The 576,716-nt window shown below is 37.8% G+C and overlaps 25 protein-coding genes and 2 long non-coding RNA genes across 61 annotated transcripts; 13 read left to right on the plus strand and 14 right to left on the minus strand.

Moving 5' to 3' along the window:
- Window positions 1-1,815: 1,815 nt before the first annotated feature.
- On the minus strand, window positions 1,816-3,504 carry tmed3 (transmembrane p24 trafficking protein 3). The gene is made up of 3 exons (XM_026267309.1): window positions 3,361-3,504; window positions 2,977-3,222; window positions 1,816-2,890 (listed from the first exon to the last, which is right to left on the minus strand). The coding sequence occupies exons 1-3, from the start codon at window positions 3,502-3,504 to the stop codon at window positions 2,666-2,668; spliced, it is 615 nt and encodes a 204-aa protein (XP_026123094.1). The 3' UTR covers window positions 1,816-2,665.
- Window positions 3,505-4,584: 1,080 nt separating this feature from the next.
- On the plus strand, window positions 4,585-8,697 carry si:ch211-107o10.3 (retinol dehydrogenase 11). Its single transcript, XM_026267311.1, has 7 exons — window positions 4,585-4,783; window positions 5,251-5,391; window positions 6,571-6,762; window positions 6,905-7,066; window positions 7,230-7,346; window positions 7,758-7,962; window positions 8,088-8,697. Exons 1-7 carry the CDS (start codon window positions 4,708-4,710, stop codon window positions 8,182-8,184), a joined length of 990 nt encoding a protein of 329 aa, XP_026123096.1. The 5' UTR covers window positions 4,585-4,707; the 3' UTR covers window positions 8,185-8,697.
- A 14,100-nt stretch (window positions 8,698-22,797) lies between these two features.
- On the plus strand, window positions 22,798-29,349 carry LOC113105927 (WD repeat-containing protein 76-like). 2 transcript variants are annotated; one of them, XM_026267312.1, is made up of 15 exons: window positions 22,798-22,937; window positions 23,539-23,667; window positions 23,750-23,812; window positions 23,921-24,013; window positions 24,131-24,183; window positions 24,366-24,477; window positions 24,588-24,689; window positions 24,802-24,842; window positions 25,009-25,162; window positions 26,164-26,319; window positions 27,126-27,238; window positions 27,515-27,613; window positions 27,977-28,129; window positions 28,458-28,511; window positions 28,935-29,349. In XM_026267312.1, exons 1-15 carry the CDS (start codon window positions 22,887-22,889, stop codon window positions 29,194-29,196), a joined length of 1,635 nt encoding a protein of 544 aa, XP_026123097.1. In that variant the 5' UTR covers window positions 22,798-22,886; the 3' UTR covers window positions 29,197-29,349. The 2 variants fall into 2 exon arrangements, with proteins under 2 accessions (XP_026123097.1, XP_026123098.1); XM_026267313.1 differs by lacking the exon at window positions 22,798-22,937 and adding an exon at window positions 23,186-23,378.
- Window positions 29,350-29,603: 254 nt separating this feature from the next.
- LOC113105928 (zinc finger protein 710-like) lies at window positions 29,604-41,479 on the minus strand. Of its 2 annotated transcripts, none has more exons than XM_026267314.1 (5): window positions 34,217-34,261; window positions 31,769-33,304; window positions 30,962-31,153; window positions 30,716-30,887; window positions 29,604-30,625 (listed from the first exon to the last, which is right to left on the minus strand). In XM_026267314.1, exons 1-5 carry the CDS (start codon window positions 34,259-34,261, stop codon window positions 30,447-30,449), a joined length of 2,124 nt encoding a protein of 707 aa, XP_026123099.1. In that variant the 3' UTR covers window positions 29,604-30,446. The 2 variants fall into 2 exon arrangements, with proteins under 2 accessions (XP_026123099.1, XP_026123100.1); XM_026267315.1 differs by lacking the exon at window positions 34,217-34,261 and adding an exon at window positions 41,309-41,479 and having other exon boundaries at window positions 30,447-30,625.
- Window positions 41,480-46,595: 5,116 nt separating this feature from the next.
- Window positions 46,596-59,005, plus strand: sema4bb (sema domain, immunoglobulin domain (Ig), transmembrane domain (TM) and short cytoplasmic domain, (semaphorin) 4Bb). Of its 2 annotated transcripts, none has more exons than XM_026267316.1 (15): window positions 46,596-46,780; window positions 49,858-50,255; window positions 51,115-51,275; window positions 51,357-51,419; window positions 51,501-51,599; window positions 52,146-52,257; window positions 52,382-52,498; window positions 52,744-52,889; window positions 53,514-53,689; window positions 53,809-53,959; window positions 54,069-54,279; window positions 54,375-54,490; window positions 56,174-56,331; window positions 56,425-56,498; window positions 56,584-59,005. In XM_026267316.1, exons 2-15 carry the CDS (start codon window positions 50,099-50,101, stop codon window positions 57,381-57,383), a joined length of 2,541 nt encoding a protein of 846 aa, XP_026123101.1. In that variant the 5' UTR covers window positions 46,596-46,780; window positions 49,858-50,098; the 3' UTR covers window positions 57,384-59,005. The 2 variants fall into 2 exon arrangements, with proteins under 2 accessions (XP_026123101.1, XP_026123102.1); XM_026267317.1 differs by lacking the exon at window positions 46,596-46,780 and adding an exon at window positions 49,600-49,733.
- A 656-nt stretch (window positions 59,006-59,661) lies between these two features.
- Window positions 59,662-62,000, minus strand: harbi2 (harbinger transposase derived 2). The gene is made up of 4 exons (XM_026267318.1): window positions 60,715-62,000; window positions 60,519-60,634; window positions 60,317-60,428; window positions 59,662-60,235 (listed from the first exon to the last, which is right to left on the minus strand). The coding sequence occupies exons 1-4, from the start codon at window positions 61,214-61,216 to the stop codon at window positions 59,862-59,864; spliced, it is 1,104 nt and encodes a 367-aa protein (XP_026123103.1). The 5' UTR covers window positions 61,217-62,000; the 3' UTR covers window positions 59,662-59,861.
- Window positions 62,001-62,113: 113 nt separating this feature from the next.
- On the minus strand, window positions 62,114-63,621 carry serf2b (small EDRK-rich factor 2b). The gene is made up of 3 exons (XM_026267320.1): window positions 63,468-63,621; window positions 62,614-62,722; window positions 62,114-62,521 (listed from the first exon to the last, which is right to left on the minus strand). The coding sequence occupies exons 1-3, from the start codon at window positions 63,472-63,474 to the stop codon at window positions 62,455-62,457; spliced, it is 183 nt and encodes a 60-aa protein (XP_026123105.1). The 5' UTR covers window positions 63,475-63,621; the 3' UTR covers window positions 62,114-62,454.
- A 661-nt stretch (window positions 63,622-64,282) lies between these two features.
- On the plus strand, window positions 64,283-68,556 carry polr2m (RNA polymerase II subunit M). The gene is made up of 5 exons (XM_026267321.1): window positions 64,283-64,355; window positions 64,613-64,727; window positions 65,113-65,679; window positions 66,370-66,577; window positions 66,816-68,556. The coding sequence occupies exons 2-5, from the start codon at window positions 64,621-64,623 to the stop codon at window positions 66,957-66,959; spliced, it is 1,026 nt and encodes a 341-aa protein (XP_026123106.1). The 5' UTR covers window positions 64,283-64,355; window positions 64,613-64,620; the 3' UTR covers window positions 66,960-68,556.
- Window positions 68,557-87,050: 18,494 nt separating this feature from the next.
- On the minus strand, window positions 87,051-110,484 carry LOC113105933 (retinal dehydrogenase 2-like). Its single transcript, XM_026267322.1, has 13 exons — window positions 110,196-110,484; window positions 101,005-101,109; window positions 100,357-100,497; window positions 99,051-99,180; window positions 96,701-96,762; window positions 95,597-95,725; window positions 95,142-95,255; window positions 90,612-90,714; window positions 89,775-89,959; window positions 88,654-88,818; window positions 88,397-88,554; window positions 88,032-88,106; window positions 87,051-87,939 (listed from the first exon to the last, which is right to left on the minus strand). The coding sequence occupies exons 1-13, from the start codon at window positions 110,310-110,312 to the stop codon at window positions 87,867-87,869; spliced, it is 1,557 nt and encodes a 518-aa protein (XP_026123107.1). The 5' UTR covers window positions 110,313-110,484; the 3' UTR covers window positions 87,051-87,866.
- Window positions 110,485-112,728: 2,244 nt separating this feature from the next.
- aqp9b (aquaporin 9b) lies at window positions 112,729-123,231 on the plus strand. 2 transcript variants are annotated; one of them, XM_026267326.1, is made up of 6 exons: window positions 112,729-113,171; window positions 113,947-114,073; window positions 118,170-118,307; window positions 119,025-119,143; window positions 119,503-119,720; window positions 121,163-123,231. In XM_026267326.1, exons 1-6 carry the CDS (start codon window positions 113,070-113,072, stop codon window positions 121,329-121,331), a joined length of 873 nt encoding a protein of 290 aa, XP_026123111.1. In that variant the 5' UTR covers window positions 112,729-113,069; the 3' UTR covers window positions 121,332-123,231. The 2 variants fall into 2 exon arrangements, with proteins under 2 accessions (XP_026123111.1, XP_026123113.1); XM_026267328.1 differs by lacking the exons at window positions 112,729-113,171; window positions 113,947-114,073 and adding an exon at window positions 114,123-114,935.
- A 2,927-nt stretch (window positions 123,232-126,158) lies between these two features.
- Window positions 126,159-132,071, plus strand: lipca (lipase, hepatic a). Its single transcript, XM_026267325.1, has 9 exons — window positions 126,159-126,381; window positions 127,071-127,243; window positions 127,460-127,639; window positions 128,189-128,309; window positions 128,491-128,730; window positions 129,813-130,055; window positions 130,222-130,336; window positions 130,924-131,142; window positions 131,570-132,071. The coding sequence occupies exons 1-9, from the start codon at window positions 126,297-126,299 to the stop codon at window positions 131,682-131,684; spliced, it is 1,491 nt and encodes a 496-aa protein (XP_026123110.1). The 5' UTR covers window positions 126,159-126,296; the 3' UTR covers window positions 131,685-132,071.
- Window positions 132,072-135,037: 2,966 nt separating this feature from the next.
- Window positions 135,038-198,018, minus strand: adam10a (ADAM metallopeptidase domain 10a). Of its 2 annotated transcripts, none has more exons than XM_026267324.1 (16): window positions 197,854-198,018; window positions 181,435-181,585; window positions 165,696-165,814; window positions 157,174-157,332; window positions 146,463-146,563; window positions 145,969-146,124; window positions 145,785-145,877; window positions 145,109-145,292; window positions 140,774-140,937; window positions 140,094-140,277; window positions 139,475-139,625; window positions 139,171-139,354; window positions 138,801-138,909; window positions 138,478-138,698; window positions 138,199-138,325; window positions 135,038-137,201 (listed from the first exon to the last, which is right to left on the minus strand). In XM_026267324.1, the coding sequence occupies exons 1-16, from the start codon at window positions 197,918-197,920 to the stop codon at window positions 137,104-137,106; spliced, it is 2,268 nt and encodes a 755-aa protein (XP_026123109.1). In that variant the 5' UTR covers window positions 197,921-198,018; the 3' UTR covers window positions 135,038-137,103. The 2 variants fall into 2 exon arrangements, with proteins under 2 accessions (XP_026123109.1, XP_026123108.1); XM_026267323.1 differs by having other exon boundaries at window positions 145,969-146,127.
- A 2,587-nt stretch (window positions 198,019-200,605) lies between these two features.
- On the plus strand, window positions 200,606-221,749 carry mindy2 (MINDY lysine 48 deubiquitinase 2). Of its 2 annotated transcripts, none has more exons than XM_026267337.1 (9): window positions 200,606-201,696; window positions 202,857-202,914; window positions 207,446-207,510; window positions 211,727-211,885; window positions 212,407-212,509; window positions 213,424-213,566; window positions 214,511-214,684; window positions 216,585-216,776; window positions 217,562-221,749. In XM_026267337.1, the coding sequence occupies exons 1-9, from the start codon at window positions 200,893-200,895 to the stop codon at window positions 217,808-217,810; spliced, it is 1,947 nt and encodes a 648-aa protein (XP_026123122.1). In that variant the 5' UTR covers window positions 200,606-200,892; the 3' UTR covers window positions 217,811-221,749. The 2 variants fall into 2 exon arrangements, with proteins under 2 accessions (XP_026123122.1, XP_026123123.1); XM_026267338.1 differs by having other exon boundaries at window positions 200,893-201,696; window positions 217,546-221,749.
- A 121-nt stretch (window positions 221,750-221,870) lies between these two features.
- On the minus strand, window positions 221,871-235,880 carry sltm (SAFB-like, transcription modulator). 4 transcript variants are annotated; one of them, XM_026267336.1, is made up of 20 exons: window positions 235,698-235,880; window positions 234,929-235,016; window positions 234,781-234,836; window positions 231,402-231,429; window positions 229,757-230,288; window positions 229,066-229,109; window positions 228,779-228,885; window positions 228,518-228,667; window positions 228,225-228,340; window positions 227,953-228,113; window positions 227,762-227,862; window positions 227,616-227,672; window positions 226,830-226,963; window positions 226,563-226,743; window positions 226,362-226,486; window positions 226,085-226,258; window positions 225,523-225,843; window positions 224,021-224,156; window positions 223,776-223,936; window positions 221,871-222,376 (listed from the first exon to the last, which is right to left on the minus strand). In XM_026267336.1, the coding sequence occupies exons 1-20, from the start codon at window positions 235,830-235,832 to the stop codon at window positions 222,280-222,282; spliced, it is 2,904 nt and encodes a 967-aa protein (XP_026123121.1). In that variant the 5' UTR covers window positions 235,833-235,880; the 3' UTR covers window positions 221,871-222,279. The 4 variants fall into 4 exon arrangements, with proteins under 4 accessions (XP_026123121.1, XP_026123119.1, XP_026123118.1 ...); XM_026267334.1 differs by having other exon boundaries at window positions 223,776-223,933; window positions 229,757-230,345; XM_026267333.1 differs by having other exon boundaries at window positions 229,757-230,345.
- A 1,423-nt stretch (window positions 235,881-237,303) lies between these two features.
- Window positions 237,304-271,960, minus strand: rnf111 (ring finger protein 111). Of its 4 annotated transcripts, none has more exons than XM_026267330.1 (15): window positions 271,519-271,960; window positions 266,045-267,033; window positions 260,615-260,741; window positions 249,952-250,109; window positions 246,702-246,914; window positions 246,271-246,602; window positions 243,978-244,227; window positions 242,595-242,964; window positions 242,218-242,343; window positions 241,392-241,509; window positions 240,924-241,004; window positions 240,226-240,321; window positions 239,820-239,906; window positions 239,235-239,338; window positions 237,304-238,954 (listed from the first exon to the last, which is right to left on the minus strand). In XM_026267330.1, exons 2-15 carry the CDS (start codon window positions 266,949-266,951, stop codon window positions 238,837-238,839), a joined length of 3,087 nt encoding a protein of 1,028 aa, XP_026123115.1. In that variant the 5' UTR covers window positions 266,952-267,033; window positions 271,519-271,960; the 3' UTR covers window positions 237,304-238,836. The 4 variants fall into 4 exon arrangements, with proteins under 4 accessions (XP_026123115.1, XP_026123114.1, XP_026123117.1 ...); XM_026267329.1 differs by having other exon boundaries at window positions 243,978-244,230; XM_026267332.1 differs by lacking the exon at window positions 239,820-239,906.
- Window positions 271,961-274,832: 2,872 nt separating this feature from the next.
- On the plus strand, window positions 274,833-278,022 carry ccnb2 (cyclin B2). 2 transcript variants are annotated; one of them, XM_026267346.1, is made up of 8 exons: window positions 274,833-275,583; window positions 275,745-275,861; window positions 275,949-276,212; window positions 276,287-276,445; window positions 276,895-277,131; window positions 277,233-277,373; window positions 277,451-277,561; window positions 277,638-278,022. In XM_026267346.1, exons 1-8 carry the CDS (start codon window positions 275,566-275,568, stop codon window positions 277,746-277,748), a joined length of 1,158 nt encoding a protein of 385 aa, XP_026123131.1. In that variant the 5' UTR covers window positions 274,833-275,565; the 3' UTR covers window positions 277,749-278,022. The 2 variants fall into 2 exon arrangements, with proteins under 2 accessions (XP_026123131.1, XP_026123130.1); XM_026267345.1 differs by having other exon boundaries at window positions 275,007-275,583; window positions 275,946-276,212.
- myo1ea (myosin IEa) lies at window positions 277,921-321,606 on the minus strand. 5 transcript variants are annotated; one of them, XM_026267339.1, is made up of 29 exons: window positions 321,338-321,606; window positions 306,829-306,972; window positions 305,393-305,482; window positions 304,451-304,545; window positions 299,480-299,567; window positions 297,168-297,257; window positions 296,343-296,474; window positions 294,851-294,985; window positions 294,558-294,690; window positions 293,205-293,401; window positions 293,038-293,118; window positions 292,471-292,557; window positions 292,223-292,309; window positions 291,066-291,233; window positions 290,192-290,277; window positions 289,474-289,555; window positions 289,160-289,266; window positions 288,104-288,202; window positions 287,369-287,513; window positions 285,118-285,232; window positions 284,341-284,510; window positions 284,045-284,190; window positions 283,127-283,273; window positions 282,537-282,694; window positions 282,350-282,439; window positions 282,055-282,268; window positions 281,857-281,889; window positions 280,600-280,769; window positions 277,921-280,482 (listed from the first exon to the last, which is right to left on the minus strand). In XM_026267339.1, exons 1-29 carry the CDS (start codon window positions 321,344-321,346, stop codon window positions 280,406-280,408), a joined length of 3,375 nt encoding a protein of 1,124 aa, XP_026123124.1. In that variant the 5' UTR covers window positions 321,347-321,606; the 3' UTR covers window positions 277,921-280,405. The 5 variants fall into 5 exon arrangements, with proteins under 5 accessions (XP_026123124.1, XP_026123125.1, XP_026123127.1 ...); XM_026267340.1 differs by having other exon boundaries at window positions 282,055-282,265; window positions 321,338-321,605; XM_026267342.1 differs by having other exon boundaries at window positions 281,857-281,886; window positions 321,338-321,605.
- Window positions 321,607-323,212: 1,606 nt separating this feature from the next.
- Window positions 323,213-348,359, plus strand: mtmr10 (myotubularin related protein 10). Its single transcript, XM_026267347.1, has 16 exons — window positions 323,213-323,730; window positions 324,486-324,546; window positions 330,923-331,059; window positions 331,962-332,034; window positions 334,379-334,521; window positions 341,022-341,115; window positions 342,208-342,355; window positions 342,796-342,883; window positions 343,179-343,267; window positions 343,929-344,059; window positions 344,418-344,487; window positions 344,650-344,720; window positions 345,000-345,172; window positions 345,299-345,469; window positions 346,228-346,416; window positions 347,266-348,359. Exons 1-16 carry the CDS (start codon window positions 323,674-323,676, stop codon window positions 347,866-347,868), a joined length of 2,298 nt encoding a protein of 765 aa, XP_026123132.1. The 5' UTR covers window positions 323,213-323,673; the 3' UTR covers window positions 347,869-348,359.
- Window positions 348,360-350,987: 2,628 nt separating this feature from the next.
- Window positions 350,988-355,163, minus strand: mphosph10 (M-phase phosphoprotein 10 (U3 small nucleolar ribonucleoprotein)). The gene is made up of 11 exons (XM_026267348.1): window positions 355,014-355,163; window positions 353,988-354,696; window positions 353,620-353,801; window positions 353,359-353,530; window positions 352,998-353,139; window positions 352,846-352,913; window positions 352,485-352,622; window positions 352,052-352,162; window positions 351,726-351,833; window positions 351,343-351,579; window positions 350,988-351,245 (listed from the first exon to the last, which is right to left on the minus strand). The coding sequence occupies exons 1-11, from the start codon at window positions 355,106-355,108 to the stop codon at window positions 351,093-351,095; spliced, it is 2,115 nt and encodes a 704-aa protein (XP_026123133.1). The 5' UTR covers window positions 355,109-355,163; the 3' UTR covers window positions 350,988-351,092.
- A 15-nt stretch (window positions 355,164-355,178) lies between these two features.
- On the plus strand, window positions 355,179-357,302 carry mcee (methylmalonyl CoA epimerase). Of its 2 annotated transcripts, none has more exons than XM_026267349.1 (4): window positions 355,179-355,228; window positions 355,370-355,409; window positions 355,617-355,963; window positions 356,422-357,302. In XM_026267349.1, exons 2-4 carry the CDS (start codon window positions 355,370-355,372, stop codon window positions 356,572-356,574), a joined length of 540 nt encoding a protein of 179 aa, XP_026123134.1. In that variant the 5' UTR covers window positions 355,179-355,228; the 3' UTR covers window positions 356,575-357,302. The 2 variants fall into 2 exon arrangements, with proteins under 2 accessions (XP_026123134.1, XP_026123136.1); XM_026267351.1 differs by having other exon boundaries at window positions 355,211-355,228; window positions 355,623-355,963.
- A 1,205-nt stretch (window positions 357,303-358,507) lies between these two features.
- On the plus strand, window positions 358,508-440,463 carry apba2b (amyloid beta (A4) precursor protein-binding, family A, member 2b). Of its 7 annotated transcripts, none has more exons than XM_026267352.1 (14): window positions 358,508-358,653; window positions 386,620-386,658; window positions 414,536-415,759; window positions 417,956-418,036; window positions 420,149-420,188; window positions 421,010-421,155; window positions 429,123-429,158; window positions 430,187-430,273; window positions 433,306-433,491; window positions 436,157-436,336; window positions 437,599-437,811; window positions 438,074-438,193; window positions 438,272-438,412; window positions 439,043-440,463. In XM_026267352.1, the coding sequence occupies exons 3-14, from the start codon at window positions 414,578-414,580 to the stop codon at window positions 439,112-439,114; spliced, it is 2,484 nt and encodes an 827-aa protein (XP_026123137.1). In that variant the 5' UTR covers window positions 358,508-358,653; window positions 386,620-386,658; window positions 414,536-414,577; the 3' UTR covers window positions 439,115-440,463. The 7 variants fall into 7 exon arrangements, with proteins under 7 accessions (XP_026123137.1, XP_026123140.1, XP_026123143.1 ...); XM_026267355.1 differs by having other exon boundaries at window positions 414,536-415,747; XM_026267358.1 differs by having other exon boundaries at window positions 414,536-415,699.
- Window positions 439,759-442,144, minus strand: LOC113105948 (uncharacterized). The gene is made up of 2 exons (XR_003292420.1): window positions 442,026-442,144; window positions 439,759-441,931 (listed from the first exon to the last, which is right to left on the minus strand). It is a non-coding gene; the product is annotated as an uncharacterized LOC113105948 (long non-coding RNA).
- A 941-nt stretch (window positions 442,145-443,085) lies between these two features.
- On the minus strand, window positions 443,086-445,481 carry sord (sorbitol dehydrogenase). Its single transcript, XM_026267360.1, has 9 exons — window positions 445,304-445,481; window positions 445,173-445,206; window positions 444,923-445,087; window positions 444,670-444,829; window positions 444,433-444,551; window positions 444,137-444,202; window positions 443,877-444,055; window positions 443,685-443,806; window positions 443,086-443,517 (listed from the first exon to the last, which is right to left on the minus strand). The coding sequence occupies exons 1-9, from the start codon at window positions 445,355-445,357 to the stop codon at window positions 443,352-443,354; spliced, it is 1,065 nt and encodes a 354-aa protein (XP_026123145.1). The 5' UTR covers window positions 445,358-445,481; the 3' UTR covers window positions 443,086-443,351.
- Window positions 445,482-445,614: 133 nt separating this feature from the next.
- si:dkey-1h4.4 (plant intracellular Ras-group-related LRR protein 3) lies at window positions 445,615-447,215 on the plus strand. The gene is made up of 4 exons (XM_026267361.1): window positions 445,615-445,973; window positions 446,124-446,544; window positions 446,822-446,961; window positions 447,081-447,215. Exons 1-4 carry the CDS (start codon window positions 445,812-445,814, stop codon window positions 447,111-447,113), a joined length of 756 nt encoding a protein of 251 aa, XP_026123146.1. The 5' UTR covers window positions 445,615-445,811; the 3' UTR covers window positions 447,114-447,215.
- Window positions 447,186-449,036, minus strand: terb2 (telomere repeat binding bouquet formation protein 2). Its single transcript, XM_026267362.1, has 7 exons — window positions 448,618-449,036; window positions 448,393-448,474; window positions 448,086-448,225; window positions 447,926-447,972; window positions 447,761-447,849; window positions 447,443-447,531; window positions 447,186-447,351 (listed from the first exon to the last, which is right to left on the minus strand). The coding sequence occupies exons 1-7, from the start codon at window positions 448,679-448,681 to the stop codon at window positions 447,224-447,226; spliced, it is 639 nt and encodes a 212-aa protein (XP_026123147.1). The 5' UTR covers window positions 448,682-449,036; the 3' UTR covers window positions 447,186-447,223.
- An 18,013-nt stretch (window positions 449,037-467,049) lies between these two features.
- Window positions 467,050-471,857, minus strand: LOC113105953 (uncharacterized). Its single transcript, XR_003292421.1, has 3 exons — window positions 471,718-471,857; window positions 468,978-469,081; window positions 467,050-467,810 (listed from the first exon to the last, which is right to left on the minus strand). It is a non-coding gene; the product is annotated as an uncharacterized LOC113105953 (long non-coding RNA).
- Window positions 471,496-574,664, plus strand: tjp1a (tight junction protein 1a). 11 transcript variants are annotated; one of them, XM_026267363.1, is made up of 31 exons: window positions 471,496-471,963; window positions 483,355-483,511; window positions 543,638-543,694; window positions 544,932-545,056; window positions 545,673-545,775; window positions 546,487-546,787; window positions 547,076-547,179; window positions 548,609-548,774; window positions 548,981-549,116; window positions 551,825-551,860; window positions 554,330-554,460; window positions 555,754-555,859; window positions 556,014-556,164; window positions 557,910-558,018; window positions 558,293-558,512; window positions 558,743-558,927; window positions 559,481-559,576; window positions 559,798-559,824; window positions 560,747-560,829; window positions 560,998-561,208; window positions 562,433-562,533; window positions 563,599-563,937; window positions 565,545-565,769; window positions 567,061-567,795; window positions 567,891-567,976; window positions 568,439-568,642; window positions 568,841-568,920; window positions 569,241-569,676; window positions 569,987-570,204; window positions 570,469-570,612; window positions 572,865-574,664. In XM_026267363.1, the coding sequence occupies exons 1-31, from the start codon at window positions 471,869-471,871 to the stop codon at window positions 572,957-572,959; spliced, it is 5,262 nt and encodes a 1,753-aa protein (XP_026123148.1). In that variant the 5' UTR covers window positions 471,496-471,868; the 3' UTR covers window positions 572,960-574,664. The 11 variants fall into 11 exon arrangements, with proteins under 11 accessions (XP_026123148.1, XP_026123158.1, XP_026123149.1 ...); XM_026267367.1 differs by having other exon boundaries at window positions 471,725-471,963; window positions 570,469-570,552; XM_026267366.1 differs by having other exon boundaries at window positions 471,726-471,963; window positions 570,469-570,573.
- The last annotated feature ends 2,052 nt before the right edge of the window (window positions 574,665-576,716 follow it).

Here is a 576,716-nt window from a genome sequence, read left to right on the forward strand (position 1 = left end):
ACATGTGTGATGAAACTGTACTAAACAATGCAAGCAAATCATTTTGTAACAAAATATCTAAACAATATAGTATTAGACCAGGATGGAGTGAGCATGTGAGTAAACTCCATCACCAAGCAAAAGAAGCCTTAAAAAACTGGGTTGCTTCTGGGAAACCAAGGAATGGCCAATGGGACGTAAAGAAACAACCTGTCACACAGTTTAAATATGCTGTTCGCTTCATAAAAAGGAGTGAAGATACTCTCAGAGCTAACTCTGCAGCTCAAAAATGATTACAAAATGATATACAAGATTTCTGGAAAGAAGTTAAAGTGATGAATGCTAGTAAAAGTCCCCTGCCCTCTAGTGTTGAAGGGGTTACTGGATCTGAAAATATTACAGATCTTTGGAGAAAGCATTACAGTGACCTACCTATTCAATTGTGTTAAAAGTGATGATTTCATTATTGGGAATGTGTCTAACTAGTCAGGTTATCAAGGCTGAGGGAGTAGCTTCTGCTGTAGGAAATTAGTTCTGAATAAGTCTTCAGGCCTAGATCAGATCACAGCCGAGCTTTTGAAATTTGCTAATCACAGACTTGTCGTTTTATTGGCCTTATGTTTTACTGGAATGTTGATTCGTGGCAAATTGCCCAGTTCTAGGCTTTCTGTTTTGCTGGTACCTGTAATTAAAGACAAAACAGGGAAAATATCTAGCATAGAAAACTATAGGCCTGTTGCCTTAGCCAGCGTGATGTCTAAGGTATTAGATAATATCACTGGACAGATTTCAGCAATATGTTATTACCAATGATGAGCAATTTGGTTTTAAAAGTAAACATGGGACTGATATGTGTATCTGGAAGAGGCTGTGAGTAAGTGCAGAAGGCAGATCTCCACTATGTGTCAGTGCTTCTTAGATGCATCCAAAGCCTTTGTCCACATTAATCATGGAAAGCTATTTGTAAAATGACAGCAGCGAGGAGTTTCCCCATACCTATCCCGGGTCATGCATTTTTGGTACACACACCAAACAATGCAGATTAGATGGGGCACGACAACATAAGAGCCTATTTTAGTGAAAAATGGGGTTAGAAAGGGTGGAATATTGTCACCCATGCTCTTTAACCTTTATATAGACGATCTTACACAGAGAACTAAAAACTGTACTACTGGCAGCATGGTGGGAGAAAGACTTTTGAACCATCTACTGTATGCAGATGACTTAGTTGTAATGTCACCTTACTCTACTGGGCTGCAACAATTGCTTAGCCTCTGCTCTGACTATGGTGAGCAATATGATTTAAAGTTTAACACCAAATAGAGTGTTGATATATTGGTGAGGACAAAGTAGGACCGTAGCACCTGGTTTCCTTCTTTTTATTTGGCTGGACAGGAGTTATCTTTGGTAAAGGTAAAATATCTGGGTCGCATCATTAGAATTGTGATGATGATGACATTCAGAGACAGTATTGTAAATTGTATGCACAAGCTAACATGCTTTTTCATAAATTTAGCATGTGTACTGTTGAGGTCAAAATAGCTTTGTTTAAAACCTATTGCACTCCACTGTATACTGCCCACTTGTGGTGCAGTTATAGCAAAGCTAAATTTAACAAGTTGCAGGTTGTATTCAATGATGCACTGCGACTCTTATTAAAAGTCCCATGGTGGAGTCAGTGCCAGTCAGCTTTTTGTTTTGAATCAGGTGCCCATGTTATATGCTGTTATCAGGAATTTTGTGTATAAATTTATAAAGCAACTTGAGGCCTCTAAAAATTAAATTATTGTGATCTTAGAGAAGAGTACTGTTAGGTAAACCTCTGCACTTCAAAAATCAATTCTAAACTGTTTTTAATTGGTGAATTAACACAAGGCATGAATACAAACAACAATTTATGGCATTAATTTCATAAATCAATAAACGTCACAAATCGATTTAACATCCTGGACTGAGGTATACAAAATAAGATTTGTTTGTAACAAATATCCAAAAAAGTGTAATACATTTATAAAATATCTTTAGAAATTGCACATTAAGTTGATGTTTCAGTTAGTCCAAAAAAAGTGCAAGCCCTTGTTCGATATCCCCAAAGTAACTTAGAGTTGGGGAAAAATCGGCAGTGGTGCGTGTGGCTGGCACTTACCATTAGACAGGATATATAATTAAGGGGTTGGAAAATAATGACTTTTAACAAGCGTTTCATATTTTGCCAGATCTATATAAATCATTCACCATGGTGTTTTCCCTTTTTAATGTGAAATAAACAAAAAGGCTTTGCTAAACAGAAAACTAGAGGTCCAAATTCATTATAATATTATCATAATTACCTAAACACAAACCACCAAAACTATTCTTTCTTTTCTATATAAAGTATATGTTAAGACATATGCATTTAAAGTTGACAAGTGCACACACTTAAAGTGGGAAATGTAAAAATTTCACAAAACACCACTGGTACAAACAAGAAACATTTTAGATGTGGTAACATAACAGTGCAGCAGGTCAATTTCCATTACTACACAAGATAATGAACTCTTTCATAGCTTTTAGTACATTATTGAATATTTAAGGCATTTTGTTTGACACAGATGTAATTTTTGGTTGGTTGTAGGCATCAGTCAATGTTGTTTTAAGGGGATCTGACTGATTAACGGAAAGGCAGCAGCAAACTAGAAAACTAGGTCTATGTGCTGGTGGCTTTCTTCTCATTGAAGAAACTCTTAAGCATAAGCACCTGGCCAATGCAGACCACAAACAGGATGATGGTCTCCCCAATGGACCAAAAATGCACGCGTTCATTCAGGTCTTCAGCCCTGATTCGGTCCTGAGCCTCCCGAAGACGATACCAAGTCTGAGAATCTGAAACCACTTTCAGGATCTCGTGGATAGACAGGCAGGCTGACTCCATCTGCATGATTTATTCAGAGGTTCATATCAAATGCAGATATGCACAGTGCATGCTATGTATGAGTGCATGCTGGTTGTGTTTCTCACCTGTGTGAGAGCCGTCGCTCTGTTCATGTCGGGCATTAATCTGTCATCCTCTCCAGTTCTGAAGTCCAGGTAAACAATTTTGTGAGAGAATGTTGAGAACTCATTGCTGAAGCAGACTGTGTACACTCCCTTCATGGTTGTTGTATGGGAAAAGCTGTCATATTGCTTTTTTCGCTCCTGATACAGCATATTATTCAGGGGATCTGTCACAAAACAGTCAACATCATAGTTTCCTCCAGCAATAACCTGTATGGAAAGAAAAGTGTTGCTATCAATAATATTTTAAGTTGTTTAACAACGTTTTTCAGCTGAGAAAACAAAATATAAATTAACATTGCCAACAAAAATAAAAGCAAATTTTGTTCAAAGCAGCTGTCCTGTTACCTGAAAGTCTATATCAAACTTTGTTCCTTGCTCTAGCTCCTCGTAAAAGCATTGTTTCTCGTTATCGGGCAATTCAAAAGTTAATTCGGTGGCATTTGCAAAGGCTATGTACACAGCCAAAATTACAAGAAAATGGTATCTCATAATGTTTACGTGGAAGAAAACTTAATTTGTTCTTTAAAATTCACAGAAAGCCTCCTCCATTGAGTTGCAGCTGAATTGCTGAACTTTGTCTCAGACACTTGACCAAAGACTTGACAGCTTGAAAGCTAAACACAACTGACGTGGCAGGAGGACAGGTTACTTCCGGTTTATTTGCCGCTTTATTTTTCAAAATAAAGATTATTTCCGAAATTATAAGAAAAGGATTTGCCCAGATTGAACAGGCAGTTTTTTAATTAAAATGAAAGGAAAATGATGATGTGATCATGCGAAATAATAACAGAAGTAGCGTCTTGTGATATTTTGCAGTAATTCTAACGAGGTTCCTGACTGAGGTGTTCGTAGACAGTTAACGTTACCAGTATGTGGCAGTAGAGACAGCATTCATTGCTCATATCCTGTTAACGTTACTTTGGACAAAACAAAGCGGTTAACAGTACATAAACTATGTGGTCCACACTTTTTTTGGAAATTTTAATGATCTGATGATGAAACCAAGTGTAAACCAGACACATAAAGCGATTTAACAAAAACGATATCCTTGAACATGTAGGATTATAAGCCTAGTTTACTTTATTAGTAGAAATCTTAATCTTCGTATTTATAGTTTGTCTTTCACCCTTTTGCTACATCTGAACTATTATTTGTTTAATGATGTATAACAAAACTGATATTTTTCATTGACTGGGGAGAAAACATTGGTAGAAACACGTGCTACGTTTAATTCTCTCGCCTAGGTAGAAAATCTCATGAAATACACACCAAAACACTCTTATAACAATTATTACAATGACCTTATATATACAATAAATGTGTCCTGTGCCACGGACAATTTTGTCTATATTTATAGCCTGCTAAGGCAGGTGTTTTCAAACATTTTATGCCGAGGATCTACAAATATGATTGCTTGGGTCAGCATTACTCACACCGTAAGCCAACACCACTGAAAAGTTTATTAACTGAGCATGTTTTATTAAACTATTGATTATTGTCATTTATATTTATTACAGTCGCGTTTTTACAAGCAACAACCGGACTTCTATTTTGAAATTAGAGCCTGGAGTCCACTGGGTTTACTCCGAAGGAAAAAAAAAGTGTAGTGCGCTGATCTGTCTACACTTTCGCTCTTGAAGGAGCTGGACTGTCACAACTACACAGTGAAAGGAGAATCTACCAGGTGTAATAATGCAGGACTACACAAAGGCAGTGAAGGAGTTTGTGGAAGAACATCCTACAGGAATCACCGCTGTCCTGGTGACGGGTAGGCTAAACTTTATAAAATCATTATGTTGTAGGCTATATTTAAATCTGGTTGTGGCTTCCCTCGACAACGAAAAATAAGTAAACGTATTTCACTTTCAATCTGAGATCTCCAGACATGACAAATTAATTTGACTAAATCTGAATGCGTTAAGGAACACACATGTCATTTATTATTACAGAGTTTCCCTTGTTATTCTCACTTTAGAAACAGTTATTGTCAGTGCAAACCTTTTGTCCTGTAAACTTGAACGGCTGGTTATTACAAGTCATGTAAAATGTAAAAGAGAAAAGTCAAAAATATGTGGGGGGCTATGCTTTATTTAATGTAATTATAAATATTAATATATATTAGAACAGGCCTCTTGCGTCATGTATGGCCTTTTCCTATGTTAAGTTACCCACGTCTGGAGAGTAGGTTAGAGGTGAGGTAATGCTTCTGGTCTAATGTCGCACCTGTCCCGGTAGGTGTCGGGATCTTTGCCCTGCGGAGATGGCTGGCTGGAGGAGTCTGCCGCAGCAGAGCACGCTTGGACGGTAAAACTGTTCTGATCACGGGAGCCAACACTGGTATCGGCAAAGAGACAGCGGTGGACATGGCCAAGAGAGGTCCGTTCAGTTTAATGGAGCTCTAAAGATGTTATTTTAAGTATTTGTTTAACAAGCATCATATGTGGAGTATATAAACCCTAGTAAAAAAAAAAAAAATTATATTATATATATGTTTACTGAAAAATATTTGAAATACTTTTATTTTTTGCTTAGAATGTTACAAATACATTTACATATTTATGTACTTAATAAAAAATGCCCTGCGTTTGGACTTTTGTCATACCAAACTGGTATACTTAAAGTCTTCTAAATTGAAATAAGTTTGTTTTTTTTGTTTTTTATAAATTATGGCAAAGTTTGTCTGTTTTACTCTAGGATATTAGCAAGCCTATTTTGTATTACTAATTTCTCAGTAGGGATGTACAAGATGATGACAAAAGTTGAACACGTTTTATGGGGTTAGCTCAGCTTATGTTTACTGAAAAGCTCAAAGTACTGTATGTGACTAAGGAAAACTTCATGTCAACCTTGAAACACAGTCAGGAGGGTCTCACTCTGGTTTTTGTTTTCCATGACAAGGCAAAAGACTGACCTTGATTTGAAGGACAAAGGTTTAAACTAAACTATTTCAAAACTAAATTGCTTAACTTGCATAGCTTTTTTGCCATATCTGGATAGTTACACCACCTAGTGATTTCTGACATTAAACTCCAAAACTCTATAATGTTCATCACAGTAGAGTTGTATTCAGTGTATTCAAGTCAATTCTTGGTCTGAATTGAGCGGTTAATATATATATTATTAATATATATATATATATATATATATATATATATATATATATATATATATATATATAATTTTATTTTTTTTAAGAAAAAAGCTCCAGATACAAAATGAGCATCACATCGATGTCCGTAATAGCAGTGCAAATGGAAATTCTGTTCTAGCATTACACAAACAGACTGGTTAGATAATTTATGTAGGCTCTAACTTATTAAGTTGATGTATATTTATACTGGTTGATAGTACCCTCCTTATACAGTACATTGTGCTGTAAAAAGGATAATGAATCCACATTGGGGAAGATAGAATTGGTTAAAGTAGGCAATCAATCTATTATCAAACCACCCTAACATGGCTCAGATTGTAATTCTTAGGCTAATGTTTTGAATGTTTGTTGAAGGATTGATGGTTAGTCTTTACAACGACCATTTCTAAACCTCCACTGTTCAGGTGCAAGGGTCATCCTGGCTTGCCGAGATATGGGCAGAGCCAACAAAGCAGCAGATGAAGTCAGAAAGAGGAGTGGAAATGGCAATGTGGTTGTGAAGATGCTGGATCTGGCCTCCTTGCAGTCTGTCCGAGCTCTGGCCAAAGATGTACAGCAGAATGAACAGAGACTGGATATTCTCATTAATAATGCTGGTAAGGATAATAATAATAATAATAATGTCAGCCAGTTTGTAATGCATGAACATACGGTTGATGTCTGTTTATTTAATTGAAATATATTTAAACACTATGTATTTATATTTTTATTTGCATTTAAAAAAAATTCTGTCAACAGGGGTAATGATGTGCCCACAGTGGAAGACAGATGATGGCTTTGAGATGCAGTTTGGTGTGAACCATCTGGGTCATTTCTTGCTTACCAACTTACTTCTGGACGTGTTGAAGAAATCAACACCCAGCCGAGTTGTCAATGTTTCTAGCCTGGCCCATGAAAGAGGTGTGGAGGCCCATATGTCTTTATGTGCTAAACTAAATAACACTTTTTCATTATTTTGCTGTCTCCAAATTACTGTAAGCAGTGATTGTACTCCTTATCCAATTCCCTGGACATTCAGTATTTGGATTCCTTATAATAATTGAGATTATTTTCTGTTTTACAGGCAAGATTCATTTTGATGATATAAACCTGGAGAAACACTATGATCCATCAATAAGCTATCAACAGAGCAAACTGGCCAATGTTTTGTTTACCCGGGAACTAGCTGTCAGACTGAAAGGTAAACTATACACATGATTCAGGTTAGAGGCTATATTGATTTTAACATGGATGAAAACGGGGCTGTAAGATTTGTAAAATATATAATATTATTCACTGTATTAAGGTACAAGATGTCATTTTCACAACTAACAACTTTCTATGCAGTTTTATACATTCTTTATAAAGAAAGATATATTTTTCTGAATTACGTTTCATAATCTACTGAATGCGCTGTACTTCTATCCCTCACAGCCTTATTTTCATTCCTATCCAAAATTAAATGAGGCTACACTGACTAAGTTCTACAATACAAACTTTCTTACTCTTACAGTATTGAAATATCACAGTGTCTCATCTACACACACACACACACACACACACACACACACTCAATCATGTTGCTTGCAAACTCTCTCTGTCTAACATTCAGGCACAGGAGTGACAACTTACGCTCTTCATCCTGGGGTGATCCATACTGAGCTGGGCCGACACTTTTTGCCCTCTTTGCCTCTATGGAAGAGGCTTTTGTTCTTGCCTTTTTTCTTCTGTGTTAAATCACCTTTGCAGGGTGCACAGACCACCATCTACTGTGCAGTGGATGAGAATCTGCAGAATACCAGCGGCCTTTACTACAGGTCAGTAGCTGCTTCAGTCACCTGTGTTTAATGCAGTAAGATTTTTACCTCTCTTTTTCTGACAATTGCTGTTCAATTATGATCATTTCTGGCTGTGGTTAATTCCTCTCTTGGTGGTTTTACAGTGATTGTGCCGTGAAAGAGGCAGCTCCTCAGGGTAGGGATGATGCTGCAGCCCGCAGACTGTGGGATCTCAGTGCTTCCATGGTGGGCCTGGCTTGAGACAATACCTTGCCCAGTGGAAATCACCTTTTTGACAAATGTTTGTCACATTTTCCTTTGTATATTGTACATTCCAAATTTGCAGACTATTGAATCTGCATTATATAAAGTACAGACAGCATAACAATGTGGGAAAGTAGTGTTTCAGTGTCTGTAATGACTGCGATGTGTAACTGCAATATAAGTGTGAATTTAAGCATTTAAAAATTAGTATGAAGTTACATATTGTAATGCTATTAGTCATATTGTATGTAGCTATACAAATTAGACATTTGATCTATTTAATTTTTGGTGCTTGTAAAATTGGATACTCCGTATCATGATATAATTCTGTTTTTATATAAATGTGGTTAACATTTTTTCCAAGCCTATTTTTGATGAAAATAAGGCATTAAATGAACAGTTAACCATTATAAAATGAAAGCCCGGATGAGTTTATGGTAAAGAGCGTTTTATAAAACCTGTAACACAGCATGAACTGTGTTTTGGAATAAAATTGGAAATTGAAAAAATCTAAATAAATAAATCCCTGTAAATAGAGTTCATTTAAAAGTTTGTTATAAATAAACAAATTTAAAACTTTAAACTTTGATGTTCTTTATTTAGCAATAAGTATTATTCTGTCATTAAATGGTAATGAAGTCTGCATTAGGAAACACTTTACCAATTTGCAAAGTTTATGAATCTAAAAACTACTTTTAAACTATAGAGTTCATTGTGGTTGAGAAATGTTCAATATTTATACATATTTACATACATGCACCAGAGACATACATACATTTATGTATGAAGGAAGGCAGTTATATATTATAAATGCCGTTTTATTCTCTGTGAAAACATTATATATATAATATATATATATGGAAACATTTACTCTGATTAAGTTGACACTAAATATTTTTTCTACTTACCAGTTTATATGATATTATGTTCTCAAAATAATGTAGGGACACTTCTGTCAGTTTTTTCGAAATTTTTATTATTCTCTATTAGTAGCTACGTCAAGCTAGTAGAACGTAAGCCATTACATTTCATTATTTTGAAATGAATTATGAAACTAGATAATAAAGTTTGTAGGCAAACTTTAAGATGGTGTGTGTGTGGTGCATAGGCTAGCTTACAGTGATTGCTCGTAGGTGTGCACTCAGGGAGGAACACATTTCGTGTCTACTGATGGTTTTTCTGCACACAGATCACGTTTCGCGTTTATTGATGGGGGCTCTAAGTGAATGAGTGTCACTGAGCGGCCCGTGTTTGTGAGTAGTGGTGAGCACTGTACAGCGGGCACATCTACATTTAAAACTTAAAAATAAATTCTTAAATTAGATTAAATATACATTCTTAAAAATAAAATGCAAAGAAAACGCAAATCTTATGGCTGGTAGATTGTCCGAAAGCATAAAAAAAAAAAAACATCGAGTTATGTTCCTTTGTGTTACAAAGCTTAAGTATTTCAAAGTATTCTAAAGTATTTAGATTAAGTCACTAAACCTGAGTAATCTAACGAAATACGTTACTGATTATGTTTTAAAGCTTATATTTTGTAATCTGTAGTAAAATACATTTTAAAAGTAACCTTCCCAGCCCTGGTGACTATTGCCACGTTCTACCTAGGAGCTAGGGACTTTGGGCTGGTACTCGGTGTGTTTCCCCCGCAGGAACCAGGAACTAAATAAAGTTCCAGGTAAAAAAAAATCCCCTCAGAAAGTCTCTGCTGGAAAGGTAGTTCTGGAACTTTCGGGGGCGGGACTTGGTGGCTAAACATGCTGATTGGTCCCACCATCATTAATTCGGATCATTTTTAAAATATTACCGTTATTGTGTCATGAAATGTAATTTTAAAAAGTATTTCAGGCGAGAATGTAGTTGTTTAAAACTCAAATCTGTGGTTTATTTATAAAAACAGCGCATATTTAAAAATGTGTTTTGCCGATTTCAATTGAGACGTGAGCTCCACGCGATCAGCGGGAACTCAGTGATAATGTATCCGCTCAGAGCAGCCTCTCCTCTGCCAGACCTTCTGATATGTGCCACTGGCTCTGATGTCTCTTTAGTGGTTAAACATAAAATATAATTTGTTTTGGTTAAATCTAACAGGTTATTTTTGGTCTGTATCTATTTATCTATATGTTAAAATTTATTTAAAAAAGGCAAATTTATATAAGATTTCGTTTCACTGTAATGGCTGTATATATATATATATATATATATATATATATATATATATATATACACACATATCCCTGAACTAAAAAATCAATTACAGATAATGACATTGCTATCAGGGGTTACAATGTTTTTCGCTGTGACCGTCCCAGAAAAGGCGGTGGTGTTGCTCTTTACGTAAGGAACAGATTTTTGGTAACTGTTCTGTCATCGTTGTCTATTAGTAAAAAGTTTGAATGTCTTGCTTTGAAAGTAGAACTTTATGAGGGCCATTCTATCACAATTGTAGGCTGTTAAAGACCTCCTTCAGCAACAAATGATGCTTTGTCCTTATTGACTGAACAGCTAGCAATGTTAAATTTTAATGAGATTCTTCTTGTCGGAGATTTTAATCTGGATTGGCTTACGTCTGTTTCTGATCATTTTAAAGTAATTTGTGATTCTTTTAATCTTACACAGCTGATCAGTGATCCAACACGGCCAAATCTTAAACAGCCAAAAAAATCCTCCATCCTTGATCTAATTTTTACAAATGTTCCACATAAATATACTGCTGTGGGAATATTTGCCAATGATTTAAGTGACCATTGTGTTGTCACCACTGTCAGACAAACAAAAATTATTAAAAGAAGACCTCAAATTGTGTTTAAACGGGATTTTAAACATTTCTGTGAACAAGCTTTTTATCATGACTTGTGGATCTCTGACTGGAAAAAGATTTTTCTTATTAATGATGTAGAACTAGCTTGGAAATTTTTTTATGATGCTTTGTCTGAAATTATCAACAAACATGCACCGTTTCGCAAATTTAGAGTGTAGGGTCGCAATAATCCCTGGTTCTCCTGTGAGCTGTCTGACATTTTGAAGGAAAGAGATCATGCTTGGGCTAAGGCCAGAAAAACAAAGTCTCAGGTTGACTGGCTGAGTTTTAGACAACTCAGAAATCGCTGCACTTCCCTTATTAAAAAGAGCAAATCTGAATATTACTTGTCTAAAACCACAAGTAATCTTAATGATCCCAAAAATTTTTGGAAAGTTATTAAATCATCCTACGGAAACATACAGACCAATGAACTCCCAACATGCATTATGGAAAATGCACTTATTCTCACAGATAAATCTGAAATACTAAATTGTTTTAACAAACATTTTGTTTCATCAGGTTGTCTATATGAGACATTGAATCCAACTACCAAAATTTTTGAACAAAAAGGGATTTCATCGCCCCCTCTATTAGCTTCCTCAATAGGCTCGTTTGTTTTCAGACCAGTGACTGAGGCAGAGGTCTACAGAGCTCTTAAAGAGCTGGAAACAGACAAATCTGCAGGTGCAGACAATCTTGATCCTTTTCTTCTTAAAATGTCAAAAGATTTTATAACTGAACCTTTGACATATCTTTTTAACTTAAGCCTTTTAAACAATGTCATCCTTATGGTCTGGAAGTCTGCTTTTGTTCTTCCCTTGTTGAAAGGAGGGGACTCGGCCAATCTTAATAACTATAGGCCGATATAAAAGTTATGTATCCTGGCAAAGGTCTTTGAGAAAATTGTTGCAGAACAGCTTAGAAAATTTATTGAGGCTCATGAAATTTTATCAAACAATCAATCTGGTTTTCGAAAATTACACAGTACAATAACTGCTGCAGTTAAAGTAGTTAATGATATCGTTGATGCTCTTGATTGTAAAAAGTTCTGTACAGTGTTGTTTATTGACTTGTCAAAGGCCTTTGACACCGTCGATCATGTCACCCTGTTAAATCAGCTTCATAAAATTGGTCTGTCTGACAATGCTATTGGCTGGTTTTCTAACTATCTATCAGGTAGAACTCAGTGTGTACACCTAGTTGGCATGTCTTCCTCCTTTCTTTAAATAACTAAAGGAGTACCCCAGGGTTCTGTTCTGGGGCCATTGCTGTTTTCTATTTATGTGAATGATCTCGGTAAAAAGGTGTCAAATGCTTTTTTTCACTTTTATGCTGATGACACAGTTATCTATTGTTCGTCTCCTTCAATTGAACAAGCCTTTGATTTCTTACAGTCTGCGTTTGATGCTGTTCAGTCTCATCTAAATCAGCTGAGACTAGTGTTAAATGCGGACAAATCTAAAGTTATGGTTTTCTCAAACAGAAAACAGTTACCCTCTCAGCTTCCTAAAATAAAACTAGCTGATGGAAAAGAAATCCAAATGGTCTCTTCTCATAAGTATTTAGGCTTTGTTATTGATGAAAATTTGTCCTTTAAACAGCATATTGAGCATCTTGTACGTAAACTGAAGCTAAAGCTCAGTTTTCTTTTCAGAAATAAATCATGTTTCTCTGTTTATACAAGGAAACGTTTGATTTCTGCAACTTTTTTACCTTTATTGGATTACGGAGATCTCCTTTTTATGAATGCATGGTCTTTTAAAAAATTTATATATGTATTCTTGGGCTCCTCCCATCTTACCTCTGCAAATACATGCGAAAAAACCAACAACAGTATGCTCTGCGTTCTCAGAAGAACATACTGATGGTGGTTCCCAGAGTGAGAACAGAGTTGGGTAAGGCAGCATTTCAGTACATTGCCCCCCGTGCATGGAATGAACTGCAAAAGGACCTAAATCTTTCTGAACTTGTGAAATTGGGAGAATTTAAAACTCAATGAACTTGGAAAATGTAACTGTTTCTAAACTTGTACACATTGACTAAATATCATTTGTTTTTTTGATGTCATGTATGTTTTTTAAATTGTATGTAAATGCTGTTGTCTTGGCCAGGTCACTCTTGAAAAAGAGATTTTTAATCTCAATGAGTTTTTTTATCTGGTTAAATAAAGGCTAAAAAATAAATAAATAAATAAAAAACTAAGTACATTTCTGCTATCTTATTTTGTTTTATTGTAAATGTACAGTGAGGAATATTGCAGTAGTCAAGGCGAGCTGACTGATGTTATCAAGTACGCTACTGTTTGCAGATATACCGGATTTGCGTCGTCGCGGACATCACACTCCAGAGTCTACTGCACAAAGTCTGAACTACCGAGGAAGCACATCCAAAATCAGCGTACTTTGTATTGAGAAACGCGAGCAGACCTATGTCACCAGTCTATTTGCCGAATGTTCCCTGTACTTTACATTGTGGTGGAAACACAGAAAGCAACAGGTCTGGGGGGAAAATAGTTCCTGGGGAAAAAAGTTCATGGTACAAATGTTTTGGTGGAAACGCGGCATATCATGTCATTAACATGACGTTAACATGTATCCATCATGATTGACAAGTGACTAGCATGTTGCTAGCATGACTAGGAAGTCACTAGCATGGCATTAGCATGATTAACAAGTAACTAGCATGTCATTAACAAGATTCTAGAATGTAAATAACATTATTAGCAAGTAACTGACATGTTGTTACCATGATTAACAAGTGACTAGCATGCTGCTAGCATGACTACCAAGTGACTAGCATTTCATTAGCAAGTAACTAGCATGTTGTTAGCATGTTACCAGCATTATTAACAAAATACAAGTATGTTTCTAGCATGATTAGCATGTTACTAGCATGTTGCTAGCATGATTAGCAAGTTACTAGAATGTTGTTAGCATGTTTCTATGCTAATCCAGCTAAAACCAGTTGATTCAGTAAAGAAAATAAATAAATAAATAGCTAAAAACAGTATACAGTTCACAGTGGACAGTATACCGTTCACACAGTTTCAATGGAGGGACTGAGACCTCTCAGACTAAATCGACATGAGGGTGAGTTATTAATGACATAATTTTGATTATTGGGTGAACTAACCCTTTAAGCACAATTTCTGTACTCCCTTGATTGCCTGGAATCTGGAATTGTCCTTAGGAGTTTTTTTAAGGAAATACACGTCACAGTATCCCCTCAAATGTAAAACATTTACGCCGAAGGTTGCTTCAGTAGTGCGTTGTCACCATGGCATTTCCAAGAAACTCCATTTCATCGAATAGCTATACTGATACACATGCAGACTGTGGGTGTGTTTATGACAAAAAACCTCTTGTGAATTTAATAGTTGAGGCAAAAGAGTCTGCTTTATGTGCATGCTTGCTTAGTGTGTGTTCTCAGAAACCTTCTCAGAAGTTTATACTGGCAAGGCTTTTTAAACATGTAAAGAATAAACTTTTCGTGATGACTAATGACTAATCTGCAATGTCTTATGAATCCCACAGAGAGGCAGTTGCTGTTTACACTAAGTGTAAACAGCAATATAGACTATTTACATTTAGTGTAAATAACAATTAATTCCATTTACACAAAGTACGAATAGATAGATTCTATTTACACTGTTAAAATAGCAGGATTTTCTGCTTTTTATACTGCTTGTTTTAATAAAGACCTCCTTACACCTACCCTAACCCAACCCAATACTTCAGCTTTTTGATTATTTCCTTCATTTTATATATATATATATATAAAAATGCCTTTCCGATGTGATATGAGATTTGAAAGAGGAGGGAAAAAAGTAACACTACAGCTGTTAATAGACTGTGTATTTTGTAATGTTGATTAGTCCAATCACAAGTTGGAGGGTGGAGTTAGTGTTGATAGCCTCTTCCACAAGGCGGAGACTTAGGTCTCTGCAGAGTAAAAGTGGGCGTTTATCACCATGTGGGTGTTTTCAAACTGCTGGGTGTTTCTGAATCATGCAATCTAAATGATCGCCCTTACCCAACCCCACCCCTAAACCTAAAGTCACTATTACATCAACCAATCAGGTATCATGGTGTAAAAACACCTTGATCTAGTAACTCACATTACTTTCCTGCAGAGACCTATACTTGACAAGGCGGGCTATTTGTACGTAGTATAAATAGACACTCCTTGTTGGATATTTTGTTTGTTGTTGTCATAGTAACCAAGGCATGATCTCTGAAGGCACAGCCCTCTTCATGAAAGGAGGAGGGCAGCTCATTTGCATTTAAAGAGAAACAATTGAAAATGTTGTTGCTTTCACCCAAAAAGTGATATTCACAGCAGATTCTGTTGTATATTTGTGCTGAAACTTCACAGACACAATATTGGTATATGGGATGGGTTTGAAATGGATTATTAATCCATAAAAAAATGGTTTAATTATGTTTGGGCAATTGCGCTCAGATCTGCGCCAAAATAGTCGGTCCGAGATCACCTTAATGAAGTGGTCTCGGCACGATTGAAAACAAACTCTGGGCCACTTCAGTTGTAGTGAAAAAGCGATCCAATGGACCAACAAACCTATATCAAAATGTATGATGGTAAATTTAGTAAGTTATGTGAAAAGCATTAGCTTTGTTGTTTTGCTAATTGGTTTGTGAATGTCTACAGGTGAGCACGTCTTTGCAAAAATCAAAGCACACTTTTTCATTTTATAATGATGTCTTATTGCTCTTTTATTCATAGTAGGTGCATTTTAAAAATGTTTTCCCGATGAATTCTGGACTCCTGCTCAAAATTATAAATTGACAGATGACAGTGGTGGAATCCTGAAAATAAACCACAGAACTTTGACCAATTAGAGGACAGTTAACTTGCACGTAACTTGTATTAACAAATTTGGTCTGTTTAGAAACTTTGCCATGTGAAAGTGAACCAAACCAAGAATAAAAAGCAACACTGTAATAATTTTAATTCCTGTTTTAAAACAAAACAATCGATCTTCAGGTGTAAAAGCACCCTGACATGGACCAGATTGCAACTAATGACACCTTCATGGTTTCTGATTTGCGATCAGGAAGAGAGTGCATCCAACCCTTGTTGTATTTGTTGAAGGCTTGATGGCTGCAGGAAATCATTGCAACATGCCAAGAAACAACATAATGACCTTTTATGAACCATTGTTCAGGTGCAAGGGTCATCCTGGCTTGCCGAGATATGGGCAGAGCCAACAAAGCAGCAGATGAAGTCAGAAAGAGGAGTGGAAATGGCAACGTGGATGTGAAGATGCTGGATCTGGCCTCCTTGCAGTCTGTCCGAGCTCTGGCCAAAGATCCATTATTAATGGATATTCTCATTAATAATGCTGGCAGGGAATGTCAGCCTGATTGTAATGCATCTGCATGAACACATGGTTTATATCTATGTATTTGTATTCAATTTAGGGATATTCAATTTTCAGGTGAAATTTCACAATTAACCTAAAATGCACAAATGCCTTTACAGGTGAACTTAATTTGACCTTCTCTAAACATTTGAATGCACGTGTCCAACTTTTAAATGTTTCAGTACTTATTGCATAACATGTTGTTCTCTAATGAGGTGATTTACAGCAAAAATCTGAAAAAAATAGAAAACCTATGGGATCAGTTGAATTGTCATGTAGAGGGTCGTAACCCTGCATCCCAGAATCTCAATGACCTGAGGGCAGTCCTTCAAGAATAGTGGAATGTCATGCCTCAAAAGACAATAAGTCGACATTGTGCACAGCATGAGACATCGTTGTCAAACTGTAATTAATGCTCAAGGAAACATGACTCAAAGTTATTGAGATATTAACATTTTTTTATTGTGGTATACCCACAACTGTTGTTTAGATGAAGAAATTACCATTGCATATGTCTATTAAATGCCTTAATATCATGATATAATATCACTGTAGCTTGGACTTAAAAAAAAATAAAAAAATAAAAAAAATCACACAAAAGTCAAATATCCCCAAATTTTGTGAGTAGTGTATTTATTCATATTCATTTTTTTTGTTTGTTTGGTTTTTTTTTTGTCAACAGGAATAATGAAATGCCCACAGTGGAAGACAGATGATGGCTTTGAGATGCAGTTTGGTGTGAACCATCTGGGTCATATCCTGCTTACCAACTTACTTCTGGACGTGTTGAAGAAATCAACACCCAGCTGTGTTGTCAATGTTTCTAGCCTGGCCCATGAGACAGGTGTGAGGCCCCATATGGCTTTATGTGCTAAACTGAATCTCTCATAACAAAACACCTATTTTTCAGCATTTTGTAGTCTCTAACTTATCGCAAGCAGTGATTATACTCACTATCCAGTTCTCTGACAAGAAGCTCTGTTTTGACAAAATGTGCAGTTCTTGTGTTTATAAAATCAAAAGGAATAAAATACACATGGTAATGTATCATATGTATTATTTACAATGCAAATACATTTACAGTAATTATTTGGCACAATCAATATTTTGATTCCAATTATATTTCAAATTATTTTCTGTTTTATAGTCAAGATTATTTTGATGATATAAACTTGGAGAAAAGCTATGATCCATTTCTAAGCTATCGACAGAGCAAACTGGCCAATGTTCTGTTTACCCGGGAACTAGCTGTCAGACTGAAAGGTAAACTATAGACATGATTCAGGTTAGGCCAGACCTCTGCTCTGCACATTTTATATGTCTCCCTTATCCACACCCAGTTCAGTTCATGGTCCAAAACAAGCTGATCATCTGAATCAGTGTGTTTAATAATGGAGACATGCAAAATGTGCCCAGGACCAGGATTAAAGTCAGTGGGTCTGATGCTATATTGAATTTAATGCAGATGAAAGCAAGGCTGTAGGGGATTTACAGCCTTTATAATATTATGCTAATCCACTGAACGCATTGTACTTCTAAACTTTTAACCCGTTGCTTGCAAACTCTCACCCTTGTCTATCATTCCGGCACAGGAGTGACAACCTAGGCTCTTCATCCTGGGTTGATCCAAACTGAGCTGGGCAGATACTTTTTCCCCTCTCTATCTCTGTGGAAGAAGCTTTTGCTCATGCCCCTTTTTTTCTATGTCAAAACACCTTGGCAGGGTGCCCAGACCACCATCTACTGTGCAGTGGACGAGAGTCAGAATACCAGCGGCCTTTACTACAGGTCAGTAGCTGCTTCAGTCACCTGTGTTTAATGCAGTCTAGTAAGATTTTGCCTGTGAGAGGTGTACACAAACTTTCTAAAGTTAGCATTACAACAGCCAGCAAGATTTAACATGCGTCACCTCTCCCATGATATCCACTGGCACCAAATTTATTGACAAACTTCAGACAGTGATCTTTGTTTCACAATTGATGTCATTGTCATTTAATAAGTTAAGAATGGAAAACAACAAACCGTTTTCACCACTTTTGTAAAAAGCTTTAATTAACATTCATTGCTGTTCAATTATAGTAATTTCCGGCAGTGTTTAATTTCTCTCTTGGTGGTTTTACAGTGATTGTGCCCTGAAAGAGGCAGCTCCTCAGGGTAGGGATGATGCTGCAGCCCGCAGACTGTGGGATCTCAGTGCTTCCATGGTGGGCCTGGCTTGACAGAACACCTTGCCCAGTGAAAAAGCTTTTAAAGTTTTTCACATTTTCCTGTGAAGACTCTACTTTCCAATTTTGCAGACTATTAAATCGTCCTACTTTATATGAAGAATAGAGCTTCAGTTTAAGAATGTAGGAGTATAGAGTTTCAGTATGTAGGATGAAGCTGCCTCTGTAATGAAGTGCCTATGCAATAAGATGAACTGCAATATGTTTTGTGAATTTAAGCATTTAATACTTAGTGAGTTTTTATATACTGTAATGCTATTAGCCATTGTGCATAGCTAAATTAGTCATTTGATTATATATAAATTCAGTGTGTAATGTGAATATAGGTTAACATTTATACAACGCTTATTTTTGAATGATGAAATAAAGACATCAAATGAATCGTTACCTTCTGTAAACTGAAAGCCGAGTTGAGTTTAAAGGAAAAAGAGATATTTCCAGCAGTATTTTAAAATAAACCATTCATCCCCCATTCATAAACAGTTTATTTGAAATATCATTATAAATAAACAAATTTTAAACACTAAGCTTTTATACTGTTTTCATTAAGTCACACAAGCATAATTGTCATCAAACGATAATCAAGTCTGTATTAAGAAGAGTAACAAATTCGAAAATTTGCAAAGTTTATAAATCTAAAAACTACTACTAACTTGTAGATATTAATGTTCTATATTTGATAAAGCCAAAACAGATCAAAAATATAATGTCAAGTTCTACATAAAACCTACATTTTTGTTTCAGTGTTATTATGGTCAGATTAAAAAATACATAATTATAATGAATTCTCACTGGGATCATAATTTTCATGTACAAAACTCACATGATTGCTGTATTTACAGATATGAAACGAAACTATATAACTTCAGCAGTATCTGGAATAAAAAAAATAAACATTTAAAAAACATATTGATTTTAACATATTATCAACTATCAGTTATTAAGTCATTAACATTCTCAAATGTGCATTCACCACACATCAGCAACGCACCCTGACCTGAGTGCCCAGTGGACACAAAGCTGTTTGTGTCAGCCACATGCCCTTATCAGTTCTCCGTCCAACAGATTCACCATCGTTAGCTGGGCTGGAAAAGTGATAAGGAGATGTGAGCGACCATTTGAACAAATACTTAACAGTCCCACTGAGAACTCCATACAAAACTCCGGCACAAGTTCCCACCTGCTCAGTCCAGCTTTATTCTTTTAGCCAAAGGAACATCAAATGTGTCTTCATGACATGATAGGTAGCTGCAGCTGAGATTACCAGGTCGGTGTGGACATCTGGGACTTTTCCAGTAGCTTTCGACAAGTCCATCTTCCACAAACCATAGTTTTTAAGTCAGGAGGTCTGCGTGGTGGAGCACAGCCACACGTCTGTAAGTATGCCACTGTGGACACACCCCACAGATGAGTTTTATTTCCTCTCCACCCCACCTATCTGCAAGTCAACCTTGACATGCTATTGGTTCACAATTGGGGATCATAGGTCAAACCCCCTTCGGTGGCGAAAAGAGGGGATTTATTTGTTGTTTGCGCTGTCAGTCATGATCAAATCAGCCAATGAAAATGGAAAGGCCGTGTTTGGTAGGTGTGTTCTTCCCAGGTGTGACTAAAATGAACATTCCAGTCTTCACATACCTGTCTGCCCATCTCTTCTTCTTCTGCTTCCCTGGCTGCGACACACCCTCTTCAGACAAGAGACAGAACACTTCCTGCTGTAGTTTCTATGGGCTTTCACCTGTCAAAATCACTCAGCCTCACTTGTCAATCAGAGAGAGGAAATGAGTTCTAAAGGCAGAGTTTGTTAAAAAAAAACGAAGAGGAGGAAAATTTTAAAAGAGTTTAAGCTTTTGCTCTGTTTTACTGTAAGTAATCTCACATGTACACTCACTTCCTCCATGCAGTTATGAAATATCAGTCTTTAAAGGGATAGTTCTCCCGAAAATTACAATTCTGCACTTTTTACTCTCTTTCATGTCATTACAAACATATGACTGTCTTTCTACTGCTGAGCACAAAAGAAACAATTTTGAATAATATTTTTGAACTGTTTTTTTCCAGATTATGTAAGTCACCGGGGTCAAAGCAACATCGGACCGGGGTGATTTTCTTTGTATGGGGAAAAAAACACTGAAATATTTCTTCAAATATGAAATGTTAATTATTTTGATTAACTATTCCTAGCAAGCAGTAACTCGCACTGTTGGCTCTGAGCAATCAACATCACATTTAATTTCCCCATGCACAGACACACAACAGTATGTGTTAGGGTGTGTGTGTGTGTGTGTGTGTTTGTCATTGTACACATGTGCCCTAAGGTGTTTTGAGAATGCAGGTTTGTAGCATTCCAGGCAATACAAATTCAATGTACAGCTTTTGTCTAAGACGAGTTAAAACAAGTAAAAAGCTTAATCATCGCTCAGTGTGACTAAGAACTTATCACTTGCAATCATGTGTAATGGATGTCAAAAACATAAGAAATATATAACGTTTATATCTGGTTCAAAACATAGACACGCAAAGATGCACACACACACAATTGAATGCACACCAGGGATGTGGCCAGACAGCTGTCAAAAAAAATTAAATCACACTCATCTCTCAATGACTCGACAAATGTTTTGCACACAGGACATGGTGCACTAGTTTAGTTGTAAATCTAAAATGAACTTAATCTTAAAAGTCCATAGTTAATAAATGCCCATAAAAGTCAAAAGTTGTTTCTGAAATTTCCAGAAACCCAGTTTAAATGACACATTTTGGATAATTAAAGACATAAATGGAGCCAGTTTATATCCAGTTATATATAAATGGGAATTTTTGGAGATCTGAAATTAATATATGAATAAAAATCTAATAAAGTTCCAGAAATACTTTGATTTTACTGGCAAATTTAAGTAGCACATCAAAAGGGCACATGGACTCAACGACTGGCGAGAGATGAGCAGTCGTTCTGCCTGACTGGCTGTTTTGCGAGTGATGGTTAGTGATGTCTTAGCATGCCTGTGTCAGGGAAGAGAGCCAGATACTCTGTGGGCTTTGTGGCCAATTATCTAGTTGAGTTCCTCTGGATGGTGTGAAAGTCGCATGCAAAGCAAACAAGCTTCAGTTGTCCTTTATCTGATCCTGGAGTTCCGTCCAAATCAGACACCAGGGTCACTCATGTGGATAATAGGATATATGCTAAAACATCTTCAGCACCGGAGCAGGATTACCGAACACACATTCCCAGCATTACTATCAGTCATATCCTGTTCATCACTTAAAAAAAAAAAAAAAAAAAAATATATATATATATATATATATATAATAAGTTTAGTACATATTTTATTATTTTTTTTAATTTTCTTTTTACTTTATATTTAATTTTTGTGCGTAGATATATATTTAAGGAATTAAGTCAAGGGAGATTTTGTCATCACCTATTAATAAAATAATTTCCCTGCCATCTAAATTCTGTTTTACTCTTAAGGACAATATATATATATATATATATATATATATATATATATATATATATATATATATATATATATATATATATATATATATATATATATATATTCAAAAATAAATTTATATTTTGTTTGTTTAATATACATATTATTGATGCATTCCTGCAAAAAATAAAAAAAAAAATAAATAGAAAATTAAATTAATAAATCAAAGTAAATAATATGTAATTGATTTCTTTTTTCTCAAAATAAACCACCTCCTCCCAAAAAAGGTACACATTTTTTTATATTTTAGGTACTAATGTGTACCTCTAAGGTACCGATATGAACCCTTTAGTTACAAATGATTGGGCCTACCAAACGTCCCACCACAGTGACAGCTTTTGTAAAAAAAAAAAAAAAAAAAAAAAGAAACATTCTGAGAGTGTATTAAAAGACCAAGTCAGAACAACTGACTTTGTGATAAGAAAAAAAAATATTTTAAATGAAACTTGACAATTTGTAACAAAAAATAAATAAATAAAAATGCTACAGATTATCTACTTGCAAAAAGCAAAAAATAAGAAGAAAAATATTTAATTTATTTCAAGTTGAATGTATCACCTTTTTTTTCTTTCCTGGGTCTTACATCACGAGTGCACATTAAAACACCTCCCAAATAATGAATATTAAACAATGTCTTCAGAGATTAGCAAATCAACTTCCACTTCTTTTAGTGTCATAACAAAAGGGGCGGGGGCATATAAAAAACGGATCAATAACGCGGGACTGGTTTTCATAACAGCTTGTTTTCAAAAGAAAGTTTGTTGAATAAACTCATCCGCATAGACATGGATGAAAATAAAATTGATTTAAGTTTTAAGACGATGCAACTTTTACAGGTGAGCTCGAGGTTCGCTCCTTACTGAAAGTTTCTCACTTCCACACTTTATAAAAATACAACACGTGCTCATAAATAGTTAAGTATCTCGACACATGATCCGCACAAACATGTTTGTGAATATATATGTTATGACAGTTTGTTTATCGCCCTTTATAGTATAGTGTATGCGTCTGAAGTGATTCACGCATATGGATTTAACACTTTACGCTTGTTTAACATGTTTAGGTTCACTACGAAACCGACATAATTACGACTAAAGTTAAGGAAAGTATCTCCAGATTAAACTGGATGTTGTCTCTCCTGAAGAAGAGATGATAATATTAAAACTGCTTTATACCTGCTCTTTGGATTCAATATTGGGGCACAACATCGAAGAACTTTTTTGAAAGAAAATAACATCAATCACTGTAACGTTAAACGTCGAATGTAAACCGAATCGGTCAGTGATGTAGTGTTTGTATGTTTTATCGTTAAAGTATGAAGTATTGTATAATAGAAATCACTCTTGTATTGATTAGAGACCCTCTCGGACACAGCGATCAGAAACAATGCGGGTCGTTGACGTAAAATTATTATAATTTTTTTTGTGTCATTTTTAGGAGAGGACACCGCTTCAGGATCCAGGAATGGACGGGCCCGTGCGTCGTACATCCCGGAGAATCCGAGAAAAACAAAACCAAGAAAAGAACCAAATTTTATCCCCAAAATGTCTGACATTTAACTCTGAGGTGAAAGACGTCTCTTATGGAAAATGTTTAGCTATAACTCTATTTATACGCCTGTATATTAACTATTACATGTCACCTTTAGAAAAATGACAATGAGGAAGAAGATATTGAAGAGGCAGAAGTAAACAATAAGGAATCTCTCCCAGTAAGTATAAACACTGCATCATCACCTCAAAATGTTCCCTAAATAAACATTCCACCTGAAAGGCAGAAACCAACTCTTTTTTTTTTTTTTTTTTGTCATCTTAAACAGGGCTACCGTGAGGGTTTGTCTAAATATGAGCTGGAGCGACTGGAGAATATCAGACAGAACCAGGCCTTCCTCAATTCCCTGAATTTACCTGAGGTACAACTTTTTGTAGCGAGGCAGTGGAGTCATTTTTGAAATTGTTTGTTTTGGGCTTTTAGCGGTTTTTCCACATTAAACTTGCTTGACCTTATCATAATTTGTACATATTCGCAGATTTCTGAAGCTCTGAGACCCAAGCCGAAACCTACTCAGAAAGGCCTGAAAAGGTATCTTTATTAGGAACTATTAAAAATGGCACAAGTGAAAATGTCTGCAATAAATAAATAAGGAATATATATATATATAAATATGATATCGTAAATACAGTAGCAGATATATTGCTGATATTTTAAGGTCAAAGGTCAAACACCCCACCATTTCACTAACTAAAGAAAGTAAATTATTGTAGGGTAAAGACAGAACCAGAGATACTCCCTGTTCGCAAGTCACTACGGTTACAGAATAAGGGTCCTCAGACAACCCTTACTCTAGACACAACCTCTTATGCAGCCAGAGAGCCTGTAAGTCACTGACATGCATCTATAGTGTTTAATGTTAAACTTAAACACAATTTTGATGAAACACTATGAAATGGTTTAATCTGAAATTTAAAAAATGTGTCTTTCTTTAGGAAGAAAAACCCAAAAAAGCCCCCGGAACAATACCACTCGATCCAATCAACATGGATCAGCATGTCAGGCTGCCAGAAGATTTGGTAAAACTCTGGAATGAGGTCAATATTTACATGCACAAAATCATGTAGCATCCTGAATTTTTTTGTTTAGAATTTGCTTATATTCCAAAAAACTTGTGCGTCACCTGAATCTGTATGATGTCTTCTGTAGGTCCCATTAAAAAAAGTAACGGGAACATCAGATTTGATATCGTGAGTAACGTGTCATAAAGAGAGTGTTTACCTATACATCATTTTGGTGTCTCTTTTATGAGTTTCACATAAGGTTTCATTTTGTACTTATTAGTAGCCATTTTCCTCACTTGCATAATGAGAACGTCATATATTGCATGTAATGTGTCAACAAATGTGTTGTCAGGTACCAACAAATGCTGCAGAAATTATCTATCAATGACAGCTGTGTGGTGAAAGTTGTGAAAGATCGGATCTGTTCAGCAGCTTTTCACCCCACCTCTTCCAACTTGCTCATGGCAGCAGGAGACAAGTCAGGCCACCTGGGGCTCTGGAAGCCGGTGAGATAACGGAGGTCTGGTGTGATAAAAAAAAACAAGAGAGATGTTTGTGAAAGTTGAAAGTGGCAATGTGATAAGGTGACTTGTGGCTATTCCAGATTTTCTCGACTTTGCTTGCAATATTGTACAATGTTAAAGAGTTAGTTCATCCAAAAATGAAAATTGGCTTGTGTTTTACTCATCCTTGAAGCATCCTAGGTTTATATGACTTTCTTCTTTCAGGTGAATCCAGTCGGAGTTATATAAACAATTGTCCTGGCTATTCCAAGCTCTATCATTGCTGTCAGTGGGTGTTGCAATTGAACAGTCCAGAAGTCGTCAAATAAAGCATGCACATCCATAATAAAACGTGCTTCACACGGATCCAGGGAGTGAATAAATTCCTCCTGTATCGAATCCATGTGTTTTTGTAAGAAAAATATCTACATTTCAAATGTAATAAACACTTTTCTCTCACTTCAGTCATCTTTCATGCGTGATGACGCAGCACGTATGTGCATCGCGTACCTCTGAGAAATGCTAGACTCGCGAGTTTGTTTATAGGAGAAAAGGAAGCAAAGTTTCCTTACATTAGCAAATGAAAACCAGTCTCCTCTTGATTTATATCAAAATCCTCCTACATTTTTCTTTGCAAACCTCAGTTTGTACTTCTAATTCATGACCGGCGTTTTAATTTGTTCTTTATTCGCATTCGTCACTAATCACGCAACACCAACGTACTACGACACCGCTGCAGGAGGCCTTTATTCACCCCCAAGAGCCCTGTGAGGCACGTTTATATTGTGAATGCGCGTGTTTTATTTGATGACTTGTGGACTGTTCAACTGCAACACCGGCTGACTGCAATGATAGAGCTTGGAATAGCCAGGACAATTTTTTATATAACTCAGACTAGATTCATCTGAAAGAAGAAAGTCTCATATACACCTAGGATGATTCAAGGGTGAGTAAAACACGCCAATTTTCATTTTTGAGTGAACTAACCCTTTAACTGCTAACAGGATGCTAGTTGGGGCAATGATGGTGTAATCTACTTTGAACCTCATTCCCGTGCAATTACCAGCATGGCCTTCTCATCTCACCCTTGCAACCTCATCACAGTGAGCTATGATGGCTCTGCACGCAGCATGGACCTGGAGAAAGCAGTGTTTGATGAGGTGAAACATTGGCCATACATGTTTATTGTGTGATAAGACTTATGTACTCATTTCCTAATTTTTACATGGTGAAGCTAGTCTTCATATACACATATACATGAAACAGTGTGAGTGAGGTTTTGAAGGATTAAATGCATGTTGCACGTCTGATTAATGTCAGTTCAATTTGGACAAGGACATTTAAAGATCAGTTGGTTTTATCTAAATTGCCTTTGAATATACACAACATTTCAATAGTTTGGGTTTAGTATTTTTTTATTCTACTTGTACCTTTTTTTATTGTTAAATGTTTTTACTGAAAATTAAATTTAGCAAGAATGCTTTACAATGTCAAATAAAAAAATTGCAGTAAATGCATTTTACAAAAGATTTATATGACAAATAAATGCAGTTTTTTTTGTAAATTTTCTTTTCATCATAGAATCCTGAAAAAACATATTACTGTTTCCACAAAAATATTAAATATTAAATATTAAACAGCAACATTTATATTTTATAATAAGAAATGTTGCCTGAGCACTTGGTTAGCGAGAGATTTCTTTCAAAAGTAATAAAAAAATTACAAAAAATACATATTGGTAATAAGAATGAAAAATAGAGAAGTGGCAAAATATCTACATTTTTGGAAATATCTGTAGTAGAATTAGTATTTTTGGAAATATTGGAATCCTTGTAAAAACAAAGTTGTTGCATTACTAGTAAATCCCAGTTCCATTAAATATCAGGTTTGTAATCCATTTGTTGCCAACTTACAGATGTACAACCTTCAACTCATTTTACAAATAACACCTCTGTTTTTTACTCAGGTGTATCGCTCATCCTCTGGCCTGAAAAGTTTTGACTTTTTGTCAACTGACTGCTCCACTTTATTACTTTGTGAATGGAATGGGGATGTTGCCGTCGTTGACCGTAGAACTGAGTAAGACCAAAATATCTATATATTTACATAGATATCTGTGTGTGTATATATTGCAAAAACAGATTTTCTAAAATTATGTAAGTTTAGTTATTGTTTGTTAGTTATTTTTTACCTAATCAAAATAACCCAACTGCAGTTTGATTGAGATTCAATGAAAATGCACAATGAAAAAACATGTTTTTGAAAACTGTTAAAAGCTAACAGTTATCTGTTTTTGCAAATCAACACTTCATATATATTTGCATCATAAATAATAAAGAAGCCATGTGATTGCAGGAAAATAAATGCATCTCTGTATACTATGGCTGCAAATCCTCTGCGCTGTGTTCATGTCCATCCTGTGCAACAGCACTACTTTGTAGTGGCAGAGGGCAGGTAACATTTCTTTACTAGAATAATGCTGGTTGAAAAGGTTCATTTTCACCAAATAATTATCAATATTGAAGTTGCTGAGTAAATGGCTCCGTTTCCATCTAAAATAATGAAATGTTTCCATCGTAGTTTATGCACATTTTTTCTTATCGCATAAAAATGTTATCTTACTCAAATGTTTGTTATACACATCCCAGTGTTTAGAATTTGTATTTAGAATTTATCCGTATCTTCGAATTTCATTCCAGTATTTTTTATGCGATATTCCAAAATGCACATAACAATAGGTGGATGGAAACGCAGCTAATGATTACGGTACATACCCTGCAGACTGAAGCATATTGTTTATTTTCTTTCTTTTTCTAGATTTGTAAACACATATGACTTGCGCCATCTGAAAAGAACAAACAATCTAGCAGTTGGTGAACTCAACGGTCACAGCCGCAGTGTCTCCAGTGCCTTTTTCTCCCCACTCACAGGGAACAGAGTTCTGACCACTTGTATGGACAACACGATCAGGTGCTCAGAGGTCACAAGTGTTGCTGCTAGAAGTGCTTATGCTGAATCTAGAATGTCCCTCCTTTCTCTCTTGCAAATGTACCAGTAGAGGGTGCCAGAGCATCATGGAAATGGCCATATTTTTCTTTCTTTTCTTTTTGTTCTTTTTAGCTACTAAAAAGTTATAAAGTTTTCTTCCATTGTCTTACAAGAATTGGAAGTGCAATCCATTTTCCAAAACGGTTATTCTCTGTAGGGTTGCAGAGATTCTAGAGCCTAAAGAATTGGAAATGCATTATAATTTGTATTACAAATGTTTTTATTAGCCTCTTTGTGGTTCTGTTTTTAGGGTGTTTGACACTTCCCTAATTAATGGCAGATCTCCTGTCCTAAAATCAATTACGTAAGTATGGGTGTTATCATATGTGTACAAATTCTCTATCATGACAATCATCAGTTCTTTTGAAGTTTTCGTTGATTAAGAGAATCCAGTGCACAGAAATATGTAGCAACTGTTTTCAGCATAATAAGAAATGTATCTTGAGCCGTTAATCAAGATCATTGGTTGCTGAAGACTTAATTAATGGCTGCTGAAATTTCAGCTTTGCCCCCGCAGGAATAACATTGGTTTTAAATTATATTTATAAAAAAAAAAAAAAAAAAATTATACTACTATTTCACAAGATTACCGTTTTAATTGAATTTTTGACTTTGTGAATATAAGAGCAGAAATCTTGCCTACTCCAAACTTTTGAACAGTGATGATTACCAATTACTTTTATTTGAGGTGCCCATTGTGACAGTATGCTAAATATGTTCTATTTAGGCACAACATGCAGACGGGTCGGTGGTTGTCCAAGCTAAGTGCAGTATGGGACCCCAAGCAGCAGGACTGCTTTGTGATTGGCAGCGTGGACAGGCCTCGCCGAATTCAGGTATATCACGAGAGCGGTCGCTGCCTTCACACTTTTCGAAACATGGACCACCTGACCACAGTGTGCTCCATCACGGCATTCCACCCAAGCAGGAACACTCTTCTGGGAGGCAATTCAAGTGGGAGGCTGCACATATTTACTGACCGCTTCTAGAAACTAGAAAATATCAAATTCTTTATCTGTTTGTTGATTTGTGTTTGTTTCCTGCTTCCTTTTTTTCCCCTTTTTTGTACACACAACAGTGTTTTCTTGAATGATTGCTTTTATAAAATATGCTGTTTTTTGTTTTGTTCCTGTTACATTAAATATGTAATATTAAAGAAAATATAAACTCTTGAAAAATCTAATGTCATATTTTTCCTTTCAAATAATTCCACTTGACGATACAGTAACTGGGCCTAGATTTTTGATTGGCACCTGTTTTTATAACATGCTCATGCTAAATTAGCTTATCAAACCAAGTTTATAGTCTAATCTAAAAGTCAGTTGAGTACATTGCCCATTCAATTATTAATTTCAGTACAAATACTTACAAAAAATAACTTTCAAAAACAAGTTTATTTAACTTAATATCTATTTTAATTATAACAGAACTCAAACAGTCAGTGATGAAACAGGCTCATCAAAAGTAATTAATTGGCTTTTTCAAAGTGCAAAATAAACAGCAAATCAATAGAACGGAACAGTAATTCTCCACTCAGAGGTTGTTAATCCAAACTTTAGATGAAGTTTAGTTCTGGCTACAGCAGTGGTGCTCAGGAATGAGCAGCATATGGTCCTGTACCAGACAAAGAGCAATAGCTTACACCGGGCCCAGGCACACACAAGCCTGTCTCAAGCAGATATCCAACCATTTACATGGGCCTTACATGTTTTTTTTTTCTTTTTTCTAAGAGATACAGTAAGTGAAGGCTGTGTGAAATAAAATAAGTTGCTTTGAGGTACCAAACCGATGAAGGCCACAAGGCTGCATGCACCTTCTATTCCCATATTCCCAACCAAAATTATACAGTATATTGGCGATGTTGTGTATTACTTAACACAAGACTAGATGTGTATGGACCTGTATTTTATGATGCTAATGTATTTGGTATTAAATGTAACAATGTGATCCAGAACATACTAAAAATACCTTATCAATGTTTGTTTGAACTGGAAGGAGTCAAAGGACTCTGCAAAACTATCAGTCTGTTTCATTAGAGACAGATCTGAAGTGCCCTACCCCGTGAGATCAACCCCAGGAGGTCAAGATGGCCTCCCAACTATTTGCTCATTAACAACTGCAAAAAAGTGAGCTGTGGTTCTCATTGAGGAATATCTCAGTCAACTCATGGTTGACAAGTGCCAGCACAAGCCATTTGTTGCTTTATTTATTCAGCTGGACTTAAATTCAAACAGTTTTTTTAGGCTGTACTGTAGTTTCCCACATCCTTCCCAAAGTTATAATAGTCAAGTTCCTGGATGGCCACTTCAGAGAGCTTAGTTAGGTTTGGCGCATCATTATTTTCCATGTTCTCTGGTGCTGTAAAATTGAAGTTCTCGTCCTCATACTCCTCATGGGGCTCCATGTCTGGTGGAACATCTGTATCAAATCAATTTTATTTAATTAATTAATAAAAGATAGACAATTAAAAGCTTTTACTGTCACATTAGAGGATATCAATTAACTCACCTTGCCCATCTGGAGAGACATCCATGCCATGTTTGACCTTCATGTGCCTGCTAAGATTTCCCTTGAGGTTAAATTTACTCGAGCAGTATGCACACTTGAAGGGTTTACTGCCTGCATGGAGGTGCATATGGCCCAGAAGGTTGTACATTCGGTTAAATGACTTTCCGCACACCTGTTGAAAAGAAATCAAAAGATTTACCCCCCTGATGGTGAAAGTGTCGCATAGAGATGTGTGAAAAGTTTTACCTTGCACTTGAATGGTTTCACAGGCAGGTGTACAATCATGTGCGTTTTAAGGGTCTGTTTCTGGACAAAAGATTTGAAGCACACATGACACTGGAACGGCCGGATGCTGGCATGGATTAACATGTGCCTCTTCAGGTTTGCAGACAATGTAAACTCTCGGGCACATACATCACACTTAAACCCCTTTGTTCCCTGGTAAAAAACAAACAAGCACAAACTATTTTTATTTATATAAATTAATTAGAATTTTTAATTGGCAGTAGATAATTATTGTAAACCATTAGCATGTCTATCAAATTGTATGTTATTGGATGAAATGCTATACTGTTCAGATCATCTGCTAAAATGGAGTCGTTTACAGAAGACTTTTTTACTGAATATACAACATTATATTGTATAGTATTTAAGATAGATATTCCTTTTAAAATAATGGTAATAACAGGAGGACTTCTGGAATCTGCTGGGTAGATGATGTTTTTAAATGTTAGACAACAGAATTCAAAGAGTTTAAACCCATGAATTAGAATTGTTTGTTGAGTTTGAAATTAAGTAAACCCAATGGAATAAACTGTAAGGTTCCCCAGAAATCCTATCAAAAACAATGCTTTAAGTTACTGTTTGATAATAATCTAATCTGTAAACTGACAAGAATATGCAGTATTATCTAATATGAACCATTAAACAATTGCTGATAATGTGCTGAAATTAAATATATGAATTTAACTGTAAGACATTATTCACGCTGGATGTGACCTCACCATAGCAAACATACACAGTTGTTCAAAGGCACACTATAACTCTCTGTACCTTGGTAGCCCGGGCCTGAGGCTTGTTTGTCTTGTGTGTGAGGGAGTGTTGGCGAAGCAGATGAAGCTGAAGAAACTGCAGGCCACACTGACTGCAGGAGAAAGAGCGCTGCGTTTGGTGCTTCAGCAGGTGATTCTGCAGCTGACTGCGGTAGGCAAACGACTTGTTGCATTGGCTACACTGGAAGGTGGATGGTCCTTGGTGGCTCACCTGATGACGCTTCAGGTGGGCGTAGGTGGGAAACTCCATGGCGCACTGCGAGCAAACATGGCACCGACCTCGTTCATGCTTTACTTCATGAGCACGGAGTTCACTGGGGTATGCGAAACCACGGCGACAAAAACGACAACTGTAGGGCTTGACATCTGTGTGCTGCAGCATGTGCCGCTTCAGGTGGCTGGTCTGGGTGAAGCCCTTCTTGCACACGGTGCACTTGTGTGGCCGTGTGCCCTGATGCGTCAGCAGGTGAGTCTGTAGGTGGCTGGGCTGCTTGAAGAGTTTGCCGCAGTGTGGACACGCGTGTGGCTTGATGCCATTGTGGCCCAGGATGTGCGTGACCAGATTGTACTTGGAAGTGTACGACTTCTCACACATGCGGCACTTCCAGCGCTTCAGGCCCTCGCCAACGTCCACGCAGTATGACTCGTTGATCTGGATGTTGATATCCAGTCGGTCGATACGGCGGCCGCGAGGTGCCTCTCCTTCTACTGGCTCTGTCCAGAACATCCCCTCACTGTTCTCATCGAAGTCTCCAACCCCTTCCATCTCGCCACCTTCATAGGCGACCTCGCTCGGCTGAAAGTAGCTGCTAATTTCCTCGCCGCCGGTTCCTGCCTTCACCATGCCATTTCTCCCATTGTCCCTGTGCTCGGTTACCTCATCTACTCCTTTTTCATGTGTGTGGCCCGTGTTGCGTGAAGGTACTTCATGAGGTGCGTGACTGTGGGCATGTGAATGGGGGTGTAAATGTGGATCGGGTGCGGGATGCGTACTCTTGGGGTCTCGGACACAGGTGGAGCTGCAGTTATTGAGCTGGACTTTGGGCAGGACCCTGTAGCTTGAGGGGTCGACCATTTGCATGCCTTCTCTGGGCACCATGTTGTTCATCATGTGAGTGCAGGAGGGCAAACCTGGAGTCATGACCTCTCCTTTAACATGCGATACCATGTCTTGGTGCCCTATAGTGGGTTTGCTGTTCTCGGGTTGCCCCTGCCACCTCCTCTCAGCACAGCTTGAATGCATGTGCCCCTCCTCGCCCAAATTCTCACCAAGATAGTCACCGTTGGCGCCTATAAGCTGGTCGGCGTACTCGTAGTCCATTCTCTCACCTGGCAGAGCGGGGGATTCTTTGGGGTCTCCGGTGTAAAAGCCGTTGGGGGCGATGGTGGCGCCAAAGACCTCGTTCTGGGAGATGAGTCCCAACACAGCAGCTTGGGCCAGTGACAGGACCACCACAGGGTCTGTCTGTGTCCCTGCGTCCATCTGCTGGTGCATGGCCTCAGAGTAACATCTGACCAGCCGCTGTGTCTTCTCCTCCTGTAAAGCACAAACACATGAGGATTAGTTTAGGAGGCCTACAAGTTCAGTTTAAGAAAGAAAATATTAATATTCATATTGGCACCTGTATAATAGTTAACGACTACTGCTAGATGCACAGCAATTCTATTTGTTTTTAAAGCATGAGCCTGTCAGACCAACATCTGAAAATTAGATTTTGAAAACTAGGAAAAGTCATTTGAGTGACCTAACTCATTACCTAATATGATATTTGTCTAATGTAAATACAGTAGAATCAACATCAACCAGCCTAAAAAAAAAATCTGCTTTCAATAGGTGATTTACTTCTCTTCAGATGCTACCATAAAAGGGTGAAAAAGTGAAAGTGACGTGACATACAGCCAAGTATGGTGACCCATACTCAGAATTCGTGCTCTGCATTTAACCAATTCAAAGTGCATGAGAATTAAAATTTTGGGGTGAAGTGTTTTCAACAACAAATGTATTTCTAAGATCTTTGAAAAGAAAGTACAGACTGAGGAAAAGACGAGGAAGAGACAGACAGCAGGGAGAATGAGTGAGTTAACAGAAAGAAGAGAGAGGGAGAGGGAGGGGCAGAGAGTGGCTGGATGAGTGAGTGAAAGCAAGAGAGAGAGAGAGAGAGAGAATGAAATAGAGATTGAAAAAAAATTAAAGGGAATATGAAGGATTAGGGTGTAAGAGAGACAAAGAAGACAGAAAGCAGCTGATGAATTTTAAAACTGAGCAAAAAATAATACAATAATCACTGCAAATATACACAAAGCAAGCAATCAGAAATATAAAAAAATATTTTCCAATCCATTTGATCTGGCTACTCAATTGGGCGATCCAGTTGAACACACAAATAAACAAACAATCTGCTGAACTGAGCTCTCAGAGGGCATTAGAGCAGTTGTGAAGGGAACTCACCACATTTTTCTTGGTCTGTGGCTTCAGGTGTTTGAGAGATCTCATCCTGAGGCAGAGTCACAGGTTCGAATTCATCCCCTGCCCTCCCCTTCATACATTATATGTTGTCTGTACCAGAACAGACACTCTCTCCTCTGTGTTTCTTGCACTCTCTCTCTGTTCTCTGTGTATTTGTGCTCTCTTTTTCCTCTCTCTCTGCTTTCCCCTCCCCCACTCCCCTCTCTTTCTCTCTTTCTCTCTCTGGCTCAAGCAAGCGTATACACATACACGGTGCTCTTTTCCCTCACTCCCTCCCCCTCTTCTTCATACTTGCTCTCTCTCTCCATTCCTGATACTCTCTCCAACAGTCTCACTCAGACATTCTCTCTTCATACACTTGTGAAACATGTTTGAAAACACTAACATTCATGCTGTGAAGAGATTATGAGCTCAGCCATAAACATATATGAAACATGTACATCACAGAAAGCACACAAGGAAAAGACATACTTGACAGAGTGTAAAAACAGAAGGAAGCTGCAGTAACGTATATAAAATAGGAATACACAAGACGTATTCTATGTAACAGTCCTGATTAAAAACAGTACATAAAAGAAATGCATAAGCGGATGAAAAAAGTAAGTGACAGGTTCAATATGTAGCCTAAAACTTAAAATCAACGCTTTACCACCAGATTCTATGCAGGCTGACAGAACAGAGGTTGAACGAACATACAGTGGGGAGAATATTTATTTGATCCCCTGCTGATTTTGTAAGTTTGCCCACTTACAAAGAAATGAAAGGTGTGTCATTTTTATAGTAGGTTTTCTTTTTACGTTTAGAGAATATCAACCAAAAAATCCAGAAAAAAACATATCATATAAAGGTTAGAAATTGATTTGCATTGCAGAGTGATATAAGTATTTGATCCCCTACCAACCAGCAAGAATTCTGTCTCCCACAGATTGGTTATGTGCCCATGTGAACACAGATTAGTCCTGTCACTTTCAGAAGTTACTCCTAATGTTCAGCTCATTAGGTGTATATGACACCTGTCCACACAATCTGTATCTTCCATTCCAACCTCTCCCACCACCATTAGCAAGACCTGAGAGCTGTCAAAGGATGTCAGAGAAGAGATTGTAGATCTGCAGGCTTGAATGGGCTACAAGACCATCAGCAAGAAGCTTGGTGAGAAGGAGACAACTGTTGGTGCGTTTATGTGATAATGGAAGAAATACAAAATAACCATCAATTGGCCTCGGTCTGGAGCTTAGTGCAAGATCATCTCTAACGGGGTAAGGATGATCATGAGAAAGTTGAGAGAGCTGCCCCGAACTACACTATCCTTCAGCGCCTGCAAGGTCCCCCTGCTCAAGAAGGCACATGTACAGACCTGTTTAAAGTTTACCAAATAACACCTACATGATTGAAAGAAGGCTTGGTCAGAAGTGCTGTGATCAGAGCAAAATTTAACTCTTCGTCATTAGCGCGACTCACTGTGTTTGGAGGAAGAGAAATGCTGACTATGACCTCAAGAACACCATGTCTACAGTCAACACAAGGGCGAAACATTATGCTTTGGGGCTGTTTTCCTGTTAAGGGTACAGGACGAATTCACTGCATTGAGGGTGGCAAATGGACGGAGCCATGTACAGGTACTATAAAATCCTGGATGAGGATGGGTCATGGATGGGTCTTCCAGCATGACAATGACCCAAAACACACAGTACAGACCTAAAGTTTGGACACACCTTCTCATTCAAATAGTTTTCTTTATTTTCATGACTATGAAAATTGTAGAGTCACACTGAAGGCATCAAGGGCTATTTTGACCAAGAAGGAGAGAGATGGGGTGCTGCGCCAGATGACCTGGCCTCCACAGTTACCGGACCTGAACCCAATCCAGATGGTTTAGGGGTGAGCTGGACCGCAGACAGAAGGCAAAAGGGCCAACAAGTGCTAAGCATCTCTCGGGGAACTCCTTCAAGACTGTTGGAAGACCATTTCAGGTGACTACCTCTTGAAGCTTATCAAGACAATGCCAAGAGTGTGCAAAGCAGTAATTAAAGCAAAAGGTGGCTACTTTGGAGAACCTAGAATATGACATTTTCAGTTGTTTCACACTTTTTTGTTATGTATATAATTCCATATATAATTCCACGTGTTAATTCATAGTTTTGATGCCTTCAGTCTGACTCTACAATTTTCATAGTCATGAAAATAAAGAAAACTCTTTGAATGAGAAGGTGCGTCCAAACTTATGGTCTGTACTTTACCCCTAAAGCAACAAAGGAGTGGCTCAAGAAGAAGCACATTAAGGTCATGATGGGGCCTAGCCAGTCTCCAGACCTCAATCCTATAGAAAATCTGTGGAGGGAGCTGAAACTTCAGTTGCCAAACAACAGCCAAGAATCTGTAAAGAGGAGTGGATCAAAATCCCTCCTGAGATGTGTGCAAACCTGGTGACCAACTACAAAAAACATCTTACCTCTGTGCTTGCCAACAAGGGTTTCAACTTAGGGATCAAATATGTTAAAATAAACCTACTATAAAAATTACACACTCTTCATTTCTTTGTAAGTGGGCAAACTTACAAAATCAGCAAGGGATAAAATAAATATTTTCCCCACTGTACATGCATTTGAGAGAGTCTGTGCCAGACAAGGGACCTTTTGGCCAGCGCACTGAGAAATGTGCATTCCGTATGTATCTGTTTTCATATAATCCTCAGTAGACTTTATGTGATGTGCATTCATGGTTTTACATACGAATATCCATTACAACTGTCAAGCTGGTATGATGCATCTAAGCTTTACTGTCCTTCATATGCCTTGCTTTACATGTGTGTGTGCACACATTCAGTCTAAATGATTCTCACACACACACACACACACACAAAACAGTGATCTATATAACGCATGCAATGTAATAGTCATGAAATTGGATGTACAACATAATACAAAATAAAACATCTGTGTAACATCGCAACTTAAACTTGGTATGAACAAAAAGCACTAATTACAAGATGTATATTTTAACAAATAAGCAAAAAAGGTATGAGAGGCTATGCAATATAGTCACAGCCAATCAGTTTGTATTAATTAGTTTGAATAAATCAAATTATCTGTATAAACATAATTATTAATATGGTTAATGCACCCACATACATGGAAACAAGTGGAACAATTCAGTGTGAGTTGCTTCCAAAGCTATTCTTATGAAGGCACAATTTATATTAAGAACGGTTTTATGAACCACACACAAATGAATTCTGCTTATGTTTCATGAATGGGGCCCATTGTTGATAAGTGATTAAAGTTCATTTATAACTGGGGGATTTAATTACACCTTACTGCTACAATAATATGCAATTATTGAGTGAGTACTGATTTTTAATGGATTTAAGATTATTAGATATACTTCCATATAAAATGGCTGAGAAAGAGAAGGATTCTGAAAGAAGAGAAAATGGAGGGATAAGGGAGGAGAAGAGAAGCCTTTACAAGAGAGTGGAGAGAGAGAGGGAGGGAGGGATGTATTGTGAGAGAGCAAATGGTGAGAGAGCAATAGAGGGAGAGGGGAGGAGATAAAGAGAACAGGAGAGGGAGGGGAGAGAGAGAGAGAGAGAGAGAGAAAATGGCAAAAAAAAAAAATAGAAAAAGAGAATTATAACCAAATTCAGAATATGAAAAGTTAAGTCAGCATGAATGTGTGTTGTTGGGGACATTAAAGGGAACAAGTGAAAAGAAAGAAAAAAAGAATTCAACCCATTGGGGGAAGGGAAGGAAGAGAGAAAACGAGAGAAAGATTGAAAGGGTCTCCCCTGAGAAAGATGCACATCTCAGTAAGATGTTCTGGTGGTAATACAAAAACAAAATACAAAGGAATCTGATGCAACATTATGAAAAAAACTGTTTAATGTTTAAAAATATGCAAAGAAGTTTAATAATATTCAGCAAAGACAATCACAAGATGCAAATCAGATGTGGGCAATGCTTTGATTATTGAACTGGTATGCAGCACCCCTGAATGTGTTGATGTTTAAGGCATCCTAACCCATATGTAATGTTGCATATCTTCCCTATAATGTCAAAACAGCAACTACGGCATCATTGACAGACTGTATATACATATTCTAACTCCATTCAGACTTTTTTGAATCTGATTAAAGTTGAGCCAAACAGACAGTTTTCTGAACTTGTCTATCCTCACACACCATAATAATTCAAGTGCTAGTCTGTGATATTTAATAAATTTCAAAAACAATTCCATTACCTGCATGACATTTATCAGATGACACTTAATGGCTGATACACTAAGAACAAATTAAACGTTTCTATTTAAAATGGAAACTTAGTTACCTGAGACGGAAATACGTTTTTTTATAATTTAGAATCTTTAAATTTTGAAGCCAAAAAAAAAAAAAAACATAGTTTAACTTCTCATTTATCTACTAAACTCTTCTTTACTTTTACATAACACATACACTAAAACCTTGTATCAACACTTCAGTATCACTAAGTTCAAGTTTGATAAATCATTCATGTGCTATTTTTACTCTGCAACTGTCTTTGTTGTCTCAAACGTACAACTAATATAGATGCTGGCCACATACAAACAAAAGCTATTTTTGATATGCCACACAGAAAGATGCTTACTGCATTTAAAGAGTTTTCAGAGTACAGCAGCAAAGGTACAGCAGGTAGCTGAAGTAATACCCAGGTAAAGAACGTTTATTTGTCTATGTTTCCAATACCATCTAGGCCGGTCAAGCTTAATGCTGCGTATAGACATATCACATGATAAGGTTTGCTTCAACCCTAATCAAACACCCCTGAACAAGCCAATCAAGGTCAGGACAGAAACTAGGAAGCTACAGGCAGATAAGTTTTTTTAAGGGTTGGAGCTGAACTCTTCAGGGCTGGGGCTCTCCACCCCTTCAATAAAGCATTACATCAAGCAAGCAGAAACATATGCAATAATTGAACTTCCCTCTGTCCCATGCCTCTCAAGTAGACTAGAGCAACTTTTATAAAGAATGACTAGATTTCTGTTATAATGGCAATGGGGACCCTCAATATTATTCATATCTATGGATAACCAAGTGAAAATAAACTGGTTATGTAAGTTAATTGATAGGATTATGATAGGTGTTGCATGCTTTTACAGAATTAAAAAAAAACTAGCTAAGTGCTTTATAAAATATAACTGATAATAACCCACATCTCTCATCATCATTGTCTTTACCTTGTGTAATACAAGCTGTTATGCCATGTGACAAACCTGGGCTGCTCTTCCCAAAAGCATTGTAAGCTTAAGTACATCGTAGGCTCATTGAACAAATGGAGGTATGATCAACTTGGGGTTACAATGCTTTTGGGGAATGCAGCCTTCATTTCTACATACATGTCACAAACATAACTAGTGGTGGGTTTTTCAGTGACTAAATAGCAGAGCAGCCAGTGCCCGATATATACATAATTATTACCATTTACATTAAACATTTAAATGGTGACAAATGAGAGAACACCAAATTGCATAAATAAAATCAACATATATCTTACTCACCATATTTACTCAAATTTCATTAAAAACATACAAATGTGTATTTTCATCAATGCACAAAGCTGTTTGACAGACTTTGAAACCGCCGTTCTCACCATCATAACTATAAAAACAAAAGGTGACTTAATTATCCATTGGACAATAATATTCTGCTTAGCATGCATGCTTAATGCTCTGGCCGATGGATTCAGACTGGCAGTCGATGTTTTTTTATCGTGTAAACATCGTTCAAAGTTGATCCCAAAAACACAATTCCTTGGTAAACATCTTACCTGTTATTGATACAATCAACGTACACCGCGAACAACAGCCCATTAAGGTCACGGATGAAAAGCAAAGTTGGAATCACTTTCAGAACGATTTTTCCATTTGAAGAAAAACAACAACAACAACAAAACATTGACAGCCCATCATAATTCCCTCGACAGTTTAAGCAGCACTGAATGTAACTGAACAGAACGTTATCGGCAGTTGGTGTGGACACTAATATAGTTTTTTTTTTATTATTATTATTAACAACGTTATGCTGCGTGCGGTAGTATATTGTTATCTCTTTATAATTACCGATCTTTGTATGAGTGGGTCTTTAGTAACAGGTGTAATTATTGGCCTTTACCAATCATTTTAACCATATCGGTTCACCAGATCACTAAACAGAACTGTTCACTCTATATTCATATAAACCAACAAATATTTGGACAACGTCGTCTTCAAAAGTCAGATTTAACCATGATGCTTCATGCAAGGTGAGTGTGAACCCTTGATGCCCAAACTGTCATCCAGGTGGTAAAAGGTCAAACTGTGATGCTGATACTCTTTCAGCGCGCATCAGCGGATCTGAAGATAATGTGTGACAATGATGCACCTGACCCGCGGGCCGATATGTCGACAAACATTCACAGTGATCATAAAGAAAACAATAACCTCTCACTCTCAATCTTTCATCTTAAATATGGCAACGAGTAAAGTTACCTTAGGCTACAACAAATCCCAATCCACTAGCCATCTAGCTACAACTTAAAACTTAGCCAACATTCTTCAGCATCAACAGCCACATTCCATCGAAATGTAAAGAGTTGGAAAAGGACACTTAAGAGAGGGAAACTTGAATCCAGACTGCATGAGGATGGGCCTGTCTTAAGTTTTACTCCGGTCATACAAGTGAGCTAGGCTAACATTAACTGACGGCGACTGTGGCCTGCTCTATTCGTTTATGCGGCTCTTTTTCACTCCCTCCATTCCCCTCCCGACGCCATCTGTTTGTGCCACGAGAGAGTGTGGAAGTAAAGAGAAAAGGCGACATTTTGGCTCTATAAAATGACCCCCAGACTTAATCGCTCTCTCGGAAATACGAGCGCAAATCGTAATGCAGATGTCAGATGAAAAGCGGAAATGTAAATATCAGCATCCAGTTCAGAGTGCACATTATTTTTGAGGCCAGTTAGACAGAAATCGGCGAGTTTCGCTGGGATATACAGTGGGCTATGCGATCGGTTCCGTTTTCTGTTTCTATGGCAATAATGAACGGACAGTTGTCGAACTTACCACGCTCCAAAAATCGGTTGAATACGTAGAAAACACTTTGGAAGATTTGAATGTCGCTTTCTAGTTTGAATTGTTGCTGGTCTGGTTCTCTGTGTTCGGCAGGAAGGAAGGAAGGAAGAAGGGAATGAGAGAAAGAGTGACGTGAACGAATAAACAGCCCGGGCTCCTCCTCGCCGTCACTAGTAAATGATGGAGCTCCTGGCAACAAAATATCTGCCTGGACCCTCATTTGATTGCAAATATTGGCAACGCGGACAATTATATTTATTTAAGAAAATCGACAGAATGTGAGGAATATCATATAAATAAGTGCTATGCCTTTCAAAGCACAAAATTCATAAACATTAAAGTTAAAGCGGTAAGTTTTTTCTGAGCCTGTGTTCAAAGTGCGCTTTTGTTTTGGGTAATTTACAAAAACATTTGAGGACTTATTCAAATAACGGACGTTAGAGGACGCTATTGTTTCACAAGCCTTATTTACGCATCTCGAGCGTAGGCTTGGCAGTTCCATGCACTTACAGAAGAGGTCGCTCTGTCATTATCTACTGTGTAGTGAATAACTTCTGGAGGTCAGTCAATGACAAAATCTGAGTGGTTTACGCTAAATTACTACGGTTTATTAAAAGTAAAGTTAAAAAGCTATCACTCTGCAGCTCCCCCATGTTTTTCCACTGAAGCTAAGCAGGGTTGAGTCTGACGATCATTACCTGGATGGGGAACCTCCTGGAGAAAGCATTTATTATTGGTAAAAGAAAGGTGATTGGCAGGTGGGGGTTCTGTTGTGTAAAACTGGCATGGCATCCTCGTAAATCTGCATATTTTCCTTTATTTGTTAGATAAAAAATGTTAGCCTGAATGCACTGTAAGTCACTTTGCATAAAAGCGTCTGTCATAAATTTAATTTAATTTTATCAGTCGTGAACTTATTATTCCCATTTTCACAGGTGGTGTTAAAGGACCCATGTGAAAAATGCTGTATCAGCAGAGCAAAGTGCTGTAATACAGGGCTCCAAAGCTGGCCATTATGGGCCAAATTACATGCTTCGACAGGGATTTAGGTGTGACAGTAAAACAGTACAAAGTATGGGTTTAGTGGAAGAATAAAAAGTGCATTAATGATTGTGGATCATGTGCTTGTGGAAAATGTCACAAGTTACTGAGTTAAAGGTTTTGCATATCTAACATTTAGCTTGTACAAGATTTTTTTTCTGTAAACGCTTTGTATAGTGTCAAACAATTAATCATGCATTTTTATATCAAATATTTATATTCAATACAAGATTATTTGTATAGTGTTTCAAAACATTTCATTATAATTTGTTCAAAAATTATAGGGGAAAAATGTGTTTAATTGACATGTTTTTTTTTTTTTGTTTTTTTTTTCTCTGCCTGATGGATTCCCATTAAGTTATTGCTAAACTGTGATGGAGATCTGTTTCTTTGCATTGCATCATGTCCCCTCAACATCTGTGACCTGTCGGTTTCTCCAAGCTGGAAGATCTTGAGTGTTTGTGTGTGTGCTTGACCCTGTGTAAATTTTATTAAGCTTGAAGTGTTCCCGTCCCTTTGGGATGCACCTGGAAAGAGTAATCATTATGATTCAAAATGTCTCCTGAATGCAGGAATTATAATATACAGCTCGCTTATATGTATCTGTATACATGTGCACAAACACATACATACATCAACAGGTGGTTACTGTGCAATAAGCCAGAACATTATTTCAGCTCTTGACATCTGAATGTGTGAAAGAAGCCTTTCTCCTTCTATGGGTGTGTATCCACACCCACAGCGGGGTGTGTATAAATCCAGTGGGAGAGATTAGCTTGAGAAATTCTGGCTGCAAATCAGTGCTGAGTGAATCATAAAAAGAACATACACACACACACAACACATGGAGTACATGTACTCTCCCACATTCGGCAACTCTCCACCCCCTGCGTACAAAGTGAATGGAGTGGCATTCACTGCTAGGTTGACAGGTCTGTATTAGCCCAGTTCCCATCATGCAGAGTTGGCCTAGTGTTTTAGGACAAGACCCTTATTAGTATCAGGCCTGGGCATACTGAGTGGAACTAATGATGAGAAGTGAGGTCTAAAACGGCACTTCATGTCCTGACTGGTCTTTTATTAGGATCAGTGCTACTTTCATTTCAGAGATCCGGAGAGATTTTTTTATCCTGTCAAGATGTGCAGTTATACAGTTTAGACTTGCTTAAAACTAACCTGTTACTGACAGAGAAATTGAAATCAGTTTGTTGAGCCGCTAAAGAAAGGTCAGGGCATTGACTTTAAACATCCTGCTCTTAGTTTCTGTCGTTCTCTTCTTCTCACAGTCTCCCACCCCCTTTCCCATTTTCTTTCACGGTCTCACTCACTTGATTCCTGTTTTGTTGCTCTGAGAGATGAGGTAACGTTCTCTAGAGCACTGTCCATTTTCATTCAATTCTCATTCAAAAATGTCTTGCAAATAAGCCTGAACGACCCAAAAAAATATCCTCTTGCCAGAAAATAAGCAGATACTTGGATTAAGAGTTGCAATCCTGGTAATGATGACATTACAGCATTTTTGTTACTCTGTTATACCAATTTATTTTTTGTGCACAGGTCACAAACTAAAACAACTCTGATATGACAGCTCATTATTTTTGAGAGTTGGCTGCCTAAGAAGGGTCAGGTCGTCATCTGTTCGTCTGTTTTTCTTGTTTTATTGTTTCAAGAATGCAATTGACCCACATAGACACAATGATGGACATAACTGTCAAGTTTCATTTTGATAAAAGCGTTGCTTTAAACCGAACTGCTACGAAACTGTTCGTATAATCTACTTCTTTTCTCAATTTATTGACATAATTATAAAAATATTTACTACTCATACCCATTCCTGATATATCCATTACATGTAAACATTTAAAGGGACAGTTCATCCAAAAATGAAAATTCTGTCAATATTCACTTAACCTCAACATTTCACCCTAATGTTCCAAACCTATTGAAGCTTGTTTCTGCGATAGGATAAAAACAAAAATAAGGTAGTTGCAACTTTTCTCACAACCCGCATTTCTAAGATGAATACTCAGAATTGTGAGATATGAACAATGTGCAATTGAATTGTGAGATATGCTGCAATTGCAAACACAAAGCCATAACCCTGATATAAAAAATCAAAATTGTATATAAGAAAGATACTAACTAAAATTCTAAACTATTTTAACTATATTTGTCCAAACATTTTTTTTTTACACAGAAATAATACAAATAGTACTTTTCTGAATGATTCCTGTAAGACTTGTGGTAAGCTCTAGACAGATTGTGGCTGGTCCTGTAAGCTGGTTAGAGGCACCACTTATTTAGTTATATGGACTGCCGGTCACTCTGACTAACGTCAGTTTCGTAATCACCAGTGAAGTCTCTGAGCCTGGGAATACAACCCCTGTGTTTACACAAGATATCCCTCTCCCTTGCCACAACTCATCAGACTGTTCACGCCATGCACTGAGGGGCAGAACTGCCCAGCGGCAACACTCTGAACTGGCTCGATTCCTAGAAACATTAACAGTTTGGTGACTCTTGGATGTTTTGATTTCATTTGAATTTGAAAAGGAGGATATGACCGCCTGCTGAGTCAAATGTGACTCGGTGTGTATATGCAAGAGAGAGAGGAATAAAAGGATAAGAAGAGAATTTGGGTTCAGCATCGTCAACCAGTCAGAGAGAGAGAGAGAGAGAGACACGGCCTTTCTCTTTAGTATCTCCGGTACCCCAAAAGAGTGCTTAAGTTGCATGTCTAGACTATTTTGGTTGTCTGCTCTCTTCTGCTGAATGCATTTGGTCTCTCAGTCTATCAATGTTTCATACACCAAACCACATTTGATGGACCATCATAAGTCATCTCTCTAGCTGTGCACTTGTATGTCTTCCAAAGAAACAAATGTTTCTGAGATTTATTTGGAATTACACAGTACTCCCTACTACAGTAGAGTCATTTCGAAACCGCATTATAATTATGAATTTAGCTGCACACAGCTGTGACACACGACTCACCATGATAAAATATAATATTCAGGAAATAAAAGCGTAAGAAAAATGTTGAGTAAGACCATCGGTTTACCTTTGGGTAGGAAACCTAAAATTGTAGACGAAGTTGGTATGGTCCACAGAGTGAAAGCGCATTGTGCACATGACTCGGGGCTCTCATTTCTCATTTGTTCAATTGTGGAGTAGACCGAACAGTTGCTGGTTTCCTAGGAGACAAGGGCAGACGCTGAGCTGACGCCTGTACAAATAAGAAGACAGTACAGCATGACACAGAAGCATAATAACCTTTCTCTCTGGTTCTTCCTCATTTTAGATGAAACACTTTTTTTATTTACATAAGTTCTTCATGGCATGGATTCTGTTATTTCTGCACAAACAGGGTGCAGTTGGTGAATGAATACCAGGTGAACAAAGTAACATTCTAACTTTGAATCTCAATCAGGAGACAATAACAGAGTGAATGAATCAAAAGAATGTCATTACCAGTCAAAAGATGATGGAAAAGACTGTACCACCCAAGGTTGGAAAAAATCCTTTTGATAACCAACTCCTGACTAAGAGCACAACTGCTCATTAGAAGTATTAAACTGCATTTGATGCCAGTCTGCCGTAACTTCACTAGAGATTTCATGGATGCCTGAGCTCAGCTCTGGCCCTTGCTGCTGATCTACCTCTAATCCCCTGTAATTTCCTTTGAGTGCTACACTGGGAATTTCTCTCTTCAGTTTAAATGACTACCTAACTTTGGGAATCCCAGAAAACCAGAAACCTCAAACATTGTCTAGTCGGCTGCACTATTTTTAAGCTATTAAACCCTTTTTAGACAAAAGCAACAACAGCAAACAAACAAGGATTTACATATGTTGGTATACTTACATTTAAGGTATAAAACACTTGTTTTCAAAATAACAATGACCACTTCAAATGTAAAAATGTTTGTTAAAGGTACAATATATATATATATATATATATATATATATATATATATATATATATATATATATATATATATATATATATATATATATATATATATATATATATATATATATATATATTATTTTTTATATTTTTGCTTGACAAAAAAAAAATACTTATTTACCAACCGAGCAATTCTAACTGTAGTTTCCACATTGGTTACAATTGTGGCTATGAATAAAACATGGTGTTCCTCAGCCAGACCTCAGGATAAAGAGAGTAGCCTACCTCTAGTTTGATGTGAGTGTGTTAGAGGTGTGGCTCCAGTGAATGGTTGGAGGAGGGTCGGGTTTCAGTCTCAGCGGTAGATCCATGAGCGAAGAAATCAGCGGCTCAATTTTATACAGTTAACCGGGATTGAGAGGAACCATGCTGGAATAAAAACATAAAGGCTAAATTACGACTCAGCCGGCAGTCTCTTCGGAAAGCAGTGTAATGGCTTTAAGCGCTTTAGTGGTAAGTTGCGTAGCCTTTATAAACAATAAGTTAAAGGGGCAGTGGGTTGACCAGGAGGTGCGATCGATCGAGGATTCCGTATTGTTCGTAGAAGATGTAGGACTGACCACGTTTATCTCTTGAATGCTGCGTGCATAAAGTCACCTGTTGCAAAACATCACTTTTTAATGCAAGTCAGTTATTCATTTTCGTTTAACATAAGTGCTTTGGTACTAAATGTGTCGCCTGCTAGGATCCAGACTGTATATATGGCGTGTTTGTAGTGGTAGTAGAGGGTGGGTAGGTGGGTGGAAATGGGCTCAAATAAACAAGGTGGTGCTGGATTGTGCGTATGTGCTCTCACACATTCACTGCAAAGTAAAACTCGACATCTACAAGCATGTGTGAGGGAAGAATAAACGTTGGAAGTAGGGCGAACTGTGCAAAAATAGAGCACTGATAAAAGACTTATTTTTTGTGTGGTGCTAACACACTCTTAACTGTAAATGAAACGTATCATAATTTTTATTGTGTTCATGTTAGATCTTTGGCATGGACGTTGCTTTTAATTTGAACTGGAGATTCAAATCAAGTGAGGTAGATCATCAGTAAAACAGGGACAGTGGCAGTCTACAGTAAACGTGACCACTATATGTAAAGTAAAACAATTTTATTGATGACAATGTTTTGTCAAATTAGGTCTGTGTTACTTTACCATAAAACAGACCCTCATGAAAAATGAAATGGAGTTATAATTTTTGATACTGAAGCTTGATCACAGCTACTATGATGATGTCAGGCAAATGAAAGCATCTACAGAATGAAAAATAAATTCTATTTGATTGGCTACTGATATTTCAAACATTTGATCATGAAATGTATTTATTCCATTTTGTAGAACTAATTCTGTAAAATGTTAATCAGGAGTAGTGCATTCGTTAACAGTAATGGTTGATATTAATCCTTTTAATTATGAGTGTTATCTGAAAAACGATAATATCCTCCTTAATTGTGTCGGCTGGACTTTTTGTTTTTGCTTCAGACCATGTGACCTTGGAGTGTAGTATAAGGGAGGATTGATAATGATTAACACTTGAGATAACAATTTTATTGAAAATAGTGATCAAAACATTTTTTTTCTACAAAAGATGATTTTATTTCCTGATTTATAACAAAGTAATAAACACTGAGGAAATCTTTCTGATATTTCCAATCAAAGACTGAAGACTTAGTGTTTCTATAAAAAAATGGGGGCAAACTGTAGTTGGTCTCTGGTTGGGTGAGTGAAGAGAGCACATGAAAGCAGTCCTTTATTGTTTACTTAAACTCTGCTCTGTTTAAAACTGCATCAGCCTTTTGGATAAAAGGCTATGAGAACTAGACAATGAATACCTTGTATGTCCTATCACAGAACCGTTTGATGCATATATTGTTTAGTAAAGATAGTGTGAGTTTTTCTTCTGTTTTGAGTCAGCAAATGAAAACCTCTCTCCATCTGGCTTATTACTTTGTCAGATTCTCACCACGTCACTCCTCGGGACAGGAAAAGATCCTTTTCTTTTAACGGTCTTTTTAACAGCAGTGTTGCTACTTGTGCCAGTGTGAGATTTTTTTTTTGTTTGTACTTGTAGATGACCTTCAGGACTTTAGTAAAACTTATTGATTTAGATGTCTTTATTGAACTTTTTGCCCTAGGGACTTGCCATTCAAATGGAAGTAGTAAAAGAAACCAGAACAATGTTCAATGGTGTTCTTCCCTTTTCCAGTTAGTATAATAAAAGTGTTTAAGGGGAAATATGCTAGACAGCTTGTAAATTTTATTGCATATATCAGAGATCTTTTTGAAGTGAAAGATAACTAGTTTGACCTCTGTATCTAGACGGCCTAGAAGTTTACAATGCAATTTGTGATGATAATGAATGAGAAGAGTCTGCTGAGAAAGATTTACTTTAGATTTCTTCACACTGCATAAACTCTGTTAAAAAGAATTACATCACATTTTGAATTCGTTGTAATCTTGTGTATAACCTACAAAAACCTCAGGTTGAGAGGTCATAATATTAATCACCATTTGATGTCATCATCTTTTGATATTATGCACTAAATCAGGTGATTTCAACATAAATGGAGGAATAATTGGCATGTCACCAACATTTTAGTAATTGGCAAAAATGAGATATTATTTAGGGGACGTTTTGGTGCATGTGATTGGATGGCTGTAGCTGTACTTCATGTAAGTGTGAGCAACATGTTTTATTTTTACCTCAGTCTTTAATCATTTAGAAGTGTCTGACTTCCAGTTCTGACTCTTGAGACTTAACAGGAGCCCAGGACAGTTCTGTCTGCAGGCTGCATGTGTGTTTGAGTACAACTTGTACTTATAGTTGAAACATCTATCCGTCATTTTGTCTATACTGTAGACGAATACATCTATATTTGTATTTATTTTTCATTCACTTTGACTATTTAATTATCTAAGTTGTATAATTGTTATTTTATGGTTTGCTCAATAGTCACCTGATCCATCTAACAGTTTATTTTATGTCAGTCTATTTGGAATTAGATTTGAATGCTGATCTAATTTTCTCCAAAAGGAAAGGAAAATAAATAAATAAGACAAATATTACACATAAATAGAAATTGAGAACATTAGCGTCGTCAGTATGGCATTTTGTAATTTTATGTGTGTGTTGTGTTTGAGGCTACAGAGACTACACAGCCTTCCTGTTTTCAGGACATACCACCCTTAAAAGCTGATCAGGCCAAAAGGGAGGAGTTGTTGCATTTCCAAATTCTGTTTGGATAATGTCATGCAGAGGAGGACATGAGATTCAGCCTCTTTCCCAGAAAAACACTGAAGCATGTGTTGTGGATGTAGAGATCAGTCTCTTTTGAACTGAGAAACAGCCGTTTATTTTCTGTCATTTTTAAAGACAGTCTTTAATCCAGACTTCAGATGTCTTTTGCATCAGCTGTGAGTGTCTGTAACTCAAGGTTCCTGTGAAATTAAATTCTCTTATTATTCCTTCGCAGGGAAGCTGCATCATTCAGTGCGTACGTTTCTGTCTGATCACGTGACTGTGTTTCTCCCTCTGCAGATTCCAGGCCGTCTAATTGGAGTTTGCTAAGCAGATAGTCCCTAAAAGAAGGAATGTGTGTGTTTGCCCACAAGGATCTGAGATCTCTTTACCTTTGACTTCTTTGAGGACATAACTGAAATATGGAAAGGTCTCAGTGACCTTAAGAATCCCAGTAAGAATCAACGACGGGGTGTAAACATCACAATTGAATACCAAAGATACTTCGAATATAACCATCTTCAACTGCAAAGCAGAAAGCATGGCAACCAAATGTAAAGACCAATGGAAAGTGTCCATGGAAACCACAAACTCTGCCTGGCTCTTGTTTTGGACCATATGGATTTTTTTGGCTGGAGTCTTACAAGCAACTGTGGCGAGTGAAGATGATGTCACAGCACGCATCAGTTTCACATACAGTGAGTGAAAGAATCAATACTCATTATTTTACAGATGCTTTTTTTTTTTTTTAAGCTATTCACAATTCACTTAGTAATATAATAGTCGCACAAATATTACAATTCAATATAAAATGTAATTTATTCCTGTGATGGTAAAGCTGAATTTTCAGCAGCCGCTATACTTCAGTCCTCAGAAATAAATATAAAAACACATTATGTGCCATTATGATCACAAAAGCACTAGTGAGCACTGCACTCTGTAGAAGAAGCTCTTCTGGCCCAGATTCCCTCAGACTCCCACTCATCTGAAATAATTTAGCTCAATTTTAGGGCTACTTGAACTGCCATGATGTTTCTTATTCCCGAAAGACCCATTACGGGACCATTCCAAATGTTGCGTTCCCTCATCTCAGCCAAACACACAGGAGAGTTTAATCCTTGATTGTAAACATTTACAAGAGCTATTAGAACCATTTGCAAACCCTGGCTGGTGTGCTGTAGCAGAGTAACAGCCATGCTCATTAATCATTTGAGCTTGAAGACGCAAATGTAATGGTTGTACTTAGAACAAAACAGCTTGTAAGGGGTTTTATACGAGTAAACACGGATGTTAGTGACCTCTGTGCCCTGCTAGGAAAATGTCTGGACATGCAAACCAACGTCATTTTCAATAGGTTGGTTTTTGTAGTTTTGAAGGTGCATTACATGTAAGGAATGCAGGATGAATTTTGAATGCACTGTACAAATTTGGCCTGTAAGTTGAGTATATATGGGTGAAATCTAAAGCTTTGTCAGATAACAAGCTTTTTTTGTTCTTTTTATGAAGTGAATTTAAGCTGCGTATTTGAAGTAGTATTTTTGTGTTGTGTGTGTTCAGATGCAGAAGGACGATCAGTGAGAGAGTTCTCTGTGGAGGGTGTGAATAACTATTCAACCCTTCTGCTGAGCCCGGATGAAAACAAGATCTACGTGGGAGCCAGGGAGAACATATTCTCTCTCAGCCTGGATAACATTAGCGTGACTTATCTGCAGAAAACTGTAGGTGCATGCGAGAATGTTTGTAGTAGTGTGTAGGAGTGCAGTTTGATGGTACTCATCATTGTTTTGTATCTTCTGCAGCTCACATGGAGCACTCCTGAAAATAAGAGGAAAGAGTGTATTTTCAAGGGAAAGGACCCCCAGGTATGTGGAGATTGTTCATGTAAATGTGAAACAATATAGTAACAACAAACTAAAAAAGAGTCTGTCTGTTATGTGTTTCAGAGTGATTGTTTCAACTACATCAAGATTTTACTGCGTCTGAACAGCACACACCTGTATGTGTGTGGAACGTATGCCTTCAGTCCCATCTGTGCTTACATTGTGAGACAATTTTTCTTTATGATGTTATGATGCTTTTTATTTTTAATCTAGTGTAATAATTAAGTTCTTAGAAGGTTAGTCTTTGTATTCATGTTGGCTTTTCATTTTATAATGTAACTATTAAGTAAAATAATAACACAAAGGTCAAATTAAAACAAATTATCCAATATTTTCAAGACTTTTGACCTTTACACACCGTCATGAAGGTCTGTCGAATTTTTTTTAAATATGATTGATATTTTACCTGACCCCTCCCATTTTTTTGGTTATAAGATATTACTTTTATTTATAATTTTTCATCAAATTTTAATTAGCAGTGTTTTTTTTCTATATAAGAATAGCTACAAAGATTGTCGATAAATAGAGATCGTCTAGATAAAATATGACAATCTACTTAATAATAAATTAATTAGATGTATTCAATTTATTGTATATTTAAATAAAAACAAACAAAATGCTATCATATCATTGACTCATTTGTGTAAATGTATCTGGTTTCATTTGTTCTAACTGTTCCTCCGTGTCTTTTTTCTGGATATTCTGTAGAACATTTCAGGTTTCTCTATGGAAAGAGATGAAGAGGGGGAACACGTTATGGAGGACGGACGTGGACGCTGTCCATTTAATCCAGAATACAGATCTACAGCTATTACAGTGGGTGAGTATACTCATGCAAAAACAAGGCAATCATTTCGTTTGAACTTCATATATAAACATCATTAAGTTTGATGAAAATGGTGATTTAGTGTTAATAAGCGCTTGTATGTTTTGTTGTGTTACAGATGGGGAACTGTACACTGCTACTGTCAGTAACTTCCAGGGAAATGAACCCACCATATATAGGAGTCTAGGGTCTGGCACCCCTCTCAAAACGGAGAACTCTCTCAACTGGCTCCAGGGTAAATATATACAAACACACACACTTCCTCACAAGGGACTTCTTAGGAGATAAATATCTAAAAATAAATGCCCACATTGGTGATTACAGAACCCTGCTTTCTCACGCATGTTGAAAACAAATGATTGCTGACTTATACTGTGGTTAAATAAACAGTTATACAATTTTGTTTTCTGGAATATGTTTTTTGAAAGTGTTTTTATTTCTCTATGTGTGTGTGTGTGTGTGTTTGGTGCGGTCCGTTAGAACCAGCGTTTGTAGGTTCTGCTCATATAACAGGTTCAGACAGCGAGAGAGGTGATGATCAGATCTACTTTTTCTTCAGCGAAATGGGGAAAGAGTTCGACTTCTTTGATAACACCATAGTGTCCAGGATCGCACGTGTGTGTAAGGTAAGATGGATTGTTTAAGCAGTTCACACACTGTTGATAAAGTCAGCATAAACCTGAGAAAGAACACGTACTGACACGCACATGCACAAATGCCAATATTTCCAATATCACCATGCACTTAGATTATTCTTATCTTCTAAAGAATCCTCAACTCATTCTGCTTTACCTCTAAAGGTCAACACAAAATCTAAATGATTCTTGGTGTTATTATTCAAAATTCATTTGTGCACATTATATTATAAAGCCTTAATAGTCTTTTTATTAAAATGTAAAGACTTGCTCTGGCTCTGAAATAACTTCATAACATCTGAAAACCCATGGGAGTACCATGATAATACCATGTTTTACTATGTATCATGGTATTACAATATTATTCTTTGAGATGCCTTGGAGAATTATATAAATACTATGGTATGTAATTATAAGAATAGTTTAGTACTATGTTATGACTATATAATATTGTACTATGGTAGCAACAAGGTTTTTTTTCTTCATTATTTTATGCTCTGAAACCAGGGCTGGAGTTATGATGCCCCCTAGCGGTCTTTCTGAGTACTGAGAATTATTGAGACTGTATGTTGACTTGAAAGTGTTAATCATTTGTTTGTGTGTGTATGACCTCAGGAGGATCAAGGTGGGGAGAGAGTCCTGCAGAAGAAATGGACCACATTTCTGAAAGCTCAACTCTTATGTTCGCTACCGGACGATGGCTTTCCTTTCAACATCATACAGGATGTGTATGTGCTTCCAGCCCAACGCGAGAAAAGCACACACCTCTATGCAGTCTTCACTTCTCAGTGGTGAGCAAAACATGTTAGAGTGGGCAAAGGAAGATAAGCTTAAAGGGAGAGGATGTTTTTAATTAATCATACTAGAAACTGAATGTAATGTTGCTCATTTGTTGCTATTTGTTTTGTAGGAGTAAAGGTCTGGCAGGCAGTTCAGCAGTGTGTGTGTTCAGCATGGATCAGGTAGAAAAAGCATTTAATGGCCGTTACAAAGAAGTGAACCGAGAGACACAGCAATGGTACACACACACTCACTCTGTACCTGAACCACGACCTGGAATGGTAAGATGACACACACTCCTACATATACACTTTATCATTTTTATATACGTGGAGGATCTTTGAGTTTCCTTGAAGCTTTTTGTGAAGATCTTTTTTGTTCTTTCTGCAGTGTATTACTAATGCTTCAAGGCATCTGGGAATAGACTCATCCCTCGATATGCCAGATAAGGTACTAAACTTTGTGAAAGACCACTTCCTGATGGACAGTCCTGTCAAAAGTCAGCCTGTGCTCTTCACACACTCTGTACACTACACACAAATTGCTGTGCACCGCGTACAAGGCCTCCATGAAGCTTACGATGTGATGTTCATTGGCACAGGTATGGGTTTTTTGTTGTTTGTTTGAGTGTCTGGGTTTCTGTGATTTCATTTTTTTTTTAAACGGCTGTTGGTGTTATGCTCTGTGATTTGTCAGATGATGGACGTTTGCAAAAGGCTGTGAATGTAGTCGGTAGGATGCACATCATTGAGGAGATCCAACTGTTCCCAGAGCAACAACCTATACAAAACATAGAACTGGATTCAACTAAGGTGTGTGTGTGTTTATGCGGTAATGCTTTACAATTCAAAACACTTTATGCGCTTACAATTTTTGTTGGAATTGGTTAATGCATTAAATATCATGAACTAACAATGAACAATACTTTTACAGCATTCATTTGAAATATAACTTTTTTGAGACATTGTAAGATGTCAGTTTTAATCATTTTAATGCTTCCTTGCTGAATAAAAGGATGCATTTCTTCTTTGAAAATATTGTATTGACCCCAAACCTTTGAATGGTATATTTGAACAAACATTTACACATTTTACTTGCCTTTGTGCTCCACAATGCATTCATTTCACTCTCTTACTTTGAACTAGGGCTGGGCGATATGGAGCAAAAAATATATCTCGATATATTTTGCTATATCTCGATATACGATATATATCTCGATATCTTTACAGGAAAAATAACCCCCAAAAAACTACTGCAAAAACAAATAAGGCAAATATTACATGTTAAGGGGCCTATGAAACATTTTATTTTTTTCTTCACCATATGTTTTATTGTTACCTAATTCTGTGTTTTAGCATGTGCAATTATTTAAATGCATAAAAACAACTTAATTAGTTAAAAACAATTCTTAAAATAGCCTTATGTGAAATGTTTTTTTCCCTTCAGAAATTCTGTGTATTTACATTTTTCTGATTATCAAATGAAGGCATAAAACATTCATTTAATTTATCTTTTAATTATTTAAAATTAAGCAAACTTTATTTTTTGGTAAACAAAGGGGATTTAGCTACTATTAAAAATAAAACATGGGAGAAATGTTGTGTGATTATTCCTTATAAAATTATGTTCGTTTCATTTAATAGTAGTAGTAGTGGGCTATCTACATTCTGCTGTCCAATAGTAATAGATTTCTGTCAAATACTTTTATTTTGACGGGTTTCCCTTTACAGTTCTGTGTATGTGATACCACAGTCTATGATGTGATATGAGCTAGTCTTACTCAAATCAAACGTTCAGATGCTCATGAAGTGACTCTCAGTGCAGTTCTGGAGATGTTCCTCATGTGTTCACGTCTTTATTTAGAGAGAGGAAAGACAATGTAATCAGCGCGAGCGTTATGCGAGCTTCCGTGTTTAATGAATGAAGACGCGCTTCTGCTCCATTCGTTGACACAGACACGCAGAACATGCAGGATTCATATTTAAATAGACTTTTCCGGGTTAATATTTGCAGATATTAGTCCATTTCGCGATTTGATGTAAGTGCATGACCGACTTTTTTTTAATTCATTTAAAATTTGACCAATTCCGTGACATTCCGCGTTAAACTGTAAATTCCATTTTTATGACTGGATTCCGCGATTCCGTCCGCGTTTCATTGGGCCCTACAGTAGACATCTGCCTGCCGTTCGCCCTACGCCTTAAAACTGAAGTATCTCCATATAATGGAGCCAGTTGTCTTTTTTTTTTTTTTTTTGACTAGTTCTCTACACGCGAGGTGAGAGGGGACAAAAGCAAGGAGGCGGGGGGCGAGCGAGCGGGGGCGAGCACAGCACAGGGAAGGCAAACAAGCAAAGTGCCGGAATCAGAATATAAACAATATATCGATATATACGATATGTCAAAATCCATATCGTGTTTAAAAAATATCTCGATATATTTTAAATATCGAGATATCGCCCACCCCTACTTTGAACCCTCTCTTTCAACAAACAGGGTTTGTTATTTGTGTCGTCACACTCTGGTATTGTGCAACTGCCAGTAGCAAACTGCAGTTTCCATAACAACTGTGGCGAGTGTGTTTTGGCCAGAGACCCATACTGTGCCTGGACAGGCACACACTGTACTGACGTCACACGTATCCCACCACAAGAGTAAGTCTTCTTTCCTTCCATTTTTTAGATCATCTGTTGAAGTAATCATTTTCTGTACCAATACCAATTTCGATCTTCTTTTGCATATTTCAGCCAATGGCAGCAGGATATCGAGAAGGCAGACACTTTAAAATGTAACAGCAAAATGTTATACACTGAGAGCTCAGGTAATCCTACAAATCCCATCATATACAAGCATCTATCATCCATCTGAATATCTCATAACACCCATCTCTCTTCCTCTCTTTCTAGTGTTACCACGTTCCTTCCCAAGTTCCCAAGAATCTGATTGTGAGCTCATTATTGTCCCAGCTAATACTCTTCGCCTGCTGCCCTGCAATCTTCGCTCAAACCATGCACAAAGGAAATGGTCTTACAAGCCAGATGTCGGACACTTCCTGTTCCCAAGCCCGGATGGTGGGTTAGTTGTCAGCAGCCGTGCAGGCAGCGATGAGGTCTTCTCGTGTTGGTCAGAAGAACATGGCTTCAGGCAACTCTTGGCCAATTACTGTGTGAAGGCAGAGCCTTTATCCGAGACTACAACCAACACGGAGCAGATGGATGCACATCTTATAATCCAAAGCATATCGTCGGATGTCTTGTCCAGTGAATCAGAGCACTCCACTCAACTGCGCATAAAGACGTATGGGACAGAGCTGGCAGTAGTGTGTGTGCTGTTAGCTGTTTGTGTGCTTTCGTTCGGGCTGTCGGTAGTATATAGACACAGGGGCCGGATGAAGGAGGTACTGAGAGGAGGAGAGCAAACTGGAGGAGCCCAAAAGAGCACAGTCAGGCCCGGGGAGAGTTTACCCCTCAACGCTGGTGCGGTTCCAACCTCCCCATCCGACCACAAAAGCTACCAGACATTGGAGGATAACTGTGGTTACATTATCACTCAATCAGAGTCGAGCACACAGAACAACTCTAAGGAAGCACAGACACTTGCCCAAACGCCACAGAATGGCTTTAAAGAGACTCATGTGGAAGTCAGTGACATTAGCCCTCGGCCACGAGTACGACTGGGCTCTGAGATCAGAGACTCTGTGGTGTAAAATACTGACGTTTCCCATGAATTTCCATTATTTACGCATAAACAATTTAACACTCTTAAGGTACATTTAACGGGCAGCTTTCTTGAAGACTAAGCGTACTGAGCCCTGAGCACAAGAGAATAGATGGGACATGCTCAGTGTGTGTATTGCCAAATAGTAGTTGTTTAAGACAATGCCCTCCAATCTACTCCCACATCTCCTTCACTCTTACATGTAAAACGGTAAAATATGACGCAGTTTGTGTTAATATGAGAGTGTGCTGATACATTAGAGATCAGAAACAGCAATCCAAGGAAGGGTGGACCAGATTGATGAACAGGAGAGAGATGGGCAATGAGCCGTGTGTTGTATGACTGGTACTGGTGCTATTATCACTGCCAAGATGAAGAGTAATGATGTCTAACTCAAGGTGAGAAGTTGACAGTTCTATATGTCTGTTTGTATTACTTTGCTATTTTTTTGTGCAAAGTTGCAATGCATAAGTGTTTAATGGGGTACTTTAAATGTAAGATTTGACTATGAAACCCATAGCCCCACTCTGCAGATTCTCATTATATCATTATTGAACACCAGGCAGTTCAGGCCAGCTTGCTTGTTAAGTGTTATAGAACATGGTTACTTTCTTAACATTTTAGAAATCTGCTGTTATTTTTATTTATTCTCCTTTTTTTTACATTTCCATTTTATCGTTTAATTTCTTAGTCCTTTTTGGGAAGTAGTCTCTTGCTGTTTTCTATTCTGTTATTCAAATGTGTTTATGTTGGTAAAGTGCCTGGTGTTAAATAATGGTATGATGTGTACTGAACTATTAAATGTGGAGTAATTATGGAAAAAAATTATATCTGCTTTTAGATCAAATGTAGCAAGCGTGTATGAGCATTAAGATACTTTGTTTCTTAATACCCTTGAATGTACATCTGAAGAGTTATATGGGAATGTAAAGCACAAAAACTTGAGATTCTGTTTTGCCTCATAGGTTGGTGGTTATTGTGTTTGGTACAGAATATAGATGGAATCTAAACAGGCAGAAATGAGGTAATGATACTGTACAATAATACAATATTATAATACAATATGAATGGTATGCTTGGCATATGGAGATGTGGTTAATACAGTGGGAAAAGGCTGAAAATGTCTGTAAATTTGCAATCTGTTGAAGGGTAAAAGAAAAAAATGTAGAAGAACATTGCAGGTTATGTTAATTTATGGGTATTCCAGACTTCAAACACACCCTCCTCTCACACAAACACACCCATGCACTAACATTGCTATTATAGACATCCGTTCCACTTGGAAAAGTCTTTTTAATCCACAGTAACCATGACATGTTTGATGTTGTCTAATCATGTGAATCACATTCCACTGTTTTCAGCTTGTTTGTTTTGAATGGAAAATGTAAAGTAGATTGTGGACTTTTATACTTTGACACTGTTTTACATTGTACATTCACGCACTTTATTTTTTCTACCAGTATTTGTAAGCTGTAAATGAGGTAGGCCACTGTCAACATCCCGGTTTCATATTGTAGCCAAGGTTTGTCCATTAATGAAGAGATGAAAATATGTCTGAATGAGTGTCTCCACTGTCTTGACATGCAAAATAAAATTTTGCATAAACTCAAACTGTCCGAGTCTGTGTATGTAATTACATAAGCACAGTTGGGAAGAGTTAAAAATGTTTATGATGAATGATTTTTCTTCTTGAAATAAGATCAATACATTCATGACATAATTATTACACATAGAGGTCCAAAATATGACATAAAAAAAAACATGGAAATAAACTTTTTTTCCCATTCCAACAGTCAAAATAGTTGTGAATAATATAATTTGTCATTAACTTTTTATAAAAAATGAACAAATACAATTTGTTTTCTAAACGTTTTTTTTTTTTTTTTTTTACATTTTACAAGAATTTATATGATTTCACAACCTGTGGAGTGGTTTTTACAGAGGTTTATAATATGTGACCCTTGACCACAAAACCAGTCTCAAGTGTCAACTTTTTTTATTTATAACATTTTTTTTTATACATTCCACTGATGTATGGTTTATTAGAAAAGGACAATATTTGGCCGCGATAAAACTATTTAAAAAACTGGAATCTGAGGGTGCAAAAAAAATCTAAATAATGAGAAAATCGACTTTTTTGTCTAAATTTGTCCAGATGAATTCTTAGCAATACATATTACTAATCAATAATTAAGTTTTGATATATTTACAGAAGAAAATTCATACAAAATACAAAATATCTTCATGGAACATTTACTTTACTTAAAATCATAATGATTTTTGCCATAAAAGAAAAATCTATAATTTTGACAAATACAATGTTTTTTTGGCTATTGCTAAAAAATATACCCCAAGAGAATTAAGACTGGTTTTGTGGTCTAGGGTCACATATGAAACATGTTTGTCTTAACATGAAAGGCAGTTAAGGAATGTGTGTAAACGTGGGTCATTTTGCTTTTACTCAATGCTAAGTGAAATATTCTGCTGTTATTGCATCTCTGACACCTCTGCCAGATGGATGGTCCTCCGTGAAAGGCTCAATATCATCAGGTGGGAGTTGATATTCATTTGGCATCCGCTCCTTCCTTATAGTGCCAATGTTGTGGAGGATAACACAGGCACCTATGATCTGAGATGCCCGCTCTGGTGATACTCTTAGGTCACAAAGACAGTTGAACCGTGCCTTTAAAATGGCCAAAGTCATGTCTATCTTGAGCCTGGTTTGACTGAGGGCCATGTTAAAGTCATGTTGTGGTTTTGTCTCAGGGTCAGGGTGTGGAGTCATTAAAAAGCTCTGACAAGCGTAAGTTCTGTCTCCCACCAGCAGGCCATCAAACAGCCCTGTCAATGAACAGAAAAGAGAAAAGTGTCACAACGTCACAGTTCATTCAAGTGTTGTCCACAGTTCTCATTTTATCATACCTTCTTGAAAGCGCTGGCGTAACAACGATTTCTCGAAAATCTGGGTGTCCAGCATAGAGCCAGGCCATCTGGCATCCAGACTTGTGATCATACACTGATGGTCACAAGTCATCTGTAATTAACACACAATCGGTGAGTCCCATGGGATAGTGACACATTATCATGACAATATATGCATATTAGTCAAATGAAATATACCTACCTGAACGTTGAGGCTATGAGTAGCCTTTCTGTTAAGATAATCAGCCTCGATTTGTTTTGTTGGTGTAGAGATTGGAATGTGCGTGCAATCTATTGCTCCAATAACTCTAGGGAATCCTTTCAAAAGATCAAAACATCCGTTTAGCAACTTTTATCGATCATTTTTGATTACGTATTAGTGTATAAATCCATTTTACCAGCTATTTTAGAGAAGCCCTCTTTTATGGTCACGGTGGGTAAATGTCCAGGGAACACAATGAAAGTGTTTATGTATCTCTGGAGTGCGATAACCACCCTACGAATAGTTCGGCAAACTGTGTTTTTGCTGAGCTTTTCGGCATCGCCCACCTCATATAGATATGTGCCACTTGAAAAGAAACGCAAAGCAATACAAATCATTTGCGGGACAGTGGTCGCGTGGCTTCGTCGAGTCGGGTTTTTAATATGGGGCTCAAGAAGCCGACATAGATATAATATTCCCTCCGCCGAAAACCCGTATCTCTCGTATAAGTGCTCATCAGAGAATGCCAATGGGTTTTGTTTATCTCTTAAAACTCTTTCCCTGCGTAAAGCCCTTTGTATAATTTGGGCTCCGATGTCTACAGGATTCTCCAAGTACGGTGAAGCCATTTTGCTACTACCAGGCATGCTATGAGAATGGATTCGGTTACGTACTTTGCTCAAAGCTGATTGGTCCATTCGTGGTTATGAACGATAGAGGGGTGTTGAACACCAAGGGATGGGCATTACCTCTTATTTTATTTTCGGTCTGATACCGATATTTTCAAGCCCAGTATTGTTGACGTCGATACCGATATCTCTAAACTAAGCTGATCTTTAAAATTATTAAATAATGTAATAAGTAATTATACTTATTTAATATTAGCTTTTGGAGACATGTTTTTTTTTTTTTACATTTCATGCACCTTTTCTGTTTTACAAGGTCAGATAAAAATACTATGTTATTGTATTTGAGCTCTTTACTGGGTTAGTCAGAAAAAAAATACTATGTTATTGTATTTGAGCTCTTTACTGGGTTAGTACCTCAAAGGTGCATATTAGTGCCATACAAGTATGCATGCTTTAAGGGTAGATAAGTTACAAAGTTGCACCTTTGAGGGTACCATTCCTGCTTCTGTGACACAGTTCACAACAAATATCACAACTTTTTTTCTTCTTCTATCATATCAGTAGTAAAATACAAATAAAGGTAAACCAGTAAAAATGTATTCACGATATACATCACGTGATGTCATTATAATAGCCTTTGTGTTCACCATTGCTTTTCAATATGGCAAATATTTTTTTTACCTCACAACTTATTAAAAAGTGCACTGAATAATTTGAATACTGCAAATCACACTGTAACTGCTTTAGCAATTATATGGTAAATGGGTTGTAGTTTGTAGAAATCGGTCCTCAGACCACATCGGAACACTACAGCCTTTTTCCTGTAAAAAAAATAAAAATAAAAATAATAATAATAAATATATATATAAATAAATTAATATATATATATATATAAAGCAAAGAAATCAAAGTAAGTAAACCAACGGTTAATGGTTAAAAACAGTGAAGCATAATACACACACGTTATAGGGATAACCGTTTAATTGCTAGGTGTGAATTAAAATGTACATTTTATTAAGAAGGGCACTTCATACAAAAATACAAGATTACAATGCCAGTCCAGACATTTTTGAGACTCCCATTTTTTGGGCTTGCTCCAATTATTTGAACATAAAAAAACTCTCTTCTCGATAGCCGAACACAAATCATTATGGATTGTATAGTTGATATGCCCTTTCAAGCACATTATGAAGTTTGGGTTGAAACATTAGAGAATCAAAGTCTTCACATCTACACAATGACAGATAGTCTCTCTTGACAAAAGAAAAAAATCTGGATGCCATGTCGGTCAATGCCCAATTCACTGGTTATTTGCTTTTAGGGTCCCCTTTCTCATTGGCCTTTTTTTGCTTTTGCTGCATGATTTCAGCATCTCTGAAACACACAAAAAATTAAATTCACATTCAGTATGACACACTTTGCAATTCAATTTATCTGTTAGTCGTTATTGTCATTTGGTGTTGTACCTTTGCTTACGGGCAGTTGCTGAGAGGCCATCCTCATTTCTCTTCCCTTTGGACTGATCGGTTTGCTTCTTAGCATTCTTCTGACGGGCAAGTTCACGCTGATTTCCCCCTGCAGGACGAGACACTCTTAATGGCTTTTTCATACTTTACTGCCTTAAATTTTAGACAGGTTGGAACAAGAATTAACAACATGACACTTTAAAATAAATGTTTAATCTCCAGTCTGCAACTGGAAAATCTATTCAGTACCAGGAAGTGTATTTTTAAAGAGAGGGACGTTGATGCTGTACAGTTTAACATGTAAACATTAATCTGTGTACAGTATGATCAACACAGACATGTGTAGCAGTGAGGCGACGTGGCAATGAGGGCGCCAGAGAGCTTCCTAACAATAACAACATCCGCACAAAACACTGACAAAAACTGTCGACAGTATCACAAAATACACGCAATAATTTCTGATCTTCGAAAACATTTCGTCCACTCCTCCGAAAACAATTTCGCCCCGTGGAATTACTATTAAAGTTTACTAATGCCAAACGTCTGTCAACTTTACACACATTACAATAACTTTAACACAACATCTAGAAAACGTTTTCCGTGCCGTAGTGTATATAATAAAAAATTAATATACACTAATGTCAACACAGGCCAGCATTAGCCTTATTTAGTGGGTTAATCCTGTGATTTCTTTTCGTGGACTATAGACAGAATTAGCTAACGTTAGCTTGAAGCTAGCTAGTTAGCCATGTATCGTACCGCTCATTGTACTTGCCTTTTTCTAATAAAATAATTTCATTAATAATAGTAGAAGCTGAGATCATGTCAACAAAATTATTAAAAATCAAACTTACTAGTCATGGTTGCTCTTTTGTCGTCGCCGGAGCGCTAAGCTCGACCAGGCGTTACCCCCTTTAACGATACTTATAATGGCTGGCCTCCTGGCAGACCTGAGTTTGTCCGAGTCGATTCGCAAGCTTTACGACAACAATGTCTCGGAATACTGCAGGGCGTTTCCAAGGGAACGCACCTCGTGATCGTGTACGTCATATGGAGGTGTTTTAAGACAAATGCAGAATGGAGAAATTATTTGAAAGAGATTATTGTGTCCACTAATAAGAAAGCTATAAAGACTGCTAGAATTTGCTCTGCATTTAAGGGGTTTGTATAAGGAATCTTATATAATATAATGGACCTTTTTATATTTATTTATTTATTTTTATATTATTTATAATATAAATAATACTCTGTTTTACATGTCTGTTGGTATTTTGTATTTTGTTTTGTTCTGTATGTTCTTGTTTTCAGAAATAAAAAACAGGTGTTTTGTACATTCTTATATTTACTTTTTTATATGCGTAATGTAATGCTGCTAATTTGAACATAGTTAAAAAAATGTCTTCGAATAGAAAATGGGACTAATATGTTAGGGAATGGGGCTATTGTATCTGCTTTATTTTATAAGATATTTTATATCATCCTCGTTTCATTTGTATATTTTTGTATTCCAGCTTCATTTGAATATTTTTTGTATTTTGAGAATATTATTTTTAAATGCAAAACTGTACAATTCCCATTCCTAGCGTTATTGTGATCCTTCACAGTGGAGAGCGAGCATGTGCTTGACCAGCAGATGACGCCAGTGCGATGGATGGCGGGCCTTTCTTTGTTGTGAAAAACACTTTGTTACGGTTCTTTCAAAGCTTTTGAGAGCTTTGTTTCGCCGTTCACACACAGCCTAAGTAACTACACAATTTCAATAAAAGATAGCTCTTTCGTACTTTGCCTCGTAATCTGATTGACGTTTTTTGCTTTAGGTCTTTTATTTTGTAATGGATGTGGCATATCTGGTGTGGTATTGTCGTCGCTCACTTCAGAGCCATTTCTTATTTTGACACATGGCGGTATAAGTGAATTTCTGACATCCTGTATGAAGATCAGTCATGAAGACTAGAGTGAACGTGCCAGTGTGAGATTTTACTGGTTTATTTTTTCACAGATTTGATCATGTCTGGGTGGACAGCGCGCCAAGGGGATGTGGGTGATCTGAGCAGCAAGAGGAAAGATCAGCTCTTGGAGATACTGTCACGACAACAACAATTACTGTCTAATAAGTAAGTGCTTTTTATACTTTTCTTTTAATTTGTTTGTATATAATTCGTGATTAGAATTTAAGATTTCTGACTAGATTTTATGCTGATTAAATATTCTGGACCTTTCCAAACACTTTGGCGCCCTCTCCTTCTTATTAGACTATTAAATAACATAGTTCAGTGCATCCTGCCAGTGTCACACAGTTGGCACAGTTTAAAAAAGACCCATTTATATGTATAACAAATTAATGAATTTGATACTTTGTTTAATCAATAGTGTGCAACATAGACACTGTTATTTTTACGTTTATTACTGTGAAGCTGCTTAAAACGTTCTGTTGTGCCGTGTAAATAAATATGATTAAATATGATTAAATGTGATTTGTACTTTTTATGTTTTCTTCAGGAGATTTCTTCAGGGCCTTCCAGATAAGGGAAAGAAGATTGCTGACTTTGTGGAGAAAGTACACCTTGCACTGGGACATCTGGATGAGGAGGAGAGAAAACAAGCAAGTTTAATCTCTGTCCGGACAGAGTTTCAGGCTAAATATCAGCATGCCCTTGCCAAGCGAAGCACAGATAAGCATTTAGAATCCAATTTGGACATGATTATCCCATCCCATGACAGAAACCAAGCCAATGTCAATATTGATGCGGCTAACATACAGGAAAATGGTGGTCTGTTGGGCCAAGAGGAGTCTTTGACATCCCAACCTGAGCCTGTTGAAACACTAGAAACAGCCGGTGGGAATGCAGCAGCCTCACAGATGAAAGACACAGAGCTTGTGGAAGTGTTTGGACGAGTAACTCTTGATGAAAGTAACAATGGCTCCTACCAAGACACCATAAAGGCTCTGTCTCCTAGTAAGCCCTTTCAGGGTAATCCGCAACAGAAGAAACCACATTACATAGAAGTTCTGGAAAAGACAGAGAAAAGTGTGAATACGAGGAAGCCCAGATTCAAACCAAACCAGTGAGTCGAACTATGCTGCCATTGCATAGCTTTGTGTTTTCTTTGAAATTAACCTCAAGTATAATACATTAAAGGGACCGTTCACAATAATAAAAAAAAAAATTGGTTTAATTCAAGTCTTGTTAAGAGATGAGATCTTAATTTAAGCTTTTATTTACATCTAAACAACAAGGTCTCCGTGGGTCCTTTAAAAAGTTTCAAATGTAGTTGCATTAAATTTAAGGCTACATAAAACTTGTCATAGACATCAATCCATCCTGCTTATATGGTGTTAATTTTATTTGTGCAGGTCTTAAAAAATCTTAGATTAGATTTTTCATATCCTGTAGATACTCTGAAACATTGATTGATACTTGTGATAGAGGACATTTATATACAGGTATGGGAAACATGGAAGCTCAAAAGTGCATGCATGATGCACAAGAAGAACCAATGAGATTTGTTCTGCCTTTCATATAAAGTGATTATTTATATTTCTTCACAGCTCTTAATTTTTCAAATTCAAAAATACAAATTCAATTTACCTTTTTTTTTTGATCTGGTAAGTTCTGGTTACCTGGACTGGGTCGGAAACCTCTCAGGCCTCGTTAATTTGTGTTTTGTAGATGAACCAAAGTTAGGTTTGTGATCAAAAGTCACAGTAAATACATTAACATTAACTTTTGATAACAGTGTCTGTGTTTTATTTAGGTTGGCTGTAAAATCCGAGTCTTCATCACCTAGTCAGGCCTCAGGCAGCACCACACCACTAACTGCAGAGGCCAGAAGACAACGAGAACGGAAACACCTAGATGACATCACTGCGGCCCAGCTTCCACCCCTGCACCACAGTCCTGCCCAGCTGCTGTCATTAGAGGAGTCGACTGCCCTTCTGCAAGAGCAGTCCAGAAAACACCTGGTAGGTTGAAGATGTCTTGCTGAAAGCTGAGATTTGAATGATCAAAGTGATAAATGACATTTCAAAGCATCTGAGGCCTCAAAAACGTTCTATCCCACAAAATCTATATAGAGATGTTGAGAGGAAGTAGTACTACTTGAATACACCCATCAGAGAGTATAACAACAAAAGTGTTTCTGCCCCATTCTGTATTGAAGAAGTAGTACATTTATGTTATTGTGTATACTGTTCATTTCAGGAGTTGCAGGCCAAACAAGCTGCACAGAAGCTGGCAGATGGTCTGAGTTTCAAGATGGAGAGTTACAACCCAGAAGGAGGCCCACTGGCAGCCTACAGAGAGGTGCATGATGATGGGGCCCAGCTTTTCTCAGATGAGGACTGATCGTGGGGCCCTAGAGGGAGGGCACTGGCTTGTTGATATGTTTGGCCCCTTGCCCTGGACCAGCTCTAGGCCTAGAGCCCATGCTTCAGGACCCTGGAGAGAGGCTTTCAGCCCGAGGACAAGAGAAGGGCTCTTCATGAACTGCATGGACAATGTCTTAGATTCTGCCATTGAAGATAAATAACAGCAGGTTGAATCAAGTTAAGAGTAACTGTGTGAAAACCGACCGTTTTTGCGTGTGAAAATGTCACTGTCCAACAGTAACAGATTATCTTGGCAAGCTGCTGCCAAAAAACCTGATACCTCGGCAGGTCCACACCTGTTGTCTTGTATAGAATAATATAATTCAAAGCGCTTATCAGTCATAACTTTACGGGTGTGTTATTCTGAAGATGGTAATAGAATATTTTTGTATGACCTTTCTCAGTGTTTATTTAAAAAACCCTCTCAATTGACCTCTAAAGCTTGTGATTCGTTCTTTGAATCGGGTAACAGAAACCACAGTTTTATAAACTAAAGGTGGAAGCACTTAATGTTTTGTCACTTGAGTGCAACAGCCCGGCAAATGTCTGTCTCCCTCCCTTTTCACAGAATTGTTTTGATAAGCGCCCCACTGGTTTGATTGGAGTGAGTCAGCTGTCGTTTGAAGGGAGGGATGTTGTTATCAGTGCAGAAATCTGTGACATGCCTCAGATGATTAATATATGTAATGTGAAATATCGAGGCTTGAAGGAATTAGACCAATTGGTGGGGTACATCTGGATTTTATTTAGATCATGTTACTGCATGAAGTGGCAATGCATTCTGGGATGGCAACAGATAGACAGACATGACATATGGTACATGCAATTACCAAAGCCATAAGCGCTATAAAAAAAATTAAAATTCACTCTTTTAACCTCTCAGGGTGTAAACAGCGTATGTTCTTTACATATTATTCAGGAATCTGTATGTTTAAATGGAGAAAAGGGAGCTTGAAGATGGAGGAAATCCAAATCTGCACCGCTCTGCAGTTGATGACCTGTGATAACCTCTAGTAATTGCTTCTGCCCGTTGATGGGAACTGCTGCCTCAGAAAAAAGATCTTAACACATCTGGCAGGTTAGTGTTTAGACACAGTCTGTGACGAACTCCAGAGTGCCTTATCCAGACGTCTCGTGATAAAAATGTCAGACTTGTCCAGAAAGAATCTCCTCTTTATGTGGTATTAATTAAGTCTACCTTGCATACAGAGGAAGAAAGACTGTTATCAATTACACACTAGATTCCTGTGCTGATCTGATCCGCTCGTGAGTACATTGATGTGCTTGAGTTGGTCTCAAGCATGCGTCCCAACAGTGTCTTTAAGTTGTTTTTTGCTGCAGTTTTTGCTTTCCACATGCCCCCACACCCATCGTCTCGGATCAATAAACGTCTGGTGGAGTCATCTGCAAGTGGTTTTCATCTACCACAAGTGTGAAATCATGCCCTCAGAGAATGGGCAAAATCTTTGAGCTGTGAAGAGGATGAAAGGAGACTGTTTTTGCCAATGAAAACACATTGTAATGCAGCAGAGAATATAAACTAATTATGCGGTTTAGAATAAAATTGGAATAACGCATTTCTCTTGCTACTTTATCTTATTTAAAGGCATTTTGATTCATCACGGCTTTGAGACATAAATCTGTCTTTGTTTCTTCTCCCTAGCCTTTTCTCTGTCTACTCTAGATCTAGTTTCACAGTAAATCTGAGCTCTAATGAGACTCAGTGCAGGTCACATACCCTAATAATGCAAAGCTTTTTGGCTCCAAGCCCCCCCCCCCTTTCTCAAAGACATTTGATCTAATCACATATGTAGCTCTTGTTCTTCTATTGTAATAAATCAAACATACTTTTTTAGTTTTATGTTGTATATCTTTATTTTTAATGTCTTTGTTTTAGAATATTTTAAGTCATGGGTTCCTTTTAAAGGGATAGTTGACCCAAAAATGAAAATTCTGTCACTTATTACCCTCATGTCATTTCAAACTGTTAGACCTCAGATTTTTGTCAGATTCTCTGACTCTGATTACATTACTGTCTATGGGAGGGTCAGAGAGCTCTCAGAACTCATCAAAAATATCTTAATTTGTGTTCTGAAGATAAACAGTTCTCAAGGGTTTAGAACAACAGGAGGGTGCAGAATTAATGACAGAATTTTTGGTTGAAACTATCCCTTTAAGTTTAAACTGAAAGTTAAACTGTTAGTCGAGGACGTCCTGGTTGAGAACCGCTGCTCTAATGTTTTAATGTAGGTTACATTACATTCAATTCTGTCATTGTGTAGTTCTGTGGTTCAAATCTTATCTGGTTTTGATAGAAATAACTATACAGAACTTCCCAAGAAGTCATCCTGTTTTTGGAGGCTAATTAAGACAATGACAGTGATTCTGTTTTTAATCAATACATTTGCTTTCAAATCTTTGATTCGAGTGTGGTTATGATACAGTGGTTGCTAATGCAGGAAGGAGAAGGTGTGTCAGTGTTCGAATGAAAAACCTCAATATTGACTGTTGGCTGTAGAGATGTCTAGATTAAATGGAAATGTTGTAAACGAGGGAGCTGATGAAGAAACACTTTATATCATTCCTGATGTTTTCATTAGTGTGTTCATATAATCAGGAAAGACATGACTACCCCACAAGTACATGGGAACATGACGGGAATATCTTCGTGCACAAAAAAGGAGTGAGAATGCTTATCTCTGCTCTCTTTATTACTTGAATTTACTAACAACCCTGACAAAAACATCCTGGATTTCAGTGATTAACGTATGGTCATACTTAATTTTTTTACATAGCACTCTAAGGTAGTTATCGATTGTATGCTGTATTCAATTCTTATTGAACGTGGTAGGATAGCAGAACCATGGTGTTTAATCTACAAAGACAGCTTCCACTGTCATGCATCCACTTATCTCAGTTTCAAAATGGAAATTCTGTTATTATTTTGTTATCATTTAGCCTACTCAATCTGTTTTAATATTTTGTAAAAAAAAAAAAAAAAAGTTGGAACAGGCGATTAAATGATGACAGAATTTTCGTTTTTAAATTTAGATGCATGAAATTGATTAAAGTGAAACTATAGCTGGTTATTTAGACACCTTATGTTCTATGTGTGTCCTGTCCTTAAAGGGTTAAGCCAAAATAGTTTCCTTGAACAGACAGCAGATGGCAGCAGTGCTTCTGTGTTTCACATGCTGAACAAAACCCTCTATTTCAGTCATTTAGACTGAGAGGGTTCATATTTATTTATTTATTTTTTGTCGGAAGAGGTTTTTAATGCAATTATTCTCAACCATCAGATATTTCTTATATTGGTATTTAGTGCAATTTACTGATGTGAGCTCACTGAGATGTAGACATTAGTGCTTTCAGCCTTTTGCCATTCATTTCACTAGCTAAATCATCTTAAATGTGTAATGGGTAATTCGATACACATGTATGCTGAAACTGTAGTTGTATGTTTAGCTCTAATCACTATATAATATCTGCCAGAGTTGGGTTTACACCTGCAGAAGATAATGTTTGTTCTCTAGACGATCCTCCAGAAATCTAGCAGATCTTGGGGAAAATTGTATCATTTCAAGTAATAGTCCACATGTGCTTAAACAAACTGTTGCTCTAAGAAGTTTGCATAACAATTATGTGATAGCTGGTCCAGCTCAAAAGCACGGAGCAAGAGAGATGGGGAGATTAACAACCGCCAAAAAACTGCCAGCATTCTGCTCAGCCACTGTCTGGCCTGGCACGGCTGTAAAGCCTGTCAAAAACTCATCACGGTGAGGAAGCCGCCTCAGCAGGGATGCTTCGAGCTGCCAGGGCACGGTGGGGGAAGAAAATGGAGCCGCTTGCCCAGCAGCGTGTGATCATAATGAGGAGGAAAATTCCCATTCTTGTATCCAGATTAATGTAACAACAGTAATGTGCTTTTGTCCAACTTGATTTTCTTCCCCCACCTGTCTTACTCAAAGCCTGCGTTCCCTTTTCCATCCATCAGCAGTACTGCGAGCGTCGAGTTACTGGGTACAGTTTCTTCGGCGGTTTAATGCATCTCTTGGGTGGGATTTTGCATAGATGTACTTGCATAATGTGTGAGTTTCTGCTGCTTTAGCCAGCCGAGGAAAATCAATTTGGGTTACCAGGCATCCGAGTACCAAGCAATGAGCCTCTCTATCTGTGTACATGTGTACATGAGGTCAGTCTCAAGCTGTCTGCCGATGAATGCGGTGTAATGCTGTTTTTAATTATTTCCATGCTATTCAAGTGAAATCATGCTTTCTCATTTCTGAATGCACCAATTGACAAGCACCAGGAGTGTGAATTAGCAGCTACTCAGGGAATACTGCCAGACTTTACAAATGGAGAGTGCTAACTTTATTTAAAAGGTCATGAAATACAATCAGCGACATGTCAAATATTGTCATTGCCTACTTTACAGTTTTGCAGGTGTGAAAGGGGCGAACCGTTGAGAGTGAAAAACATACTTTGGACTTTACTAGATCTGGGTTGTGTCATTTTGTCCTAGATTTATTTATTTATTTCCCAATGGCCAGATTCTCTTATATTATACGACTTGTAATGATTTGCTCACCGGACCTTTGCTCGTACAACAGAAGTAAAAAGCGTGCAGTAAAAACAAGGCATTTCTTCTCAGCCCAGCTCATAACAATTACAGGGCCTTGATATGGACCCATAGCCTTGTTTATGTGCTGTAATGTTGTCTGCCTGCCAAGACAACCTTGAGTGCTGGGAGCCCTGGTGTTTCTGATTGGAGCTACATGTTGACTTTGCTAGTCTGCAGCCCGGCTTAACAGACTACAATTTTGTGTGTTTGTGTGTGTGTGCGTCTGTTTGTGCACCTCCTAATTTGTTTATTTACATAAGCATTCTCACCACAATCCCTCTGTCATGAAAACCGGAGCTTCATCTCCTCAAAAGGCAAACATATTTTTCAAACGAGGAAGGAGATGCTGTCCGAGCCCATAATGATCTTAAGCTGTGGAAAACTATTAAAATGCAATAATTCGATTGAATTTGCTTTTAATTGACTTCTTCCACTGTGTTGTACTTCGTTTTAGTCAGTATCATAACCTTTGACCTTAAGTGGCCTGTTTCTACTATAACCCTTTGCCAGAATTCAAATGAGCGGAATGAGGAGAAAAACACCTTTCTGTTATGGCCTGAGGAGTGATTCAACGAGTTTATCGGCCTGCATTTCAATTGGATGTTTGTCTTCCTGTGCTTTTCTGTTGTGTGCTAGTGTTAAACGAAACATAATTGCGCACAGGACCATGACAATTGTTAAAATGTATCACGAACTGGCAATCGCTCATAGCCTCGAGTTGGTAATGTTGTCTTTTACAGGTGTCACAGTTTAGAGTAATAAAAAGCAGAGCAAGAGACGGAAGAAACTTTCCTTATCCTCCTTTTTGCTTTACATTTGAAAATGTATTTTACCCTTGGTTATTTTTTTTCCCTCTCATCAGATTTCACATGCAGCATGGGACCTCTTCACAGACAGATGGTGTCGCTCACATGAACGGTGCCCTGTTCAATATCAAATTGGTTCGGTATGGGTCTACGGGAGAGGTAAGGACCCTGTGAAAGTTACCAGTCATTTGACGTCCCCTGCTGATCTCATGTCTCATCATGCTTTTATAAGCATTGTGGATTTTAGAGGCAAGAAGAGAGATGACACACAAAGAGACTTGCTCTGCGGGACTTCTTTTTTTTTTTTTTCAGCACAGACAGTTCTTGAAGTACCTGTTATGGCCAAACATAATCCTGGACATTCATTAGTTACAAGGCATTCTTTGAACATCAATAATGCTTTGTTCCCTCGAGAGCATCTTTTTCAAAAGTTCCCGCATGGTGCCCTACTCATATTTTGACAGGCTTGCGTGCAGTAAATTTCCACAGATAGTCATTTCACAAAGATGATACAGTTCCCATTGATGTTATATTCATCATCTGCGTGAAATACTCCCTCTCTCATATTCTCTCCCTTTTTTTCCTCATTACTTCCCGAAAATAATCACAAACATGTGATACCCAGACAGACATAAAAGCACCTCACATCTAAAGCTCTTCTCCGTGTCAGAACTGTCTTTGCTTATCTTGTGCTTACAGCTCCAGCTTGTTCTCCAACTTAGTTTCCTCCTGGTTTCTTCAGTATAACCACTTCTAATTCCTTAAAGAAATCTGAAAACAAATAAAAGAAGCATTTTAGAATAAATCGTTAGACTTGAAATAAAGTTCAGTTCACTAACCCTCATTCATTATTTTTACACATTTAATAATCTAGGTTAAATTTCAGTATTAGTACTACTGGAACATTGCAGTGTTTGTTTTATTTTGTGCATTGTAATTAATATTCATACATCTAGGCCTATATATTTGTGTGTGTGTGTGTGTGTGTGTGTGTGTGTGTGTGTGTGTGTGTGTATTACATTTATATATAACTAACTCTTGCTGGACTTCATTCTGCAGTAATGACGGCTGACTCTTCTTCATTCCTTATAAATGAGCAATTATCAATAATGTATTTAGAAATCCACATTAACCTTGATTAATAAATGCTGTAAAAATAAATGAATGCTTCTGAATTTAACCCTACTGTAAAGTGTTACTGAGAAATTATACTGCACACCATTGCATTTATTTTTGAGTTATGACATAAATTTGTCATATATTTGACATGTAATGACATTCTGCACAGTACAACATGACTTATCTCTCTCTTCTTGTCTCTATAGCAAACCTTATTGATTACAGAGACATACATTAGACCATTATTGGCTCAGCTTGAGCTCATGGAGCTGATTATTGAAATACATTATAACGGTTAAACACTTCAGACTCTCAACAGGTCATCTGCTTTCCCACTCTCATAGAGCTCTTGCCCTCTTGCTTACCATAGTATTAACGTATACACAGAAAATTACATATAGGAAAAAGTGAATGATGGGTTAGGGCAATCTCTTAAAAGCTAAGCAGGAACTGGCCAAAGGAAGTAAGCAGCTGTGATTGAACTTGAGGTCCTATGTGACCATTAGTGCTGACACCTGCAACCCATTTGAGCTCTGTTTTGTGATTATAGAGACAATAAGGACCAAAGTTTGTCCTGGGGAGTAGTTATGTTTAATATATTTGTTGAATTATGCATGCTGACCTCAGGAGGGCTATTCCAGCATTTTCATGCACAGATATGCTCTGATTGTAATTGATATACTGTTAATATAATCCCTACTTCAAGAATTAGAAAAAAATTACATTTAAATTGATACATTTTCATTTCAATGCGGTTGACATGCAGTTAAGTGTCTGAAAACATTACATTCACTTTGAACTTAAGTGTGTTTGTTTAAAGTATTTTATTTCCATCATAAAATTCTTTTTAAAGAACACAAAAGTGAACCTGCTTGTTCATAAGGGTAAAGTGTTTACATGACATTGAAAAACAAAATTACTTTAGTCTGACTAAAATCAAACTTTTCGAGGTCCAAGTAAACATGCTGAATGTGTTAAACAAAGGGCTAAAATAAAGGCACAAACAGAAATGGAGAACCAGAGCAAACTATATATGCATTTAAAATAATAGCTCTGAGGTCCTGAGACAGGAAATGATGCCATTAGAAAGATCTCAGCAGAGCAAATCGGCATCTCAAACATCTGCACTCTACCCATACTCATCTGATGTATGGAACAGTTTAAGCCTTAAACACATCTTTACTTAATCACCGTTTGAGTCATTACTGGTATTTTTGGCTTTAATTGAAATGATCCATTCGGCTGTTGAGAGTGGCGGTGTGGCGGCTCGAGCGCATTGAACCAAAGTGATGAAACCTTTGGATTAACTGTCCAGGCACACGGCTATGTCGACGGAGGAGTCATTTGTCCGCCCATTAAGCTAATGTGCTGTCCCTGTTCAGCCACATATCACTGAGGGTGCATAGGGGAGCTCTCGAAGGAGGTGGCTCTGCTGAATTGTGGCCAAGCTTATTCTTTTACCTTAACCTTGCCAGACCATATGAAAAAACATCTGAGGAGCTTCACGCACGAACAAAATGCTTTGGCTTCTCACTGAGGCAATAAAGCAATTGTTTGGTCACCATAGCTTAAACGAGCCCCCCCTGAAATGGCCTTTTCTCTTGGCTTGAGTTTCTCTCTACCTAACTTTGCCTTGTCTCTCTATCTCTCCCCAAATATTGTTACTCAACATGATTTTTAAATGCTCTGTGTCATTGTTAACTATAACCTCACCCCTCGCTCTCTCCTCCCTTGGGTGTGGTAGTGGATGCCATTTTGTAAACATAGGCATTGCTCAATATGATTATTCCTTGATATTTTCCATTGCACACACATACTGACTCCTGTGATATGATGTGTGAATAACTCAGCACTGTCTGTCTGTGTGTGCCTAGTGATTTTGAGATTGGGGACAACGCACATACACAATATTGAATGGTCTTAACACCTTTCTCTCTCAGGATTGTATATATATATATATATATATATGTGCGATGGTGAGGAGTGTGTGTCCAGTGTAGAGCTTTATTAAATAATAATCACCCACTGTTAAAGCGACTCAGTCTGCCCAGAAAAACATCCTGCAGTGAGATAAAGGCTTTCCTGCTCAACCATGGCCGATACACCCAGCTCCGGGTCACAGAGGTTCTGAGTGACATCAGCAGAACTGGACAACTCCGTGCCAAAAGCTGAGCACAACTTCTTCGCTGAATGAAGCACTTTAGAGAGAAAGTTAACTCTTGCTGGAATGGACTGATCATTCTAATTTAGTCAAACAGTTATGTGTGATATGTTAATTAGCTACTTTTTGGGAATTTTATTCTGATATTCTCTTTGTTATTTGGCAGTTTTATAATCTTCTGTTAGGCCTATCCACCTTTTTAGAAAATATTAAATTACTTCGAGGGATAGTTATTACAAAAATGAGAGTTAGTGGGGTCTAAAATAACATTGTACCCCACTGAGTTGCTGGACAATCTTCTTATAGGTTTGGAACATGAAGGTAAATTATGACAGACTTTTCATTTTGAGTGAACTATCCATTTAAGGTAACATTTAAAAAAGGATTAGAAGAAGAGATGATGAGTCATTATTCCTTTTGGAATAAATATGTGAAGCACTTTATATTAAACTATGTGTTACTCTCAGCGGCTCTTTTTGGATGTTTTAAGCATCTTTTCTGAATCATTGGACTAATAGATTTTAACCCTTGGTGCAAAATGCTTTTTTTCTATATCCTGCAAGGAAGAAAAAGACTGTTGTGTTGATGTGAAAGTATCATCAGTCATTATAAATGTTCCTAAACTTGAGGTGTGTTCTATAATCTTGTTTGTCAAGTGCACGTATACTACAGCTTTTTCTTCATTGTTTCATCACAAAAGGAAAATTTCCTTCACAAACCTCAAGTTAAACGCTCTTTTCCTCTCCTACTGGCCCAATTTCACTGTTTTCTGCTCTTTTTCACCCTCTTCGTAACCACAGCATTCCTCTTCTCTGGTAAAACAAGACTTGATTCACTTGTTTGCATATCAATAAATAGCTTCCATCTGCTTGGCTGCAAAAACATCATTCCGAGATCATTTTCAGTGTGTTGCATAGTCGTTTATTTCTGAATTTTTCATGTTTTGTACATCATTGGCTCCTGTTTGTCACTATGAACAGTTGCTGAATGATGTAGTCTTTAAAATGGAACTGTGGCATTTCTGTGCCACTCTTAAAACAGTTTACACATATAAGAATCATTTCTGACGAATCATGTGACACTGAAGACTGAAGTATTGGCTGCTATTGTATTGGCTTTCAGAAACATTTTTAAAAAAATCTTACAGACCCCAAACTTCAACATCTGAGTAACTAAAAAAATGTGCTTTTAGACAGGAATAGTTAAACGTAATTTAAAGCATAACACATTCTCATAATCAGTTGATACGCTTGTCATTTTGTCTTAAAAGTATGTTAATATCCTTTTTTCTTTAAAAAAATTTTTTCTTCTGTTGTACTATGCTGCATTTCCATCAGATTGAGCAAATTAACCACAAGAGTTAGATTGAGCAGAAAGTTATATATAATTTTTGTCTAGTCCAGACTAAGCTCCTCCAGAGCTCATGGTATGCTGTCCTCTAGTGCTTGGAGACCTTTGGTCCAAGTCCTCTTTTCGGTTAGGCCTGACTGGGCACACCATGTCCTGGACTGAAATGGAGTGTTTGTCTTTATTCCCCTTATCTCCCATCCTGCTGTCTATGTACTGCGGAGGCATTCATCACTGCAGGGCAGCAGTATTTACGATCCTTCCCTCTCTTTATTAATCTCTCCCAGCTGCCCGTGCCTCGGCGCTACACGGCTCGCTCGCACTAAACACCTTCAGGGGCGACCAGCATCTCCAACATGTGGGCCGGAAACAGGCCTTTTAATCCAGCAAACCACAAATAAAGCCCATTAAAGAAAGGAAAGGGTTGTGTTTTCATTTTTTTTTTCTGCTGAAAGATAGATTTACATGGAGAATTGTTTTAATTGTTGTGTTTACTGCGCTCGTTTCAGAGCTTTTATAGTGAAAGGCGACTCCGTCTGTTGGATGAGACCGGGATGGTAAAGGCTGCTAACTAGCCCCTAATGATCAGTCAAAGCAGTTGGATGCCCTGTGGACTGAAATAACAGTTTTCTCATCTCTTTAAGCAGAGCTGAGTATAAGCTGCAGGCGCTTTCATGTGAATTAATCCTTTGTGGCTCTCTTTCAGCATTTAGTGCGAATAGGCAGAATACCGAGTGTTTTACTGAAGTCTGGAGATTCTTCTCATTTCTCTCTCCCTCCATGCACATACGCCCTCCTTCCAGTCTCCTGCTCTCATCGCATGGCAAGAGTCCCACACTCACAATCAGCTCAGACTCTTTGCTTGTTTTACTGAGCTCCCCCCGCCTCCTCCTTCTTTCCTTTCCCTCTCTTCCTTCCTTTCCCAGAAATGACACTGTCAGATTTTGAAACATCTCTTTCTCCGTTGGCACTTGCTTTGAGTTTCCTCTGTGTCTATCTGTTTCTCTTTTGAGAGGACCACACAGAGGGATGACATGCGTGAGCTTCGTCCGTACTGGGTGGCCTGAAAGCCTGGAAAACACGGGGTGACAGGATCGGTCTTCAATCAGCACGAGAAGTAATGCGTGTGGACGGTGCAAAACCAGTCTCTTGGAGACCCCGGGAGGAAAAACGAAAACCTGGATAATTGCTGTGCAAAGTAGCAGATATGCTTTAGGTCTTTGGCTGTGTCCAAGGCTGAAGCTCCCCAAACACCCTGTCTGATGCACCTCAAATGCATTAGCCAAGAAAGGAAAAGCAAAGAGACTTTATCCTTCACATTAGGCGCTGAAAGCCATTCTGAATTGTCAGACCCCATGTTGATTCAGTCTTATCTCGGGGGACAGGGAGACTATTCTCATTCAAATGAAGCCGTCTTCATCCCCTGGGAGGCTCAGTGCACTAGCTGTTACTTTATAAACCTCAGTTCCTCCAGCACCCAAAACTTGTAAGTAGATGGTTGGTGCACAATGGCTATAGTACAGACACACAACAGCTGGAGGCTGGATGGATCGAGTGCAAAGAAAGTAAAGTTTCATGCAAAGTAGGGCATACTGTTTTGCTTGGACTTGCTGTCCTTTGTGGAGCTGCCATTGAAAATACACTCAATTTCCTGGTTATTTAGACCTCAGTGTTTTGATTAAGAGATGTGATTCTCCTTCGTTCTACAGTTTCAGGCAGTATGAGTGATACTTGGTTGATTATTCTGAGTATCAGTTTCACCTCATTGGCTTGATCAGAGTCTATTAGATCATATAAAATTGTGTTTGTATTCCCTCAGTTGTGATTACTTCCTCATGGAAGCCTGTTTCAGCAATGTTAAATTTTTACATGAATTAAGTTCTTCTATTTTATGTTTTTTTTTTACTCTTAAATGTCAATTTTCTCAAAGATATCTTTTGATACATTAACTGCAGGGTTGGGCAAAATTTGGAACTGAAGAATTGGTTTCCTTTTAACTCTTCCTGGGTTAGGATTTGAAATGCAGTAACCATGCCTCCTAGGAAGTTGAATCAGAATTTGAATTTAAGTTAAAGGAAGAATAATTGAATGAATTAAAATATATTAATTAGATAATGAAGTGTTCTTCCACCTTGAGCCATAAAACACATTAAATATGAAGAAGTATATTTAAAGTACAAATTTCTTTGTGACATTGGAAACAGAAACACAAACTTCAAGGTTTTACGTTTCTTTAAACTTTTAGACGAGGCTTTGTCAAGCCATCATTCATACACATGTTCTTTACAAACCTTCCTTTTCTTTGTAAAAATGTTGGTTCCGTTTCTCCTATATAAATAAAGGTCCTGAAAAAAAAATTATTTACTCACCCTCATGTTGGTCCAAACTTTCTACTGCTAGCTAAACTTTCTACTGCAGTGCACAAAAGAAGGCGTTTTGATCCAAAATAACATGGAACCCAATTAACTTTTATAGTATGATCAATAAACACAGGCGTTCTTCAAATAATCTTTTGTGTTCTGAAAGACCGTCAAGGAGCATGTCTGTTTCTTCACTTAAGTTGCTAAGTTCCTAAGTTTAGCACTGCCTTGTTTATTTAACAAAATGACTGAATTACACTAAGCCCTTCATGAGTTCTCATACACTTGGTAAATAAATGCTTTTAGGTTCTGCACACTCAAAGTTCTGTATGTTTTTCTTAAGGGGCTTCAATTTTAAGAAGCATCAGATCGCAGTGTTGGCAAAAGCAAGAGATCTGACTCTCAGTCACCAGTCTTTTCCATTAATGGATGAACAGCAAAGATGTTCTATCACTCACTGCTCTACATATCAGCACTTCAACGTTTGTTTTCCTGCTCTATCTCTGCTGTTGGCCTCCTTCTTCAAATGAAGATGCCCTATTGTAAACTTAGCTTTTGCCCTCATCCATTATCATCACATTGTCAGAGACGGGAAATCATGGGTAATGTTATTTTGGGGATGAAAGAATGAAAAACACTGTCAAATCCAATTTCCTCAGCTTTGTCATCCTGCAGCTGTACGTCGAGGCAAATGGTACAGACAGCACAGCTGTGAATCATAAGAGCTGAAAATATAAACTGTTTAGTAGTAGAATCCGATGCTCTTACTGCCAGGATTGTGCCATAACATTCATATGAAATCATTTCAGCTCAAATCCCAAGGACGATCTGCTGGAAGAGGGGAGGTTTTAATACCACTGTCTTGCTTGCGTAAGTGTGATGGATGTGCGCTTGGCTGTTGAGACATGCAACAGGAGGTTTACATCCTGTGGTGTGTGTGGAACTTCTTCAAGCCTAAGCAAACCATCGCCAGAAGATACTGAGGAACCAAATGGAATTCAGGTCATTTCAGTTTAATGTTTGCAGGAATTTCATGTTGCAGAATATGCAAAAAAAAAAAAAAAAAAAAAGGATTTTAACATTTTTCCCCGCCAAACATTTTCCATCTTCATCACAGGAAGTCACCAAGCCACCTATCAGTGAGAGGAACTGAAGAAAGCTGCCAACATTGAGCTCAGCCTCTCGGTTTGAACATGTATCGCAAGATGTCAGTGATCAAGCTTATAGACAATAAGTCTGTTTATAAGCAGTTGAGCTACAGCCTTCATATGACTGTCCGAGTGTACAATTTAATATTTGTTTTAAATGCCGCCTTTGTTTTTTAGCAAGCACTCAATGCAGGTAATTTGACTGATATGTCTAAATGTTAGATGAAGCCTTACTACAAGTGCATTGTGTGAGTATTTCACAAAAACTGAACTGAACTGGTCGTTTTTTTCTGGGAAGTAGTGGCCTAGTGGTTAGAGAGTTTGACTCCTAACCCTAGGGTTGTGGGTTCGAGTCTCGGGCCGGCACTATCACAATTAAGTTGCCCTTGAGCAAGGCACTGAACCCCCAACTGCTCCCCGGGCACCGCAGCATAAATGGCTGTCCACTGCTTCAAGTGTGTGTTCACAGTGTGAGTGTGTTCACTGCTGTGTGTGTGTGTGCACTTTGGATTGGTTAAATGCAGAGCACAAATTCCGAGTATGGGTCACCATACTTGGCTGTATGACACTTCACTTAACTTTTTCACTTTAAAATGACCAAATATTATTTGTGCATGTAAACACACTTATTCTGGAGAACAATGGATGCTATAAACCAGGGTTCCTTAAATTTTAACCTGGAGGGCCAATGTGCTGCAGACTTTAGCTCCAACCCTGATCAAAGTCATCTACCTGTGATTTTCTAATGATCCTGAAGACTTTGATTAGGGTTAGAGCTAAACTCAGCATGATAAACCTTGACTGAATGAACCAAAAAAGTCGTCGTCTTTTGTTTTTTAAACCTTGACAAACAGGCTTAGAGCAACATGAGGGTAAGTAAAAATTGGCAGCATTTTAATTTTTATGTGAAATGTCCCCTTATAGTTTTAAATATGTTACAAATTGATTTTACCAAGAGCAAGGTCTTGTTGGTTTTTAGTGATTTGTTCAGTGCTGTATTATTTTTTTTCACACGTTCTCCTCACTATTTTAACAAGAAGGCTGTATTCAGGGTGATCATCTTTGTGACATGGTGTGGAAATGCTCAAAACAGCTACGGTTGCTATCGCGGGGGGACGGAAAGCACAATTAGTGGGCTTTCAGGCAGCTGTGTGAGTTTTCTGCGCTCCGCTGGGAGATCCCTTGGCCTGCCGAGCTCCAAACAAACACCACGTTTGCGTCCTTTGCAGGGTGAGTCATGGGGTTTGATGGGATATGATCAGGAGGAGATGTGCAGGAAACAAGCTGATGCCTTCATGCCCCTGAATGCAAAATTACCAAAGCGCCATCCCTGCCATGTAGGGTGTCTTCAAAGAGCACAGAACAGAAAGAAATGATTATACCATCTATGGCTCAAAAAACAACATTTGTGTTCTCTTCTAGTAATACCTCCCTATTGTTTTTCATCACACAGCTGTAATATGTAAAGAGCACAGGTGTGAAGAGCTTTGATTAGGATTTCATGGAGCCCAGCAGTTGACAGCTGGACTGCTCCTGTTCCCCACCCTGATACTTATGCTCAATTATCACAACTTCATTTAATTGGCCCAATAAAACAATCCAGCTGCATAAACATGTAGCAGAGGGTGTGAGATTTAGAACAGGGATTTCTCCCTCGCCATGGATATACGGCCGTCTGCAAACGCAAATGAATCATTTCACACTGCGACGTTGTGGTTAAAGGTGGCTGAAGTAGAGCGCAGCTCCGCGGCACCTTGCTGGGACAACGTGTTGCTTTCTTATGCATCCATCACCTTGAACGACTCTCTTCCCAAATGGCTGCCACATAGACTTTGTGCTGCCCCATTTGGGGCGCTTTCATGAAGGGTTCTTCACATGTGGTGTGTGAGGCCGGGGGCTTAACGTAAAGGTGAAATGGGGGAGGGTCTCTGACAGCCGTGATAGAGTAATTACATGAACTGGGCATTTCAATAGTTGTGGAGAGGAGCTGGAGCTGGATATCACTGTCTACCATATTTATGTGCTTTGCTTCAAAGCAAGTTCTTATTGTGGAGGTCAAACTGAATGCACTTTAAGATAATCTAACAAAGATCCTTGCATGAGATTACACTATTAACCTTAAATAGTAAAGTTTTGAGTTACAGCACAATCTGCTGTGACTTCTACAAGTACAACATACTCAGATCATGACAGATCTTGTTCATACACTCAAGTACCCTGTCTCTTGAGTGGTGTAATTGCAGAGTTTGGACATATTTTTCTGTTCTGCTCAATGTCCATCCACACTCAAGGCTTTGACACATGTAGTGGCTCTTTCCTTCATCCCAATAGACCGACTCACCAGCCATATAATCATAGATGATTAGTTTTAAAACTACCCAGAAAGCTTGTTTCCAAATTGGCCAGACTGGAAACGATTCTTCATATTACAGATGTGATATGGGTCTCTCTGAAACTGAACTTCTCTATGTGGTAGGAGTGTAAAAGCGGTATTTGGAATGAAAGTTTATATTATGTTTGAATATGAACTTTATATGAATATGAATGTATACACTACAGTGTAGAACTTTAGGGTCGGTAAGAAGTTGTAATGCATAAAAACTGGTACTGAGATATGGCATAACAATTGAACTGTTTTCTCATTTATCATTACAGTTTTTATTGTAACTTGATCTATTTAATGCCTTGCCAAATCATGGAATGGTAGTTAGTGTGTGTGTGTGTGGGAATGTTTTTGTGACATATCAGGACACAACTCTGTATAATGACATGGGTATGACACAGGTATTACAAGGAGAGGGTGACTTATGAGGACATAACCCATGTCCCCATTTTTCAAAATGTTTATAAACCATACAGAATGAGTTTTTTTGAGAAAGTAAAAATGCACAAAGTTTCCTGTGAGTGTTAGGGTTAGGTGTAGGTTGGTGTAGTGCCATAGAATATACAGTTTGTACAATATAAAAACCATTACGTCTATGGGATGTCCTCATAAAATATGGAAACCCAAAATGGGTGTGTGTCCATATGGACCTATAGGATACACATATCGTCTGGACGGTTACACAAATCCTTGGCAGGATAATCTAAGTCATGTTTTCAAACCAGACCTCCTAAATGTGATAATATTGTCCCTCAAGGACCAGCCAATCCTTCAGCCTTAAAGTGAGAATGTGACAAAGAAAGACATGAATGATATGTTTTACTTGACTGATGATCTGATGCTGGGAGCGGACCCTTGGTATGGCAAGTTTATACAACACAGAGAGTTGGCTGAGCATAATTCACTTTGAAATCATTTTCATCATTCAGAGGGAAAAAGAATTATTTACGACCCCGATGGTGATACAGGAATAGGTTCAAGCCCCTTTCCATCTGTGTCCAATCCCAGGCTAATGCTATCATCACCTGTTTCCATGTGGCTCAAGAACATCTGGACCACATTAAAACACACACACACAAGGTGAATTTTGTTGACTATGTGTTTGTGCATGTATTGGCACATGCTTAAGCATTTGGCTTGCATTCGTACATTAAGTTAAAACAACAAATCAAATGATCAAAGAATGGAATGAAAAGTCCTGATTTCAAAAATCAATGCATTTTGGAGATGCCAGACTCCTTGGGGAGCTTTGAGCTTGTGCAGATTTATTGCATTGTTAAAAAATAAAAACAAATTATCATTCATCTGGCCGTATCTCTAGTGATCACATATCAGACACTTATGATCTAGTTTTAACATTGTGTTGCTAAAGTCTATGTGTATCAAATTCCAAGAATTTGTTTCCTAAAAATCCTGTTAATTTCTCAAGTAAGATGCTGCTAATAATTCATGTAAAAAATATATATAAATAAATAAGCTTGTGAATCACTTGTCATTAATACATCTGTTTCCTGATTTTAATTGCACAAGGGGCAGGTGCCCTTTTTGACAGTGAACTTTTATTTTAAAATATGCCTTTGGGACAACAACACAGCTGCATCACATTTTTAACAGTGGTACATGGACTGCCCAGAGATGGGAAGTGCTCTGTCAGGAAACCTTTTCTCCCCAAAACAGACTGGAATCTCTTTATCCAGTTGTGTTCCTCCCATGCAGCAGCTGTGCAGCTGGTTCTAGCTGGGAACTGAGCGCAGTACGTCTGCGGTCAGGAGGGACCTCAGCCCCGGCCCTCCCATGTGCATGTAAGGAAGCTATAATGTCATGCAATTGGGGCCGTATTATTGTTGCATGAGGCTTGAGGAGTGATGTCAGAGGAAAGAGGAAACTTGCTAACTCCCAACTAAGGGAGCAGAGGTCCGACTGAAGCTGGCTGAAGCCCAACATACTTCAAGTGTTTTTCTTTTTCACTGCCCCTTCATTTTGTCTTGCTAATTAGTAATGCCACAATGAGAGTACAGGTTTAGAAATAGCAGATGCAGACTGAGGTACCTGCAGTGACGTTTGACTGAAAGTAAAAAATCAAACAATACATTTTGTGAAACTTCTATTCATGTCTTCTGAAAATGTGTTATTGAAAGATGCATCACAATTCTACAGTTCAGATGCAGCATTAATGTATTTTAGATGGTGTCTTTTTTGTTTCTTCGTTTTCAGTGCAAAATATATTAAAAAAAAAAAAAATTCCTTCTGCTGTTTATAATATAGAGATGTATAGCAGTTCTCATGAATCTGTATTTGGAAGTTTCTAATGTGAAATGTTTATATTGAAATCTCTTTGATTATATGCATTGTCGAATAATATATATATTTTTTTTAATGTACATTAGTATCTTGACGGACCATGCACATAACTGAATTTTTTTCTGAAACTCTCAAGGAGATTATTGTGGGGTTTTTTATCAAGTGAGAGGTCTCCATTAGGTCTCTAGTTAACTTAATTGATATGTAGGAGAAAAGATTGAGAAATTTAAGAGCTCTCATGTGGAATTTGTCTCTCCCGAGGGAATGAGACAAACTGAAGGAGATTTTGAAGCGGTCCAAACACACTACTGTGTGATTCTAACTGATCTCTGAGATATGGCAGAAGGGGAGGAAGTGTCTCCCTCTGGAGGAGGAGCTTGTAAAGGGTGCTGCAGTTCTCCAGTTCCCACCAGCTTAGCTTTCTCCGCTTATCTCGATGAAGACAAATGAACACATTCTGGTGTCTAATGTTGCAATCTCATTTTAGAACATCTGCATTTATAAATGTGTCATGCATTAGTTTTATCAACTTTTTGGCAAAGTGGAGAAAATCCGTAGTTATTTAGAGAAGATTAATTGGATTGGAAATGTACGCCAGCACCTATTTGAGAGATAATACACAAATGTTCTATTCATCCTCTGGTTCAGTAGATGGGAAGGAAGGTTATATGGATCTATTTGACCATGAATCCTCTGAAAGAGCATAGGCTAATGATCAGTGAATGATACTTATCACACTCCATAAGTGCTTCATCTAATAAATGTATGTCTCAGAGGAGAGATATTGGAATTTCATTCATGATGGATGCCGTCTCGCCATTTAACCTTGGGCAGAGTCCAAGCTGGTTGAAATCTGGATCCCGAATGAGAAGCGATCATTGTGATCATTCTCACATTTTGAAAAAAAGAGAAATTAGTCTTTTTGAATTCACTATGCACTACCAGAGTCATACAAATACACTCACACATGAAGTCTGTAATAACGCCATTTATTGATTTATCATGTTTTTCTTAGTAAAAACCAGCTATTTTACACTACTGTCATGTAGAAATATCGGCGTGAACTTGGTACACTGTAATCATATGAGACTCCAGAGGATTATAAATCCTATTCAGCAGACTCCTAAGGAGGGAAGGGTCGATGACACCATTGTGCAACAACGTCAAATGGATTAAACAATCCTTGTAAGGCCTTTCGCCTGCAACCTTCCAACACTTTCCTGTGTTGATGGGTTCACACTTGAAAACATGCAACACTCTCTTTGAGGTGAAACAAACCACTTTTGTTCTTCGATTGTTGTCACATACTAACTCATTAGGAAACGGTTCAGACTAATTTCCATGCGATCCACAGGAAGGCGAACTATCACTGTAGTGGTCTTTCTTTGGTCTAGTTCAAAGCTCTGTGCTGTCCTTCTCTGCTCTTCCAGATCCAGACCAGTGTTGTGTAACGTAGCCAAGTCTTTTCATCATGCATGTTGGTCTGACTAAAGCTATCAGCAGATTGGCTGGGCTGCTGGGAAAATCCTCTGTGACTGTTTCTTTGGGAATGCAACTTCTAAGGTAGTTGCACTACTGGATGCTTCTTTTATCTGGCTCACGTTGCTCATATCTGAAGATCTCTTACCAAATAATTTCTGACTCAGCCTGTTCTCGCCCTGGTTGACATAAATCGCAGTACTCAGAGTCATCTGAAAATGCAACAGCTGAAGCACCAACCCCACCCCCCGTCTTTTACTAATGATTCTTTTTTTCCTCAGTCATAATTTCTCAGTCATTTTGCTGCAACAAGACCATTAGAAAATCACCTTCAAGAGAAGCCTTTGAGTAAAACATTTTAATGAAGAAATTACTCTATATCTTAACTTCTATATTCATAGTACATAATTCTTCCAACCTAACAATAAATGGGCATCAATAAGGAATCATTTGTCAAAAATACACACCGAAGATTTATTTTTTGTATATTTTTTTCTTTTTTTTTGAGGTTTACATTGGTCAAGACATCGACAAAGTTACACATAGTAAAAACAACCGAACAATGAAATGAAAAATAAAAACACAAAGCAATTACACAAATTTTAGAATTAATACTCATTCAAAGAAAACATCTTTTTTTCTGAGATAGAGAGCTTCAGTGGTCTTAGTAAAAACGAATATGCCTACTAGATTTCTACCCAGTGGAAAGGCAAGTTAATTATGAGGTTTGAGAATGGCACCCCTCAGACACAACAGACCTCCTCTGGCCACTTGCCGTGGGAGATCATCAGAGAGAGTGGTCGTAGTCTGTTAGTGTCTGCACGCTGCTGGTGCAGTGGTCAGAAGCGTAGCCCTCTTTCACCGGGACTCCGAGTGCTTTAGTACGGTTAGTGGAGCCGGCGAGAGGAGGCCACAGCTGGAATGGGTGGAGGCAGTTAATTGTGGTGTGGATGTGGAGCTGCTAATGGACGTGGGATGGAGATGAAAGGTAGTTCATGACAACAGCCTATGAAGATGCAGGAGAAGAGGTGCTCCAATGCAGAAGTGATGGGTGGTTACTGTGTGTGGCGTTTTACCACTATAGACAACCAAAGGATAATGGCTAGTGGTTAACCTCAGAGGAGGACTTCCCGCTGCTAGGAACGTACGTAGTTGTGTTTTAGGATTTCTTCCCTGAAATCTTCATTGTAATGGTTTTCACCTCTGTATACTCTTTCATTCCGATCTCCCCCCTGGAAAATGAAGAAGAACTGTGTCAGTGGAAACCTAATCAAATGTATAGAAAACGCAATTGTGATGCTATATTATTTATAAATGCACTTACAGTTCACGACCGTTGCCGGACATTTTGAATCCTCCAAAAGGACACTGGCAGCTCATGGCATTATAACAGTTGATCCTGCACAACAACAACAAAAAAAAAAAAATCACATTTTACATTCAGTTCTGTGACATATTAGTGCGATTTCAGGATTTCAGGTCTTATGGAAATCTTTCATTTTCACACAGAATTGCAGATCATGTGAATTCAAAATGCTCATTACCAGCTCTTTTTTTTACAGTAAAAAGATCTGATCATTTTTTCATGAATTAAGGTATTAAGTCTTTTTTTCTAAAAAAAAATATCAAAGTTAATATTAGCCAATAGGTGAAAAAATTAAATTAAAGGTGAAAAACCTTAACTCTTACCAGACAGTGCCGGCCTGCAGAGCTGCAGAGACAGTCATGGCCTTGTTGAGGTCTGTGGTGAAGACCGCTGCTGCCAGACCATATTCTGAGTTGTTGGCTCTCTCAATCACTTCTTCAATAGTTTTAAACTTCATAATCTGCTGAACTGGCCCAAATATCTAAAACAAAGTAGGGTTTTTATTTTTTTATTTATTGTAATACTTTGAACATTTAACATTCCAAGTTAGATTCAGGAGTCAGAGATCAATCAAACTTACCTCCTCCTTGGCAATGCGCATGTGGTCCTGTACATCAGAGAAGACTGTGGGCTCCACAAAGAAGCCTTTAGAAGGAGGAGCTTTGCCGCCACACTCCAGTTTAGCTCCTTCAGTGATGCCGCTCTGAATCAGCTCCAGTACACGACTCTGCTGCTCCGCACTCACCTGACACAGTCAACACAGACATGATCAGCTACTGAATCCGGTCTCTTTATTTCCTCTGACTATTGGAACAGGCACCAGACCTTAATAATAATCTGGGTAGATTATACAGATAATATAACGTCTTTTTTTGATTATTAATGTTTCATTGTACTGCATTTTTTTATTTAAATTCTTTTTTAATGATATATGTTATGACATGAATTTTGAAATAATTTTGTAAGATTAAAAATATTATTTAGGTATATATTATTATATTACAGCATATCCGTTACATTACCGTGCAAAGGTTTGAGTCGGTAAGGTTTCCTTTAGTCTTAAGCAAATTTATTTGATTAAAAAATGCAGTAAAAACAGTAATATGAAATATTATTACAAAATATTATTACATTTTAAAATAAGTGTCTTCTATTTTAACATAAGTGTCTTCTATTTTTTATGTTAGTGCATAAAGTTACTGTCTCTCAAAAGAAAGAATCAACTGACGTCAACATGAAACAGTAGCATTTTCCTTGCCCACTTGTTGGTTTTTTAGCGTCGATCTGAATGAAAATGCAATTTCATTTTTTGCCACTAGGTGTCACTTTTTGAGCAGTAAAAATAGCGGTTTCCCTGGTAACGCTGTACACAAAGCAGCACTGTGCTCACAAAAGCTGCTTTATCAAGCATTACAGGCATGATGACATGAAAATGAGACCAGTCTGACCAATCACCGCAAGACTGGCATCACGCAACGAGGGGGTTTGGAAAAATAAATAATTGACCAAAAGTTTGGGAGTCGTTGAGCAAGTAAGGTAAAAATATATGCATATTAAAAGAAAATGAAAATGATTTTAAACCTTACATTCTTGACAACCTGTTGTTGGGGGTCTTCCAAAACCAAAATATTAACCTTTCTTTGCCTATTATAGGGGACCCTTTAATTATTTATGATATTTAAGCAATGAACAGGGTGTTACCTGAGGTCCCTGCTCAGTGGTTGGGTCAAACGGATTTCCAACTGTCCTTATCCGCGCTCTCTCAACACTCCTTCGCACAAACTCCTCATAAATGGGCTCTTCTACAAAGATACGGGATCCAGCGGTGCAGCATTGACCACTATTGAAGAAAACACCCTGATGGGCCTGTTCGACTGCCAGCTCAACTGAGAAAGTGAGAAAACACATTATTAAACATCTGACAGCAATGCACTATCATTTAAATTAAACAAAGAACAGCCCAAACAACAGGTGATAAATGAGCAATGTAGCCCCTACATGCCAATAAGTCAATTATTAATAGACTTGGAGCCATACTTTTCCAGTTAAACAGCTGTTACATATCTCTCCCCAGTTTTTTCTGGTGTGTCTGTGTTTATGCACGCATACATGTGAGTATGTGCATCTGTGTGGGATAAGGGACACCTGGGAAAAGGGTGACAGGCTGTGGCATTTGAAGGGTTAATGGGAGCCGGCAGATTTACGGCTGTGGTGTGATGCGTCCGGGCAGGGTCCATTCAGCTGATTTATGGGGGCCGGGCTCACGGCTGCTGAAAACATTTAAAAGCTCTGACTTGTGCCTTGGTTTGGTGGGCTATTTAGATACAATAAGGGCCAAGGGTTTAGGAAGTGAGATAAGCTCTTTTGAACGAATATGGGCCTCTTGGAAACATAAGACACTCCATTTTTTTGCCCAGCCACAGCTCTAAAAGATCCCCAAAGGTCTTTGATGTGAGAGTCTGTGGAGTAGCACCTGTGCACAAACTGTTGCAGCGGGACAACAGGAGGCCAGCCGTAAAACAGTGCCTGAATACTTACAATCAGCATCTGCAAAAATGATGTTGGGACTCTTTCCCCCGAGTTCTAGCGTGACTCTCTTCAGATTGCTCTTTCCTGCTGCTTCTTGGATCAGCTTGCCTACCTGTGGAGAGAGAAGAGTCGCTTTAATCACCAGGACGTCACAGAGGAGCCTTACTAAATCTCAACATCAGTGGGTTGCTGTCATTAATAAATCCTGTCGCATGAGAAGCCCCCCTACAACAAGGCTACCAGCACCAGCACCATTATAAGGCCCACGAGATTGGGCTCACATCTTAAATATCTATTAATGCATACGGTGGCAGCCAAAGAGAATGGAATGTCCTACACGCAACAGTATCTGCTGGTTAATCGAGAACAGGAAGAACCGACCGCAGGTTTGTGTAGGATGCTCAACACTGTTTGGAGCTACAAAATAACAGTGAAACAAGACCTTTAAAATGCATTTATTGGCTTGGTTAGTGCATAAATGAAAGCGTATGTAGTAATTATTGGTCTGGTTTTAGTTACTCTGAGCTTAAGGAGCACGTTTCTTTTTAACAGGAGTCTACCGTTTCATATTTCCATGTCGTATGCTGCTCTTCCTTGAATCTCTTCTCTTTCACACTTCTTTTCACCTAAAGTTCCACATTAGCAGTGGACTGGCTCTCATCTTACATGCTGTTCAGGCCTGTGTAAGCACTGCAGACATCGCACAGCTGCTGTCCATGGCACTGCTTCACATCACAGAGAACAGTATGCTCACGTCAAACTATTCTCTTCCAACTGCATGTGTGTGGAAGAGAGAGAGAGAAAGAGAAAACCTCTCACTCTTCACAGCCAATTCGGCGTTTTAGAGGCTGGTGAGCCGCACTCCTAACCATAAACAAACATTTGTACATTTTTCCTTTCCGCAAAACATACTTACTGACAGTGAATATTTTCTCTATCTGTTTTCCATCAGATAGCGGAAAAAGAAAGGGAGAGGGGAGAAGACAAAGGGAAAACAATCCTCGGTTCCCTCTGACACGCACGCTTAGTGGAAAAAATGCACGAACATAAACGCCTACCTCTCACAGATACTATATGCATATGGGTGTTGCTCTCAGTTTTGGGAAGCTACTTTAGTTTTTATATATACACTACAGTGCAAAGGTTTGGAGGTTGGTAAGATTTTTTTATGTATTTTTGAATGAAGAGTATTATAAATATTCCTGTACTGTTACCAAGACTGTGTATGTTTTTGCAAAAATACAGTTTAAGATAGTATGATTATTACAATGTAAAATAACTGGTTTCTATTTTAATTTATTTTAAAATACAGTTTATTTTGTATGATGTCAAAGCTGAATTTCCAGCCGCCATTACTCCAGTCTTCAGTGTCACATGATCTTTCAGAAATCATACTAAAATGCTGATTTGTGATAACTACCACAGTTTAAAACTGATGTGCTGTTGAATACTATTATGGGAATTGATGAATAGAAGATCAAGGACAGCCTTTACTTTAAATACAAATTTTTAATCACAGCTTTAAATGCATTTACTGTCACTTTTGATCAATTAAATGCATCCTTGCTGATAAAAGTATTGATATATTTTATATTTTAAAAAGACTTGCTTATTGGTGGCTATCTTTGAGCAGTAGTGTATAACTATCCAGTGATAGCCTATTTATTCATACATCTGTTTTTGAATGAATGAATGGATGAATTAATATATTCACTTGAACTGATACATTAACATTAAAAACAAATATAATATTCACTTGTATATAAAAAAAGGTTTTTAAAAAGTGAAGGTAAAACAAAAAAGAATCTTAAATTAAATAATAATAATAATACATATATAAAATGTTTGTAACCATTTATGTAAGATAAAAAAGAAATCACATTGCACACTTGTCACAAAGGGGCTAGACTCCACAAATAGCAGCAATGTCATAATACACCAGAATGCCTAACTCCCTTGGAACCCCCCACCGCCCCATCCCAGGCCTAGTCCTCCCTTATACACACGGCTGAAGTGACTCAGAGTCTGTGTATGTACACACATGCACAGCATGAGAGATCTGGGCTGCCTAATCAAGTCCAGAGGAGAGCTCAGCATCACCCACAGCAGCAGTGCTGACGTGAAGAGAAGAGCTAAAGTAGTGAAGAGGAAGGGCGAGAGGGTGGGGTGTATAGTGATGAGTTTCCTGTGAAAGTCAGTCAGTGGAAGTGTGGGTGAAAACGGGTGGGTTGGGACCGTTTTCAGAGTGACGCTATGATCATATGAGGATCTGTGTGGCCTGTTGATGTTTCTTTCTCAGTCACTGCATTCTTGTTTTATCAATGACATTTTGATTTCGGTAAGAGTTTGGAATATTTTTGAAAGAATTCCCTTATGCTCACCCAGGCTACAGTTATTTGATCCAGATCGCAGTAAAACACTAACATTACATGTTAAAATATTTTAAAATTGAAAGTATATCTTTGATGGCAAAGCTGAGTTTCAAGCAGCCATAACTTTCAATATCTTCAGTGTCACATGATCCTCATTCTGATTTAGTCCTCAAAAACATTTCTTATTATTATCAATGTTGAAAGCAGCTGTGCTGCTTAATATGCTTGTGGAAACAATGAATAGAAAGTTTAATATATACTGAATTTATTTGAAACAGAATTTAATGGCAACATTAACATAGGCCGATATAAAAATGTATCTGCTGTCAGTTAATTAATTTAATACATTCTTGCTAAATACAAGTATTAATTAGTTTAAATGAATTATTGACTCCAAACTTTTGAAAGGTAGTGCACATTCAAAGTTCAGTAAAAAACTGAAATCATTAAAGTTAAGTTTTTGCAAAGCCTGACTAACAGACCCAGATAACGTGATAATGTGCATCATGTGATTTATTTCAAAGAAGACAGGTAAATCCTGTATTTAATTCTTTAAATATTTACATATTCTTGGACAGACAGATAAACATTGTTGCTCCACTATATAAAAATCCGCTGTAACTCGATTATAACTAGGCATTTAAACAAACTCACTTTTCCGGTCATCTAATGGCGTCATAAGCTTTAGCTCTGTCTATTCTAAACATCAAAAAATGTACTTCAGTTAATAACTAAACACATGCTACAAGTGTAAGAACAGATCAAAACATACACTGAAAAATTTGATTTATGAGAGGCTGTAATTGAATTAGGGGCTTAAGGCTTCTTACCAGTGAGGCAAGTGTAGCTAGAGATAATCGCTGTTTAAAATACGCTGTCACAGCAGAATTATGTCGCTGTCAGTGAAGCCTGTTTTCAAACGGTAAATTCTCTGTGCCTAACATGGTGCCTATTTTCAGTCCCTGGCTTTCTATTAAATTTATACAATTGGCTTCAAAGAATAATTTTTCCTCTGGGGCCACAGTGTAACTGTCTAACGTCTGATGTATAGAGCTCAATAGAAAGGGTAGTCATTATACAGTATGCACAGGACACTTATAAAGAATAAATGAACTCAGGTGTCCAACCAGACTGAGCGACGTTAACAGTACATATGAAGTGGGGGCATTGTGTCCAATCCTTGATTCTGTGCCGTGCTTATGACGGACCACCTGTGGATTAACATCTCACTGCCATTTCCACCTAAAACCTGTTTATTAGAAATTATTTTGGAAAGCCAGGTGGTCCGGTGTGAGAGCATGTGTAGTATGAGACAGCAGACAGAACCCCTATAAACACAACTTCCTCAGGCTTCTCATTAGTAATGGGGTATAAATGCACTAACCCTTCACTGTCAGAAAAAAAATTACCTATAGGGGTCCAGTAGCTACTCACAAAGGGCAGTTCTCTCAAAAGTACAAGTTTGTACCTTACCTACCCCTAAAATGTGCATATTAGTACCTTAGAGTAGTAATATGTACCCAAAAGGACCCAATATATATTTATCAAGTGGAATTGTAGAATGAACTGGTGTGATGTAATTTAACAATATCAGACCAAAAAGCAGTTTGTTTAAAGAATTTAAAACATCTTGCCAAATCTCGGTCTTGTAAACACTTTTACATAAAGGATGCTCCGTTTTAACGTGAAAATCTTCTGTACTTTACTTTTGTTCAGTCTGCTAAGGTCAGACTGAACAATATCCATGTCGCTATGATTACATGCTTTCTTAACTGCTATTTTCTCACTGCTGTCACTTTTGTTGTGTTCTTCTTTTTATAATTTGGCCTTTAAGGTACTTCTGTGAATCTTTTAGGAGTAAACAATGTACAAGGTTGTCCTTTTAAGGGTACTTTCCCAGTGACAAGCTGTAGTACCCTTAAAAGTAAAATATTTGCACATCCCAGTGGTTCCAAATGACTCTACAAGTTTGCACTTTGACACATGGACTAAAAAGTTTAATGTGACACCCTGCAGTCTTGTGCACTTCACTGATGCCTGAATGAAGACCACAAGATTGCGAGTCCACATCAAAAGTGCCATTTGAGACAGGGCCCATGTCACACCGTCGGAAAGGAGGATGAGCGAAGAGGGTGTGATTCTTCCATTTGTCCGATAGGAAAATTACCTCAGTCGATCCTGTGAACGCCACTTTGTCTATGCCCATGTGCGAAGAGATCGCGGCTCCTGCGGTTGGCCCATAGCCTGGCAAAATATTGACGACTCCCGGTGGAAACCCAGCCTGTGAAAACAGTACGAGAGGAAAAAGCTTTAGACGAGAGCTGAGCCAAGAACACCACAGGCTGTGGAGGGGGAATCCAGACCCACCCCGACCTCCCTGCAGGCCCTGTGGAAGAAAGGATGGACAGAACTTCAAAAGGAAGAGAAGAAAATAGGCCTCTTAATCCAAGAGAAAGGGAAAGGCAGAACAACAAAGGTGCAGTTGGGAACGAATGATGAAATAGCACTCATTTGCATGAATGTGTGTTGATGTTGCTTTTTTATCACTTTGATCATTTTATGGCTGTATTATGAATGTAATGTGGTCACTCAAAACAATGTTGTAAAATCATGTTGCTGTACCTCTTTGATCAGAGCACCGATGTAGAGGCAGGTGAGAGGGGTCTGCTCAGCAGGTTTCAGGACAACAGTATTCCCACAGCTCAGCGCTGGCCCCAATTTCCATGCTGTCATCACCAGCGGGAAGTTCCACTGTACAGATATAGGTCAGAAACTTACTGTGGGAGCTCGTTCAGATAACCTCATGCTTCTTGAGAGGATAACAGATTCATTTAGAAACTAAATGTTTCTAAAACAGAGTGATACAGTCTTCCAGTAATTTATGCCTGTTAGTCTCCTACAATCCTGAAATACCTGCTAGATGGACCAGATTTCAGTGGAATATTTGCACTGTTGGAAACAAGTAGTTTATCGTGTCACGAGGTCTAGAGTGGTAAGCACTTCATTGTCACAATAATTTTTTTTTTGCTTCCTCGTTCCTATTTCTGTCCTTCAAGTGTACCTCCCACTCACCCATGCGTTTCTCTTTCATTATTTCTCAGTTCCTTTTTCTGCCTCACTTGCACTGGGCATGACCCCCTCCTGCCAGCCTGTTTGTAGCCAACCGTACGGTGACTAATAAGAACCTCGAACACTTCCAGGAACCTGAACGATATATTTTAAAACTACAGCGTAATGGAAGGAGCTGCAGATATTTTTCTTTTGCAGTTTTATGACGTACATCTGAGTGAAACGAATTACGGTGGGAACTTGGTCAAATCTATCACGCATTGAATGGATGGATGCAGATCTGAATGTAAGCTTCCAGAGGTTTGTAAAAAGGGGAAGGGTTTAAGCAGAATTGGAAAATTCTATCAAATGCCACCAAAATGAAGTCTGTCGTTGAGTTTATTTTTTAAATAAAAAAAAATCACAAGGTCAAAATGTATATAGGCATGGATGAATTATTCACAATAAGATCAATAACATGAATTTATTAAATAGCCTTATAATTTTAGGCCAACTTTAAATAAAACAGGACTTCCCCAAAAACTAAACCACCATACCCAAACCTCAACAAGCCCGGCATCCCTCATTAGGGGTTCAAATAGCTCCCTATTAAGAATTCTGAATTTTTAAGCAAAATATACCATTAAGGAAAATCTAAAATTGGGCCAAAACACTCACAGGAATAATCTGTCCACAAACTCCAATGGGCTCATGTCTGGTAAGAGTGAAATATTCTCCATCTGTGTGACAGAAAAAAAAACAAGAGGAACCATGGTATTAGTCGACACAGGCTAAAATGGTGTCAAATACAATTTATACTTGTGCTTAGAAAATAAATCAAGACTGATACAATTAAATAAAAAGGTAAAACTAAATACACTACACAGAAAAGTTCACATTAGATGGCTTTTCAAGCAAAAGAGCTTACGATAATATCACTGTCTACAGAAGACCCTGTTTTTGTGTTATGGCAACATGGAAAAGAGGGCGATCACTCCATCCCTCGCTGTGGAAACATGCAGTTGGCGTAAAGCATCTGGACGAGAGGCATGCCAGTGATTCATCTCACTTGGTGGCCAGATAAGAGAAGGCCGAAAACACACATTCTGTTTGTTTGTGCTGTAATTCTATTATGGATGAGATTGGAAATGAAATAAAGCAAATCACTGTGAGTTCCCACTATGCAAGTTTGGTTTAGCAACACAACAAAGGCCCAGTGCTGAGCTCCAGCACTGACAGGGGGATTTACAGTTCTTTACCCCTCCATTCTTCATTTTTATTTCTCCCGCTGTGAAACTCGTATCATAACAGCATGCAGCGGCATGGGTGCTTGTTTGTGTAAGATGAGAGAGTGAATATGAGAGAGATATTATCAAATACAAGAGTGACTGCTTTATGTGAAGGACAGTATAGGACAGCATAAGCGCAAATATTAGAGTGTGAGCCAACGTCTGAGAAATGGTGACAGACAGTGTTGGAATGCACAATAATTACAGGGACGGCCGATGGCGGACACCTCTCTCGATTCCCTCTAACCCATGTGGCCCATGTGACGGGGGGCCCTGAATGCCGGCTCCACAGTCTTCCCTGCGTACACATACTTGCACACTAATGGCTGCACTGTGACATCAGAGCTGCAAGTCTACTGCTGTCCCGTAGTCTCCAGGCTCCCTGCTGCGTTCCTTTCAAACAACTAAATTAGCCAGAACAGACCCCCAGTGCCCCCCCCCTTGCCCCGTAGTGCCCCCCGGCCCCGTAGCTGTCACTGTGCTCCACCGATGGCAGCGCTCCACAGGAGGGCAGCCATTAGCACTCAGATTTATAACTGTTACGGGACCTCGTCTGTTTACCCTCAGTGCACCTTCATAACCCCACAACATCTCCTGCAGGCCTCAGAGAAAACACAGCTCTACCCCGGCTTAGAGCTGTGGTCTCTCGGCTCAAGGTCAGACTTCCAAAAATGTCTGGGATGGGCCTGCACCCAAAGGTCTGGTCTGCATTCACAGAATGACAGTTTCCAGTCCAGTGCGCTCGTGTCTTCCATGCTCTGCAAAACGTCTGCTTTGCATTGCTGTGTCACCATACAGTTTATATCAGTGGCATTATGTGACTTTGTACATATAATGTACCATCTCCTATGTGTGAAATGTATTAACAAATATACACTTTATGATTCTGACATAAGTTTTTTATGCTCACTAAGACTACATTTATTTGATCAAAAATACATTGTAAACAGGGAATTGAAATGACCATTTAAAATAAGTTTTCTATGTTAAAATGTAATTTATTCCTTTCACAGCAAAACTGAATTTTCAGCACTACTACTCTGTCTCCAGTGTCACAAGATCCTTCAGAAAACCATGTAATATGCTGATTTGGTGCTTAAGAATAATTTCTTATCATAACCAATGTTGAAAACAGTTGATAACAGTGATTTATTTATTTTAATTATTCTTTGATAAATATAAAGTTTAAAAAACAACATCAAGTTGAAATCGTATGTAACATTATAAATGTCTTTGCTATAATTTTTTTAATCAATTTAATACTCCTTAATCAATAACATCATTAATTTCTTTCAGAAAAAAAAATTACTGACCACAAACTTTTTAATGGTAGTGTATACATATACGCACAATTACACGTAGCAAAAAGTATGTGTAAGGATTTATACAAAGGGTTTTATTTTATTATTTTATAGGAAATAAAAAACTTAGTTTATATATAGATAGATATATATTTCATAATTAAATAAAATTTTCAGAATTACATTATTTATGTTCCCACTGCTTTCCTTATTCTGTTTATGAGTATCTGTTCACTGTGAGGTGAAACTTTGCATCCAGGCTAACTTTTGGTCTCTAAAATGCTAAAAAATAAATTATGTAATCTACTTTAAAGACTCCAGACTTTTGTTTTGATATCCTTAGAGTGATGAGACCCCCGACCCCTTCAAACACCTCCATAATTTAAATCCTGTCTAATTCTACAGTGAGAGTTCATGACAGGATGAGCATCATCTTACCAATCGGAATCGTGGAACCGTGGATCTTATCTGCCCATCCAGCAAAATATCGAAAAGTTTTAATGGTTCCCTGGAGGTCCACAAAGAAGGAGGAGAGGAAAGGTTTCCCAGTGTCCAGAGACTCCAGGGTCTGGGAGGAGAGAAGGAAGATGAGAGTGTGGGTGTGTGATGAAAAATCCCTCATAGATATTAAACCTGACACCCCCCCATGATGCATTCATACTAAACATATCGAAAGCACACACTTCCATCTGCTCCCCAAGGAAACATGATCCTCATATAGCATCACCAGAGACCTGACTTTGTTATCTCTGCGTCAGCCAGCCATGATTCCTTATCGACGTGGGATTAGATTGATATAAAGAGTGATTGCAACCACATGGACATCGCATTTTTCTTTCAAAGCAATTTGCTCTGACACTTGTTCAGGGCTGGATGGAGAAAATCTGTTGTTTCAGTCCATTTAAGACCGAGTCTAAACTGTAGCATGAAAGATATTTACTCAAAATGGCTACGGCAGAGAGCTGCATGCACAAAGACAAACATAGCACTTCTGTTTCTGAATCTGTCTCTTTAGACACATCTCTGTGAGTGTGAAGTAAAAGCAGATGTCCAGGGCAGAAAAACGCTGAAGATAAAAGCACATCAAGAAATGGAACAATACCTCTCTTTAACATTTCCCTCTTAACCTAAGTGATCGTTAGCGCCCAAAGGTCACGTGTTTCAACTCAGCGTTGTCATCATCATGGGATTCAGACATTTGCAGGACAAATCAAAATTGTTCGAAAAACAACAACTCCTGTGGCTCCTGCCATGAAGCTTGAATAACCCGGAGGCAGACAGACAGGCCCACTCATTCAACACTTGCTTATTGTTGTGAGCGCCTTTGTCTGCTCAGATGGCTCTGTCCTGTTAAATCTGATTCTCACTCACCGAGAACTGGCATTGACTAGAATGAGACTTGGTTTAATTTTGGTCAGATGACCAGTGGTTTGTGAGTGAAGGTGATTGTTATGAGGGAGTCAAGACCGATGTCAACAAGAGAGCGTTGGTCAGACATTTTGCTTCTAATTGAGCAGAAAAAAACAGCATATGCTGGTTAGGTATGTTTTGAACCATGGCTGCTAGTTTGAGCTGGTCCTTAACTGGTCGTGTGATGGTCCTAAGCAACTAGCTCCTGCTCAGGACCAGCTCATGACCATCTTAAACCAGCTTAACCAGCAGCCATGCTTAAAAAAAATTCCCCCAAGTTCCCCCAAAATCATTTAAATAGAAGTTTAGTTTTTGTGATGGATGAAGTACTCACAGCCAGGTAGGCACTGTCTCTTTCCACCAGGTCAGCTAGCTTAAACAACAGCCTCCCACGTTCAGATGCATCCATCTTCCTCCATACTGAACCCAGAGAGAAGGCCGAACGCGCAGCCTGCACGGCTTTGTCCACATCAGCCTAACAGAAAGGCAAAGAGAGGGGAACGGACAGAGAGAGAGAAAGAGATAGAAACAAGAGGAGGATAGAGACAGGAGAGCACTTAATGATATAACTTTATCCTGTAAACAGGTGTTTGTCCACCTCTGGGACAAATGAAATCCATTCATTCCGGATGAGTCTCAATGACTTCCCCAGTTGCACGTTTAGGGGGTCCCTGTTTCCTGTTTCCACACTTTCTGCCTGATTTACAGAGAGGAACTACAGCCTCTAGCTTGCTTAACCACATTAGACTGAACTACAGCCCCCTCCCACCCTCCCTCTCTTTCAATTCTGGATGCTTATTCATGCTGAGTGAAGGCTGAAAGTGAGAAGCACAATAGCGGTGCTGGACGACTAAATGTAGTCCAGCTGAGCAATTGTGCCAAACCTGTTTCTGGCAATGGTTTGACCAATTACCAAATATACACTTTGCTGACAAACACACTAGCATGCTAAAAAAGCACACACACACACACACAAACACACCTTATCTGCTTCCTGGACATCACAGATCTTCTCCCCTGTAGTCGGGTTGTATGTGCTGAAGACCTTACCGCTCACAGAATCATGCCATTCGTTATTAATAAAAATCTACAGGGAAAGAAGAGAAATACACAGTTTAGTTTTCACAACAGTGAGGCCCTTTAAAAAATATATATATATAATAATTACTTAAAATCAGTGGTAGACAGTAAAAATGTCTTTTTTTAGTTTTGGTGCACACATCAAAAGTTTCTTGGAATAAACATTTAATGAAAAAAATATGATAAAATATGAATATATGAATATAAAAAATGACTAAACACAATGACTGAAAAAATAAATACAAAATACACAATACAAAATTAAAACAATGATATCAATAATAATAAAACAACATATATGTGTGTGTGGAGGGGGGGGGGGGGCGGCAGCTGTGGCCTAATGGTTAGAGAGTTGGACCAAAAGTCACAGGCTTGACTCTCAGTGCCGACAGAAGTTGTATGTAGGGGGAGTGAATGAACAGTGCTCTCTTCCACCCTCAATACCCATGGCTGAAGTGCCCCTGAGCAAGGCATTCAACCCCCAGTTGCTCCCCGGGCGCTGGATATATAGCTGCCCACTGCTCTGGCTGTGTGTTCACTTCTCACTGCTGTGTGTGTGTGTGCACTTGAATGGGTTAAATGCAGAGCACCAATTCTGAGTATGGGTTACCATATCTGGCAAATGTCACAACTTTCACTCTATATGCATATATTAGTTAATATATTGAGATAGGATTTATGAACAAATTATTCTTTTGAGCAAATTCTTTTATGCAGAATCTTACATAAATTGTACTGGTTGGAGCGAGACCCCAGAGTTCAAATCAATAAGCTCTACTCCTGTCTTCTTTTACTCAAGTACATGATTTAGATACATCTTCTATCCAACACTACTTAAAATTGCTGTAACAACACAAGACAACTGTTTGCATGAGAATGAAGCATTGTAATGCAGAATATGTCAAACACCATCCATAAAATGTGCATCTTTAGGCCCTTGAGGAATTACTGTGAGTTAGTTAGTAACTTCATGATGATGCACAGAATTGAAAGAGACAGTCTTTCTCCCCCTGTGCGTTTCATGGTTGTGGTGTGAGAGGAATCTCTGGGAACCGTGTGCTATTGCAAAGCTGCCCAATATCACTCTCTTGGGAGTGATCCAGCATCCAGACAGAAAGAGGTGGGGGAAAGGGGAAAGGAGAGATAAATCCCTATCAGACACACAAGACACACAAATGCGCCCACAGATAGAAGTGTATGGATACACACGCAAATGCAGAAATACACACAAAAATACATTTCACAACATCACTGCTCGTTTACGAGATCATAAAACACGGGTCGCAATCTGGCGCTGGTGATGCGTTAAAAGAAGCAGCCCGTAAAACAACCGCCTCAGATTCCAAAAGATGGACTTTTCAAGCTCGATAAAGTAGAAAAGAAAAATACATCTTTCTCTATGCACATAACAAGCACATAAGGCAAGTGAGATTTCAATATTCAGATGAAAACTTGCGCAAACAGATGGCACTTAAACCGATTTCAACAAACCGGTGACAGATAAGGTGTTAAAGCATCTGCTGGCAGTGAGCTCTACATTTACTCTTACATAAAACACATTTACTCTTCCTGTCATCTGCATAGAGGAAGACGTCTGGTTCAAAGTGAACCGCGGCCCTGGGCTTCCTCAAGCTCTCCAACATGTTTACTAATGTAAACTTACAGGCTTAAGTACAATTTAACTGGCTGTAAACCAAGAGGCGTGTTTACTTTAGAACAGGTATAAAATGCCAGTTGACTTGGAGGCGGTTCAGGCCCGTGCCTGTGTCTCCCCTAAAACTGGCATGAATAAATCACTCCTGGTCAGGCTAGGTATCAGTCTGTACCGTGCTGATTCCTCTCCGATACATTTACATCAGACTCCCTTCTCTCTCTCTCTCTCTCTCTCGCTCGCTCGCTGCACACAGGCCTCTTGCATTAAGGGGGCCACCTTTAATCTGACTCTCATTTGGAGCACTTCATAAAAGTGTCAGTGGCCTCGTCGAGCCGAGGGCCTGTTACAAAAACAGAAAGCCCCGTAGAGGAGCGAATTAGTTTTAAAATTTATAGAGGCCACTGTGGAGGAATGCCTTAAATCAGGGGCAGACTGTGACAGGCCAGTGGGCCGGGGAAGAATGCAGACGGTGGGTAGCTTTATGCTCTTCGTAACCCCACACTTACGGCACCCCTGAACGGAGGAGAGGGGAATGCTGGGTGAGCCGCGGACTGGGCCACCATCTAAATCACCACTAGAAAAAGGCGACCATTAGAGGCCATTTGGCCCAGTCTTCCCTGAGCTCTGGGGGCTCTCGGACTTTTGTCTCTTCCCATTGAGAATGTTGATAAAGAGCGACAGGCTGCTGCAGTAAATCAACTCTCAAGCTTTCTTTATACTTTGGCTTTGATTAAAGAAAAGGGATAAGAACGCAAGTGCAAAAGTGCAAAAATTCATATTGATCACCGCTTCTTTTCCGTAACCCTGCTGGAGGCTTCAACAGGGCTCTAAAGAACCTGAGTAATCGTACTTCATTACTACACTTAAGCATTATTTCAGGGAATTGGTATTTTACTATTGAAACTGAATACTTTTAACCCAGTTACTTAGCAAAATATACTTTTTACGTGTTAGAAATGTCATTTAAACACTTGAAGTAAAAAAACAGGTAACAATGACTTAAATCTCCACATTTTAGTCCATTTTAGGGAATTAGCACACCAAAATAAGCTAAAATTATGCAACATTTTACATGCCAACACCTCCATTTCAGTGTAGACACAGTTACGGTCCATATCTGTCCTTGTGTAGACATCATAAAATCATTTCAATTATAGCATTGCTAAATAGGGACAAACCTGACTCAAGTGTAAGCATGGTCGACAAACAGTCTATAAACAACTATATTAATTTGTCAAACAGTAATAATATTTGTTGAATTAAAAGTTTAAGAATTACTAATGACAGATTTCAGGATTCTGGATAGTATTCAGACATTTTTATTATAGAGGTGAACTTTAATTAACAAAGTTTTGAACATCACCAAAAAAATCATACTTTCTTTCATACCATACTTTTTTAATGCTTGATTTTGGCAGACAAAATTTCAGTTTAACGACATTAATTTAAAAATGACATGTAATTTTACTTATTTCTTTGCTTTTGAAACTGTGAGTATGAAAGCTAACCGCCAAGCCCTGACAACTAGATTTTGTTTACAACAGCAGGGGGCCAGAAAATGTATTATCTTGTAAACAAAACAGCCACTTGATGCCGTACACAAACAGAAAGAGAAGCGCTGCCAGTTCATCCTACGCTAACACATTGTACTACAGGCTGTTACGAAATCGGACAGAGTACGGATAGGTTGAGATTTTACGTGCAGGCCACAGCACAAGACAGCTGCAAACATTTAGAATCACTCCATGTTTTTTGATTCAAGCTGTCAGTCTCACGGTGCTGACTGCGCTCATCTGCAAAGCTAATTAGATGGTGAGATATGCAGTGCCTATCACAAACAGATTGAGAAAGAGGGACCCACGGCGAACGATGACAGCATCACTAGGCTTATGCTCCTTATTGCTGAGATTTTTTATCACCAGCATTACTTCACACAGGAAAGAGGGTTATCGGCCACAAAAGCAGGAGGTCGACTTTGTTCCTCAGGGAGTGCTAGAGCTAGAGAAGGGTCTTTTTGGGGGGTGACTCGAATGACTCTAGCAGTTGTAGAATGCTGATCCGTTTCTCATCTGCCCTGGCGAGCTCTCTGGAGGCTTCGCACAACTGCAGGAGGAAGCGGAGCAGGAACGCGGATGGAGGATGCCAAAGCTTATTCTACAGCCAGCAAAACATCTGTTTGGCCGCCAGCACCTTCTAATGGCTCAGACACATGAGGGATATTTAATGGCAAACATTTTTTTGGACATTGTAAAACGATTTCTTTTTTATATGTGCGCTTTATCTGTGCTTTCGTGGAACAGGCCGGGATTCCAGAGCCAGAGGGATCCTAACAGGGCACCTGCAGCCCGGGTCTCGGTCTGCACAGGAAGTTTCATATCCTTTCCTGAGCAGCTCACATTCACTCTGTAACGGGACACACTTCAAGATGTTGATAATTACTGATGCTACAGGAGAAGAGGGAGCTTAAGATTACATGTCATGTTCTCACTCTCTCTTTTCTGTAACATAATTCATTGCAATTACCACAAGTGAAACATCGAAGTGTGCAACAAATGTTAGTCTACAGAGCAGGTTGACAGGGACACCCCAACTGTCAATCTTAGTTACCATTACATACTAAAAGTGTAAAAATGTAAGTCTGAAGTGATAAAACTTTTTAGGAATTTTTTTTAACATTAGTTCATGAGTTAGTTATGAACTAAAAATCCACAATATTTTAGTATTTCAATATAATGATCAATAGCATATTTAGTATCAATTTAACATATTAATGTAGTATATGAATTACAATTATGAATTAACATATTATAGATTATTATAGATGAATAATCACGTTATCTACAATAATAAATGGTGTAAAAATTGTGTTAGGTAGTGATACATAAGTAACATTACCTGTTCAAGTGATAGCTCATCCAAAAATGTTGTCATAATTTTTTAAACTTAAGTCAGTTTTTCTTTAATTTCTCACTGAAGAAGCAAAGTCATGCAGATTTGGAACAACATGAGGAAAAGTAATGAGTATGTGCACTTTTGGGTGTAGTATCCCTTTAACAAATGAAACAACTGAAGATTTTTTTTTTTATTATGGCGAAAAATATAAATGATAATATACTTACTTTGTTAATATAATATAATATAATATAATATAATATAATATAATATAATATAATATAATATAATATAATATAATATAATATAATATAATATAATATAATATAATATAATATAATATAATAATACTTGTTTAGCATATCTGTGCTAAATTTTAATAAAGTAGCTGGAACAAACATGCTATTGTTAATAATACAAAGTAAAATTAAGCATTTTGTTCCTGAGGGAGAAAAACAGTGCAAAGGCCAAAGATAATCAGTGAGGAAGATGTGAAGAAAAGATCAAGAGTAAGAAAGGGAGGAAATTTTAAGTCAAAGCAAAAGAGGGTGAGAGAAAGAGAGTCCTCACTGTGCCGCTTACAATAAATCAAGCTTCTCAGTGTATGCTCTACTTTGGCCGCTGTTTGATGTGAAGAAATGGTGGGTTTTGAAGTGAAAATCTCCAGAGGTATGGGACAGACTCTCGTAAGTCAGGGCCACTGACCCTAACAGTGAGACACGGCCATATATTACACCGTGCTGGACAGCTTCTAGAGCAGAAACCCCCCCTGACTCCATCTGTACTATCTCATGCACTGACGGATTGATGGGGCCTACCTCATTCACTCAAGCTGTCTCCCAGATTAGTTTACAAAAGTCCTCACTTCAGCGCCATACTACTGTCCTGGCTGGACGCTTAAGCCCTTAAAATATAAAGACAGGTCCAACAAATGGCTATCAAGTGTCTTTTTCTCCATGAAGCTCTCTCAGTATAGAGAAATGAACACATGCACCAACAAATTCGAAAATTCCATTATTTACTCACTCTTATTTTTGACAAAAAAAAAAAATCAAGATATTTTGGACTGCATTAAATTTCATTGCATGGACAAAAAAAATCGTATTTTTTTTATAGTGACAACATTCTTCAAAGTATCTTCCACAGGTTTGGATTAACGTAAAAGTGAGTAAATGATGAGAGATTTTTCATTTTTGAGTGAATTATACCTTTTAAACCACATTCATTAGAAAACCCCTACAATTCTATAGATTATCTATACGTTTATTGAATATCACTGATAAATTCCACTGACTGCAAACCACATCTAATCCAAATGTGCAATTATCAGTTGCACAGTACAGGGGAAAGTGAGAGAGTAATATCCTGTCTCCTGTTTCCTATCTTCTTCCAGGTTTTAATCTCAAGAGTCTGCTTCACTTTTGTGTCCTAACTGAATGGAGTGAGCAGATCATCACCCTGCCTGCTGGAATCCAACACCTCTCTTTCAAAAAGACTCCTGGGCCCTAATCAATTACACTGATACACACCTATCAACATAACCTTTCCTTTCTTTTTCTCTCTCCCATCCGAAGAGAAAAAAAGAGGAGAAAACATCCATAACCAGCCATCACCGGAGACAAATTTATGGCTTCCTTAGTGCCATTAGCAGCCCCAGTGGGCCAGCAGACAGAGAAAGAGAGAAAGAGAACTCCTTCAGCAGACTAGCTCTCCCGTGACCAGTCAAACACGCTCTTTATACACTGTGTGGAGTCAAGAGGAGATTCTGATAGACTGTAAAGCATATTGAGCTCAGGAGTCTGCACCAAACAACAGGACTCTGAGAAATATGCGTGTGATAAGTGGAAGCTCGGCTGTAAATGTTCCATGGAACGGCAGATAAGTTCCCTATCAGTGTTTTCAATCTGAAGTCTGTAACAAATGCAGGTGTAGTAACCGTCACATAATAGGCATAAATGTAACTGGTGGGGTAAAAAGTTTACTGGGGAGCACAAAGTCCATGTTATAGCAATTTTACTGTCATTTTACCGTACTAGAAACCAACCAAACTATCCAGGTTATTTCAATTCAGCATGTGAACAAATTAAAAACTAAATAAAAAAATTGCAGCACTCATTATATCGATTGTTAATCTTATTTTAAATTAGTGCTGTCAAGCAATTAATCACATCCAAAATAAAAGTTTTTGTTTACATAATATATGTATGTGTACTGTGTATATTTATTATGCATATATAAATACACACATACATGATGTTTTTTCCAAATATTAACTTGTTTATATATTAAAAAAATATATATAAAAAACTTATTTATAAAATACATTTAAATATTTATATTCTTACATTTTATATTATATCTAAATACATTTGACATATAAACAACATATTTTCTTAAATATATGCATGCATTTGTTTGCATTTATGTATACATAAATATGCAAAGTACACACATAGCAATGTAACAATATAACAATGTTTCTTATTTTGGAAGCGATTAATCACGATTAATCATTTGACAGCACTACTTTAAATAAAAACATAATAATGAAACTTATAACTATAATATAATAGAAGCGTTATGCTCCATAAATGTATTATTGGAAAAAAATAAAATAAAATATATAACTATGACTATGTCTGATAACCATACGCTCGCATACAACAAACCATTAATTGCTGTAAAACATGTTTTGTAATGATTATTGTATTAACTAACTGAATTAGCTTTCATTGCTTGATATTAATTACTTTAAATGATTCAGTATTTGCATAAGTGGTTGACACTGATAGAGGAATAAAATGTTCAGTATGCCCAGTAATTATATTTCCATAACTCAGCGTCTCTGGCATAAAGCGCTGCTCATTAACAGCAGAAAACACAACTTAAGAAGTCTCCAAGGAGTTTCTCTAAAATGGCTTAACCTCAGACTTACACAAATAATAAAAAACTTGGCTCTACATTTGAAAGAATAGTATTGATTGGACATATTTGGACTGTTACATCAGAGCCTGTGCTGCGCTGCACCAGGCACACAAAATCAAAAGTGAGAGGGGGGTGGGGATAGAGAGAAAAGACCAAGAAAAAGAGGGAGATGGACAAGGGTGTGAAGGGAGTTCACATCACTAATGCCCAAACAGCAACCCACACACACCCATACAGCCAGCACACAAATTCCTAAGTATGAATCCTTCTCACACTCCCATGTGCTTCTGAGAGCAGATCTGCAACGAGAGCAGGAGATGCAGGGTGTGAAGTCACAGGTGTCTCCAGCTCTTGCTCAGGTTGAACTTCACTCTTTTTACCACGGTGATAATGGCCTGCGCTGCACTTTGACTTATCCTTTCACCTCACGGCAATAAAATTATTACCGTCAAAACTGGCATAATATAAGATGACCTTACCAACAAAACAAGAGAGATTATATTTAATAATCATTTTATAGAGTGATTCAGCACTTCTTTGTCATTTTCAGAGAGATTAATATAAGATGCCTACATTAAAATGATGTAATAACTAATGCTGAAACCTCATTACATCAGAATAAGCCAAAAAGTATTAAAGTATCTAAAAATTCATGTGAAAGCCCAGACTTTGACAAGTTGGCATACTTCGCCTTCTTGCCATACTAAGCTATACTTGTTATCAACCCTGCAATTTTAGTGGTGTAAAAAGTTTCTGTTTTAAAGGCGTATCCCTGAAGACTTTAAACACATTTAAAACAAGTGGTCATAAATTTCGTACACATGCTGCGGCTTGTAAATATTGTCATTGGGCTTAGGTAAAAGTTGATCACAATAATAAACAAGATCAAGATCACAATAATGAACATATGGCGTGTTTGTTTTTTTTTCCGTCCAGAACATAAAGAAATTATGAATAATTTAGATAGCCTACTAGGCTGAACTATAGACCGTTGCACATAAGTAAAAGGAGAGATAGAGGCGGACCTCTAACGCGCACCAAAAAGCATGTAAAGTAGCATACAGTCGTAAATAATAACAACCTGTTGAAGGCAAAACTTCTAAATCGGTTTAATGAGATTATTATTAAAGCTCTATGGACTCTCGTTTGTCACTCTAACAAGATGGAGAAAACTTTCATGATCGATGCCCTTCTGTAGCTATTAGATAACGCGCAGCAGATCTGGACTTTCACACTCTTTATATGTATATAAATAAATTCAGTCGATTTGATTAGAATAGAATAAAGAATCGATATACTTAGGTTATTGCAAATAGCACATCATTATACTGCGCACCAAAAGAATAATCCATATAGCCAAAACTTGCTATTTGTTAGCAAATGCATGTGCACACAAGCTTCCTGATCTACTGTACTTAAGAGCCGTGACATCTTAAGACTAACACTGCTACATTCGGTTTAAATGCGTGAGTATGAGCCTGCCATCTATGCCATGTTCTTGATCATTGATTTGTTTGCGCGCAGTCAACTACAAATCAAACGTGTCACCTAATCGAAGTATGCATTTCCCGTTTAGGCAGTTTTAGGATTCTCACAAGAAGTTGTAAAAAAGTCTCACGAACCTTAGTGTACTTGATTTCAGGGTTGGGTACCGGCGAGGGCACCAGATGAAGAGATGCCATGAGCGCAGCCGGGTCGTTCTTCACCTCTCCTGGCAGTTCAACTTTACTGGAGGTCATTGCGTCTCTTGAAGATGCCGGTTGGGTTTTTTTCTGCCGATTTGCGATTACTACTTTGGAATCCTTCCTGTGTTTATAACCAGGTGTCAGCCCTGGTCCATTTTTATTGGGCAGAGAATGGGGCCGTCCTCCTAATATAATTAAAATGGAGCATTTACATAAACTAGCCTACTCTCTCTCTCTCTCTTTCTGACCAAACTGAGTGAGAGAGATACCACCCACTCTCAAGACAACGGTATGTAGGAGTATCAGGATTTATCAGGAAGAAATTCAACTGACAGGCAGTAGTAAACTGCACTGTAAAAATGTTTTGTCAAGTAACCTGAAAATGTGTTTCACGTAAATCTAAATGGTCAGTATCAAGTCAAAATAGTATAGGCTACAATTTTATTGTTTAACACACAACTGAATGTTAACACAGACCCGTTTTAAGGCAAAGATCTAGTTTTAAAAATAATTTAATGGTATTTATTTCATATTGGCCGTATTAAACACACATTCCATGTGTTTCCGAGGACAAAAATTCAAAAATGTTTTTCAAATATTTTTTCAGTCCGAAAAAATGTTAAATGTTGTTTAATACATAATACATTTTCCATGCTCTAGCTTAAATGGTAGTAGGCCTAGCTAAAAAACGCCAGTCTGGTGGTCTAAAATTGTACAGTAGGCCATTCAATCTTTTTTTTTTTTTCAAACTAGGCTATAAATATCGTATATTTTGCATACAGTATGTTTGCTATCTGAAATTAACAATAAAAGTAGGCTACTAAATAAATAAAAAAATAAAAAAATAAAGGTTATAGCTTGGCTTTCTCTCCGTTGGGGTGCAAACTGTCACGTAAATGTTAAAGTTTTCTTTGGAAAACCCCGTTTGCCCACATTCTCCTGTTATACTGTCTATCTCGTCAGAATGTTATTCGTCTAATCTACATCAAGCGATCACAGGTTATTTCCTCGTCGTCCCTCCTGCAGCGCCGACTCAGTTAGCGTTTACCTCAGAATATCCAATAAACATTAAAGGCCATCTAAAAGGGCTTTTAACACTCTCAAAAAGGTTGTGGTTTAAAGGATTAGCCAACACAGACATTCACACTTCCACTGTGTAACTGCTGGATAAGGAAGCTCTTCGAAACACCGGATCGCAGCAAAAACATCTACGATTATGTCGCAGATAAATAAAACAAATAATCGCCTTCACACTTCCGAAGCGTTTATAGGCTACCATAACTTGACTGTAGTTGGAAAAAATCACACTTTAAATAAAATCCTAATTGTAACCATATAATGAATGTCTTGTCATAAAATGTTGTTCACACTGTGTCCGGCTATTAAATAAATAAACATGTCTGAATGAATGAATGAATGAATGAATGAATGAATGAATGAATGAATGTCTGAATATTAAACAATTCCTCTGGAAAATAGGAACATAGAAAAAATGATTTCAGTGAATTGTGTCTGTATGGGCTTTTCTGTATGATGGCCTGTAGGCCTATGCAAGGCTTGCAATCCAAAAGGTTTTGTGTCATGCACACTTAAATTGGCTATAGCTTAAACATTTTAATGAGCAGGCTGCGTGATAGCAGTTATCAGGTGTGACATGCTAGGGCTGAGGGGTTGTTAAGATGATGAAGGGGATGGGGTGTTATAATTTGTTAGAACCCATTGGGGTGCTTTTTCTCCATCAGCACACCCCCCTCATTTCACAGCACTGACAGTGTCTGCCTCACATCAAAGACGACACCCCGGAACAAGTGACAGTGATTAATGCAAACAAAACATACCGCTAGCATCCCATCTATTCTTCTTTTCACAGTCTGTACCGACGGTCACGGGACGCCGCTGTCAAACTCCTTGGTTTTTACTTTGTCAAGTAGTTCCACCCGGTGGACAAATATACGTATTACAACTATTAGTTGTGCTACAGTGTGTCCATGCTTCTCCGAATGAGAACTAGAAAGTAATACTCAGAAATCCCACTGAGTAACAAACAAGTAAGCTAAACATATAAAAAAGGCTATGATGTATTTATATTTAGAGAATAAATAAACCCAGACTTGCTTGTGTATTGTGCATGAGTTTTAAGCTAACATGTAGCCAAGTATAGCCTACTGACTGATATCATCCATTTTGGATATGATTTCATATTTCATCGCACAGTAGCAAATCAGTAAAATGAGTGTAGGCTTATTACTTTTATACTGGAAAGCAACCTACCAATGAATATCTTGCATTTTCTTCACCGTTTATCTTTTTTTTTTTTAAATAGCCACAAAAACAACTTTAATTCATAAATTTTATTTTCATAAATTATTGCACTTGATTTTTTTTTTTTTTTTTTTTTACAATTTTGATTAGATCTAGATAAATATGTTTGCGTTATATTGTATAAGTGTATCTACAACTGCAGCAAGTCTTCTGTTGATAATCGTAACACTTCGCTAAGTTACGCTTCTTTAACAATAAAGTTTATGTGAATTGAACTGAGTCTATATTTCCAGCGTCGCTTCTTAATGTTCGCAAATGTAACGATGTTCCACTGGTTGATGGGACTCTCGTCTTTGTCTCAGCGTGATAAGGATGGATGAAGGGAGAGCAAAGAGGAAGCACCATCCTTGTCCTGTCAGTGTGTTTAATGACATCTAAGCAGCAGGAGGGGCGGGGAGGTTAAAGCCTTAGACACTTTACTCCAGCGAGATCAGCCTTCAACTGTCTGTCCGGACATCATCTCATCTCATCTCAGCTGTCGGGGGAAGTATGGAGCTCGAAAACTTTAGAAATCTGAGGGAGAGGTGCACCTTGAGGCAGGACATCATCAGAGAGTTTCTGGCAGAATTACTAGGGACATTCGTACTAATAGTAAGTCTTTTGCCTGTCAGGATTTAAGATCAAAGTAAACTGATATTAAAAGTTTTGAGATTTCAATGCAGTCGAATATTGCACGTTTTGTGTCATTTTTTCCCAATTATTTAATTCTTGTCATATGGGTAGTGTTGAGTTTGATATTCTTTCATTTAAAAAAAAAGCATTTAATATTTTATATTATTGTCATAATAGCTATATGTGTGACCGCATAATGATCTAGACTAAATGCACTAGATGCAACACCCTCTGATGTAAAGTGTCGTCTTATTTATGCTTCTTATCGATCAGTTCTAATGGTTATTTAATTGCACATGACTATGATTTATGCTTTAAAGGGCTTTATCTCAGTAACTAAAAGGTTTTAGTCTAATTAGTTTTAAGTGCCTGTTTTGTTGTTGTTGTTGTTGTAATTTTTGCTATAGCTCTTGTGTAAACAAGTGTACACGCTGACACACATTCAAGCTAAGTTGACTGTAAAATAAAGAATTCGTCTTTATTCGTAGATATTAAAAGATTAAATACACTTAGAATGTTTCTACAGGGTTTTCTAGTGGTGTTAATTGCATGAAAAGATTCTGATTGAGCATGACAGATTTTGTTGCTTTGGGTTGCCGCCCTGACCATAATGGCCTGAGCATTTGAAAAAAAAACTGTCCTACTAATTAGTTTTGAATAAGTGCTCCACAACAAGAGTGCTTTTCTTATAATTTTTTTTTTTTACTAATTGTCTTCCTAAATTGCCTTCTCTCTGCCCATTTCCTGTTTGCAGCTCTTCGGTTGTGGTTCAGTGGCCCAGACTATTCTTAGCAGAGAAAAACAAGGAGAAAATCTTACCATCCACTTTGGCTTTACTCTAGGGGTGATGCTGGCTGTGTACATGGCAGGAGGCGTGTCAGGTAACTGGTCTCACTGGCCAATAGAAAAGACTAAAATACACTTGTACTTATGTAACATGCAGATTTAATGCTTTTAAATACATTTACATGACTGTCAGTTAAATATAGTCTGCAATAGAAATAACACATGAATCTAAAAGGAACTTTCAAGATTCCAAGATGCATGAAAATGCATTTAATAAAGAAAAGGCATTAGTCTGGGACAGCTGAGTTCAAAGCATCTTCTCATTTCAAAGGTCATATTTAGCTGTCCATCAGGGCTGTTTTTCACTGTTGTTTGTGATCTTTGGTCATGTTTAACAAAACATGCAATGTTCAATCTACATGTGACACAAACCACCTACTCGCCATATGCAACACTACAATATCCATGAGCTAATCAAAACTACATAAACAGCCCAATTAATTTATTCCTCTATTGTGGTTTATGTGTGTTTATTCTATCAAAAGCTAAATCTGGTCAAAGGAGTAAAAAGGCTAGTGAGGAAGAAAAAGTCTTTCATGTGGTAATAAGCCTTAGACAGCTGGATCAAATATACCCCATAACGAGTATTACATCTAGACCTTTGACCCTAAAGAGAGAGAGAGTGAAGGGTGGATTTGCTTCAGTGCAAATATTAGGATTAATGAACGACATAATAGAGGGGGAAGCCTTGTGCTTATTGTGTTCAATGCATTTGGTTTTCTAATATTCAAAAATATACTGTAGTGATGGACAGGGGGAGGAGGAAATGATAGGTCAATTACATGCTCTTAAATCTTAGAAAAGACTTAGTGTCAAGTGGAAGCGTGTGGTGGATTTATTAAACCAGACTGGACATGTATGTTTGGCCTTCATTAAGAGAATTCCTCAAGGATTATGGTGAGGTGAAGCTTTTATTATAATGTGTTATAATAATGCAGAAGATTCCTGGAATTTGTTTAAAAGCTTATCAAGTTTCCCTGAAATAACACAGCGGGACATGAGACAGATATAAAACGGACAGTACGGTGAAGCCTAATGGTTGTAGAAATGAACTCTGATATGTTTGAAAGCAACATACAATTAATTAAATATTGTTCTGCCGTTAAGTGTCTGTTCCCCTCTACATTATGCTCTGACGGACAGCATCATGTAACACTACTGGAGGTGTCACAACACACCATGTCATATTCTGTCATTGTATGTGGCATAGTCCACAATTTCCACAGTTTCAAAAATGAAAATTCTGTCATTAATTATTCACCCTCATGACGTTCCAAACCCGTAAGACCTTTATTCATCTTCAGAACACATACGAGATTTTGGAAGAAATATGAGAGCTTTCTGAGTCTGACCCTGCATGGACAGCCATGCAGCTGACACGTTCAAGACCCAGAAAGATAGTAAGGACATCGTTAAAACAGTCCATGTGACATCAGTGATCTACTATTATGATGTTAATTTCTTGGGCACAAATAAAACAAAACTGATACCCTTATTCAATAATTTCTTCTCTTCTGTGTCTTTGACAAACATTCCTGAGAGTGCCACGATGCATGCATGAAGACTGACATGGAAGATAATTTTATTTTTTTTTCTCGCAAAAATTGTATTCTTGTAGCTTCATAACATTACAGTTGAACTGATGTTATGTAAGTACATATTATGTGTCAATGTATAGGAATGCATATGTGCACATGTGCTTAAACAAAATCTATAAACTTGTTCTTCAAATCTGATTGGTTAATCACAATGTTGTTCCAGGGTCAACAAAGATGTTGTCCCAGGAACATGTCTCACTTGGTAAAATCAGGTTCTGCGCTTAAGCACATAGTGTTTCTTTATAAAGCAACATTGCCAGCTACTGGCCTGGCATGCATAATACAGTGCTTTTAGTTATTTTGACAGACCTGTGTGTACAGTGTGTGACACTTTTTATAAACACAAAGTAAAAATCGTTGTCATGTAAACATCCCCTGAGTGCCTACAGAAAGGACCTCCAGATGTCTACAGGATGCCTTCTCCTGGCCCAGACGACTTCCTAAGTTCTCATTAGGGTCACAGTAGTCAGCATCGTAACTGTGAGGACACACTTCAGTTCACACAGGAACTGTGCTTTCACAAATCAGCAAATGGTGAAGCTCTTAGTGCACAGTTTACCAGCACTCTCAAAGTGTGTGTTCATCCTTAAAAAACAATAATTATATAAAATAATAATACTGAAAGATGATGGGAATCAAAATACATTAATTTGCGTTATTTGTTTGTTTGCACTTTTATTTGTGTTAGCATATTAACATCACAACTGATATTTTATTTAAAGGGTTAGTTCACCCAAAAAAGGAAAATTCTGTCATGAATTGTTGCCAGGTCCTGAATAGTAAGTAGTACTGAACGTAAATAGCAGTCATCAAGTTGATTCTGTTCTAGGGTACTCTACACAAAATGGCGGAAGACGGTAACTCGGGAGAAGAACTGATGAATAAATTATGTTATTGTTTTCTTTGCGCACAAAAATGGCTGTCTATGGAGGGTCAGAGAGCGCTCATATTTGATCAAAAACACCTTAATTTGTGTTCTGAAGATGAACGAAGGTCTTATGGGTTTGGCGCAACATGAGGGTAAGTAATTAATTACAGAATTTTCTTTTTTATTGGTGAACTAACCCTTTTCTTATAGTAATAATTATTCATTGCACTTTTTCGCATGTTTACATTTTTTTAAATGATTGTTTTTATAACAATTGCACAATTGGAGGATGACATCAAGAAGAAGTAAAAAAAAAAAATACAAATAAAAATCAATCATGAGTAACAGGGCAAAGATTGTCGTGTTGCAGGTCGGGTTGTTCAGGGGAAATGTGTGGAGGAGCATGATCATTCAGAAGTGGTTTCTAGACTTCAAGCACACAATTGTGCATGTGTTATTGTGGTGATGCATGCAACTGAATTATCAGAGGTCATGAGTCTTAAGCTGCAGATCTGCTCCTCATGCTGCCAGAAGTTCACTCCTCTCACTACAGTATGTCACAAGGGGAGACGGAGCCATGTACTGTATACATATATATGTATTTGAAGTTAAATATAGCCAGAGCTCTGCAGTAAAAGTTGCCAAAAGTGTGCATTTGTGCATGAATAAGTTGGTTAGCCCAGCAGCACACATGACTTTGATAATCTTATATGATGTGATGATGACTACAGTATTGAACTAATGAGCTTTTCTGGAGCATATGTCCCAGGAGGAAGTCAGGTGCACTGGCCTGTTATTATTAAAGGGCTAGTTTATCCGAAAATCAAAATTCTCTAATTATTTACTTAACCTCAAGTTGTTCCAAAATTATATGAGCTTCTTTATTCTGTTGAGAAGATATTTTGAATAATGTTGGAAATGGTAGCCATTGACTTCCATAGTATTTTTTTTCCACATTATGAATATCAATGCTACTGTTAACTCACTCTACACAAATACATAATTGAAAATATACTTTCTTTTATTAAAAAAAATATATTTTATGAATGAACAATTTTAACAAAATAAACAAAAAATATTTTAGCTTAAGCAATCAGTTGTGTTTTAATGTGCAGTATTGTTTTTATGCCTTTAGATTCTCCAAAAGATGCAAACAACATGATTGGATTCCTGTTTAATCATGGGTCAAAAATTTGCATTTTGTTTTTATTATTTAATCAGCTACCAAATGTTTGAGAAAACAGTTAGGTGGGACAGGAAAGGCCAGTGTTTTCCATCAGAGACAGTTCTGCAGGCCTGAGCGCTCTTATGTCAAAGCTGAGGTACTCCTCTAAGCCATGCAGTGATGTCTGAGGACTTAGGCAGATTATGTCAGACCCAATTCCCATTGACTACCTCAACTAGTTTTTGCAGCCAGTGTTTATAAGGAACACTCTGGATTAAGAGCGGGAAAGTGAGAGTATACTATACTGCTAGCATTTAGAGAAAGCACAGTTGTGAGTGTGAGATTTATGACACAGCATGCTCTTTTGAATCTAATAGATGACAATCTATACTACAAAAAACCTCAGCATGCTTTTATGCAAACCTCAATCAATACAAAATCACCACACATTTGCTCTCATCAAAAGGTTGCAGTCTCTCAACTGCTGCATCTCATTGCAGGTGGACATGTGAACCCCGCTGTTTCTCTGGCTATGGTTGTCTTGGGGAAACTCCAATTAAAGAAATTTCCTGTCTATGTGGCAGCCCAATTTCTAGGTGCCTTTGCAGGGTCTTGTGCTGTCTATTGTCTGTACTATGGTAAGTTTTCAGGACACTTCTACACTTTGCTTCCTGTTAATTGACTCGTAAGGCAAACTTCTTATAAGTTTGTTAAAGGTATAGCTGTTTTAGCACTGGTCACACTGATTGGACTGAAAGAGCTCATTCTTATGAATAATGTGGTTTCTAATAAAGCTTAGAAATGAATGACGCAGATGCTTACTTTCCAGTCAGTCAGAACTTCAGTCACATTTCATGATGTTGGTTCTGCTTTCCTTTTAAACCGGAAGAACAATACGGCAAAACATATACATTTTCCCCTTAATGATAAATATAAGTGATATTGTTTTCAGTGCAACCTCTACATATCTGTTAACATGAAAAATAAAAATAGTGTTTTAGGTTTTCCTGACCCTTGGCATGACATTAGATGTGCATTTGCACAAAATACACATGCACATCTCAAACTAAATATAAACATTTATGTTTGGTTTGATCTTTGTTAGATTAAGATAAAAATAAAAGTATACTGGTCAAGTTACTCCAAAAAACATTATGTTACAGAGTAGCCTAGTTTTTCTAGATTGCTATAGTATATAAAAAAGTTGTATTTTATATATATATATATATATATATATATATATATATATATATATATTTTATTTTACAGTTACACTAAACGGTCATTTAATTACTACCTATGAATTCTTTTCTAAAACCGTTCCCTAGTTGAAAAGCTGTTTCTCTTGTCCATAGATGCCTTTGCAAATTTTGCTGATGGAAAACTAATTGTAGTTGGTGAAAACGCCACAGCAGGTGTCTTCGCCTCATATCCACGTGAAGATCTCTCATTGTTAAATGGATTCATTGATCAGGTTAGTGAAACAGTCATTTGTTTTTTGTTTTTTAAGATCAAATAATCATTTGTTTTTTGTTTTTTAAGATCAAATAATCTCAGTGATTATGCAACGAAATTAAACAGCACTCCAATGTTAATGCATGCGCTTCATTTTATAAACTGTTGTATTTTAAGAGGGGAATTAAAAGTTAGGAACAAATACATATAAATCATAATCATATAAATCTCAGGTGGAGAACTTTGAAAGCCCATTTCCATCTCAAGAATAAAAATAACTAATTAGTTATAATTACAACTAACAATAACATTCTCTCTCAATTTTATTTCTTACTACAAGCTTCCAAGAATATTTTGCTCATTAGTCTCTATTTACAGGTGATTGGCACAGGTGCCCTGGTCCTCTGTATTTTAGCCATTGTTGATAAGAAGAATATTGGGGCACCTAAAGGAATGGAGCCACTGGTTATTGGTCTGAGCATCCTGGCTATCGGAGTGTCCATGGCGCTGAACTGTGGGTATCCCATCAACCCTGCCAGAGACTTGGGACCTCGGCTCTTCACTGCTATGGCAGGATGGGGACTAGAGGTGTTCAGGTACAGAAAACCTCCTATGCATTAACATATTCTTCTTATTATTGTTTGTTTAGATTCTGTGCCTCTTCCCTTCACTGTATCTTTGCTTATACTGTAACAGGACATTTTTGGGTGTGTACAATAACACAATGCAGCTAGAACTGTTACTATGTATCAGTGTGGCAAAAGAGTCAACCACCATGTGAGAAACAGGAACACCGCCCACTAACGTACCTTTTAAATCTCCAAATAGATTCTAAGTGCAAAGGCCTATCACCATTCTTCTGACAGAGCAAATGAATTTTTTAATGCACTTGTGTGTCTCCCGCATATTAGAGCAATTTTAAAAATGTACGTGACTCGTGAGGCAGCCTGAATTCCTCTTTCATGAATATACACAACCAAAGACGGTATTCATTTTATTTGTATTTTTACTCTTTATTTTAACTCTTTAACTTAAGTTCAGTTCAGCAAAGCGTCTGCATGAGGTGGCAATGCATTTGTTTACAGTTACGTTTGCCAACCTGTTTGTAGAGAAGGTTCAAGGACACAGAGCACTTGTATTCTCAGTAGCCTATAAAAGGATCAAGGGATTGAGGGATGGAAAGAGTGCTACAGTGCTGGAGCACTGGAGTGACACACTAAGCACAGATTACAGTAATGAAAGCATTAGTGTCTATACAGCTGGACATCAACATTGTTGACATCGTCCACCATTCTGACAGCTGAACAACTCAGGATACACTTGTGATGTCCTGAATTAGATTGAGAATGCCTTTAAATTCGATTTCAGCTCTAAGTTTGAATTGAGGTCGTAAAGAATGCAATTGTAATGGGCAATTGATGTAGAAACAAAAATGTGAAATTCAAAGAAATGCATGCTTTCAATTAATATTTTGTCCCAAAATGTTCAAATATAAATTATTTAGATATAACTTCAGATATAAATTCGCAAAATGCGAAATTCCACCCAGAAAAATTCCACCTTTTCCCTGTCATTCTACTCTGTTACACAGAACCTAATTTCTGAACTTTGTATATATGGATTACTTTGATTGTTACCATCATCTGATAAAAATTTCATGTTAACAGCACCTTTAGAAATATATTTACTGAGAAAAATTTTGATTTTTTTCAATACATATTTAACCAGCTGTGTATATGCACACTATTGTTGAAAACTTTGGGTCCATTTTATATATGTACTACATATATACATAAGCAAAAAGACTGAAAAGTGATTTGTTCTTGGTCATTTGGTTGTTGTAATCAACAGCAAATTTTATGAAACTTTTGTGCCTGTGATGAATTTTCTTTGAATTTCAGTAAATTGTTATTCCTGTCAATCAAGTTTAAACTAGTCACTATAGGTGTGTGGCCAGTTCTAATATAATTGAAATTTTCCTTGAAAATACATTCAGGATTTTGCCCAGTCTTGATTTGATTCTCATCTGTGTCTTCAGCGCTGGAAATGGCTGGTGGTGGGTTCCAGTGGTCGGGCCAATGGTGGGCGGTGTGGCCGGGGCAGTGATCTACTTCCTGATGATTGAGCTTCATCACCCTGAGCTTGAGAAAAACCCTGAAGATGACAACAGCATCAAAGATAAATATGAACTGAACACCGTGAACTAGAAAGAGAGGGTATGAATGGTCTCTTTTCCTTCACCATAGACCTCAAACAAGAAGCACTGGTATTTCTACACACTCTCCTGCTCTGTCTTTTCATCTAGATCTCTTTTCAGAGTCTTTTGCCAATTCAGTTAATGAAAAACCAAGCAGTTATGAAAAACAGCAAGTGTTAACTCTATAGTAAAGTTCCTAGACAATTTTAAGTTGTCTTGAAAAAGCCTAGCCAGAAAGTTTGCAAAGGTTTTAATAGCTTAAAGTTTGAAGGTTTTTAGTTTGAAGTAGTTTGAAATGCTTAATTTTAGTTTTAAAGATTAAAGTTTGAATTTTTTGAAGGCAATACAGTCAATCAGAAGAACAGAAAAAAATACAGATCAGTAGGGTACCTGGGGTGGTTTCTAGGGTGGTTGCTAGGATACTCAAGGTGGTTGCTAGGGTGTTCCTGTGGTACCTGGGGTAGTTGCTAAGGTATTGCTATGTGGTTGCTAGAGTATGTGGGGTGGTTGCTACCTGTTGTTACCTGGGTTGGTTGCTAAGGTGTTGCTATGCGGTTGCTAGGGTACTCAGAGTGGTTGCTAGGGTGTTGCTAGGCTACCTTGGGTGGTTGCTATGTGGTTGCTGTGGTACCCTGGGTGGTTATTAAGGTGTTGTTAGGCAGCTGCTAGGCTACCTAGGTTGGTTGCAGAGGTGTTGCTATAGAAACATTAATTCACCTCAACATATTCATCCAAACCAGAAACAATTTTACCAAGCTCCACTTGTTCCAAACCTGTGTGAGTTTCTTTCTTCTGTTGAGCACAAAAGGAGGTATTTTGAAGAATGTTGGTAACCAAACAGTTGACGGTAGCCATTGACTTCCATAATATTTGTTATTGTTGACCAACATCCTTTAAAAACATTTTCTTTTGTGCTCAACAGAAGAAAGAAACTCGCGCTCAGGAAATGATGACAGATTTTTCATCTTTGGGTGAACTATCCCTCGTTCTGACTGCACTGATCTGACTTCACGACTATATCTGAGCTGATTTAATCATTATCACTGTCTGACCATCAACATCAGCTCACCGAGTCCACTGAGTTCATGCACACATACTCCCTCCGTTTCTACTAACTAGACTGTAGTGTGTTCATCAGCCAACCCTTCTATGAAACACTGCTACATGCTGCATGGGTTTAATATATACAGTTGATCAGAATTTAGAAAATTATCAACAGCATTTTCTTTAAGAAGAATTAAGATTTACATTTGAAGGTGGGAATCAGAAACATTTGTAATGAATTAAAAGAGACTAGAATTTAAATCTTTAATGACATCTATCAAGGATGAAATGACAAGAGCTTACACCCACACACACACACACACACACACACACACACTCACACACACACACACACACACACACACTGTTTCCATGTTTCATGGATATATTCCATAGATGTAATGATTTTTAGAATGTATGAACTATATTTTCAATCCCCTTACCCGAACCCTACCCCCACACAAAACTTTCTGCCTTTTTAGACTTTCAAAGAACTTTATTCTGTATGATTTATAAGCTGTTAAAAACTTGTTGTGATTTTGTTCCTATATTCTAGAGAACACCACAATATCTATAATGTAGGACCATATACAAATGCAGGCACAACTCTCTGTCATGTTTACTGTTGTAAACTGTAAACATGCTCTCTCTCTCTTTCTTTCTTTCTTTCTTTCTATTTATCTAAGGTGTTTCTAGTTGCTAGGGTACCCAGAGTGGTTTCTAGGGTGTTGCTATGTGGTTGCTAGGGTACTCAGGGTGTTACTAGCATGTTGTTGGCATGATTCGCAAGTTACCGGCATGTCTCTAGCATGATTAGCATGTTGGTAACATGATGAACAAGTTACTAGCATGTTATTAGCATGTTTCTATGCAAATTCAGCTAAAACCAGTTGATTCAGTAAAAAAAAAAAAAAAAAAAAAAAAAAAAACATCTAAGACCAGCCTGAACTGCTTAAAAAAAGTAGCCAACTTAATTATCTATAATTCTAGCTTTTTCAAGTTCTTAAAGGAGTAGTTCACTGCCAGAACAAAAAATTACAGCTAATGTACTACCTTTCTTGTCATCCAAAATATTCATGTCTTTCTTTCTTCGGCCATAAAGAAATTATGTTTTTTGAGCAAAATATTTCAGGATTTCTTTCTATGTAATGGACTTCTGTGGTCCCCCATGTTTGAACTTCTAAAATGCAGTTTAAAAGGGCTCTAAATGAACCGAGACAAGGAAGAAGGGACTTGGAGGATTTTGAAGTTGGAGGAGAAAATGAGATGGGAGTTTTTAGACCTACCCTAAATGTCTTGATCCGGAAAAAAAAACTGAGTTCACCCCGAGCTAGACAAGATGAGCATTTCTGGTTAAAAGGTATATCATTTTTTTTAATAACCAATCATTTCACTAGACAAGTCCCTTCTTCCTCAGCTGGGATTGTTTAGAGCACTTTGAAGCTGCATTAAACTGCATTTTGGAAGTTTAAACTCGAGACACCATAGAAGTCCATTATATGAAGAGAAATCCTGAAACGTTTTGCTCAAAAAACATAATTTCTCTACGACTGAAGAAAGTACGACATGTACATTATCTGTAAATTTTGATCTGGAAGTGAACTATTCCTTTAACAAGTTTAACTTTTCAAAGATCACAATTCATTCCATCTATTTTATGTAAAGCATTCACATTTTATGAGTATTTACCATCAACACCACTGCCAGTAAAAGATTACAGGTGCTAACAGATCCTCCATATAAACAACTCTGGAATGTACAGTATATAGAGATGATCATAATTTTAAACTGATTTCTCAGGTTTCTTTTTTTGTTTTGTTTCTTAAGATATAGTCAATGCAGGTTGTCTAGCCGCAGCCAGGGAGAGTTGCAACACTCCAGCATTGCCCCTATATTTTTCCTTCATTTCTTTGTTTAATTGTACTACTTCTTCTCTTATCATGTTAACTCTGACAACCCTATAGCTTATCATAAGCAGATGTTCTTCTCTCTAAAATGAAGGAAAAGGGTACTTTACTGTCCACTCTGTTTAATCAAAGATGAACAGGCCTCGTCTGTAAACGGTTACATCAGCACAAATCAATAAAACACATGATTAGATGATCTACTAACTGCATGCAAGATAACTCGCATGAGGTAATGGGATGAAACATTGCAATGCATGCAAAAATGAATTTGCAATGAACTATAACAAGAGCTTAAGAAGAAATAAATGTGTATTTATGCTACAATGTGTCAAAATGTTCAAGAAAATAATTGCATCACAACTTAGTATTGTGTATTTCATCACATTTCAGATTTGGCAAAGCTTAATGTAATGTTTTGTTTTTAGCTATTTTGTAACTGTTGTTTGTGAAATAAAATGGTTTATTATTTGTTTTTTCCTATTTTTAAGAACGTTATTGTAGTAATTTATTTACTGGAACTTAAATGAACCAATAACAGTTGTTTGTACAATTCAAAGAGATATTTCAATATTTTCAGATTCAGATTTTTTTACTTATTCTTTCATAAATGAAACCTTTGAAGATAGTATTATCACTCTGCCAATGTAGACCTAATATAATAAAATAAACTTACTGTTATACATATCTCATGTCCATTTTCCTTTGTATGAGATTTAGAGCACAGCAGCCCCTATTATATCTGCATTCTACAGTACTGCACCACAGTCGGTTTAGTTCTGCCCTGAGATAAACTACACATTTAATTTCCCTACTTAGAAAATGACAACGACCTTTGCAAACCTGTACATATATTCAATTTGTGAATCAATTTGCTTAGAGAAACATTAATTCACCTCAACATATTCAGCCAAACCAGAAACAATTTTACCAAGCTCCACTTGTTCCAAACCTGTATGAGTTTCTTTCTTCTGTTGAGCACAAAAAGGAGGTATTTTGAAGAATGTTGGTAACCAAACAGTTGACGGTAGCCATTGACTTCCATAATATTTTTATTGTTGACCAACATCCTTTAAAACATTTTCTTTTGTGCTCAACAGAAGAAAGAAACTCGCGCTCAGGAAATGATGACAGATTTTTCATCTTTGGGTGAACTATCCCTCGTTCTGACTGCACTGATCTGACTTCACGACTATATCTGAGCTGATTTAATCATTATCACTGTCTGACCATCAACATCAGCTCACCGAGTCCACTGAGTTCATGCACACATACTCCCTCCGTTTCTACTAACTAGACTGTAGTGTGTTCATCAGCCAACCCTTCTATGAAACACTGCTACATGCTGCATGGGTTTAATATATACAGTTGATCAGAATTTAGAAAATTATCAACAGCATTTTCTTTAAGAAGAATTAAGATTTACATTTGAAGGTGGGAATCAGAAACATTTGTAATAAATTAAAAGAGACTAGAATTTAAATCTTTAATGACATCTATCAAGGATGAAATGACAACAGCTTACACCCACACCCACACACACACACACACACACACACACACACACACACACACACACACACACTGTTTCCATGTTTCATGGATATATTCCACAGATGTAAAGATAGAAAAGACTATTTAGTGAATTAAACCATCTTTTGACATCTCTGAATGACATATGGAGACATGGTATTTGAGCAGTAAGGTTATTAGTAATAAGTCAGCGTGTACCTTTCTGAACTCTTTCTGACAACATTTTTTCACCAACCGTGGAACAGATTCTTATGTAACACCATGCAGCCAATCAGGGCCATCATTTGGCTGCAAAATGACAAAAGGTATCAAAGCTCACCCAGAGGATTGACCTGCCTGCACCCTCCCCTCACAAACATCCCCTCTGGGCCAGCTCCCTCCCCTCAGACAGTTTCAATAATTGTTCAGTAATCACCTGCCCTTTCTCTTGCCCGAAAAAAAGAGAGGGAGGAAATATTTGGATTATCTGTGTGGACTGGTGAAGTGGCCTGAACATGACGACTCTAATTAAAATAGTGTCCTGCTGTCTGATCATCTTTCAACTGACTGATGGAAGGAAATTTTGGGGTAACAGAGCAGGTAAGGGTGAATTATGCTTAACTTTTGTCATCATATTCTCACCCCCGTGTATTTGTTCCTTTATTTTACTTTTGCAGAACACAAAAGAATAAATCTATTTATATATTTAGTTTTTGCCCACTGTCAACTGGATGCAATGCTGCTTATGACCACCCTGACTTGCATCGCATGGACAAAAACAGTTGAAAAATCAGGTTTATTATTATAATTTATCTCTTCAAAGGGAAATTTGTTTAGTATTAAGTCTAAATGATGCATTCAGATTTTTTGCATGCTTGGTTTTTTTTTTTATTTCAAAGACTACTAACAACTAATTGCTATCCTGCAGAGATCAAGTCCTCTGTCATAGACGAACAGAGAACTGTATGTCCAATTAAAATAAAAGTTTGCAAAGGAAAACATTAAAACGGGTTCAAATAGGAATGTTTTTACAGGACAAGCAACAAAGAAGTGGTAAACCCTTGGGTAGAATAGTTTTCTGAAAGATTTTATATTACATATGTTGATGCAACATAAATGTTTAATGCATATGAAAAATCAAACATATGTAATATCCTACTCTCTACATGCACATTTAATGGGCAAGAGTGATGGGTAAACAATTTATATAAATATTCCATGACTATTGTACAGCCTAAAAAAAAACGAACTGTCAGTGAACCTCAGTTTATGTATGACCATACTAACAGACACTGAGGCTGGAGAGAAGATGAAGATCCCCTACAAACCTAAATCAATCTTCAGGGTTTACACTGACAGCATAGATGATACATGCACAGTGGAGCTCTTCAAGCCTCACACTCTGGACACTTGTGGTTTCAATAGCAGCCATCCTCTGGCTATCATCATTCATGGCTGGTCGGTATGTTGAGTTCATTGATTTAATAGAAAAACAGATTCAAATGTAAAAAAAGGTAATAAGCTTGGCATGGATTGCAAACAGCTAAGCAGAGTTATTTCTAATCTGAAAAAGGTGAAAGTGACTTACAAACCAAACTGGAGACATGTGATCTATGCTGCAGCAGATGCATCAGAAAAAATAAATAAATAAAATAAAATTCTCCTTGTTGTGCTTCAGTTGGACGAAATGATGGACAACTGGATATCCAGGTTGGCATCGGCACTAAAAAGCTCAGAAGGACACATCAATGTAATGATTGCAGATTGGCTGACTCTGGCACACCAGCACTACCCTATAGCTGCTCAGAACACACGCATTGTGGGCCAGGACATTGCCCACCTGCTGAGGTGGCTAGAGGTGAGCGTTGGTTTGGGAAAACAAATCTCTCTACCGTTATGGATGCAGAATTTAGTTCCCAAGGGAATAATGCTAACATCCTTACATCTTACATGGAACTGACTAAGTAGAATGTTAATAGATAGCAAATAATTTGTAAATTTCATAATTATAGTACAACTTAATTTTTCATTAGTAATATGCATTGCTAAGAACTTCATTTGGACAACTTTAAAATCGATTTTCTCAATATTTTGATTTTTTTGCAACTTTAGATTCCAGATTTTCAAATAGTTGTATCTCAGCCAAATATGGTCCGATCCTAACAAGCCATACATCAATGGAAAGCTGAACCTTATGACTGGTTTTGTGGTCCAGGGTCCTGACTTGATGCATAAGAAACATGTCTTCTTATTATCAGTGTTGTCAGAGCTAATAGCCTCATGTGCAGCATTCTGACATGTAGTGTATTTTGCTTTTATAACATTATAAATGCCTGTACTATCATGTTTTGTCAAATTAATGCATACTTGTGGAATATGGCCATTTATCTGTGAGTGTCCCTAACAGGATTTCAAACAATTCCCTTTGGGAAAAGTACATTTGATAGGTTACAGCCTTGGAGCTCATATATCTGGGTTTGCTGGGAGTAACCTAGCTGTGTCTGGAAAAACCTTGGGAAGAATTACAGGTGAGACGGAATATCTCACTAAACAATGATGTTAATATATAAATACGAGAAAGATTTTAAATTCAAAGATCTTAATTGTCAGCAAATATTTTAAACATGACAAAACCATACATTTAACCCTGCCTGATGCTAAATATTACAGTAACAATATATTACATTTAAGTTTGTTTTGTTTGTGCAGGTTTGGATCCTGCGGGTCCATTGTTTGAGGGAATGTCTCATACTGAAAGACTCTCACCCGATGATGCTAGCTTTGTGGATGCCATCCACACATTCACCCAAGAGCGCATGGGGCTCAGTGTGGGCATCAAACAGCCTGTTGCCCACTTTGACTTCTATCCCAATGGAGGATCATTTCAACCAGGGTGCCAGCTGCATGTGCAAAACATTTATGCACATTTAGTCCAGTATGGGATTATGGGTGAGTTGCTTGGATTGATGGATGACTGGACAAACAGAGAGAGGAAGGGACAGGTCCATCCTCACATCTTAACTGTCATATTAGGATGAAAATGAGATATATTCAAAACATCCCATTAATGACACTGTGAGAACCGCTAACTAATAACGACAACTTTTCAGATGAAAGGCACAGACACATAAAAGCAGCTGTCATCCTGACAACTTAATTATTTCAAATTCCTGTTCTGTTCTGCTCTCCTACTGAGATTTGCCTTCAGGCAATTAAAAATCCCTATGGGAAAAATTGATGCAGACTGATGATACACACTGATGAGTCCATGACTCTGACGACACACTGCAAGGGATGGGGAGATGAATGTAACTGTAAAAATCAATAGGGGAAAGATCTTTTTTTCCTTTCAAAAGTCTGAGATCAGTATTAATTTTAATTTATTATTATTATTTTTCTTATTTTAAGGCTGCACTTGATCAAAAATACTGTAAAATCAGAAATTAATTACTGAATCACTATAATTTGAGTAACTCTTTTGTATTTCAATATATTTAAAATGTAATGTATTCCTGTGATGCAGTCTAATATTCTGAATTGGTGCTCAGAAACATTTCTTCTTATTTATTATCAATAAAATGGTGGTACTGCTTAATATTTTTGTGGAAATCATGATGCATGTTTTTTTTTTTTTTTTTTGATGAACAAAATGTACAAAAGAACAGAATTAGAAATAGACCTCTTTTCTAACATTATAAAAGTCTTTATTGTCACTTTTGATTAATTTTATGTTTCTTTGCTGTGTAAACGTATTAATTTCTTTCATTAAACAAAAATCTAACTGATCCAAAACATCTGAACCATAGTGTGTATATGGCATCACAAATTAGCCTAGCATTAGCATCACTGCTAACTCCCCACAACACACCACAGTAAATCTAGACAGACAAATGTGATTAAATGGATACTCCGTCCTGAAATGAAAAGTTTCTCATTAATCACTTACTGAACTCCCATGTGAACCCCTATGATTATTTTGTTAGTTTTAGTTTTTTGTTTATAAGTCTTATGTTGTGTCCATCTAACTTTAGGTATTGAGCAGACGGTGAAGTGTGCCCATGAGCGCGCTGTGCATCTCTTCATTGACTCCCTGTTGAACAAAGACAAGCAGATTATGGCCTACAAGTGCAGCGACAACACGGCTTTCGATAAAGGCTACTGTCTGGACTGCCGAAAGAACCGCTGTAACACTTTGGGTTATGACATCAAGAAAGTCTGCACCGACACAAGCAAGAAACTGTTTCTCAAAACCCGTTCACACATGCCCTACAAATGTGAGAAACAGCTATAACGACCTAAAAAAAGTGTAAAACGGTCAATCCTACTGTTATGTAAAATGAGAGATTATTTCCTCTGTTAAACTTCTCTCCCTAATACAAAAAGAAAAAATACAAATAAATATAAATATAAACTTTTATAATCTGTTTCTTTCCCCATTAGTGTTCCATTATCAATTCAAGATCCAGTTCATCAGCCAAACTGATAAGATGGAGCCCACCCTCACAGTCTCTCTAGCTGGGACACTGGGAGAAAGTGAACATTTACCCATAACACTGTAAGTGTGCAATAGTGTTATTGAGCATCACCTTAATGAGCTTTGCAATGACTCTCATATGGATACATTTGTGCTTTCTGCAATTTAAAAAGCTTTATGCATATGTTATGGTTAAACATCATGTACGAAGTAAGGTTCATAAGTTAAAGCTTAAATTAGTGTGACAGTAACAGAAGCTCTAGATATAACAGTAAGCCAAAGATTGTTAAATGAAAGACTACTTGATAACATTTGTGGATGAAGTACATCAATGTTTTATGTACTGGGCTCTAAAAGCTCAAAGTGACAAGCTCCGCTTCAAAAGGAAACCACTCAATTTAGTCATCGCTGCACACAGAGAGCTCTCATCAGAATAACTCATTTCGCATGAATGAATAAAATACATGTGTGCTGGGAACATGAAACAGAAACAGAGAGCAGGAAACTGCAGGGAAGCATGCAATGGACTAAAATAGCCTCTCGAACAAAAACATGGGCACACAATTACTCTCATGCATTTTCACCAGATTGCTGTTGTCTATTATAGGAATCTAAAAACTGAATGAAGTAAACCTGAACAATCACTTTACTTAATTCCTCGTTCTCAGAGTTGAGGAGATTTCAGGTAACAAGACTTTTACCTTCCTCATCACTCTGGATACTGACATCGGTGACCTGATGATATTGCGCTTCACCTGGGAGGGAAGCCCAGTATGGACAAACATGTGGAGCACGGTTAAGTCCATGATACATGGGACCAAAAGCAGCAGAGGACCACAGCTCACAGTGGGGAAGATCACAGTGAAAGCAGGAGAGACCCAGAGGAAGTAAGTGTTAGAGGAGACAGAGAAGAGTTTGCCATCAACTGAATGCCCAAAAAAAAAAAAAAAAAAAAAAGTAGACTAATGATTAAGAGACTGGATTTAGCGTATAATGATCTGTGGTGCATCAGTATAACACTTTTTTTTTTTAAATGGAATAAAATATTGCAATACACCCAAAACAGGCATAATAATGTGTATGCAGACAAGACAATATCTGAACTACTGTTACGCAGAGAAATACAGAATAAATAAATACATTTGTAATTTTAAAGCCGACACGAATAAGCTTCAAACGTTTTCAAGCTTCCATTCATGTTTAGTTATTCTAGCGACCTCTAGTGGACATTGCTGTTGTTTGGATAAGCTATTTTGAAACAGTAAAAAAGCATTACTACCTAGCTGACGCTCATAACATCTCTTTTCTCGTCAGAACTTCGTTTTGTCCACAGACAGATGAAGGCGTGTACATCGAGCCGTCGCAGGAGAAGGTGTTCGTGCGCTGTGAAAAGAAGCGGAGGATGAGGATGATGATGAAGCACGACTAAAGCAAACTCACCTCACACCTGATCGTGTCTTCAAAGCCTTGGGGACGAATGGGACTAGATTTCCTGTAATATATGGTTAATATTTCGAACTTTACATTTTTTATGAGAAATTAAAGAATGACCAAGTGTACAAAGATTTTGTTATTAAAAACGGGTTTTGTATTTTAATTACACTGTAGGCTATGCCAACTTTTAGTAGAAGTCCTCGTTCCAGAATCTGATTGGCACAGGCACAGGCCGCTCTCTTGATTGACCCTGTGTTTTAGTGTTGATACTGTACCACTGATCTTTATCTCGATTCTAGAGCAGTTGTTGATACCTGTTTGTGATGTCTGTGTGTGGACCGCACTGCAGTATGGAGCCAAAAGAGTCTCAATAAAGATAAATGCACACACTACATGCACACATAGGATTCATACATGCATACACATAATTCATAAATACACACACAGGATATACAAATGCGCAAAATTTCACAAATGCACACACAAAATTGAAAAAGCACAGAAGATTCACAAATGCATACAAAATTCACAAATGCAAAATTCACACACCAATGCAGTGAAGTTCACAGGCCGCAAGCAGTTTGTAAATCAAGATATGTTTGTGTGTGCCAGTGTTAATTTTGACACTAAATTTTAATTTAGTTTTAGTCTTAGTCTTTTGACTATAATTCTTTTTAGTTTTAGTCAAGTTTTAGTCATCTGATTTGTTTTAATTTTAGTCTTATTTTAGTCGACTAAAATTGCTTGGTATTTTAGTCGACTAAAATTGCTTGGTATTTTAGTCGACTAAAATTGCTTGGTATTTTAGTCGACTAAAATAAGACTAAAATCAATAACAGATTTACTAGACAATTTTTTACAGCTGGTATAGGAAACAAACTTAAACAAAATATATAAAACACAAATTCAACTTTATTTCAACACAACTGTGTCTTTATTTCGATTCAAAAGCTTTTATGCAGCAACAAACACTGTCATGATAATGTAAACAATAACTAGCTGCCAATTGACCATCAATAAAAGAAAAATAAGGTTAGGTCCAGGACCTTAAAGCTTACAGCTGAGCTGAACAATAAGTGCATACATTTAAAGTAAATATTTAATAAGTTGGCAGCTAGGTGGATAAAAAAAGTAACAAGATTTTATAAGGTATTCATTTGTCTAGCAATATTGTATGTTTTAAATACTACAATATTGCTAGATTTGTATGTATAATGATAGGATGTGAACATTCATGTTTCACATGACTAATATAGAAATATTTGTGATATTGTCAACAAGTAGAACATTATAAAATATACTAAACATTAGTATTAATCAAATGTATTTATCATGATATTACGTATTAGTATTGTGCTCGCATCTAATTTGAAGAAGGGACTATTTTACAGTACTTTTCAGTTCGTAATATTTAATGCTACAACATCTACGCACTGCACTATTCCAATTTTGCTTAGCTCAATAAACAAAAGAACATCGTTGTAAAATTACATTTGAGAAAATGTCCGGGTGGCTCGTCTGTAAATGTCTTTTCAAATTGGTTGTGTTCTTGCCACGAATGAGCGCTCTGCGTGCTTTACACTTTGTTTTGTTTTGTTCGTCGTCAAACGTGAAGTGAGCTGTGGACATTGTGTCGCTCTTTTAGACAGTAGGGACTTTAAGCAACAGCTGCGAATGGAACGTAAAAGTCACTAAGCAACGGTAAAACAGAACAGCGCAACGCAGCATTAATTCATTTATTGAGATCCAAAAAAATATATAATTTAAAAAAGCAAGAGAAGGATTGCTTTTGGCGTTAAATGACAATCTTTTGTCAGAAGAGGAGTTTTTAATATTGTATGATGTAAATAAATGATGTAAACATAACATTTATTTACCTAACCTCTCACGTTGTAGCGACTCCGGCAAATCAGCTGTTCTCCCGTAGTAGACCGTTAAATTAGAACGTCACAAAGTAGCAGTTAAATTCGCGCAGGCGCAATACAACGCCAGAATGGCGTTGCCGTTCCACCAGAGGCTGTTGCTTAAAGTCCCTATGACCTCTTCGAATGCCGACTTCCCGGGAGCTCATAAAAACTGAAAACCTTCGCTTCACGTCTCAATAAGTCAGGCTCTGATTGGTTCTCTTCTCTCATGCAGTCTGTTCTGTTTTGCCGGTTCTTTTGCTCATTCCTCGCATCTCTGCCGTCTGCTGATTTGATTTTCGTCACAGTCTATTTTCGTCTCGTCCTTTATTCGTTGACGATAATGTCAATCAATTTAGTCATAGTTTTAGTCTCCATCAGTGCCTTCTATTTTAGTTTTCGTTTCGTTTTCGTCGGCAAAAATATATTCGTGACGAAAATAATGACGAAAATATTTAGTCAACGAAATTAACACTGGTGTGTGCATCAGAAATACATTTGTGAATCTTGTCCTGTGCATTTGTGAATCTTGAGTGCATTTGTAAATGTTGTTTGCATTTCTGAACTGTGTGTGCATTTCTGAATTTTGTATGCATTTATGAATCTTCTGTGCTTTTTCAATTTTGTGCGCATTTGTGTATCCTGTGTGTGTATTTATGAATCATGTGTGTGCATTTATGAATCCTCTGTGAATGTAGTGTGTGCATTTATCTTTATTGAGACTCTTTTAGCTCCATACTGCAGGGGCAGGGGAGAAATTATGTAACAACTTTGTTGGTACCATGTTTAGCACTTGAACACTGTTAAGAGCTGCCATCTTTGCCTTTTTAATTCTGAAATGGAGTATGACTCTTATTAAGCTCCCAAAACTGACTTAATATCGTTTCAATACAGGTAATTTATTTTACAAACATGACCTCATACCAAGTCATATTTCTATGGCACTTCATTAAAGATGCTTTCTTTTAATTAGCAGAAATCCTGAAATATATTTTTTTAAACTCAATGTTATTATTGCTCACTTACAGGATAACGTATTGCCAGTCTATTCCTGGATAAAGTAAAAAGTAGACAGATACATCACTTTCCTCTGTAAAATTGCAACTGAACTTGGCAATAAATGATTATGTATTAAACACATTTGACACAACTACACAAAGGTTGACAACAAAATGTTGTTTATAAGAAAAATGATTTGTGAATCATTTTCAATTCAATTCAACTCAAATATAACCTGAATGGATGATTTCTATCATTGACGTATACTGTGAAGGCTTGTTGAATACTTCAGCAGTGCTCTTGAAATATACTGTTATAATATGCAGTAAAGTAATAAAAATAATAAAAACATACATTAGTATAAATTTGTAGAGCATACAGGCAATTAATAAAATTTACACAACATGTATGGACATATTTTACCAGACAGGGAAAGGAGCTTTTGATCAAGGCTATTTTATTAATGCATTTCAAGTACTTCAAAAAGAAAAAAAAAAAGTATGTATTAAAAATTTTCAAAAGTGAGCGCAAAATAGAAGAGAGAGGAAATATAAAGCAAAAAAAAAAAAACTATGAAACCGAGCAGACATTAAAATCAAACAGTAGTATTAGACATTTTCTCCATCTTGTTTTTCATATTCTATCCACACACCATGCTTACATATCAGTGCACATTATTTATAAACTTAAATACAAGCGCGAAAAAAAAAAAAAAAAAAAAAAACAATTTAAACCCTAGACCAAATCCCTTAGAAATTCAACCAAACCCATATACCACAGAAATGATTAATTTGATGCTAACAGGAGTCGGAACATTACAGAACAAGTCAAGCTCACTAAAAACCCATTTCCCATTAACATGTAGAGAGACATACAGTACACAAGTGAGGGGATGAATTAGATCTAAGGGAGGACTTCTAGAAATAAGCAAATCATCCATGTTTTAAATGCACATCCTGCAAGGATGCAAGTTTTTTTGAGAAGACATTGGACTCTGTCACACTACCAGGATCCCATTCAACAAACATAAACAGATGGTCTGTTGAAACACAAAAAAGCACAAAAGAAGACTTTTGTGAAAAAAGGACATTTGGGATGCATGAATCATTTGTAACCCTTTGCCTTTGAGACACACACAGAAGACAATCAAAACACATTTAGAAAGAATGGAAGGATTTCATTAAAAAAAGGATGTTGGACTGCAGTGATAGCAGTGTAGTTACTATGGGCTGGTTCAGATGCACTATATAGCAACACAAGGCATATATGTATTGATTATATAGGCTGCTAGTCTGGATGGTTTTTTTTTTGTTCGCTATTAAAAGAGGTAACGACTGAAATCTCTTAAGAAAGGTTGCTTTGTATAAATATTGATTGGTGTGTAAAACACTAAAGAATCTACAGATTGCTTTTATCATCACTCTCTCTCTATCCCATCCTTTCACTAATGCACACCGCTGAGATTTACTCATTTGTGTAACTGTCCACACTTTCCTGTTTCCAACATCTTATTGCAAAATAAAGACCTGTTGTGTATTGAAAAACCCAATATTTCCTGATGTTGTGCTTATCTTCTCAAGTCTGTCTCCTGCGGGGCTCCTTTTACCGGCTGCACATAAAGTAACAGTGACTCTCAGAATATCAGGAGTGACATTTTTTTGGGTACTTTTATTTTACCATCATCCTTCTCATTAATTCCCTCTCTAACATGAAATGAAGAACTACAGCTATTTAGTGGTTATCAGCTGGGAAGGAAAAAATAAAACAAGTGATCTGCACAAATGTGGCTTTCAGCAAAGTGAATCTAGTAAAGGCCTTTCACCAATAGAAACTCTCTGTGCTGTTATTTCCTATTACATCCTGAGTGTCTGTTAAACATCCTTAATTATCATTATTAACAGAATAAAAACATGACATGACTGAAAAAGATCTGATGGATTTTGAGATCTCTGTACAATTGCACCCTGGAGACAATGAGAAAGCTTCAGAAATAAAAGCTTTTTAATCCTTTTGCTTGCATTTTAAAAACATCTTAATAACATTGGAAAATTATTCTCTTTAAAGAGTTCTCTCAGCCGTTATTGATCAGTTGATTGATGATTGATATCTATGTGACATCCCATCATGCTTATGTCCACAGGATGGTGGCAATCCCAAAAAAAAAAAAAAAAAAAGGATAAAAAGGCAAAAAAGGGAAATAAAATGGCTTAATCACTTGAAAAATAATACGAAAAGCAGAAAAGAAAAATAATAATTAATTCTGTCCTCTTCCTCATGACTAGCTTCTGATTTTTTCTCTGAGCTATGCAACGAAAGCTTTGCTGGCTCCCAGAACAGTGGTTTCTTACTCTTTAAAACAGTTGTTTTCTTAAGTATAGTTCTTTGAAGTCCTTTTATTTGCCAGTTTCTTAGTTTGTAGATGGGACTCATTGATTGATACAGCTAAGTCTTTGGAGTGAAGTGTTTCCCACTGTAGGCACTAGGAAGAACCAAGGCAATGAGGAGGCTGTCTCAGCGTCGCATCTGGCCCATCTGATAGTTCTCTCTCTGCTGGCGATGGTGCTGCGGCTGGGTCTGTGCAGCCGGATTTCTTCTTCTCTTCAGTGTGCCTAAATAAAATAACACATACAGGTGTGATTAATCACGTGAGGTGCAGGGGTTAAACTAGGTTTTTAGAGTTAAGGCAATTCTTCAAATTCAGTGACGTGACCTCGCCGAATATCACCTCTATCAGAGTCCACTACTCTAATAAACATTAAATGTGTTTTCCGGACTGGGGTAGAGTTGAAAATATTCTGCCCTTTAAAGAGTTTTTGAGTATAGAAAAAAGCAGATGTTTTAGAGATTGTTTTAAGGTTGTACTCTGGACTAAAACTCTGGCTTAAGTGTAATGTATACTTCAGTTTTTACATGTATGCTTGGTTAAGAACTGAATGCAGAAATGTAAAAGGCATTCGTAATATGATTAGGGTTATTTTTTAAAGTGATGTGTATTGTAATCTTGTTAAATTGGATTTCATAAAATTGGTAACAAAAAAAGTATAGATCGGGAACTATGTATTTGGCAGAGGTATAGTTCAGGAACTAAGTTAAGGTAAGTGTATTGGTATTGGTAATTTTTTTTTAATTATACACAACTCCAATACAAAAATACAATGATATTTTTTATCACTTATAATGTCTGGAGAAAAATGGCACAGATACTGCACAAGGATTAAGATTTTGACCATACATTTTGAGCACCTGCGTTTGTGCACTTTATGAAATGGAGTATAGTTTGAAAGAATATACTTTTGCTGTGTGCATAAACTAAATATTCCCATCAAAACTTAAGTTTGGAGCAAGAGGAAGGAACATTGATATTCTACAGAGCATTTGATTGGACAAAAATCAAGTCTGGCCTGTCTTTCTTGGAAAAGAAAGACTGAATTGCAAATGCATTTATCTGCTAGTGAATTAAGTAACTGTTATGTGTAATAATTATATATAGATGAGCTATACATTTGTGGTCATCTGGGATATATCCCTGACTGTGGTTTGGTAGGGAAGTTTAAGCCACTTATGAGCAGGTGATGATTTAGACGGGCATCATTTAGGGTACATTACCTGGCAGTGGTCTGGGTGGGGGTAATTTAGGGTTGCTGCTAGGTGTGTGCACACTGCAGATCTTGATGAACCCAGCCATTAGCATGATGAGAGCAATGCCCATCAGAAGAACCGCCCACCAATGCTCCTGAAACACAAATATTAACATGAGATGAGCACTGCAAGTGATAAATAATATTGATGAGTGCAATATCACTTCTTATGGTGTTTCAGAACAATTAAAGCCGCAAACAAATGCAGGGAACAAGTATTTAAGGATAACATAAATGAGACACTCACGACTATCCACTCTGCAATGCTGGAGTAAAGCTCAGGGTTGAAAATGGCCTTCTTAAGCCTTGCCAGAGGGCCGTCAGCATCCACCAGCCTACACTTCATGAAGACGTCACAGTATCCTTTGAAGTCATTACAAGGAGAGCCAGGCTGTAACGTGATGACCCGTTTGTTAAAGTGTTGAGCCCATTTATCTGAGCTAGTGCTGCTGCAAGTGTTGGGCTGACCTATCGAGACAAAAGAAAGAATGGGATTGGTAAATGTTTGTTATATTTCTTTGGAATTACTCTACAATGTTTTATGACAATTAAAAAAAAAGTGTTACTCACCCTTCTTCATACAGCACACATGACACAGCTCTGTGTCGTCTTTGCCCTCCTCAGTCGCACAAGTGCAAACTTCTAGACCATACTTCTGACAGATAGAGCCAGAACAAACCTGAAAGAGAAAGAAATGACATTCTCAGGCAAAATGCCCTCAAAACAATAATATATTCAATGCTTTGAAGTCTTCATGTGTATGCATTTGGGCCAACATGAAAATATTTTTACATGCCAACGTGAAAACAAATAGGGCAAATTTTATTACTGCTATTAAATGCAAAATCGGTTTATACTTTGCTATAAAAAGCCCCAATGTCAAGAAGTTTGTCATTGTCAATTGCAAGGGACAGCATACAGCTCATGATGCAGCACCTACCCCATTAAGGCAGACTTGGGTATTTGAGTGGCAGGATGTAAAGTTTTCTTTAGGCGTTGAGGTGGGGCACTGGGCAGTGATTCCATTGCACATGCCCTGACGAGCACACTCAGAATCATCCCTGCATTTCACATCGCTGGACCTAAAGGTGCACTCTGGCGTGCAGCATGGACCCTGACTGGGACTGCAATTGGAAAGTACAAAAAAATTTACGCTTTATTGCACATAATGAAATAAGTGTTAACATAACAAATTACTGCTGATGATACAGATTAAACAGACTGTTGAAGTTCTTCTTGCTCACCTGCATTGAACCATTGGCTTCAGTTTACACTTCAGTTCCTCTGATGCACTGGCATCATAGCAGCACTTGTCCTTGCATTGATCGCTATAGCCACAGTCACACTGTTCATTAGCCTCAACCAAACCATTACCACAGATGGGCTGTCCAGATTCTGGAAAAGAACAAGACAGTTAGAGAGAAAAAGGGTGAAAAAAAAAAAAAAAAGAAAGTCTGCCGTCTGATCAGGGCTGGTGGAATCAGTTTTTTGAGACTCTGATGAAACGATTCTACAGAACGGCATCATGAGCTCATTACAGTGAGAATCCTCCCAGAGCGATCTGAGGTTAAGTGCCCCACTCGAGGCCACTGACGTGATAGCTCATGTCTCGCTCCAGCCTAGAGCCTTAAACTCTACTCCACACAAATCATGTGACATACAAAAATCTGTAAAAATAGTACTGTATTAATTTTCTGTGTTTTTTTTTTTTTACAGGTGTTTTACCTGTAATTGTATACTTTTTTTGTGTTTTAGAAACTGTCCATAATCTACTAGACAATATCCTGGCAGAAAATTACCAGTACTTAAAAAAAAAAAAAAAAAAAATTTATATAGAATTCTCATAGGGTGTTAAAATCTCACCAACAAAGCATTGGAATCTCTTCTTTTCCAGCACTAGGCTGATGTTGCGAATGCTGCAGATGGAGAACTTGTTGTTGTTGAACTTGTCTCCTGATGTGGCTCTGGCATACATGATGTAGTTGCCTTTTTCTTTCTGGTCCTGAGTCTTAGACTCTCCTGGAGTGCAATCACTTCCTGAATCATGCTGGAAGACAGAGAAAGAGGATCGGTGCAATCAGTAACAAGGGTACAGACACATTTGAAATATTCACTATCCCAGCAGTTATTGCCCTGCAGCGTTTGCCTGAAGCTACGTAAGAAGTGTTGGAAACCCAGTTAGTACCAGAATGAACAAGAAAAACTTAGGTTGCTTTTGAAGGTGTTACTAGGGCCAGAAGAGGGTGCTCTCTCTTCAATCAATGCAAGTAATGCACATTTTGCACCATTACACTGACAGGGTCCCTCTGTGTTTGTTGGTCCTAAGTTGGTTTAAGGAGCCTGGCCAAACTGATGTTCATCAAATGCGAGGCCAGGTTACTACAAAAGACTGTCTCTCAAGGTCTCAAAGACCGTACTGTAATGCATGCTTTATTCTTAGAGCTTTAGAGAGTAAAATGTATTTGCTCATAAAGGATTCAGCTGAGGGGTGTTTCGACTGCTAATCTGTCAAGCATGCTGCACGTGACTTGAGAAGGACTCACCGGAGAGCCAAAGTTATGTCCGACCTCATGAGCGAAGGTGATGTGGGAGACTTTAGGGGGAACGTGTGAAGCATAGTTTTGCACGGTGATAATGCCGGTGTTCAGAGACTTCTTCTTCCCATCAGAGTACTGCTTATTCCTCTCACAGATTCCACCAGAGCTGCCTGAAATCAGAGAAGCACCAATTAAAGAAAATCCAAAATTACATAAATTCTCGATGGTATCATTATTCCTCATCATTCTTAAGTGGTGAAATCATAAAGGAATTAAAAGGGCAATAAAAGCACTTTTGTATACATTATTTTGCTCTACTCATAACATTTCTACAATCATCCCTTAAACGTTCAAGCGGATGCAATTAGTGTTAATGATTATTTTTATTTTATAATAACTATATGTTTATAAAACTATAATTATCCAAATAGTATAAATACTTTGGCTCTTTCAAGCTGCTGTTTGTCTGATTGTTCCAACCATGCTGACACAACAAGACTGGCTTAACCAATTATTCGAGTCAAGACCATCTCTTTTGTCAAACAAAACAGAAGATGGGGACAAGGGAATACGTGCAAAACACTGTTTGGTGACGCTAGTTTAAACATGATTAATTACTCAACACTGACAACTGTAGAAATGAAGTGATCTCACTGTAGCTGTGGCTCAGACGCCCACAAAATAAGCAATTAGCACTGAATAAAAACAACTGGCGTTGTGTAGACATAGACAGAGGGCAAAGAAACATGCCACTCTGCCATCAATCAGAACACTTGTACCTGTAAAATAGTTGTGTGTGATGCGCGGGTCATCTCATAACATAAAAATAAAATCGATGTATGTTGTGTGCATTTCCCTATAGCCTATATTAAATATTTCGTATATGTATTTTCATATTTTATTAGGTTCTTTGATAAGGTTACAATACGAAGGTCTAGGCAGCAACGTAACTTGCGTGATGTCCCCGATGCGCGGGTCGTCTCATAACCCGCGGGTTGGGGCGGGTAAAGACATTTTTCTTTATTCACGGGGAAGAATAATATTTTCAGAATATGGTTGGAAAAAAATCTGACCCGCGCATCACTATTGTGTGTGATAATACTCCCAACACACCTTCTACTTAATTAGTTTTCTTTAGTCTAATTTAAGTGAACTGGCAAAATAACAAATACTTCTGTTTTACAACTCACAAGCAAGGTGGGCTACACATCTCTAAGAATCTTTATTCCAACAGTTTAGAGTTTGAAATTTGTCACCTCAAGCTACTGTTTTAAATGAACACACTTGGAGGAAAAAAGCTTGAACTTTTTAATTCAGATCAATTCAGCCATTTTAATCAGCATTATCAGAGATTATTACATCAGCACTATGAGCAAAGTTTATCAGCATCTAATTGTAAGAATGTTTGAATAGAATTTCTGTTATGTTCCTTGCCTGATGATACAAAGACACTTGCATACACAAACAAACATGTAGGCTGATTAGCTTGTTCACTCAGCTCAGTGGTTCACAAAGACAGCAATTGCTGCTGTCCCTAGTGACTAGCCGGAGCTGGACCAAAGCAGCAGACTTTAACAGTCCTAATTTACTTTTATTGACTGACAGGATTTTTGTGGGTATCTGTGTGTGTGTGTGTTTCCTCCTCAAGAACAGTGTTTAAGCTTCAGGACTGGTTTATCATAAATTTAGTAATGTGCCAGAAAGCTCTTTATTTTGATAAAGAAAAAAACTCCATCAAAGACTTAATTCTTACTGTTCGTTAAAATACAGACATTATTTACAGATTTTTTAAGTGACATTCAGAGGTCATTACGTAGATATGAGATTGTATTATGCTCAAAAAATATTAAAATCATAACAAATAACTTAAATATGCATAAAGCATCCAATTCCATCTGGTGCAAAAACACAATTGCTCTAATGAGGACTCAACTGCTTTACAATAGGTTTAGCATCTTAATAAGACTTCAAGACACTGCATACATTAAACAAGGCAACATAAATGCTCATAAACTTGAGTTATTGTATAAAAATCTATATATAAAAAAAAAAACCCTTTAAATAAATTAAGCAGAACTGTTTATGCAACAATCTATGTGTTAGTGAATGTCTGAGCAGCAGGCAGAAAATTCAACTGAAATCCTCAAAGTGAGATCACATTCTGAATATGCCAAAGAGGTGCAAACCTCCCTAGCAACATGAATACATTAATAGAAACAATCATGCACTAATGAAAAGAATATCGCTTTTAAGGTGTGCATGTCTGTGTTAAAGGCAAATATGTGAAAACACTAAAAGGGTTTTTATCAAGTGGAGCTGTAAAGCAAGCTGTACTCAGCTTTACAGCCCTATTCTGTATGCAAAGCTTGGATGCAGTGCTGTCCTTGTCTAACTTCTCTTTACCTTGAGACTAACACAGTTTAGATAACTACTAAAAAGTACAGAAAAAACATCTCGCAGAAAATGCAGAACAGTACATACAGAATAGTTTTGCAATTCGTCCCCTCAATTTATAAACCGTACTCACAAATTCTTAAACTGTTCCCTTGGTTTAACAAATCGTGCCCACTGATTTAAAAAAAACATACCTTTGGTTTTTTTAATCTGTTCCCACAAATTCATAATCCATGCACATTTTTTTTGCAATCCCCAGTTCCCATGGGTTTGTAAACTCAGGGTACTCAGTGTACAAACTGTGTGTTTTCAGACACATTTTAGAAGAATAAATCTTATTGCACATTGTACTAAGAGGCATACATTAAATTGTCTTAACTGCATGATTAAAGTTATTCTCTATCAATTGTGGCATGCACGAGGTGGAATAAAACGATTTAATAAGAATGACGTTGGTCTAAAATCTCGTGTTTGTGATAATCTTAGCACTTTATTATTATAAGAGCCTTACCAATATATCGTTGTGCCGATTTTATTGGCCAATATGAGCCTGCCGCTGATATGAACTTTTTTTTTTTTTTTTTTTTACAGAACATATAACGCAGATAAAATGCTTGAAATAGTGTAATTACTTAGTTTGTCCGGCTCCACTTTTGGCTTTTGGTGACCTGAATGAAACGCTTTAAAGCTTAAGCAGCTTTGGCCTAATGGTTAGAGAGCCAGACTAGTTACCAAAAGGTCACCAGTTTGAGTCTAGGTGCTGGCAGGAGTTGTATGTAGGGGGAGTGAATGAACAGTGCTCTCTTCTACCCTCAGTACTCATGGATGAAGTGCCCTTGAGCAAGACACTGGACCCCCAGTTGCTCCCCGGGCGCTGGATCTATAGCTGCCCACTGCTCCGGGTGTGTGTTCACTTCTCACTGCTGTGTGTGTGTGTGCACTTGGATGGGTTAAATGCAGAGCACCAATTCTGAGTATGGGTTACTATACTTGACAAATGTCACTACTTTCACTTTCATATAAGTCTATGGAAAAACACTGAAACTTTGAATGGTCATATTTCCAAAACAGCAGGGTGAATCCGCACCAAATTCGGAGGATCCCTTCATCTCAAGGGACCCTCTCCAACGCAAATCAAGTGTACGTCTAGGGGCCCGAAGTTTAACGGGACTTAAAAAAGGGCGCCAATGTGAGTGTGCACACAGATGCAAAACATGAGGCGTAAAAGCGTCATAAAAAAAAAAAAAAACAACAACATATTTTTGGGTTTGATGCACCGTTAAAACTGGCCAATCTATGATACTGACACTTTTGTTCACGTGCCTGGAGCTGCTGTAAAGTTACAGTAAAACACGACTCGGTTGCGCTCAAGCACGAAAAGGTCTCGCCGAACACACTTGATATCTAACGACGAAGAGGAAGTAAGAAGACCAAGAAGATACATCGATGCAAGTTGAATGTATATCTGCTGGTCTCATTGGTGTCTGATCACAAAGGGCTTTAGGAATCACAGATCAAATAGGATTTGATGTGTACCGGGTTATCTCCGTTATCTCTCGCCAGTGAAAATCGCTTGGGTATGAACACAAAAGATGCATTGAAAATCACTATAAATTGTCCCGGTGTGTACGAAGTTTAAATAAAGACTTTCCTTAGACTTCTTTTATGTTCATAAGAGGTAAAATATAATTAATTTAGAATTACAATTATTTACATGCTTATTAGTTTTAAACAAATATATTATTACTATTAATAATAATACTTTAATTTGGATTTCTAAATGCAGTTTGACATCTGATTCGCAGGTCTTCAGCCCTGCCTCTCACCCTGACATGTATGCTGATTTTATTTCAGATTAGCAGACACTAATTTAGGTCACTAGCACACACAAAATACCTCTCAGGAGATGAAACTGGGGAGACGTTGTATGTGCATCTCTGATCATACCTGAAGGAGCGCCGACCCAGGCCAGACCCAGGACTCCATCATCAAAGTCTCTATCTGTGAAGACATAGGCTAGGCAGTAGTCATCGTGATTCTGCTCGGAGTTGAGTTCTAGAAATTTCTCCACACCGATGTTGGGAAATCGAAAAGGGTTAGTTGGATTCTTGTCATCCTCAGTAGTGTTGATCTGAAACAAAGACGCAAACAAGCTTCAGTTTAATACCAATGACAGTCTGCACGGACTTATTTTTTTCTTCTTCACCATCTCATGTAAGAGTGCTGTGTTAAAAGAGGGTGCCAAGCTTGCCTGTTTTTGTCCAAAACCTCTTTTAAAACACATTCTTTGTGAACCATTAAGTAGACAAAAAAAAATCCACTTGTAAAGCAGAAGTCTGTGACTAAAAAGTGAACTGTACAAGTCTTCAAAATAGCTGCAGTACATGTCCTGACATGCTTTTATTGACATCTGGTTAATACTGGGCAAGATCTATAACCCCTCTGTATAACCGTAACAACATGAGCCAGTCAGTCAAGATGGACTTGTATTCTAGCCAGCAAATCATAGCGGATAGGAAGAAGAATATCCTGTTCATATACCAGACATATTTACATTAGCTACTACAAAAATACACTTAATCCAATGACATAATTAATAAGAAGACTGAAGAAAGACACTCACCTTAATTCTCTTGACCATGAAGCTGATATTGCGAATGCCTTGAAAATCTGTGCTTTGATAGATGGAGTCAATGGCCTTTACATGACTGGAAATCTGCACAACCCAAAAGAACAAGCCCATAAACGTACAATATAAAAGACTGCAGGAACTATATACCACTAAGTCACCTGTGCTTTAGGTGTACCTGTGCGATCACAGCCTCCCTGGTACCGTAGTATTTGAAAAAGAAGTGATCCGTCTGGATGAAGAGCTGACAGGTATTTTTCTCAACCTGTGCTGCACGACGTTTCCTCAGGATCACCGGTCCATCAGCTGTCTCTTCGTCAATGACGTGGTTCTTCTGCTGCAGAGAAAACAGCAAGACATCTAAAAACCTAACTGAAGAGGCTAAGGATAAACACATTTTTTTTATGTTTGAGCACAAAATAATTTATAATTATTTATAATAAAAGAATGCATTTGTCATTTGTAATATACATCTAAATTATATCAAATGAAGTACAGATTTGTTCAGGAAAGGTTTCAAATTGAAATCTGAACTTTAGAATCATGGGAAACAGGAAATGTTCCAGTGATGGGGATTCTATGGTTGTTTGCATTGTGAGATCCGAATCACGGTGCTAGTAGGTGATATCGGTGGTGTTCAGCTGAGTTGTGTGAAGGGGTGTTGGCTCTGACCTGGGTGGGCTCCTCCACTGCAGATGCCTGGTATTTCTTCATTCGCTCAAAAACAGTGTGATCTGCACAGCCTCCTTCTGCTCCATATTTATGAGGATAATCTGGGTCAGAAAAATCAAAAGTTTCTTGAAAACCAAAAGCAACACAATGCTCTTTGTGTACATTTTAAAATGATATACTGTTAACATGTGAAGTCTCTAATTAGGCCACATGCTGCATTTTTGCAACCTCTTAGTGATGAAACTGCAAATGGCACTATCACATACTACACCTAAAAGAAGAGTCCACCTATTCCTGTTATTGTAATTGGAACGGCATAAAGTGTTACTGATACTTGGGTGCTCTGATTGATCAACTAAAGATCATAAATCGACCGATAATTGCTTTGGGATGACTGATCGGCTATCTTTAAATAGGCCAATCGTATAAAACTGATCTCAAGCTGATGACATGCCTGGCGTGAGAGGTTTGGCATGACATGCAGTGGCACAGTCTCAGACTCTGTCCAGCGCAGGTGAAATGATTATAATGCTGAAGTTTAGGTACAAATATTTCTTCTTTAAATAACTGATAAAGTAATTTGAACAAGTATCTGTGAAACAATTTCACAAACAGCATGAGTGAATCAGCGTGCCCTCTCTTTCTCTCTCAAAATACAAATGGCTGGAAATAATGTCAGGTTCCAGGATGATGCCAGGATAATGCATATTTTAGAGTGGCCTTTTGTAGCCAGCCTAAGGCACACCTTTGCAATAATCATGCTCTTATCAGCATCTTGATATGCCACACCTGTGAGGTGGATGGATTATCTTGGCAGAGGAGAGGTGCTCACTAACAGAGATTTAGACAGATTTGTGAACAATATTTGAGAGAAATAAATCTTGTGTACATAGAAAAAGTCTTAGATCTTTGAGTTCAACTCATGAAAAATGGGGGCACACACACACACACACACACACATATATTATTATTTATTTTTTTTCACTAGCCACACCCAGGACTGATTACTGCCAGACCTGTATTATCAAGAAATCACTTAAATAAAAACAGTCTGACAAATTGAAGCATGCTTAAAGAGCAAAACATCATGCCGTGGTTTAAAGAAATATAAGAACAGATGAGAATCACAATAGTTGGCATGTATCAGTATAGAAAGGGTTATAAAGTAATTTCTAAGGCTTAGGGACAGCGAACCACGGTCAGAGCCATCATCCACAAATGCATAAAACTTGGAACAGTGGTGAACCTTCCCAGGAGTGGCCGGCCTACCAAAATTTCTCCAAGAGCAATGACTCATCTGGGAGGTCATAAAAGAACCAAAACAACATCTAAAAGAACTGCAGGGCTCACTTGCCTCAATTAAGGTCAGTGTTCATTAGTGGAGGGAATCTCTAGGCAAATCACAATTTGATTATGATTCAGAGGGCTGCAATCAATGATAAAACGACTATCAATGCACCTTTTGTTTTAATACAGATTTTCTTTTTTCACTGTCTGGCAATTAAAGCAGAGTATTTGGTATGACCCATAGTGAATTTACTTCCAAGATTCTTACAAGGCGGCAATTCAACAACAAGGTTTCACAAAAAAGGGGGAGGGGCCAAAATGTTTTCACACCTATATATATATATATATATATATATATATATATATATATATATATATATATATATATATATATATATATATATATACACACACATACATATATACATATGTATTATATATGTGTATATATATATATATATATATATATATATATGTATATATATATATATATATATATATATATATATATATATATATATATATATATATATATATATACATACATATATATATACATATATATACATATATATACATATATATATATATATATATATATATATATATATACACACACACACACACACACACACACACACACACATATATATACATATATATATACATATATATATATATATATATATATATATATATATATATATATATTTAAATATATATATATATATATATATATATATATATATATTAGGGGTGTAACGGTTCACAAAATTCACGGTTCGGTTCGATACGATACACTGATGTCACGGTTCGGTTCGGTTCGGTTCGATACGTTTTAGATACAGCAAAATGTAAAAACATCTCAACTTTTCAGAATGCCGCAAGCGCACCGCGGGTCATGTGACAAGAACCAACCAATCAGCTTCATCCTTTCCCGTAACAACGTTGAGAGCTCAGCCAAGATGAAGGAACAGCTGATCATAGTTGTATATGGATTGCAATTTTGAAATAAATTCAGTAGCAGAGCTACTGCAAGCGATTTTTAGAGCTGCAAATCCATTTATCCTTCGCTGAAATTTCCGCGTCTCATGGAGAGAGCACGTCATTGTTGCTTAGCAAAGACAGACGCCTCAGGAGAAAGACGCGCTTAGCGTTTTCCATGCGTTTTTAGGCACGATATGTGAACGGCCCCTAAGGCGCTCGCTCACTCAGCACGCGCTGAAGGCTCGTTGCCAAATGTCTAATGCATTTAACAGACCAGAAATATAAGATCCTAAAATAACCAACAGGTCTGGTGTTTGGGTTGGATTCCCTGTAAGCTATAGTGTCTAAATGCTGCAGGGATAGTTTGCTGCGTGCATGTTTCTCCTTTTTTTCGTCTTTTCCCAGATAGTACTGACGCATATATCCCAGATATTCCCGCTGTTTTTTTTTTTGTTTTTTTTTGTAATCCCGCTGGTGTACCCTGTCATGTTGCAGATGCGACATACCGTTGTTTATTTATCCACCACTCTCTTGCCATCACCATTATAGCTTAAAGGGAATCCAAAGTGCACCCAAACACCAGACCTGTTGGTTATTGGGGGATCTTCTCATTTCTAGTCTGTTAAACGCATTGGCTATTTTGCAACGAGCCTTCAGCGTGTACTGAGTGAGCGAGCGCCTGCTGAGTAGCCTAACATAAACATATAAGATGGTGTTTTTTTCTTCTTCGGGAGTGTCAGGGGCGTTGCCTGTTACGTTGTTTGGGTTATTGGGCTACCTTGTTGAACGCATATCATTATATTTCTTTCTCTCTCTTTTTTTTTTTTTCAAATATAATTAATTACTCCAACGAACCGTTCGGTATACATAATGCGTACCGAGTACCGAACCGAAAGCGTCGTACCGAACGGTTCAATACGAATACGCGTATCGTTACACCCCTTATATATATATATACATATATATTATATATATACACATATATATTATTAACAAGACCCAGCATTCATGATATGCACGCTCTTAAGGCTGTGCAATTGGGCAATTAGTTGAAAGGGGTGTGTTCAAAAAAATAGCAGTGTCTACCTTTGACTGTACAAACTCAAAACTATTTTGTACAAACATTTTTTTTTTCTGGGATTTAGCAATCCTGTGAATCACTAAACTAATATTTAGTTGTATGACCACAGTTTTTTAAAACTGCTTGACATCTGTGTGGCATGGAGTCAACCAATTTGTGGCACCTCTCAGCTGTTATTCCACTCCATGATTCTTTAACAACATTCCACAATTCATTCACATTTCTTGGTTTTGCTTCAGAAACAGCATTTTTGATATCACCCCACAAGTTCTCAATTGGATTAAGGTCTGGAGATTGGGCTGGCCACTCCATAACATTAATTTTGTTGGTTTGGAACCAAGACTTTGCCCGTTTACTAGTGTGTTTTGGGTCATTGTCTTGTTGAAACAACCATTTCAAGGGCATGTCCTCTTCAGCATAGGGCAACATGACCTCTTCAAGTATTTTAACATATGCAAACTGATCCATGATCCCTGGTATGCGATAAATAGGCCCAACACCATAGTAGGAGAAACATGCCCATATCATGATGCTTGCACCTCCATGCTTCACTGTCTTCACTGTGTACTGTGGCTTGAATTCAGAGTTTGGGGGTCGTCTCACAAACTGCCTGTGGCCCTTGGACCCAAAAAGAACAATTTTACTCTCATCAGTCCACAAAATGTTCCTCCATTTCTCTTTAAGCCAGTTGATGTGTTCTTTGGCAAATTGTAACCTCTTCTGCACATGCCTTTTTTTTAACAGAGGGACTTTGCGGGGGATTCTTGAAAATAGATTAGCTTCACACAGACGTCTTCTAACTGTCACAGTACTTACAGGTAACTCCAGACTGTCTTTGATCATCCTGGAGGTGATCATTGGCTGAGCCTTTGCCATTCTGGTTATTCTTCTATCCATCTTGATGGTTGTCTTCCGTTTTCTTCCACGTCTCTCTGGTTTTGCTCTCCATTTTAAGGCATTGGAGATCATTTTAGCTGAACAGCCTATCATTTTTTGCACCTCTTTATAGGTTTTCCCCTCTCTAATCAACTTTTTAATCAAAGTACGCTGTTCTTCTGAACAATGTCTTGAACGACCCATTTTCCTCAGCTTTCAAATGCATGTTCAACAAGTGTTGGCTTCATCCTTAAATAGGGGCCACCTGATTCACACCTGTTTCTTCACAAAATTGATGACCTCAGTGATTGAATGCCACACTGCTATTTTTTTGAACACACCCCTTTCAACTAATTCAACTAATTGCCCAATTGCACAGCCTTAAGAGCGTGCATATCATGAATGCTGGGTCTCATTTGTTTTCTGAGAATCTACTGAACCTACTGGTAACTTGTTTGCCACGTAGCAATAAAAAAATATACGAAAAACCTTGATTATTCTGGTTAGTCACATTGTACTGCTATTATTTTGAACAATACTGTATATATATATATATATATATATATATATATATATATATATATATATATATATACACATACACACACACACGTATGTTTGTAAATATTGAGATTTTTGGCAATATTTATGACAAAGTTCATTCTGGACTCTGCTTTTACTTCTTGCAATAACCAAACATCAGCAGAAATGAAAATGAGAGTATAATCAAATGTCTTCTCTGGATATTGTATTTTTTTAATGGAAAGTCTATATTGAAATCCTGCAAGCATCCATAATGAAAGAGTCTTTGCTCCCCTCCTGGAGGCAGGTTAGTCAACCGAAGTGATCTGCTATATGCAATCTAACTTTTAAGGGAGCTGTCATTACAGAAAATGCAAGCCAGCAGTTGGACGCCTCTGTGTACACATACACAGAGCTATCTAAACTTTCTGAATTAAAAAACAAAAACAAACAAAAAAAACTTTTTGCATGCTTTCATGCGCGTTTGATTCTAATACAGTTGTTACAAATGAGGATGTCCCCAAAAAAGGGGTTTTGTCAGATTTCGCTCACTTCTGTGTAGACATTTGTCCTGAAAATAGTTAATTGGGTACAGACAGTTCAGTTAAGACAAACATTTTAATTTTTGAATGATTTTAGAAGTTTCCTTATTATTATTATTTTATTCAAAAATGTATTTTATCATATTTTAAGATTTCAAGCACTGTATCAAATAAATTATTATTGCTGATGTAACCAGTATGTTGAACACCTCAGGACTGAGCAAATCCAAATTCTGAGCCACTATTTCAGGCAAGTTATTTCAAGCTTCAAGAACCTTATAATTCTCACATCAAAATGTAAAATGCTGTCAAGTACAGCAAAAAATAGTCACTGCCTTAAAATTTGGTACAGGTGTCATTCTTACCAATATCAGCTTGTCTCTGACAGATGGCTTATGACCACCCAAGTATCTACCCAACTCATGGATTAGAAAAGGACAGACTTTCAAGAAATAATGAAATCAACACAACAGAACCTAAACAGTTGCATGTGTGCAGCTCTTACACAGTCTAATTACCCATGACAGGTTTAGGCTGATGGTTTCTCAGTCTCAGGACAGCCAGGCACTGGCAGTGAGAGAAGAGAGCTGGTCTAATGAGACAGCAGAGCTCTGAAAGTCCACTCAACGTCTTTGAGAACTCCACAGAGAACAGTAACCACACACAGACACTGGGGATCCAGCATTGGGTCCTCTCTTAATAATCTATACAATTCAGCATCATTTGCATGGCTTCCTGACATCACGATGATGCTTCTGGCTGATTGGAACTGCTGCATTAGTCAGTCCGTCACGGCTAACCTCAGGACTGAAATTATGGGTGATAGCTCACCCATAAACATCTCTCATGCTCCTGAGAGAACTTGTTTTCTTCAAGCCGGAACTGACAGTTGTGGAATAATGTTAGCATGTCCAGACAATGAGTCATCAAAATGTGCTCTGTCAGGTGAGGAGAAGAGAATACAGCCCCTTTCACACTGCACTGGAAAATTGCCTTCTGTGTGAACACAAACACAGGATAGATTCTGGGATCAATCCCAGGTTGGAGTCCTAGTAACATTGCCGGGTTCAGTCCCGGAACGAACTCCGTGTGGAAAAAAAACACAGAACCAATGCCGTAAAGGGTGTGGCATAGTGATGATGCACATTATCATGCAATTCTTTTACCGGGTGTTTTGAATGCAGAGCAACATTCGCCACAAAAATTGTGCGGAAATTGTAATGGAGCAGAGATCTGGTAGTTCCTCACTATCCACGCTGAAGCTGAACTCCTTCACCAGCTTAAATGAAAGTTAACGTACTTAGCATTTTCGACTCGTACATTACACATCGCATCCTGATGCCATGTGTCATTACGGGACCTTTACGGGTTGTGTGTGAACGCTCGCACAGATTCCGGAAAATCACTGGCACTGTGAATGAACCAAATCTAATGATCCGAGAACAATTGCTGGGACACATTACCCGTGTATTACCCGGAATCTCAGTGTGAAAGGGGCTTATGTTTGCGGCTGAAGGTGTTTTGGTGGTAGTTAAGGAAAGACTCCATTTCTTCTCTGTGAGGTTTTTATTGTCCCACACTGAACGCAGCCCCATTCAAATGCAAATCTATGTTGGGCAGAACAAGAGAGACATCTGTCAGGAGCAAATGAGTGTAAAAGGAAATGACAAGTGCCTCTAGGGAGAGAACCGAAAGTCTCGGACTTGTCAAAGTAATCTAAATGGAAGTATGGCAAGCTTTTAGCGAAAATCGCAGATTCGCTTTTTACTTTTTACAGTAAAATAGTGGATTGTTTCAGTGAAAATTATTCGGTTGAGTAATAAACTGCAAAACAACAACACATAAACAAAACTGACAAACAACTTCTCAGAAACGCAAGTTGTGGTTGTGAGAGGTTGTCCCAAGAGGGAAGTGTTGGGTTTCAGTATAAACAACCCATACTTTTATGACTGAGCTTATTAAAATACGCAATAATACCAGAATAAATTTACAGAAAACATAATGGTCAACCTAAACTGGATGACTTCCGCAAGGTGCTGGTATTGGAACAACCCCTTGCAAGAAGGCATCACAGGAATGAGGGGAATTGTTAGAGGCAAATGCCAGATAAGAATTGTGCCAGACCTAAACCTAACCCTTAAATCGTGGTTGAAAGGGATTTTTCCCAAGACCAAAAAGGATGTTGAACAGAAACATGTCCTGTTCAAATGCCAAGGAACATGTCTCTTGGCAAAATCACCTACAGGAAAACAAAGACTTCCTGAAAAAACTGGTAAAAATGAGTTATCATTAATCTGAATCAGTTAAAGCTGCAGTAGGTAACTTTTGTAAATATATATTTTTACATATTTGTTAAACCTGTCATTATGTCCTGACAGTAGAATATGAGACCAATAATCTGTGAAAAAAATTAAGCTCCTCTGGCTCCTCCCAGTGGTCCTGTTGTCATTTGCAGTTACAGACCGCTCCCGGTAAGAAATCAACCAATCAGAGCTGCGGTCCGTAACATTGTTTGTGTTCACAATGTAGAAAAATGTATATAATAAGCGAGTACACCATGAATCCATTTTCCAAACCGTGTTTTTAGCTTCTCCTGAATCACTAGGGTACACCTATAATAAGTGTTTATATTCTGACTACTGTAGATTGCTTCGGGGGTGCCGCGGCGGAGTAACCCAGTACCTTTGTGATTCTTCATAGACATAAACAGAGAGAAGTAGTTCCAGCTACCATGTTCTTCCACAAGACGCAAGCAGTTCTGTTTATTAACCGCTAGAACGTCAAAAGTTCCCTACTGCAGCTTTAAGTAGATGTATTCACTGTAATGAATGCATGTTAATGAAAGGATGAATTTCATTATTCTCAAAGGGATATATTTGTGACTGCATAAGGTCTCAGTTTACAGCAGCCTCCAGGAGTTTGACTAAAGCTCTACTGGAGCATTAATTATCAAAAGTGAGAATCAGAGATTAAGAACAGCAGCCCAATGAGAGAATACATAATTTTAGGTTTAATTCTAGAAGTTGACTGAAACCAAGACTAAATATGGTCAATTACATTCTTCACAATTTTTGATTTTGTCATTTAAATGTTCAGTGAGGTCTTCCTAAAAGTGGAGAAACATACCCACAGGAAACACTGTGAGCCTGGCATGAGCCAGTGAGTGATCCAGAGTTCACTCCCCTCTCCAGCTGCCCTCCTTCTGACCCCTGTCCTTGTGCTTCAATAGACCACTGTCAGCCACAATTTACTCTTTCCCTTTCCTTCCCATTGATACAAGTTCACTGTCCCTATTGGACCTCATCCACACTTGCAGTGAACATACATTAGCTCTCTTTAAAGATGATTAACTCTGAATAACTTTAACTCTGCATGCACAAACTCAGCGTTTAAGTGGCATGTGTGTGTGTGTGTGTGTGCTAGAGTTATGGTGCTTTTCTACTGCGTGGTATGACTCTGTTCAGTACGGCATGGCTCAGTTCGGCACTGTTTGCACTTTTTCATTCTGCGTCGCCTCATCAAGCTCTCGCTGGTTCTGCTCTTCAGCTATCAACAAGAGGAACGTCCGTACTTCCGCTAAAGACAAGAATACTTTTTGGCTGTTAAAAATAGGTGCGCTCGTTCAAAACAGTTGCGTGATCAGCAAAGTTTACACGTCACGTTTTGGTAACGGAACCTCAATCGAGGTGGTACTAAAAAAGTACCAGGTACTGTATCCAGTGGAAAACCACCCAAAAGAGAACCGTACCAAGCTCGTTCTTCCTACAGCTGATAGTGATACTGCGCACTTCATCACTTCAGAGGAGTGGGGAAAAGACACTTTATTTCCTGTATATTTTTTTTAAATATATTTTTAAAAGTCTCTTACTCTCACCAAGGCTCCATTTATTTTAAATAAAAATACAGTAAACCAGTAATATTCCGAAATATGTAAATTATTTTCTATTTTAAATCATTTAAAAAAGTAAATTACTCTTGTGACAGCAAAGCTGAATTTTCAGCAGCCATTACTTCAGTCTTCAATGTCACATGATCCTTCATGTTTCTGCTTATCAATGCTGAAAACACTAGTAGAAACTGCGATAAATCTTTGATGAACAGAAAGTTTGAAAGAATAGAATGTTTGAAAGAATATTTGCTTGAAATAGAAATATTTTCTATAAATGTCTTTAATGTCACTTTTGAACAATTTATTGCATCTTTGCACAACAAAAAAATTTAATTCTACTACCCCACACTTTTGAACAGTAGTTTATATAAGATTTACATAAAGATGAAAGTGTACCAGTCCAGATACCAAGCTGCTGATCTTTGACAGACTGTCACTTCCTATCATTTCTTTTACTGGAGGATATTATAACAGTGATAACATAAACTAGTATTTAAGAGGCTTTATCAGCCTGTTGAGCTGGAAAAGTGCACCACTATGTTTGATTGAGAGGGTGAGAGAGTTACAGGGCAAGATAGGGAGAGTAAGACAAAGTGCAAACTAAAAACCTCAAGCTTGGTTTATAACCTGGGCCTAGTCTGCTAAATGGGAAAAGGTAAAGCGCTCTGGATTTTGCTGTGTCCTAGCTGCTTTATTTGTGTGATAATGCTTTGTATTACACTGATTCCCTCAATTTCATGCTTATGATTCAAAACACCTTTCCAAAAGACTATAATGACCATCATAATGTGATGCAGTTCTAACAATAACAGCACTTTTCCATCCAAAAGCAATCAAAACATGCAATTCGAAACTAATTCCATAATCCAGCTAATATAAAAGCTCTCACCATACTTGGGGGAGTCTCAGAACATCAGATTGGAGACAGACTCACTCAGATGCTTTCATTTATCAGTCAAAAGGCGTAAGCTTGATATGGATCTTTACAGTCCATAAAATGGATTATGCTAAAAGCGGTTTATTTACATTTTATAGCATTTAAAACTGACTTGAGCAACTATCTTAAAAAAATCTTTGATTTATAAGAATTGCTTTATATATACACATCACCATTCAAAAGTTTAATGGTCAGTTGTTTTAAAAATAAATAAATAGTTTTAATCGGCAAGGATGCATTAAATTGATGGACAGTAGGAATATTGCAGTCAAAAGAATACATTTAGAATACAAAAACCGTTATTTTATATTGAAATAATATTTCACAATATTATCCTTTTTACTGTATTTTTGATCAGTCAATGCAGCCTTGATGACCATAAGAGACTTCTTTCAAAAACAAAAAAAGCCTTACTGACTCCAAACCTTTAAATGGCAACGGTTAGGTACAAAACGAGTTATAAATATATAACAGAAACTATATTAACACTACATACAGAAACATGGTCAGCAAGCTGGACACAGTAAAACATTAAATAAGAGATGTTTAACGGTATGTTGTAGGTCATTCCAATGCCAGTATTAGCTCACCGATGTCGTCCTCATGGTAGATGACTGAGTGGTAGGGCACATTCTGGTCTTTGAGGTATCTCTCTGAGGGCTCTACGTAGTATGTGCCCTGATGGCTCTTAATGAAACCCTCAAATTTCCCATCCACGATAGAGCCATGGGTCAGAGTGCCCTTCTCACCTGCGAGATAAAACAAACCAAAGATTAAAGACCAGTAAAGGCAACTGTCAAGGAATGTTGTGAAATATGACAAAAGGAGAATGTATAAAGAGATGCTTCCTTTGTTTTTGATCCAGTCATTCCTTTCCTATAACATAAAAAGCATGCATGCTCACACACACACACACACACACACACACACACACACACACACACGCAGCACACCATGCAACCAAGCTTGACCTTTAGAATGGTAATGAGCTCAGCAATCTGGCTACTGTCTCTGACAATCAAAGCAGACCTGTTCTCGATCTACAGATTTTACTTCATCTAGTGCTGTACCACAACAGTACGCAGATGGACATCAACATTTACACTCATTTAGGAAATGCTTTTAACCAACGTGAGTAGTAAATAAGTAGACAAAAAAATTACTAGTCCTAAGGAGGCATTAATTGTCAGAAAAGTTGCAAAAATACCATCTAGAACCAGGAACTAAAGAGAGATAATAATAATAATAATAATAGAATAATTAAATCATTTTGTTACTGCATTAACCCATTAATGCCCACGTTTGTTACAGATGTAACCACAATTATTTTTCAAACATAATATCTGTGTCTTTCACAATATTTTTAGGTGTATTATTCAAGTAAAGATGCTATAAGCGAATTCACAATATATATCTATAAAAAATAAATAAAAAAAAAGAGTTAAATGGAGTAGAGAATTTTAATAAAAACATAAAATAAAAAAATAATAAATTAAAGTTAAAACCTTATACAGATTTGCTATACTATTTTTAAATGCATTAACAGTCAAATGCTTGGCAAAGACGTGATTTAATTTCTTTTAGAAGGTTTTGAGGGGCTGTTAATTATTTTACCATTGGGGAACAATGAAACTGAACTACATCAAAATTTGAAGTGCAGTACAGAAAAACAAAGGAGTGGAGCTTCCAAGACCGTCAGTTCAATTTCAAAACAGATTGCCAAGTTCCACATGTGCGTGAACCATAAAATAAAGCACGGAACCAACAGAACAGACCAAGCAAAGGAACTGTTGTCAAATAATAATGTAGACATCTTAAATGTAAGGTCATCATTTTAGCTCGTTTTAAATTCTAGACCACTTTAGGAAAGAAAAATGAAAGAGACTCTTTTAATGTTTGGTGTTTGGATCTTACAAGCACCTCTACAGCTTTAAAAGAAAACGTACTGAAATAAAACAGTTCACTGGGATTTACCAGGAGCTCTCTGCTATCATGGTTAAAAGGCTAGTGGAAAGTTTGGGAGTGTGTTTTGGCTGTTTCTCAGGCCCAGAGGAAGAATCTGCAATCCGGTTTGAAAGCTCTGAAAGATCTTGAACTTTTCATCCTGAAAACTGATAATAACAGAAAAGAGATTCACTTTCACGCCCTGTGTAACATTAAACTCCTGCTCTCTTCTCCATCCCCCCCTGACCTTCTCCGCTCTCGTTCACGGAATGAAAGGACAGAAAATATAACAAGGTGAAGCATGAAGACATAAAACAAACAACAGCTGAGAGAGAGAGAGAGAGAGAGATAGATAGATCTATATATATATATATATATATATATATATATATATATAGGCACAATATACTTCTCAAACATTTAATTTCTTATGAAGTAAATAGTAATAAACAAACTGAATTTGTGTAGCAGTTCTCTGGTGGCTTATAAGAGGGACTTGTCTGGAGATGAAATCCACTTCAGAGTTAAAAAACAAACAAAAAAACAGAGGGAGTAGAAAACAGAAATGCTAATGAAAGAACGGCTGTTAATTTCATCGCCATTCATTCCTCAGAGAATTTGCACCATCCTGGCCTACTTCAAACTCTTTTGTGAATATAAGAGGTTACAAGATTAAGCACAGAGCGATGTTTATCCTTCAGAAAGTACAAAGAGTGCTAATGGATAACAAAGGGGGAGAGAGGGAGTGAGAGGACAGTGTTATATAGTTTTTGTCTTTTGACAAAAAGGACAAAATGTCCTTATATGTAGTCAATATTTCATCATGTCAAATGTATGTCACATTTTACTCCAACTGAAATGACATACAGTTAATGAATATAGTTTAATAACAATAATAATAATAATAATAATAATAATAATATTAACAACAAAAAATGTATACCCTTGCTGAATAAAGGTTTTACTTTCTAGCAATTTTTTTTTGAACAGCAGTATATGTAAAGCATGTAAGCACATATTCAAACATTTTTAAATGTATAAACAATCTAGAACATATGACTGGATTTTATAAATCAATACTTTCTATATTTATTTCTTAATTTTTTTAGTGCATTGCTGTTAAAAAAAAAGAAGAAGAGAGAGTTTCATTTTATTTACAGTTCAGGAGTTTCATCTTAAATACTGCTTACAAAAAAATCCTCAAGAAACAAAATGTCAATGAAAAAAATTTCCATTTTCATTCTTAAACTGCCAATAAAAAGTTGACCCCACAACTGTTCTCCATCTGTTGTTTTAAAAAATAAGTGATAAAATTATTTATTCATATTAATCAGTCCCTCCAGGATTTCACAATTTTAATTTTGTGATTTTTGCAATCAAAATGACTGATTTTGCTGTGGCTTTTCTCAAAATTTGCTGCATTTCTTATTGTTTTGCAGTGAAAATATACCACAGACATATATATATATACCATTTTTCTAACGCTGTTATGACTTTTCTGACTTTGAGAACCACTGTAGGTCTTCAGACTAATGTTTGAGGACTTCATCTGCAGTACGTCTCTAAGATGTTTCCGTTCAGATCTCAAATAGACATTTATTAGAATGCATGTTAAACTGTTTCTGAGACCTTTATCAGAGGACAGCAGATGATTCCCAGATCTTTAGCAAACGTCTTACAGATGTAATAAATATATATTACATCTGATAAAATGTACTTTTATTACTGTCATTCATAATGTCTAAATATAATTGAATGAATACAAAAATACATAGGCTATATTAGGGAACGGAAATGGCCTTTAAGTACTTCTCTGCAGCCATCTACAGTACTAGTGGTCATTTAATATATATATATATATATTTTTTTTTTTTTTAAATAAGGGTTTGCTTTCCTACATTATGAGACTTTTAGTTAAGGATGAACAAACATCGTCACATTAAAAATAACTTTCAAATTGGATAATACTTAAAGCATTGAAGTGCTGGGAAAAGTTGTGTAAAGCATTTAAAATCACTCGAAAACATTAGACCATTTCTGCCACAATTTGTCCCTGTGGTTTATTGTTAAATCCATGGTCAAAGGTGGAGATTTTGTGTTTATTGAACAATGTTTTTCCTGGTTTCCACATCAGTGGCATTTGTTCTGATGTCAGTTTTATCAGAATTCTTTGCTGTATGTAAATGATTCTCACAAGATTTCACAGAGATGTTATAGATTCTGTGGGGAATTCGATTGCTTTCTTTATACTGTATCTCCCAGCGCTGTGTATAACGGTGTCGTGTGATCGAGATCAGCCCGTGGCTCAGGCTCGAGCAGATAAACGGTCTGCGCAGCCCGAACTAGTAGCACGGATTCGTTCTGCTTTCAGTTTGTTTATCCAATGTAGCTCTTGTAAATCAGTCCTGATGAGAACGCAAGTCATTTCTTTGATGGAATGCGCATTGCGGTGACATCACGGGACGCTTCTAAGCCCAAATTATGCTGAACTTGTGTGGCATTTACACAAATTTACGATCTTTTGGAAAAATTGCTGTTTGTTTGAGTTTTCCAATAAACTCAGCGATCGCAAAAATCACAAAATCCTGGAGGGACTGATAAATGTATTCACAATCCTCAACCATGTTAACTTTTTCAGGCTTGAAGTCCTACACTCCCTCATATGAACAGATCACATGAATGTAATTTCCTGACAATACCAGTTATTATGAAACATCCTGTGGTGAGCGGGAAATTACATGAATCCATTCAGAGCAATTCAGAGACTGAAAGGATGCGTCAGTACTAGGGTCAAGGGAGATGCTCAGAGTCAACAAGGATGCCTGATTAGATCAAGAGAAAAAAGAAAGTAGATTTCTTTCTCCAGTAGGCAGTCTGACCATCATTTAAAGTACATGAGTAATTGCTCAAATCTCGCTAAAGTGTGTTTATCACAAGCTGTACCCATCATCAATTAGGTTCAGTGCCTCATCGCACTACAAGGAACATAATGAGAATAAGGTAATGATACACTTGTTCTGAAGGCCTTCACTAAAGTGAGGTCATGATGTCAGCTCACTTCAGAAACGAGGAGATCTGAAAACACTGAAATACCCCAAAACGTAAAAAAAAAATCTGTGCAGAGACTGGATTAAAAAGATCAGTAACAAGAGTCAGTAGAAAGCTATACAATCTAAAAAATAAAAGCCAGGCAATTATTTAAAATGTGTCCAAGGAGAATATTTTTGTTATTTAAAAAGGAACACTTCACTTAAAAAAAAAAAAAAAAAAAAAAAAAAAAAAAAAAAGAGCCTCATTTTCCAACTCCCCTAGAGTTAAACAGTTGAGTTTTACGGTTTTCAAATCCATTCAGCCAATCTCCGGGTCTGGCGGTAGCACTTTTAAATTAGCTTAGCATAGATCATTGAATCTGATTAGACCGTTAGCATCTCGCTCAAAAATTACCAAAGAGTTTCTATATTTTTCCTATTTAAAACTTGATACTTCTGTAGTTACATTGTGTACTAAAACTGACGGAAAATGAAAAGTTGCCATTTTCTAGGCTGATATGCCTAGAAACTATACTCTCATTCCAGCATAATCATCAAGGAATTTTGCTGCCGTACCATGTGTGCAGCAGGCGCCCCGATATTACACAGTGCCTGAAAATAGTCTCCAGCTAGTTTGTGTAGTTGCATCAATAGCAGGGTTGCTGGGGACCATTTCAAATTCTAAATTTTAATTTTCCTTCTGTCTTAGCTAGGGGTTGAATGACTAATGATTTTTTAAAGTTGACTTTTATGTGATGAAAGTCGAGTCGATGCCGACTAGTCAATGATGACATCATTAATGAACAATTAAGTCTGGAGCTGTGGAAAAACACCATATGACACAGCACTGCCCACATGCCTATTGCTCCTATAACAGCTCATTTTGCCTTTGGGTCGTTTTATTTCACACAGATTTCTGCTCGTTCTAAATCAGTTATAGATAAAGTAGCACAGTAAAGATTGGATTTATATGAATGCATTAGTGAGAGCGAATGTGTGTGAATTTCTACATGGTAGCATTTCTCTAGTAGTAGTGACGCTGTGGGATTTAGTTATTAAAAAATATACGCTTGAACTTTTCAGTTTCTAAGCTATTTTACTGAGAAATCACAGAACAGCGTTGACAGTACATTTCCACGCTGAATGATTCTGTGCGCGAGCTATCTGCGCGTGAAATACGAGCTACTGTCTGTAGCCTATGTGTGTGTGTTACACTGCAGCAGTGCATTAGATTAGAACAGCAATTAACTAGCAATTAGCAGCAATTAACACGATGTAACTACAGAAGAATCAGGTTTTAAATAGGAAAAATAAAGAAACTCTTCATTTTTGAACGAGATGCTAATGGTCTAATCGGATTCAATTATTTATGCTTAGCTACAGCATAGATCATTGAATCTGAAGTGTTACCGCCAGACCTGGATATCAGCTGAATTAATTCAAAAACGGTCAGAATGCAGTGTCTTTTGGCAAAATTCTATACATTTAGAATTGTGTTAGAGGATTTAAGTGGAAGTTTGATCAGCGGGTTATGTGAGAAATAAATGAGGTGCACAGTGGTCAGATTCATGTGGAAAATGTCATCATAGCAGGGTGTGTGTGTGTGTGTGTTTGTGGTTCAGCTTGACGTCAGGACACACCTTCACTTTACAGACGTTTTCCTTCTTTTACAAAACAAACAGAAGACAGGATGAGCCTGACTCTACAGCCTCTATAACCTTAACAAACAGTTTTGATGCAAAATTTTGGGGAAAATTTATATAATTAAGTTCGCTTGAGGTGGTCTTTGAAAGAGTTAATGCGAATAATGGGAGACGGAAAATGCATATGCCAAATAAATTCCTCCATGCACATCAAAAAAGTCATGTGACTTTGCACGAAGGTATGGGTAGGGCTGTGAAAAAATCGAATGTGATTTTCATGCACATCTCATCAGTAAAGACGCTCCTGTAATTAGAAGTATATCTCCAGCATGTGCGTTCAGATCATGGTTGCCAGGTTTTCACAACAAATCCTGCCCAGTTGCTTCTCAAAACTAGTCCAAAACTAGCCCAATCGCGTTTCCAGGAGGTTCCCCGATAAAAAAATTGCTTTCCGGGGTTAAAATTTAAGTTTTATGGCATGGTTGCCTTGGTAAAATTCGCATTTTAGGGGCTAAATATCATGTTATTGTAAGGCTGGGCGATATATATATATAAAAAAAAGATATCTCGATATTGTCAATTTTTACGATATTCGATATATATCTCGATATGTTTGCATTTGCATTCAAATAATAAAAAAACATGATTTTCTTTTGCCCATAAAACAAAAAAACAATTTAGATTAAACAGCTTAAGCAGTTAAAAAAATCTAGACCAAGAGATCACTTACTGCTTTTTATTAAATGAATACATGTAGGCCTAAATGTAACTGAAGCAGTGCAAATTAAGTACAGAAAGTGCATTCTGTCAACTTTTTAGTGCATGCAATTCACAATTTATACTATGCAACTGGGATAAGTATTTTATTTTTTTAACAAGTTTTTAAGCTAAGAACACAAGTCTGTCAACTGTCTGCGGTTTTAATATAAGCTCTGTGGCATGAAACTATGTTCCTACTGACATTAAAAATCCTGTCAGATGGGGAGCTAGTTGCTGAAGCACATAGCTATTTCTTATATATAAATATATATAAATGAATACCAAAGACTTTTGCATTCTCTCTGTCTATATTATGGAAACTGGTAAACATATCAGTGAAATTCCCCAATATTAATTCCAATTGGCCATAGCCTACGTTTCTCTATTCAAACATCAGCTGTCGAGTAAGTGCATTTATTTTGTGATCACAAATGCAAACAATACAGTTGAGATCTCATGACAGAACACAGACCGGCTGAACGACGCTTTCATTAGATCGCTCAATTTCAGCTTGTTAGTGTTTTCAGATTATTGTCGGCGGCTCTTCCGCAATGAGGAGTGAGCACATGCGCATGGTTGCCAGATTGCTTAAAATAAGCAAACACCGGGCAGAAAATGTATCCTTGTAAGAGTGGAGCTCTGATTCGGAGATTTAAACTCTTGTTATCTGGCAATATTCGATATATCGCCCAGCCCTACGTTATTGGTATTGTCGCTTCGACCCGCGGACATGAAAAACAACCACAGACTTGGCAACATTGGTTGGCATTTACTACACAGAGCCGTAATTCACTGACAATCTGCACAAAATAGATTTTAAAATCGGTGGCGATTCTTTGTCGATTTTGAAAGCGATTTTCAGTGAGTTCTCCTACATTTCTTATTGATATTTTGTGCCAGTTTATCAGGTAAGTAATGATTTTGTTTTCTTTGACTCACTGGATGGAAATGGTGCTTATTTGCAACTGTTTTATGCAATATTCCAATTTTTCACACAAGTAAAATTCTCAATTTTGGATGAAAACACTGCGAGTAATATTTTTTTGTTTTTTTTTTACACTTTTTAAGCATTTCTATTAGAAGGCACTGAATGTCATTAACACCAATTTAATCAAATAAATGTTCAAACATAATAAGGCAATAACAATATAATACAAAGACACATTTTATATAATTTAATCAATCTTTTTCCTACACTGTTAAGAAATTAATATTTCTATCCAGTATGCATTAATCTGAGTCATAATAAAATTATTTGTAAGGTTACAAAGGACATATCTATGATTGAATGTTTTATATATTAGTGGATGTTTGATTATGTAGGATAATAGCTACTCATTTTAGTCAGAATTTATAGTTATACAATTTATATTTATAGCTTTTTTTCCTCTCTGACAGCAACAGACAAGCACCTGTATAACTTGAGAATCCTAAAATAACAATGACAATCCCCGAATAATTCATTATGCAGTTCTTTTGCCCCCAAAATTTGAGACATTTTCTGTGGATCAAATTAAAGAAACACCACCAGAAAAGCAGTTTTCCTTCACTATATGCTCTGTTTCTTAATAACTCTCTACCTTACATGATGTGTACAATCTTCCAAAACAGTGTACAAATACAATAGATAGAGGCAATGTTTCTGTGGCAACTCAGGAAGTGTGTTGAGGTGGATGCATGCCTTTATGTACTTAAAGTGTGTGCATCTGGAAAGTGCTGGAAAGGTGCCATGCTCACCGTAAATTTCTCCAGTGTAAATGTGAGAAGTGTCATAGGGAATCTCTACTCCAGAAACTTCCACCTTCAGATCAGGAGCGAAGAGAGAGGTGTCCCTCTTCATCCGAAGGTTAAAATGCCTGGTAGGAAAAGAGAGAGAAAAAAAACAAGATTAATGGACTGTGAAGTTGCCTGTGAGTGTACACACAATGTGTCCCGCCAGAGGTGGGTACCACATCCACCAAAATACTACTAGTCTGAGCCAAGTCAGAATAAGAGTCATGATGCAGAGCATTACTGAAACTGAGATACAGGAGGAATAAGGGAAATCTGCCAAACAGCATTTCTCACTTCCAAAACTATTTTTTTCCCCCTCATTTACCAGCATTTATTAAAATAATTTCCTCCATTTAGATTGTTCAATTTCCCATCATCACATTAGGTCATTAGGATTTTCTAGAACACTAAGGACTGGTGAGTGACTCATAGTGATTCAAAATGATTCATCTGGGTTATTAACTCGACACACTTCTACATGGTGACGCTCTGACATGTGGAAATTTATAAGTGAGCGTGTGCAGGATGTCTAGTTGAAGACATGGTGGATTAATGAGAAGAAAAAAAAACATTGAGTAAAAGAAAGTTCACAACAAGAATGATAATCATATAGATAAAGTTAACTGTATTAGCAGCTACACCAGAGCACAATGAAGTTTTATTTAAGCATGCACTCGTAATAGTTATGATGTGGGGATTTCGCTACTCTCCAAAATATTCAAACTATTATTATAGCTTTTTAGTTATCTTTAGGAGTTATCCTTGGTGTGCCTTAAAATTCCACCATCAAACCCAAAAGCAATCTGCAGATACAAATCTCTATGCTCAACATTTTTGGATGCATAGAATGGATTTAAAAAAAATGTACCTCGCTCCTCATAACAGCCAAAACAATCATCAAATCTGCCATAAGGAAAATGCTATAATACTTTTTTCATATACTGGTCATTTTCGGTTTAAAAGTTCTGTCTAATCTTTTATTACACAAATTGTTATACAATGACCGTAAACTATGAAGTTAAGAATCTGCTTTCTTTAACTTCGTATCGGCCGATGGCAATGATAATAAAATAAGCCAAATATCGACCATGGTGATACATCAGTTGCCAAATATTTTTTTAAATAAACACGCAAAGGGTGGGGCAATGTATATAGCATTACAAGTCTATTAATTCCCACAGAGCTTTTTGCAGAGTACTGTGTGTGCAGATTACATCAGTCATTTGTTTTGTTGACAGCAGAGAGAGAGAGAAATAAATATCTTGCTCTGCTGAAATGGTCTTGACCACCCTGCATTCATGGATTCTCTCAGGATAAACGGGATCAGGCATCACCCATGGTCGTGCAGCTGAGCCTGTGTGTTTGTGTGTGTGTGTGTGTGTGTGAAGCTCTTGTCTAATACATCAGAGGACTAAAGGAGCCAGACAATAGCTGTGGACAAGATGTGCCTCATCAGGGGAGATTTTAATCATGTTAGATAAAGAAAAGACATTACCGTAATGTAAAAAAACAACACAATATTGACCTAAAAGAAAAAAGAAAAAGCTTAATTTTGTAAGAGGCTGAGTACAGGAAGACTCGAAGCCAAGGGGGCGGACCTACGTCCCTGTAGTAAACACTCCTAGTGATGAGCATAGCAGCTTGGTGCTCCACCCAGAATTGGTTTGACCTTTGTCCAGGTAAGACTCAATGCTCACATACGCTAGTACTGTCATGAGGAAACTGAGAACAACAGTGAGAGATAGACAGGGTCATAAAAAAATAAAAAAAAAAAAAAAAGTGTAGGAGGAAAAGAAGATAGAGGAAACTAAAAGGACAGAGAGTCCTGGAGGGAGAACAGGCAGGTGGAGGAGGTCAGGCCATTCTCACAACTCTCTAATTAAAACTACCCTTCGCTCTCTCACACACACACACACACCCCTAAATGAGGAAACAGTTTTTTATGCACAGGAAATTCTAATTATTACAGACAACCCCTAATCAAATTATAGCCAAGTAAACTTACAGACATTTAGACTACACAGCCAAATAAGAAATGAATGAGATGAGATCAATATGAGAACTTACCATAGACGTCTATTGTTTTTTGTATAGCTAGGTATAAATACTATATTCTCACCTCAGTCCTTTTTATTACCAACTCAAACCTGAAGGAAAGTTTGTTAGTTATCCAACAAACTCATTTTTCATGAGTAGCATCATCAACTAATTGCCTATTTCAGAGAGATAGTTCACACATAAAAGAAAATGGTCATCAATTACTGACCCTCATGTTGTTGAAAACCAGTTTTAACCACTTTAATTGTCCTGCTTTCGCTTTTCAAGTGAAACAACACTGAACGATTGAGGCTTTCAAGTCAAAAAATGGCACGAAAAGCAATTTCACATAAGTAAACAAAAAATAATTTTGGACATGAAAGTGAATAATTCTTGTTTTAAGAGATTTTTGGGGCATACACAGATTTTATTTTGATTTAAACAAGTATTAATATTGTGGCAGACTTTCACTTGGAAGTAAACAAAAGCATACAGTACAGATTCTCTAGTACAGAAGGACATTAGGAGTACCGACGAACAATGAATACGGTTTCACGAACCATGCTTTAACACACAAAAGACACTCATACCTCAGGGCAGGCACAGACAGGCACCAATACCTGCCATTTATTGGAGACACAGTAGCAGAGATTCAAGGCATGAGCATATCGCATGTTCTTTCTTGTAAGATCCTGTGAAGTGATATGCTCAGACCAAAGGAAGTAGTGCAGGAAGTCTCAAAGTTTTCACAACTTAAAGACAGAGGATGGCATTTTGCACAACAAGTTTAAATGAGATCACTTATGAGTCAATAAATGAGTCAGATGTTTATAAATTCAGAGATTCATATATTAAAGAATTAAACTTCAGAGGAGCTTGGTATAAACAAAAATCAGAAACTGATGATTTCATATTTCCACTGAAGCACATGACTCAGATCATGAACAACACCCAACATCTTATTCAAACTTCGACGAGTGCATCGAGCAAACACACAAACCCCACCCAAAATCCCCATATACTAGTGCAGTCTACCCTTCACTCACCTCACCACATTAGTCATGGTAGAGACCACGGAGCACAACATTACCCACAGTGCCCAGAAACATTCTTTGCTAATCATGTCAAACCAAGGCAGGCCTTTAAAAAGTAAAAAAAAAAAAAAAAAAACTTGTGCTTTCAATATCCCAATCTCTGGTGCTTCTGCAGGTGGAATAAAGCGTTAAAAAAAATTATCTCCATCTATCTAAAATTGGTCATTATTGTCCAAATGTTCTTAGGAGTTATGGTAATTGTCTCACAGTCTCAACTTTAAAAAAAATTTCATAAAACATGCAAGAGAATGTCTGTTTTAATACAAAGCATTCTACAAAGCATGAGAAAATAAAAGAAAGCAGAGAAAACAACAATGTAAAAGTACTCTCTGGTGCACAAACTTTCCATTTCCTTTTCCAATTACACTTAGGCACTTACAAGTGAATTTCATTACACTGATGTACATGGAATACTGAACGAAAATATAATCTAAAAGAGTTACATTAATAGATTGCATTTACAATGATTCTTCTCGAAGAACAATTTTACTAGTTTTAAGTTAATTATTAATAACAATTTCCTTATGAACATAATTTTCTCTATTTTAAAAACACTAAAAAGGATTGCTAATGGAAACATTAAGCCACATGTATCGTCAAGAGGGATCAGAACAGGAACCATAATAATTCATTTCCTTTAAGGTTCCCATCTTCTGGGATACTGCCTTTCCTGGTCAATCGTACCCTGGGACGAGAATAGAGAGCACCTCAGCAACCGCTGTTTGCTTCTCATACAAATTAGCAGCATTCCCACTTATCATTACTGCAGAGGGCTATATTTATCCTCATGTGACGACAGGAAGGCAACATCTGGGAAAGCAGTGTGTTTGTAAGCCATTAAGTACAAGCAATCACAAAAACCTGAACTCAGCAAATGCAAAGCACACATGAAATCACAAACGCATTCACAAAGTGAACAGGATTCCTACTCTAGAAAAATAGTTGTGATAAGAGAAACTGAAGAGTGTTAAAGATGCCATTATTATGGGCAAAACTTCATTTCATTCTGCAGCCCTAATATGCCAGCAGATGGCTGATTGTGATTTTAATGTGTCTCATCACCAACAGATCATTAGACTCAGATAGCAGCACTCGACCTCAGAGCCAGAAGAGACGGCCCCCTCATCAGCTGAGCAACAGCAAGCCTTCATTAGCTCCACAGTAAATCACTGCATTTCACTTGCAGTTGTCAAGCTCCCAGCAAACTCCTTTGTTTGAACATCTTAAAAGCCAAAGGGAGGCATCTAGGTTCACACTGTGATCTTTTGTCCCGGGATGGCGTCACTTTCACTGCTAAAGGCAGTTCCAGGAATATCCCACCCGATCCCAGTCAGACCCAATTTAGTCCAAGCGGCATGTGCAATGTAAAACACTTTCAATTACGTTTACTGTAATGCATCTGAAATTAATGACATCCACCAGCTCAGAATAAGATGACGTCAAAAGCTTAGACGGCAACTATGCACGTCTATAAGGCCAGAGTGATGCAGCAACAGGATATTTACTGTGTGTATGATGCTCCTTTTGTTTACTACAGTGTGATAAAGGAACGCTTTACTAGAGTGCTCTATGACAGACGGGAGATGGGGGCGGGAAACAGCAGGGGAATACTGAGTGTGAGTGAGTCTGTGAGAGGGAGAATGATAGGCACTGTGAATGAAACAGCCTTTAGAGAGCAAGCAACTGAAAGAGAGGGAGAAGAATAAAGAATAACCGTTGTTAAAGATGACTGTGAGAGATGGCAGCTGAATTAGGTCAGGACAGAGGATGTAAGCGCTAATGAGAAGAACATCCCTATATTACACAACAGCCTGTCTCACTGACCTGAGCTAGGTCTACCTGCCTCTACCTGAATGACACCCCTCAACAACAATAATAATAGAAATCAAAACAGAAAAGCTATTTATTTTTTATTTTTATGAATTGACATTATTATAAACAATAAATCAAATATGAAATAAATAAAAAAAGTTAAAAAAATGATTAATAATTGTATTACCACCATCAAATAAACCTAACGCAAAATTTATAAAAAAACAGTGCAGTGCAGCCAACTGACTCCATCTATAGTGGGATGAATGATCTTCAGAAAAATTGAGCCGGCAAAGTGACCAAATGCATACTGCTAGGGAGAGACGTCGTCTCGGAGTGAGTTTGGATTGTTTCTCTAGGGACAGGGGCTGGCTGTGAATCACAGCAGAAATTAGGGCTCTGGAATCTCTGAGCTGGAATTTGCCTCAACTGCTTGCCTCTCCTCCTGTCCTTCTCTCCTCTTTAAAGCTACCTATTTTTAACCACACTCCATTCTAAGGACTCATTACTGAGACACAGATTTGCCCATCTGGCTGCTGGAGGGCTTTACATATGGATACTTGTTCTATGAGTACACGAAAACCATGAAAATAGAGAATGAATCGTCAGACGCCAGAGAAGCCATTGATCCTGCAGTGCATAGCGTGCCTGAATCAACTTTCCTTGCCAGTTTGTCTGTGTTTAATGCTGCGTGCCACACAGAATCAATACAACAGAATTAATTGCTGACTGCACCATTGCAGGCAAGAGCAAAGCACTGGTGAGAAATCTGATTCCTAGAACTGAAATGTGATTAACTGGACACAATTCAACTCAATTAAAAAGATATGTTGTATAAAATATGAACTGATTCTGAAGTAGGGTTGTGATGGTGAGGACATTTTCCCACTGGTTAATCGAGGTGTGACAACACCTGTAATACTGGTATCACCGTGGGGCGGGGGCGTTCCCTCTTGTCCACGCTTTCCTTCGCTTTTAAATAGCTTGTAAAAGTGTGTGCGCATTTTCCTTAAATAGCGGCAATTCGGCAATAAAGCAATTGTTCGTTTTTAGTTTCCCTCTTTTCCTTGCTTTCCTTCGTTTTAAATAGCTTAAAAGCGCACACTTTGAATTAGTGACAGTTCGGCGTCAATTGCTTGAATGCAAAAATTTTTTTTTAAAATACAACGTCGAACTTACTTTAGCCTATAACTCAAACATAGAACTTTTATTAACAAAAATACAACATGCAATAGGGCAGGCTATCCCTAATATAAAATTACAATAAATTGCATAAAGTTTAAATGGGCATACAAAACTGGAAATAGGCTAAATAAACATACATCATACTGTATATAACCAAATAAATAAGAAATAAAGAACGTTTAATAGTGAAATGAATAAGAGAGCTTGGAGGCACGGCACACACCTAGATGTCAAATAAAATAAAATAAAAATTAAGTTTAAATGAAGTAAAAATCAGAAAACAAAGTGGAACCAATTAAATAAGAAACAACAGTTTAAAAATAAACTTCCAAAATCACCTTCAAAATGCAAAGTATTGCCAAACAGATGCTTTTACATTATCGTTTAGAAAGTAAATCATAGGTTTAGAAACTAAATCATAGTCTATAAAAATCAAAACTGCGGTGGGAGTTGGTGCCGCAGTGAGTAATTGACGTAATGGGCATTGCAGCTTAACACCGGTATAACTGTCATCACCGTCTATCAACGCAAGCCTATTTCTGAAGTAGCTTCACACAAAAAAAAAACTGCCTAAAGATCCCCAGTGAGAAAACTAAAGGCAAAATCCCCTGAAGATGTTTAGGTAAAAGCAAACCTAGTTCAAACTAAAAATTTTAACTAACTATTATAAAATAATGGTAATGGCTGCTGAAAATTCAGCTTTGCCATATCACAGGAATAAATTACATTCTAAAACATATTTAAAAAGTTTTGCATCTTATTAATATTATTATTATTATTATCATCATCTTTTTTTTTTTTTTTTACAGTTTTTTTATTAAATGAATGCAGCCTTGGTAAGCATAATAAACTCACAAACAAAATATTTTTTTAAATCTCTGTAAAGCAGCGTAAATCATGAAACATGAATCTTCATTTAGTAAAAGATGATGTTTTGACCTTGTAAAATATGCTTTTAGTACTTGTTGAATTAAAAATGTATTTACTTGTCCATCTTCTAATGCGCTTTGAAAAAGGGTATCAAGTCTTAATGAAAGTCCCGATTAAAACATTGTGTGCTTGTATTCATCGTTTTAACTATCTTATTGAGGATTGTTCTCTAATTACCCCCTCTCCCTGCAGGAGTACACATGATCTCAATAAGGGTACCGTAAACTGTTGTAGTGTACCACACAACGGTGTTGTCCTTCCATTATCGGATGCAGGCCGAAGCCAGTGTGATTAGAAGCTTTCCTGCAGAATGCCCTAGAACAGCACCTCAGACTGAATTCAATTCAGAGCAACAGGACAAAAACACCAGGCACAATATGACCAACTGGAGGAAGAATTACTCTACAAAGAGAAGAGACAGTGAGAGTGAGTGAATGTAGAGCACAGCAGCAGAGATTCAGGTGCAGGAGCGGTTAACCGTTTGATGGATGGGGAAGCTTTATTAAAGAACTTTTCAGTATAAAGCCTCATAAAAAACCCATCTGGTGATAAGTCAACATCATCTGTACAGCACATACTGCTACACAAAAGGACATATTTGGACTGTACAGATCACTGACATAATGATAAAGTGTGTTTGTGAGAGAGCAAGACAGCCAGAAGGAGAATCTTTTGTGCTGCTTGCTCACTTCACAGCATTTTTACCACTGACATGAACTTCACATTTTTACTTTTCTAAGTAAATGCACTTGTTGATAAAACTGGCAAATAAATCATATATGAATTTACATCTCTTTAAAAAGAAAGCTCCCTTAAAAAAATAATAATAAAAGTTTTATCAACATCTGCATCCACATCTTATTTTCAGTAGGAAGAACAGTACCACACAAATTAATTTGCTTTAAGAAATGCTTTGAAAATGACAATTTTTATAAACTAAAACCTCCATCACAGAGAATGTACACAAAATACACACTTATAAGGAAAACCTCTTCATCTCAATTCATTTTCCTCGAAAAACACAGACGATCTCTCAGCACTTCCTTTGTTATTTCAACCACCTGTGTGCTTTGTGAGTCCCTTCACTGTGATCAATAATAAGAAAGAATGGACAGCAGATGAAACCCCTCAAAAAATGTCTGAGTTTTTGTGTGGCATGACATCTGAAGAGCTCTGCAGGCCTTCTAAGAAAAACAAAAAACAAAACAAACAACTTCCAAAAGGTGAAGATCACAGTCAGAAAAACACAGTTTGTTGCTCAATGATGATCTCTTTTGCTTCCAGAACCAAAGAAAGTAAACAATATGTTTCATAGCGTGTAACTGAGCATTACAGCGCCGAAGAAGAGGCTGAAACAGAATTATTAAAACTATTTCAGACTTCTCTCAGAAAGATCTTATTTGGATCACATGCCCAACACTAATTCTTCAGGAATTTCAGGAGAATGTAAGGAAAGACTGTGTTCACCCTCAACATTTCCTAATCTCTCTGTTCTCTGGGCTCACATGAGGGTGTGGGGGGAGATATGCATCACATGAAGACCATGTGACCCTGCCTTGCCCGTTTTAGGGAAAAGAAATTGCATGTTTATCACACACACACACACACTATCATGACAACAAAAACGTGACACCCCAGGTCTCCTGGTCTGCATTTGCTTAGCATAGTTATAAAAGGCTGATATCATTACAACTTCTGCTATTTTATTTGAATGAAAAAAGAAATGGAGTAATTTTAAAATGCCAAACAGAAGTTTTAATAGTTATTTCCATTATCTAATGCAATCAAGCTGAATGCTTCTGTGCTCATTTGTACTGACAAAACAGGCTGATTTCATTTGCCCTGGGAAACCGCAGTAGCCGATGAGACCTGGGTACACAAAAACATCACAATCAAAAATGTGCAAAGTTCAGGAGCACTGACAGAGTTAAAGAGTCAGAGTAAAGATATATGGGGTTATAATAAATCTGTGCCTTTTTAATGGTGGAGTGAAGAGTTCCAGCTTTGTTTGAATGGAATTGTGAATTCAGTTTCACAATGAAATTGGAATTTTGTCTTTATTTCTTGGCTATAATCCTTTATGTGATATCATGCAAATACTGATAAATCTTCAATGATTAACAGAGCATCAATTACAGTTTAATATGGGAGCAAATTATCTTTAATGCTTTTAAATGACTGGACAATCCTCTTGCTTTAGGGGACCATTTTCATTTAAAATCTCATTAGACAAATGTAATTCCATGTTGAATATCAGCTTATACGAGTACACACACGTGGTGTTAATTAAAGAAAAAAAGCTTATGAAACAAGGACAGATATTTTGTCTTTAAGTAGTGAGTTCCCACACATAAAACACCATATATGAGATCTCTGTGGGAAAACAAGATCCTGCAGTCAAATAATACTGCATCTATCACTGAACTCTGGATCAACAAACAAGTTCATCCACAGTATTGAGGTGGGCATCTGAAGCCCAGTCTGCTAGCTCTGAGAGCTGGGGGCAGGAACCAAATGACAGAGGTAATTCTCTCTGACCTTCTCAGAGACTAACAAACCTCTTAGTAATTCTACCTACATGAACTCGGTACTGAAAGGAGAGACAGAAAGAGGTACTGACAGAGAGTGGAAAAGATATCTGAATCTGATCAGATATGACATATTATCAACTGAAGAATCTGTCCTCTAAAAATACCTGCAGTGATTAAAGCAAGTCCATCAGTCTCCAGAAAGACTGTCTCTACAGCCTATGCTAGAAAAGCAATGAGTGACACGCTGGCAGAATGCAGCATCAGTGTTTAGGACAGACAGAAACATCACATCAGATACTCAAATAAACCTCACACACAAAGACAATTCTTTAATGTGCTAGTTCACCGTGTGCCTGCTGACTGGTATATTTATGCAGACGGTGGAGAAGAAGAGGAGGGAATTTTGTAGTGATCATGGCTGTGTGTAATCAATACAGTCAAGGCTAATACATACACTGAGGAGGTTAATAATCTCTTAACACCCTTGCTTTCTGCATAGTAAAGTCTAGTGATTCTGTTCAGAATGAGTCACCAGTGTCAATGTCGCAGAAAAACTAATAAAAAAACCCCCCCACAATACCTAAAAACCTAAAAAAAAAGAAAAAAGAAAGTAACTTATTGCAAGCAACAGGAAATGTAAAAAAGCTACATACCTTGTATAAATTAATCATTAACTGCATAGTTTTCACTTTGTAAATTCAATTTCAAGTTGCAAAAATCAAGAGCAGTGAGTTTGTGTGTGTGTGTGTGTGTGTGTGTGTATACACTCTGATTAGCTATATTGCATCCCTATTACAAAGCAAACGACTTATAATGCATTTGTGGAATTTGTATGTATTTAACAGTCAAAATAACCAGTTTATGAGACCAAAGCAGCAAAAAATGCAAATTACAGAAGGTTTCCCATAAAATCAAACTGATGTGAGCTGAAAAACATTAATCAAAATGGCAAACTAACCTCCTCTACCTTTCTGTTACTTTGATGCTGATATATACAGTTACTTCCCTAGAGTTTAAAAACACAAACTCAGTTCAGCTTTGGTTTTTTATTTTTTATTTTTTTAAATCAACTGAGAGATGACATAGCCTTTTGTCATAGCTTTTTGCCAATACCTAAAGGCCTTGGGGAAGTTATGGGCAGCTGTCTTACTCAGTATGCCATCATAAAGTGTCCAAAAGCCTCATTCATGACTGACTGGGATTCTAGATCCATTGTGCCTCTGAGCTATACACTTGAGTCTGGGTTGCTCCAGAGGGACTGTGCCATAGATAATGTACTCCAAGTCACCTCGGACAGGAAAGTGACTGCTAATGTACGGTAATGTAATGCAAATGTACTGCTGGTTCTGACTATGACATCACTTCAACTCATGTGTGTGAGGGCCAGTGACACTGCAGGAACAGTATAGAGATTACCTCACTTTTTCAGCTAGAGAAATGTTAAAAGGCAGACTGATCTGGCAAGAGATGTGCATATCAGTATTAGTCACAAGACTCACGCTGACTAGGCTCAAGTCATACGGTGAATGCGTGGCTCCCCATGAATCTCGAGGATTGTTAAATATTCATTCACTCATAAGCCTCTCTGCTTCTGCGGCTGTGGACTCACCTTGGAGAGATTAGCTCCAGGGCTCATTCTGTTCCACCTCTGGCATGATGCTCCACTGCAGCTTAAACCGCTAATCCCAATAGGCAAAACACACTAAATGTAACCCCCCCCCCCCACCACACACACACACACACACCGCTGCACTGCACTCTTTCAAACTGCTTTCAACCACAGACAACATTTTCAGGCACACCACCCCAAACACCAAGGCTTGTTTTATGCAAACTATCCAGCAGTTAAATACAACACACTGGCTCTTTTCAAGAGATGGGAAAGAGGACTATTTGAGCCAGAGAGAATAGTACCTTCTGAACAAATCCTCCCGAGACAGACATAAAAAAAAAAAAAAGAAAAAAAAAGTGTGTTACACTGGAGTTCATATAGAGAATCTGTATACACAGGAAGGTAGAAGGTCGTGTATATCATGTGACCCTTGTATTTTGTAATAAATATTTTAGGGATCCACAATATATCTGTATCGTACTGATGATTGATATTGGTTGATAATGGGTATACACTACGGTTAAATACGGTGGAATCAGTTACAATTGTTAATGTTTTTGAAATAAATCTCTTATCTTCATTAATCGATTTAAAATAATAAAAACCTAATTAATTGCAATTTCTAAAGTGAAATTGAGAAGTGTATGTCTCACATCTCTCTTTCATGCGCTCCACTGTTTACCGCTTGTGACTAGGACTGCCAGGTTTTTTGCAACAAAACCCACCCAATTGCTATTCAAAACTAGCCCAATCATTTTTCGAGAGGGATTCTGGGGTGTAAAATACAATTTTTTCACTGGTGTTGGTCCATTGTGTTTTTTGAAAAACCAAAGTCACTGCACCCGTTTACCAAGAAATTTTGGAGCACTTCATACTTCCTTCTGCTGACCAGCTTTTTGAAGATGCTGATTTCTTTTTCCAGTAGGATTTGGCACCTACCCACGCTGCCAAAAGCACTAAAAGTTGGTTAAATGACCACAGTGTTGGTGTGCTTGACTGGCCAGCAAACTCACCAGACCTGAAGCCCATCGAGAATCTTAGAATTTAGGGGAAGCATTTAAATAATCCTGTGAATGCACTTAAAGAATGCAGAATCAAATTAATCAAATTGAATGTAACTGTGAATCCAATCATTCTGAATTTGCAAAAATCATTCTTGAATCGAATACCTATGTATCGTGAATCAAATCAAAGTATACTGGGTATACTCTGTCTACCCAAAGCGTCACAGCCCTAGTAAAAAGGTTTTCTATTTTAATATAGTTTTAAAATTGTATATATTCCTTTGTATAATTTATATATTCTTTCTATTATAAATAATAAAATAATTACATACATGTGTCTGTGTGTGCGTGTGTGTGTCCCTGAGAGAAAGAAACGAAATTTTAGAAGAAAATTTCAGATGGCACTTACGAGGCTTTTGCATCTGAACTATTCATGTATAAACATTCAGATTATATTTGCTATCATCTACTACATGCTTAAACTTTAAATACACTAAGAATTTAATAACCCTGCTAAATGTAATCTTATCAAAGCTCAACATGAACAACCATCTTAATACTGTACATTAGTGTTGTGAAGCTTAAATTCATTGGAAGTTTAAAAATATATATATTTTGAAGGCTTTAATATATCAACAATAGTGTCAGACAGACTTTTAATATTGGTGCATCCCTAAAATAAATTTGCCAATTTAATTTCAGAAACAATAAAAGAGTAGTACCCTAAAATGTTAATATGAAGGCAACTCATCTAAGGGCATCTCATTTACATTTCATGAAGTCTGTCTTCTCAGAAGCAAGGTTTATTAAATGCAAAAGAGTCTCCACCCTTAGATAATGAATCTTCTCAGTTACACATCTTCAAATTAATTCTAAGTGTAATTTTCTTTCATTTTACGTTATCAGACATTCTCATGTAGCACTTACAGACAAATTAATATATACAGCATCACTCAATGAGCACTTTAACCTTATTATATAATTAAATTCAGCATCCAAACATAAGGCTGATTCATGAATAATGGATTCAAAGAAAAACACTCCATCACATGTGACAAATGGCCACTTCATATGCTGTGCCACCCTCAGAGATCCTGTTAGGCACCTTAACATCAACTTGACTCACACTTTGGCCTCCCAGAGCCCCTTTCACAATAGATGACCTTCATCATGTTTCAGTACAATGGCTTTAAAAGGGACCTTTGAAGTCTAAATAGAGGAAAAGCCCTGTGAGCCTGCAAACAAGGACCCTTGTTTAAACCTGATATTAAAGGTGATGCATATGAGATGGATTGCTGTTTACACGTTTAAGAAGAGTCTTTGCACTAAATATATGATGTAGTTGCATGGATTTCTGACTAGATCTAAATATGGTTTAAGTAATCGGATAGCACAACATTTGGACAGTTTTCAATTAGTGTCATCCACTTTTTCTAATGTCCACAATGACTATTTAATGTAGAACACATTGTGGCATACTCCCTCACTGATAACCACACTTCCTTTGTAATCTGCTGTCTTCCTTTAGTCTCACTTCATGTGAAGACACAGAGAGAGAGTGAAAATAAAAGAACACTTGGGATGTTATTTTTAGGCTGCTTAACACTCTTTTACACACATGCAGGCAGAAAGCAAGCAGATGGTTCTGTGGTCTTGTGTGTGTGTGTGTGTGTGTGATTTGGTGCGATCCTTTGTCACGACACAAAGGAATACACTAGTACTTATACACATGCGTGTTTGTACAGTTTGTACAGTATGGTAATCTGCACTTGAGCAGTCATTTTTAATATGTCCTCTTGACACACATGCATTCTTGAAAACAGATTTAAAATCTCATCCAAACAAATGTTGCCTACGAACTCAAAAAACAAGTGCTCAATGTGAGGAAGTGGTCAACTAGGTATCGGTCTCATCATAGGAAAGATTATGTCACTGGGCTTAGCAGGCTCAGGTCTTCCTGTCCTTTGGCTCTTGTTTTCATATAGCAGGCTCAGAAGTGAACACTACTGCCAACAAAAAGGAGGGTGAGATAAAAGAAGGCAAAATGGATTTGTGCAGTCTCTTGCATGGCTTAATAAAACAAGAATATTTGTTTGTATGCTTGTTATTTAATTCGGTTGTACGTTAATTCTTTCACAAAATAATGAGACAGGCTTGTATGTGAATAATGAAGGCCTTGATGAATATTTATAATATGCGTTAAATTAACATAGTTAAACTAAAGCTTTGTTGAAAGGCATCTGTAAAAATTTGCTAAAAAAAATGCCTTAGTTTATAAAAACAAAGAAAAAATGTTTTCACAGTAATGCACTTACAATGGAAGCTTCCATTGGGGCATGTTTAAAACGCAGCAAATAAATGTTAAAATTAATGTGTTGCCGGTCATTTGCATAAAGTTCAGCTCTGCTCAACTTTGTTTCTTTGCCATGGGTATTTTTTGCTTGTGTCAACGAAAAGTGCCAACTCTTGTTGAAAATGAATAATATCCCGTCACTTTGCTGCTGCAAATTGCTGTCAGTATGAGCAACCCTTTCGACTGTAAAAAAACTTTACAGATAAAGTTATTTTTCAAATGAATAATTCATGTAAGAATGTTAACAAAAATACAAGCTTTCCATTTCTGCTTTTAAACCTTACGATAAATATGCACCAAAGGCTTTCATGGGGAGAGGCTGTACATGTCTATCATTTTTATTCAAACTGAGTTATGAGTTGAAAGTATTTTCTGTGGTAATCGACATCATGCTACAGATGCTGCTGCAGAGGTAAACTTGTATCAAACCTGTAATGATTCTTTCATGAAGACCCAGTGCAATTTCATCAGTTTCTCTGCTTCATCAGAGACTGAAATATTAATCTTTATAAAATCCTTTTAATGAAATAAAGACTACAAAACAGGTTTGTGTCTGATGAAATGTGTAGATTAAATATAGAGGGGAATGCAGACTAAAAAGATGGCAGCTATATTAAAAAGTTACTACAATGAGAGCAATGAACTGTTAATTTACTACCGAGACAATGTCATAAAGCTGTCAGACAGTGTCTGTCATCAGAATGGAGCAAATCACATTTGTGTAAATGTTGACTAGGCTTCTTACTACACTGCCTCAGGTGCAATTATATGGCACCAGCTGTACCATCCAAGAACAGAACGATGCTAAAGACATGCTCACAAACCAGAGAAACAGGAAGCATTCTGTCAGCGGGCTGCTTGCCACGCCTCAAAGATCTAAGCCTGATCAGTTTGTTTCCGCATGGCCTGGAGCGTTGAATCACCGGGACTCTCTATCATTCTGTATTGCACTGTGAAAAGAGTAACCTCAGGTAGAACAATCCAGGGTCAATCCTAAATAAAAAAAACACTCCATTTTTACAGAATGCAAGATCTGTGAAGCTCGTTTCCCCTCATTAATGCTCAGAGGACAAGTATTAAACCAGAGCAGGACACGTCCAGTTTTCCAGAATCAACAGTTGAGCAGAAAAGAAGGCTTGGCTGACCTGCCATGAGCGTGGAAGTCCAGGTGCAGGAACTGGTCCTGGTGAGACAGAGCTCTCTTGGCTCTCTGGTGCTTGTTGTGCAAGACGTCTGCGTCGTAGGACAGGCCTTCATAATGTCGAATATACTTGTTCAGGGGTTTCCCATATTGACCTACAGAATGAAAGGAGGAAGAGAGAAAGAGAAAGACAGACAGATGAAACTCAGGGACAGGTTGTGATCTGACTAGCTATTATTGAACACAAGATTTGGTGCAGAAGGCTGACAGGCAAACTGTGGTGCCAAAGTGGGCATAAACCCCTGTGAATGTTGGAATTACACTTTGAGCTGAAACATGATGACTCATTATCCGTAAATTACAAGGCTTAGGCCTGTTTCACACATCCTGTGTCTGCAGCATGTAAGCTTTCAAAACGAAAGACTTTATGCTGCGTAATACATCTGTGGCTCTATGGGGGCTGTTTTAACCAGATGGGTGACTGGACACAGGCCCAGGGCAGGACAAAAAAAGGAAATAATGTAAAAAATAATTATTGAGATCCAGCCACGCTTTGTGTATAATAATAAAAAAATTATAAATTTGTCAAACTACAACTCAACCAGCCGTATTTGCCCACCAATGTCACTGTCCAGCAAAAGTGGTTATGAATTTACTGCAGTCTTTGAACTTCTTGTATTATTATAATTACTGTATAATTTTCCATCCGTTTTTGCATTAAGTAAAAATAACTAAAAAAAATAAACTGGATTTATTTGTGTGAAAAATGTACTTATATATATATATATAGTTTTAAAATAAATTTATAAAAAAGGACAGCAAAATGGGCTAAACATATGCAGTATGAATACTGCGATATGAATCTGTAAATATGGGCATGCATATGAAAATGTGTGGTTTGTGTGTGAAGCTGGCCTTATACTGTCATAACATACATTATTAAGAGGCGCAGAGAACATACAGAAAGAAAAAAAAAAGATCTATACTGTCACACTTATATTTTCCATTTCTATTGTGGGAATGTACAGTTTATGTTTTTTCCTCCCATCCTTCCTCAGACTCAAAAAGCAACTTCCTAGCACAGTAGTATTTATGCTAAGAATAGCCTGACCTTAGCAGGGAGCGTTTACTTTGTCACGAATCTATAGTATCTGCTCCAACAACAGTTGTACACATGAATTACCCACAGCGAACCATACATTTCATCTCACGACCAGCTTTTCTAGTCTTTTGACTTCACAAGCCTGAAATCTTGATAGGATGATGACAGGTAGGCTATATAGTTTGCCTTTTTTGGAAAAGGCAATGTAGTCTGACAGTGTATAAAAGAGTCTATAAGATAATATGACTAATAAGACACTCCGACCTCTGGGTGATTTCAGGAGGAAGAACTTTGACACTGGCTTTCCATCAGTCAACACAACCTGTGGAGAACCAACCTTTCCTGTTTTGAATCCAACTCTACCTCCCCTGGGCTCCAACCATGTCTGCTATGACAATACGCCTCAAGCACCAAATTGGTTTGAATAGAGCGGTTCCTTTTACTCTGAGAACACTACAGAATAATGGCTGTGCAAGAGGGCCATCAGCACTAACGGATCACGTCTGGAGATACGAGACATAAAAACTGAATGGTCACAGGGCAATTACTCCTGCAATCTAGTGTTCAAAAGTCAGCTCAGAGCTCTGTGATGCCACATGCTCCATCAAGAAGCATTTTTTCACCCCTAAAATTTCTCTCAACTGTTTTCAAAAGCTTACCAGAGCACATTTAGAATACACCAAGTTCACGAAAACGCTTTAACATTAATTATAATTAGGCTACTGGTTAAGAGGGTACTGCAACTAAAAATAAAACTCCTGGTATTGAGTATCAAAGCCTCATTTGGTTCCAAACCCATTCAAGAGTTCCCCAGTTTTAAATGTGACCATGCTGCTGCAGAAAGATAAAAAAAAAAAAAAAAGTTTCAATCTGTTCCCCACATAGAGGTACTGTATGACTTCAGACATATATTGTTTTTAACGAATTCTGTGTGAGAGGGAAAGATTTCACTGTATTGTACCGCACTGACCATCAGAAAGCTGCTTAGTTTGATTTGAAGCTGTTTTTCATACATTGCTGACAAATACTGACAATAGACAATGTGGCTACAACTTAAGAATAATACAGTGCATGAGTCTAATTTTAATTTTAAATAATTAAAAAGATAAAATTAAATGAATGTTTTATGCCTTCATTTGATAACCAGAAAAATGTAAATACACAGAATTTCTGAAGGGAAAAAACTTTTCACATAAGGCTATTGTAAGAACTTGTGTAGAATTTTTAAGAACTAATTAAGTTCTTTATGCATTTAAATAATTACACATGCTAAAACACAGAATTAGGTAACAATAAAACATATGGTGAAAAAACAATAAAACGTTTCATAGGGCCCTAAACATGTAATATTTGGCATATTTGTTTTTGCAGTAATTTTTGGGGGGTTATTTTTCATGTAAAGATTGAGATATATATCGTATATCCAGATATAGCAAAATATATCGAGATATATTTTTTGCTCCATATCGCCCAGCCCTAACAAAGATACATATTATTACAACTAGGGATGGGCATGATTAATCGACGATCGATAATTGATCGTTAAGAATTTCTTCGATCATGTTAATTTGTTATCGATTAATCTAAAGCACTTTTTTTAATCTAATGCAGGTTGCGTTACGTAGTGTGGCAGCAATTAAATATTTTACCACCAGGGTGCAATATTTGACACCCTACTCGGTTATCTGTGATCTTACGTTTTGATTTCAAAAGAATAATCATTGAGATGTCACGGTGAAGTGTGGCATGGGACCATTTTGATTTTAAAATGCGAACTAGTTAACTGCAAACATTGCGATGGGGTGTTTAAGTACAACACGGCCACGACTCAGATGATGTACCTGTCCTGTGCATCAGGCAACGTCAGTTCCCTCAGAGTGGGTGTTTTCGGCGGCTGGACTGACGGTCACCAGGTTGCGGTCGCGTCTGACACCAGATCATGTCAACATGCTTATATGGTATTTCTCAACAAAAATCCATAGACTCGTGCAGAAGTTGTTTGCTAGTTACTAAAGTTAGTTATTTTTCATGAGGCTTTAAGTAACATAATTTGTTAAGTTAGCGTAATTGTTAGGGAGGCTAATATCTGGCCTTTTCTTCTGGCTTGGATAGTTTTGAGTTATATTTTGACAAAATCTGTCCGATCTAAGTTTTATAATGTTTTTTTTTTATGTCATTGTTTAACATGATTCTTTTATCATTATTATTGTCTCTGTTTAAGAACGCCTGCTAGCAGCTGCAGGTTCCGCTGCTTTAGAGCACTGCATGCACGCGCATATATGTTCGGTTTGCCTGAACGTAGTTTAACTGTCTGCCACAAGTTGATCTTGTAATAAAGGTCTCACCGAGGAAAAACACACTGTATTTTTGTATTCATTGCATTTTTTAACTATAAAAATTAAATAATTAATTATATTATAAAAATATTAATGATTAATCGATAGTCGATCGTTAATTCTCCCGACGATCGACTAAGAAAATTTAATCGAATGCCCATCCCTAATTACAACTACACATAATATACAAATAAAACAAGCAGTGCTTTATTTTCAGGTACAATGGGTGTATTTAGCAGGAGCATTCAAGAAATTGAATGAACAAATGTAAAAATAAAATACTATATGAACTGATTCCTGAAGCAACTGTATTAAATTTCTGTGATTTTTCTCTTTGTGTTTTGTGGTTTTATTAACATTAAATAGTTCACCAAAAAGTATAAATTCTGGCAGCTGTCTGTCAATTCTGTCATAGTGTTTTATTTTTATACCACCATTAACTCAAGTGGGTTTTAAACCTGAATGAGTTTCTTTCTTCTTCTGAACATAAATGCTATTTGAGGAACGTGGAAAACCAAACAGTTGCTGGTCCACAGTGACTTCCAGAGTATTTTTTGGACCAGCAACTGTTTGGTTACCCACATTTTTCAAAATATCTTCTTTTGTGTTCAGCACAAGAAATAAATTAATATGGGTTTGGGACAACATGACAGTGAGTAAATAATAACAGAAACATTTAATTTTAGGGTTATCTATCCCTTGACAGCAATGACAGTAGGTCGCATGTTTAATAGGCCTACTGTAACTTTAAGACCTTCACGCATCTAATTAAGGCACATAAATGTTTTTCTCTCAACGGTTTATTTTCATTTTAGACAATCAACTTGAGTCTACATGTAAAACTTGTGTGTTTTGACAGTATTAGCGCAAAAAGTAACTTAGTTCAATAATCATGCACTGTTTGATAGCCTCTTCCAGTTCCCAACAGTCAGCATAAGTGAGAAAAAAAAAGTTGTTTATTACATTTGAAATCTGGATATTTATCTTACAAAAACATATGGATTCACTACAGAGGGCCTTTATTCACCCCCCGGAGCCGTGTGAGGGATGTTTTATTACAGATGTGCACACTTTATTTCACGTCTTCTGAACAGTTGACAACAAACACCCATTTACCCCATTGAAAGCCTTGGAAGAGCAAGGACAATTTTTTTTTTATATAACTTTTATATATACAAAAAAAAAAAAAATTCAAAATACCAAATTAATTCTTAGCAATGCATATTACTAATCAATAATTAAGCTTTGATATATTTACGGTAGGAAATTTACAAAATATCTTCATGGAACATGATCTTTGCTTAATTTGATTTTTGCCATAAAAGAATTCACCCATACAATGTTTCTTTGGCTGTTGCTAAAAATATTTTTAAGCAAATAAGCAACTTAAGACTGGTTTTGTGGTCCAGGGTCACATATTGCTCAACCACTAACTTTAACAATAAAATACTACAAAATATTTCACCATCACAGAAGAACAAAACGCATATCAAGACTTCACACTTCTCAATGGCTGAGACAATTTAGAAGCAGAAGAAATGAAATTCCCACATGGCACTCTGCCATCCACCAAGTGTCATTTCAAGAGAAAAATCAGTGGCTTTCCTAACGAACATAAAAAGTAAACAGCAGGGCACCTTTCTCAGCATACAGGTTCTGTTCATCTTCTGATGAATGCATTTTGACAGATGAATGAATTTTTGACAAAAGCTGAGAAACACCTGACCTGATGGTTTGCAGCTGTTTCACAGCTTTAATCATAAAACACTATCACAAGATGACACTTTTCTCATCTTGACAGATGCTTAGGTTGTGAGATAAAACAGTAATAAAAGAGATCAAAAACAAGGCCAGAAACAAACTGCACAATTGGCAGAGAGTGTGTGGGAGGAAGGCTGAAAAAGAGTGTGTGTGTGTGTGTGTGTCTATTGGCTGGGAGTATCAGTGCAGACTGTTTGTCCACCTGTACAGCATTGATAAAATCCTCCTCTCATCTTGCTGTGGAGAGAGAGCGAGAGAGAGCAGAAATCAGAAGCAGTACTGCCTCAGAGGAGCAGAACGCTCCAACACTCATTCCAATTCCACACACATTAGTGCTCCACCTCCCCAACTCTCCTATCTACTTCACTCTCAAGACAAACTTTTTTTTTCTTCCCCGAGCATTCCTCTCTCTTTAGCGCTTAACATTCAATGCAATGTGCAAACTGAAAAAAAGGTTCAATGAACTCCTTGATTACATGACTTCATGCCAGCAGTTACCTTCACAGTTTAGTTTAGTAGGTTGTTGAGTCCTGTTTGGAGCGCTAAATATGGTTAGATTAGACCGTTCGTTTATGAAGATTAGATATTCTAGTGACTTCCTGACATTTTTAGAACTTGAATTTTGAGAGTGAATTTTATAGATAGTTCATATGCTATATCATTAGCTATATTTTCACACAAAAATCTCACTATATCAGAACACTGACAACAATTCAAACATCAGTACCAAAATTCTGTTAAATCTCTGAAGTCACGGAACTGAACTGACATTCACACAGCTGCATTGCTGAGCATCTATCCAATTTAAATACTTTTCTTACCACAATCTAATCACGATTATTGAGTCACGTGTCACAGGCTTATAACTAAATGTCATAGAGCTCCTTCAGAGCTTTATGACTGGCTCAAGCACTTTAACAGCAGTTTTTCGGTCAAAGCGTCCTCCTAACCTCAAAAATGTGTGAAGTGCAGCATTTGTTTGCTGACAAATTAAACACAAATCCTAAAAGATACCCTTTAATTGGCACTTTCCTTTTTAAAAAACGAGTAATTTGCCCGCCCATCTTTAGCCCTATTACCTGGAACTAGAGTCAGCCAGTGAACCATAGCTGAGAGGCACAAAGGTGTAATGACAGGGAAGAGATGTTTTATCAGAAGCAAATGGGACAGTTTTGCTCTATTAGCTAAGGCCAAGAGCAGAGTCAGTCCTCTACAGATCAGCATTTTCTGCTCCACTATTCAGTGGTGAAGCTGAATCTACAGCACCATATCAAAAAAAGAATATTTTACACAACTTAAAAGTGAGTGAATGATTACTAGTAGTATTATGTATTTCTCTTCCAGTGTCTTTGTGAATGAACACAACAAAATAAACAAGTACAAAACAAATGAAGATTTAACAAAATGTGAGAAGGGAACTGGGTAAAGCATCAAGTATGAAGTTTAGGTTGACAACACAAAATCTTAATTTAGATGACTTCTACTGTAGTAGACAAATACAAGTTAAAGGTCTGTCCAGGATAGGCCCATACAGACGTATTTATATATGGCAATATATATAGTTCAGGGCTTTTCAGAATGCATAGACGCATAGAGAAAGGCATGACTCGGTGAAAGGAGGGTGGACACTGAGCTCTTTTGTTCTGGCACAAAAAATAGCTGCCTCATTTCTGCCTATAATTACCCCTCATGTGAGGACAAAAGCTCCGGACTCCCACACAAGGATAACCGCAGAGCCGTCGCACACATGACACCACTGGATGAGAAGAATGGAAGGCCTGAACACTACTGATGATGGATACGTTTAGTTGTTGAAAATAACAGTGAATAGAAAACTGAAAGTTATTTACATGTCTTTATATTCTATACAGTACTTGCAACAGCCTGTGATTACACATCTTTTATTGCAGAAACCTTCACATAACATTTATAATCAGTTAAACTCTGTTTTGTTAAACTGAGCTGCTCTCATCTGACCTCCACATGGGAAAATGCTCAAAACTTTAGTTTGTTGTTCGACGAATACACAAATTTATTTTCAATCAAGGGTCATAATAGAAACATGGAATGAAAAAGATTGGTGTGGAAACAATTTTCAGTTAGATATTGCAAGTAAATTTCTCAAATAGTTATAAAGAAATAGCAAGTAACTCACTGGATAAAGGAGAAATTTCAAAGAAGAACGACTGAAATTGTATTTTCTTGTATGTTGTATAATCTTTGAAAAATCCATGAGGGAGTATTCAGAAAACATGATCATCAAGATCTCAGATTCAGCCTTGGACCACATTGTGAGGTCACCAAAACAGCATAGCACACATTGTTCAACAATTTGGGGTTGGTAAGAAGAAATACAATTTTGCAACTATTTAAAAACATTTATTGCCAATTGAATGTGCCCTTGCTGAATAAAGAGTATTCATTTCTTAATCATTTTGATTTTTACAAAAAAAGTCTTACCTAGGGATGTTCATTTTAACCAGTTAACTGACCCGTTAAGAGTTTTGACCAATTAATATAATCAGTTAAACGGTTTAAAATGTAATTTATTTATTTTCAGTAATTTATCAAAATATTTAAAAAGGTTCGCTGCGTGGTTAAAATATGGCACAAAAATGAATTGAAACTGATTTTTTCATTAATTTTCTTAATTTATTATTTAGGTGAAAATATGTTATATATAGCCTAGCTTTATTATGTTTTTCTCTGTTTACAGAAGTGCTACAGGTGTGTGATGTGATGTATGTGAATCCTCATGTTCTGCTGTTTGCTGCTTTTTGCGCATGTAAAATTAATCCCCGGGAAACAAAAGTTAGTATTTTTAAAGGGTCACAGACACTTATCCGTTCTGATTTAATTCAATTCTAACTTAAAATAATCTTGTTGGTTAACGGTTAATAATCGGTTAACGAGCATCGGTTGTAGGTTAGAGAAATGAACATCCCTACCACCCACTTTTGGAACCAGTTTGAGGCAACAGAAATGTCTATGTTCAAGTCCTAATTTTTTCCCAACAAAATGTAAATCATGAACCTGTCCGTATCACTAATCAAGTCTTTCAACAGAAAAATAAATAAATAGACAAACATCATAGCAAGTTTCGTCTCCATTGTTTGCACCAATAAAGAGGTCACTAAGAGCTGTGCATTTTTTTGTTCAGAACACGATGATGCACAACAACTCTATTTCTCAGCTCAGCCAACACAATAATACACGAATAGTGAACTATTAAGAACAAGGTTGTGCACATTTCATAATGCCACCAACACTACTGACTGAACAAATTTAATAGAAGGACACAAGATGAATGAAGGGTGAAACATTCTACTGAAAATCACAAGCAGTATGTCACTTAAATCTTTGTATATCCCTACACACTGAAGTGTGAAGTTGAACTGGGTGGTACACAGTCAGAAAATTACAGGAAGTGGAAACAGCTTGGCTCATGATTTATCATGCTATGGCAGGGTTCACAGAGCATGTGTGTGGGGTCTGTGACCTTTATACTCTCTTTCCTTTAGCCTATGCCAGAAGAGATTACAGACAGAGCTCTATGGAGAAACCACACATATGACAACTCAGACTTACAGTTAAGACTTTCAAAGGGTATGAAGTGACAAGACAGAAACTAATACCCGGGGTTCAAAACAGAAAAGGAATTACAGGGTTTCTGGAATTGGATTGGTCTAGCTCAAGTAACTTTTTAATAGTATCCTTTAAAACCCTCTATATAAAATGAAAAAGTTATATCAAAATGTTCTTCATAAAGGCCAACCCTGTATTTTTCCCAGTTAATCATAGCAATAAAGTTGGATTCAAACCCCTGGATAAACTACTGGTCAGACAGATCAGTTTTTGTCTTGGACCCAAGCTGTGGGCAGTTATTGGTGGGTGTTTTTTTCTTATGCCAAGATCTGGACTACATGAGCCGGACTGAGCCACTGGTAAGATGGGCTCCACTTCATTTCACTCAATCTGAGAAAAATACTCTTATTTTCAAGTAAGTGAGCCTGGGAACTCAGCAGCCAAATATTCTCCACACTTTACAAAGAACTTAAGTGGACTGAAAGTGATACTGTGGCAAAAGGAACTGGCAATTTGTCCCCGGAACTAGTGTTGTCAAAAGACCCGGTACTTCATTACCAAGACGGTACTAAAAAATGAAAATGTTATGGCACCAGGTTTTTTTTTTTTTTTAAGTACCGGTGGTAACTTACTGAGCACCCAGTCAACCTGGTTCTTAATGCGCCCTCCAAGAGTTGCTAAATATGCGCTTAACATGAATTTTACTGTTGATGGAGCAGTGGTGGAGCGCTCTTGGAGCGAGTGAAAACCATGATGCTCCAACTTTTAAAATAAATCTGCTCCTCGCTCCGCTCACATACTCTCTATAGATGAAACACACCAAACTACCAAAACACTTTAAAGACAGAACCTAGATCAAATGAAAGCATTCAAGCAGCTAAGTTTCATTCTGTTTGCAATACATTGATTTATTTGTAGTGGCCCGCCACAATATCAAAACCGATCGCCACAAATAGATTATCCAAAAGGCTTTGACCTCGTTGAATAAACGTGAGCACTGCGTGTGTTAAAGTCGAAACACAGTGTGAGTGATTTTTTTTAATCACTGTATTTCAAAAGGAAAACATCTGTCTTTGAAAATAATGGATTTAATTTTTATTTCATCTTGCCTGTAATACTTGAGCAACGTTTGTGAGCGCTGGCTAAGCGCTTATTTGATTACAGCCGTTACCGGAGAAACCTCTCTCCCACTGCTCTAGAAGCACTTCCTGCTGGCAGAGAATGAATTTGCATATGCTGACACAAATAGAGTGCAAGGCATTTTTTAATAATCGTGTTTTTGCTTTGGTACTAAAACTGGTACTAAGAACTAGGGCTGCATGATGTGTTCTTTAAGCATCGAGAGAGCGCGTGCAAAGTGAGCCCCGGCCGCACGCTCAATGTCTTCAAACAACACGAGCGCTGTCTTGCTCTCTCTCCCTCGCGCATATTAATCAATTGACACGATGAGAATGTAAGCTTGCTCACCCCATTTTTGTTTGTAAGAATATTTTTTTATTTTATATTGCAGAAAAATAAAATATCGCAATGTAAATTTTTCCCAATATCGTGCAGCCCTACTAAGAACTGTGTATTTTCACTGGTATTGGTACCGAATACTGAAACTTACACTACCTTGAAAACAATTAAAGGTCTATCGGCTAGAATTATGTTGGTTCTTTTCTCTAGTCAGATTTGTTTACTTATCCCTATCAGAAAATACGGGAACTGCCAAGGTTTGCAGTGGAGAGGGTAAACGGTCTGGAAAAAGAGGGTAAAAACCAAGTGAAATATACATTGAGGCATGAGGTGTGAACGCCTGACTGGGTGTTATCGTAACGACACAGGGCAGGGTGGGTTAAGAGAAGCTAACTGTCTGGAGAAGCTGTCTGGTAATGCTCAGAGTGAAATTGGTATGAGGAACAGTAATCTGATTATATACGTAGCACTATTTATAGACAGACAAATGCCAAATCACCTTCTTAAACAACAAAAGTGCTGTAAAGAGAAATATTTAAGCTGGTACAGTGTCTGCTGGACAACATTTATATCTTATATCAATAACATTATGATCATTATTTTAGAATCATGGAAACTAGGGTTGGGCTGACAGACGATGCTGTCGTCCATCGGCGTTGGCTGATAAACATCACGATGTTAAGCCGGCATCATGACCCCCCGATCGCTTTTAAGTATCACCTTCACTTTCGAGATTCGCGGTCGCACATACTCTGATTATACTATGGAGCAGCAGTACTTGCCACACATTTTACAAGATTATGTGTTTGTCAGTGGTAATGAGGATCTGCAAATCATTCCCCATCGTCCTTCGTCATCTCTCCTTACACAGTGTCTACACCGGACGCGAAAGTTGTCGCATCAGCTAAAGCCCGTCAAGAATGGACGCGACAAAGCGACTAGGGGTGTCCATGGTTAACCGGTTAACCGATTAACCGTTAAAAATTGTGTAACCGAGTGAAACATTTTGCTCGGTTAAGTGACGTCAATGGCGTGAATTGAATTTAGTTGTAATACATTTTTGCACCACCAGAGACCGCCAGAGCGCTCCCAGACATTTGTAATGTCCACAAGAAGTAGTCATTTTTCTAATATGAAGCGGGCTAATACGAGTGACGGGGCAAAATGCAAGTATTGCAATACAGTGCTTAGATATACTTCAAGTACAACCTCGTTGTTGTAATCTCAACAGCCAACACCCGGGCATCATTAGGCCGGTCAGGACACACTGGATGCGTGGCGTGTCTGTTTTTAATTCGGTTCCCATGTTAACAGGTTAGAGCTTGCCGACTGCCTGCGTGAGACGCGCGGCTCAGGCGCGGCTCGACGCGTGCATGCTAGAAATAGAACCGACGCCTTCTTGGAAGCGTTTCCAGGCAAAGTATAATAGGAAAATAGGTTTATATGTCATTTTGTACAAAAATACATATTAATTCATGACATTTTGATATTTGAAAGTCTATAGGTTGACATAAATTCAGATATAAATGTAATTTAAATAAATATAAATAATTATCGATTTTCAAATATTGTACGTGTCAAACATAGTCATAGTCATAGCCTTAGCGAGGCGGCCGCGGAGTCTGCTTGTTACCTTTTGCCTTATACATTTTAGGCTTATTCTCAAATTCAGATTGTGTTAATGGGCGGCATTATTAGGCAGTTTTAATAGGACAATTTGACCGGAGAGATTAAATTTTGTCGGACATTCCTTTTTTTTTCGGCCAATGTCCGGAAATTACTATGGTTATGGTTACTATGGCACACTATGGTTAACCGAGTATTAACCGCTAAGGGCCTCGGTTAACGGTTAATGAAAAACTTGAGAACGTGCAGCCCTAAAAGCGACCATTGAAAACTTTACACTTTAAAAAAAATTTACATTTTTTGTCAGCACATCATGAAGAGAAATCGACAGCAGTTTACTTTCGGGGGATTTGTCGTATCACGCCGCATGTTTTATTGACTGTTCTATATATGAACCACTATTATATATCAGTGGTTCTATAGCATGTTTTTTTTTTTTTTGTGTGTGTAGACAATGTATAAGGATTCGTTAGTAGTTTTACCTTATAATTCATGCTTTGGGGACAAATATTTTTGTATTTAACATCAGCAATATTATTTCAATACTTAGTATGTCTTAAATATGACAGTAGTAGTCGTTATAATGGCTGATGCCCAAATTTTTTTAGAACCAATGCTCAAGGTAATGCCAATATCTAGTTACAATTAAATGTGATAGGATGCAAACTGAATTATCTCTCATATACTGTATATTTTTATGGAATATCACATTAACAAAAAGCGCTGCTGTTTTGAAAATCAGCTCAACCATGATTTAGCCACAGGCACAAGACTGCAGGAAATACAAATTGTGCTGATATTGAGCAATCCATTTCATTTCCTGCTGGTTATGCACAGCTTTGAGGTCTGTAGTCTGCACGGCAATGAAAGCAAACAGAATGGAATCATTAGAAATGTAAGATCAAAAAATAAATACAATTTTTACATTCATTGCTGATCCTTTCAGGACCAAATGAAAACAAAACTACACAAATCAATTAAGAGGAAAAAGAAAGACAAAAGACATTGTTGATAATATGACAAATAGGGTTGGGTATCGATTGGGTTTTTTACGATACCGGTGCCATTTCGATACTTTGAAAATGGTACCGGTACCTGAACTGATATATAATCTATCGATATAAAATCTATGGATAGCATTAAAGAACATTAACTTTCACACGCTCCTTGTGTTTCCCTTATGTGAATGACTGTAAGGTCATTGTTTCTAAAGTAGCATAGTACAAACTTCCATTTTGCCATTTATTTTAATAATAATCTAGTGAGATTCCTGCTTTGCAGGAAGGTTTCTTCAAGCACTTTGAGATACGACCACAGTTCATCTGGATTTAGTTTGTCTCAGTTTCATCTGTTTCTTAATGTAATCACAGACAGATTCGATGATGGTGAGACCAGATCTCCAAGTGGAGCACTGCCTGTTTTCAGACTGCGTATGCATTCAAAAATCTAACTAGATTATTTTTAAAAATAAAGGCAAAATGAATGTTTGGAAATGTAAACTGATATTTTCTATTGACACACTACAGCAAAATACATAACTAACTGTACGAACACCATTATTTGGGATGAAAATACGAACGTGGCCAAGACTTTTGCACAGTAGTGCATGTATAAAATAAGTGTAATTAAATTAAGTATAATTAAAGTATGCATTCATATGTGTTAAGGGTTTTCGCTGGAGGAAACCGCTCCGGTGTCATGAGTGGTGAACGGAGTGAAAACTTTACAGTAAATGGGAAACCTATTGCAACCCCGTTACCTTTTATAAACTGTATTTATGACAAAGAACTATCATTTCTTGTGAGAGGGTCATTTTGGGTTGTTATCCCAAACATCTAAATCTGTGAAAACTTGAGCTTAGTAGACTGAATATGAGGTGATATTCAGCCTGTGCATGCCTGTTAGATCCTCTCTGCACAACACAGCTCATTACTGCTTTGATTCATAATTTGGAGGTAGTATAAAGCGGTTTTAGTGGTGATGTGAATACACTGCATGATAACCACTTTGCTAATCATGACACACACCTACAAGTCATGACAAAAATAACCAAAAACAACCTTATGATGGACAAATAATAATAACAACAACAACATTCAAATATAAAAACCCTTCTACCATATAGCAACCCTACAAAAATATAGCGCTAATAGCACTGGTCTGAGAGAGAAGGTTATCAGTCAACTCTGCTTTCAGTTATTTATTATTCATATCCAGCCTTTCGTAAAAATAGCACCAAAGTTAAACGTACAAAATGTGAAAATACACAGCCTTTTCCAAGATGCAACTTGCTCATTTTGCAGAAGTATGAGCAAGAAAATATTTCAAATAAACATTACTTAAACCTTATCTGAAAACAATATACATCTTATGAATTAACTATTTGCTCTGTCAGACACTAACTGACAGTTCTTCTTTAATTTATGTTCCATTCAAACTTTTATCCTGTTATTACTTGAAAGCCCATTGATGTCTGTGACTAACATTGGTGAGGAGCCCGTTTCCTCTGTAAATCTGTGTTCTATCCATTGCTCTGATGAAGTCAAAATCTTTTTTCTGTTTTTGTCTATTGGATATTTTGCCAAAAAAGAAAAATTTTTTACATCAAATGTAAGCTGTATTTACCAGCATAAGACTATTTTTACTGGTGACTGATAATGCTAGACTATGGGCACATCATACAAGAAGGTGTCTTTGTGGGAGGATCCATCTAGCAAATAGTTGAAGAAGCTGCTAACCACATGAAAACAACCAGAATCACATAACATTGCAATATGGTTTACAAAAGCATTAGCATTCGTGCGTAGCTGACTTGCTTTTCAACTGTATTGACGCACAGGGAGAGTATTCAAGTTGCTCAATAACAAGCAATTTCATCACTGGATGGTGTAATCTTCATCAACTTCCCACAGTACACACAGGCACCATTAATCTACAACAGACAATGCTACAGTACATATGGACACAGACCATATCTGTTACCTTAGAAAACTCCAAAGGCTGATGGAAAACAGCTCACTGATGTTGATGTTGCAGGCGCACAACAACATGTTTGAGCTGATATTCGAGCCAAAGGGGATGTCAACAAAGCTCTTTATGTTTTCACAGCTGGTTAACAAAAGCAACAAAGAGCCACCTCAAATATACTAAACATAAAAAGGAGTAATATGGCCCACATATTGAGAAATGAATTAAACCTGTCTATGATTCATCTAAGGGCATGTTTACATTTGGCAGGTTTTATTCAACTAAAATTAACCCTTTAGTTTGGTTCTGTTAGCGTGCCATTAGCTGTTAGAAATGGTCAGACCAACATATGTACACACATACAAAAAGGGCAAATATCAAAGATTGAGAATGTGAGACATCTAGGAAATCAGTGACATCGAGGGCGGAAATTGTGGCAGATGGTGTATGTCTTAAGCCCAGGGACACAATAACTAGATGAGCACCAAATACTCTGGAAAAAAATAAAATCCCACTGCAACAAATTCAGCGAGCCAAAACAGGTCCCTAAACCAAGCTGAACTGTCAAGAATGCTTACTAATAAAGGAATGCACCGTATTTCATCCGGATAAATCAGTTCATTGCCCAATACACTTGATTAAATTACACTTCTTCAAAATTAGCCATCTTCAGCAGCCCAAGTAACCTTGCTGTGAAGTAGTAGCAGATATTTAAAACATGAGGAAAAAAAAGGAAGACCGATAGTGATAAAGACTTCACTTCCTGTCTGACAGCAAGGAAGGAGGGCACAGTGTGTTTACTGCTTCAGAAGTGTACAGTAATCTATTCAATTCAATTTCTTTAAGTGTATGCAGCAGCTCTGTGTCTGACCACACAAAGCCATGATTATCCAGCTATCTAAAGGGAGACTTGCAACAGACTTCTATTGTTAGTAAACAATGTAAATTATGTTTACCACAGACTAAGCCTGACCCAAACTACAACAGTCAGTTATTTGTTGTAGTTGATACATTGTTCAGTAATTTATGAAAACATGTACAAAAAAGTGAACTAGACTAGAAACAACACTCTAGTGTGGAAATAACAGTAAAGATGTAACGTTATAGCGTCTTTCATTTCGCCCTTAAGGTTTTTTTGCTTAACACCAACTCTCACGAACATTGCGGACTCGTCAACGCACTCCTGAAATAACACAACACTGCAAACAGGACAGAAACGTACAATTTAAATGATCGTATAACTGGTCTCCACTCCTAACTACTTGATTCGTGAATCCACTCGTTAAGTTAGCTAGCCGGGCAGTCTTTGACAGCTAGCTAGGACATTTATTGTCATTCTCCCGAAATATCCCACTCAAAGTCATAATGAAAACTCCTCACCACACCGTTTAATTAATAATGCCGTTATATCAATAAACCTAATATCCCACGTGTTTCAACAGTAAAAGTTGTGTATTTTAGTGTTTAGTTTTACTTCCGCACTCAAGCTCGGTCTCTGTTGTTCACCCCTCCCATACTAGCTCACTTCAGCTAAAGCACAATCCGATTAACCGTCACTTTTTCCAGAAATAAAGCAAACCCCACTTACCTTTGGTGTCGCTTAAGCAGTATAAAAGCATCAAGAGTTTGAACAAAACCATATCGAGTAAATTCATCGCTCGCACATTGACACCGAGGCTGGTTCGGCTGGTGCTGGTAGTTTTGCGGTCTTAAAGGCGCAGTCGCCCTCGCTGTACTGATGGCCGCTTTTGAAACACTGCTGAAGCTTCGAAACCTCTGAGAACCGTTTGTTTCGAATCAGTGGTTCGGATCGCATAACGAAATGCCAAAGTCACGTGATTTATATTAACGAGGCTTCGTTATTTTAACGAAATATTTATTTAATTAAAAGGATGACTTGTCATCTCCTACTGGCCCTATTTAATTTCTCCACAAAACAAGTGCTGCAAATTAATAATACTTATTTTAAAACCACATTATACATACACTTCATATTTAATGGTGTTTCATTATCTTGATTGCATTTAATATTCAATATTTCAATAAAGCATTTGTATTGGGTTTGTTAAAAGCCGTTTTTATGCATGTTTTTGCCTGAGTTTTTGTTGCATTAACAGTTTTGACCAGCAGGGTGCACAAGCGTGTGGCGCTTCGAAACGGTGAATCATTATGCGAAGCAACTGGTTCATTTGATTCGAAGCTTTGAAAAGGTTTGCTTCTCCCATCACTGTGAATGTGTGTGTATGTGTGTGTGTGTGTGTGTGTGTGTGTGTGTGTGTGTGAATATATAATATATGATGTATATGGTGGCGGCTTGCTGCTTTTTTTTTTTTTTAAACTACAGTGCTTTTTTTTTTTTTTTTTTCACAGTGTTTCACAGGGAAGCGAGATATAAATACACTCCAATGAGAAGCAAACATAAAATAAATTAGACATTCTGGATTTGCATATAAAATTATAGTATTATTGATTACATAAAAGTGCAAAAATAAACTTACATTCTTTTGGAAAAGTTGTCATAATACATCAAAAACTTGCTACTCTTTTTGTTCTTTGTAAGTCTAAGAGATGAAACAAGAGAGTCCAATTCCATAAGAAAATGGGGGAAAGACAAAGGAGACTTAAGCCATTTCTGTTTATGAATGAAAAATTTTGCATTCAATATAAGAAAATTAAGAACATATTCAACAGATAATAGCTTTGGATTTTCATAATAAAAGATAACATCTTTGAGGATAAAAGTGTGGGACACATTTGTAAGGTTAGAAATGTAGGTGCTTATGTCAACCCATAATTTGTTGGTGACACCGCAATCAAAAAACAAATGGGCAGCTGTTTCCTCCACAAAACTACAAAACGAGCATGATTCATCGACATTAGAATATTTTGAGACAGACAGATTAACGGGGTAGATTTTATGAAGGATTTTACAATGGATCTCCTTTACCTTATTAGAAATGCAAAATTTACTTGGCAGGAGCCAGGCCTTTCTCCAATTTATATTTGTTATAAAGGAACCCCAATAGAATTTCCTTCTTGGAACAATCTTTCTTTTTGTCTGAAATATTTTGCGGATATGTCTGTTATTGCATTTCCGATCTAAAATACCAATACCATGGCGGCTTGCTGCTGTGTCGCTTGTCTCTAACGGCCTGACGTCAGGCGCAGTGCGGAAAGCCACGCCCACTCGCTTTCACAACCACGTTATGAGACGTGTGTTGAACTTAATCGAATGAATTAAACTGGAAGACAGTATGACAGCTATTTAAAAATATAATTAACATTGGTTGTCGTACATTTAGATCCGTTCTCATGCCAAGTACTTAATACTTAATCATTTTAGTTTGTATGTCAGTCGATTGCTATTCTAATTAATCTATGAATCTTCTCATTTAAGACAATACTGGTAATTTTATTTTCATGCTTTACACTGAATTTGAGAAAGAAAACCTACCATTTGTAATTTACTCAACCACCGCTAAATGAAATATACAACTTGTTTTAGTTAATTGTAAATAGACCTTATCAGAAATGTTCTTGCACTTCTAAAATAAAAATACGTCCTTTACAGATCGCTTTTATAAACGAAAAACCTTCCTAAATTGATGTTTTTTTACATTTAATTCACTTTCGGCGACAAATATGCAGAGTTATGAAGACGGTATCAAAATTGACGGTATAACATGGGTATACAGGTGGAAAATAATAAGCAACATTAGCCTAAGTAAGTCAATGTTGCCATCGCGTGGTGGATTAGAAACATTACTATGGCTTTGTTGTGGGGCATACTGCGTGATGTTTATGAAATATATGCAGTACAAATCTTTCACACGTGGTTACGATATATGTAGTGATGAGAAATTATAAATCCATGAAAGATTTCATCAATCTGTCACGTGTATAAACTTTGCGTGACAGTTATCATGAACGAACTAAATCTATTTTTTTTGTTTCTTTTTAATTTTTTGACAATACAGCCTACAAAACGATAATAATGATTTAAACTAAGAAATAAAACAAATTAAATAACAAAATTTGGCTAACATAAATAGTCTATTATCTTAAAGCTTCAAAAAAAGTTACAGAGAGTTTAAATGGTGCAGAATTGAAGAAAATTAGAAGGGCTGTCACACAGTTTAAATAAGATATTTAAACAACACATGTTACACATTTGTTTCTTTTGAAATCTTAGATTTTGTAGTAATACAAAAACAAGTACACTAACTTATGACTATAATATTTATTATGCTGGGTAAATGCTTGTGTGACTTTCAGAATGTTGCCAAAAAGATGTGACAAGCTCATTGTCCGTTCACTTTATTTGCCACAGACTTTAATGTTCTGACATTTCTTTTGTGCTTCACCTAAGAAAAAGTCATGCAGGTTTAGGGGGAAAAAAACAAAACAGTGAGGAAACGATGGCATAATTCTCAGGTTTGGGTGAACTATCCCTTTACGTTGCTAGTAAAATGACACATAAGTTACAGTCAGCGGTTGTGTAGAGCCGGACTCGGTGAATAAGAGTCTATGAAGGGGTGACGTCACAGGTGGAGATGTCATGGCGTCGTCGGAGCTGAGACTGGAGCTTGCCATCTAGTTAAAGGTTGTCGTCGATGCGCTCAGCGAAATGGAGAAGAATGCAAACCCTTATCGAGACGCGGGAGGAAGTGTCCTGTGCACCGCTATCCCCGCAGAACCCATGGATATCAAAACAGTGGGCGGAATGAAAGATGTCTGCGAGAAGAGAGAGACTTTGAGTACTTGTGCAAGTGCTAGCGGTGCTAATGCTACACCCTGCACACAGACATCAGATGCTGCTGAGACAGTAAGCAAGAGCGTTTTACCAGAGGCTCTGTCTGCAGCGGATCAGCTGAGCAACGGGATGGGACACGAACCGCCGTCGACCGCTGCGGGGAATAATGAGGGTGACACCTCAAAGTTACTCAACAACCCCACGGGAGAGCAACCCGACATCAGTAACGTGCGCGCGGACGGTTTGGATGGAGGGATGCAAGAAGCGGCGAGGTTGGCCAAGTCTGCCTGTTTGAGCTCGGAAAAAGCAAAACCCGCGAGCTCGAATTCAAACGATCACACCGTTTCCGAGGGTCCTGCGAGTGGGAGTGAGCCCAGCATCGCAGGGGAGTCCCGAAGCTTTGATTCACTGGAGTCTTTCTCTAACCTCAACTCCTGCCCGAGCTCAGACCTCATCAGCGAGGGACTGGAGGAAAAGGGACTGAATTTGGCGATTCAGAGTGAATACGGGGCTGAGGGAACAAAAATCTCCTGTCCTAAAGACAGGGTGGCCGGTCAGTCGTTGTACCACATCAAGTGGATAAAGTGGAAGGAGGAGAACACGCCTATCATCACACAGAACGAGAACGGCCCGTGTCCGCTGCTGGCTATTATGAATGTCCTGCTATTGTCATGGAAGGTAAATAAGATGAGAGTCTGCTCGTTTGACAGCTCACAATTACCGAACCAAGTTATAGATGTGAAAATGTACAAAAAAATATTGTACCCAGTAGGTCACGAAACATCAGTTGTAAATAAAGGCGCACTAAGATATGAATCTTCTGTTAAAAAGTTTTACAGAAAGCACTTACATGAACAGCACTTTTGAGATAGCCTATTTGTTCAAAATGATGTACAGTCACAGGAGCCAGCAATCATGCAGCTGACAAAGTTACTAATAATATAAATTATAAAAAAATAAAATATATATTGACTTTATGTAGTAATGATAGGGGACAGTATCCTTGCGGTTACAGCAGTCAACAGTCCAACTTCTGCTGATTTAAAAAAAAAAAAACCCTTGGAGAGTGAGTGATGAAACAATTTGCAACTTTTAGTAAAGAAACTTCATGCATGCATTTTTTATAATTTCTCAAGATTCACACAGTTCTACAACTATGGTCCATAATTGGCTAAACAAACTGTAAAAATGTGGAGACATGAAATGTGGATTATGACTGAAACGCATCTTTTCCCTCTTATTTAACAATGTTTTCTGATAATATCTGGGCAGTGAAAACTAGTGTGTTAATTGGGACCGAATTGAAATTATTTTGTCTTCACCTTCAGATTTCTCTCTCTCTCTTCCTCCATATTTTTAAATAACACCCCCTTTGCCAAGTATTTTATCCATACCAGTATTTTGGTTTGGTTCGAAACAGTCGATAACTCCTGGCTTTCAGCCCTGGACTCATTTGCATTATAAAGATGACATTTAATTATTGGCTTTGACAGTGAGTTGGCAGGCACACGAGGAGCTATTTCAGTGCTCGGTCTTTCATCTTGAAATAAGAGGCACTATGTTGTTCAGCTGTGACTGCTTTAAAAGTCACTGGCATCTATGAAGATGATAGCCACGTTCAGGGCTTCAGGCTGTTTTAAAGATGTTTGGTTTTTTAGGATAAAAATCTCTTCCCATAGTGCATTTATGCTGATACAGCAGCCTATTTAAACACCACAACCCTTATGTGTGCATATTACACAACATCATTGTCAGAGGAAAAGAGGTCTCTTAAATGGCCCTGGGTAATTTGTCATTTAAACTGGTTTTAAAATGATTTTTCTCTGGTTCTGGCTCAGGTCAAGCTGCCACCAATGATGGAGATAATAACAGCAGAGCAGCTGATGGAATATCTAGGTGAGAGTTTTATTTGCATTATAAATGTGGATGCTTTTCATGGCTTTGTTGATTTGACACCGTATCCATCCAGTGGAGGGCTCTGTAGAAATCAGAGTAGATTTTTCAGGTTTTATTTAATTTGAAGAGCTAATAAAGAAAGATGTAGAGATCTAAAGAAAGCACGGTGGGCTTGCTGACAGCACCATAATTGGAAAACTACGCTTGAGTGTTTCTGGCTACTTCTGCCTGCAGCTTCATGTCACTAATTGCTAGTTCATTCCCAAAAAGAAAATGTAAATTTATCCACCATAGGGCATCAAATTACAGCAAGTACCATGCAAAAGCTAGTCATGTCATCCTAATTATAGGATTGTGTAGTGTAATTTCAACATACATCTTCTGCACGTACCTCTACATGAAAATCTGACCTTCTTTATGGCTTCAGAATGTGTTTGAGAAGAAGTCACTCTGTTAATCGAGTAAGACGATAAACAGTTCGATAAACAGCTTGGTAAACATTGGAGAACCTGAAAATGTGACATGTGACATGGATGCTGATGGACAGCACCAGATCAGGGAAATACCCAGGGGCTTGTCCTCTTGTAACGTCACAGAATCCAGATCCCTATTTCCACTGTGGCATGTTGACCTGCTACACTGAAGTGTTGCGTTACTGCAGTTCGACGGTTGCGTGGTCCTCAGCTTCTCACATAACATTCACTTTTTAAATCAAGTTTCAAATGTTTTTAATAGTGTAAAAGCATCCGCCTGCTGGTCCTAAATAAATACCATTGACGGAATGTGAAAGCAGCTTGTTAAAGAGAAAAAAATGTCATAGAAGCTACGAAGAAACTACACCAGCTGTTGAAGGCTGTTATAAAAGTTAGTCACATACTGAGAGCTTTGATTGGATTTGAATGTTGTGAAACCTTATGATGAGTGTTTTAACTGTAAGCAGTTTTATTTTCACACTCCAGAAATGCCAAATAAGAGATGTATATAGATATCAGCTCTGGATGTGTTGATCAGAGGTTGATATAAGTGCACTGGTTTCTCTTTAACACTCCTTGGAATTCTTTATAAACGCATTTAGTCATTTAGCAGATGCTTTTATCCAAAGTGGAACACCACAGAGACCATTTATACAATGCAGTATCTTTACTGGATTCAGACTTTTTTTGGAATCTTTCTAGAAAGGACAGACTTTATGCACTTTGCAAGTTTGTGCCTTGTTCACCCTGAAAAAGTGCAGTGGTTGTGACCACAGAGGATGTGGTCTCCAAATGTCATTCCTCACATGGGTGTGGTCAAATTTTTTTTTTTTTATATATATATATATATATATATATTTTTTTTTATAACTTGACAATTTTTTGCACTCTAAAAGACATTTTTTTTCACTCAGAATAAGAGTATTTATCAAGCATGTGTGTTTGTATAGCAGGTGGTTATATTATTCAACTTTTGTTAAAATTGTGGTTTGGAAAGCCTAAACATGTTATACATTTTTTTTATTGATTTATTAATTATATATTATGCAAATCATAATAATTATAATTAATAGTAATAATTAATTATACAAAGTGTAATAATAATAATAGAATTATGCAAAGTTAAATAATAATAATTATTATTATTATAAATTAATTCAATAATGCATTGATTTTCTTTGTTTAACCAGGTTAAAAAACTCGCTGAGATTAATATCTGTTTAACAAGAGTGAGCTGGAGAAGAGGGCAGCAACAAATGATGTAAAATATACCAAATTTGCATTTACAAGTCACAACAACAATTTACCAGGGGATAGATTACATTTAGATTTACTTTCTAATTAGCACAGCCAATAACTTATAGCAGGGCAATTGCTCAAATGGAAACTACAGTTCGCACTGAAGTGCAGGAAGGGAGCAATGCAAATAACAGTCTCCTTCTTAGCCGATGACAATTATTATAATTACCAGTAAGTGCAATCCAATATACAAACTAAAGTGAAAATACAAAGTAGAAATAGGTAGAAAACGAAATATTCCATGCTAGCAGCAAGTAATAATTGAAACAAAAGATCTACAAACAAGTATTAAGCAAGACACTCATGTGCTTCACGTGACACTCACTCACGTTACTTCTGAGGTACTCCCATCATAGCTTTGAGCTGCTTTTATTCAGCAGCGGATATTCACATTTGCTCACTTATGCTCTATGAGGCATCCATGGTTAGCTACACAGACATTTGTAAATTGCTTTTCTCCTCCCTGGGTGCAGTAAGCTGTTTAACTCCATTAGACAGCGTCTTTCTCTCTGCTCTACTTTACAGCACTGTTAGTGTTTCATGTCCAGGCAAAGTCAGTGGCCCGTGAACAAACTCTTGACAACTGCACAGTCTTTTCTGATTTGATCAAGACATGTATTTCAGTTACTCTTCATTTACTGTGGAATGCTGTAGTATGTATCCAAGTAACCCAGAAGTTCTTGATCAAAGTTTAAGTGTAAAATATTTTATTACCATCAAAACAATTTGGCCAGAGCCGAATGACTGAATTGTTTTATTAAATGTTTTTGGTTTCCAGGCAATTATTGTGGATGGAGACTGAGATTTTCCAGATTCTAAAAGTATGGACAGTCACCATAAAAGTGTCATAAAAGTTGGCATATTACTTGTGTGTTATATTCCAAGTCTTCTGATGTTAACTTTGTGGGACAGTCAGACCCAAATCAAAGTCATTATTCATTAAATCTCTTCTGTGAGTTACAGACTTGGAATATAGCATATGAATTCTAATTTGTTCAGCTTAAAATCTCATCTTTGTGCCGGCTAATTGCATGAAAAACGTGCAACCAGTGCAATTCTTATTTTGCGTTCCACGAAAGGAATAAAGTCATACTGGTTTGGAGCAACATGAATCGATGACGATGACAGAATCTTCATTTTTGTTTAAACTAGAACGGAGGGTTTTTGCTGAGCAGAAATAAGTGAAGGTGGCTGCCTTTTTTTCTGGACTACGTTCTTAGCACCAATCTGAGGAAGCGGGAGGCTGAGGGAGTGGGCCGAAAATAAAACCGCCGAGCTTCACGATTCTCTCGCACACATTCGTGCTTTGTCAGAGCAGAAACAGTTAGGCTTCCTCTGGAATTCTGAACTCGTATTGTTTTGAACTATGGCAGGTGCAACCACATAATTCATTGTTGCGAAATTATTAGTACAATGACAAGTCAATGGAAAGCTATGAATAGTGACAGATATGTGGGAATCAATAGCAATAGACTGCTCTGTAATGGAGTTAGATATGTACTCTGATTTGGCCTTGATTTAATGGTCAGTACTGCCGAGCAGTGCTCCTGTACCTAGAGCTGTATGTGTGTGCAGAATGTTAATGAGGCGGATGACAGGTGGTTCGGTATTAGAGGAAAAACCCAGGGTCAGATATTCTCATGTCTGCAAGCAGCCATTGATGCCCCCCTGTCTCCGCTCCAGCCCCCTTCACTGATCTGTAAAAGAATTTGTTTGGACGGGACAATAAATGGAGGACAATGGAAAACTTGCATAGAGGTCAAACTAAATATTAAATTGAATTCTAAAACTTAAGTTCTGTTTCTTAGGCTGCACGATTTGGGGACAAAATCTAAATAGTGATAAAATAATTCCTGATAAAAACTGATTGTGATTTAAAATACAATTTAAAGAAATGTAATAAATAAATAAAAATGTAATAAATACTAAATAACGAAATCAGAAGATGCCACTTGTCACTCTGAAACATACGTAGCTACACAATTGACAACGGACAGTAGATCTAATTAAAATGTCATGAAACAACACTAGTATGTATGAAATCATAGTAGTCTGGTTTTTGTGAAGCCATAAGGTGCATCCAAAATCACGTACTTAAGCACTATTCCATGACATTTTGTAGCATGAATTGTATGAATGGTGTGTTCACACTGAACATTTCAAAAAGAACAAGTGCACTTTAAATACCTGGTTGTTCACTTCATTCACTCAACTGTGGGGGCTATTAGTGGCTATTAGACTCCAATTATCAATGACAAAATAACTTTATATAATTCATATACTACATGGTTGAGTAAGTGCATTGTGTATGGTGCATCATTTTGGACGCAGCGAAACTAACAGTGAACTGGCATATACATCTTAAATTAGACCTAGGCATTAATTGGCCTCTGTTGGAATATTTGATTACACATTGTGTCATATATAATTGGACAGAAAGATAAAGATGAAAACTTTTACATTCACACATGTAAACAAACTTTGTGAAAGGCTAGTTTAACTCTGCAGGCCCTTCTACTAAAACAGGTATGCCTCAGTCACTGTATTGACTGTCAAAGCTTTAAATACAGAAAGACCGGGGTTGTAAATATCTACTGCTTTTGGTTTACTGGCATATATACTGTAGACAGTTTGTTAATTACAACAGGGTGAGGAAGAGACTGATGTCTCCTGTGAGCATGTGTTTTTCATAAGTCTCTCAAATGCTTTCCTTAACCCTCCCTTTCTTTTTCTTTCTTACATTTGCTCCTTCACAACAGGAGACTATATCCTTGAAGCCAAGCCAAAAGAGATCTCGGAGGCTCAGCGGCTGAACTACGAACAGGTAAAAGCAACAGCAGTTTTGCTCGTGACTCACAGAACACGAGTCTACTGAAGATAGCCAGTTTGTTTACATGGCTCTCTCTGTGAATGTGTGATGGTGTAGCGTTGAGAACGAGAACTAGGAAACAAAGGTGAGCCCTAAGGCTTTGACAGAGGAGAAAACATTAGCCAAGACGCATGTAGACTCTCAGATAGACAGATATCTGTCTCAAAATCTTGCATCTCTTTTTTAAAACATGCCTTTGTTCTTGTAGTGAGCATGGCTTGGTTCTCTGTCATTAAACAGCCAGTTATTGTTTTTAGCTCTGTGGCATTACAGTGCATTTTGGAAGCAAGCTGTGGTAGTCATGTAGATCAGCACCCATCCATCCCAACAGGAAATAAGGACAAGAAAGCATGGAATTGCCATTGAATTAAAGGAATTGTGAGAACTGGTCCATTCCAGTCTGGTTCCAATTGTTTCTGTAACAGCAGGAGTGAATCTCATCATTGTGTTGCACTGAGAGAGAGTATGAGCCTCTCATAGAATTGTGTGCTCTACAGGATTTGACATGTAAGGAGATAGGGTGAAAGATACGCCCCATTTCTCCTCACACGGTGCACATGGACCAATGGAGGGATTTTTGGCCTCTCCTTATTAGCTTGTGAAGAATGTTTGTTACATACTGGTTGGGAGCACCCCACAAAGCCTGTCCAGAACAAAACTGGGTACACATTTCACCCAAGTCTTTAAAAAGGTTTCATATGTTCACAAGGATTTTTCCTACATCTATAAATCAAGATTACATTTAATGGAAATGCAAAATTAAGGTATGATGTCTTGTTTTCTGAGAAACTGAACAAAATTAAATTAGACCAGATATATGCCAGTTAGGAATGAAAACTTGTATGGAGTTTTTCCATTGGGTTGAGTTTTCTGAGCTTATTAGCAGATATGTGTTCTTCTTTCAATCATAAACTCACTTCATTTTGATCAATTTCTCTGAAAACAAGACGACATCATTTTGATTCTCAAGTAAATAATGAATAAATAAGACTTGATTTAAGGATCTTTAGACTTGGGTTAAACCGAAATCAAACTGAAATTGCAATTTGTATAGTGTTTTATTGTTTTACTCCACAACATCAGTCAAGTGTTTGAACTGACCAACAATTTCTGATCTGATGTGGTTTCCTATCACAGAATGAGGCAGAGAATATATTCTTTTGAATTTGAAGTAAACGTATAATAATCCATGTTTTCTGCAGTGTATAGATGTGTACAGGAGTTGTTTTTCTCCCCCACAGTGGATACACAGATGCTGTAATCACATCATTCTAGGGGGGGGAAAAAAACACACACACGACCAGTCAAAAGTTTGTGGTCTTTTTTTTTTTTTTTTAGCAAGGATGTATAAATGACACTAAAGACATTTGTAATGTTACAAATGTTTTCTATAAAAAAAAAAAATGCAGTTTTTTAACATTTTATTTATGGTTTGTTATACTCCCCCAGTAAAATACATTACTAATCGTTTATTATATAGTTTATATAGTATAATATTGCAGCAACATATTCATTTTGAAATACGTCACTTCCAAGCAGTTCAAAGCCAAGTCTATTTCTGTATGTGAGCTTGAGGATGAAGATAGAAGTGTTTCTGATTTTCCCCTATGCGTGTTCTTGTTTATTGGAGTAGGCGGAGGCTGACTGGATTAATGCTCTTTTCTTGCTCTTCCTTCTGTTCTGTATGAGATTTTGCTTTGTTCTTGTATTTTGGTTTTTATAAGGTAACTTATCTTTGAGAGGTTTTCATTATTGCCTAGACTGTTTTAGCTGAGCTTCATTCATGCGTGAATAATGCTGTTTCTCTACACTGCAGGTCAGCTGACTTTCTTTGGCCAGGCTTTGTGACAGTAAAGGTTTTTGTTTTTGGGCAGTAAGAGAGTGAGATAGGGGCACACACACTTCATGGGGCCTGTCTGCTCTCTGTGTGTTAATCTTAGTGTGTTTAGCCTGTGCAATAACCTCATTCAGGTTTGACTGTGTTTATCAGATGTTTTGATTGTATTAAAGCTTTTATAGCCGTCTCAGTGTGTATGGCTGGATTGGAGCGAGTATAATAGAGAATAGCTGGAGAAAGCGGGTCAAGGCAGTGGAGTGGTTCAGAAACACTGGCAGGGGCACAGGGACAGAGCCGGGCCACACGCAGGCTGGACGTGGGTGGGGGTTAGAACCAGTGCCAGACTCAATGTGGGTGGATGGGTCTTGGCCGATCTGTCAAACCTCTAACGCTCATGCGACCCTGGTGCCAGTTCTACATACTCTCATCCACCCACTGGCCATCGGGTCAGCCTGTGCCACGCTGATTCATCCTGGCCCGTGTTCCAGGAGAGCAGGGACTCATGACTCAGCGGTTTTCTGAAGGTGTCTAGTGTTGTTCTGGAAACATCATACTTTGGTATCGAGCGGCGAGATGATGACCTGTGTCATTCTGAACAGAGTCAAGGTGAGATGAAGGCTGTGCTCACTCAGTGTCAGAAAACAGCTTTCTTGTATTGAGTGCTAAATACAGTTTAGGTAAGACAAAGACTGATTAACTGTCTAGAACAGAAGTGACCAACTGAGATTTGAAGCCACAACCAAATTCGTTCTCTTGATATGTTGTGTTAATGTGTTTTACACCACACATCTGAGAGGTTGAAGGTAGGATGGCAGTAATTGAAGATGAAACAAAACGTCTTTATGTTTACTATTATCTATCACTAGCTATGTTTCCATCCAAAGAAGCAAATTTAACTTATGCACAAAACTGGAATATCGCATAAAACATTTACGCATTCAAGTTTCCATCCAACGAGTCACAGAGAACAAATGCGTCACTTCCTGATAATCTGGCACTATACATCAATAAGAAAAGTAGGAGAAGCCACTGAATACATTCATTTTCATATTTGATTAATTATTTGCACCTCAGAGCGAGCAGATGAAACGCAATAAATGCAGTTTATATTTTCAGAGGAGGATGCCTGCTGTTTGGTAACGTAGTCGTGTAAGACAGTGATGCAGACATACTTTGACGACAGACCTTGCTCAGGGATTTCAGAACGACCAAAACAATGCTTCAGAACGAGATGGTTAGTCAAGTTTTCCCATCGCATCGTGCAAAGTCACGTGACTTTTTTGATGCACATGGTGGAATTTATTCTGTAAATGTTCCATTCATAGTTTATGCACATTTTTCTTATCGCGATAAAAGTTGTTGACTGTTTGAATGTAGCCAAATTGAAAATGAATCTGGGAGCTAGTAAAAGTCATCTGAAATCTTTAGCATATACATTTTTCAATAGGAAAAGTCTGTCTTATATCATGAACAAAGTAACAAATAAAGGCTGATGTTTTGCACCAACTTTAGCTATATTTACAATTTAGGATGGCCTTAACTGCCTTAATGCTTTTCTAAAACCGTTACACTCAGAAAAGTGTTATTGTAGCAGTAATAAATTCAAATTCAATGAAAACTGAAGATATAAAAAGCTCATTCAAAATACTGTTATAGTATATAAATAATAGTTAAATAACACTGAACACTGTTTTGACCAATCAGCTTCCAGAACTGGAACTATCCATTTTAAACATTTAAATTAAACCCAGAACTCCAGATACAAGTGATTGGGGTCGAATTAAGAGAAAGTGCTAGGAAATCCCCTGTACCAATGGAAAATGACAAGGGCAGAAAGAGGTTTATGAGATATAATGTTGTTGTTACATGGTCGAGTTGTATTATAAGCTTTATCCCAACAACTGTTCACACACACTCATTTTGCGAACTGTGACCAATCATCATAACAGATGGTCATACTGTGAGTCCTTAAAAGTGAGAGCCGGACAGATTATTATTATCATAGGGCCTGGAACGTAATATATAAATGCTGCACACACACACACACACACACGTATGTTCACACTCTATCTGTTTGTTTGTAAGCCTGCAGCTGTGTTTTTTTGCGAGTCAGTGGAGGGTCATTATAGTCAAACAGAAAGACAGGAAGTAAAGGAGGTGAACTCCGGTGTTTAGAGCTCTTCAGTCACTGGTCTAGAGTTAGGAGATTTTTCCTGCTCAGAGCAGTAAGACAATTGGGTGTGACGTTTTACAGAAATGTGTGCATGGGTTGTGTTGGAAAGGTTGTTACCGTTTTCTTCTTTTTTTGAATTTCTTTGCTCTCTCTTTCTCTAGAATATGAGTGATGCTATGGCAGTGCTGCATAAACTGCAGACGGGTCTGGATGTAAACGTGAAGTTCACAGGGGTGCGGGTGTTCGAGTACACACCCGAATGCATCGTCTTTGACCTGCTGGACATCCCACTCTACCACGGATGGCTGGTTGACCCACAGGTCAGCATCCTGATTCACATCCTTCTAGAAAAGCAAGCTCCACTGAAACTTAAGGTGTCACCGCATGATGTCATTTATTTATGGGCTTTTATTTTGAAATATTACTCTACAGTAGTAACTTGCTCAGTTACACAAATACATGATATGCGTTGAGCATAGTTTTTAATGAAAAATAAATGGGAAGAAATACATATTTTATTATATATTATTTACATTATTTTGGCCTGATAAGTTGAATAGATATTACATAAATTAGCTTTAAAATTAAAATATAGTTGGTTTCGGTTCCACATCATTTAACATGTAAGCTCATTTAAGCTCATTACTTGGCTACAGTCTACAACACATCATTTAATTAAGTTTGCCAGTAATTGTTTTTTAGCGTCTCACGCAAATAAATTTAACACATCATTAAATTGATGCTCTTCTAAAAAAAATTACCTGTGTGTAACATTAACATTTATGCTAATATTTTGAGCAGCATATTGTCTTTCTTTCATTTTTTATCACGCTCTCTGTAGACGGCTGATATAGTTAAGGCAGTGGGGAACTGCAGCTATAACCAGTTGGTGGAGAAGATAATCAGCTGTAAGCAGTCAGACAACAGCGAGCTGGCCGGGGAAGGTGGGTATCCACTGTTTTCATCAGTTTTCTCCTCCTTTTCCTTTCACACATTCATGCTGAAGGCGTGTGCTGCTTATACGTAACGTAATTGCAGTGTTTCGAGTTCCCTCTTTGTCAGGCTTCTGTACATTTAGATGGATTAATGCACTGTACATATTAATCCACGTCCTGACGTGTTTTCCCCATTGCATCATGCAAATAAACAACTATCAGTCATTTAAGCACCCTCCTCCTGTTTGTAGCTGTCTGAAACATTCTCTCCCTCCCTCACTGCGTTTGTGTCTAAATATATCTCCCTCGCCATTTTTTTTTTGCTCTTTCTGTAAGCGTCTTTCAGAATGCACTTTTTCAGTCTCTGTTTCTGTTTGTACCAGTTTATGTGAGCCCGTCTCTGTCAGACTGTAATTATTGTGTCATAAAGTTTCAGACACCGTGTGTTTAAAGGATTAGTTCACCTAAAACATTTTTTCTTCAGTTATTAACTCTTTATGTTGTTCCAAACCTGTATTATGACTTTCATCTTTCTGTCTGGAAAAATTTTAAGTTGCAGTGAATGGAGGCTGAGACTTTAACACTTCGAAAAAAGACACCATAAAAGTGTCCTATAATTAGTCCATATGATTCATACCAAGTCTTCTGAAGTCATATGATAGCTTTGTGTGGAAGAGACTGAAATTCAAATCGTTATTCGTTGATAAACACCACCTCCAGTGGACTGTCATCGTCAATTAATCATTCAGAACAGATTTGTGAACAGAATCAACTGATTCTTTGAAAAGATTCAACTCAAAGGATTGACTTGTTATGCACCAAGGAGAGCTAGGGCGGATATTAAGGTGTTAAATTCACATATTTGTGTCTGTATTGTATTGTGTATTTTTAGAGACATCTCACACTGGCACATTCTTTCCCAGGTTTTGTGGCAGAGCAGTTCCTATACAGCACAGCGACTCAGTTAACATACCACGGCCTGTGCGAACTCACCTCTACCGTACAAGAGGGAGAACTGTGTGTCTTCTTCAGGAACAATCACTTCAGCACCATGACCAAATTTAAGGTGTGTTGACATTTAAATGTATTTGAGATGTTGGATGCTGGAAGATGGCTCTGTTCTGCTGTGAATAAGTGCTCCAATAAGAAAAGGAAATTTGGTTCATTTTTCTTTAGAGGGATGCTGTATGTTGATGCCCCCCAGTGGCCAAAAACAGAACTTTAAAATGCTACTCAAAAGTATAGATATGGTACCTAAATTATTCTATTACTAATTACCATGATTTTGCATATTGGACAGGTCAAAGTCTTACACAAACACGTGCAAATAATCTAATATACAGTAAAATTATTATTATTTTTACTCATTTTAGTCTTCATCCCATATAACACCACCACAAATGATACCATCTGAAACCATCTGAAAACACAATGCAATGTTTCCGAAACTGCTTAAGATATTATCATAAAACCTGAAAAGTTTACAACAAAGCAAATTGCAGTATGTGCTGATGATGAAATGCACCCAGAATTCATTGAAAATACAAAGTCACTCCACATGTGTTTCTATTTAGTTTTAGTAGTTGTTTTTTTTATTCCAAACTTGCAAACTGTTTAGCATTTTTTGTTGTTGTTGTAAACGTCATATAACTGAATCTTAATGTGTTAATAATAACCCCTGAATTTTGATTGCGGATTCAGGGCTAAATGTTGGTGAATGTGAGAGCCAAAGAGAATTTGCATGGTTTTGCATGTTGACTCTCTATGTATCCCTCAACTGTCTTGTTATCAGGCAGTCTGTAAAGCCTCTGTCTGTTATCTGGAGGAAGTGGAGCTGTTCTGTAACAGCAGGACACACTTCACCCACAGATAAAACTCTTGCATGATCCTCGTGTACACACTTCAGAACATGACACCACTGCTGCTCGGTCTGGGAGTGTTGAAAGATTGATGGACGAGAGCTGTGTGCTTGCTGCATGTTTTTATAAATGCTCTCTCTGTGCTCCTCAGGCCCAGCTGTACCTGCTGGTGACGGATCAGGGGTTTCTCACTGAGGAGAAGGTGGTTTGGGAAAGTCTGCATAATGTCGACGGAGATGGAAACTTCTGCGACTCAGAGTTCCATCTGAGGCCGCCCTCTGACCCGGAAACTGTGTACCGTGGTCAGCAAGACCAGATCGACCAGGTCAGCACTAGTAACTTCTCAGGAGTGCTCAGTGGTCAGGCAGTCATAAACACTGAATAGGGTACCGTATTTTCCGGACTATAAGTCACACTTTTTTTCAAAGTTTGGCTGGTCCTGCGACTTGTAGTCAGGTGTGACTTATCAAAATTATTTTTTATTATTCGACATGAACCAAGATAAAACATTACCTTCTCCAGCCACGAGAGGGCGCTCTATGCTGCTCAGTGCTCCTGTAGTCTACACTGAGCAGCGTAGAGTGCCCTCTTGTGGCTGGAGAAGGTAATGTTTTCTCTCGGTTCTTGGTTCTAAATTAATGTTTTTTTCTTCATCATGACGTATTTTTGGACTGATGCGACTTATACATAGGTGCGACTTATAGTTCGAAGAATACGGTGGTTGTTCCTCAGTGTGACATCATCCATGATTAAAGCTTAAGAATTTATTAATACTCTTATCAACACTTTTAATAGTTTAAAAGTGACAGTAAAGGCTTTTAAATTTAATTTTTTATTAAGTAAATGCAGAATTGGTCAAAAAAATGATAATCTTACTGACCCAAAAATTTTTAATGACTGTGTTGACAACACAGAATATAGAGTGCAGCTAAAAGAAATGGTCACTCATAGTTTGCTCAGAACACAGAGTTCAGCTGTTTTCAGGAGTTTAAAATGCATTTGCTTACAATTCCTTAAAATGACATGGTTTACAAATAAATGATGTATTCGTGATCTGGGCCTTTCTCAGGTACCTTAAGAAAAGCCTGATTTGAAATCACTTTTAAAAATTACTGTTTAAAGATCCAATCCTCAAAGCCGTTAATTGTTCATATGCTTGTGGATAACAGGAACTTATTTAATTATTTTAGTTCCTGATATTTTAATTGTGGTTTTATAGTAATCACTCAACCCCATTTTTAAGAAATATACTCTTCACAAATCATTTAACAGAGTCACAATGACCAGCGGGCAATGGAGGCTGATCCTACAGTGAGCCGTGAATGTTGGCAGCCCGTCTCTGTGAAAGTGCAGTTTATCTATATTGTCCTTTGTTGTGCACTGCTGTCCTGTAGCACTACTTCTGCTTCATTGCCCGCTGGAAAATCTCCTCAATTACTGATGTTAAAAGCTCCACAACCCTTCTTCCAGCTCTGTGTAACCCTCCCCCTGTGCCTTTGGGATGCTTAAATGCCTGATGACCGGACAAAAGTCTCTCACGTGACACAGATCCTTTGTGCCTCGGTCTCTTTTCTGCTCTTGTATTGGGTGTTTAATAATGAAGTGTCTGTATGAGTGAAGGGCTTTGAGATCATTGTACTCTAAAAGTCAGTCTTTACTCTAAAACAGTCGTTGTAGTGCCGTGGGGTCAGTTAGCAAACTAAACGGTCAATTAATTGGCAAACTTTGAGGATGTACTGATCTTTTATTCAGAAAGTATTATGTAAGCTCCTTACTACTGTATGGAAATAATGCTCTACAGAAAGAAATAGTTCTCCCACAAAGGAAAATTATTTCATCTACTCACACACATTATGTTCTAAAGCCATGTGATTTATATTTTAAGGAACTCAAAAGGAGTTATTTAGAGCGTTTAGGCTGCACGTTCTCGTTCAGTATAGGAGAGAAGGCAACTAGTCAGATAAATATAATACATAAAATATAGAATACATTAAATTAATTAAAAGTAATTTTCTTTTAAAGAAATGGATACTACTTATTCAGCAAGAATATATTAAATTGATTAAAGGTGACTGTAAAGTATAGCAATTAATAAAATATATATCAAGTTCCAAAAGGTAACATAAAATTAGTACTAGTGTATATATATTATTGTCTTCTACCGTAACATAATGGGGAAACTGAGCAGTTGTTGACTATTTTCATTTCTTCCTTTGTATGTGTAGGACTACCTGATGGCGCTGTCCCTGCAGCAGGAACAGCAGGCCTCAGACCTGGGTTGGGAACAGATCCCAGAAGGCATCAGTGATCTAGAGCTGGCCAAGAAGCTGCAGGAGGAGGAGGACCGCAGAGCATCCCAGTTCTATCAGGAGCAGGAGCAGGAGCAGGCAGCGGCTGCAGCAGCTGCGCAGGCACAGGTGAGTTCATCATCTGCACGCAACAATAAACACCTCACATTTACATCAAATGTCAACATTTTCTTCAAATTATCAGCATATATTACACTTTGATCAGTCTGACATAACATCACAGAAATGTCATGGTTCTCCAGATTTGATAGGCTATATATATATATATATATATATTAGGAGTGTAACGGTTCACAAAATTCACGGTTCGGTTCGATACGATACACTGATGTCAAGGTTCGGTTCGGTTCGGTACGTTTTAAACATCTCAACTTTTCAGAATGCCGCAAGCGCACCGCGGGTCATGTGACAAGAACTAACCAATCAGCTTCATCCTTTCCCGTAACAACGTTGAAAACTCAGCCAAGATGAAGGAACAGCTGATCATAGTTGTATATGGATTGCAATTTTGAAATAAATTTAGTAGCACAGCTACTTTAAGCGATTTTTAGAGCTGCAAATCCATTTATCCTTTGCTGAAATTTCCGCGTCTCATGGAGAGAGCACGTCATTGTTGCTTAGCAAAGACAGACGCCTCATGAGCGCTTCTGTCCGAGCGCTTTGGAAAGGAGGAGAAAGCGGCGCGACTAGCATTTTCCACGCGTTTTTAGGCGCGATATGTGAACGGCCCCTAAGGCGCTCGCTCACTCAGCACGCGCTGAAGGCTCGTTGCAAAATGTCTAATGCATTTAACAGACCAGAAATAGAAGATCCTCCAATAACCAACAGGTCTGGTGTTTGGGTGCACTTTGGATTTAATTTGTTCCCCTCCTGTCAGGGACAACAACCAGCAGCGGGTGCCGACCAGGTGGATAGAGCAGCAGCCGCTGGAGCCTCAGCAGGGGGAGCCACGGCTTCTCCAAGCCCAGGCAAGCAGCCCTCAACGGGGGAACGCAAACCCAAGAAAGAAGCCAAGGACAAAGACAAATGCATCTTGTTGTAACAGCAGTGGGCTCTGTGTGATGTGCGAAAAGGGCAGCAGTTTAATTCCAGTGGCTCTGCAATGCATCTCCCAGATGGGAATGGGGGTGGAGAAAGAATAGGCCACAGAGAGGACTTGCCATTCTCAAGCCACTTGTGCCTGACTTAAACCCTCGGAGTTCTGAACATGCAGACAAGAAGAGAGGGGTGTCACTACAAGGACTATCACTACATCTTTCGTAGAGCTGGCCAAATGTTCTCAGCAGGAAACCCACTGCAGTGCACTATATTGGTGTGGGTCACCAGGGAGGGAGGGTTTTTGTAGTAAAACAAGGTAGTCTACACATAGCACTAGGCAAAAAGGTACCCCCTCCCTCAAAAACAACAACACCTAAACGACAAAAACCGGCAAAAAAAAAAAAGCTGATGGCACCACTTTTTTCATTATACAAAGCATTTTCTTTTTTGTGTTGATTTCCGTTATTGCTGTTGTTTATAAGCTATTTTATACCAGTTTACCCGTATATATACATATGTAGATTTGTTGTATTGGTCAGTTTCTGTTGATTGACTGAAGGATATCTGAGATCTTTTAATGAAAGGCCGTTCACATGAGCAGGTAGTAAGCCAACAGGTCACTTGGCGAAGGTCATGTCTCAGGACATGATGTAGGCCACCGTAGTTCTTTGCCTGGCAGTTTGACGCCAAATTTTGCATCGTTCATATTGTAGAAGTAACTTCCTTTTTAGAGAGTGAGCTCTTGACAAATGCATTCAAAAAGGGTTTTCTTTATTAGGTAGTTGAAAAACCAGTTGGTTATATAGCTGCGTCTACAAAAGAATGATTTTTGCCAGTTGGACAATAACTGTTAATATCAGTGAGCAACTGACACTACCATTAATGTAAATAGCTTTTAAATATCAAAATCAGTAGGTTATATAAAAATACATGTCCAAGTTTTTACTTAGCCCAATCCCTTTTACATATCAGCCAAATGGCTGGTTCATATTTGCCTTATAAGATAAATATGAGTAGGAAGAGTAGGATTATTGTCCATGGAATTAGGCATTGCTCAATGAACTAGATGGTATTGCTCCAAAAACCGAATGGTTCTTGTAAAGAAATCTCATCTTTGCTTTCCTCCAGCTAGTGGTCAAACAATATTGGCTTTACAAATGGCCGATGTCAGTACTGAAATAAGGAGAGCAGGTTGGCTGATTTCTGATAGAAATAAGAGGAGATTTAACACTTCTGTTAATCGGCCCAAAGGCGATAGTCTGAAAATGGCTGAACATTGGCCAAAGCTAACCGATATATCGGTCTATCACTAGGCCTAGCTATTAATTTGACACTCTTTCATGTATATTGTAAATACTCATTTACACTATATGGATGTAAGGTAGGGAAGGATTACACAGCCCATTTCTGTTCCAGTGCTGCCTCCTGAGAGACAAGGTCTTTTCTATCCAAACATTCCAGCTATATGCCTTGAACTGAGCATTGTTCTGAGCTTTACACTCAGAGAAGCGTTAACGTTGTTCTGCTCTCGCAATGCAAGAATGAACAAGTCCTGCATGTAGAAGAGCCTCATGATAGTGTAGTCAATCGAACAGACCGTTTGATTACTCTGTGGTTAGATAGGAGCACAGTAGGGCTGGAGCTGTTCACTTGACGTTTGGTCCCCCAGTGGCCAATACTCTGTATATAAAAAGCCTTACAATATTTAAAGTATCTTTTATACCGACAAAAGCAGGTGAGAGACGAGACTGAGACAATCTGTAGACCTTACCACAGACAGAAAACCGCACAGGCCTTCACAGAAGGAACATACCCATGAGTGTCTTGCAAACAGTTTGACGTGTGTTAGCTTATTTGGTAACGGACATAGATTCAAACTATGTGAAATGTGTAACGTGAGGTTTTATTTGAAAAAGTCTCCTTTGCTAAGGGCTTGTTCACACCGAAATTGTTGAAAAAGTCAGTTGCGACACTACAGTACTATAGAGTTTCATACAACAGACAATAATGCTGTTTGTTATAAGCGCGAAGTAGTTATGTATTAAACGCTCAAGATTTTTAACGTTTTAGACATTTTTCTGCTAAAAAAAAAACAAAAAGAAAACTTCTGAAATTCAATTTTTTTTTCTCTGTGGCGTACGCAATGTCATAGAATATGGAAAGCTTATTAAAACCGTAGTCCTTGAAAAGAACAGCCCTATAAACTTTATAGTTGTAACTACTATTTAAACCCCAAATTGGGCTTTTAGGAGAAATCGTATTTTTATTATTTTTTTGTTCAAGTTGTTACCTGAGATTAATTGGTTGGCATACTAATAGTGTTTTGGCCAGAAAGTGCACAATAGCATATGTTAGTCTGTATTTGTCATGTTTTTATCGTTCCCTAGAAGGTACACGTCTAGGGTTATGGTTAGGTTAGACATTCACTATGGTTTTACACTACACAAACAAGATTTACATTCATCTATCAGTGAGCCTCTTTCACCTTTTCGACTGGTGTCATGGTAGGAAGCACAAGCTAGTCACTATAGAGTTGGGAGAGAAATGTCTTAAAGGGTTTATACTGGGGTTGGTGCGGTGAAATGGGATGATATTAAATAAATCATGTTTTCATCAAACTTGGGAGAGCAAATGTCTCATTGTGTAAACAAGCTGACACTTAGGTTGTAATTCAAACCCTTCCTCAACTGTTACTCTTGCAGGTCAGGTTAAATTTGGACATTCCAAGGTGCTTTTGATCAGTGGCATGTCTGGTTAAGGACTATTTGCAACAGACTTCAGCGCACACAATATATACCCATTGTGCATTAGATTGTGTCATTTGTATTGATTGACAATAAATTTATCCTTCTGTAATGTGCTTCAGCTATAACCATTTGCTTATCAACTAATCTTGTTATTTGCAGATGTGTATGTCGTCACAAGGACATACATGTTAGTGGGATACATACTGAAATGTCATATTTATAGAAAGGGGGGAAAAGTGGAGTTTGTGGGTGCGATCTCCATAAAGCAGAAAGCCCATATCAAAGAGAAAATAGATGGAAAATGGCTTCAAACTGTTTAATATATTTAGCTAAAGCTAATTTTGACCTCCAAATAATATTAGTAAATATAACAAGGCCTTGTCTGCTTAGTTGGCTGTTGGTGTGCAGCACCCATTAAAGCTCCATTATAGGTCCTAGACCATTTTAGTTCTTTATGCACTGTTAAATGCACTAGATGAGAAATATACCTCTTTTTATACAAAATTAGGATCACTAGTTTGTTTGGTTACAGCCGAATCTGATTAATAACACTCAATAAGTATCATTTTTTGCAATAAGGCTTGTACTTATGGAGCTTAAAGAATTGAACGTAACAACGTAACTTTCTAATGGTTCAGGTTCATCATAAATGCTGTCATTTACATTTTCTTCCTTGCCATTCCAAGATAGGAAATGTTTGCAAGACGTCTCATGAATATAATTTGATGTTTTTATATCTTAGTGCCATCAAGCAAAATGTGAATGAAAGCAACTAATGATGAGAGTTTTTGAGTGAGTTGATCCATGTTGACGGGGCATTACCATAGGTGATTTAAAACCAATGACCAGAGAGGGTAATTGTCTTCTGAATGCCACACATTACACATGGCACACGTGCTTTCTGCCAATGATGGGAAATGGAAAGTTTTCTCCTGGTGCATTTGTCTTGTTAATAGTACCGGGTCAGTCCATAATGGAAATGCAGTTGTGATGCATGTTTAACAACTGATTACAACATGTGCTTCGAAATCATTTTAAAAAACAGTCCCATTACCATTTCAATTTTATATCCTTTATACGTGTATATTTACACAAAACATTTTAACTTAGCAAAAAGAAAAAGGACAAAAAACTATAAATAAAATCAGGATATTATAAGGGTCAACCTTCCATTGTGTAAGGTTCATTAATGACCAAAAACATGTAGCCCAGTGTCAACAAGTAAATGGACAACTTTTCTGTAACAAATGCCTTAGACGAGGGACAATGCGTCTGATTAAAGGAAATCTGGTCTGTGAGTCTGTGTGATTCTTCTGATTGTCATTCAGTCTTCAATTTCAGATTTTCTAACGTTTTTCTTCCACAGACCCAACTGTGGGCAGATAAGGCGGCACAAATGGAAGCAAACTATACAGAGATGGTCATAATCTACATAATTTAATATCAAGTTGTAGAATCATCAAAAAAAAAAAACACATACTGAAATGTTTTTACGGAATTACAGATGTGTCCAGTGCTACACGCAGTACTCTGCCCAAAGCATATGAGAGTATCTAAAACATGAAGTTAAAGTTAACTAAACAAACACTGGTTAAGAATTAAGCTGTACAGTCGCACCTATCGAAGGCCAAGAGAACATATATGTGCACAAAGGTTGTTTACAGGTCACCAGAGAACAGTTCAGGAAACAAAAACCTACATTTTTATAAAGAAAACAAAATCAACCCAATGTAATCTTTACAATAATCTAATGGCTGTAAGTTCAGCCAATTAAAAACATCAGAAAGTTCATCAGAAATTATATATTTCCACTGCAGAGTCAGCTGCTAGAACCTTCCTTTGAAGGGCTTGAATCCTCCGCTGCCGCCGGCCATGGGAACATTAGTGATCTGCACAATTCTGTTCATACCAGAAGAGGAATGACTGCAGAGAGACACAAGCAGGCAAATCAATACATGGGCTAAGTCAACACGTGAAGGAAAGACTGAAGACTAAATGTCATTTCCTTAAAATGTGAGAGACTATTTGCCACCATGAGTAAATAACTAGCAAATTAAAGCATCATGCACACTGGGACGATTATCGCGCGCACTTATCAGCGACGTTTCGACATCTTGTGCTCATACCTAAACGTTTTTCTCTGGCGATGAGCCGAGTGAACGTACAAATTCACTCCCTGACATTAGATGGCCCTTAATGTAAAAACAAATAACCCGGTACACATCAAATCCCATTTGATCTGTGATTCCTAAAGCCCTTTGTGTTCAGACACCAATGAGACCAGCAGATCTACATTCATCTTGCCTTGATGCATCTTCTTGGTCTTCTTATTTCCTCTTCGTCGTTAGGTATCAAATGTGTTCGGCAAGACTGTTTTGTGCTTGAGCGCCACCAAGTCGTGTTTTACTGTAACTTCAGCAGCTCCAGGCACAACAAAAGTGCCAATCTCATTGGTTGCCCAGTTTTAACTTGGCGCATCAAACCAAAAAAAAATTGACTTTTATGCCTCCCATTTTGCACGTCAGTGTGCACACTCAAGTCGTGAGGCGTTAAATGTTGCCGATAATTGTGTGTGATATTCGTCCCAGTGTGAACAAGCCTTAACAAGGTGAAGTGAATGATAAAACTATTTGGTCTACATATCAGTGTGCCTACGATTGGATACGACTGAGACACTGGAAACCTTGCACATTTCAAGTTAAAAATAAGGTGGCTAGAGTAGGTATTATCAAAAATGGCACAAAAATGATTGATATAGGCATCCCGTTAAATTGAAAACATTTTCATTTAGTAGAGGTTCTTACAAAATGTTTATTACTTCAGTCTATCAGTCTATACTTGAAAGTATTAATTTAGAAAAGTAATTATTTGAAAGGTGTCAAATGTCTTATTCAGGACACTTGGCATTTATGAATAAATCTCTCTTGTACATGATTCAGCGACAGACTTTTCTTAAATAGTCATTTGTCACCACCTCCTGGCATAACAAAATAATTGCATTTGTTATGATCATACTTTCAAAGGTTTAACGAAGTCCCTAGTCTTTAGTTTAGCGCTTGTGTCCCGCTGCAAGCATCAGCAGAGTGTGAACAGCACACATTTTGTCCCACATGTCTGCCCATGTTAATGAATGAAAGCGTTCACATCGGCAGTGTTGAGGCCAATCCACTCATTCATTAACCTGAGAAGTGACAAAAATATGCACTACTCATGCTCCGCTGATTGTTGTGATGTGAAACAGCCATAATGCACATAGCTCAATCGTAAGATTGTGTGAAGAGTTTGAATCAGGATTGTGATCTCTAATGCACACTGTACAAACCTGGAGTGTGATGCCATCATGCCAGGTCGACTGTCCCCCATTCGGTGGTTATCTGTGAATCCTCCGCTTTGTGAGCCTGCTGCCCCGTGCCAGTCTTTCCTGGGGCCCTGATCACGTCCATGCCGCTCCACCACCACCTGTCTGCCACTGCTGAAGTGCTGCTTGGGAAAGAGGGGGGTAATATATCATTAGGTTTGAAATCTGGCAACAAAAATAATGAGTCGGAGGCATGTTAGGTACTTTACCTGGTCTCCCATGACCACAGGTCTGCCACCATCTCTGCTGCTGAAGCTGGCTCTGCCACGGCTGGCTGTGGACACCCCCCTTATGGCAGGTCCGGGACCCTCTCTGCCTGGACGTTCTGGTCGCATCCGCACTGCCCTGTAATACAGTCAGCAGCAATCACTGGTTAACAGCAGTTCAAGAAGAGCCAAGCATGGTAGTGTTCTAGACACCACAATGAAATGATCAGGTCAAACACATAGGGCAACAGTTCTTGACAAAAAATTAAACAAAAACTAATTATAATGGCCAGTAGCAGGGCTGCACGATTAATCAAATGTGATTGTCCTGCACATCATAGTAAGTTTGGTTCTGTGATAAGTAGTAAATCTCTGATCACATGCTTTCAGATGGAACAGCATTTACTACACAGAGCCGTAAGCGGTTTCTCAAGTCCAAGAACACAAAGAATGGACTTGTGTTCTCATGGAGACTGTTCTTGCCAAGCTACCTTGGAAGAATGAACTCAGAAGGACGCGAGAACACAGAACGCACCCTTATGAGTATTGAGATGTGCTACGTTCCTGCTTAACAGACCGCATAATCACAGCAGAAGCAGCGTCCAATAAACCATAAATATAACAAACAAAATGTCATAACTTATTAAAACATTTCAAACTATTATATATAATATTTACATACCGTATAATTGCATATCATTTTATTTTACAGCGTTATAGGTTTAATTATGACCATTGTTAAGATTCATTTTAATATACCAATAAAAATACTTTCTACGGGTTATAACTTTTATTAAAATTAAGAAAAACAAAATGATAAATGTTTACTTTCAAGAGACGTCAAGCATTTGCGAGAGTGGGTTTATAAGCTTACAGGCTTCCGTACACTGGCCGCCCCCAGCGTCTTCTGAGATTTCAAACTGCTGTATTCTTAAGCTATGCAAAATAATAATAATAATAATAATAATAATAATAATAATAATAATAATTCACAGATTATATAATCGTACAATTATGAAATCTAAGAAATCATACGCGATAATGACAGCTGTTACTTGACAGTGAACTACGGCTCTGTGTAGTAAATGCTGCTCCATCTGAAAGCACATGAAAATACCACATTTAATAACATGTATTTACTCCAAACTCACTTCATTGTTTATTTTCTTTAAAAATTTGCAGGCCTATTTTTTTTGTTGTGAATGTCTCAATTGAGGTGCAGAAAAGAAAAATGGAAAAATGTTGTTATATATTTTGGTTGCATTTGTGAGTTAAACATTTATACGATTGTTTAAAATAGATAAATAATATCAAAATATCGATCAATATACTCCTGTGTCAAATCGAATCGCAGAATTTTTTGAGATATCAAAAAATATCGTACGGCTAGGTATAAGAATTGATATCGCATCGTATTGTGACGAACCATCCGATTGACACCCCTAGTTTTGAACAGGTATTAAACAAAAAACAAACCTCAAGCACAAACAGAAACATATCCGTACCTGACATCTTGTTTTGTATTCATTCCCCCATCAGTCTTCCAGCCAGCATGGCTGCTGTCTCTGGGGGTACGGGAGTGGGCAATGGCGGGGGGCGGCGCTCTGCCACCAGCTGGTCGATCAGGCATGGACCCCTGTCTGCGCTCATCACGGTCGCGGATTTCTCTGCGATCGCTGTCGCGCAGCTCTGCACGAGGTGGAGGTGGTGGTTCTGCTCTCCGCACGGTTTCAAAGTTTTTAGGATAGCGCTCAAACCCTGAACTGTCACGGCGAGGAGCAGGTCGACTCTTCTTTGATTCAGGTTCACCGTCAAAGCGATTCCGTCTGCAAAAATTTTTTTTAATTGTTTGCTGTTGATTTCACAAATTTTTACTTTTGCTAATTTGGAAATTTAGTAGGTTAGCACAACATGTATTAAGTTCTCTCTAGTTCTCGTTTTAATAAAAGTGCCTGCTAAAAAGATAAAACAGAAGCTGAAAATCTGAAATCTCAAGCTGTGGCCTGGTCTCTTCTCCTCCCTGTCCTATTGTGTTTGGGAGTTGCATCCTTGTTCATGAATGCCTACCTATCAAAGTTGTTGGATTGCACAGCTGATGTCTGCTGGTATCGGTTCCGGTCTCTAGCGTTGAAATCATTGAAGCGGTTCTGTTGTCGATTGTTGTAATCTCCGCCTTGACCAATCCGTCCCTCTGGCGCAGTCTGCATCTTTTTACCACTATTCCAGTATGGGTCTTCCCTCCTGCACAGACAGAGAAGAAAAAAAAAAAAACACTGACCTTTTGAATCCTAGAGACCACTATACCATTTTTTTAAATGAATATCTATCAGTATTTTTCACACACCTCTGGTCAACGTCACGTCCCCTTTTTAAGTTGTTTCGTTTCTCCTGCTCGTAACGCAACTGCTCCTGCTGCCGTCTCAGTTCCTCACGTTCACGAGCTAAACGCTCCGCTTCCTTGCGTCGCTCCTGCACACACAGCAGATTGATGTTAAGACAAAATTCCAGCTTTGAGTTTCCAGAGGCAGGTGTATCGTAGCTGTACCTGCTCTATACGAATCCTCTCCCGTTCCAGTCTCTCTCTCTCCATGCGCTCACGTTCAAGTTTCTGCCTTTCCACCTCCAGCCTTTGTCGCTCTCTCATTAGGTTCTCTCTTTCCTCTCGCTCACGCATAATACGGATGCGCTCCCTCTCCCGGCGCTCTTGCTCTGCTACCTCGCGCCGTCTGGACGTCACAACAAAACAGCATTACAAAATGCTGCTTAAGCACTTTGCCATTTTATTTGCGAATGGAAAGGAAGTCATCCCTACCTGCGCAGTTCCAAAGCCCTGCGAATATGTTCCATCCTGACCATGCGCTCACGCATCCTCTGTTCCTTCATCTTGTCAAACGGCAGGATGTCTTTGTTGCCACCTTTGTTAAACATGGGACGGCCTTTCGCCATCTGCAAGTATGTAAACTGGTCAAACAAAATACTAAAGGCGGTCGCACACCGGACTAGAAACGCTGCGTCGCGCCACATGTAGGACAACTCGAGGTATCGCACACCGGACGCGCACATTCTATATGGGCGAGCTCAATTTCGCAGCAAGATGGGTTTAACTTTTAACTTCATCTATTATTATTATTTTAAATATCTGATTTTAATTGATAAAAGCTGAGTTTTGAACGTTAATTCATGAAAAGAATCTGTGTTATAATAAGTCTGTTATTGTTTTGTTGTATCTGTTGTCTAGGCAACTATGCAGCCTGAGTGAAAACGTAACCAAACACTTTGTCATGTTTTATTTCAATGAAACAAATGTACTGTATTTTAGTTTCAGTTTATAACATATGGGTTTTTTTAATATAAAACTATGCAGATGGCGCTCTGTGGCGCGGCAGAAATTTGAACAGCATTCTGAGTCGTAGCTGGGCGCCGCGGACAGACGCCGAATGGCGCCGTCGGTGTGTGTACGCTCATAGAGAATAATGTGTTCGAATTTTAAAGACGTGGCGTGACGTGGCGCGACGCGGCGCTTCTCGTCTGGTGTGCGACCCCCTTAAGAGTGCATATGGCCTTACTAATTCAGATAATGTTTTCAGAGTTAACAAACCTCCGCAGGTGGTATGAACCCTCTGGGACGTCTGTTCATCATGTTGGGAGGACCAGGCTGTAGTGAAATAGACAATCGGATAATGTGGCCTTAATAAAAACCTCATTATATGGTGAAACCGTACATACGGAGGATGTCTGTGGTACCTTCTCAAACCTCCCGCCCCTTCTGAAAGGAGGACGAAATTTATTGAAGTGTTGCTGTCCTTTAGCTTGGTTGATCACCATCATATTGCCTGGACTCTTTCCTGCAGATTGGAAAACATTAAACACATAACTATAAAGTTTTAAGTTTTTAAACTTCCTCAGTAGGTGATTCCCATCAAATCGTAACATACGTCCATGTTTCTTGTCATCTTTCTTTGCTATGTCGGCTCCTGAATTGGAAGAAGGTGCATCAGATTTGTTGCTTTTGGAGTCCTGTTTTTTGATGTCTTTGCAGTCCTTCTCAGATGGTTTGTCTGATTTCTTCTCTTCCTTCTTAGATGAAACTGGTGTCCTGTTGAAAATAAAGAAATGAGGGAAAAAATATGAAATGAAAAATGCAATGACATACTCCTCCCCATTAAAAAAAAAAACAGAAAGAGATTTAAACTGGGTTAACGCTTACTTGCTGGAAGTTTTTGCTCCAGTTGGAGTGCGCTTTTCTCCAGAAATTTTAGTGGAGCTTGCCTTCTCTTCTCCTTCCTTCTTTGAGAAGTCCTTTTTAAATGGGTCAGTTTTCACCTACGAGGACCACGACATCAGAGATCAAGTTTGAAAGTACCAAGTATCAAGATTTTTTTTTACATTTTTCACAAAAGCACACACTACTGATGAGGTTTGACTATTATGTAAAGCCCATAAAAAGTGCTTAAATATGTTGAAAATCCCAATGTTAAAGCACAATAGCTAAGCTCTTACCCTGTCCACAGATATCTGTTGTCCATGGAGTTCTGTGCGGTCCAGGTGAGAGATGCACCTGGCCACTTCTGCACTGGATGACATGGTGACTAATCCATAACACTTGGCTCCTGGGCTACGAGCATTGGTGACCACTTTGGCACTAAAAACCTATTTCAAAAACAAACATTTTTAACATGCTGTCAACATCTCAATCCTTAATCACAACAAACATGTTAAATTCAAGCTGGTGCCTAATTATCATACACAAAGAGCCTTTACCTTTCCATATTTGCCAAAGAGGTTCTTGAGATCAGCTGCTTTGGTGTTGGACGACAGGCCGCTCACCCACAGATTGCGAGTAGAGCTGGTACTGCTGCTGCCACATCCTGAAGACAAATAACAGGCTTTAGAAGACACTCTACTTTAGGATCAGAGCAAAATAGTTTTCTGAATATTGAAATCTTTATCTTTAGATGTGTTTTTAGAATTGGATAATAATGGTGTTTTATAAAGTAAACTGTTAAGTCCAAATTTTCTAAATGTTTACCCATTTATGAAAGTCATACCTTTTTCATCTTTTGTAGTCTTTCCATCTCTGTCTTTTGAAGAGCTACAGTGTGAATATTATGAGAGCGACAAGAAGAGAGAAATACTTTAATGAGGACCGGAGCACGAGAGATGACGACTGTGGGGCATCGAGGTACATCTCCAAACAAACAACAAACAAAAGGTTATACAAATGTTTGGTGCATGACAGAAAAAGAAAAAGAACCAAAAAACAACAACAAAAGAATCCCAATAGGCAAGGCTTGCACTCGGACAAAACTCCAATAAGGCTTCTTTCTCTTGCTTTTCCACAGGAGCAAGGTGGGTCAGGTTTTCTGCCAATTTATTCCCTTGACCAATGACTCAATCCTCAGGAGGGTGTTCAACTTCAGAGAGAATCACTTCACTGGACTGACAAACCCCTCTGACATCACTGGAACTATTGCTCTTTTTTTTAACCCATAAGTAGGGACTGGAAAAGCAAGTGCTGGAAATGTGTGCGTAACAGACGTGTTTTCAGCTCCTCGTTTAACTCCAATTACCAAACTCGAAAAAATGGCAAACCAAACCAAAAGAGCAAACCAAAGGCAGGGATTAGGTACACTGAACAACTTGTTATGAAAAAAATCTTGCGGCTACCCACAATGCTGAGTTCTTAGTGAGCTGGAACTTGGTAGTAGTATCTTAAAGAACTGACATAGAAAGACAAACCTCTTTGCTTGACCTGTCGCCCCAGTTGAAGAGGGGCCTTTCTTCCCAGAATCCTTTTCCTTGTCTCCCGTGTCTCCTTTCTTCAAGGCCTCTTTGCTGTCCTTCTTGCTGGTGTCAGACATCAGCCCGTCATCTCTCTTACCATCCTTGTGGCCATCTATTGCTTCAGTCAGCGAGTCTGTCTCCTGCCTCATCTCAGCAGTGGCATCAAGCTCTTCGCAGTCCTTGTCTGCCTCAGAATCTGGAAGTTTCACATGTTTACCTGTTTCCAGGAGATCATCGCCATCTACATCCAGCGTGATGGCATCTTCGGCTTGGATGGTGACAGATATATTGTCATCCTCAACTTCTTTTATGGGTTCAAGAGCAGGTTCACTCTCCAAGGCCTCCAGCGCTGAGACTTCAGACTCGCCTTCTCTCTCAGCCTCAATCTCGGCATCAGGATCGGGCTCAGGTTCTGCTTCTTCCACCTCTGTCTCAGCCTCAAGATCAGGCTCCCCTCCTACCTCAGCCTCGGACTCTGCAAGGCCGTCTTCACAGGAGAAGGTTTTAGAATTGTCACGAGTAGCATCATCAGTATCAGTTACATCTGAGGGATTTAACAAGCATAAAACATGGCAAAAAAAAACACATTGTTTAACATTCAAATCTCTGTGCTACGAGACCTAGAAAGTACAACAAAGAGCAAGTTTAGTGTTAGTGGTCATCGTGGGTGAGGAAACCACAGGTACACATAAAAACACATTCCTTAGAGAACAACGATGAGGTTGAACAATCTTCTGACTACGATGAACATCACTATCTTGGTCCACATTTTGAAGGTTCCACAGCTGGGTGAGACATTGACACGCTTCTCTGCTTTACAGACATGCATTCAGTCCGAGTGAAAATGCAAATCTATTCCATAATGCAAGTCCTCCTGCCAGATGTCACTCAGCTTCTTGTGGTCATGTTGAGAGTCTTCTTTCAGACACTTCCGCTGACCGTCCATCTCGTTTTACAGCTGATGGAGGCATATCAAAATCAGGGTGCCAAATCTTCTCTGATCCATTGGAGAAATACACAGTACTCTGTCCAGTAACACGGCTAAAAATGGACGTCCACTGAGCTGCATCCAGTCTTGAATGAGTTCAAAGCACGAGCAATGACGCTGAGTTCCACTTAAGCCATGCCGGCTATGTTGCAGTCAGAAAGAAGAGTCAAGACTTTGGTGAACGGGGTTCATGTGTCATGTTCTGACCAGTCAAAAAAGGTCTCCATTTCAGGAGGTAGTCCAGTCTCAACAGAAAGAAAGAGGTGGCCTGCTGAAGCTTGGGTGTTGTTCTGAATGGAGATCGAGTGGGTGAAAGGTCTCCTCTTGCTGATGAAATGTGGTGGCAGGGTAATGTGCTCTTGAACGAATTAGATGATGAGATTAGGTTTATCACTGATGTTAACACAAATGGTGAAGGGTTATCTGTCCTTTGATGCAGCACGTGTTCCGAATGGGACATTTTAATGTCTGTGATAGACCCGCATTCAACGTGTCTGACTAGAACGCCCAAATTGAAAAACATCAAAAGAAAAAGCAAGCAAGAGAAGTCCAACTGCCTGAAACCTGAAAAACAAATGTTACATCTCCACCCCAATAAGTGACCAGACATACCTTTTTCAGATTCCTCTTCCTCAGTCTCCTGAAAAGAAAACAACATTTCTAATTTTAATAAAAAATTGGCGGATCATTATTTATACTTAGAATATTGACTGACAATCATTTTATTGCCATTGAATGTATGATTTCTGATCACAGTCATGCTGCAATAGAAAAGGGACTTCCCCAAACTATTCCCATAAAGTTTGTAAAATTAAAATTTTTCCAAGATGTCTTGATATGCTGAAGCATTAAGCTTCACCACTCCAGAGTTCAGAGGAGGCATCTTTTACGCCACTCTTTTTGATGCTTGGCATTGTAATTGCTAATGTGAGACTTGCAAGTAGCTGCTTGGCCATGGAACCCCATTCCATTAAGCTTCCACAACACAGAATGGAATCAGCAGAGCATTGACAACATTTGCTCATCATCATGCACCTCAGGACCCTGCTCTTTATGTGGCTTCCACATCAGGGCTAAGTTGCTTGCACTTTCCAATAATACCACTTACAGTTCAACGTGGAATCCATCCAATCACAGTACCATGCTTGAATTCACTGAGCTCTTCAGAATGACACGTTTTTTGTTTTGTTAAAAAAATGTAATTGCAGACTACATGGCTAGGTGCTTGATTTTAAACATCTGTGGCAATGAGTCTGAAGTCCCTTTCACAATGCACATCGGACCCGGCAAATTGCCGGAACATTGCCGGGTCGCCTACTGTGTGAAAGCAAACACGTCCAGGGATTGATTCCGGCATTGAACCCAGGTCGGGGACCTAGTAACATTGCCGGGTTCAATCCCGGGACGAGTGCTGTGTGAACAAAAGGCAGATCTAATGCCGTGGCGAAGTGATGATGCACGTTATCCCGCGACTGTTGTACTGGCTGTTTTAAAGGAAGATCAACGTTCGCTACAAAAAAAATGTGTGCAAACTGTAATGAAGCAGAGATCAGTTAGTTCCTCACTGTCCGCGCTGACGCCGAGATTGTTCGCCAGCTTCAGTGAAAGTATAACTTGCCTAACGTTTTCGACTCGTAAATTACACATCATGCCGTGATGTCACGTGTCGTTACGGGACCTTTACGGGTTGTGTGTGAAAGCACGCACATATTCCGGGTAATCACTGGCAGAAAGTGCAAAATCTAGTGACACAGGAACAATTGCCGGAACACTTTACCCCTGTATTTGCCGGAATCGCAGTGTGAAAGGGGCTTGATTGAAACACCTGTTTTCACAAAACATGTTATCTTACCACTAAGAGTTCTCCTAAATAGCAGTAAAAGTTTTAAGCTAAGACCTATTCACAGTGCCGCTGAGACAAACTTGACTTGACCTAGTTGCTATGGATGATATCAGCATGCTAACTATGCACACAATGATTGGCTGATAGACTCGGTCAGATATTTATTCATAGAAATGTTGTAGAACACAATATTACGTTGCTGTATTCAATAAAGTATTTAAAAAAAAGAAAAAAAAAGTGTTAATTGCCAAATTCAAATAAAGATTTTAAAATGTGTCACTAATTAAACAAGTATATGTTCATCTTATTGTCAGCCTCTTACATGTGTGCTTCTATTCCACCTTCAATTCCACCTTCAATACCACGACTTAGGTGCCCTTGAGCAAGGCATCGAACCCCCAACTGCTCCCCGGGCGCTGCAGCATAAATGGCTGCCCACTGCTCTGGGTGTGTGTGTGTGTTCACTGCTCTGTGTGTGTGCACTTCGAATGGGTTAAATGCAGAGTACAAATTCTGAGTACGGGTCACCATACTTGGCTTGGCACTTGGCACCATACTTGGCACCACACCATTCTTGACATTTGCCACACAGCAGCCATAATACCACTGTTTAACTGATATAGGCTTATGTCCTTACTGAATTATTTTTACAATAAAACCATTAAAGAAGAAATTTTTTGGTTTCCATTACAAATACCATTACAAACCATCAACTTCTAACCATTAAAAAAAAGGCTTTTCTGTAGTGTTTCTCTGGACATATTTCATTATGATTTATTGGTTTTAACAAGCCACCAATAGAAGTCAACCAATTACCAGTGGAGACTAAAAGGGTCTGTTAAAGTAAAACCAATACAAGTCCCATTAGAACTAGTAAAACCATTACTAATTTTGTAATGGTCTCTATTGGTTTTTTTTTTAAGCAGGTATTTTATTCAATATATCCCCACAATATATCTTGAAATATCTCAATTCTCAAATATGTTTAAGTAAAAGCATTTTACAGTCGATCGCCAGGAGCAGGGTTGGTTATCCCTGTGTTAGTTGATCTATAATGGGCGATGGGCAAAGTAGTAAGCCAGTAACCCTAGATTAGAACCACCCCTGCTCAAAAAGCCACATGCAACAGCTCGGGATGGTCTGAATACCTTTTTTTAAAATTCGAAGCTTCGGTAGTAATCAACACTGGATATTCAAAGCTTCAGAGGGAGGGGCTGAACATATTCTTCTCTCTAATAAAGGCTGGAATCTCATGGTGTCTGTCTGCATTTATATTATGTTGAGAACCGTTCATCCAATCGACTTCACACGTGACGAGTGTGTTGCTGCGAACCCAAAGGAGTCTAGTGTTGCATTTTGGTGCAATATAGACACTCGACACATTCAGAATTAATCAACTTGTAATAAACTACAGAACAGCGGTGCACCTCACATGGCCAGGGAATGCACTAGTGACACAAAACACAGGTCTGTTAAGTGCAAAACACGATGCTGTTGTTAACTGACAAGCTGCACAAATCCCAGCTGATAATGAACGTGGACCTGTGCAGCTTGTCAGTTAACAACAGCTCCGTGTAGTAACAGCTGCTCTATGTGAAATCACACACCTGATGGTATTTATCGCTGATTAGATAACCAGCTTTACTGACGAGATGCGCACAAATATATATATTGCACCCCTAGAGCTACGTTTAACCTGTTTTGTGAATACGGGGCCGCTCAATTTAGAGGTATATCCCAATACTTTTGTCCATATATAGTATTGTGTTGCAACATGTCAAACTTTTGATCAGTATTGTATATTAAGCAGTTCAGATATCGGAGTATGTTATATCTTTGACTTCTCATTACCAAGTCTCAGTTCACAATAAACTCATTTTTTTAACATGTATTGTTAATTTTATATTCATTTGTATTAATTACCAATTATCTAAATTTACTACCACTTTAAATTCTGAATGAAAAAGCTTGTTTAAGGGGTATAAGTTATGTACCACTATATCTTTCATGAATGGATCAAAAATTCTATAATATTTTCATAAACATTAAAATATGAATATACTGTTAGAATATATACTACCATTTAACTCATTTATTAGTCAAGTTTCCATGAACCCAATATGTAGCAAAACACTTCCTCTCCCATACCTTAGAGAAGGATTCCTCTTCCATGATGGTGTCAGCATCCAGGTCGGTCTTCTTTCCTGGGGATGTGTAATAAAGCTTTCCCATCAAGTTTTGAAAAAGAAACACATGGGGGAAGTAAAAGAGCTGGGTTTTGAGCGTGAAGGTCTACCTTTAGCTTTGCTGTGTTTTCTTGTGGGTGTTTCAGCTGATACGATGATCTCAATGTTGTCTGGATCTCCACCTTCATCTTCTATTGCCTTCACACAAGGACATATGACCATTCACATGATTATGGGAATCTCAACACTTGAAACAATGATTCAGACATTACTGTGCTTTGCATAAATGCTCTATGATATTGCAGCTGTTAAACACATGGCATGCAAAAGATTTCAGCATAAAAAGATTTTTTTTATTTTGTTTAGACAAATTTGGAATAACCTGCTTTAAACTAAAGTGAAACTAGACAGGTGATATGCTGATTTGCATTCACCCAAGTCTTGTTTATATCTAGTAACACGACTATTTATGTATATTGTAACACTCAGTATTATTAGATACATTTGATATTAAACTGTAACAGACTGTACATAAATATTGTAAATAAAGATGGTGAATTGGTTTGAAGTTGCAGCAACTGATCTGAGCGCGTTGTAGCCGCATTCGCTTGCTAAGAGAATTTAGCCGAACCAAAACCTTACAGACTAAAGTTTCTGAAACTGCTAGTATATATTTCATGTGAATTATGTCACACTTGGTATCCAACTAAGGGCATTACGTCTTGATTATTATTTATGGTCATTAGATGCATTAAAAACATTTTGGAATGAAAACATATTTTAGGACGCAAACGTCTATGCTAACTCCTTAGCCATCGAGCTAGCTCGCGATAATTTATCCACACGCCATCGCAATTTACGGTTTTAAAATAAAATTACCTGCTTCAACCTTGCAATTAGTGTATTTTTTACCCCAGTAACATCCAGATTTCTTCGTTTGAGTTCTGATTTGAGGTCTACCACACGTAAATCTGTAATCTTCTTAGTCTCCGCTGAAATGGCCCCCGACGCCATTTTACCAGTGTGTCCGAGGCTCTCTCTCTCTCTCTGTGTGTGTGTGTGTGTGTGTGTGTGTGTGTGTGTGTGTGCGAGAGAGAGAGAAAAAAACTCCACCACGCAAGCGCCAGAGGACGCTCAAATACACAGACACTCTGTTGACAAGGTTGTTATTGATCGTATAAACACAAATACGCTGAACACACATTTGACTGCACATTTTACGTGCGCTAAGATTTAATTACATTGATAACACTGTGTCCTAAAACTTAACATCATAAGTAGGTTAATTATTACTTAAAACAAAAAACCTTAATTTCTTCATGTTCATTATGTTGCAGCCTTATATTAAACTGCTTTAAATGACTTTTTTTCATTTAAATCGTGAAAAATTTAAATTGTTTTTTATTTTTAATCTTTAATAATTTTGCAGAGCCTTGCTAAAACCCTGTTATTTGCTTTGTCCCGGTGTATGGAGTGTAGATTGATGTGGGGAAAAATCATTTAAAGCAGTTTAACATTAAGCTGCAACATAAACATGAATACTTTCCCAAGCACTGTGTATATACACACACACACACACATAGCTATATATATATATAAACAGTACAAATATCTATATAATAAAAATATAATATGTTCTTAAACCAAAATACATTTTGTTTGAGATGGTTTTTCTGATAAAAGTCTATCAATGGGGTAAGAAAAATAATCTAGTTTTTCCTTTGAATTAAGTTTTACTTATAATACCAAAAAAAAAAATAAAAAAAATAAAAAATAAATTACTGGAAGCCTAGTCATTAGTCGCCATACTGTTATCTACTTAAAAAAATATTTGAAGTTTATTTGTAAAAACTGATTTTTTTGTTAGTTAGTTGTATGTTTTTGCCTAATCAAAATAACCCAACTGCAGTTTGATCAAGATTAATTGGAATACACAATGAAAAAAAAAAAGTTAGCTGCAAATTACCTCTTCTCATTTATATTATATAAACATATGTGTGCAAAAGTAAAAATATGAATTGCTGCACATTATAGCAAAATTGAATAGTTCTTTTATGTGGGGGACATACCTATATTGATTTTAACTTCAAATCTAAATCTTATATTATCGATGAATTTCCATAATTATTGTATAAAAAGAACCACAACACATTTTCTTGTCTACTACGAAAAGTAAACTTTTCAAAAACCAGGTTTATCGGATAAAATATGAATCTAAAAAATATTTTTTTGAGATTAGTGTCCATTTATCCATGCTTGGAGCTGTGTAGTACACAACTGCCGCAAATAAGAGAATAGCACAAATTTGTGAAGTATACAAGTCATTTGAAATGAGGTTATGACAGTAGTGCCCAAAACCAATTTTACTGCTCTATTTTAGTTAAATAAATGAATAAATGCATATAATTACTACATTAACAATAGTGACCCTGCTAAATTCATCTAAAGGGTGTCAAGTTCAAGGAGGCACAAGAATGGACACACAGAAGAGTTACCTAACTTTATTAATTTCATTATTTTAAAACTAATATCAATCCCATGGAACATCATCCCGGGGCCATTAAGTCTTTGAATGCATGGACGCCTGCCATTAAGTACTGCATTCCAACACTCCATTCAAAATTACAGTTTTTCCTCAAAAGTCGGCAATCAGAGTGAAAATACACGGCCTCAGCACACTCTCATTCTCACAGCACTCCTGTCTTTTGTCTCTCATGTGCAAGTATATGCAAGTTAGCTAGTTGAGACTAATATTAGTGTTAGGATTTCAAAGCAGCAAAAAAAAAAAAAAAAGAAACAAAAGGGGGAAAACTGTTTGCTGCACAGATGCAGAACAAATGTGTTAATGACAATATCTGACAAGGAATAATAAGCTAACAAGAGTCACTTTCTAGGTTATTGAGAGAGATAAATGAAGAAGGCTAGGAGACCCTGATGAAACAATAAATATTCTGTTTCCCAGCTGTTTCTTCAAGCCCGTCTTCCTCACACGACCAATTCGACGTGTGGAGCTTGTCTGAGGAATTACACTTCCTCAATTGCTCAGTCAAAAACTTCATTGTACTATAAAAACAACAATCAGAATACAGAGAAGTGACATTCATTTTCTCTTTGAAAATACATGAGGTGAAGTGCATTACATGTGACGTCAGATTGAGGTGCTGAGAGGGGTCCGATGGAACACAACCGTGTGAACGTTCCAGGAGCCGAAGTGTGCAGTTGGTTCTCATCAGGGCTGGAGCTGAATTCATTTCAATTCCATCAGTTCAGGATCGAATGCATATAAATGTAAAATGAAACGGACAAGAAGCATTTCCATATGCTTTCTAAACGAACTTCCCGGACTGAGTTAGCACTGGTAATGAGCCGAAGTGAAATGGAACGGGCTCCAGCCCAGGTTCCCGTGTTGAGCGTGAACTGGTGTGAGGGTGAACACTGGTACAGCAGCTGATCTCTTAACCATGATCTTGTTTCCTAATTAAGGAATGTCTTGATTCACTTAAAAAAAAATATCTATTTCAGATCACATTGTCTAGAACATAAAACTAATCAATATACTGATCAATAAATCGAGTCCTGCAATGTTTTAAAATGGAGGTTGACATTCTATTCCAGTAAAGCAAGGCATCGGGTATGTAAAAATGCTTCTTTACTAGAGCAGCAATCCTCGCCTGCAAGTTCTCGGGCCTTACGAGGCCCATTTCATTATATGTGCAAAGAAATGCATTGCAAGGAACCATGCAAAAATAAAATACAATGACACTTATGAAAACAAAAGCTACATAAACCCTTTATAAATACAATACAATTCAAAACCCTTAATGAAGATGTTATTTCGCGCTGTACTGGTACTACATGATAGCTGGCACGCTAGGCTCGATGCTTTTTTTTGTGTATTGTTGGTTTTCTTTTTTTCCCATAGTTGCGCAGGTATTTCATGCCATCTTTGGTTGAATGCGTTATTGACAAAAATGAAAACAGGTAAATGTCCGACAAAAGGGCTGCAAGAAAAATAGCATCAACTCTCTGGAGATAACTGAGCCTCGATGTCCACTCTGCAGATGGGGCATTTCTTGTTGGTGAGGAGCCATTGGTCTACACACAGTTGATGAAAGAGGTGCATACATGGAAGGCGCCTGCAATAAAATCACATAAAAATCAACTGCTATTCAACACAGTGAAATAAGGCATTTACCATTAGCTGAACGGTTAAAAACAAAATGACTAATGCAGAGTAATTCACATGTTCCAGCAGAAGAGGGCAGCACAGAACATAAAGAGAAAGTATTCACGCCTGATGATGAGTGGCTAACAGATCAAATTATAACCCTGGAGAGTAGCACATAAAAAAACAATGACTACATACAATAAATATAATAAATTCTACAGTGCCGATTGAAAAATGCAAGCGTTTACCTGACATCCTCCCCTTCTTCCAGTATAGACAGACAGATGGTGCACTTCTCCTCTGTGTCTTCCTCCGCACCTTCCTCTTCCTCTTGCTTCCCATGCAGCTTTCTCTGTGCACGAGAAAGAAGCGTAAGAGCCATTATAAGTAGAATCACTGCGCCTAAATTCGAATACACTGGCGAGCAACACATAATAGCTCTTCCTGTGTCTTCTTCCCCCAAATACATAGTTGATATGAATGTTTTTAACATGGTATATTTTAGAAAGTAGTGCTGCCGCTGATGCTGGCGACACAAAATAATCACACAAGAACAGCATACATAGCATGTTACATAAACATACAGCAAAAGTCTATTTTTTATAATGAACAGCGTGCTGATCATTTAAACAACACGTCAAGCAGCATCAAAACCTAAACTTCAGACATTGCACATTATGTATTTTCAATTAAAAAGACACACACACATTGTCAGTGTGCTCCTCAACTAAATTGACTAGGCCACTGTTGACTATTCCTGCCCCCGTTAACATCTACACAATATGTGAGCTAAAACATGTTATCCCAAACTATTTGTTCACATTTTTTCTCACCGAGATTGAGGTTGAGTGCATATTTTTCCCAACAGATGCCCATGCTTCAGGTGCTAACTGTTCCTCAGTGTCTCTCTCCAGCACCTTCTGTATTAGGGCGGCAGGGTTTTAGATTACTGTTATTCAGGAACCTTTTGCTACATATCAGTGACATTTCAAATGTCTACACTATGCAGCTTTTGGCAATAAAAGGACTGGGTGAGGATGTATCTGATGACACAAAAGATCTGATTATTATGGCTCCTGGTTAAGTTTTTTTTTGTGTGTGTTTCTAACAGGAAGCCCCTATATATAATATCCTCAAGAGTCTTTCTGTAGACTGCTGGTCCATTTTACCCAAACAGGACTTTAATTTTGACCACCTCAGTAGAAGAACACTGATGTTTGTAAGTGAATGTGTTATTACCTTTTTGTATTTGTGTGGATAGGTGCACCTCTCGATGGTAACCTGAGAAGCCCCTCGGTTCACAGTCCCAAGTCGCTCCTCTAAATGCAGCAGATCCTGTTAAAACACACAACTGGTTACAAGTGCTTATGAACGGGTTACATCATGACAAATTCTTGGTAAAAATAACAGAGCACCAGAAGGACTAACAATAACTAATCCCATTAATGGGAACGCCTGTGAGCAGCTGCTGGTCTGTGTATGTTTCTGAAGAATCCCACGGTTAGAAGTGATTTAAAGTTTTCTTTTTATTTTCAACAGGCTGTGTAGAGTGTATTGTTCTGTGGATCCATCACAATGTAATGCAGGCTGTTTAAAGAGGCTGTTATCGAAGGATGGGGGAGTTTAAAATGATCCTGTAGACAATAACAACTCGGCTTATGAGTGAGCAGAGCCAAAAATGGGCTTCGAGCTTTTCACATGCAAAGGGGGAATTTCTTCAAGTTACAGCTCACACACACACACACACACACACACAAAACATTATTATCATCATTACCTTTTTAACAGCTGCTTTCTGGTGCATCATTAGTAATATACAATCAATTAATGAAGAAAAAATATATATATTTCCATGCATTTTTCAGGAATTTGTTTTTGGTCTTGTAAAGAAGCAAGTTTGGATCACTAAAGATTTTGGTCCACAATCCAGTTCTTACCTCATATGTGCGGCCAAAGGTCATTCTGGAGGAGATGTAGCGAATATGCGGATATGTCACTTCAGGCATTGAGCCAGTGTGCTAAAGAAAACAGAGACATACAATTAGTGACGGCACCAAGCGGGAGAGGAACACAAAGAAATGAGAGTGGATCTATTTGATCAAACGGCTCTCATAATTTAGGACTCAATATTTATGAGGCATTAGAAATTACTCACACTTATGTGCACACAAGTCATCCCATATGAATCAAATACATAAAATTCGAATTTCACACTTCAAATGTCTAATGAACTTGCATTATAACCTGAAATGCATAATTCATGCACCTGAAATAACAGATGCTGCGGATACACGGCTCGAGGCCGCCGCCATTAATCTGTGCCATACCTGAGAGCAAATCAGGGCTTTTTTATTCATGCTAATGTATGCATATATTTCAGCTGAAGGAGAGAAGTAGCAACACACCATCAGCTGGATAGGGAAATGGTGCAGTCTGGGTGGAGGGTGATAGTGAGGCAGATGCGGGTGCAGGTGTCCTGAAGGGTAAGGGGCTACAGTAACACCAGCCTCGATGCCCAGCTCCCTAAAACAGCAAGAAGACCCAAACCAGCATGTTAAACAACAGTTTGAAACACCAACATCACGACAAACAGAACCTGACATTATAGAGATATTCAGACATGATGTCAATTTGAAGGCTAATTCACCACAAACTCCCTCAGGAATTGCTAATTGGTTTTCAAATTAGAGGTTTTTGATTATTGTTATTATTAGGTATGTGGTGACATTAGATGATAATTACTCGGGCATATAAAAATAAGTTTAGAAGAACTAACATGTATGTTTCAATTCATGTCCTTAAAGAAACAGTTCACACAAAAAAATAAACATTTTATCATTATTTACTCGCCCTCATGTCAGAGATGTTTTGAAGAATGCTGGTAATCACAAAGTTGATGGTCCCTTTTGAGATCCATAGCATTTCTTTACTCATTATGGAATTCAATGGAGACCAACAACTGTTCGGTTCTTTAAAATATCTTCTTTTGTGTTCAACATAAGAAAGAAACTTGTCTGGAATGACATGAGGATAAGTAAATGATGACAAAATGTAAATTTTGGGGTGAACTATTCCTTCAAGTCTTGTCAAGCAACTTTAACCACACACCTTATTTTACTTTATTCTATAAACCCAAAACTGAAATTGTAAAAATCAACTGGAAATTCATAAGGGAACCCATGGCTTCCACGCTGGCAGTTGTCAAACCATCTACTATTTAATGTACTCTACCATGCGGTCCTCTGGTCAGCCTGCCGTGGATGCGATGACATAGTTTGAGGGACGTGAATGTGATGTCCGTGACCGTAGTTGGGGTGCATTCTATGGGGATGCGGCGGGGGTCTCTCATGTGCACGCCTTAAGGAAGGAGGAATAAACGTTATAACAGGAAAAAAACTAAAACACGACACTGTTTGCAGGGGCATTAACATAATGAAATAGTTCTTCTTAATACATAGAGCTAAGGCTTTGCCATCACAGGCATAGATTAGATATTAAAACATAGTAAAAAAAAAAAAGTTTTTCTTTTATTTCTGAAAAATGTAGTCTGGATGAGCATTAGAGACTTGTATGCAAACATCATGAAACAGAGCTCTACAGCAACTCACGTCGGGTGCTGCATCATTCTGCGTCTCTGAACCTCCATTCTCTGCAGTATGTCATGCTGGTGGAGCCTCTGGACAGGGTTTGGGCCAAGTACGGGCAGGTGGTGTTGCAGCGCCTGGTGCTCAGGGGGAAGATGCTGCTGCAGAGGGGCACTGGAGCCTGGGAGATGGTGGGAAGGCAGGGAGGGTGGAGGAGCTGGGGGCACTGAGTGGCCTGGGCCATGAGAAGGCAGTGGGGTGTGGAAGGGGAGGACGGGGTGTGGGATGACATAGTCACCTTGTGGAGGAGGCTGTTGAGAGGGAGGAGCATTGCTGTGGGAGTGAGGACAGGAAGAGGAGGACTGGTGGTGCAGGGGGCGCGGAAGAGGGCCGTCTGGAGAAGAAAAGCAGAAAAGTTCAGATGAATGACAGAAATGAACCCCTTTCCTTTCTGAATGATTCAAAATGTTCAGACAAGTCAAAAAGTATATCAAAAACAACTAGTTTCAAGGAAACTCAGGATGGTCTGGATACTGCCCAGGTAAGTATGATTACCCTGGAGCAGATGAGTCGAACTGTTTACTAAGGATTTGACAGACAGAAGGGAATGAAGAAAGTAAAGGGAAAACAAAGAAAAAGAATGGCCGCGAGATACAGGAGATAAATATAGCGAGAGAAAACGGGAGAATGTGCAAACAGGTGCTCCAGTGAGCTGTGAGTGGCAATTACTTCACTAAATTCAGGCCCACCAGGGAGCCCTGCCACGCTCATTTATATTCCACACAACACTATTGTGAGCAGAATCGGCAATTAAGTGGGACTGCTGGGCACATTACCTGCAGCACTTAACACATTAAACATCAGGTGTTTCATCTAATTACCATAAAGCACAGACGCCAGCATCTCAGCATCTTCACATTCTCACTCGCACACACAAAAAACACAGGAATCATCTCACATCGATTTGATTTTACTGCCTTCTTTTTAGAATATCTAATAAATTTGGGATGTAACAGTTTGAATTCTCCAGGTCCAGGTTGAATCATTATTCTATGGTCTCTATTTAATTTGTAAAATACTTATTTTATATTAATCAATTTGTAAATTGGTCTTTTACTTAACTTTTAAATCCATTAAGGCCAATGACTCAGAACAATGTGGCACACAGTAACCTTTTTTTTTTTTTTATATAAATGTGAACATTTATATCTGAAATGTTCTGTTGTAACTTTCCAATTATATGAATAAAATATGTAATTATAAATTACATTTTTGTTTTCAAAGGCACTGTTATACATGACAGCTAAAACTACCAAACTGTTTTATTTTTTACAAGAAACATTTCACCCCTGAATTAGCATTAATTTTGGATTAACATGATTAAAAAATTACGGTAAAGGTGCGTACAAGGGGGATGCATGTAGTGCCTGCAGGAAGAGAGCTGAGGAGGTTGGGGCTGAGGCTGGGCCACTATGGCTGAGCTGAATGAGTCGGCCACAGTCTGCTGGCTGGGTCCAGGTGCAGCCTGGGAAACGTAAGCAGGAGGTCGGGAGGCGGAGCCTGGACAGCAGGGATCGAAGGCCGATGTGCCATGGAACCCTGTGCTGCTGGATCCACTGCTACGCAGTGCACTGCTACTGAGATCCACTGGCAGGGTCTGCTGAGACAGAGAAAGAAGCAGGGAAACAGAAACCAGCGGTTAATCCAGCAACAAACATGATGTTTCTGAACAAAGACATCTGGTGCATTAGCATATGGCTGATGAACTGACTTTAAAGAAATATAAAAGGTCATCAGAATGTAGCATTGGGGTTGTATGTGCACACAGAGCTAAATTTTCAAGGAAGCTAATAGTAGTATAGTCAGAGAAGTATCTCACATCTGAACATGAGGTCTACCTGCTACAGCCTTGCATATTTTATTACAGAATTAAATAGTATTTTATTACTAAATATTATCATTATCCTAATCATGAATAATATTTGCATTATTTTTCAATATATTAAGGGATAGTGGACCCAAAAATGAAAATTATGTCATTAATTTATTAATTAATTAAAAGATCTTAATTTGTGTTTGGAATGACATGAGGGAGAGTAATTAATGACATAATATAAATAAATTAAGTCTCCCCACAAGAAAACATGATGTGTAGGCAACTTCTTGTACTAGACTAAAAGAAATATTGATTGTTTTCAACAATCTGAGCAGTTCCAATAATATTCCAATAATATTTGTATAAAATGGCACTGGAGTGCAATAGCTGCTTCTTCGGTGAAACTAAATCACTGTCTGAGATTAACTTAAAAGAGAAACATTTTATAAGTGACTTTTAATGTGGTGGCACACCATAATAACTGGAAAATCATATATGGGAGGTCAAGAATGTGACTGTGGTAGCTGAAGAAGACCATTCAAGTTGAGCCCCATATTTAGCTTGATAAGCAGTCGTCAGTTTGTCATGCAAGAATGTTGTTATTTTTTTTTATATGACGAGCTACTGCTCTTCTGCTCCACCTATGATTTAAAAGAAGCTACTGTAATATCTTCACGGGACAGGGTTGTGGAAAATGTTTGGAAGCTACAGAATGACTAACATCTCTAACAACACTTAATATATGCAAAGTTAAGTCTGCAGCAGACAGGCACATATTCAGATCATGTGCAGTTGATTTATTGGCAGTCTTGTTTTAGTCAGCTGCCTGAATTGTTTAATACCTAGGTTTAGTGGTTTGTTCAATAGTGAGCTGCATTTCTCATCAAATAATATATTCCACATACTTCAAAAAAGGCACACATCAGGTCCATATTTAAAAAAAAAAATGACACTAGACACTAGAAATTATACACATAACCAAAACTATTACATTCTTTTCAAAATGAGGGGGCGTACACCCCAAATCTAATCCTTTACACACTTTGATGTTTAAAAATGCCTGACATCACATCGTTTCACTCCACATCTCCCGTCTGCGCATTTCTGATGACTAGCTATTGGCACTTAATGCTCACTGCCCCATCATCAAAGGCAACAGACTTTTGCCAAACATATTTCTCATATAAACAACTTAGTTTAGCCCAGCACACACTGAGACAAAGGGTCATGGCATACATGACCAAAAATGCACAAGTTTTCGACACACACTCATGCTCATGCACAACATGCACATGCAACACTTCTCTAGGCTGGTAAATAATAGAATTCAGCAGCCAAGACAATTAGTTCGGTGTGAATTATTCAACAACACCGAGAGGATGGCCTTAAACAAAAACCCTGGTGGAACAGCTCAGCTCCAAAAAAAAAAAAAATTAATAAAGGTGCTTTGTATTTTCCTTTTCATATTCAAAACATGAAGGGTGATTTAGTATTTCAAGAAAGCAGGATCTTAACTAATTCCAATCAAAAACATATGCTGCTAAATGCAAACCATGTGTGAAATGAAAAACAGACGGTGTTGTCAACAATACGGACATTATGATTCAAACAGTCAACGTATTATTTGGATTTTTTCCCCTCAATTTATGTAGAAAAATAGCCCCCCCCCTCAATTTATGAAGCAAAAAGGGTTTAATTCATACACACAATGAACAAAGAAGACAAGAAAATGGGTTTCATGGGTTTCAGCTTATAATATCCTCGCCTTTTCCACCACTCACAATACAAGGTTCTCAAGAAGCTGTTACGCAGTTATTAAGGTACCTGGTCGTGGTACTGGTTACTGCTGCTCACCCCTCCACAGGGCGCAGGCATGGCAGTGGGCCTCTCCAGAGGGCAGCTGGACTCTGGGAAGGCTAAGGAAGAAGGGACCGGGGTGGTGTGGTGGTGATGGTGGAAGTGGTGCGCGTGACCATGGGAGTGCTGGGAGCCAGACTGCTGTGTCGTCCCAGCTTGCATGCACCCTGAGTGGGTGTGCCCCATGGAGAGGTGCCCTGAAGATGGCCCGCTGCAAGGAGAGTGCTGGGGGCAACAAGAGGGTAACCTGGGCATCGCCACTCCTCCATTCTCACCAGACAAGCTTCTTCTGCTGCCATCTGATTGGGGGATAAAGACATACAATTAAAAACCAATACAAACATATCAATAATCAGTGTCAGTGTCGATTATTGAACGGCAGCATCTGGAGAGTTTACCTTCGGTGGCAGTGGTGATGGTGGTGCTGGGTCCTGGCACTCCACTATGGCTCTGAGCAGCCAGTGTGCTATCAGGGGCAGCCACTGAGCAGCTACTGGAGGGACCAGGACCCTCCTGTGGCGATTCTGAGGTACAGGCATTATGGGAAGAGGAAGAAGAACTGACGGACTGTGGGTGTGTGCTGTCAGAAGTGGTTGGCACGACTGAGAGATCTGAAGATGGATCAGCATATATAAAGACAAACAAAAACATAAATGGTAAATAAATAATATAAACTTCTGATTAGTGATTAATATTATATTGGTTATTTGCCGATAAATACAATGTATATTTTCATCGGTGTTGGTCAATACTAATTTGTTTAAATGTGCAGTCTCATTTTCCCTTATATTAGCTTTGCCATCATTTAATGAAATCAATTTAATATTACTGTTAAGTAAGTAAATGTCTCTGAAAACATCTCATATGCTCACCGAGGCTGCATTCATTTAATCAAAAACATAGAAAGTCGAGAGTATATATTATAGATTGTAATATATTTAAATATTATTTTATTTTTCTATTTTATTGTATTTTAAAATGTAATTTATTCCTGTGACGGCAAAGCTGAATTATCAGCAGCCATTACTCCTTCAATGTCACATGGTCCTTCTAATATGATAAAATCATACTTATAAACTGATGGGGTGCAAATCAGAAACATAACTTTTTTTTCAAAGACTAAAATAGTTTTTTTTTTTAATTATTAAAAATAACTGAATAATGATAAAAAATACTGGCCCCACATTTTTTAGCTGTAATGCATTTTCATACTGTGCATTATAATGTTTTGATACCTAAATTCATGTAGCATTTAAAATGACTGATTTAAGTTTTTTTCAGTGTGTTTTATTTTAAATAAAGAACATGATTCAGTATCAGCCAGAATTTTACCATCAGTGCATATGCACTGCAGCAGACTGTAAGTACACCTTCAATAATAACTATAAGGATATTAATAATAAGGGTCTTAACTTAAAGGCATTTGTTGCAACTGGCAACAGATGGTTTCCTCCAGCTTTAGAACATCAGTGTGAGCATGCATGTGCGTTTTCACACTCACACACTTCATTCAAGAAGTGGCCCATGAGGATATCTTACTCATTAACATTCCATTGCGAGTAATCCATCTGCTTTTTCCTCGCAAATTAATTTCTCACAACGTCAAAAGAAATGCAAATGCAATCATATCTCAGCCTGCTCTTTTACCTCCCCACCAGCTACAGACCCCAAAGGCAAACAAAGAGACACTTTATGACAGTAAATCAAACAGAACTATGTAAATGAGTTTTCCTTTGACAAACCTCAAGATTCAGAAGCATATCACAGATTAATGAGATAACACTACACAGATTTTATTTCCTTATCCAGAATGGCAGTTTAATTGGTTCCTATACTAGTTCTCTCTGAATCTTTGGGGCCAAGCGGCTGATTGCATAACAGACAGACTTCATTATGTAGTCTGCAAATGAAATCAGAATTAAACTCAATTACACACAATAAAAGGGATGCTTTTGGTGTCCATCAGTCTGTGGTTGTGAGAGAATGCTGTGCAGCTGCGAAGGCTATTTATGCTGCTGTGCATGCTGAAACGATATAGATTAATCATTATTAACGGGGCCTGAACACACAGTCGAGCTGCAATCCACAGCGCTGAACAACACTAACCGAATCTACCAGATTCATTCCTCCTCCCCCTCACACAGCGATACAGCTCAAAGACCGCTCACAGTGAAAGATGAGTAGATTAGATGTGACATCTAATATTTCCCAAACCCACGCAGTGTTGAACTGGGTGATCTAATTCTCATTCCCTCCTTTATGTTCCAGACCGGAAGACCATCACTGCAGCACAGAGTCAGGGAGACGCTCATCAAATACTCATCAAACATTTCAAATAATGGCTGACACGCACAAAAAGAATCTCTCCCCTTGATTTTAGGGCTCAGCAAAATTGGACAGCAGATTGTTTTTACTTGTTATGGTTGTGCAACACATTTATGTTGTTTTAAATGTTCTGGTTACAGCTAATGCATTTTGAGCATTTGAATTTTAGCATGAGAAGAGGTCATGACCGGACTATATTCAGAAAGCCTTTTCATGTTATGAAACGAGGGGATATTAAATTCCTGTCGAGTTCCTGTTTCTGTTGTTCCAAGTTCTTGCGTTTTATTGTTTTATTAACATTAAAGGGTTAGTTCGCCCAAAAAATTATTAATTTACTCACTCTTAAGTGGTTTTCTTTTTTAAACTTAAATGAGTTTCTGTCTTTTGTTGAACATAAAAGTTAATTTGAAGAATGTGGGTAAACAAACATTTGCTGGTCCCCACTGAGTTCAAAGTCAATGTGGACCAGCTAACTATAGGTTACCCACATTCTTTAATAACAGAATAAAAATTTTAGGGTGAACTATAGCTTAAATGACAGTTTACAGCATGTTTAGTCTCATGTCCCTTTAAAAGCTGCACGCATGTAATATACAGACATGCAAGATAACTAAGTCCAGTAACCAGGCACTGTGTAACAGGCTTTTTAGTGCATGCGCTTCAGGTGTACGTGCTCAGAAAAAGTGCACATCAAAACAGTATGCGTATGAAATGTTTAACCGGCAAGGCTTTAAAGCACATGCAAATTACCATTTTTTCCGGACTATAAGTCACACTTTTTTCATAGTTTGGCTGGTCCACGGCTGGGACACACGCAACCACACGCCTACAGACATATTTAGCTGAGCAATCCAAAGGAAGGGAGCGAAAAGTAGGTCCATTTCGACAGAAAAGGCAAAGAAGTTACTTGCAAAATATGCTACACAATATTAAAATAAAGTACAGTAGCTATGCAATTACAATGCTGTATCACTTGTGACACAAACATCCACAAGCAAATGAAAGGTGCTTCCCAAAGCTGATCTTTATTCCCAGGACATCTGTGCCATTGGAGAGGGTGTGTCTGCCGCGGGCTGTCCACAGGCTGCGCTCCAACCCCACGTCACGACATGTTACATTTTTTAAATAAAAATTGAATAAATAATCGCGGCCGAAAATATTATCGAGGTCTTTTATTAATTGATTTATCGACTATAGCAACAGGCCTATTGACTAGTAGCATTTAATTGATTTTGGTTTAATTATTTTTTTATTTGACAAATTAGTATAGAATTTAGTATCTGTCCATCCCTAAGTGTAAATGAAAAGCATAGGTTTCCTCACCGTCCTCGTCCACGGTGAGGTCCACGACCTCTCCAGCACTCTGTCTGAGAGGCTGGATGACGGTGGACAGGCGATGACGGCCACGTCCCTCCTGAGCGCGGCTCTGGGAACAGCTGGGTCCCCAGTGCATTCTGCCATGGCTTCCCACTGAGCGTGACCTGCACAACACACATGACAGTCTACATTAACATAACTGTAAAACTATTTAAAAACAATGGCCAAACTCAATTAGCCAATGACCGGTCATGGTATGAATGACTGGTAAATATGGTCTATTGAGGACAGAGAAAATGTGCTGCAGAAGCAGACCTGTGTTTGTGTTCTGGATTTTGTTGTTTCCAGTGAGCTGTAGCAGAGCATTAGAGCAGCAACTTTAGCAGCTACTTGAATGATCGGCTGGAACGTAGACATGAGAGCTAGAGCTCTTTACACAGACACACACATTATAAACCTATGAGAAGATATGGCACACTAGTGCCATGAGAGCATAGCACACACATATTTCACACATGTACACATAACTATTACTAGTGTAATACACAACACACAGAAAGAAAAAATTAAAACATGAAACAGATCACACAATCGACAGATAAACAATAAGCTAAACCACCACCAAACATCACAACCTGTCATGTGATCTAAGACCTTTGAGTAGAAAGCATCTGTAAAAACGTAATTTCAGGATAACAAACTCTGGAAAAAAGAAAAGTGTGAACACTAGAGGTATTTTGTTTGAAAAAGAATCCAGAAAAGGGCCACTCCTCAAAGCTTGAATTCCCTGGTGTAAACAGTGTAAAGGGAGGGGGAGGGGCTTGTGCATGGTGAAAAGGGAGGGGCTTGTGTGCAGGAGATCTCAAGTGTAACTCTGTCAAGTTCTGATGTCATTAGCTTTCATTAGAGTCACACCACAGGTATTACAACTAATTAGTAAACCACTATGTGCATGATTCTACTCCAAACAATACTTCAACAGGTTTTTTGTTTCAGTGTTAGAACAGCTGCATTTCTCTCCTTGGTTTCATGTCAATCATGCTCTCTTGTTCAGTCACTGTTACTTATTGTCATCTACACAGTCAGTGTTTGGAATTGGAATTGTATTTATTGACAGTTTGACTCTCAAACAGTCCTAATTTTAGCTAGTACTGTCGATACCCATGTCAACCATGTGAATATCACCAGTAACCAAAGAGAAAATTAAAGACTGCAACATTGATAAAATTATTAAGCAATGGCAGCTTTAATTTTTTTTTATGATTATTATTATTATTATTATTAAAAGAACATCCCATTTTGAGGCCACAAAATTGCTCAGCTCAAAGAGCAAAACTCAATCTAAAATATGTGGATCACACAAACTTAATTTCAGTTTCTGGGTGCTACCAGAACCGCACATTAATTGTCACTATTGGTAATGTAGTATACAACACAATGTGAAAATTGTGATGTTTAGTAGTGTGTTTCTGAATGCTATAAACTCCTGGTATGTAGAGTTTATTTTCCTCAGAGATTTTAAGCAACATGGCAGTTTTCCAAAATTCCAAATAAATTATTCTGGAATTCTATAATCACTCGTGGAATTCTAGCCCTCTGTGCGGATTTGATTCCATAGGAGGGGCACATTGGCCCCGGCTGCCGTAAAGCAGAGTGTGCCTGGGAATAGAATTGTTCTCCAGGCTGGGATTTAGCGGCCCCAGGCCCGTGCCTGGAGAACAGGGAAGCCCCCTGACTCCCAACCCAACACTGGTGAGCCTGTTAACCACAGATTGCATCATTAAAACATCAAAACAAAATTATTACCAACAGGCTTGGAAAGCTGAGGGATTCTCTGGAGACCAGGGGAGTGACTCCAGAACGTTCAGTTTCCTTGTGAACATGTTAGCAAGTGCATTTACATACACATCTTACACACGTTATGCTTAAAGAAAAATATGTAGGTCATGTAAACAACTTAAACTGAGTTCTTTAAATCAAGAAAAAAAATTCAATTACACAGATTTCTGCCCATTTCCCCAATTTAGTTCTGCTTTCAAACACTTTTTCCATTGTTCCATCAGCTTCAATGTGTTTAAATCTACTGATATTCTCACATACCTATTCATCTCAACTACACATTTACACATTCAAATAACTGACTGCCTGTGTACAACGAAATACTAAACTAGATTTGTTATTCCGTTGCTGATTTGAAAACATTTAGGAGAGCAGATCAGACTAAATGATGTGCTCTCAGCATCAGTATTCAGAGTAAAAAGAACTGACTATTACAAAAACATCCTAAGGCATCCTCCAGAACATTTGTACTCAAAGGACAAATAAACAAACAAGAAACAACTTATAAATTGTACGTCACTATAAACACTCAACACACAATTCCTGCTCATTTAATTTACCCTCAGGATCAACAAAAGCGCAAATTGCATGCATTTAAAAAATCCATAAATATAATACATACATGGGGGAGGGGAATTTATAATCTCAAAACTGAAACATACAGAAACAAACAATGACCATCCTAACACTGGAAGGACTCCAAGGAGCAGAACTCTTGAAATTATGAATATCTTAAAACGTTAAACATTTACCACAGGAAAACCTCTTTAAATGGCGTAACTACTATAACAGAGCTGTGTTTCATACATAATGCTTTACTACTGTGGTTGTGTAAGATAAAACTAAATATAACAAACTAAAAAACTACATAAAAAAAAAAATCAATTCTACTACGGTTGTGCTGATAGACCATAGCATTGTGTATCATTGATAGTCAGAGATATTGCCTGCAGCTGATGTTTGTATTATTATTATTATTATTATCAGGCTAGTAATACTATCTAGTTAATATTAGGGCTTATTTGTTCCATTACATTTATTTTTCCACATTTTCATAGTGTGTTTGCGTGTTATAACCAATCACACATGATTATGTTGAGCTTATGAATGCATCAGAGGCATTCAGATGAGTCATCGCTGAAACAGCGGAGTTTGGTTGTTCAGTGCGTGCTGACTGAATTCTCACTCGAAAATTCTCTCATCATAAACAACAAAGTGCAGAAGTACTTGCAGTGTAAATATAATAGATTTATTGATCATACAATGTAAACAGCTTCACTGATTATAACGGGAGTGTTTAAAGCGCATAAACTCGCGCAATGGTAATGTAAATGCTCGTTTTCTGAATAACTGAGGAAATGTAAGCCTTATGATTAGTCACTTACAATGTCTCTAAGAAATTGTTATCATGTTAGATTAAAATTTTGTCATATTAAAAACATTAGGCTGCTTTTAACCTTACACTGTAGTTGGTCAACTTTTCGGCAATGAAACCAAGTAAATAAATAAATAAACAATAGGGGTGCTCCGATCACGATCGGCCGATCGTTGATGCGCATCTCGTCAGTAAAGCCGGTTCTCTAATCAGCGGTTAATTCCATCAGGTGCGTGATTTCACATAGATCAGCTGTTACTACACAGAGCCGTTGTTAATAGAGAAGATGCGCAAATTCACTTCATTTTCAGCATTTTTGGCGCATCTTCTCAGTTAACAACGGCTCTGTGTAGTAACAGCTGATCTATGTGAAATCACGCACCTGATGGAATTAACCGCTGATTAGAAAACCGGCTTTACTGACGAGATGCGCATAACGATCGGCCGATCGTGATCGGAGCACCCCTAATAAACAAATTAGCATGATAATACTGTGTATTGGTGAACTTACAGGCAATGGGACGATATGAAAATCGGCAAACACTAAACACTACATAATAAATATTACATACAATAAACACAATGAAAGAAAACTCTACACTCAAAAATCATGCCCAAAATACTCAAGACCCCAAGTTCTTGAGGAAGCTTTGAGAGTGTCGAATCAGACGTGAGTGCTAGGGAATACCTGAGGCTGTGTGTGACACTGCTCTTTAATTGGCAGAATCACAGGCAAAGCCAGACAAATCACCTGAGACCTGCCGCTAATTACCCACAAGCAGGCCTGGGATTATTTTGTAAATTATACCAGCATGGCATTTTGAGTCTATGGTTGGGAATGGGATGGATTCTGTAAACACGTGAACTGATAGGGTGGTAACTGGGATAAAGAGGTGGTGGTTTTATTTTGGAATTTGAGGAATTTTAGGTCTTTGTCAATGGTGCCCTGTTTGCAAACATATTATTGGAACTCTTCTTCCTGTACGTCTCAGACAAGCTTGCAGTGGGCGGGATCAACACAAGCCAGTGTAAAGGTCAGATGAGAGACCCTGTGCAGAATTTGAAAGCGAGTCTTGACATTTTTTCATTGGATTCCTTTAAGCAATACAACAGAACAGGAGTCCATGCAAAATGTGTCAAATGCCTGTACGTGTGGGAAGACGCCTGCCGAGTTTTGCAAGCTTCTGCATTTAAAGCCAGTGTGCTGTTGTGAAATGGGGGAGGGGTGAAACGGAGCCGCTTCAGAGCAAGTGACCATATACAACAACCAGATAGCATCTTCCATTCCAGTGCCTCAGAAACACTTTCAGACAAGACAACATCATCATTTGAACAGATCTATATCTATAATAAAATCTATGATGCAAACATACAGATTTGTCTGTAATGCTGCCGTAAGCGGGCGTCTGCCACAGCTGCTCCCTGCATGTGCATATTGTGGGTTCCATTAAATCCGACCCCCCTACTCTGAATTAATAGTCCATCTATCTATATAATTTCTTCATGCTTTCCCTCATCGGTCTCCATATGCGCTATAAACAAAGGATCTTTGAGTGGAAGAGCTTCATTGCTCATCCAGCTGACCTTAGACACCCAGAGCCCCTCCTCCAGCATTCTGCTGCAAGCCCAGGCACCTCAGGGAGATAGGAAAGATTAAATGAGACCACTCTCGCTACATAACACACATCCAGTTCCTGGAAATGCTTTCCATAGGCACGAGCTTAGACTAGAGGAAGGGAGGAGTGAAGAGAGGAAAGCAGAACAAGAGGGAGGCAAATGGGTGAAAAAGAACAGGGGTAAAGGAAGAGAGAAAAATGAGAAAGTGAAATAAGCCTGTTGCCTTATGTTATGACCGTGTGAAGAGCTCTGAATAAAGTCATGTTTCATAGCTGAGCATTCTTCTAAATATGTTTCTAGAGACGGATCTGGACAGTCGACTAGTCAGCCAACAATCGACAATTCAATTTATAAGCTTGACTAGTTTATCTAGATTTTTAATGTATGACCATGTATCTGAAGATGCCTGGTGGATTCAGGGTCTATTAAATGCGTTTTTATTTAATTTTTTCTCAAATTCATTTTTCTCCATTCATTTTCTGGATTCCATTAGAATGGTTTCAATAAATTTATAAAAAGCAAAAAAATCTCTAATTAACTGATTTTATTTGATTTATTTTGTCTAGATAAAAATAATGAAGTAGTTACAACTAAATCCTCATTTTAAATAGTAAAAGTTAATTATATTACTAGGGATGCACCGATCATGATTTTTCATGGCCGATTCCGATACCGATTTTTTACAAACAAACTGGCCGATTCCGATACCGATTTCCGATTTCTTTATTTTTTTATTTTTTTTATCTTTAAGCAACAAACAAGAAAGAAGGAAAGTGTGCATAAACAAGATGATTATTTGGTATTTAATAGGCCAAACCGGCTTTTGGCTATTGAAAACAATAACTGCAACCATCTGAAATTAACAGCAGTAACTGCACAATAAGTAGCCTACATTGAATACACACATAGATGTTACAGACATCAGCATTTAGCTTTTGTTTTTGAATTGGGTTAAAACTACAGAGAAATGGCCTTAGATGAAAAGATTAACTGTAACCATGTGAAATTAAAGGCAACAACTACGTAGTTCTACAATCCAAACAACACAATCAACACACATTCAATAAGATGTTTCTTGATCAGCATTCAGTATTTTTGTTTTTAAATTGGGTTTTACATAAAAGGTCTTTACCAATGTCTTTATTTACAGATTAAATAAAAGTATGCTATATAAACAGATTATTCCAAAATGTTCAAATCAAATAATGTTGGTGCGAATAAAACAAAGATGCAAAGTGTTTTCATTCATCCAATAATCATTGGATCAATGAATCATTACCCTTAAATGTTTTAATTGGATGAATGAAACACTTTTTCTCAGTGTGCTACAGCAGGTGATTTTAAATCAAGTTGATGTAATTTTAAGGTAAAATAAAAATAATCATCCAGAACTGACATTTACTTCTGGCTTTCCAAACGAGTATGCAAGTTCCACTTTACAAAAAAAAAAAAAAAAAAAGTTTTGTCACAGTTTAGTCTGTTTTGTTTCTCATCCAACACGTGAGAAGTTGATCTGAACATCTCTACACGGTCTACTCGTGTTCAGGGCTCGGACCGGTGACAGTAAGCTCGGGCAGCTTCAGTGTGCACAGAAAAGGGACTCTTATTTGTGCGCCAGTACACCAACGACTGATCGCTTCCTGCTATCTGTGCCTCAGACATGTAGCTCTGCATTTCCAGTACTGATCGGCTGCCCGTGTCCTGCGCACAGATTTTGAAATACTTCCACACAAATGACATAGCGAACGATTACAATGTAGTCTGTGCACACGGCCGCACTTCCGGAAAAATCGGCCTAAAGAAGACCAAAAACCGGCCGATTGCCGATCGCGTATTTTAAGCAAAAACCGTCTGGTTCCGATTTATGGCCGGTCGACCGGTGCATCCCTACATATTACAGATTAATAAAATGTTAACGTATATAATGTAATGTAATAAATAACCAACAGGTAGCAGAAGAGCAGAAAAAGTGCCATACTAGGGTTGTTACTGAACAGTATGGCCAGATAAGCCACTTAGTTAGAAAAGCTTAAATGTTTTTAACATAATAGAATGTAAATAAACAACATTTTATGAACAGATTATTAGGGATGCACCGAAATGAAAATTCTTGGCCGAAACCGAAAACCGAAAAAGACAAAAACCAAGGCCGAAAACCGAAACCGAAACACCGAAAGAAATTATGCCAATTATTAGTACCATTGCATTTATTGCTATGACCATGTACTAACTTTACTAAAATTAAGACATTGCAATTGCATAAATTAATATTAAAGTTTCAAAGATAATTACAATTACATAACTTATTTTAAAAAAAACATAAAAATACACAATTAAAAATGATGCAAATATTTATTAAGCACATTGCAACAATGCACAGTATAAAATAAAATTCAAACTAAAAATGTATCCCACTCATGTGTATATTTAATAATAATGTACAGGCCTACTGGCTGCAGAAAGGTTTTAAAATGAACAGTTCTCTCATAAAAACAAAGTGCATTTAGGTGAAGTGCATTTGAAATTTTTCTATGTAGGACTAGAAAGTGCATTACTTCTCCAGTATAGGCAAGACTGTTATCACTTCTGGGGATGGGGACTTCAGACAGATAACCATCTAGCTGTTGAGCAGTTGAGCTTGTCATCTGCCTGACATTTGAGAAATATTTGAGAGAGTGTATTTAAATAGGGCCAGGGCATAAATAAACATTTTTATCAAATTAAAGCAGAAATCTAGCATAAATACGGCTACAATCTGATATTATGTATGTATGTTTGTGTGTGTGTGTGTGTGTGTGTGTGTGTGTGTGTGTGTGTGTGTGTATATATATAGTAGCCTAAGAACAAAATAGCCAACGTATTATTATTATTTGAGGCACTTTCTTGCAGAATTCCACTGAACATATCAGACAACGATGGTGCATGCCACTCATCTGGTGCAGAGACCAGTCTTTTTTCTGCGCTCTGATCTGTCTCCTGCGCTTGGCGCTTCTCCGTCTCCACGCGGGTTCTCCGCATCCAGCGCGGCCTGGATCATTTCTCGTGCGCGCTGCCTTATTTCCGCATCCAAGTAACGTTAATGGTCTTTATAACGCGGATCAAGCACATTCGCGATGAAGTGCAGAGGATCCGAAAAGATCTCAGTGAGACGTGTGCTAACAGACTCTATAAGACTGTAATTTTCTTTGTTTTTACTTCGTGATCCGTCTTAATTTCTTTGTTAGGAGACGTTTTAGTGCTGCGAATAAAGGAGTAAGAAGAGAGAAAATGTTCTCACTGGTGTTAAGTGAATGTCGCGTGGAGCTCATTGTCTGCCTTATGCAGGTGCACGTGCAGGTCGCGGTTTCTGTTTGCGTTATCACAACATTTCGGCCGTGTTGTTTCGGTGATAAAAGTCTATCGGCCGAAAACCGAAAAGGCCATTTCCGGCCGAAAATTTTCGGTGGCCGAAATTTCGGTGCATCCCTACAGATTATGTATTTGATACTTCGCATTGCACTACATCTCAAAAAACAAGTGCCTCGCCAACTCTGTTTTTTGAGAGGTAACACTCAAATCACTACACAAACACACGCAAAGCATTAGGTAGAGACCTCTTTATCACTGTACCTGTCTTGCTAAGAGGGAATGCAAACTACACCTATTCACACTGCTCAAACGTGTACTCACAAAAGACCCCCACTTTCCTCTGACCTTGGCCACGTGATGTTTTCCCGAGCTGTAAAGCCTCTCCCTCCCCCTCCACTGAAGTCCTATCCAAACCACAGCCGACGCACGGCTTGCAGATCAGCATTCAGTCACAAACACACAAGCCCACATTCCTGCACAGTATCTCTCATCCTAACTCTCCACACTAAAGCCATATAACGGCAGGGCCACATGATTTCAGCTGCATTCCAGTGCTGTTGTTTGAAGAGGGATAATAGTCCTCATGACCTTTAGGAAAATAAATGAGGGAGCTGATCTTACTGGCGCAGAGAAAACAACGTGCAAGTGGAAGGAGGGAAAATCTAATTAAACACACACACACAAAAACCTATAGAACTGCTCACTATATAGCTGGCCAACCTCAAGACAGACAGCTGAATCAGTAGTCAAGACAGGCTTCCTCAAGCTTCTCTGACAGGATGTTCTTTCTACATCCAAACACAAGCATGTGGCCGGCAGGCGGGGCATAGAAACCACACACAGCCCTCATCAGCTGTAAGGACAGCGGAAGAATTGGTGTACCTTGTCATGATTTTACCAGTAAATAACATGAGTCTGAATCTGTTTTTGTATGTATATTCTCCCACTTTAGTTGCTTCTAATTTAAAACATAGAAGGAAAAGAGAAATATATTGGTAAAATTAATAGGAAAAAATACTTCTAGAACCAAGGCTGCTGAACAAATTGGACAGGTACTGTTTCTCTCTATAGTATTATGTTATTCTGAACATATCCAGCAAGTGAACAGACTGGGCTGCACATCCGTGCCTGACAGACCCACCTGCTTTTCTGAGACCAGCACATTGTGAACCTCTTCTAGAGAAGGTCACCGTGCATTATAGTTTACAGCTGGCAACCATAAAATCCCTTACTAATCTTTGTGTGCATGTTAAATAAACATCCCTCCAGGCTTGACTGAGTGTGAAAACTTGTGTTTCACCTCACTCGTGCTGTCACAGAGGTATAAAACATGCAAACATGCACCCATAAATAAACAGCCTGAGGAGTTACTCATCCAAGACGAACGTCTGAATGATTCAGGTCCTGAGAAAGACAACCACACCACGATCAACCTCCAATGCACGGCCTACGATGACGACAGTTTAGGATTCGAGGGGCTCAACTCAATGACTTTGCTGGAAGGCGTGTGGTGGCAGCCAGCACTATTTATGGCAGCAGTTAAAAAAAAGTAATAGAATAAAGCGATGATTCTCAGCTCGGGAACAGACGCCTCAATAACAATTAGGAGAGAAGCGGGACAGTAAAACCAAATCAAGCAACGGGAAGAGGGGGCGTGGCTCAGACAAAACCATATCAGATGTGATTGAGTTTAGAGCTTCAATCAGATTTCAAAGGGGAAGACTGCTGAGAGCTCCATCTGACACAGTTTGGGGAAACCCAGGCAAAATACCAGAAGCTATAGCGTTTATTAAATGGATATGTGAGCAGCAAACTGAAAATCGAATCTACAAAAAAAGTCTCTGCTCTTCTGCGAACGCAATGGAAATCTTTACAACACTGAAGCCGAGGCACTGAACTACTTTTTGCAAGAATGTGCAAACGTCCTGCAGGTCATAAGACCAAAACAAAAAAGAGAACCTTGTTTGATTTTGGTCCACAGAAAGACAAAAAGTGGGCATTCTCCATGATATGGGGCTAATCCTTAAAGAACACAATGGACCCTTTGCATATTTCTGGGTTTCTCAGAGGCTGGAGTCGTCATTGTTGGGTAAACTTCTTTTGCAACTGATCAAGTATTTTTTGCAATTCCATTTTCTCAAACAGAAAATGATTTACAATTAGATATGATTTACAATACTGTTGACCATTGAAACGTTTCATAAGTGTGAAAATGGTCCATAACACCTGGGAGCTCGGTGGAATGCCTTCAAAACAAAAGAGAATACCATCTTCATGTCTAAACCCAGGTGTGCCGAAACAGTTCCTTACTGGGGACTTCACTGAGCCATAAACAGCCATGAACCTCGTACTACAGTTCAGACAAGTTTCATATAATGCCATGTTAAGATCTTTAAATCTGCTTCCCCAGAAGTTTAACAGCTGTCTTCTAAAAATATCACAACACTTGGTGAAATTCAGTTACAAGGACATTTTGATTAGAAATCTCACCTGAAGGCATCTCCGACGGTTACGATCTCCACTTCACTGTCCGTGGAGGTGACGTTGATCTCCTCGCTGGCAGGCACTGCGAGTGCAGGAGTCGCTTCGATCACAACCACATCCTCATCCAGGACACCTGATTGAATACATGGAATTTAAGCACATTAAGGCTAATATTCAACCAACAATGCACTGAAACCTACTTGTATACAGCAAATACTCATGTTTCAGATCACAATTTTGGATACCCACACATGAAGAGACACAACTGAGCCAACAGGAACTTTTTTACTTCTATGGTATATTTTTCCATTATAGGCTGAAAGAATTCATGACTTCAGGGTCTTATTTGCATGATACTAAGTATCTCTATTGCTTCACATGTTCTTTTTATAACAATAACACTGAATAAGATAGACAAACAAAATAGTGAATTAATGAGGTGACTGTGGTGGGAGAAAATATTTACATTATTGAGGAGATTATTAGGAGAGAAAAGAAAAAGAACACCTGCAACAAGATCATTGGTTACAAATTGTGTGAAACTGTAAGCTGCAAGTGAGATGGTCAGATGTTCTGCAGGCATCTCAACTTTTTTGGCATTTGTAACTCTGCGTCTGGAGTGTTTTTTGACGAGAAGAAAAGGCAGATTTCATGACACTTCCAGTAGTACAGCAAAGCAGGTTTATTTGTATAGCACTATATAATTCAACACACAATACTCTTTAAAATGCCTAATTAAAAATAAACTTAACTACTTTGTATAGTCAGTTAGGTTAGAAATGCAAATGCTACATATATAAAAGATTCACTGTTGTTTAGCATGGAGTTGCTAACAACATCAGGATTTTATTCTTACAATTACCAAACAGAATTGCAAAATGTAAAAATAGTGTATGAAAATTTTAACAATAATACTTTTTTTAACATTTAAGTCATGATGGTGCTAAACCTCCAAGGCCCCTTATTTTGTAAGATTAATAATTAGATTTTTTTTTTTTTACATACATTTCCATAAAAACAAAATATTCCCATGGCCCCACAACCCTATATAGGTCAAGCAGTTTGGAGAAAGAAAAATGGATGGATGGACAGTAAATTCCTTTTTTTTTTTTTTTTTAATTAAAATTATTTTAAGTCATCTTGAGGCCCCTAATGGGCTCTGGCCCCAGGCTCAGAACCACTTGTTTAAATCACTTAAGGGAAGGTGGTTATTTCACTTTGCACATGGCAGATAGCCCTGTATGTATGTTGTCCATTTACAGTCATTCTTTGGTCCAACCTCACCAAAGCATCAAGCTTTATACTGGTACACAAAAATCATCATATTCCCAACACAGCATAAAGTCTGTATCTTACTGCTTGTGAATTTTGGCTAATCAGTGAATGGCTTCTCTAGTAAAATGTTTATTTTTAAAGTATATCCAACATACAAATATATTTGAATGTCCACCAGTATCCTTGCAAGTTTTATGATGGGAAGCACACATATGCACTCCCATGAGAGACCAGTGGTCATCTGTACTTTCATAGTGTTATCTGTGTTTCCAAAGTCTTCATCCCACTCATTGATCTAGAGCAGAAGCAATATCAGCCTCAGTAGCCTCAGCAGCTGTTTAATTGATGATGGTTTGGTGCAGCAGTGGAGCCAACCAATGCTTCAGGCAGGCATGCTTATGTGTGCGCCAGGGAAGCTAAATGTAGGTCAGTAAAAGATGTGCTTTGCAGTGTGCTGGGCTGGCACAAGCTTTTGTAGTACAATCACTCATCTCTCTTCTGATTGGCTCTGCTGGTTGACTTCTCATTCCTCTAACTCGAGCTCTGCCTGGATTTGGTGTCAAGAGGCTCAGGGTGTGTTCAAAATAAAGCTCACAAGCATAGCTGGTACACGTCTCAGTGCGACTGACAAAAAACTTCAACTCAAGCTCCATTTTCTACAGAAAATGACATCCAGAACTACATGAAAGAGACATCTGAAAACCTTTGATGTGAATTACAGTAATGCCATGACCCTCACCCAGTTTTGAATAAAAGATAAAACAAGACTTAATTGAGCTCCAATTCATGCTTTCAGTCTTCCTGCCATAATTTCAAAAAGGCTATTAATTTTTGCTTTTTCAACAGCAGTCAGGCTTAAAGTTTTGCTTCTCATCGTAGCACTAAGTAGCATATATACCAGTTTCATTCTACACTGAATACAATGTTAAAAACAACTCCAGCTCTGTAAGGTCGTTGTGTCGCACTGTGTCAGGCATGTTTGTGCACCGAGGCAGAAGCTTGTGGCTCGGGAGATTCAACATCGTTCTCTGGGGGTGTGTTGTTAAGGTCGGCCCTCCCACTGAGTGCTGCTGCTTAGCACCCCGCTCTTACCCCGTTCCCCACGCTGCCCACAAGAAATGATCACACTACCAAACATAGCTACAACTTACAGCAATAAACACAATCATATATATTCTCAGTGCACAACCATTCGAAGTTACAATTCTGCAATCCTCTGTGAATGTACTATCATAAACAGGTTCTTTGTCAAAAAAAAATAAAAAAATAATAATGCATCAGTAAATCAGATAATTAGACTATGTGCCAAATAAATGCCATTGTCTTTTGGTTCGACATGCAGGCATAATAAAGGCATATGCTTAACTTCTTTACAATAACATTCCCATACCTAATGTCCTGTATGTATTTGTTGATAATGTATCTAAAAATTAGTGGAGGACAAGTTGTTATGAACAGAGATGCTTTATGCTAAGCACTTCACACTAACTCATAAGCACACAGTTTTTTGTTTGTTTGTTTTTAAAAGGAAAAAACGGCATTATGCATTCTATGACTTGGAAGAAACTCTAAATATTTAATCTAAAAAAAATGTCCTGCCTCCTTTGGCTGCTACCAGTAATTATTAAGTGTCTTTGCATAGCAGACTACTCACGTGTACACCTGTAAACATGCTGGTGTGGGGGGCAGGAAGAGAGAGAGAGAGAGAGAGAGAGAGAGAGACAGACATAGAACAGATGAAGCACTAGGCCACTAATTATGCATGCCAGGGCCTCCTCTGATGCATGTTTAGCTGCAGATATTTTAAACACATTTTAGTGGTTTTATAGGCATGATGTGTGCATGTTCAATCAAGTGATTCAGATCTCATTGAGAGGGGAATGTGTGATGTTCAGATCATCTTTCTTGGTACATTAGAAAGAGCAGTGGCAGAGAGCTGGTTAAGGACTTGCTGTTGCTCAACAGGAAACTCAAACATTCTGCGGCATGTAACACACACAGGGTGGCTTGCTGATGCACTTTTCACATTTTATCCTCTGTAGCTATCATTCAAAAACAAAAATGATGGCCATAACAGAAGTTTAATAAAATATGAACAGTAATGACCAATAAATAGCCCCAAAGATTCATGAGAACTATAAAACACAACTAGCCCTAGGAACAGAGCTCATTTGCATGCCTGAAATAAAATGGAAAAATAAGTACAGCATATTTGAAACTTTATTTACATGATGTTTAAAGAATGCAGCTTGTTTCCCACACTGTGTTAAAATCTACTTGGCCACACTGTCTTAAGAGGGACTGAAGGGATGAGATTTGCATAGATCCACAATATAAAACTCCACTTACATTTTTATGAGGGCTGAAAAAAATACAATCAAGGACAACAGAAGTAGAATGCAAGAGCATGGCAGGAAATGGATCAGCTGACATGCTGGTAATGCTTTCAGAGACTGCTTGTAAAAAATAAGCCCTGAAACATCAACTTTCAGCAAAGAGAGTATTGAAAATACACACTATTGTTTATAAGCATGCAGTCAGTCGTCTGTTTTAATGTTTTGTAAAAAATCTCTTATGCTGACCAAATCTGCATTTGTTTGATCAAATATACAGTTACACTACCTCAAACTATTATTACAAAATTAAAACCGTTTTCTACTTTAACATATACTCCTGTGATGCAAAGCTGAACTTTTGGCAGTCATTACCCCAGGTCTCAATGTCACATGATCCTTCAGTAATCATTCTAATTTGCTGATTTGGTGCTCAAGAAACACTTCTTACTACTTTCACAGTTAAATACAGTGTTGTGATATAGTTCTTCAAGATTCTTTGGTGAAAAGAAAGCTTCAGAAAGTGTTTATTAGAAAGATATTTTTTGTAACAACCTACAAGTATTCTCTCCCAATAAAAATATTACTTTCTTAAAAACAAATATTACACGCTGCAGGTGTCCCGAGTTCGGGACTTTTCCCAATCCCACTATCTCACACTACACTGTCCTATCTAAATAAAGGCAAAAAAAAGGCTTACTGACTTCAAACTTTTGATATATAATATTCAACATATTATTATAAACTTGATGAGAAAGTCAGACCAGAAAGTTTGAAAAGATTAAAAAGAAAAAACTGAAGATTAAAAAGTTTTAGGTTTGATGGTTTTCAGTCTGAAATAGTTTGAAGTTTAAAGTAGTTTTGAAAGCTTAATGTTTGACTGTTCAAAGGCAATACAGTCGGTCAGAGAAAGACAGACAGACAGATGATAGATAGATAGAAATAGTCAGATGATAGATTTTCTTCACAATTACAATAACATTTGACTTGGCCTTTATTTGGCCTTCTGAAAGTACAGTAGATGCATTTAGGAATCTTTAAAGGGCCATTATGCTCTTTTACAAAGTCTTGATTTTGTTTTGGGGCTGTACTAGGTCATTTCACATATATTATTACAATACCTCTTTCCCCTGGCATGAACAGCTTGAAGAGTTCCTGTATCAAATGAAGGACTGTGTTCTTGAATATGAAATGTGCAGTGATAGGTTAGCTGGACCAGTGTGTGCTATGATTGACAGCACTCAGCAACTGGTCTGGAAATGCCCTGCCTTTTACCAAAGCTGCCTGCTACAAGCTTCAGTTTAAATATTGCGACAAAATCAAATTAACTTAAGCGTGATTTAAACCCGGATGATTGTAACCAGTCTAAGCTCGTCTTTCTTGGGAACACTAGCTCGTCTCTGACATAGTGATAACACTCATTGTCTTCTCTAGTGCAGCTCAACCAGTTCTCATCCCATTCATCGATCTTTGTGATATCACAAATCCCCGAAAATATGCGTTGTAGTCCAAACGAGTCATTCGCTGTAGTTTCTGAAAAGTGATTTCTGTTAAATAAAATAACTCCTTTTGATATTGGACTTTGAGCTTTGTAACTTTGCAGATCATTTTCATGCTCAAAAAGCAACATTACAGACTAACTACAGTTGAAAAAGTGAATGAGCATAATAGCACCCCTTTAAGATTACTTACAAGAAAACAGCAACGCATTTTATGGATGACAGTTTCGTGGAATAACATTAAGCTCTTTTTGTCCTTCCCTCAACTTCCTTTAAAAAGCACTATGTAGTGAAGTTAGGTTAAAGGTAAATAATAAAAAGCGATTTACCTGAGGCCACAGCGGCAGTGCTGGCTTGGCTGCTACTGCTGCTAACATCTACATACAGCTCATCCTCTGCCTCAGTGGAGGAAGGGGAGGAGGAGTCAGAGGTCAGCTCCTCGCTAGAGCTGCTGGTACTGTGCAGGAGGGCGTACTTCTTTCGAGCAAACACCTCTCGCTTCTTTCTCTGCAGCAGTAATCGCTCCTTCTGCCTTGGAGTCTGCTGAGCTCCACCTCCTGTCCCGCCCTTCACAAAACGCTTCCTGTGCAATGGCCTGTGTGAGTTGAGACACGGACGTTTCACATGATTGCTTTCCGGCTCAAGCCGTGCCCACTTGTGCGACCTGCTGGCACGAGTCCGGGCGACTAGCGGCCGCATGCCTACTGCGTTGCCAGGCCCTCCTCCTGCACTCCCAGTGGAGGCCGAACCAGAAACCTTGAGCTGCTGCTGTCTAACTGTCATTGGCCTACCGTCTTCCTCTGAGCTAAGAGTGTCCGAGTCACCAAACCGAAGGCTGGAGGAGGGCGAAGAGGCACAGTCACTCAAAGAGGACTCTGGGTTCCTCTCGTCTTCACTACGTGTCTCTAGCAGCATGGGCATGTGGTGGGGCGGAGTGAGGGCTTCCTCACTCACTGGCGCTTCCTTCAGAGAGCAATACGATGGCCCAGGCTGCTGGCTCTTGCGCTTTTTGCGTCCTGACAAGCCTCTTTCACAGTCTCTGCGACCTCCAGCATCCCGTGAAGGCCGTAGTCTGGTCTCGGGACATAGCGGAGAAGAGAAATCACTTCCTGCCTTGCCAATCACCTCCATCTCAGCAGGGAAGCTCTTAGCCGTCTCCATGGGTTCAGGGTTAGCCAGAGGCCCCTTCAGGGGCTCCTGCTTACGTCGTACATCAGACGGAATCTCACTCTTCATTGCGACTAACCCACAACAAAGTGCCACTGAGGCTCAATACATGGAATCCTAGGGTTCCATTGGAGATCCAGCAATCCTACAACTGGAAAACAAAGAAATAGGCAGAGGATGAGAATACTGACCCTAAAAGACCCAAACGAATTATATGAACAACAGACCAAGACAGAGTTACACAAAAAGACCAACAGAACCAAGTAAAAAAAAAAAAACAAAAAAAAAAAAATAGCCAAAAAAAGAGGGGAAGAAGCATTTCTAATTTTTGTCAAAGTTCAAAACATTTGTGCTGCTTAATATTTTTATGTAAACCGTGACACTGTTTTTAAGTAGAAAGATTTATTTGATCACATTAATACAGTTGACGTCAAAAGTATACATACACCTGGTAGAATCTGCAAAATGTTAATTATTTTACCAACATAAGAGGCATCATATGACCTGAATGAGATGTTTACATATAGTCCACAAGAGAAATTAATAGTTGAATTTATAAAAATGAGCTCTTTACATACAGACTAAATAATATAGAATTTTTATTTCAAGCCACTTGTTATTGGTGATAATAATCTGTGGCTTATCGATATTTGTCCGAGTTCTTTGTACATCCCTACAATGCGACAAGTCAAACAGAATGCGTGTATGGAAAACAAGCTTTCCCTTTGTTTCCAATGCAAAACCTAGGTCGGAATTGGTTGTGAAGATTGTTTTAGCAGCCATTTCTGGCCGAGCATGAGTCAGACAGCGTTGTTATCCAGGCAGCACTCGTTCATGCTGTAATAAAGGAAAGGAAACGGTGACTAAAGAAAGGTCATCTCTTGCATGCTGTAGACAGAAACGAGCAACTGCGCACGTTTCAGGAGCGGCTTAATACCTCCTGCAAAAGACTACCACATAAACCTAGCATGCACAGGATAATGGTGCTAGGGGTCATTATTTCCCACCCTCACCTAGTTTTCCATTATTCTTACGATAAACAGCATAGGAAAAGAGCAACCCATATCTCTCACACAATGCGAGGCCTAATAGCAGACAGCTGTTTGTTGTTTTGCATAAAATGGTGTTCAATACAGGTGTATACGAACACATTGATCCCTATATAATGCAGTTATTTGTGCTGAAGCAACCTAATTAAATCCCTCTTAAATTAGGTTCCCGTTTGCTTGCATAATGGGTATTTATCCATCACTGCCCGTAATGTTCACGATGATTACCAACGTCCACAAAGCCTCTTTCTCCTCTCATTATGAAAATCTAACAATTCAGCCATTTTATTCATTACCTCTTTTCTGCTCATCTCACAACCATTTTTCCCTCTTTAATCAAAATCTCGCCATGTTTCTGATCACTCTTCCATTCACCAGAATCCCATTACGCTCCCACATTTCTTCAGCCTTCCCTAATTAACATCTCGAAACCCAGAGTGGCACCATGCCCCGCACGCCTTACGCTTCACAGCAGTCATGACAAGGCCCAGCGTTCCCTTACCTTTAAATTATGAAAGCACCCATCTGTTACACAGGGCATAGTCTCTGCTTTTGAGTCCTCTTCTCTATCTGGTGGCAAAGAGCCTAAAAGGTAGTTTCCTGTATACAGCAATCTAAGACGAGAGCATTCCAGCGATTCATATTGCCACAGTTTGAGTGTGCTTCAAGATAATACATTGACATAATATACAAATTAGAAACAAAACTCACAACGAAAGGACTGCCCTGTGAATAGTACCATCTTGTACAATGAAAGGAATAGTTTAGAGAAATATGTTTTAACTCTGTATTGCATATATACACCAAGTGCTGCTACCATACATTTCTAGAATGCGTTACAGGCCTAAATATTGGAAATACACACAACAACTATTTAAAAAATTGGTATTGGCAAGAGTTTTTTCTTTAATGTTTTTGAAAACATTTCTTTGGGGAACTCACCAAGGCTGCATTCATCTGATCAAATTGTTTTTTTTTTGTTAGCTTTTTCATTATAATCCAAAATGTTATATCCTAGTCTGTTCTTCTAATTTGTTTTGTTCTGTATGCGTTGTATTTTGTTTTATCTAAAGTCCTTTAAGAAGCTGCTTTTAAGGTGCTATATAAAAAATAAAGTTTATTGATTGTTATCAAAGTAAATTACAGTCGAAAATAACCATTCTCTGTTTTAATATATTTAAAATTATTATTTTCCTGTGATGGCAAGCTGAATTGATTTTATTTATAATATTATCAGTGTTTAGAAGTTCTTTGCTATTTAAATGCTTATATTTCTGTGGAAACGGTTGTTTCAGGATTCTTTGATTAAAAGAAATTTCAAAAGAACAGCACTTATTTGAAATAAAGATATGTTGGAACATTATAAATATCTTAAAATAAATAAGCTAAACATTACAACACCTGTGCTGAAAATCTGTTTACATCAGTTAAAGCACTGTAGGCTAACACTGGGTGCAATCTCAGTATAGAAAATAAATATACAAGTAATATAAATTTAAAAAACTGTTGCTCTATTCCAGAGGTAAAAACCAAACAAAGACTAAAGAATAAAAACTGCACAAAATGTCTTCCTTCAAAGTAAACAATTTCAGGTTCCCAGTAACTGCAGTCTAAATGTTTCACTGTAACTATGGTAATACTGTTATTCTATCAAGACCACTAACTTTTATTATGACCCACTATATTGAGCAACATCCAGTTCCACAAAAGCAAACCAAAAGAAACCATCTCACAATCTTTTAATATAATCTCAAGAAACTTGGTCAATAACGCTGTAAATTTCCAAAAATGGGGAACATTTTGCGAAGCTTTTTTATACAGACAGAAGCCACATTTACACTCCTTCTGTAAATATCACTATTAATGCAAGACTCAGATAAAAGAAGATGAGGAACTCAAGCAACACATGAAAACTGTGTGACTGGGTCTCCTTTGCATGACTAGAATTATTTATTCAGTCTTTTTTTAAGTGGCAAAGTATATGATTCTTCATGCCATTTCATAGCATCATTTTCCCTGTATAAGAGCTCAAACTGTGTTTACCAACATCCCTGAGCTAGACTGCTCCCCCAGGCTCCTCTGAGGCTGATCCTGTCACCCTGTGATGTACCACTGTGCCACGCAACAAAGTGCACCACAGCACTTCCATATGAGGGGGTCCCAGAGGGGCCCATTGCGGCAGTGCCTCTTGACGCCAAGGTGGATACAGATTTCAGAAGATAGGGATTATGAGGGACTGTTTTAATTCCTTCCCCAAGGATTGCTGTGTATATCTATGTTGAGCAGCTCAGCAATAAGCAATAGCAGGACACACAGCCAGAAAGTGGGAGAATAACTGTAAATATCACTTCAAATCCACCACACAAATTATACAGTTCACGAAATATCAATGTGTTTTCAAAAAATGGAAACAATAATTCAAGTTACATCTAAAAGGCCCAAAAGGTTTTTGTTTTTTTTGCATGAATTCACAATAGACTCATTTCATGTCATGTTGAAGGATCACTTTTGAACTGTGCAAAGAGGTTTTTTTTTCATATTAAAAAATAAATACAATATTAATACATTATCAAAATTCAGCTGAATCATTTTGTATGATTCAGAATTGAATAGAATTCTGAACAAATTGTGTCAAATCTGACAGATAGTCTTTCCCCCAACGTTTTTGAAGACCATGAGTCAAGCTCAGATATCAATACACTACTAAACCTAAAATCACAGTTATTGCTTCACCAGGCATGACGTCTTGTTATGTTGGAGAGCTGAAACACTTATCACTAATAGATACAAATTAATCCTTAATAGAGGCAGATGACATTACATTTTAAAGAGCCATTGGGACAAATGGCATAGTATTTTCATATCTGGATGAAATATGAAGACAACAGCCACTGGGAGCAAAATAAGCAACACTGCCTCTTATTAGTAAGGGTTTATTTTTTCCAAACAGATAATGGAAATTCACAGTGAACAAAACACTGCGTAGTAGTTTGAGCCATGGTGACATTAATAATCCAGTCGCTTTCATTTCAGATGTCGCTGATTTATGGGAGTCAGCACCACATATGTCACACTCCCAGAGGGGGCACATTAAAAATGTTATTGGACATGCAAAAGCTGGAATCTGATCCAGCTGGCCGTTCAAGAAAGCAAGGCCAGCTGACCAATACGCTCTTAAAATGACCAAACGAAACCAGCGTTTCCATTTCCAATCAAATAACAACATCTGCTTCGATAACAACCCCATAAAATCACAACACAAAGACTACGAGGGTTTGATAAACAACAGAAAAGGAAACACACCGATGGCATGTTGATGTTGTCGTTCTCACTTTCTTCAACACATCCACCGACAGCGCTAGAGATTACAAAACATCCTAAAATAGACATCTAAGATACATTTAAGCGATGGTGACTGTTGATGTTACATATCAGTAGCCCACTGGGCATGGATGTTCTGGGACAAACACACAAACACTCTCTCCTGAAACTGCTAGCGGCGGGCTATTAGCCTATCCAGTTAGTCAAACAATAGCTTCAACCAACTGAAATTTAGCGTAAAAACAACCACAAAGAGCGTCTCTTACCTCTATACACGTCAGGAAATTATCCCTCTTGGACTTAACCCCCTTTCCAGGGTACAATGTTCGTCGACAGAAGTGTAAAAATAAAAAAAAAGTATTGGGGAAGCGAGTGAACGTCAGCGGAGGCTCGTGTTAAACTGACAGACACACAAACCCGAGAGAGCAGAGAACAGAGGCCCAGCGCTTTAGCCTCCCCGCTAACTGACGGATATTTCGACGATTCCGCTCTAAATATATGAGGATACGCGCGCGAGTCACAATATCACACGGTAAACGTCACGGCGAGCTAAACTGACAGAGAGGACATTTTATTTATCGGTCATATGTGGCCAGATTTCCTCCTCGTTTGCCTCAGAGTGCGAGTCCCCATTCCTGCCGATCCGCGGCGTCCATTAGAGCGCTGCTGTGTGTGTGTGTGTGTGTGTGTGTGTGTGTGTGAACAGCTCCGCTGCTGCGTGCGAGTGAGCGAGCGAGCCACGGGAGGGAGTGTTTCGACATTTTACGACATTCTCGCATCCTTGGCGACTCTCGAGGAGCATAACATTAACTAAAGGCGTGTTGAGATTTAGATCGTGAATAATCCATGAATGATCATAATCGCTGAACAATTACTCTTGTGAATCTATATAGATTTTAGCGCGGTTTATGATTTTTGAGTGGTGTGCGTTACTGTGTTGTGGTGGTTGGTCGCCTCATGCTCTCTAGTGGCAGTACTCGTGTAACTCTCACATACTGTACACAAATACATCAACTGAAGCTGCTTGTTTGTATTTATGGGGTTGTCGTTATTTAAACAGAAGAAAACATTACATTGTCTTACAAACAACACTACACAAAATTACCCTTTCTGTTAAAAGCAATGTTAATAATGTTTTTAATAGTGTTTTGGGTCAGGTGATGGGGATATTGGTTTTGATTTATTATTTTTATTAAGGTGATGAAGCTGTTAAACCCTGAGGATAGTTTGTATATGTATTTTCTTTCCCTAAATAAATTATTATTATTCTGTTTTTCAGTGTTTTCAATCTTTTGAATCCCCTCGCCAAAGATGTGCGTACTGTCCAGTTCTGCAAATTAGGCCAGTAGGTGGAGTCAAGTGAATTATGCAGTATTTGTGTGTTCTGAACGGTTCTGAACTAACATTTTGGAACGAGTTATGTACGTTTCTATCAGAAAGAAAACAATTAAGAATGTATTACTACTTTTTGTACTATTATTTTTTTTGTTATTAATTTATTAGTCTTGGTACATTTTCTGTACATAAATGCTAATTATTAGGTAAGAAATCTCTACTGTAAGTTTTTTAGGTACACTGAAATTGTGTCTATGATAGGCATTAAAGCTACTCTCATTGTTTAACTCCATAAAAAAAAAAATTCTTTTGCCTTTATTTATACTTGTTGGAATAATTTTATTCACAGCTGATTTGTCACGCTTTCAGTCTCTGTTTTCCTGGGTGTTCCCTAGTGAGCTCACTTCTCCTTAGGCACTTCACCATAGGCACTTTAATTCCTCTAGTCTGCTTCTGTCTTCACAGTAATTGCACTCCAATTAAATCGCACAGGTGCTGACAATCCTTTGTCATTAGTCTCCCTATGTATAGCTGTCTTTCTCTGTCATCTGTACCGTCTGTGTCTAAGTTCTCGTCTCCCGAGGCTTCCCCTTACCTTCTCGTTCCTCCGAGTTTCCTATCCGGTTCCCTGTTTTGTTTGGTTTGTCACCCTGAACTGTTTATTTTGTATTTAACCTTTTTTGTTACAATAAAGACTACCTGCAATTGGATCTACCCTCTCCTTGTGTTTTCCTAAACACCAACCGTCACATGATTCAAGAAATAATTTTAAAGCATCATACACATTTTCATTCATGCTGTCAGCTGCTTAGTCTGGCTTTTTAGGTTCAACAGATCACTGTTTGAAGACAGAAAAGCAGCCACTCACTTCAAAAGGCAGAGTGAACGAGAGTCAGAGCATGAACATTAAAAAACAAGGTTGATTCATTCACTTAAAATATTTATTATTCAATGAATCACTTCAGCTGTACTTTCTCACTATATCCTTAACATGCATGACTGCTGTTGACTCAGTGCTACATTTATTGTGTTTTATTATATTTGGTTCACAACCTTTGGACTCCAACACTATTTAAAGACCCCATGACTTTTCCAGTTGTTTGTGATTTAATTATGAGAAAAAAAGACTAAAAGCATTCCCCCTAACCATCCCCTTTATATTAATAATGTTGTGTATTATGTAAAATTCTCTCTTTATGATAATTAACATTAAGTAAATAACGGCGATTGGCAAATCAGAACTCAGTATTGTAACAAGCTGCAATAAGCAGCAGCATGTTTCCGTCTTTTTTCGTGCAAAATGGTTCAAGTGCAACTTTTTAAGTTCTTTAAAAAGAAGACAACAAATGGAACGGTTTTTCCTGGATTAGAATTTAAAGACAATCCCCGAAATTATGTCATTGTGCTGAATGTGTTGACTTTGAGGGACTGACTGAGAGATGATGGGAGAGCTGACGAGTGTCAGCAAAAAAGTATGACAAGTTAAGAAACAAAAACATATCTTGAGAATCCAGAATCATTCACTGCACGATGAAACCCATTGGAATGCAGTCAGAATGGCCTTATAATCAAAGCAATGAAATAAAAAATAACCTTGTATTAGGTTTTATGTTTTTATATTTATAGCACAAGCAATTTAAATGTGTTTAGCAATGCGGTGTTTCATTCTTTGAATTAATCTGTTTTTGAACGAATCATGTGAGCCAGTGATTCAACGGTCCATTCACTTGGTTCAGTCGTTTTGAATGAATCGTTTGAGTTGAATGATTCAATAAATCATGTATTAAAACAGGTGCTACGACCTGTCTAGGGTAAGGCCGCAACATAAACTGAAATCAACAATCAAAGGTCCTTTATACATATAGCCTATTTACAGAACCACAGAGTAAAAGCACAACTTCAGAGGTGAGCAAAGGCAAAGACCAAAACAACAAACAAATACCAGGTCATTTCCTAACAGAAAATACTACAAAATAAACAAAATAAAAACTAAATAAAAATACAATATATGCTACCCTAACTCCCTATCTAATAAAAAACAGGAGAAAACAATATTTGCAAATAAAAAATTGCACTCACCCCCTACAGCTTCCAAGTGTGGAAAAGAACACTTACAATACAATACAAAATGGAAAATGAGATTGACAACAATTGAAAAAAAAAAAAAAAAAAAAAAAAAAAAATGAGACAAGACGTAACACGGGGATTTGCTGCCACGTACTGGCAGTTTTATTGTTATATTTATTTATCCATGACATCCAAGGTCAGCACAAAAACACATTCAGCTAAATATTGTTTAATTAGCAGTATTAAACGAAATCCCTCCATTTAAGGCATTTGAAGGAAAATAAAGATTAAAAATAATAGCAATAGTAATAGTGATTTAATGAATATTTTTCATTAAATAAAAATTTTAAATCCTTGTGTAAAATTAGCTCCGGGATAGGAGTAATATATTTACTAACAGTTTTACCCAATAAAATATTTAAAAGTTTGACATAATTAAAAAGCTATGAAAAAAAAATACTTCAGTAGCAAACAATGGTTTCATATTCACATTGTTTAGTTTTAAAAAATGTGTTCAGCCTTTCAAAGCAAAACTCTTTTACCAACAGTGACTATCAACACAATCCTACCTATATGACTGTTCAACTAATCATTATTTAGGAATCAGTCACACAATCTGTAAATAACCTGTAAATTTATTCTCGTGTTTTACAGAGCTGCACGTGAAACCGGAGATAAAGGAAGATTGATAAGCGTCCTTTCGGTTTTCAACCAATCGAGGTCGAGTATTCCCTGACGCAGTGACCAATCAGAGAGAGCGGAGCCGTATTTGAATCACCAGCAGGCCTTTGTACTGTACGGAATGTTTTGAGTTGAGTTGGACAAGGAACACGAAGCAAAGCTAAACGGTCCATTTTTTTTAAAAGTTACATTTTTATTTAAGCACGAGTTCTGCGATAAGCGTATTCGCCATGGATATTCACGCGTTGGTGAGTATTTAATGCAGAAACATGCTTTTGATGTATCTGATGAGAGATTTGCCGTGTGTAACGTCGAAACAACGCCACATTCGCTAGCTTACACTGCTAAAAATTTTTAAAATGGTTCTAGGTAAATTCCTTTAGTTGAAAAATGTCCTTTTCCCACACAGCGCAATGCAAACAACCCTGTTTTTATCGGTGGCAAAGGCGGGCCTGTGAACGGTGCAGGGAGGAGGCCCGTGTTTGGCGAACTGTCCAACTTCACCCACAAACCAGTTCAGACCAAGGTGCGTGTCTTTTATGTAACCTTACCACGATACAACGTGTTCATTTGAAAAGCATGTTACTCCACGTTCCTCTTTCGCCTTCAGAAGGTCCAACCTGTGGTACCTGTGATGCGAGCCGGCCAGCCAGCTGTTGTACCAGTCAAACGTGCCCCGGTGCAGCGCGAGGTACCCCAGCCTGCCCCAGCGCTGCCCTCTGCAGGAGCTGATGTGAGCATGAAGGAAGAGGAGTTGTGCCAAGCCTTTTCCAACACGCTCTTTCCAGTTGAGGACATCGATGAAGGGGATGCTGACATGCCTCAGCTTTGTCCTGAATATGTGAAGGACATCTATGCGTACCTGCGATGCCTTGAGGTACATGACACTTAAAAATGTAACGTCTTTATTTAAACTTCATGCTTCCTCCAGCTGCTGTGCTCTTGTTCCAGGGTCAGCAGTCGGTTCGTCCCCGTTATATGCGTGGCTACGATATCAATGGAAGGATGCGTGCTCTCCTGGTTGACTGGCTCATTCAAGTGCACTCGAGATTTCAGCTCCTGCAGGAAACTTTGTACATGACTGTAGCTATCCTTGATCGCTTTCTCCAGGTACAAGTTATAACCCAAGCAGTGGAGCTTTAGATGACCTGAACTAACACGGGAAGAGATCAGTATTTTGGCTTTATAGATCCAATATTAAAATGGTATTTGAATGGACCCATGATTTTCTTAAGTGTAGAGTTACAAGTTTCCTTGTTCATACAGTTGACTGGGTTCTTAGGCTTATTTTTATTTTTTTGGTGTGTATATGTTGTCTACAATGAGTTTAAAAGCCACGCAGTGAATGAAGAGCTATCAAGCAAGCTTCTATTTTAGCATTGTGGTTTTGATAAAATGCTGCTTTTCAATTTGGCTGGGTTTGGTGTCAATTTGAATGAGATCCAGTACCAAGCTACATGTAAAAGCAGTTATTTGGCAACACTGCAATATACATGGTCTTAATTTATTATTTTAATTTTTTTTTTTTTCTCTCCCCACTTCCCCTTGTTCTCTTTAAGGTCCAGCCTGTGACCCGTAAGAAGCTCCAGCTAGTAGGTGTAACTGCAATGCTGATTGCTTGTAAATACGAGGAGATGTATGTGCCAATGGTTGGGGACTTTGCCTACATTGCTGACGATGCCTTCACAAAAGCTCAGATCCGAGAGATGGAGATGCTGATTCTCAGTGAGCTCAACTTTGAGCTCGGACGTCCTCTGCCCCTGCACTTCCTGCGGAGGGCTTCAAAGGCTGGGAATGTAGGTTCAGGTTTTATGATCCCTGATGTGGTTTGGTACAGCATCAGATGTTGAGTCATCCATTCCTTTATTTTCTTTAATTCTAAACGTCTGCTTTTTAGGCTGATGCTGAGAAGCATACACTTGCGAAATATTTCCTAGAACTGACACTACTTGACTACGACATGGTCCACTTTAACCCTTCGGAGACTGCAGCTGCTGCCCTGTGCCTTTCTCAACTTGTACTTGATGGCCAAAAATGGGTAATTGTCTTCTAATTTCAGAATTCTGTATCTGCTTATCAGTTTAATGATCCATCTTTTAATTCCTCCTGTTGCAGTCACCAACCCAGCAACACTACTCTTCCTATGATGAGGCTCACCTGAAGCCGATCATGCAGCAGATTGCCAAAAATGTGGTTATGGTCAATGAAGGGCTCTCAAAGCATGTGGTAAGCAGTTTCCCGCACTTGTGCATGGGGATTTGGTTCTACTGAATGCTCTGCTGATGTTGTCCATCTTTTGCAGACGGTGAGAAAGAAATACTCCAGCAGTAGGCTCATGAAGATCAGCCTTCTTCCCCAGCTGAAGTCGTCACTTGTGAAGGATCTGGCTGCTCCTCTGCTGTCCAGCTCTTGAGTGCTTCTATGTGGGAATGGACACTGAAACCTGCACTTTATTTTGTGTCAGCCATTTTGGGAGATGGACTGCTGCTTTTTAAACTGATGTACATATTCTGTATAAATAAACATTGTTCTACTTTTTTTATGAAGATTACGCTTTTAATCTGAGGGTTTAAGGTTTTTTTTTGTAACTGGTTTTATGAACTTGCTGGAGCTGTATTTTATATATTGCTTTACCTTGGTGGCCAAATTGAAGCTGGAATCAATTAAAATCCAAAGATTTATTACAATTTTCTGACTTGTGTTTTCATGTTGACCGTGATTATGTGCACACTCTTAAATATAACCGCTTGTACGTGACTATATTTATCCTAAAGTCTCTTCACCTGCTGTCAGTGTTGCACAATGCTTGTAATCAGTTTAATTTCCAAAGTGAAGAAGGGCAAGTTTTAAAGGCCTTGGGTGTTAAGGATGCTCAAATGCAAATGGTTTTGTTTCAAGAGCAACCATGAATTCCTATTTTGCTTTTTTTTTTTTTTTTTTTTTATTCTTAGTTTTCAGTCAGTCCCTTCATTATTCAGTATAATCCATTTCATATTTTTTTTTTTTTCAGAGAGATTAGTGGAAATGTTTATTGAAACCAGATTTTTGGGATGTAGAACACTACTTGTTGGATTTGTGTTTGTCAGATGGAGTCTGAGCATTGAAACATATGCAACTAAGATTATTCAATAAACTGCTTTTATTACCACCACTTTGTTTCTTGCTCTCCACTGACTTTGCTCAGTCAACTCTTTGGCTGAGAGCTGGTTAATATGATTTTTGGGTACCAAAAGATAAGATCGGTTTTGGGTATTAGACCACTTTAATGACTAGTTTTGTTACCATACAAAATGGCTATTTTCTAACAGGATCTGGCATCTGGGACTAGATCTTAATTATCTGGCGTGAAGGCATGATCTAACAGTCTCGTTCACTAATTATTCATTATAATTAACAACAAAATATTTAAGGGATAGTTCACCCAAAAATGAAAATTCAGTTTTTAAGTACTCCCCCTCATAACATTCCAACCCCATAAGACATTCATTAATCTCTGTAACACACATTAAGATATTTTTGATGGAATCTGAGAGCTTTCCGACCCTCCATACAGTAGAAATCAAGGGTCCTACGACAGTCAAGTCACAGAAGTGTAGTCAGGACAATGTTTAAACAGTCCATGTGACATCAGTGGTTCATCCGTAATGTTATGAAGCTACGAGAATACTTTTTGTGCAAAAAAAAAAACTCTTCTCTTCCGTTTTACTGTCCGCCGATTTTCACAAAAGTGGAAATGGAATTGTTGAATGAAGTCATTATTTTTTTTTTCTTTGCACACAAAAAGTATTGTCGTAGAATTACAGTTCAACCACTGATGTCACATGAACTATTTTAATAAGGTACTTTCTACTTGTATGGGCTTTGAACATGGTAGTTACGTTGCTGTCTATGGAGAGTCAGAAAGCTCTCAGATTTTATCAAAAGTTGATTGAAGGTCTTAGAAATTTGGAACGACCTGAGGGTCAGTAATTAATGACAAAATTTTCATTGTTGGGTGAACTATTCCTTTAAGAATAAAACTGCCATTTTCAATCATTTTCAGTTACTAATATGTATTTTCTAAATACTTTTTATGAATTAAAGTTCTTCAAAGGAATGTTCTTACAAGTCACCATAGATAACGTAATATAAGGAAAACCTCCAACTTGTCTTAAGTACCAAAAATTAAGATTCTTTTTAAGACCTTAAGAAATTAAGACTTTCTTTTTAAGATATTGACGGATCCAGCCTCTGATTCTGCATTTAGTGAATGTTTGTGTGGATGAGCTGACCAGTACATTTGTACGTTGTCAAACATAATAATAAATATAATATTTTGTAACTATACAGTAACAATGTGCTGATTGTGTGTCTTTAATGCATTGGAATACCACTGTAGTTTAAATGTAGACAGTTTTACAGTCTGCATCTTTTGCACAACGATACATTCAGCATTGTTCTGAGATTATGAACTCCAAAAGCATACAAACCATGGTTTTCAAGAGCCGTAGTGCATTTTATACATCTGGGTTTCTGTTAATTACAAGGTGAAAAGCAATAACATATAAAACGGTCCTTAGCAGCAAAACATTCCCCACTAAAACCATTGATCCGGACATGACTTCAAGAAACTGGAAAAAATAAAATAAAATAAAACTCATGAACAGCAGGTGGCTCTAAAAGGCAAACACCTTAATTTACACATAAAACTGATCCATTTCAAAAGCAAAATAAAAAAGAAGCCTGTTCCCACATAAAATGGCTACTTCATCTCTTCAAGTGAATTAAGATCACCTTAAATATCAATGACAGATGAACAAACCACATCGGAAATAACCTGTAGAAAGCTATTATATAAATACAATAAATAGTTTGATCAGTGCTCACAGGGACAGTTCAGTATTCAGCGCCCTGGAGGAAAGTTTTGTGTCCGACTGGGGTCTGCCCGTGTGGTCTCAAGTGTCCGTGGCACCAGAACGCAGAGCTTTCGAGGCACACCTCACACCTTCCTTCATTACCTCAGGCTTCTTTGCTTTTTTTTTGTCCTTCTTTATCTAACAAGTCTGCGCCCCTCATTAAATGCAGAAGAGGTTAGATCTTAGCCACGTAGTTGTTTGGGAAAAGGCCTTGTTTACCTCTCAGCCTCCCTGTCCACCATCCAGAGGCATCTAGACATAATGGACAGATATCAAAATGACATAATTAACAGATATCAAAAATACATTCTGCCACATTAAAAACATTTACTGTATATTAGGTAAAACAAGCATTTTGTACCCTCTCACCTTCCTTAATGATGTCAATAATGTCATCTGCATTGAAGCTTAGCTCATCTGTGTCTTGGGCATCGTAGGCATAAAGAGCTTTACACTGAGGCACCTGGGGCTTCGGCTTGGGGGCTGGTTTGGGACGGCCACCTCCTGGAGTGGGCCTGTTTGTAGACTGTCTGTGGGCCCTTGGAAAAATATCACAGAGGACATTAACTGATGGAGTTACATGTGACAATTCTAAAACTGCAGCGACCACATGAACATGCTTCTACAAGTGAGGGTAGTCAACTAGGCTCTGGAAGCACCATACAGCTATAGTGAGAGAGTTAGCGGTCTGATTTTGTGGTGTTAGTGTGTTCACCACTAGGTGGCGACAGATTCACATTTATATAGTGACACTGTCGGTATGAACTAGTCTTAGTTTCCAAATAGACTTCATTCAGTTGATCCTCCACCTCACTTTTAAGCCCAGAATAGTTTTTTTGTTTTGTTTTTCAGCTGTTGCGATGAAGGGGCCATTTGATAGCCCTTCAAACGTCATGATGCGTCCGAGTCGACCCGCATCATGACTACAACAGAGAAAATGTTAGAAAATGCCCAACCCAAAGTCCTTAACCTTGTTGAAGTTCAAGGAAAAACCAGTCTCTCATATATATATATATATATATATATTCACAATCTGAGGTCTATGGAGTAACATACACTACCATTCAAAAGTTTGAGATCAGTACATTTTTTTTTTTAAATACATTACTTTGATCACAAGTGACAGTAAATACTCGGATTGTTACACAGACATTTTATTTAAACTAATACTGCTCTTTTATCATGGTTTCCACAAAAACAATTAAGCTTCAAAATGATTCTCAATATTGAAAATAATAATAAATGTTTCTAGAACCAATCTTTTGTCATGTGACACTTAAGACTGGAGTATTGGCCATCACATGAATAAATTACATTTGAAAATATTTTCGAAAAAGAAAAGTTATTGTAAACTGTAATAATATTCCACAATATCCTTTTTTTTTTTTTTTCAAATAAATGCAACATTGGAGAGTACTCCAAATATAACCGCAGCTAAACTTTTGAAAAGTAGTGTAAAACGATTTTTAATTTATAAAATATGATGAGGAAATGGAAAAACAAAACAAGGCTGAGAGGATGCGATGGCGTCTTTGAAGTTGGGCATCTCTGGGGTTGGTCTATCGCTACTCCAATGAACCACAACCACTGCCACCTAACAGAAGCTACACACATGCTCAGACTCACATTCCTCCATTGTCAGACGGTTGTCGGTTTCTGCTATGGTAAAGAGATACATGCATGTTACGTTCAAATGCAGATCACTATTTTGTTTGCATGGATAAAGTCTGGTAGTTGAGCTCCAGCTATGCATCTAGCAATCAGAAAAAATGTTTACCTTATATTCAGTAAAAGTGTGTGTGTGTATATGCTGTGTGCTCTCACCCTGCGGCCCCTTGGTCTGGTACTCTGAGGAAATCCAGATTGGTTTGCTGGGGTGCCTGTCTGCTGCCTCTGTCCTTGAGCTGACTGACATTAGTAGGCAAAAACGGACGGGCCGCGTTTCCAGATGTGGGCCTCTGACTGCTGTGATGTTGCGAGTTTCTCTGATTGGCGGCGTGATTTGCATTCTTCAGCCCTCCGTTCTGGTGAGCAACTGCTGAGGAACATACAAGCTTAAGATCTTCTGAACAAATGCATATTGACTGAGGTGATGAGAAGATTAGGAAAAGTAATGTACCTGGAGGCCCGGGTGCGACTCGTGTTGGGGTGTGGTGGTGCGTCCTGGACATGTTGGGACGGCTTTGAGTGACGCCCTCCTTAGTAGGACCTGAAGGATTGAATTTGGGTGTATGAGGTCCAGCATGGATGACAAAAACACTGAATTAAATAATATTAGATGACACACAACACAAGTCATCACTCACGTGAGTTTTTGGGCAGACCCGGTCCAATGCTGACCTGCAGCATTTTACTCGAGGGTCGCAGCACAGCTACGTCCCCTTGACCTTGGATGAACTGCACCTGTCTGGACCCTCCGGCATTCCAGGGTCCCCATCCTTCCTTCTTCAGTTTAATTTCCAGCCTGCAGGTCCAATCACAATCATTCATTAGTGCATAGGTGCCACAAGAAGTATTCAGACACTTCAGCTATTTAGAAATGTTATTGCATTAAATAATAAAATATATACATTTTGGTTATTAAAATATTTATAATTGAAAGCAACTGAAACAAAAACATTTACATTCACAATTCAGTAAGGCTGAATTAAACTGATCAAGAGTGACAGCAAAGGCCTTTATTATCTAACAAAAGATTTCCATAAATGCTGTTCTTTTAAATTTCCATTCATCAATGAAATTTTACTACTTTTCAAAATATTGCTTTTTTGACTTCAATTTTGATCAAATACATACAGCCTTGGTAAACAAAACAGCTTTTTATTTTCAAAAGACAAAAAATGACTTCAAGAATGAAGTCGTGGCTTTGCTATAACTTAAATATAATTCAACCTACATGGTGCTAAATTTGAGAGGTAGTTTTCTCTGTGTTCTCTCTTCGTATCGGCGTGCCAGCAGACTGATGAACTCGGTCTTGAATACACACTCCAGCAGGCTGTCATACTCCTCCTCGTGCAGGACCATGAAGTCGTCCTGCATTGTGCTGTATGGGAAACACATGTCTTTTCAAGATCTCAAATATGCACATATGTTCATGCATTCAACATGAGATGGTCTTTTATTACAGGTTACACGTGTTCAGGTGCTTTTGGGGGTTTCCCCAGACGCACAGGTTGTCGGCTCACAAAAAAAAAAGCAAATGATATGGTGACGGTTGAAGTTTCCATGTCTGGGACACATGCAGAGATGCCCTGCTTCTCCCAATAAACTTAAGTCCTTTCTAATGAGTTTTTTACAAGGTGTACTCTCCCTTCCCAGCAACACCTGGTTCACATTATTGACAACCCCCTACTCCAAAACAGGAATATGCGAGATTGTAGGGGGCTGGTACCTCGGCCTGGGTCCTTATATGTTAGATCTGTAATCTAGGTTATGTTCCTTTGAGAGAGTTCTGGATGTTTGATCCTTACCAGCGAACACTAAAAGAACTATAAATGTTTTAAGAGACCCAAGCTTTGTATATCGCAGACCTCGATTCAACATGTGTCAAGTAACACAGGGCAGACGACGGCTCTAACAAGCAGACTGGACCTTTGATGTCTCTACGCCTGTAATTCTGCAGATGGATATGCAAGGGATTATGGGATAGCATACAAGGCTCCGTTTTACATATGGGAGGGAAGGTGCAGCCCATTTGGCAGCCTCCTTGTGGCTCAGTTTTTACAGTTCCTATTAAATGATTGAAAACGTATTAAGTTTTGTTGTAGCTTGCCAATGAGTTAAATGAACTGACTGAGCTTGTGCCCTGACGTACCTTAGAGAAACAGCCGTTATCTTCTCTACGTCAATTTTGCGCTTCAGGACCTCTTTCACCATCCCTTTCTCTGGCCCTTGCTTCACCTTTTCTCTTCCAATCAGGTAGACAGATTTAGGGGTGAGGATCAGGTCTCTCTTGATGCTCTGAACAGATAGAAGCACAGTTTTAGACACTCATGCATGTCATCTAGGTGAAATTTGACCTGTTTGCTCAGAAGTCAAAGACTGAATCTTAGTCGCTGAGGCACAGAAACTGTACTGGTCACAGCTGTGTGCTAATTTTGGTAACCTCACCTTAAACCGCCTGTCGAATTTGTTGACTTTGTCTGCAAAATCGATCTTCTCCCTTTTCCCCACAAACTGCCTGAGCTCGGGCCGGTCATCCATACCTATGTAATCACCCACAAAGTTCCTGTTCAAGCTGTGCCTTCTTCTCTCCTTCCTGTTCAGCAGCAGATCAGAGGCTGGAAGAGGATCAAATCAGTGCTCAGGGTTATTTTCAAAGCTTTAGTTCTTAAACCATGTACAAAAGATGAGATCTCAGAAGAGTATGCCTGAAAATAAATCCAGACGTGAAAACATGAAAAATATCAAAAGTGAGTGTCATTTGTAAATGAAATTTTTTGAGCATCCAATTTCCAATCAATCAGTGATTTTGATACAACATTTTTATGTGATGTTATATAAAATAGGAAAGCTATATAATTAGCAGAATAAATAATTTTATTGCAAAATCTTTTAAATATTTAATTTACATCAAATGTCCAATCTGAGATGTGGTGGAAATTACATTGTTACAGACAAAAAAGCCCCAAATATGATCACCCAGACGAGGTGGGAGTATTTTTGTCTTTTGTGTGTCTATTATTACTTTTAAATATAATGACAATAATTCAGCTGAAAGCAGCAGTTGAGGTCAGACTCCAAAGACATGCTGGAAAAAAACACTGAATTCCCCTTTTTACTGTGACACATTCTACCATGTTCTACCATCTCAGAATGTGTGTGTTTTTGTATGCTGGTGCTTGTATTTAGACTCATTCAAACAAATCGTCTGAGCATTAAACTCACCCTCCTCTCTCATTTGAACATATTTCTTGCGTGCACAATATTTTCTCCAGGCCGTCTGAATGGTTCTGGCATAACCGTCGAATTTGCGCTCTCTTGTCTCCTCCAGCAGGAAGAGCTGAGAACAGAATATAATGCAGGCTGTTTAACAGAATCAATAAAAGGGCTCACAGATTCATCAGGTATCAGTTTGAATCAAACCAAACGATTTATGTTCTGAATTCACACTGCTTTGGACTTAACGTCTAATGGTTCACATAACAATAGTGAATAGAGCTGTGTAAACCTGTCCATTACACTAAAGGTCACTCTTCATTAGAGCTGTATGTACCAGTCTCATTATGACACAAAGTGGGTTCAGTTTGTCCTCGTCATACAGCAGTTTCTTTTCTTTTGATCTCAGTTTTCATATTTCTCTTTCTCAGTAAAGCAGCTGTTCAAAGTGTCCTGTGGTCATCCTATAATGCTTTGAGCACTGTGCAGCTTCTCTGTATGTCCTCAGAAACCATTGCACATTGTCACAGCTCTGTTGCACTGTAGACTAAACATCAGATCCAATCATTATCACAAAGGCCTGGCACTGACTCTCTCTCTCTCTCTCTCTCTCTCTCTCTCTCTCTCTCTCTCTCTCTCTCTCTCACACACACACACACACACACACACACAAACCGCTGGCACAGGACGAGAAATTATGAGCCAAGGCTATGAAATCCTTCTTTGTCTCCCACCCCACACACAAACTAACACACATCCACAGACCTCCCATTGATAAACAGTCTAGTGTTTTGGCAAATAACTGTAATAATGCCTAACAACGCCCCTTAGCTGTTATAAATTTACTGTAAACCATGGCTCCTTGGGGCTTATCGCTTTATTATAAACAACACATCTATACTAATTATTCCAATTTGTATGTGATTTGTATGAAAGTAAACACTAAAATAAATAATTTTATATGCCCAAATATATTGTGCATCCCTGCTTACAATAATCTGTCCAGCATGTACATCCCCGTACAAAGGTTTGAAGTCAGTATATATTAATACTTATATTTATTAATAATGCATTAAATTGATCAAAAGGGAATTTTGTACACTTAGAGTTTCTTTGAAAAAGACATATTTTCTAACACTATGTTTTTTTTTTACTGTTCATCAAAGACTCCTGAAAAAAAGTACTGTGGTTTCCACAAAAACCATAAGTAGCCCAACTTTTTTTAATGTACCAGTGTACAAAGTTATAATGTATATCAAAATAAGGACCACAATGCAAATACATTTTTCTTTTTTTTTGCTAAAATCTGGCCTAGAAATTTTTTGACAGTTGTTGTTGAGATTTATTTTATCAAACCATTAGGATGTCTCAGACTTCATCAGCTTTCAGAAGGATCAAAGAGTTATTTGGTTAAGTGACTACTACATGCATGCACTCTCTCTCTCTCTTCCAGAAAGAAATTCTTGTAGTCATTAATTAAGTACTCTGTGTCAGCACCTTATCTCACAAGGAGTTTTGTTTTGAGAAGCTGGCCAGCTCAAGTCTTGGCTCTCCCATATTTAATATCACACACGCACACACACACACACACACACACACACACACACACACACACATAGAAAGGCTACATTTTAACACCTACATGCCAAAGGCACACATCTCTGGATAATCTGCTGCATTCATGCTGAGCCACAGAGCCTTACTCTGTGGGTCTATGTATACGCCTGTACATCTAAATGTCAACAGTGAGATCATAGTACATCCACAAGCAGTGCTTTCATGAGCACCCCCCCCCCCCCCAAAAAAAAAAAAAATTAAGTGAAAAAAAAAAAAAAAAAGCAAAGCTGTCTTGGACATAACAGAAGCAGCTTTACCACAGCACTGCAGTTGTGTATCAGATCCAGAGTAATGTTGACCCAACAGTGCTGATGTGGGTCCAGCCCACTATTCATCACCACTATGAGCTGAGCTGATGTCTGCGAGACAAACGCTGACTTTTACAATTCACCACTCCTATGCCATTACAGTACAACTCAAATGTTAAATCTAGACCAAAGCAAGAAGCAATGTTCTACATGCTGCACTTTTTTCCCAGCTGTTGCTGGTCTATCTTGTTGCACACCACTCTTCAAAGTGTATCTGATGTTTTATTTTAAATGTACTATTTGCTAAGATAACTTTACATTTATTAACAGACTTGGTACCATATTTTGTTGCTGAAAGATTTCAGTTGAAGTTGTGCAATCTTGTCAGGTCTTACCGACTCAGGAGCTTTGATGAAGATTTTGGTATGCCCGAGCTGATACTGGTCTTGGTCCATGTTTACGGAGCGCAGGAGATGCAGCACACCCTGCTTCTCATCCCCACGCCACGTGGGCCATGACTCCTTCGTCAAAATGGCATACCTGAGAGAGATCATCATTTGGAAAATGATATCATATATTTGAGTAAAGTATGCATATTTCATTCATGTAACAGTACAAAGTGCTTTTAGTCTTCTGAAGTGGAGTCCTGTGTAAATAAACTGTATGAAGTGTGTGTGTGCTCAAGATAAACACTGGCAGGGTGGAGTAAAAAAAGTTACTTTTAATATTAACACACCAAAGGATGATTCAGTTTTTTCCTTTTATGTAAAAAGTGAATAACCCTATGAAGCATGCAAAATAATTGGTGTCATAATGGAGGTATTACACACTTAAACTAACACAATGACGTTTTTTCACCGCACACTGATATGAAGAATGCACAAAGGAAACTCCCCAACTATTGGCCCAGAACAAAAGATGAACCGAAATTAATCCACACGAAAATGCCCTAACATACACTTGCAACTCTCTCTTCTTTCTCTTTCTGAAGCGGTTTCTTATGAAAGTGTGGTGTCTTCTCACTGGATGACGAAATTGTAATGCCAAAAGTGACCATATGCTCTCATTCCATGATGTTCTCTGAAGAGCTTCCTGTCAGGCTTTGAGGATGAATTTGAAACGGTCTTTACCTGTTCAAAAACTTGCGGAAGATTCTTCTGTAGGCATAGCCGGCACGCCTTACTCTTATATTCTCCTTCAGACCCAGATACTCCACCTGGTGCTTCACTCTAGAGAGAGAGAGAGAGAGAGAGACAGATTGAATGGAAGGAAGGAAGGAAAGAAGGAAGGTTAATATTTACAGCTACAACTCAGAAAGCCCCTTTACAGAAATTCTTCTCAGCCTGTTGCAATTTTATAAACAAATAAGGCATTTCTGCTAGTTTCTCCATCAGTCTTCCCGAAATAAATGACTAAATAAATGCAAATCTTTTGGACACACATCCTGAGAATGAAACTGAGTGCTAATTGTACTGCCTAACATGAACCATGCTCACAAACCCTCATAACAGGAAGACCATTAGAGTCTCAACAATACAAGCACCGGATCAGAACATTTCATTCCATGTTTCAAACCAAAAACACTTTGGTAAAAGAGGAAAAAGGCAGGAAAAGTAAGCAAACAAACAAACAAAACAAAAAGGGCCAAGAACTGTCGGGACAAAGGACACTCATGCTGGGAAATAAAATTAGAATGCTTTTGTAGTTTTCCATTTTGATTTACACTACCCTTCAAAAATGTAGCATTTTAGCATTTTTTGAAAGAAATGAATACTTTAATTCATTAAGGATACATTAAATTGATCAAAAACAGGTGAATACATTTACATAAAAAAAAGGTTTACATAAAAACTTTAAGCATCAAACTGTTTTAATAACTATAAATGATTCTAGAGCATCACTTCAGCATACTTTTATGATTTTTGAAGAATCGTGTGAAACTGGAGACAAGAGGAATGCTTTGATTTTTCGGAAAAGTTCAAACTAATAAAAGACAAACTCAGATTCCGCATTAAAGGCAGAAGCTACTGTATTGCTCTCAAAGCATCGATTTTTCTTTCCCGTAACATTACTAATGGCCACTTTCACAAAATGTATTACTTTAATAATGATAATGCTAATCAATAGTCCCATTAATAATGTTCAGGAAGTAAGAATTGAACTTTGCCGTGACCGTGGACTCTCACCTGCTCTCCTCCCAGTCTTTAGATTTCTTGGTCTCATTGGGTTTGATACAGCGGATATAGTGAGGTGTACATTTCATCAGGGTGCTCACCAAATCGTTGGCTTGTTTCTGTCATTACAAAGAAAAAGAGGATATGAAAGAGCTAAAACACCTTATAGAGTTACACACATACAGTCTACACAGAATATGTGAAAAGTGGTTTATGTGGTATTGAGACCACAGTTTATTGAGACAGTTTATGAGTAGAAACCGATAGAACCTATAGAGGTTCAAAGATCTGAAAAGAACCTGCAAGAACCTGCAACCTCAGCTCACCTTGATTTTACTCCCTGCAGTAGTGGGTCTGCCTTTTTTCTCAGCATTGAGGTTTTCTTGGAACAGGGCACGGATGAAAGGTCTAATAAAAAGAATCAAACCAGAAAGGAATGATTTGGAGTTGGCAGAAAGAGGGACAAATACAGCAGAAGCAAAATAAAGAGTTTAACAGACAGAGTCGTGTCTCTCTGCTGCAGACCAGGGTCACTTGATTTTGCCTGTGCAGATAGACAAGAAGCCCTGTTTTGTCAGAGAATTCAAGATTTCTCTTTCTTCGGTTCTGTGTATAGGACCTGCTGGCTGGTGCAAAGAAAGTTCCCCTGCAAACTCTGTGTGTGTGTGTGTGTGTGTGTGCGGTGCAGATAAATACACATGACACCACGTGTCTGAATGCCGTCTGAAAGCAGACCCCCAGAAGGCTTCACAAAGGCCTGCGGGAGGAGATGGCTTGCACAGATGGCGATTGGGGCCCAAAAGAGGCCCAGGAGCACATAAGAGCGACAGGCACGCTCTACAAGACTACTCCTACTCCCTCGAGAGACAGAGGCCAAACAATGATAATCTCCTGCACACTTCTAATGTGGGGCCTTCAGCTGGCCTGATTATAGCCATGATTTACATATAATAAGATCTTCAAGCGCTCTGAGAGTCTGTTACAAGCAGCTGTTGGATGAGATCACAGACTGGCTGATTTTTAGGATGGAGGAGGGACACTTACATTTCACTGCTCTGCATTAGCTCGATCAGGTCGGTGAACAGCACGTCCCTGTTCCTCTCACAGAAACCCTCTGCATCATAAGACACCTGCAGAGACAAGTACCAGATCAGTTAAACAGTAGTGTGTTCTGGACACAAGTCATTCTTTGAGCCACAGATGCTCAGATCAATGTCAGCTCAACCAACCAATTACTTTCATTTACATACTTACAGTATTGTATATATAAGAGGGAAAGTAGTGAGTTTATAATCTCATAAATGACTGAATAAATAAATATTCTAGCAGTTATATTTAATTTTGATACGGACCTTGCTTTAATATTTATTATATAAATAGATTATATAACAATTTCAAAATATGTATCCCACAAATGCATTCATATTTCCTTTTTTACAGATCATTTGTAGACTAAATCTTTGCCATTGTAATTTTATTGATTATTATTATTTCCTTTTTAATGTTCTCTTCCATTTTATATCATTGGGCTCTTTTGGCTTTTTATCGTTTTTTACCATTTTAAAAATGTATGTATTTATTTATTTACTTGCATATGTATTTGCAGTAAATGCTAGATTTTTTTCCCTTTGTCTGTAGAACATGCTTATTTTAAATCTAATGGTGCAGGATGTGGACGGGCTCCCCCTGCCTCCCCACAGAGCACGCCTCATTGAACACGGGGTATGGGGATGGTGCCACACATAATGAACTACCTCGAGGCAACAGAGTGTAAACGAGACTGAGAGAGACGTGGAAGGAAAGACACACAAAAAGTAGAAGAAAATTCTGTGAGAAAAAAAGTGAAAGAAAATGATTTAACAACGCTGCAGAGGAGTGCGGGGAGGTGGGTTAAGAGATGCCTTGTTGGCGTAAATACCTTGCCAGCGTAATGGTGAATGATGAAGCCCTGGTTCCAGCTGTTAAAGTGCTCGTGATTGTTGATCTGCATTCGGAGCTTCTGCAGCATCGTTTGATCTGCACCCTCACCCTTCGCATGCATAGTAGCACACACATCGTCCAGTATACTCATGATGCCGGGAGGATTCTGGGAAAGGATTCAAAATGAAAGTGAGATTCATTTGTATTGTAAAATGCATTCCTATTTTTAGAATTCATTTGTACAAATCCAATTAGGCTCCTTAATAACTGTTTTTTTTTTTTTTTTTTTGGTTAGAGTTTTCTTTTGGCTCCTGCTGATTTTTACTCTTTGGACCAGTCTTATTCATTTATTTATTTACTTTATTTATTCTTATATATTTATTCTTTTTTTATGTGTGTCATACTCTGTCCTGTGAAGCAGTTTGATCTGTATTTTAAGTTTGAAAGTTGGTATAAAAATAAAATCTTTAGTAGTCATAGTAATAATAGTAGGACACACTTATTATAGTTTTAAATAAGGTATAGCATGTTGCATTGCAACATCTATTAGACATCTACTTTTAAGTATTGTACCCAAATATCATAGTATATAAAACAACATAAAACATTGTCTAAAGTGTCTGAAAACGTTTTAGCCCACATTAACAGCCTTTCAAGCATAATCAAAACTCAGGAAATGAATTATCTTACATTAATCTGAATGAACACACACTGTCTGATAACACACAGCTGTCTGTATTGTCAGAGAAATCAGATGTCTCTCTTTATTCACAAAGTCCAATGAAAGGAAAACAGCTTGTAAATTTCTCACAGACAATCATTAGCTTTTAGCAGTGACACGGAGAAGCACTTCACACTCTCACACACTGTCTCTCCAACATGGATGGTCGAGGTTCTCCATTGTTGTGAATTTCATGGCTCTGTGTGTCTAGTCCCTCTTGTGAGTAAAGCAAATTGAATTTGGAGGCATATCAAGCATTTTGAGCCCATTAGACAAACAGTTATGGGAAGAGAAAGGAGGCTTTTGTGGATATGGATCTGCACTTCTTAGTCCGCTAATGTTGGTTTTATTGATTTACCGCACTAGGCAATGACAGATCATATCCTACTTTTCAAACAGATAGATGTTTGATTTGCACAGTTAGTGAAACTCACCAGTTTACTCTCAATGAGGTCACAGACGATCTTATTGTTGAAGTACTCTATGGGAGTCCATCGGATTCCTTCCTGTACATACTCCTCCTGAAGAGAGGAAAAGAACAAATGATGAAAACGACCCGGTACTAGGGTGGAGCAGAAGTATATAGTACTTCCTGTACTACTAGAACTAGGTTAAGGGAAAGGTGGGGCAAATCCAAATCACTGCAAAAACAAAAAGCACAGGGGAGACATGGAAGTGTTACCTGCTCAGCTTTCAGGGTCAGCTCAATGAAAATCTGCTGCAGTTTCTCATTCACAAAGTTGATACAGAACTGTTCAAATCCATTTTTCTAAAAGGCAAGTGAAAACAGAAAATAGATACTTATAGATAACACCAGTAGTGGTGACAAAGGAAACAAATAAGTTGCTGCAGTGATAATGTGAACATGACAAACAATGATTCAACTGTTATTATTATCAATAGCATAATAAAATACACAGTTGTTGCTCAGGAATTCAGCATCTTAGTGGTAATAACATCAAATTAAAAGGGCTGAAAGCTGTTTTCAGGGCTTTATCCAGCTTTATCCTTCTTATGAAGACAACACAGGCAGTTATCTTAAAGGTCTCAATACCAGATGCTAAACCAAGAGATTATCAGATTAGTCAAGCCTATTAATATGTTATCTGTTTACAAAAGCAGAGGAAAATCAATCCAGGCAATTACAAATCAATCATCTTATCTCATTAGGTAGACTGGATAGCTACACATCCTGTTAACTGCTGTGAAAACAATCATCCCATTAGTGATGAGTAAATTAAATACTCACCTGAAATATCTCAAAGCCATAAATATCCAATACTCCAATGTTCAGCTCCTGATGGTCCTTGACCATGGCTTTATTGATTGACTAAAAAAAGAATAGGAACCCATTTAGTGCTTATTTCTTGTCTAACATCTATTTTTATGAGGGATATATGTGTATGCAGCTTGTACCTCCACCAGGTAGTCAAAAACACGGGAGTGAAGGGCTTTGGAGAGCGCGTCACGGGTAAAACACGCCTGTTCCACATTCAGTGTTACATCAATGGACTCTGACTTGCCACCCCACTTGCCGTCCATCTTACGGCTGGTGAGTTTTTCTTTAAGACGATGCTGATCGATGCCCAACAAGAAGGCAGGAAATGCCAAAACTATGAGCAGGAGAGAGAACAGTTTGGTAGAGTCAGAATAACAAGTGCACACAATGCCATACACAAGTGTTTCTAAATGTGCAATAAATAGTACCTGTTTAAACGTTTGGGGGATAAGTAAGATGTTTTTTCAGTGTTTTATGCTCACCGAAAAGCTGCATTTATTTGACTATTTAACTATAATGTAATGTTATATATAACTTGGAAAAACTGAAGAAAACAGTGATACATTGTACATATGACTCATGTGCATTTTTTTTGGTGTAGTCACAACAATAGATCTCCTCTGAGGAGAGGCACGGGTGAGACACGAGTTACTGACAATCCTGCGCCTCAGTCCATTTCTGATAAGCCCCGCCTCTTCACTGACTCACCACCTTAAAAAGGAAACTGCCCTCATTCAGTGCTGATAGTGATGCAGTCCGTCATACTGCTTAAGTATGGCTCACTATTCAGATGTTCGGGTGTGGTAGAACTGAGAACACTAACTCCTCTCCCGAAACAACACAACTATAAAAAGATCTGGGAGTGCCCGTGGCTCTCAAAAACACCCTTGCATGGTGTCAGTCAAAGACTTCTATAAAATATATGGATTGGCAGTGGAAGATGTTATCTATAGAATTTATTTCCCAGGATGCATGAGCTCTTTGCAGATGGTTTTGTTATACGCAGGCGGCTGAGCAGTTGTGGCGCGGTTGGTTTCTAGATTGGCAAGCCAACACTAAATGTGTGAAAGCCGCTGGCGGCAGACAGGAAGAGGGGTTAGGGGGCTGGGAAGGGGCAGAACAGGAAAGGCACAGATTAGCTTCGTCTGCTCCCAGCACAGAATGGCTTTATGCCACAGCAAACAGGGTCTGTCATTCAAGTGCACTGCTCCACCTGAGAGCTTTGAGACACTTGGAGGGAAGGAGAGAGAGAGAGAGAGAGAGAGAGAGAGAGAGAGGAAATAGAGAGGTGGGCTGGAAGTTCAGAGTTTCACTGTGCAATTTTAGGGTGTGATGTAATACGCAGATACCAGGCGCATAAACAGAGCTCTATTTTCTGAGGGTAATTTGGTGTGGCAAGACAGTTCAGCATGACTTAATGCAATGAAATAATCTACAGCACACAGTTCGATCAAGGACAACAAAATGGGGAACTGAGTTTATGTACATACACTCGTCATTTTCTACAGCAGCATAGTTCCCTGCTTCCTTGAAGCTGATGTTGCCAAGGTGAAGAATTCCTGCCACAATCTGCAGCACCAGGGTGCGGTCCATCCCTGAGATACCAATCACGTCCATGGCATGCTGGGGTCAGACAGAGAGAGGAGAGGGAAGTAACAACAACAGTGTCTGCAAATATGGAAAATAGCTGTCATATTTGAACAGGCACATTTTTCACAGCTACGTAAGAATCCCAGGACACCAGAGTCTGAATAAAATACCAAGCTGTCTAAATCACACTTACCAAGGTTTCCTGGAAGTCGTGCTTGTCGTTAATATCGTCAACCTTGTAGGAACCTGACTGGTTGAGGTAAGTGTAGTAATCCAGGTTGGTGATACCCAGAGTACTCTTCTGGTCTACACTGGCTCCCTCTATTAGCTGAGAAAAGAGGGAACATTTTCAGAAAAGTGGGCTTCTTCAAGTTCAACACTTTTGTCCAAAGGTTTGATTTTTATTAAAACCAATTAATATTTGTTAATTTTTTTTTGTGTTATATCAGGGACACATTAAAATGGTCTTGTTGTTACCATAAATTTTGCCCCAAAAATGTTTTTGTAAAGTGTTGTAATTGTTCAGCAAGCAAAAAAAACGGTGTCAGTGAAGAGCGTACAATTAAATATGAGATTAAATATAAAGGTAAATCAATGTTAACATCAGTTTTGAGCACATTACTGTTATTAAGCACCATTTCCAATTTCCAATTTACACACACTACCATTCAAATGTTTGGAGTCAGAAAGCTTTTTTTTTTTTTTTAAAGAAGGGATGCAATATTCCGCAAGAATGAATCATGTTTATTTTTTAAATTCAAAAATTACATTTTTCTTTTCAACTTTCTGTTCATTGGAGAATAGTGAAAACTTGTGAAAAAATCTTCTACAAAGATATTAAGCAGCACAATTGTTTTCAACATTGCTAAAAACAAGACATATTACTTTAGCACCAATCAGCATAATTCAATGATTTCTGATGACGTATTTTATAAAATAAATGATCCTTATGGAGCAAGAAACATATTTTAAAAATGTTTTAAAAAATCTTACCAGCCCCAAACTTCTAAATGACAGAGTAGAAAATAATCTTCAGTGTTTATCTCCATTTAGGATATATGAAATGCTAGTTCTGAGATTAGTCTTGGCAAGCCAAAAGAGTCCAAAAATGTTCCAAAAAGTTTTCAAATGTAATTTCCACCACTGTCATTTTAACTACAAAAACACCATTAAATAATACAAAACTAAAGATATGGAGGAAATGACACTGCGGTGAGAATTTATGACTTTCTGGAAAAAAAAAAGTTAGAATTCTCCTGGACAGTGTTAGCAGACAAATGAAACAAACTAGTGAGAGTGTGAAAAGTGTTTTAGGAGTGTTTATTTTCTAAGTTTGCAGGGCCAAAAGTGTCCACAGTTGAAAAACACCAAAAAACACAAAGTCCTAAATAAGCATAACCATAGGAAAACTCTCAAACTCTCCAAACTTGTGAAGGAGAAACAGTGGTGAGAAGGCCTCGTTAAGAAGAAGGTCAGACAGACTCTCCCTCTTCCAAAAAACTCAAGTGGTAAACTCAGAACAACGTGACCTGCTTTTCAGAGCCAAATGGCTCCATCTTCGCTTTCCTGAATTTTACTGTGGTTATTCATTCAATTTTTCCTCCTAATGTGCTGCACTTATGCTACTGACGGTCGACAGTGGCATCTTCTGAGAGAAGAAGCCAGCCTCGTGTCCTCGTTCTCACCTGGTAGAAGATGTGGAAGCTCCTCTCTCCAGGATTCCGCATCACCACACGTGATTTCTCCAAAAGGAAGTTGGAGATCTTCCCACCATCTGGCTCACCGCCGGAACTGAACTGAATCTCAAAGTATTTCCCCTGTCAGGGAAGATGAAGGTTAAAAAGGCACAGACGTGATGTGCTTCAGGTGCACGTGTATGCCCAGAACTGAAAATAAATTGTGTGTGTGCTTTGACACACACACTAACACTCTCCACTATCATTTATGTGTCTCTCTCTGATGTTTATGTGTGCTGTATGCAGTTAGCAGACATGTCAAGACTCAAACCAGTAACAACATTACCAGCCCCTGTAGGACCCCTGAATTCTTCTAGATGCTTTTTCATCCACAAAACTCTCCTATCCACTCCAAAATCCATTTGTATCACAGCTAAGTCCTTCTTCTTACAATAAAATTACACCAATCCCAAGAAAACAAAAACCGGACTGATATGTCTGGGCATAGTGAAGCAGAACTGCATTTAATGTTGCGTACAACATATTTTGTAACGACTGCTTTAAATTGGCCTGTGGAGTATTTTTAATGGCAGTACTTGGCAGGTTTATGCCAAAGCCTTACCATAACATCATATTTATCAAATGTTCTTATTGCAGTGGCAAATAGTTTCTTTATTTTTGCATTTGAACTGGATGATCACCCTGTATTTTTTGTTGTAGTGTAACTGTGTTCCTCTTAAATTCATCATGAGGACAAGATGCATCCCAACACAAGACAAATGCTATCTGTCTTCTTCAGTAAAATGAGTATATGGGAGGATGATCGAAGCTTACAAATCGACTGGAGTTGTTGTTCCTCACTGTCTTAGCATTCCCGAAGGCCTCCAGAAGAGGGTTGGACTGCAGAATGATGTCTTTGACATGCTGTGTGGATATAAACAGGAAAAAGAGAGAGATTGAGAGTTAAGTTGATGTTTTGCATACTTACAAGTACAGAACTTATGCTCATCTGGAACTGATGGAATGAGATCAGTGGGTAATGTCCATCTTGTAGAGTGAATTCAGGTCAAATTGGTCATCCAAGAGTCTAAAAGTGGCCTAATTGAGCCAAATTCATTCCCTAGCCCCACATATATCAGTATGCATGCACATTCCACACAGAAGTTGCACAGCATCGTCTACTTTGAGAAGCCAAGACAGTCCCTCCAGAAAAACGCGGATTATTTTTGTGATTATTGCGGGCAAAAATCCTTGATTTTGCGGCAGGTTTTCTTAAAAAATGCGATGGAATATGCGGGATATTTTTGCAATCTTATGCGATGAAATTGCGGGAACTTGCAAAAACTGCGGTTTGATGAAAAATAGAAAAAAAGGTGACCCCCCCCCCAAGGTAACACATGGCTCAAACTTACAAAACATTGAGTCAAACAAGTTCTCTAGCTTTACAAAAGGAATATTCAACAACTTCTGTAAAAATGAATACAAATAAAATATACACACAAATATACAAATGCTGTTTTACAGGAATTGCAAAGTGCAATCTCTTACTGCAACATAAATTATTTTACATACTACTAATATTCTTACAACTGTAAGGTTTTGGTACTATTCTGTAACAAAAGAGGTGCATCAACTTATAAATTAAACTACAACAGTCCTCTGTGAAAATGAAAACTAACTGTGTAGCCTCTAACACTGGCCTATCATTCGCCATCCTCATCCCTCTGTCAAAATAATTTGCCCCCACTGTCATGTAACACACCGGGTAACTGCTTTGCACGGTCTTTTGCGCTTATTTTTGTTGGCAGATGAGAATGATTTGCGTCCTTCACCTTGGTTTCACCGCGGGCTTCACAGATGATGTTCACGTCGCGCAATTACGTCACTTCATAAGGTTCCCATTGGAAAATAATGGTGATTTACTTGTGTGAAGTAAACACGACATTTTTCCACTTTCTGCTAAGATATATGTGACTTTTTTGCAACGAAAATTATTATAATTATGAAATCATGCTACCTCCACATATTTTGCTTCCTGAAATCGGCAATTTATGCAGCGAAAGTGCGTCGTATTTGAAAAAATGCGACCCCCACATAAATATGCGGCCCTTGGCTGATTATGCATTAAATCACGAGATCGCATAATCGCGTTTTTCTGGAGGGACTGCCAAGAGATGCAAAAGTTCTTGAATATCCAATACCTTCAAGTTCTTATCAAACATATATAAAGTGCACAAATTGCATAAAGATATTTTTAAGAAATCTGAAATTAAAAGTCACACTGACAATGTAAACAAATTTGAGCCGAGGGCTAGTTTGCATTTGCAACACCAGGACAAATTCATTGATAATATGCATAATATAGACAGAGAAATCAGGATGTATCATTCAGCAGTGATGGTCATATGATCATGAGGCACTGTGACATTCGAGAGATCAGACAAAGCATAGACAGCAGAGCAGCCCGAGCAGAGAGACTTTCTGTTGTAGCACAATACGCTACTTTGTTGAAGACGCCATCAAAAATACTCGTCAAAGGACAAGGAACAGCCTATTCACTATCAAATCATTGGATTTAATTTAATTCAGTGCAATAATGAATTAAAAACAAAAATAAGGCTTTTAAAACATTCATGAAATTAAGTAATTAGCAGACTGTGGAACGTTTAGATATTTGACCTGGTAGATTAGACAATAACTTAGTTCATGCCGCTCGAGTGATATTGTCATTAAAGCAAAAGGAGGAAAAACCAAAATCTTTCACTTCAAATTTTATGCAAAATATAAGCATAACAGAATGATAGAATTGTTTTTTAAATACATTAACAAATGGTTAATTCAATCAGATTACTCCAAGCAACAAGTGTCAGTCCTCTGACTCACATGGCTCCTGAAGGGGCTGAGAGGGGCACACAGGACAGATCAGAAGGGGATTGTGGGGGACAGATGGCTGCTGGTGGGGTTTAGGGGATGAAAGAAAGATTGTAAGAGATGGGGGAAGAGGAATAAAGTCAGATGAAGCAAATATCAACAAGGATCAGGATTCTGTTTAACACTAACTGTCAGAAACAATCTTGGTAAAGTTATCAGGAACTGAAAGCCACCGTATGTTGTTTTTCATTTTATCTTTGTCCTGTGCAACCCACCTGAACTCTGGGACCTCCACCTGAAACTTTGGAGATGTAGCCCATGATGTACTTTGCTGCTACTGTCTTCCCTGCTCCGCTCTCACCACTGAGAAGAACATAAAAAAATGTGACAAATGTTAAGCTCGTTCATATATAAATAAATCAATACACAGATACTTTAAACAAAAACATGTTGTCACTTTAGTTGGAGGATCAATTCTTACTATTAATGAACTATTAACTATGCATTTTGCCTCCATAAACTCCTACTTTGCTACTTCTTATTATTAAGCAAGTTAGGTTTGGGTATGTGGCATGATTAAGGGACCTAAAATGTGGTGCAGATTCAGTATAAGGCATTAATATGTGTTTTATATGTGCTAATAACCAGCCAAAATGCTAGTAATAGGCATGCTAATAAGCAACTAGTTAGTGTTAGCAAATATTTAAAGTAAAATATTTCACAATATTACTGTTTTTAACCAATGCACCATGCATCCTTGAAGAACAATAAGATAAAATCTTACTAATCACAAACTTTTGAACCGTAATGCATGTGTGTGTATATCCTAAAGGCATAATATAATGCTATTGTACATATGTTAGGTTTTTAGGGTGTAGTAGTGACAACAGTGATTGCTACTAAATAATACCAACAGTAGTTTAATGTATTACCAGTCAAAATGTTTATGATCATATTAAAATCCAGCCTCTAATTTTCCTCTGAAAACAAGAACAGGAGGGTGTTAACAAGCAAAAAGCCCCTTGTTTGCCCCACAGCACAACACTGAAATCTGCTCAGCAAGCTTTAAAGAGGGTCAGAGAGGGTTTAGTAGATACTTATCCTCAGTTAATACAGATCACGTATAATGGTACTGGAGAGAGGGGAATTCCTTTAATGAACTAAATATGTTCCTATATTTGTCCTTAGTGAGCTATAGTCTGAAATGTGTTGCTCGGTTATGGGAGCAAATGCTTACAGTGAAAGGCCTGAGTTTGAATCAGATTGCACACAGAACAAAAGGTTTGTTTATGTTGACAATAATTAGTACATTTCTTAGGAGATCATATGTATACATCCGAGCCGTCCAGATAGTAAATGTTTATTATCATCAAGGCCGCATTTATTTAATCAAAAATACAGTAAAAACAGTAATATTGTGAAACATGATTACAATTTCAAATAATAATCTTTTGTTTTATCATATGTTAAGATATTATTTATTCCTGTGATGGCAAAGGAGAATTTTCAGAAGCCATTCAAATCTTCAGTGATCCAGTGATTTAGAGCTCAAGGAAACCTTACTAATGATCAATGTTCAAAAGCTGTGCTGTTTAATATTTTTGTGGAAACTGTATTTCAGGATTGCGTGATGAATAGAAAATCAAGTTAACTTTTGAACGGCAGTGTACGGTATATTTACACATACAAGAAAATGTTCTACATGCTTATACTCAAATTAAACCAAATAAAAATGGCATTCATTATTCCTGTATCCGTAATGAAGGTTCTATTTCATTTTCTTCAGTTGCTTTACCCTCTACTTGCATCTTTCCGCCTGCCCTTTGCCTTTGGCAGGGCCATAAGCATTAGGATGTATGCGGTTTGGCGGATGATGAAAGAAGAAGCTGGTTTATTTTTCTAGATTTCTTCTATTACCAATGTCAGTATTGCCATTTTGAGAAGACCCAGCTGTGGCGCATTAAAAAAAGCTTGGGTAAGCAGTAAGAAGTCCATTACGTCACACAGCAACAGTACTACACACCTTTGATTTCACTTCATCCTATCGTGAGAGCCTCACCATACAAGCAGAAAAACCTTTTCACGCTGGCTCCAAGAGTTCTTACAGGAGCTTAAGCCTGCCATGTGGTTCTCATTCCTTTGTCTTGCAAGTTTATAGGCTTTCCACCTTAAAGGAAATGTCCCTGCTCGTCTACAGGCGATGAAAGCTCTGGGAACACACTCTTATTGTACATTGTACACTCAGTCTACTTAAATGAATTGTCTATGGCTATTTTTAAACAAGTCTTTGAGGGATTGTAATTTGGATGCTGTAATGCTCATTTTTAACTTCTTGCGTATGTTTGCTGACCAAAAATGGGCACAAAAAGAAAAACAGAGAGACGCATCAGTCATTCAGTCTCATTCAGTAAGTGTCGAGTCATGAGACTCATTATCCAGCAGCCGAAACATCAGCTCAGCAAATACAGCACTGGGTCACACCGGGGGGTGTGAATGCTTTTGTATATCATACTGTACAGTCCACAGGGGCTGCCATAACAAGATGACAAAGTGATCAGTTCATTCTGTCCTTTAGCACATGCAAAGTCTAATACATTCAGTAAAAGGCTTCCTCTTTTGGGGAAGAGAGACTATTTTAAGAAAACAGATTCTGCTACATCCTTCCGTCTTTTTTTCACCAAACATTTCTGTATCATTATCCCAGTACAGACAATAATAATAAAAAAAAAAAATCACAATCCTACACAATACAGACAATCGTACACTTACGGCAATATACAACCCCTTTCAAAAGTTTGGGGTCAGAAAGATTGAGGACACATTATCAATGAATCCCGAAAAAATGCATTACGGTTCACACAAAATATTAAGGAGCACAAATGTTTTCAACATTGAAAATAATATGAAATGTTGCTTGAGCAATATAACCAAGCATCAGCATATTTGAATTGTTTTTGAAGGATCATGTGTCACTGAAGACTGGAGTAATGGCTGCTGAAAATTCAGCTTTGCCATCACAGGAATAAATTATATATATCAAAAATATATATTAAATAGAAAACATATTTCACAATATTACTGTGTTTTTAATCAAAGAAATGCAGCTTTTGTGCACATAAGAGGCATTTAAAAAAAGCACACTTCTGAAAAGGAACTGTCCTTCATGCATAATGCTTTTCAGACAAACCTGTGCCTGTCCTAATCAAAATACAGCTTGACCACAGAATGCCTCGGCAGCAATTTCATGCAAGGTTTTGTTTACTAATCTGGGTCATCACAATTCCATTTCCAGTCTCTTTATGTGGTCAACTGGAAGTGGCTTTCTCGCTACACAAACAAACGGGTGAGAAAAATGCTGAAACTGAAGTCACTTACTATGAAGTAAGCACTACTTCAAGCCCAAAGTCACCCTCAAGCCCACAGGTGCCTATGAGATCTAAAAGAAAGATCTCAGACTCAGCAGGGAAAATCTCTCTTTCTGCAACTTCCCCTCCTTCACCATGTCTATCCATATGCCATAACATTGCAGGGTGGCAGGGGGAATTTAGTCTCTTGATTTGAATTAAATGTTTTCTTAAACTAAGGTAGGCATAATTTCCCAATTTTTTAAACTGCACCACTAGCAGCACCAAAAGCAAGAGCCATTTGGCAAAGTTCATACAAACGAAGTCAATTCCTTGCTAATTCCTAGACATATCCTAACCCCAAAATATACACCACTGGTGGAGCCACAAGTTGACAGCTCAAACTACGAGCATAATATTAAAAGCACTACAGAACCAGTATTCACTTGGCACTCAAATTAACTCATAATGTCCCACGTGGACAACTTGTTTCTTGACTCATTGACTCATGCTTTGGTTAAAGTGAGTCAGACTTTAGCTCTCTGATTGCCCAGCAGGAAGAGCCCCCTGCAATATTATACCAATCGCAAATGTCTATTCAGTGGAGTTTCCTCCTCTTTACAGTAGCAGGTGGTCCTAAGTGCGTTTCCTGTGCTCAAGCAGGAAGTGCAGGTTACAAAAGCTCTTGTGCTTTGTGTCTCGTACATCCTGGAGAAAATAATATACCAAATAAAGACCAAAGGATATAAAATTACATTGTCTATTGTTGTCATCAAAAGGGATAAAAGTGATTCTCACAGATTATAAGTGAAAGGCACATTCAAAGGGCGCTGCTGAGGTTTTCGGCCTGTTGAATCTGTTCTATTCAACCGTATTTTAACCGTGCAACCTTATCTGTACAAGCAAAACAGTAATGACAACCTATTCACTCTGACAGCCCAGTGACTCTCCCATTGCAACGTCTGCATTGATGTCATACCAAAACGAATTGTATGTCACACCCATCACACATAAACAGACTGGAGAAAACACCTGAATGTCTGTCTGTACAATTTAACATGTTAATTTAGTACAAATATTAAAATAAAAGAATAACACATTCATAAATAATGGGCTATATTTTAACAATCTAAGCGCATGAGTCTAAAGCGTGCAGGTGCACTCAAGGCGTGTCCGAATCCACTTTTGCTAGTTTAATGACGAGAAAACAGTCGGTGCGCCCTAATGAGTGATGGGTGTTTTTTGGGCGTAACGTGCAATAAACCAATCAGTGTCTCATCTCCCATCCCCTTTAAAAGCCAGTTGCGTTTACGCCATGGAAGGTTTACATGGCGGAATGTAATTTTTCATTTTTTTAAATGTTTGTGTGCTGCTGCGCATTCCTGTATGTGTAATAAGCAAAGTGTACGTGCGTTATGCACCCGCCTATAGGCGCATATTATTAAAGTGCTCTTTAAATGACAAAGAAAAAATATTGGGCAAGACTTTAGACCAGGTTTGAGTTGGTCTATGGTGCAGTGTATTTTCAGTCCCTCAAAATAGCAACGCGCCAACAATGTGCCTGAACACACCTCTTTTTTAGACCAGTATGCCAATGGGAGCACAAAAGGGTGCAAATACATTTGCAATTTAAACAATGCACCACATTTTTTGCATTGCATTGCACCAGGTGTATGATAGGGCCCAGTGTGTTTAAACTCAAAATAAACTATTTAGTTGTTTTCTCTATTTCATTAACTGATCAGAATAATATGTAAATATTTCAGTCATGATATTGAGAATCCTAATAAACAGCTCCCCACAAATCAAGATTCATGTGACTAAAAGCGCTTACATTACAGTAAATTAAGTTTGATATTTAGATCACATATGTTCAGAGTTAAAGTTAGAAAGTTCTCTCACCTGATAATGACACACTGGTTCTCACGATCGATCATCATGTTTCTATACATGTTATCGGCTAGAGCGTAGATATGAGGAGGGTTCTCATACTGAGCCTGAGAGAGAGAGGGAGAAATGCAGAAAAGCAGGTTCATTTCATAATTTACATTACAGTTCGTGTTTAGGATGGCATGTGCTTGTATTTCTAAATAAGCTCCTGTGTATAGCACATAAGTCAAAACACATTCAAAAGTCCTTGCTGTAGCATCCACTAGACAATGATTATCGGCAGAAGCTAGAAGCTTGGTGAGAAACCAAAACCTCTGGCCAAGCGTGGTTAAAAACATAGACCTGTACATGCTGTTCTGTGGCTGCTTAGCCAGGCGTCTTTAATGGATAAGGCAGGTCTGCGCAGTTATTTTTCTGACTAAGAATGCAGCTGTTAAAAGCATTTGCACCACGCCTACACACTTTAAAATCTTCTTCTATTAAAATCATTACTAGAGCAATTACTGTTTGCAGAAACCTCTAGGTATAGAACCACATAAAGAACTTTATGAGGACAGTTTCGATACAGATCACGGAGTTTAGAAAACAATTAGCCTATTTAGTGTGTGCAGTGAAACAAAGTTACATAAAACATGGGGAAAGCTAAACATATGGAACTAAATGAGAGTCGTTTTGTTCAGAAAACCATGAAAAAATATGGGAAAACTTTAGTATAGGGACCAATTCTAACTATTAACAATTTGCTTATTAGCATGCCTATTTCTAACATATTGGCTGTTTATCAGCACATATTCTTATTCTACATCCCTAATCCTACCCAATACCTAAACATAACAGCTGCAGTACTTACTATTAATAAGCAGCTAATTAGTAGTTTATTGAGGCAAAGTCGTATTTAATGGTTTGTTATTAGCGAGAATCTGATCATAAAATAAAGTGACCAAAAATACTTACCGCGCCTTGGTACATCTCTATTTCTTTCTCCCCAAAGTAGGGCATTTGTTTGAAAGGGTTTACTGAGATGAGTACAGGACCAATGTATGTCTGCAAGTAAAGGTCAAGGCTCAAAAGACTGCTGGAAGAAAAAGTGTCAGGAAAGAGACAGTTCACCCAAAAATTACAATTCTGTAACGGTTTACTCTTCCTCACATCACTCTTAACCTCTTTGTCCTTGCTCCTGTATTTCTCTCTATACAATGGAAGTCAACGGGGTCCGAAGTTGATTATATGGACAAAACAGTTGAAAATGTTTATCAAAACTTCTTTTGTATTGAAAGCCATACAGTTTGGGAGCGACATGAAGATGACTAAATGATGACAACATTTTCATTTGTTGGTGTCCTGTCCCTTTAACTATTTCTTTACAAAATGTATCTTTCTCTGTAGAAATTATTAGATTGAAAACTCTTTTTCTGAAAACTATTAGAGGTTTAGCATTCACAATAGAGGAAAACCTCATGGACTATTTTACTCATTGTGGTTGTTAAAACTCAAGAGGAGATTCATAAAACTTTGGCAGGACCGGCCGATGAAAAATGGCCCGAGTGTGAATAATGGACTGGTGACATCAGTGAAGAGTAATATGTGGCAGCAATGAAGATTTTGGTTATTGGGTCAGAGCCTTATTAAGATGCTGTTGCTCTCCTCTGAATGCAGTGGGAAGGCAACATCCGGCAGTGAGTGATTGGAGCTATTTGGCTGCCCTGCAGTATGTTGCTCACTGCAAATAAAGGAAGTATTGAGCCTGGCGCTCTGTGACCTCAGTTCCTTACGCTGCTGACTGGAACACTTTGGTGTTGTTTCTATTTTCTGACCACAATCGCAGGACTGATTCTGGACCAAAATGGCCAGAGTCTGCTAAGACTCCATAAACCTAATAAGGGCAAAAAATAGAAACACACTGCAAGTGTGGTTTTCATCAAGAAACAGTACAGGTCATTTTAGTGCCAGTAATGTGTGATGAATTAGACATGAACTCTGCCAAGTACACTGGGTTCATATAGAAGAGAGGTAAACCAGCATTCTTTGGCTGCCTTCAACAATCGGTTGTTACAAAGCTCTCAGAATCTCACATACAGCTTTGATCAAAACTGTGGGAAAACAGGACAACACCGATTTGGTTGTACCATAGAATTCTAGAACAACTTTCGTCATTGCTAATTCGGGTTCGGGTTTACTAGTGAAGCTTTGGTCGAAATAAACGCAATCAAGATTTAATCTACACACAAGAGGACGGAATTCAAGAATTTTCTAGTGAGCTACAGGAAAACATCCATCTGCAAAAACTCAGACAGAGGACATCCGTATTTAGGGCCAGATTTATATCAGATTGAGATATTAGCACAGTTGGACTAAGGATTTATGATGCATTTTCAGCTGGACAAGGATACAAAAATAAAGTCATCCATGTATCTCTTCTTGAGGTTTTCCACAATGGCGTCCTCATTGATCTTGGAGAGAAGCACCATATCATCCACTCCACTCTGCTTGACATTGTGGCTTTGCCAGTGGTACCGGTAGTGTCCCCGGCTCCCCTGTGAAAGCAAACACAAACACAAACAAGAAACTCTTGTTAGACTGTATACACACCCAGAGCTTTTGTGTAGCAGGCTACCTGGCAGAAACTTTATCAGCATAATCAAAGACAGTACTAGACACTCCGTAACTAGATTATTTTTTAAAGATAGCATCAAATTTTTAATGCTGAATTACTTTCTGTCAAATGTGATGTACAGAGACAACTGTAAGTAAACCATTCGTAGGTTGACTTCCCAGAAGAGTGTAAACATTGCAGCTCTGCTGACCTCTCGAAACATTGCTCTGTTTGTTATGGGCAGTTTTTTTTTTTCCAAAAACAAGTTTTTTTTTTTTTCTCAATGAACGGCATGAGTTTAGGGTGGTAGAGTAGCATGGTATACTTGTGGTAGCAAGCAACATGTTAGTTAAACAAGAGCAATTACACTGAAAATGCTTCTAAAAAGTATGATCATTATCCTGCTACAAAATTAAATAAATAAATAACTTAAACCAGCCTAAGATTATTTGTTAGTCTTAGCTGGTTTAAGATTGTCTCCAAGCCTGGCTTAGCTGGTGGTTTTCTCGGCAGCGACTTAAAATTACTCAAAACTCCCATAAAATCAGCCAGCAGACCACTCTGTTCAGAACAATATACTAGCTAAATAGCATTGTTATTGTTAACTAAGACAAAAAATTATGTTTTTAATTAGAATAAAGCTAAAATAAAAAAAAATAATAATTTGCAAACACTGTTAATGCCAATAGTGACACAGACATTACATCTTCAATCTGAAGTGCATTCAGTCATGAATGCTGATAAACACAGTACATTGCTGACAACAGTTAATGTGAGCAAACAGTCCAGTCAGCATAATGACCGCGTCCAATTCACCGCCTGCGGCACATTTAACACAGCTCGCTCTTTTTCACCGCAGCAGATGTTGATTTTGTTTTTCTAAACCGATGAAAAGTGCATGGTCAGGATTCTCCCTAAAACTCCCTGAGCACTACAAACACTTCTTTTGATCTTCGCCTGATGTTCTCACCATTCCTCCTCTTCTCCCTCGTCCCACTCTTTTACCTCCCTTCACATTGTTCTTCCGCTCTGGTGATGTTTTTGCAGAGGGTGTGTCTCCAGAGAGCTTGAGTCAATGGCTTCTGGCTACCGTTCCGAGGTCACAGTGACCCATGAGGAACCAGACCCTTACTCAGAATGACACATACCCTCAAGTGCAGTTGACAGCATAATCAAAAGAGAAGGCTACAAAGAGTGTGACTCAAGAAATACAGAAAGAGATCCAGACAGACATAGACAGTGCGTGTACTGCTTGGAGAGCACATGATCCAAACGCACTGCTGTTTTAAACATTTTCCTCTGTAATGTTCAATCATTAGTGCATTAGTCTGATTTAAAGGCCATATTTGTCTATTCTTCTCTTACAGCAATTTTCCCAAGCTAAGGAATGCCATGACAATGATGTGAGGTAAACTGGAAAGACATTTAACATTCTCAAAATTGTACATTCCACTGCTTGAAAAATCTAGGGGTGCAAGAAAGCTAAAGCAGGTTTTTTTCCCTCCCTTGAAGGACTAATTAACTTGCCATCGTAAACGAGCACAGTACAAGTCCGAGGTAAATTACAGGAAAATAAAGAAACACAATAAACGCTCAACACCATGACAACAATAAGGAACCTGAACATTATTAAAAGTGGAGCTGGCTGAAAAACAATTAAAGGAGGAAGGCAGCGTTTTAAACAAAACAGTAAACACTTCTTTCAGACTTTTACAGACTGTTTTGTTTGGTTGCTTTTTGAAAGTGAAAGTGACGTGACATACAGCCAAGTATAGTGACCCATACTCAGAATCCGTGCTGTGCATTTAACCCATCCAAAGTGCACACACACACACAGCAGTGAACACACACACACTGTGAACACACACTCGGAGCAGTGGGCAGCCATTTATGCTGCGGCGCCTGGGGAGCAGTTGGGGGTTCGATGCCTTGCTCAAGGGCATCTACAGTAAGTAGTGGTATTGCTGGCCCGAGACTCGAACCCACAACCCTTAGGAGTCAAACTCTCTAACCATTAGGCCACAACTTCCCCTAGCTAGCATACTTTTAACATACTTTTTGCATGTATTACAGAGAGTTAATTGTCTTTCAACTGTTTTTCTAATTCTACTGAATCGCTTCTTTGACAGTGTTTGAGTCTGCATCAGCATCACACCATGGGACACATAAACACCTGGAAAGAAGATGAGTCTTTATTCCCAACACACGTTCCCCATAAACCGCGAGCCAAAGCAGAGCTTCATAAAGAACTGTGAAAACAGAATGCTATTTAAACACCCAATGACTCAAATGAGAATGCGACAAAGAAGAAGTAAAACAAAAATGACTAACGTACATTTTTACAAAGAAATGCTATTTCTATCTTTCCACTTCAAAAGCTCATGTTCAATCCAATGTGTTACTTGCCAATTGTTTGCAATTCATGAAAGTTACTCAAAACCACAATTGCAATGGGCCAGACAGAGCACTACACCGTAATTGTATTCTTTTCTTTCTGAAGAAGTCGTTACAAAAAGCACAAGGACCACACTACTGTCCAAGACTCCAAGTCATAGACCACACAAAGTCAAGCAAGGGAGAAAACAGCATCTCTGCTTTTATGAGCTATAGTTGGTCCCACTAGGCTTATTCAGGGACAAAAATGTTCAGTTTTGTAAAGGAACACCGGAAACAAGGAAAGCTAAAGTTCACTATGCTTGTGCTGTGGTTCACCCAGGAACAGCAGGCATTATTTTCACCATGACAAAAATGATACCCATCTGGACCACGCAAGGTCATACTCCCAAACTCCCTGGGAAGACATTAATCAGGATTTAAAATAACCAGGCACTAAAATATTTCAACCCTAAAAACTTTACATTAATGCTTACTATTAGAAACAGCAGGAAGAAGACCCCCATATCTGTGTTATCTGATTCACTGATTATACAACTTTACAGCAATATTCAAACCAATGTTTTCTGATGTAACAAATGATAACTGCTATGGGAGGTGGCACTAATCGGGTTTGTATGAAACAAGAAGGCATGAAAAAAAAAGTCCTCCTGGGAAGTTTGCATTAACCACTTTGTACAAATTGTAATTTACGACGATGCCAGGCCCGTTCAGATCATTTTGTATGTAGCAAGTCAGGACAAGAACGCTTTACTATAAAAATACAACTTCTGCACAAAGGCAGAAGTTGTATTTTTGCATCAGGTGTGTTTTCTGCTTAACATTATTATTTCATATGTGAGGGTGCTGTAAAAAATCATCATACATTCAATTGTAACTGTACAATACAATCAAATGTAGTACATGCAAGTTAGTAACAAATAAGAAACAAATTGTACATATCAACAACTCTTGAATATGGGAATGCACCATGACATGCTGCTTTGCCATGGACGATAGGAAAGCATCTGATGCTGGATGGCATAACTCACCAGTCATAATTGTGTAGTCTAACTGATTGAATAAATAAGGACATTCATTGTATTAATTGACTAAGGAGCAGCTGTGAGGTCAGTGTAATGTGATTCTCCAGACTGGTGAATGGCACATCTGGAGAATATACTAGTATGAGAGAGTTTATAATAACACCATCGATCTCAATGAGTCTCGCTGGCATCACATATGAACACAGATGTAGATCTGCGCTCTATTTTACCCACTTATTACATGTGTGACACTTTTAGAAAATGTACTTAAAAAGAAAACACTACAGAAAGAAGAAATACTTCATTCATAAAAAGGAGGAGAGAAACATACATTGTTCTCCTTGCAAAATCCTCGACCGAAAATACTGTAACAGATCATTTCCCCACTGTAATCCTACAGCAGTAGAAAAATGTCTTAGATCCATACTGACATGGCAGGCCGTTCCCTCATGCAAATACCATTGCCTTATATGGAGAGTGTGGAGCGGAGCACAGACTCAGGCACAGGAAATGGCTGGGTTTGATTCAATAAGGCGGCAATTCTTCACCTCCTCAAACTATCCTTTCCTTACAACCATCTGGAATTCACACAGAGGACCTGCATTCACATACGGCACAGCTAAAGTGGGATCAAGCTAGCCCTAGCCCTGAAGGGAAAGAGCAAGCCAAAACTGTCCCGAATCATTCGGTATTGCATCTCCACTTAAAATAAAATCAATGGATGGATACAATCAGAGGGCAGTTAAAAACTACAAGACACAGTCTGTTTCTCAGTTTAATGCATTTAACATATGGTTCAGAGTACTGCGGTTTGGCTGAGAATCCAGCTCAGACCTGGCAATGCTCGTGGCAGATTAAGGCAGGAATGCGTAATGAAGTTCATAGCTATTTCAGGAATCCTTTTCAACATATTACAGATCCACAGTTCTGATTAAGTCTCTTTGGCTTAAATAAATAAAGAACATTCTCGAGCACTTAAAAGTTGTAGCTAAAATCCCGGTAAACCAATAGACAAAGAACGGTGTACAAAGAAAATAAATACCAAATAATGTAAATCGTAACTTCTGTTACCAATTATTATTTCTATGAGATTACTTATAAACTCCCAATGTGAAGCACGGCAAATGAAGAATTCTGCAGGCCAGTGGACAGTGTGGCTGCACACAATGAATACTAATTTGAGAAGCAGTGTCAGTGTGTGAACCTATTTGGATTCACTTTAGAATCCTTCATTATAAACCACTATGCAAAGTCACACAAAAGACTGCTTGCTAAAGAGCATTCAGAAACACCAATGCAAGTCCCCTTCATTATAATGGTTGCTAAGTACTTGAAAAACACCTATTTTATATAAGACTAAGCTAAAATATTCTAATACAAGGTGGACTGAGTTCAGACTCCATAAGTAATTTCACATTCATAATTTACCCTAATGATTTAAATACAGGCATTTGGGATTTCTGAAGAGAAACAAGGCTATATAAACAACAAATTTTACATATGAAAATAATTCATGGAGCCTAGTCTGTACCTGCTCTTACATTTATAGGTATGCAAGAGGGGCTTGAAGGCTGTAGCCCAAAATACAATACCTTCTCCATCAGTATTCTGCATGTTAACATACAGTATGTCGTTTTCAATCCTTGGGTCATTACAAGGTCAGTTTGTCCCTTCCGATCACTTCTTCAGAACATAAACCTTGGCACTCACAAAGCTGGCATGATAATAAAAGGAAGAAAAACACTAAACAAACAGAATTTAAAGTACAAGTTCAAACACAAGCCCTCTGAATTTTACTCCAATTGTGATTTTCATCATTGTCAGAAGGGATTCAGTACTGATGTGAATTCCAGGCCAACTGTATTTTCACAGCAGGCAGTTGTGAAGCCCTTACAGTCTTAAGTGGTCCTGGAAAATGCCTGACAGAAATAATCCCAGCCTGGACAATGTATACGTTGCTAGCCCTTCGTTGTGAATGGTAGTAAACCCTGGACACAGACACAGCAGGCTTGTAAATTCACCACTGTAATGTGCTGAAGAAAAACAGGCCCATCCACAGCCAGACTGAAAACAATCAGGACACAGACAGCTGAAAAAGCTCAATGCTGTAACAAACTAAGTACAAGCCCAGAGATTAGATTAATCATAGGTGTGCAATAAATGTAAATGCGTTACAAGTTAAAAATAAGTAAGTCATCATACCCTCATCATATTTGTAAACATAAGTCATGTTTGTTGATTTGAGAAAAGGATTTTCTAGCATTACATAATCGAGCTGTAATTAATGCCTGTGTTTATGTATGGAGTAAAACACCTCTAGGGGTGTTGGTCAGGTTATGAAGATTGGGAGAGAACACCCAGAGGAGCAGAGAGCGGTTTCGGTGTAAGAAATGGCAGTGGAGGCAGGGCTGACTATAGCGTCCCTCCAGAGACAGCAAACACAGAGGGTTTGTGTAAACTGAGATAGGAGTGGCTCTCAAACGTCTGGCTACTGCAGAGAAACTCCGTGCCAAAGTTTCCAAGTCCAGCCCAGCCATATTATTTCTGCTCGCTTTTGAAGGCAGTGGAAAAGAATGTAGCACATTCTGTCTGATGGGGAAGTCTGGGACGGCATCATTTTCCCTGAAGTACACATAGAGATAGATTATGTTTAGACTAGGATTCTAAAAATGGTGCTAGAATTCTAATAGTGCAGCTGATGAGACAAGGTGACAGTGCATCAGCATATAGACGGCAGTTTTTAAACTCAGGATCAAGGCAGTCACCTGATCTCCTGACAGTTCAATGTACACAGATCATTGCATCCGTATAGTAACACTATCTAGTCGTAGGTTTGCTGGTCATGGTCACATATTTGCCAGGATGTGCTTAAAAACAGGTGGACAATAATGATTCCCATAGAATAAATATTTTTTTTTTACATAGAGTTCATTCTAGAGTACTGGCAAGTTCATGTTCAGTTCAATTCAATTCAATTCAATAAAATAATACAAAGCTTGACATTTTTCATCAACATAATTTGTATGAATTTCTGAAGATTTTGCACAATAAAAAGACAAATTGCAGACGATCAGATGAAATTAGATTTAAAAGTATTTATATATAATTATCTGTAAAAGGGAATTTACTTCTTTGAATGCGAGAGTACATCTGGGTGGTCTTGGACTGCAAACTGCAGCTTGACAAAATACAAACGCTTCTTTAATAAGGTCTGTTTTTCCAAAATAAATTATATATATTATATATATATATATATATACAGTTTTCATGCAGTTTTCATGCTGGCCAAAAAAATGATTTCTCAAAGTAAACAGGATTGTACGTCATCTAATCCCGTTTACTTTGAGCAAATTCAAGCCAACATTTGCAAACTGGCCACCTGTCCGGCTACAACCAACTGCACAACAAATCCACAACACCTCAGACAAAAACACATGTACTTTTGAATTTCTCAACATTTCTTGTTACTAGACAATCAACTAATTGATTAGTTAATTACAAAGGAAATAAAACACACTCAAATATTTTTATTGACTATTTAAATTGAAAATATATAACCTTTATATTCTACTTGGAAGCAGCCATGGCTTCACTAATTGTCTGCTTTTAAAAGATACCTGAAACAAGGTCTTCCCTGAACAAAGAGATGCACACCAATAAATAAGTAAAAAGCCTAATGCTATGTTTATGGGGCAGATTTATGGTTCTATGGTGTGCTTTATACCTTTAAGAGAGGCCCAGTTTCTCCAAATATGAACTCTCACACACACACACACACACATTTGTTTTTGTGAAAAGTGGGGACATCCCATAGTAATGGTTTTTATACTGTACAAACTGTACAAAAAAAAAAAAAACTCATTCTGTATGGTTTATAAGCGTTTTGAAAAATGCGGACATGGGTTATGTCCTCATAAGTCACCCTTTCCTTGTAATACCTGCGTCATACCCATGTCATTATACAAAGTTGTGTCCTGATATGTCACAAAAACAAGAGCACACACACACACACACACACACAGCTTTCATCACAAGGCTTTTACAGTGTTTGATTATCCACACAAAGGTAAGCAGATAACACCATTTAATTACGCTTTTTGTGTACACAAACAAATGCCACCTCATAATTTGGCTCAGAGAGGACAATTACTGGGAAATTAAAGTAATAAAAAAAGTAATTTCCATACCTGTTTGTCTTTCTACACAGCACCTGGCAACAAGATTCAATAACTGCTTTAAGAGCCAAACTCTTAAAGGCACAGATCACCTAAAAATTCTGTTCAGATTTATTCACCCTCATGTTGTTCCAAACATGTGTGTCTTTATTCTGTGAATTAAAACCCTTAGTGGGAGCTTTATGTTCTTTAATGAACCGAAGCAGAAATAAAATGTCATGTAGTTTTGGGACAACATGAGGGCGAGAACAGTAAATGAACAAAAATCTTCATTTTTGGCTGAACTATCCCTTTGAGAGCTGTCGTCATGGTTGCTACTGTACTACAAGTGTTCTGGTGCATAAATAAATTCTGCCTCATAAAACTGTCCTGTCTAAACTAATTTTTCACAGAGATACAACACAACATTAAGGGACATGTTACCAGCCCACATGAGAAGCTTGTAATAAAGAAATTAATCAAAGTCAGGCATTTGTGTGGGAACTTGATTAAATGCAACGGAGAAGCCCAAGTCCTCTCTAGCTATTTTGTTGGTGTCTATTTTGAGCTGATCTTTAAGGATTGAGATCCCTGACTGAACAACACCCTCGAGCACACCTACATAACAATGAGGAGAATGCGTTTAAATGCTCTACTGTATAGACAGGGAATGGAAGGGCCAGTCAAACAGGTATATGGCAGTGGCATTTGTCAACGTCATCCTTTCAAGCTGATCTAATATCAGTACAGTCCGAGCATCTACTGTAATTGTAGAGACAGGGTGGAATGAGCTGGGAGACTAAACGGGATGGTTCACTGTGGTCAGGCATGTGTGTGAGTTCCCTGTGATGGCAGAATCAGGGAAGAGTAAACAGAACCAGCACAGGAATGTTTCGGATCAGGCGATCTTACTCATAGCCAACGGGAAATGGGAGCTGGCAAGTGACGAGAACAAATCCCCCAGTTCCCAACTGAGTAATGGCTCTGATCAGAACCAGCAAACTGAGACCTCACATCAGTGCCGCTGCCAAGCACACAGCTTTATCACTCTGATAGTCAAGAGCATTTCAGTGTATTTACTGAGTTGAAATGAAATGATGACTATATTGTATTCGTGTTAATAATAGTCCAATACTGTTTCTGGATGCTGCACAGGTCATGTTATGTTCAGAGTTACCGTATGTGACTTCTAAAGAAAGTTTTTTACTACTAATTTTAGTACATATTTTGTCTGTAAACGTTAAGTTTCACATAAAAAAGCAAGCCACATACACTGACTTTAGTGATAAGACATATCGTAATTCTCACTTAAAAATGGCCCTTGGCCAGTGTGCTGTCATGAAGGTCCAGTAAATTGAGTTACACTGTTCTGAAGTGAATGGTCACCCAAACACATGCTTCTAGCTTTATGAAGCACTTCCAGGGATTTATCAAAAGCACAAATATTTACATTCCTCCAAGCATGTGGGCCAGCCACCTCTACGTGTTCAACCGTCTGATCTCATTTTGACAATGACAAAAGCGTTCAAAGGCTCAGCACTACTAAAAAGAGCGGAAAACATTTTTTCATTGTTTTAAGCATCAAAACGGTCAGAAATGATATCAATTGTTCTGGCCTACAATGCCTGACATCAGTGAAACCTTTGTTCATCCCTCCAAACATAATTCACGGCATGGTGGAAGTGAATATTTGTAAAATCGCTAAAAACTGCTAAAAAAAGCAAAAACAAATAAATAAATATTGAATACAACTACAATACAATATTAGCAGCAGATTTATCTGGCCATGGCTGATTTGACTTCATCTGAAAGAAGAGCTAAGTAAATCACACTTCCTCTAGGAAATGAAACAGGATGAACGTTGTTGGCCTCATACTCTGTGACTAATAACTTTGAGATGACCAAGAAGATTATGGGTCAGATCACACCAATGACGGTGAAATCATACTGAAAAAGATTGAATGGTTTCTAGCAAGCGTTTTTATTCAGCTGCAATATTCAATGGTATTAAGCAGCATGTCACTGTTGGCACTCCCATTGGCTGATGCCACATCACTTACTTGGATAAAGCTTTTTTTTTGCCGTTTATAGTCATTCAAGTGCTTTTACTTGACAACTGAGGCCAAAATCTTTATTCAATTTGTATTAAAATCTGTTATTTTTTGTTAGCACTGTATCAATGTGCTATTCCATCAATCTCAGGACATTCAGTTGGCTTATGTGCCTGAATTTCAGAGCATAGTTCCCCATTACTTACAAAGCATATGCAAATACATGAATGAGATACAGACTGATAATATCAGTGAACAAACTTTTCACAGGCTGGGTTCAAAGAGTCACGGTCAGTTTTGCAGATAAATAGAAACACTGTTGAGCTAAAACCAGACTGAGGCAACACTACAGTGATATTTGGGCCAGAAAAGGATGCCATGAAGGTGAAACGTGTGAAAGTGAACAACGGTCCTCCTCGTGAACTTTGTGCTTATTCCAGGAATGAGATTGGCAGCATGAAACAATAGCTTTAAAATGTTTTGATGCAAATCATCTTTTAAACCGTGCATTGTTATGGTCTTCTCACTTGCTTTTTCCTCTGGGTTGTGGGAATATTTGACCACAAGTCATTCTGTAGCCCTGGGTTGAGTTTGATGAGTAAACACAGCCTAGTGAACCACGGTCACCTCAACAGAAACTATACAGCACAAACAGACACAGAAAAAACAAGCTCATGTATAGGGAAACCCAGAAGAAAACCTAGCACAAATCTAATTCTAAAATATCCAACTAAGAAACTAAATATCTGCTTCAAACATTATGGCTTTAATTGCAGTTAAAAAAAATTACAGTTGTTCTGTCTGTAAGCAAACATCAGCTATGAATGTGCACATACTGGATATCATTAACAAGAGGCTTCTCTGTACAACTCCTGTCTGTTTAACAGTTTATGTGCTCTCAAAACTGAACAATATTTGATAGCACTTGCTCACTGGTCCCCTTGACCTGCTTTTAGAAGCTGGTAGCACAAGGGAAGCCGCAAAAGAGACTAATGCAGATGAGAGAAACAGGAGAGGCAAGGTGAGAGGAGCTGGCAGGAGCACAGAGACAATGATCTCATTTCACAGCTGAAAACCCATCTCTGTGCTTCTCAAGACCAACTCTTTAACATAACTAGGCCTGCATAGAGTCTAATCTACTTTTTATTAGGGATAAAGTGATCTTTCACATCAGCAATCAAAATAAAAATATTATTAAAACTGTAGCCCAGTGGTTAGCGCACATACGGTGATTGATTGAGCCATGAAGCTCTTGTTCTTTTCTCCTGTGAATTTCTTTAGGACATTTATGTCCTCAATATAATGTTTGTACAAATAAAAATGGGAAAAAATAACAACCTAGCAATACATTTATGTAAACAAGTAGGTCTGCTTTGCATATACACTGCTGTTTCACTAAAGTTTAAGGGTTGGTAAGATTTTGTAAGAAGTACCTTATTGTACATGTATTTGATCAAAATAATAACATAAATAAAAAGGTTTTCCACTTATATAATAAGTGGAATATATTTTAAAAAGTAATTTATTCCTGTGATGCAAAGCTGAATTTTTTTTGCGGTCATTCCTCCATTCTTCAGTGTCACATGATCCTTCAGAAATCACTATAATATGCTGATTTGATGCTCAAGAAACATTTCTTATTATTATCAATATTGAAGTTAGTTGTGCTGCTTTACATATTTTGGAAATCATGATACCTTTTTCTAGGATTTTGAAAGTACAAAGTACAGCATATATATTTTTAACAATTTATAAGTCTTCAAAGTCGCTTTTGATCAATTTAATACATCCTTGTTGAGAAGAATTGATTTGTTCATGTGGATGGCATGTAATTCACAGTTCTAACAAAATTTCATACATGATCTCCAGGAAGTGACAAGCTTGACATTAAATGGGGTTGATATTAACAGAAACAGCCATTCAGAGTCACCACAGAGAAAAGCAAATATGCAATATGTAAGGGACAGATTAGGCAAATTTGCTAGTCTTCATATGGTGCACATCACGATGAAAAGGTCAATAGAGATTTTCCAATTAAGGGTTTATTTCATTCTAATTGATGTTTTCATTCATCTTTTTCAAATGGCTCTTTAAACAAACCATGTAAATCTTAACTTGAACACATCAGTAGATATATTTTATATTTAAGCAACTGGGGTGGGGGACCTAGATTGGATGTTTTTAATAAGCAGTTTGGTGTAGTTAAGAACCAACAATAAAACAGCATCAAAGAAGCCAGCATCAAAAGCTAGCTGATATTGAGAGAAATGAATTGCCATACTCCTAAATCTTTTAGTTAATGTAGAAAAATAGAGACTACAGATTTCAGCCACCCTAATAGACCTTTCTCTTGTTTAGGTGAGGGTTGCTGACTCTTCCAGAAAGAGTCTGGATTCCTCAGCAATCCTGTGGCGGTGTGACATAGAGCCTTTAATTGGGGGGGGGGGGGGGGGGTTACTCAGCATGTACCGCCCATCTGCAGTTCTTGATGCAAAACATATGCTGCCATACTGACCTACTATTCAGCATCTGGCAAAGGAAGAAAAAGGAAAAGAGGAAAAAAGAAACTGAACAAAACTACAACCCTACCAGATACAGCTTAACCTGTGAAACCACTTCTGAAATTAGGAGACCAATCACAATGGACCCAAATACTGTGTACACCAAACAGTGGAGAGGAAACAATAAAAATATGTACTCAATATCTTTCTGTAATGTCTATTACATCATTTTGGAGAAGAGTAATCTTGATTTTTGTGGCCTGTTTTAAAACAGTGTTCAGTGTATTGAGTTCGAAGACATACCAAGGGCATTATGGACAAAAATGTCCTCACACTACACCCACAAAGCTTTATGGTATAGTTTCTAAATACAGTAGTTCAGTCAACTGAGTGATATATTACATAATCAACCTAAATTGCTCTTGCACAGCTGGTATACATCAAACTGGGCACCGTTGTGTAACATACATTACCGCTAGTTCATATTTCAGAAATCTTTCCATTTCCTTTGAGCTGTCATGAGCAAAATGAGTAGACTCATCAAGGATAGTCTGATGTAAAACTGCAGTCAAAACGAATACAGCTACAAACTCCACCTATTCATTCAACAGATATAGTTATATAGAATACATACTTGCAGGTCACACTGTGCTTGGCCTCATATGTGACATTCTATCATTAGAAATGAATGGGGACTTTACAAGCAATGGTAACATTAAAGAATAGTGCTTGTATACTCTTCTAGAGTCCGTTTTAGTCTAATTTACAGAAACAATCAGCACAACTTAATTAATCACTAATGATTTCTGTGATATTGTGACCACATGAGCACAGCTAAAGACAAGTCGTCTTATTCTGTGCAGAAACGATGCTTTACCAAGATTGACTCACAATATTGCAATACATACTAAGAACCACAGATGGCATGGAGCATCTACAAAAAAGGTTTGTCCCATACACATAAAGCCCAAGGTGAAGTAGTTCTGTGTGGCTTGCAGAGAATGTTTCTACGTGCATTGAAGAGATAGCTGAACTGGATTTACTTGTTTTCCACCTGATCTGTACCTGTTCTCCACCCGCTGACAGGCTGAAAAAGGCACAGAATTTGAGACAAGCAGGGTCTGTGAAAGCATCCTACCATGAGATCCAGGGATCATACAAAGCCGAAAAGTTTCGAGCGCAACAGAAGCCTAATATTGCTTGAGGAGCTATGAAAAGATGGTGTCTCTTTCAACCATAACAAGAAGAAACAGTCTCTTTGAGTACACACGCATTAGCACATGCTCATTCAAAGTAGAAACCAGCCCATCCTTATAGGCATATGTAGGGAAGTGAGTTTCACATGCACCTACCTGCATCTCTCTGTGTCCTGTAACCATGGACACTAATGTGTGTAACTTAGTTTTCCACTATTACATAAGACCAATCAGGTTGGCATTACAGAATGTGTTAATAATTAGTTAAAAACAATAACTGCAATTTGTCTAACAGGAACACTGACCTGGGAAAGTGGAAACACAATGGTTTCTATCTGTCACAAGGCTGGACAAACACATAGTACCAAAAAATAGCAAGAAACTGTGTTGTAACCAGGACCAGTATATGTACAACCTGATCAAGGAGGGCTGAGAAAGGAGAGGCTGTTTCTTTCTAAGTGAACAAGAGATGGAGAGCTAACAATAGCTGAATATGACACCCAGCTGAGGCTGTTTGTCCAGCAGACCAGCCACTACACTCAGAAGATCTTCATAAGAACTAAAAACATACATAGGGTATTATACATACACAATTATCCAGTAAATATAATTCATATATAATAAATGTAATAACTGTATGAAATTAATATAGAATGAAAAAAGTATTAGTTTATACTTGTTTTGACCACACTGAAAAATAAGCTTTTTATCTGAATTTTGAGCAGTTATGAATGCAATTTCATATCATCGTGTGTATTATATATATACATATACATATATACATATATATATATGAATGGTCACATCCATAGGGATGTGTAATCTAGTAAAGTTAGCTGTTACAATTCGTTTACTTGATGTAGATGACCACAGAAAGCTACTGTATGTCGATAAGGATGCTGGAAAACAGTTTCTAAAACAGGAGCAGTGTCCCTTGTGTTTATCTCTGTAACTTTGGTGACTGTGATAACATATTTTCACTCACCATTTTCATTCGTTTATCACACCGCAGCCGACCTTCTGTTATAATCCGTTTGTAACTGTTAATTCAAACAAAATGAGCCTATTAAAAGTCTCTGTGTGATGACTCGGTCACGGTCTCGTTTTGGCCTCAGGTGCTGTTTGTCAAATGTCTCCTCAGGACCAGTGTCGCCGCTCCATAATAGTGAAGACCGCGCCGGTAAACCGCTCGAGCGCACTGACTGTGCTGCAGCGAGCGTCTGCTCTACAAAGTTAAACCTTGTGTCTGCTGCTATGACGAAATCAAAAAGGAAAACAACCCATAAATGGAGAATTTCGTGCGTCGCCTATTAGGAGCCAATAGGAGCGCGCGCGTCATTCCGAAGGGAATCCCACCAGATGATTTTGGGTGTATTAAAGCGCGTCCTATCTGCGCAGCGAGGCGCAGGCTGCATAAACGAAACTACTACAGCAACTGAACAATAAGGCAAAATAGAATATAACAATATTATTGAAGCAATCTAAAGATGACGTATAGGTTAATGTTATCTCTATTTAGTCATTTACAGGTCTTAACCAATTTTTTTTTTTTTATTATTGTGAAGTGTCTATTTTTCATATTATTATAAATAGTTTATGTTTGTTATTAATATTTTTACTGTTATTACATTGCATGTCAATGATCATGACATGTTTTAAATGTTCATCTTACTTCACAAAGATCTTTGCAGCCATGTAAGTCTATATTCACCTTTTAGCAGCTCATATTTCAAGTGGAACCTTTTAGTTCACAGTTTTTTCAGCAACCTTTGACAATTTTTTTGAGAGAAACCTTGTGATAGATCTTATTCATAAACATATATTCATACAGTCATCCAGTCAAACCTAAGCTTTTAAAACAACTAGGACTGACAAAATGTTTCACTCCACACAACTGAGCCATCTATTGACAGATTACTTTCATACAGTATGGGCACATTTAACTGATCGAAAGTGACATTAAAGATGTTCATGCTGTTACAAAAGATTTCTAGGCATATCTAATAAATAAATACATCACAATATATATAAAAAGCTTATACATTAATAATCACACTTATAATAATAAGACATTTTTCTATAATTAGCAAATTAGAATGATTTCTGAAGGTCCGTGTGACACTGTAAGTGACTGTAATAATGCAATAAATTAAAATATTAAAATATAATTAAAATAGATTAAAATAGATAAAAGTTTCCAAATATTTCATATTGTAGAGATATTTAACACTAGTACTGTTTTTACTGTATTTTGATCATATAAATTAATCATGAGGGACGTTTTTCAAAAACGTAAAAAATGACCCGAGACATGTAAATGACACGTTATACTTTATTATATTTTCAACCTGCCCATCATTACAAGTATATATCGCATTCAGGTTTAGGCATTACAAATGAAATGGAAATACAAGAAAAAAAAAATTTATATCTGTATTTGAGAAAGCGTTTTCTAATAAAATAATAGATGAGTGCCTGGAGTATTTTCATCGTGTGACTACAGGCGGCAGTCTTGACCTTATTGAAACGATGCATGCAGGATTACAATTATTCCGGCAGGTGGCGCAATGACTCCATTAATACATTTCAGCTAAGCTCATAATATGAAAACAATATGTTTATATGCAAATGAGCTTTTTTCGACATTGCAACGCAGTTTAGAGCATTTAAATATTGGGCATATAAAGATTATTCTCAAATTTTAGAATGACAAATTCTAGCTCAAAGTTCACATTTTGCATTAAATATTTAATTAAAGGACTTAATATATATATATTTATATATCATAAACAACATGCATATTCGCATAAAAACAAAACGCTCCAATGGTCCACAGGGCTCGCCATAGCTCACTTTTTTTCTTTTTTCTTTTTTGTGGTCCAGAGCTCAAGCACGCTGCACCTCCCCATTACTCCTCTCATAAACATGGCTGAACTGAACACGGACGGTGAACTAAAGGACTGAAGGGGTCTGCTGCAGCAGCACAACAGTACTCACACACTCTCTCTGATTCAGACGAGAAGACTGAACATGACGTGAACGTTTACAGCGGGAAGCTAAAGCAGCAAAACTTTGAGCGTGACAGCCGCTAACGACGAGACTTCAGCGGGACAGACCACATCCAGCTGAGATACTACTGCATGCAAAGCACAGACTAAATACTGCCTTTGCATTCATGGAAACTATGCTTTTAAACACATCGTCTACTGAAGAAACCCTGGATTTAATGCTTTGAAGTAGCCCGAAACCGCTTTAAGAGTTTAAGGCTGCTCTTATATGCACTTACAGTTCGCATTTTTGTCATATCTTCCCGCTTAAACGATGTTCTCCGGTAAACAAACGAAGCCGACTTTTAAGTCTTATCTTCCTCCACTTCAGGTGAGTGAGACACTAGCATGCTAACGACTAGCAGCTAAAGACAGAGTCATCATAAACCTTTACTATTCTGCGCTTGTAACGTATATGTATGTTAAGAAGACTGTCACTCCATATGTTTGACATCTGGACGACTGCTAACTTCGTAGTCAAGACTTCACTTGTTTTGATAGTGGTATCCTCCGTGACTCAGGTGTCAGCTGTTCAGTGGTTACTTTGTTCATGACTTTTCGTCCAAAATGACCTCAGCGGTACCATAGGATAAGATGGAGCTGGATGCAGTCCTTTAAGAACAGTGTGCATGTAACTTACTTTCAACTTGTAGCATATTTAGATACAAGTTTAACATGTGCAGGACGTTGATGCATTAGCCAATGTGTTACTAATGGAAATGAATGAATGAATAACATGATTTCTAACTCATGGAAGTTTTGTGGAAGTAATAATAGGAACTAGTGTGTCAAAATTCCCCATTGACATATAGACACAAAAACATTTGGCATTTAACCCAATGCAGCATCACAGATCACTAATTCGCTGAGACACAAAATTTGATCATTTATTCACAAAACCTGATTACAAATGTTGATATTCAGATCAAACGACAAATTGAAGAAGAGGATAGCCACTTATTAAATGTGTTGAAATGAGATTTTGTGCCGTATTGTCAAGATAATTTTTTTTTAAGTGTAAAGATCTACATTGTCTTGCATACTTGAAAGTTATGTGATATTAAGTGATCTTAATCTTTTACACAGACTGATTTGAAGAAAAGTCCTCAACTGCCCATCAAGAAACTAGAAGCGAAACTTTTACCAGGTAAGACAGAAAAAAGGTGCATCAGTTCTTTTGGCAGACAACTCGTAACCTTCACAGTGTTGGGGTGGTGTGGCTTAGTAATTGAAGATTTGGTCTTGCAACTGAATGTTTGGTTCGAACCCTGTTGGCCTGCTTCACAAAGCCAGCTTCAGTCGCTATCCAGATAAGTTTGAGCGAACTCTGGTTTTTCAGGTTCAAGAAGATGGATTGTTTTTTACTTGTGTTCGTCACCATTATAAGATCAGCTGTGAGCAAAGGGACATATATCGAACGCAATAAACTCACTCAACTGCATTTCTTAAATTTTCTTACAAATTAAATTCTCCAAATTAAAGTAGTTCACAGCTCAAGCAATTAAGAAGAGCACAGACAATCATTAAATGTGTTGAGATGAGATTGTGTGCCATCTATGTTCAGGAGAAAAAATGTAAGTGTGAAGATGGTTTGGTGATTTGAAGTGTTTATTGTTATTCTATCATTAATGTATTGCATATAAGCACCTATATTTTCAGAATTAATATCCATATTTTAATTTATGTAAATATAAATACAAGCTTTACAATACATAATGCTTTTAATTGAACGTATTGAAATTATTAATTAACTAAATTAACTACTCACTTTCATTTATAAAATGAGAAATGTTCTTTTGAGCCTCTTGAATTTTTGCGACCGCAGCAGTATTTATTTTCTGTCTCATAAATGCATTTAAATTCATGATATTTTCAACAACCGCTTATTCTTCAGCAGAGATGTGATCTGTGTGAGTCGAACTGATGCTCTCCATGTTTCATGTGATTGGCTGTTCACTGCAGTTGGCAAACTTTAAAGTGCTCCCGCTCCCAAGTAAATCATAAACACTGGATCAAACCCTGAATTGACTGAGAATGTTTATGTTGTGAAACCCCTGAATCTGATCTAAGCCGGTTTGGTTATGTCAACTCTAAACCTACTCAGAGTTTGTTCAGCTAGCTTAGTGTAGCAGATAATGAATATGCTGGTTCATGAACTGTGGTTGTTCTTTTGTAAATTATACAGTAAATTACTTTGGATCAGAAAGTGTCTCCTGAATAAGAAAAAAAACGATTTTTCATAATTTGGTAGTTCTGTCCCTTTCTGTTCAATCTGCCACATCTTGGTACATTGTCGAATTAACAGAAGGCCGCCTATTAGTTTCCATAGCAATCCGTTGTCTTTTGCCCTTTTCTCTATTTTCACCATTGCATCACCAATCAGCTTCTGCTATTGTGAAGTGAACATTTGGCAGGAGAGAAGTGTGTGTGTATCTTATCCAACATGTTTCCTGCAGTTGTGCAGCCTCTGAATTTTTAATGCGTGGCCTTTCATAAAGAGCCTGTGATCTGCCCTGGTTTGTTGTGTTTGGGTTTTGATGACAGCTGAAGTGTTTATAGAGGATCTGTGACGCGCCAGCTTCCTCTAGACAGCATTTTAATGACACCCTCCATTATTTGAGAATTGTAAATAAAGCAGGTGTAAGGATAGGAGGATAAAATTTTTTGTTTTTGAATTTTTCACTGTCCACACTACAATGCGAAGACAGCATTTTTAACTCTATGCATTTAAGAGAGCATCTTCAGAGAGCCACCTCAGTGTGGACTGAAGGCCAAAACTCACAGAAAAAGATGTTTTCAAATGCTTCCGGATTACTGTAAATTTTAGCCTCAGACCTGTTTTGTGCATTGCATTAACTGGTTCATTAAAAGATCAAACTCAAAAGAATGGTATAATTACGAAAAGATCCAAAGCTATAATTTGATTCAAAACAAAAAATCATAATAGACTAATCTTATCTTTTCTTTTGTTTTTCACTTTTTGAAGCTTTGAAATTGTTTGCATGGAAAAGAGTGACCAGTGCATGGTGCCTTCCATTAAAGAAAGTCATATTGGTTTTGAACAACACGAGAGAGAGTAAATAATGAAATAATTTTATTTACCTTTTCATTAACATTTGAATTAGTTTAGCAGATGAATTGATCTTTATAAGTGACTTAAAAATGAGGACAATTAAACCAACAAAACGGCAACAATATGTAAGTGCTTTGTCAAATCACAGTTTGTCTAACGTTAATTACATGTAGCAAAGTTAAATAATAGATAATAGAAGAAAAAATATATTTCCATTTCTTGAAAATGTCTAAAGACTGCTCGGGTTGAGTCCAGCGGGTCATTCCACCAGCAGGGAACAGTGAAGGTAAAGGTCAGTGAAAGGGATTTTGTGCTTCTTTAGTATGGCACCACAATGCGCTGTTCACATGCAGAACGCAAGCTTCTGGAGCACAAAGAAGTCTGAAGTAGTTTAGGCATATATGGGTGCAGAGCTAGTGGTTGATCTGTAGGCAAACATCAGAATGATAAACTGAAAAATCAGCTTGTTTGGCTCTTGTTTGCTTGGCTTTAACACATTCAAAACACTTCAAGAGGTCAATATCATGAAGACGTGTCTGTAGGACTTGGATTCTGTTCCATCATGGTTTTAAAAAAACTGTTCCTGTATGTCTTGTATACAGTAATTGTCATTGCCAAGCACACTTGAATTTGGGTGTGTACCCATCTACCTTTAATCCTAATGTCCTGGTTCTTCTGAATGAAGGCTTCATGTCCTGACAGGTAGTTTCAACCTCAGTCTTATAACTGTGAGACTTTGCCTTTTGTTCAGTCTTAACCTTTCTAACCCATGCAATGTCAGAAAAGCTATTTCCAAGCCATTGACAACACACATCAGCTCCGCCTCTCTGATGGTAGAGGTTTTAATGCATCTGGACAGTTTCTCTGTTCCTAGAAGTGTTGGGAAACACACAGAAAGGTGACTATAGTGCTGTGGTGTCTGGAGAAGGACTCTGCGTTTAGGCGTTCACTCCTTATAATTAAGCCACATAAGATGAACCTTCCCTGTTTCCAAAATAGATGTGCTGTGCATTTTTTTAGTTCCTCATCTAAAAGTAAAACAAAACTCCCTTGTCACTGTGTTTTGTGGACCGTGATGATAGTAGGGTGGCACACGGTGTGGTGAAGTTAGGCCTTCCTCTTTTTTTTTTTTACGAAAGTATTTACTTTTATTTAGCAAGTACATGTGAAATTGAGCAAAAGTCACAGTAAAGACATTTATAATGTTACAAAAGATTTTTCAAATGAAATGCTGTACATTTTATGAAATGCTGTAAAATACATATTTCCAGAAAAACAAAAAACAATTTTTTTAATTTTTCAAAAAAAGTCTGATTTTTACTGTTTAAACTGTACTTTTGCTTAAATAAATGCAGCCTTGGTGAGACTTCTTTCAGAAACATACAAAAGGTCTTACCTACCCCAAATTTTTTAATAGTAGTGTATCTTGTAGGTCTATTTACGATAAGTCAACATGGATATAATGCTTGCAGTGGACATACAGTATAATAATTAATTAATGCTTCTAGTCTGTCTTAGTTATTCTCTAAGGATTGTTTTAGTCCTGCATTTGGTGACATTTTAGTAGAATGTATCTATTCAGGTTGACCTCCTACTTGACTGCTCTATTTAAATCTCTCCACTGCTCTCTACACACAGTGCCCAGTGGTGCCTAGTCATCTCAACAAAACATGCCCATTGTCTCATGAACGGTGTTCTTTTACAAACCCACGTACACATTCTCTCTCTCCCTCTCCTCACTCTCTCTCTCTCTCTGTCAGTCTCTCTGTTTTTCTTGTTATCATGTTGCACGGTTGAATTTACGTGTAACTTTTGCAGCACAATGCAACAAGAGAGAATCCCTGTTCCGAACTTGAGCCGACTTTAAGAACAACCTGTGCTACACTTGCAGTATTCAGCATCTTCTGTCTGTGCTTTAGCCATCAGCACTATTTTAACTTTTAACTCCACTATAATTGCTGTGCACATTCAAAGCTAAAAAAAAAAATGTAACCAAAAGTGTACTGATAAAACATGCAAGCCACCTAAACACCCCTTTCTAACAGGATGTAAACACAGGAAGCCTAATCACATGACCATAACTAAATATTTGATGGTGTGATTTTTAGGTGCAAACTGTCTTTACCTTGTGATGGGTTATTTAATCAAGTTGTTTTAATGTCAAGTGTGAATTATTAATGCCATGTCTCTGTGATGTATATACTGTGTAGATTTAATGTGATCGAGTTAAAATTACCCTACTGTTCAATATTTTGTGGTTGTTAAGATTTTTATTTTTATTTTTTTTGAAATAGGTCTCTTATCCTCAACAAGACTGCATTTATTTGGTCAAAAATACAGTAAATCAGTAAACTTGTGAAATAATATCCCATGTTAAAATATTTTCATATTTCATATGAATCATATTTTTTGGAAAATTTTATTTTTATTTATTTATATATTTTTATAAATAAACAGTTTAATGAAAATAGAAATGTTTTGCATTACCAGTGTCTTTACTGTAACTTTTGATAAATAATGGATCCTTGCTTCAAAATCTTGGTTGTGTGTGTGATAATGTCCCAATATAAAGTGTTATTTAAATCGTGCAATGAGATGTGATTTTATCAACTGATCTTCAGTGGCTGTTTATTGATTAGTCAGTAAACGAGTATTTCAGTGTGAGGCGGTTTGGCTGTAAACACAGTGCGTCTGCCAAACTGCCATCTGCATTTCCTTCTCATCAGCAGTCCGGCCTGATCTTCTGCTGTTTACTGGTGGATCAGAGAGGATGAGCTGCTGGTTAATCCCACTGAACACACACACGCGATATGTAGTTATGGCCATTTACAGGCCAGGCTGCATGTAGAGCAGAAGAGGAAGTTGTTTGAAACTTGCGAGTGGCCGTGTGTGTGTGTGTGTGTGTGTGTGTGAATATGTGAGAAGATGTGTAATACAGATTGTGGGTTTTCATACTGAGGTCTTAAAATGAGCTAGAAGACTTTTTTTTTTTTTATCTGCACACTCACTGGAGTGATAAAATAAAGATAAAAAAAAAGTTTTTAAATGTATTATAGGTTCAACTGAAGACATTTAATTTAATTTAACTTAATGCATTATCAGATTAACCCAAATTAGTTGTGGATGTTTATACTGAACTTTCTCCAGAATTCTGCAGCTCAAATTCCAAGCAGCTGTAGTCATAAGCTAAATGTCTTTCTTTGAAAATCGGATGGCTGACCTACTGTCTTGACGTTTATTGAGGCATTCAACAGTATTGTGCCTGAGATGCAAATGCTGTCACAGGACCCAGCCTCCATCTTCGCTAGCCTGCTCCCTGCCCTGCTGTAACCCCTGAAACAGGCCCAGCTGTGAGACAAACACTCAAAGTGCTCACAGCTGGAATTTGTGTTTTCTTCTCCCTCACTCTTCCTCTCAGCAGCTTGATTCTTCTTCTCCAATATACACAAATCTCTGTTCATTTCAGGCTCTTAATGTGTCTGGATGATCTTTAGAGTGAAGAGAGGAAGTGCTATGTTTAGAATGAAGCAGAATGTGGGTTTCTTTATTTCCATCTGTGTGCCTTAAGTTCAACTAGAGACGGAAGTAGAGATGTTGGTCATAGCCAACAATTATAAAAACCGTGTGTGAATTAGAAATGTGCATGTTGGTTATTTTGACTACTCAAGCCCTTTTTTTCCTATTTCTTTATTTATTATATAAGCCCGCTCTGCAGTTTTGTCATCTGCCGCTTCAAGTGCTAAAGTGATTCAGACTCAGCTGTCAATGTTTTTATCGTTCCTTTGCTGGAAATTAGTTTCTTTTTTTGAAAGGGTTTATTATAACTTTTTTTAGTTATCATTACAGTCATAGTCCTTGGCATAAATGTCTCTTTAGAATGACATTAGATCCGTTCTAAATATGTTAAAGCTCAGCATAGACTCTAGATTCACTGGCACATGTGAGTATTATTAGTACTAACAAAATGTCACTGTGACCAACTGGTACACCTGACTTTGAACTTGAGCTCTTCCTGTTTGTGTAAAAAAAAAAAAGCCAACGTTCATGACTCTCTCAGCATGCATGTGCACCCTCTGTACATGGTAAGAGTTAATGTGTCTGTTAGTCTGCACAACAGGCCATTTCTTTTAATAGGGCATCATTTTTCTGCCAACATGAAAGGAGAGTCACAGGAGAGGGCTTTCGCTGCAAAGCTGTGTAGCCCAAGTGGTCACCAGTCCAGAAGTTACTACTGAACTAATAAGAAACTGCTGCTGTATTGTGGACACGTACCTGGAGTGGACTATAGAATAGAACAAATCAATAATACACGTTAAACACAAATACCAGCAGTTCCTTTTAATGTATGTTAACTATATAAGCAGAGTTCAAAATTCAGCTAATCATCCATTGCTCATCTGACTGTGGTTTTCCTTTCACTGAAATTCACTTCCTGATTCCCTCATTACAGGTGAAATAGTTGTGAACGAGTCGAACTTTGTAAGGAAGTGCATTGGAGCAGAAAGCTGTCAGGATGACCTCTGGGGCAAACTCGTGTGTACTAACTTCAAAGTTTCCTTCATTGCCCATAATTCCCTGGCACAACAGGTAAGCACAGACTTCTCTGAGAGCCAGTCCTTTTTACTGCGACAATAAACCGTGATGAAATCATAGAATATTATTCAACACAAAACTTGTTTTTAGTTAATAATATGACTTTTTATTATTTGGTCTCACAACTTTAAAAAAGAGAAATAAATAATAAATAATAAAAAAAATATATATATATAATGAAGAAAAAAATATATAGATTACAATTAAAAAATGTATCTACATAGCTGAGGAAAATAAATCAATAGATTTGTTATAATTTGAATATATTTAATTATTTATAACTGGTCATGACGATGTTTTGATAGTGCCACAGGGCTTTTAACATTTTGGGGAAATGAACTACTGATGACTTCCAACTAGAAAGGACACACTTTATCTTTAAGTACTGACTAAAGCAGGTCTGCATTAGATATGTAAACATATAGCTGAAATACATTTCAGTTTAACAATTCATATAATATAATAATACGATTCCTTTCATATCGGTGTCATGAGTATTACTCCCTACTAGACTTTATAAACTGGTCATATAAGAAGGGAAATAAATTCAAACAGAATTTCAATTCTGTCTTCAAGACCAGTCATGCAAAAGAATCCAAAGTTCTTTTCCAGACCGGTGAAGTCTGCTACACATATTAACTTATATAGCCACTCCGTCCTGTTATGCAGCTCTTGAGTTAAATAAGTTAAACGTTAATAATCTCCCTCAGTCAACAGATGATCAGCTGCTTTCCTAAAGAAAGAAGGTGAATTATTACAGGCCTTTAAAGCTCATACAGGTCACCTATTACACTGGTTCATACACAGGCCAGCTGTAGCTCATGAGCTTCTCTTTACTGGATAATGTCAACAAAAAGATGAATGAAAAATGACCCTTGTCTTTTTATTGTTTCCAGAGATTCCAGTGCACCCACCGCCTCTTGGGTGAGCACGATATCCCGCTGGCCTGTGTGGAGCAGGTAGTAACAGGTAATTCAGCAGTACATGGACACACACTCCACCACGCTTCCCAACACCTGCAGACCACCTGTTTTTTTGCTGCTGTTTTCTACAGTCAGTTGAATCACTATCAAAGAGCAGCTCAGCACGTAAGCTCTAGTCAATGCACTTGATACATAAATAATACAACTCGACTGAATAACCCAAAAACTCCAAACCCCCAAAAATCAGATTATCAACATTATCAAATCAGTTAGCAACTTGTGCAATATGCTCTCAAAAAATATTTTGTGTAATTTCATACCAATAGTAAGTACTTTTATCTGTTGTTGTTTCTGATTTGATATATGCAAATAGTCATTAATTATCCTAAAATTATGTAAGCATTATTTCAAGTCATATTTTGTAAAGTTGTGATTCATCTAGTTGCTAATCTGGTTAATTGTTTTAATTTAAATATAGGCTTTTCCACTTTTTTTTTTTTTACTGCGATCCTTTCGTCCAGAAATCTTCCATAGATGTCCTGGCTGTGTGAGATAAATGCCTGAGGCTCCACAGACCCTAGTTTGAGTAACACGGCTCTATGAAACTCCAACCATGCTTTTAATAGCCTAAATGAAAATGTTGTGAGGCGTCTGACTGGTCAGACCCTATGCAGCTTTATATAGAATGTCTCCTTGTTTTTAAAATCACTGGTTTCTTTCTTTTATTTCTTTGGTTGTTCTCTCTATCTCTATTTTTTTCCTACTGTACCTTGGTGCCCAGTTCAATCTCGCTTTCTGTCTGTTCTCCTTTTTTCTTTTCGTAAACTGCTACTACATTTGTGTCCTAGATGACTGACTGTAACCCAGTTGGCTGGATTTTTCTGCGAGTGATACAGTCAATTGTGACTCTGTAGCATAGCTGCAGAACCTGTTTGGGTGGCTGCTTTTAGCATAGCTGTAGAATAGATGAGCTCATCCAGCCAGACTGCAGCCTGGGTCTGGCCACGGTTAATCTTGTTTGTGTTAGATGCTTGCACTCCCCTCATGCTGACTTAGCCCCCCAAGTGTTGAATTGCTGTGCTGAACAGATAGAGCATGAAGCCTGCTTCTTTTCCCTTTTTTTTCTCCGCCTGTCTGTGTGGCTTTAACAAAAGACCTTTATGAGAGATTCAGGCTTAGAAAAAAAAACACACTGCATGCTCTTTGAGGCTTCAATCTGTCAGTAAGGCACGCGGAGTGACCTCTAGAGTCTGGAATAGTGCCCTTGGAGGCTGTCTATGCTGTATTAATTACAGGACTGAAAGCTCCAACAGACCATACCTGCTCATAATTGTTTCTTTTTTTTTTTTTCCTTTTTTTTTGATGTCACATGCAAGAGTAGGCTTCTCCTAAAAAAAATATTTATATGCTTTTTAGTTCGTCTTCATGAATACAATTTAAGATATTTTTGGATGAAAACCATGAGGCTTGTGACTGTCCCATAGACTGCCAAGTAAATTACACTGTCAAGGTCCAGAAAAGTATGAAAGACGTCATCAAAATAGTCTATCTGCCATCAGTGGTTCAACCGTTACGTTATGAAGCGACAAGAATACTTTTTTTATGCGAAGAAAACAAAAATAATGACTTTATTCAACAATTTGTCTCTCCGTTCACTGTAGGGCCATTTGGAGAATATGAGCTGAACGCAAGCAGCGTACGCTCTTCTGTGTCAGCCGCACTGTACTACGGTGATGCGGAGAGACACAGTGGAGACAAGTGTTGAATATAGTCCTTATTTTTGGTAAAGCATAGATTGTACAGTGAAGTGATATCATCATTTTTCCATATCTCATCTTGAAAGTTATTCTGCACATTTACTTTAAAACTTAAGGGGCACAATACGTATATTTGAAAATTATTCATTTACTGCTTATGTGTAATAATGTTGGCAATGTAGTGATTTGATTTGATATTAATAATACTATAGGCTTTATATGGTACATTTCCTCACTCAGCTCATTAGTGGATATACTTACTTGAGTAGAGGAACTCATTCTGTGGTAAAGATAACGTCTCATGTTCTCTAGAACTCCAAATGTGGAAAAACGGAACAAGTGGTCTTAATTAGAACTTCTGTAGGAAAAGAGAACTTCACAGTCATGATTTCTTGTGATTTAAGATTATTTTTCTGAATATTGTGTAATACAGATTACACCCCGTCGCTCTCTATCACGTGTAGAATCCAATAGTGAGATTAGTAAACTTGGTAGTAAGCACCAATGACACGTAATGCCTCTTGCCATATCACAATTCTAATTCTTCATCATAACTGTCCTCTAACTACTTTCATTATCAGTAATGCTTACAAAATCAAACTTAGACTTTTATGTGTGTGTTTTTTTCTACAGTGAATGATGTTAAGGGGAAACAGAAGATTTTAGGTTCCAATCAGAAGCTGAAATTTAACCCTACTGAGCTTATCCTCTACTGCAAAGACTTCCGCATCATCCGATTCCGCTTCGATGAAGCTGGACCCGAGAGTGCTAAAAAGGTACAAGACACATGAAATCATTAACCTCGCATCCCCTTGCACACTCCCACACATGCTCACACACCTCTGCGTTCCAGGCGCTTTTTGGATTAGTCTGAGAGAGAGATTAAGGACTATTGGGTTTGACAGCAGCCCCCTGCTGGGTCTGGTTGTTTGTTTTTGTCCCTGAAGTAAAATTGTAAACATTTACAAGGAATTCCTGCATATTATTGGATCCTCTCCTGGAATGAAGTGGAATTATGAATTCTATTAATCTCAGTCTGTGTTCTGTCTTTTTGTGTATGCGAATTGATTGCATTTTGTTTTGTCAGTGTCCTACTTAAGCTAGAATCCATTCCTAGAACTCTAGGCCTGTGGTGTTTCAGGAAGTGAACTCTTCTCTCGTTGTCTCCCCTTTCCTACTGAGAGGTTGTAGGATGAAGGGATTATCGTTTGTCTTTTTACATAGACAGCAATGCTTTCATCCACCTTCTCTGTCTGGTGGATACTGATCCGACTGCAGATCCTTTAATGACAAGTCACAGAGAAGCCAGATTCATCTCTTCCTGCTATACCCCGTCATACACACGAGACACAAACCAATGGCATGTGGTAGATTCTTACTCAAAGATCATTTAGATTCAAATGGGAAATTACTTGGTAAAGTTCATATGAGCCATTTATTTTCTTAAATTTGTCTATTCACCGATTTGTGGAACGTTGCAGTAATAACACTCTGGGATTGTTTAGTTGACAGTTTAATCAGTCATTCACAGTGGGGGAACTGGTTCCTCTCATGTGACTTCTCATGTTTGTTGCAGTTACTCCTTCACATGCACACCACTTTAAAGGACCAAAACAAGCTCAAGGGAAGCAAAATAAATTTTATTCACTGGTGTTAAAATGAGATTTAAAAAAAAAAAGAGATTTATACATTATTTAATTACATCATTCAATTTTCTTTCCCTAAAGGAATACTTTTGTTCAGACATTAAATTGATCAAAAGTGAGAGTAAAGACTTGCATAAAGATTCCTGATTCAAATAAATGCTGTGCTGTTGTCTGTTCAACTTTCTTTTCATCAAAGAATCTTAAATTTCAAATGTATTTAAATAGAAAACTGTTACATTGTAAATTATAATATTTCACAATATTACTGTTTTTACCATCATTTTGATCAAATAAATAGCTGGCTAATGTATTTTGAAATATATATTTTTTTCTCTTTATTTTCATACGGTCTCATCTGATTTTTATATTTCACAAATCTTTGACAGAAAAGAGAATCAGAATGTTGTAAAATATGTTCAAAAATTTTCTTTATTTTAAAGGTGAGTTATATATTTTATTTTTCCTTTCCTCAATGATAGGAGTTAAAAGGCCAAAAACACATGGCAGTGGTCAAGCATATTGGAGTGTTTTGAAAGCTCACAACAAAACCATCAGAGGATCTCTGCCTCATAAAATAAAGCATGTCCTGTTGAGGAATTTCTCTCCCTCCCGTTATACATGTGTGCCATAAAGCAGATAAAAAGAGCTCTTTATACAAGCTGATCTGATCATAGCATGAACTCCGAGCTCTGTGACTCACACCGGCCTACAAACCCATCCTGTTGCTTCACAACAGCTGCTGTTGCCTGGCAATGTGGAACTTTGTGTAAAACGAACATTCCACATTGTGCTCCTGTCAGAAGAGGAGGACGGCCTCCTGTTCGTCATTCCTGCAGTGTCACAAGCATGACTCAGAGCCAGATGCATGGCTTCCACAGCATCTTTAGAATGAGTGTTAATCATCATTTATTAGTCACTGGAATGTCAAAGGCTACAATTCATGCTGTTTATGTTTTTGAAAAGTGGAAAAGGGAGTTTTCCTTTCAGTAATAGGAAAAAGATGGTGAGGGAAGCCAAGCTTTTCACCTGCAGTTACCCACCAAATACAGGGGCCAGGCCCCAAGGGGAATAACTAAAGGTATAGAAGGAGTGAAGTAAAGGGGGAGGAAGAAAAAAAGAGGTGCCAGAGTTCAGCTCTAAACAGTCTGCCAGCTCCCGAGAATGTGTGAAGGAAGGGGGAGAGAGAGGGGCAAGAAAAGCACCACAAAAAGCCCTTTGAGCATGGCTCTATCTTTCTGAATGCTTAGCAAACATGCACATTTATCCTGAAGTTTTATCCCTGATGCTTTTGTTCCTCAGTGCCAGTGAAAGCTAAACTTTAGTGAAGGAGCTTACGTGAAGGACGAGTAGAGTGCGTTTCCTTGACAGCCGTTGCAACGCACAATGCTTATTCCGGTGCTATTATTATGTCAGAGCCTAAGGAAATCTGATGCAAGCATGTTTCTAGGCATCTCGGCTCTGATTGGACTAAGATGGAAGTAAATGTCAAATACTGTTTTTGGATCTGTTTTTGAAGGCAAGACGCCATTGTGTTTCTCAATTTTAATGTGTCATTAATTGCTGAGTGGAATGAATGCAAAGGCATTTAGGAAAAAAGAAATGGGGAAATAAAACTGGGTAATTTTATAATATCCAGTTGGAAATTCCAGAGCTGCTTTTCAATTCACATACCTAATGTGTCATCAGTCTGTACAGTTGTCATTGTTAATTTCCAGCACTTTTGTCCCTAGTGCAGGGTTTTCTTCTTTAGAGTTTTCATTGGAAAACACTGATGGCTAAAGTATGTTTTGTACTTTTACCACTACTGACAAGCATTAAATTCTTTGTTTGAGAAACACAAGATTTAAGGGTCATTCACACAGAGTGTGGTTTTGAGTAAAAAATGCAGGTCAGTGGAATAAAAAACCGGTAAAAGTGGAAATTCTTCTTTATTTGTATGCCATGTTTTTAGAGTGGTGTGTCTCACACACAAGATGCTACTAAAGACACAAGCTCAGTGTTTAAACATGTCTAACACATCTAGCATATTTTTATATAGAAAAACAACAAAAAATGTTGTTTTTTTATACAAGGGAAAGTTCACCCAAAAAAGAAAATTCCTCCAAACCCTTAAGACTTTTGTTCAAAACACAATGGAAGCCTGGAATCTTTTTGGTTTTATAAAAAATATATTTTTAAATAAATCTATTAATAATATATCTATATTAATAATATAACTGGCGCATGGTCTAAAGGGGTTGTCCCTATCTCTTAATGAGTAATGGGTGTTTTTTTGGCGTAACATGCAGTAAACCAATCAGAGTCTCATCTTCCATTCCCTTTAAGAGCCTGTTGCGCTGGTGCCATGACAGATTTGCTATTTACACGGCAGAATTTGGCAAGCGCAAAGACATTTACATTTACATTTAATCATTTAGCAGACGCTTTTTTCAAAGCGACTTACAAATGAGAAAAATAGAAGCAGTCAGGTCAACAAGAGAACAACAACAGAATACAAGTGCCATGACAAGTCTCAGTTAGTCTAGTATAGAACGCATAGCCAGGTGTATATATAATTTTTTTTTTTTTTTTTTTTTTTATTAAATGAAAAAGACAAGAAAAGGAAAAGTACTGGTGTTAGTAGGTTAAGTGCAGGCGAAGAAGATGAGTCTTTAGATGTTTCTTGAAAATGAGTAAAGACTCAGCTGTACGAATTGAGATTGGGAGGTCATTCCTGCAGCTGGGCACAGTCCAGGAAAAGGTCCGTGAGAGTGATTTTGAATTTCTTTGGGATGGCACCACAAGGCGTTGTTCATTTGCAGAGCGCAAACTTCTGGAGGGCACATAGGATTTAACCAGTGAGTTTAGGTAAGTTGGTGCCGTGCCAGTGGTCGTCTTGTAGGCAAGCATCAGTACCTTGAATTTGATGCGAGCAGCTGCTGGTAGCCAGTGTAACCTGATGAGGAGAGGAGTAACATGAGCTTTTTTTGGTTCATTGAAGACAACCCTCGCTGCTGCATTCTGGATCATTTGCAGAGGCTTGACAGTACATGCAGGAAGGCCCGCCAGGAGAGCATTACAATAGTCCAGTCTGGAGAGAACAAGAGCTTGGACAAGAAGTTGGGTTGCTTGCTCTGACAGGAAGGGTCTAATCTTCCTAATGTTGAATAAGGCAAGCCTGCAGGACCGGGTCGTTGTAGCAATGTGGTCAGTGAAGCTTAATTGATGATCCATCACAACTCCTAGGTTTCTGGCTGTCCTTGAAGGAGTTATGGTTGACGAGCCCAGCTGTATAGAGAAGTTGTGATGAATCAATGGGTTAGCTGGAATCACTAGTAGTTCAGTCTTTGTAAGGTTAAGCTGAAGGTGATGGTCATTCATCCAGCTAGAAATGTCACTCAGACAGGCTGAAATGCGAGCAGCTACCGTCGGGTCATCAGGCTGGAATGAGAAGTAGAGTTGGGTGTCATCAGCATAGCAGTGATAAGAAAAGCCATGCTTCTGAATGACAGATCCTAAAGATGTCATGTAGATGGAGAAGAGAAGTGGTCCAAGTACTGAGCCTTGAGGAACCCCAGTAGCAAGGTGGTGTGACTTTGAAACATCACCCCTCCAAGACACACTGAAGGATCTGTCAGAGAGGTAGGACTTAACCCACAGGAGAGCAGTTCCAGAGATTCCCATCTTTCTGAGGGTGGACAGGAGAATCTGGTGATTAACAGTGTCAAAAGCAGCAGACAGGTCCAGTAAGATGAGTACCGAGGATTTTGAAGCTGCTCTTGCTAGTCACAGGGCTTCAGTAACCGAGAGCAGAGCAGTCTCAGTTGAGTTGCCACTTTTGAAGCCAGATTGGTTGCTGTCCAGGAGGTTGTTCTGTCCAAGGAACATAGAAAGCTGGTTGAACACAGCCCGCTCAAGTGTCTTTGCAATGAATGGAAGAAGGGATATCGGTCTGTAGTTTTCAAGAAGCGCTGGATTTAGAGATGGTTTCTTGAGCAGTGGGCTTACCCGAGCCTGCTTGAATGCTAAGGGAAATGTTCCAGATTGAAGAGAGGAGTTGATAATGTGAGTAAGTGAAGGTATGACTGAAGAAGAGATCGCTTGAAGGAGGTGAGTGGGGATAGGATCAAGTGGACAAGTAGTAGGATGATTGGACAGGAGAATTTTGGAGACGTCCATCTCTGAGAGTGGGGAGAAGGAGGATAAAGAGTGTGCATCGGTCATTGTGAAGTTTTCCTCAGTCTGCGGTGTGGAGAATTGGTCACTGATGGATCTTGTCTTATTTGTGAAGAAAGCTGCAAAGTCGTCCGCTGTAAGAGTCGATGGAGGAGGTGGAGGCGGCGGATTAAGAAGAGAAGAGAACAGAGGACAGATCACGTCTCTGAGATAAAACGGAGCTCCAAATAGATAGCCTAATTCTGATACATGCGATGACTATCCATTATGACATGTAGGCATATATATATATTTAATATATTTATAATTGATTAATTAATTTATTTATTTAGCCTAAAAAAAAATCGTATGCATTGCAATCCTTAAATTTTTTTATATTTGGCATGTTTGTGTGCTGCTGTGCGTCCCTGTGTTTAATAAGCACATAAGTACGTGCGTTGCGGACCCGCCTATACTAACACACTCTTTAAATAACAAAGAAAAAACATTGCAAGACTTTAGACCAGGTTTGAGTCTATGGCGCAGTCTGTTTTCAGCTCATTAAAATATCATTGTGCCAGCAATGTGCCTGAACACATCTCTTTTTTTTAGACCAGCATGCCAATGGGCGCAAAAAATGAGCACAAATGCATTTGCTAATTAAACGACGTGGTGCTGGACGGGAAAATGTGAACGGCGCCAGACTGAAACTAGCAAACACACTTGCACTGCAACTTGCGTCGCATTGCGCCAGGTGTATTATAGGGCCCAAAGTCTCATGGGTTTGGAAGAATTTTTTGTTTTGGGTGAGTTTTACCTTTAAAATGAAATGGTATGAAAACATTAGTGAGTGAATGATGACAGAATTATCATTCCCTTTCCAAAGTGGGACATCGGTCATGTAGAAAATATGTTCGTTATTTGAGGACTAATTTGTGAGATATGTAAGACACAGCAAAATAAATACTACTAATGTTGTAAAGGTGAAAGTCCAGGCCTAGCTTGAGCTCTGTGCACAGTGCTGTTGAATGTTTCCATGCCTGGATCCAACAGCTGTGCCAAGAAAAGCTCTTCTGAATGAATAAACGGGAACTGACCAACAGGTGTTGCAGGAAAACAGATAAAAGAAAGAAAAATGTACTGTATATCAACCATTCTAGCAATAGTTTGTGCCTAGAATTTAAATCAAGCACTTCAGGTGGTGTTTTCCAGTGCCCTGCCTGTGGCAGAAGTATTTATTATGTATGGATTATTTCAGCACATGCTCATTTTCTCTTCCAAATCCCTTTTTAAAAGATTAGAGTCTCACTTGTAATGGAGCATTGATGAATTTGAGAGGGTAAATTTGTCTGGGAACATTTTGTTAGTTAATGTCAACAGTTGTATTGTGAGACGAAAGGAGGAATTTATTTAAAGGACATTTCAGTTCTGTTTTCTGAGGAAATTACAGTGAATAAGTGAAGGTCATAATGTGAATGAATTATGTGCTTTCACAGGTTTGTCTGGCCATCGCTCATTACTCCCATCCTGCTGACCCACAGCTACTCTTTGGCTTTGAATACGTAGGAAAACGATATCATGGATCAACAGGTAGGAAAACACTCATGCGGCCGTGACAGCAGATTGTTTGCACTGTTTCCACAAGAGCTGCCAAATTGAGTTGAGCTTTCCATACATTCAGTTTCCCTGCAAGTCAAGACATGAGAAGACTTTCCAGGGAATGCAAAGTGCTCATGTTATGAATAGCAGGCCCTATAATAAGATTTATATGGCTGCTATTATTGTAACATGTAGTTTTAAGACATGACAGAATGTAACCTGATCCTGATCAGAGGAGCATGTGACGCCAGCACTAATGCCAACCTAATGCATGCTTTCAATATTTCTTTCAATGTAAAATGATGTTAAAATATGTCGTTTAACTAGATCTGAAAAGGGCTGGTTTACTACCATTCAAAGTAGTTTGGGATCGGTTCATTTTTAAACTGTTTTTAAACTAAGTCTCATTGTCACAAGGGCTGATTAAAAATAAAATAAAAACAGTAATATTGTGAAATGTCATTACAATAAAAAGAAAAAACTGTTTTAATTAAGGATGCACCGAAATGAAAATTCTTGGCTGAAGTCAGGTGAGCAAAATTAAAAACTGGGCCGAAGGTCAAATACCAAATACTTTTTTTTTTTTTTATGTAATTAATTTCTGTAATGGCAAAGCTGACTTTTCAGCAACTCGTTCTGATATGCTTATTTGGTGCTTAAGAAACATTACTTATTGACAAAAAATGTAAACAGTGCAGCTTAATATTTTTGTGAAAACTGAGATATGAATTTTCCAGGATTCCCTATTAAATGGATTCAATTCAAAAGAACAGCATGTATTTGAAATTTGTGTGAAATAGAAATCTTTCGTAACATTATAAATGTGTTTACTGTCTGCTGTTAATGTATCCTTTTTGAATAAAAGTATTCATTTCTTTAGAAAAAAATCCTACTGACCCTAGACTTTAGGTAGTATGTGTACATTACTACTAGTATGTGTTATTTTATTTTTTTTATTATTGTTTATGTATTATTATGATCTAATTATTACAAAATATATATAGTATAAGTCCTATTTTTCACCACTCATGAGTTGGCATCCCTAAGCACCTGTTTGAGCGTGTACACGTGTGGTTTTTACAGGTGAGCGGGTGAACGGTGTTGACCCTGGCGGGGGGCTACAGACCCCCCTGTTCGACTGCTCCTCAGACTGGGACAGAGAGATCAAGCGTACTGGTGCCTCCGAATGGAGGGTGTGTACCGTAAATCAAGGCTATTTCATCTCGCCCAGGTGAGTTTACATGTAAATTGTGGGCTGTTTTGCAAACAGCTTGTCTTATAAGCGTCTTACACTGAAGATCATTGCTGCGTGACTCATAACCTTCATGTAGAAAGGGAATGTGACAGAAGCACAGGTATGAGTATGTGCAGTACAAACTGCTATTGTCAAACGGAACTTGAATTAGTCATCCTAATAAATCTCTGCAAAAATGAGGATAACTGATTTAATTATGACCGCTTCACATAAATCTGCTCAGACAGACAGGAATGTTGTCCTTTCTGCAGTAATCCTCTGGAATGAAAGCACTGATCTCACTGATCCACACACAGTTCAGTATCAGGTCACTGTGTTTATAAAATTGACACAAACAAGCGTCACACATTTGGTTACGCTTTACAGTGTCAGGAGCCATTTGTGGGAAATTGAACTACTTTTTCTGTTGTTTGCAGTCTCCCAGAGTTCTTTGTGGTTCCGGTATCTCTAGCCGATCAGGATCTGAAGCAATACGCCTGCTGCTTTTACTCCCAGCGCATCCCGGTGAGCGCCTTTTACCAGACTGGATTATTGGTTTTGGAGTGAAAGGAGAGGAAATCTACAAATCACTTTTATTACCCCAGTCTGTTTTGCTCGAAGTCAGAGAGAAAGTCATCAGTTTGTGTCTTGATTAAAAACTTTGCAGAATGGGAAACTATCTTATTTAAGCTCCTAATAGTCTTGGTAGATTGACTTGCTCTTAATAGTTGTGAGTCAACCATGTGTGTCAACATATGTAGGCTAATATCAGACATTTGTAGAGTATTTTTTAGATATGTGTGTGAACTTTGTTTTGTAGTTGTGGTGCTGGAATCACTCCAGTGGGAGCGCTCTGGTCCGCATGTCTAACATCAGTGACCCGCAGCAGCAGAGGAAGGTGGAGCAGCGGTAAGAAAGAGAGAATTGCAGTCTAATTAAGAGATTTGTTAAGGTGAAATGAAACCGTAAGTTTAGGTTCACTTCAGCTGATAATATACTACCGTATTTTCCGGACTATAAGTCACACTTTTTTTCATAGTTTGGGTGGTCCTGCGACTCATAGTCAGGTGCGACTTATTTATTAAAATTAATTTGACATTAACCAAGAGAAATGAACTAACAGAAAACATTACCGTCTACAGCCACGAGAGGGCGCTCTATGCTGCTCAGTGCTCCTGTAGTCTACACTGAGCAGCGTAGAGCACCCTCTCGCCGCTGTAGACGGAAAAGTTTTCTCTTGTTTCGTGGTTCTAAATAAATGCGACTCATAGTCCGGTGCGACTTTATATGTTTTTTTTTCCTCGTCTTGACGTATTTTTGGACTGATGCGACTTATACTCAGGTGCGACTTATACTCAGGTGCGACTTATAGTGCGAAAAATACGGTATATAAATAGTTATTTTCCCAAATGTTATTTCATGTCTTTGGAAATTGTATCCAATGTTGTTGATCGTGCTTGTTTGCTCGTCTCCGATCATTTGGCAACATAAACTCAGTAGGGTTGCCAGACCTGCTCAATACAGACAGTCGTTTTCAGAAAATGTGGTTAAATCCTCTGTGTTTCTGCAGGATTTCCAGTGCCATCACTAAGAGCCACCCCCTCCGCAGTGATGTCTTCAAGTCAGATTTGGACAAAAACCTCCCAAACATCCAGGATATTCAGACTGCTCTACTGAAACTGAGGCAGATTTGTGTTATAGGTAATCAATAGCCTGCTGGAGAAAGGGTTGATCGAATAAGACTTTAACGCCTTAAGAAAATCCTTACCAGACTTATTCATGTTAATTATTTAGCTTGAGATGTTGTGCCAATACCATAGACTGTATAAAAACATGGACGTATTGTCCGTGACGTCACCCGTAGGTTTCCTATGAGCGTTTTTGAAGCCAAAAGTAGGCGGAGTCGGCCATCACCCACTTTGCAGCATGTCACAAATCTAAACTGTAAACACAAGTGGTCACACAGGAGGCGCATTTAAGAAGTGTCTTAATACCCGATAGAAATGACATTGGCTCTAATGCATCTTATGCTTGCTTCTGTGTTTATATGCATTTGTAGATTCCTTTGAGGAGTCTGAAGAGAAGTGGCTGTCATCCTTAGAGAGCTCAAGATGGATGGAGTATGTCAGGTATGATTGAGAAACACCCAGAAGTCACCCAACTGCATATTTGACGTCTCAGCTTGTGCAAGAAATGATGGCAACAGGCATATATTTTGGTTTGTGCATTCTTAGGTGTTTATTTAGGTCTCAACAAACCTGTTGATGCTGTGGTATGCTTTTTTTTTACAGGACATTTCTGCGGCATGCAGTAGAGGTAGTCTATATGCTGGAGAGCAGACATGTGTCTGTCATACTTCTAGGTAAAAAAAAAAAAAAAAAAGCCCTTTTACAAATAAATATTCCTTTAAAAGAATAGTTCATCCCCCACCAAATTAAATAAATAAATGTTAAAAATGTACTATATCTTGGCTGGCCTGAGGGTGAGGACATTCTCAGCAGATTTTTATTTTTGAATGAACTATTCCTTTAATTGTTCTGCTGTCTCTTATAGAGAAATCTAATATCTCAAATGTGATGTCTTGTAAATCTTATGTGAAGTGATTAATGATCTTCTGCATTCTGTATGTGTGTGTATACAGAGAAAGAGGATCGGGACCTGAGTTGTGTGATTTCCTGTCTGGTGCAGCTGATGTGTGATCCTCACTGCAGGAGTCTGCACGGCTTCCAGGGTCTGATCCAGAAGGAATGGGTGATGGCTGGGCATCGGTTCCTCGACCGCTGCAACCATCTGAAGAAGAACGACAAAGAGGAGGTTAATGCAGCTTATAGCAGTTAAATTACAGTATCTTGTTTGTTCATTTATGAGGCATGCGTGTGGCCTACTTCTTTCAAATATATGAAGGTTTTTTTTCCCTGTTAATATGGTTTCTTTCTGCAGTCTCCTGTGTTCTTGCTGTTCCTGGACTGTGTGTGGCAGCTGTGGAATCAGTACCCAGCAGCCTTTGAGTTCACTGAGGTGTACCTGACAGTGCTGGGGGACAGTTTGTGGGTCCCCGTCTTCAGCACCTTCCTCTTTAACTGCCCCCGACAAAGAGCAGAGCACAGCAGGGTTAGATCCTTTTTGAACAATTTTAATTTAACTTTGATTAATTAGTTGCGATTATTAATAATTATTCAAACCTGATAGTTCTTGTTATAGTTATCATCCTTAGTCCCAAAATCAAATAGTTGAGCACAGCAGGGTTAGATGCTTGTTGGTTTATTTAGTTAAACTAATATACTATATATAATGATACATTTATACATTTAAATGTATATTTAATTATAAATATAAATTTATACACTAGCATTTCGAAAGTTTGAGTTCAGTACGGTTTTGAAATATTACAAAAAAAACATCTTTTATCCTCACAAAAGCTGCATTTATTTGATTAAAAAAAAATCATAAAAAACTGTGATTTATTGTGAAATGTTGTAGGAATTTGAAATAAGTTAATTACTATATTACAGTCTTCAGTGTGACAAAGTGACAACAGATGTGTGCTTTTTCAGTATATTCAAAAATATATTTTATTTATTTATTTTTATAATTCTTTATTAGCAGCAGTCATCAGTTCTTGCTTAAAAAATTATTAGACCTAATTGTAGGATGTTTATTTCCAAAGCAATATTGATTTTTGAAAATTTACACATCATTTTGTCTAACCCTCAAAAAGCCACTATCTTACATTAGGTTATTGTAATATCATATCAAGTCACAAATATTTGTCATTGTACTTATTTTCTTTTTCTTTTTCTAATTTTACCTCTTTTAGTTGACGTCTCCCTTTCTCTGTCTGTTTGCCTCTTTCTCTCTTATCTCTTCAGGATTTCGCAAGCAGTAAGAGTATTCACCTGGGGCAGGACCAGGCTCTGTGCTTTCCTCCGGTGTGGGACTGGTCTCAACAGTTCAGTCTTAAAGACCAGACTCTCTTTAATAATCCCCTGTACGTGGGCAAGATCGCCACCTGTGTGCAGAACGGCACAGTGAAGACATTCACACACAGACGCAGCAAGGTGAGCTTTTTATCTCTGCTAGTCTGTATACAGTAGTATTAGTGTCTCTAAGGTAAAACCAGTCAACAGCAAAAGATAACGAGGCTGAAAAACAGAAAAAATACTTAAGCGGTTCACCTTGAGCAGAAATGGTATTTATAATTTCTTTTCCTGCATTCCTCTGTATTATTATTGTTCCAAAACCGGTTTGAGTAGAAAAAAATACAGGTTAATAACATTTTCTTTGCCTATAATAATAATAATTATAAAGTTCAGTGTTTACTTTAATGAAAAAGAAAAACAAGAGTATTGGTCTGGGATCTTGTGCTTAGACAGCCAATAGAGCATCATCTTTTCTAGATTTTGGGAAAATTTATGTGTGTGTATATATATATATACACACACACACACACACACACACATACATATATATATACTGTCAAGGCTTCAGAGACATCAAATAATTTTTTGAGATATTTAAAAGTGTTTGTTGCATGGTTAAAAAAAAATGCTACTCGTATGCAATTGGGTTCTGAGAGGAAAAAAACAGCCTAAATCAGTGACTTAGCTATGATGAATTTAAAGCTAAACGCAGAGATTTTACTTGTTGGATGCGTCAACGTCTCATTTGCCTTGGCCGTACTGCTTAAACTCATGATCGGTTAACAGAAACTCAAATATCTAATGAATGATAAAATAACTGGTTAATGGCCATTTCAAATTTTCGATTCTGTTCAGAACTGTTTAATTAAACTGTTTATTTTTTTGTTTCTGTTTCTGGTTTCGTTCCTGTCAAAATGTTGTCCATTTCTGGTTCAGAGCCCTGCAAAGATAATGGTATTTATTATTTATTTTTGGCTTCTTCCTCAGAAAAACTACAGCTCCACATTGCGGGGTCTGCCCTCTGCTTTGCGAAACGGCTCGCTCGGACCGAACGACACCCTGTCACGCCGGAACTCCCTCGTGTTGCGTCTCCGTTCTGATTTGTCTCAGGTGCGGGAGCAGCAGGAGACGCCATCGGAACGCTTCGTTCGGGACTTCTTCTCTCGTCCTGTCGACCTACAGGGCCTGCTGCTCCCCCAGCTCCTCCCATCTCACCTCTCTGTTTGGAAGCTCTACTTCCTGCGCTGGGTTCCCGAGGCACAGATTCCTCAGGGCGGCCCCATCACCGCCTTCCACAAGCTCTCGGTGCTCACAGACGAGATTGAAATGCTCCAGAACCAGCTGAGGCAGTACCAAGGAGCAGCAGGTACTCCTAACAACCTGCACACGGAGCACAGCAAAATGTACTTCAAGGCGACTTCGACCCCTCACCAGCCCCCTGCTCCTCCAGAGTACCTCAGCTCTTCATTCCCTTTCTCTCCTGTGGGCAACCTGTGTCGCCCCGGCGTCCTGGGGACTCCTCTCAGCAAGCTCCTCAACGGAGCCAAGATCTGGCTCTCTACGGAGACACTAGCTAATGAGACGATTTGAGGGCAGAGCGCTGGGATAGCACTGTGAGGTCACACAAACAGGAAGATCTTGTATTATTGAGGTCTCATTTGGAATGTGCAGGCTTGTGGTACTGAGAGTTACCTGGACATCAGTCTGTTGAGCGTTGACCGTCAATGAGGGGTTGTTTTTGCACATGATTGAATATAAAGCTCCAGTCGCACATCTTTCTGACTTAGGATTGTTTGGATCGGTTGTACACTGCCTGTGTGGACTTTTCTCCTTGTGTTGAAATATTTGAAATATTTTTTGTGTGGAGCTTGTGGCATTAGTTGGAAAGGAAGTAGAACTGGTAACACTTTATATTAAGGTTCAGTTTGTTAACATTAGGTAATGCATTAGGGATCATGAACTAACAATAAACTGTTTTTACCTCTAATATAAAATTTCCATGTGAATACACATGCTACCGTTCAGAGTTTTAGGGTCAGTAAGTTTTCTATTTTAATGTTTACTCTTATGACAGCAGAGGTGAATTTTCAACAGTCATTACTTTAGTTGTCAGTATCACATCATCCTTCAGAAATCCTTCTGATATGCTGATTTGATTCTCAAAAAGCATTTTTTTTTATTATCGGTTATTCATGATGCATTTACTAATATTCATTTACAAAAAACTTAAAAATGACAGTATATGTAGAAATAACATTAACCTGGTTCTTGATACCTAATGCATTAATTGATGAGCCAAATTAAACTTTATTATATGTGACCATGGACCACAAAACCAGGTTTATACATCGCTGGAAGCTGAATAAATAAACTTTCCATTGATGTATAGGACAATATTTGGTCAAGATACAATTATTTGAAACTCTAGAATCTGAGGGTGCAAAGAAATGTAAATACTGAGAAAATCGCCTTCAAAGTTGTCCAAATGAAGTTCTTAGCAATGCATATTACTAATCAAAAATTACGTTTTGATATATTTATGGTAGGCAATTTACAAAATATCTTCATGGAACATGATCTTTACTTAATATCCTAATGATTTTTGGCATAAAAGAAAAATCAACCATTTTGACTAAATTTTTTCTTTTTTTTAGTGCTCCAGGCTCACATATAGTGTTTTTGTAGAACTATATAATTTAAATCTATGGTATAAAATGTGCATATATTTTATCTTTTAATCCTAAAATAGTTTAAGATTTCTAGAATCCTTCTGGTAAGGTCTAACCATAGTTAGCTGTATTAAAATCATTAACCAAAATTGTGAAACTTGATATAGGAATTGACGGGGTTTATCAATGTAAACCCAATAACTGTGCACATCTGGGTGCCTCTCCGGCTGGCTGGATTCCGGTCTGTGAGACCCGTCTCTTTCTAAAGCACAGATTGACTGTTTGGAGGTGACCGAAGATGCTCAAGCCGGTCAGCAGGTTGATTTGACTTGAATTGCAGTCAGTGTCTCAAACAGTATCTGAGTGTCAGATTAGACGTTATCATTTGAGAAAGTTGTGCTAATGCACCTGTGAACTTTTGCTTTTATTTAGAGTTACTTTACTAGTGTGACAGTGATGTCTTGGTTTGATATGGAGCCTTTTTAATTACTTGGGGATTGTATTTTTATTTTAGTTTTTCTTCCAATTGATATGCTTTTACTTGTTTTTCCTAGAACTGGTACTTACCCTTTTCCCTTGATACCCTTTAACTAGTCTGAAGTAATGCACCGTATGTGTGTAGTTTACCACTAATGCTGTCTGGAGTATGAAAACTGTGTTTTGTTTTGTTTTCTAATGGCACAGTTTGATTTATCAAACAGCACTGCTATTTATTCAGTTATTCAAAGAAACTAAAACAAGGATATTGTACAGATCCTCTGTGCCTTGTTGTGGGCCCTGATTGCAGTGTACCGGTTAAATGTTTTTCACCCTGGATATTAAAAAGCTACACAACACAACACATTACTTTTTCCTCTGGTGTGTGAATGGAACAACTCTGATTATTTCCAAAGCTTGGTGTGGAAGTTGTTTAGATATCATTGGTTGGTAAGTTGTGTCTGTGTAGAGTCAGAAAAGGATCTTAATTTTAGTTTTTGTTTGTGAGCTTAGGGGGAGCCTTGTGAGGCAATATGCAGTTTGGCTCTTCAGATTTTCTTGCAAATAAAAAGAATTGCCACCTTTGAATGGAAACCTGCCTTTTTTGTTCTTTAAGACATTAAATACTACTTTCTAATAGTTTTAGAAGTTTAAAAAGCAGTAAAAGCTTTCTTGAATCTAATTGGTCAGCATTCTCAGAAAACATGTTCAGCTGAAACTAGCATAAAAAAAGAAAGGAAACATTACAGAGCACAACAGGAATGCCCTCTTCTGTCCACTTATCGCTATGACTAACGGAACATTTATTCATTTAGAAAACACTATTAGTAAACATAATTCACAAAATGTTAATGAATAAATATATAACTTATTTATTTAATTGGATTCATTTATTGGATGTTACAGCAGCCCCCAAAAGTATTTTATACACAAGAAATAATAAAATCATTAAAATACTTAATAATACACTTTATGCATCACAAATTGTATATCCCAAATTCAAAACAAGTAACATTTATTTAAAAGAAGTATAGCAAAGACATACTTTTGACACACCTGACATAGCCCAAAATTAAGCTTGTTAGGTTTTAATATATAAAGATATATATATATATATATATATATTTTTTTTTTTTATAAAAGTTTTGCACTTTCTGATTAGCAAACATTAAGGAAAATGTTAATTTGTTACTGTGACAGGAACCGACTTCATAGATCCATGAAAACAGTTAAAAAATAATCAAAAAAGTGGCTCTACCAATGCCAGATTTTTTGATATTTTACATCTAATGCAATAAAACTGACATTTTAATGTCTGACGTCGGTGTTTAAGTACTTCTTATGGTTACTATACTGACAGTATACTGTGTACTGGTGATTTTAATAAAAGACAGATTTATTAATATAATCACTCCTGGTTCTCTGTGAGGTGATCTGTAAAACAGCTTTCAATCTATTCATAAGCAATATTTATAGTAAAAGTGAACAATATTTTTTTTATTGTTTAAAGAATTAATAGTGAGACTAAGTTTGATATAGTCCAAAAATATAAAGAGACTCAAATCTACAGGAAAAAGCCATCTGTATTTTAATAAACAATGACAGAATGCAACAATTAGATTTCTTAAGACTAACAACTGTACATATTGCTTTTGACACAAGTCAACATTACAACTTGAGCTTGCTAACAGAAATCTCTTTTTGTTTCTTCTTCTTCTTTGCTGACTGGTCCTTTGAGCCCTTGATTTGGCTCTTGACTCGGTCTTGTAACTGGGAGAAGAAGGCTTGAGAGGAACGCAGGGCCTTATCCATGCCATCATTCTGTCAGGATGTACAGGAGGAAGAAAGTTATACACCTAAACAAAACCACAGTGACTTAATTAGATTCTTTAATGCTGCACTTGACTTAGTTACTGACCGTGAGTATTTTGGCTTTTCCTCCTTTAGTAAGTTTCTTGAGAGTCTGTTCAACCTCCGCTTTACTCTTCTTCGTCTTGTCTCCTCCTCCTCCTTTCATCACCTCTTTGACTTTCTGTCTCTTCTCCCGCTCTTGAATCTTCAGACGCTTCAGTTTCTTCTTCTTGCGTCTCTCTCGTTTCTTATCTGTAGTGGTTTTCTCCGTGTCTCCGAGTATGTCTCCTGCCTTATTCTTCTCCTGAGATAAGGGGAAAAAAAAATGCATCGACATCTCATGAAGATCCTGAGATCTCACTTGTGTAAATGTTTCACTCAGCAAGTTCTTTCCTGAACACTTCAGAGTGAGGTTTCCTGATAAACTTGATGTGAGCCGGCCACACAAACCTTAATCTCCTCTGGAGCCAGAAGTGTGGCGTCACTGGCGTTGACTGGAGCCACTTCCTCCATAGTTATAGAAGGCAAGTTGGAAACCACTTTCACTTCAGGAATATGCTAAACAGAGAAAGAACAGGAATCCATTTCACGTGTTTAGGCCAATATATCTCAATGTTTGCAGATTTTTATATCAGCTCTTTCAATGAACAGCTAAATTGAAAGTTTTTTGAACATTTCTATAGGCACAGAGCTGGAAATCAGTTTTGTTTGTTTTTACATCACACATGCAGGAATACACTACAGCTGGCTCAAAACACAAGGACAATTTTACTCACTGGTTTTGGCGTGAAGTGGAAGTTTGATAGCGCATCCAGTTTAAGGAAGAGTGTGTCCATGAGTTTCTGGATTTCTACATGCGCTGGGTTCTCTTCCTCTTCCTTCTTTTCCTGAAGCCCACAAAAACACAATATAATAGAATACATTAGTTAAAAGGTCCGTTTTTTTCTTCTAAAGAAATTCATACTACTTCCACAAAGATGTATTCATTTGATCAAAAGTGTCAGTCAGGGAAACCATTTATAATGCACAAAAAGGTTTCTAATTCAAATAAATGCATCAAAATCCAAACTTTTGAATGGTTACGTATGCAACTCACATTTTTATATACATTGAACACAATTGTCGACTTCATTCAAATTATAACCAAATAATAAAATGTTTTTATAAGTGTTCTTAAGAATGAGCAGGAGGTGAAATGTGAGGACTCACCTGTGTCTGTTTGATATACTCCTGCTCATAAACCTCAGCCAGACTCAGTTTGCTCTTCTCGTGGTCCAGAGTGAGTCTCTTCTTATATTCAAACACTTCCTCTTTAGGCTTCTCCTTCCTCACCACATCATCCCACACCTGAAGCACAACCATAAAGCCACGAGAAAGTGAAGTACACTGGGTCAGATTTATGAAACAAGCGGACAATCATTCAAAAAAACATTCCGAAGTAACCTCTGGTATTCAATCCAATGGACAATTTGCATAAAATCTGGATTAAGAAATGATTTAGATCCACTTAACTTGACGGCATCAAACTAGAACATGAACATTAAACACAGACCATGAGGTTTAAACCAACCTGATCTTTGATTCTCTGTTTGATGATATCCTCAAGCTGTAAGGTAGTTTCTTCTGTGATGGCTGGAGCTGTGGAGGAGAGAAACAAAGTAATGAACAAACCTACATGTGGCATTAAGTCTTCTGCTGTGACGATCAGCATGAAGCTCTCACCTATCCTAGAGGCCTGGTCAAACGCTATATCCTCTTCCAGCATGCTGTTCTCTGGTCGAGTCTGAGCGCTCACCTCTCCTGTCAGCTGCCACGGCTTCTCGGACAACGCAGCGGTCTCCAGTTCTTCAATCTTTTGTGCCATCTGTTTAAATTCATATCAAAGCAGGCTTAGTATTGTCAGCTGAAACTTAAAAAACAATGTTAACTGAAATAAAGCTGAAATGAAGCACACATAACACATGAAAAACTAAATGTTGAAGCACTAGTGACAAGTGACTAACTGGACTGAAATAATAAATTAAAGACGCAGATTCTGATTAAATACTTTTTTCAGTTAAAGACACCAAGTAGAAAGACAAACCTTTTCCTGTCTCTTTTCAAAGGATGACTTGGACTCAGGTTTAGGCACGTTTTTGGCTTTTCCACCTAGAATATCTTCCACATCCTCTCCCTCACTGTCATCATCATTATCATCATCATCATCAGGGAGGTCAAAGGTCACCTTGCGTGAAGCATTTCTTGCTGTGTCATCTCTAAATCAAGATGAGAAATGCATTAGATCTCTGAAAGAAAATGTTGTAGCATTGTATTCTGTTAAAACACAGGTATCCTCATGACTTACTCATCCATATCAAAATCCTCCTCATTCATATCATCTTCATCCTCCTCTTCCTCTTCCTCCAGCTCATTGTCATCATCATCTTCTCCCTCATAATCATCATTAGATTCTGGATCCATCTTGTCAGGCTCTGCATCTACTGAAGCAAAGAAATCTTTGTATTTCATATCTCTGGAGCTTTTCTTCTGTAAAACAAATGACATTGAGTTTCATGAGATGAGAATACATTTTTGATTTCTAAACTTCTGTGTTACACAATCCTGTTACATGCATCTATATTAGTACACATATACACATAGTTTTACACCCTGGTGTCCATAAAGCTCATGCAACAAATGAAAATATCTGCAAAAACAAATAAATAAAGGCACCTTTTTCTGTTTTGTGAGTGCTACAGGTTTATCAAAGCTGAGTTCCTCGTCATCATCAGATGGCAAATTCTGAAAGTAGTCGATGTCCCCCTCTGCACTCTCGTTTCCTTCTCTTCGATCCATGTCATCCAAAAAAGCTTCCATTTCTGATAGTTTAAAAAACCTGTCATCTACTTCGGATGGAGTTCTATGAGATCTTGACTTTGATAATTTGGCAGCAGATTGTTTGTGTTTGTTTTTTTCCTCAAATTTATCTACATCAAAGTCCAAATCTGAGTCTTCACCAGAGAAGTCATCATCCTCGTTGCTTGCAGATGGTTTCAACCTCTGTTTAAATTCCTCCTCTTTGTTCTTATCATCCTCATCTTCCTCTGCACTCTCTTCTCCTAAACTATTAGCAATTTCTCTATTATCAACATCTTCCTCCTCCTCCTCCTCCTCTTCTTCTTCTTCCTCATCCTCCTCCTCTGTATCTTTAAAAAATGTTATAGTGTCATCTATGACCGCTTGTTCAACTGCCTGCTCAAAATGTGTCAGTAATGCATCGTTCTGAAGCTCCAGCTCCTGCCAGATCTGCTCCTCGTCAAAGTTTTCGATAACCAGCTGCTCCAGTGGGCTTCCTTTGCAGTCTGCAGGCTCGTGGGCTTTATGCAGATCATAAAGAGTCTTGGTAAGTGATTTGAAGTCTCTTGCCAGAGCATCCTGGACACTGAATAAAGGTCAAAAACATAAAAAGAGAAACGTTACCATTTTTAAACACAATTATTTGTAATATTATGACAATTTGCATATATTTATCATTCATTATATTTAGTTAGGTTTTACTTAGAGTCTATAGATAAAACATTCAAAGAAATCAACATGAGAGAAATGTATATCATATATATTACATTAGTAACCACCACAGCGTTAGACTTAGGCACATGCGTGGCCCGATACGCGTTCCAGCTCGTATAACAACGGTATAACAACAGAAATTAGCAATCCATTCAGCAAAACAGTTTAATCATTTAACGTGTATCAAACCTGAGAAATAGCTCGGGGTGTGCTGTGTCGCTGTTTAGTAACTGTAAGCAGCTCTCCAGCATGCTGCCATCACCGCTCGCCATCTCTGCGCTCATGTGGGTCTCTCTGTGCTGCGTAACGCCACGCTTTGTAAATACAACCCCCGGAAACAAAATGCGCTGTTGTTGCGTTCCACATAGAAGGTTCCATAAACGCGGAGTTTCTTAATATAGCGAGTTAGTGGTTTTTGGTCTAACGTGATTCTTTTTTTTTTTTACTTTAAATATTATGATTTTTTTATATGGGTAAATTATGCGTCTATTGCCATAACTGAACACGTGGTTCGTGGTGTTTAAATAAAGTTTTGTTTCTTTCAGATGACCGCAAAGATGGCTTCCTCTTTACTGAAGGTTGCAGGTAAACTGTAGTAAATTTATATTGTTTTAGTGTCTCTATTTTTCCTTTAAATGTTAGCAACATTTGGAGCTGCTTTATTTTAACTGGACACGTTACACTCGTCTCTGTCTTACTGTTTGACGGCTGTTGTTAATAAAATCCACCTATATATTAATTTAGTTCTATATTTAATGAATCCACACTGCTGCAGTCTCATCTCTCCTGTAGTTACAGGTCTCTCGAGGTGTGCGTGGCACTCTTTACCCTCAGTGAGGGCAGTGTCTCTGACTGTACCGGTGGGTCAAGGTGTCCCTCAGTCATTGTGGAAGTTAGGCAGACTGAATCATGTGGCCATCGCAGTGCCAGACCTGGAGAAAGCCACAGCGCTGTACCGTGATGTGCTGGGGGCTCGAGTGAGCTCCACTGTGCCTCTCCCTGAGCACGGGGTGTACACTGTGTTTGTGGAACTGGGGAACACCAAATTAGAACTTCTGCACCCTCTTGGAGAGAAAAGTCCTATTGCAGGATTCCTGCAGAAGAACAAAGCTGGAGGGATGCATCATATCTGTATCGAGGTAAATACAAAATTAGGTTTGATCAGTGCTACGTAGTTCTAGACCTTTTTAACAGAAGACCCCCAAGATAATATTCAAAGCCCTCCTATATTGGCTAAGATGTTTAGTATTTCTGCGCTGCCTTTTTAAATCTTTTCATTATTATTATTATTAATTAAACGACATTTGATGATTCTGATAAACATTTTTTTTATTGAAAATTAAATACTAGGATACAGTAAGAAATATTATTTTATTTGTTAATTGTTGCTTTTTGAATATTCCAATTTACAAATACTGTTAAATGGGATAATAATAATACTAATACTCAAGAAAAATAATGAAAATTCTTAAATTAGATTTCTTGTGAGTCAATCTTATTGCAAGTGCACTTATTGCAAGTGTCTTCACACTAAATATTGAACTTGTTTCACAGTTAAGTGTCAGTATCCATAATTTATGTGTTGCTTCAATTGCAGGTGGATGATATCAATGCTGCAATAGTTGATTTGAAGGAAAAGAAAATCCGACTGCTCTCCCCAGAGCCACGGATAGGAGCTCATGGCAAACCTGTGATGTTCCTCCACCCTAAAGACTGTGATGGGGTTCTTGTGGAGATAGAACAAGCCTAGCTTTCACACATCAGATTGTTATCTAGTAAATAGAGACACTTTGATTAGGCTGTTCATTTTTGACACTTAAGCTATCGTGATCACTGCAAGAACACTTGTTCCATCAATTTTCAATCTGTTACGGTGTGCTTTATATTCTTGGCCTTTGGCTTTTTTTTCTGAAGGAAAAGGTTTTCTTTAGTGACCTAATAAATGATTAAGTTAGTTTGATAATTTGACCCTAAACAAACTCACACATTAAAAATGTGTATAAAGTTCGTAAATCTTGTTCAATTCTATTCTTTTCGTATTATTATTTGTGGGGTACACTAGATATTTTTCTTTTTTTTAAATGATGATTACACCAACAGAAGCCAAGATAAGCTCAATTAAATGCATGTTTTAAATGCTATGATAAAATGTTAGATACATTTTGCTATGTTTATGAATGTGAATTGAAATCCACTCAAGCCTCTCATCTGGCTCTCAGTGGAACAGACAGATTGAAGCTTTCTTTTTTTTTTTTGGCTGACAACCATTAGTCAACCCTCCGCCCAGTAGATATTTAGTTTTTGTTCTTACTCCTTAAATTTTTTTTTATTTTTTTATTTTTTTTAGAGTGAGAGAGCGATAACTAGAGGAGTGAGATTTGGAGCTGATGTTGGGCTTTCTCACTGTTGGTCTCCAAGGTCTTGTTTGAATTTTCCTGCTTCAGCACCGTTGGAATAGAGGGGTCTTTTCTGCCGTTTTAAGCTGTTTTTGACATTTCAATTTATTTGGCAGTCTAAAAAGGAACAGAAATCTTTCCAGAGAAATTCACACACTGCCTGTAAAAAAAAAAAGCCTTTTGAATGACTTCCCATTTTGCCCATGCTACATTTTGGCTTTTATGCACAGGAGTCAAAATAAATTATTAATAAAGATATATTACATGTTGCTCTGAATCAAATGAGAAGAAAATAAGCACTACAGAAATCTGATGCTAGATTAAATGTTTTCAGGGGAAGGATATCTCCAAGGGGCGAGTCGCACATCCTAATGATATTCTTCTGTATGAGCTTGTATTTGCTTGTCTTTTTGTAGAAATCATAGTGTGAAAGCATCTGCCTGGATTAATCGTGAAACAAGACTAGCTGCATGGTAATTGTTTTCAGTATCCCAAAGGCATCTCATCCTAATTTCACGTATTTAAACCACATGTCCAGTTTTATCTGGGACACTGGAAGCTGTTTATTGCCTTAACCTTGAGAAACGACATCTTCATGTTGTCTGGACCAGAACACCATCTGCAAGAGAAGGGAATTGAGTATCACATACTTTCTGTTCTAATGTAGTATTGATTTTATTCTCATATTATTTTTTATTGTCCTATGACATCAGCTAATGTGTTCTCATTTGCATGTACGACCTAACATGTAACAACTAGCATGTACACCCAACGGCACCAGGAAGGAAAGATTATACGTTTCCTGGAAACGGCGAAAATCTCTCTTATGTAAAATGTGGAGAATCTGATCGTACAGTGAGATGATGCTTAATTTGAGCGAAATCATCCTTCAAAACAAGACCAGAAAGAACTGGATTTGTGTAAATGACATCACGAGGGTAGTGGATTGGTAAACATTTGTATGGATACTAATTACTAATGACAACTAATAATTATTGATGACATATTAAACATCAATGACCGTTGTTAGTATGAAAGCTAAAGAATAACGCTTAGATCCGCACGCGTTCAATGCTTAACTTTGTTAGTTTGGTGATCAAGACTTGATTGAAAGTAAATTTAAATGATAGCATCATTTTAAGGTCATTTCCTCACACAATGAAAGCTACTCTCTCTCTCTCTCTCTCTCTCTCTCTCTCTCTCTCTCTCTCTCTCTCTCTCTCTCTCTCTCTCTCTCTCTGTGTCTCGGGTGGGGTTTGTGTTTGTGGCGATTGAGCGCCGCGCTGCAGTGGAGCGCCCCCTGCTGTTCTTCAGGCTTCTGTTCTCCTCAGTCTCCGGGATGCGGTGTCGGTGTCGGTGCGGTTCCCACTCTCTATACCGCTGAAAACACAGGACTTCTATACGTGAACATCACAACATCAAAGGTTATGCAGGTAGGCTGGTTTACAGTGTTATGGTTTGCCCTCTCTGAATGTTTAGTGTCGCGTGTTGATGCGGAATGAAGTGATGCGCTCGTGAAGGATACAGCAGGATTTAATTCTCTCAGTGCAACATCAAACCCGCTACTGCGAGCACGTAAATGATGATAGTCCTCCTCCTCGACCGTCTTTCAACTACTAAAATCGTTTTTACAGTCAAAGAGATTGTGCAATTATGCAAATTGAAGGGTTTTCGGTTTGTTCCTTTCATTTTTGTGTGCAACTCCTTTTCTTTTGAGAGCTTCTTTGGTGTGCCTGTTTTCACTTTCTAATTAAGAACCACGGCTGGAAATGTCCTGACGAAAACGTGGAAAGTCCTCAGAAAAGTTGGTGAAAATATGTCGCATTGTAAAATAGTCCCAGTTATATTTTACTTTATCACGTTAAATCTCCAGAAATTCAAATATCTATCTATCTATCTATCTATCTATCTATCTATCTATCTATCTATCTATCTATCTATCTATCTATCTATTTGGGTAGTTGACATGAAATATATATATATCTTTAAATGTCTTTAAAGCTATATTTTATATTTTTAAATGAATGAAACTTGTTATTATAATTTTAATATATTTTTAAATAATGCATATTAAGATGCTAGTCTATATTCAATATTTAAAAGTGAGTTTGACTGGTTAAAAGCTTAACAGAACAGGGTCATGCAAGATTTACAATTTACTTCATACTCCCCTTTATGCTAATTCAAATTTACAATCTTCATGTTCATAGAAATGTCAGCTTATATGGGTAGTCGAGAGATATATCATTGTTATTCAGATTTTGTTTTGTTTACAATTACAAGCGGATCTGCTTGGTCGGTAGCCAGTGAAGTCTGATTAATAAATCTGTTTGTACAGGGAATTTTGCATTCTATCCTGGCATAAATCTTTTAGCGACTGACACATAAAATCATGATTAGATGCTGAGATTCTAATTGTGGAATATCAACATAATTATGTCCTAGTCCTCCGGTTCTGGCTGATTTGTAGAGCATATCATGATCATGCTAAATCAAGCATCTAATTCAAGCCTCAAGCTGGAAATCAAGCATCATGCTTCTGCTCTAAAAAGATGAGCTGCTTTTTGTCCTGAGAACAATAGCTGGTCCACTCCCATGAACCGATCAATGAAACCACAAGGACTAGAAAAATATTGTGCATGCTTATTCTAAAAATACGTGGAGTGGCTAAACTAAGACTAAGAACAAAATAAACACATCTTCTAGGAATAAAAGAACGCTCATGCTATGAGTCTGCTCGTCTTTGTGCGTATAGCGCAAAGTAGTTAATATGAAATCTCAACCATAATATAGAGAGGTAGAGAGACAGTTTAGGAGTGGTAGGGAGGAGAGAGAGTCAGACTGAGTGTGAAGGAGAGACTGTGAGTGCTCATAAAGGCTCATAAAGGTGCATAATTCCCGAGTGTGATCCCAGTTGGTGGTTCCGTCTCCACAACAGTCTCCTGCCGTGCTCTTGTCCAGGCAACCTGCTCCCACACACACACACACACACTCGCTGCCCCACCCCTCTTTTCATATCCCTTATAGTTACGCTTCTGTGCTGAAGGACAAACACTGTTTGCAAGAGCATGCTGAGATGATATTTATGCACCAGTAGGACATTTATAAATTGATCTCTTGCGTGAATTGGGTAGAAACATAGATGGAAAGAAAAGCCTGTGTGATGTTACTCACTTTTAGCAAACGAAATATTTAGTGGATTATCACAAAAATATACTGAAATGTATGATTTTGAACTGTTTTGAAGGATAAATACAGTTGTGCAGTAGTGGTGAGATGTAGAGGGTGTGGGCAGGCTTTTTTTATGGTGTTACTAATGTGGATGTGTAAGCAGTTTTGGCCCAAAGCTGCTGTCTGGTTTAGCTCTCGGTCTGATATATATGATCCTGTTGCCTTTGTGCGTGTGCACGTGTGTGTTTATGTTTGTGTGATAACCTCTGGCAATATGCCAGGGAAGAGAAAGACAATGGTCAGAAAAGCATGCTCTATTTAAAATCTACTGCTCACTAAATATATACAGAAATGCTGATGTGCAGTAAGCAGTCAACAGCCCAGAAAAGTGCAGAAAGGATACTTGACTTCCAGTCCCATTCAAAAGTTTGGGGTCAGTGAGATTGAAAAAAAAAAGTTTTTTAAAAGAATCTCTTATTGCTCACCAAGGGTGCATTCATTTGAAATACAGAAAAAAAAACTGCTATCGTGAAACATTATTATAATTAAAACATGCATTTTGATCAGTTTAATGCAATCTTGCTAAATGAAGTAATTTCTTAACATTTTCTTAAAAAGTAAATAATTAATATCATAGAAATTTGATTGCCAACTGATTAAAATATGGCTTTTTGTTCAACTTTAAAAAATACTCTGCGGGACTTACAAAATATAAAAAATCTTGCCTGTGCTTTAATGCACAACTTGGTGCACACTGATGTCCCAAGAGGATCACACATTAAAGATGGGTAACGGGGGTGTGACAGCGGCTCTGACTTCAGAATGATGTAAATACCATTTAGAAAAAACATGATTTCAAATAGAGTTTCGCTCACATGTACACTAGTGTTAACGATCTTAATGTTATTGAGGATATGCGGTATCTCAAGCAGAATTTGTAGTTCTTAGTACTATACTTCATGAATCAGAAGCTGTGTTTTCATGGTTTTGTCAGATATTGAGTTCTTTGAGCTCTTGATAAATATGAAAATGTATCGCGATACATGACATTCAGAAATAAACACGATTTGCATTAGAATCTCCCTAAAAGTCACTGCTTGTGAAGTGCCTCTCATCCTGGTATTTAAATATTTTCGTTGTTCTTTTTAGTTTTTCTTTTCATATACTTGAGCATGAATATGTTCACACTAAAAGGCAGAAATGCCATCTTCTATCGGCTCTTAGACCACACAGTGCAGTGAAATGAAACAGAGGTGCCTTATTGGACACAGGTCCTATAATTCATTGCTTATGTGTCTTTCGATCAGACTGGAGAGTGATTCATATTGATAGCATAACTCAGTGACTCTGACTAGATGTGAATGAGTTGTCTGCTCTCTTGATGTTTACTTCTGAAATAATCGAGTAGCCAAGAATGGTGACTTTTTAGATATTTTAAAAGCACATTCAAGCATCTGGTACTCGCAATAAATGAAAGCGGCTTTTTTAGCATACTATCAGCCCAGTATGATGTGAGACGAGCTTTTGTGTTTGTGTCTTTTGCTTCCCTTATCATCTTTCCTTTTCGCACATAAATGGACATTTGCATTATTTTTGGGAAGCCGTCCACATTGAGATTGAATTCTTTTATCCATTTAGTGCTTTCATCCTCTTGTTTTTCATTTAAAAAGAGAATATTGTGAACTCAAGTGCGACGTGAGAAAGGTCTGTTGCCATTTTTTTTACTCGTTGGCTAAAGTTTATCTGACTCAAGATTATGAAACAGTGTTGTTCTTGATCTTTTCGTTCACTATTGAGTCTGTGTGTTCTTTGAAGAGCTAATTATTTTATGCCTCTGGCTATGTGTATCCTGCCCTCTTATCTGATGTAATATCTGTCATATGGCTCTAAATAAGTAAGTATGTCGTGCACAGACTTCTGTACTAGCTTTTTGGACTATGTGAGAAGTTGTTTTTTTTGTACTGGTGACTCACAGCTTGGTGAATCACTAGCTGTATAATACTCAATTGAATTTGGGCATTTTCCTCACACCTGCTAAGTTTTCCCTGCATCTCTATATTTGATGAGTAGCAAGGCCGTTCCTGTTAAGATTCAGTCAAGTCAGTTTTATTTGTTTAGTGCAGTGTCTTAGAGGCTTTTTCAGTCCAAGGACCCCTGAGTATGACTTTGCTGCAAATTTTTTTATTTATTTATTTATTTCATATGGACATAGCAATAACATTGGACAAACCAGATGCATTGTTTAAAGTGTAATGGCACATGTGCTAATTTTCAACACCTGTCCATAGGGACTTTTACAACAGAAAAAAACACAATTGTTAAACCTAATGTTTAACAGAAATTTATACAAGAGTATACAAGTATAAGAGTTTTGTGTCTTAAAATTGTCACTATATGAAAGTTTCCCAAATGCATTTTAATGTTCTTACTGTGAACAATTCAATAATTTTAAAATAAAGAAAGAAAATGATTTCTTTTGAAATCAAAGTCATAACTTAATCTTCTAGTGAATCAACTTCTATCTGGTAATGTATGCCAGACTTCTCCAATTATTTAGTCTGCATAAACTGCTTTTTAAAGTCGACTGCAAGCTCAAATTTTATATTTTTATATATTTTATATTTTAAGGGTACATGTGTGATAAGCAGTTATCATTTTTACAGTATCTGTATTGCAGGTGTACAGATGAACAAAGTCGCATTTGTGCACGTTACATATTTACATACACGTTTTTTTTAAAAAGCGTTTAACAGAACATTAGGTTCGTAAATATATCTTTGGTTAATGTTAATCTAATATTGCATTTTTGCATATTTTTATTAATTCATTAATTAATTTAGCTATTGTGTCTTAAAATAGCTTTGAGAGGAACCAGAGATCGCGAATAGCAGTACTCCGCAAACATGTTTATTCAAATGTCAATTTCTGATAATATTAAAATTCTGATAATATAAAAACCCCACAACTTTCTTGTAGTATTTTCTGAGCCCTGACCCTTCTGTGTAATTTGGTACAATCACTTTCAGTCACCTGTGTCTCTCCAGTCTTTTGGTGTGTGTTAGTGTGTATCAGGCAGCTGTGTTGAAAATGCAGAATGACTCGTGTACAGTACCACAACCAGAAGAGCTCAGTCTGCCTTTCTACTGCTTTTTGTGTATCTGTCAATGTCTTGATCAACAGAAATGGGAATAAACAAATCATTCTTTTTGAGCTGGGATAAGATATAACAGAGAATGGCATGTGCAGTGTTGTGAGTGTCTTGTGCTGTTGACCTGTTCTCTGTTGAGGGATGAGGGCCTGTTATTATTTGTGATGGGTCATTTGGGCTTGTGCTTAGCTGCCTGTGTTTACTGCAGTCTGAAGGTCATGGAGGCTGGTCCCTGCTGGGGCCAACGGCACCTTAAATCTCTGCAGTGTCTGTTTTCAGCTATTCATATACCGAGGGCTGACTCATCGACAGAATAAATGCGTGTAGCTGTAGAGTCAGATCGAAGATTTATAGTTATGTAAGCTTAACTTCCCTCCTACATTTAGAGTAGCACCAACAGATCGTCCTTGGAGTCTTTTCCAGCTTGAGGAGAGGCAAAGTCTTGCCTGTAAAACACAACGGGTGAAAGTATATAGAAAGTATATACAGGTATAGCTCTGTGAAAGGGTGATACATCTTTTTGTCCTTCTGCTGCTGCACAGTTAGCCTCGCACTATTTCAGATCCATGTACATTAGCATTTAAATGAGCTAACTTGATTTTACCCCGTTCAGGCTCCATTGTCTCCATTTGAATGAGTCCACACTCAGAGGACTGAAAGGAATGAGATCAGACGATCCATTCACTCTTGCTCTCAGCAGTCTTTAATAACGTGGAGGATTCACTAACTAATGGGACCACAGGTGAAGAGCGAACAAACCTCCCTGTTCCAATGACTGTTTTCATCCAGAAGTACCGGGAAAGACCACAATCAGGTCCTATTATCATTCTCTAAATGTGGATTGATGTTTCTGGAAAGGCCTTTGGTTTTGGAACGAAGTTTGTTTTTAGCACATAAACACCACCAAAAAGTTATTACCTATGGCAAACTCTTGATTGTGTTTGCATTAGACTATACAGTTAATGATTTCAGTGTTTATCTCTCTGATATTTCATTTTCATTCATTTTCTCTCATCATTGTTAGTTTAAGTTCTAGTTTCAGTTTCTCCAGTTTCGTCAGTTTCTTCAAGTTAATATTCAAGCTGGTATCATTTAAAGTTGTCTAATAGTGTTCGATTTCACAGCACAGTGTCAAAAAGATGTTTAAACGCTGACGGGTTGGGTCAGATTAACTGAATTAACTGAAATTAATTAGGGAGTATTTTTATTTTATTTTAGTTTGTTTTTAAGTAATGAAAGTGTTTAAAGGGGGGTGAAATGCTCGTTTTCACTCAATATCCTGTTAATCTTGAGTACCTATAGAGTAGTACTGCATCCTTCATAACTCCAAAAAGTCTTTAGTTTTATTATATTCATAAGAGAAAGATAGTCTGTACCGATTTTTCCCGGAAAAACACGACCGGCTGGAGGCGTGACGTGTGGGCGGAGCTAAAGAATCACAAGCGAGACTAGGCTTTTGCGTTGAGAGCGTTTGGAAGCTGTGATACCGTGAGGACAAAACCAACCAAAACAAACCATGGCTAACAGTCAGATTCAGCGTATATTTATTATCCAGAATCAGATCCAGAGGCTGAAATTTAACAAGAGCAGCATCAGCAACGACGTCTCTATGTGGTATGTTCTGAAACTGTATATATTTGCTTAGCGGTTTTGGAAAATGACTAAGTTCCACTTTGTTGTCTTTTTTTTTTTTTTTTTTTTTTAAGCTGTACATGTGGAAAGTGCAGTTTGATGACAACATCGCATGTTGTTTACTTGATGTGCTTACGCGCCGATAGCTAAGTTAACAACACAGAGATATTTGAAGCAGTTTTACTCACCGCCTGCGGTTCCAACACGCGATCGTGACCCTTTTTCGTTGGGACTGCATTATCCTTAAGAAATAAACGATGTTCAAATCCGGCGTCAAACTGGGCCTTGTTTGTAAAACAAGCATCTTCGAAATGCAGGGAACAAACACAAACACTTGCACAACTCCGTTGATGCTCTGTAAAAATAAACTCCATCCACTGGTCCCTTAATGCTGTTTTTTTTTTTTTTTTTGGTAATCTGTGCAGGGTTGTCTTGCCCTGGCAACCAAAAACACACTTCTTTTGTGACTTTTCGCGACGCTCTCACTCTGATCAGTGAATGCCTGTTGTGCTCTCAGTGCTCTGCTATACGGGAGCGCGCGCTCTTCCGGTAGAAGTGCCCTTAGGACTCATATAAGGAAATTCCGCTCCATCTAACGTCACACAGAGCCATACTCGAAAAAAACTTTCCGAAACTTGTTACAAACCGGAAGGAGTATTTTTGGAACAGAAATACTCCTTCAAACGTACAACTTAATTTTTGAAACTTTGTCCATGTTTAGCATGGGAATCCAACTCTTTAACAGTGTAAAAAACTCAGTATTCATGAAACAGCATTTTACCCCCCTTTAATAATTTAGATTAATTTAAAATGATGGTTAAAAATATATTAATTTTTTTTAATTTGACAAAAATAGATTAATATAGTTTACTACTATATATTATTTAGTTTATTGAGGCACAACTTTTGTTGAGGAACAGTGGTAAAATAAAATAAAAATGCTACTTATTGAGCTGGTTTATGAGGAAGAACTACATTTTCCTCCATTCTGTTTGGCAGAACAATAATTATAAAATAGATAAAGCATGAATTACAAATTAAATCATTTTTGATTAAAGCACATCATTTGCTCTTTATTTCTACATCCTGCGCTGGCACTAAAACAGCTTCCTTCTTTGTCAGGTTGTGAAATATATATATGAGAATGAGAAAAAGATATAAACTTTTTAAAGTTTTTATTCTGACTTATTCCTTATACTTAAGTCATCTGAATTGTGTATTTTTGGACTTGTTAGCAGGAACTTTCTAGTAAGACCTGAATATATATATATATATATACACAGTCCAAAGTTTTTAAATGGTAAGATTTTTTATGTTTTTTAAAGAATCCTCTTCTGCTCACCAAGCCTGCATTTATTTGATCCAAAATACAGAAAAAGCAGTAATAATGTGAAATATTTTTGCTGATTTTTTTAGCATCATTACTCCAGTCACATGATCCTTCAGAAATCAATCAGATATTCGGATTTGCTGCTCAAAAAACATTTATTATTAGGTTGAAAACAGCTGAGTAGATTTTTTTTTCACGTTTCTTTGATGGATAGAAAGCTTTTTTTGTTAAAATTTTAAATGACTTTATCGTCATTTCTGATAAATTTAAAATAACCTAATTGCTAAATAAATATATTAATTTAATTCTAAATTAAGAATGAATGTATACTGACTCCAAGCTTTTGAATGGTATATGTATAATGTAAACAATTTTGGATTGTTTGGACTGAAATTTTTTTTTTTTCAGATAAATGCTGATCTCTAGATCTTTCTACTGGATCTTTCATACTGGTCAAAATATTTTGACTTGTAGTGTATGTAGTCTATGTATAACACTCATATCTCACATCTTGTTTTGGATAAGAATAAAACATCAGATCCGACAATATCTTGTCTTTTTTCATTTAAATCTAGCTTTATTTGCATTGGCCCATGGAAACCTCTATCAACACACTTGACTTGGCCAAAAAAATCACAGGGGACGAATTTACATTTCATTAAAAAGTGTTTACGTATTCTACACTCATGGCACACACACATTAAGATAAGGTTAGATGTCTGCCTCCATTGCGAGTCCCTATTAAGCACTTCACCGAATCAACTACTCTCTTCTTCTCCTCCTGCCTGGCTCTTTGGCCCGCATCACTCACCACAGAGCAAGCTTGTTCTTGATAAACCTGCTGGAAAAGCCAACGAGGAAGAAGTTGGAGTGAAGCGATCTTTATATAGATGGAGCAAAATACTTCATCGCTCCGTCTATAGCGCATTGTTAACGGATGTTTACACGGTCAATACAGAAGACAAACCAGTGGGCCACTGGATGCTCACGGTCCCTGGGTGGTGGTCCTGATTTTTAAAAAAATATTATGTCGGCCCACCGGGAAAATACCCAGTATGCCCGATTATAGATAGATAGAATACAAAAAGATCTGTGAAAGGGATTTTGTGCCTCTTTGGGATGCACAATAAAGTGTCGTTCACTTGTAGAATGCAAGCTTCTAGAGGGCACACAAGTCTCTGAAGTAATGAATTTAGGTAAAGGGGTGCAGAGCCAGTGGTGGTTTTGTAGGCAATAAGTTATGGTTGATGTGCTTAAATGGATGGTTAAATTTAGTTTTAGTGAAGGTTTGATGGAACCCCAACTTCTGTCTTGACAAGGTTGAGCCGAAGGTAATGATCCTTCAACCAGAAAAATGTCTGTCAGACAAGCTGAGATGCGAGCAGCTACCGTCGGATCAACAGGGTGGAAGGAGAGGTAGAGTTGAGTGTCATCAGTATAGCAGTGGTATGAAAAGCCATGTTTCTGAATGAAAGAACCTAGTGGAGCCATGCAGGTTATTGTTCACATGCCAGGTTGTGATTGTTGGTGAATGTGGGCTGATACAGCTCATTTGATTGTACTATTTTCCAATCAGTTTGCTTTGTGTTGAAGGCTAGATTTTAAAATACAAACTCCCAATTCCTCCAGGTAAAGAAAAAGCAACATCGACAGCTACTCTGAAGCAGTTATCTTGTCAGAAGTTTTAATGCGTGTTAGGTGTTAAGGTCTCTAGATAGTCTGCAGGTGTTGTGTTTTTCTGTCTGCTGTTTTTCCCTCACTGTGCTTCAGTTATATCATTATTAGCACTTAAGCTTTCAGTGTATTCAGTACTAGGCCTGATCATTAGCTAGCCTATTTCTCTGAGAGATCGCATTCTATTAGCATTTAGATGAGGCGGTGATTTCTGACTGCCTCAACATACTACTGAGCACATTCAGCTGCTGCCAACACTACAGTCATTTAGACCTGCGAAAGTGAGTTTACATCTGTGGTATGAAGACTTAAAATATATTTATTGTAGTACTAGGTTTTTCAGTCATTAATATAAAGAACTGTATGTAGCATTAAACACACATCACATTTTATTTCCGAGTTATGCATTAATCATTGTGAAATTCTTTCAAAGAAGTCATGCATCTAAAAAAAGCTTTAGACATTCATGATTGATATTACTATTACAGTCTCTAGTATTGCATGAAGTCTATTTTTTCACTGTACATACATTTTTACAGTTTTTGCAACTTAAATTAGTTTTTGTATTTGTCAGTTTATGTTAAAGGGATACAATAGTTCACCCCAAAATTAAATTTATTTTATCATTTATTCACCCTCGTGTCACTCAAAACTTGTATGGCTTTTTGCATCACTAGAACATTAAACGTATACACATTGTTCATATGGAATTCAATGGTGAACAAAAACATTCTTCAAAATATCTTCTTTTGTGTTCAACAGAAAGAGGCACAGTCGTACAGGACCTAATAGAGTGCTAATCTGGGTAACTGAATCTAGATTAAATGGACATCACTATTAGTTTTACAGTATTTTCTTTTCTTCACAGAATCTTTATGTCAATACACAGTTACGAAATAGTCATATTAAGTCAAATCAGTATTTCATGCGTATTATCTATGAAATTATCATTATCCCTTAAATCATATACACAGTGCAAGTTTAAAAAACGGTCTGATTATTGCCCAGTAAGAAACAGAATAACTAAGAGTGTGTGAATCATTAGAAGAACTCTAGAAGAAGAAGTCTTCTGGGATAATTATATAAGGTAGAAAGAGAATGAAGCATAGAGAATGTGAGAATAACTGGTGGAGGGAATGAATGCTTGTTTTAAAATGTAGTCTTTGGGAATCACAAATGGAGCAGCTGGTGTGTGTGTGAGTAAAAGGTTAATTGATTTGATTCAAAAGGGTGTGTGTTCATCAGAGTGTGTGGGTCAGCTTTTACCTGCATGCTGGGAACCAGTCGTTGTCCCCAAGAAGAAAATGATTTAATAAACATATTAAACTTAAAAGTTGGTTTAACCAAAATTGGTCATATGATTTTTTTTTTCTTTTTTCAGTTACTACAGGCCCTTCACTATTCAGTATGATGAACTCAGAGAATGAGAGCATTATCATTATGATTATTTTTTTATGATCTTGTGACATTTAGAGGGTATCTCTTTGTCTTGGTAATCCACTCAGTTTCCAAATGCATCCATCCAGTGTTATAGGATATTTTGATATTTTAATAAGAAAGGAGAGATTTACTGCTATTTCTTTCAAAGTTTTCTGATACATTTGTATCTTTTGATTCATTTGCAATCAGTATTGAAAAAAAAAACAATTTTTTGGGGCTCATATCATTAGACGGAGAGACGATGTGGAGATGGTAACACCCGGATTCAAGAGAGAGTTATTCATTTGTGGAAAGCTAAATCCTTTTTTATATTCTGACATTAGCTCAAGAATGAGGCACACACTCTCTCAACTTGGCAGATCATGGATGATCTTTACAGCGGAGCTGTCATTTATTCAGGGAAAATATGTGGATCTGAGAGATTGCTCTCACTAATGGACCTCAAAATGGATTTATTGTAGTTGCACAAAAGGTGGAGGATCCCAACACATCCATACCGGGATAAATTGGGGACAGATTCTCTCCACACATACATTTATTTAAGGATAGCAGGTGTTTGAGATTCTTTTCTGTCAATAAGCCTTACAAGCACATAGCATTTTTACAGCGAGGCCTGTCCTTGATCAGACGACATGCATCATTAATACCTGGCATATATTTGATGCTCTAAAGCCTTTGGGAATAAATGAATAGCAATTGCAATGCCTGCTGACAGGTCTGTGTCTACTGTGTAGATGTAATTGCTTTAACAACACATGTGCTGCTCTGCAGAAATGTTTCAGGCCTCGATCCCTACTTTTCATTTTGGGATAAAAGCTTGAATAAAGCAGGTGTAAATAGATGAACCACAGAGGCTTTAGTCATATTCTTGTTCTGGTTTTGGCAACTTTGCTGGTTGAAGTAGGACATTAAAAGGAGCCATTTTAAAGTTAACAGATAATGACTTTTAAATCATTACCACAGTTCTTGTGTCAGCACTTGCAAGACTGCATGGCCTGTTATTCACCCTTGGTTTAGTGCTAATCAAATTCAGACTTTATTAGATCGTTTCTAACCTTCATACCAGATGTGACTGACAGTAGGATTTCATTTCAAGACAAATGTAATGCTATATAAGATGCAAAAACCTCTGAGTTTTTTTTTCTTATTTTAAATGGGCAATTTTAACTCCTGTTTAAAGGCAAATTTAATATTACAAAATATTATATACATTTATATATGTAATAAAAATATTTAAAAAATTAAATATATAATGATATATATGTAAAGTCATTAATCATGAATAAAAATATATGTAATAATATAATTAATACACACACACACTCACACACGTAAGATTTTGTGAAATCAAGATTTAATGATTATAATATTCTAATTACACTTTTATCAATATTGAGATATAATCTCAAGATTAATAAATGTAAAAATATCTAATATATATATATAAGTCTATATATATATATATATATATATATATATATATATGTATATATATATATATGTATATATATATATATATGTATATATATATATGTATATATATATATATGTATATATATATATGTATATATATATATATGTATATATATATATATGTATATATATATGTATGTATATATATATGTATATATATATATATGTATATATATATATATGTATATATATATATATATATGTATATATATATATATGTATATATATATATATATATGTATATATATATATGTATATATATATATGTATATATATATGTATATATATATATATGTATATATATATATATATATATATATATATATATATATATATATATATATAATATATTTGTTATGTGTTTATATACTCGTTAAATATTATACATTATGTAAATATATGTGTGTGTGTGTGTGTATACATGCATATAAAACTGTATTTTATATAAAAAAAGATAACAGTAACATACTACATTTTTAAACCAATAATATGTTTTTTATATAATATTTATATGTTACATAATACTTTACATGTAAAATACAAGTAAAATAAAAGCTCATTCAAAAATGACAATTCAGACAAATACAGTGGATGAAAAGACACTGTTTAATAAGTCGTTTCCTGATCCTCTCGGGTCCTGGCAGTGAAAGCTTGTTACAGGTCAGCACAGATTATCTTCACCCATTGTCTGTGTTTATTATCCCCCATTGCATTTACACTGCAGTGTCTCAGTGCTAGACAAAGTCATGCATACCTGCAGAATAGACAACAGCTTTGCTCTAGCAAACAAAGGCACATTGGCGCAGCAGCCTGTAACCTTATATAGGGGTTGATAGGGTGTAAATGGCAGGGAAAATGGGCATATGCAAGCCTATAAAATGAAAAGTGTGTTGTAAGGGAAGCCTATGTAAGGAAGGAGATTGATGAGAATAGATTTTCTTCCCTCCAGCAGAACCTCCTGCGCTGTGGCTGCTGGGATGTCAGGAGGTCTGGTGCATTACTGATGGCTGGTAGACTCTAGCCAGCGCTCATACTTCAGAACAAAGAGAGGGAAATGTGCATTTTTATAACAGAGAAATGAAGGCAGAGAGAGCTAGGGCACTTCAGAGAGAAACTCTGAGAGAGAATGAGTTTGTACAAAAGGGTCAATGAGATACAGAGGTAAAGACAGATGAAAGAGCGACGGAAATGACCTGGATTAACATCATTCATCCAGGTCATTCCCTTTAGCCTCTGGCAGCAGAGGTCTGATTACTCACCACTACAGCAGACATCATATTCATTTTATGAAACTGAAGTTAATAACTACTGAAGTTGATTTTTCATCAAAAAATGTAAATTTATTTACTCACCCTCAAGCCACTCTCAAAACCGTATGCTCTTTTTTATTTTTTATTTTTTTTAATGTTCTTGAATTTAAGAATCTTCACACACCTACAGTTTATTTTGACCAAGAAAACATTTCTAAAAAGTAGTTTGTATAACTTGTTTTCAATGTTTTAAATCTTATAAAGCCAAACAACTGTATTGTATGAAAAATGAATCTACTGGATTATTGAGTTAAACCAAAGTCCTCAGTCAGTTCACTCAGTGGCCATATTTGTAACATCTCTTGACAGCTATTTCAAACGTTTCCATCTACTTGAATGGGGAAATCATCAAATCTTAAAAACTGCATGACATACTTTTACATTTTAATTTTAAATCAGCAATAAAATCATACTTGAAGTGGCCCCTAAATTATGTTTCATTTGCTCAAATATTGTTAAAAGACTTAACTATAAAGCTCAAAATATCAACATTTATTGTTCCACAAAAGAAAGTAAGTCCTTTGATTTTGGAAAAGTAAATGATGACAGAATTTAAAATTTTCTACTGTAAGTGACAATCTTGCTAAGTTCTGTCATTTCTGCTTAGACACCAGCAAAACTGAAGGTATAATAATAAGTAACTTTTTGTTTTAAACACCCATGTGTTTTATACACTGAACAAAATTATAAATTCAACCTTTTTTTTCTTTTGCCCCCATTTTTCATGAGCTGAACTCAAAGATCTAAGACTTTTTCTATGTATACAAAAGGTTTATTTCTCACAAAATTTGTTCACAAATCTGTCTAAATCTGTGTTAGTGAGCACTTCACCTCTGCCAAGATAATCCATCCACCTCACAGGTGTGGCATATCAAGATGCTGATTAGACAGCATGATTATTGCACAGGTGTGCCTTAGGCTGGCCACAATAATAGGCCACTCTAAAATGTGCAGTTTTACTGTATTGGGGGGCCTGGGGGGGAGGGGGTCCGAAATCCAGTCAGTATCTGGTGTAACCACCATTTGCCTCATGCAGTGCAGCACATCTCCTTCACATAGCTGATCAGGTTGTTGATTGTGGCCTGTGGAATATTGGTCCACTCCTCTTCAATGGCTGTGCGAAGTTGCTGGATATTGGCAGAACTGGAGCACGCTGTCATATACGCCGATCCAGAGCATCCCAAACATGCTCGATGGGTGTCATGTCTGGTGAGTATGCTGGCCATGAAAGAACTGGGATGTTTTCAGCTTCCAGGAATTGTGTACAGATTCTTGCAACATGGGGCCATGCATTATCATGCAGCAATATTAATTAAGATAATGGTCATGAATGAATAGCATTACAATGGGCCTCAGGATCTCGCCATGGTATTTCTGTGCATTCAAAATGAATCAATAAAATGCACCCGTGTGCGCTGTCCATAACATACGCTTGCCCATACCATAACCTCACCCCACCACTCGATCCACAACGTTAGCATCAGCAAACCGCTCACCCACACAATGCCATACATGCTGTCTGCCATCTGCCATGTACAGTGAAAACCGGGGTTTATCCGTGAAGAGAACACCTCTCCAAAGTGCCAGATGTCATTGAATGTGAGCATTTGCCCACTCAAGTCGATTACAAAGATGAACTGCAGTCAGGTCGAGACCCCGATGAGGATGACGAGAATGCAGATGTGCTTTCTTGAGATGGTTTCTGACAGTTTGTGGAGAAATTCTTTGTTTATGCAAACTGAATGTTTCAGGAGCTGTCTGCGTGGCTGGTCTCAGACGATCTTGGAGGTGAAGATGCTGGATGTGGAGGTCCTGGGCAGATGTGGTTAAATGTGGTCTGCAGTTGTGAGGCTGTTTGGATCTACTGCCCAATTCTCTGAAACACCTTTGGAGATGGCTTATGGTAGAGAAATGAACATTAAATTCACGGGCAACAGCTCTGGTGGACATTCCTGGAGTCAGCATGCCAATTGCATACTCCCTCAAAACTTGTAACATCCGTGGCATTGTGCTATCTGCACATTTTAGAGTGGACTTTTATTGTGGCCAGCCTATGGCACATCCATGCAATAATCATGCTGTCTAATCAGCATCTTGATATGCCACACCTGTGAGGTGGATGGTTTATCTCGGCAAAGGAGAAGTGCTCACAATAACAGATTTAGACAGATATTGTAAACAATATTTGAGAGAAATAGGCCTTTTGTGTACATAGAAAAAGTCTTAGATCTTTGACTTCAGCTCATGAAAAATGGGGCCAAAAACAAAAGTGTTGAGTTCATAGTTTTGTTCAGTGTATATATGGTAGCCTATTTATATCAAATATCCATACCACAGGTTTGAGGTGTACAGACTGTAATATGTGTAGTGCGTAACATGACACTACTCAGTCTGTTGTTTTTGTGGGATCTCCAACGAATTCTGTTCCTGTGATCTGAAGGTGTTTCAGCACCACAGACAGCAGCAAATCCTCACGCTGTGTTCCAGAAGAACGCTATCCCTGACATTTCTGAATAATAATCATTATTAATCCAAACAAGGTCTCTTAATTTCAGTGGAATTCACCTGGAGCTTTAGGGAGTTTATTGATGACGCTGAAAACTATTTTCTCTTTCCTGTTATGCACTTATTCATTTCCTTTCTTTAACATGCAATGCAAAGAGAGCTTTATAACTGGTTTTTGATAGACAGTCCACTGTGAATAAAACTTAATAATCACTAGCAAGAATCTGTTATCAAGAAAACTGTAACAGAAGGTTTTGAAACTAACAGGAAGACGCAAAAGAAGGACAAAAAGTGTTTTCCACAAGGTAAAATATGATGCTTGAGTTTGATGAACAGGTGAAAAACTAAGGGCTTGTAATGTATGAATTATATGAATCAAATTTACTGCAGCAGCCTCATTGTTAGCTTCTGAAGGCCGTGTGGTATAGAATACACCCCGCAATGCCTATGTTGTGATAAAAGGTATGTCTGTTGTCTGGTTTCACTACTAGCCTTTGTCAGGGAGCACAGCTTCTTTTCCTCTTCTCCTTGAAAAGCTATCTTCACTCATGGGAGCCGGAGTCAGGCAGTATTCATTCTTCACTCCAAGTGCAGCACTCTTTTGAAGACATAAATAGGCTGTGTGTTTACCTCCATCTGCAGCACTGAGTTGATGCACAGTGATCTATGGTGCTAGCTGTTAAAATTCAATTAGCTTTTGAAGCATGATGAGTTTTGATATGTTCGAAAGTTGCAGGATTTCATCGAATTTCAGTGTCAAGAGTGTTAGCATGGAATTGTTACTTTATGAAACTATGGAAGACTCATTTGACTTTGTTGGTGTAACCTAATGTATTCAGGCTAATTCATTTGGATTAAATCATGTCTGCTGTCGGGGGTCCTATTAACATTTTTATTTAAATTTTTTATTTATTTATTTAAGAGACACACATTTATCCAGTTCCAAACTTTTATGACTGTTCGACATGTTCAAGGTTTGAAGGTTAGTAAGAAATATTTTAAATAATTAATAGATTTTTTGAATGGAATTAATACTTTTATTTAGTGGGGATTCGTTAAGTTGAGTGTAAACACATTTGTACTGCTAAGAATCTTGATAAAATGTATCACATTAAAAAATATATATATTCATCAGCATTGTTACTGTTTTCAACATTGAAAATAATAATAATGAAAAAAGAAATTAAATCAGCATATTGGGGTGGTTTTTGAAAAATATTACACTGAAGATTGAAATGACTTAATGCTTAATATTCAGCTTGTCATCACAGGAATAAATGACATAAAAAATTTTTTAATAGATAACACTTGTGTTAGATAAACACTTGTGATAGATAAATTGTAATGATATCAATTATGCATTTACCAAATAAATGCTGACTTGCAGACCACAAACCTTTGAACCAGTTGTTCAGAGGATCAATAAAAAAATAAAATAAAAATAATAAGAAAGTTTTTTTTTAGGCGAACTTAAAGGTTGTGTTTTTTTGAAGCTTTGATTGTGTTTACAGTGTGTAATATTGTCACAATCATTACATGGAGTGCCCATGAACTTTTGTAGAGGGAACTCCAATCAGGACAATTCCACATTAACCACCAGATGTCACCCGGACTCTAGCACCTCTTATCTGTTGCACCACACCCTAACTACATTTCCCATGATTCTCTGCATCACAATCACCCTGCCACACCTGCACATCATTCCTCAGTCAAACTCCTTGCCACACCTGCACCTCATTTACACACACATATAAGCAGCACACTCACTCTCACTCTCTGCGAAGTCTTGATTTGTTGTGTCTGTCATTTCCGAGCGTTTCCCTTGTGTTTGATCTCGCTGTACCTGACCTTTGGATTGTTTATACTGACTCTGATTCTCTGCTGCCTGCCCCCGACATCTGCTTGTTCCTGTTTTCGATTCTGGTTATCCCTATATACCTGACGCCGTTGCTGATCATTGCCTGTCTGACCATTCTCATTAAAAGTTCTGCACATGGATCCGAACCTCTCTGTCTCATCATTACAAATATAACATGTTCATGTTCATTTTTCACACAATTGAATTATCTGTATACCGTTGTTTTCACTGTCATAAAAACGAGCTGATGACTTCCTTGTTCTATAAAGTCCCTCCTTCAGAAATATGTAACGAGTTCTGATTGGGCCAGCGGTTCCTGTGTTGTGATTCGACACCAGCTGAGCACAAGCTGCCCTCCTGGAAATGCGATTGGGCTAGTTTTGGACTAGTTTTGAGAAGCAAGTGGGCAGGATTTGTTCTGAAAACCTGTCAACCTGTCAATCCTGATCTGAACGCACATGCTGGAGATGTACTTATAATCACAGGAGTGTTTTTACTGATGAGATGCGCATGAAAATCGATTTTTTTTTTTTGCACAGCCCTACCATCTAGTTAACAAAGCTAAACAGCGTTGCCCTTTGTGTAATAAGTTACAGAAACTGTTAAACGCACCAACTTAAATAATAAAATATACTTACCGGTTGTGGTCCATAAACAACGCCTTCTCCAGACAAATAGGGAACTGCTCCATCTTTCAAGAATAATCTTTGTGCGAATCCGGCATTAAACTGATTGAGATTGAGAAAGTTGTCCTCAGCAAGCTGTCCTCAGCAAAATGTGCTGCACATAGTTTTACATGTGGATTATAATTTTCGGGAACCGAGTTAAAAATAAGTTGTAACCATTGATCTCTAAGTACAGCGTCCCTGGGAAGCCCAAAGAAAGATGATTGGACTCTGAGATGAAAATAACAGCGTTTGAACGACATGGTGACAAACACAAACGAAGCTCTTCCTCTTCTCCGTCGGAGTGCAACAAGGCCACGCCCCCTTTTTGTGTATTCATGTGGGCGTAGGTTAGTCATAAAACTGTGTTAGTGACGTCATTACTGCAGGAACTACAGGGATGTAGATGTTGGCAAATTCTGTTAAATAAAATATCTCGCTTGGCATTGAACTTTGAGCTTTAGAATTTTACAGATATTATTTATACTCTAACAACAACATTACATACTAACTGAAGTTTGAAACATGGAATTACAAAGAACGGGACCTTTAAACACGAACACAGGCATAGGTAGCAATAGTATTGTAAAGAATGGCATTTTATTGATGCCAGCTTTTGCTATTTACAGTACCAGTTCAGCTGGGCTATTAAGGCTTTTAGGACAGAGTGACACATGTTGAACCATTTCTTCCCATATCAAAGGCCAGTGATGGATGCATGGCAAGGGCATCTTTCAGCTCAACCTATCCTGTTCTCTTCCTCATCCTTTTCATCCTCCACATGGTCTTTCTCAGGCAGCCTCCTCAAAAGAGCCATTACGCTGACACCAGACAACATCCGGCCTTCTGTGATCAAAATAGAGGAGAGGGCAGCGAGCAGCAGGTCTACAGGGGTGGTGAGGGGATTTCAGCCACACTGCTCCATCGCCATGCAGTACGAACACTGCCATTTGACAGGATTTGGCTGGAAAATTAGACCCTGCTTCTACCCCAGATGGCAGCTTTTATCAAAATGGCTTTGAGGGTAGAGCTTTCTGAGAGAGAGACAGAAAAAGATGACGGAAGTCTATAAAAAGTCTGCAAGTGTTAAAGGGACAGTTTACTCAAAAGTGAACATTTTTTATTCTTAATTTGCTCACCCTCATTGTCATTCTACACCTAATTGTGTGATGATTAAAGCTCCATATATAGCCTATTTTTTATATCTATATTTATATATAAATGTTTTTGATATTTAATAATACATATGTAATATACGTCACCTTTCAAAAGTTTTTGAACAGTACTTTTTTTAAGATCTTTTACTTTTATTCAAGTTTATCAAAAGTGACCATAATAATGTTTCAACAGTTAATAATTGCTCTCTCTTAATAATGTTTCTCTCTCTCTCTCTCTCTCTCTCTCTCTCTCTCTCTCTCTCTCTGTGTGTGTGTGTGTGTGCTCTTGTTTTTGTGACATATCAGGACACAACTTTGTATAATGACATGGGTATGACACAGGTATTACAAGGAGAGGGTGACTTATGAGGACATAACCCATGTCCTCATTTTTCAAAACGCTAATAAACCATACAGAATGAGTTTTTTTTTTGAGAAAGTAAAAAAGTTTCCTGTGAGGGTTAGGGTTAGGGGTAGGGTTGGTGAAGGGCCATAGAATATACAGTTTGTACAGTATAAAAACCAATACGCCTATGGGATGTCCCCACTTTTCACAAAACTAAACGTGTGTGTGTGTGTTTATATAAATAGTATATTTAGCATGATTTCTAAAGGATCTTGTGACACTGAAGACTGAAGTACAGACTGTGGGATTATTATTTTTTTTAAATATAATATATTGCCAATTATATTATTATATATTTACATTGTATGTAATAATAATTATAATAGTAGTGTTAATGATAGTTTTTTTTTTTTTGTATTTTCATTCCAGTTAATGCAGCCTGTGTGAGTGCAAAAGTCTTATTTCAAAAACATTAAAAAAATCTTAAAACCCCTAACATTTAAATGGTATATACCATTTTTATCATATACATATACATACATATACATTATATATATATATATATATATATATATATATATCTCATATCAGATGAGATACTAAACAAATCGCAATACAATAATGGGTAGGAGTTTATATGAATGTATGTCTGAGGGGAACTCACTGTCATTAGAAAAGTTCAGTTGGTATTTTTTTCTTTTCATCTTGCCTCTGTATAATGCATATTAAAGTTCATAAGTGCTGCGCTACTTTGTTTACAAAAGCTGGGAAATGCTTTAAGCACCACCTGCTGGCAGAGAGTGAATCTGCGTCTCGTTCAGGTCGTTTGCTGTTTCGGTTTCATGCAGATATTTCCAGAGATGTATAGTAACGAAGTAGAACTACTTCACTACTGTACTTAAGTACTAAAAGGCGGTATCTGTACTTTACTAGAGTATTATTTTTTTCTCCTACTTTCACTTTTACTTCAGTACATATTTTCACTGAGTTTAATACTTTTACTCCGATATTTTTTTATGCGCGGCATCGTTACTCGTTACAATTATAAAAATGTTACGAATCATTCCATTACAAACCCACATTACCACTGCCAGAACTGTAGATGGCAGGTTTGATGAAGCTGGCACATCATTGAGCGAAGACTGCGCGTGCTGACTGAACTGCTGTGAAGAGAGATGAACACCGAGCCGAGCCATCTAATGACTCGTTTACGAGTCAAGAACTGGTTGCATCGGTTTTCGGATCACCAGTAGTTCTTTCTAACAGTTCGATTCAATAAACTCAAGTTCACTGGTTCTTTTGCGCTCTACGTAATGGCGTCATTGGAGTTGACTGCAAGCCTTCGGTTTACCTGGGCTCATAACACTAGCACAGAATCAGTTCAGAATCAATCACCAAAAGAATCAGTTCAGTTCAGACGCTTTGTGTGTCGGTCTGCTTCACACTGAATCACACATGCGCAGTGTCATCAGCTCAGTGTCCAGTGTCATTGGACTCGTCTGACGGAAACGGTTCTTGACTAGTGAACGAGTCAGTCTGTTGTTCGTTATCTAGCTCGGCTCGGTGTTCATCTTCAATTCTCTCTTCACATCAGTTCAGTCAGTGTACTGTTTGAGTAAATGCATTACTCGGGGATATTGGTTTGTTTGAACTCAGAGGGAGTGTCAGCAACATTAAACAAGTTAACAGCTTAAGTCATTTGTGGATTAATGCGTATTGGAGACGCGAACCGTTTAAAATGATTCAGTTCGATTTGGTGAACTGTTTCAAAAAGATCCGGCTACATCGAGTGATTCGTTCGCGAACCGGTCTTACAACAGAAACGGAAGAGAAGACAATGCTGAATAAAGTCGTATTTTTTGCTATTTTTGGACCAAAATGTATTTTCTATTCAAACTGACCCTCTGATGTCACATGGACTACTTTGATGATGTTTTTCTTACCTTTCTGGACATGGACAGTATACCGTACACACAGCTTCAATGGAGGGACTGAGAGCTTTTGGACTAAATCTAAAATATCTTAAACTGTGTTCTGAAGATAGACTTAGGTCTTACGGGTTTGGAACGACATGAGGGTGAGTTATTAATGACATAATTTAGCAATTTGGGCGAACTAACCCTGTAACTGATTTTTGTTTACAAAAAGTTACAAAGGAATTGTGATTGTCCTTTAGGTTAATCATTTGAATTAGTAAAAACAATATGTTCAAACGTTTGACTATATTCTTTAATAACTAAATAACACAATACTTCTAATTTTACTTTCAGTACTTGAGTAGTAAATTTTAAAATAGACTACTTGCAATACTTAAGTATAACAAATGTTGAATACTTCAGTACTTCTACTTAAGTGTTGTGCTTCTACTCAAGTCACTTTTTTGATAGAGCACTTGTACTTTTACTCAAGTCTGGGTCTCTAGTACTTATACATCTCTGGATATTTCTTATGTATAGTTTCACAAAACTGAAGTCAGGACAATCTGTTTTTGCTTCAAATTCGAAATTATACAATCCCAACAAAAACAATTTAGATTAAAACTGCTCATGTTGCATTTATGCAGCATCTTTGTTTGGATCATGATTAAAATGCAGTGATTGCCTCTTTTTTTTGGAAAGAGCACAGACGAAGCCTTTGTTTGTTTATATGAAGAGCTTTCTTTTATTTGTTACTTATTTATTGGATTTGAGGTTTGTTTTAAAATTTCAATTTAGTTTTGTTATTTACATTAATATTTTAATTTCACAAAGAAACACGCATCATTTTGTCCAAGCAATAATAAAAGGACACATTTTCATTTAGAATTTTAAAATCTCACTTTGTTAAAAATAATAATAATCATGAATTGAATCGAATCGAACCATGAAATAGAAAATGTAAATCGAATTGTGAATAGAGTGAATCATTATATATATATATATATATATATGCCGGACTGTTGCAAGGGCTGTGCCAAGTCTTCGACCACATAGGGCCTCGCGCAAGGGCTGTGCCAAGTCTTCGACCACATAGGGCCTCGCGCTTCTAGAGGGCCTCGCTCCTGGCCTGTATTTTATGTTGTTTATATCTATGTCTTTTTTTCAAAATATTTTGTCTTTTGAAAGACAAAAATAGTCATAGCTGATATAGACAATATAAGACTCTGTGTATAAGAATGAGTAAAGCTGTTTGTTGTTAGGGTGACAAAAAGTTTTAAAGAGCAGGTCATATGGTATTTTAAAGTGTTCTAATATCTTGTTGAAGTTGTAATTTTCTCAGAATATACATTTAATATTAGAGTCATTTGCCAATGATTAGGAAACGATTCGTTCCAAGCAAGTTTGGAGCAAACCCCTCCATTCCACAAGCCTACTCTGCTCTGATTTGAACAAATTGTTGAATAAAGTCATTATTTTTATTTTATTTGTGTACAAAAAGTATTCTCGTCATTTCATAACATTACGGTTGAACCACTGATGGTAGTTGAACTATTTTGACGACATCTTTCATACTTTTCTGGACCTTGACAGTATAACTTATTTGGCAGTTTATGGTACAATCACAAGCATGGCCGCGGGAAGTGGGGGTGCTGGGGGTGCTGCAGCACCCCCTAGTGACGAGAGGGAGATAAAAAAAAATGTAGGCCTATTAAAATATTTGAAACGCGCTTGTAACTTTTATTTTTTTTTGGCAACAAGTGTGGGATCAGCTTTGACTAGCCAAGCAATTGTAAGTAGTACACTATAGTATTTTTTTAAGGTGGTGGGGATGGAGAGTATTATTTCGTTCGTGTGTTCTTTGTGTAATGGTTGTGGAGAACTGTTAAATAACGTTTAAATAGTAGGGCTGGGTATCGATTCAGATGTTCCAGATCGATTCGATTTCGATTCACAAGCTCTCAAATCGATTCTATTTCGATTCTCGATTCGATTTTCGATTCGATTTTCGATTCGATTTTCTATTAGAGATGTAATCGGGCCTTAAAAGATAAGCCCGACATGTCCCGAGCCGACACGTACATTTTGATTGACAGCTTTTTAAGAGCCCGAACCCATTTACAACCCGACATTATTCAAATGTACGCAGCACACAGATCTTTTGCCTTTTGTCAGGAATGAGTCATTTATACATAGTTTAACATAATTTATACATGACTAACGTAATAGGCCACTTGGAAGTTTGAACAAATAAATAAAATAAGTCCTCTGTAAGATCGTAACATCTCAGCACTCTATAAATAACCCTAGGTATAGGCTCATTTAGCATATAAATAGGCCAACGCACCAATAAAAACAAGTCTTTCTTAAAAAATTTCATTAAGATAAATTATAAATTAAGATGGGTATTTGGCAATAACGAAATGAATTAAGATAAAGGCACTGCCGGATTTGCTTCGCCATAGCAGCTGGCATAATAAAATAATAATGCCAACATTAGCTTATATAGCCTACTCTGTCTACATTATGCATTTAAGACTCAAGTAATATTTAGTTATTATTTGAAAAACATTTACTCACCAAGATTAGGTAAGGCCTAAGTGTTTTTGTGGAGGAAAATGATTGAATCGACTGTAGATGTCTTCAGCGCGCTCCTGCGCTCACTGATGGTGCGTCATTATTCACTCATTATTCTCATTATAAACAAGGTCAAAACTTTTCCAAACCTCAGACTTTGCTTTAGTTGCTGGTGCTACCAAAACGTAATCGTCAGAAGCAAGCCTCCGTTTCAACTACTCAGCATACATTTTCGCATATTTCTCGCGCTAATCGAAACATTACATGACCGCTCATTTACCGCACAAGCCCGAGCCCGGCACGATTAGTTCGATTGGCAATGGGATTCTTCACACTGCCTGAACATGTGCAATTGTGCTTTTGAAGACAACTGACCACGCGCACCTGTCCGCGCGGTTGTCTGCTCAGACTCGGTACACACTCTCCGATGGCGATGTTTTACATCAAGCCTGCATAGCGGTCCATAGCGGACTCGAGGACGCAGAAAGTATAAGAGGCTTTAAGATGCAGTCTGTAAGACGCGAACGGGAGCATGACCTGACGCACATTGCAGAAAATGGAACCACTGCTTTAAACTGAATGAATGAATGATAGGTTCGTTGGTAACATCGCACAAGGCACATAAGAGGTTGACATCTAGTGGAGAAGATTTGTAATTAGATTAAAGCTAATATTACGTTCAATGTATGCGGAAATAAATACGGGAAAAAAAATCGATTCATGGCCTTTGAGAATCGATTTTGAATCGACCACATTTTAAAAAACGATTGATCGAAAAATCTATTTTTTACCCAGCCATATTAAATAGTCGGAGATTCCTTGTGGTTTGTGTAAAAAGGTTGGAGATGGAGACAGAAAGCTTTATACTGTGCGTGTGTTCTTTGCGTAATGGATGTGGAGAACTGTTCAATAAACAAATTGCTTAAATAGTCAGAGATTATTTCCTTGTGGTGTGCGTAAAAAGATTTTGGAGTTAATAGAGTTGCGTGTGACATAAACGTGCAGTGACTCAAGCCAGCTGACCAAATCGATTGCATTGTTTTAGCTTTATTGTGAAGTTTGATTAATATTATATTTTGTTGTAATATTATTTGTTGTATCTAAATGAGTTGCATGTATGTATAGGCTATCTGAAATTGTAATGAAAGTAATTATTTCGTTTTTTTCGATTATTAAACTATTATTTAAACTATTATTTCTGATTCTGCTTCTGCTTCAGATTAATAGCGCATTGCGCATATCTGAGAACTGATGTATGTGTGTTTCAGACCCTGGCTGGCTGTGCACTGAAGTGTATATGACAATAAAGTAGTAAATCTCAATGTATATATTTTTAAAATGTATTTTAAATAGGCCTATTGGCTCATAGGTTTTTTGTAAAGAAAAAAAATAAATAAATTCACAGCACCCCCTGTTCAAAATTACTTCCCGCGGCCCTGATCACAAGCCTCCAGGTTTTCATCCAAAATATCTTAAATTGTGTTTCAAAGATGAATGAAGCTTTTACGGATTTGGAATGACATGTGGGTAAGTGATTAATAACAAAATGTTCATTTTGGGGTGGAGTGTCTGTAACGGAGGCCAGCGGGTAGGTGCTGTGCTGTAAACCTCACACAGATGTCAGTGGCTGCAGTCATTTTAGCTTCCTTGCTAGTGCATCTGCCTCCCGTGCTGGAGTCCTGGGTTCGAGGCCCACTCGGAGCAAGGACAAGGTGTGGCGTTGAGGACCCAGGATAGAGGGGTTACATTTCCCTTTAAGCCCTGTTTTGTTCCTGAATTGGCTGTCTGCTATTGATTTGGATTTGTGTTGCTAAATGTTGGATTTACTCCTGGTTTCATGATTAAATAACTTGTTGACTCTGTTCCTTCATTGTGCATTTCCCTCTTAGCCAGCTCACGTAACATATACAGTATGTGTGTGTGTGTATATATATATATATATAGTACAGTGGGGTTCTCCTTTATAGAAATAAGCAGCATCAACTATCTGCTACACTTCACTTCTGTGTCTTTTGTGTTCTTCAGAAGAAAGAGCAGGTTTTCTCACATGATGGTGAGAAAATAATGACAGAACTTTCATTTCAGATGAAGTATTCCTTCAAAAAGCAGAGAAAGAGGCAACATATTTCCTCTCTTCCTCTCAGTATTTCCATCTGTCCATAGAGCTGAATCCTCTTACTCGACTTATCACTGGATTTACCAGTTCCTGCTGAACTGCATTTGAAAGAGCAACATCTGCCAGCAAGATGTCAAAAAGATCTTTTGTGTGCAACTGTGCAAACAATGTTCTCATCATTCATTTTCCTATTTCCCTGAACAGTTGATGCTATATTAATCATTAGTCATAAGCCTTAGGAGCTCTCTCCTGGTAAAATAAAGATGTTGTCGTCTTTCTCAGTCGATTATAGCTGATTATACCTCATCGTGTTCGGAGCAGGTGCAGAAAATAGGGTGTGACGGTGTCACTTCACATCGGATTTGATTTTTGTTTGTCTCGGCCCGTCTGGAAGACACATGTCCCTTAGGAAATGAACAAATTTATAGGACACTTCTACAATTAAGTGTACAAATTACTGCCAAAGTCACCAGAGTCTGTGGGGGACATGTGTGGTGTTGTTATCAGTCTCATCTAATGGCAAACATCTGCTCGTGTAGAAGCACCCCCACGGGAGAACAAGTGACAATGTCAGGAGGAGAGGAAAGACAGAGATAATGCTCTGCATCACTTGTCTTGGCTGGGACGTCCCTGTTTCTCCTCCTCCCTCGTTAGATTGTGCCGGAGCAGTGGCACTGTTGATTCAATCAGCCTCTTTGTGAGCTGGTGCTCAGTAATCACGGCACGCAAATCAACTCTCAGCACCAAACAGAGTCAAAGTGTGAGACATGCCGAAGAAAACTAGCTTCCTGTTTCCCATTAAACGCTAGATTTTATAGACATGTCAGTCAAACTCACACCTCGTCTTTTATCACTCATTGATGTAGCTTTATTAAAATTAATAGATGACCCTGCTAGTTGATTGCGTGTGTGTATGTGTTGTCATTTGTCTTTATAAGATCACTGAAGTTGAGGTTCTCACATTAGACACAATGTTAATCATATATTTCATCAACAAAATGTTAAACGTTCTTTAGCAGGTGAGGACAGATTCTGTGTGTGTCATGATGTTCTTATTCATCTCTTTGTTTTTCTCTTCTAGTTTTGTGCCTGAGACATCCACTTCACCCCACAACAATCGGTAAGTGTCTCTTAAAATGAGAATGCTCTCTGCACAAACAGCAATCACACCAGATGGATCAGAAGATCTCCCTTGTTTTGTGTGTCATAATCAGGCCTAGACTGTTTTTTTTTTTGTTTTTTTTTTGTAGCTTTTCCTGCACTGATTTTGATAAGAAAAGCACATATTGCATTCATTTATATATGTATACGCATAGATACCATCAAAAGTTTGGGGTAGTTTTTTTTTTTCATCAAAGCTGGATTTGTTTTGGTTAAAAAAATCCAGTAAAAACATTGCTACTGTGAAATATTTTTTATCTAATTTATTCCTGTGATGATAAAGCTGAATTTTCAGCAGGCATTACTCAAGTCTTAACTGTCAAAAGTGACAGTTAAGAAACTCTCACTTTTGATCAATTTAATGTGTCCTTTTTTCAGTGTCATTCAAAAATTAATAGTTGAACAGCAGTATAAATCGAATGCAAATTTCTATAGGTGAAATTTAAAACCAGTTTTTATCTGTCTGTCAATCTTCATACAAGACTTGACAGTCCTCACTTTCCTGGTTATAAAATACACTTGTTGAAATTACATGAATTTTTAATTCTACTTCCATAAATTTCAGTTGCAATTCAGCGTTCAGTTTGCTAATTCAATTCAAACTGAGCTGCTGAATTGGAATGTAAAAAAATATTCTCAGTTCAGTTCTGAATGATGTGCAACCCTGGGTAACACTGTTGTCTGGTTTTAACAGCTTTCTGTATTCATGACAAAAGTGTGATTTAACAGTGACATGCCTGGCCTTGTGCCAAATAATAAGGTGTGTGAATGCAATAAGAGCTGTGGGGGAAGGGCGGCACATGCTAATCTACGCTCAGGCTCCGTGTTGGTGGTGGGGCTGGTGGAGGAGTGCGGTATCATGGGAAATGTCTTTGAAGATGTTATGAGGTGGAGGAAGGATCACAGAGCGGCACGGCTGCCCAAACACTTCACTCTTCAGTATGTATCCGCATTACTTTCACAAAAATTTTATAAGGATATGTCTAGGGGAAATATGTTCTTTTAGCATTGTTGTATTTTTGAATGGACTGTTTGAGCGGTGCAAGAAAAGGGCAGGGATGGAGACCTGTAGCGGTTTACTGGAGGCAGCCTAGCTAGGGCGGGGTCAGACCGTCTTCTGTTGTCTATCAACACGGATACCAACTGACTTTTCTTCCTAATCTTGATTTCTAAGCAAAGAAAAATCAGTCGTGTTGGATGGAAGGGGGAGGGTCGCAGAGACATGCATTTTTTTTTTTGTTGATTAAGTCACCAATTTATTTAGATATTGTTGAAGTTAAGGAAAAATTTTTGAACAGACTATGATATTATTTATTGATGCGTTTAGTATAAACATATTCAGAATTGTTGTTGTCACATAACTGATTCTGATTGTATTTGTGCCATGTAATTATTGATCTAGTTTTGTAAAATGATGTATGCCTGTTTAGAGCAAAAACAGAAAAACGTGTTGATTATGGTTCCACCATGTCATGCTATTTGAAGTCTCACAAATGTGAAGTTCTTGTAATAGGGAATGACTGAAAAATTAATCGGTAAGGGAGTTGATTGTGAACAGTAGCAGTTGTGAACTTTGATTCAAACCATTTGCGACTGCTCTGTGAATCTTTTAGACTGACTCATTAAAATGAGCCATCTCATAAGAGTCATTTTTGGAGTTGGACATCACAGAAACACTGGTGTGCACTTGGATGATTTGCTGATATTTTTAGATGTATTATTGCTCGAATTTGTTTTGTGCCCATCACTTCTCATGAGGGGCACATCACAGGCCAAAATCAAAGTATGTTTCTTTATTTCTCTGAAATTTGCCCTGAAATGTTATTGGTTCTTGTTGATTGTGAATTAGCAGAACACTGATTCTGTTGCTCTCCGCTGTGTTTCTCTGGCCTTGTGCTTTGTTCAGAGCACAGCACAGCATCAGTAGGTGGGGAAATGTAGCATTTGATGAAATGTGTTGCTGCCCTTGGTCGTACAAATCAAGCAATAATGGAAGCATTTGCATACAGATGGAGACAAAAATGCAAAACGTGCTGGTGTTTCCTGCTGTGCTGCCTCGTGCCCTTTCTAGCATATTTTTTTGATGGATGGAAACTGGAAATGGAGGCATGCAGACTACCCTCCTCCAAAGACTTTCATTGAGAAACTGACAATACTGTAACACTGCTTCAGTGTTATATGATTGTTTTAGCCTTCAGTTTGGGAAGGGAAAATGTCTAATGAAGTGGTTTTATGTACTGAAGTTCTTTTTTTATTTTCTTGACTAGGTTGTGGTTCTCAGGTGTGTCTTGTTTAATGATGTACTGCATTCAAGCTCTCCTGGGAAGTTATGAGTTTGGAAATAATAATAATGACGTGATGATGTGCATTCAACTGATTTCGGTTGGAATACATTTTGCTCGGGATGGACAATTTCAGGTTTTACTCTCGCTTTTTCACTCGGAGGCAAAGACAGGAAGCTTTTTTAGCGCTTTTGCAAAATAATGCAGAGGAAATTATGTGCCCCTTGTATTTTCAATTGTCAATGTTGTTTAGTATTTTCTGGCAAGCTTTCTTGCTATTCTTCAACACCATGGTTACTGTTTTAAGTCAGACAAGCTTCACAGTACAGTACATCCCATTGGAATGAACTGGAAATTTCTGTGATCTGTGTGATTTTCTGAAAAATCTCATAAAGTGGTAAAATATGATTATATATCATATTCTTATCATATCTTATGTGGGCTGGGAAAAATGTATACATTGCAAATAACGTTATGCACCATTTTTCTATAAAGAAATATTAAATTACAGTAACCTGATGGAAAACTGGCGATTTTGACTTTTCAACTTCTAAACATTTATTTAAAGATTTTGAAAAGAAAAATACTGTTCTTCTCTGGATACCTTAAAGGGTAACTAAACCCTAAACCAACTTTTTTTATTTAATGATCTGTAAGAATGGGGCTTTATTAGTGATGTTCATTGATTCGAGTAACTTTCTTTACATTTGAGTATAAAGTGTTTTAATTTTCAATATATGGTGTAAAAACGCCTGAGTGCTGCCCTCTGGAGCTGGAGTGTGCAAACTGCATTTTACGCGGGATTGCTTCTCCAACGCAATGGAGGTGGAAATGGGCTTCTCCACACAGCCCGCGCTGAAAAGCGGCACAGTGCCTTACTAAGCGACTCTGATAGCAGCTGTCCATTAATCTGTCACTGCGGGTCTCAGGTTCACGCCCCACCCGCTCAGCCTCACCCTCGGTTCGTCCCCTCTATCTCCGCTGTGCTCTGCCCAGCATTTCTCAAATATTGCCATTGGGTGGAGTCAGGCTCTGACCAGGGGTTTAGTAACACTTCAAAAGACCAGTGACCCAGCAACAACATTTTAGTCCATTTTGGATAATTTTCATAAAATTGCATTTTAAATTTGTCCTAACACACAGATCCTGCGTTGCTTTTCCAATAGAAGTCTGAAAAAATGGTGCATGGTAACAGTAGCTAAGGTCGGTCTGAGTTTAAAGAAAGTATTGATTTTCCCATTGGAAATTGTGGCTTCAGGTGATGTGTGCTCATATCGTAAATACAGTCCTTCCAGTATGACTGAATGCACCAATTGGTTTTCTTGATCTGTTGCCTTCAGTCATTGCTTTTTGTCTTGTTATTGCATTAACCCTTGTGTATTTATCCTTCATGTTTTACTTGTCCTTTGTCAGGTCTTTTCCTATTTAGGCTGCGTGTTTGGTTAGATAATGCTTAAATGATCCTTTGTAAATAATACAACTGCTTTTAGATCCTCTAACTCTTGCCGGTGTGAGTAAACATTACACCTGAATGTTCTGCTGTTGTTATTAGATAACATTATATTAACCTAATAAATGAAATGAAAACATCTTCCTATCCTTATGAAACATCTGTTCAACATGTCCTATTATAACTGGTGCAAACTGGTTGTGACTGAAACATCCTCAAGGGGGATTTTGCTTGGACAGACACATTTTTCCTCTCTCTTTTCAGTTTCTTTGCAGTGTGTTGTGTGACTGGGTTCGGGCAAGCTCATGATTGATCAAGTGCAAAAGAGGATTAGCGGATGCAGAGAGAAGGGATTCAATTCCAACTGCGCTCGCTTCGCTTATGGCAGTTAGCCGTCCTGCCGAATGCAATGAAAGAGTGAGACAGTGTTGTGATTCACCCTCAGATCTAAACCGAGGCTCATAATCTTCTTCAGATAGTTTCAATCCATCAGCATCAAACTGACAGAGCACTCAGGAGGGCAGCAGCCATGTTGGACCCCAACAAACACCAGCCTGCTGTTTAAAATGATGGGGTTGACTGTTTTATTTTCTTGCGCTTAGACCAGTGATGATATGAGTTCTCATAAAAAAGTCTTTAAAAGGCCAAGAAAGGATGTTAAAAAGGCAGATCTGGCTATTTAATGAACAGGAGCCATGAAAAGCCTCAGTGTAAACTGATGATACGCTCCCCGCAGTGATGATAGGCCCTTAATCCATTGCATTTGGTGCAGAGCAGTCAGTCTGAATGTGGAGAGAACAGCAAGTTTCTATCGCTTTCGCCTTCACACATACTTTCAGAGGCATACAGAATCAATTCACAGGCTGTAGGATGGCTTATTACTGATGCCTTAAAGAGAGACATACCCGCAGTTGCCTGCTTGATTTGTCATTTTGTTATAGTTAAAGATAATGTACCTTTAAACAGTATCCTTAGATGCTGGATGTTTCGGTGTTGCTACGCTTGAACTAACCAGATGATCTCTCTGTGTACTGGATTTAGATGCTATTCGTGTTGTGATCAAGTGCAATTTGTATGCAGGTGTGTGTTTACAAGTATATACAGTATGTGTTCTGGCAGACTGTCATATTCTTTTTGATATTTTGTTTTGTTAGTCATCAAGGCCGTTTGGTTTCATTCTGAACATAAATGTTGCTCCAAATGAATCCAGTCCATCGAGTGTACTTGAGGAAACAAAATCTAAATAATTAGATTTTTTGCTACGAAATGTAATTTTTCGCCTCTATCAAACTGGTTGATGCCAAATCCTCCCAAAATATGATTATTCCTTCCTAAAGTACAACATTTTTGTGTAAAGACATGATGTTTCCTGAGTTTAAATGAATGGCTTTTATATTTTCACTGAACTATTGAAAATGATTAAAATATAAATTAGATATTAAGCTGATTTTCTGGTTATTATTGATAATGTTAGATATATAATAATGTTCACTATCACTTGTATATATTTTTTAATAATGATAGGTTCTTATTACAAATTGTGAAACAGTAAATCCTTGGGTCAACAAGTTAATTTGAGTGTGGGAATTTTTTTTCAAATTACATGAAAAGTATTTAAAACAATTCAGCTGACTGAGTTTTTAGATACAGCTCTGTAGACCCATTGTTCTGCAATCAAAAACTTCAGAGTCACTTGTAAATGACACAAAGGTGTGTTGAATCAAGATGGAATGGAACTAAACTTTGGAGGACAGTGAGTCTTCATGGAGCAGTTTTGAAGACCTCTGAAGACTGCTCTCAGTATCCTATTACAGCTTTAGTCTCAAAACTTAGACAGAAAGCTGCTGAGGCACTTTGTGATGTCAGCCTGTCATGGTAATCCAAAACCTAAAGGATGATGGGTGAAACAGCCTGCTTAAATAGATCAGAGAACAGTGCTTCTTCTGTGAGAACTCCTTTTACAAAAGTCTCTGTCTATGCAGATCACACTATATGTTAAAAAGCACCTTGTAGCATGTCTTATTGTTTTTTTGTAAGCTGTAAGACACTGTTACACCATTTGAAGACTGAAGATTCATGGTCGCCCTATTTATTTGGCTCTGACCTGCTTTTCCCCAAAGACTGATATGACTCTAGCTAGTCTGATCTGCTTTTCAACCCTAAGGCATTCTGAGCTTTAAAATAATCAATTATACTGAAAGCAGAACCAATCTTAAAATATGTACTCTTTTCATCTTTAACCTGCCAGAGTTCAGTCCGAAAGAGAGGCAACCTGGAAGCACAGTGCTGCCAATCTGACCCATCATCGTTTGCGGATATGATATCTCCTCGCACTGTTACATCTGAAAATGTGTACCTGATATGAACCTTTAAATTACTTTCAGTGCTGGAACCTAATATAGCCAGATTGATTCTGTCATATGAAATAACTTGACATGAAGCTAATTCTTATGATATCTGGCAAAACCATGCATAAATCGGTCCAACAAGAAAATTAGAGGCAGTTTAGTAATAAAACCGCTAATTTTTGGATGAAAAGTGATTGTCTAAAACATGTTTGACATGTATTTTATTAAATTCTAAGGAATTTCCAACACACTGAAGACGGCTTATTTTTTGACCTTCATATGCTGTTTAAGAGTAAAAGAGCTTAAATGTAATTCAGTTATTTTTTTAAGCCAAACTACACTGAATTATTTTATACTTACAGATAATGTGGGCAGAAGGTGGCATGCAACACAGAGTGTGCTGAAAACACCGTCTTAAAATAGCTCTGAATCATGCATTATTCGTACAGCGCGCACAAGGCCTGTCAGACTGTGTATTGCATGTTTATGTGTGCTCTCACACCCTCAGTTCTTCAACAGACCCTCGGTTTCTGAACTAATTTCTTGGCTATAGTGTTTGTTTTTGAACTGACTTATGTTGCTGTGGTGTCCCAGCGGTGAGAAATATGAGGAGGAACACTCTGTTCCTCTGTGCTTTGGTACTCGCTGTTCCGCTGGGCGATGGATATGGATAGTGTGCCGATGGTAGCGTTTGCACCAGGTGATTTTGGCCCTCTTGTTTGTATCCTTTCTCTCTTTTTTTGTCCTGCAGTGTTCTCTGGGACTGGTCAAACCTCCACAACCTCTGAGAACAGAACAGGGTTTTTTATACAGCCACATGGCACATTACTGTATGGTAATAATAAATAAATGCTGAAGATACTTCTGCATTTTAGTGCAGGAAAAATAAGATGCATAGTAATTAACTTGTTAAGTCATGATGCAAGTAAAACTGTATCTGGATCCAAGCTCCTACATGTTTTAAATGATCATTATTTACTGTGTATCACACATTTAAGTTAAGCATTTTAAAAACAAACTGTGGCCATAGGCTTAGAGTGTCCTGGCAGTTTTATGTTAGTATCACAGGGATTAGAGTTTTTGTTAATATTAACAAACAAGCTCAAATAAAAACAGAATGACTCCGCTTATCTCTACTTAATCCTCAGATGTGTAGCTCTCCTAGAAATAACTTGGAAGACATGTGCACAAATCTGCCTACACACTCTGTGCTCCCAGTGCACCCTGGAAGATGAGCGTAATGTCTTTGTGTCATTTGCAGCCTCATGAATATTTAATGAGCCGAGGCTGTCAGTGGGTGGAGCTTTTCCATGTTTGTCTGCCTCAGCGCTGCATTATCTCTGAGTTGAACCTTCCCGGTATTGACCATTTCTTCATCAGCCTTCATATATCAACCACCTCATCACCCTGGGCATCGACCGATTCCCCAACCCTGTCAACTTTTAATCAACTTCCTTTCCGCAAATGAAAAGTTAATTTGTCGTTACTGGGAAAAAACTCATACAAATCTTTCATGGATGTGTTTTATCTGAAGGCAGTTCCACAAAAGGTGATTTGGTTGGTATGATCTCTATTTCTTAACATCACTTTATAACAAAGAAATATTGGTCATAATTGACCCACAAATACCCATGCTGTGGTGGTTGCTGGTCAGTAAGAATGCAATAGGCTGTTTGTGTTATAAAATGTGCATTTTGGGCAATTTGTTACTGCTTGGTAAGTATATTCATCAAATAATCATCCATAACTGCTGATGTATTAAAGATGCTGCCATAATGAGGGCGCACTGTAATGTTAACCTGCCTTAGAAATCTGTATTCAGCAGCAAGCACAGGTGCCATAATGACTCATACATCATATGTCTAGCAAAGGTCATGGCCATCATTTATTTGAGGGCATGTGGAGTACACCATGGGAATGTTATTGGGTGGGATTGATTGATTCACCCAGGGAAAGCAGTCCAACTTTACATGAAATTTTTAAGTAAAGCTGGATGGTTTCTCTTAGCAAGTTCTGCTTCTCATTATTTCAGCGCATCTACTTATTCTCTTAGACTTTTAGTTTTATTGCAGTCTTATTGTGTTCTGTATCCAAGTGCTTTACCAATGCTACAACTAATGTTTGGGGCTCATAAGAGAAAGATTCATAAATGCTAAATATAGATTGTTGCATCCAAAATGGGTTTCATGTCATAAAGCTGCTGCTAATAGAGATATATGCATGATTTTGTGCTTTCGCTTGTGTTTTGATTGCATGAACGCAGCAAATAAGGAGTATTAGGGAAGAGCAAATAAAATGGATCAGATTGCCCATGGATTGGAAGGTAAAATTGGTGGTCTTGATTTGCTGTTTCACAAACTAGCTTCATTTTTGCATTTCCGCTCCTCTCCCATCCTCTCTGGCTACTTCCACTTCTGCCTCTTCTTGTTGTCAACCCCGTCTCTCTCCTTTTCTCTCTGGAGGCACTAAAGGGTCTGCTCCCAGCTGCCACAGCCCAGATGGCTGACAGGAGGCAAGCCGTCTACCGCAATGGTGGCTTTGTCTTGTGTGCTGGTTTGAATGTGGTGCGAGTGAGGAAGAGAATTAAAATATATTTTTGTATGTACATAATATATACATAATATGGGATGGAATTTGTCTCAAAATGATTAATAGATGCACGCAAAAATATCAATTTTAAAAAATCGATTTTATACATGTATTTTACGAACCACAAACAAATGCCTTTCAGTTTGATTCAGGATTAAATGTTTGTGCAGCAATTTGTACATATACAGACATGTTTGTGAATAAAAATGTTCTGTTCTGCATTAATATATCATTAATTGCTCATGCAAAAAGGAATCCATGCGTATTGGATCGAGTGACACGCGTGCATTAATTGACGTCTAGTTCGAGTCGATCTGGTTCGGTTCATTTGGATTTTGAGACTTCATTTTCGCAGTTTTCAGTATTTCACGTCCCACACACACACACACACACAACTACTAACGAACAAGGCCCAGTGCAATTCATGAACGGGTACACGATTTGAAAAATTTCTGAATGTGCATCACTACACTGAAACAAATGCTTTTCAATCGGTGTCTGCAGAGTTAAGAATTACATGAATGTACAGCATTTTGTTCAAATAGAGACATATACAATTGTTATAGTTTGTATTAAATTATCATAATTTGTGCATGTAGGGATTGAAATGTGCATTTGTGGATCATGCGACGTGTTTGCATTCATCTACATCTCTTCCGAGTCTATTTTGTTTGATTCATTTGTATTTTGTGACTTTTCGTTTTCATTTCCTTTGACGCTGAGAAACAACACAATGAACTGCATAATTAGGAATTAGGGATCATGATCGGCCGATCGTTAATGCGCATCTAGTCAGTAAAGCCAGTTCTCTAATCAGCAGTAAATTTCATCAGGTGCGTGATTTTCACATAGCTCTACTCCACTTTGAGTTCTCCCTTGTCCTGTTCCCTGTTCAATGGTGAGAGAACTGAAAAACGATGCAGTGACTTTCAAATAATATGCATTTCGCTCCAAGCAAAACTCACATACTCTGTAATGCTGTGAACACAGGCAAACAGAGTGATACAAACAGTGAAACATCCCAGTTCACTGACTGACTCACTCACATACTCAAGCAGCACTACCATTCCCTGCCAACATGGCCTTCCACTCTTTTCCTCTTTTCATTTGCTCTCGGATTCTCTATTCACATCATATTGGAGGCCATCTGTGGCCTCCCCCTGTGCTTTGCTCGAGGGCATGGCACTGAAGGTAGTGCGGACGGCGCTGGACCAGCCGGTATTGTTGCTCGCTGGTCAGTTTTACTGATAAGTGACTGAGCCAGACCCTCAGCAGGTGTTCAAAGAGAGAAACACACAACTCAATATCCAATGTTTCCCATACCATCTGTGAGCTGTGCTGCTTGTCTGCGTTATGGGGAAGAGAACGTGTGTCTATGTGTTTATGTGAGCTGAAACACTACTGTCAAATCTTCTTGCCTTGTGGATGTTGTGAGTGGTTCGTAGGCTGTTGCCAATGCGTTCTGAGGGTTTTTAGAATGACTCTGTATAGCTTTAAGGAGTTCTGGGTGGTTGGTGGATTATGATCCACTCCTCACACCAAGTGCTAAGTCTGGATTGTGTGGGCAGGTGTTCACTTTGCATGCTAGAAATAGGAAGATGTTATAATGGAAACAGAAAGAATTCACTTACAACCATGTAAACATGTTTACCCAGAGTCTCTCTGCAGTATGGGTAATAAGTGGATGGACAATTTAATATGGTTCTGTCTATGTTGTATACAACACATCTTTATATTCAAATGCATTCTTCAGTTCTGCATAATTTTCTCCCTCCTGTGTGAACTTGACACAGTGTTAAGTGTTTGCCATGTAAGCAGCTGTTATGTGCTCTGCACCGCAGCTCCTGCTGAGCTAAAAGGTTCACCTGAAAACTAAAATGCTGTCATAATTTTCTGATCCTCATGTCGCTCCAAACCTGTATGACTTTCTTTCTCCGGCTGAACAGAAAAGATGATACTTTCAAACTCAGAAGGGTCTGAACAACATTGGACCCCACTGACTCATTGTGTTGGGTGGGGGAAAATACTTTTTTTGAACAACATCCACAGAAGAAAAAAAGTCATACAGGTTTGGAACAACAGGAGGGTGAGTAAATGTTATTTAGGCGAGCTATCCCTTTTACACAAAACATTACAATGAAATTAAGTTTTTCTAGTTTTGAATGTAAAGTAGAAAGAATAGAAAGTACATACAGGTGTGTAAGGCAGCAACAGCTCACATAATCACGATAGAAAGAGATTTTCTGTCTTTTATTAGGGGTGCGGTTATCTTAGCTATATCATTTGGAAGACAATGTAAAAGTATGAAGGCTGAATGAGCTGCCTGGGTCTGTCATGTAATGAGGCTTCTGCCTGGATGTTTAATTAATCTGAGTAGTCTGATTTTCTTTCTCAGGATCTCTCTTACTTTCTTCTCAGATCAGAGAATTGCTTTTAAGTACATTTCTTTTTAAATTCTTGAACATAATTATCATTATTAATTAGTTTATTAGGGTTAGACATTTTTTTTTTTTTATGAATTTCTTCAACAGTTTATGTTGTAACTGCTTTTATGCAGTTGTCTGAATTTTCATCAAGTTGGTGTGACTTCTTGGTGTGAACATTTAAACAGTTATTGCTGCCAGCACCAGCAGGCATGTGTAAGGACAATTACTAGCAGGTGCTTTGCTTGTGGGCTTTCAGAGAGGACAGATACAGAGGGAGCAAGAGAGAGGGCACGAAAGTGAGTGTGGTTTAGCTCAACCCATTCACACAGCTGTTTCATTAACACATTCCCCTTGGGGGGCTTAATTATAACACGCTAACCCATTTCCACCTGAATCTTCCTTAAACATGTTCTCCCTGTTCATGCATGTATTATTATGTTTTTACTTTTATTTAGAATAATAGAAGAAGACTGAAATCACATTATGTTCATAATTCTGAACTATTTTTAGTGTAACTAAGTCCCCATTAACTAGGAAATACATTTAAAAAAATTTATAATCAGACTAACCCATTTCAGTTTGAATCATTTTTCTATTGATGCATATTCTCTTTTTGAAGATTTTTTGCCATTTATTCATAATAATAGAATATTGAAATGCTTGTTATTTTCTAATTCTGAGCTATTAAATTGTTAATTTACCTTTAATTACTAATGCATATACAGCTTTCTGACCCTTCATAGACAGCAATACAACTGACACTTTCTAGGCCCAGAAAAAAAGTAAGGAAATTGTTAAATAGTGCATGTGACATCACAATACAACCTTAATATTTTTTTGTGCAAAAAAAAGAAAGACTTTATGCAACAATTTCTTCTCTTATGTGTCAGTATTCGATGTGTGTTCACCAGAGTAACTGTTAGGGTTGCTGGGAGAAAAAGGGACCCAAGAGCAGATTCGCAGTTTGCCAAAATTTATTGAACAAAAACAGGCAATAGGAATTAACCACTTAAGACATAACACAACAGAAGTCCTGATGATCAAACCAGTGTCCTGACAAGACCCCCCGCCCCAGGAATGCCACCAGGCTTTCCAGGGTGAGGGGCAGATCGATGGTAATCCTCAATAAGAGAGCGGTCCAGAATGTCCCGAGTCGGGACCCAACATCTCTCCTCTGGACCGTACCCCTCCCAATCAACCAGGTACTGGTATCCCCTGCCCCGCCGCCTGGAATCAAGAATCCTCCTAACGGTAAAAGCGGGAGCACCCTCAACTATCAGGGGAGGAGGGGGTAGGGGTTTAGGGGAAGATGATGAAGAGAGAGAACGAATAAAAGGCTTGACACAAGACACGTGAAACACTGGATGCACTCGACGAAGAGGATGCGGAAGCCGAAGCCGAACCGCCACCGGACTGAGCACCTTAACTATGGGGTATGGCCCAATGAACCGCGGTGCCAACTTCTTGGAGGGCACCTTAAGAGGCAGGTTCTTGGTGGAGAGCCATACCTTTTGCCCACAGATGTATCTGGGTGCCTCAGCCCGACGACGATCCGCCAATCTCTTGGTGCGTTCCCTAGTTCTCAGAAGCGCTTCCCTGGCCCTCCTCCAGGTTCGCCGGCATCGACTGATAAATGCCTGAACTGAGGGAACCGCAGCTTCGGAACTCTGTGAAGGAAACAGAGGGGGTTGATATCCGAGACAGCAAAAGAAAGGAGACAATCCAGTAGACGACACCGGCAATGTATTGTGCGCATACTCAACCCACGTAAGCTGCTGGCACCAGGACGAGGGATTATGTGAAGCCAGACAACGAAGGGTCCTCCCAAGGTCCTGGTTCGCACGCTCGGTCTGGCCATTGGTCTGTGGGTGGAATCCTGACGACAGGCTAGTGGTAGCACCAATCTGTCGACAGAACTCCCTCCAGAAGTGGGAGACGAACTGGGGTCCCCGGTCAGAAACCACGTCCTCCGGAAGACCATGGATCCGAGCAGTCTCCCTGGCAGAAGGAAGTTTAGGGAGAGGGATAAAGTGAACCGCCTTAGAAAAGCGGTCCACTACAGTGAGAACAACCGTATTGCCACTGGACTCTGGTAAACCACACACAAAGTCCAGCGCAATATGAGACCAGGGGCGAGATGGGACAGGAAGAGGTTGGAGCAAACCAACGGGTACAGAACTAGAGGACTTGTTTTGGGCACAGACCGAGCAGGCGACCACAAAATCATGAACCTCCCCCCCCATGCCTGGCCACCAAAAACGCTGACGAATGGCAGCCAACGTTCTCCTCACTCCTGGGTGACAGACCAGTTTGGAGGCGTGACCCCACTCCAGAACCTCTGGCCGAACCAACTCCGGAACAAACAGCCGACCCACCGGGCCCCCCTCTGGCACCTCTGCCTCCGACTGAGCTAGCCTGACATGCTCCTCGATGCCCCAGGTGACGGACCCCACCACACAACCAGGTGAAATAATGGTGTCTGGTGGAGTTGCATCCTCCGGGGCAGTGAATTGACGGGAGAGCGCATCAGGCTTAACGTTTTTGGAGCCTGGTCGGTAAGACAGGGTAAAATTAAAGCAACCAAAGAAGAGTGCCCAGCGAGCCTGCCTGGAATTTAGTCGTTTGGCAGTTTGGATATATTCCAAGTTCCGGTGGTCGGTCCAGACCAGAAACGGCTCCGCCGAGCCCTCCATCCAGTGGCGCCACTCCCCCAAAGCTAGCCGTACAGCCAGCAACTCCCGGTTGCCGATGTCGTAGTTCCGTTCTGTGGGGGACAATCGGTGTGAAAAATAAGCGCAAGGATGTATTTTATTGTCAAGAGGGGATCGTTGAGATAAAACCGCTCCAACACCTACCTCTGACGCATCAACCTCCACAATAAACTGCCGGGAAGTGTCCGGAGTCATTAAAATAGGTGCGGATGAAAACCGCCTCTTAAGTTCATCAAAGGCTGCCTGAGCAGCTAAGGACCAGCAAAACGGTTTCTTTGTGGAGGTTAATGCTGTCAGAGGAGCCGCCACCTGGCCGAAATTACGGATAAACCGCCTGTAGAAATTAGCAAATCCAATAAAACTTTGCAGAGATTTACGGTTGCCAGGGGTGGGCCAGTCAGAGACGGCCTTTACCTTCGTAGGGTCCATGCAGATCCCCTCCACCGAGATGATGTGGCCCAAGAACGGAACTGACTGGTTGTGGAAGGAACACTTCTCCACCTTAGCAAACAGTTGGTTCTCTAGCAACCGCTGCAGCACTCGTCTGACGTGCTGAATGTGTACCTGGAGTGAACGAGAAAAAATTAGGATGTCATCCAGATACACAAAGACAAATTTGTTGATCATGTCTCTCAGCACGTCATTGACGAGCGCCTGGAAGACGGCTGGGGCATTAGTCAAACCGAAGGGAAGGACCCTGTACTCAAAATGCCCTGTGGGTGTATTAAAAGCCGTCTTCCATTCATCCCCCTCCCTGATCCGAACCAGATGATAGGCATTGCGAAGATCCAACTTCGTGAAGTACCTTGCCCCCTGCAGGATCTCAAAGGCTGATGACATCAAAGGTAGGGGATACCTATTCTTAATGGTGATGTCATTCAGCCCCCGATAATCAATGCAAGGACGCAAGGAACCATCCTTCTTCTTCACGAAGAAGAACCCCTCCCCCGCCGGAGAAGAGGAGGGACGAATAACACCGGCCGCCAGAGACTCAGACAGATACCTCTCCATGGCCGCCCTTTCAGGACCGGACAAGGAGAACAATCGCCCCCTAGGAGGAGAAGTGCCAGGGAGAAGATTGATGGCACAATCATAGGGACGGTGTGGAGGGAGAGATGCGGCCCGGGAATGACTGAAAACCGCCCGCAAATCATGGTAGACCTCAGGAACACTGGAGAGATCAATCGGCTCCTCCTGCAACACAGGAAAAGAAGAGACAGAAGACAAGGCAGACACAAGACAATGGGCATGACAATAGGGACTCCATGATAGGATGGTGCTTTCAGACCAATTAATGTGTGGATTGTGAGTGGTTAACCAGGAATGGCCTAAGACCACCGGAGTGAGGGGTGAGCGAGTGACAAAGAATACTATTTCCTCTCTATGATTACCAGATGTGATTAATTGTAATGGAACTGTGGCCTGAGAAATGGTGGTAAGTTTGCGACCATCTAAAGCATGAGCAGTAAGGACAGGAGAGAGAGATTGAAAAGAAATGCCCTTCTTCAAAGCCCAAGAAAAATCTATAAAATTCCCCTCAGCTCCTGAATCGATGAGAGCAGAGAGTTGATGAACTGCACCTTCATAAGTGACTGAGACAGGAATCATAGAGCGCGAACCAGTAGACGGGGTGGTGGAAGTAGCGCTCGCCAGTACCCCCTTGCTTACTAGCGAGCGTTGGCTTTTGCCGGACAGGAAGAAGCAAAATGTCCATGACGGCCACAGTAGAGGCATAATCCTTTGGAAAGACGTTTCTGTTTCTCCTCTGCAGATAACCGGTACCTGCCCAACTGCATAGGTTCCGGAGCAGATAAGGGAACGGGAGTATCGGACCCCGAAAAGGCAGACACAGGGTTTACAAAAGGCAAGAATGTAGAAGCCCGAGCTCTCCGACGAAGATCCCGTCGATTATCCAAACGGATAGCCAGGTCAACAAGTTCATCTAGATGTTCAGGAAGATCGTGAGCATACATCTCATCCCTTATCTCATCTTCCAGGCCTTCCGTGAACCTGACTGCCAGTGCTGCATCATTCCACTTACTGGACGCAGCCAGAGTGCGAAACTCGATAGCGAAGTCCGCCACCGAACGCCTCCCCTGATGAAGTGCTGCCAACAGCCGCGATGCCTCTTTACCGAGTGCTGAGCGGTCAAATATCTTGACAAATTCCGCTTTGAAGCTGGCGAACTCCATACAACATGCTGCCTTAGCAGCCCATACAGCAGTGGCCCATTCCCGAGCCCGACCGGCAAGAAGGGAGATGACAAATGCCACCTTGGCTGAATCTGAGGCATAAGTGAGGGGTTGCAGAGAGAAAATTACCTCACATTGGATAATAAATGATCGACATTCCGTAGGCTCACCGGAGTAATTGGGAGGATTGTTGATGCGTGGTTCAGGGGTGACTGAAGAACGTCCGGTGGCTGTTGACAGTAGGTTACGTTCAGTCTCCATCCGGCGAATGGTTTCAGTTAGCTCAGAGACTTGACTGGCTAAAGTGTCCATGGCATGATGAGCTGCCGCCAGCTTTCCCTGATGCTGTCCGAGCAGCACACCCTGCGCTTCCAAAGCTGAGCGAAACTGCGATTGATCTGCTGGATCCATCCTGGTCAGTGTGTACTGTTAGGGTTGCTGGGAGAAAAAGGGACCCAAGAGCAGATTCGCAGTTTGCCAAAATTTATTGAACAAAAACAGGCAATAGTCCAAAACAAAGACAGTAGTCCAAAACAAAGGCAATAATCCAAAACAAACGCTGACAATCAGCAACCAGGGAAGGAATCCAAAATTGGACTGTGTACGGGACTGGGTACACCAAAAAGACAAAAAACAAGATTAAATGAACAAACAGGGCATGACAACTAGGCACAACTTGAGCACAATAGTTTTAAGGACAGTAGTGAAACGGATGGTAGCCAAGACACACTGACAGAGAAGCACAGAAAGAGAGAAGCATAAGTATAGAAGAAAATCAATGTGAAATTGAGAGACAGGTGTGTGTGTGTGAGCTGGAACACTAATTAGGATGAGGTGCAGCTGTGAAGACAGAGTGAGTGGAATTAACCACTTAAGACATAACACAACAGAAGTCCTGATGATCAAACCAGTGTCCTGACAGTAACACAATACCTATGTTATTGTTTTCTCTGGAACACAAAAGAGGAACCATAAAAGAGGTCCATTTGATACATGATCTATTTCTCACTCTAAATGACCTGTTGGACTGTAGAAAACACACAGGTTTGGAACAACATGAGGATGAAAAATATTGTTAAGCGATCTATTCCTTTAAAACTCTAGAATATCAAGCAATGTCTTTCTCACACTGCACACTGTTGAAATGCATTTGGATCTTGTTTGACCCACCACCGTGATGCCCACCAGTTAGCAATTATTCAGGGCTATGAATGCTGGCGGTGCTCTCCAACAAAAGAGTGTTGCCGTGGTGATTTGGAGAGGGGGCTGGTCTGGTGGTCTGGCCTTGGAGGAGGTTTGGGGTACTGTTAGTCCAGGAAATAAGCACTCCCCTCCCTGCAGTGAGATCGGGAGACAGACGAACACTCACCTAGAATCTCAATGAGAGAACGGTGCTTTCTCCTCACAAGGAGAGTCAGAATACTGAAGCACAAAGCAAAACCCCAGAGTGCTGCTCTGCAGGGAGGAGTTTCCAATATCTCCTCTAATGTTTGTCTTCAAATTCATCACAGATTCAAGTTTCATTTATGAAAGATGAAGTACAAAGTCCAACAATATTCTACAGATAAAAAAGGAAGTAAACTCAATGTTACCTATAAATCATAACAACCATGATGTGTGCCTTTGGACATGACTGAACCCTCATGTCTTATAAAGGGCCAACAGATTAAAAGTACATGCTGGGTGAATTAAGTTTTAATAATGGTTGATGAACAGACAGGAGGAAGATACATTGTAAAGCTATCCTCTCAGTCAGGGTGTTATTATGATCTCTATATTCATGCATTTTGTGCACCAGTTCTCTTTCACTCAGCCTCTGAGAGAAGGAGGTGAAACGGAAATCTTGACTGACCAAACTTGCAGCTGAAAATGAGAAATGAAAGCATTTGGGAGTGGAGGACAAGGTGAGCTGTAATAAAGGTGATTCAGACAGTTCCAATGCATAAGGTTCACAAACGCTGCGCCTCGGTTTCCTACATGGAAGACTTTTATTCAGAATACCGTTAGCAAGCAGTGGGATTTCTGTCTATTCTCTTAAAAAGAGGAAGTTCCTCTATCAGTATGTTCACAGAGGGTCCTGCATGTCTTGCTTTTAACAGTTTTCTTTGTTCTAACCTTTGTGTTACACTATAATCTTTCACTTTTTCTTAGAAAAAGATGTGCTCTTATTAGGGCTGTTAAGCAATAAAATGTTTTACTCTAATTACTTACATTTTGTGGTGATTAATTAATCTAATTAATCACACATCAAATTTGGAGAAATTACTCTGAAAAGATAATTTAAAGTCATTGTTGTGTAAAGCATCAAAACAGGCATTACAAAAAGTAGGTTCAGCAAGAAATATTTTGTTTGATAAAATGTATTACATATACTCTTTTGGACCATGTGAGTAAATGATGACAGAATTGTCATTTTTGATTGGGTGAACTATAACTTTAATAATTTATTTTCTTTGTTTTATTATTATAATTTTTTAAATGAAATTATACTCTAAAATAATATTAATTTCTCACTACAAATTACATAAAAAGTGGAAAACAGTGATCAAGTAGAACTGTATTTTTGTGCCCCCTCCCCAAACCCTTTTTGTAAGGGTTGTGATGTCCACATGTTTTTGTTGAAGAAATTATAGAGGCTAGAATTTCTATTGCAAAAAGGTGGCCAAAAATAAAGATTAAGTGGATATTTGCATTAAATGTTTGGTCAATATTAAACAAGGATTTGATCATCCTGTTACAACAGCAATTAAGTGCCCTTTTCAGGCATTTGTAATAATAGCCTATGTAATGTACATACATAGTTTATTTTGTATTACATTATGTATTTTAACAGTGTTATTCAGTAAAACCATATGATTATTATTAATTATCTAATCATTATTGCCTCATAGTTTTTATATAATGCATTTTATGGCATTTTAAAGGTTGTTGTTCGCTTAGGTCTGTTTTATTACCACAAAAAATCTGAATTACTTCGTAAATTATTATTTGAAATGATTTAAAGTATCAAAGCTAGGGTTCATTTGTAGTTGCCAATGCTACAATGGTACTTTTTTTTTGTTTGTTTTTTTTGGCATCAGTGTGTTAGGGCATCAGATATGGTCATTGCAGTAAGGGGGAATGGCGCATCACGTGTACTTCGTCTGTATACTGTCTTTTTTTTGAGCAGCCCCCCTGGGAGCTGGTGGCCTATGCAAACTGCTTACTCTGCATATAGCGAGCAGCGGTACTGGCCCTGCCTCATTTTAGTCATCAATTGACTGTATGAAATGACAGATGATCCACGTAGGTCTGGCACGGGGCAAGTGCGTTAAATGCGTTAATAATTTTAACGCAATATTTTTCTCCATAATTATTTAATCTAATTAACGTGTTAAATTACCAACCCTGGTTGTTATATAAAACGATTAGATAAGTTCACCCTCATTACACTAATATCTTTCTCTGAGAAGTACTTGGACAACACCACTGGGGCTGGATTCACAAAAAGAAAAGACATTTCATAAGATAAATTCTAAAAGTTGTTAATATTCTTCAGTTGAGAAATTCTTAAGAAATTTTTATGAAGTTTATGAGTTCGTAAGAGCAGGCTTTGGTGCTATCTGATTATATGGGCATTTTCTGAAACAACCCAATACATTCTTTAAAAAGGTTACATTTGGGCATTTAAGACAAGTTGGAGGTTAACTTAAGGAGCTCATTTACAATTATTACCATTTATTATTTACCATAATCATATAACTTTCCCCGGGTATAGGGATTAGGAACACAAAAGCAGACAAAATGTAATTTATTTTGCTTTCTAACTGCTGTTGAATATATATATATATATATATATATATATATATATATATATATATATATATATATATATATATATATATATATATATATATATTTGGCTCATACAAAGTTTGAAAATCCCATACAGCGACATACATATGGAAATAAATGCTATTCTAATAGTACAGTTTTTTTGTTCATGTGATGGCACTGCATATGCCAAATAGTGTGGCTCTTCGACTCATTCCTTGAACAGACTCTTCAGAAATGAAGTGTAGCATGAATTTATTCGGCGCAAGTCTAATTTTTCTGGCTGACTTTCTTTCACATCTTTAATGGCTAAGCCACGCTTGATAAAGCAAGTCATTAAAAGCCATAAGCATCCCATTGGCTAACTAGAGAACTAAAAGAGTAAAGAGGATTAGGCCTCACTGATGCTGGATTCACTGCTGTTTATGTTCAGCTTTCTTGAGGAGATGCTCACAAACACATTTCGTTGCATTTCTTAATCTTTTCTCAATGATAAGCGGTTAATGTGTGTGCTTTGTATACAGCAGATAGCTAGAGAGATGTGTTAAACTGTGATGTTTAAACAATGACCGTGTTTTATAGATAAGGAACAACTGTTGTTGTGTCTTAAAGACAGCAGTGAAGGAAACAGAAACAGGGAGTGTTGCATAGCCTCACATCTCTTCATCGTAAGGATGGCAAGGAGAAATTCAATTCTCTCATCTCCTCGCTCATTTCCGTTAAGTGAAAGAGTGGAGACATTTGTCAAGGAAACAAGAAAAGTGTCCCACTGTGAGTTAAAGCTGTAGCTCATTTCAGAAATAAATAAGCCTGTTTACAGGAGGCAGCAAACCACTATGGCTGTGCCAGGCATCACTCCTCCGTTCTCACGCTGGAATACACCGCCGGAAGTGAAGCGCCTGCAAAATGCCAAGACTTGCAGGAGGAACTGGAGGATCTCACCTCTGAGTTTCAAATGGACTCTTTCACAGTCTGTCCTATGCTCACCAATGTGTAGCTTCTGTCCTTATTCCTTTTTTTAATGGTGTGAATAGACAGCTGCAAAGAAAGTGAAACCATAGTGTCTGTGTCAGATAAATGCTGGTCTTTTGAACTTTCTAATTAGTATAGAATCCTAAAAAATGTATTATGGTTTCCACAAAAATATTAGACACAAATAGCAATAGGAAATGGGAGTAATAGCTGCTGAAAATTCAGCTTTACCATTACAGAGATGTAAAATATATAAATATTTTCCTTTATATAAAAGAATTCCAGACATAAAATAACATTTCATATATAGATTTATATAGAGAGATTTATATAGGTATAATATTCCATATATAGAGATATTTTATATATATATATATATATATATATATATGTACATCTGTGCTTCTCCAAAATAAGGCAGTTAAAGCTGGAAAGTCAAGCAATAGAAAAAAATAATAATAATAAAAAATGGAAACTTCAAAACTTGAAAAATATGTATGGTGAGAGAACTAATGAGTTGCTTACAATACTGAGCAGGATTATTAAAAATGCAGCATAATAAATGGGCATAAGTGTCTTTAATATGTCAAAGGTAAACCTCTTTTTTTAAATATATATGATCAGGATGCATATTACATACTACACATTATATACTGTATATTCTCTACGATGTAAAACATAGCACAAACTATGCAACAATAAACATTTTGGACAGTAGTATGACCTCTTGAAAAATCATCCCAAAAACAAAGACGCCTATTTTGTATTTTTTTATTACATTTTGATTACACCTGTCTTAACCAAATTGGGGACAATTAGGTGATCATGTCTCCCATTCTGAGTGCACACCAGACACTTTCCTCAGTACCAAAGCATAGCTGTAACTCTCTCCGCTTACTTAAACACCTTAGTCCATTAAATTCAATTCTGTAGCTCACACTGCCAAGGACAAGAACAGATTAATGTTGGTCTGTGTTTGCCCCTTTGGACTTCACCCAGAGTTCCCTCTGCTTCTATGATTTCAGTAATGAGGACCCCTGAAGTAACCTTCTCATCTACACTGTCATTAGCCAAGAAATCCAGCAAATCACGTTCTAGAATTACCAGAGCACCTTTGTTTTTACCATTGTGTTGCATCATCAGGGTTATTTCAAATGCTTCAGAAAACAAGTTAAAGTCATTGTTAATGCGTCTCCAACAGGGATATTCCATGCAAAATAAGATAAAATGCAAATGGTTTATTTATTGGAACTCTTATCACATATCTGTCTTGTTACACAATCATATATGTCCAGCTGTGAAACCCAATTTTCACATTGCCAGTGTGTCAGCTGAATCCACGCAATTATCCTCCAGAGTGTGTAAGTCAGTACAGCAGCACATAAACCAGACTAACAGTCACATTACCTCAAGTTAAAGCTGGAGATGTTTGGGAAGTCTCCAGGAAATAATTAGCACAGTGTGTAGGCTTGTTTAGCCCCCTCCTGTTTTGTAACCAAATGTATCTGGTCTTTACTGCTGCTCATTGAAAATGGAACAGAATGTTGCTAGTCTGCAAATCTTGCAAATTTGGCTGTTTTGCTTGGCACAAATCCCTTATTTGAGTCTAGGTTCCATGCATTTTGAGGCACTGCTCAATGTTTAAAAGCCTATTTATGACACTGTATAACCATTATGAAACTAATGAAAATTGGTGGTAAAACATTAGAAGGATTCACTTAATATGGATTCTTAAAAACATTAATTCTGGGAGGAACTCTGCAGTGTAACTCAAACTTTTGACTGGTATTTTGAGCATGAAAGAATGCTTGTGCTGTAAGGCTTTTTCCCCTACAGAAAATGCATGGCTTCGGTGGCTGTTAAATTGAAATCATGCATCATACTGATGCAGCATAGTAGGTCACTAGCTTCCGGGAAAACCAATAAATGAATGCATCTTCCCAAAACATCTCAGACAAGCAATCTTCACATATTGATTCTAGACTTTCTGTAGTTATTTCAAGGTTTTAATCATTGTAATGCCTAATGAAACCGTGTTTGGGTCATGTGATGCAATTTAGTGCAAGGCACACCAGGACTGTTTGTCACAATCTCAGAAAATGCAAGATTCTGAATAAAACGTCTGATTGCATAGCTTGTTTTCTCTAGCAGTGGATTTATATTTGTAACAGTGTTTTCAGTTTTTAAAGTAAAAAGTGAATTCTGTGAATTCTGTCCCCCCGAGTTCAAAGTAAAATTCCAGCATCTTCATATTGTTATATTAGCTTTTAGGTACACAACTACAATGGAGCGCATTAAAGCAGTGTTCAGCTATATAATACAGGTAGACTTTTACTGAAAGGATGAACTGTGGGATGAGATCTATTCGTTGAGTCTAACCAGTGGTCTATGTGAAGAGCATTCAAAATGCTATAGAGAGCAGAAAATACAGTGGGAAAAAGGATTTGAGTATACTGCATACTGCACAGTATGTATAAATATTACAAATGTAATATTTATGCAATAGTCTTGACCTCATTATGCCATTCTATTTGGTATATATTTTTGCATTTTAGTCTTTTTAAGTTTACTCCATGTGTTTGCACATCTCTTGTAATTTTTGCATGGGACTAAAATGCATTTTACAGCCATTTGTTATGTCTGATTTAATCGGAGGTTGTAAAGTTCTCTGCAGGAGTCCACAGCAGTTTTATACCAATTTTCAATTAAAAAGTTCCGTGGCCAATTAACAAAAATGTTCTGTGTTTTTGTTCCCATGCTAAATGAAGCCTGAGCCATGAACTGCCAAGTGTGTGGTATCAACACACACACAAATCTTTGTAATATACTGTATATTATTTAGTAAAATCATTTATTGTTAATCTGTTTTTTATATAATTAATCTCAATGGGGCTGTTTTGGACCTCACTGACTTTCAAAAACATTATTTTCTGTTCCACAGAAGAAAAAAAGCCACACAAGCATGAGTAAATGATGACAGAATTTTGGGTTGAGCTATGTTTTTCAGCAACTGTCTCAGCTATTTTATTTAGTAACATTTTTAGTTCAGGGATTTAAAGTGCCTTTATTATGGATTTTTGAAAAGGACCTTTTCATGCAGTGTGTGACACAGCTCTAAGTGAATGAAAACATCCTGCAAAGTATTAAATCTGAAAGTGCACCCTATACAAAGTTATTGTCTCTCAGAAGAAAGAGTCGACTCTGAATCATTAAAAATGAGTCGTTTTTAAATTGAATCCCAAGATGTTTCATGTTGACGTCAATGAAAATGCGTTGGTCTGAATGAAAATGCAAATTGATTCTTTGCCACTAGGTGTTACTTTTGGAGCGGTTACATTGCAGTTTCCTACTGTACACAAAGCAACACAGCGCTCACAAACACTGGTTTATCAGGCATTACAGGCATGATGACATGAAATTGAGACCATTAGGACCAATCACTGCAGACTCTCGTCATGCAAAGGAAGAAGTTTGGAAAAATAAATCATTAAGCAAATTGTTTGGGAGTCATTGAGAAAGTAAGGTAAAAATAAATGCATATTGTAAGACAATGAAAGCGTTTTTTGACCTTGCATGCATGTCAACTTGTTGTTGGGGACTCCCAAAACCAAAATATGAACCTTTCATTACCCATAATAAGGGCACTTTAAAATAGTTTTTGGATTTATATTTAAAAACCAAATAAGCTTACAGTTTGGTTGAGTTCATTTTAATATATTGTCTGCTGTGCTGCTTTAATGCCCTTATGTTTCATATTAAAAATGATGTGCATAAATGAATGGAATCCCGATTGTCCTGGGTAGACGAGATTGATTTCTTGTGCATCTTTCTTGACAGTCTGGTCATTGGCATGGTAATGTATTCAGCTTCAGTAAATGGAAATTATACTGTATGTACGTTATGTGTGTGCAATAAATTCGGTTAACAACGCTCTAGACATTATTCCTGGGTGTGGTTTACGACTGAACAATGAGGTGAAAGGTCAAGGGTGCCTTTGGGAGACTGTTGCCTTTAGTTACCAGAGCGTCGGTTGGGATTGACTGACAGAGGTTTTTCATAAAACACTATATGCTCATCAATAACAGGTGAAGAGAAAACAGTGAGTTCTTAAAAAAAAGTAAAATTATCAGTCGGATAGGGTTTAACTAAGATGATGAGTTTAATAAGGGTAAAATATGCTATAGTGTGTGAAGGCACCAAAAAAATCAAGGCTTCCTTAAAAGCTGCAGTATTTGTGTAGACACATAAAGGTTCTATGAGTCTAGTGTCATGTAGTGTCACACACACAAGCTCAGAGCACTGTAAGATTGGAGGAGCAGAAGCACAAAGATAATTAGTTGTTGTAATGGCTGGTGATGGAAGGCGTAATTAAAGGCAGGGAGAAAGGATGAACAAAAGGGAAAGCAGCAATACAAGTCTCTCCGTAAGCTGTTGTTGCAGGCATCTGATGGAGACAGCAACATGGCATTGTGTTCGTGTGTGTGTCTGTAAGAGGGCGAACAAGATTTACACCAACACTATTACACGTTTGATTTGAGTTTTACATTCTGTGTGTGATTATGCAGCCTCTGTACAGCCGCTTTCGTCATGATTTATCTCTGAACACTGACATCTAATTGCTTTTTTATGTTAGTAAAATTTGGCTTGCCTACTCTTCCAAGCTTCAGACAGAAAACTTCGACCATTCTTTCTGTCATGCTCACGTCTTTTCAAACTGTAATTTAGGAAGGTGAGATTTATCCCAGCATTTCCGTGGGTCCTAAGATCTCTTATGTTTAAGAGTCAGTGGAAATAGATTTTTCTACAAAAGACATTACATTTATTGATACTATGTTCAGTACTTGATAATAAGGGTTTTCTCTTCGGCTGACCGACTTGGGTTTATTTATTTTTTCTTCATTTTTACTGCCAACATTTTCCCTGCATGCTCCATCCATAAAATCATCTTATTTGTCATACACTACAAATGTATTGTTGAGTCGGTTGCACTTTATTTTACAGTATGTGTACTAACGTACTTACAGTGTATTTTTCTAAGAAGGTAATACAAGGTAACTACATGGGGTAGGGTTAGGTTTAGGGGTAGGTTCAGGGTTAGTACCTAGTTAATACTGTACATAGTTATTGTAATTACTATAATAAGTACATAGTATGTACATGGGGAACAGGACTGTAAAATAAAGTGCTACCGTTGAGTCTGTAATTGTATTTTTTATTTTAATATTATTGTTTTTATTCTGCACTACATTTACTTCTGCATAACATTTATAAAAATTGACATCAATTTCCATCAAATATTTGCGGTTCTTTTTAACTTCATATTCACCAAGTAATGCATTTCATTAGCTCTTTACTTGTACTCTGCATAATGACAATAAAGTTGAATCTTGAATCTAATCTAATGCTTAGAATCAAAATATTTAGCAGTACAACTCAACTGAGTGCCAAATCAGCATATTAAAATGATTTCTGAAGTATTATGTGTTACTGAAGACTACAGTAATGGCTGCTAAAAATTCATCTATCACAGGAATAAATTACATTTTAAAATATATTCAAATAGAATTCAACCTCATAAGAAACATTGAACACGGACACGGACATGTAGAAATTTGACTGAACCCACACCTGTGTAAAGGTTTATAAAGATTGAATATTTTCATTTTTTTCATATTTGCTGGAAATAATATTTATATTTATTATTTATTATTTATTTATTTATTAATAAAAATACTAAATGTTCTTTACAAAATGTCATAATAATAATAATAATAATAAAATTATGAATAAAAGTAATCATAATAGACTCCTGTTTTATTTTAGCCAAGAAAATATATTTGTATGTCAGTGTAATGGTCCAAATATTTGAATTGCTATTATGCTGATGACTTAATTAGGCTGCTTTAGAGACTTTGAAAGGTAAGTCTGAGAAAACAGGTGTTGTTCTTCACATCATGTCAGACTCAGCTGGAGCGGTTCAATGATGGTGCAGGCGAAGCGGAATGAACATCAGTCAGACTGGATGACTGAAACTGATTAGATACTGAGAGCTGAGAAGAGATTGTGCCTCCACTCAGAGATCAATACACCCAACAGTGCTTGAATATGTGGATGTGTTACAGCTCAAATGTTCAGTCTCACACATCAAGACCTGTGTGTGTTCTCTTTAGACTGTTGCACAACTCGGAGGACTTCATTTGGAAACATGGTGTTCTGTTTTAATCTGATCGTAAATGACACAGACAGTAAAGCACGACTCTTATGGCCAAATGCTAGGTGCTAAACTGTAATTATACCTACATACACACTACTATTTAAAAGAAGTCTCTTATGCTCACCAAGGCTGCATTTATTTGATCCAAAATTTGGTAAAAACATTAATATTGTGAAATTATACCAATTTAAATGAACTGTTTGCTAAACTTTCAGCAGCCATTACTCTAGTCTTTAGTGTCACATGATCCTTGAGAAATCATTATAATATGCTGATATGGGGCTCAAGATGTATTTATTATTTTGATCTATTGAAAACATATTGCTGTTTAATACATTTGTGAAAGCCATGCTAGATTTTTCAGGATTCTTTGGTAAAGGATGTTCAAAGAAAAGCATTTATTTGAAACAGTAAAGACTTTTATAATGTAAATAATAAATATTTTATTTATAAATAAAATATATATTTCACTTTTACTAAATATGTTTTTTTTTTTGTTTTTTTTTATAACTAACTAACCTAACTTTTATATGGTAGTGAATGCATTTTGCACAAACATTGTCTAAAAGTGACATCAATTTTTTTTTTCTCTACACAGTGTTTATGAGTGTGTTCCTTGGGAATTGAACCCACAGCCTTGGAATTGTTTCTGTCATGCTATACTATATGAGCAACAATAACACTTCCTTTATGTATATACTCATGTTGGTTGGACACATACATTGTAAAGCTAATTGCTTTGTCAGGGTTTGTTGTTAACATTAATTTATTAAATTGAATGTTTATATCTAATTGTTTATGAATGTTGCCATACTTATCAATGTGTTTTTGTTTGGCAGGATTGAGGTTTCCAGTGATGATCGGCCTGTGAGCGGTTCTCAATGGCTCAGAGGAAGAGGCCAGGGACCAACAGCAGCATGGCCACAGAGCCTCACGCTTCAGCTCCACGCTCCTGCCCAGCCCCGTACCCCGAGCCTGAGCTCCCTGAGGAGGAGTATGAAGAGCGCCAGGACCCTGAGGTATCCCAACACTCCTACCCCAACCAAGAGGAGGCAGACTTGACAGACAGCCGGCCAGCCACGCCCACTACTCCAGACCACGCCCACAGAGACTACCACAGGCACCCGGACAGTCTGGATGGAGACTCTAGCTCCGACTACGTCAACAATACATCTGATGAAGAAGAGGACGATTTCGATGAAGGCCTACCAGAGGAGGATGAAGGTGTGACGTATTATATCCGCTATTGCCCTGAGGATGACAGCTACCTGGAGGGAATGGACCGTAATGAGCCTGAGTACGGACACCCGGACGGTCGCATGGAGCCACCTCCAGAAACAGATGAGTGCCAGGAAGCGGTTGAGGAATGGGTGGAGGGAGAGGACGATGCACATGGTGATGATGGAGAAGTGCGTTGTGAAGTTCTCGAGCAGGACTCTGACCAGCAGCTGTATGATGGCAGACCAGAACCTGTCCTCGATCACCACCCCCAACAACAACAACAACAACAACTCTATCCAGATCCCCATCAGGAACAGATTCCACCTCCTGCTGAAGATCAAGAAGTGCAGGATGTTGAAGGAAGTGAGGGCTACTGCCCTGATCAGGAGGAAGAGCCACAGGTCGGGCAAGACAGAGTTGGTTACGCAGGTGACTACTACACCACGGAGGACAATGGAAACTCTGAGCATATGTCACCGTACAGAAGGCATAAGGGCACAGACGGAGAGACAGGAGAGGAGGCAGAGGAGGATATTGATCAGATAGTAGCTGAGATTAAGATGAGCATGAGTATGGGCAGTCTTAGCAGCGGCACTGATCAGAGTCCAGAGGAACTGCCGCCTGATCCAGCACCGAGCGGCTTCCAGCCAGAGACACGCTCTAAACCCGAATCCGCCCCTGCTCCTGCCTCATACCCTCAGCCTCACCGTCATGACGGCAGACCCAAATCCCTCAACATCCCCCCTGCCAGACACAATCCTGAGCTCCAGAGGAACTTTAAGGTACGACCTCACACACCAGAGGAGAGACAGAGATGGACACAGGACCAGGTGAGAGAGCAGGTAGGCAGATTGGCATAGCAAGCTATAAATGGATCTGTATCTGTAGCAGCTTACTAAGGGGAAATACAGTGTTCGGTGAAAACAGACTAAATCAGCTCAGTAAAATATGAAATAAAAGCAATAGGATCAACTCAATACATTAGACATTTGTATTAGACTTATGTATCAGTGTATTCTGTATTAATATTCTATAGAAGGAGATGACAGAGTAAATATATCTTTGTTTTTGAGTACTCTAGCATCTTTGGATGTAATGGGTTACTGTACTGTTCAGAAGTTTGGGGCTTGAAAGATTTTTCTAAAGTCTCACTAAGGCTGCATTAATTTGTTAAAAAATAAAGTGAAAACAGTAATATTGTAAAGTATATTTTATATTTTATAATAACACTTTCTACATTTCAAATGATACTTCATTCTTGTCATGATAAGGCTGTTTTTAGCAGGCATTACCCAAGTGTTCAGTGTCACGTGATCTTATTGAGAATATTTTGATTTGGTGCTCAAGAAACATTTCTTATTATTACCAGTGTTAAAAACAGTTGTGTTGCTTTTTGTGGAAACCATTCGACTCTTTTTCAGAATTCTGAATAGAAACAACAAAGTTTATTTGTAACAGAAATCTTTTGCAACATTATACGTTTATTTTTTATCAGTTTAATGTATCCTTCCTGAATAATGAATTCAATTCTTGTTCTTATTCCAAGCCCCAAAGGAAAACAGTGACAGCCAAACTTGGACAGACTTCTGTTCCTTTTAAATAGTTAACAGTCAGAAATATGTACTATTAAATGTTATTTATTTTAATCTAATAATAAAGATCATCCCCAAAGGGCTCTCTGAAATATGCATATTCATTATTATAATTAAATATTAATGTCAATGTTGACAGCCCTCCTTTAAATGCAAGTGACATTTGAGTAACCAGGACTAGAGCTTGTTTATGCCCTGAAAGAGAACCTCAAAAACCTGACAGCTAAGCAGTGAGTAATGATGGAGTATTTTATACTCTTATGAGCTGATGTTGATGAATGTGATATTTAGAGATGACATAGAATGTTTTCTATAATGTGATGTAAATGTATTTTACATAATTTTGGGGTAGTTTAAAAAAGAAAGTTATAGAGAATAGGCTCTTATTACCATTTACTCACTCATTTCAAGGGGAAAGTGCTCAGTTTGAGCGGCAAGTTGAAAAGGATGAAAGAAAGTAATCTGGCAGAAATTGGCACCGTCTCATTGTAACCTAGACATGAAGGGGACCCTGATCAAAAGCAATTTCTTGAAATCCCCGAATATGAATTTCATTACTGATGATTTGTGCAGCCATTTGTTAGTGCTCAGGAATAAACAAAATTCCACCCAGCTAGAATACATTACCTTGAGAAGCTTTTTAGATTCCTTCCCATTATTCTCGCTCAGGTACATTGTGTGGGTGTTATTAGTTATTTATTTATTTTTGGCTTGAACAGCCCAAAAATGAAAACGGCTAATTTCTAGAAACCTCTGCCTAATGTAACTAAGCAGGCAATACAGACAAACACACTGATAGCCATGCATTATGCCAATAGACTTGTTTGCTGAAAATTAAGAGGAGGTGCTGACTTTTTAACTGAGTTTGAAAAATTTGGGTTTCTTGGATATTTCCTTCGAAATACCTTACTTTGCATTTTCAAAACAGAATACGAAATTAATTTTTTCCAAGGGGGAATTAGGTGAAGGGGTGAGATTTAGTCTGATTGCCTCAGTGGTCCAGTGAATGTCTTGTGAAGTTCTATTACCCTCCTGCTTCTTTATTGCCTTTGGGCAATGAGGAGATTGCATTTTATCCTGTCAGGCAACAAATGAATTTCATCAAGTAATAATGTTCTTATGCGCAGTAGACAGAGTGCTCATTTGAGACTTTAACTCCCCTGCAGATAGACAAAGAGTAAAAGTGTCTTTTTTAGCACTGTGCATTTCCAGTTAAAGACAACATCTGTTCATTTCTCAATACACTGTGTTTGAAAACTTTTCGTTATGCTGCATAAAATATTCCCATTGGCATTTTGATTCTGACACGCATCAAATTGTTAATGCTGTTCATAAAGCGGCCTGCAACCCATCATCTTTGTCTTTTTTTTTTTAGTCTGCTGTACATGTCAGATCTCACTCTCCACTCATTTGTCACTCATTTCTCCCAATTTAAATTCTTTCTAGGTGTCTAATAGTGCAGAACAGCCAAGGAGGCAGCAGCGGTCTGATCTCAATGGACCACTGGAGAACAACAATGTCCCTGAGGTGAGCCTATAATCATACAACATATTAGTCAATCAATACCTGACAGTATGCACCCCGCATAATCAGTGCACGTTTCCATCAGAGCTACTCTAGTTAGTGTTAGCCTGTCGTCTTATTTATGCCACATTTCTCTGGATTTCTTAGGCAATTTATTATTGTTTTTCTCAGCAAATCTAGCTTGCCACCATCCTCCCCCATGTGTTGATATAGTAAAATAATTGGCTTTGCCCTTTTCTGCCCTGGCTCTCCTGTATTTACATAGACAGAAGGGAGTTCGGCCTTGAGCTGCCTGTTCTACTGCTTCTCTGCACATTCTTTATGCATGAATGTAACCTCCATAAGAGCTTCGCACCATGACTGTGAAAGCCATAAAATATGAGACCTCATCTGGGCGGTTACTCAAAATCGCCAAATAGGTGTTCAAAACATGTTTTATAGCACTACCTAACATTCTTCCAAGGTCATTTTTAGATCATTCTCAACACAAGCTTTTGGAATTTTATTGTATTTTTTTGTATAAAAGTTGCCTTATGAATGTTTCACATGTACTGTAGGAGGTAGTGAGACATGAAAATTCAACATAATTGTTAATTTTTTTTTCTTGTTTATTTTCTCATGAATATGTAATTCTGCAACTTACTGTAGGTAACACTCACACAATAAGTCAAAACATGATGGTAATAACCCACAAAGTATTCACCCAGAGGAATTCTGTTTGTACACATCCCTTGCTGTATGTCATGCAAAGCAGTATTCAGTCTTGCCTTACTTTCACTGAACACATTTAATTACCTTGGCTGAGGGAGCTTTTGAGTCCTTAGATTGCATTTAATGAAGGCCTCTCGAAGCATAACCTCCATTTGGATGGCTATGTTGTAAAATGATGGTTATTACTTCGTCTGACGCTGTGTCGATGTCCTACAGCTCCTGCAAAGTGCCACTTCAGAATGACTGACAGGATTTTGTATTCTGATACAATGAGCCACATCCAGAGTCACCTGGATGTTTTTCATTTGAGTGTTAGGTTATTTATTTTGTTAGATTAAAAAAAAAAAGAAAAGCACAGGTGTTTTACAATTACATTTCCAGTGCTATTCACTATTCTCAATCTGTTTGGCAATGTTTTTGTGATAGCATTTTAATATTAAAGTTATGGTTTTAGAATTAAGCAATATCATACGATCATGATCCAAATATGTCCTAGTGCTAAGCCAACTAATATTTAGACCAAAAGTATGATAAACTGTAAACAGGAAGTTAATATTCAGCAAACTATACATATTATACAAAATATAAATGGACACTTTGTCTGTTTTGGCTCAGCTTGCTAAAATATGGGGAAACAAAGCCATGTGGAAAATTGTTCTTGAACAATACTGGTGTGTTTTTAACAAACCGTTTGAGGGACTGATTCAGTGACTCACTCATAAACACAGTTCCTGAATTTGGAATAGCATACTGCACTTACTTACTATTTTGTACATTATGCTACAGATTCAACTGTTTATTTCAAGTCAGTGGTTTAGAACAAATAGTTTGAGGGAATGATTCAATAACTCACTTATAAAAGAATTCAGTTGTTTAATTATACATATAATAAATGTATATTTGTATGTTGTTTATATTTTTTGTATTTTATTATGGCTTTATGAATTATGACGTAACATTCACCCAAGTATGGTGACCCATACTCAGAATTTGTGCTCTGCATTTAACCCATCCGAAGTGAACACACACACACTGTGAACACACACTCAGAGCAGTGGGCAGCCATTTATGCTGCGGCGCCCAGGGAGCAGTTGGGGGTTCGATGCCTTGCTTAAGGGTACCTAAGTCATGGTATTGAAGGTGGAGAGAGAACTGTACATGCACTCCCCCCACCTACAATTCCTGCCGGCCCGGGATTCAAACTCACAACCTTTCAATTGGGAGTCCGACTCTCTAACCATTAGGCCACAACTTCCCCTTATGTGACATTAATGAAGTTAACCTAAAGTTTTTTTTTTCTTTTTAGTTTGTAAAAGGTAAATACTTTATAAGCATACTGCATGAGGTGAGCATAACTCATCTTCTTTCATACAATTCATCAAACAATGTTTCTCTGTTTCTCAGCCGACAAAGAAGACGGCCTCATTTCCCAGCTTTGTGGATGGTAAGCGAGCATCTCCTATCTTTTTTTTTTTATCTGCATTTGATAATCTGCCCCAAAAAGTTTTATTCTATTCCAATTAAATCAAGTCAAAAACAAATCAAATTCGCCAAACCAACTCAGAGTGAGGAGATTAGAGAGCCGCGCAGAAGAAAGCATTATGTCTCAGTGGATTTACATGCTGAAATGCGAGGAGAATTTGTAAGCTGTTTTAATGGGTTGCAGTGGTGAGACAGTAATTAGAGGAGTCATGTTTGCTAATATAAAGGCACATTAGTGGATGCTAAGCTAGAGAAATGCTCACAAACTGTAGCAGGAAGCGAATGAGACTTCTGGAAAAGCAGGACAATCGATTGACCACAAGCTTATCTTTGGTTTACGGCAGCCTGAGAATGTATTGCTGCTGTCATGCCTTGCTTTTGGGAACAAATTCTGCTTTCTATTAAAAGGATATAGTTCTGTCACATTTAAACCTTGTGCCTGAATGATGGCAGAATAATGTGTCCCTTGGTGGGTGTCATAACGTCCACATTTCCATATCACACAAGCATGATACTCCCAGAACACCCTGCTTTTCCTCATGTGGCCACCTTCGTTCCCGCTTTTCAGTGTCTTTTCAGCGGTTTTATCAGGCCTCACAGTAGGATGGAATTGAGAACACATATTCGCACACAGTCTTATACACACAACATCTGCATGCAACTTTTCTCCCTGATAAGCTCACACTCATAAACCTTATCAGTAAATGTTAGGTGGTCTACAGAGGAGGTGGCAACACAACAAATAGCTTTAATAATAAATTCTCAACGCTTCCCCTTTAACAGTGCCGGGTCCCTGTGAGCCTGAGGATCTCATTGATGGGATTATCTTTGCCGCCAACTACCTGGGCTCCACTCAGCTTCTGTCGGAGAGAAATCCATCCAAAAACATCAGGATGATGCAAGCCCAGGAGGCAGTGAGCCGGGTCAAGGTACAGAACCCGAGAACCTCTGTTTTTCCATTTTATTTTGGTGTGGTTCTCAAGCGAGATGTTTAGACGAAGCGAATGCAGATTTCTCTGTGAAAAATTAGATGAGATGAGATTTGTTTGTTTACACCCCGGGACTTGTTGACTAATCAGTAGTTATAGGATTATTATCCTTGGTGTAGAAGTGTAATCCCTCTTCCCCCCAATTGGTTAACGCAGAAAGACCTCCTGTTGCCATCTTACATGGAAAATTAATGTGAATTTATTATGTTTTAAGAGCATGTGGTGGTCTGAGCTGCCTTAAATAGTCTGTGAATGCTAACAGCCCTATAGTGTCTTATTCTAATTTAATTCATTAGTTAAATGTAAGGATTGGAGATAAAAATGGCACATATAAAAATATTAAAAGCATCAGGAGTCCACAACAGGCATAAACTAGTCAAGGAACCACCACAAAAACATGCACAGCAAAATTAATTGTCTAATTATTGTTATCAACAAAATCACAAAAAAGTTTGAGACATAGTTTTCAAAATCACACACCCCTAATTAGCAGTTACTCTAAATTGGGTGTTTTTTTGTTTTTTTTGTTGTTTGTCTTTTTTATATAGCAGAGATGATTCATGTTGCCAGGATGAATCTATGGGCTACACATTTCTATTCATTGTACTGCTAAAGGAATAGTTCACCCAAAGATTACAATTGTGCCATTGTTTACTCACCCTCATCTCGTTCAAAATCTGTGTTTCTTTCTTATGTTGAAAAAAAAAAAAAAAAAAATATATATATATATATATATATATATCCTCAAAATATCCCCTTATATATATATATATATATATATATATATATTAGGGGATATTTTGAGGATATTTTGAAGATATTTTGAAGAACCAAACAGTTGTTGGTCCCCATTGACTTCTATAGTAGGGAAAAAAAAACTAAGTCAATAGGGACCATCAACTCTTTGATCACTAGCATTCTTCAAAATATATTTTTCTTATGTTCAACCAAGAAGTTTGGAATGACACGAGGGTGAGTAAATTATGACAAAATGTTCATTTTGGGTTAACTTTTCCTATAATTATTGGGTATAGTTTGCACTCCATTGGGGCAGGATGTAATGGATGAGTTGTCAGTCTTGTATTAGATGTTTTATGCCTTTCTGCACTCAGCAATGGGAATCCACACAGGCCATGTGAGAAGCTGCTGTCCTAACTTAAATATGCTGTGCACGATGTGCCTCAATCAGTTTCCGACTGCCTGGCTCCACTCATGCTTGATATACTTCAATTTAGTTTTTTCAGGACAGAAGCAGTTCCAGAGTAGTGCGTCTGAATATAAGAAATGGAAACATGCTGTAGAGCTGTAAAATTTGAATGCATCAGAAATATGCAACTTTTGGCTAAGTAAGATTGTTTATTCTTGACAGGAGCATCTGTGAAGTTTATAATTACTATTGTCTGGTCCTGTGGATACTTTGATGGTATCAGATGGTGAATGATTAGAATATTCATGTTCCATGGTACAATATAAACCATTGTTTTGCCATGCACATGTCCAAAAAATGGTGTGTTTAGGCATCAAATGTTTACAGAAAGATGATAGAAATTTTAAATGCTTTTAAATAAGGTAATGCAATCCTTATCCTTACAACGGAGATGTCTTTTAATAATAGTTTACATTGGTCCCACTTGTATTGTAAGTTATTTTAAGAAAAAGCAGTTGTTGCAACTGCAGTGATGCTTCACTGCAGTCCTCCTGGTCAACAGCTAGCAGTTAATTTTACATGAGATGCTCCACAGTGGCCCACAAAGCTGCTCCACATTTAGAAACACATACCTGTGGCAAGGACAAGCACACATACCTACAGACACAAATGCACACATTTTGTCAACTGGGTGCACTTAAACCGATGGTGGGATTGAAGGAATTGGGAATGTGCCTCAGGTCAGCAGGATCACTCCTGTATCAGTGTAAAACAGAGGTACTGTAAATACAGGGCTCTCTGTCATTCACTTTCACACAGCTACATACTGTACACACCCATCTGCCCAGTGTCTCTCTCAGATTTTAAAAGCTTAAAGGGTATGTTCCAATTGGTCAGTAGAGTTCTGTGGAGTGGACTTTACAAGGTATCGGGCGATCTTATAGGGGACCTATTATGTATCTTTTTACAAAATGTAGTTTACAAATTCAGTTTACAAAAAAAAGGTCTCAGGTGTCCCCAAAATTTGTCTTTGAAGTTTTAGCTCAAAATACCTCACAGATTATTTATTATAACATTTTGAATATGACCATTTGAATGGAAGCAGAAACACACGTTGTTTTCATGCATGTCTCCTTAAATGCAAATGAGCTGCTGTTCCCCCACCCCCTTTTCCAGATTAGGGCTGTGCTTTGTCGCTTATACCCCTGATCTCTTCCAAAAACATCTGTCTGGTTTTGGTTATTTTGTCTATCACGCTGTAATCATGCCATATCAGAAAGCCATATCGGTTCAAACTTCTGATAAACAGTTTTCTGAGCGCAAACATCCAAAGCATGTGCACAGAAAGCAACTGTCACATGGCATGTGACTACTAAACTAAGTTCTCTTTCATGTCTTATTGCACTTAAATTATCAAATATGCACAAGTTTATGTTAAAACTATGGCTGTCAGGTATTTTTTATCTTATTAATTAAATGATGTACTAGGAGTGTGCCGGTACTAGTATCGGTACCGAACGGTTCCTGGGCAAATTCCAAATGGAAGTGATCATCCCTATCCCCTGGAGTGGGGACTTTGGAGTGAATAGGGCATGTGTTGCCATTAAGTAGTCGTTAGGAATGCCAGACTACTTAATGAAAATAAAGGAGCGACATAATTTCCTCATTATCTTCAGCTGGCATGTTCCTGTGACAGCGCAGCATGTGTCTGTCATCAGATGTGCTGTTTTACTGTTATAGATGTTTTTTTGTTTTTTATTTTTGTTAGCATAACTGTTGCAAATAAACATACATTTTATATTTTTATAAGTTTTTTAAAATATGCTATATAATATATAAAAACTAGTATATATAAAACTTTTTAAAACATTAAATGTACTGTATATTGTTTGTATGTCAATGTCCATCAGTGAATCTGCTGTCACGGGAACATCCCAGCTGAAGATAATGAGGAAATTATATTGCTCCTTTTGAAAAGTGCATTCCTAACGACTACTTAATGGCACACACATGCCCTACTCAATCCAAAGTCCCCACTTCAAGGGGATAAGGATGATCACTTCCAAATTTAATTTGCCCGGGTACCGTTCGGTAACGATACTAGTACCGGCGCATCCCTATGATGTACTGATTATTATTTTATTTGATTCAACATAAAATTAATTACATATAAACATTTAGACTACAACGGTCTAACATAAACTTTGGAACATAAAATAAGATCATTTGAGAAACATCTCAGTATTATTTGTTCATACAATGAAAATCATTGGTAAATAAAACAGCTTTGTTACCAAGTCTTCAGAAAACCTTTTATTTTACACAAGAGAAAGGTTTGAAATGACATGAGGGTGAGTAAATAATGACAGAATTGTAATTCTTTTGGTTGAACTATCCCTTTGATGTATTTTTATTATTATTTTTTTTTTTTTAGGAAATCAACTCTAAATAAGAAACTAAATCTGCCAACAGGTGGTGGTAAAAGTCTTTCATTAGATTTGTTTAAACGGCTGATTCATTAAGGAATTCAGTACCCAGCTCTCTTAATGAATGGGGCTTTGAATCATTGGTTCACACGATTCATTCAAAAAGTCGATTCATCCAGAAAATAAACATCACTGTGTTGCTCGGAGATGCACAACAATTCTGCCATGGCTTTAAAGGTAATATGTTCTCTGCAGAAGCACATAATATTGTGTTTAAAATATAACACAATACCAACTTCTAATTTACTGAACAAAATCACTTGTGATATTCAGGACAAAATCAGCACTCGTGTGATATTGTATGATATAAATATGAGACAAAAACACATACAGGAGCATTTTTTGCACCAATATTTAGAATTTTAGGACATAACTGCATTTATGAGTTATTGCCCTCTTATCATATTTATCAAAAGTCAACTGTGTGAAATGTAAGATGACTTACAAGGTCCTCTATGCTGCACCTCTCTCAAACGTGTCATTTTCTGCAAAGTCCCTCTTTCCGACAAGCGGAGTCTGCTCTGATTGGCCAACTGAACCAGTGCATTGCAATTGGCCGAACACCGCAAGCACTCGACGGAAATGTAACGCCCCTTTCCATAGTCGCAAACTTCATCTTATAAATGTAAAGACAGTATGTAAAGAAAGTTAATAATGTCCTTAGTTTTACCATCAGTTCATGCTCAAAACAGGAACAGAGTCACGTGACAGACACAGTGATGAAGCTCTTATGTGTTTGCAGTACACAAGCCACAGACCGCTGACTCCACTGTGTGAACCTGTCTCTCTCTCTGTCTATGTGGGGGCGTGGCAGAGTCTTAACTTTGATAAAGAATATCTCTTTGTATTTGAGACTTTAGTTTTTGCAACTTTACAGATCTTCTTCATGCACCAAGAGCTTGTAACACTCCAATGAGAAAGGAAAAAATGTAAATCACATACTATGACCTCTTTAAAAGCCAAATATATAAAATAAATGTAATATTTATAGCTATTAATGTAATAATTTGCAAGTTTCAGATGATTTCTGGGTTCCTAGGCCCTACAGAGCATTCCACATGAACAAAATTTTGTTTGGTGAACTAAACTTCAACAGATATTCCCTGCGGAGTGAACACTTTAGAGACCTTCTGAATTAGAACGCAGCTTCAGCTCCCACCCCTGCTTCTAGTGTTCTCGACCACCTTCTGTTCCCTTTGCCGAGGGCCAATCCGGTCATTTCTCTTGCCTGCCACCTTTAAAAGCCATTCAAAATGAAACCATGGCAACGCACTCTTTCCTTATCCTCTCCATCCCTACTATTATTATGTGTCTAGATTTTTAAAAGATGACATGAGTTGCACAATTCTCCCTCCTTTCTCTCTTTTCCTCTCTTTCTCCTCCTTCCTTTCCGTATCACACTCACACACAACTCTGACATTCATGCACCCACACATCTGCTCTTCCACTCTGCAGATGATAATGTGTCTGTCCACAGATGAGTGAGCAGTATGTCAGCACAGAGCCTGAGGACTGGGTTTTTTCTCGCTGTACTTCTAAAGCAGTGATTTCCACCCAGGTGTACGCAAAACCAGAGGGGAGAGACGGTTCACTCATATAAGATTGAATGGGAGAAATCGTGAAGCTCAGTATGGTAGCTTTAGGTTCTATCTACAGTTAAAATAGCCTATTGATTTTTAGATTTTTTTTCTTTTTTACTTTACTTTTGAATGTGCAACCTTTTAAGGGATAGCTCATCCAATAATGATAATTTCCTGAAAATATACTTACCCTCAGTCTGTCCAAGATGCAGATGAATTTGTCTTTTTCAACAGAATGGATTTGGAGAAATGTAGCATTACATCACTTTCTCACCAAATGATCCAAACAGCTGATAAAAGCAACACAACATTTGAACTTTTTGCTGTAATTTCTGCATACAGTACGAGTTCATCCCAAATATTCTTCTCACATCAAAATCCACACACATATTTATTTAGGACTGTTTTGGTTTGTTTTTGCTCGCAAGCAATGGTGCTTGACCATTGCATATATTTTTCCTGATTCAGATGAGGCATATTTTTAACTGGAAGAAGGAATATTATGTATAGAGGACTCATATTTTAGCATGAAGCAATGGTTTGGAATTAAAAATGTTGTTATGGATTTGCTTAGAACAAATAGTTTTTCACTTCACAAGACATTAGTTTATGAATTGGAATCGTGTGGATTGTTGTGATGATTTTTTCAGCTGTTTGGACTTTAATTCTGATGTCACCCATTCACTGCATAAGATCCATTGGTGAGCAAGTGATGCAATGCTAAATTTCTCCAAATCTGTTCAGAAGAAAAAAACCTCATTCATCTACATTTTGGATGGCCTGAGGGTAGTCATTTTCAGCACATTTTCAGTTTTGGGATAAACTATTTCTTTAAGTGGACCAGCCTAATATTAACAGTTACTGTTGTTGTTTGCATGATTTGAGCCAAAGAAACACAATGATACCACTGGTTTCCAAAATATGCTTTTGAATCAAGATCATAACACGCAGGATATGCAAACACTGAATACAATGCTGTTCTTAAAAACCCAGTGTTCTGCCAAGATGGAAGTTTTCACTAACATTTGCTTTCACTTATGTGATATTTCATGTTTGTTTGCATGAGTTAAAAGGAACGCATTTCAGATTGTTGTGTCAATGAAAGGGTACTTGATCCATACTGAGGGAGGTACATAAAACAAAAGGGTTGAGAAACACTGACCATACCTCAGTCTGGCACCAGCATCTCACTCCTCCTCTGAATAATAAGAGCAGTACCCAAGCCAAGAAAATTGCAGCACATTCTTTTGCATGCTGGCCAAGAAAGCCAGATGTAGCCGTTTATTTTGTTTTAGGCAAGGAACAGGAAAAAAGCCTAATGTTTTATTGAAGTGTATCCCCGTAGCCTCCAGATTGATGCAATATTTATGCAACATTCATCGCCCACACGTTCACTGTCTCATTTCCCCTTGACTTTCAAGCTCTTTCTCTCTTGTGCTGTTGATTTATCTCCTCTTTTCTCTCTCTCATCTGCCAGTGGAGGATGAGGCATGTTGGCAGCAGAAATGACAGTAAAGGAGTAGTTGTGCTCATGATGCTCAGCCAGAAAGAGATGAGAGCAGTTCAAAGGATCATAACCCCAGTCAGGTGAAAGAAGGTAGACAGAGAGGGAGAGACAGAAAAAGCTGAATGGGATCAGAATACTCACACACTATCAGAATCAAAATGAGTGTCTATAGATGGAGATATTTTTCCTCTTCCTAACCTTCTCTCTTTTATTTATCTCTGTTTATACTGCATGTTCGTTATACAGTACAATTGATTAAACCTAAATAGACTATTTGAAAAGAAAACACACTTATGAAAATGATAAAAGTATATAGCCAATAACACTAAACTAAAATCAAAATAATAAAAGATCAAGATAATTCTAAATATTTATAAATTGTATATAAATAACACTAAAATGGTGCCATTTAGTTCCAGTCTACGAAAATATAATTTTACTGCAAAATTATATAATATTATTTAGAACAATCATATTCTTTATATATTTTCCTTCTTCAAAAAACATTGTTAGTGCACTTTCAATATCTTGCCATTTTCATGATGTGTTGTTGTTGAGGAAATCAAAATACCCTTTTATCATTAACATTTTCCCGTATGAGTTTATCAATGTTGTACAATAAAAACACATTGTATGCTACCCGGTCAGTCCACTTTGCCAGCTGCTGTTCTCCCTGCTGTCATAATATGGCAGGTTGATAAACTGAGGTCTTAGGCTGCATTTGTTGTGAGATTCTGACAATGAATCTAGTGTCAGTGATGAATCACACAACTATAACAATATGACATTTATTAAAAGTAATGACTGCTTATGTTGAACAACGACTAACATATCTTATTGGATACAAATAGGCATTTTTCTTATCCTGTTGAGAAATGTCAATGCATAAAATAAGTAATTTTCTTTTTATGGCTTTCAGTGTACAGTAATAGTTATTTAACCCATATTTGCATGTCCTATGATTTGCTATTTGTATGTATGTGTGCAGGGGGAGATGTTGCTGCATTCCGGGTTTGTTTGTGTTTGTGTACAAAGAGCACACATGCCATACATGGCATGCAGACCTTGTGTTTGGTTGTTTATATGTTTTTGCCTGTTTTAATGGATTTAAATTTTTTTTTTTACCTTCATGCCTTTTTGCTGCTCCCGTGTGTGACGACCCCTGTACTGTCCTGAACATCTTCCAGAGGGTACAGAAGGCAGCCAAAATCAAGAAAAAGGCGGTGTGTAAAAAAAATAAAGAGCGAGAGAGAGAGAGAAGAACATGCCTTTTTTTAACCATCTACTCCATGTCTGTGTTCATCATCTGTGTCGCTTTCATTCGTTCTGGTGATACCATGTGAAATGAAGCTTTAGATCCGGCTGTCTTGGATCTGTGAGGACCTCTTCAATTCTAACTACCTATTGGCAAACCAGCCACTTCTGGACTGCAACTGAGTTAAATAAACCTTAAAGATATGGAGTCAAAAAATTTTTTGCACAGACTGCACTTTTAACCTTCTATAAAACACAGCTATAGTCATCCGTGTGTCCCGCCATTTCTTATTGCTGTAACACAAAACAAAAGCAAGAATCTGAGCAGACATGCACTGACAGGTAAATGATTGGCACTCTGAGACAGCCTGACAGCTGGTTAAGTGTTGCCATTGTGTCTTTTTACTTACCCGTCTGTCTTTGCATCACCCTGCACTCACTGCACCGAATGGGTCTCGCTCTTTTTTATCTTTCACTCACTCTCTAGTGTCAATCATCTCATTACTTCAAACCTCTGCATGGCTTCTACTTATCACAGGGGGCTGTAAACCCAGTGATTATTTGTCTCTTGGCCTGATTAACTCACTGTGTTTCTCGGTTATAGGCTTTGAAGTTTTTTTTTTTATGTTTTGATTGTGCGACTCACTTAGTCAACGTTGCCCAGCATTAATCAATTATTAATTAGACAGGCTATTGACAAACAATGCAGTTTCACATTTCCAATCCATATGTTCTGAGCATACCATATTGTTTCCCATTTGGGCTATTAATGATGCAATTTACAAAGGTTAAGCATAGCCCTCCCATGTGTACAAGCTTATGCTAGCGCATGATTTATGAATTCACATTTAAAATTCTTTCATTAAGGGTTTTGAGAGGTTGTGACTTTTCTTCAGGTCTTCTCATGACCCATTGTAAGTTATGGCATGGTGACCTCTTGGAGGTCGGGGGTAGTTTTTCATATTTTTGTTCTTGTTTTTGACTTTATTGTCAGCAGAGTCCAGAGGGAGACGTTCAGACTTTGACAGAGGTGGATCTTTTCATCTCAACTCAAAGGATCAAAGTGCTCAATGCAGACACCCAGGTGAGTTCATGCGGCTGCCTAGTGATGCGGATTTCAAAAAAAAAAAAAAGAAAAAAAAAAAGGTAAGAATAAATAAAAACACATTAAGCCATTAACTGACAGCTGAACTAATGGTTAAGCATAAGCAGATATGAACAAATAAGCCCCAAATAAGCTAACAAATAAGGCCCAAAGTGGTTTAATATGCCTGCTGCTTATTTTCTTCATTTATATGTAAAGTCAATAAAAATATTGTTAATATGTTCTGTTATACTATGCATGCTCTCTACTGTTCTTTTATATATATTTAAGTGAAAAACGCATTATAGTGCCATCCCAAAGGGACACAATATCACTTTCACAGAACTGCCAAACTCAATCCAAGCAGAAAGCCATCTTCAAGAAACGGCTAAAAACACATATTTTCCATCTACACTTGACTCTCTAACACTAGCATTTGGGGATGTAACGATTAACTGTGAGACAGTTGAAAATCGATTAAAATATGTGACGATTCAAATCGGTTGAGATGCTAAACAAATTGTGATTCAGTTAGGGATTGGTAAATACACTATATTTAATTATTTTTTTTAGCAGATGCTTTTATCCAAAGCAACTTACAAATGAGGACAATAGAAAGCAATCAAAACCAACAAAAGAGCAATAATATGCTATATATAAATAGTATATAAATATATAAAAGTGCTATAATAGTATATTATGATAGTGTTATATTTCAATTTCAAAAAGAAACGTGCAGCATTTTGTCCAAGCAAAGATAAAAGGACACACTTAATTTATATATATTTATATATTTTTATTGTGAATCGAATCGAACCATGAGTTGAGTGCATTATTTTCAACTATAGCATTATATTTCTATTATATCTACCTTTCTTTATATATATATATATATATATATATATATATATATATATATATATATAAAACACTAACAAACTTGACCCTCTTACACTTGCGCTCTCTATTCCATTTTTATTCTAACTTCATATTTTCTTCTTATTTAAAATAAAAAGACCTAACACTAGCGTTCTCTATTCTTTTTCTATTCTACCTACTTGTTTTCTTTTTATTTATTTATCCTTGCCGTGTGTACTGCGTGAGGCTAACTGAGACTTGTCATAGCACTTACATATTATTGCTCTTTTGTTGGTTTTGATTGCTTCAGTTGCTCTTATTGGTAAAGAGTCTGCTAAATGACTAAAAGTAAAAATATACTGTCGTTGGTATTGAGGCAGAATGCCCAAAATCTGAATTCTCATAGAGAATTGGGTATACATTATAAATTATAAATCTTCCTTGGAGGAAAGGAGATAATTCATATTTGGTTTGGTGAAATATTTATGCAAAGAGAATGCTCAGATGTTATATATTACATAACCTTTTTTTTACATAACTGACAAAACACGTAATGTGTGTGTGTAGAGAGAAGAGATGTGCATATGATCAGGCTTGTAGACAGTTGTTAGTGATGGAGAGCTTAATGATGGTTATAGGCTTTGTGCTTAATCTCCAGCTGCACATTTTACACATGCTGTATAGTCAACAGCTCCCCCTTTTCCACACTAGTGTTACTGTAAGCATAAGATAGGAAGAGCTACATGCTGTTTTAATGGTACATTTAGTATCCTGGTACGGAGTAACATCGCTGTGTGAGTGTTGCTGAGTGAACAGCAGTGAGTGGGCAGGCTGGCACGGACATTTCGTTATATGCTGCAATGCAGTGTCAGTCCTTGCCCTGCCTGTCACATCTCACCGTGAGTCTGTATTGGCTGTTACAGATTCATTACAGTGCCTTCAAGCTTGTATTGATATTCCTCAGACATTCAAAGTACCCTGCAAGACTGAAACTTTTAGACTGAATTCAGCCCAATCTGCTTGGCACACAGAATCCATTCAAACTTTACTTATTAAAATGTACTGTTAAATTTTTCATAATAACTTACAATGATAGAATATTCAGCATTCAAAATATAACTGACAGTGATGCCATCATTGTAAGATTTGCATATAAATTGCAATCGTTTTTTTATTGCATATGATATTATGATTCAGCTTTTCTTTCATGCTTCTGATAAACCATATTACCTTTACATTGACTAGTAGACTTGTAAGGGACTACTTGGCTGCATGTAAATATAGCTAATGACTGTGTGGATTCTAGTGCACAGTCAACTGAAAACGAAACATGATGACAAAGCATCTCAGATGCAGCATTTCAGTGACACAAAGTAAAAGCCGAAACCATAACCTTAACCTCAAACACTGTTCTTTTCACTCGTATTTTCATAATGTAACCTGTGTGTTATTATCGAATAGAAAAGGAAGCTTTTTCAGCACTGTGTATCTGCAAACCGCATATAAAATATATGCATTAAGTTCCTAGAATTGATAGATTGAGCTTCTTAGGTCTTTGAAGTAAACATGTCACATATTATGCTCCTATAGATTAAAGAAGAGCTGCAGCAAAATGAAATTCCCACACATGACCTTTGTGTGCATTGAATCGAGATGCTGCATGAATTTCCTGTGCCCTGGATCATGAATTCTTCCAGCTCTCTGATGATTTATTACCTTTTTGTTTGTATATGAAATAGAGTGCATGTCATTTCTTGTGCTGCTCATTCAGACCCATGGAATATCGAATGTAGTACAATCAGAACAGCATCTTAGTTATTTTAGCGAGTGCAATTTTAAGGTCATCTTCCCTTTACTAAGCAAGGATGGCTGTAACTTTACTGTTTAAAGATCTGGGTTAACCCAAGCCTTTAAATTTGTAGCTTGAAACAGATCTTCCTGAAGGAGATTCATGAATAAGAAACCCACTGTGTATTCTAAACCCTAGGTTGCATCTGGAGGCTGTCCCCAAGAAAATAAAATGTAAGCCCATTTGGAAGAAAATCGGTGAAATGATAACTAAGCTGCTCAGTGGGATTAAAACACAGCCTTAACTCTAGTCTGGTGTAAAGTGCTGGGAGGTGTTGCCACAGAAGGCTAAGAAATAATTGTGGTGACTCTCGTTTGTTTTATAGGAGACCATGATGGATAATGCTTTGCGTACCATCTCATACATCGCCGACATTGGGAACATTGTGGTTCTGATGGCAAGACGGCGCATGCCACGCACCGCCTCACAGGACTGCATTGAGACGACCCCTGGAGCCCCCGAGGCCAAGAAACAGTACAAAATGATATGCCACGTATTTGAGTCCGAGGATGTAAGTGTGAATCGTTTTGTTTCCTTTTTCTTATCTATATGCACACCAGTCCAAAGTTTGGACCAAAAATAAATTGTACAGAAAATATGACTTTCTTTTATAGAACTAAATTGAAACTTTTTTTAGTTGTTATTTATTTGATCAATTATTTATTTGTTTTTCATATATAAATTGGAAAATATGTTGAAGGAAAAACAGAGTACATGTGATCAGCATACATGGGAACAATTTTAATAACTTGAGTGTTAATCTAATATGTAAAACTGTCCCAAAAATTTTTTTGTATATATATATATATATACACTACTGCTTAAAAGTTTGCTTTCAGTACAATATATATTTTTAAAGATATCTTTTATGCTCACCAAGGCTGCATTCATTTGATCAAAATACAGTAAAAACAGTACTATTGTGAAATATTATTACAATTTATAATAACTGTTTTGTAATTTAATTATGTCATTTATTCATATGATGGTAAAGCTGAATTCTCAGCAGACATTACTTACAGTGTCACATGATCCTTCAGAAATTATTCTAACATGCAAATTTGGTGCTCAAGCAGGCTAACATTTCTTATAATTAATGTTGAAAACAGTCATGCTGCTTAATATTTTTGTGAATACTAAAATACATTTCCTTCAGGATTCTGTGATGAATAGAAAGTTTACTTGAACAGCATTTATTGAAATAGAAATCATTTGTAATATTACAAATGTCTCTGCTGTCCTGATTAATTTGCTGCATTCTTGCTGAATTAAAGTATTAATTTCTTTAAAAATGACTGACCTCAAACTTCTGAACAGTAGTGTATACATAGCATGTGAGCTATTATTCAGCTGAAGCTCAGGTTCAGATTCACCTGAGGTTCAAAGAATAGCCTCAAAAGTAACCCTGGCTTCAGCTTTACATAATTCTGTTCTAATGGACCTACTTTTCTCTCCTCTACAACACTCTCCTCTGCATTGCAGTTGTTCCTCACTCATGCTGTCTAATTACACTCTTTGATGTTTTAGTCAATGAGTGTGTGTGCATGTATGTGTGTGCGCGCCCACAAATGAGTCATTTATAGAGCCTTTATTATATCCTAAATCTGTTTTTCATATCACATCTCAGTTATCTACTTAGCAGTGTCACACAATTTATCATGTCATATAAGTTGTTATCATCCTAAATTTTGATAACTTTGCTTTGTTCCTCCTTTGGGGCCCATATAAATCAGTCAGTTCTCTGGCAGTCTGATCACTGCCAGTCTGATTTTTCTTTGTGACTGATATAGATGCTCAACTCTGAAGCAGCCGTGTTTCCTGTGAAAATCAAAGCCAGCACACATGTTGGGATGTTTCATTATTAATGGCATGACCCCTACCTGTGCGCACGTCGCCTGTGGGGTACTGTCAAATCAGAAAACAGCTACAATCATTAGCAAAGGGAGTGAACCTTTTTTCCACTGCGCCTCTTTAGCATTCTAGTGCAGACAGACTGGTATAATAGCCTTAATCCAGCAACTTTTCTGCTTCCATGGAAGATTATTCACTAAGATTTGAATAAGGTTGCAGTGCTTGAAATAGGCCAGTGTATTCACATTTCTCAGTGAGCACTATACTGTAGCACCAGCGTCTCACAGTGTCTTCAAAGAGGACAGCTGGCGGTTACGGAAACCGTTCCAAAACCTAAATCTGTTCTAGAGTGAGAAATCAATGGACAATAATACACTATGAGTGAGAAGATTCACAGAATATCAAATCAATGAAGTGAAAAAATGACACAGTGTTCATCTGCTGCATTGATTTGTGGTATATAAATGTTTTTCAGGTATTGCCAAAAGCATATAAGCTTTTATTTACAACTAATGTGCTTCTAGGCCAGATGAGAGCTGGTTCTCTGATTGAGCCTGGTTTCTCCTGAGGTTTTTTTCAACTGATGGAGTTTTGGTTCCTTGTCATTGTTGCCTTGCTCAGCTGGGGCTCAAAATAATATTGATTTGACTACAATGACACTATAAAACTTAGACCGATATGAGCTGGATAATAACACTGCTGTCTTCTTTAGAGCTGCTTTATAGCAGCATTGGATTGGTTTCTTAACTGATTAACTTTGCAACATCAAAACTGACTTGAACTGAATAATAACACTATTGTCTTCTTTAAAGTTGCTTAATAGCTGTATTGAGTTTGTTGAATTTTCACCATTGACACTGTTAATGAAATTCAGCATCAGTGCTGAACTAAACTGGGCTGAATAATCGCAATTTGGTAATCTTTAGAGCTGCTTTATCGAATTGGTTTCAGATTAACTTTGCAACTTAACACTGTTATTTTGATAAACTTAATCAACATTGAACTGACTTGAGCTAATGACACTTTTGTCTTAAGAGCTGCCTTATGGATCAAAATGAACTGGTTTCGTAACTGATGAATTTTGCAGCATTGACACTGCTATTTTCTGTATTACTTTGAAGCTGTTTTAAAAAAATCTATATTGCATAAAGATAAATGTCACTTGACTTGCTTATGTCTTTAAAAGGCTCATAATTAAATATATCTGTACTGATTTAGTTCTGATTATATATAGCATGTAACCAATTTGTAATTAATGGCAAATGTATACCAAAAAAAATATTTTTGTGGTTGTTTCACCTGGTTTTCTTCTCCAACATATGCAGGCCCAGCTCATAGCACAGTCCATTGGTCAGGCATTCAGCGTGGCCTACCAGGAATTCCTCAGAGCCAATGGAATCAACCCAGAGGACCTGAGCCAGAAAGAGTACAGCGACATCATCAACACACAGGAGATGTACAATGATGACCTCATCCACTTCTCAAACTCTGACAACTGCAAAGAGGTCAGCAGCCAGACTCTTTCGAATCTATTGAGTGTTGTCTTTGTGTTAGAACACAGCTGACCCAGCACACTGATGTGTTTCTGGTCAATACAAGGGGGATTACTAGAAACCAGTGGGACGGTTATGACGGACAGCAGTACTTTCGTTTGTTGAAAAAAAAAAAACACACACATACCATAAAAACCACTGGTAATTTTTGAGCTAGTTTCTAAAGCATCCGTTGATCTCAGGTACCCAAACATTTTTATTGTATCCATTTTTTCACTTTCCAAACCTGTATAAATGGTGAACCCAAAAGAAGAATTTTGAAGATTGCTGGTAATCAGTTGGTGGTTGCCACTGAGTTCCATCATAGGAAAAAAAATACTACATAAGAACATAAGAATATAAGAACATAAGAAAGCAACTCATACAGGTTTGGAACAACATGAGGGTTGAGTATATGATGACAGAATTTTCATTTTTGGGTGAACTAACCCTTTAACATAGTGTTGTGTTTATAGTCAGTGGTGGCTGGTGCTTTTCAGAAGTGCGAAAGCACAGATGTCACTTGATAGAAATTGTGTACTCAGATCATTTTAGGTGTCTTGTCTGTGATGTTGAAATGGAACAGAATGCTCCAGTATGCAAAATAGTCAATTAAATGCTCCAAAAAAGATTTCAAATCTCTCTCTGAGCTCAAATGCTGTCAGTCACGTAAATCACAGTTTCAGTTAATGAGAGTTTGTTGCAAAGACTCGCCCATATAAGAGCTCAGCCAATTGTCATATTAAGAAGAAATGTTTCTTGAGCACCAAATCAGCATATTAAAATGATTTCTGAAAAATTTGCCATCACAGAAATACATTAAATTTTTTAATGCATATAAAAAAAGAGAAAACTGTTATACGTTTTACAAAATTTCTGTTTTCGCTGTATTTTTGAGTCAATAAATGGAGTGGTGAGCATAAGTGACTTAAATATATATATATATTAAAAAAACTTTTACATGGAAGTGTCTAGGTTATTTGAACAATAATCAATGTCACTGCCATATTTTAATCGGTGGACCAGTGCACCAAATAACTGAATTTTTAATTTCCATGGTTGCTCTCTATAACACATAAAGGTGAAGATTGTGCTATTTTGAGCCCCCATGCTGTCAGTCTCATTTCAAATTGTTTCCTTGATTGCTTTGTTCTTTTATGGCCTTTTATTGGCAATCAACCCCAATCCCTTGCCTATACCTCTGTCTGACTCTCTCCATCTCTCTCCTCCATCAGTTGCAACTGGAGAAGCAGAAGGGGGAGATTCTGGGCATAGTTATTGTGGAGTCTGGCTGGGGCTCCATTCTGCCCACCGTCATCCTGGCAAACATGATGAATGGAGGCCCTGCCGCCCGTTCTGGAAAGCTCAGCATCGGTGACCAGATCATGTCAATCAACAACACCAGCCTGGTGGGGCTTCCTCTCGCCACCTGTCAGGGAATCATCAAGGTGTGCATAGGGTTGGGCTGACACAGTGCGCAGTGGGCCGAATCTTGGCTCAGCCATGAGTCCATCTGTGTTATTCTGAGTAGCTGGTTATTAAGGGTCTGTGGTTCAGGGCTGCTGAACCACCACAGGGCAATCAATAAATTGGTCACAAAGGCAATGCAATCTTCATCTCCTATTGTTATGATCCCAGTGTAATAATACAGTGCAGATGAGATCGCACTGAGTAATATAATCACATGTATGTTTTGTATATCTCCATCAGGGTCTGAAGAATCAGGTGCAGGTGAAGCTAAACATCGTGAGCTGCCCTCCTGTTACCACAGTTCTCATTAAGAGGCCAGACCTCAAATACCAGCTGGGTTTTAGCGTGCAGAATGGCATTGTGAGTATGGAGAAACTGGAAGTCTGAAATGAAGTATTGACATCTCATTGTTACTAACTTTTTTTTTGTGCTCCTCAGATCTGTAGTCTAATGCGAGGAGGGATCGCAGAGAGAGGAGGTGTGCGGGTCGGTCATCGTATTATTGAGATAAATGGCCAAAGTGTTGTGGCCACAGCGCATGAGAAAATCGTCCAGGCTCTCTCCAATTCTGTCGGCGAGGTAAGCCCTATATAATACAGTATATTCTACCATTTGAAAGTTTGATGCTTTTTTTATGTTTCCATCAAGGATGCATTATCTGAAAAAAAAATACAGTACAAATAGTAATGTTATAAATTATTATAATTGATATATCTGTTTTCTATTTTAATATAATGCAGTAAATGTGGCAAAAAAAAAAAAAAAATATATATATATATATATATATATATATATATATATATATATATATATATATATATATATATATATATATATATAACAAAGCTGAATTTTTAGTAGCCATTACTCCAGTTTTGAGCATAAATTGATCCTTCAGGAATCATTTTAATGTGCTGATTTGGTGTTTATAAAGCATATCTTATTATTATCAATGTTGAAAACAGTTGTGCCACTTAATACTTTTGTTGAAACCATTATTTGGGATTCTTTGAGGAGTAGAAAATTCAACATTAGATGAACTGGAGATCCCCCAATTCGCCGGTATCGAGGTGATGTCTCCGTTCCCTCCTTCAGGGAACGAGGGTTACATACGTAACCGAGACGTTTAGTGGAATAATACACACCGGTAGTATATTAATGCTATTTATGCTTTTTAGTAAAAAAAGATCTTTCTTTGTTCTGGAACAGATCCACATGAAGACTATGCCAGCTGCCATGTTTAGACTCTTGACTGGTCAGGAGACTCCTATGTATATATGATCTGAGAAGGACTTCTGCTGAGATACACAACTCTGGGCACTGGGAAATGTCTGAATGCAGCAGTCACCTTTCTCCTTTTATCTTCACCAAAAATAACTCCCATCACTCTTGCTGTCTGCTAACGTTACTTAAGAGATATGGTGTGTCATTACTGCATCGTGTGGATTCTTTTTGATTTGCCACGTCTGCCCTTGGGTGTGTGCATAGTCAGATGAAAATGAGTCGATGCATCTCAAGTCCTTTCTGCGTAACGGAAGGGGGGCTTTGTACATTTGATTTGGATGCTACTCTGTTTACATTTATTTACAATTACATACATGTGGACTTGGTGGAGAGATGCAAGTTTGTTTTGTAAATATGTAATCGTTATATCAATATCAGAAAGGAATGGAAAAGCCAGAGTGAGAAGTCCAGACAGGAGAAGCCCAAAACATCAAGCGACCATTCCAGAATTTTTGTTTCGGTTGTTATTTTTTTTTATAAATGTAATATATTGGATATTATACTTGATCCAGTTGTCATTGAATTTGACATTTTTTCAAATCAAATGCACACCGAATCCGTACACGTCCCTTACATATAAATAACTGAACTTACTGCAGTAAATGTGGCAAATAATTATGTGGCATGACACTTTAAAAAAATAAATATGCTCAATAAGTACATACATAATACATACTCCAGACTCATCGTACTTTGAAAGACTGACTAGTATCAGCAGGGACTTTATCAACAAAGGAGAATCGTTTCACATCGCCAGCCTTCATTAATGGATAAATGTCATCTAGTGGGCATTAAAGACTGAGCAAATTTTGAGAGTAGTTTCTTTTTTTTTTTTTTTTACATACAAGCAAGTGAATCTTTTGTAAAATGCCATATGTAAACAATTTCTGGACTTCTCCCATGCTGTAATAATCAAAACATTCTCTTGCCATGCTGTAAATGAAGTTTGTTTCAAACACAAAAGTTTATTTTTTACGTGTGCTTTTTTGTGTATGCCCAGCTGCAACTCATTTGAGTCGGTGGTGAATGTAATAGTGTTGTTAATAGTGTGTCCACTTCCTTAAGCAGTATTAGAATGTCTGTACATAAACGTTTACCTTGTTTAGTACTGTGTCCATGTAGGAATCACTGTCATTCCCATTGTATCTTTGTGAGGCTTTGGCCTTAGGAAAATAAGACACTGTGACCAAAAGCCTTACCACCGCGTAAGAAAGCTTTTGAAAATTGTAATAAAAAAAAAAAGAGACATGAAACAGCCAATAATACATGAACATGTATACCTGTCTGCATGCATCTTAAAATGACACTATGGCAAAATAACAATAAAGTGTAATATAAGCCCTTCATATTGTTTTACCTTTGATTCCCTGGCGATTTATTTTGGGAACTAAAGAATTGCATGAAGCCTGAGTGGGTCATACAACCTGGAAGCTTGAGTCAAAATCTATGCCAACTGCTTCTAACAGTGGCCAGCTTCCAGAACTTTAAAATAGCTCCCTCATCGCATATTATGGACCTAACGAGCACAGATTTGATCTCACAGTTGGATATCAGTTCAGCCAGCTCACATTTCTCGGACTGACATAGTCATGGTAAGAATAAGAAAAAAAACACCCAATAAAGAAACTGCTTTATCTGATCTTAGGAGAGATTAGAGGGACATTGCCAAGCTTTATAGCAAGATAGAGGCTATTCATCACGAGTGTGTGTGAGAGCAACAATCATTCTCCAATTTTGAAGATCACTGCTCCCCCTAGAGGTTATTAAAATACACTACAGTCTTTTTCATAAACACTGAAGAATCAAATAAGGAAACAAAAACATGATAAGCATAATTAAACCTAGTCAAAGAGCTATATACTGTGCTTTAAGGTTACTTCAAGTATGAGATATCATTTGTAAAGATTAGCTGTTTATAAACAAGATTGACATTAGTAAACTCTAAAACTAAAAGCTATTATAAGAGGACAATATTTAAAAAATCAAAACTGGAAGCAGGAAGTCTGCCCCCATCTCTTTAGCCTTGGCAAGCAGATCAGAGTATAGATCTAAAATAAATAAACACATACATAAAGTTCAGTTTATACATATATTAATTCCCTTTCACATAACACTGGATGCATGACTTATTACTTGTGAAGCACCCGTGGATTTAGCCACCAATAAATACCAGCCCAACTGGTCCTATGTTAATAAAAACAAACACATATACAGTCTATTTTTTGCTATATACAGCAGTCACACATCCCAAAAGACATGTTACGGAGATGACATTCTGCAAATAAAGCATACTATCAGTGATTTTAAATTAGCAAGCACCAACTGTTTTACCATCCTGACACACTAAGTAACCAATCAGTGTAATGATCTCTGACTTCATGTCCATTGCAGCCATGAAGTCAGAGATCATAATACTGATTGGCTAGTTAATGTGTAACAGTTGCACAAACATGTGTAATCATTATAGACGACTGACCTGCACCACAAATAAACACTGAGCTTCAAAGAATGACTCCTGCAAGCATGAATGCCCACTGACAAGAGTAAGATCAGGGCTCCCTCCTCATAGGTCAAGTTATCATGAAGTCTGCACACACACAGTCACATATATGTTTAAAAGGCACACAATTATATTTTTCATCCAGTAATAGTGATCTGACTGGTAGCAGCAGTTTGCATTGTGTTTGTGCAGAGGTTTGCATCGTCTGGCGTAGTGGCACAGAAGAAAACGCTGGGAGACAGATTGTAGTGTCCAGATTTAAAGAACTCATCTATTTCTCGTGTAACTCCAGGCTCAACGGCAACCCTTGTCTCCTGTTGAATACAAACATTAAACCAGAAACATGTACATGTATTCAAAAGTACGGTTGTTCTTAGCGTAATTAATTATACTGCAGAGAGAACTAACCTTCTTTGAGGTGCCCCAGAACCATGGGCTGCTTCACCACAAAGTCCCCAATGCGGCCGTTCTGCCAATAGTGCACGTCTGATCCACAGATGGGAGAAGGGTATTCCTGCACAACCGGAGGCTGCAGTTACAGGACCGCAATTCTGTGGCCGCAGCTTTAGGACCCTAGTATTTTTGTTACAGCGCCACCTACTGTACTGAATCAACACTAATTAAAGATGGACGACGTGGACAGCAATCAGAGCGCATCTGAAGTAACACCTCTTCAATAAAGATCCAGCACATTAATGAATTAACATTAATGTATACATGCTTATCACGCTCTAGTGGAAAATGTATAGTGACTATACCATTTGGTCCCGATTCCGGAATGGAACGCTATTCCTATTAAAATTAAAGCAAATCTGCAATTATAACCTGCAATCAGAGTTAAAATCTTCAGCTAAAATTCATTAAAAATTACACAGTCTGAGCTTTCCTTTAAAGTGCACGAACACAGATAGGTTGTCTTTGTCCACTTTATTCACACACTCACACAACGGTTCTGTAGCGTATCACGAGTGCGCTCACTCACGCGCACTGACGACGGTGTTGTGCTATCCATATCAAGTCAATCAAAACTGCGCGCTGGACAAGACGCAGTTTGGATAAAATTATGAAAAATGCTGTGCATTTCAGAAGTGCCCTTAATCTAATGATAATAAAAAATTAAGTAAAATAAAACAAACCTCAATAATGCGTAAATAAAAGTTATTCACTGATTTAGATGACCAGTTTTGCACGTACCATTTAAATTATTTTATGCAAAAGGATATAGTGTACTACTTGCACAATTGCCTCAGAGTTCAACTTATTATGGTTAAATTTACATAGATAACAAATACAGAGAAAAAAAAACCCATAATGAAATACTTAAACTTAAAGTAACTATTCAGACAAACTCAAGTATCATTGCATCATAAATGTTTGGTAAAGCTTCTTTGTTTGTCAACAAGCTTAAGGTAAGTAAATTGTAAAAATGACCATGTTCATTATATAAAAAAACTGCAATCTGACAATGTTGCATAAAATTCCATTTTAATACTCTTCATGATTATATAATAACAAAAGTTTGGTTTAATAACACTTTTCTAATGTAAAATGCTACCTATTCATTAAATTATAATGCATCTGCAATTATAAATAATTGGATCCACTGTGAACAAGTATCATCTTAATTCCTATGACTTTTGTACCGGAGGTTACTCGCTAAATTAACTGGATCAAATAAATTTATTCAAGTCACTGTAGCTAGGCAATAATCAGGAGTGGATCTAAGAGTTGATCTCATGGGTTTTGATCCTTCTTGTCACATTTTATCATGACTTTAACCCCTAGTCCCTGGCGGGTGGTTTCAAAGGCTTCCACAGCCTGCTCCAGTGAGAAACGGTGAGTGACCAGGGGCTTGACATTCACCTTCTTAGATGCCAACATAGAAATGGCCACCGGCCAGCTGGAAAAAAAACAAAAATGCAAGAACATGAATAAAGGTGTGCAAAGGAGTAAAATCATATTTTGAAATACACAATCACAATAAAACTTTTTTTTTTTTTATCTACCTTGTACTCAAACTCCTGAAACAACCATTTGTAAATCCCAAGCCCAAATGATCCTACTTACGTGTTACAGTAGCGGAATACACCTCTGATGTCAACTTCTCTGACAGCTGCATTGAGAAGAGGTATGGTGGTCATCTCAGCACCAAGCCCAACTAGCACCACCACTCCTCCAGAACGGGTGGCCTAGACACAAGCACCATCATCAGCACAAAATAAGGCTAGTAGTATGACTTAATATTTGTCTAAAACATACATAGATGGCTGTTTGAATGCTGCTCTGCACTCCAGTGCATTCTATGCTGATCTGAGGCATGGAACCAAGCATTCCCTCCACTTTTTTGGCCATCTCCTTTGGTTCATCCTCTTTCTTCACAGGAAGCACGAAGTCTGCCCCCAACTCTTTAGCCTTGATGAGCCGATCAGAAGACAAATCTACAAATACAGATAAAAAAGATAGACTTTATAAGTGCAATTTATACATATATAGTTCTCTTTTATACCTATATACATTACCGCTTATTATTACTTGTGAAGCACCCATGGCTTTGGCCGCCAACAAAGACACCAGCCCAATTGGTCCTATGTTGATAAAAACAAACACATATACAGTTTACTTTTTGCTACAACCACTCACACTTCCAAAAAACCATGTTATGCAGATGTGATATTAGCTGACTGAGCAACAACTGTTTTGCAGTCCTGCCACGCTGTAGAAAAGTGACAGTAGCCAAGAAGTCAGAGGTCATTACACTGATTGGCTAGTTAATGTGTAACAGTAGCATAAACATCAATCATTAGAAAAGACTGACCTGCACCACAGACAAACACTGAGCTTCCAAGAGTGACTCCTGCCCTCCTGCAGGCATGAATGCCCACTGACAAGGGTTCGATCAGGGCTCCCTCCTCATAGGTCACATTATCAGGAAGCCTGCACACAAACACACAGCCACATGCATGATTATTATGCAAATAAATAAAATAAAATAAAATGAAAGAGCTATGGACTTTCTCTCATTATATAAACCATCCAGTAATAGTGATCTGACTTGTAGCAGAAGTTTGCATTGTGTTTGTAGTATCTGCAGAGGTTTCCATCGTCTGGAGGAGTGGCACAGAAGAAAATGCTGGGAGACAGATTGTAGTGTCCAGATTTAAAGAACTCATCTACTTCACGAGGAACTCCAGGCTCAACGGCAACTCTGTCTCCTGTTGAATACAAACAAATGAAACAAAAACTCACTTAACCGGAGTTTAACTAACATGATATTAAAAACTAAGCCAAATCCAGAGAGAACTAGCCTGCTTTGAGATGCGTCACCGCAGAGCCCACTTTGACCACACGACCAGAGGCTTCATGTCCCAGAACCATGGGCTGCTTCACCACAAAGTCCCCAATGCGACCGTTCTGCCAATAGTGCACGTCTGATCCACAGATGCCCACAGAGTGCATCTGAAGTAACACCTCTTCAATAGATAAGCCCGAGAAATAAAGAATAAATATGAATATTTGCAATGCATTTGGAAATATTACTAAGAAACAAATCTATACCACTTGGTCCTGGTTCCGGAATGGGACGCTGCTCCTGTTAAAATGCACAAAAATCAGCAATTATAAATCACAAGTGCAATCTGAGTTCAAGGGTTGCACGAACTTCACCCAAAATGCATAAAAAGTCATACCAATCTTAGATCTCCTTTCGAGTGCAGGACCACGGTGAGGTTGTCTTTATCCATTTTATTCACTTATACACGTACAGACCAAACTCCAGAAACCTATGCAACCCTCCTCGCCCGCTTTCGCTCATATAAGCAACAGCAAGCACTGACTGATGTCGCTCACGGCCAGCCCACTTCCTGTCCTCTGGGAAGTAATTCAAGACCATCAAAACTGCGCTCTGTGCAGTCTGTACAAAAACATACAGAGAACTGCGATCAAAGATAAAAAACATCCCTAAAGAATAACCAAAAAAAAAAAGTATAAAAAGCGCTGGATTGTCCCCTTTAAGCGCCGGATTGTCCAAAGACTCGCGTTAATTTAAAGACTGATGAATGTCACCATTCTGCGTACAAGAGCCATTCCAGAAATGCCGGAAGTTGTATGTAACCATGGTGATGACGACAAAGCTAGCTTCTCTATGCAATACTGTCTGAATTTCTGGTATATCGTGTTTTTATTAAATTAAATAAAATGAGCGGGGATGAAATGGTGCTGGAATGTCTTAACAAACAACAGGAAAGTCTGAACATGAGTCATCGGGGTCTAGTTGTTTTGCCACCTGGTGTTTCGAGACTTGTTGCATTGAAAAAACTCTTTCTGAACAACAATCAGCTCATTTTACCACCAGACGAGGTAAGCCATATCCTCAAACGTAATGTTTTTAAAAGTAGATACTCAAAAAAAAATTAAAAAAAAAGTATAATAACATATATAATAATGTCGAACACATTGTTTACTGTAAGCAGAAATCATGTCTAAAACAGTGTTTGCATTCACTGTAAGATTCTGCATCTGGAAAAGCTTGAGGAACTGACACTGGATAGAAACCAGCTGACCATGCTTCCTAGTAACATTGGTTTACTGAAACACCTGAGTTACCTGGGTGTAAACCACAACCCATTATCTGGTCTCCCAGAAGCCATAGGTGACCTGAGACAGCTGAGAGAGCTCTGGGCTGTAGGATGTGGTCTTTTCTCTATACCATCATCTATTGGTGAACTGAAGAGGTTAGAGAAACTTGGGCTCCATAATAACAAAATTACACACCTGCCGTCGCAATTTGGGGGTCTCAGCAGTTTGCAGTGGTTAAACTTGGCGGATAATAAACTTGAAGACCTCACAGATGATGTTAATCACTTAGGGTCACTGGTCTTCATGAACCTGGACAAGAACTGTTTGACACACATCCCTACTGCACTGACAGGTTAGAAGTTTTACTATTTAATTTTACTTTACTATTTATGGCATGAAAACAGTTTCAAGGAGACGGCTGGTGACAGCTGGCTGTAAGAAGCCGTTGTACCCATGATCTATCACTTTGCTCTCATTAGACATACTAATGTTTATAAGGGCTAATAGTTACTCTTTCACTGTCATTATTCTTCTAATGGTTATTAGGGATCATTCCCTGTTTGTTCCTGCTGGTGCTCATCTGAAATTCTTTTCTGTTCTGTTAATTTTGCTGTCACACCTATTTCCAGACATGGCAAATCTGCAGATCCTGTCTGTTAAATTTAACAGCATCAGATCACTGGAAGATTATTTAATCCCTGGTTTCAGCAGACTTTTAAAACTTGACCTCAGAGAAAATATTTTAATGGACAGACCAGCTCACTGGAAGGTAATTAACCATCAACAGAAAATAAACATAGACACAGTTTTGTTTTGAACTACGTGACTTTAATGATATTACTACTGTTATTCTCTGTAACCTGTCATATCACCTTTGCTCACATACAGGGACTGGATTTTATATTGCTGGGAAATGTCTGATACGCTGAGGAAGATTCATATGAGATGAGTAGGAACGGAAAATAAGCATCCATTTGGGCAAAGAAACATATAAACAAAGACAATCAACTTCTTACGTGGAGCATATTATATTACATTTCTTTGTGACAATGACGAGGTGTCACGTCATTAGATCTCGAAACGTTATGGCCATGGAGGGAGGGATGAAAATCATAAAGGTCCCCTGAATACTTCTTCATTTGGTCAATATAAACATATCCTGCAAAAGATTAAACAATAAATGGTTTCCAAATTTGAGAACATACATTATGGGTCAAAGTATGTTTGGTGTTAGTTTTTTAATTAAATACCTGAGATCATGTTGTTCACGGGATATTTCCACATGTCATTACAAGAACACACCTTGTTTGGCGATGCAGCGGTCTCGTAATCATCCTGGCTAATAGATAACACGAACATGAAGATAACATGAGGTTAAACCATGCTTTTATGAAGATAAAGTGCTGTGGTAATGAAAATAATAGTTAGACCTTATTTGTATAGTAAACAGAACTACATTAAAAAATTATGTGTTTAAAAATGAAAATTCACTACAATAAATGTATGCATTCTGCCAATAACTATAAAGAATTAAAACATGATAAAAATACAAAGAATTAAATGCATACCTGTTCTTCTCTCTCACTGGATGATGTTCAGTCACATCAGACAGACTGTCTTCAGACACTTCAGTATATATCTGATCTTCACACATCACCTTTAATAGATCGAGAAGCTAACAAATGCCAGAGAGGAATAACTTGACACTGCGTTAACAGACGGCATGTTCATACCTGTTCATCAGTTTCCCAAATGAACCTTCCGATTAGCGTTCTCATTTCTAAAGAGAAAAATTTGAACAGTAATCAGGCATTCAATATCATTAAATGTAAAAACTACTCATTCTTTACATAGGAACATGTCACTAAAAATAATATCATGATCATGGTTTACCATTCTGGACAGAGTCGGGGGGCAGAACATAGTGGCCAATAGGCACAGATGTTACACTCTGCCGGGATTTACATGCTGACAGGAAGTTGCTGTGGAAAACCCTTGCTTTGTTTTTTACATAATCCTCACTTTCATATATCCTAAAACGTAAACAGAAATTAGGTAAACCTTTGTGGCAAATGTTTTCAGGCATTTCAATGGGTACAGAAGATTTAGATTAAGTACATTCTATAGGCTGGTTTCTTTAGTATTCACTAGTATGACCAAATCGCCCTCAAACAAGAACTGGACTGTAAACTAAACCCACCTTTCAGTGTCTTCAGAGGAGGCATCAGCACTGAAGAGGTAACCGGCCGTTTTCCAGGAAGAAAGAGCTCCTCCTTCAGAAACTATAAATATAAACTATATAAGCTATGTCACATATAAACAGATATAAGATGATATATTTCCAAATATTCATTAACAGTGTCTTTATCACTTTACTTAAGTTGTAGTAGCATTTAAGGTTATAGACAAATAGTCAACATCTCACCCCAGAAGTTGGTTACCCCTTTTCCAACACTGTCGGAGAACCATGCCGTTTTGCCTTTAAACATGCTTATGTTAAGGTGTTTGTCACTTCAGTTTGTACATAAACTATTTGAATGTCTTGATGCTAATTATCCTTCAGCAAAGGTGAGGACACACCAAACGTTGGCTATAGCTACTTATTTTTGAGCTATGTTCATATAACGTTACCAGTTCTCAATGTTATTCAAGACATAAATCATTAAAGAATTCCGTAAACACGTGAATAGTAACGGAGAACAGTTAGGAAAATTAACACGGAAGAATTATAATGTTTTGACGCTATAACGGACAAGCGTAGATTAACTACATAGATAACACATCGCCTCAGGCCTGATCGAGCAATGTCCGATTCTTAAGTGAATCGTGCTTGTGAGTCGAATCTTTTCACTGAACTGAACCTACTCAAAACCCGATCTGAACGATTCGTTCTGAATCTGAATCTGTTGAGTCAACAACTCTCGAACCGAGAAACTAGCGTACTTCATCCGAGGGAGCAGACTGTTGGAGCATTAGAAGTGAAGTGGGGATTTATCTAATACGTAAATGTCTTTATTAATGTAATCGTAAAAATAAAAAAGTAATAGCCGTATGCACCTGCATTTTACATTTTAGAGCAGTATCTGTCAGGGCCCACGTGATGACGTAGTTGCGTTATGACGTGAAGGAATCACCGAATCATTTTTAAACGATTATTTGAAAGGATTTGTGCAGAAGTGAGGACTTTCCATCATCATTATTTACACACGGTATGATTTGTTGTTAATTCACGAAATATTGAAGTACTACTAAAAGTACAGTTAATAGCTTATTGCAACTGCTTGTTTTCATTAAAAAATAAAAATAAGCAAACAAAGTAACTAACACGAACGTCTCTGTTCTTTTTCTTTTATATATATCATTGTCCTCATTTGGTCACTTTGGATAAGATGTAAATGTAATGTAACAATTATATATATATATTGTTGTTGTTGCTGTTAACATAAATTATTCTTAGGAGACGTCATATTGCGATGTTATACGGAAAGTTTTATTTTTTATTTTTTTTGCTTTCGGTGTCACAAATGTCCAATAACATATCGTTGTTTTGTCGTGATTGAAGATCGCAGGAGACTAGTTTGTACCCGAAGTAGAACGGAGTAGAATGGGGTAGTGTAATACATGCTCCTGTCCACTAGATGGTGCCAGAACAGCGTAATTTAAGAGAGAGGAGTCTGTAGTCACACCGCTGATGGAAGGAATCGCAAGAACATGTTTCTGCCCTCTAATCAACCGGAGTTGATTCAACCCAAGGGTACAAATTGCTGAAGTTGCGTTTGCTATTAATCGTGTTTGGCTTTTCAGTTTGGTACTTAATTACATGTCAGATATGATTTAGGTACGCGGAGGTTCTTTGTTTATTTCCCACGTGTCTGCTATTTCGTTTTAAACTGACTGAGAGTTTATGTTGGCACACGTGCTTTTACTAAAGATAAACACATTTATTATGTTCTCTCATGTGATTCTTTAATAATATGTCATATCTTGACGGCCAGTTTTTTCATACTGTCACTTATGACATGGCCAAAGTATACAGAGCCAAAGTGGCCTCTATATCTCCATTTGTATCCACAGTTTAGAGAGAAAGATGGTACCTGACCTAGTGAAGATTATTTTCTAAAAATGTGTTGATCTTGCACTATAAATCAAAAGCAGTACAAAAATGAAACTTCACCTCAAGACTGCATTAATCACCATCGCATTTATTGAAAACAAATGCATGCTCTTCTGGTTTTATGGTGATCTATTCCTGTTTTGGGAAACACAACATTGGGATTAGTGGTGCTAATCCTGCTTTTGTAGAGATTGTGGAAGTGTGTCATTTGATGCTTATATCAACATGAAGTTTGCGCACAGATCAGTAATTTATATGGAGTTGGCTACTGTTGGCACACACTAAAGCTAAATTGCTTCCTGTTTTAAGTAGACAGTACTATTGTGTAGTCTTGTGTTTTAAGTTTCCAGAAGACCATTAGAAAAAGACATGTGTAGTAGTTGAATAATGTGATATCTAATTGTGGATTCCTGCTGAGATGAGATTCTTCTGTCGCAATGGTTACCATTGGTTCACCACAAATAAAAGAGTTTTAAATGCACATAAATGGGTTTTGGCACCCTCGTGACTGACACAGGAGAGAAGAAATTGGTGAATAAAGTCATTATTTTAGTTTTCCTCAGGATTATTTCAAAGTTTAAAAGAACAACTTTTATTTGAAAGTATACAATATTTTTCGGATTATAAGTTGCACTTTTTTTTTTTCATAGTTTGGCTGGTCCAGCGACTTATAGTCAGGTGCGACTTATTTATCAAAATTAATTTGTCATGAACCAAGAGAAAACATTACCGTCTCCAGCCGCGAAGGGCGCTCTATGCTGCTCAGTGCTCCTGTAGTCTACACTGAAAACATAGAGCGCCCTCTCGCGGCTGTAGACGGTAATGTTTTCTCTTTGTTCTTGGTTCTAAATGCAACATATAGTCCAGTGTGACTCATATGTTTTTTTTTTTCTCATGACGTTTTTTTGGACTGATGCGACTTATACTTAGGTGCGACTTATAGTCCGAAAAATACAGTATATTTTGTAACAACACTATGTTGAAGTCTCTACTGTCACCATTGGTCAATTTAATGCATTCTTGCTGAATAGAACTTAGATTTGTTTCCTATATTAATGACCCCAAACTTATGTGTGCAGTTTTGTATCTAAGGATCAAATTATATATAATATGAATAGTATTTAATCCTGATATAGGTTACTATACAATGATACTAAGATGCGATTTAAATCTCTCAACCTATAAAACTCTGTGTTTTCATCCATTATCCAAATAAGCATCTTAAACAAATGTAAAAGGCTTAAAATCAGTGAGCAGCTGAAGATGCGATAACATTTAAAACTGATTTGCCTCACTACAGTGACAGCAATTACAAATACTCTGCATATTCTGTAAATGTGTTCGATTAAATCTGGCAAAGGACAAACAATCCCAATTATATCTGCATTTTATGGTTCAGTGCTCCATGTTTTTTGTGATTTTCCACAATCTGTGTTATTTTAAGAGACAGGCCATCAGCATCATCGCCTTTTGCTTTTCTTTTTTCTGCCAGAGGGAGCAGACAGAATAATTTTTCTTCCTACTTAGCATGTACTTAAATATATTTTCTATTATAATGACATAACTTTATAGTTTAATGTAGCACTTTTAAATGTAATAAGGCATAATCTAGAAAGACATTACTTCTTTGCAAGTCTATTCTTGGCTAAGAGGGGTAAACTGAAGTACACCCATCAGAGAGGACAAAGACTTCAAAGCAGAACTACCGTCTTTTCTTTTCATTGACTGACAGAACCCTGACAGCAAAATCTAAAATTAGAGCGGGGATGATTAAAAAAGAATCACATCTACTAAAACTTCATAACCCTCATACACTTGAATTTTTAGCTGTAGTGAAGCTGTGGGGCGTTGGAACAAGAAACAAACTTTTGCAAGAGGTACAAAGAACATTTTGCTGAGACTACTGTATGCATAAAACATTACAAGCATATACAACGGGACAGACAGAGAGAGTTACAGATGCACTGATTTTAAACAGAATTCATCTTGCAGGATATGGCAGCTATGTTTTTACTCATGCTGTTTAAATGGAGGAGATGAATAGTTCAAGATTCTGGAATGACAAATGTTGTTATGAATGTAGTGATGTCATTAATGTTTTCTTTTTCGTTGTAAGCAATGTAAGCAAGTCATCATTATTACGTGGTATTCTGCACATCATGTTACGTACAGTAGGTTCAAAAAGTAAAAGTAAAACAGAATTTATTAGAATTAATACATATGTTTTTGTTTTGGGTATCTAGCATTAAAATGGCTTTCTTGGCATCTAACAGTAGCATTGAGAAGAGAATGTAGAATAGACCGGTCAAGGTGAGGCCTAGAGTATTTGTCATCATATAATTGTCATACAAACAATGCAATATTTTCTTGTTGTTTATTGAAAAAGAGCTGATATAATAAATCTGTATTGTTTTGTTTTGAAAATTAAATTAAAACATTGTTGAATGCCTGATTACAAGGGAGATAAATAAAAATAGTGGTCTTAAAAACAAATGTAAATTTTAAAAGAATAGTTTTATAAAATTGTACAAACAGAAAGGAATACTATGAATACAACAGTTTAAAGTTAAATGTATTAATGATAAATTTACTATAAACACGCAGCTTCACAATGCATTAATTGATGGACTAGAGTTGTGTGGATTATTGTGATGTTTTTATCAGTTATTTGCACTCTCATTCTGGCGGCACCCATTCACTGGAGATGATCCATTGGAGATTAAGTGATAAAAATGCTAAATGCTTCCACATCTGTGAACTCATCTGTATCTTAGATGTCCTCAGGGTGAGTAAATTTTTTTTTCTTTTTCTGAATTATTGCTTTAAAATAGGCAGAAACATTTTAATATCCAATATTGGCTGATAAATATCTAAAAATCTAGAAAAGTACAATATGCCGTTCAACCAAAAAGCAACTTTGCTATGTGTTTTATATAGATAATAAAGGGAATATTTAAACAGTCTGTAGATTTTACTTGATTAATTTCATGTTTTCTTGTAGCCATGCAGTAGTGCATTTATTCAGTTTCTTTTAATGCCTGCCAAATTGTGTATGATCACATTACATTTTACCACTGTGCATTACATTACTGTTCATAATATAGCCCACACATGCTTATTGGATCGGCGGAGTGGTCCACATGGACAGATGAAAGGCGAGAGGATGATGGGGAGTGTGGGGGATTAGTATGCGGATGTCCTGTGAGCTCTGATTGTTCTGAAGCACCAGACCCTGCTGCACTGTGACTGTTCAGTGCTGAGATCCAAGACCAAGCTTTTTTAAAGCAGCTGTGAGCAGCCTCAGATTTCACTTTGCCATGTTGCCTTCGTCACAAGGCCTGTCACATTGCTCTTTGTTTGTGGCCAGAGCTTGGTGTCAATTTGCAAATGGCACAACCACCCCCTAGTGTGGATTTTATTGTTTGTTTGGTGTGATAAAGTTGACATTATCATTCTGTTTTAGTTAGCGTGTTCAGTGGCTCTTTATATGAGTAGACTCACAGCCAATCAGCCTCTTTGTTTCAAATGTAAATGTAATGTCTTGTTCGGCTCGGCTAATGACTTCAAAGGGTCCTTTTTCATGGCAGGTGTCTCTGCATTAAGGCAATTGGAGGATTCTTGTGTGTGTGTGTGTGTGTGCCCCCCTTTCCCAGCATCACGTTTGAAGTGTCATCACCTGCCTTCCCTTTCAGTGTAATTTTGCTTGAATCCAACTCTCTCAGTAGAGATAAATGAAATAAATGTTCTTTTAAAAGCCGTTATTAGAGTGTGAAGATGAGAGTTATTCTAAAACATTCTCAGTTCGTATCATTTGGGGTCATTTTATTTTTTATTTTTCTCTAAGCTTCTAATGCTCAACAACAGCATTTATTTAATAAAAAAGGAAAGAAAAATACAGTAAAATCGTAAAATACTCTTACAAAAAAAAAAAAAATCAGCATCCAAATTAAGAATCACACTTTATGTGAGAATACCTTTTTTTGAATTTTACTTTTATTTGCACTGCATTCATTGTTGTTGTGAGAAACCAAAATGCAAACAGGCAGCTGCTGTGTACTATTTGCAGCAACATGTCCTGCTACTTGCTACAGTAGTTATTGCACCTGAGGATCTGAGAGCCCTTGTCAGGTCTGGTGCAGATGGTGGGAGGACCTCTGGCCAGCTGGTTTGGTGAGTAAGTGGGACAGTTTGAACTTTACATCTTCAGCCATCAAGCAAATGAGGTAACTGCAATTTTGTGATCACAAAGCATTATACCCCTTTTCAAATCAGGTATGTTTGTGTGTTGAGCAAATCTAAAAGCTTCAACCTCTGGTAACAAAACATGGCTATTAGCATTTTTTAATGTTACATTTACGATATTAGATTATTTTGCCATTGTGTAAATCCTCGTCTTTCAGGCAGCTAGTGCTCTGTCAGATTGTTTATCTCTATCTCCTTTCTCTCAGTTCGTGCTCAAGTGTAGGGTCTGTTTCATTTTGGCCGTACTAAACAGCCACAGTCTTGTCCAAACATACACCAAACACTTTTCTGCTCAATTCATGTTGTTGCTTTAATCTGGTTCTTACTGTATATGGTGCTCTGGGTTCCAGCGCTTTGATCTCACATCATCCCTTCAACAGTTTCAGACTGCCAGCTCTAACTTACTGTAGAAGTCCAAAGAGCTCTCCATTTGTCAGTATCTCTGTTTACATAGACACATGTTTGTTCCCAGTGTTTGGGTTTAGAGCATACTTAAAGACTCTTAAAAAGATCCAGGAGTACAAGAAGATGCATAATTTAGTCTTTGTTTTACCATGAGCTAAACACTTGCATAATTATTTTGCCTGCCCTAAATTCGTTGAACAAAACATTGCATAGAAAATAATCTCTCATTATGATAATCTGTCCAGGTTGACTGTTGACTGCTGCATTAGTTTAGAAACATTTTTAGGATATATTCCTGAAAAATTGACAGTAGCTTTCCCGGCCGGTAAATAACACAAACTGGACTTTTATATTTACAACACGAAGGAACATCCACATATGAGTGTAGATGCACAGGAGTTCTCGTTCTCCAGCTTGTTTAATAATTCTAGCTGTTGAATTATTAGATATAAAGAAAGTAAACCGTATATGAAAAAACATTATAGTATTTGCCTATTATTAGAAAACTTACTCTGTTACTAACGTAACCTCGGTTCCCTGAAATACGGGAACGAGTACTGCGTCGAAGACGCATATGGGAAAAAGCCCTTTTTTCTCCTGAACTGAAGCCTTATTCAATCACGCAGTGAAACTGCACAGCCATTGGATCGTGCAGTGTTATTAAAACAAACCAATGGCTCGGCAGCGGTGCTGCACGAACCTATGGCAGCGAAGCCCGCCAAAGCCCGCTGAAATGGGTGGGGAATCTGGCTATATATTGGCCACTTCGCCACAAGAATTCAGGTTACTTCGACTGAAGCGACGACTGAGTTGTGCAGCCTTTTTAGCATGGCAAGGAACGCAGTACTCGTTCCTGTATTTCAGGGAACCGAGGTTACGTTAGTAACCGAGTACGTTCCCTTTCAATACTTCACTCGTACTGCGTCGAAGACGCATATGGGAACCCAGTTCAATCACGGCATGCTAAGAAGGGAGGACGACCAACACAATCATACTTGATCTGTGAAACCAAGATATGACAATAGCAACTAGGAGCAGAATAAGCTCAATGAGGTTACGTCTGGCCTAGCCTGATCATCCCGTGTTCGTATCGACAGAGTGCATACGAGTAGAGTTTGAGCCTTGGGCAAGAATGGCCAAGAGCATGCAAATGAGGAACAAGAAGGTGACCTTCACACAGAAAGTACCTTAGCATGAAGCACCGGGAGGTCTAGATTATAAAATCTAGCAAATGTGGACGGCGAGTTCCAGCCAGCCGCCTCACAAATTTCTGCGATAGTCACACCACTAGACCATGCCCAAGACGAAGACACTGCTCTCATCGAATGGGCTCTTACTCCAATTGGGCTTTGCAGGCCCAGAGAAGACCAGAACTAGCCAGTCGTCGAGGTAATTGAGAATGCGGATTCCCTTTTGCCTGAGGGGGGAGAGAGCCGCATCCATGCACTTTGTAAACGTGCAAGGCACCAGAGACAGCCCAAAGGGGAGGACCTTGTATTGGCAAGCCACGCCCTCGAAGGCAAATCTCAAGAACGGCCTGTGACGGAGGGCTATCTGGATGTGAAAGTAAGCGTCTTTCAGATCCAGCGAAAAGAACCAATCCCCTGAGGGGACGGATGGTTGGCCTTGGCTTTCCATCCAATAGCTGCTGGCGGGCAGAGATGCACGGCCACAGACTCGTCCAGCGGCGGCAGTCGTTCGTTTAAATTCTGCAGTGGGGACCGGCAGTCGCGTTCCAGTGCGAAGCGTGTCAACGGCGAGCAGTTCAGCGGAGATCAGCGAAGCAATGTGACGTCGTCACTGAAGGAGAAATAATCAGAATTGCTGTGGCGAAGCGGGCAATATATAGCCAGATTCCCTGCTCATTTCGGCAGGCTTTGGCGGGCTTCGCTGCCATAGGTTCGTGCAGCACCGCTGCCAAGCCATTGGTTTGTTTTAATAACACTGCACGATCCAATGGCTGTGCAGTTACACTGCGTGATTGAATAAGGCTTCAGTTCAGGAGAAAAAAGGGGTTTTTCCCATATGCGTCTTCGACGCAGTACGAGTGAAGTATTGAAAGGGAACTACGGCTAAGTTCTTAAGCAGTAAATATGCATTTATATAATTTAAACAAGTTTTGAACATCTAAAAAAATCTTTCATTAAATTCAGTATTTACTCTTTTTGATGATTCTCTGATTCATCATTCTTTACAAGTCATCTTACCCAAATGGTATGTGAAACTATAAAAAGTGAGCAGAATCTACACTCAGCACATTTAAAAGTAGATCATAAAGTAAGGGACTGTCAATTGTATATGTCTATGACTCTTGGTTAAAACAGAAGACACATAGTTACACTTTGTTGCACTCAACATCTTTGAGTTTTTTGGAACTTGTGTAGTGACAAGCTACATTGAAAGCACCTCTTTTGCTCAGTACATTTGATTTACACAATTTGGCAGGTTCCACATTTTCATTCAGTTTGGCTTTGAGTTTGATTCTTCCCCTCTCACCTCTGCCCCCTGGTTTGTTTTCACATTGGCTGCATCCCAATTCCCACACTTCTAAATACTGTACTTTGCGCGTGATAGGACAGTACATACTTTTGATTATGGTGTTAATTCACCAGTATCGAGAAATACAGCATCATATAATTGTATCTTGATAGCGCAGAACCTTCTGTACTTGTGTTAGTAGGTAAGCACTAAAGCTGATAAATTAAAGTTTAAATTCCAAACTTTTAAGATTAATACATTTTTAAACCTACTACAGATTCAGCTTTGATTTCAGTCCATACAGCAAATGCACAGTTTGAAAATTCACCAGAAATAATATACTATCTAGGCGCATTTTGAATATAATTTTCAATGCATTGTGATTTGAGAGACACTAATCCTAATTCTGCATAATGCAAATTAAAATGCAGCCATTGTAGTATTTGTGTCTGAAGTAAGTAACTAGCGCAAAGAGAAAGCTTTCACAGTAACTGAACAAACTAAACATTTGACTACAAACCACTTCTAAAGCTCAAGCGTAAAGCACCTCAGACTGGGAAAGAAAGAAAAAGGAGGAAAAAGTGTGGATGGTGAGAAGAAGACTGTCAGCCTGCATTAGGTTAGCTTCTCCATTCCTGGCCGTTAGGGGACAAAGCAATGAGAATTTTCAGAGCGCCACTAAATAGTTCCTGACTGATGCTGGCAGAGAGGCCATGTTTGTGAAATGTGCAAGTGACTCAGAGACTACGGGGAAAACCGCCAGAGACTCCTGGGGACGTTTGCGATTGGATCAACAACTTGTCAGTCAGCCCCTTGCGTTTGTTAATGGGATGTCCTTGAATAGACTGCCAGGGAGTCTGTTGCTGTATATTTGCTGAGTGTGAGCTCAGTCGGGCCGGTGCTGCTGCCAAATTTTATATTAAACTTGAAAGTGAGTAAGTACAAAAGAGAGAGGTGGGTGACAAATATATATATGTATGTCTGTCCCCTCGAACCTTGCGTCTAAAGAGTTTTTCAAGGATCCAGCTTGTTTCATCCATCGTAAATCTTTAAAGTTTTACTTTACGGCGTATGTAATGACTTCTTGGAAGAAACTGATTTAATATTCCAAATTTTTTTTTTTTTTTAAGTTTGATGCTATGGCACTCTAATGAATAAACGTGAACGTGAACATGCTACGATGTTGAAAATCTGGCTGATACAGATAACTGACCAATATTAAACTTATGCTGTTTTAAAGTAACATACTAAAAACTAAAATTGTAGGCTTTTAGATTTTAAATCCATTAATTCAGATGCCACAGCTTTATATTGTAAACTATGAAGAATGGTTAAATGCATTTAAAAGTTTATTTGTTTTAATTATTAGTGTTTTTAAATATAAACTTTAAGTGTTCATTTCCTCTATTTTTTACAATTAAATATTCAATATCATATGGTTTATCAGTACCAACAAAAATCTTAACATCGACTGATAACTGATATACTGTACTACACTATACTATACTGTTATGCAGGGCCATAGCTAGCATGTATGGAACCCTGTTGGGCCTGGGAGAAATTGTTTCTTCCCCCTTGGTTGAAATAATCCAAGCCATCCCATATGACTGCTGGGGTTCCCAGAATTGTCACTTTCTCCGCGTTAGCGACATCCCTGATATTATGTATTGTGCATCCTTAGTGTTACCATATCTTTATTTCAAGATGCTTCAAATTCCTTTGTACTCGTCTTTTTTTTGTGTTTTGTTTCAGCCTAGGATTTTGGTCTATCTCTTAAAAAAAAGTGTAATTTGATAACGTTCTGGCTAGGTCAAATCAAGTGTAGGCTGTGATGGATTAGGGCCCCATATCATTTCATTCCAGCTCCCTTAAGCTTGAAATTTCAGAGTGCTTTCATTTCTGTAGGAGTTCTGCCTGACTGGTTGAAGTGAGATTATTGATAGGATGTGACTTGGGCTTTAATCTGCCTTATCGATCCAACCACACACACAAACATTAGAGAGTGCATACTTTAATGGGCCATTTCAGAAAAGACCACAGAAATGATTGAATTATGTAAGAGATTGTGGATTGTTTAACTAAATGCATTGCCATAGGAGAGATCAGAAAGTACATTCAGAAATGGCTGACTATAAAGTCCTCCAGTGGTTCCACTGATTTGAATTTAAGTTAATTTAATTTTATTTCAAAGTGTCTTGGCTGTGTGAAGCATCTCACAAATCTTCATTAAGGAAGGCATTAAATGAGAATTTACGCTATCAATTTCCTAAATACAAGTTATAGGTCCTGTTTTGAGCAGTTCATCTGTCCAAATGTTTTTTTTATATTTAATGTTTTTACTTTGTAATGTTTAACTGGATCTTCCAGGGAAGATGACAGACTTCTCACTGGTGATGTATGCAGGGCTTCTCCACATGTGACATAGGTGGAGGTACTGTCCCAGTGTTTACAAAGCAAACGTAAAAAAAGAAACTCAAATAGCAGTTATGAAAAATTAAAACGATGATGTCGGAAAATTTAGTTGGAAGTTGAAAAAAAAAATCTGAAAAATTATGTGGTATGTACTGAAACTGTATATATTTGCTTAGCGGTTTTGGAAAATGACTAAGTTCCACTTTATGTCGTTTTTTTTTTTTTTTTAAGTGTACATGTGGAAAGTGCAGTTTGATGACAACATCACATGTTGTTTACTTGATGTGCTTACACGCCGATAGCTAAGTTAACAACACAGAGATATTTGAAGCAGTTTTACTCGTGCAGTTTGATGACAACTGCGTTGGACCTGAATTATCCTTAAGAAATAAACGATGTGCAAATCCGGCGTCAAACTGGGCCTTGTTTGTAAAACAAGCATCTTCGAAATGCAGGGAACAAACAAAAACACTTGCACAACTCCGTTGATGCTCTGTAAAAATAAACTCCATCCACTGGTCCCTTAATGCTGTTTTTTTTTTTTTTTTTTGGTAATCTGTGCAGGGTTGTCTTGCCCTGGCAACCAAAAACACACTTATTTTGTGACATTTCGCGACGCTCTCGCTCTGATCAGTGAAGTCTGTTGTGCTCTCAGTGCTGTGCTATACAGGAGCGCACACTCTTCCGGCAGAAGTGCCTCAGGACCCATATAAGGAAATTCCGCTCCATCTAACGTAACGTTACGTTTTTTCGAGCCATACTCGAAAAAAACTTTTCGAAACTTGTGACAAACCGGAAGGAGTATTTTTGGAACAACGTACAACTTAATTTTTGAAACTTTGTCCATGTTTAGCATGGGAATCCAACTCTTTAACAGTGTAAAAAACTCAGTATGCATGAAATAGCATTTCATCCCCCCCTTTAAGTACTTACCCTCATGTCGTTCTAAACCCATAAGACCTTCATTCATCTTCGGAATAAAAATTAAGATATTTTTGATGCATTCTCAGAGCTCTCTGACCCTCCATAGACAGCAATGTAATTAATCCGTGTGATGCAGCTGACACAGAACAGCAAACATTTTACATAAAATACAGTGCAATCAGTTCGGATGTCACACAGTGCTCATTCAATAAATGCACAGCTAAACAGACAGATTTTGAGTCTGCATTTAAATATGACTAATGTTTTAGCACTTCTGATCACTTCTGGAAGCTGGTTCCAATAGCATAATAGCTAAAAGCGGACTCCCCTTGTTTTGTGTGAACCCCCTTGGTAATTCTAACCGACTCGATCCTAATGAACTGAGTGGTCTGTTAGGTTTATATTCAGTGAGCATATCTGCAATGTATTTAGGTCCTAGGCCATTGAGTGATTTATAGAGGAGTAAAAGTACTGAAACTAAGGTCTGTCTCCAGAATCCCACCAAGATTCTTGACTTAATGTTTAGTTGTTAGACCCCTAGAGTCAATGTATGCATTCACCTTGAGAACTTCAACTTTGTTTTCCAAATGTAATGACTTGTCTAACTGAAGAAAGTTTTGGCTTATTCAACTGTTAATTTCATCAATGCATTGGCAGAGGAAGTCAGTAGATTCAGGTTCTTGGATTATTTTACATGGATTATTTTACTGGATTATTTTACCAATCTGCTTTCTACGTTTCTGGACGATGACAGTTTTAATTACATTGCAGTCTATAGGAGGGTCAGAGAACTCTCAGAATGCAATCTAGAGCTCTCACTGTCTGCGCAGCACAAACAAAACCAAAATGTGGATATTTAAGGGAATATAGAAATCCTGGCCAGGAAGTGTACTGGGAAAATGGCACATTTGGTCACCCTAATTTAAGCTTAGTTTAAGATGAAGAGGACATTTCAAAAGTAGTCTATTTAAAACAACGCAGTAAAGAAGTTAAACATCATTCAGAAAGACCCTCCTTCAAAATTAGTCAAAGAGTTGGGAATTTAGTTTTGAAACAGGACACTGTCTCCTATCTCCTGTAGTTATGGACCAAGCTGGCTTGCCATGATTTGTGTGGGCCATGCTGTGATGCTGTGCTGGTTCAGGTTTCTTCCTCCACAGGCTCTGGCTCTCATCTTATTGGCTGACCTTGATGAGCCAATACAGAAGTGACTGGTGCAGCTGAAATATACCCCCTCCTTCCCATTCCTGTCATTGGCATTCATTCAGAACCAGGCCTGATGCTGTAAACAGCTAAAATAAACAGTGAACACAGTGAAACGCAGGCACATGAGAGGCATTGCTCAGTGTCAGGTTTCAACCAAAGGAAGCTCCTAAAGAACGCAAAAGTAATTACATAAATTAAAATAGCTTGGCCTTGCATGATGGAAAAAGGAAGCTGTTTGAAAAGTGGACTAGATTTTAAACAAACGTGTTTGCCAAAATATAAGAGTGGAAAACTGTACCTGTGCTCCTACGTCTCTCTCTGTCTCTATTTCCCCCTTAATGTTTATAAATTTGTCCCAGTCAGTATTGGCCTAACACGAACCATTAAGTCTAAATGTATTTATTTATTTTTTTGTCATCATATCTAACTTTGACATAATGTTCTCATATATCTGCTACATATTAATATAATTTAGAAACCTGTCTCTTATCCTTCAGCTGTTTCTACTAATATCAAGTACAAAGTGTGCTGTTTTTAAAACTTGAAAGTTTAGTTATTTTTAAAAGGTTTGGAATTTTGTGCATTAATTTATTGTAATAATTCAATTGACTTGAAATGAAAAGCTTGTGTGAGAATCTGCTAATGATCTCAGTTCTGTCATTTAACATAATTTATCAAGATTGCAAATGAAATTATGTGTGAAATATTTATTTTTTACCTCACGATGACTTGCCTCAAAATGATTCCAAAATGACTATAAGATACAGGATATATATAATAGTTATTTCATTAAGTAAGTTCAGGTTGGTTAGTATGGTGCTGTTAAGGGGATAGATCACCCAAAAAAGATTTGCATCATCGAGTCTATGGTCACCAAAACTGTTTGGTTACTAACTTTCTTCAAAATACCTTCTCATGTGTTCCACAGAAGAAAGAAAGTCATACATCTTTGGGTGAACCATCCCTTTAAGTAATAGTTGGCAAAAAGGAGAGAGATTCTTATATGATGGCTTTTCTCTCATGTAAAACTGTTGAGATTTTGTATTATTTATATACTATATACCATTTTTTTGCCTTCAGCTACAGTGTTCTGATGCCATGGCAACAACAGCAATTGTTAAAACAGTTTTTTAATAGCACATTAGTAGAACCATCTCTCCATTTAGTTCTCAGACCATCATTTATCCACTGATTGAAATTGACTAAGTGTGCACATGCTTGAATTCTAATGGGCTCACATCCAAGCACGTACACACCACACACACAGTAGACATTTGCAGCTGACGTAATCACAGTGCTTTGTCCTATATTTCTGTAGATTTCTCCATCCAGTCTACTCATTTTGAAAAAGGAAAGCGAGCCTTCCAAAGAGAATTTCCACTGGAAGGACTGAAAATCCATTCACCCCATCACCATGGAAACACTGTCAGATTCTGACCCCCTTGTTAAGGAGAAGGCACTATTCCAGCCTGTATAAGCTGAAGAATGTGTTAGTGCACACCTCTTTCTTTTCTTTATACATAATATCTTAACAATTCATTTTATGACTATATTCTCAGAAATTCACACTGATTGTTATTTAAAAAAAAATATTAGAACATAATTCATATAAAATATATGAGTTTGTATAATAGTCACAAAATGTGTGTGTGTATTATATTTTAAGAACAATTTCAGATTTTTATTGTTCACCTTGCCTCTTTCTGTCCAGTTACTAGTGGCTGTTTAATTTAGCGTTTAGGGTGTAGGTGCAGAAAGCTCAGTTGCTCATACTGTATGTCTGAGGTTCTTCCAGACCTGTATGACTCCAGGAGCCGTCAGCTCTTTTCTCAGTGTGAGGCACTAATGACTAAAGAGAAGAGGTGACAGGAGAGATGATGAAAGAGCGAGTGAATGAGAGATGTAGGAGGCAGGTGACCGAGGCAGAGTGGGACTGCTGTGGCCTCATGCCTCACTGCCCTTCTGTCTCTGCCCGCTATGAAATGCAACAGCACACTGCCTTTACTGTCTGGCACTTCCCCCTCACCTGCTTCGGCTGTCCTCTGCCTTTTCCCCTGCCCTCTGGACAACTGTCATAAATCACTTCTCCAGTCCTGCCTCATGGCTCGACTTGTACTGAGCTCTTAGCCCAAGACCTCAACCCCTGTTTACTTCTTTTACCCCTAGTTGACAGCAAGTCCCTTCTGCATACAAGAGATCAATGTTTGAATTATACCAATGTGTCCAGAGGTTCCCAGGAAGAAATAGGTCTTAGAGAGCATTTCCTGGAATTCGGAAAAACAGGAATGGAATGTAAATATTGCAAGCAAAAACAAATATTTCAAGTGACTGATCTTCACATTCAACTGTAGTCAACTGCCGTCAGAGTTTTTTTTTATTTTTTTTTTATTTTGGCAGTTATCACATTTCAACTTTACATACATATGTACATACATGCATTATATATATATATATATATATATATATATATATATATATATATATATATATATATATATATACATACACACACACACACACACACACACACACACACACACACACACACACACACACATACACGTGCATCTCAAAAAATTATTGTTATTAATATCATGAAAAAGTTATATATATATATTGTGAAACTTTTATATATTCTATATTTATTTATGTAAAGTGAAACAGTTTTTATTTTTATTTTGATGATTACAGCTCATGAAAGTCAAAGATCCAGCATATCAAAATATTAGAATATTTCCTAAGATCAATCAAAAAAGGATTTGCAAAACATGAAAGATCAAGTTCTATAAAGTATGACCACTTAATACTTGGTCGGGGCTCCTTTAGCACAAACTCCAGCATCAGTGAGTTGCGGCAAGGAAGCGATCAGCCTGCGACACTGCTGAAGCACTACTGAGCCTTCGTCTCATCTGTATTGTTGTAGCAAGTGTTTCCAGTGTTTCTCTTAAAATATCCCATAGATTCCATATAGGGTTCAGGTCAGGCATGCTGGCTGGTCAGTCAAACACAGTAATATTATGGTCAGCAAACCCCTTGGGAGTGGTTTTGGCACTGTAAGCAGGTGCTAAAGTCCTGCTGGAAAAGATCAACATTTCCATAAAGTTTGTCATCAGATGGAAGCATAAAGTGCTCCAAAATCTCCTGGTAGATGGCTGCATTGCCTTTGGACTTAAAAACACGATGGGCCAACATCAGTAGACGTCACAGCTCCCCAAATAATCACTGACTTTGGAAACTTCACACTGGACTTCAAGCAGCTTGGATTCTGTGCCTGTGACTCCAGACATTGATTTCCAAATGAAACACAAAATTTACTTTGATCTGAAAAGAGGACTTTGTATCAGTGAAGAGCAGTCCAGATCTTTTTCTCTTTAGCCCAGGTAAGATGCTTATGACATTGTTTCTGTTACAGAAGTGGCTTGGTAGCCCATTTCCTGAAGACGACTGAGCATGGTGACTCTAGATGCACTGACTCCAGACATTGAATCGGCTTTGCTTGACAGTATTCTCAAGCTTGTGGTCATCCCTGCTGCTTGTGCACCTTTTCCTACCCAATTTATTCCTTCCAGTCTACTTTGCATTTAATATGCTTTGATGTAGGACCTACTATGACTTTCCCTCTTTTTGGAGGGTCAATAGCTGGGTTTACATCACCCTGCTTTTATGTGCATTTTGAAGTATTACATCAGAATCGAGTGATGGAAACGCTGAATTTTGAATAAAAATGGCTTAATTCACAAAAACATTTTTACGCTCACTTGAGTTGGTTTTTGACGTGCGAAAAAGGTTTAATGCAAATAGTAGGAGATGGAAATGCATTTTGCAAATAAATTCCTCTATGCACATCCAAAAAATGATGTGACTTTACGCTATGGGATGGTGAATCCTGAGTAACCAGCAGACAGATCTCATTCCACAGCATCTGAAATATTGTTATATGGTCATTAAAAATGTCTGTGCTAAGTCTGTCATCAAAGTATTTCTGTATAATTGCCTCCCAGAACTGTTAAACGACTGCGTTAGTTTATTAGTTTATTATTTAGTTTTATTTAAAAAACTAAATAAATAATGTGCAATAATAGTATAACTATTATAAAAAAAAAAATAATAATACTTACATTTAATGTGTCGCGCTATATGCAATGTGAGAACCAAACCAAATCTCCAGTTTCTCTTATGAGAACCAGGATGAAAAAAATCTGTGCACCCCGTGTGTGTGTTTTTATATATATATATATATATATATATATATATATATATATATATATATATATATATATATATATATATATATATATATGCAAACACACTACCAATTTATTATTATTTTTTTAAATAATAATTTAATTTATCAAGGATGCATTAAATTGATCAAAATTGACAAGTTAATTACTGACATATTTTGAACTTATCTTTACCACAGTTCCTGAAAAAGAAATCTATCATGGGTTTTACAAAAATAATAAGCAGCACAACTATTTTTTTAACATTGGTGTTAAAAGCATTAATGATTGAATGCTTTTTAGCCATTGATGAAATGTTTCCTAAGGAACAAATCAACAAATTTGTATTATTTTGTAAGGATCATTTGGAAAAAAAATTGGCTTTATCAAAGAAATAATTAAGATAAATTAAAAAAGAAAAGCATTTAAATTTGTATAACATTTCATAATAGTACAGTTTATACTGTATTTTTACAGACCCCCCTCTTGAACCTGCTTTTAGAGTTGACTAGAAGGGCTATGACAGGAACTAGAGAGTCTTGACCTCATCTAACCTTTCCGTAATACGAACACTTCCTGATGCCACTGGAGGTACCGGCTCATGCGTGGGAAACTGTAGCATCAGAGATTATCTGAGGCAAAAGAAGGAAGAACAGGAAGTGATGTATTCCAACGGAGGCTCGTTTACATGCATACATTTTAGATTACTTTGTGCATATTTCATGTTACAAGTGTGCCAGCTGTCAAAATGGCATGCTAATTTTCTGGCATGTGGTAAAGCTAAAGTCTTTGTGGAAAGATTCCCATGGTTAAGTATAGATTTTTTGTGTGTATGCATATATTATGTTCATGCATGTTAGTATTACAGTCCACAGTTTTCATGCCCCAAGGGAGCGGGTTATGGTGATGACCGGGTGTCATTTTGTCATGCCGATTATGAGTGGGTTGCTATGTTAGGGTTGAGTTACAGTAGTCCTGTAGTGCAGTTACTGGTGTGACAACTAGCAGCTGGTGGACGGCACAGTCTGTCTCTATTGCCTGACTTCACCCGAATCTGATTAAATAAGGGCATCTGTTTGTTTATTTGTTTGTTTGATTTTCTCTCCCTATGTAGCAGCATTCATCTTCTCATTAGTCTCTGTGTGTGCTCCTATTATTGGCCGTCTCTTTTAGATTTCCATCCATGATTGAATGGAAGGGGCGTCCAAGGCTTTAGAATTAATCTCGCCGCAGTGGGTCATGTGATTAATTGTGTCCGCGGGCCAGTTGAGGGTGTAACTTATGGCCGAGGATAATCAACACGTTCACATGAACCGTGTCCCCGGGGGAAATCTCCATCTTAAACCCATCCGGTGCTCCTCAAAGCAGGGACAAACTACGACAAGTAGTTTTTAAATGCCAGCTTTAATCAATGTGTGTCCTCTGCTCAGCAGGCCGGTCGCCGTCTTCTCAGTTAAGCACCTCACTGTCATCTGTGACTGAAAGGTGTGAGGTTTTAATAGGAAAACCTGCTGTGGCTGTCTGTTGTTGTGCAAGTGTGAGTGTACCAACCACCTCTCCTGACCTTGGGCTACTTCTGCTGCCCAGACTCTTGCTTGCTGGTGAGAGACCGCCCTGAAACACATTAAAACACATTTAATGTGACGAGTAAATGAGATGGGAAACACCAAAAAATGTGGTATGCTGGATGAGACAATGTCACTTAGATTGTTTGACCTTTTATTAAATGACATTACAAAGTATAAGTAGTTCTTTAGAGAGTCCTGCACACTTTTAGCAAAGATGATAATTGGCTGGGACACAAGTGTCAGCTCTGTGCTTGAATTTATTAAACGTATATAAATTATGTATTGCAAAAAGGCCAGTGCAACATGAATTATGCAGTGTTTATCATACTAATTAGAATGGATTAGACAGACTGAACTGATGATGATGAGCATAACATGCATTTTCAGGACTTTGTTTCTAAATTTAGTAAATGAAACGTGTCCTACCATGGACAGTTTCTTTTTGTGTGCATTAAGATGTGTAATGCATTAAATGCATACTCTTTTGCTCATCTACAAAGCTTGTGAGTAGAATACTAGAGCTATTATCTAGGTCTTCATTTTAAAGCCTTGATTTGAAGTGTCCCAAGGACCTGTCGAGAAACGAGTATTGAGGGAATAAAACGGACAGAAAAGTCTATTTTCTTTCTTTTATTAGAGACCTCAGGGCATGCAAGTTGCTGACACACCACTTTATTTCTGACCTTCATGCTCTCTGACCAGGATGGACGCTCTAACAAGAGAAACTTGCCTTTTGGTCATGTGATTCCTACATGCCTTTAATGCACTGGTTTTTGATTTCTGCTGTCACATATCATCAAAGACATTAAATTAATATTCTGTGCAGTTATCCTCTGACTTCCCACTATCTTTTTATTGTAAAATATAAAACATGTATATACCTTTCTCTATATTATTGTTATTATTTTTTAGCTTTAATTTTTTTTTGTTTGTTTTATTTTTAGTTTTTTATTTAGTTTTTTTAGAGGCAACATTTCTCATTTTCATTAAATAATGAAAATTACCTCATGATTTACTCATCCTCGAGCCATCCTAGGTGTATATAACTTTCTTCTTGTTTCAGACAAACACAGTCGAAGGTATATAAAAAAATGTCCTGGCTCTTTCAAGGTTTATGATTGCAGGGAATGGCTGTATTTTAGATTAGATTCAACTTTATTGTCATTATGCAGAGTACAAGTACAGAGCTAATGAAATGCAGTTAGCATCTAACCTGAATATATATTCAGCAGTCCACAAGAAGTCCAATAAAGTGTGTCCTTCCATCATAAAAAAGTACTCCACATGGCTCCCGGGGGTTTATAAAGTCCACCTGAACTGATTTGAGACATTTTTGTAAGAACAATATCCATATTTAAAGCTTAATAAACTATAATCTCTAGCTCGTACGTACGCACAGTCACGAAAGAGTGGCGTTCCAGCAGATGACGTAGGATGTAGTGTAAGCTCCAGGGAGAATATGCTTGTCTCGTGAGAAGTTTTGTTTACAGCAAAGGAAAACCAGTCTCTTGGCTTATATCGAAATCCTGAGAGATTTTTCTTTACAAATCCTTGTTTTGTACTTGTGACGAGTGGGGCGGGGCCGAAAGCCGTGGGAATGGAGCGAGGCCGGTGGAGTGATTTGGAAATGAGCGACACCTGCTCCACTCACCGGTCTCGGGTCCCATGGAGGAGATCAGAAGGATACAAAAGTCGTTGCTCCTCTTTTATATCCTTCCATCTCCTCCTTGGGACTCGAGACCAGTGAGTGGAGCAGGTGTTGCTCATTTCCCAATCACTCCACCGGCCTGGCCCCGCCCCACTCATCGTGGAACTTCTAATATCTGAGCAGTGTTTTGTTTTGCTCTCTCTGCTGTTTTTCCGTATTCATCACTTCTCACCAGTGCTTACACTACCCTGACATCATACGTCATCCGCCTGGAGCGGCGTTCTATTGTAAATGCACATACGACATTTAGTAAAAGTTAGAGATTACAGTTTATAAAGTTTTAAATATGGATATTTTTCCTTAGAAATGCATCAATTCACCACATTTTAAATTACTCTCCCTTTAAGTTAGAGAGAGGGAGAAAAAGAGAGAGATTATTCCTGTTAAATAACTTATTTTCTTTAAAATATGTATCTATGATCTACTTAACACCTACTTAACACCTCTTTCAGTATGACTCATACAGTATTATAGATGCTATATTTAGTAGGACGATATGATTCATTAGTGAGGCTCAGTTCAATAGCTTAGATGGACATAATTGCTGGGGGTAACTTGTTCGTATTTCTTTTAGCTCTATTAGAAAATAAATGCGTTGAGAGACAAAGTTATTAGTGCGCTTATTTTCTTTGATATAAAAGTACTGCGAAAATTTCCATCAAATAGCGAAACTCTCAGGCTCCACATAATCTCTGTGATATTTCTGAGTGCGTGTTGGTGTTTGACCTCACTGAAGAGCATCTCTCTTAGTCATTCTTAACCTAAAAAGGTTAATGGGCTCTCCTGTGGGCTCTCAAACCACTGCCTGCTCGCATTTCATTTTACTCCGTATAGCTTGTGGATAGGTATTTCCTGCAATATTATAACCCATAGAAGATCAATTGCTTTGTGACTTTTTGTGAGTCACAAAGTTCCTTTAGTTATTTGACAGCATGACAAATAGTTGTTCAGCACACCCAAGAGGTCCATTATAATAATCAATCAATCTCACTCTACACAATTACAATGGACTCGCTAATCACTTAATTCTATTTCTTAATCACATGCCTATTTAAGTGTAGAGCCCCCTCTCTCAATCCCCCATCTCATTAAGTGCTTCAGAGGCCTAAAGGTTAAGGATCTGGATGTCCTTCAGGCCCATGTGGGCTGGAGCCAGGAAGGAATAACGGTTACTGAAATTGCTTTCCAATACAAAGCACTCAATTACAGGTACAAGTAAAAAGTGTCTGTTGAAAGACAAAAACATTGCTTAGTTAGGAAATCAAAGGCACTTACAATTGATCCTATTGTATGCCCTGGTTCCCTTAAAGCATATGACAAACAACGTTCTTTTATCTAATGGCAAAGTGCCCTTTCTAATTAAGCCAGTGCTTTAACTTGGTTAAAGCATCCAATGGTCAGGCTAACAACGGCTGCTCTTTAGACCTCTGCGGTATCAGATGAGGGTTACTTAAGCAGATTGAGACTGAAAGAAGCTCAGCAGGTAGTCATTGTAATAGCTCTTGTTTAGGTTTGTTGCTTGGGGCAGAATGATGCTTTACATGGATTAAAATAGCACTGCTGCATCCCTATTCGTTAGGTTGCAAAACTTAATCTGTGTGTCCAGTTAATTTACTGATGATTATGTGCATGTGTTAGGGATTAAAAAATTCATTGTGCCTTCTCTCCCCTTCTTCACATCTCCCTCGATCCTATTCCTGCATGTCTCCCATCCCCCTCTGCCATTAGTAAACACCGGTCACAGAGCCCAAATCACAGAATGCTCAATTTTGATCTGACTTGCATTGAGATGTTTTTGTGAGCTGGAAGAACCGAGATGTTTTGTAAACCATCTGACATTATGTTTAGATACTCTTAAATCTATTTCCGTGCCATCTGAGAGATGCTCTCTCGCTGTCTGTCTCTCTCGCTCTTTGCTTCTCACCCCCACTCTTGCTCTTCCAGAGCATTTGCACGTCTCTCTCTCTCTTTCTCCCTCCCTCTCCCTTGTCTCTCTCTTTTTGTGCGTATATACATGCACACTTTTCCTCTCTCCTACCTCACACACAAATGCTCAGCCGCTGTCACTTGCCACTGGCTTCTGTCAGAGTTTCTCTCTGAGTGTTTTCAGAACAGAAAGTGCTTCGCGAGGAGCACGCACAAACAATGTGCCGCTCCTGACCAACACTGAATGGATTAGCTGGCTATTCAGAGCACTAATGAGATTACAGAGTCACAACAGACATGGGTCCTAGCGGCATGGTACCTTTTGCCGCGCTTCTTGAGGAGTGTTTTCCTTGTCAGTCCCTCAGCACTGGAAATGGCGCTCTGAAAGTGACCGAGGCGGACCCGGCGCAGACGGATGCCAGGGAATAGACGCGCACAAGCTCACCTATGTTGGTTTCGTGGTGGACAATATGAAGTACCAGAAATACATAACAGTGATGCAGATGGCCATGGGAGTGACAGCTTCCAACAAAGACGACTGCATCCCTCCAAAGAGACAGCTGTGGTGAGTAGAAACTGAACAGTTTGAGAAGTGAGCAAGTGAGTGTGGAATGGGAGGAGAGTGAAGTGTGACGTGCGCCGGGGTTTTGTCAAACACAAAAAAGGAAGAAAAAAGAGATGGACAGAGGAATAGATGGAGAAACTGTTGCATTTTATCTTTGACCGCACTATTAGAGCTGTTATGCTTCCTTTTGTTTGAGTTTTTGCTCTTTTCTTCTCTTGAACCAACATTTTTTTCATCTTTCATCTCTAAAATATTTTATAATTTATATTAATAATTTTTCTTAATGTTTTTTGTTTTTGTCTCATTGATATGTTGTTGTGCTGTAACTCTCTCTCTTTGTACACTGGTGATAGACTGAATTGGTTCTTCTCTGGTATAAAAAACCCCAACATATGGACCAAGAAATAATGTTGTTGATCCTGAATAGTTGATTTGGCGATAATAACCTATTACAAAAATGAATTTAATATTTATGTAATGATATTTTGCGCTTGCAATTGACTTGGTTAGTTTTTCATTTTCATTCTCCAGTGCCTTCCACGCTGAATGCACTCAGACAGCTTATTAATCACATGGGTGCAGCCACTCAAATCCATTTAACAATTACCTCTCAGTGCATTTGCAACATTCTTCCAAATGAAAGATCAAAATTATCCACATCCTCTGATTTTACAACGGCATGTGTTCATTATCTTAATGATATTTGTGTGCGCTGGTCAAGTGGCGGTTGAAGCTGGTTATTATTATTATTATATTACATTTATATTATATTGCATACTGTACCTCTCTATTTTTGTATTTTTTTACTTATTTTGAATTGTACTTGCTTGTTATATTCAAAATCAATCAGAACATTTCTGTTCCATCCAAAACACCTGCTGACACCCAAACCAGTGGATTGTGATTGCACACACATGGTCCTCAGAATTCAGACTCAACCATGTGTTCTACAATATGTTATGCAAACCCGCATTATCATTTAGTATGGTGCTATAATTTAATCTATTATGGAATGCAATGAGCAAATGAATTCCATTGATAAATGTTTTAGGAATGAGGTGAATCTGGAGAAGAAGATAATAGGTTAGTTATAAAAGCTTCCATTTGAAATTCAAATGCATTTCTTTTGTGCTATCCTTACTGTATTTAATCAGTTTCATTATGGTGTTCCAGAGATCGACATATTCAAAATAAATAAATTGACTTTTATAAAATATATACATTTTAATCACTTGTTGTCCAAATAATATATAAACCATTTATCTTGTCACTTGTTGTCTCCTGAAAAGATTCACAAGAGTATGTCGTGTGTTGGCATCACCACATTCCCATCAGCACAGCAGTCACGTGCATTGATAAGGGGAGTGGGGGGGGTTTCATCAGAATTATGTTACATTATTGTCATAATGGAGGCATCCATCCATCCAGCTAGCCTGCAGTTATTGGCTCTCTGCTGGTTCCTGTTCATACCGTGAGCGTGGCAAACGAATGTGTTGACAGTGGTAGGCGACCGTTGTATTGCACCCTCCCAGATGTCTGTCTGTTGCCTCCTGCAAGCCATTGTTCTCTCACTTGCTTAATGATGCATGAACTCACCCAGAAGCATCACACCCCCAAACCCCCTCAAGTGTGTTGAGCAGAGTGGATTTTAATTGCAACTTCCAGAAAATATAATTTTGCCTTTAATAATTACATGATCATTGTAGGTACAAAAAGAAACCCCAAGACAAGTAACCACCAATTTGCAATATTAAATTTGATTCAGCCATCATCTACCAGTCCTCAGGTCACTTGAATCTCAAAAGCAAGACTTTATTGTCCAAGGAACCAGAGCCCCTTTTATTTTTTAACAATGATTGTAGCTCTACATTATCCAGTGTTACAAAAGTACATGTTTTCCTTTTGGACACTCAAACAGTTAAACCGTATAATTAAGTATTGCCATGTGTCACTTGCCTTTTGAAACAAATGCGCAATGTGGTGAAAAATTGTAGTCTGATTCAAACATACTCTGAAAATTTGGTGAAAAAATATCCACTCAGAAATTGCTAGTATATTTCACTAATAATTACAGTGGAACTTGTAAAAAAATATTTTTTTTTGTTACAGTGTGCATGCTAGATGAAGGCGAGCCACAAGAACATCATGCGAGGTCTGTAAGTCTGATATCACAAAAACCTAATAAAGACAGCAGAGTAAATTTTATTGATTGTGTCAGACTAAAATACAGCTTCTAAAGTGCCCCAACACTTAAAAAGAGTTTCAGAGTGTCAAAACTGACAATGCTGAGCTTCAGTAACTCGAGTAGGCACAAGGGAGAAAATCTAAGCACTGATTGACACTGATTTCTCTCCATGTCCTCAACATTGTCATTGTTTCAGGGATGTGTAGTCAGGATAAAATAGCTGTTTCTCTAGGTTTTTTATTTATTTTATTTTTTACACGTTTTCCACTCTGCCGTGAGATTGTAATCTCCTTTCAGATGCTTTGTGGCACTGTGATGGACAGATTACCCTGGGTTTACTGACTCATGACTGCCTCATCCCTGCCTTACGGCTCTTGCTCCTCTGCCACCCCACAGCCTCCTCGTGTGGAATGTCTTTTAAAGAGGGTTATGTGTTTGAGGGGTTGTAGGGGGATTCTGCTTAAAGTTGAAATGGTTTAAAAAGTGGGAATGTGGAGATTGGGAATTGGATGTAGAGAGTTATTAACACAAACTTTGATCACAAAACCTTAAGTGAAATTAAACATAATGCAAGTGCCCAATTACGATCATTTAGTTAAAGGAATAGAGACCCAAAACTTACAATTTGCTGAAAATTTACTCAATAGACTTTAGTGCCATATTTACTTTTTGACAGGAATGAAAACAAGGTGGTGATGGCTAGAAGTACATCAAGTTCAATGGATTGTACTGTTGTTTAACAGCATGCCAAATGTACAGCTGATGAAAGACTTAGAAAAAAAAAATCTTCAAAAAAGAATAAAAGGGCATAATAAAGTGTGTGATTTGTGAAGACTGTAAATCCCTTACAGCCTTGTTTTTATCCATGGTAAATTCAATATAGCATTAACCTAACTAAGCTATATATTTATTTTTGGGTGAACAATTTGTTTAAAGTTAATGCAACACAATATTTCTCTCTATAAGCCACTTGGTTATAGTATGGTTTCAATCTGATTAGCTCTACAGCACAACACTGTCCTCTAAAAGTGTCCCACTTTATGACTTTTAAACCTGTCCCTTAACTTCTTAATCACGACTCCTTTAAAAAAACATCCCACAGGGAGGGATGATGACATAAGGCCTCAGAGTTTTTGCTCCTGGTGGGCTGGCCTGGACAAGTATGACCCCTCTGATCCTTGAGTCAGATCTGCTTTTAGCCGGGCTGACTCGTAGTACTCACCATATTGACCTGCAGGATAAAAACAACATGCAGTTGGTCACCAAGCTGAAGCTGCAACCTGAGGGTGTGACACAATGCTTAGTCATAACAGCAGAAAGTGTCCTGTTTCTGTAACACTCGTCTACAGGACTACCATGCAATACATTTACATGAACTTTGAAATTAGATTTTTTTTAGACTAAAGTAATAATCCTTCTTTTTATTTTACCTGAATCTTAAGGTCCAGCATGTATACAACCGTTCAAAAATGTTTGTGAAAGAAGTCGCTTAAATTAATTAAGGAAGCTCTTATTTGATGAAAATACAGTGAATGGTAACATTGTGAAATATTATTGGAATTTAAACTTTTCTTATTTAAAGGGGTCATATGATGTTGCTAAAAAGAACATTATTTGGTAGTATGAAATGTTTATGCGGTTTAAGGTTAAAAAAACATAATTTTTCACATACTGTACACTATTGTTTCTCCTTTATGCCCTGCCTTCTGAAACGTGTTGATTTTTACAACTCATTTGTCTGAAAAACGAGGTCTGCTGTGATTGGCCAGCTATCCAAGTGCGTTGTGATTGACCAGTACCTCAAGCGTGTGACGGAAATGATATGCCCCATGACATATTATGATCCCCTGTCCAGCCAGAGCGACGAGACATAAACATTAAACACCATTATAAACGTGATATAAACATGATTTCTAGTTGTGTCCTCTTTTGGAAGGGCAAACAAAGTAGTAGCTGGTGGCGGCAATTAAAACCAGAATAAAAGGTACGCCTTCTTTCTTTGTGAGATCATCTGGGCGGCGTTATGCAAATCTTCCCACATAGAGACGTAGAGATGTGGGGTGTGTTAAAACGAGCCGTTTTAGGGGTGCAGACGAGTCTTTTATAAAGAATATCTCTTTGGATTTGAGACTTTAATCTTTGAAACTTTACAGATCTTCTTTATGCACAAAGAGCTCATAACACTCCAAAGAGAAAGGAAAAATTGAAATTGCATCATATGACCCCTTTAAATTATTTAAATTATTCTTGTAATGTCAAAGCTGAATTTTCAGCAGCCATCACTCCTGTCTTCAGTGTCACATGATCCTTCAGAAATCATTGTAATATTCTGATTTGGTGCTCAAGAAACCTTTTTTTTTTTTTAGAACAATGCATCCTTACTGAATAAATATATTAATTCCTTTCAAAGCAACAACAAATCTTACAGATCCCAAACTTTTAAAATGGGGGTGACATGAGAAATGAACTGAATCCTTTAAATATTCTATTATGCATGGGTTTGATCCCCAGAAACAAAAATACACCTTTACCATACTATAAGTTTGTACCATGCTCTGGCACATTTTTTAAATCTGGCAACATTTAAAACATTTTCTCCATGTCAGAGTTGTTTGTCTTTATGATTTTGCTGAATTTGTGGCTAGGCCTGCCTTTTGCTCTAGGTGCATGTGCCAGGTTGTGTTTGTGTGTACAGGACGGGTGAACGGTGGGAGACATTACGCATGGGCCTGTGACCGTTGTACTGTCATGTCTGATACACGTCTATATCCCTAATCTCCCTCTCCATCTGTCGAAGCTGTCTGGCCCACCTAATCAGCATGTCACTTTCTGTTCTGCTCCTGGTCATCTTATGTCAAAGGTCCACTGCTTAGATTATTTACAGTTATCCCATCAATGTGACCACCAACACAAACACATAGATTTCCGCATGCTTAAAGTTTAATACTTGCTGTAATATTCTTTGCTTTGTAGTCTTGTGACTTTCTAAACTCTTTGGTGGTATTAATCTAGGTTTCATGATTACACAGTCATTTTAGGAAAGCAGAGGGAAAGACCTGTCTGTCCAGGTCACAGGAGCCTGTGCAGTGTTAATGGGATTCAGGGATGAGTGTTGCAGATTAACCTCTGAACGACGGGTGAAGAGGAGGAATCATTACAGAAGGGCTGCTTAGACTAAAGCCGTGTGTTGCGTCTGTATCTCTACTTCTGCGTTTACATCATGAACTCTGTACAAAAATTCCCAGATGATTCCTCCACTTGAGTTGCTTCTCCTGAAGACATTAAAGGAGACTCACCCAAGACTGAGGTGGTGAGTTTTAAGAATTTGGATGCAGATTTGCAGATTTAGTTTGACCCTTGATGTCTTTGGTAAGTTGCACTTGATTGCTCTGCAGAAAGCATCCAACTCTTCGTGCCAGGAATGGCTATAGAGCATAACGTTACATGAGACCATTTGAAAACACCTTGTTACTGAGCTTGAATGCAGAGTCATTGCGTAAAATATCACTCAGTAACATGGGTCTTTAAACCAGACCCCCATGGAGACTTCAAAAGTGATGGGGGCTCTATGATAATTTGCGAATGCATTTGTAGAGAAACATTTTTATTAGTGCTCTTTGAACATGAAGCAGTTTGGAGCTGAAACTGGTCTTGGTCAAAGCACATCGCGCAGAGTGAGTCTTACTTGTCCGCTTTCATCTGAGAAAGATTTGATGACTGGTAGTATCCTCAGGTCACTTTCTTTTCATAGTTATGCAGTTTAGCCTTAAAACTATCGCAGCTTGCAATCAGCACACACCCAAAGTACGGTCTTATTTTCTCTCATATCAGGTGTGTACATCACTGACATGAATACATCAAAGCTCCTTGCCCTCACCTTGGCATCCTATTGAATGAATGTATCATAAGAAGGTAGTGTCACAATCACTGAACTGAGTAATGGATCTACATCGGCACAAGGTCTCTGCTCCTCCGACTATGCAATGTCATACGGCATGGCCTTGCTGGGCTATCTGTTTATGTTGAACCCTCACACGAGCACATCACCTCTGTTAACTTAGAGCATGCCGAGCGTGGCATGAATGATCACACATCCTTGGCTGTGGGCTATTTTTTTTTTCTTGTACGATTTATTTTTGGCATTTTATGTCTTTATTTAGATAGGACAGATGGTGGACAGGAAGTAAAGTGGGAGAGAGATGGGGATAAGATAAGGAAAAGTCCATGAACCAGGATTTGATCTCAGGACAGCCGAAGCACAACAGCACTACGTCAACTCACTGCCCACGGGGCCACAAGCACTGATGGCAATGGGCTATATTAACATACACAAATGACTATAAATGTGATTCTGTAGCATCTTGTGATGGATTTCTTTTCTTTAAATGTTATTTCTTTAAATATGGGGAATAGTCATTGCAAAAAGTAGAATAGAGAATAGAAAATATAGATTTTTTTATGAATAGTTAAACTGACTGTTCAGAAATGGCATGAATGCATTTACGCAAATAGAATGACATGAATTATGCTAGGAGATAAATGGTTTTAAGAAAAATTAAATGATGCTTTATGAAACTAAAAACCCTACCAATGTCACACTTTGCTTAAAGTCGAAGAGCGAGGAATAAGGAAACCAGGAATGCATGGAAAAATCTTCTGTTAATTCAATAGGCTACAGGAATACACGGGGGAGACAGGTGCACCGGAAACACAAAGGTAGATGTACAATTTCCAACGAACTTGAACTGAATGGAAATGGGCTTATAAACACAAGATGATTGGGAAAACACAGGTGCTAGAAATGTCATAGAACATGTTTACTTTTATGATATTAAATATAGTACAAAAGTAGTAGAATTTATACATCAAATTCATTAATATATTATTAATATATTATAACTAAAATTAACACTTCAATTCAATGATTTGTTAAATGTGTAGTGTGTGTGAATGGTACAGTAATCAGTGCTCGCAGGATCTCCCAGTGCCATTGACCTCTTAAAACACTCACACTGAGCTGGAAGAATTGCTATTTCTAGGCAAGACTTCATGTAACATTCATGAAGCTCACCTCTTAGAGGAGTCGTGAGTAGTGTTTTTCCTTTTGAAGGAAATGCTCTTGTTTGTTGTGAAGCTGAGAGGGGTGGATACACAGGACAGACTAGTGCATTACTCTTTAGGGCCAAGGAAAGGACACTTCAGTATGTAATATTTTCCTGGCCAAAAATTAGTTGCAGTTTAGACATTTTTCACTTTGCACAATAATGCTAGAGCCTCAAAAAAGTGATAAATGATCAGCATTTTACTGTGCCTTTTTTTTTTTTTACTGTACCCATCTCTGCTCCTGTTTAGGGACCTGCTTTCTGGCCTTGATAAAGGTGTAAAGTAACCAGACATGATAAAGCAACAAGCGATAAAAGTTTTTAGAAAGCCAGGGTATTTCAAACTTTTTTTATGCCAGGGACACCCAAATATTAAGAAGCCCCTTTGCAGACCCATTCATAATGTGTGAAAAAATAGTAAGCATCATATTTAAACAATGTATTTCCAAAATTAAATTATTAGCTTTTATATGTCTAAAATAATAGCATGTATATGTTAAAATTTTAGAGATATATTTGAGGTAATTGTTATGTTGGTTTTCTTAATACTTGTGTTATGTGAATAGATTAGTTTATTTAAATTCTTCCGCTCTTGTACTGCAGATGGGTTAAGCTTCTGCTTAGTACAGTGTGTGAATGAGTCCCCAGAATAACAGACAGTGTGTGTGCGTGAGAGAGAGAGAGAGAGAGAGAGATGAGAAAAGGGAGAGAGAGAGCTTGGTGGCAACAGAAGCCGGTCCAGATTGAATACAGTGCTCTTGGGTTTAGTGCAAATCCTCTAGGGATCGTGGGCAGTGTGGAGGTCACGGGAGAGAAGCCCAGCTCTGGTGCTCTGCCTGCCAATCAGAGGCATTCACAGCAGCAAATGGGATCCAAGGCTCTCACTTTGGCCAGACTGCTCTCTGGTTTGGGGAATGAATCGTTGAGTGTGTTCTGCCAGGGAGCGAAAGAGCACGTGTCTCAGCCTGACCACCATGCAAAAATTAGAGGAAGTGGACAGAAGGGCCACTGTCACTCAGTCTGTCTGCCCTTTTGGGAACAAAAACTGGCTATGGAGAAGATGGATACGAAAATTCAAAATTGGAGTGGCCTATTTGGTCAGGTTTAGTCTTGGGTTTAACTTCTTTTCTGAAAAAAAAAGCCCTCTTAAACAGGAATAGAAGTTCTGACACATGTTCAGTCACCAGATACATTTTATATTATTTTTTACATGCTGTTAATTTAAATAATGGTGGAGCTGTCCGTGTAAACAAGTGAACAAAAATATGTTGAAAATGTGATATGTTTATTAGGGTAATTTTTATTATATTTATTTTGTTTTTTTATTCTGTGTATCATCTGATAAGCAAGTCAATCAAATGCACATTAATCCAATTTTTTTTGTGTTTTTTTTTTTACTTTTCTATATATGTTTTTTATTTTATTTTTTTCAGTTACTCAGTGTGTCATCAAATAGTGGAAAGCGGTCATTCTGCTGCCCATAGATCTGATTTTATTTAAACTTTATTAGTTTATTTAATTATTCATTTGAATCTCAGTGATATCAGCCAATTATAAAGCTTCAGGCAAGTATTTGTTTTTATTTTACTACAAGGCACCAATAGACTACTGAACAATATGGATCTTCAGTGCTTTACTCTGAGCGTATTTGGTTTTAAGGATTTCATAATGGGATTCTGCTGTTCTCACTGTGTGTGTGCACTTCAGGCTCTCTTGTCTCTTCAGTCTGACAAGAGACAGCAGCAGAAAAATCAAACTGGAAGGTGATACTCATTCCTAAATGCTACTGGGGTTACATAAATAACCCAGTGACAGGACTAAAACAAATCCCTCTCTGGCTTTTCCCAAGGGATCACCTGCTTACAGTACCCCTGTGGATTTTGGCCCAAACAGAGAAAATGTGGGAGAGAGAATTAGTACTCTCAGTCTGTGTGATATTTGGTTTCGAGATACAGATCTTTTTAGATCACTGAAAAGTAATGGCACACTCCTCCTCATGCATGATTTGGGGTATTGTTCATCTCCTGAGTACAAACCATGCTGGATGCTTTCAGGCCCCAAAATGAATTACTTAGGGTTATAGGTTGTTTAAATCCCTTACCGTAAATGTGAGCAATGGTAACAGTGACGCTTGCCTTAGAAAGCACCTCTAATTATGGAGACACTGGTTTTTATGAGAGCATTAAAGCTATCATGGCCAATATATCCCAAGGGTTTAATTGCTCCTTGCACTAATTTACGCTAGCAGACACCTCCTGTGAGAGAAGAGAGATCCATATGGGTGTAAGTGAGAGAAACGTTTCTGGAATCTTTGATGCAGGCACATTATACAAAGTCTAATCTTAACAAAAAAACAGTCAGTCTATACTAGTGGTGAGTGTAGAGTTACATAAGACCCTTTTATGATAAGCTTGGATTTTAGTTGGATTAGGGTAATCAGAGACGAGATGGTGATGATGACACCTAAACTCTGATGTGTATATTTCTTGCTCCATCAAGTAAAATGCAAAAGATGTCCCTAATTTACCCTGCGAAATCTTATTAATATATTACTAACTCTATACTATTTAACATTTAATTAATATAGGTAGTTGTTCCTTGCAGTAGCTCAAAAATTTGTCCTGGGTTAGATTCACTGGGGATGTATGAACTGATAAAACATGCATTCTGCTCAAACATTTCCTGTTCAAAAGATGCTTTTAATATATTTGAGTAATGTCTTTTATGCACATCAAGGCTGCCTTAATGGAATCATAAGTACAGAAAAAGAGTCATATTGTGCAATATTATTGCAATTTAAAAGTGCAGTTTTCTATTTTTAGAGTTGTAATGTATTCATGTGATGACTAAGCTGAATTTTCAGCAGCCATTACCTCAGTGTCACATGCTGAGCCGATCTTCTCGGGTCCAACGCAAAACTGTGTCGGCCAATGGGGTGGTGGGGGGTGGAATATTTTAGGTTTTGAGAAGTTATGAATGAATCAATCAATGAATAGTAGAATGAATGCAGTAGTTAAATTGTATTTATTTATTTATTTTTTGTAAGTTAGCATAGGCAGGTCCACAGCACGCTGCTTATTACACACACAGGAATGCACAGCAGCACACAAACATGCAAATATAAAAAACATTTAAGCATTGCAATGTAAAAGATTATTATTGTGTAGGCTACATAAATATAAAAATGCCTACATGTCATAATGGATAGTCATTTCATTGCATTAGGCTACCTATTTGATCGCACACAAGCAGCTCAGTTTCATCTCTGGAGATGCGTTCTGTCTTCACACTTGCAAATTCTGCCGTGTAAATAGCAAATCTGCCATGGCACAAGTGCAACTGGCTCTTAAAGGGAATGGGAGATGAGACTCTGATTGAAGTGGGGTATGAGTGGTTATGAACGAATAAATGAAACACATTTGTCCGTGTTTCACTCCATCTCGAATCATGCTCTTGGAAAGCTCTTGAGAAACAGTGTCTCTCCTGCGACTCAGTATGCTTTCAACTCGTTTTTTTAGTCTCGACCAAAACTGTATGACATTTACATTACATGACTTGACTGATTTTTACATAGAAAGAAATTAACATTCATGTTTCATAACTGCTGGCCAAATTCAAAAACAAAACTAAATTGAAATCATCTTTAAGAGCAAAGGGCCCCTGGTGTTTTGGGGGCCCTATGCAGCTTGTGTATTTTGCATATAGAGAGTATCGGCTCTGGTCACATAATAATCAGAAATCATTCTAAAATGCTGATTTGAAGAAATGGCTGAAATGTTGAAAAAAGGTGGAAATGTATTTAATTATTTTCCTTTTTTTTTATAATTTGAGCTTTTAAAAGAACAGTATTTTTATAAAATATAAATATTTTGTAATATGTATTTACTTTTAAAAATATGTCAGTTTTGATTAATTTAAAGCATCCTTACTAAAGTCAAAATATTTACAATTTCTTCAAAAACAACAAACCCTAAACTTTTGAACAGTACCTTGAATCTTAGACACTTTGGCTAAAGCGTATAAATGTTGGTAGCATCTGGTCTGACTGGACATTAAGGATCCCAGCATGCCGTATGATTATGTGCTAATGTCTCTCCACTGCAGGGTGCCACCTGATTCAGAAGCCCCCGCTGCCTCCGCTGCCTCTGCTGCGACGCCACCTGCTGCGGCTGTGAGTCAGGGCAAACCATCACTGCGCAGGATCAAGGGCCGCATCCACAGAAGCAAGAGCCTGGACAGTATAGATCTACTGGACTGCAATGTGAGTCAATTTAGTGCATACAGAGATGATGTCATTCAGTCACTTGTTTTTCACAGGCAGAGTGAGAACACCTCTTGAGCATGTGCTGAGAGAGTCATTGGCTTAGCTTGACTGTTTTGGGAAGAAATTAGTCACAGTTGCCTCTATATAAATGTTCCTATCACAGCTGTGATTTTATTTATTTTTTTATTTTTTTAATTCTCTGGTAATCCTGATACTGTGATGCAGACCAAATGCATCCTTCGCTGCACGCCAATGTCACCAGTCTCAAATCTGTCTTGACATAACACTGCATTTAAATTGTAACTTAAAGAAGCACTTCATCAAAAAATGAACATTTTGCAATAATTTATTCGCTCCTATGATATTCCAAACCTAAAAGGCAGTTACAAAGAATGGAACTGAGGCCTTTAAACTTAAAGGGGACAACTTTTCCCCACGTTGGTATGATTCTTCATTAAGTGTCTGTAACATACCTTGGTTAAAAATCCTCACTGGCCATGTAAAACATCTTTTTACCTTGTCAAAAACAGCAGTGCATGTCTCTTTAAATGCAAAGAAGCTACTGCTCAGTCCACCCATCTGTTTTTTGTGTATTTGGTGGAGCATTACCATCAAAAGCAAAGCTAATCCATTGCATCCTCAATTACTCTGATGTCAGGAGAGAATGAAGACTCTTATGTTAATTTTTTACATTTAATACAGCTCAGAAAAACAAAACTGCTCTATAATTGAGACTGTTTATGTTTTTTTGGGATTTAAAAAAAATTAAGTGATTGCATTTTTATCATTGTAGGGTGGATGTGTCCACACACTAATACACATTTATATGCAAACACCATGTAAAAATGAACTTTGCATCCGGTGCCCCCTTTGAAGTATGCAAAGGCGTCATAAGAGTGGTCCATATGACCTGAGCACTATGTTTTAAGTCTTCTGAGATCATTCATAAGCTTTGGGTGACATAAAGACTGAACTTGAAGTTATTTGCTGATTGCACCTGTGGGCTGTAAACAGCTGTGAACAGATCATGGAGTCAACAAGTTGAACTTAAGAGCTAAATAACCCAACCTGGGATCTGGGTCAATTGATTCATTATATAATTTGATTAAAAAAACATTTTTAATGCCAGACAATGTTACTGAACATCCTAAAGAGAAAAATTTATTTCAGTCTGGAATTCGGTGAATAATTTTTCTCACACAAACCTTTCATGTGACTTGGACAGAAAACTGAATGTAGTGTACTTTTTAAAGTTTGAAACCTCAGTTCAGTGGCAGTTTTATATATACTTTTTCCTTTTCTGTGCAGAAAATAGAAAGTCATTCGGTTTGGAATAACACTGGGGTGAGTAAATAATGACAGAACATTTATTTTTGGGCGAGCTGTTTCTTTAAAGTAAACTTAAAATAATCCATCTTAACCAGAAAAGAACTGTGTGATCATGACTGCTTTGTCAGTGTACTCACTGTCCCAAGGTGCTGTTAAATATAGATGTAGATGAATTCTTTCTTCTTCTTCTTCTTCTTCCCTCCAGAGATTTACTTAACACAAAAGTCAAATTTTTTATTTAATTTGAGATATTCACTTGTATCAAAACAAGCTATTTTTTACTCAAAGCATAACATGGCACTGCAACGTTCTATAATTTACGGCTACATGTCCGAATTAAATAGAGCAGTGGGGAAAATGGCTTCTGGACATAAACGTACTGACCTCGCTAGTATTAACAGGCCACAGCTCACTGACTCTGCCTCGTGCTAGTCCATCAGGTCTGCCTTTCATCAAAGCCCATGAATAGTTAACAGTTTTTATTCAGAATTAGACCATCACCGTGTTTATAGCAATCAGTAACGATTAGTCTGTTTACCTTAAGACCTTCCTATTGATCCAAGACAACAATAAACACTTCAGTGAAGTGGAGTTCATTTGTAACCCTGGATTGTAGCGCTAAATAACATCAAATTTATTTAGGTGTTGATTTTTGTGTAGCCTTTATCTTCTTGTACTAGCAGAGACATTATCATGATTCTGTGGGGTCTACAGACATCAAGACTAACAGTCCCAAGGACCCAAAGCATCACATTAGGCTGTTTAAATTTCATTAGGCAGCAGAGAAATATGCATTGGACAGATTTTCTTTAACATGCTTTAGCCCCGAAGCGCAGGCTGACAGACAGCAGCGCAGTAGGTGGCATGTCCCCATTCATATTCCCCACTGCCAGATGATATCAGATTACCTCTTTGATCATGTGATGTGCAAAACAAAAGTGTAAGTCACGTGAGCATGTGCAAAACTCACTGACGTCAGAGATATGGAGGAGTGGTGCTATTAAGCACTAGAGGCATATGCCAGCGTGTATGTGTTAGAGAACATGCTGTATTTGCATGTGCGAGATCCTACACCATTAACAGATGAGCTGCCAGTAAAAGTGTCGTACATGTGATCCAGGGCATAACACAATTGTTTATTGCGATCCGAGTAGGGTTTCACATGAAGAAAACTTTAAAATGTTGGAGCTGAGTGTTTTATTTTAGTGAGAAATTAGAGGAGTAATCTCACAAATTAAACGGGTTAGCTGCTTGATTCAAACCATAAAAGCCATGATATCCCCTTGAATCAGCGGTGAGCTGAAAGCCACTTGCCTGGCCCTGGTCATATCATGTGCACTCACAAAAGAGAGCCGTGTGGAGGAAGGGGAGCTGGCAACTTTCTGGCAACCATACTGGTTTTGGAAATCCAACGTCATGCTAATGTGTCACTAATGCAATGTAATATAGTGTTTTAAAAGAGCTGTGACACAGACATTAGTTTTAAATCACAATGATAACGCAAGATGACTTAAAACAGAGATATAGGCACACACCAGCTCAAACATTGTACCAGGCTGGATTTTCCATTCAAAATTAAATTGAGAGCATCTTTTCAGATTATGATTTTGAATGCAGATTAATTGTTCAAATTTGAATGTAATGATGTACAATTAAAACTTAAATAAATTTGAACGGATGTATTTTTTTAACTAAAAAAGCAAAGTTTTTAAAAGAAACTTAAAATGTTGGCTTGCTAAAGTCTTGAAAGTTAAAAAATTCTAAATTGATGTCTAGGTAGATGTCCAAGTAAATGGATATGTAGATAGATGGATAGATGTCTAGATAGATAGATAGATGTCCAGGTAAATGTATGTCTAGATGTCTAGATAGGTAGACAGATGGATCCAAATAATTATTATTATTTTTTTGCAATTCAATTTTATTTGTATAGCACTTTTTATGAAACAAATCATTGCAAAGCCACTTTACTTTACAGAAAATTAAGTTTCTACAATATTTCGTAGTAGCTTATCAGTGGTGACTGTCAGTTTATGTGCATATCGCAGAAATGTATGTAACAATCAATTAAAGACGTAATCAAACAGACGATGAACACTATTTACAGCAATTATTATATGATGCAATCAAACTTATAGCAAAATTGGGTAGTTCTGTATGTTGTTTCAGGGTTAGCATCATCTGAGGTCCTCTGAGGGGTCAGCATCATCTCTTCTCAGGTGTTCTGGATCCAGACTGGAGCTTGTGTAAATCCTAGTTACCAAGGATATAAATCCTGTGGCAAAACCGAAAACAAATAGAGACATAATTAGCGTAGCTGTTATTCCAACCAAGTAAAATTACTTAGTTTAACCCAAACTAAAAAATAATAATGTGCATTTAATCAGATATAACTGCAGTTCAAAATTATGAGATGCATTATTTGAATGCTTGGCAACAGAGATGTGTTTTTAATCTAGATTTAAACATAGAGATTGTGTCCCGAACATTATCAGGAGCCAAATGCAAAAAAAGCTCTACCTCCTTTAGTGGACTTTGCTATAATAGGTACAACCAAAAGTCCTGCGTTTTATGATCTTAGGGTTTGTGATGGATTGTAGTGTGATAGAAGACTAGTTAGGTATGCAGGAGCTATACCATTAAGGGCCTTATAGGTGAGTAATAATATTTTGTAACTGATACGGAACTTAATAGGTAGCCAGTTTAGAGACTGTAGAATTGGGGTAATATGATCATATTTTCTTGACCTGGTAAGGACTCTAGATGCTGAATTAGAAATTTGAACTATCTGTAGCTTGTTTATTAAAGATGAACAACAACCACCTAGAAGTGCATTACAATAATCCAGTCTAGAGGTCGTTAATGCATTAACTAGCTTTTCTGCATCAGAAACAGGTAACATGTATTTCTTAGCTTGGCAATGTTTCTAAGATGGAAGAATGCTGTTTTTGTAATATGGGAAATATGGTTTTCAAAAGACAAGTTGCTGTCTAATATAACACCAATATTTTTGACTGAAGAGGAAGTAACAGTACATCCTTGTTCAACAAATATATACACTTGTGTACATTCAAACACAATAATTGGGCATACATAGCAAATGCGAGTTCAACAATTTGCACGAGTAGATTACATACAAAGTCAATGCAAAGACGCGATCAGACTATGGATCAGAGGCGTCCTCGCGCGGGTCTAGAGACGCGATGCCCCGCGTTTGGCGTGTATGCCCCATAATACTAATCTTGTTGCTCGTTATAATAGCATACATTTTCTGTAGAGATACGAATCAAAACTCACCTGTCGAGTAAAACACAATTGAGATCGGCATCTATTTCTAGTTGAAGTTTGTTGTGAAGCTCTCTCCGTCTAGAAAATACAACACCAATATTGATCCTCGCTCTTTCTCTCCTCTTGTCCCAAACTCTTCTTGGGTCGTTTGGTTGGCCCATATGCTTACGTTTACGAGAACCAGGGGCAGGCGGTAAATGGTAATCATGTTCCATAAATAAGTCACACAATCCTCCATAAAACGTGCAAGAAGAAGTAAACAAGGAACCGCTTGAAGCAAGCTAGTGGTTTGCTGGACGCTAGACACTACTTCTGCATTTGTCCACGACACTTTTGTCATGTGGTTTCTACGTCAGTAAAGGCGGTAACAAAGGGTAACTAACGTCATTGACAGGCGACTGCATTGCCCCGTGTCACTGTTTAGAATGGGAATTTTCTCATGATTTACAAGTATTTGAAAACATTAGAGATATTGTTAGTAATCAGCTGGACAAAATATATAACCCTAGCCTAGTGGTTTTTGGATATTTTACTGCAAATATCTTACAAATTGTACCTTTAAAGCCTGCCCTTGAATACCTGTATAGTTTTGCAATCGATCTTGATAATTGATATGAGTATGTCATGATCTATGGTGTCGAATGCAGTACTAAGATCAAGTATAACTAGCAATGAGATGCAGCCTTGATCTGATGCAAGAAGCAAGTCATTTGTAATTTAAACAAGTGCAGTTTCTGTGCTATGGTGGGGGCTGAAACCTCTTCATACAGATCTACATTTTTTCTAAAAAGGCAACCGTGACTTCTATCTCACAAGTTAGATTTTTCTCACAATTCCCAGAATTGGATGCAGTTAAAAAATAAAAAGTCAGAATTTAGAAAGATAAGATCAACTAAAAACTGCAAGAAAAAAACTGTGAGATAAAAAATAACAATTATCTGTTCCATTTTTTATTTTGAAGAAAAATAAGTCTCTACAGCATAAAGAACAGAGAATGCATTTGCTGTGTTGAATTTTAGTAAATTCCACTTTCATTCCTATTGGAATTCAAATTTTCCAATTTATTTTCAATTCAACTGAAATTCCAATTCCTAAATTGTATGGTAGCAGTGTATCAGTTATGTTGTATTTTCTTTGCATTTCATTTTGTGATTTCATTGAAACCGAGAATGTTCAGTTGAGAGATATTTATAACAGCTGTGTGCGGCGCAGCAGCATATGCCTAAAGATAATACTTAATGTAATGAACTTAAAACATTTTATGACTGGTATAGAAAGGATTCAGAGTGAATTGACCTCAGATGGCTTACTGTAGCTGCTGCTTTTAGTACACATTTAAAGAGACTTCACAAACCACAGATTTTTAAGATATTTAAGGTTCTTAGATTAAAGACGGGTGATTGCAGCACCCCTTGATAGTGTGTGCCAACAGTTGTACATATGATTGCTTTTATACAGATGGCCACTCTTTCTATTCTCTTAGGGCTGCCTAGGTGCTTGATATAGTCTTTAGTCATTTGCTTTAGCCATTTGTGGAGTAATTAACCTCTCCTCCCCTGAGCTTCGGCAACTGCCACTGCCTTTGTTGGAGCAATTTTTCCCTGTTAACATGTAATTGCAGCCAAGAGAGTGTGTGTCTGTATGTGGCTGTGTGTTTATTTGTACAGGTGTATGAGTATTTTGATAGAGGGGCAACCCTACAGTGACAGCCTGATGGCGGCCCATACGTGAGGAGACTGTATAGTAGCTAAATTTAGAAATGGTCTCACTGCAGTTCACAGAAGTTAATTCATTATTGATGTGAAGGATGTAGATGGGGCTGACGGCCAGGGAAATTTAAAGCCTGTCTAGCATCTGATCTAGGTCTGCTACAGATGACCGATCATAAAGCTAATGATGGAATGGGGAATATATCACACGTGCCTAGCTGGGGGTATTTATTTGGTTGATAAAGATCAATCTCTGAAAGAAGAAGCTGTGTTATTATGATCATATGCAGCATATGGTACACATGCTGAGAATGAATGAGTGTGGAAATTTTATTTTCCAGGCGTGAATACAAATCAGTTAAATGGCTTATGCAGCCACTTTTTGTTTCTCACACCATTAGCACGAATTGCTTCATAAATCATTTATTTTTGTGCATTACTATTCAAAAGTTTCGTACCAGTAAGATTTTTTTATTCAGCAAGGGTGAGTTAAATTGGTCAAAAGTGACAGTACAGAAGTAAAAACAGTAAAAAAAAAAGCTGTTTCTGAACTTTCTGTTCATCAAAGACGACTAAAAAATGCATCATGGTTTTAACAAAGACTCTTTAAAAAGACTCATCTTTTTCGCCTGCACTTAACCAACTAATACTAGAACTTTTCCTTTTCTTGTCTTTTCATTAAAAAAAAAAAAAAACTTGGCTATGCGTTCTATACTAGACTAACTGAGATTTGTCATGGCGCTTGTATACTGTTGTTGTTCTCCTGTTGACCTGACTGCTTCTATTGTTCTCATTTGTAAGTCGCTTTGGATAAAAGCGTCTGCTAAATGATTAAATGTAAATGTAAAATGTAACAAAAAATATTAACCAGCATAACCATTTCAACATTTATAATAATAAGAAATCACCATATTGAACGTATTTTTACTGGATTATGTATGTATAATTATGTAACACTGAAGACCTCAAACTTTTGATCAGTATTGTTATTCACTTGAAGAAGAGTTTTATATTGGCAGATCCTCACAGGTTCTGGGAGCAGCTGATTAGCTTCTGTTGGATTTATCCACCCCTGATGGTTTACTTTGTAGTATTCCCTCAAGACAAATAGAGTATTTCTAACTAGAAAGAAAATCACTTTTGTGATAGAAGTGTGGGGAAACTTGGCTCATAGCCTGAGCTTAATGGAAAAGAAGGAAATTCCCTTTTGTAGGAATAGAGATGTGTGTGCCAAGCTAATTTGACAGTGATGTGTAAAGGTAATAAAACTACAAATGGTCATCAGAGAGTTGAAGAAGATTAGAAAATGTGAGAAACTAAGACAGATGATGTGTGTGGGAAAGGAATGGACTGTGAGTGTGTGTGTGTGTGTGTGTGTGTGCGTGTGTGCATGTGCACAGAAGGAAATAGAAGATAAAAATAAGAGGAATATTTGAATATATGGGTAGTCGTGTCTGTCTCAGCTAACTCACAGAGCCTAACTGTGGCATCAATCATGTATCACTTCCAAAGACAGCCTCCAATTGGGATCAACACATCACTATCCTCATGACAAGGGGGGAGGGCTAGATGTTTTGACTGCAGAATTTTAAGTGGATGAATGCTATATGCAAAAGTTACCATTTAAAAAAAATGTCTGGCATCATTACACACAAGTTTTTGTTCCATTACAGCAGCTTTTTCAGGAAAGAAAAAAAAGGGCTCTCTGAGGAGAGATCCAGAGCTCTGGACTGTTAAACAGAGGCCACGATTAATTATTCAGAGCAAACCACTGACTCCTTCATCTGTCTTTAAATGCAAAATAGCTTCTAAATTATGTGGGACAAAAGAACACAGATCAATAATTTAGAACAGCCTGCTGTGTCTGAGGAAGAGATCGGGTTGGGATGCTCACTGAGAGACATGAGAGGATAAATCACTGACCTGCTCTCCTCTGTCTTTGGTCAAAAATTAGACAAAAACATTTTCTCACAGGTTTCAGGACTGGATGCTTTCATGAATATTTCATTAATGTTTAATAAATGTTTTGAAGTTTGCAGGAAACATAATGTACTCAGTCATAATTGCATACATGTACATGTACATATTTATATTCTTTGAATAGTTTTTATCACTCTGCTTGTCTGTGTTTAAATGATCCATGGTGAGTCTGCAGGTTACGTCTTTCACCAGTAGGTGGCGACTCAACCCATTTAGCATGATAAAAAATTTAAATTTAAATTTATTTTCATTTAAATTGACAAGAGAAAACGTGCATTTGGCATTAAACTGCAACTTATTTTTAGAAGAATAGAAGAGTTTTTAGTCTTGTATGATGCCATTAAGTCTAAAAACCTATATTTACCTTGCGAAATATACTCGTCTTTTAATCTGTCACATAGTGACTATGGCAAATTAGCTGTACTTCAGTAGTAGACCATTACAATGTACACATCACGAAGTAGCACCTAAAGTCTCGCTTGAGCAATCACACTTTCTTTGCCGTTCCATCAGCTTTTGTTGCTTAAAGTCCCTATTAAGTAATCTGCGACTGTGCCCAGGACTGAGCATGCGCACTGGCTGATCTAGCCTGAAAAATACTTTTTTTTTTTTTTTTTTTACTCTATTTGAGCAAAATAAACACATTTATGATACAGTTGTTGTCAAATTTCATCGGTGATTTCAAACATGAAATTTAATTGTAAGTTTGGCGACCAGTTTTGGAAATCTGATGTTTCCCCATTCAAAGAGATGTTAGTCTGTATTAGTCTGATGGCTGATTTGGTTATGAAAGACTCCCAGCAGTGAATTAGGACCTCGCTGGCACAGCATACAAACCATTCATTCAGTATCTGGGGGCCGGCATATATTTAATATCTCAATAGCTGTGTCCAATTTCCTCTCCAGAACCGAAAATCAATAACAATAGAACAAAAACTCTTACGCACAGATGCCTTGCTTTGCATTGACTGTAATGCAATAAGCACAACAAGTAAACAAGCAAGAAAACAAACAACATCTTCCCAGCAAACCAGATTAGCTGCTAATGCACTTTTGCTAGGCATATGTTACAGGTGATATCTGCTGTGTCTGGTGAGATGTTGCACTCTGTGAGGAACGCAGTCATTCTGCCAGATATCACCCCTCCCCCTCTACCACCTGCTTCTACACCCCTGTCTGCAACCAATGCAACCCAATGCAATTAAACACAAACATACACAATGCTGCACAATTGGCAGATGAAACCGAGACACACTGCCTAGTCTTAAAGTATATTTTAGCTTAGACCCCTTTGTAGCCCAAACGCTGTTGTTGACGCCGGGGAATAACAAGGCTGGATATTAAATGCACTTCTCTTGCTCTGTAGAACATGCTGTTCTTTTGAGATGTAGCGTGCTACATGCTTTTATTAAAAGCCTTTGTTTCCTTAGGAATTAATATACTGTATGTGGAGCTGGTGATCCTTTATTGGAATCTGAGTGTTTAAAATGAAGCTTAGAAACATGCCTGAGGATGTTCCATTGCTCCAAAACGTCATACATTTTACATGGACATGCAGAAGGTCAGGGGAGAAATCAAAGCTCAGAGGCAATTGATGGAATTTTGATTTACGATGAGCTGTATGAGCGCAAGCAGAGTGGATTAGACGTGTACCTGTGTCATATAGTGTGTATTTTTACCATGTTTGTGTGTGTGTGCTGCCTTCCATTCTTGTGTATTGATTTCTGTCATTATAGATTCTCCAAATCATCAATTTGCATTGCTATGGTTATCTTAAGTAAAGTAAATGTTGCTCAGCTTATTAATATAGACAAAGCACATTGAGCCATTTGCAGGATGCTTTGAAAACAGCAGTGAGGCCACTTTGTCATTTCCACCCTGGTGTTTCATTTATCAGAATGATGTATTACATCATTATGTCACGTTATGCACACAGCGTTTAGGATGTATTATGGTAACATGCACCCATTGGTTTAGTTTTACTTGCATTTGCTGCACTCTTGCAACATCAAACACCAACAGGTTCAGTCGCCCCTGAAATGTGCCTGCCACCACTGATTCTGTGTGAGCCGGAGGATTCAAGTCTTTTAGTCTGTTGCTATGGAAACACAGTTGGCTGATGGCAGAGGGGGGGGAGAAGAAGAATGATTCTTGGGAAATTCTTTATTTAATGGAGGGAGCATACGAGAATGAGAGACTGAAGAAGGTGGGGGTAAATAAAGTGGTATAAGATGTGAAAGGGAGAGAGCGAGAGAGAGAGAAAGAGAGAAAGAGAGGGTAGACACAGTGTTCATACAAGATCAGATCTTTCCAATTCACCCAGCTTTGAACTGAAGACGGGGATGTCTTTAGGCGTACATGTGTATTCATATAAGCTCTGCTTTGGTCCTGAATTAAACTGAGCTGTTTAATTCTGAGAAAGGCTATTCTACAGTAAGAGGACGAAAGCCATGTTGAGCAGCTTTAGGCTTGGATGCTGCATGTCTTATTTACAGGAAACAGTGAAAATAAGCATTCTGCTTCACTTCCCTTCACAAATTCATTCCTCCTTGGAGCTCTTTACACCTTCACTGGTGTGGGTGATATCTGACCCCAGGAGAGGATGACAGGGCTGTTCTGAGATTTAAAAAAAGCAACCATGCAGGTGAATGAAATGTGAGCTGTAGATGTAGCAAATATTTTGAGGTTTGTTGTTTTATTGTATTTATTTATTTATTTATTTGACTTTCCTCAGCATTATGACTAAAATCTTTGCTCATGATTATTTTTTCCCTTTGAATTTAAATATGGTCACAGTAGCATATCCAGGTCATATTTCAACTCAAAAGCTAAATAAATTCAAGAAAATTCAGCAGTGATATTTTAGTATCATTTATATACTATTAAATTTCTGTTAATATTTTGAATTTGATTATTTTAATTTTTTCTGTTAGAATTTTTATGAAATGTTTTTGTCATTTCATTTGTTTTGTTTTATATAGATTATGAAGTTTTAATAATTCATTTAGTTATAGATATTTGTTTATTTCAAAATGAAAAATGCATAATTTCTATACCCGCACACTCAAAGTTTTAGTTAAATATAATTACCTTAAAATGAAGCTTATTTTAGGATCATTAATCATTTTTGTATGGTGACATTATTTTATTGACAACCAAATTCTCTGTTCTTCAGTGTTTCTGGGTATATTTTTCTCATTAATATAACAGAGAAACAGAGAACGTTTACATAAATCAGCATTGTTATTATTATCTTTTTTGCAAAAAAAAAGAAAAGAAAAAAAGTACAATTTACTGCAAAATGAGGACTTTCTTTCTTTCTTTCTTTCTTTCTTTCTTAACAAATTTCCCCCATAAATTATTCTTAGAAAGAAATCAAAGTGCTCTTAACTCATCTAAACGTTAATCTGTTGTGTTACTCCGCTGTACCCGAGGTGTATTCTTTTTGATTTTCAGAAGCCTGGGGTTTCCTGTTTCATGCTCATGAGAGCTCACCACAGCATGAGGGAGATAAAAGAGGGTGATGATACTTGAGAAAAGTGACCTGATTAAGGAAGATCATTTGGCATGTATTCTGTTTCTGCTTTTATAAACATCAGTGTGAATCATTTAGCACTCAGAGATCATTTTCTTGCAACATCATCTATTAACCATGTGGGTGTTGTTCAAACAGTACTGTATGTGCTCGGTTGGTATGAGTGTTCATGAGCAAACAGTGTTTTCTGTCTGTGTGGACCTGTGTGATTTGTACCCAGTGCAGCCCTGTACCCTCAGGCTTGATTCATCATGGTCCATCCCCTCTGCTGTGCCCCATTAGGATCAGAGCTGCTATTTCTGTCCTCTACCTGTGGCGGGATGCTCCCTGCATTGCCTTCATGCCTCCTCGGCCAAATTCCATTAAATAAGGGAATGGTTTGTTTAAGGTCCCTTTATAAAAGAATGCTCTGGAGGAGTTTAAAAGAAGTGATGGGGTCTAATGGAAACCTTTTAAAGAGGCTGAGCAGAGCTGACCAGTGGGCTGCTGTCTGGAGCTACTTCAGTCAGTAAATATACTGTGATCTCCTGCCAGAGCTCCACATTGTCTGCTTCTGTGTGTGTCTGTGAGAGAGGGAGTGAATTAGACACAGAAAGAGGTGTAGGAGGAGATTTCAACAAAGGAACACCAAATAAAACAGACTAAGAGAAACTGCTCTTCAAAGCCATATAGAGTCAAGCAGATATTGACCGTTCCCTTAAGCATGAGCTAAAGCAATTATGTGGAAAAATATGCTGTCGCATTGAAGGTCACAGGTCAGTCAATGCTGTAGTATTTCCGCTTTACTTTTTATTGGCCAGATTTATGATGGCTAGGTTTGATAAATTGCTTAATCAATGCTCAGATCATTTAATTTAAAAGAGGCTATCATGATTAATTTGAGTCAGGTTTTTATTTGCTCCTCAATTTTGTGCTGAAAACAGATGGATTTTTATTGAATATCAAATATACACTCACAGAACGAATGTTGAGAATATTCTTGGAGTCTTAGAAATTGACCATGCAGAGCTCTAAACTAACACAACAGCAAGTGAAGGTTAAAATGACGTTTGTGAGTAAATGCCTGCAGAATCACTTGTTAGTTCTATCATGTCAGCATAATATTTGTGTACTGTTAGATTTACATAAATTACTCCATGACGGTAAATTATCTCAGATGGAAAAATCAGCTTCATGGCTTAAAGTGATAGTTCACTCAAAAAATGAAAATTATTATCATTTTTCACCCTTTTCATTCCAAACTTGTATTGCTTTCCATAACTTAAGCTTTATAGTGATATGAGGATGAGAAAATGATAATGGAGTTTTAATTTTTGGGTGAACTGTCCCTTCAAACCCGCACATTTCCATCTTTTACACACTAAAAATAATAGATTGAAATACATTTACATTTATTTTAACATGATTCATCTAATTTGCTTGATGTAATATTTTCCTTAAACAGTGGGTCAAGATAAGACAAATGTTGAAATAAATGATGTGCGTTAAATGTTAAACATTTGAATATAAATGCCACAAAATAATCTCTAGTCAGACCAAATGTAATGCATTTATGGACGCAGAGCTCAAATTGGCTGTATTTCTCATAGTGTCCTGCAGAGGTCAGAGTTTTACCACATTCTCTATCTACACTAAAACTGTTCGGACCAAACTGCACACAGCATGCTCTCATACCATATAAATATGAGTTAAAACACATTCCTTTACTCCAGCTCACTGTGCCTCAGTGCTGTATTTGAGAGCTGTGATGTCTTTTGATCTGTTTGGGGTTGCCTTGAGAGCAACACTCAATAAAGAAGAGCCTGTTAACTTGATTAGGCCTGCCATGCTGTGTGGAGCACAGTGCTTTAAATCAGTGTGAAAGTGCACTTGTTCCCTGATGGGTGGACATGTAGGGAAGAAGACGACACTCAGTGTGCAGTGACATTGATGAAGCTTGAGTGGACCTCAAAACTGAGCTTCTCCCGACAGAGAACTTGCTAGATGATTTAATTAACTCAATTGATATTATAGTGGCCGCCAGTGGAGATAGTTCTCTTTCTGTACAGTATATATACTGTACACTGCCACCTCTTGTTTTCTGCCTTGCTGGTACAGTATGGAGAGAGGGAAATGAGAGACTGAAGTAATATTGAATCAGAAATTGAAGAGTAAGTCCTTGTGCTTTGGTCTATTTTGAGAAGATGGAGAATGAAGGCATTTTATGTGGATTTATGTAGCCTGTTTGAAGAAACCCCTTAAAACTGAACATTTCTGAGTAAGAGACCTTGAGCTTTATGTGTTGCAATTTTCCAAGGTACTTCAAAATACTGAAAAAGAGGCTCATTAATTATGATATATGACAGAAACGTCCCCTGTATGACACCAAACTGCAGGATGACGTGTGTATATATTTGTACAGTTATTTTCAGGCTTTCAGTGAGATTACTTTAGTAGTGAACATGATTTCTTCAATTGCTGAAACTGCTTCCCTGGCATCCATCTGCACCCAGATGTAAATAAGTAAACTCCACAGTTTATGTGGTTATATTGCTGGTCAGCGTTATTAAAGCATGAAGTAGTTTGAGAAAATGATTAGCTCTGTTAGGATTGACTCTTTCTTCCTTCAAATTCTTATTCTCTCTCTTCTCAAACTTGTGAAATGTAGGAAGGGGTCCACAAAAAAACGGTCATTCTCTGAATGGAAATATTACATGTTATATAATTTATCTCACTCAAACAGGTATCGTCCCAACAGCACTCATGACTTCCTCTCAGCTAATGCTTCGGCTGTTCTGAGGGATTAAGTGTACACTACACTGCTCACCCTGTTTTCATTCAGTAAGATACTGTTACTGTTGTAGTGAGACAGTCTCAGATAGGGACTTCCAGAGAATGCTGGGGTCTTTCTCTCATTGGATTTCATTTTGTACGAGTAATCATAACCAGGATCATCTTCTGCGATTATTTTGTTATTATTTGTTTGTGTGTGTATGTGTTTAGAACGATGTCCCATGATTTTTTTCTCTCTTAGGTTTAAATCTGCCATCAGTAAAGCTTACAGCTTTTGTTTATTAAATTGAACAGCTACCACTGGAGTAAATTGATAGCTGTTGGAAAGGAGAAGGGGTGTTGATTTATGTAGCTGTCTGGCTCTTTTACTGTGCAGTTAATCAGTAAATGTCTGATTTGCTTCCCCCTCTCCTTGTGACATCTACCAGTCTTTATATCTCATAAACATTGTTCGATCCAACTTATTTTGGAGTAAATTCATCAGTTTTATCCAGACATGAAGGGGATCGGTGTCTGAGATTACATTGTTTTTGTTATCATGAACCCTTAGTAATAATTCCCAGATGTTGTATTGCACAGTATTGGGGAGGTTTTTCTGAGATGTGTGCAAAAAAAAGAAGATACTCTACCACCCTGTTCCTGGAATATCTTAGCCTACACCCTTATCAGGAATGAAGTGTATCATGACAACAGCAGCTGGATTTAATAAGACTGAAAACATCTTACAAAACAGAAATAACGAAAGAAGTGAAAAAGGTGCGAGTGAAAGAGTAGGGAAGATCCGGAGGAGAGAAAGAACCAGAGATGTTAAAAAGAGAGCGCACAAGATAAAGTGTTGTTCTAGTGCACAGCAGGCCAAGATGAAAGGAAAGGCTAATTAATGCTGGTGATTAAAGCTCATCCTTGTGAATCTATGATGTCATTGATCATCTGAGAACTCACCGGCCGTCCAAACACACCAGACAGAGCACTTCAGTGAACCTTTAATCCCGCTCACACATGTATGTGTGTATGCAAGCAGAGAAACATGTGTACATAGACAGCCAGTTGTTCCTGTGCTTTCTTTTCATGTCTTGCCCAGTATAGATTAACCCATAATATATCCAATTCATGAATGTCCGGCTCTGCTATTTGGCATAAATACATACTTGAGCATTTTGCTGTCCAACGGTCATTCCTTAACTTTGCAAATTCTAGTATTGCAATGGTATTGCATCCTTCTCATCGGCATTTAATAATTTTTGACTTCTTAAAGGGGGGGTGAAATGCTCGTTTTCACTCAATATCCTGTAAATCTTGAGTACCTATAGAGTAGTACTGCATCCTTCATAACTCCAAAAAGTCTTTATTTTTATTATATTTAAAAGAGAAAGATAGTCTGTACCGATTTTTCCCGGAAAAACACGAGCGCCTAGAGGCGTGACGTGTGGGCGGAGCTAAAGAATCACGAGCGCCAGTAGGCTTTTGAGTTGAGAGCATGTGGAAGCTGTGACACAGATCCAGAGGCTGAAATTTAACAAGAGCAGCATCAGCAAAGGCGCTATGCTATGTGGTATGTACTCAAACTGTTTATATTTGTTTAGCGGTTTTGGAAAATGACTAAGTTCCACTTTATGTCGTCTTTTTTTTTTTAAGCTGTACATGTGGAAAGTGCAGTTTGATGACAACATCGCATGTTGTTTACTTGATGTGCTTACGGGCTGATAGCTAAGTTCACAGCACAGAGATATTTGAAGCAGTTTTACTCACCGCATGCGGTTCCAACACACGATCGTGACCCTTTTCCGTTGGGGACTGCATTATCCTTAAGAAATAAACGATGTGCAATCCGAAATGCAGGGAACAAACAAAAACACTTGCACAACTCCGTTGATGCTCTGTAAAAATAAACTCCATCCACTGCTCCCTTAATGCTGTTTCTCTTTTGGTAATCTGTGCAGGGTTGTCTTGCCCTGGCAACCAAAAACACACTTCTTTTGTGACTTTTCGCGACGCTCTCGCTCTGATCAGGCTGTGCTCAGCCTCTCAGGCTCTCAGTGCTCTGCTATACTACTACACTTAGGAGCCATATAAGGAAATTCCGCTCCATCTAACGTCACACAGAGCCATACTCGAAAAAAACTTTCCGAAACTTGTGACAAACCGGAAGAGGTTTTTTTGGAAGAAAAATACTCCTTCAAACGTACAACTTAATTTTTTAAACTTTGTCCATGTTTAGCATGGGAATCCAACTCTTTAACAGTGTAAAAAACTCAGTATGCATGAAATAGCATTTCACCCCCCCTTTAATTGGAGGTTAATTTCTTTTTTGGCTCATTTTATCAGCAATAAAGTTTTTCCTTCCAGCCTTCATGGACAATGATATATATATATATATATATATATATATATATATATATATATATATATAACTTATCAATGATTAAATACAAAATTAATATTAGTTATGAAGATTGATGTGGTTTGGAATTGGTAAAATGTGCTTGGGAAAAATATATATATATATATATATATATATATATATATATATATATATATATAACTTATCAATGATTAAATACAAAATTAATATTAGTTATGAAGATTGATGTGGTTTGGAATTGGTAAAATGTGCTTGGGAAAAAACATGAATCAAAATAGCAACTTGCATAGTAATTATGCACACAATGTATAGCAGAATACTGTATGTGTTTACTACTGTTTTGTAAATGTGTATATATATATATATATATATATATATATATATATATATATATATATATATATATATATATATATAGTCAAATTTTAACATGGGAACTTTAATATTGTGCGTTATACAAAAAGCTTTTTGAGAATGAGTTGCTTGCATGTTTTTGTGATATTGTGAGCATATGAAGCATATTGAGAGCATATGAAATGCCTGTGTTGTCTTTTTACCTTGTGCATTTATGCAGGTGCCTTGACCAACAGACCTCAGACAAGACCTCTTGTGTTTTTCATTTCCGCTTCTTTCTCTTTCTTTCTGTGGGGGTAGAATGAAGACCTCCTGTGTGCTCAGACATTCCTCACAGTTTAATGAAATTAAGAGTGAGGCTTTGTGAGGAATGTGCTTTTGAATGTTTCTGTTATGATGGCTGGTCCCCCTTCCACTCAACTAGGCCACAATCGGAGTGCCCTGTCAAACGAGTCCAGGCTCCAGAATGCCCTGCTGATTGTGCCTGTGTCCCTGTCACAGATGTGAGGAGACTCTAATTTTAGAGCGGCCGGTTTTTAAATCGATACCAGTGCGCCAATCACCCGCGGTGTCATCTGAATTATGACACAGCCTTGGTGCATGTCAGGGCGCATTTGTGAGGCTGTGACGCAACTGACTCACACACACACTCTTCTGTGTGCAGAATCCTTCTTCATTACCCATCGGGCTTCAGGGGTCAATCTTTATAGTTGCTGGGCAGAACAACATGTCAATGCATGAATAGAAGAGGAAGCTATGAATTATGTATTTTGATTTATTATAGAAGAGTAAACAGAGACAGAAAAAGCTGTTTTTTGTTTCTCCTGAAACATTAATTAAGTTCATCTGGATATAGAACTTATTCTCATGATAATTTGCATCCTTAAAACATAAAAGATTTTTGACTTTTACAGCAGTTCTATGCAAGTCTCATAAAAACTGCAACCCAAATTGGTGGAATAACATCATGAATGTGTAATTAATTCATATGCTATATTTCATCCCATTCCCAAACGTTAATGCATTTTCCTTTCCTTTGGAATGCATACAATTTATTTTCAGCAGACGGGAATGCTTTCAATCCATGTAAGTCTCCTTTAGAATCATTTTATACATTTCCAAAGATGCTTGGAATTAAGAAAGGATTAGTCACTCTTGATTAAATGGTTAATTTAGCATTTGAATCTGTGCTGTAGCGAATAATCAAAGAGTAAAGAGAAATTTATTGAATATCCATTTAAGTAATCGGAGCATTTCTTCATACTGCTTTAATAAATAGAGGTTATAGCTCAATGAGTTATGCACAATGGTTCAACAGTCTGAATTTATAGTGTTGTAAAATTTGAGTGAATGGAATAAATTATTTATTTTTAGTAGATGGTAATAATGTACAATATTTTTTTCTTTACTTATTGCTTCTTTTAACATTATCAGATTTTGCACACACCTACAATTAAAAAAAATGTTCAATTGAATTGCCTTATATTATCACAAGTTTATTATATATGTTCCTTTCTTAAAACATACTACTTGCTTTATATGTATATATATATATATATATATATATATATATATATATATACACACACACATATATATATATATTTATACTTTATACTTTATTTCGTAAATATATCAAAATATATTTACAATGTATATCTAACCAGTCTTAAGAGCTCATAGAATGCCGCGTTTTATGTTCAGTGAGTATTGCTGCCATGTTGTTGCACATTTGACAAATACATTTTGTATATTTACTAGTATATACATTTTTACTATACATATATGTTTACTATTTCACTAGTATATTTACAAATTCTTTGGAGGTGGCAGTATCTCCATGCACTCCAATAAATAATGGAGGGGTTAAGAGACTAAGGCATAAAACAAAATTCACAGTAAGAGAAAGAGAAGAAAGGCTGGCATGCTGAAGCGATGTATTACTTCAGACATCACTGATGTCAATGCATGGCTACAGGATAGTCTCTCAGTCACATTCTGCTCCCTCCCAATCCATCATGTAATTGATCAGCAGTGCATAAGCATTCCACCATCTGACAGTACTGCTCCACACACCAGCATCCAGTAAGACTTTACTTGAACTCTCATTAAAAAAGTAAACACGCCTCAGCACAACTAGTGTTGTGAGTACACATGCTGTATATTACCATTCAGTTTGTGATTTTTTTTTTCTTTGAAATAAGTCTCTTCTGCTCAAAGTACTGCATTTGTTTGCTACAAAATAATACAATAATATTGTGAATATGATTACAATTTAAAAGAACTGTTTTAAATTGTATTTTTTATTTTTTTAAGTTATTCCTGTGATGTCAGAGCTGCATTTTCAATAGTCACATGATCCTTCAGAAATCATTCTGATATGCTGGTTTGGTACTCAAAAAATAACAATAAAAATAAATAAATAAAATACATACATAAAGCATTTATTTGAAATAAAAATATTTTTAAAACAATCTTATTGACCCCAAACTTTTGAACATTATTTATGTAATTTATTATTTATTTTGAGTGTGTACTGACATCAGTCATAAAGGATATACTGTACATTTACATCATACAGTTTACAGACTCAGGCTTCTAGAGTTTTGAGCTCTATTGCCTGGGATTCTTCTGCACCAGTGGACATGGGCTGTAAGGCTGTGTCAGTAGTCATACTCTTGGGATTGTATTGACTCAATGTCACATTTTGAGAAAAATTGCCAAAAAAAATGAAACTCCCACACAGCAGCTGACTTTCCCTCAAGCCTCAGCTGTTGACCTTCCTATAAGCCTGAGTGTGTGAAAGAGTGGATATTTGTGTGTGCATTTATGACAAAGACAGAAATACTGACAGAGACCAAAAAAGAAAAAAAAAATCAAGAGAATGAAAAATCAGATGGACCTCTATAGATTGATATCTATTACTGTTAAAACTGAAATATCTGGTTTTACAATTATATATGAATATATACATGCTAAATTAACTACTTTATGATAGTATATTTAAGATTTTTAATTTATTTATTGAGAAAATAATATACATTTTGTTCAGCAAGGGTGAATTAAGTGCCAATAAAGACATTTATAATATTACAAAAGATTTTTCATTTCAAATAAATGTTGTTCTTTTGAACTTTCTGTTCAAGAATCCTGAAAAATGAAATGTATCACAGTTTTCACAAAAATATGAAGCAATGATAATAACCAGAAATGGGGAAGTCGTGGCCTAGTGGTTAGAGAGTTTGACTCCTAACCCTAGGGTTGTGGGTTTGAGTCTCAGGCCGGCAATACCACGACTGAGGTGCCCTTGAGCACGACACCAAACCCAATTGCTTCCCGGGCGCCACAGCATAAATGGCTGCCCACTGCTCCGAGTGAGTGCGTGCACTTTGGATGGGTTAAATGCAGAGCACGAATTCTGAATATGAGTCACCATACTTGGCTGAATGTCACGTCACATTCACTTTGATTAAAAAAATTTTCTTGTGCAGCAAATCAGCATATCAGAATGATTAGGATTATGTGACGCTGATATCTGGAATAATCACTGCTGATAATTCACAGGAATAAATTACTAAATAAAATAGGAAACCGTATTTCAAAAGCATTTTTTTAATATCTTGCCAACCCTAAACTTTTGAACAGTATTGTGTAAATTGTCATAGGCGTGACTACTGTCATGGGAAATGCAAACTCTTATTTATACATATTTTACTTTTACTCTTGTCCGGACACAAACACACAAATGGTGTTTCCCGGTTCTCTGTATTTGCAAAGTACAATGTTTTTGTCCCAGACTACAGCAGTGAGCTACATTTCAGTCGTCCACTTACCATAGCAGCAACAGACGGCAGCGGTCCCTCCCCGTCTCCCTGTGTCTGGTTTAGACTGGCTTTCAGCTGGGGGATCCCTGTTCTGCTGAGCTCATCAGACTGACCCCCTTCAGAGAGACGTGGTAGCCTCTGTGGTCTACAAGCAGTGAATGTGCTAAAACAGCACAGGGTAATCACTTGGCATTAGTACCTGTTGTGTAAAGCATTAGGGGTAAGAATTGACTGGTGGGACTTGTGCTCTCCCACTGAACACTAAAGCTGATAAAGCTTGATCCTGGCACCACTATAGGGCAGATTACTAAGAGTGGCCTGGCTTACACACTAACATGTCCCAGCATGCTCTGGCGCCAGGCACCATATTTCCTGTGATGGAGAAGCAGTTTGCTATCTGAGGAACTTCCTGTTATCCTTTCAGTCTCCACCTATTAGCATCAGTCTATGTTTAGAAACACACACATCAAATGATACAAGAAGACAGATCCATTCCATCCTTCCATCCATCCAAATATTGACTTTTACTGTAAGTCTAGGTACAGTACCAATGCAATGCAGTGCCATGCAAAATAATAAAAAAATTTAACTAAATAAATTCTGCAAAATATTTTAATAATAATGTAACATTTAATAGTAATGATACTTTTGTTTATTTTACAGAACAATAATAATATTTTCCATGCTTATCTTTATTTCTCTTTTTTTTCTGACCTTCAGTTTAAAAAAGAACAATACTTTATCTATTAATTTTACTGATATTTACTAATGCGGTGCAACATTCAAAATAAAGGTAAAATACCTATAGAATCAGTACAGAAAATGTATATTTTTACAGATTTTTTGTTGTTGTTATTGTTGATCAAAATATCATAATTGATCTTCAGGTAAATTGACAGACCTCATTCTGGTGATAATATGCCAAAATTCTCCAATCATTTAGTCATAGTAGACTGCAAGTTTAGTCAACACCAACTCAATAGAACCAAGTCATAAACCTACTTTTCTTTTACATTTTCTTTACACAATGAAAAATGCCACTACTTCTGTTTCATTGTGATCTTAAATGAATGATAATTATAAGCTAGCCAAACTTAGAAATGAATTTGGTGTGGAGGAGCATTCACTATGAACCATTATCACTTATAATTAGAATATCATGAACCATCACAAGTGTTTGCTTTGAAGGATACAGCCCATGCAGGCTATAGTTATTTAATTAAATCACTGCATATCGCAATTTCAATTTCATTTCAGTTAATCGTGAACCCCTTCTTGCTAGTGAAGGTTGAGCTCTGGAGCCAAATCTCCCAATAGAGCTGTCAGTCACATGGCTGTTCCTTTAAATGCTCCCTTTGTGGCTGATTTCAGCTTAGCTTTTGACATGGAGAGATTTCCAGCAGAACTGCTGAGATAGTACCTTCAGACCTGATCAAAGTAGGGTTTTAATCATGGCTGACTCCGGTGACATTATCAGAGCATTATTACCCCCATTTACCATGAATCACATTACCTAGTCCCATCCGCACAGCACAAAATCAGATTTAGCGCTCACCCTCCTGCCTCACAGGCTGCTCTGATTGGAGCATAACTCAATTCAGCACACACAGGCAGTCCCATTTCTCTCATCTTCCCACAATCACTCATAATGTGACCTCTTTAAGAAGCAGTTCACCTGCAAAGAGGAGAATTTATAAGACCTCCCACTCTCGTTCTTCTTGATTTGGGTAATTCTTCGTGGAGCTCTTGTGTGAGTGTCGAACTGAGGAATCTCATGACTCTGGGATGTCAGTGTGTTATGGATGAGGAGTCTTTAAATCACAAAATGCTCTTGGCATTGTCTAACTCTTAATGAGCCCATCTTACTCTTGTTTCTCTTTTTTTTTTTTTTTTTTTTTTTTTTTTTGGTGTCTCTTCCTGTTACTTTTCCTCATCCTATATTTTACTTGACATGCTTAAGCTAAATTTCACCTCCTCCGTAACTCCCCTGCTTATCTCCATTTCATGTCATGGTAATAAGTCTACTTGCTCTATTATTTGAATATTAGGGTTCAGAGAGATTTTAAAATACATTTAAGCAGCACCAAATCAGCATATTACAATGTTTTCTGAAAGATCATCTGACACTGAAGACGTGAGTAATGTCTGTTGAAAATTTTGCTTTGCATCACAGGAATAAACTGCATTTTAAAATATATTAAAACAGAAAACAGTTATTGTAAATTGTAATCATAAATCAAATTTTTTGTGTTTTTACTGTTTTTGGTGAGTTTATAAGAGACTTTGTCTAAAATCTAACCAAGCCCAGACTTTTGAATGGTAGTAAGTGTGTACAGTGTGTTGCACGTACATTTGTCAGGCACACGCAATGGTGCTGAGTAGACGTTTCTGACTGAAGAGCTCTGTAATTTTTCCTTCACTCTGATTGTCTTTCTAACAAGCTTCATTCCAATCCAGTTGCAATAGTATGATAAATGGCTTGACGGTTGAGCAAATCTTTTATGTATTATTAGATGGGATTAGAGATATTAAACCTGTTATGAGCGTTCTGTATTAGTCTATCAGATTGATTTTAAAGCAGGAAACAGTCATGCTCGGAGAGGAACGGTGCTCTGGTCCTGTTTGCTTACATTTGCTTGAGAATTTTAACAGTTGAATGTGTGCAGAGCTCTGTCTGTCATGATGCCAGGTCTGTGTTTACTCTCTGCCTTTGGCATGCTTAATGCCCGAACGACCTCTCTTCCTGACAGAACCAGGTTCAGCCAGACCAACTTTATGATCTCTTTAACGCATTGAGCTCTTCAGACTGGAAATTTGTCTAATATGTTCATGAATTGTAAACAAAAAGGCATCTTTATTCATTTTATTTTGGTGCATCTGCTTCATAATGCTTTTGTGCATTTTGCTTCTTAAAATTTTTACACCTTTGAAACACACAGATGTTTTTCTTGAGAATTGATACTGGAGGACTCATTGTAAATATAACAAATAATCATAAGTAATGCCTGTTTATACGTGGACTACATTATTCTGTGTTGAAACCTTTAAATGTTTTCTGCTGTATTCATCTCGAAAATCATTTTTGCTTGTACTTGCATGCATCGGAGACCCTTTATTGAAAATAAACTGCGGATGGCAGTGAGTTAGCCTCAGCTCTCATGCTGACTGCATCATGATTTTGTGATTTAGGCTGAGGGGCATCTGCAGTCATGTGTCATTATTTACGTCACAGATGACCTTGACCATGTAAATGTCTTTTTCCTTTCTCGCGTCTGGACATTGTGGATCTTTTCTGGGAAATTCTGAGGAGAGAAAATGAAAATGCCATACATAGGGAACAGCTGTGAGAAAACATTGTCACATGTGTATGAAAATATTCAATCTACATTTGTCCTTCAGTTGAACTACTGAACTTTCCAAGTACAAGCTATGCTTATCTCATGTTAACACTGCAATAGCATTACAATATGATATTCTTCAAAAACAATCTTAAATCCCAGGCAATATGAACAGTGATGTACAATGCACAACTTGACCCACAGTTGTCTTAGTTGAGCCATCACAGTGGCATTTGTTGCAAATGTCATCAGTACAGTTGGTATCCTAAACCATTTATCAACATTCTTACATACTAGGATAAAACATGACACAGATGCTAGAGGCTTGAAGCATGACTGACCCAAACTGTTACAACTGTTCCCATTCATGAGAGTAGTGCCTGTGGAAGTAACATTTGACCCTTAACCAGTTTTAATTGAATACCGGTGAAGACTAGAGATTGACAAGAGCTGAAGTCTGTGTAAAATTGATTTTACAGCAGCGCTATAGGCTAATGAAGTTACAGTGTGACCAGGGTACGGTGCGGAGGTGAGCATGTGGAACATATTGTGTACTAGAGCAGCCTTGACCTGCACGTTCTGCTTACTGATAGCAATGGTTACAGTACTAATTGTGTGTTACTTCTTGAACAGTTAGTGGGCATGACCTCAGAATGGCTAAGAATGCAGGACCTTGAAACATGAGCTGTATCTGAATATGTGACACCAGGACCACAAAACCAGTCTTAAGTCACTCAGGTATATTTGTAGCAATAGCCAAAAATACATTGTATGGGTCAAAATTATTGATTTTTCTTTTAAGCCAAAAAATCATTAGAATATTAAGTAAAGATCCATGAAAATACCGTAAATATATCAAAACTTCATTTTTATTTAGTAATATGCATTAGTAAGGACTTCATTTGGACAATTTTTAAGTCTATTTCTTTTTACAGCTTTACAGTGACGCACACAAATGATGCTATAAATTATATGACGGATGATGTATTTCTAGATTTTATTTATATTATGTATATAAAACATACATTTAAATGGTAGCAAAGCAAGTACTTACTTAAAAGAAGTGCCTTCTCAGAGAATATCTGATTTCCAACCCAGACGTTTTTAATGTTGAACATGTACTGCTTTTGTGGTGCAAAGGCCACAAATGTCCGTCTGGTAGTGATCGTGAGAAAAGCAAAGCTTTTCAAAACTTTGAAACCAGTTGCTTTGCAAAATAATTCAAATTGCTTATAATTTTGCAAAAAAAAAAGCAAATGCTCAGTGGCATGTTCTGCTCAGGATCAGCTTATAACCAGCATAAACCAGCTCATGACCAAGGACCAGCCTAAACCAGTTTAAACAGGCTACAATGTTTCAAAACATGCCTAACCAGTTTTTTCCATCCAAAAATCTGTTTACAAAAATATGGATCTTTACACATGAAATGCAAGAAAAAATAAATTAATCACATGCACGATTTACTAATTCGTTCCCTGTACTAAAACGTGCAGATAATTACTGTTTCATTCCCTCGATTTGCTAATTCATGTGCACAGTTTACTAATTTGTTCCCTCGATTTATAAATCGCGCACATGATTTAGCCTACTATTTTTTTCCTGCATGCCATGTGATGGGCTCCATGCAAAAATGATTAAAAACTAGGACAGTGAAAATGAAAAACCCAATCTGTGTAATCTGATTCATTATCTTGGAGCTATACGTATATGCAGGAGTTAATGTTAATGTATAAACCTCCATTCATTCTAGAAAAATTTATATCAGCAGCTGTGGATTAGTTTTGTTGACTGATGTACATTGTCCACTGTGCTGCTTAAATGACCCTTTATGCACATAAAAATACAACTTATCACATGTAGCCTGGTTTCATTCTGCAGCGATCCTATTATGGCCCCTATAGAAGCAAGACTCCACACATCTGACATCTTAACTGCTGATCTCATAGAAAAGCCTCCCACTTCAATACATAAACCTGTTAAAGTGAGCCATTGGTCTCATCTCACTGAAGCGCAGCTCTAAAAGTTACTCAATCTCCTCTCTATATGTCATGCTGATTCTAGCTATAATTCCTATGTCATATTGCCTTAGAGAGCATGAGCTCTCGGTTCACAGAATGCGTTTTACACTCCACAACACTGGCTTTTAAAAGTTTTTCATTGAAAATGTTTATTGTGCTGCCTTTTTGCCTCTTCTTCCTCTTTTTTGTTCTGTGCAAGAGTGATGTATTTTAAGATGCAGTGTCAAGTTAAAAAAAACTCAAGACCATTTTTCATTCCAGAATTTGTGAACCGACTCTAAAGCTGAAATAATACTTCAGTTTTGATGCAAACTCTTCAAATATACAAACAACTTTACAAAAACCCTTTCAACTATATTTAATTTGATAGCATGCATGAAAACATAGACACTAGAAAGTTTTTTTCCCCTTCAGAAGTTATGACAGTAAGATACCTTTTGTATTCCTGTGTACTAGACTTGATAGAGTTCTCCTATTTAAATAGCGAGACACAAGAAAAAAAGAGAAGTGGTTTTGAAATTTTAACATGAGCGCTGTGTTTTTAGGCCATCTAGCACATATTTACATAGAAAAATAATAGAAAAGCAGCAAAATGGAATGCAAAATTGTATTGTGTGTGAACAGGTGCTGTTTGTTCACATCCGTGTGAGGCTGTTTGTAAGAATATTCTTCCCAAGGTACAGTGACAAACAGTTATATCTCCCTGTCAAACACTCTTAGTTAATGACACTCAGGTTTCTACCAGTGAGTAACAGAAACACACTTTACTTCAATGCTGGGACTGTAAAAGGAGTATTTTGAGGCTTATGCTTATGATGTGTGTTGCACATGTAAATATGCAGCTATACTGGTCCTGCCATTTGGAGATTAGTCTCTTATGGCTGCCTTTATGATGAGGGAGGAAATGAATAGTGAAGTGTGTGCTTCATGCATTATGTATCTGTTTGCTTGCATGTTTACATGAACATATTTTTGGCTTCCTCTCTAGAATCCCTCTGCGGTCCACATCACATTTGTGATTTGCCAGGAAATGAGTGACACTAGAAATAGGCACTATACAAAGGAAACATGCATTATGCAGTTTGTATGTTCACAACTGCAAAACAGTCATCCCTCATCAAAAGTTAATTACTGTAATCTACTTCATCACGTCAATGCATTACAGCGACTGTCTGATAATATTAAGAAAAAAATGTCAACCTTGATATTGCCTTTCTTTTTAGTAGTAATATAAGCTTTGTGGAAATTATTAAAATAATAAAATAGAATAAAAGTAATTTTGATTTTATAAATAGGATGATGTAACCAAGTCTGTGATGTGAATTATTGAAGCACAGGGTGCGCTGAGCTCTGTCTCCACTCATCAAAGTTTTGGAATGTACAGTCTATATATAAACATGTCAATTCAGAAAAAATTGTCTTGGACAAAAATAAAACAAAGCTGTTGTCTATCCCTGTTAATGTCATTACTGTAAATGCCTGTTGGAGTCTGAGAAGAATAAGGACTATTTGTTTGCTATGTATTTATGATTGTCATGGAACACTGAATAAATGTCTTTGTGTGATTAAAGGAGCATTGTTTGCCATCTTTGTCCATAAAACAATGGACTCTAAACAAGTCATATGTCCATCTCTGAAATCTCAATCCGACATTTTAAAGGAATAGTTTACCGAAAAATTACTAATTTAAATAAATAAATACATATTGTCTTTCCACTTATTCAAATTATTTTATTTTATTTTATTGGTGAATAAGGGGTGAAATGTCTCTTTAAATGGCAGAAAAAAAAAGGAGCAGCATCAGCCTCATATGGTCTGGGCCTAGTTACATGAAGTCTGCTTTGTAACTAGGCTTTTTGGTAACTGATAAGACCAGTATGTGTGTTGATCTGGCGGTGGCTGTGGCTAATAGCTCTGCACATGCACATTTGGCCATGACCCAGTGGGTTGAATGGAGGACAGCTAGTCTCTCCGGGCTGAGCCTGGCCTGTAACCACAGCACTTGAGGGAGTGAAAAAAAGCAGATATTTTCTAATTTTAGAACCAAACAATTAAGCTGCCGTTTTGAAGGTCACAAAGAATCTATTCTCTAATGAAGTAATTAAAATTTCAAAGACTTACCCTTATATACACACTTAATTTTGACACAGAGAATTTTCACTTTTATAGTCTTTGGGTTGGGCTCATTTTAAATTAACAACATGTTGCTGTATTTGATCATGTCCTTTAATGTATAATTTAGCCTTGTAATCTTGCTCTACCATTCTAAAAAGTAAAGTTATACTGTGAAGTTTGGGAATTTTGAGGAAAGTCAGCTGGACCTTGACTAAAAAGGGTTGCACAATGTAATTGCAATGCACTTTTAATCCAGCTGTTTTCTCATTTTAATTTTGAGTAAAGCACCATTTCAGTGTCCCACTGCTCCATTCATCGAGGGCAGGGCCGCGGGAAGTAATTTTGAACAGGGGGTGCTGTGAATTTTTTTTTTTTTTTGACAAAAAACCTATGAGCCTATAGGCTTATTTAAAATACATTTAAAAAATAAATACATTGAGATTTACTACTTTATTGTCATATACACTCCAGTGCACAGCCAGCCAGGGTCTGAAACACACAGACATCAGTTCTCAGATATGCGCAATGCGTTATTAATCTGAAGCAGAAGCAGAATCAGAAATAATAGTTTAATAATCGAAAGAAAACGAAATAATTACTTTCATTACAATTTCAGATAGCCTATACATACATGCAACTTATTTAGATACAACAAATAATATTACAACAAAATATAAGATTAATCAAACTTCACAATAACGCTAAAACAATGCAATCGATTTGGTCAGCTGGCTTGAGTCACTGCACGTTTATTTCACACGCAACTCTATTAACTCCAAAATCTTTTTACGCACACCACAAGGAAATAATCTCTGACTATTTAAGCAATTTGTTTATTGAACAGTTCTCCACATCCATTACGCAAAGAACACACGCACAGTATAAAGCTTTCTGTCTCCATCTCCAACCTTTTTACACAAACCACAAGGAAATAATCTCTGACTATTTAAACGTTATTTAACAGTTCTCCACAACCATTACGCAAAGAACACACGAACGAAATAATACTCTCCATCTCCATCCCCACCACCTTACAAAAATACTATAGTGTACTGCTTCCTATTGCTTGGCTAGTCAAAGCTGATCCCACACTTGTTGCCAAAAAAATAAATGTTACAAGCGCGGCAGCACAATGATCTTACCTGAGCTACATGCAGGCGGGGTGCCCTGGTTACAGGTGTCCAAATGTCGAGGTGCGCTGTATTATACAAAGATGGATGTATTCTGCATGGAACGAGCGGGAAACCTCGTTACTCGGCGACCAAACCTGCCTGCCTGACGTTGACAACGTAACTTCCGAACCTGTGTTGATTAGGCCTCAAAATATGAAATTAAAATCCAAAATAAACGTAATAGACTGCGTGTGTCAAAATCATTTTCTAAAACATTCACAAGGAATTTATAAATTCTAATTTATAAATTCAAAATATTTTAATAGGCCTAAAAAAAAATTTTTTTCTCTCCCTCTCGTCACTAGGGGGTGCTGCAGCACCCCCAGCACCCCCACTTCCCGCGGCCATGATCGAGGGTCTCAGAATAAACAATCTCCTCTGTGCTGCATTCCCACTGTGACTCACACCATGAACTAAAGCTCAATTTTGTTTCCTGCCAATGTATGATTTATGGCTGGTCTGTGTGTTGGTATTTTCTGTATGGAGTAGCTATGTTTGGGACCACCATCAGGTTTAAACGGACAGGTCACTCGGGGCTCAGTGAACTAAGATTAGCCGTGACTCTAATTGTGATGCTTTGAGAGTAACATTCCACAATCATCTCTTCTGAAAGGAAATGCCATGTAATTATATGGTTTGAAGGATGTCAGAATATAAAACTAATCATATATGCCTTACTGACAAAATAATCTCAGTTTTGAAACTATTTATTTAGTGGTTTGCATTTTGGGAGTCTGATTCTAAAAGTGATTTTCAGAAGGACCTCCGGTCTTAGTTGAGTCCATCGCTTGACCTCCAGAGGCACTTAAAGGCAAGAACGTCTAGAGTAAATAAAGCCTCTAGAAACGAGATAAGGTCAATTGGTTTTTAATTCAGCACAGATGAAGACAGACAGTGAAACTGGACCATTTTCTCCTCTACTCTGTTCCCTCCCTCAGGTCTCCGAGGTTCACAATGTTTTCTGCACTCTCCCTTTCCTCTATTCCCCACATATTAAATACACTAGTAGTGTTTCTACTACACTTGTTTCCATACAAGTACAAAAGCTGTCACTGTGGTGGTACAATTTCGAAAGCCACACTTTTGTAACTTATGTACCCCAATAGCTGCATGAAAGTATCTTAAAAGTATAGATTAGTATCTAAATGGTACATATTAGTGTACCCAGTAACAGCTTTTGTACATTATTTTCTGAAAGTGTACTCTCACCTATATAGATCACATGGAGCATGGTTTTCTCCAAAAAAAGTTGGACCATCTTTAACTTTTGTAGATGAAAAGAAAATACAGAAAATTGTGAAGTCAGTATAGTGTAGCCAAGAGAAGAACTAGATAAAAGAGAATCAGATCCGTCTGTTGGCAGTTCCTGGCTTCAGATTCGAACCTCCCTGTGTTGTTTTTGCTCACAGAGGTGCAGCTCAGAGCTCTTTTTATGTTTATCTTTCTCCATGGTGCCTCATTCTACTGGACTTCTTCAGCTGGTATATAATTGATGTAAATCAACATTTCACAAGGCCTTTGGCATTTGCATAGATGATTTATGGATTTATGTTCATTCCATGAACCAATATATTCAGTGTAACACATACAACACTAAAATAATGCAGTGCAACATACATTAATTAAACATGTATGTAGTAGTACACGTGTACATTCAACAATAATGTAGTGTAAAATTACATGTATTGTCTTTTTAATCTCATATTGATTGTAAATTATATGACAATGCATGCATATATATTTTTGGCATTTATTAACATGATAAATGCATTTTACAGCTAAAACTTGTTTTGGTTTAGCATTTTATTCCTTTAAAATTATTTAAAAAAATGTAATGTGTATTTCGTAGGTCATGTGTACTGTACATATGTGCTTTTTATTTATGTGTTTACATTCCACTTACATTCTAAAATATAACATTCAAAGGAGCATTGGTGATGCAGAGCATGTGATCTGCACTTTTCACTGTCCATTAGACTCTAACTACGGACAGGCAAGCCTACTGAGTTTTGTGTGTGTGTGTGTGTGCGTGTGTGTGTGTGTGTGCTTGCTCTTCCATGAGCACACCTGAGCTCTTCGGCTGATGCGAAGCCTCAGGTTGCTCCGTGTCGAGAGCTGTTTAGGGTAGCCATGCGCGACAAAGCTGCCTTCAATCGTGTTTGTCTGTCACTAATTCTCTGTCTCCACTCCATCAGAACCATTCATTTTTCAGTTAGCATTCCTCTCCATCTTGGACTTACATTTGAGTCTTTTACATGCGTTTTTGAAGACATGAAAGAGATGCTCTGAAGTTTTCCGGAATTTGAGATTTGCCTGTTCTAACAAACAGCATGCTGAATATCCTGATATCCTCGCTGGTCGATGCGGATCGTAACATGCGATGGAGGAGGATTGAGCGATTGTCCTCGTTGGCAGTATTTATCATTCTATTTCTTTGTGTTATTTTTTCTGTGTCGCTGAGGTTCATCCTGTGCAGAAATTGTCCTTTGTGTTTCAGTTTATTTTGAGTTAAATTTGTTATAGTCATTCATGGATTCTCCAATGCAAATATTTAGCATTTATTTAAGTGTCTTTCTGTAATAAATGTATAGGATTTGTATTGCTTTTTGGGCAAACATATTGGTCGCTTTATCTTCTTAAATGTTTTATAGCTCTGTCCTATCACTTCCTCTCCCTCCCTCCTTTCATGATTCCTGAAGCCTATAGCTATGAGAGAATGTGACCTCTTACACTGAGTTATTTTGGGTTTAACCCTCTGGTCTGGTTTATGACAAGAATTTATCCAGCAGCTTGACTAATCCAAAATATCCCTAGCCTCACCCCTGGACCTGTCTGTCAATCATCAAGGTATTTGTGGAATTACATCTACGAGCAGAGACCTTGTGACCATTAGCCAATATGGACTTTTAATAGAGAACATAGTTAGAGTTCAGTGTCTTCAAACAGTGTAAGAATTGGTTTCCTCAGATTACAATTCATGTTTTTTTTTTTTGACTGTGCTTAAGTGGTGCATCAAAGTAACCCATGTCTTATAAGGGATTGGTTTGCTATTTTTTTGTGTGTTCTGTATCTAATTTGGAAATTGTGGTACAGAGTTAAAATGTATCTTTTGTTATCCTTAGTTTCGACTGTTTTCAGAAATGACATCTTTACCATCTTAATGACTCTGGAGATCAGAGACAGTTAACTTCCTTTGTTACAGACAGTTGGCTTAATGAATGTAAATTAAACCATTTTAGTCTGTTGTTTGCTGAACTCAAGGAATGCTTCAGGGACCTCAAGACAACCAAATGATTGATTACTCTTAAGGAGTCAGGGATATTTTGTGCTTTTGAGAAGCAGTTTTTCTTTTATTTTATCAGTTGCAAACATAAGTTGACATTTTACAGTAAAAAGTACAGCCCATAATGCTGCTTTTAAAACAATACAAACAGCATTCTCTGGCCCTGTCCTATGGGAGGGGACCAGGAAACCACAGGAAGCAGTCTGTATTACAGCAATTATGTCCCGTTAGGTTTCCTGAGTGGTTTGTTATCAACCAAAACTTGATCTAAAGTTTAAATTACACACAGTCTTAGAAGTATAAATAAAAATTCTAAGAATTAGAATGCATAAGTAGTTTGCCTTTTCTAGGTTTTGAACAGAATGCATATTTTGTTTCCAAGACCATTTTTTTAAGTTACTGAATGTTTAAACAAAAATCAGAACACATGTAACTACTAAAAAAGACTTTATAGTTATTATTTTCTATTTCTATTTTAATTTTATTATAAATTAGAAAACAAGCTTAATTTGACACGTTTTGGAATGGCTGGTTAATTAAAAATGTGTTTTAACAGTCCAACAAATTAATTTTTACTTGTTTTGTGAGATTATTTTATTTGATTTTTTTTACGTTAAAACATAGAAACTCCTTATTTCTCCTACTTAAACTTTTAATCGACTACCAACAGAAAAGCAGGGAGCAACAACTCTGATTCCACTTCACCTTGCTTCCCTCTCTCCATCCCATCCGCTCCCTGGTCAAAACAAATAGGTCAGGCACGGGGGCGTAACTTTAGTTTTTATTGTTGCATTTATCGTTTGATGTAAAATAACCACACATTTATTACATAACACGCGACACTAACACACTAAACAGCTGCATACACATAAAGAGTTAAAATTATATTTCTGTGATTGTGGTTATACAGCCCACACTGTCCCGGTTTCCACCCAACCACCCCCGCAGGACTGCAATGGTCCATTCCAGTCAGACATGTCATGATTGTTGCTGGGAGAGGAGAGAAGCGAGGCTCGAGCTCATCTGTTTTGAAACTTCTGCCACTGTGGGACGGTTCGCATCGATATTATTGAACTTCGTGGCGCGGTCGACTTTAGGACAGCAAGGTTTTCTTGATTCATTGTTGTTTTTCACTTTATTAAAAAGAGAAAGAGACTATAAGCAAGGTATTCGCGTAGCTTCTGAAGTTTGTGCGTGTTTAACGCGCAATAATAGATGATGAACTTTGGACTGCTGGATTTCAGTTGTGTTGACATGTCTTTGGCCGGTCAGAAGAAGTAAACCCGCTTTGCCCGGCGCTGTGGCGGCTGCTGGGCAGGACGAAGGAGGAATATTTTGTTTTGGGTGAAGTGATATTCAACAACAGTAAACTTGCTACACCGGGAGCCAGCAAGATATCAAAATGTCTGCCAAGGCTGCAATAAATAAGGTAGGAAATTACTTTACTAAAGGTACTTTTCAAAAGAATTAGACGGGATACGAGTCCTGGCCCATTTAAGGAGCGATACATGTCGGAAAAGACTCATTCTCCACACGACTGTATCCCATTTTCCTTGTAATCCACGCGAAAGGCAGAATCTTAAAGAGACAGTTCAACCGAAAGATCGGTTCAACCGAAAAGTTAAATCATCCTTTACCTTTTCCCATGTCATTTTAAACATGTAACGTTACAAGTTTTTAGCTTCAATGGAACAAAAAGGGAAAATGACAGCTTCAGTTCACAAATCATTTTCATTGCACGAAGAAAAGGTGTGATGAATTTGAATGGTGACCCATACTGCCATTCTGACATCTCATTGCAACATTGCACGCACAAACAATACGAGTACATTTTGCGTGAACTGTCCCTTTAAGATTCTTGGACATTTAAAACGCGTTCAAATCGAAGCTTGAGGAGACTCGTGATGTAACTTACCTGTTGATTATAAATGGCACTGAAATGCCAAGACTTGTAAAAGTCAAAGAGGTGTGAAAATTACTGCACTTTAATTATAGGAACTATTTTTTTTCGCGTTACTCAAAATTGTAGACCAACGTTCTCTCGGGATAGTCAATAATGCGCACACAGGGAAATCTCAAGCTCAAAATAGTCTTCGTTTGTCTGAATAATGTGGGCAGGATTTTGCAGGTGCAGGAAACTACTACTCGGGCCTGTGCAAATGCAGATAAATGCCTCAAATTATGTACGAGATTTGGTACAGTTATTGTATTATATTCAGTCTGCATATTCGTTTTGGGATTGTTTACACTATAAGGCATTTACACACACACAGACCTGACCAGAACGAGCCGAGGTTTTGTGGTTCTGTATCAGCTAGAGTTTGCAGAGAAGTCGTTTTTGTGAAGGTTACGTGTGTAAGGTGGCTCACGAAGTACAATGGTGCACATTGTTTATGTATGTGTTTATGCTGATCTTGAGTGGGCTTCCTCTTCCACTGTACTGTGTGAGAAGCATATGAAAACACAGGAATGTGTACTGCACATACAGTCATTCAGGTTTGGTGAGTTTCTCTTGATGAAATGGTTGCGTGATGATGTAATGCCATGGTGTGTATTGACATTGTATCAATTTACACCATTGACATTATATACATTTAGCATTAAATGCATCTATCTATCTATCTATCTATCTATCTATCTATCTATCTATCTATCTGTCTGTCTGTCTGTCTGTCTGTCTGTCAGTACATCTATACATGATACAATACATGATACATTTATTTGAGACGACATTATTTCCAAGAACAACATTTATTTAAAAAATAAATATTTTGTTGCATTGTCTTTTCTTCTTTTATCTTGTCTTTTAAATCTTACTGACCTAAGCTTTTAAACTATATTAAATATATTTAATATATTTAAATTACTGTAAAATAGTACTAGAATAGTATTCGCTTTATTTTTGATGTAGAAAGTCCTTCGTATTAATAGTTGCTATTTTTAATAATCAGATAATGTAGTTATTTTTACTTTGTATCCCAAAATAATCCAACAAGATAACAAGACATGCTTGAGAAGGCACATCTTTATTTTTCCAGGTGGAAATTTGTATCATGTCTGTTTAAGGTGTGGATCTCTCTGGGTGACCTTGTTTTTGTGTCCTAAAGTTTTGCTCAACCTCCCCTGTGTCCTTGTTTTCTCTGGGAGACATTGTGCTGTCTCTGCTCTATCTGCTGTATTTTGTTTTGTCTCCTAGTTTTAAATATGAAGACTTAATGTAGATGATTGCGTTTTCATTTGGTCTTTTGGAGAAGGGGGAAAGGACTGTACTCTATACTTATTTTGGGACTGTTTGTTCTTTAAAAATCACTGAATAGTTCCAGAGCAGACCAGATATTACAATGAGTGACCTGTGACTCAAGCCTAAAGACAACTTATGGCGATTTTCCACTAGGGATGCGCCGATCCTATATTCAGTATCGGTATCGGTTCGATACTGCCATTTTCTGCTGATCGTGATATCGGTCAGACGAGACTGATCCAGATTCGATACTGTGCGTATACTATTCTTTGTTATTATTAAGCCCCGTGAAAGCCAAAAAACATTATAAAGCACAATTCGGCTGTTAAGCGCTGTTTCCGGGTCCAAGCATCAACTCGCTTCACTTGAGAATACGACCTCAGCAGCCGTTTATGAGCACTGTTTATTCATATAAATAATTTAAGCTAAACACTTTAAAACTTACGGTATACACTACAGTCTCTGTGCTCACAGCGTCCCAAACACAAATCATTTTTATATATTTTTTTTATATTTTCATTGTCTGGCTATATGGGATTCCGGTATGGAGTTAAAGGTTAAGATTAAAACTTTTTCGCTAGTATTCTATAACATTGTGAGTTTATATTAGCACCTTTTTGTTGTTTTCTCGTGGTAACTGATGGAGCGTTTGGACACTGAAGCGCTGCTATGTGACTTCAGACTTAACAAGCGAATAGAGTTTTCGTGCAATTTATTTAATGTGTTCTAAAGTCATTCCATAGTTTAATGTGAGGTACAGATTAATATTCAATTGAAGTTCAGGTAAACTCTTCTCTCTGGTGCGGCTGGCTGACGTTCTGCTACAGCTGCCCCGCTGAGTACTGGCCCACTCTTAATTTTCTACAAACTTACTGGCTACTATACAGAAACTGCAGGGATGACACATGCAGAGGATCACACGTACACTTCTGCTTTCTCCTGTCACATGCAGTGAAGATTTAAGTTTTGTACAGGCTGCCTCAGACAGTTCCAGAACACTGAAAGCCCAGTGGGGAAGACTGAGGCGGGTGGGCTAATAGTGGGTGACAGTAGCCTAATGAAGTCCCCATTAGCTCAGCATTAAACTAAGTAGAAATGTGAAAATGACACAGCCAAGTGGACCATCACCTATATATATATATATATATATATATATATATATATATATATATATATATACTTCTACACCCACATCCATCACTCATAAATCATAAAACATCTATCATAACTGGTAACAAAAGAATAAGAGAGGTGAGGCAGCAATATAGGTCCTATGGTGGAGCTGCACCAGGAGTCCAGTGCTGTTGCTCACTATGGGAACGGCTCAAGCTTTCCAACAACACAGGCACACTTGAGTCTGACTGTCTCTGAGCACCACACAGGACTCTGGAAACAGCACATTACATTATCTTCAAATTTTTGTCTGTGGCAAAAACAGATCTAGATAAAGAAACGAACATTCCTCTTACCAACAGAGGAAATTGAAAGTGCATAACTTATTTTTTCCTTCTTATATGTCTGGTACAGCAGTAAAGTGGAGATGTGTTTGTCCTCTGATGATTAAAAAACCTATTCTGCAAGCTCTCAATGAGGGCCAGAGGCTCCAGCAGTAATTAACATAACCTCTCCAGAACAGAAGCGTAGTACACAAGCTTTCTCTCTCTCTCTCTTTCTGCTTTGACTATGAATACAAGCTTGAGGGGCCTATTTATAGTATTAATACAAATAATGATCTTGTATTTTGTGCATGGGACAGACAGACAGGTGATCAAGGCTTTATGTACAGTTCCATATTAAACACCTTCATTTACATTCAAATAGGACATTAGATTTAGTTCCCTCTAGATTTAATTAATATTTCCCCCCTTAGCATAGACTGGTTATTAACTCAAAGAAAAGAATATGGCATGGTGTCACTGTCAATACAGAAAGTCAGATACTACAGAGAAGGGTGTGAGAGTGAGACAGTCCAGTTTAACAAGAAGTTTTCTACTCAAGAACAAACAGATGTGATCAGTACCAAATGGTGACTTGATCCCACAACTGTTACAGGATTTGCTTTTTTTACTGATTAGCTTGATAAATGAATCCAAGCACTTTACTGGTTTGTTGTTCATACCCTCTGAAGTCTAGGAGGTTTTGGGGGCGTTCATATAGATATGTCTCTCATGTCTCTTCGTTGAGTATTCACTGGGTTACTGTTCATTTTAATGACACGTTTTTAACATTTGAATCCATCCAACAGATTTGCAGAGCTGTAGGTGCTACATGGAGTCAGAATGGTTTGGTAGACCGTCCCATAATTTATTGTTTATTTATGTGGTGTTTGAGCATCTATTCTACTTTCTCCAAACTACACCATGCATCAGTTGTTTGTATGTAAATGTTGTCCATCATTTCTTAATTTGTTCATCTATCTAGCGTCTGTGAGCTGTGCATGTATGGAACAAATCTTTTTTTGTGCTTGGTTTAAAAAAGTGATCTATGTTATACTGGGGCTTATACTGGAGTTTTGAAACTGGCATTTTCTTTATATAGTAAGTCAAACTGTTTTATCCCTAAGATCAAGGATTGGATTTATCATAATTTCATCCCTTTAACTTTAACATTTTCCATCACATCTAGCAGTGCTACTTGATACACACCAATCTGGCTGAAAGAATGGGGCACATACAAAAAAAAACAACATCTATAATCTGAATCACATGTCGAGTTTTAGTGAGCCGCCTTCTCTCAACCATGATAATACAGAGCCCTACAGGAGATTGTGGGCTACAGTGACCCAGACGCACACTCAGCATGCCAAATTCCTTCATGTTACCTCAGCTTGAACTGGCTGAATATTTCAAACAGGTGATGCCCATGTCTAGCTCTGTCTATTCTGAGCAGATCTGGGGAGTTAGTCACATTGATAAGGTAGATTATTTTCAACAGTATTGCCCCTGTATAATTGTTGTTTAAGCAATGACTAAATGCAGACTGAGTTTGAAGAGATTACAGACCTCACAGAGTTTATTTACCTCTAAGACTGTGATGGCTGTATTTTTTTGATAATGGTCTGTTATTATTGTATTGCATATGCATAATGATAGTGATTGCTGCTAGATTTGGTGTGTTTGTGAGGATAGAGTGTGTGAGAGTGTTGGGATAATGATGGTCTTCGTTTGGAGGATTGGTTGGTGTGTATGACTCGGTGGATTAGAGATTTTGTGGCTTTTATGTGAGTGCAGCACTCTGAAAAAGAGCAATCACTCTTGTGAAGATACTAGAGCTGACTAGCTCACTGCCACACGAAAACTCACATCACATCTTGTAAAAACTCTCTTACTAAAGTCGGTTTGTGTTTTTTTTCTTGGTCTGTTGTCGGTCCAGCTTTCCATTAGGCCTGTTTTCTCAGACCCAGGTCCTCTGACCTCAGCTTTGCTGTGTCCACAGCTCAAAGCAGGTTAGCTGAGATTTACTCTTGTGTTTATGAAGTTGGGAAACTCTAGAAGGCTGTTTTGAAGATAACGCTTGAGCAATTTCCTCACTGTTGCTGCGCCCCATAAGCTTTAAGCAGCAGTTCAAGAGTTCTTAGACTTTCAACTTCTCTTGAGCTATTTTAATTAAAGCTTTATCACTATTTTAGATATTGTAAGAGGGTCTTGTTTATTTCAACATAAATTAATAGATTTTGGCTTGAATCTAAAGTTCTGCTTGTTTCAAACACTGAAATCTGGTATAGCTCTACTGAACAAGCTTTTGTTTCCATTGATTTGAGAGCTGAATAAATCAGGTAACTTGCAGAACCTGCCAGAAATAAAATTTAAGACTTTATAAGTTAAATAATAAGACTTTACTCCTGGTTTTGAAGGTATATTTTAAAATGGAAAATTAATATTTCAGCATATTTACACCACAGCAAACTAGTTTTCATTTAACATTAGGGCTGCAAAAAAAATAAAAAAATTCAAATATTCGTTGAATAAAAAAAAAAGAAAATCCACATTTGCAAATTTTAGGTCTGTGACGTTATCAGTGGTGCATGAAATGTGAAAATGATGTAAGTGTCATTGCATTTTTATGCTTTTGTTAGCCTATTGAACCCACTAGATGCTGTGCTACTACCTTGTTCATTTAATATATTGCGGAAAACGAGAGCATCAGTGTGAAGAAGATGTTGTTTACGTCAAAACAGAAACCAAGACTTTCACTCAGAACGCATTTATCACTTTTTGTAGAGGGATATCAGCGTTTCAGAAAGTATCCTGCTCTTTGTGATTGGTGTTCGGTCCTTTGTATTAAACTATACATACACGCATGGTGCCAGGTTTTTTTTTTTCTAATTGTTTTAGCAACTTTATTATTTATATATGGTTTATAAACATTTTAAACATGATGCACTTTTTTTTAGTTATTTTATCACATTTTGAAGAAACGTGCATATTTTGTGTGATGCGCCCTCTTGTTTTAATTTAATATAATATTTAATAAATAATATATTAATAATATTTAAATAAATAATATAATATTTAAGTAGAAAATTCAAAATTTTTCAGTCATTTTGACAGCCCCATTTAACATTATATAATTATATTCACATGTGGTATCCATAAATAAATAATGCCTTTTTTTTTTTTTGTCTTTTCCAGCCACATCAGTCCTTCCACTTTGCACAGCTTATAGTTGATTATAGTGAGAGTCATTTTGGTTTGCTTCAGTCTAGACACTAGATGTTGAGACAGACTTCATTAACTTTTTGTGTTAAAGGAATTATGCCATCCCTGGCCTCAGATGTTTGCAGTTCTTGGTTTAAGATAATCAGTTTCTGTTCAGTTACTCTCTGGCTCTCTATCTAATTGTCACCTGTAAGGGCTTGGGAATTCCTTTGAGTGAGACTGGTCACGTACCCTCGGGTGGCAGGCCTGTCCAGGGTGACTGTTGTTTCTGTGGGTCTGGGATAGAAGCAGAAACAAGGTGTTCTATTTATCCCTCTCACTCATCATTTTGCCCCTGTCTAGGGATGCTCATATTGACCGTTTAACCGTTAACCGAAAGTAAACATTTTGACCGATTAATACTATCAGTTAAACGGTTTAAAACGTTTTTTTAAGTTTTTTTTTTTTTTTTTTTTTTTTTTTTGCTGCATGGTTTACAAATAAAATAGCCTACTATATAGCTTATATTTATTAACTCACGGAGCGCGTCGGCACCCGAGCAAGGGAAGCAAAATGAAGCGAGCGAAAAGAAGCACTGTGTGGGATCATTTTAACAGAAAGGGCGACGATGTTACCTGTAAATTATGCGGCGCCGTATTAAAATACAGCAGTAGCACAAGTACGATTTACAAAGCAAACACCCACGCGCTTCGAGTGATGAAGGGCAACAAACACTGCCCTCCATGTTATCAGGGAGAAGATGCGATGCACGGTGATCTGAGAAGATAACGCACTGATTATCCAGAAGCAGAGGTTGACATCTATATGAGAGATGATCCTCCTTCTCTGGATATTAATCATCTTGACTGGTGGAAAGCAAATGAAAGGCGCTTCCCGAAGCTGGCCACTAGCGAGACGTTACCTGTGTATTCCCGGTACAACGGTCCCATCGGAGAGGGTGCTTTCTACCGCGGGTCTAACTGTCAACAAGCTGCGCTCCAGACTGACCCCACATCACATTGATATGTTGCTTTTTTTAAATAAAAATTAGACAAGGAGTTGAGGTAGGGCTGCTATTTTTATTTAACGAAAAATCTTAGTCTAACGAAAAAAATCCCGGTTTTTGAAAGCTTCATTCAAAGGGATTCAGTGTTTTCTCTTTGTCATCTTAATTTGTTAATTATTTAAGTTTAAAAAATATATTTAGTGTAGGCCTATTGCGTTTTTTATTTGTAAATTTTTTATTCTATTTTTCTCTCATTGTCAGAAATGCTGCAGGTGCGTGGAAATTTTAACTGAAACCGGTTCTGTATGCTGCTGCTGTTTGCACGTTAAAATAAACCCTTTTATATATAAAAAAAATGTTTGTATTTTTTTAAAGGGTCACAGATACGCGTCAATCTTATTTGTATTTAATGCCAATTCAATATTATAATCTTATCAGTTAACGGTTAATAATCGATTAACGAGCGGCGGTTGTCGGTCAGGAAAATTAATCGAAAGGAGCATCCCTACCCCTGTCCTTATTTTATTTCTCTTTCTTTCACTCTCTCTCTCTCTCTCTGATACTCTCTCTCTCTCTCTCTCTCTCTCTCTGATACACACCCTGAAAAAAGGACTCCCTGCTGAATGAGGCTGTTGTTGTACAGTTACACATCATAGTACTTGTGTATGTGGAATTCCGGCTGTGGAATTCAGATGTGGGAACAGCCTTGTTTCCGTTTGTTAGCTCAGAGCTAAGAACATGGACATTGCACAGCAACACATCTAATAAATAAACTTCCCCCTGTAGACAGACTTAACTTTATGACTTTGTTTTCAGTTTTTTTCATCATTTACTCCTGTTCAAATGTTTGGGTCGGTAATATAATTTTTTCCTTTTAAAGAAATCAATGCGTTTATTCAGTAAGAATGCATTAAATTGACCAGTGACAGTAAAGGCATTTATAATGTTACTGAAAAGTATTTCAAATACATTTTATTCATCAAAAAAACTTGAATCATGGTTTCCACAAAAATATTGAGCAGCACAACTGTTTTCAGCATCGATGATGAGAAGAAATGTTTCCTGAGCAGCAATTTTCAATATCAGCATATTAGAATGAAGATCATGCGACACTGAAAACTGAGTAATGGCTGCTAAAGTAATTCAGCTTTTTTTTTTTTTTGCTGTTTTATCTAGTGGGTCCTTCAAAAACATCTTACCAAATCAAAAATTTGACTGTCAACACTTTTTAGTCAGTCAAAAAACAAAACACTAAGAATGTATAAAAAATTCTAAAGCAGAGATGAACAAGACCAGCAAACATAACTTCAAAGGGAACTGTTCAGATTTAGTCTATCTTACTAAAGGTTAAGTTTTTATTTTACTTTTGATTAATTATTGATGGCATTATAACATAAACATTAAGCTTTTATTTTTTTTAGGATTGTTGGCTTTGATATATATGATATATATATGATATTATATGATGGCTTTGTTCTATTAAGTATTTTAACTCCAAATTGTAAACATTTAATAATTAAAAAAGGTTTTTAAGCAAATATCATCACAATTCTGTCAGAGAGAATGAAAGAGAAAGAGAGTGTGAAGGGCCTTGGCTTGTTATCAGCACATTCCTGCTCTGTGGGATTGTGTGTGTGTGTGTGTGTGTGTGTGTGTGTGTGTGTGTGTGTGTGCTGGGCAGATAACTCTGTGACTGTTCATTGGGTCAGTGCAGCGCTGATTTAAAAACCCCTGTGGCAAGGCCTGGTTATCGTTTCTGACCTGCCAGCACTTTACCACTGCAAACTTAAAATAAAATGTGTGTGTGTTTGAGTCACAGTGAGAGAGAGATAATTCAGTTAATGCATACATCTTTACCATTATGCTTTGAACTAGGAGGTTGTTGGCTGTAGAGGTGAAGTCCTACACTTTAGCGAGTAAAGAAGACGTACTTGAAGAGCTTATGTGCTGTTGTGACTTTTTTCCTTCTGTGCTGTCAGCTCAGAGGTGTTTGGTTGAGTTCAGATGACCTTGCTATAAGGGTCCCCGTAAAACATGGTGGCAGTAAAGGGTCAGTGGGCATGTTCAATGCTGAATGGTTGAATGTTAGGAAAAAGAAGGTTTTATCAGACGGTCTTGCTTGTTTAAACATAGCAGTTAGTGGTGAGAACTGAGTTACTCATGGAAATTTTAGACTGTAGTTCATGAGGATTTCATATGCAGTTTCAAGTTTTTTTTTTTTTTTGAACTCATGATCTCGCACTTTGTGTACAGTGAGACTCTAAAGTGCTGGTGGATCTACCTAAAATATTAGGTTATTATGCAAGTCAGGAAACCTTAAGATGTCAGACACATGAGATGTGAGATGGAGTTCACTGTTCTGTACTTGTATGTTAGGGGTTACTGGCCTTTTCATGCTCTGAGGACCTTAAGAGAGAGAAGCGTGGTGGAGATAAGAGAAGCGTGGTGGAGATTAACATTTTAATCCTAGTGCACAGGCAACCCTCTACGGACACCTTGGCGATTGAATCGCTATAGTACATCGTTTTTAGTTTATTCACCAGACTAATATACTATATATGGATATGTATATAAATGTATCTAATGTATCCATATATGTACCAGGTTGATGACAGAATAAATGACTGCTCATATTGCAGCATACAGCATTCGTACTGAACAAGAGTTCATGGTTTGTCCACATTTTTTTTTTTCATTGCTGTTATTGTAATGTCCAATATTCTGATTGTTTGCATCTTGTTTTTAAGCCCATAAATAATAATGTAGTCTACTCATTCTATTGTAATGTACTCATTTAAAAAATAAAGATAAAAAATTACACTAGTTCTAAATTAATGCACTGTAGTGTTGTCACGGTACCAAAAGTTCAGTATTCGGTACCGATACCAGTGAAAATCCACAGTTCTCGGTACCAATTTCGGTACCAAAGCAAAACAAAGACTACAACAAAGTTGTATTACATGTAGCTTGTCAATTCTGCATGATATGTAAGAATCTCTCGCTTGGTCTCTCTCTTTGCATGTGAGAAAAAAAGCATGCACATACACAGTGTATATTTTAAAGTATCTTGAAACATTAATTTTTCAAGTACCAAAACACTGAACTTCAATATAATAGTCAAATGTGCAACAGAATGAGTAGAAAAAAAACTCCTCTGAAATAAAATAAAGTGCTATGTTATTTTGCATAGCATTTTATGGTCCTTTCAGACAGGATGCTGAATGCGCTGATTTTGCACTTTCACACTGCCAGTGATTACCCGGAATCTGTGTTAGCGGTGACACACAACCAGTAAAGGTCCCATAAAGACACGTGACATCAGGATGTGATGTGTAATGATCGAGTCGAAAACGCTAGGCACGTTAACTTTCACTGAAGCTGGCGAACGATCTCCGCTTCAGTGCGAAAAGTGAGGAACTAACTGATCTCTGCTTCATTACAGTTTGCACATATTTTTTTCGTAGTGAACGTTGATCTGCCTTCAAAATACCTGATAAAAGAGTCACGCGATAACGTGCGTCATCACTACGACACACTCTTTACGATATTAGTTCTGGCTTCTGTTCACACAGCATTCTTTCCGAGTCTGGCAATGTTACTAGGTCCCTGATGTGGAATCAATCCCAGAATCAATCCTGGGACATTTTTGCTTTCACACAGAAGGCGACCCGGCAATGTTCCAGCTTTTTTCTGGGTCCAACGTGCAGTGTGAAAAGGGCTTATGACACAGCTTTTTTCACAATGTCCCTATACTGCCGCAAACTTGTATTGTATAGCTCCGGAAATTCTGACACACACTAGGGCTGTATCCGAAACCTGCCTCGCTGCCGTATGAGGCAATGACTTTGCAGGCAGCATTTCTGCATGAAGGCACCTCATCTACAACATGATCCATAACAAAATATATTGAGTTTTGGTGATAACTAAACAAATATTTATTTACTATAATACTGATTTCTCACTAGAAATAACATCAAAAGTGCATAAAAGGTTTGTAAGAAATGCACATTTACACACAAACTGACCACCAAAGTCAACTTTCAGACGCCATCCTTATTTTTTTAGCTCAACTGTCATGAAATGGAATGCACAGGGTTGTAGGATACATCTATGCTGCATTCAAAATTTGATCAGAAGAAGGTTTCTCCGGGGACAGTCGTAAAGCAGAATTTGAATTCGGATGTGTCTTGATGCCGTCCTGCCTTGGAATGCTGCATCTGAAGGGTGCTTCATCCACTGGGAGTCAGCAAGAGAAGCAGATAAAGTCGCCATGGTTACGCTTACTATTATGACATCATGAGGACACTGCTGACATGCCGTTCCGCTTCTGATTGGCTGACAGTGATGATCCTGCATGCTTGCATTCGAAAGCTTCTGAAGCACGACAGAGCAGTGGCAGCAACCCCCATCCCTTAGACCAGTCTTTCTGTTTACTGTCTCGCTCTCTTTCTCTTTCTCCCGCTCATTCATGGCTGCCATAAGCTATTTTTAGACTTTGATTGTCAAGAACTGCTTAACCAGATTAGACGTCTTTCTCTGTCTGACTCTCATTTTCTCCCCCTTGGCATCATGTGGTTATTATGATAAATCTCTGCTAGTTTGTTTCCACTTTGCTATTGATCATGATATCATTTTTATTGTTTGGGTGCAATAACGCTTCGTTTTGACTCTGAAAATCTGAAGCAGCACATTTAAGAGATTGCTCATCCAAAATTACAATATATATATATATATATATATATATATATATATATATATATATATATATATATATATATATATATATAGTAATTTATTCCTGCTCATGTTATTGCAAACCTTTATGACCTTCTTCAGTGGATTACAAAACATGCTGGTTACCAAACTGTTTTTGTGCCCAATGATTTCCACTTGTTTGGACAAAACAGAAATATTTCCCAAAATATCTTCTAATGTTCTACAAAAGAAAATGACTCATACAGGATAGGAATTACATGTGGGTGAGTAAATGATGAATTATTTTTCACAAACCATGCCTTTTAACCTACTGCCAAAGTCACCTACCTACTGTACTGCCTTTGAAACAGTGTCTCAATGTCTCTAAGGCCAGAACTGAGATACCTACATGAACTATTTGAGCCCAGTCAGTGGGTAGGACAGAAAATGGGCAGATTGTTAGGATTTAATGCAAGTCTTTTAGAATTATGGACTGCAGTGGCTTCTCTCTTGTGTTTTACTTGGTGAAGGTTAAGAGAATCAGCTGAAAACTGCAGAATGGGAGATTGAATAATGATTGTCCTTGTTCACTCTCTCATAGTCTTTTAAAAATTCACACCTTTGTCATCTTTATATGATCTCATAGTCCTTATTAGAGCCTGAATAATATGTTCTACCAGCGATACCGATATTAGGGAGTCAAAAAACCCATATCGATATATTGGCCGATATTCTTTGTTTATATTATAGTACAGCACCAGTCAAAAGTTTGGACTCACTTCTCCAAACTTTTGACTGGTACTGTATATAGAATACAGTATATACATAAACAGAATATATACAGAAACACATTTTTAGCAATTATCAATCCAATATGGTATTCAAACACTTAATGATGTTACAAAAATATGTAATGGAGGCATTTACATGTTTTTACATATATTTGTTAAATAATTGCTAAAAATGTGTTAGGGTTAGGGTTAGGGTTATTCTATATACAGTACCAGTCAAAAGTTTGGAGAAGTGAGTCCAAACTTTTGACTGGTGCTGTACTATAATATAAACAAAGAATATCGGCCAATATATCGATATGGGTTTTTTTCCTCCCTAATATCGGTATCGCTGGTAGAACATATTATTCAGGCTCTAATAAGGACTATGAGATCATATAAAGATGACAAAGGTGTGAATTTTTAAAAGACTATGAGAGAGTGAACAAGGACAATCATTATTCAATCTCCCATTCTGCCATTTTCAGCTGATTCTCTTAACCTTCACCAAGTAAAACACAAGAGAGAAGCCACTGCAGTCCATAATTCTAAAAGACATGCATTCAATCCTAACAATCTGCCCATTTTCTGTCCTTCCCACTGACTCAAATATAATATATATAATTTACAAGTGTCATGTTTGTAATTTTTCTTTATTCATGTAAGCTATAACTTCTGACCTTTCAATCAAAACATACTCATGATTTTATGACATCAGTTACTGCTTTATTTAATCAGAAATACAGTCTAAGTGTTGTTTGTGCTAGCAAACCCTGAGCACATGTAAAAGAAAACAAACCATCCATTCATCATATCAATATGCAAAACTAACTTTTGAGCTCATTCGTGCATCATTGCACTGACCTGGGTCACCAGTAGCAAACAAAGGAGCACTGCTGGACAGACTAAGTAATTACATAATTTAGAAGCATTTCATCGCTGTTGTATGTTATGTAAAAAAAAAAAAAAAATTAATAAAAAGCATATTGGCGGCATATCTGCAGCATATTTGCCGATACCGATATAACTGCAAGAGGCTCATATCAGCTGATGAAATCAACAAAACGATATATCAGTCGGGCTGTAAACCTTTTTATAGGATTGATCACTTTGCTTTTTGGCACATTGGTAGCTATGTACAAGGAATTGTGGGTCACGTATACTCTGAGATTTGCATAAGCTTAACCTTCCTGTTTCTCTGGAAAACAGCTTTTCAGAAGTAAATGGCTTGAAATGTGATCTGTGTTGAAGTCTTTGCATATATATATATACATATATATATATATATATATATATATATATATATATATATATATATCGTGTATTAGTAATTTCTCTTTTTTATGTTAGACATTTTTACACATTTCATAAATTTTAACACTGTTGTTGGCATGATATTTTATATCATTAGCACACTGAACAGGAAGCCAACAGCACAGAGAATCATAGGTCTGTAGAACAGATGCACAGAGCTCCTCTGAATCCAACTGTTAAAGGATTACTGTGTTTAAGATGGATTTGGGCTGTGTGTATGCATGCCAGTGTGTTATGAGTGTGTGCCTGTTTAAGCTAGTGGCTGTTTGAAGAGAGAGAGAGAGCATTTGTAAAGCTTTTTCAGGGCACAGCCCAGGGACCAAAGCAGATTGTGAGGGAAAAGAGAAAAAAATATGGAATGATCATGTGACCTTAGCATGTTTTAAAAATAACACAGGAGAACGGAAAATAATCCTGCTGACCCATCATTGTGAATATAGGTTAGAGAAGCTATGCTTTATTTAGGATTACATCAGCAAATTGCAAAAGGATGTACAAATATCTAAACATCTATATTTAGAGGATTTCGTGGAATCAAAGTACTATTGTGTCAGTGACCTGACGATGCTGATGCCATCACATTTGTATAGTTTTTGTTTCATTGTTTTTTTTTTTACATGTTTCAGCTCTTTAAAAAGAATCGAATGTTAAAACATCTATAGTAATTTAATTAAATATTATCAAAGCTACTTTTAAATGACCTTCGGTGGAGAAGATGCTTTTTAGCACCAGATGGTGGTGTAATGACGACTACCTTCAGATGCTAATGAGTAATGCTAACCAGCATACCTTGACTTTTTTTTTTTTTTACTAGATCTACAGCTGTAATGCTTCATGTTGTCCCTGATCATGTGATCTCAACTGCAGTGGAAGAGGATGGTGGCATGTCCCAGAAACAAAGGATTAAATAATAGCAATTAAGTGAACTGATCGTCATAGATGGCTCTTTGCTCAATCCTGGGTTATTAATCATAGGAATTTAATAGTGGTGATCTCAGTAAAACATTACAGTAAAAATGATGCAATTTGCAATGGATAGGGTTGCATAAGATCTTGAGGGTATAGGAGAAGCCAGGTCAGTTTGAAATCAAGCAGAAACAAAACAAATGTGTTTTCTCAATGTCCCATTGGTTTACATTACTTTTTATTGCAATTTGTTTTAACTTTTAGTTGCATCACTTTTGCAGATTTGGATTTGAAATCAGTGAATTGGTATGATTTATGTCTAACATGGTGTATAAATGCCCACAGAGCCTTAAATAAAGTGTGTGTGTGTGTCCTTGTAATAAACACACATGCTGCAGTTCACTGCAGTAGACTGCGTGAATGTAAAGAAGCTGCAGGTATCTGTGTGTGTGTGTGTGTGTGTGTGTGTGTGTGTGTGTTTTGCAGCTGTAGGTAGCAGATTGCACACAGTCCAGGGCTGAGCATGAGCAACGGTGTCTTATTTTCCCATCACTAACACCCCCAACACGTATTGTGGGTGTGTTTCTCTCTCCTTCCCTCCCTCCTGTGATCTCTCACTCTCTCTCTCACACACACACATACACACACACCACATGTACAGAGGAAGAAGCTGTGAGGATCTACTATACTGCAGTGGGAATTTTTTTTTTTTTTCTTTACACCAAGCAGGATATTATCTCTCTACCTGACGCAAGTGTACTACAATACTAAGAACACATGGAGTTCCTGTCTGTCTTTCTAATGAGGGATCTTTAGCACGCCGGAGGAACAGGCTCTGTGTTTGTGCGCCGCCGCCGGCCACCTGACTCTTTCTGTGTGGATTTACATTGAGCGGGCAAGTGAACAGTATACTCCTGCAGTGTGTATATCTTGGCCGAGACGAAGAAATGCATGGAGAGACATACAGATCTTTTGCTTTTATAACCTGATTCAACCATCTCCCGCTGAACTGTGAGTGTTACACTCTGCAGCAGAGAGGATTATGCCATTTCCCACATGCAACAATGCACTTGTGTCTCTAGATGGGTTACACCCAATTAATTTAGAAAAAAAAAACAGCAAATCTATTTGTGATATTTGAGAATGAAACAAATGCTAAAGATTTGTCCTTATAAAACATCTGCATTGTGTGGTATCTCAGGGCATGTGAAGTGGTCAGATTGACTGATCACTGTTTGGTCTTTGCAGGATGGGCTGCAGTAAAGGTGGCTTGTTGTGTAACTAAGACTGAATTTACACAGTCAACCTTTTCTATTATAATTTTTTTTTTTTTTGGATGTATCATGCTGTATGCGTGTCCACAGCAAAAACATGTATGTGTTTTATATGTGGTTTTGATGCATCTGATATCTGACCATACAACCAGCATTTAATCCCTCATAATTTTTTTTCATCATTGTTAGCCGATATGATTCAAGAGTTTTGTTCTGGTGTAAAGCTCTTGGTGCTCAATTAAGGGACTGTGGTGGAATTTTCTATGTTTGAATCATTCGGGGCAATCCCAGAATGGCAGCATTAGGATATTGTGCTGCCCCTGTTAATCCTGGGGATGTCCAGCCCAATCTGGTCTCCTTACCATTTCTCTAATATTCTTGATTTGCTCAATCTGTTGGGTTATAACTCTATTCAAATATTATTATTATTTTTTTTTTTAATAGACTAAGCATATGCAGGATATGGTCATTCAGTGACACTTCAGAAGAATACTGCTAAAAAGCTAACTAATGATGCTAGATAAAATTAAACACTTATTTCTATTTCAAATAAATATATTTAATATAAATATATTTCAATACAAATATATTTTAATGAAATATATTTCAATTTAAATCTCTAATAATTCTGAAAAATGTTAACAGTTTCCAAAAAAATATGAGTTGCTAGATAGATAATAAGAAATGTTTATTTGGAACCAAAACAGCATATCAGAATGAAGGCTTGAAGAATGGCTGCTGATAATTCAGCTTTGCCATCACAAAAATAAGTTACACTTCAAAATATATTAAAATAGTAAGCCGTCATTTTAATTTGTAGTTAAATCTTTAATATATTTTTGATCAAAGATGCCCAGAGCCCAGTTTTAAACCAGAAGTGAATGTGTTCAGTAGTGAAAGTAGATAAAAAATCAGGACTAAAACCTCTCTGGTCTTTAGTGCACTCAGTGATTGCTGACATAGGCCCTTTCCCAAATGCCCCCCTAAGCCCTTGCAGCCCTCTTACAGGCCCATGCTTTGAAAATGTGATATCACATAGAAAAAACTTGGAACTTGGAACTCTGGTTTAGGCTCAACTTTCAACAACATTAAAATGCAGGAAACAGAAATACAATTACAAATTGCAATTTAAATCTAAATTAAAAAGTATTAATGAATGCAAGCTTGCTGCTATCAGTTCAGCTGTTTCTGCCACATTTTTACCCTGTGTAGGTTTGTCCTAGAGTAAGGCTAATGGATCATTTCCTGTTCAAAACAGAAAGGACATAGTCAGCACCTTAATCAACAGGAGATTTTCAGCAGAAAAAAAGCTTTAATTTTTAACAGGGAAACAAAGACATAAACTTGCTCTTTAATGAAATCTTTTAAGATTTTACATGTCTTGCTCTAATATTTTTATGTGAAGTCTGTAATTTGTGCTTTAATGTGGAAAATAGACAAATGCGTGCATTTGTGTGTGTGTGTGTGTGGCTTATATCATGCTGACATTTGCATCATCAATAATAGATTAGTGGTTCAGGTTGAAGTCTCTATCGCAGATCTATGTTACTGCTCTTACATCTGCTGTTTATTATGTCCTCCACACTAACACACTTCTCAGTCTCCTCTTTTTTTTCTTGAGATGGCTCTAATTTCAGTGGTTGTAGCAGCTGAGAAGTTTCACAGGAAAGCTAGCAGGACTTTGTTGTGTAACAAAGAACGAGTTTGCCGGAATGTTCTTTGAGCGAGAGGAGTAAAATTTACACACTTGGGTACATCTGGACCTCCCTACTACATAGCAGAGCAGTCAGTATTATTTGAAACACTGTGCAGAAACCTGTATTTAGACCGTAAAAAATAGCTGTGCTGTTTTAGTGTGTGCTGAGGGGTCTAATGACCAGGACACTAATTATTTAACAGCTACGAGTGCCGCAGCTCGCTAGCAAACACCCTGGAACTGCTTATCGCCATCAAAATCTAAGGCGCTGCTAACAAGTAGTTGGTTTCTGCATCAATTTTATCGATTCTGAGAGAAATCTCTCAAGAGTATTAGTGCAGCATTCTAGTGAAGCTGTTGGCCCAAAAAAGATGGCCACTGATCTACTAAAAGAGCCTCTCAGTTTCACCTGGCTGTCAGAGCTCACTGTTAGCTGCCTATTTGGGCTCTTTGAACCCCTGCTCTCTTTCTGGCAGGTCTGAGGTCTACTTGAAACAAAGACTCTCTTTAGTGGAAGAACGATTCTTTGGCTCTGAGCGGGACTGCCCAGTGTCTGTCCTTTGTTTCTTGGCACAGCACTACTTCAGCTAGGCCTCAAACTTGAATAAACGTGAATGTATACAGTGCCGTGAAAAGGTTTTTGCCCCTTTCCATTTTTGTAATATATATATATATATATATATATATATATATATATTGTGACGAGTCAGCTGCCTCCTCCCTGATTATCACCGGCACCCCGTCCTAAATCGCCGCCCTTCACCAGGCTCCCGACTGGAGTGGGTGTGTGAGAGGAGGGGCGCTGGACGAGTCAGGGCTGGCGGCGTGTGATGGGGCACACCTGAAGGAAGTGGAGCCTCATTACCGCCGCTGTTTAAAAGCCCAACGCGCCTCTCCTCAGGAGACCGGTCTCTTCCCCGTGCATGCACACTGGTGTCCTCGTGGGTCCAGGAAGGGTGCGTTGAGGGACTCCCGCGCCACCAAGACGTGAGCTGCCGGACCCGCGATCCGGATGGGAACCGCACCCGTATACACGGCCGACGGGCCAGGATGCCGGGCCGTCCATCCCCTACCAGCGCCGCGGCCGATGAGAGAGACGCGGCCGCTAGGAGAAGCCGCCGCCCCTCGCGCCCCGGACCAAGGAGGGGAGCGCGTGCGGCCGCCGGACTCCGCCCCTTACCTGGACCCTTCCTCGATGAACACTGCCCGACCTACACATACCCCGCAGCACGACGAGGACACCAGATTCCCTGTTATTTTGGACACTTTCCCCCTTTGGCCACTTTTAGTCCCTTTGTTTTATGATTTCTGTTAATAAAAGCCTCTCCGAGGCCTGACGCCACGCCCACTGTGTCTGTCTTGTGCTCCTCCCGTGACACTGGTGGAGAATGCGGGCAGGTGGAGCCTAGACAGCGCAGTTGGGAAACGTCTGGTGACGTCACTCCCTCTCGCTTGCAAACGTTCGTGAGAACCCAGACTGGGACGGAGGAAAACTGGGGACAGCCTCCCAGCCACACAAGGGGTAAGTGACTTTTCCATTGTCATTTTACCCTGTGGTTGGTTGAGGCTGTCACTAAAACCCGGTTTCTCTGTCCCTGTTCTGGTGCGCTGCGAGAGGGAGGACCGCCCGGAGAGGAAGCCCCGCCCACTCCGACCGTTTGGAGCCTGGTTGAGGATGGTAGCACTCCCGTGTGGGCGGCGCCCTGATGACGGGGATGTCGCTTGGGAGGGGGAATGTGACGAGTCAGCTGCCTCCTCCCTGATTATCACCGGCACCCCGTCCTAAATCGCCGCCCTTCACCAGGCTCCCGACTGGAGTGGGTGTGTGAGAGGAGGGGCGCTGGACGAGTCAGGGCTGGCGGCGTGTGATGGGGCACACCTGAAGGAAGTGGAGCCTCATTACCGCCGCTGTTTAAAAGCCCAACGCGCCTCTCCTCAGGAGACCGGTCTCTTCCCCGTGCATGCACACTGGTGTCCTCGTGGGTCCAGGAAGGGTGCGTTGAGGGACTCCCGCGCCACCAAGACGTGAGCTGCCGGACCCGCGATCCGGATGGGAACCGCACCCGTATACACGGCCGACGGGCCAGGATGCCGGGCCGTCCATCCCCTACCAGCGCCGCGGCCGATGAGAGAGACGCGGCCGCTAGGAGAAGCCGCCGCCCCTCGCGCCCCGGACCAAGGAGGGGAGCGCGTGCGGCCGCCGGACTCCGCCCCTTACCTGGACCCTTCCTCGATGAACACTGCCCGACCTACACATACCCCGCAGCACGACGAGGACACCAGATTCCCTGTTATTTTGGACACTTTCCCCCTTTGGCCACTTTTAGTCCCTTTGTTTTATGATTTCTGTTAATAAAAGCCTCTCCGAGGCCTGACGCCACGCCCACTGTGTCTGTCTTGTGCTCCTCCCGTGACAATATATATATATATATATATATATATATATATATATATATATAATACACATATATATATGTATATATACATTAGGGGTGTCACGATTCTCCAAATCCTCGATTCGATTGCATTTTCGATTCTAAGGTCACGGTTCGATTCGATCCTCGATTTTTACATTTTTTCTTTTTAAAGCACAGATTGTCATTTTTCAAACTAGACTTTTATGTAATATAATATCTGACCTTTGTTTGCAATGTACCGCATTACACTGTCAAATTTAAAACTTTTATTAACAACATAATGTAACAATAACTTATATCTTTAGTCAATTGAAAACTTAAAATAAACTGCCATCCAGTTTCTCTTTTGTAAGTGCAGTCTTCTTCACAAAAGATGACATTCAAGTTCATAACAAAACAAACAAAAACAATAAAAAATGACTAAACTAACCTTCAAATATTACGATGTATCTATTTAAAAGATTAAAGATAAAACACTTGTTAAACACTTCACTGTCATTCATTTAGATTTTTTTATATATATATATATATATATATGTATGTATGTATGTATGTATGTATGTATGTATGTATATATGTATGTATGTGTATATATATGTATGTATGTATATATATGTATGTATGTATATATATATATGTGTGTATATATATATGTATGTATGTATGTATGTATGTACAGTATGTGTGTGTGTGTGTGTGTGCATCATTACAGTCTGTAAAATATGTGTATCTCTTATTACAAGACTGCAATCACTAGCAATCAGAAGAATTCCAGTTAATCAAGTATCTACAAAAGATCTACTCTATAAACAATGCATTAAATTACATTAAAGACAAAAATAAATTAAACAAGCAAAAGAAATGATAACTCACATGTATCTGGTCCACTGATGAAGTCATGGGTCAAGTCAAGTGAATTATTAATCATTTTCTAACAGGCGTCGAATACTGACTTTAGGAAAAGGGGAATAACCAATGATATTTGAGATAACAACTAAAACAGCAAGCCCCGCCCCACGACTGACAAAAATAAAATTGTTTGCGCGAGCAGAGGTGAGATGATCGAGCGCGAGAGTTTGAAATGAGCTCGCAGGCTCCCGTTTCTTCGCATCCGATTCAGTTTTCCTCTCTCGGAAGCCATATAGCGCGCGCGCGCCAGCTTCAGTTGAATGCTCGGTTATTTTTGTCATTGATTTGCCGTCATACAACATGGGGGCGTGACAGCATCGACGATTCCATTTTTTAATTCGAAGTTTGAGATTGTGACTTAATTTCGATCGATTTCTATTTAAAATCGAAATCGTGACACCCCTAATATACATACACATATTATGTATATATATATGTAAGTATATGTATGTATATTTGTCACACTTAAAATATTTAGATAATCAAAAAAAATATATTACACAAAAACAATGCAAGTAAAAACAAAACTCACATTTTAATTGATGATTTAATTTATTAAGGGAAAAAAGCTGTCCAAACCTACCTGACCCTATGTGAAAAAATTTATTGAATCTTTTAAGTGTAACAAATATGAAAATAAATAAATGGAAGGGGGCAAAAAACCTTTTCACGTCACTGTAAATATACCCAGGCGTTCTTGTGCACAAAAAGACTTTTTGTCTGCTGCTGCTTGTAGGGAATTATTAGATCTCCCTTGTGTTTGACTCTTGTTTTGCAAAATGAGACCTTGTTTGAATTGCCTTCAGGAGATTTCTTTTGGCTGCAAAAAAGAATACAAGTTTGTGTGGGCTGAAAAACTTTTTTAGGTGAAAATAGATTAAAAATGTTTAATTTAGCAGGAATAGAGTGGAATTTTAAATTCAAATTGGTAAAATCTGCAGAGGTTCCTCTTAAGAAGTGTTTTAGGAGTCAGGTTTTATCTCTGTTGAGCTGTACAGCGCTCAGATTTCAGGACAGTGTGTTTACTTTGAGCTCTGTGTTGTTGGGATGAATTAAAAGATAATCTCATCAGATTAGAGAATCAGAAGTGCTTAGCCTGACTCATATAAACGGCTTCGAGCACTGTGGAGTGACTCTCCTGTCTGACTGTTAACTTACCTGACCACACACACTGCTGACAATCAGCTTCCATATGTCCATATGTTTTCTCAGCAAAGATTAGATCCCTGAAGTTAAAAGGTCATCTTTGAAACAAAATGAAAATATTTTTAATGAAACCTTACAGAATTCTGTCCCTCCATTGAAGGTCAATTTACTAAAATCCCTTTCATTAATAGACCATTGAAGACTAGGAACCTTGAGCAAGTGTAAATGTCATACTTTCGAGACCGATGCAAATATTACGTGTAGCTAAACTAAACCAGAGGTGGCTGATGGAGGTTTAGCTCATTTTGAGGGCTCACCCACATATAATATATGTATATAAACTTGTATGCCCTCTCATACCATATTGCTGAATGATATGTCATTGAAAATTATTTGATGACTTGCTATATAGGACAGTAAATGCTAGATTTTTTGTATATTCAAATGTTGTCTAATATTGTTAATCTTTAAAATTACTAAAATATTTGTTAATGCAATTGGGTAAGTGAACCAGAATCATAAAAATTTCTTAAGGCTGGAATACACTCCATGGCTTTTTAACTTTGAAATGGGTTTTAAAACACTTTTCAGACTATGTACATGGTTACATGCACATCTGAGCCTTGTACAGTAAATTAAGAATCACACAGACACTACCAGAACAAACTCCTGCAGAAACATGCACCTCATTGCTAGGAGATGCATGGCAAATAACAACATGTGTTCTAAAATTAGCTCTAAATATCAGACATGTTCAGTATCTTCTAACTCGGTGGTTCTCAGTTCCATTCCTTGCGCCCCCCTGCTCTGCATATTTTGTATGTCTCTTTTTGCGAACACACCTGATTCAGATAATTCAACTCATTAGAAGTGAGCTCCGTGCATGAACTGTGTTCCAATAGACTTGGTCCCTACACAGTGTTCTTATCTCCCTACTCCCTGAGCAGGGGAAATCAGTTCACTCATTCATGGATTTGCACCACGCAACATCTTTACACATGGACGGACAAGTGTGACATCATATCTGTAAATAAATACAATTTAAATTCACTTCTCGCACACTTTGAATGTAAAGTATACGTTCGCTTCAAACTGGAATCATGGCTGAATATCCTGTGATGTCCACTTCAGGGCTCTAACGTTTGAATAGAACAAACGTCTGAAGCGATAAGAGAAATGTGCAGAGCAGGGGGGCGCGAGGACTGGAATTGAGAACCACTGCTCTAACTGGATGGATTCATAGTCTGAAGCTAGAATTAGGCTCTGTGCCCATCTTACACTACATAATTTTCTGTGAAATCTGTCAACTCAGTTCTTCAGACTGGGACTGATTTTTGCCATCTAACGTTGACTAGTCTAGACTGTAAATCTCAAAAAATGAGTGCAAAAGTCATGTAGTGTATTCCAGCCTTTATCGTACCAGTCCTGTCCTTGCCTCAATTTTCACGCACTCATAGCAGGGCCATTTTTCTGAAGCCTGAACAGTTTGCTGTTCTTCCGCCACCAAGGACAAGAACCCCTAGGCCTCTCTCTCTCTGCCTGTCACATGGCTCACTGCATGGGCATTTTTCTCATGGTCGGGGCCCCTGCTGTCGGCTCTTACAGTCCGATGAATCTCGCACCTCTGACCCTACAGACACATTAAAGGAATGTGTGGATGAGGGTCAGAGGACGGGATCGAGGCACGGTGAGATTGTGAGAGGTGGATGCCTTTCAAATAGGTCAGATCCTCTCACAATAAAGCCTGACCGTGAGACAGAGGGGAAGAAATGGGAGCATGAACTGAATATTGCCCCTGTGCCAATTAGGACCATGAATGAGATGCTTGCTAAGCAGCGTGGTAAACAGGTCAGAGGGTTAAACTGTGTTTTCAGTGCAGATATGTTGGATGTTTAAGTCTGATGTATAGTGTGGTGTTAAAGGAAATATTCCTTATTTGTTTATTTTGCTGGCGTTATAAAATGTTTTCTTATTAAAATGGAGTATTGCTGACTTATATTGACATATAAATTGTTTTCCTGGTTCATTTAGTGAAAAAATATTAGTGTTTGAGTCTGTTTTGAAACTCTCAGAGCTACTGTAATAATTGATCCAGCCTGGCATCTATAGTACAGGAGAAAAGGAGCAGAAGCACAAACCATTCACCTCAGCTCAGGGTTAGAGCTATAAATATGATCTGCTCTTTCTCTCATGGCTGATCATCCCTCTCTCTCTTTCTCAGACTCTATCCCTTCTGACTTATACCAGCGCAGCTTGTTCATGTTGTAGCAGTTTGTTTGTATGATGTGTGCATTGAAAGCGGAGACACATGAGTGGGACAGCTGTCATCTGATTAGTCAGACAAGAGAAGAGGAATGTCTCAGGAGCCCAGGGGATTTTGGATAGGTGTTTTTATAGTGATCACATCACTCTGTTCTATTTGTTGGTGATACGGTGTTATAACCCAGCCATGAATTTATAGTGTTGTCTACATGCTGTAAACCTTATTGTGAACAACTGATTTATGTGTGTTTAAATGTAGTTTTGACCTTCTAATTGACCCTGTTAGACTACAGTAGTGTCAATAGGCTTTATTAATCACATGTCTTTATTAGGCACATGCTGTAAACTTCTATGAAATTTCACTGATGAAAAAAGAACTGTAGCTACATTTGCACTGTTTTTACAGGCTTCAATTATGTTTGTGTGCTAAAACGAGTATAGCTCCTGTTGATATTGGCTGTTTTAGTGATTGGATTATTGTTATTTCAGTTCTGCGTGTGTGTGTTTGGGGCTCATCGTGGCCATAGTCAGTTTTGCAGTACTTTTTAGCCCTCTGGTAGCCTTTTGCTCAGGTCAGCACACACAGACACACATAAAGATTTACTTCAAGCATGGATAGCTGGTTTGGTAAATATGCTTTAGTCCTGTAGCTCACAGAGGTCAGAGTAAAATCACCTCCTGACAAAGAGGAGAAATACCTGCTGATACAAACTCATTGTATGTGCTTAGACTTTCTCCTAACTGACTGCTTTCTCTCGGTCTCTTTCTCAGAGTACAACAATGGAGGAAACTGTGATATGGGAACAGCACACGGTGACTCTTCACAGGGTGAGTGTTCAACATTGTCTTTTTTTCATCTTCACACTTGTTGCTTCAGTTTTATTCCACTCTTCATTTTCCTACTTCACCATTTCTCATCCAATGTCCCCAATGTTTTTCTTTCTCTTTGGGATAAACAATATATTATATTATATAATATATATATATCTAAGTAGTATCTAATGTTGATTTTGGCCATGACAATTATTCACTCATATGTGTATTATGAGTAATAACCAGAATATTCATATTACTGCATCCCTACTCTTTCTATTTGTCTTTCTTTCCTCCCTCTCCTCTCTTCTCTTTTGGGATGGCTAGTTACAGGATGTGTGGTCATTGAGTACACAATAGCCGATCCCCCAGATGGCAGGAAGCAGTGTGTGAGAGGACAAAATGCCTGCTCTGCTTCACTTCCTGTTCCTTTTCCTCTTCCTGCATGTTCCTAGGCTCAAACCTATCTAAACCAGAGTCTGAGAACGAGTCAGTTGGGCACAGTATTATTAAGCTCCTCCTTCTGTAAGAGCTGGAGTACAGTGGTCACTCACACACATCTTGGATCATAACCTGATGTCTGTGTAACACGTCAGTTCAGTCAGTCCCATTTGTTTCTGACAGCCTAGACAAAATAACAGGTGTACAAGTGTTAAGCCTTTTACTGGGGTCTTTTTTCATAGGTGGAATCTCTTTAGCTGTGTCAGACTGCTCCTGGCTAACAGTATTACATAGCTGCCTCTGTTACTATCCGCAAAATAAACAAGGCTGTATTTTTCCCCCTGTGATTGTATGTGCTCCTCACCTGCTCAGGCTCTTGTTATGATTTATAGCTGTTTGTGTTTAGAGGAAGGCCAGATGGTTTGGATTGCAGAGAGAGGTAGAACAGACCAGTGTGTGTGTGTGTGTGTTTGTGTGTGTGAGAGAATGCCCAGTCACATCAGGAAAGGCATCTGGCCATCTATCTGGAGTCTGTCTGTCACTCTCTACCTCTTCAGGCTCCTCTTTCATTTTTTGTGTGATTGGTTGAGTGCAAATGTGAGAGCTCAGAGCCTCAAACACCTGGGAGATTGAAAAACTGCCAGACATTGCAAACCCATAACACACACACACACACACACACACACAGAGTAACCTACATATTGGTCTTCATCATTCTATTCCATCTAATGTAATGTAATGTAATTATTCAGAGATGTGCTGTGAATTCAGAGAGCTTACTCTGCTGCGTGTATGTTTATGTCCTTTGCAGGCGCCAGGTTTTGGGTTTGGAATCGCCATCTCAGGGGGCCGTGACAACCCTCATTTCCAGAGCGGAGAGACCTCTATAGTGATCTCAGATGTGCTCAAGGGGGGACCAGCAGAAGGGCTTTTACAGTAAGATATTTCATATTTAGGATATTCAACATTTAAAACAGATTTTAACTAACAGTTAGTTAAGTGAAAATAAAATTTGTATCATTTAATATTTTTATGAATATATAAATGGAGCGTCACTTGCTACACAGAGCCATAGTTCTCTGACTAGCTATGAAATCTTGCGTTGATAATCGCATGCGATTCCTCTGCGATTATGAAGCGATATTGCGTAGCTTGTCAGAGAACTTACTCTGTGTAGTAAGTGACACTCAATTTGAAAGCAGGTTATGGATATTTACTGCTAATCAAAGAACTGGCTTTACTAATGAGACACGCATGACAATCACATGACAATCATTATTTATATATCTGTGTGTATATGTTATAATTTTATGTAATTATAACTTATACAATTTACTTTTAAATCTCATATAAAAATATATATATGAGATTTAAATATATATAGTATATCTCTGTATATGTGTTTGTGTAATTACAAATTTATGTAATTATAGCATATACATGTTAATTCTAATTAAATAAATATAAAATCTGTATTTGTTAAAATATTTTTATTAAGAAATCATTTAGATTTTTCTTTGCTTCACAAAAATATATTTATTTTTGTCTGCAGAGAGAATGATAGAGTGGTGATGGTAAATGGTGTCTCCATGGACAATGTGGAGCATGCCTACGCTGTTCAGCAGCTGAGAAAAAGTGGAAAGAATGCCAAAATCGTAAGTTAACAACAGCATCATCCATCGTACATTGCATCAGTCCTGTACAACCTTGAGCCTTAACTGGGCTACAGATGTGAGTAGTGGGCTGTGACGGAGGATGGAAGAAGTTGAGGGAGGCAGGACATGGAGTAGATCCGTCATGACTGAGCTTTACATTAAGCAGTGAGGAATGCTGAGAGTCAAACTGCAGTAGTACAGAGTATTTGTCTTTGTGAGCATTAGTCAGTGTCTAGACATTTTCTTTTTTTTTTGTCCTCTCTGAAGAGACATGACCTTTAGAGAGAGATTTTCTAAGTGCAGAGTTTGATCAGTACTTCAGGGTTTCTGTGATACGAATGATAAATGACATAATTGATGAACATAACAGCTGATACTGATATAACTGACATAATTGATAAATCCATACTTTAAATTAAGATACATAAGAAAATAAAATGCACTCTTAAGATATTCCCCCAAAACATATGAATATGTAATATAATTAATTGTATTTAATTTGGACTTTGAGTGCAATTAATGGCCTCATTTGATCGCAAAATGCATTGAACAGTCAGAATGAATTATTCTAGAGAGCTGTGTAATAATGGTATATAACAGATGATTGGCTATTGCCCTTGCTAATGTTTATATATTCATATACTCTATTATTACCTTTTACAAAGTAAATCTTATTCATCCGGTTGAAATGTCAATATATTGCCTGTTCAGACTATCCGCAGAAAGCGGAAGGTGCAGATTCCTGTAAGTCGAGGGGGAGACCGAGAGACTATGTCAGAGCGAGAGGAAGAGGAAGACACTGAGGAGGATGATTATGAGGGACCAGCACGTGCAGGGGGAGCGAGCGGAGGCACTAGCAGAAGAAACGAGCGCAGCGACAGCACCGGAAGGAGGGACCATAGTAATTCCCGTGAGAGGAGCATTTCCCCTCGCTCAGACAGACGATCAGTTGCATCCATTGTCCCGCCACGTCCTTCCAAAGTCACACTTGTCAAGTCCCGCAAGAATGAAGGTGGGTGGAGCTGTTAAAAATGGGAGGACGGACCTCTTAATTACTACTGATGGCTTCAACAGAGGTCTTGGCAAACATATTAGAATGTTGTAAACAGGTGTAATGCAGGCTGTTGTACATTAGCTAATAGCTGTGATTAGTCTACTGGCAGAAATACCCACAGGGTGCTTTCAACAAGAACAAAGCTGTAGTAAGTTACTCAGTAGCCAGATTTATCAGTCACCCATTAATTCAAGTGGATTATGTCTCTTATTGTTCATTCGTGTGTGTATTTTCTGTTGTGCGCAGAATACGGCCTGCGTCTGGCCAGCCACATATTTGTAAAGGACATTTCTCCCGAGAGCCTTGCAGCCCGTGATGGCAACATACAAGAGGGAGACGTCGTCCTGAAGGTATGAGAAGTGGTGTCTGGGATGGATCAGAGATGGTTTCAAGAGAAGAAGAGAACTGGATTGAACAGTACCAGCGGTAGTTGCTGGCACCCTTACTTGGCCTGAAAAGCTTTACCAGTGTTTTTTGACGCTTTGTTTTTCTCTGTCTTGATTTCTCTGTAAAAATGTTTAGCTGTTTAAGTCGTTGTTTACAGATGAGAAATTGTGAACATTTGGCTCACTCATGAAAACTGCTCCAAGTTAATCAATCATGCTCTCAGCGTTTGGCTTCCTGTATATGGACTGCCCACTGGGAACATTCACAATGATTGACAGGCAGAAAGCACCTGAAAAGCCTTCTCATTGGCTGAATGAAGAATCTGACAGTTGCTTGTGGTCACTGTTTATTCATAAAGACTAGGGCAGATGAGTTTGATCACAGCTTTCCATTAAGGCACTTACAGCACCTATAGGTACGGTAACTTTAAGCACACTCAAAATTAAATGAGTTAAACCTCTTTCACCCTCATTCTTAATGTTTACATTATTATACTTTAATTTCTGATATCTATATAAACTATTTAATTTTTACTAAAGAATGTAAAAAGTATCATCTGACTGACTAGTTTTAGCTGAATAAGATCTCTCTATCTTTCTGTGATTTCTATGTGAGTTTATGAGCTGTCAACAGCTGAATGAAGTTGAAGCTTACTGAGTGGAACAGAGAGAGCCCAGAGAGCACTGGAGTGAAATTGCAGTGCATCGAGCACAAAGCCAGCAGACTTGTTGCAAATCTCTGTAAATTAAAAATCAGGGACAGCATTTTTTTTTTTTTTTTTTGCTGCTGCATATACACTACCATTCAGTGTTTTATTTAGCAATGATTAAACTGTTCAACAGAGACATTTCAAATCAGTTCTATTCCTTTTAACTTTCTGTTCATCAGTTCATCACAGAATCCTGAAAAATATGTATCACAGATTAGGATGCATTGTAACACCGGCACCACTGATTTCAACTTTGATATCAGCATAGTAGATTGATTTATGATGGATTCTGTGATATTACATTAAAAAAATCTAAATATATATATCTGTTTTAAATAGTAATAGTATTTTCTAATATTAATGTTTTCTGTATTTTTTTATCAAAATAAATCTAGCCTTGGTGAGGAGTCACTTCTTTCCAAAAAATGATAAGTCATGCTGACATTAACAACTTTTGAACAGTAGTGTATATTGTTGGTTTATTTCCATGTTGCTGTGTGCAGGGCTTAACATAGAGCTAGGAGAGTTTATAATTTAAAAATGCTTAATTTATCAACATACTTATATTATCTGATCAGACCTTTGTCACTTTTAAGCTGTATTATTCAAAATGGCAGACTTGTGTATCCATAGCGCATCCACAAAATGGTGTTCTTTCTGCTCTCCCTCTCCTCTTCATGCAGATCAATGGCACAGTGACTGAGAACCTGTCTTTGATAGACGCAAAGAAGCTTATAGAGCGATCGAAAGGCAAGCTGAAAATGGTGGTGCAGAGAGACGAGAGGGGGACACTCCTAAACATTCCAGATATGGACGATAGCATTCCCTCAGCTAATTCAGACAGAGATGGTGAGATGATCCTAGTTAAAAATGTACATCTGAAAAGAATCTAAGATTAGACTTAAGGTCAGACTTTTTTTTTTTTTCATCATGTTCATTTCATGGCTTTCTTGTCCTTTTTAATTTTCAGTTTCCTTGTAGAATTTTTGTCTTTTTCTAAAAGTCATTCAACTTGGACTAAATTCAGACTTGGAGATCATGATTTGTTTCAACAGATATTTCAGAAATTCATTCACTGGCATCAGATCATTCCCATGAGCGCACCCGTCGCAGTCGATCCCGTTCCCCTGACAAACGCTCAGAGCCCTCCGACATCTCCAGCCACTCTCCACAGCAGATGAGCAATGGCAGGTAAGAGATGCCAGGAATGCTTTCATTAACCAAACAAACCTCCTCAAGTTTCAAATATCCCTTCATTTTTCCATTAGTGCCCCTTAATTCACTGCCGTGGTTAACGTCACGCTGTGGATATAGAGATGCATGCAGGTCACATCTCAGCTACTAGCAGGTTCAGATGTCAGCTAGAGCAGTAAAGCTGCATCGATCTGCCTAATGACACAAGAGTGCTCTGATTGATTACTGGTGCTAAGAGATATTTTAAGGTTTCCTTCCCCCTTACTGCTGAGCCTGCTTGAAATATTATTATTCATCGTATGAATCAGAATAATCAGTGAAGCAGATTTGCACACTTACAGCTTTAAGAAATATTATACTTACTCTCACTGATTTGTGTTGTGTGAAATTATTTTTTTTTTTTTCGTTTTCTTTTGCTTGCAGTCACAGGAGAGTGTAAGTGTTGGTCATAGTGCAGTGAGCTGGCTGACCGTAACTCAGTTTGACACTACAGTAGAGCTGAGCTCATGTAGCTGTCTTAACTAACGTAGTAGATGTGCTCTAGCACTGTAGACGTGAAAAGTGTTGACAGCAAGTGGTCTGATGATTAATTTCAGTGTTCTTTGTGTGTATGTTTCTATAAGAGACAATGAAATACAAGAATCAGTGTTTGGATATCTGTTGTATGATGTTACACACTAGTCAAAACCTCAAAGGTTTGGATATATGAAGCTTGTCTCATATACCATGTAGTGTGTTCAGTATGTGCAAATATGCTAATATTTCAGATTAATTAAAAAATATATATATATATCAAGAGGCGACTTGTTGCCAAAGAACTTAACTATGACTAGTTTAATTTATCACCTGAGAACGTGACATGGCAAGTTTATTTGTTGAAAGTAGGGTAAACTGGCTTGGTGCATCACTAATATAATGTATACACAATACATAAACACTAGTCCTTTACCAAAAATTACTCTGGTAACCACAGTTTTTACCAAAATATGTACTAGTTGTACCAAAAAAAAAAATCACAAAAACAAACATCAATTGATTGTATTGTGTACAAATTTTGTTTTGTTTTATGATTTGAGTCTCAGTAATATCTTTATCTTTATTTTGATATGTGATTAATTGTTCAGTTAAAAGTTGTGATTTAATGTAATAGACAGCCCTAAATAAAACTGGATGAAAGATTCTCAGAAATAAATTAGATTAATTATATTATATACTCCACTATGTCAATAACAGTACTAATGATATTATGTTATGGCATTATGGGGGAAACTGTGGTTCCCATGGTACATTTTATTAGTGGTGGATGGGGGCCAAAGGAAATCAGGAGAGATAAGTAGAGTATGTAAAACAGATGGAAGTAAGACCGAAAGATCACGAGATGGTGTTTCCAGAAGTCTGTGAGTATGTAAAGAGACAAGGATGAATAAGATGACAATGCCACAAGGTGCCAGTCCTTTCCCAGGGGATACGCCATTTTTCTTGGCATTAAAGCAGCTGCTGTCTACATCCCACATCCCCACACTGCTGCAGGCAGTGTTTTAATGAAATTTCACACCCCGCGTCCCCACACATCCTCCACCTGTCTGTCTACAGCAGTGGCTCACTTAATATCTGAACTCAGATTACACCTCATTATCGGCTCTCTCACCTCGACAAGACACTGGTGCCTTTCAAGTCTCAGAAAACTGCCACAGCTCTTTCTAGTGTGTGTGTTTGAGTGTGTACATAGTCTGCTTTGCACATGTGGACAGTGCCTGTAATATTAGTAGAATCATTGATCTCCACCGAATGATAATGAATATAAAGATGCTAAAGTCAATTCAGTTTTCATTTTCATTATCTAGTTATTTCATTTTCTTATTGTTCCAAAGCAGATAAAAAAATATATATATATAGTGCCTAGCAAGACCCCCACTGAAGTAAGACTTGATAATGGCGAGGGAAACTCTCAAAGATAAGTATGAAGCCTTAAGACTTGCACATATTTAAACTAATGTATGTTGTTTTATAGTTTTTTCTCTTTTGCATGGATGCATTTAATTGATCAAAAATGGAAAGTAAAGACATTCATAATGTTACAAAAGAGTTCAGATAAATGCTGTTCTTCTGAGCCTTCTATTCAGCAGAAAATCCTGAAAAATGCTTTCAACTGATAATGTTTCTTGATGTTGATGTTAATGTTTCTTGAGCATGAAATCGGCGTATTAGAATGATTTCTAACTGGATTACATGACACTAAAGACTGGAATAATGGCTGCTAATTCATCTAATTCATCACACAAACAAAACAATTTATAATATACAGTATATTAAAATAGAAGTTATTATGAATTGTTGATATATTTCACAAGATTGCTTTTTTTAATGCATTATTGATAAAAATGAAATGCAGCCTTGGCATTCAATTATTACTAAACAGTTATTAATGTGAACAGATTTAATCAAGCCACATTGTATAAATATAAACTGGCTGGTCTCTCTTCGCTATCTGGATGATTAACAGGACTGGGCAACATGGGAATGCTCTAGGGTCCTCCTTCAGCACCACAAAAATGGATGGTCAAAAAAGTATTTTACTGGACTTGGATTGCTGGATTTGGAGGCATTTTGGGGGATGATGAACCTGTTTGTCAGTGAGCCAGGTTAATATCTCAGAGCCATGCATCACTCACTCGCTGTTGAATAACTGCTCTGTCTCCACACAGGCCGAGGGGCTCTTTTCTCACCAGAATGCTCCCGCTGTAAGTGCTGTGCTCTGTACACAGTGGATAGTTTTTGTAGATCGAGTCTGAGTGCATGGATATTAGGTTGATTTGTTGTTTGTGATCGTGTTTTTTGTGCAATTTTGTCATAGTCCTTATAATGTGTGGGTCCTGTGTTCTATATGCACTTTTTAATGCACTTTTTAATGCATTTGATGTGGTGCATTACAATGTGCTTGTAGTGAAATTAGCATGCATTCTGTCACGTTGAGCTGGTGGCGCAAAGGCAACTAGCTCTGTATATATATGTGTGTGTGTGTGTGTGTGTGTGTGTTTGTGGAAACTGACAGTGGGTGTCAAGGCTGTTATGCAGAAATGGGCCTGAATTCATTTTCCTGCTTGTGTGTTCATTAACCTTGGCACACAAGGGACAACACAATTCCCTCTGAAATTTGCATCACCGTATGGGTTTTTCCTCACTGTACAAGCCACATAGATGCACTCTCTCTCCACTGTCTGAGCTGTCAGCTTTTTAATCTATCTCCTCTTCGTAAAGTTTCTCAAGAGTACTTAAGTGTGTTGATTCAGTGTTGTTTCTGTATTAAGTTAGGGTAGGCAAGTTTATTTATATAGCCTAGGTTTACATTCCATACACAATGGTAATTCAGAGTGCTCTACATAAGCGTAATAAAGAAAATAAAACATAATCAGCTTGAATTCAATGATTTAAAACTACTTGGGGAAAGAAAGATTAACCTACATGAATCGGTTAAATGGATTAAATCAATTAAAATCAAGAAAAAAAATGGAAAGAAAAACTAAAAATAAGACTATTTTAATTAAATGATGGATTAATTTTGTGTATTAGTATTTTGTGTATATTTTACATTTTAAAATAATATGTTAATGAATAATTTTAAATGAAAGATTAACATTTTTTTGTTTTTACTTGAGATATTCTTGAAGGTGGATCCAGCTGTGTGTGGCGTAATAACCACTGTGTGTGCAGTGAGTGGTCTTTATTTCTTTATTATTTTTATAACTCAAACGTAGTGATGTAATAGGTTTTTTAGGTTTATAGCCTTTTCGATATCGCATATTTACAAAATAACTTTAACTGCTGTAATTCATACGTAAAACAGAATATTTTCCTACTTGTAATAGAAATACCAGTTTTCTTGCGGTGTAATCACAAGAAAATAGTCATAAGAATAGTGTTCATTTGGGGGGAATCTTTTTTCAATACACATATATAAAATATATACAATAAAAAGGGGTGATTTTTATAGAGGTTTAATGCACAAATGCACATAGAAACACTTCAGTGAGATTGTAACAGGTCACATGAGAAACAAACACTGGAGAATGTGAGTGGAGGATTTAGCCCGTGTGTGATGGATGTGTTAGTAAAGAGAAAACCAACAGAGCAAAGGAGAGCCTGAGATTTATGTAGGCCTTTATGTGTGTGTGTGTGTGGCAGTGTGTTTTTGCGCATGTCCAGGGCATAAGAGATTTAAGATAAAGTACACTGCTAGTGAACAAGGACAAGGTCTCTTTTTTTTGTGATGACAAATTTAATTTCTCTGCAGAAATTGTTTGTTTTTACTGATTCGGCTAGCATAACATTGCTAATTTTTCATTGAAGAGAAAATGAATATTTCAGGTGTGGTCTGTTTCCTCTCCGAGTCATACTGTAGCAGCCATGTGACTCTAAAATCTACCCATAATTCTAGAGTGCAGTCCTGATCCTAAACGCATACACTTCTTCAGCGTTCTGTGTCTGTACACATCCAGAAATTAGAATGAGCAACAGAAAGAAGTTGTGATGCCTCAAAGCATTTTAAATATCTGTGTGTTGTTCATGTTTACAGTTTTAAAAGAAGCTCCAGTATCTGTCCTAATTTTTAGCAAGAGAAAAATTCAACCATCTGACCTAAAGCACTGGCATCTGGTGCAGTCTAATGAGCAATCTTTATCTCTGCTGTTTTCAAGTATTGTTGTGTTCATGAGCCTTCTGTTTTGTTTCCATTTAGCATTTGTTTTTTTACACACTCTTCCTTCAGGATGCTCTCATATTCAAATGGAACAAATACAATATCTGCTTTGTTTTCAGAAACTTGTATACAGAACATGCTGATCAAAATCTTAACTACACTTTGTGAAATGCCACCAATGTTTTTGAGGTCTTCAGTAACTTGCCCAACAGGAATTTTTGCTTGCATCATGGTGTCTGCATCTGCCACCTCTCATTATTTCATAATATTTATGTGTTTGATTGTGTTTTTCAGTAAAGTATCTAGCCTGTCTTTTAGCGGTTTATGCATGTAGCAAGGTGATTACAAATGAGTGGTTATTTAATACACACGTGAAAATATTCTTCGCCGTATACATTGTAGGCTAAAATCATGATTTTGAAAATAAAGTAAATGTCTGTGTTATTTGTCAATTACTTATAAGCAGAGACAAAACCAGGCTCAGTTTGTAACTGTGAGCTTTGTGTTTTTGTAGCCACAGGAGTCGCGAGGAAGAGCGCATCTCCAAACCAGCAGCGGTAACCACTCCAGTTAAGATGACGGAAGATGCCCTTCTGGTTCCGTCCACAGAACAGCCCGGGGACAAACAGATCCCTCCACTGCCAGGTTGGGACTTTCACCTCTAGACTTTCAACAGTCCTTCTGTCTTTACTTCTGCTCTCCTTTGTCTTTCCAGTCCAGTGGTGTGTGTCAACTTTTTATATGATGTGGCAATGTCACCTTGTTGTTTTCCATGTGATGTCTTCTAAATTGGCACATGAAACATAATTTATCTAGCACGTTAATTAAACAACCAATGCTACAATATTTTTGCTTAAGTTAACAATTTATGTCAGGTTCTCATGTTTCTAATCATTTTTAGATCACTTTTAATTAACTAGTTAACCATTAACCATAACAATTTTCAATGTTAAATGGTTTTAAAAAGTCATAGATGGGCCATAGTTTGATCTTCTATAAGGACAATAATGCAAAACATACATCAATATCAACACAAAAAGGGGTGACTGAGCACAAAATGAAGCTTCTGCCATGTCTGTCCCAGTCCTCTGACTTGAACCCTATGAGTGGGGTGAACTGAAGAGAAAAAGCACCAACATGGAGCTGTGAATCCAAATGCTTCAGGGATTATTGGAGAAAACTCAGAGCTGTTACCCTGGGAGAAGGACGTTGCAATAATTGGGTACCAATAACGGTGTCCAACATGAACTAGAGAAAGCATTTATTTCACAATGTGTTTTTACCCCACTTTCAATTGTTTTATTTCAATGATGGGTTGGAATTTTGTGACACTTATCCTATGGCTTTTTAATGTAATTCAGTTCAAATTTAAAATAATATTGTCAGTTAACTGTTAATAATTGTTTAACGAGCATTGGTTGTCGGTTAGGAGAAATAACCGAAATAAACATCACTACTTCTAATAAAATAATAACAACATTAATAGACACAAATTTTGTCTCTTTGATATAATACTACAAACTCCACAAACTTTTGTTATGTCCATCAATTTCCACTTACTTTGTGGATTTTGTTACAAACACGAAAGTCAAATGTTATTGCTTTGACAGAGTAGTAAGCCAATTCACAGCTCTCTTTAATGTGACAGTTCAGCTATATTTTACAGCGAGGCAAAATAATGTGATTTACATAATATTTGTTTGTTTATCTATTCCCACATTTCCACTGATCAAAATCTTACCTCTCCTCTCCTCTAGTTTTCTCTCTGTACCTTGCTGCTGTTTACTCCGTTCTGTTCTGGAATGCCTTAATCTGACCTAGCTTCGGTTTGGTTCTGCATGTTCTTTTTGGGCTGAGTTATCACCTGTTTAGAGCATGTTCTTAAAAGAAATATTTTTATTACATCATGGTCCGAGACTAACTGAAATGTGTGTTTAGAGCCAAAACCAGTGTATGCACAACCTGGGCAACCTGATGTTGATCTGCCAGTCAGCCCCTCTGACGCCCCTGTGCCCAGTGTCACTCATGATGACAGCATCCTCCGGTCAGTGTTGTGGTTTATTCTGTACTCGCATCGTGCTCCCGAGTGCCTTTTCTAGTGAATTGAATTTACTAGCAAAGTAAACTTTCTGTATTATTGTATAGATGCATGTGTACAGATATTTAAAAACTAAGCCAGTTTTGTTCTCTGTTACCAGGCCTAGTATGAAACTGGTGAAGTTTAAGAAAGGCGAAAGTGTAGGATTGAGGCTGGCAGGAGGAAATGATGTGGGGATCTTTGTTGCTGGTGTGCTGGAAGACAGTCCTGCTGCCAAGGAAGGCCTGGAGGAGGGAGACCAGATACTCAGGGTGAGGACTGTCTTTTATATTCAATATACAAGTAACATCTTTAAAGGCTTTAAAAGTGAGGTCTTTTAATATGGATCTAGCACAAATTTATTAGACCTGTAAGACAGATATTTTTGCTTTTTCTGAGCTTTCTGAGCCTCCATAAACAGCAATGCAGCTGACATGTTCAAGGCCCAGAAAGGTAGTTAGGACATCGATAAAATAGTCCACGTGGCATCAGTGGTTCAACCTTAATTTTATGAAGCTACAAGAATACTTTTTGTGAACAAAGAAAACCAAGATAATGACTTTATTCAACTATTTCTTCTGTTCCGTGTCAGTCTTCGATGTGCGCTCACGAAAGTACCACAACAAAAAGGTGTAGCACATCCAGGTTACATCACATGTTCCTGCGTCAATAGCGTCTCACACATGCATCTAGGTACTCTCGTGACAAGACGTCGACTGACATGGAAGAGAGGAAATTGTTAAATAGTAATTTTTGTTTTCTTTGCACTCAAAACAATATTCCTGTAGCTTCATAACATTAAGGTTGAATGACTGATGTCACATGGACTATTTTAATGATGTCCTTACTACCTTTCTGGGCCTTGAAAGTTTCAGTTGTGTTGCTGTCTATGGAGGGTTAGAAAGCTTTCGAATTTCATCAAACTATCTTAATTTGTATTATTATGATAAGCCAAGGTTTTACGGTTTTCGAACAAACATGAGAGTAATTAATAACAGAATTTTCATTTTTGGGTGAACTGCCCCTTTAAGGATCAAAATCATGTCCTCTTAGTGTTTGCCTAATTAAAGATGAAATCTGTATAATTTTGTTAAAAATGACAATGTCATAAAAGTAAATTAATTTAGCTAACATTTATAATTTATAAATAATTTAAAATAATATTTTTTTAATTTAATAAAATTTTATAATATATAATCAAATGTCAAACAATTTGGAGCCAAACTGTTATTATTTTAGTTTTATTTGTTGCCTTTAAATCATGACTTGTGCAGCACGTACAGTGGCATGCTTAATCATATCAAAGAAATCTTTTTTTTTATTATTATTATTTTTTTTTTCTACCGAACATCTGCTGTTTACTAATCTCCATGCTGTAACACTGTGTAACATCTCACTTTTTCTCAGAAAAATATGAAGACACTGTGTGACCCCTGTGGCTGTGGGCAAAAATAATCATGACACACTCCTGCTCTGACTCAGTGCCTGTCTCTCCTCTGTTTCCAGCTTTCCTTTGTTTAGCCTGCGGCCACACAATGGCGTTCATTGTTTAAGTCAAGCCTCCAGTGGTCTTAAGCTATTATCAGTTGCTATGTGTAATACAGATACTCTAAGTCAGGCTCATTTAGAGTTGTTTACCACTGAGCACATTTTAATGAAACATGGATTTGTTTCTCTCCCACACAAGTCCCAGAGCAGTGTGCGTACTGTACACACGCGTGGATGAAAATTCCCGTCCCTGCTGCACAAACACACACTCCTTAGATTCCAGGCAATGCCCCACAGCGAGACTCCCAGCTCATTGTTTTTCCCTTTCCATTTGGTCAGAGGTGACTGCATGTTCACCTCTACTCTGGATTGTGACTTTAAGATGAAGTAGAAACCGAAAATGTGGATTTTCTCTCTCTCTCCTTCTCTTTATTTCTTTTTCCACTGTCAATAAACAGTTTATTGTTAAGAGTATTGCACCGCAGAGATCTAAAGCCTGTTTTCTTCTTGCACTCCCTCCTGTTCATAGGTTAACAATGTTGACTTTGCAAACATCATTCGTGAGGAAGCAGTGCTGTTCCTGCTCGATCTGCCCAGAGGTGAAGAGGTCACCATCCTGGCTCAGAGAAAGAAAGATGGTGAGCAGATCCATAAGCTTTTCACGTATCGGTCGTGTTTGCCTATGTTCACTTTTTACATGGTTCTTTTTGACTCAAAGATAGCCATTTATTTATTTATTTGGTAAGTACTATAATAAGTGGGATAATGTGTTAATCTCCACCTGAATGTGTTATCCCTTTTTTATATAACTTGCTCTGTTGTTTAGTTAAGTAAAATTCTATGACAAATGTTATTATAAAGGTATTCCCTATCACTTCCTGCTGACCATCTAATTAATGCCATATCCTCTAGTGTACCGGCGGATAGTGGAGTCTGATGTGGGTGACTCCTTCTACATCAGAACACACTTTGAGTATGAGAAAGAGTCTCCATACGGGCTGAGCTTTAATAAGGGAGAGGTGTTCAGAGTGGTAGACACCCTGTACAACGGCAAACTGGGCTCCTGGCTGGCCATCCGCATTGGGAAGAACCACCAGGAGGTGGAAAGAGGAATCATTCCCAACAAGAACAGGTTATCACTCAATCATGCACCAGCAGTACACAAACACCTGCTGTAGACATTATATTCATAGTATATGGATTAGTAGATCAAACTGTATATAGATACTATAAAAGTTCTTTTTTTCTTTTCTTTTCAGTGATCTGTATTGCATGGCTGTCTTTATACAGGTCTATAATCCTAGAGAGAATCAAAATTAAATCTATTTTTAACTAAAGCTTGTTCTGCCATCTTCTCGTCAGGGCGGAACAGTTATCAAGTGTACAGTATACACTCCCCAAAACTACAGGCGGTGACCGAGCTGACTTCTGGAGGTTCAGAGGTCTGCGCAGTTCAAAGAGGAACCTGCGGAAGAGCAGAGAAGATCTGTCAGCTCAGCCTGTTCAGACCAAGTTCCCTGCCTACGAGAGGGTGGTACTTAGAGAAGGTATGTATCTATCTCAAAGAATGATTCACAATATGACAGTTATTAGGTGATATTACAGAATTGTATTTATTATAGCTTTTTTTTAAATCATTTATCAGTATCAATATTGGATGCATATTGACAGATATTGTACATTTAATTATATATGCTAACCCCCCCCCCCCCTTTTTGAATCTAATGGTCACTTAAATTAATGGTCTAATGGTCATTTAAAACACAAATAATTTAATAACACAAATTTCAAAAAATTAATTAATTAGAATTAATTTAATTTTGAATTTTTAAACATACCATAGAACTTGATAACACTTCATTTTAAGGTGTACTTGCTATTATAATAACAATAATCAATATGCATAATTACATGCAAGTGAGTACATGTATCACTCATTAATTAATATTAATCAAGTTAAATGTATGATTACACTGGAACAAGGACACCTTCAAATAAACTGTAACCTAGAACTGAAAATATCGGTCATTTAGTAATCTGATAATAGCTATATTTCTGTTTTGTTTAAACTATAACAAAGCTGTCTTTTTCCCATTATAGCTGGGTTTCTGAGACCTGTTGTGATCTTCGGGCCGATCGCAGACGTTGCACGAGATAAATTGGGGAGAGAGGTGCCTGACCTGTTTGAGCTTGCAAGTGAGTGTCCATTTGTTAACACACATGCCTCGATAAGACTCAGCGCTTCAGTTTTCTAATCCACCTACCTGTGCAGCATATACTTGAACAGTCACACTTGAGCAGTCCTGCTCTCCAGCTTCAGTAGTGCATTTCAAATTCAGCTTGTAAACTGATTACATGAGTGGCCACTGGCTTTATTTACATAACCTTGTTCCTGTATGACTGTATTTGCTTTTCAGAGACACAGCACCCAGATGGAAGGGAAAGTACGTTGCATACAGTAGTCACATCAGCTCACTCCATCAGTAACCATAGTTACTACAGGCTGTGCATTATTATGGCATCCCTTATTTTAGTCGCACCAAATCGACACCGCTTGGAATGTTAACGATGAAAAAAATCCGAGATGTGTTCATGCTATCGACAGCTCCAACCCCCCAACCCTTCAGTCATGCTTGAGAGGAGATGAAGGCACATTGCTCATTGATTTCCCCCATCCCAAGCACCTGCTTCCTGTCTTATTTTGTGATTCTTTGGGCTTTTTTTGTGTTTCTTTTTTGCTGAAAAGACTTCCTGTAGTTGCTGCTATTTTAGAACCACGATATAGTTAAGGACACAGATGCAGGCTTGCTGTCTTACTGGAATAGTTCACCCAAAAATGAAAATTCTATCATCATCATTTACCCCTTTGACTTTAAAAAGATTTTAGAGAGAAAGAGAGAGATTTTCTTTTTGATTGGAACATTATAAAGAAAAATAAATGATGCTAGAATATAAATTTTTGGGTGAATTATCCCAATGATGTATTGATGTCAGGGGCCATCAATGGCTCCTAAAGGTCAAAGCACACTAGGTTGCACTCTTTGATGTTAAATGTTTTATAGATATTCCAGGCCTCGTCTTAGTCACTGTGGTGTACAGATGTTCCTCCACTTGATATAATAAATATTCACATTTCGATATCTGTAATAAATGAATATGCATCGGACCACATTGATGTTACACATATGGAACATGTGAACAGTCTGCAGGTGTTCATATATTGTGTATGCGGGCGCATGTGCACATCCATGTTGAATTGCCTCCTCACTGTATGCTTTGAGGGGTGAAGATGCTGAGGTACTGCATGAGGGGGAGCCAAGGAAGTATATGAGGGCATTACTATGGATTATGTTTTCTCTTGTGTAGAGAGTGAACCCAGAGATGCCGGCACTGACCAGCGCAGCTCGGGGATCATACGTCTTCACACTATCAAACAGATAATCGACCGGGTGAGATCTCACTCACACATACAAAGGCACACAATGCAATGCATGAACTCACTCTCTCTGAATTACACTACTGCCTCCTGCTGGTGGATTGTGGTACAGTCTGTTATATAGCTGGACACTTGAGAGTCCATGAAATCAAGAAGAGGTGTCTTTGTATGTGTTCTGCAGGACAAACATGCAGTGTTGGACATTACTCCTAATGCAGTGGATCGGCTGAACTATGCTCAGTGGTATCCCATCGTGGTGTTCCTGAATCCTGACAGTAAGCAGGGTGTAAAGAACATGAGAACCAGACTGTGTCCTGAGTCCAGGAAGAGTGCCAGGAAACTCCATGAGCGGGCACTTAAACTGAGAAAGCACAACCACCACCTATTCACAGGTAAACACAGATGTTTTAAGGTTGTGTTTTCTTTATTGTGAAAAAAAATAAAAATAAAAAATAAAATATATATATATATATATATATATATATATATATATATATATATATATATATATATATATATATATGGAAAAGACTTGAGAGACAGTGAGGATTGGTTCACATGCAAAAGCAGCCCCTTGTTCCCAAAGCTTGATGGTATAAATATAATAGTACCTACAGACCAAGACATACTGAGTGAGGCAGTTTATAAAAACACAGCAACATTGACCACATCTTGGAACATTTCTCTACATGTAAACACAGTAGTGATGTCCAGTTCATGAATGATTCACTCTTTTGATACACATTCTGCTAAACAAAAGAACTTTGTAAATTGTTTGTGAGATTAATAGACTGTAAGTGACTTATATAAATATAGAACATATACTCACACAAACTGTATAATCTGTTTCATAAAAAAAATTTGTTTTGTATCTTAATCAACAGTGATAAATAGTTAAACTAGTTAAAATACCTAAACTACCGGTAGTTATTTTATTATAATAAAAAAAAGTCACTTTGCGAACTCTTGATTGAAGTGTCTTGTGTCTGTTAAATGAATCCAGAGTTCCAAATGAACCATTTTGCTCAAATGAATCAAACACCTGCTATTCCACGTCTCTCTCTTTCTCTCTCTCTCTCTCTCTCTCATATACACACACACACATACACACACACACACACTGACCGCTTTAATGTGTATTAAAAAAAAATTAGTTCACAGTAATAACTTGAAATAATTATTCATAAAACTGTACATCACATTACATTTTATGATAGGTCACATTAAGCAGCCTGGCTGCTGTCTCAAGTTTTAGTCGTAACTTTTATGGATGTATTAAGACAAGCACACTGTATCTGGCTGAGCTCTATAATGGCTGTTGTGTTATAGCATTCCTCATTTGTTAATCACTTTGAATAAAGGCCTCTCATAAATGTAAATGTAACAGGGCACAAAGTTCACTCAGTTGTAAAGTGAAAGAATCCAACAGTCATCCACCTTTCGATGAATTAATGAGCACTTGAATGATGTTACATGCTGTGTGCAGCGGACACTGAGGTGCAGTGAGGTTGTAACTTTGTGTACCTTTTTTAGCGTGAAATTGTTTTTACAAAAACCTGACTCCGCTGGATTCTCTTGAGTGATCCAATGTCTTCCTTCCTGTGACTGTCCTCTAGCCACCATTAACATGAACAACATGAACGATGGCTGGTATGGAGCGTTGAAGGAGACTATTCAGCAGCAACAGAACCAGCTGGTGTGGGTCTCAGAGGGCAAGGTGAGTTTCATCAAACTTTTCCACAGCGGATGCCTGAGGTTTCAGGGAAAGGGTTCATTCGGGGTTGTCTGGTTCCATGTTTATATTTACAGAGCATAATTTGTTACCCATGCATCTGCATGGTTCATTTGATCAACATCTGTTTTCCTCTCTTCCTCCCAGTGGACTGAGTTTAGTTTTTGTGATGCTTCACCATAATGAGGTTAAACTCATGAAATATTTACCAGAACCGGATATATTTCACTCTAAAAATGTTGCTTTTGTTTTTGCGAAATGATTTTCACAGCAATGAAGCACTCCCCCTCAATTCTTAATGGCTTAATGAAAAAAAAATCTCACATTCTTAGTAGTGTAAAGCAAAAAATAAAAGAGATACGTTAACTAAAAAAGATCCGTTAATTGAAATTATGCTTTTATAATAATTCCTTAATTGAAATAATGCTTTAATGCTTTATTTTAAAATAAAAATATTTGATAAAAAAGTAAATAAAAAAAGGAATACTAAAATGATTGAGGCAAAAATTGAAAAAATAAATAGAATTGTAAAAACTTTCAAATTAAATTGTAAACTGAAAATATAAAAGTTGACTAAAATGTAAGTATTATGATAGTATATAAATAACACTGTCTCATAATCTAATTATGGCTATGTAGAAAAAGGCTGTCATTTAAATTGTACTTATAGATAAATAAAAAGAATTTGGAGAACTTCTTTATATATATGCTGATTTTAATATCTTTAATTTTAAAGCATTATTGTTTTACCAATATTGTAAGAAATTACACTAGTATCATGAAAGAATCATACCTGAAAAAATATAAATGGAGAAAGTAAAACACTAATAATTGATGGTAGAAATATTTGAAGTAAAATTGGGTTATCCTGAATATAATGTTGAAAAATCTCAAAAGTAGGCTTTATTTTTCATGCAAAATGTAATTTTGTGAGATTATCCAATATCCACTAATTGTTCACCCTCCCATCTCTCTCTCCATGTTCTCTCCTCTCCCCCCCCCCCCCCCCTCTCTCTCTCTCATTGGATCTTGCGCTCTCGATCTCTGCAGGCGGACGGCGCACCTGACGATGATCTGGATCTTCACGATGACCGTCTGTCCTATGTGTCTGCCCCTGGTAGCGAGTACAGTATGTACAGCACGGACAGCCGTCACACCTCAGACTACGAGGACACTGACACAGAGGGCGGAGCCTACACAGACCAGGAACTAGACGAGACCCTGAACGATGAGGTTGGACCGCCCATTGAACCCGCCATCACTCGCTCCTCAGAGCCCGTCCGGGAGGACCCACCCGTCATCCAGGAACCCCCTGGATACGGAGGGTACCAGCCCGAACCGCTGAACCGCATCGACCCGGCAGGGTTCAAGGCCCCTGCCCCTCAGCAGGTAGCGTTTCTGCGAGCCGTTCGCCTTCCCTGTTGTCTGGAGGCCGTGGTGTGCGTGAGAAAAGTGTTCTAGCGGCGCTGTGGAAGGAGGAGTGCTTAAAAACCATATCATTGCAGTACTAGAGAAGTGACAATGACCAAGTAATAATTGTTGCCATGTATTTATTATATGTATTTGTGTGCGTGTAGTTGTGTGGAAGTCTGTGTGTGTGTGTGAATGTGGTAAATGTGGCTTGGCTGTTGTACTTCACATAGATGCCGTGATTCTTATCTTAGTACGATCACAGTGGAGATGGAAGTGAGGACATTGTATCTTTAAATATGTGAAATGATTGCCCCATCCTTGTGGTCTAGCTGTCCCCTTACTGTCATTACCAGAAAGTATTATGTGCATGATGGATTTTCAGTGTTAAATATATTACTGTGAATGTATTTATCTATATGGGTCCAGTGGCCGCTATGATATCCAAAGTGTCTTAGTTCTTGTATTACAAGAGAGCCAAAACGTTGTACTGTAACGTAGAATTAAACTGACATCAGACTTAACGTGAAAACAGAACCTTGTCCAGCTGCTAATTATTATATGACATGGTTCCCAGAGTCAACCTATTCTGCGTGTTAGTGGGATGTTCCTAGTTCAATACAAGTTAAGCTCAGTGAACAGCTTTTATGGTATAATATTGCAGTTAAAACGCTTAGAAAATTGGGAAGGCTTAAAATGTTTGAAAAGTATAGCCACTAGAGATGCACTGTAGTATCAAGATAAATTGTTGTTATAAGTAAATATTAAATGGGAACATAAGGAACATTGGATGGACATTATAATTAATTCAGTTTGTCTAAATTTAAAACATTCAAATCTAAAAACAATTGTTGTAAATGCTACAAGGTAATTTTGGTATCATTAATATACATTCCAAAAAAAATAAAAATTTGCTAAAGATTACGTTTAACAGAGGTAGTAAATATTTAAGATAGGCTGTTTTTAGATAAGCAACATCTAAATGTAAAAATGGGAGAAATGTGCATGCACAAATAAATATTTAATAGCAGCCAATAATGTGTATAATAACAAAAATATAAAAGCTAATTAAATGCAAAACTTTATTAATAACTAGTGTATTTTATTGAACTTTATTAGATTAAATTATATGTATTTATTATTTTAGGTATTTGTTTATTGTTACTAATGAAAGGGCAATTCAATTAAATGTAAATTGTTTTCTAAATGCTTGTTATTTATCTTATTGTGCTTCTTTTTTGACCTTTAAATTTAAATGTGATAATTTTATCTTCTATTGAAACTTCAGACTTCTCTCATGTTTCGGACTACATTTTTTCTTATTGATATTCAGTTTCACTCGGGTGTACATCGTAATACAGAATAAAACCTCCAGAATTTTCTGACATTGCACTACTGTGCATGTTTGTTTTCATTTGCCATTATTTTCCAAATCTGTCAATAGAGCTTAACCTCGTGAGCCTGGAACATTCCCTAAATAGAAAAGTACTGGTGTCAGGTGAGACAGAGGAGAATCATGAAGCTCAGCTGAAGTGCAGTGGTGAGGTTTGGCCACATGTATTAAACATTTTTGAACACCTTCACAGAAAGCAGAGGCTGCTCTTCCCAGGCAGCCTGAGCCGCTGGCAGAGACAGCGCCCCCTGCTGTTCATGTAAATGTAGGGGCCCTGAGTGCCAAGGATCTCCCGGTCACCCTCACTCAGGGGGATTTCAGCCCAGAGGCTGGCTCTCTCTTCCCACCTGCCCCTGAGCTAGTCCAACCCCCGTCTCCCGACCCCAGCCAATCCAGACAACCCGGGTCAGAGTCCAAGGTACCTCGCTAGCCACCCTGCTCTGGACTGAAACCGGCCCACTTAACGCCCGAGCCTGGTGCCCTCTCTCATCGCCGTCTGGCCTGCCTGTGTGCTGCAGTGCTTCCCTCTAGCTCTTGCATGTGCGCTGTGTACCTAAGAGAGCATCCGTTCTCCGTCTGTGAATGTGTGCGTGTGTGTTCATAAACAACAGTGGGTACAACAGAGGCCTGCTGCATCAGATCATAGTTCATTTAGCTTCAGGCAAGCCCAGGTCCCCACTGTTGCTTGCCTACTTTTGCATGAGTTTAATTTTCTGTTTTTGCTTGTTGAAGTAGAGCTAGTGAATATTAGTGGTGCAATGAATGTGGTGAAATGATTTTAAAATTATTTTGACTTGTATTTACAACTTTGAATCTTTTCCCCCTCCTGTTCCAACTTTGAAAGGTAGCCTTGTTGTTTACAACATACGAGTACAGCTTAACCTGTTTTCATTTTTACAGATTTTATTCATACTTTTTCTGATGAAAGCATTCTTTAAATTAATATTTTCATATTTTATTAGTTTGTCAGTTTTGCTTTAATTAAAATGGCAATCTAGTTTTAATTGAAAAAAACATTAAATTGACAAAAAAAAGAAAAAAAAAGAAATTAAGAAAAAAAGAAATATATATATATATATATATATATATATATATATATATATATATATATATATATAAAGAATTACATATTTTGGAAATTCATTTCCACAACTTTTTGGTCACATTTTATTATAAATCATTCTTTATTTTAGTTAAATTGTGGCTATGTTTATTTCCTCATTATCATTGACATAAAAATAAATAATAATTAATGCTGGCTTCAGTGTTGGCTTAGATTTGTGATTCTGTGTCTAACAGACTAGACTATTACTGTTCCTGAAAGGCTACGTCTCAAAATACTTTTTATTGTTTAAAGCAAATAGTTTTTGTACATTTCTTTTTTCAGTGGGATTTTTCTGTCTGATTTCACCCCAGTGATTTTGCAGCTTGGCGTGTCTTGAATCATTGAATCTCTCTTAAACTCTGAAACTATTTGTGTGATGGCTGCCTCCATTTTGACCTGTTCAATAACTGCCCACTCTGAGTCTTCCTCTATTGCAGGTCTTTCTGCTGACTCTGTGCTTCATTCTTCAACTTTTAATCCGAATATTAATCACTTCTGGTTTCTGCCGTTTCATTCAATTCAATTCATTGCTGTGGTTTAGAGATTATATATGATTCTTTGTACAAGTCGTTTAGAAGTATCCTTTCTTTGGCTTTATCAACAGATGTACAAGAAGGATATCTATCGTAACAACGAGCCGGTGCAGGTAAACCAGAAACCTATGCAGCCCAACTACAACCCCCAGCAGCCCCTCTACCAGGAAGACAAGCCATACAGAGATTACGACCACCAGCCCTACCGCTATGATGGGGGCTACATGGAACCAAAGGCTCGTAATTTTGACCCCCACCTACATTTAGACAGCAGCGTGCCTCCGTACGATGAGCATTGGGCTCCGTATGACCAAACGTCTGGATATGACCCTCATATGCCCTATGAGGATGGTCTGAACCGCATGTACGGTCACCCTCAGATGCGACATGACACAGGCTATGACTCCAGTCGACCTCGCTATGGCAAACCCAGCCCCGGACCGATCCGACATGATGAACCGCCCCCTGTGCGCCCACAGTATGACCAGGAGCCACTCTCTCATACTCAAGCCTCTTCCCGCTCCCCTGAACCCCCCAAACAACAGTACTATGACCCATCCCAGAGGCCTTCCTATAATCAACCTCCACAGAGGGGCTACATGAACTCTGAAGCCTCTGTGACCCCTCCTAAACCTGAGTCCATCTCACCGCCAGTGGAACCTGCACTTCCTCCTTCCCTTCCAGCTGAGGCAGAGGATGATCCAGCCATGAAGCCCCAGTCCGTGCTCACGAGGGTTAAAATGTTTGAGAACAAGCGATCCGTGTCTGTGGACAGAGCAAGAGAGTCTGCAGACTCTGGTATTAGGGTGAGTTGACAGTCTGTATTTCTACTGACTAAATATACACTCTACAGGCTGAATTATTCAGGCTAATTAATTGTTAAAATCTCTGTTTCCTTTAGCCTGTGGACATGGTGCCTAAACCTGGTGCTGCCTCCGTGCCCAAAGCCAATTCTTTAAGTAACCTGGACCAAGAGAAGGCCTTTAGGTAATGAACTAGCACATAAAGTATAAATCATTAGCACACAGTGTACTTGTATCTATAAAAAGAAAGCATTTTTTAAAAGGATTTTTTGTTTTGTTTAAATTTATGAATTTGAATTTATTCAGCAATGATGCATTAATATGATCAAAAGTGACTAAAAATTATGTTTTGCTATTACAGGAATAAATTACATTTTAAAATATATGAAGAGAGATTTTAAATTGTTATTTTTTTTTTAAATATTACAGTCTTTACTGTATTTTTTCTCAAGTAAATGTAGCCTTGCTAAGCATAACATACTTTTTTTGTGCAAAAACATCACAACAAAAATCTTACTGAGCCATAGTAACCATTAGCCATAGTAATGAAGTTAGTCCCCAGATCTCCATCTAGTGGTTGCCATTACCTCAACAGTATTTTATACATAAAGCATTTTAAGGTACACGTACTTTTTTCCTCTGTCAGATCTCCAGAGCCACAGCACCCCCAGCCTAAAGCAACAGATGATATCATTCGTTCAAATAACAGTGACCCTGATGAGGATGAGGAGTACTACAGGAAACAGCTGTCTTACTTTGACCGCCGAAGCTTTGACGGCAAACCCACTGCACAGCTGGCGCCTGCCATCAAGCCAAGCCAACCCCAGACCCAACCAGGGTACTACCCCAGGTACGTGTTCAAATACTTCATCATACTTAATGCAACTCTGCTTTATGTTTTTGTTTTACCAGGTTTTAGTCAAATGTGTGTATTTGCATTTAGGTAAAGGGTCATGTTTTTTCTTTCCTTGTTTAAAATTGTAATATGAATTTAGATGTGGGTATGGCTTTTAGTTTGAATCTGGACTTTGTTGTTTGTGTGCTACAGAGCAGAGTCAGTGGAGAAGATCAACCCTGTTGCTCCAGTTAACCCAGCTGTCCCACCCCCGACCCTGCCCAAACCCTCAGGTATGGGATTCATAGAAAAATGATTGTATATGCTGCTTCCTATAGCATAAATACAACAGTGTATAAAATACAAATACAATTATAAGAATTGTTTCTTTAGCAACAAATCAGCATATTACAGTGATTTCTGAAGGAGAAAGAAGACTTGAATAATGGAATAAGTTACATTAAATATATATATATTTTAAATGAAATATTATGACTATTGTCATCAAAAGCTGAATATAATGACTAAAACAAATCTGAACTCTGTGTCTAAGGAGCTTGTTTTCTATCTGTAAAGAAACTTCACAGCTTTCCTCATATACTCTCTCACACAGTCACTCCACCTCTCGACCCATACGGATCTCCCAAAGTGAAGCCTCCCAATCATGAAGACACAGTCCAGAGCACTTACCTGCCTAAGAAAAGCTTCCCAGAGAAATCTCCTGTTAACGGCACCGGCGAACCTCCAAAGACCAACAGCACTACCACATCCAGCTACAACCGTTTTGTGCCCAAGCCGTACACAACCTCTGCAAGACCCTTTGAGCGCAAGTTTGACAGCCCCAAGTTCAACCACAACCTCCTGCCTAATGACTCTCAAAATAAGACAGATCATGTGAAAGCTCCCATCAGTACCACAACCAAACCACAGAGTTTGCCCCAGCCGATAGACCACGACAGCGGCCTGGACACCTTCACCCGCACCATGGACCAGAAACCCAGATACCAGCAGAACAACATCAACGCTGTACCCAAGGCAATACCTGTCAGGTATAGTAAAAACTAGCTCCGAAAATGTCATGCTTGCATGTTTTTTTTTTTTGGTAAGTAGACATTTTATCCATACTGTAGTTTTTTTTTTTTTTTCGTTTAACCTTTTTTAAAATAATAAAATACCTTTAGTATAATAGCCAACTAAACAAAACAGAAATCAGTAGATCTAGATATTTGTCTAATGATATTACATTTCTGCTATAGCTAGATTTTTTTTTTCTTTTTTTTTTTTTTTTACAATAAAGAAAATCTGAAATTGAAAATCAGACTAAAAATAAGGTTGATCTGCCTTTCTGTCTTTTTCCAGCCCGAGTGCTTTGGAGGATGACGATGATGATGACAGCCACACGGTGGTGGCGACGGCACGGGGCATCTTCAACAGTAACGGTGGGGTCCTGAGCTCCATTGAGACGGGAGTGAGCATCATTATCCCTCAGGGAGCCATTCCTGACGGTGTGGAGCAAGAAATCTACTTCAAAGTGTGTCGGGACAACAGCATCCTGCCTCCTCTGGACAAAGAGAAAGGTCAGTCACGCATCTTTTAACTTGAGGGTCAGAAGATTCTGACATTTTTGTCTGTCTCCTCTGGTCTGTGAAAAAGCATGGTAATACAGAGTTTGATACTGATTCTAGTTTGTTACAGACCCCACACACACACACACTTTTTTTTCCAGTTAACCCGTACTCAAAATGCAAGATAATCAGCACTACATTAATAGCTTGATGGGGTGTTTCTGTGTTCATGTTTGTGTGTAGAGTAAAGGCTAAAGGAAAGTGTTTTGTTTCCAGGTGAAACACTGCTGAGTCCTCTGGTGATGTGTGGTCCCCATGGCCTGAAGTTCCTGAAGCCAGTGGAGCTCCGCTTACCTCACTGTGCGTCTATGACCCCTGATGGTTGGTCTTTTGCTCTAAAATCCTCCGACTCCTCGTCGGGTACGCTGTCCTCTCTCTGTCCTTTTTTGGGGTCGTTTGGGATGGCTTTGTGAGATCTTGTTTGGTTGTGGGCCTTTTTTTTATTTTTTATTATTCATTCTGCATTCTTTCATTCCCGATCACAAAAAGTTTTTATATATATATATATATTTTTTTTTTTTTTACCTATTATTTATTTTCCACTCATATAGCGTATCTCACTGACCCACTCACTCCAGTCTGCTAATGTATTAATGTGGTTTATTTAAGCTATATTTAAAACAAGTTAGCTCTACAAAATAATTTTCATTTTTCCCTCTTAAAGCACAATAAAACTGTTCTCCTATCATTTAAAAATGTATGGTCAGTAAGATATTTTCAAATATTAAAACATTTAATTGAAAAAACAATTATTTTAAACTGATTCTAAAATGTCTAATGGTATTGTATATTGTATATTGTAAGGGGGTATATATAAAAAAAAAATGTAAACTACATATTAAAAAAATAAATATTGATTGTAATTTCCAGCGTAATGAATGGACATTTTGCATTAAAGAAAGTAAATTAGCTTTGGTAGATGGTTGTGTTTTGCAGGGCCCAGCAAATTTCATGTTGTGCTCTGTTTGAGTAAACCTAAAGCTGTTTTCACTGGGTAGATTCATGTTTTAGGCCTTTGTGTTCTCTTGATCTGTCACTGAATCACTCAATTTCTCCATTGAGATTAGTTGATTATTGAAGATGAACATTACCCAAAAAGAGGTTTTCCATCCTCACTTAGGTCTCATGCTTTCATGAATGGGAATTCACATTTATTAATCATAATTCACTCACATTGTTTGTACTTTAAACGGATTCTCACACAGCCACCCAAATGTCTAAATATGCAGAGATGCTGGAATTGCCTTTGTCCCGCTATTGGAGAACAGCAAATGTTATCCCCCAAGTCTTAATTTCTCTCTCTCTCTCTCTCTCTCTCTCATTCGTCTCTATATAACTCTTAATGGTAAACTTGGCACTGCCCTGAATTAGCCTCCTAAGGAACCTCTCGTTCTGATTGTGCAGTGGAAAGATGGGAGAATGCTGCCTCATCCAAAACCATTCCAGGCCTTTGCTTCTAATCTGCATATTTGAAAACAAGGCTATTGTTTATTCCTAGCTCAATTTCCGTGCACTTTCCTGGAAAGAGAGCGTTTACCTTACTGATTTAACAAAGATGTTGTTCTGATGGAGCTCACAGTGGAGTATAAAAGGGCACTGAGATCATCAGGTCCTTATAGATTTATAAATGAACTACAAACCATCTAAGTATATGCGCAACTGTAGTGTAACTATCATTTTAATTCTTAAGAATAAAGTGTGTAATTTCTGTACCACAAAACCAAATAGAACTATAATGTGTCTGTTAGTGTTTGACAACCAACCTTTTTCTACACTTCTGTTTAGTGCCGCTGGTGCTGCCGAAATTACACACTTCACCTTGATGAATGGAAAAACATTTGTTTTGTGTTGTTGGAAGAACTTTGTTCTTATGCATTACAGCACCTTAGGCTATGAGCTTATTGGTTCTTGCTCTGGCTCTGTTGATTATCTCCGTCAGAACAAATAACGCATGCTGAGAGCCTGTCTTATCGCTTTTCCTCATGCAAACCAAGGGCTAAAATAATAGCACAATGTGACGCTGTTACAGCTGTTGAAATATGGTCTAAAATAATGTAAGGTATAATGTTTTTTTTTATGTAGATTTTGTGTGTTTTATGTTCGATTTATGGTAGTTTTAAAGGCTTTAGCGTAGTTGATCTGAATAGAAAGCACGCATGCATGTAGCCTTTTTCAACTTTTAATTAATACATTTTGCTGTCATTTATGCATGTACGTAACACATACTACACTACTGTTCAAAAGTGTTTTTGAAAGAAGCCTCATATGCTCAACAAGGCTGCATTTATTTGATCAAAATACAGTAAAAACAGTATTATTGTGAACTATTATTTCAGTTTAAAATAACGGTTTTCTGTTTTAATATATTTTAGTGCTTAAGGAATATTTATTATTATTATTATTATCAAAGATAAAAAGTGTTATTCAGTGTAATATTTTTGTTACAAAAATAAATACAAGAAATGTATTCACGTTTGATCAATTTAATGCATTCTTGCTGAATAAAAGTATGAATTTCTTACTTCAAACAAAAAATCCAAATGTTTTTGTGGTGGTTCATCTTTCTCTACATTCATCCATCATATTCATCTACATTTTCTCTGTATATCCAGGTGATCCTAAGAGCTGGCAGAACAAATCTCTCCCTGGGGATCCCAACTACCTGGTTGGAGCCAACTGTGTGTCTGTGCTTATTGACCATTTCTGAGGAGGGCAGCAGCAGGTCCCGTTAGTGAATGTGGAACCAGATTAAAGGAGAGAGGACCTTCCCCTTATAAACACACAATATGTGACACTAAACGAAGGGTCTCCTGACTGCGCTCTGGCTTTGTTTACGGTAACCTCTGAGACTGGAGGGAGGGTTACATTCAATGAAGTGCTGTTTTAATCTCCTCCTCATCCTCTTCATTTTTACTTCTTCCTTTTTTTTAAGTGCTTTTAAATGCTTTCGAGGATAACAAAAACAGACATTAACCATCGATGGACTGCATGCTCTGTGCCACTGACCAACTAATACTCACACTGTAAGCCAACTGTAATATTTTGTAACACATTAAGTTGTGTTGTCTATTTTTTAAAGGATTTTATTAGGTTCTTCCATTCAGTCTAGGCTACTCAAACGTATAGACTATATTAATCTGCAAGTGTATTTTAACTTCTCGTAGTATGCACACTCTAATGTTATGATTCTCATGTATAGTGCAACTTTTCTAGAATATCGAATTCCAGTTCTAGGCTTTTCAGTCGAGCAGTTGAAGTGTACATCTGACACATTTCCTGACTTTTATCACGTCAAGGGGCAGGATCAGTGCTAGTTGTGTGGGTAAGTGTCAGAGAGAATCTCGGGATCTTAAGAATAATACAGGATGAAGTTTTCTAGCCAAGGAGGTGTCACCTAAGGCTCACCTTTTTTTAACTAGCTCCTTTGTAGACACCACTAGCCTCCTCACAGACCTGTGAACTTGAGCACTGGAACATTCCTGCTGTGTCGAGATCTATGCACGTGCTTTGACTCAGGTGTGAAGAACGCTGCTCTCTCCTTTCCCCTCTTTCTCTCACAGATTCTTTTCTCTCTCTGTCTCTCTCTCTTTCTCACACTCCATCTAAAGCAGTGATGCCTTATCTGAAACGACACTTTTTTCAATAACACAAAAACCTTTGTGGTTTCTTTTTGCTAAGTTGTTGTAATGATAAATTATGAAGAAACTGAAGTTGTCTTTCTGCCATTTTTGTCAACCCGCTGTACAAATAAACCTGGGTGTTGCACACAAGTGGAACAGTGTAAAGGATAAGAACAGGTTTTCTCTTTCTATCTGCTATGCACATGACCTTTGAAGAGAAATACAACTAAAAGATGGGAGGAGATCAATTGGCTGTACATAAAGCTAGCATATTGCCTTCATTATTGGTTTGTAAATTACTTTTTTTTATGTCTTTATTTTGTATAAAACTTAAGGGGGAAAACATTTATAAAAGAGGATGAATGAAATGAAACGATCGTCTTTGTATTCTGGTTTTACCCTTGAGCCTTGGAACGTGTACTTGGCAGTAAAAACATCATTTTCTACAGATTCGCATTAAAATATAAGCGTTTTTAATGATAGCCTTCTTTTTATTCTTTATTTACAAAAGAAAGTGCTTGATGTAAACTATTCTCAAAACCCGTTTCTCTTCAACGGTGTGCTTAAAATGTGTCCCACACATTTATTTGTGATACTGGATGCTATATTGGGTGTCCTGAAATGTATTTTTGTACTAATAGACGATTTATTACGGCACACCAGAATTCTTCTTTAGACAATATAACAGCTTTGACTGGTCATTAGCTATTCACATGTGGCAGAGTTTGTTCCCTTTTCAACACTATTTCCAGTATGCCACTGTATTAAAAATAAAATCATTTTGAAAATACACGGTGTTGTTATTTTATTGGAGATTTTTGCAGTTGTAGCCGCAATACAAAAATCATTTGCATAAAGGTTACAGTGCCCCGCTATACAGCAGCAAGGTGACTTTGAAATTGTCTCATTGCGACAGCACACTGCAGTATAATGTGTAGTGACACGCTGTGGCCTGCAGATGGCGCAAATGCTTCATTGTGCACACTCCAGAATGTTTATTGTGTTTTGTGATTATAAAACTGATTGTAATACTGTAGCTTTAATCGATTGGTTTAATCAGGCCCAGCTAAGTGGTCACCTCTACGCCTTGAATACCCAATGAAACTGTGTGCCTTGTTTTAAGAAATAATCAAAAGTTAGCAAAGTGTTTCATTACAGTCAGAATTGCTTAACACTATAGAAACTTTCAAAGTGTTATTATTTTCCTACGAGGCAATTGTGGGGGAAAGGCAATGATGAATTTAGTATTCTTCGAACTTTTCCTTCATGATGTGTTATACTTTGAAAGCTGCAATTTTATAGCTTATTCAATTCAATTCAATTCAATTCAATTCAATTCAAGTTTATTTGTATAGCGCTTTTTACAAAATAAATCGTTACAAAGCAACTTTACAGAAAATTATGTTTCTACAATATTTAGTAGTAGCTAGTAGTTTGTGCACATTTGACAGGATTTTAGAAAAAAATAATAATAATAATACAAGACGTAGTCAGCTAAACGATGAACTATCAATATTATTAAGTTATTATATGATTCAGTCACACATTTAGCAATAATTGTTAGTTCTGTTTGTTGATTCAAGGTTAGCATCATCTGGGGTCCTCTGAGGGTCAGCATCATCTCTTCTCAGGTGTTCTGGATCCAGACTGGAGTTTGTGTAAATCCTAGTTACCACGGGATGTAAATCCCGTGGCGAAACATAGAAACAAAATACAGACATCATTAGCATAGCTGCTGATCCAACAAAGTAAAATTAGTTTAACCCAAGCTAATGAATAAAAATGCAACTTTGAACAGATGCAACTACACTCACAATTAAAAAGAAACATTATTCGAATGCTTGGCGAAAGAGATGTGTTTTTAATCTAGATTTAAACAGAGAGAGTGTGTCTGAACCCCGAACATTATCAGGAAGGCTATTCCAGAGTTTGGGAGCCAAATGTGAGAAAGCTCTACCTCCTTTAGTGGGCTTTGCTATCCTAGGAACGACCAAAAGTCCAGCGTTTTGTGACCTTAGGGTGCGTGATGGGTTGTAGCGTGGTAGAAGGCTAGTTAGGTACGCAGGAGCTAAACCATTTAGGGCCTTATAGGTAAGTAATGATAATTTGTAACTGATACGGAACTTAATAGGTAGCCAGTGCAGAGACTGTAAAATTGGGGTAATATGATCATATTTTCTTGACCTCATAAGGACTCTAGCTGCTGCATTTTGGACGACCTGTAGCTTGTTTATTGAAGAAGCAGGACAACCACCTAGAAGTGCATTACAATAGTCCAGTCTAGAGGTCATGAATGCATGAACTAGCTTTTCTGCATCAGAAACAGATAACATGTTTCGTAGCTTGGCAATGTTTCTAAGATGGAAGAATGCAGTTTTTGTAACATTGGAAATATGATTTTCAAAAGACAAATTGCGGTCTAATATAACACCCAGATTTCTGACTGTAGAGGAAGTAACAGTACATCCGTCTAGTTGCAGATTGTAATCTACAAGATTCTGTGTAGTGTTTTTTGGTCCAATAATTAATATCTCTGTCTTATCCGAATTTAATTGGAGAAAATTGTGTGTCATCCAATCTTTTACATTTTTAACACACTCTGTTAGCTTAGATAATTGGGAAGTTTCATCTGGTCTCGTTGAGATATATAGCTGAGTATCATCAGCATAACAGTGGAAGCTAATTCCGTATTTTCTAATAATATTACCAAGGGGCAACATATATATTGAAAATAGAAGGGGACCTAGGACGGATCCTTGTGGCACTCCATATTTTACTGATGATAAATGAGATGACTCCCCATTTAAGTACACAAAATGGTAGCGATCGGACAGGTAGGATCTA

The sequence above is a fragment of the Carassius auratus genome, chromosome 7 (assembly GCF_003368295.1).
Source record: "Carassius auratus strain Wakin chromosome 7, ASM336829v1, whole genome shotgun sequence".
In the NCBI taxonomy this organism is placed as follows: domain Eukaryota; kingdom Metazoa; phylum Chordata; class Actinopteri; order Cypriniformes; family Cyprinidae; genus Carassius; species Carassius auratus.

Excerpts from the sequence above, each read along its gene's own strand:
- tmed3 (XM_026267309.1), bottom strand. The coding sequence starts at position 3,504 with ATGAGATACCATTTTCTTGTAATTTTGGCTGTGTACATAGCCTTTGCA. Across the intron at positions 3,223-3,360 it reads AGTTTGATATAGACTTTCAG|GTTATTGCTGGAGGAAACTA; the intron begins GTAACAGGACAG and ends CTTTCCATACAG. Across the intron at positions 2,891-2,976 it reads GAGCGACGGCTCTCACACAG|ATGGAGTCAGCCTGCCTGTC; the intron begins GTGAGAAACACA and ends TAAATCATGCAG.
- si:ch211-107o10.3 (XM_026267311.1), top strand. The coding sequence starts at position 4,708 with ATGCAGGACTACACAAAGGCAGTGAAGGAGTTTGTGGAAGAACATCCT. Across the intron at positions 4,784-5,250 it reads CACCGCTGTCCTGGTGACGG|GTGTCGGGATCTTTGCCCTG; the intron begins GTAGGCTAAACT and ends CTGTCCCGGTAG. Across the intron at positions 7,347-7,757 it reads ACTAGCTGTCAGACTGAAAG|GCACAGGAGTGACAACTTAC; the intron begins GTAAACTATACA and ends TCTAACATTCAG.
- LOC113105927 (XM_026267312.1), top strand. The coding sequence starts at position 22,887 with ATGGATGAAAATAAAATTGATTTAAGTTTTAAGACGATGCAACTTTTA. Across the intron at positions 23,668-23,749 it reads GTCTGACATTTAACTCTGAG|AAAAATGACAATGAGGAAGA; the intron begins GTGAAAGACGTC and ends TGTCACCTTTAG. Across the intron at positions 23,813-23,920 it reads ACAATAAGGAATCTCTCCCA|GGCTACCGTGAGGGTTTGTC; the intron begins GTAAGTATAAAC and ends CATCTTAAACAG.
- LOC113105928 (XM_026267314.1), bottom strand. The coding sequence starts at position 34,261 with ATGAGATCTCTCAAACACCTGAAGCCACAGACCAAGAAAAATGTG. Across the intron at positions 31,154-31,768 it reads CTCAGGCCCGGGCTACCAAG|GGAACAAAGGGGTTTAAGTG; the intron begins GTACAGAGAGTT and ends GTTTTTTACCAG. Across the intron at positions 30,626-30,715 it reads TGTCTCTCCAGATGGGCAAG|ATGTTCCACCAGACATGGAG; the intron begins GTGAGTTAATTG and ends GATTTGATACAG.
- sema4bb (XM_026267316.1), top strand. The coding sequence starts at position 50,099 with ATGGCAACCAAATGTAAAGACCAATGGAAAGTGTCCATGGAAACCACA. Across the intron at positions 50,256-51,114 it reads ACGCATCAGTTTCACATACA|ATGCAGAAGGACGATCAGTG; the intron begins GTGAGTGAAAGA and ends GTGTGTGTTCAG. Across the intron at positions 53,690-53,808 it reads GCAGTCTTCACTTCTCAGTG|GAGTAAAGGTCTGGCAGGCA; the intron begins GTGAGCAAAACA and ends TTTGTTTTGTAG.
- harbi2 (XM_026267318.1), bottom strand. The coding sequence starts at position 61,216 with ATGGACCAATCAGCTTTGAGCAAAGTACGTAACCGAATCCATTCTCAT. Across the intron at positions 60,635-60,714 it reads GGGCTTCTCTAAAATAGCTG|GATTCCCTAGAGTTATTGGA; the intron begins GTAAAATGGATT and ends ATCTTTTGAAAG. Across the intron at positions 60,429-60,518 it reads CTCATAGCCTCAACGTTCAG|ATGACTTGTGACCATCAGTG; the intron begins GTAGGTATATTT and ends TGTTAATTACAG.
- serf2b (XM_026267320.1), bottom strand. Across the intron at positions 62,522-62,613 it reads GCAACTGCCCGTAAGCAAAG|AGATGCTGAAATCATGCAGC; the intron begins GTACAACACCAA and ends TGTGTGTTTCAG.
- polr2m (XM_026267321.1), top strand. The coding sequence starts at position 64,621 with ATGTCTGGGTGGACAGCGCGCCAAGGGGATGTGGGTGATCTGAGCAGC. Across the intron at positions 65,680-66,369 it reads CCCAGATTCAAACCAAACCA|GTTGGCTGTAAAATCCGAGT; the intron begins GTGAGTCGAACT and ends TGTTTTATTTAG. Across the intron at positions 66,578-66,815 it reads AGCAGTCCAGAAAACACCTG|GAGTTGCAGGCCAAACAAGC; the intron begins GTAGGTTGAAGA and ends TGTTCATTTCAG.
- LOC113105933 (XM_026267322.1), bottom strand. The coding sequence starts at position 110,312 with ATGACCTCCAGTAAAGTTGAACTGCCAGGAGAGGTGAAGAACGACCCG. Across the intron at positions 89,960-90,611 it reads CATTTTTGCAGATGCTGATT|TTGAGCTGGCAGTCGAACAG; the intron begins GTAAGTATTCAG and ends TCACTTTCTCAG. Across the intron at positions 88,819-89,774 it reads CCACTGAGCAGGGACCTCAG|GTGAGTGCGGAGCAGCAGAG; the intron begins GTAACACCCTGT and ends TGACTGTGTCAG.
- aqp9b (XM_026267326.1), top strand. The coding sequence starts at position 113,070 with ATGGAGCTCGAAAACTTTAGAAATCTGAGGGAGAGGTGCACCTTGAGG. Across the intron at positions 114,074-118,169 it reads CATGGCAGGAGGCGTGTCAG|GTGGACATGTGAACCCCGCT; the intron begins GTAACTGGTCTC and ends ATCTCATTGCAG. Across the intron at positions 118,308-119,024 it reads TGTCTATTGTCTGTACTATG|ATGCCTTTGCAAATTTTGCT; the intron begins GTAAGTTTTCAG and ends TCTTGTCCATAG.
- lipca (XM_026267325.1), top strand. The coding sequence starts at position 126,297 with ATGACGACTCTAATTAAAATAGTGTCCTGCTGTCTGATCATCTTTCAA. Across the intron at positions 128,731-129,812 it reads AGTCCAGTATGGGATTATGG|GTATTGAGCAGACGGTGAAG; the intron begins GTGAGTTGCTTG and ends ATCTAACTTTAG. Across the intron at positions 130,056-130,221 it reads TTCACACATGCCCTACAAAT|TGTTCCATTATCAATTCAAG; the intron begins GTGAGAAACAGC and ends TTTCCCCATTAG.
- adam10a (XM_026267323.1), bottom strand. The coding sequence starts at position 197,920 with ATGAATTTACTCGATATGGTTTTGTTCAAACTCTTGATGCTTTTATAC. Across the intron at positions 138,910-139,170 it reads CCCAAGTCTGCCTTAATGGG|GTTTGTTCTGGCTCTATCTG; the intron begins GTAGGTGCTGCA and ends TTTCTCTTTCAG. Across the intron at positions 137,202-138,198 it reads CCCACCCAGACCACTGCCAG|GCACACTGAAGAGAAGAAGA; the intron begins GTAATGTACCCT and ends TATTTTATTTAG.
- mindy2 (XM_026267337.1), top strand. The coding sequence starts at position 200,893 with ATGGAGAAGAATGCAAACCCTTATCGAGACGCGGGAGGAAGTGTCCTG. Across the intron at positions 201,697-202,856 it reads TCCTGCTATTGTCATGGAAG|GTCAAGCTGCCACCAATGAT; the intron begins GTAAATAAGATG and ends GTTCTGGCTCAG. Across the intron at positions 202,915-207,445 it reads GCAGCTGATGGAATATCTAG|GAGACTATATCCTTGAAGCC; the intron begins GTGAGAGTTTTA and ends CCTTCACAACAG.
- sltm (XM_026267333.1), bottom strand. The coding sequence starts at position 235,832 with ATGGCGTCGGGGGCCATTTCAGCGGAGACTAAGAAGATTACAGATTTA. Across the intron at positions 227,863-227,952 it reads AGATGACAAGAAACATGGAC|GAAAGAGTCCAGGCAATATG; the intron begins GTATGTTACGAT and ends TCCAATCTGCAG. Across the intron at positions 226,744-226,829 it reads AGGGCTTTGGAACTGCGCAG|ACGGCGCGAGGTAGCAGAGC; the intron begins GTAGGGATGACT and ends TGTGACGTCCAG.
- rnf111 (XM_026267329.1), bottom strand. The coding sequence starts at position 266,951 with ATGAAGAGTGAGATTCCGTCTGATGTACGACGTAAGCAGGAGCCCCTG. Across the intron at positions 244,231-246,270 it reads GTAACCAGTACCACGACCAG|CAGACCCTGCCAGTGGATCT; the intron begins GTACCTTAATAA and ends TCTCTGTCTCAG. Across the intron at positions 239,907-240,225 it reads ATCCACACAAATACAAAAAG|AAGGTGCTGGAGAGAGACAC; the intron begins GTAATAACACAT and ends GCCCTAATACAG.
- ccnb2 (XM_026267345.1), top strand. Across the intron at positions 277,132-277,232 it reads GGGCTTCAAAGGCTGGGAAT|GCTGATGCTGAGAAGCATAC; the intron begins GTAGGTTCAGGT and ends TCTGCTTTTTAG. Across the intron at positions 277,562-277,637 it reads AAGGGCTCTCAAAGCATGTG|ACGGTGAGAAAGAAATACTC; the intron begins GTAAGCAGTTTC and ends CATCTTTTGCAG.
- myo1ea (XM_026267339.1), bottom strand. Across the intron at positions 289,556-290,191 it reads CTAATGCAGAGCAGTGAAAT|ACCTTTCATCCGTGCCCTGT; the intron begins GTAAGTGTCCCT and ends TCTTTTTATTAG. Across the intron at positions 288,203-289,159 it reads AAAGACTGGGAGGAGAGCAG|AGTGAAGCACCAGGTGGAGT; the intron begins GTGAGAGTCCAC and ends CTCTCTCTCTAG.
- mtmr10 (XM_026267347.1), top strand. The coding sequence starts at position 323,674 with ATGTTCTCCGGTAAACAAACGAAGCCGACTTTTAAGTCTTATCTTCCT. Across the intron at positions 324,547-330,922 it reads AGAAGCGAAACTTTTACCAG|GTGAAATAGTTGTGAACGAG; the intron begins GTAAGACAGAAA and ends CCCTCATTACAG. Across the intron at positions 345,470-346,227 it reads AAAGAGCAGAGCACAGCAGG|GATTTCGCAAGCAGTAAGAG; the intron begins GTTAGATCCTTT and ends TTATCTCTTCAG.
- mphosph10 (XM_026267348.1), bottom strand. The coding sequence starts at position 355,108 with ATGAGCGCAGAGATGGCGAGCGGTGATGGCAGCATGCTGGAGAGCTGC. Across the intron at positions 354,697-355,013 it reads CACCCCGAGCTATTTCTCAG|TGTCCAGGATGCTCTGGCAA; the intron begins GTTTGATACACG and ends ACCTTTATTCAG. Across the intron at positions 352,914-352,997 it reads TGACCAGGCCTCTAGGATAG|CTCCAGCCATCACAGAAGAA; the intron begins GTGAGAGCTTCA and ends TCTCCTCCACAG.
- mcee (XM_026267349.1), top strand. The coding sequence starts at position 355,370 with ATGACCGCAAAGATGGCTTCCTCTTTACTGAAGGTTGCAG. Across the intron at positions 355,410-355,616 it reads CTCTTTACTGAAGGTTGCAG|TTACAGGTCTCTCGAGGTGT; the intron begins GTAAACTGTAGT and ends TCTCTCCTGTAG. Across the intron at positions 355,964-356,421 it reads TGCATCATATCTGTATCGAG|GTGGATGATATCAATGCTGC; the intron begins GTAAATACAAAA and ends CTTCAATTGCAG.
- apba2b (XM_026267352.1), top strand. The coding sequence starts at position 414,578 with ATGGCTCAGAGGAAGAGGCCAGGGACCAACAGCAGCATGGCCACAGAG. Across the intron at positions 418,037-420,148 it reads AGAACAACAATGTCCCTGAG|CCGACAAAGAAGACGGCCTC; the intron begins GTGAGCCTATAA and ends TCTGTTTCTCAG. Across the intron at positions 433,492-436,156 it reads ACGTATTTGAGTCCGAGGAT|GCCCAGCTCATAGCACAGTC; the intron begins GTAAGTGTGAAT and ends CAACATATGCAG.
- sord (XM_026267360.1), bottom strand. The coding sequence starts at position 445,357 with ATGGATAAAGACAACCTCACCGTGGTCCTGCACTCGAAAGGAGATCTA. Across the intron at positions 445,207-445,303 it reads CGAAAGGAGATCTAAGATTG|GAGCAGCGTCCCATTCCGGA; the intron begins GTATGACTTTTT and ends GCATTTTAACAG. Across the intron at positions 444,056-444,136 it reads TTCACAAGTAATAATAAGCG|ATTTGTCTTCTGATCGGCTC; the intron begins GTAATGTATATA and ends CTGTATTTGTAG.
- si:dkey-1h4.4 (XM_026267361.1), top strand. The coding sequence starts at position 445,812 with ATGAGCGGGGATGAAATGGTGCTGGAATGTCTTAACAAACAACAGGAA. Across the intron at positions 445,974-446,123 it reads TCATTTTACCACCAGACGAG|ATTCTGCATCTGGAAAAGCT; the intron begins GTAAGCCATATC and ends ATTCACTGTAAG. Across the intron at positions 446,545-446,821 it reads CATCCCTACTGCACTGACAG|ACATGGCAAATCTGCAGATC; the intron begins GTTAGAAGTTTT and ends ACCTATTTCCAG.
- terb2 (XM_026267362.1), bottom strand. The coding sequence starts at position 448,681 with ATGTTTAAAGGCAAAACGGCATGGTTCTCCGACAGTGTTGGAAAAGGG. Across the intron at positions 447,973-448,085 it reads CCCCGACTCTGTCCAGAATG|AAATGAGAACGCTAATCGGA; the intron begins GTAAACCATGAT and ends TTTTCTCTTTAG. Across the intron at positions 447,850-447,925 it reads TTTGGGAAACTGATGAACAG|GTGATGTGTGAAGATCAGAT; the intron begins GTATGAACATGC and ends GATCTATTAAAG.
- tjp1a (XM_026267363.1), top strand. The coding sequence starts at position 471,869 with ATGAAGTACCAGAAATACATAACAGTGATGCAGATGGCCATGGGAGTG. Across the intron at positions 567,977-568,438 it reads GACCAAGAGAAGGCCTTTAG|ATCTCCAGAGCCACAGCACC; the intron begins GTAATGAACTAG and ends TTCCTCTGTCAG. Across the intron at positions 569,677-569,986 it reads CCCAAGGCAATACCTGTCAG|CCCGAGTGCTTTGGAGGATG; the intron begins GTATAGTAAAAA and ends GTCTTTTTCCAG.